This window comes from Rhinoraja longicauda, chromosome 2 (assembly GCF_053455715.1).
Source record: "Rhinoraja longicauda isolate Sanriku21f chromosome 2, sRhiLon1.1, whole genome shotgun sequence".
NCBI lineage: Eukaryota > Metazoa > Chordata > Chondrichthyes > Rajiformes > Arhynchobatidae > Rhinoraja > Rhinoraja longicauda.
In genome coordinates, this window is record NC_135954.1 from 84566013 (window position 1) to 85011045 (window position 445033).

A 445033-nucleotide genomic window follows, 5' to 3' on the forward strand; every position below is an offset into this window, starting at 1 on the left:
AATTATAATGTTGGCATATTTTGTGCTGTTAATCACATTGTTGTTATTTATGCAGACAGATGACACTATTTCCTCTCATTAAGACTTCAAAGGGAACAGTTATCTTCCCAATGTTTCTGGATTTCCCACAGATATATGAAGTACTTCGTGACATTATTTCGAAGCACCTTGAGTGCATCTTCCTATTGTTCTGCACAGATTATTGTTTTGTTTGTTTAACATTTTGGGTCCGCTCATTAGTTGCGCTCTTCTGATTCTAAAATACCTCTCACGGTGTTTACACAATCAACCTCCTTTTGAATTTATGTCACCATTATTCATAAATATATAATTACTGGAGCGTTATCAGACGGATAGTAATACCGCACTGATTCATTTGAACTGTGTAAACGATAGTCAGGTGTAAAGGGGCTTTCGCTGCATTGGGATCCATCGTTCACACGACTCTAGTTCCGTGCCAACATGGGATGCGGAGAGGGGTTGTTTTTTAGAAAAAAAGACCAATGAGTATACAATCCGCTTACATAATTATGGTTCAGGAAACTCTCCCACCTGCTCGGGGCTTGCGAGCTTCATCGCTCCCTCTCTCACGTTACAAAGTCCTGGGGAGTGGATATCTCAACAACAAATGGACATTCTGCATCCTAAACTCTCCTCTCCCCATCAGGCACAGATGGAAGGGAGAAGGGTTAATTCCCGTACACGCTGGGCCACTAGGTTCCGCCACAGCGGAACTCTGACGGAGAGGCAGAGCGATGGCAAGAGGGGATGTCAGAACCGCAAAGTCGGAACTCATGGGGGGAATGGGCGAAATGAATAATAACGTAACCCGTGTCTCCCGCTGCCTCCATTAGCTGACGACCTCTGGATTCCCTTCTCGTCCGTACATTTAAAAAATGCACCCGGAGTAGCCGAAGATCATGCAATGTATCAGGATTATTGTGCACGAAATCACGAAGACAAAAACAAACTCTTCACTGATACATTTGCGTGTGAGCTCACGGGTGCGCGTGGAAGTTCCCAATGCAAAATCCGCTTTAAGTCCTGGTACAGCACAGAGAAAGGACTCCCTCAAGAGGAGAAAATCTTCACCTTCACCTTTCGCAACAGATAGCTAAATGGTAGAATTCGGGGATCCGTGGCTAGATTCGGGGAGAAGTATGCATGCCACCGAGTTCTGTTTGGGGAAGATCGCTAATGTGTTAAAACCATAACATTGACAGTATTCCCGTCTCTGTCGGGGAGTAGGATCTGACCACAATGGAGATGTATGGGAAGGAATTCGCTTCTGAGGCTACGATACACTAAACAGTTAAAACTGGCTCTGAGCAAAAACGATGAGAGCTTTCGACTTCAGCAGGATAGAGGTGGTCTGTATGGTCAGTTGTGCAGCACAATGATCAATGGAGTTTAATCCAGGGAAGTGAGGTGGTGCATTTGGGAGTGTATTAAGAAGCGTGAGAAAACAGGCGCTTTATGTCAGCAAATCCTTCATGGTAACAAGACAGGTGGGCATGGTGGTTAGAAGGCATAAGGGATGCAGAACATAAGAACATGACGGTCATTGCCAGGTTTGTTTTAGAACATTAGTTAGGCCGCGCATTGAGTACTGCGTACTGTTCTATACTTCCAATGACCGAAAGATCTGATTGTACTGAGAAGGTGCAGAGTGGGTTTGTTAGGATGTTACCAAGAGTGGAGTATTTTAGCTGCAGCGTAACAAGAGATTGGAATAGGATGGGCATGCTTTTAGCACAGTGATGGGCCAAGGAAGGGGAGGGCAGGGAACTTGAAGGAGATTCCCAGGACTTTGCAACAGAAAGGCTGGAAGTATCATTAAGGATGCTCCCCTGATCATCACTTTCTCTTTTCTACCTTCTGGGAGAAGATGCAGGAGCTTGAAAGCTCAGATGTTCAGTTTTAAGAGTAGCTTCTTCCCCACTGCGATCAGAATCCTGAACCAATCACATCTTTCACGCCCCACGCCCGGAGGTGCTGTCACGTACTCTATCTCATTTATCATCCACCGGCATCGCATTTAAGTATTTCTTATGCATTACTTCAGATCGCACTACAGTCCACTGCTCTTTACCATCGCGGTTGTATCTTTTGTTGCATCTATCATTATCGCGTATGTTGTTTACTCTTTGAGCTTCTTGGGGAAAAAGGAATTTCATTACACCCAAGTGTATTTGACAATAAACTAATCCTATTCTGTACAGTGGGGAAAAAAATCTACTTTCTTCAGCTGAAGGTCGGAAATCTAGGGGCACAGCACCATTGGTTACAAAAAAAATGGAGTGGAGAGGGGAAAAAATATCCAGAGGGTGACAAAGATGTAGAACTTTCTGCCTGAAAGAATGTTGGAGTCAGAAACCCTCCGCACATCAAGAGGAACCGGACAGACACTAGAGGAGGCGACCTGCAGTAGTGTAGGAAAACTGCAGATGCTGGTTACACCGAAGATAGGCACAAAAATACTGAAGGAACTCAGCGGGTCAGGCAGCATCTCTGGAGAGAAGGAATAGGGTTTTCTTCAGAAATTATGCCTGACCCGCTGAGTTACTGCAGCATTTTGGGTCTATCTTCGATCTGCAGTAGTGCCCACCCAATGCTGGAAGGCAGGAGTGAGTCACTCAGACCTTTCGGTCGGCACGGAATGCCTGTTAATGTGTTTGACATTTTCTATGATGGGGAGGTGGGTATTTGAAAATGTGCCCAAACCTTGTTGAACGGGGAGCAAGACAACACTGGATTCACGCAGTGGTTATGGTCTTGGTGGAGGAATAGACCGACAACGAGAGAGGACGAGAATTAATAGCACATTGAGATCTATTCCTCTTTCACACGCACGGACACAAACATATCCATGAGTAGGAAAGAACTCCAGATGCTGGTTTAAATCGAAGGTAGACACAAAGTGCTAGAGTAACTCAGCGGGACAGGGGGCATCTCTGGAGAGAAGGAATGGGCGACGTTGCGGGTCGAGACCCTTCTTCAAACTGATGTCAGGGGAGTGGGCCTTTATATTCATATATCCAGGAATATTCGGACAGGCCGCAGTGAGATAGCTTGGTGGCGGCAACCAAGAGGACACACATTTCCAATCTCCACCAACTGGTGTTAACATTGAGCGGGGGGAAATGACACATTCTGACATCAGTAATATTGATGGCAATGTAGAAAAGTGCAAAGAATTGCGTGATGTCAAATAATAGTGGAAATGGAACATGTTGGTCGATATGGGCGAGTTGGGCCGAAGGGCCTGTCTCCACGCTATGATTCAATATAGTGAAACCAAGGGAGAATAATCCCAGCGAAGGAGAAGAAGGCGGCGAACAGCATTGTGCCAACCGCCGGACCCTTTGCCGTTTTTTGCAAAGCACACCACAGCAAAAACAAATCTGAGTGGAGGCATTTCAATAAAGCGTAGTCGGGTTATAGTGAGTCGTGCACGCTTCCTTCCCACCGCCGCTGTTACACGAGTCACTTAGTCACATCCCGGGCTGCTCGTGTCCCCCGACTACACATGGGGTCAGCAGCCGGAGATGGGATGCATTCTGTGTGTGTCCGGCCATGGGAACTACCACCCCCCCCCCCCTCCCCTCCCCCTCCTATCTCCCACATCCGTCATCTAAATAAACCGAGAACATCCTCAAAGGACCGTGCCCGCTTTCCCGTATTGGTGCATATAGGCACCTGGGTTCCCGTATATAGATAGGCACCTGTATCGTGCCCGCTTTCCCGTATTGGAGCTCGTTATATAGGCACCTGGGTTCTTTTATTCAGGCGTTACCTTCCCTGGATGCCAATGTTCACCACCGTTTGCATTGCTTTGCTGTTTCCGCCTTCCCCTCTTGTTCACTCCAGGACTGTCCAATGTGCCTCAGTGCCCACTGTCCCAGCAGCAGACGGTAAATCCCTGCCTGCCCACATGCTTTGTGCGAACAGGGTTAAACCCTGGCCACACGGAACAGTGAAAGACCCGCCGCCTTTGTCCATCTCCCCCCTTTAGCCTGCACAGCATCTAACATCCCCACTTTAGCCTGCACAGCATCTAACATCAATCTCCTGGGGCAGCAGAATCAATGAGGCGCCCCTGGTATCCGGGTAAACGGGGCAGGTGGGGAAAGGTCCCAGACGTCGCCTGTCCATTCCCTCCACAGATTCTGCCTGACCCGTTGGGCACTTTGTGTTTTGTTCCAGATCCCAGCACCTGCAGTTCCTTGTGTCTCCACAAATGACTCAGTCTCGCATCGAGCCATGAGCGGTCCGACAGCGCCTCGCTGTGGCTGCAGATTGTCACCGACCAAATATTTCAACCTGCTTTTTACCCATTTAAAGTTGCAGTCATACAGCACGGAAACAGGCCCTTTGTCGACCAAGATGCCCATGGAAGATAGTCCAATTTGCCCGCAATTTACCCGTATCCCTCTAAAACGCTCCTATCCATGCACCTGTCCAAATGTCTTTTAAATGCTTTTATAGTTTAGTTCTTTATTGTCACGTGTACAAAGCTTTTGTTTGCCTGCTATCCAACAAGAAAAGACTATGCAGGAGTACAATCAAATCGTTCACAATGCACCTAAAGGATAACAGGTGCAACACTTTGTGCAAAGATATAACGTTGCCTACTGTACCTGCCTCAACTACCTCCTCAAGTACCTCCTCGTTCCATAAGCCCACCACCGTCTAAGGGACCATTATTGTTTTGATTGCGTGGTTACATCTTATTTTATTATTAACTAATTAGAAATTATTATTTCTAATTAATAATTAGAAATAATAATTTCTATGATATGTTGGAAAGCCATTCAGCGAGCAATCCCATTCTCAGTTACCTATCCCTTCTCACATGTACCCCGGCCATCCTGCCACCCACTAACACCAGGGATAACTTAGAGTAACCAATTATCAACCACCATGTTAGTTTCTTTGGACATTTTTATGTAGAATACAGAGCAGATGTTAAAATGTAATTAAAACTAAAAAAAAAAAGCTTGGCAACTAAACTCACCTATTGGGCCTGCTTCTCTGGAAGATGAAAATTCTCACCAATGATGCAAAAGGATGTCATTCAGCCCATTAGATTCCTGCTGGTTAGGTCATAGTGATAGTAGTAGAATTAGGCCATTCAGCCCATCAGGTCTACTCCACCATTCAATCATGGCTGATCTATCTCTCTCTCCTTACCCCATTCTGCCTTCTCCCCATAACTCCTGACACCCGTACTATTCAAGAATCTATCTATCTCTACCTTAAAAATATCAATTGACTTGGCGTCCACAGCCATCCGTGACAAAGAATTCCACTGATTCACCATCCTCTGACTAAAGACACAGTCCTATTTGTCCTGTTTCACCTTAGAATATAGAACAGTACAGAATAATAAAAGGCTCTTGATCCACAATATCTGTCAAACATGATTAGAAAAAGATTTAGACTATCTACCCTTTCATTGTCTCAAATAATTTTATAAACTTCCATCACGTTTCACCTCAGCTGTCAATACTCCAGAAAAAAACAATTCAAGTGTGTCTTTTCTCTCCTTCTAGCTAACACCCTCTGATCCAGGAAGCATCCTGGTCAACCTCTTCTGCACCCTCTCCAGAACAGAACAAGCCCTGTCTATGACAGTCCTCTGGAAACAGTTGACAGACTTTGATTGCCCCCAACCTTCCCATTTGTTGGGGTTTTTTTCCGTTTCTAAACATTTTTAGCAATCAAAAACATTAAATGTTATTAAAAATGAAATTAATTTGTTCATTATTAAACTCCTTAAAATAAATCAACTCATAACACATAAACTTTTTTAAATTATTAAAAGCATTAAACAATGCAAATAATGAAAATCAATAATTTGCCTTATTTTTATCGGGCCTTCAAAACCTCCTATACTCAAAAATTCCACTCCTAATCAAAATTCTCCAAGTTTTTTCCCTTTGTTAACCATATAACTTGCTGCTAACTAGGCGGTTTTAAATTGTATTTTAATGAATATATCACTCAATTCTCATCAGTACCTATGGCCGTTCACTGCCCCAGACTGCCTGTTTCCATCAGCTGCCAACTAGAGGTGTTTTACACACAGACCACATCTGTTGCAGTGAGGTCAAGCCTCCAATGGGTAAATTACACGTCCAATCCTTGTAGCAGTAAAAGGCTTTCAAATATAATCTCTCCTTTGAGAAGTCAAACTGCAGAATTGTGGTGGCTTACTTGAGTAATGAGTAGTCAATTCTAAACACGTACACAAGTGTTATATAATGGCTTTGGCCTGGAACCAGTTCTTTGTACGTTAGGGCCAATCAATTTTATGAAGTGATGGTTAAGATTGTATTTTTCTTAAATGTACATGTTTTTTATTGTACAAAGGGGACCCATAAATTAGGAACAAAAGTATTTCATTTTTTTATTCATCTTATTACATCTTTTAAGATTCAATTGTTGTGCAGTTATCAGACTTACTGCGGTATATAAGAAGCTGTGTGCACAATAGGCTGGGGCCTTGCTTGCAATCTACAACAAAGAAACTTGAATGGATGTTCAGAAATCTGCACTGGGTGGCTAATTCACTGTATTAGGAGAGGATAGGCAGAGCATTTGCTTTCACCTAAAAGTTCTCAGAGCAACTATAAGGCATCCTGAGCACTTTAAAAATCTGTTTTCACATCAGACTGATATTATTCTTGAATAGTATAAACGCAAGCTTTCTCAAGGTACTCTCCTACAGAAGATAACACAGCACTTTACTTCAGAGCATTAAGGAAACTGATTTCCAAATATACTAGCACTGTTTTCTTTCAGGCATTTACGATCATATTTTGTGCTATTGTAAAAGTGGCTGCAAAAACTACTGGATGAACTTTTTATTCACATTATGTAAACTGAACCCTCTTGATAATCTGACCCCTCTTATTTTCTGTGGTACCATTATATATTATATGATAAGTGGTGCATCAATTTATCTGCTTGTGTTTTCTCTTCAACCTTTTGAAAACCGTAGATGCAATAAATTTAAAGTATTGGAATAAAGGAAATAAATTGCATGGAAATTTTAATATGGACATGATGTCATAGGGTGCAAATAAATTCCAAACTAAAATTGATTCAATCGCTGATTTTCATTAAGTCCATAGAAGAGAGACATTCACATTCAAGAACTAAAAATATTTAATAAATCTTTACCATATCAGGTCAGAATTTTATCCAATAAACAATTTAATGCAAAAATAATTTTCAATTTATTAATCAAGAAATTCCTACACAACATTATACTTGCATCTGAGATGTAACACGATATTTATTTATGTCCTTCTTGGTTTGATGGCCAATGCTTTCCCCCACACCTCCTTACCATTTATTGAAAGAACAAAATTCATCACATTTATGATTTACAGCAACCAATGGCATTTCTCAGAGATTTCATAAAGAATTATTCTAAAGGAAAAATGGGCATGCTAAGCATTGCACCTTTGAAAGTTATTACTCTGTTCAAAGCTTTCATTCAAACCAAAATTTAAATGATCTTAAGGAATATATGCCAGGGGGCAATGAAATTCCATTGCCTCATAAAGCTCACAGAGTAACAGTAGTAATAAATCCAACAATAAATACAGCCATGAGTGCAAAATGGCAGAATGGTGCAAGTTTGTAATGCAAGATCTAAGTAATGCAAAATAATAATAAAATATAACGATGGAATAATCAATTGAGTTAGAGTAAAGAGTGCAGTGCAGCATCTCCAGGATTGAGATGTGCAAAAGGTTCAGATGTTGGATAACCTTGGAGAAGAAGCTGTTCTTAAGTCTGGATGTCTGGGCTTTCGAGCTCCTGTATCTTCTCTGAAAAGGTAGAGGAGAGAAAAGGGAATGGCCAGGGTAACAGACATTCTTGACAATACTTCCAGCCTTCTTGATGCAGCACATTATGAAGATAGACTAGATGTAAGGAAGTGGCAAGCCTGTGATAGAATGTGGTGTGTTCACTGCTGTATGCAGGTTCAGGAGGTCAAGGTCAGAGCAGTTACCCTACCAGGCTGAGATGCACTATGTCAGAATACTTTCTCTAGCAAATCTGTAGAAGTTTGATAGAATCCACATGGACATGCTGAATCTTCTCAGCCATCGAAGAAAGTAAATACACCGATGCACTTTTTTGACCACCTGATCAGTGTGAAAGGATCAGGTTGGATTGTTGGTGATATGGATGCCTAGGAACTTGAAGGTCTCACCCACCTTTGATGAGGACAGGACAGCTCTGTGTTCATCCCTTTATTTCCCTAGGTCACCAACCAACTGTTTCATCTCTCTGATGTTCAGGACGAGGTCGTTTTCCTCATACCATGACTTTAGGTTCGCTGTTGTATATCCGGCTGACATCAACAAACTTAAGGATGGAATTGGTGTTGTTCTTGGCCACACAATCATGGGTGTACAGGGAATAGAGTAAGGGACAGAGCACACAACCCTCAGGGGCAGCAGAGCTGAGGGTCAGGGTGGAGGAAATGTTATGACCAATTCTACCTGACTGAGGTCTGCCGGTCAAGATGTCCAGAAACCAGTTGTAGATGGAGACCCCGAGGATGAGGTCCAGCAGTTTATGGATGTTATTCAGGATTTCTTTTTAAACAGAGCTAAAGTCAATAAGGAGCATCTTGATACAGGTGTTCTTATTGTCAAGGTGATCCAAATGTTGTGCAAGAAAGTTGGTGCCCTCTGTGGATCTATTTTGCCTGAACACAATTTGTAGGGGGTCCGGATTGTCCAAATTTGGGCCATTATCAATCTCCCCGGGCAATTCATTATGGTTGGCAGGGGTGTTTCTGGTGGGCAGCATGCTGGGAGCATTTCGAGTGAGTGGGGCCAAGCCTCCAGTAGGCCCAGCTCGCCCACCACAAACGTCGATGGGATCCGCAGCTAAAAGCAAGGATGGATCCGTGAGCAACCGCCAATAGCGAAGTGGACCATTGGAGTAGGAAGGGACTGTCAGAAAGCGAGGTAGGCCATCAGAGAATGAGGAGGCCATTGGAGAGCCAGCGGAGAGCAAGGAGGACCTCCGGAGAGCGAGGGATCGTCGGAGAGCGATTTGGGCTGTCGGTGAGCATGAAGGGCTGTCGGAGAGCTATCATAGAGTGAGGAGGGCTATTGGAGAATGAGGAGGGCCTTTGCAGATCCGTCGGAGAGCGAGAAAGGCCGTCGGAGATCATGGAGTGCTGCCGAGAATGAAGGGGGGACCCGGCGGTGGGGGTGGGGGGGGCAGTGGGATTGGGGCAGGCCACCGAGAACAAAGGGGTGACCTGGAGTGGATGGGCACCCAGAATGAAGGGGGGGGGTGGCAGAGGGGGCGAAGGTGGCCTGCTCCAAGTGCGGCAGCAGACAGTAGGTAAGACTGTTCGGTGAACTTTTATAACTTTGTCGCTGCCAAAATGTGGCGACACTTGTGTACTTCTTAGGTGAGGTCTGCTACATGATTTTACTGGGTTGTAAGCAAAACAAAGTATTTCAATATACCTAGGGTACATGTGGCAATAAAGTATCATTGAATCATTGTTTGATCTACTGGGTGGTAGTGGTAGTCATTGGACAGGTCACTTTAATCTTCTTGGGGACTGAAATAATAGAGGTGAAATAATTTTACAGAAGTGAAACCTTCGCTATTAAAGTCTTGTTTACAAAGTTGTGGCAAAGCTGTGTCCACCAACTGACAATGGCTAACCTATCCAAACTACAATATTTACGGTTGCATTCTTTATGGTTCCTGGAAGAGGCATTATGTAGTTATACAAAACACTCAGGGTTCTCAGCCTGAGTGCTAAAACAGTTGATGACAGCTTTCCCTGTGAGAATCCAGACAATTTTCTGAAATTAAATTGTATTGGTCACAGATGATGGGATTTGAATCATCTCTCAGAGTCCCAAGGAACTAAACATTTCACTGATTTCTGGAATCGTTTTTTTTGGATCCAAATAAGAACATATTAATTCACGAGAAATTAGGTTTCCCTCTTTTTGTGCAATTTAATTACTGACAATCAACTCAAAATGGTGAATGGAAGTGATTTATCTATAGACACTACTGCAAAATTGGATTTTCTTATTGTGAAAGCATCCAATCACAATTTACCTATAATAATAATAATTACTGAACTCATCTCAACCGAATAAGAAAGACATTTAAAAGGCAACAATTCTAAAGATTTAGTCCTACTTAATGTGCTCACGCTTAACAGCTGAAAATAAAAGTATAAAATTCACACTTAGTTCCCTGCAACATTTGTGGTGCTTTAACAAGAGTGGATGCAAAACTCTGATGTTAACTGGTCATTAACTTCCTTTGACTAGTTGGCGGACATTACATTTGCACTGTCTTCATGCGTGAGAAATAAAACAAAGGTACTTTATGCAAAGCATAATTCAATAAGTCACAGTAATTAAGGGAAGAAATAAACCAGCCATATAATGAAATGCAAATTTACAAGAACAAGAGTGCTTCTGCAGAGAACGATTTTTGCATTCTTTTCACTTTTCATACACGCGATCAGAAGATGATTGATAAGTTTTGAATATCCACTCGTTTCATAAGTTTTTTAACTTTTTATCACTTTTTATTGCTTTCTTCCTCAATTCCTATAAGCTGGATTTAAGTAGCTCCATAAGATCATGACATAGGAGCAGAATTAGGCCATTTAGGACACCTTGCCTGTGGCAGATTGTGTTTCCTCAGTTGCCGCAGGAAGTACATCCTCTGTTGGGCCTTTTTGACTGTGGAGTCGATGGTGGCCCCCCTGGAGATGATGGTTCCAAGGAACTTAAATGACTCCACAGATGTGACTGTGGTGTTGTTGATGGTGAGTGGGGGGAGGGGAGGGGGAGCTCTTTGAAAGTCTACACTTAGTTCCACTGTCTTAAGAGTATTGAGCTGCAGGTTGTTGCGATGGCACCAGAACGGCAGCTGTGTCACTTCCGGTCTGTAGGCAGATTTCTCCCCATCCTGGATCAGTCCAATCAGGGTTGTGTCATCCGCAAACTTGAGGAGCTTGCCAGAGGAGTCTGTGGAGCTGCAGTCGTTGGTGTAGAGAGAGTAAAGGAGAGGGGAGAGTACGCAGCCTTGCGGTGCTCCTATGCTGGGGGTCTGCGGGTCTGAGATGTGCTTTCCCAGCCTCACAAGTTGATGATCCACTGACAGAGGGGTTCAGGCACAGTCAACTGGGCGAGTTTGGAGTGTAGTAGCGCTGGCACAATGGTGTTAAATGCAGAGCTAAAGTCCACAAACAGAATCCTGGCATAGGTCCCCTTGCGGCCTAGGTGCTGGAGGATGAAGTTTTTTAATCTCTTACCTCGACGGAGATGCAAATTTTTTTCGTATCTTATCTCCGTCCGCGCTGCGGCCTAACATCGAAGAGCTGGCGGCCTCTTGCCGGGGTTCGACTTTGGGAACTCCAACCACGGGAGCCTGCAGACTTTAAGATCGTGGAGCTCGCTTGGTTAGGTACTGACTTCGGGAGCTCCAACTGCAGGAACTTCGACTGCCCCTATCGCGGGAGTTTCGACCGCCCCGACGCGGGGGGTTCGATTGCCGACTGCGGGAGCTTCGATCACCCCATCCGCGGATGGTTCAACTGCCCCGACCGCGGGAGAATAAAGTGTGAAGAAGATTAGACTTTATTGCCTTCCATCGCAGAGGAATGTGGAATCCGCTGTGGTGGATGTTTATGTAAACTTTTATGTAGTTGTGTGTCTTGGTGCCTTTTTTAGTATGACTGTATGGTAAATTGAGTTTCACTGTACCTTAATTGGTACACGTGACAATAAAATACCTTTGAACTTTTGGAACTTTGAAGGTGAGAGGGCAAAGAGTTAAAAGGGACCCAAGGGATAATTTCTTCACACAGAGGATGCTACATGTATGGGAGGATGTTGTAGAAGCAGGGACAATGGTGGTTTTTGCAAGATATTTAGACAGGTTAGGTCAGGTTGGGAAAGGTTCATAGGAATATGGGATAAATGCAGGGAAATGAGACTTACTCTATTATCAAACCTGGTGAACATGGACGTTGGGTGAAAGGACCTGCTTCCATGCTGTATGACTTGATGACTGCAATTTGGTAAGTTCATGGCTGCCCTGATTGCAGCCTTAACTCTGATTTCCTGCCAACCTATGGTAACTTTTCACTCCTTTGATTATGAAGAATCGACTGCCCGACTCTTCAGAACTGCTGACCACTCTGTGCCTGGCTCATGCAGCCAGACCATTCTCTGTGGCTCTGCTTCTCACACTCACTTTCCACTCACCAGTGTCCAGTTCATTCAACTCACTGGAACCCCAGTTCCCACATTCCCTTTCAACTTACCTAATTTACTGGAACTTACTTTGTAACACTGTGTGACTTCTAAATAAACCATATTAATAGAAACAACGTCTGATAGGCTTAGGAATTTGACAGTCCAGCATAGCAGATTTTCTGAGTGTTCCGGATTAGTGGAATTTTACTATAATGGGAAAATGCCCTGCTAATTTTGCATAAAATGAAGAATTCCTGCATCAAATTTATTGCCCTCTGAACTTAGAATGAAAAAAGCTTTCCTCTGGATGAGGTACTTATGCTAAATCTCAAAATATTTCCTCTGGTACAGTGAGGATTTGAGTTTAGGAACAAGGAGGTCCCGACTGCAGTTGTATGGGGCCCTGGTGAGATCATGCCTGGAGTATTGTGTGCAATTTTGGACTCCTAATTTGAGGAAGGACATTATTGCTATTGAGGGATTGCAGCGTAGGTTCACCAGGTTAATTCCCGGGATGGCGGGGCTGACATTTGATGAATGAATGGGTCGACTGGGCTTATATTCACTAGAATTTAAAAGGATGAGATTGGATCTTATAGAAACATATAAAATTCTTAAAGACAGGCTAGATGCAGGAAAAATGTTCCCAATGTTGGGGGAGTCCAGAACCATGGGTCACAGTTAAAGAATAAAGGGGTAGGCCATTTAGGACTGAGATGAGGAAAAACCTCTTCACCCAGAGAGTTGTAAATGAGTGGAATTCTCTGCCACAGAAGGCAATGGAGGCCAATTCACTGGATGTTTTCAAGAGAGAGATTTAGCTCTTAGGGCTAATGGAATCAAGGGATATGGGAAAAAGCAGGAACGGGGTACTGATTTTAGATGATCGGCCATGATCATATTGAATGGCGGTGCTGGCTCGAAGGGCCGAATGACCGATTCCTGCACCTATTTTTCTATGTTTCTATGTTTAAAAACAAGTTTAAAATCAATTTAGCACTAAACCGAATGGCAAGTATGTGCAATGGAGAGAACTCCTGATGTAGGTTTTAACTCATGTACCACCTGCCTACTTATTTCCACAAATTTTGTCTTTTTCCACCACCTCTCATTCTATTCCACTGCCATTACTGCAATTGAATGTTGAGCTGGAGACTCAGTGTGAGATGTTGAAGTGAAATATTAAGTGAGATATGATGTTAAGTGACACACACTGTGAGATATTAAAGAATAGCTTGAGTGTAAGATTAAAAATACAAAAAGGAGAACATAGATCTCGTACAGTAAATACAAGAACTTAGTAGCATGATGTTAGGACAATAGCTTCCCCCTCAATGTCAACGAGGTAAAGGAGCTAGTTGTTGACTTCAGGAAGTATGCCCAATCAGCGTAAGTAGAACCAAAGTGGAAATGGTTGGGAGCTTCAAGTTCCCCATGTTAATGTTACCAACAATCTGTCCTGGACCAATCATATTGATGTGACAGCCAAGAAGACATGGCAACGATTCTACTTCCTTAGGACACTGAGGAAATTCCGCATATCTCCAATGACTTTTATAAACTTCTACAGTTGCACCATGGAAAGCATACTGTCATTGAACATATTACATAGAATAGCACAGCACAGGAACAGGACCTTCGGCTCACATTGTCTTAGCTGTTCACGATGCCAAGACCAACTCTTACCTGCACACAATCCATATCGTCCCATTTGCTGCATATCCATGTGCCTATCCAAACGTCTGTTACACCCACCATCATATCTGCCTCTGCCACCTCCCTCAGTACTCAGCACCCTCTGTTGAAAAACTTGCCTCACACATCTCTTTTAAACTTTGCCCCTCTCACCTCTAGTATTTAATATTTTCATCCTTGGAGAAAGATTTTGACTATCTACCCTACCTGTGCCTCTCATAATTTTACATTGGGTTGCATCACAGCTTGGTTTGAGAGACAGCTCTGCCCTAGATTACAAGAAATTGTAGAGAGTTGTGGATGTGGCTCAGTCTATCACAAAGACCATACTTCACACTGCATCGGAAAAACAGCCAACATAATCAAAGACGTCCCATCCCAGTAATTCCCTTTTCTCCCTGATCCCGTCTGGCAAAAGATACAGAAGCTTGAAAGCATACACCACCAGTCCTAGGAACAGTTTCGTTACCTCTATCATCTGAATAGTCCTTCCACAAGCTCGAGTACCATCTGATTCACCTCTATCCCATTGTGGACATTAAACTTTATCAATGGAACTGGTGCACTATGATGCTGAGAGCTATATTGTGCACTCTGTTTCATCCCCTTTGCTCTATCTATCGTACTTGCATTTGTGTTAATGCATGGCATATCTGATCTGTTTGGATAGCATTCAAACCAAGCTTTTCACTGGGTAAGCTTCAGTACACACGACAATAATAAATTTAAACCTAAACTAGATCTTCAGGTATTGCCTGGGCCACTCAAAGGAAACAAACAAAGCAATAGTCAGGGCACTGTTGGAGATGTACACATGCATCCTTTTGAATTAGGACTTTAAATGATGTGGTCACATTCATTATTCTTAAAATATCTGTTTACAGATGAAACTCATGGATTCGCATCCCTCATGATAAATGATAATGGCTGCACTTTGTCACACCAATAACAGCTATAAGTTCAGCTACAGGATAGGGCATGAACTGTGTTTCTAGTAACTGTGAATGTCGTAGCAGTCATCAATTTCAATTTCCTTGAGCATTGGTAGACCGGTGGAAGAAAATCAGCAATATTTCACACAATTGGAGTGGACCATTGAAGTGGTCACAGACATTTTGTCTCCCTCTCCCTTGGCAATCATTCGGTTTGATTCTCCAGGCTTGCAGATGTGCACGGTTCCACTGACTGCACATTTAGTTCACTGATGGTATCATACTCAAAATATGAGTTGTTCTGCAAATGCTTCCAGTTACTGAATGCACAGGTGACATTGGAACATCAGGATAGTTACTGCTCACTATCAGGTAGCAGCTTCAATGTTTTTATTTTGTGGCTTCCATCTTTGAGACACTGCAAAAAAAAAGCTGAATTTTAAGCACCAGAGAAACGAATTATTCTTTCCCATCCAGATCTTGACTCGATGGTGAAACCTACACACAAAAGCAGGTCACAACTAATAACCAAGATCATGCTGCCTTTGGTGAACACAGCCAGCACTTCTGGTGACCAGAACTACTTTAAGCAAAAAAAGTAAAACTACCAGAAGAACGTAATGGGCCACACAACCTCTGTGGAGGTATAGGGACAGATCACATTCCTGTTCGAGAGCCTTCATCTGCGCCCAAAATGTTGACTGTCCTTTTCCCTCCACACATGTTGCCTGACCACTGAGTTCCTCCAGCAGCTCTCCTTTATTTGCTCCAGATTCCTGCATCTGCAGTCTGCAATTTGCTGATCTCTAAAAATTATGTATCTTTATAGTCATCTGTTGCATGCTCCACATTCTGTCAATTATGGCGGGTGGCACAGTGGTGCATTTAGTAGAGTACATACCCGAGAGTTACAATGACCTAGGTTCAATCCTGACCCCAGGTGTTGTCTGCACAGGGTTTAGATGTTCTCCCTATAATCCCACAGGTTTTCTGTGGGGGCCTTAGTATCGCCCACCTCGCAGGGAGATACCATTGGAGTGGACCATTGAAGTGGTCACAGACATTTTGTCTCCCTCTCCCTTGGCAATGATTCAGTTTGATTCAGTTAGATCGAGGAGCCGCCCAGAAGCTCCAGCTCACCGGGAACTTGCCCGCCGCGGATGGAGGTCCCGCGCTTTGGACCAGAACCCACCCGCAAGACCTGGCTCGCCCAGTGCGGATTGAGGAACATGAAGGTCTGACCCACCTGGAAGGACGGTAAGCAGACCGGCTGCGGGAGGCAGTGCAGTGCCTCGATAGGGAGTGGGCCGCTGGAGGCCCTGCAGCTGCCTGGGGCTCGGCTGGACCAGGCGCCACTCCAAGAGGCCTAGCACGTGGACCGAACAATGGTGGAGCAGAGGCGAGGGATACCACGGCTATGCTTGGCCAGGCCGAGCCTGCAACACCACCAGGACAACAGAACTTCTTGGGCAGATCAAGATCCCTGCACTTACAACAACTGGGACTTGTAAATGGTGCCAAACTGGTGACTTTGTATACTGTCTCAGTATACCACTGCTATATACTTGTACTGTATCTTAGATGCTTATCTCATTTGTATCTAAGGGCTTATGTATAGTGATACGTACTGAACTGTATACGAAAATGAATTTCACTGTACCTCGGTACATGTGACAAATAAAGTACCATACTGTACCAATGTTTTGCAGATTCTTTGGTCAATTGCCTACATTATTCTGCCCCCATTATGTGTGTGAGTGGTAGAATCTGGGGGAATTTGAAGGAAAAGTGGAAGAAGTAGGTTGTGTGCCCATAGGCACGCTATGGACACGCTATGGACACGCTTGGACACGCTGGGCCAAACAGTCTGTTTCTATGCTCTATCACACTAATAGGTTACAAGAAAAATTAGTAGAGGATTGGAATTGCACCATGAGCTACTATAGATTTGACGGCCAAAATAACATTCTTTTATGTTGCTAGGAAATATGGCAAAGCTTCAAATCAAGAAGCAGAGGTGAGTGATGAAAAAGAAGTGTCTGATAATTTGTTTCTCTCCATCCTTCTAATGCTGATCAAATTAAATATTAAAAAGATCTAGAATAGAAAGAGGAAAATCATTTTACATCAAAATATAAAATATAGCCCAAGTTATTAAGAAGAAGCAAAGATTATTACAAAGCAAAGAACATTTAACAGATAAGATAAGTTGAAAGAGGGGATCAAATGATATGAGAATAAACCACATAAGGAGATTTTGGACAGGCTTTATTTATTCTCACTGGAACTTAGGAAGCTAAGGAGTCACCTTGTAGAGGTGTATAAAATAATGAGTGGAATAGTCAATTTTCCAGGGCAGGAGAGTCTTGAACTAGAATGCATAGGTTTAAGGTGAGAGGGGAGGTATTTAAACGAGAACTGAGAGGTAATTTTTGTCTGTCTAGAGGGTGGTGACTGTAATGAGCTGGCAGAGAAGGTGGTAGAAGCAGATACAATTATAAAATTTAAAAGGTATTTGGACAGGTACGTAGATAGAAAGGGAAGAGAGGGACACGGGCCAAATGCAATCAAATGGGTTTAATATCAATAGGCATCCCAGTCAGCATGGACAAGATATGCTGAAAGGGCCCATATCTGCACCGTTTGATTCTATGCAGAATATGGATATCTGCTTATGTAAACATGGACTGTTTGGGCTCAACAGTCTTATTCCATGTCCAATTTTATGAGATTTCTGCAGAAGCAGTAGAATGTTAAAAAAGACACAAGTTCTATTCTTGTATGCAACAAATCTGGGTAATAATAACATACTTAATTAAACCTAAAATAAAAGGCATCTATTGATGCCGTACCTCAAATTATCTGAAGAAGGGTCGTCCTGAAATGTCACCCATTCCTTCTCTCCAGAGATGCTGCCTGTCCTGCTGAGTTACTCCAGCATTTTGTGTCTATCTTCGATTTAAATCAGCATCTGCAGTTCTTTCCTACCTCAAATTATTTTATATTCTGCTATAAAATGGAGTAAAACACATTAGCTGCAGCAAATTATTCGGGGATCAACAAGTTGTTATGGATACAAACAATTAAACTGTCTGTTAGATTTATGTGGCAGCGTGCTTTTAAAAAACTATACATGGCAACATAAATGTGATTGACTATATAACTGGGTATTAAACGATCTTTTTGGGGCTCGTACAACTGAGTTTGAGCTGTTAATCAGCTTCTGCTTGATGGAAAAGCAGAGCACATGTGAAGTCTAAGGAAAGGATTGAAGTAATTCAAGGATAAATGCATCACTGAAACAACACAATTACTTCAGTGACATATTACATTATGAAATAGCATGGTTCATCACAAGAAATTTAGTAATAATATATTTTACCACATAGAACATAAAAGTGGATCAATGTAAATATAATTCAGAAATCATTATATTGTTATTGATGGGCACATATAACTCTGTTAACCAGGCATGCTCAGCACAAGACTAGCAGATTTTCCGAACTACTGGATGTTACTTCACTTTTCTTCAGATTTCATCACTTTTCTTTATCACAGTAGAGTAATAAATTTTTTGGTTAACTAGGTAAAGGATGTGTGGGAAGCAAAGCAATGGTAAGTTTCAAGGGAGTGTGTGCAGACCAGGGTCCCTGTGAGTCAGAAAGGACAGTAGGAACTGGGGCCCCAGTTAATTGCAAGCAAGTGTGGAAGAAATAGATAAATATTTGTGGGAGGGAAGAATCAGCATGTTGCATGGGGACAGGACAAGGAATTGAAATTAGTGAGATGGCTTGACCAAAAGGTGACGTTTTTGAAGCCTGAAGGAGTTTTCTGTTATCTTTCTATTATTGTATTATTCTTTGAAATATGGTCTAAATATTGTGGCTGGAAATTGAATAACGAGTGGAATCCCATGCAATTTTAAAATCATACATTGGAAGGATACTTGCCAAATCTGAATTCTGCAGCTTACAGCTGGCCGAGTCATTTAATGCAATGAGTCACTGAGAACAGAATTTGTTAAGGGTGGAAAACAGTCATGTAAAGAAAAATATCTGATAAGTAAACTAAACAAAGAAACAATAGTAAATACATGAAGCAATAATCAGATCAATACATTAGACTAGTTAAAGTAAATTAATTACATGAAATATACTAATATTAAAGTAATCCTAAATGCATTAAATACAATTATAATACAAAATAATAAATAAGAAGAAAAAATAAGAAACCAGAAGCAAGACTGATTAATTAAGCTAAATCCATTTAGCTAGATACATTTTGATCAAGTAGTTCTGTTTTATCTAGAGGAAGTGGCCCTGGAAGTAGTAGATTCCATGGTGGTCATCTTTCAAAATTCTTTGGATTCTAGATCAGTTCTTACTTATTGGAGGATGACAAATATAACCTCACTATTTAAAAAGCGAGGAAGAGACAAATTATAGTCCAGTATGCCTAATATCAGTAATGGGAAAAGTGCTGGCACCTATCATGAAAACATACAATAAGATAAAACTAAAGCATTAGCAGGATTGGACAAATGCAGAGTGGGTTTATGAAATGGAAATCATGCTTAACAAATTTAATAGAATTTTTTAGGCCAACTCATTATGTATATTTTATTCTCCATCATCACCAAAGTGATGGAAGGGATAATTAATAGTGCTATCAAACTTCATGTATAGGAAGAGTTTAGAGGGCTGTGGGCCAAATGCAAGCAAGTGGGACTTTTGCATGGAAGGCCAACTTTGATGATATGGACAGGGTGGCCGAATGACCTGTTTCCGTGCTGTAATGCTCTATGAAGCACTTACTTCCTTAGCTGCAACCTGCTCGCGGAACCCCAGTTTAGGATCTGCCAAATTAACCCAGTTCCCGACCTTATTATTGCGTTGGTATAATCCATGGACAAAAGCATGGCACTACAGAGGTAAAGTGAGAATAAGTGCTCTTAACATCAAGGCAGTGGTAGATCGAGTATGGCTTCAAGGAGTTCAAGCTAAATGAGAGTTACTCAGAATCAGGGGGAATCCCCTCTGCTGGTTGGAATCAAATTTAGCACAAAGGAAGATAGTTGTGTTGATTAATCATCTCAGGTACAGGACATCGCTGCAGGAATTCCTCGGGTAGTATCCTAGGCCCAACCATCTACAGCTGCTTCAACTATGCCCTTCCTTCAATTGTAAGATCAGAAGTATGGATGTTTGCTGAAGATTGCACAATGTTCAGTAGCATTCCCAACTCCTCACGTAATGAAGCACTCCACATTCAAATACAGCAAGACCAGGACAATATCCAGGCCTGACTTCATAGGTGGTCTTCTTCTTCTTGCGTTTGAGGCAGCAGAAGTTATGAAGCTGCTTCTGCTTCTGCTGTCTCTGTTTGTTGTCGTTCGCCTGAGGTCAGTTGACAGGACTCACCATGGGGAGGTCGACAACGTGAGCCCCTTCATAGGTGGTAAGTAACATCCATGCCGCACAAGTGCCTGGCAATAACGATACCCAACAAGAGAAAATCCATCAATCTGGGTGACATGGTGGCGCAGTGGGAGAGTTGGTTTACAATGCCAGAGACCCGGGTTCGATCCTCACTTCGGGTGCTGTCAGTACGGAGTTTGTATGTTCTCCCCGTAACTCCGTGGGTTTTCTCCAGGAACTCCAGTTTCCTCCCACACTCCAAAAACTCCTAATACTTGATATAATTGTAACTTGTCCCTAGTGTGTGTAGGATAGCGTTAGTGTGTGGGGATCGCTGGCCGGCGCAGATGCAGTGGGCCGAAGGGCCTGTTTCCGCATTGTATCTCTAAACTAAACTAAATCAAACCCCCTGACATTCAATACAATACAATACAATACAATATATCTTTATTGTCATTGTACCCAGGGGTACAACGAGATTGGGAATGCGCCTCCCATACGATGCACTAATTTAGGTAATTTAGACAGCAGCAACCCAACGAAACGAACAGTTGTAACAGTTTTGGACAGGGTAAAGTGCAAGTTGATCTATGACATTACCACCACTGTCACCCGCTCCAACGATCCTGTTGCTTGTACATCTTTCCGCAATCTGTCTTCATATCTGTTCATCTATCTCCCGCTGGTTATTGGGAGGTCTACAGTAGAAGATGCCATGTCAACATAAATGCCACATAGGATGCAGTATAAAATACCACATAAGATGCCACATGGGATGCATTATAAGATCCCACACAGGATGCCACTTAAGATGCAGTATAAGATACCACATAGGATGTCACATAAGACACAGAAAGTATACCACATCTTATACTGCCACGTAAGATGCAGTATAAGATACCACATATGATGTCACATAAGATGTAGTTAGTATGAGATACCACATCGGATGCCGCATGAGATGCAGTTTTAGATATCACATAAGATGTAGTATAAGATACCACATAGGATACCATATAAGATTGCCACATATGTTTGCCACAGATGATGCCAGGCACCACATGCAGTGGGAGAGGAGACTCCGTGAGCGCTGGACTTGCGGTGGAAGGAACCCCGGCGGCGGCAGAGTTACAGGTTGCTGGAACGTCACGTGTTCGCGGGACATTGTTGACGCGCGCGTGCGTCAGGGACACACCTGGGCGGCCCAGGGAGCGCGCGGAGGCTGCAGCCGGCAGAGCCGGAGCCGGTCACCTCCTCCACCTTCACCTCCTTCTCCTTCACCTTCACCACCACCACCACCTCCTCCTCCACCTCCATCCTCCACCACCTCCATCCTCCTCTCCCTCCTCCACCTATCCCCTCCTCCTCTCTCTCCCCCCCTCCTCTCTCTCCCCCATCTCCTCCACCTCTCCACGTCGCCACCGCCAGCCAGGTAGGTGCCAATTATTCGTCCCAGCCAATTGTCATGTTGTTGCAAGGGTGGAATTTATTTAATTCGTTTTAAACATAGGGCAATTTCAAACAAAATTGCTTGTCGACTTCTCCCCTCCTCCTCCTCTTCTACGTTGACGATGGCAGCATCAGCAAGGGAAGCTCAATGAGGTATGCACTTGAATTGCGAGGCTGTAGCTGACATGTCACAGGCTTGGTGTTTTTCTTTCGTTTGACGCGTTTGACGAGTCGGTTTCCCATATGGAAAGGCAGCTGGGAAGAGTGCGGCTGAATTGTGCGTGAGCCGGTGGAGGATCCCTGGGTCTGCACGGTTGCTGTCAAGATGGCAGAAACTCGCATTTCCCCCCATACGATCTGCTGCATTATCCCTGTATTTCTGACTAGTGAGAGAGAAGAAATAATACAGCGGCGAGAATGTGTTGTCAGTGATGAAATGATGCAAAAAACAAAAAACGGCCTCATTTCTATTGAATAAAGGTCTCTATGCAAGATATTTGGAAACTTATTTTTCTCTGAAGGGGAATTTACAGTGTTAATTTTGCTTTGGTTGTCCTTCAAAAGTAACACAATAATCAATTTGTAAACAAAAAATAGCCAGACACTGAGAAGGTAGCATTTTTTAAATCAACTTGTTTATAAACATAGCTGGTAAAAAAATTTCTGCCCTGGTAATTTCAAATTGAAGGTATCTGATATTACTGTATTGGAAAAAACACCCTTTGGTACAGTGAAAAAATTACATTTCTAATCAATGTTACATGTATTCCTTACATATTATTGGCATGGACTTTTCGTGAGTTTAGTTGTGGTCAGTCTGTTGTAGCAGCTCAGTTTTTGGAAAAAAATAAACAAGCTACAATAAAAATATTAGTTTATATGTACTTTCCACCAATATTTTGGATTGTAAATTGCTGCGGCATCACCACTAGCAAATAAATGTAATTACAATTTGGAAAGTTTATGAACAGTTCATAGAGCAGTACATGGAACAGTCTGGAACAGGAACAAACATTTGCTGCATACGTACAGTGCCCTCCATAATGTTTGGGACAAAGACCCATCATTTATTTTTTTGCCTCTGTACTCCACAATTTGAGATTTGTAATAGAAAAAATAACATGGTTAAAGTGCACATTGTCAGATTTTATTAAAGGCCATTTTTATACATTTTGGTTTCACCATGTAGAAATTACAGCTGTGTTTGAACATAGTCTCAGGGCAACATAATGTTTGGGACACATGGCTTCACAGGTGTTTGGATTTGCTCAGGTGTGTTTAATTGTCTTCTTAATGCAGGTAGAAGAGAGCTCGCAGCACCTAGTCTTTCCTGGAGTCTTTCCATTACCTTTGGAAACTTTTATTGCTGTTTATCAACATGAGGACCAAAGTTGTGCCACTGAAAGTCACAGAAGCCATTATGAGACTGAGAAACAAGAACAAAACTGTTAGAGACATCAGCCAAACCTTAGGGTTACCAAAATCAACTGTTTGGAACATCATTAAGAAGAAAGAGAGCACTGGTGAGCTTACTGGCAAAAGGACTGGCACAGCTGATGACAGAAGAATTCTCTCTGCAATAAAGAAAAATCCCCAAACACCTGTCCGATAGATCAGAAACACTCTTTAGGAGTCAGGTGTGGATTTGTCAATGACCACAGTCCGCAGAAGACTTCACAAACAGAAATACAGAGGCTACGCTGCAAGATGCAAACTACTGGCTAGCTGCAAAAATAGGATGGCCAGGTTACAGTTTGCCAAGAAGTACTTAAAAGAGCAACCACAGTTCTGGAAAAAGGTCTTGTGGGCAGATGACACGAAGATTAACTTATATTAGATTGATGGCAAGAGCAAAGTATGGAGGAGAGAAGGAACTGCCCAAGATCCAAAGCATACCACCTCAACTGTGAAACACGGTGGTGGGGGTGTTATGCCTGGGCATGTGTGGCTGCTGAAGGTACTGCTGATGGTAGTAGCATAATAAATTCTGAAGTATATAGCCACATCTTATCTGCTCAAGTTCAAACAAATGCCTCAATACTCATTGGCCGGTGGTTTATTCTACAGCAATGCAATGATCCCAAACATACTGCTAAAGCAACGCATGAGTTTTTCATACCTAAAAAATGGTAAATTCTTGGGTGGCCAAGTCAATCACCCAGTCTGAACCCAATTGAGCATGCCTTTTATATGCTGAAGAGAAAACTGAAGGGGACTAGCCCCCAAAACAAGCATAAGCAAAAGATGGCTGCAATACAGGCCTGGCAGAGCATCACCAGAGAAGCACCCAGCAACTGGTGATGTCCATGAATCGCAGACTTCAAGCAGTCATTGCATGCAAAGGATATTCAACAAAATACTAAACATGACTACTTTCATTTACATGACATTGATGTGTCCCAAACATGGTGCCCTGAAATGGGGAGACTATGTATAAACACTGCTGTAATTTCTACCTGGTGAAACCAAAATGTATAAAAATGGCCTTTATTAAAATCTGACAATGTGCACTTTAACCACATGTGATTTTTGTCTATTACAAATCTCAAATTGTGGAGTACAGAGACAAATAAATAAATGATGGGTCTTTGTCCCAAACATTATGGAGGGCACTGGATGTGCCTACCTTATAGACTTTTAAATGCCCTGTGTACCTGCTACCACTGCAAGCAGTGAGTACCAGACACCTACAGTTTTGTCTAGGGATGGGGGGTGGTGGGGGCCTTTCCCCTTACATCTCCTATCAACTTTCCCCATTCAACCTTGTAGCTATGCTCTCCAGTATTTGACATTTCCATCCTGGGATAAAGTTTCTGACAGTTTACTCTAACTATGCCTCCATGATTTCTTATGCTTCAAAGAGGTATCACCTCAATTTCTGATGCTCACCTGTCCTTTTTCTCACCTATCCTTTTTCTCCAGAGATGCTGCTCCTGAGTTACTCCAGCATTTTGTGTCTATCTTTGGTATAAATAAGCATCTGGTAATCCAGGTAACAACCTGATCAAACCCCTAATGCACCTTCTCCAAAGCCTCTACATCCCTTCTGTAATAGGGTGACCAAAACTGCACACAATACCCCAGATATGACCTAACCAAAGTCCAATAAAGCTGCAAAATGACTTCCTAACTCTTGTATTGAATATCAGGACAAATGTAGCAAGCTATTTTGAAATGTTGCTATTTCATGGAGCTGCAGATTTGGTTCCCAAGAACCCTCTGTACAGAAGTGCAGTTAGGGGTTCTTACCATTAACTATATATATTCCTCTTATATTTGTTATTCCAAAGTGCAACATCTCATATTTGACTGGAATGAACTCCATCTGCCATTTCTACATCCATAACTTAATTGATCTGTATTCTTTACCAGCCTTCTTCACTGTCTGCAGCATGACCAATTTTTGTGCCATCTGCAAACTTCTGTTTTCTAAGGCAGTTCCAAAATACCACGTTACTGTAGATTCCATGCATCTTAATCTTTTGGCTCTGCATACCATGAAGGACTTTATTAAATGCTTTACCAAAATCCATGTAGACAACATCCACTGCCCCACCCTCATCGATCAACTTTATCCCCTGCTCAACAATCTCATTCATGTTTGTGAGACATGACCTGCCATGGACAAAGCCATGCTGTCTGTCCCTAATTAGCCCATTCTCTTCCAAATGTGAGTAAATCCTGTTCCTAAGAATCCTCTCCAATAACTTCCCTACCACTGCTGTGAGGCTCACTGGCCTATATTTTCCCAGATTATCCCTATTTCCCTCCTTAAACAAAATAACATTTGTTACTCTCCATCCCTGTGGCTAGAGAGGATACAAAAGATCTTTGTCAAGGCCCCAGTAATCTAACCTCTTGCCTCTCTTGATAACTCTCTCTGATTAATTTGTCTATATTTATAATGAAAACGTTAAAATAGGATGTGTAAATTTAAAGTTGACAATTTTAATCTTTGAGTGCCTTTTGTCTACTTTTATGACAGACTCTATATCTGTGTTGCATGAAAACTTGCCCTTGACTTCCTGCATGATGCCTTTCGAGGATCAATATTTTACATAGTGCATGGAAAATGCTTCTCTGCAAAATATATTTCCTGATGCTTTTCAGTTGTGCTTTTGTGTCAGTAGAAAAATCTATATTAATGTCCATAAAATGATGTTTCATGATGAATGACCAACTAACTGCCTGTTGTAATTACCAAATGTTTGCCAACAAGTACAGGTGACTGAGTAATCCAGCTGAGCATGACATATTATCATCCTCAGAGGAATATTAAAACAAAATGACATATCGCTCTGGTCTGCTCCCCAAACCTTCCCAAAAAATTAAATATACTCTCCCTTTTCTCCTTGAAGCCTGGACTTGGTCCTCACTCCAGGTGTGCCCTTGTGTCTCAGCTTAATATGGTCACCTCCTCTGTTTCTCCATATCCTTGGGGAAAACCATAGAGGTGGTTCTATGCCTCTCCGTTGTGCCTTCTCTGCTGACTCTTCCATATTGAATTGGTAATTTACTTTTTATTCTATTCATTTTGTCCACGCTTCTGTTCCATTTACCAAGACAGAGACTATACCTAAGGTAGACGATCAGAAAGTTTTTCCCATGATAGAAATATCAAATACTAAAGCACTATGCTATAAAGTGAGAGGGGCCATGTCTAAAGAAGATGTGTGGCCCATGTTATTTTACACATTGTGGTGAGTGATTGGAACACACTGCTGGAGGTGGTTATGGAAGCAGATACGGTATTGCATTTAAGAGACTTTTAGATACATGGATATGCAGGGAATGGAAGGATATGGATCATGTGCAGATAGTTAAGAGTTGGTCGTATCATCATGTTCTTCACAAATATTTTGGGCTGAAGGGCCTGTTCATATGTTCTATGATTGGAGCTGATTTCACCATCAATTTACTTTTACCTATTTACTAACTCATGTGGTGATTAAATGTGCTCTGTTAAACTATTGAAACCCTTTATTAATGTATTGATTTGGTCATTGCCCCTTTATTAATTCTAATGCTATTGCCTATTACCCCATTAATTTCTTGATTTGATAACCTGCCCATTAGTCTATTCAGTACTGCCCAGTGCTCTGTTATTAATAATATATCTGAATCCACATGGTTCAATGATTTTAGTAAGTTATGACTGTTCAATATATAATTGTGCAACATTTATAGATTTGCCATTTCTTTTTAACTGAATTTATTGATTCAAGTTTAGTTAGTATTGATTTATTAATAATTTGTTGGTTTCTTTATAATGCAGAGTTTACAAATATCCATCCATATTCATTGACAAGTGTTTTAGACTGAGATTTTCGTATATACAGTGTAAAAGTAAATTAGTAACATTCTTTGTTGAAATTTTAATTCCCCATTTTATTCTGTTGATCTTTTTTCATCTCCATGATAGTTTTTGATCACTGTTTTGGCGAGTGTATTTCGACACCATCTCTAACTGAACTTTTCAATCAAAATCATGACTCGGCACTTTCGAGTTGGCCGACTGTATTGTACGGCACAAAAACAGTTCCTTTCGCATATTGAGTCTGCACTGACTACTGAGCACTAGTTACATTTATCCCATTTTATTCTCTCCGCATTCACATCAACTCCCCTGAGATTCTACCAACTAGTTGCACATTAGAGACAACTTGCTGCGAATTAACTTACCAACCTGCATGTTTTGGGGATATATTAAGCACCAGGGCAAACCTATGTGGTTATAGGGAGAAGGTGCAAGCCCCTCACAGATATCCCTGTAACCAGCATGTCAGACTTGTGAATCAGCAACTTTACTGGTTGCACCACTGCTCTGCCTCGTTTGAATTGGCTATGTTGCTCCGTACTTCCTATTGGAAACCTGATTCACTTTAAGGACTGGGAGTCTTTAGCATTGAGCCTGCCCACGAAGTGGCACATCTGGAAACCCAACTGACTTCCAGGATGGAAGATTGTTGGCTCTGTTGGGACAGAGACAGCCTACGTGGTAATTGCTCAATTGTGGTGTGTGGAGACTGGAATGGCATGTGGGGAAATGTTTGATCTGTCAAGTGATGTTGGCTAGGTCATATTACTCAGTGCTGTCTACCTCAGTCCAAAGATATAATTTAAGGTCCTTTTTGTACATTTTGTACCATTTTTTAAATCTTTTGCTTTTGCAGGTACATATTTCCAATGAATTCTGAAATTAAAGCTTTTAACATGTGGTGTAATTTAAATTGTATGCTTCATATTTTTGAAATTATTTAAACATTTCCCTATCTTGTTTTATTAATGGCTGGATTTCAGATTTTTTTGGTAGAGTCCAGAGCACAGCAGCAATGGAATTTTCCTCTAGGAATTTGCATTCAACAAGGTTCTGCATGGTAGGTTGCTCTGGTTAGATCGCATGGGATCCAAGGAGACATAGCTGAATGGATAGAAGGAAGCAGAGGGTGATGGTGGAAGGTTGTGTTTCAGACTGGAGGCCTGTAACTATTGGTGTGCCTCAAAGTTCAGTGCTAGGCCTATTGCTGTTTGTCATCTGTATCAATGATTTGGATGAGAACGTACAAGGCATGACTAGCAAATTTGCAGATGACACAAACGTGGGTGGTATTGTAGATAGTGAAGCAGGTTGCCAAAAATTGAAGCAGCATCTTGATCGCTTGGCCAAGTGGGCTGAGTTTAATACAGAGAATGTGAGGTGTTGCATTTTGGAACGTCTTACTTGGGCAGGTCCTACACAGTGAATGGTAGGGCTCAGGATAGTGTTATAAAACAGGGATCCAGGAGTGCAGGAACATAGTTCCTTGAAAGAGGCATCACGGGTAGGCTTTTGGCATATTGAGCTTCATCAGTCAGAGTATTGAGTATAGAAGTTGGGACGTCAAGTTGCGGATGTACCAGACGTTGGTGAGGCCACATTTAGAGTATTGTGTTTAGAGTATTGGCACAATGTTATAGAAAAGATGTCAAGCTAAAAAGTGTGCAGAGAACACTTACAAGGATGTTGCCAGGACTCGAGGGCCTGAGCTATCGGGAGCGGTTGAGCAAGCTAGGACTCTATTCCTTAGCACACAGGAGGATGAGGGGTGATCTCAGAGGAGCACAAAATTATGAGAAATTATGAGATTGGGTAAACGCACAGAGTCTCTTGCCCAGAGTAGGGGAATCGAGAACCAGAGGACACAGGGTTAAGGTGACAGGAGAACGATTTAATAGGATAACCTTTTTTACACAAAAGGTGGTGGGTATATGGAACGAGCTGTGGGAGGAAGTAGTTGACGCAGGTACAATCGTAATATTTAAGAAACATTTAGACAGGTACATGGATAGGTTCAGAAGGATATGGGCCAAATGCAGGTAGGTGGGGCTAGTGTAGATAGGATATGTTAGTCGGTATGGGCCGACGAGCCTGTATGGCTCTATCAATGGTCTTGAGCACAATATTGAAAACTCTGAAGAATCACACCGATCTCCAGGATAAAATGGAAAGGAAAAAAATAAAATCAATGTGGGGAGGCTTAAGAACAGTTTCAGGCTGGGTAATACTTGACATAGATTGCTTTTCCACTGTGGTGGGATAAGATAGGAAGGGCTGGGAGAGGGATGCAAATTTTCATACCTGTTAAGTCTGGTACCAAAGCGGAATTGTAGGTAAATAAAGAACATTTTATGAAATGTTCTGTAATGGTGTCGGTCACAAAATTCAAAATTCTCCAACGTGAGTGAATTTTAATAAAATTAGCAGAAATTGAGGATTTGAAGTTCACTTTTCCCTGTCTGTAGAAACACTGGAAAAATCATACCTTTGCCATTCAGGGTCTCAACCTTTCATATTACAGTTGCACATTGGTTAGGCCGCACTTGGTGAATCCTGGGCTATTCTGGACTCTACAGTAGAAAGGATGTGTTTAAGCTAGAAAGGGTGCAGGAAAGATTCACAGTGATATTGCCTAGATTGGAGTGCTTGTGTTATCAGGTATGAGAAAGGCTGGGTGTGAACGAGGCTGGAAGTTTATTTAATAGATGTTTACACAATTACGTAAGACATAGGGCAGATAGCCAGAGTTTGTTTCCCTTGGTAGGTCAAAAACTAGAGGCACAGGTTTAATATGAGAGGGAGGAGATTTAAAAGAGGATTTTAGGGGTAAATTGTCCACACAAAGCAAAGCATAGAGGGATACAAACATAATACAGGCAAATGAGATCAGCATGATGATTGACATAGATGAGGTGGGCAGAGCGGGCTGTTTCTATGCTATGAAATTCTGACAAAAGAGAAAGCTCTTTTTACAGAAAAATGTTGATCTAATTAGGATTCATAAAAGCTATGCCAATGTTTATATGTTGAATGTAGATATTTTTAACATGCCAAGAGTATGAGATTAGATGTACACATTCAGCAATAAATCCCAGTAAGGAACTTGGAAGAAACTGATGTGCTGGAGCATAATGAGACTGCGGAATTGGAATTTGCTTTGTGGGTGTTTGAGGCAAAGAGCATGGATGCTTTCAAAGGAAGCTAAATAAGTTCATGAATGATTAAAAAGAAACTTAAATTTAAAGATAAAATGGTGAGACAGGGAAAATATAGTGCATAAGCTTCAGAATTTGGCTGCGTGTCTTACTTCAGTGCTTTGGTTATTGTGGGTGGTATGGTACTTCAAAGGTTCAAAGGTCTTTTATTATCACGTGTATCAATTAAGGTACAGTGATATGCGAATTACCATACAGCTATACTAAAAAAGACACAACTACATAAAACATAAACATCCACCACAGTGGATTCCCCGCATTCCTCACTGGGATGGAAGGCAATAAAGTCTAATCTTCTTCCCTCATTTTTGTCCCGCGGTCGGGGCAGTCAAACCAACGGTTGGAGTGGTCAAAGCCCCCGCGTCGGGGCGGTCGAAGCTCCTGCGGCTTGGAGTTCCCGATGTTGGTCTCTGACCAGATAGCGCGGGCTCCACGATGTTAACGTTCGCAGGGTCCCGCGGTGGAGCTCGGAGGTCGATCCCCGGCAAAGGGATCGCAAGCCCCGCGATGTTAAATTCCCACAGCTCCCGCGGTGGAGCTCTCGAACTCGGTCTCCAGCAAAGGCCACCAACTCCTCGATACGGTATGGAAAAATATTGCATCTCCGTTGAGGTAAGAGGTTAGAAAAAGATTCCCCCAACCCCCTCCCCCACCGCCCACATAAAACAAGCTAAATAACACTAAAACGTACATTTAACACATACTAAAAAAACAACAAAAAAGAAAGGGACTGACACACTGTTGGTGAGGCAGCCATTGCTGGTGCCATCTGGTAGAAAGACTCCTACTGTTGCTGATACCTTTATAGTCATTTAACTTGTAGCAACCTTTAAAAAATGTGAAATAATTAATGTTGAAACATAAAAGCATGATTAACTGTAAGAAAGTCAAATGGTTCCAGGTTTTTACTTTAATCTCTTTCATATTTAAAATAGAAATATAATTTGTTTTGGAAATATTTGCTTATTTCCGCAAGTAAAACTGTACAATTCTGAACATTTAATATTAAAATTAAAATTTCACATCTATTTCAGGTTGTGATGAAACATGGACCATCCAAACTAGTAAGTTTTGCTATTTATTGCAATGTCTGAAAAATGTTATGAAAACACTACAGGTCCTCCCCAAGTTATTACAGGGTTGTGTTCCTGAGAACTGTTCATTATTTGAACTGTTCACAAACCAGAAATACAAATGTGGACATACCAGAGGCAACGTTTAGTTAAACCAGGGCATTTAACTCATTCATTCAGATAATGCCCTGAACTGAGTTCCCACACAAGATACCGGTTGCCATGTACCAACTGGGAAATCCATTCCCCTGGTCATCCAAATGTTTGCTTTGTGATGCATGATTATGCTTATGTTGGACATTTGTAATCTGGGGAGGACGTAGTCAGAGAAGGGGATCATAGAAGAATGGAAATTACCAACACCACAGAACCAGAAATGAAAAACATTGGATTAGTGTCCATTTTCATCACCTTTTTCATCACTTCCAAAGGCCAGGCTTCAAGGTAGTAGCTGAGAAAAGCAATTTGAAGATGCATTACAAGCACAATTTTGTTTTAAAATGAGTGGTGTGATCAATTATGTAACTTTATTTATGACATTTCCTTGCATATATCAAAATTAATTGAATTTGCAATGGTCATTCTAAATAGACGCGGCGCCTTTGCATCAATTTATTGGATTTGTTTTATTTTGGAATCCACCCAATTTTTACTTTAAAAAAAATGTAAATAAGGTGAGAATTAGGCAGTTCCCGTTGTCAGTGCACAATTGGTGAGGATGGAATTCACCCCAATTAACTGTTCTATTTGTCAGTAAATCAATTTCCTCCTAGAATCTTCAATAATTTGGAGTAGCCGACCTGAGGAGCTGTATGGGTTATTCTTACCTCCATTTATTGTGTTCTTTTATTATTATTATTATTGTTGATCAGAGCCTTTGAAATGGCTCTGTCCATGTCCAGTAACATTGCAATAGCAATTTTTTTTATATTTCCCTTGGTGATACAAATTGGACAAGTCTGAAGAATGATGGGTACATTAGCAAATTTACTAAGTTTAGAGATTACTGCTCCTGACGATTTATTAGGATAAGGCACGTAATAGTAGGATCCAGCAGCTTAATCTGATCACATGAATCCATGTAGGTTTAATGTTGGTTTAACCATGTTAGTTTTTAATCATATTACTGGGATGTTTGCTTCTCCAATGTAGATTTCAATTGAAAGGGAGTAAGATTATTGTGGAAAATGACACTCACTAACACTCACTTTTTACCTTGAAGCTACAGTTAAAATGACTGCTTATTTTTTAATCTAAAGCATAAAACCGAAAGACCTCTTTCTTGACCTGAGGGGATATATTGATGCTGAGAATTTAGTCTGTCAAGTCTACTGCCATTTATGGCTCTCAAGTGGAACATGCACTCAATAAATAAACTTTTAGATAAAGTACATTTTCCAAAGGAACTCCAGGTTCCTTTGGTTCCTGTTTAAGAACACTTCAGGTTTTCTGGATCTGCCGAGAAAAGATAAAGGTGCTGTTTTTTTAATCAGCAAATACAGACTGCCAACATAAAATGAAATATTTAATGTGCATACATGACCACCTCAATTTGCAAATATTCTGTTCCCTGGTGGCATTCTGTATAAATACATGTCTTCCAATTTCTTCAATTGCTATCTTTGGTCACAATTTTAAATTTTAACATCCTTCTTCCAGAGGTGGTGATTTTCCCTTCTCCTGTCTTGTTTTATCTGATCCTCTCAGAATTGAAGGAATTCTTAAAACTATTGAGATACAAGTTTGCAGGTGGTGAAATCTTCAGCAAAAAACGAGACTGTGGGAGGAACACTGGTTCCCAAAGCTATTCTTGGCTTGCTCTAATCCAGTGAAAATTGTGCTGATATTTGTCATTTCCTCCTATTACGGATGGTTGACCTAATTATTTTGACTTTTCTGCTATACCATCATTGGTTTAATATCTCTTCTATAATGGGATAACTCCCACTGCCTTCAATATATTCCCTGCAGTTTGACTTTAGCCGTGTATCTATGTAACCAGATTTTGTCATGTTGCATTCTTGAGATCCTATGGTGTACTGGGTTTCAAAAATGGCTTTCTGCTGCGAAAGCATTCAAGAAATGGTATGTACACAATATCTGCTTTTCTGTATCCTTCACTATCATGTCATTGATTATGTACTTCTGTTTATTGTTTTACTTTCCAAATTACTTTCCTCAGTTACTGGTAGACACAAAATGCTGGAGTAACTCAGCAGGTCAGGCAGCATCTCGGGAGAGAAGGAATGGGTGACGTTTCGGGTCGAAACCCATTCTCCTCAGTTACTGCAATTGTCACCAGTCTGCTTCCTAGGTGTTAAAACTTCCGGAAGTTTTCTGTTGTTCTTTAAGCTATGTGACAAGACGTAATGTTGTGTTATCACCATATTAGTTTGAAATTTGAAGTACTCAAAGTGATCAATTTATATCACAAAGATGTACCTAATCGTTGTTCAATTTGAGCACCCGTCATTGTTAGAGCTGCTCCTATGCACATCCTCGTCAGAATAGCTTGACATTTATCCAGGTTAGTGCAAGAAACTGGCATAGCAATGAGATATTTAAGATGAAATGTACTTTGAGTAACCCAGGTTGTTTCACTTATTAGTGGATATGCTCGAGAACTTTACAGTCGATATGTCCGGGACCAGGACAGTTCGGTTGTGAACAAAATGCAACAGAGATACTGGAAAACAAAGCAAACCCTTATCAAGGTCACTGGGAAGAAAGAAGATGCACATGTTGTGGCATCAGATGCAGACCTGGATGCTAAATTGGAGGTATGTAAAAAGCTTCAGAATTTTTTGAATACATCTAAATGCGTTCATTATGAATTAAGTTTGCTTTGACCAATTTGTTAAAATCACTTTATTTTTCAAACTGCTCAACAAAAATTGTATTTTTATGAAGTGTCATTTAAAATCCCAATATATAGCACTGAATGTAAGAGAATAAATACCAAGTCAAAGATGGTGAGTTTGGGAGTGGCCAATAGTTTGGTCAAAAAATATGTTTTGAAAAGTTGTGAAACAAATTTGGCTTGAGGGGGAAGATTGAGAGAGCAACGACAGCTGAAGGTTGTGTGATGGAGGAGGGATGGTTGTGATTACACTGGAGTCAGGAAAAACTAAGATTGAGATGGGGAATACAAGACTTGGGGATTTGAAGATGCAGGACAGAGCAAAACTATACAAATAATTGAGAAGGACCAGGACTTGCAAAGTTTTATAATTTAGGAAAATTAAATCAATATAGGTTGTCAAGAACTGGAGTGTTGTGATGTTTTAAAATGTAGTTGGTGAATAACAAGGAGAGTATTGCCTTAATAAAGCCACCGATAAAATATTTGTAATTGAGAGACAAAGGAGGAGTGGTATTGGGTTACATAGGGGAGTTATTGAATGCCTTCCAGTTGGATTTCTTGGTGGAGCAGATGTTTTGAACAAGATTGAACAAAGGATTTTATTTTTGGATGACCCTATTGGATATGAATAGAGTTGATTTCAAATCTCTAATTCACATTAATGGAGTGGAAGGATTCTCAATAATGCTGACTGGCATCTGTCGGGACCTACAGATGGTCAGATAAACCACGCCTGTTTTGGGGGAGTACTCTCCTTATGTTACATCCATTTGGAAACCCCACAACCTTTCTCATGGCATGCTGGGAAACATTGGCTAAGGTCTGTCGCAGTTTTACTGCTGAAGAAATTTTTGAAATAAATTTGTTTCTCAGAATCCCATAATAATATCAGGCCCTATCCTCTTCAAACAAAAAATGTTTTTCATTACTACAGCCAGTAATCTTCAGGCCACCTAATACTAAATCATTCAAAATCTGGCATGTTGCATTGGTATGTTAGTTTATCACAGGAAACTTTATCTGTTCCATTTAATTAATGCTGGAGCCTCAATGGTTCCACTCTTTGTGCTGACAGAAGGCAGGCAGAAGGCTCTGCACTTTGATATTTAAACGTTAAAATTACTTTTTACACTCGAGGGGATGAAATTTAAAGCAAGGATGCAAAGTTTATTATGTTGGCTGAAGATCATCTTTTCTATGTTTCTGATGTTCTTGGAGGAAGTAAGAACATGTGCAACTCTCTACCAATCATCAAATGTGATGATGCAAAACTGGGGGACGTTAGATAATGGGTCTAAGCTCTTTTACAGGGAGGAATGATGTTATTGATCAAATAGGCCTACCTTTCTGAAAAGATTTTGCTGTGCTGTATGATACTAAATTTTCCTGTAAAACCAACAAAGGCTGTGGAGGCAGGACCAGGAATCTCCATAACAACCCAAAATCCTTAACAGAGATAGCTGGTGATTTTAACATCCTGTTTGCTTTGATGCTCTGCTCAGGTGGTAATGAAGTGGAGTCTAGCTGGAGATCTGTGAGACCTGTCATGCTCGGTCGGCCCAGTTCCTTAAAACCCAGCTGATGTCAGACCTGGCATGAGGGACCCAGACAGGCCCACCAGCTGATGTTCTGTGTTAGGCTTGAGTACTGTGCTGTGGGCATACATCTGCAATACTGGAGCATAGCCAATAACAATGTAACATTGTTGAACAGTGCTGGTGGGAATGGATCTGTTACCTTTGCATGGGTATAACACTGATGGATGCAGATTTGCCATATTATAATATGAGTACATTACCAGTTGGTATAGGTCTGTCCCTATATAATCCTGAGTACAGTATTGGTCCCTCACTGGTGCAAACCACAGTTTCAAACAGCTTTTGTTCAGAGATGGTACAGGAACAATGGGTTATAAGATTTGTTAAATTCATTCACTGCGTCAGATTTTATTATTGTTAGAGGCAGGCATGTACTTGTGAATTGGAGGAAATGTGTTCGGCTTCCTGTCTTAGGGGATGAGAAATGTTTCCCCTTTGAGATGATACTGGTGCTTTCCATAGTGTCACACCACCAGGATGCTAATTGTTGTAGCGCCCTAGAGTGTGAACACTATCAAGTACGTAGCTGCCTGCACTTTAAAACATGGCATCAGTCTGGGCTGCACATTGCTACACCAGGAAGCTGGTGTACCACAGCAATAAAATAGTAATCTCATTGCTGATGTGTGTCCACAAACCCTTCCATATTCACTGGAAGGGTAAATGAACCGATGTTAGTGTCCTATCCCGAGTCAACATCACCAGTATTGAGGCTATAGTTCCATTCAGTCCGATATGTTAGGCCATGCTGTTTGCATACTCCTGAAACCCACTCCATTCTGAGCTCATCCTGGGAAGAGATCACCTGGTGGACAAGAGGAAAAGATTCCAGGATGTGCTCAAAACCTCCTGGAAATACCTCTCGTTGTACTTGTACAATGACAATAAAGATATTGTATTGTATTGAAAGAAGTGCAATATCCTCACTGATTTATGGGAATCTCTGGCCTGTAACCACTCAAAATGGAGTAGGAGCATACCAGGATGGAGCTGATAACTGTATCCATGTGTCAAAAGCATGCAGTTGCCCAGCATTAATGGAGGAAAGAACAAGTTACCTCACAAAATAATGTGCACATCAGGAATTGCTTTTGTTTCTCTTAAACATTTTGCTTCTTCTCTAAACTGCTTTGTTAATTGCAATTGCATTTCATCTAAGAGCATTTATTTTTAAATCAGCATGTACCAGAATAATGGTGCTTTTAAAATAGAGGTTGGGGATCTTAACACTTCAGTAAAGAATACAGAATTGAAGATTAGTATATGTTTCCTTTATCATTGTTACTTTTTTGCATATCTTTCATTCATTTGTTCTATATCTCTCTCTATCACCATCTATATCTCTCGTTTCCCTTTCCCCTGACTCTCAGTCTGAAGAAGGATCTCAACCCGAAACGTCACATATTACTTTTCTCCAGAGATGCTGTCTGACCCGCTGGGTTACTCCAGCTTTTTGTGTCTATCTTTGGTTTACGCCAACATCTGCAGTTCCTTCCTACACGTTATTTATTTAAAAATTACTTCCAGCCTGTGACCTCCAGGTGGCGATCATGTAGCATCTTTTTCCCCCATCCATCGCCAAACTCTGCTTGAAGGCCTTCATTCAGCCACATGGAACGCAGCTTAATTCCATTGTTAAAATTTCATCTTTGCTGGCCACAAAATCAACCCTCATTGGTGTTAGTTATCAAGTTCTTAATTTGTATAACGAAGCAGCACCTCTTGTATTTATTACAACCCACTTATTGAGGCCATTATACTTCTTTCTGCACGATAGCAATCTCATCTAATTTTGTAATTTTTTAATTAAATCATCCTCTAATACAAAATTTGACTCTGACACCCAAGGAATATTTTTTTTTTTAATTGACAGTGTCACATATAGAAGTTTTTATTGTTTTAGTTTTAGAGATTCAGAGTGGAAACAGACCCTCAACCTACCGAGTCCGCACCGACCAGTGATTCCCACAGATTAAGACTATCCTACACACACTAGGAACAATTTACACTTATACCAAGCCAATTAACCTACAAATCTGTACGTCTTTGGAGTGTGGGAGGAAACTGAAAGAACTCGGAGAAATCCCATGCGGTCACGGGGAGAACATACAAACTCCATATGGACAGCACCCGTAGTCGGGATCGAACCCGGGTCTCCGGCGCTGCATTCGCTGTGAGGCAGCAACTCTACCGCTACACCATCATGCCACCCTGGAATTAACTACAAAAAAATGCTAAGTATTAAATTAAGGTAGCAGTGTGATATTCAGCCATGTAGTAAATTACTTAAGTGCAAATGCAGACACAAACATTATTAATATATTATCTTTGTCTTTATTCTTAACAGGTAAAAAATACTATTTCCTTTAGTTCACTCAGTTTGTGGAGTGACCAGGGTTTTTCCATTGGTCAGGGTCACATGGGAGAGGTGCATGTTTGGGGCCCTTGTAGAACCCCGGAACCTGCCAGTGCACATTGCTCTCCAGGAGCAGTGGCCTGCTCAGGCAGGCTCTCGAAGTAATACTGAAGGAAATGTGTGTGGCAAGAACACAACAAAAAGGAGCAGGAATTGGCCACCATGCCCATAAAACATGCTCTGCCATTCAATGTCATTGTGGCTGATCTACCCCAGGCCCCCACTCATCGTCTGTGCCAGTTCCCCATAGGCCCTGTTTCCTGAACTTTGTGGTAGTGGAAGGTTATTCTTTGGATTGGAGACCTGTGACCAGCAGTGTGCCACAGATTAACTATTTGGATAAAGTTACTCTTTAAAGTTGGATCTAGATTAACTATTTGGATAAGAATGTGTAAGAAAATAACTGCAGATGCTGGTACAAATCGAAGGTATTTATTCAGAAAATGCTGGAGTAACTCAGCAGGTCAGGCAGCATCTCGGGAGAGAAGGAATGGGTGACGTTTCGGGTCAAGACCCTTCTTCAGACTGAACTTTGTGGTAGTGGAAGGTTAGTCTGAAGAAGGGTCTCGACCCGAAACGTCACCCATTCCTTTTCTCCTGAGATGCTGCCTGACCTGCTGAGTTACTCCAGCATTTTCTGAATAAATACCTTGGATAAGAATGTCGTTAGCATAATTAGTAAGTTGGCAGAAGATATCAAAATCAGTGTTATAGCAGACAGTGAAGAATGTTATTTAAGAGGAAAAGGATCTGGATCAAGTAGAGGGATGTAGATATTATGAAGGCAGAGGAGATTAGGTTAACTTGGCATTGTGTTTGACACGAACATTATGGGCCAAAGGGCCTATTCCTGTGCTGTACTGTTCTATGTTTAATTAGGAACATATTTGTTGTGCTATAGTGCCGATGAAATTAAAAACATTAAACCAAATCTAAAATCAATAACTTGTTCTCATTGCACAGCTTGCTGCTTAACCTGCGAAGAATTTCCAGCATTTTCTAGTTACAATCCAGCCATAATGACTTAAATATTTTTGTTAATTACAGCCAGCCAGGGCAATGATTGAATTATTTTCTCCTCCCATTTATTAAAATGGAAATTGATATCTATGCTAAACCTTTTGCATATTTGGATATACCATTAGACTCCACCACATATATCCAGGTATCTCATTTGGGCTGTAAGATCTATCCCAATGTTGACTGCATGTTTGATTTGAGAGGTTCCTCACCAGAACGTTTACAGACTTCTGTGTAGAGAGTCTTCAGTCACATTGGGGCTTTCGGTTTGATGCTAATGTGAAGGGCCGAATGGCCTACTCCTGCACCTATTTTCTATTTTCTATGTTTCTATGTGATGGTGGATGTATAACATGTTTTTTGTCATTCTTCTGCTGAACAATGATGTTAACTTTATTTTGATACTTGGCTGCCTTTATGGGTGTTTAAAGTTATTTTTCCCCCAAAGACCCACCAAAAGCATTGAACTTTTTCATCAGTATTTGCAATTACTTTAGTTTTGCTTTTTTCATTCTGTTTAGGTATTCCATTCCATTCAAAGAACCTGTATGGAACTTCTGAAGGTCATCGAACAGTATCAGAAACGGATTTGTTGTATGTATTTAATGCATGCAATTTAACTGAATCTTTTAACAACGTGCTTGTTAGTCTTGCTAATATTGGAATCGTAGAGTAATATAGCGTGGAAATCCAAATTGTCCATGCCAACCAAGATGCCCATCTAAGATGGTTCCATTTGCCTGTGATTGGTCCATATCCCTTGGCTCTTCCTCTCTGTGTACCTGTCCAAATGTATTTTAAATGGTGTTACAGTACCTACCTCAAACACTTTCTCTGGCAGCTTGTTCCATATATATATATACATATATATATTTATATATTAAATATATATATATTTATATATTAAATTGCCCTCCGATTGTTGACTCCCCTTCCCTGAGAAAAGGACTGCAAATTCCCTTTATCCATGTTCCTCATGGATTTTATGCACCTCTGTAAGTTCACCCCTTAGTCTGTTATGCTCCAGGGAACAATGACCCAGCCAAATTTTCATTATAACTCAAATGCTTGAGTGCTGGCAAAATACTCTTAAATCTTATTTGCACGCTTTCCAGCTTTTACTATCTTGTCATTAGATGTAGAATTGAATTTTGCAAAGAAAGCTTTCAAAAATGTTTGTAAGTCAGTTTTTATAAGTGTAATTCAATAAAACCAGTAGTTTAGAAACCAACCTCATTGGGAACAAAAGCTCAATAAGTCCAGGGAGTTTTACAGTTTTCGCAGGTCATAGCTGAGCTGTACATCAGCTCCTGTTTTGTGCAGGTTTTATCTGTGGCAAACTTTGTATGAAGTTGCTGCTTGATTTGCTAAAGCCCTTGGCTTTCTTCACAAGGTTGGGGGCATCAAATGTGGGAAGTCAGTTCCTGGCACAGTTCCTCCCAGCAAGACTTGGCCAGCATTTGTGATGATGGAATATTGAATGATCCTCATTGCAGCAAGGGAAGCATGGGGCCACTCAAAGGGACAGAAGTGCCTTGTGAACTGAATCTTTTTTTAATTAATGAAATCTGCTGACACTGAGATTTGTGAAAAATTTCAAACTAAGGTGATTGGGGGGAAAATAGATTATTACTGAGAAATCATTCTCTTGCATTTTGAGGCATTCCCTGCAGTCATGCAGCAGGTGCACAGGCCAAGTTCAATTGTTTGTTTATTGTCACGTGTACCAAGGCACAGTGAAATACCTTTTATGCATATAACGTTTTTTGCATCAAGACTATCATCACACATTAGCACAATCCACCAGTTATTACAGAATGTACAGAACAACACACTGAGTCTGTCTGCAACAAGCACTATTATGCACCATTTTACAGTCCCAGCTGCAGCTGCCTGCAAAGACCCATTGCAGCTGTCGCCACCATTCTGGTCATCTCGCAAACTGTCATCCATCTCCTTGCACGGCCCTCTTCAGCCAAATTTGAGGGTGGGGAAGATGATCCCCCCCTCCCCCCCCCCCCCCATCCCGGGTTCTTCTTACCATCGTCATTTGCCAGCGTCCCCCGCCGTCTCCCTCCATCCTCCTCCCTGCAGGTTCCTCCCAGTTCTGCGGCGGGCGGCAAGAAGGGCTTGTTGTTGGTATGGGACACGGCTCGCGGAGATTGCTTGACCAAAGGAGCATGCACTTTGAACTACCACTTTACCTGCTGCTACCACTTCCTCTGGCAGTTTGTTCTGTTTATGCTGCACTGTCTATGTGAAGAAGTTTCCCCTCGTATCTCTATTAAATCCTTGTCCTCTGACATTAAACCTATGACATCTGTTTTTTCTCTCTTACCCTGGTTAAGAGGCTATGGCCATACACCTTATCTACATACTCCTCTTGGTTTTATACATAGCTATAAGGTATCTCCTCAGCCTCTTACGCTCCAGTAACTTTGTCGTAAATCTGTTTTGCACTTTAATGACATCCTTCCTATTACAGGGTGACCAGAACTGTACACACAGCACCAATGTGGCCTTAGCGATTTGTAATTCATGTTAATTAATTATAGGAGAAGTAGGCCATTCGGACCATTGAGTCTACTCCGCCATTCAATCATGGCTGATCTATCTTTCCCTCTCAAGCCCATTCTCCTGCCTTCTCCCTATAACCCTTGATGCCCTTACTAATCAAATATCTGTCCATATCCACCTTAATCTCCTAACCAATGACTTGGCCTCCACAGCCGTCTATGGCCCTGAGTTCCACAGATTCACCACCTTCTGACTAAATATATTTCTCATCATTTCCTTTCTAAAGGTATGTTCTTTCATTCTGAGGCTATATCCTCTGGTTCTAGACTCTCCAGCTATTGGAAACATCCGTTCCACATTCTCTGTATTCCGGACTTTCACTATTTGGTAATGCGGTAACATGACATCCCAGCTGCTGTAATCATTACTCTGACTAATAAAGACAAGTGAGCCAAATGTTGCCTTCACTATCCTGTCAATCTATGTTGCCACCTTCTTACAACTATGTGCCTTTATTCCTTGATCTCCATGCCTTGGATATGGTTGATATTTAGAAAGTTGAAATTCCCCACTAATACAACCCTATCAATCTTGTATCGATCTGTGTTACTCCCACCGACTATTGAGTTCTATAGTGCAATCCCATCAAAGCGATCAATCCCTTATTTCTCAATTCTATCCATTTGGCCTCACTGGATGATACCCCTTTCGAAGTACCATCATGATGTTCTCTCAAATCAAAATCGCAATTCCACTTCCTCGCTTACCTCAAATTCTGTTCCTGCTGTGGCATTTGTACCCTGGATCAATGAGCTGCCATTTCTGTCTCTCCCTCTGCCACATTTCTGTGATTGCTATGATATCCCACTTCCATGCTTCTTGAGTAGTGTTTGGTCAAGTTTATTATATATGGACGCACGATAGGCTACAGGTACAATGAAAATAGTGTTTGCAGCAGCATCACAGGCATATAGACTCATACAGCACACGAAGCACAGATTATTCATGAATTATTCACATTTAAACACAAATTCGACAAGAAAGAAGATTGTGCAAATCACAATGTATGGACAAAACAAGTCCTCTAAGAGGGATGTAGCTTCTTCCCTAACTATGTGCTGAGTTGAAAGAAATGCAATTTAAGCCATCAGATGTTCCCTGAGCTCCTGCCTGTTCTGTCTCCTGAACATGGTCTCTTTAACCTGCATTTGCTTCAACCTTCTCATCAGCCTCAATACTGGTTTGGGTCTTGCCTGTTTTCCAGACTAGTTTAAACTTACTCCGGGAGTCACATATTTGTAGCTCGGGTCACATTACAATGGCTCCTTTTACTGTGGTCAAAAGGGAGGCTGATTGAGAAACGATGGGCTGGGCCACTGCCCCAAGTTGCTACCTAGGGATGGTTGCACATGATTGCTAGAGAAAGGCAGCCAGCAGCAATTCTGGATGGGTTTTTTTAGATGTAGATTTAGAGATACAGCGCGGAAACAGGCCCTTCGGCCCACCGAGTCCGCGCCGCCCAGCGATCCCCGCACATTAACACTATCCTACACACACTAGGGACAATTTTGTTTTACATTTACCCAGTCAATTAACCTACATACTTGTACGTCTTTGGAATGTGGGAGGAAACCGAAGATCTCGGAGAAAACCCACGCAGGTCATGGGGAGAACGTACAAACTCCGTACAGACAGCGCCCATAGTCAGGATCGAACCTGAGTCTCCGGCGCTGCATTCGCTGTAAGGCAGCAGCTCTACCACTGCGCCACCGTGTCGGCCTTGTGGTGTGGTTGGGCAGGGAGAGATGGTGGTAATGGTAGGAAGTAATTTAAATCAAATCTGTTTTAGGGTAGTAAGCAATGACTAATTCCCTTCCATATTTAGTCTGACCCATTCTGGGTTGTGAAGGGAAATCCAGGATGGAAGTTTCATTGTAACTACAAATGGGTTAATCTGTTTAAATCCATGAAGTTGCAAATAACATGTTTCCACCATAACCATCTATGCTTCATACATTTTAAATTCTCATTTTTCCATAGCAATATGGAAGGAAACAATTCAACCCAGAGTTCATTCCAGCTCTCCGCATTCCCAGCAATGCTATTTCCCCAATAAATGTTCCCATAATCTGTTCTTGTAAAATTTCCCACTACCCATCCGAGTCATTTACATTACAAAATAAACCTGGAACCAGCATCTCTACTTAACGTGAGAGGAAACCAAAACATCCAGAGAGATCCACAGGGAACATACAGACTTTAATCAATTCTAGATCACAAAACATTATGCCAGGTGATCAGATCATTATATTTTACCCCATTTTTATGCCTCAGTTTGTCTCTGAATGGTGATTACCAGGACAGAAGCAGTGCTTATCTCATCTCAAAATGTCATTCTTCGACATTTGAGTATCTAGAAACTATTTTCTCAGAGGAAAGCATCTTAATTGAGTCATTTTCAGTCTTTGCCCATGGCTGTTTACCTACGCAAAGGCAGATCTGTGGATAACAAATGGGGATAGAAACTAGCTTGTTATTTTTCTCTGTCAGTCGAGGATAACTTTGGCCAATATATTTGAATCCCATTCCTTGTCTAGTTGGCTGCACATGATTGCAGTGGCCAGTGATTAAACCTGGGAGAATTCTGCAGTATTCAGAATTGGGCCAGATGGTGTATATACCTTCCAAGTTAATTCTGACATTTTATAAACAGAGGAAAGACTGTGTTGAGTGGTTTTTTTAAACAACACTAAGATTTCACTTAAAATGGCACTATATGAGGGGTGGTTTGATTATTTTTGGGGGTAGGGGCTGTATGGCCTTCTTTATTATAAAAAATATGTAAAGCATAATTTTCTTGAGCCATTAGTTGGGATGATAATACTTCAGGAAGTCGCTTTATTGAAAGTTTCGTGAACACCAGAACCTTTCACTACTGAAAGCATAGTAGACCTTGGAAGTCCAACTTCTGTGATAAAGGTAGTAGGTTTGACAAATACTGGATGTCATGGTTACAGGTAAAGGGAAGAACAACAAAAGGAAAAGTAGCGAATGGCAAGATTATATTAAATTTTATGCTAATTGAGTAAAAGAGTGTAGTTCGTTATTTTAAAAATGCTTTAATCATTTTTTTAACAATTTAGTGACCTGGAACCTGAAAAATTAGGACCTGGAAAAGTACAGCGCAGGATCAGGCCCTTCAGCCCATAATGTCTGTGCTGACCATGATGTCAAGATAAACAAATCTCATCTGCCTGCATGTGATGCATATCCCTCCATTCCCTGCATATCCATATGCCTATCTAAAAGCCTCTTAAATGCCACTATCATATCTGCTTCCACAACCTCCTCTGACAGTGCAATCCAGGCACCCTCTGTATTGAAACAAAAACTTTACCCCGCATGTCTCCTGTAAACTTTGCTCCATTTCCCTTAAAGCTATGCCCTCTAGACTTTGACATTTCTTTCTGGGAAAAATAAAGCCAGAATTTTCATTTTTACCAGTCGTTGAATATTTTTGTGACTATCAGAGTCATTCACAAACATTTGACTTGTTCGACACCTTTGCCAGTTTATCCTGGGTTACCCATTCTCAAAGCATTTCTTTCTAAGTTCTGAATGGCAATACAATTTTTAACTTGTATCTTTCTTTTTCAGTTTTGTCTCAGGAAGAAAATGAATTGGGCCGATTTCTCAGATCCCAGGGTTCACAGGATAAAACCAGAGCAGGAAAAATGATGCAAGCAACTGGAAAAGCACTATGCTTCTCCTCACAACAAAGGTATACAAATAAATGCCATATATATCGTAAGATAGGCCGATGGCACTGGAGGCAGGCAAGTGGGAAGATATCCTATTCAGTTACAGGCAGCACATTTGACACAATTATTATTTATATGCACTAAAGTTCCAATCTATCTGCTTTCTTGTGAAGAATAAATCTAATATTTTAATATTCGCCCCTTCCTTTCATGTGTATGTTGCCAAAGGCCTCTTACCTGTCCAGTGGTCCATTATGCCTTTCTTATCATATTCATTGCACAATGTGAGAAATGCACCTTTATCTGAAACTAATAATGGTAACTGCAGGGCCCAATATTTTTCATGGATTTCTAATAGGTTTATAATTGAGTTTAAGGATTCCAAATCAATTGCTTTGATTGTAAAATACTTCTTCATTTGCACCTAATGTTATTTGACTACATTGCTGGACTTCTAGGGAAGAGAATTGCATCCCCCATTAATCACTCCTTTGTTCACGAGGAGTGAGTGTACACATACCTTCCAGCAACAGCTTTGCCTACATATGCCTCTAAATGCCTCTGATCTGGCTCAGTATAGAGCCGACAGATCATGCATGAAATCACGAAGTGGGTCTTGATCAAGTCTCGTACAAGGAATTGCTTTGGCAGCCGGCTACACCAGGTTCCCAGGATAAAATCAGCTGTCATATTTGTCAAATGATGAATATTGGTGAGTGACTGATATTCACAAAATATTAAAAAACAAAATAATTATGCTATTTGTTTAAAACATACTAGCTTATTTCAAATACTTAAAATGAATTGCATTAGATAAAATTATAAATTCACTGAAATTGCAACTCCCAATCTTTGCTCTTTCTCTCTCAGCCATTCAGCTATAATTGTGTAATGAATGGAGTCACTGGACCTCGGCAGATCTAACCCACTAGTGAACTGCTGGAAATCGGTCCACTGCTGCTTGACTCCTTCAGGAAGAGCCAGTTGGCTTACTCCCAATGCTTCCATTTTGATTCTCTTTTTGGGTGTCTAGTGAAGCTCAAAAAACTTGGACATATGCGCAGCGCGTGCTGCAGAAGGGTACTGTCATAGGATAGTGGCAGAGGATACTGTCATTGGATATTTGGCTCCAGCAATGCAGATTGTTATGGTTGCTAACAATTTTTTAAGTTCATTTATCTTAGCATTGTTATTGTGGAATCCTTTTATATTTGCTACCGTGAAGTGGAGGTTGCTGCTGTTATAACTATGAATACTATAGAATTGCTCGTTTCTAAATATTGATTTGGTTCTATAATGTTCAGTTTGATATCCATGCCTTGTCCCTATAAATTGTATTTTTTGTTTAAATTTCCTTTTCTCCTTTATCAATAATTGATGCCTTGGATTAAAAATATACATTACTTGCCTCATTGAACCTGCGTTTCACTTCTCCCAACCTGATTATTATCATTTTTTTTAATCACTTATAACTCTGATTCAAACTGATATCACATTTTCACCCTCATTTTTTCCATGTAGACTTGCTTCCAATTGTACACTCCCTCCTTACTCCACCCCCAACTTTTATGTTTGTCCCATTCTGATCAATCCAATTCGCATGCCAAGTAATTGGGTTCTAGTAATTCAGGATACAAGAGTGAAATGAGTTGTTTATAAAATATACAGCTGCTTGAGTACCAATAAAAGCACTAATCCGCTATGGTTTTTCTGACGCAGACTGGCACTCCGGAGTCCTTTATGTCGACTGTACCAGGAAGTGGAAACATTCAGGTACCGTGCCATTTCTGACACCTGGCTGACCGTCAATAGAATGGAACAGTCTCGCACAGAATACCGGGGAGCATTACTGTGGATGAAAGATATTTCTCAGGAGCTGGATCCTGATATGTATAAGCATCTTGAAAAGTTTAGGAAGGTAAGAAATTATAATATGGTATCTTTTGTTAATGCTACCTTTTAATTAAAAGTGCTGTCAGAATTAAATATTTGTAGTATATTTTATGTTTCTACACAAATTATTATGTTTTCTATGAGTATTGTGTATACAGGCTTTTTATGCTGCTGCAATAAGAATTTTGTTGTTCAGTTGTTGGTACTTGCAGTATGGCAATTAAACACTTGACTCTAGATTGACGCCTCTTGACTCTTGGAAACAGATCCTTGAATGATGAGATACAAGAAATTGCAGAAGCTGGTTTACAGAAAGGCAAACAAAGTTCTGGAGTAACTCAGTGGGTCAGCGAGCATCTCTGGAGAACAGACTGAAGAAGGGTCTTGACACGAAACATCACCTATGCATGTTCTCCATAGATGCTGCCTGACTTGCTGTGTTACTTCATCTACACCATCTTTCTTTCCATAAATAATGCCTAACATTGTGAGTGTTTTTTTTTGGTTTTACTTGCTGTAATTTTAAAAAAATGCTTAACGTGAAGTCAGATCTGTTTTTCCCCCAGTCGAACTAAGCTTTTTTCTTGTACATTGGCTTTGCATAATTTAACCTTTTCAACACTTCACAATCTTAATTGCATTTTGTGCACCAACCTAAGGATTTGAACTATGTGAATTGTGCAGGTGATATATGACAGTAATTTGATATTTGATCATCCATAATTTCTATAGTTGGACAGTAAATATGCTGTTCAGTAAATGTCAACACCAAATCATTTTTGAAATGTACTGCTGACATTGCTAACTTCAAAGAACAGAGTTTCCAACACTGGAAAATAGTGCCAATGTGAATAGTGCTATTCTCATTTCCCATTCCTTTATCCTCCACATGCCCTGCTGTCAAATGTTGTTATCGCCATTTCCATCAAGTCATGTCTAATGTTCTCTGGATTGTACCAAGATGTAAGGGCACACCTATATATCTACAAATATTTTTTGAGCACTACTTACCAAAATGATGCCTAGTTTAAGATTACAAGGAAAGCATTGACAGACTTGGATTGTTTTCTCCAGAGGCTAAGGGGAGATCTGAGAGAAGTATTCAAAAATTTTGAGAGGCATAGATAGGGTAGACGGTCAGAACCTTCTTCCTAAATTGGAAATATCAAATATGTGAGTTCAGACCTTAAAGGTGAAAGGGCAAAGTTTAAAGGCAATGAGCAGGAGAAGTTGTTGACATAGGGAGTGGTGACTACCTAAAACGTCCTGCCAAGGGTGATGGTGGAAGCAGACGAGGTAGTATCATTGAAGAGGCTTTTAGATAGACAAATTGATATACAGTATGTTATATATATTGCATGCAAGCAGATGAGATAAGTTTGATGTCACATTGTGTTCGACACAGACATTCTTGTCTGAAGGGCCTGTTCGTGAGATGTATTATTCTATGTGTACAAATATCTCCACCATTGGCCCTGCAATTGCTTCCCATGATGTCTTAGGATGCATTGGATTATTTTCCAGGTATTTACTTAGCTTTATGCATTTTCCTTTCCTGATTTCCCTCGTATCCATGTATTTCACTATAGTAAATACAGATGAGAAATATTCACTTAACACGTGGGCCATCTCCTGTGCCTCCACATATGACTACCTCATTGATTTTTAAGGGACACTATTCAAGAGAGAAAGTGGACGTTCTGGCCAACAAGTCTTTAATCAGAACACTATTATATTTTCGATCTTCTTTCAAAATGCTCCTTAAAAACTGGAATGCTAAGATTATCACCAAGGTGCAAATTTATGACGTGTCTGACATCACTACTACACTTCAAAAGTGCTTTTTGTAATGTCTGTATTCAAAATTTATTTTTCAATTATTAATTGAATCTCCTACTGTTGAGAGTGTTTAATCATCCCAGTTGTTATTACAGATGATTTTTTATTACACGGATGATTCATGTTCACTGTAAATATAGTTTAAAACAAACACCTTGGCAGGTAATTGACGCGTGAAGCAGTATGTTAACATTAATCATATTTGAAAGTTATAGGAATATAAATAGAACATTTGAAAAGCTGATGTAAACCATGGTCTAGTTTAAACATTAGATAATTTGGGCATCATTTATTTAATTCTCTCCTGTAAACAACAGTAAAATGGTGGGTAAATTCTTAATGTTGAAAATTACATGAAATTGAGTGTATGTACCGTTTTCTATTGATGTAATCGATATTTTATTCCTTAACTGTCAATGTGTATATTAAAAAGAATCTTTAATGAACATTCAATAGCATGAGTCTGAGATGTTATCACTGAGGATCATCCAATGAGCCCAGACAGGTCAGCTGAAAAATAAAAAGTGGATAATCATCTTGTTGGGATTGTTCAATAACCGAACAAATAGTCAATGGGAATTAGAGAAACAAATATGCTGGGAGTTTGCAAAGAGCTAGAATTGTCATGGGACCTCCTCTGCATTACAATTGAGGAGGTCCTATAACATATGAAGGTAGATAAATCTTCTGGGAATTATATATATACACAAGACACTGTGGGAAGCTAGAGAAGAAATTGTAGGAGCCCTGGCTGAGATATATATGCATCATCATTAGACACAAGTGAGATGCTGGATAACTGAGGGTTGGCTAATGTTGTGCCTTTATTTAAGAAGTGCTCCAAAGAAAAACTTGGGACAATAGACCAGGAAGCCTCAATCTGTGGTAGAAAGTTACTGGAAGGGATTCTGAAGAATAAGTTATACAGGCTTTTGGAAATATGATTGGGGATAGTCAACATGGTTTTGTGCATGTGAGATTGTGTCTCGATAATTTGATAGTGTTTTTGAAAAAGTAACTGAAATAGCGCCACCTTTGGTTGGAGGATTGTAAATGATTGAATAAACCACAGTGCAGCTGTGCAGTCATGTTCCGGGTCAGCTTGTTATTCTGTGTCTGAACTCAAGATATCACAGTAACCAGGGTAAGACTTTAATGAGACCTTTAAGATTGCACATGATAGTCTGCTCTGGAAGGTTAGATTGCATGGAATCCACAAAGGTAACTGGATACTGAAAAATATTTTCCTCGTCTCAGCCCTAAATGGCCTACCCCTTATTCTCCCCCAAGAATCAGGAACATTTTTCCTGCATCTAGCTACCTTTTCTGGTGTGTCTTAGAGGATCGGTGCTGGCTCATCACTGTTTGTTATCTATTTCAACGGGGCCAGTTTTTTTACAAAGTGGTGAGGACCTGGCATGCACTGCCAGGGATGGTTTAGGAGGCAGATACGATAAGAATGTACAAAGCATGATTACTAAGTTTGCAAATGACACTGAAATAGGTGGAATCATAGACAGTGAAGACGGCTATCAAGATTTGCAGTGGGATCTTGATCAAGTGGACTGAGGAATGGCAAATTGGGTTTAATTCAGATAAGTGTAAGGTGTTTGAGACATCAACCAGGGCAGGCCTTTCAGTGATTGGTAGGCCCCTGTGGAGTGTTGTGGAGCAAATGGATCTGGGAGTACAGCTGGGGTCACTGGTTGCTGGCATGGTGGGACATCTATGGCATGTTGGCCTTCAGTCAGGAAGCTGAAGATAGAAATTGGGACATCATGTTAGTTGTACAAGACATTGGTGAGTCAGTTCTTGGGAGTATTGTGTTCAGTTTTCTTCACCTTGCTGTTGGGAAGATGTCATTATGCTGGAAAGGATGCAGAGAAGATTTACAAGGATGTTGCCATGATTTGAGGGCCTAAGCTATAAGAAGATGTTGGGCAGGCTATGACTTTATTCCTTGGAGCTCAGGAGGCTTAGAGGTGATCTAATAGTGGGTGCAATATCATTAGGAATATATAGGATACATTTGCAGAGACTTTTCCCCAGAGTAGGGGAATCAAAAACTAATGTATAGGTACGAGGTGAGAAGGAAAGGATTTAATAGGATCCTGAGGGACAACTTCTTTACATGGTGGGTTGTGGGAACTAGCTGCCTGATGAAGTTGAGGAGGGTACAATAACAATTTTCAAAAGAGATTAGGACATTTACATGGATATGAATGGTTTAAAGGAATATGGGCCAGGCATAATCAAGTGGGATTAGATAGGATGAGGCATTTTAGTCCTCGTGTATGAGTTGGGGCAAAGGGCCTCCTTCTATGCTGTATGACTCTGCAGCTAATGATGACCTTTGAAATTTAGCCATCAAATCTCTAGAATCTATATCTCAAGTAGCTGCACAGTTTAAATGGTTGGTTACATTCCTAGACTTTTGAGATGCAAATTCAGTAAAATTGCAGATGTTGGACATTGATGTTAAAAACAGAAATGCTAGAAGCACTCAGTAGGTGAGGAGTATTTGTGGAGAGTGAGTTGATGTACCAGGTTGAAAACCTTTTGTGAGAAAATCTTTTGTGAGGATCTATTAGGATGGGCTTTTTTGCTATTTTGTTTCATGATTAGTAACTAGGGTGGACATTTTTCTTTCCTTCTGCGTCATACCTGTTTGCTACTGCTGGACCCACCCTACAATCTCTTTCCTGATTTCCCATTGTTTCCTTGGGCATGAATTAATGCAAAAGGAATAAAAACTACCAAATCATTTGCATGCATAGTCCAATTGATGTCATTGTTTTTTTCCCTACATGCTTTTTTATCAAAACAAAATACAAGCTTGTTCCCTGACAGTGAAGTCTTAAAAATGCCGTGGGATTCATTTCCAGCTAAAGGGTTTGCAAAATCATTACAGCATCGGCAGGGAATGGAATCCTCAAAAGTATAGGGGAAAAGTTTTTTGAAAGTAGTTATATAAATGTAAAATCTTGTATTCACGGTGTAATTTCTTTGAATTTAATTCCATCGTATTTTTGATGGAAGCCATATAATTAAACATGTCTTAATCTTAAGGGTGTCAAAGGTTATGGGGGGAAGCTAGACTGAACAAGCTCGTAGAACATCTATGATTATAAGGCAGAAGGAATTTCTTTACTCAGAGGGTGGTGAATCTGTGGAATTCTTTGCCACAGATGGCTATGGAGGCCATCAATGGATTTTTTTAAGGCAGAGATAGATATTCTTGATTAGTACCAGGGGTTATGGGGAGCAGCCAGGAGAATAGGGTTAGGATTGAATGGCAGAGTAGTCTTGAAGGGCCAAATGGCCTAGTTCTGCTCCTATCACATGACCTTATCACATGTGATCCATCTTGTCTGTTGCTGGAACATTTTATAAAAAGTAATCTTGCCCCTCTTTCCTCTCTTCATCTGCCTTGTATTTTATTTTCTTTGCATCTTTTAAGTGAAAAGTTGTTAAATATTATTCATTTATTTCTGTGGCAAATACAATTTAGGTGAATTTTCTCATCTGTCTGCTGTAACATTGTTGGAAGACACTCAGAAACCTCAGGCAGACTTCAGATTTCCCACAGAAATGAAACCCTATTCTCATTGCAAAGTTTTTCAAAAGTTAATGACAAATTAAATTTTTCTTTTACTGCAAAACTGCATTTCAACTTTCTGTAGTTTGATAGAGCAGCCACTGAAATATATCTCACCTTCTAGTTCTGTGCTTCTGGAGCAACAGAGGATAAAGGAAACAAAAGGCCAGTGAGCTTAACATCTGTAGTTGGAAAGTTACTAGAGGGTATTCTGAGGGATAGGATATACAGGCATTTAGACGAACAAGGGCTGATTAAGGATAGTCAGTATGGTTTTGTACGTGGGAGGTAGTATCTCATATCTGAGTTTTTTGAAGATGTGAAGGTCAATGAGGGCAGAGCTGTAGATGTATATATGGACTTCGGTAAAGTTCATAAATGGACTCAGAGGGTGGTGAATCTGTGGAATTCTGTGGACGCAATCTGTGGACGCAAGGTTCCTCATGGTAGGCTGCTCTGGAGGTTTGATTGCATGTGATCCAAGAAGAGATAGCTTAATGGATAGAAAATTGGCTTCATAGAAGGAAGCAGAGGGTGATGGTTGAAGGTTGCTTCTCAGATTGGATGCCTGTGACTAGTGATGTGCCTCAGGGTTCAGTGCTGGGCCCGTTAATGTTTGTCATCTATATCAATGATTTGGATGAGAACATACACGGCAAGATTAGCAAGTTTGCAGATGATACAAAAGTGGGTGGTTCGTAGAAAGTGAAGATGATTGTGAAAAATTGCAGCAGGAGTTTGATCAATTGGCCAAGTGGGCTGAGAAATGGTTGATGGAATTTAATGAAGAAAAATGTGAGGTATTGCATTTTGGGAAGTCTAATATGGGCAGGACCTGCACTGTGAATGGTTGGGCTCTGGGTAGTTTTGTAGAGCAGTGGGATCTCGGAGTGCAGGTGCATAGTTCCCTGAAGATGGAGTCGCAGGTAGATCAGGTGGTCAAAAAGGCTTTTGGCACATTGGCCTTCGTCAGCCAGAGTATTGAGTATAGAAATTGGGAGGTCATGTTGCAGTTGTATAAGACATTGGTGAGGCCACATTTAGAGTATTGTGTTCAATTCTGGGCACCGTGTTATAGGAAAGATGCTGTCAAGCTGGAAAGGGTACAAGAAGATTTACGAGGATGGTGCCAGGACTATAGCATCTGAGCTATAGGCAGAGGTTGAGTAGGCTGGGACTCTATTCCTTGGAGCGCAGGAGGACGAGGGGGTGATCTTTTAGAGGTGTATAAAATCATGAGAGGAATAGATTGGATAGATGCACAGTCTCTTGCCCAGAGTAGATGAATCGAGGACCAAAGGAAATGTGTTTAAGGTGAAGGGGAAAGATTTAATAGGAATCTGAGGAGTAACTTTTTCACACAAATGGTGGTGGATGTGTGGAACAAGTTGCCAGAGAAGGTAGTTGAGGCAGGGACTATTCCAAAATTTAAGAAGCAGTTAGACAGGTATAGGACAGGTTTGGAGGTATATGGCCCAAATGCTGGCAGGTGGACTAGTGTAGCTGGGAAATGTGTGTGCAAGTTGGGCTGATGGGCCTGTTTCCATGCTGTATAACTCTGACTCTTATCTGTTGTTGCTGTCAACAAATGCAGAATTTCTGCATGGTACTGTTTAACTCCGAAATCCCAAATTTTCTGTCAGTAATTCGATGCTTTTCCACAATCTGCACATTTTTATCACCTTACCCATGGCAATCAAGTATCTAAAACATAGTGGAATTATTTGCATTCTAATTTGCTGTGAAAATAGAAGGCTATTTTGTGAGAAGGCTATGTGAGTTTTCAGCAAGAGCATGTCACTTGTGTCCCAAAACATTCGTATTTGGTTTGAATTCAATCTGAAGAAGGATCTTGACCAGAAACGTCAGCTCTTAATGTTCTCCAGAGATGCTGAGTTACTCCAACACTTTGTCTTTTTTTTGTAAGCTTCTTCAATTCCTTGAGTCTCCATTTATATTTGGTTAATTGAAATTGACATTTCCAGATCTGGACCAGAGTTTCTAGACAGAATTTAAATGCAAAGTTGCTGGATTCTTTAAATGTTTGTATTTGCATATCTGGCTGATGTTAAGAATAAACATATTCGCTTGTACATCTTCCAAATCTTAAGTTTTTGTAAGATTAGTTATTGGTAGAATAGAAGCAAACATGGCAGCCAATTTATGTGCAAGCGGACTCAATAAACAACAATGAGATAAATGAGAACTGTTTGAAGAAGGGTCTCGACCCGAAACGTCACCCATTCTTTCCCTCCAGAGATGCCACCTGTCCTGCTGAGTTACTCCAGCATTTTATGTCTACCAATGAGATAAATGATGTCGTACATAGAACCAAGAAAAGTACATCACAAGAACAGGCTCTTTGATCCAGAATGTGCGGAACATGATAGTTAAACTAATCTCATCTGCCTGCATGTGATCCCTATCTCTCCATTCCCTACATATCCATGTGCCTATTTAAAAGCCTCATAAATGACACTATCATATCTGCTTCCACTGCCATCCAGTTAACCTTTACCCTTTATCCTATACCTGTACACTGTGAATGGCTTGACTGTAGTCGTGTATAGTCTGTTAACTGGATAGCATGCAACAAAAAAGCTTTTCACTGTACCTTGGTACACGTGACAATAAAATTCTAAACTAAACTCTACCTCCCCACTAATCCTTCCATTTGCTCACCTAATAGTCCAGTTCCCACCCCTATGCCACTCTGGTTTAAACTCTCCCGAGTAGCACTGGTCAACCTATCCGCAAGGATATTGGACGTCCTCCTGTTCAGGTGTAGTGAGTCCCTCTTGTCAGTCACCTCTGCCGAAGAAGAAGTCCTAATAATCCAAAAATCTGAATCCCTGCCCCCTGCACCAATTCCTGAGGCACTCATTCATCTGTCCTATATATATTTTATTTTTACTGTTGCTAACAGGTGGCACCAGGGGTAATTTGGAGATTACCATCCTTGGCCCTTCTTTTCAGCCTTTGCCTAACTCCTTACATTCACTCTACAGGGCCAATTATTTTATAGAGTGAGACTGGTTGAAAATGGAATGCCAGCTGGCACACTGGAAAAGCAGCCTGCTCTTTGAATTGCATTGTAAGTCTGATCTCCTTCTGAACAAACAGACATATCCTCAATTTATTGTCCTGCCAATAAAATGACACCACCCATTATTTCATATAGTACTGTATTGAAGTAGACATGACATTTTCAAGTGAGCATATTTCTGTAATTGTCTCATGCTTTTTTGATAATACTCCATAGGGTTATTCTTGGCATCCCTGCTTATCATATCTAAATATATCTTTGTTATCTCCCTTCCAGTGATTTCCTTCAACTCTCTGGTGGAGTTGTACGTTTTCCCACAGTTCTTTTCTGGGATAGAATGGTGATTTTCTTTCCACTGAATTAATTGCCTAATGGTTCCCTGATGCCCAATTATGTCTTTGTTTTATGGGATAATCTTCGTCACTTCCCAGTTCTATGCTCTGACCACGAATCCTGATTGTTTTCATCCTTTCCACACTGAATCTTTGTTTCCTTCCTCTGATGTAAAAGTTGTGCATGTTGCCACAACCAAAATCATAGAATGGCTTGTACATACATGGAATGTGGTCTTTGAGTCTATTCTGGTTCCATGTTAGAGGAGTCTTGCACCCCTATCTAATTTCCGTTATCTTGTAAATTATTTTATTTTGGAAGATTAGATGGAGAAAATGTTTCCACTTGGATACAGTATAACTCGAGACCAACAGTTTGATGGTTACTAGGAAATTAAAGGGCCTGTCCCAGTTAGGCGATTTTAAGGCGACTAGGCTGTCGCCGAACATTCGCCGGGATGTCGCGGGCATGATCGTGAGGAGTCTTCAATGAATCGCGGATCTCGGCGCGTCGCGGAAAAATTTACCTGCTAGAAATTTCTCGACGACAGCTGGCTTGTCGCCAGGTATCTAGTAGCTTATTGCGGGCGCTGTCGCATGCTGTCCCCAGGTTTGCTAGGTTGTCGCCGGTACTGAGGACGGATGAATTTCATTGTCGACTACCAACGTCAAGCGGAGACAGGTACCGGGATCAGGAGAAGACAAGGTCCCACAGGAACTGTCAAAACCCATTTTGACAGCTGACAGAAACGTAGCTGCAACAGCCAGGTGTGGAATGGGGGCGGAGACACGATGCTGTCTAAGGTGGGTGGACACTTGAACAAACCGACACCAAGTTCCGGCCAGTGAAATTTTTAGGCATATTTTGTAATCGTTTGAAGTGTCCGTTTAAAAAAAAAAGATTTTGGAATGTAGTTATTCATCTTTCATAGGAATATAGTTTGTTGTAATAAAGTTGATTTTGGTGATTTAAAAAAAAATTAGAGTCTGAATTTATTGTGTTTCAAAGTACTTTATCATGGCATCTCATTCAGATTCTAGTCTCATTCATTTTGACCAATGAAATAAAACGCTGACACAGGCACTGCGCTATGAGAACTCTTTTCATTCATTTATTTTGATCAATGAAGCAAACACATACACAAGCATTTCGCTACATTTAAAGGAAAACGCTCACACAAAGACAAACACTACTAACACAAAGACAAACGGAGTTACTGCGATGCTATTAAAGGCAGAATGGACACCTGACCATAAGGACAGCAAGGTCCGGCCAGACCATTACCATGTTAGGCTTCCGTGCCTGTGGTCAAACCTCGTCCACTGAAAAGCAGCTGCATCAGACAGGTGTGGATTGGGGGCGGAGACCGTGATGCTGTCAAAGGTGGGTGGACACCTGAACCTGACTGCAGCAGGTTACAAGGAATTGGATCTCTCAACGTGGGTGGAAGAGTGGCCGTGGGATTTTCAGCGGGACTGGATAAGTAAAAGATGTTGATACCGGGGAGGCTGATACAAAGACAGTGGAGACAACGGTATTGGCAGTCGGGTTCTCGCTGTCTTTTGGAAAAGTCCCGGACGTCACGTTAAACCCAGATTCCAAGTCTCCCACGGGAACGCATTGGTTCTGCTGGAGGTTCACCGAAAAACCCTTGTGGCAGATGCATTTAGATGCACATAATACTAAAATTAAGAAAAGGCATTTGAAGATATCAGAAGATCGTTTTGTTTAACCAATTTATTTACCGTCAGGACATTTGACAGGTAGATTGGAGGCGACAGTTTGACGGTCAGGTAAGCGTGGGAATTTTGTGATGTTTCCAAAGACGGTGTAATCTCTTAGCCAGGTGCTAGTTTCACAAAAAAGTAACTTGTATCGACCTGACTCGGCATGGTCATGGTCATTGTCGTAGACATTGTCGTAGGGTAAAAAAAATGTCAGCGATCTGCTACGGCTTTGACAGTCGCCGGCAGTCACCTTAAAAATCGCGTAACTGGGACAGACCCTTAATAAGGAATTCAGAAGCAATGTCTTTACCCAAAGAGTCACAAAAATGTGGAATTCACTACCAGATAGATTGTTTGAAGTGAATGCTATAGTTAAGTTTAATATGAGGAAGAAGGCAATGAAGGGTTGCATGGATGGGTTTAGGTAAAGAAAAAAAGAGGAGGCTTGAACGAACATAAACAGCAACATGGGCAGTTTGGTTTGAATTGACTTAATTGGTTCAGAATTGACCGAATTGACTCAGTCTGAAGCAGGGTCTCGACCCGAAACGTCACCTATTCCTTCTCTCCCAAGATGCTGCCTGACATGCTGAGTTACTCCAACATTTTGTGAATAAATTGACTTAATTGGCGTTGCGTCTGCTATGTAAAGTTACTTTGTATTCTGATGACAGGACAGCCCCTGCCACAAATTAATCAGTAAATAAAATTTGTGGAAATTTTACTTTAAATTGACAGCATTTGTATCGGCAACATTTAATAAAATAAAAAAAATGTATTATTATTATTATTTAAAAAATCCTTTGCATATAGCACCAGCATTGTTTGAATGCACAGTGAAAAACGCACTGAAAATCAGTGGATTTATATGAAGCAAGTTCTTGCAAATAGCAGTGGACTGCCAGATCGGATTTTAGTTATGTTGGTTGAGGGAGGAATATTGACTAGATGAGTAAATGTCTGCTTTCTCCAAATAATGCACTAGATAGCCAAAGTCTGACTGAAATCTAAAACAAAAACAGTCTGCTGGAAATATTCAGTAGATCAGATCACATCTATGGGAAGAGAAAGGGTGGCACGGTGGCGAAGCGGTAGAGTTGCTGCCTTACAATGCTTACAGTACCAGAGACCCGGGTTCCATCCTGGCTACTGGTGCTGTCAATAGACAATAGACAATAGACAATAGGTGCAGGAGTAGGCCATTCAGCCCTTCGAGCCAGCACCGCCATTCAATGCGATCATGGCTGATCACTATCAATCAGTACCCCGTTCCTGCCTTCTCCCCATACCCCCTCACTCCGCTATCCTTAAGAGCTCTATCCAGCTCTCTCTTGAAAGCATCCAACGAACTGGCCTCCACTGCCTTCTGAGGCAGAGAATTCCACACCTTCACCACCCTCTGACTGAAAAAGTTCTTCCTCATCTCCGTTCTAAATGGCCTACCCCTTATTCTCAAACTGTGGCCCCTTGTTCTGGACTCCCCCAACATTGGGAACATGTTATCTGCCTCTAATGTGTCCAATCCCCTAATTATCTTATATGTTTCAATAAGATCCCCCCTCATCCTTCTAAATTCCAGTGTATACAAGCCCAATCGGTCCAGCCTTTCAACATACGACAGTCCCGCCATTCCGGGAATTAATCTAGTGAACCTACGCTGCACGCCCTCCATAGCAAGAATATCCTTCCTCAAATTTGGAGACCAAAACTGCACACAGTACTCCAGGTGCGGTCTCACCAGGGCCCGGTACAACTGTAGAAGGACCTCTTTGCTCCTATACTCAACTCCTCTTGTTACGAAGGCCAACATTCCATTGGCTTTCTTCACTGCCTGCTGAACCTGCATGCTTCCTTTCATTGACTGATGCAGTAGGACACCCAGATCTCGTTGAACTCCCCCTCCTCCTAACTTGACACCATTCAGATAATAATCTGCCTTTCTATTCTTACTTCCAAAGTGAATAACCTCACACTTATCTACATTAAACTGCATCTGCCATGTATCCGCCCACTCACACAACCTGTCCAGGTCACCCTGCAGCCTTATTGCATCTTCCTCACAATTCACACTACCCCCCAACTTAGTATCATCTGCAAATTTGCTAATGGTACTTTTAATCCCTTCGTCTAAGTCATTAATGTATATCGTAAATAGCTGGGGTCCCAGCACCGAACCTTGCGGTACCCCACTGGTCACTGCCTGCCATTCCGAAAGGGACCCATTTATCCCCACTCTTTGCTTTCTGTCTGTTAACCAATTTTCTATCCATGTCAGTACCCTACCCCCAATACCATGTGCCCTAATTTTGCCCACTAATCTCCTATGTGGGACCTTGTCGAAGGCTTTCTGAAAGTCGAGGTACACCACATCCACTGACTCTCCCTTGTCAATTTTCCTAGTTACATCCTCAAAAAATTCCAGTAGATTTGTCAAGCATGATTTCCCCTTCGTAAATCCATGCTGACTCGGAACGATCCCGTTACTGCTATCCAAATGCTCAGCAATTTCGTCTTTTATAATTGACTCCAGCATTTTCCCCACCACTGATGTCAGACTAACTGGTCTATAATTACCCGTTTTCTCTCTCCCTCCTTTCTTAAAAAGTGGGATAACATTTGCTATTCTCCAATCCACATATGGAATTTGTACGTTCACCCTGTGACCTGTGTGGGTTTTCTCTGAGAACTTCGGTTTCTTCCAAGACTCCAAAGATTAGTTTAGTTTAGAGATACAGTGCGGAAACAGGCCCTTCAGGCCATCGAGTCTGCACCGACCGGCGATTCCCGCATAATAACACTGTCCTGCACAAACTAGGGACAAATGTTACATTTACCAAGCCAATTACCTACATACCTGTATGTCTTTGAAGAGTCAAACCACAATTTGAGTTAATGGAGATCCTTAAAAAAAAAACCCTGAGAAAAATGAATTATCCCTTGCAATAGCTCTACAATTTCCATTAGTGTTCTTGTGCTGGTGAACTGAAGGTCACACAAGTCCCCTGGTCCAAATCATGAAATATTTACCCTTGCGGAAGAATACTTGTGCTGTTTTTGGATATTCAATGAGGACAGGAGTGGCACGTAAAGTTTGCATTCAGAGAATAAATGCCTATTGATGTTGCTGGGTCGGTCAGCGACCTGCAGGTGTGACGGGACTTGAGGCAGGACTCGCAGACCACAGTCCATCTTGTGGACTGCAGTCAGTTTACTCGGCAAACTTGATTTAAAATACAGCAAATACTGCGGGTCAAATGGTTGTTATATTTTAAATGTTTTTCACTTTTGCAACTTTAATAAATCACTTTTTAAATTTTAATAAATCCCTTTTCCACTTGCCTTGCCCGTTATCCGTGTTCGGCGTAACAATGGGAACCCCACGGCTCCGCGCCTGCGCAGTTGGGGCCCGTTGATCAAATACTTGCGTAAGATGGCCGCCGGATCCGTGCATGTGCAGAACAAACGGGTCCGCGCCTGTGCAGTTCGGGCCCGCTGATCTAATACTTACGTAACATGGCCGCCGGATCTGCGCATGCGCAGTTGGGGGAGGGTCGCCGCTCGGAGGGGGGGGCGGGACCCACCCGGACCCACCCGAGTTATGGGAGTGGCGGCCAATGAGGGGGAGGGGGGTGAGGAGAGCTCTCCTGCTGCTGACCGCCGTGATGGCCGCACGGAGCCGGGGTGAGTGGCGCTCTCCCCCCTTTCCTCTCCCCCCCTCGCCCGCCCCCCGGCCCCAGGGGATACTCCCCGGCTGGCAGCCGGGTCATCAGTTGGGGGAGGTTTGCCTGGAGAGGTTTGGATGCAATGGGGGTTGCCAGGCCCCCAGGAGAAGTTTGGTCTCAATGGCGGGGGTTGCTGGACCCGGAGGAGAGGTTTGCACGGAGGGTAGCCAGGCTCGCAGGAGAGGTTTGGGCCCAACTGGGGTTGCCGGGCCTGCGGGAGAAGTTTGGGCCCAACAGGGGTTGCCAGGCCCGCAGGAGAGGTTTGGGCCCAATGGGTCCACGCCCAGCTAGTTAAGTATAAAACTGTGCTAAAATTAGAAGTGCATGGACAAAATAATTACTGACATGCTTTTGGGAATATATTATTAACTTTGTTGCCACTATCCCTTCCTCCTTCTCCCGGCACAGGCCGCACCCGAGGACAGGATAGAACCTGGGTGTCTGGCACTGTGAGAAAGCAGCTCGACCAGCTGCGCCATTGTTCCACCCACATGGAATCAGTTATTGATATTTGCATTGCCTGAATTTCCTTGGAGTAGCGAGCAAATTTGGAAGAGAAGCACAGTGCTACATAATTCTTAATATAATCCAGTCAGATATGGCAATAAACGGCTAGTTGTACATCACAAATTTTAAAGTCTGTAGATTGAGATGGAAATCCATGCAGAATTGACAACATCGATTAGCAAAGTATTATTGACCCCAACAAAAATTGGCTGTGTGCATCACAGCTGCATTAGATAAGTTGTCCTGGATTTTCATGATAAAATTCTAAGAAACAGCTAATTCTTCAATGCAAAAAAAGGCTATTACCCTGGTAGCATCTTTGCCACTTATGAGCTTTTCAATTAGTCCATCTCTTATACCCTTGCTCTGTAATCCTGTTTTTTTTTTTATTACCTCTATAACTATATCTTGCGTAATTTCGAAAGTCACAATTGAATCATCTTTTTTTTGTGGCTGTTTGTTCTAGAATACAAAACACTAAAAACACCTCTCATGCTTATCATGACTACCTAAGAATTTTTCATGGTACTTGTATCTCACCATACTCGTGCATATAATGATAAACTTGAATTGATTTGAAATGAACTGAACCATTTACCAATTGGATCTTGCTCTTCCTGCCTCCAGTCAACTGTGCTTGACCCTAGTCTGAACTAGCAAACAGCTTTTGTTCAACACTTTCCACAAATGGGGAATTGCAGACATGATTGAGAAAATGGAGAAATTCATACGATCTCGGTCGTGACTCTTCTGAGACTGTGGATTGAGGCTTCTGTGTCAGTACCATCTGTACTCAAATGGTCTGAAAACCTGGAGTTAAAAATAGTTTATTACAAATAATGGTCTGTTGCAAGTATTCTTAGTAACTCAATGGCACTTTCTCATTATGCACATGCTGGTTGTGTGCGCTGCTGGCAAAACTCTCCTTTTATGATCATCCTTAATTATACTTGAGTAGCTTTGTGGTCATTTTCAAAGGGCAGTTCGGTGTCTCACATTAAGAGTTGTACGACACAGAAACAGGCTGTTCAACCCACCGTGTCATTGCAATCCTTTTTGCCCATCTACATTTTTCCAATTTGCTTGTCCATTTAAATGTCTGTCCAAATACCTCTTAAATGTAGTAATTGTTTCCACCATCACCTCTGGCAGCATGTTCCAAATATCAAGCACCTCTTTAAAAAAATTGTTTCATATTCAGAGGCCTTTTAAATCTCCTATCTCTCGCCTTAAAACTGTGCTCTATTGTTTTAGAGTCAGAGAGTTATTCAGCACAGAAACAGTCCCTAAGGCCTAAATCGTCAATACCAACCAAGGTGCCCCATCTAAGTTAGTTCCCATTTAACCACAGTTTTATAATCAATGTTTGCTAGTTCAGGCTAGGGTCAGCTCAAATGACTGGAGGCAGAAAGAGCAAGGTTGGTAAGTGGTTCAGTTCATTTCATTTCAATTCAAGTTTATCATCATATGCATGAGTATGGTGAGATACAAATACAATTAAAAATTCTTAGGTAGTCAAGATAAGCATGAGTCTTTCAAATTATCTCCACACCCCATCCAAGTTGGGAAGCATGGCAGAAATGGCTACATGCAATGACACCATTATCCCTAGCCAAAATAGTGTATAATTTTCCCACCAATCAGGCCCAAGAAAATATACTGCTGTAAGCAAATTCAACTAACTTTACACACAATATTATTTTAAGCAGCTATCCTTACGTTACCTGCCTTTTACAGAGAGTTATAACTCAAATAGCAGTTTGCTGTATTTTAAATCAGGTTTGCTGAGTAAACTGCGTGCGGTCTATAAGATGGAGTTTAGTCTGTGAGTCCTCCCTCTAGTCCCGTCACACCTGCAGGTCGCTGACTGACTCAGCAATGTCAATAGACATTTATTGGCCTATATCCTGCAACTATGTTTATCCATGTGCCTGTCCAAATATCTTTTAAATGTTGTAATTGTACTACCTCAACAACTTCATCAGGCACCTTGTTCCATATACTCACCACCTTCTGTATGAAAAAATATTCCCCCCCCCCCAGGTTCTTATTTAATTTTTCCACTCACTCCTTAAACTAATGCCCTCTACTTCTTGATGTCCCTTCCCTGGGAAAAAGACTGCATTCACCCTATCTACTCCCTTCATGATTTTATACACCTCTGCAACAACCTCCATATGATCACCCCTTGACCTCCTATATGCTAAGGAATAAAGTCCTAACCTGCCTAATCTCTGCCAAAAGCTCAGGCCCAAGAGTCCTGGTAACATCCTCACAAATCTTCTCTGCACTCTTTCTGGCATAATGCCATCTTTATAGTTTTTCAAGTTGATCAGTTTGTGTATTACACCATTCCGTCAATTAGCACCAGAAACCACCACACCCTCAAGAGGAAGGCTTAGGGGAAATGCAGAGGAGATTCACAAGGATCTCGCTTGGATTAGAGAGTATTAGCTACAAGGAGAGGTTGGACAAACTGAATGATGACCTGATAGAAGTTCATCTATCTATATACTAAAATTCTTGTTTGTTTGTTTGTGATTGAACTACAGCCAAAACGGTACACGATAGCGCGACAATTGTAGGCCCACCTTACTCACCGGCGTCGCTTTAATAGCAATGCAAGTAGTTTCATTGAAATCGGTGTTATATATTTAAATTTATTAACATTTTAAAGTTTAAATCTATCTCCTAGGGAGGGTGGAGAGAGGGAGGGGGAGAGGAGGGAGGATAACCGGGGTTGGGGGGAGGGGGAGGGAGGGAGGGGGAGAGGAGGGAAGATAACTGGGGGAGGGGGGGAGGGAGGGGGGATGGGGAGGAGGGAGGGAGGATGGGGAGGGGTGGGGGGAGGGTGCTGCACCAATGCAGGAGAGGTTTGGGCCCAACGGGTCCACTTTGTCTAGTAACATTATAAGAGGCACAGGTAGGATGGATTGATAGGAAATATTTTTCTCAAGGCGGAATTCTCAAATACTAAAGGACATAGTATTAAGATGAGAAGAGGAAAGTTTAAAGGAGATTTACGAGGCAAGCTTTTCAGTCTGGTAATTGCCTGGAACTAGCTGCTGGCGAGGTCGCGGTCGCAGATATAATAGCATCCTTTAAGAGGTATTTAAACAGGCTGGAAACAGAAAGATATGGGTACACATGCAGGCAGATGTGCAGTTTATATTACCTTTGTGGTCAGTACAGACATTGTTGGTAGTAAGGATGGTTACTGTGCTGTACTTTTCTACGCAGACGAAAGGAACTGCAGATGCTTGTTACAATAACAGGCACAAACTGCTGGATTAATTGGGTCAAGCAGCATCTTCGGAGAACATGGTTAGGTGACATTTCGGGTTGAGTCCCCCCTTTCAGACCTTGGTCTGAAGAAGGGTTCCGACTTGAGATGTCAACTATCCATGTTTTCCAGAAATGCTGCCTGACCCGCTGAGTTAGTTCAGCACTTTGTGTCTGTACTGTACTCTGTGCTATATGTTCTAGCATTTCAATGGCATTTCCTGATATCTGCTGCATTTATGTGCAGGGGCTATCTGTGCTTCATGCACAAAGACCTATATTCTCTTAATGCTGCATCAGATTTTTGTCACTTAATATTTTGTTTTATTCCAAAAAAACAACCACTTTTTCCTGCATTATATTTAATTTGCCAAGCTTTTCCCATTCACTGCTCTGTAAATGTTTGGATCCTCCTTGAAACTTGCCATCACCTTTTGTTTGTATTGTCCACAAATGATCATATCATCATATATCATATATATACAGCCGGAAACAGGCCTTTTCGGCCCTCCAAGTCCGTGCCGCCCAGCGATCCCCGTACATTAACACTATCCTACACCCACTAGGGACAATTTTTACATTTACCCAGCCAATTAACCTACATACCTGTACGTCTTTGGAGTGTGGGAGGAAATCGAAGATCTCGGAGAAAACCCACGCAGGTCACGGGGAGAACGTACAAACTCCTTACAGTGCAGCACCCGTAGTCAGGATCGAACCTGAGTCTCCGGCGCTGCATTCGCTGTAAAGCAGCAACTCTACCGCTGCGCTACCGTGCCGCCCTCATATAGGGTGGTGGCTATATGGAAAGATGCTGTCAGAGGAGGTAGTTGAGGCAGGTACTCTAGCAACATTTAAAAGGCATTTGAACAGGCACATCGATAGGAAAGGTTTAGGGGGATATGGGCCAAACACAGGCAGATAGGAGGAGTGCAGATGGGGCATCTTGGCCAGCATGGGCAGGTTGGGCCGGAGGACCTTCTTCCATGCTGCATGCCTCTGTCTTTATAAATTGGTGTACCGTACATTCACTTTCTTTCTCCAGGTATTAGACGCATGTAAATTTGCACTCCCAGGACCGATCATTGAGATATCCCCTTAGTTGTGTGGAATTCTCTGCCTCAGAAGGCAGTGGAGGCCAATTCTCTGAATGCATTCAAGAGAGAGCTAGATAGAGCTCTTAAGGATAGCGGAGTCAGGGGGTATGGGGAGAAGGCAGGAACGGGGTACTGATTGAGAATGATCAGCCATGATCACATTGAATGGCGGTGCTGGCTCGAAGGGCCGAATGGCCTCCTCCTGCACCTATTGTCTATAGTTATAGGTTGCCACCCAGAAAACGATCCACATAGGGTAAGTTGTCATTGTGACTGTGTGAACATAAGCAAATGTTCACCTTCATATGATAACTCTCTGATTGTAGTTAATGGATGTTGGTGCTGGTGGCCCATTCAGTGCTCAATTGTGAAGCTGAAATCAATTCAGAAAAAATTGAAAACTTACATTTCAAATTCACAAAATTCACTGCTTTCTGTGCCAATCTTCTCTCCAGGCCAAAATATTATGTCCTTGTGACTTAGAATTTTGTGAATATCTTGTCAAATGCTGTCTGGGTCAGTTTGATTTGCCACACGTTTCTTAAACATATATTGAGATTTTTATTATTTGTGGCGTTTGTTCAAAGTTGTCATGACATAATTGATTTCTGTATAATTCAAGGTTCAAGGTCAAGTTCGTCATACGAAGATTCACTTTGACAAACTAAAGAACGACGTGTGCCAGAAAGTAGACTTACTTGGAGCAAGTCGTTGCAATCTTCTTTCTCACATTTTAGCAACTTATCAGGTAAAGGCACTGGAGCTTCCTATTCATCTCATGAGAGATACTTGTAATAATTGACAAATTCAATGAGCTGCTTATAAGTAAAATGAGGTGAGAACATTTTATTATCCTCATCTCAGCCAATTTTACTAAATAGTGTGGAATGAGAATAATTATGCAACAGTAAAATGCACTGATCTGAGACAAATTGTATACGCATCTTCAATCTTACATTGTAAAAATTAGACTGAAACTTAAATTTGTTGAACTTTTGCATTGTTTCAGGGTTTAAGTAAGTTGTCATTGTGACTGAGTGAACATAAGCAAATGTTCACTTTCATATGACAACTCTATGATTTTAGTTTATTAATGTTGGTGCTGGTGGCCTATTCAGTGCTCAATTGTAAAACTGAAATCAATGAAGAAAAAATTCAAAACTTACATTTTGAATTCACAAATTTGGTGTTCAATTAGCTTCTTTTAAACTGTAAACCGTAAGTGGAGGAAGGCCACAGAGGCAGAAAGGAAAGGACTCGAGGCACTGCAGGCAGAAGTAAAGCAGCGGCTGGCAATCCTGCGAAGAGCAAAATGCCTGGGAAAGCAACGCAAGAAAGAACGGGCGAGGACAGGCTTTTGCAGAGACCCATATGTTTGTCATAAGCCTCTTTGTTAAGGAGAAGAGCGGGATCCTGAGAGTACCTGTAAAGGAACTGGAGGAGCACCTGAGGAAGACGTACTCCGACAACCTGAGGCATGAGCCAGTCACCATTCCAGATGACATGCCACCTATTCACCCACCTGAGCACCAGATGGACACAAGGCCTCCTACATGGAATGAGGTGGAGAACACAGTTAAGTGGGCAAGTACAATATCAGCCCCAGGGCCCAATGGCATTCCATACAGGATCTATAACAACACCCCTGGTGTCCTGAAATACCTCTGGAAGTTAATGAAAGTGGCATGGGGGAAAGGAATCATACCTAAGGCATGGCGAAGGGCAGGAGGGATCTTAATTCCCAAAGAAAAGAACTCCTCAACTATTAGCCAATTCCACCAGATCAGCCTTCTGAATTTGGAAGGAAAGATCATCTTTGGTGTTGTGGCCCAAAGATGCTCAGCGTTTTTGCAGAGCAACAACTTCATTGACACGTCAGTGCAGAAAGCAGGGGTACGTGGTTTCTCAGGATGTCTGGAACATGCAAACGTCATCTGGCACCAGATACAACTTTTAACTTCTTCCAGGTCCCAGAGGTCACCACAAAGCTGGTAAAAGCTTACTTCCAGGACCAGTTCTGTGTCACAACACAGGACAACACCACCACTTGGCAGCACCTTGAGGTAGGCATAATGGCGGGCTGTACCATTTCTCCCCTGGTTTTCACCAAGGCAATGGAGCTCATCATTCGAGCATCACGATGGGTGGTCGGAGGGGAACACTTGAAGAGTGGGCTGCGTCTTCCTCCAATCAGGGCGTACATGGATGACATGACCACAATAACAACAACAAAAGCATGCACCAAACGCCTGCTGGATAAACTCCAGAAAAACATCAAATGGGCACGAATGGAGATTAAACCCAGCAAATCCTGCTGTATTTCCATCGTCAAAGGCCGGCTCACTGACAAAAGGGACCGCATCAATGACGAGACAATACTAACTGTCCTGGAGAAGCCTGTCAAAAGCCTCGGGCGATGGTACACCGCATACCTCAAGGACGCAGAGCAGGTGGAACAACTCAGGCAGGATACAATCAGTGGCCTCAAGCAAATCAACAACACTGCTCTCCCAGGGAAGCTGAAGCTTTGGTGCCTTCAATTCGGTCTGCTGCCCCGACTCATGTGGCCAATTACCATCTATGAGGTCACTTTATCCCATGTCAACCAGCTGGAGAGACTTGTGAACTCACAAGTGAGGAAGTGGCTTGGGCTACCGAGATGCCTCAGCAGTATAGGACTCTATGGGAATGGAGCCCTCTCACTGCCAGACTCAAGCCTGGTGGAGGAATACAAATGCACCAAAGCAAGGCTGGACATGACACGAACAGAATCCCGGGACCCAATAGTAAGAGGCATCGCTCCAACCCTAGCAACAGGGAAGAAATGGACTCCAGCAGCAGTGGTACTGGACGCAAAATCCGCCCTCCGACACCGGGACATAGTTGGCCATGTCCAACAAGGCCGAGGGGGCTTTGGCCTAGGAGCAATTAAACACCTGGCAAAAGGCTACTCCAGCTGAACATCGGCACCTAGTGGTGGAGGAAGCGCGCCGCCAAGAAGCAGCCAGGTGTGCCAAAGCTATATCCCAAGCCAAGCAAGGCCGCTAGATGAGGTGGGATGACGTTAAGAGGAGGAAGATCACATGGAGTGAGCTGTGGAGCATGGAGTCAAATATGTTGAGCTTTATTATCAGAGCCACATATGACGTCCTTCCCTCTCCCACAAACCTAAATCTTTGGCTGGGAGAGGATCCAGCCTGCCCCCTGTGTGCAGTTCCAGCAAACCTCAAGCACATCCTGGTCGGTTGTAAGACCAGCCTAACACAAGGCAGATACACCTGGCGACACAACCAGGTGCTGAGGTGTTTGGCAGCTGAACTCGAGTGCAAGAGAGTTACCACCAACGCCATGCCTATCAATGCCCAGATAACATTCCCGCAAATAACATCCTTCCTCCGTGAAGGAGAGAAACGGAGGACTAACCCCTCGCCTCTCAACTCATGCCCACTGAACACAGCCAGGGACTGGGAAATGCGTGTTGACCTAGGCCAGAGTCTTTCCTTCCCAGTTGAAATCGCAGCTACCAACCTGCGACCAGACCTTGTCCTCTGGTCCAGCTCCTGTCGGCGTGTTTTCATCATTGAGCTGACGGTGCCCTGGGAGGAGGCTGTGGACGAGGCATATGAAATGAAAAGGCTGAGATATTCCAACCTTGCAGCAGAGGCAGAGGAGCAAGGTTGGAGTGTAAGGGTGCGTCCTGTGGAGGTGGGGTGCAGGGGCTTTGTAGCCAGTTCCACGGCAAGGCTCCTGAGGGAAGTAGGAGTCAGAGGACAGGCCCAAAGGAAAGCAAGTAAAGAACTTGCCAATGCCGCCGAACGGAGCAGTCACTGGCTGTGGCTGAAAGGAAGAGATGCAGTCTGGGCTGCCACTTGACCATCTAGAGGCTAACCATGACACACACCCAGGCTTGATCACCTTGCGATGGGCCTGCCTCGACTGAGGGTGTCTTGTGATAAAAGGCCGAAACACCCAGTGACGTTGAGGTACACAACTGAAGGTGTGTCTGAATGGTAGCAACATCACCTAGTGGTCATCCCCAAGAACAACACCATGCAAGTCAATTGTAGTGCAAAACTTCAGGGATTGTAACAGCCAGTCCTACTAATTAATCTGCATCAGGGTTGTGATGTCATCCATACGTTGGGAATTTGGCTGCATTTTCTGCGTTTTCTAACTTAACGAGCCGAAGTTTGACCGCTGACCTGCTCCATAGATATGATGCCTCTTTTTGTTGCAAAGCAGGAGTTATTTTGCCAAAGCACAAAAATGATAACACATGAATCAAGCTGTATTTTCCACAGTTTCTGTCCTTAATAAAACTGCATACTTGGTGGATAAATTGTGAAATTTGCTTGTGATATATTCAGACAAATGCTTCAATATTTACATGGTTGGAAATATGTGGGAGGGTTTGATTTTGAGGTGGAGTCCAGAGGTACAGAGCTCCTGCTGAACTTATTAATTAAAAAAGATCAAGGACAGAGGCCAACCTCACAAAACAGGACAAAGCAGGACAAAGCTCAATGTGGGAATTTGTTCTGATTTTGATTTGCTATTTAAGATTTTTTTTTTGGCGGGGGTTCTCTCAGCTGTTATGTGTGGGTTTGATATTGATCCCAAAGTGTTTAGAATTTTAGTGAGTTCGATTTCCAGGTGAAGCAAAAAATGCTTTTCCACTCAACTGGAAGGGTGTCATGTTAAGGAGACAGGATGTTAGTGGGGTGAAAGAGCAAACAAAAATGTTGTGGAGGAAACAGCCCTTCTCTGCCCTCATTTCCTCTGGAGGTCTTTGTGCCAAGACCACTAGCTGCATGTAACCTTGTTCTTGACCATGAATTTATGACTTCCTTTCATGACTCCTTGACATGTCTAAAGTCATAAAGTGATCATTCTAAAGCATGGAAGACGACCCTTTTGGTGAAGACATCTTGCAGACCAAGATGCTCATCTAAGCTAGTCCCATCTGCCTGCATTTGGTCCATATACCTTTCCTATCCATATACCCTGTTCAGATGTCCCTTAAATGGTATTATTTTACCTGCTTCAGCCACTTCATCTGACAGCTCGTTCCACACCCACACCATTTTCCAGGTGCATGATTTGCCCCTTAGATTTCTATTATATCTTTCCCCTATCACTGTAAATACAAGTTCTTGATTGCCCAGCCTGCCATCTACCATGTCTATTGCCTCTCAAGCCCTTCGTGGTTTTGACAGCTCGAATTGGGTAGAGTTAGGAGGGGATAATCCCTTAAGAATGCTGAAAGAGAAGGAAAAGATGTTTCTAATGTGGAATATGTCAAAAGAGGTAGAAATTATTGAAGATGACCTTTTGAATTTGGAGACTGATGGGTGGAAGGTGAGTATAAAGGGAATCCTCTCCTTGCTCTGGCTGAAGGGAAAAGAGTGAGGGTACAAGTTACAGATGCAATTGAGAGCCCTATCATCTATGGTAGAGGTGAACCCATTGTCCCCTGTTCCAGACACTCTCGCAAAATGAAACAATATCTATGCCTTTCCCCTTGTCAGGACCCTTAAGAATCTTGTATGTTTCAATGAAGTGCCCATTTACTCTGATGAACTCCAGGGCAGACAAGCCGATAAAACCCACCTAATTCTGAAGAAGGATCCTGACCTGAAACGTCGTCTGTCCATGTTCTCCAGAGGTGCCACCTGACCCGTTGAGTTAATCCAGCACTTTGTGTCCTTTCAGTTCAGACGTCAGTGTGGTGAACCTTCACTCAACTGTTTTCAAGACATTAAAGTCATTCTTTAAAGAAGAAGCTCAATGCTGTACACTACTCAGATGTATAACCCAGTAAATGGCAGAGCACTGGACAGTGTTACATAACAGATCTAGTAGTACAGGTGCATGTTTGCATTGTTCCCTGAAGGTGGTTAAGCCAGGTGGACAGTGGTGAAATAGCCATTTGTTATGCTTACATTCATTGGGAAGGGTATTAATACGAGAACAAAACTTGGGACATCATGATACAGCATACAAGATGTTGGTGAGACCACGGAGTACTGTTGCAGGAAGGATGTCATTAAATTGGAAATGATGCAGAAGAAATGCATTAGGATGTTGCCTGGACATGTGATCTTGAATTGTAGCGGAAGGTTGGATAGGATGGGACTTTTTTTCTTTAGAACATGGAAGGCTGGAGGTGACCTTATTGAAGTGTACATGATTATAAAACCATGGATAAAGTCAACACTCGACCTTCTTCCCCACAAAGAAGATTCCAAAACTAGAGGGCATAGACTTGAAGCAAGAGAAGGGAGATTTAAGAGGGATTTTGGGCAACATTATCATTCAGAGGGCAGCCCATATCTGGAACAAGCTTCCAGAGGAAACTCTAAAAACGATTTTGTTGGCATTAACAAGTTGGGTCAACAGGCCTGCTTCCAAACTGACCAGCTCTGACTCTATAGCTCTACATACTATGTTTTCACCAATGCCCAATGTAGCTGAAGTGTAACCTCTTGACTTTGAATTCAATTTCCTAACCATTAAGTTGTAACTTTCAGCTATCTTTCCTAATTCATTGTGCTTACATACTCGCCTCTTCCCTGCAACTTTATGATCTAAATGCTCTTCTCTTCTAATAAATCCAAGGAAATTCTTGTCATGTCTCAGTTTTTGAGGTCAAGTGAGGTACACATGCCTCATTTCTATTGTTGATTTAACTGATTCCACCTATTTTTCACTAGCTCCATCAGCATTCAGACTTGACAGGATATTAGAAACATATCCACAATAAGTTTATTTGGAATATTATACATCATTAGGGCTCGCCTCCTCCCTCCCATGACATGGTCATGCTTAACATCTATGAATGGATTGTTTTTATTCTAAAAATGAGACTTATTGCTAACCTATCAAGTTTCACTCTAGCTAAAACAAGCTTGTTCTTCATGGAGCAATAATTCCACGTATGTTTTAATTGTCCTTTGGTTGACATGTTAATTGCTTTGTCAGGTATTTGTAGTAACCTGACTCCTTTACAATTAGCATGTCTGTCTTCTTTTATTTTGATTTGTATTGTTATAATTTCCTGTTCTGAGGGTACCTGCTTTGTGTATCAGTTTTAAATGGTCTTCACATTACTTTCATCATAACTGTCAAAATTAATGGTGCAGCTTTTTAAGATAGTTAAAAACACTGCAGATGTTGGAAAATGAAACCTAAACAGGAAATACTGAAAGCTCTCCTCATTTCAGGCAGCACCTGTGGAAAGTCAAAAGAGTTGACCTTTCAGGTTGAAGACTTGGGATTCTTGTTTTTAAGATGTTATCAGATAGTAAACCAACAAATACAACTTGAAGTACGATACTTAGTTTAGATACTTATTGTTCTTTCTGAAGTTTCCTAGCCCCATCAAAATGCATAAATATGTGATCATTCTTTTAGAGATTAGAATAAAGTAAATTTATAATTGAGATAATAAAAGCTTACTTTTAAATATGCTCTTTGGGAATAGAACAGGCAATTTAATTTTTTTGGTGAAGGAAGGGGTTCTAATTCTATGCTGGTGTCATGGAGGAAAGGCCTTTATGTAGGTATCCTTAAGCTAAAGGTGTTAGTATGATCCCTGCTTGTGAATTTGTATTGCAAAGATTCAAAAATTTGAAAATTATGACACTTAATTAAATCACTTATTGAAACTAATGTTAGATTTTACATGTTACGTTTTGATGTGTCTTAAATGTGGCTTTGCTTGTACGAGACTAGAGCTGTGTCTTTTCCAAGGTATTATTAAAAAGTTATAGAGGTCTTCACATTATAATCAAATTTCCTCATGAAATAGAAATAAAACATTTGGTCTATGAAGGCTTCAACAGTGATCCCACCCCCTATTTATTTCCCTGTATGCTGTTTCCTCTCGTATGTCCATCAACTCCACCCCAGTCTCCTGCCACTCACCTACATTGCGGACAATTCAAACAGCAAGTCTTTGGGATGTGGGAGCATCCTACATCCTAAAGCATGGGGAAGAAACTCACCCAGTCACATGGGGAACATGCAAACTCCACACAGAGCACACCAAAGACATTGCTGGAGCTGTGAGGCAAATTTGCTTCTTCCATTCTATTAATACAAAAATCTGAAAGTGGTAGCTGTCAAAAACTTGTGTATACTATTTTACTGTTGCTGAGTTTGATTTGCAACTTACCCATTACTGAATTAAGCCAAAAAGGTATTTGAAGATCTGTTACTTTCAAATCCTGTACTTTATATATTCAGTACTTGGCAGATAAATATAAGTAGTGATGACATGAACAATGATACAACATTAAATGTTTGCTTTTTTTTTCCTGATTCAGACGACATTACTGCATTTTTGGGAAAAGACATCCCACACTATGGCAGCTATTCATGAAAGTTTCAAAGGATACCAGCCATACGAGTTTGCAATGTTGAAGGTAAATGTCTAAATGAGGACAGAGGATCTAGGGGGATAGAGGAACTGAAAGAAATTTTAATTAGACGAGAAATAGTATTGGGTAGACTAATGGGACTGAAGGATGATAAATCCCCTGAGCCTGATGGTCTGCATCCCAGGGTCCTCAGGGAGGTGGCTCTAGAAATAGTGGACGCATTGGTGATCATTTTTCCAATGTTCAATAGATTCAGGATCAGTCCCTGTGGATTGGAGGATAGCTAATGTTATCCCACTTTTCAAGAAAGGAGCGAGTTAGAAAACGGGGAATTACAGACCAGTTAGCCTGACTTCAATGGTGGGAAAGATGCTGGAGTCAATTATTAAAGAAGTAATAACGGTGCATTTGGATAGCAGTAAAAGGATAAGTCCAAGTCAGCATGGATTTATGAAAGGGAAATCATGCTAGACTAATCTTCTGGAATTTTTTGAGGATGTGACAAGTAAAATGGATGAGGGGGAGCCAGTGGATGTGGTGTATCTAGACTTTCAGAAAGCCTTTGATAAGGTCCCACACGGGAGATTGGTGACTAAAATTAGAGCACATGGTATTGGGGGTAGGGTGTTGACATGGATAGAAAATTGGTTGGCAGACAAGATGCAAAGAGTAGGAGTAAATGGGTCCTTTTCAGAATGGCAGGCAGTGGCGAGTGGAGTGCCGCAAAGCTCGGTGTTGGGGTCGCAACTGTTTACCATATATATTAATGATTTGGAAGAGGGAATTCGAAGCAATACAAACAAGTTTACGGATGACACAAAGCTGGGTGGCAGTGTAAACTGTGAAGAGGATGTTAGGAGGTTGCAGGGTGACCTGGATAGGTTGAGTGAGTGGGCAGATGCGTGGCAGATGCAGTATAATATAGATAAATGTGAGGTTATCCACTTTGGCGGCAAAAACAAGGAGGCAGCATATTATCTCAATGGTGTTAGGTTAGGTAAGGGGGAGGTGCAGCGAGACCTGGGTGTCCTTTTACACCAGTCACTGAAAGTTGACGTGCAGGTATAGCAGGCAGTGAAGAAAGCTATTGGCATGTTGGCCTTCATAACAAGAGGATTTCACTATAGGAGTAAAGAGGTTCTTCTGCAGTTATATAGGGCCCTGGTAAGACCACATCTGGAGTATTGTGTACAGTTTTGGTCTAATTTGAGGAAGGACATCCTTATAATTGAGGCAGTGCAGCATAGGTTCATGAGATTGATCCCTGGGATGGCGGGACTGTCATATGAGGAAAGATTGAAAAGACTAGGCTTGTATTCACTGGAGTTTAGAAGGATGAGAGGGGATCTTATAGAGACATAAAATTATAAAAGGACTGGACAAGCTAGATGCAGGAAAAATGTTCCCAATGTTGGGCGAGTCCAGAACCAGGGGCCACAGTCTTAGAATAAAGGGGAGGCCATTTAAAACTGAGTTGAGAAGAAACTTTTTCACCCAGAGAGTTGTGAATTTGTGGAATTCTCTGCCACAGAGGGCAGTGGAGGCCAAATCACTGGATGGATTTAAGAGAGAGTTAGATAGAGCTCTAGGGGCTAGTGGAATCAAGGGATATGGGGAGAAGGCAGGCACGGGTTACTGATTGTGGACAATCAGCCATGATCACAATGAATGGCGGTGCTGGCTCGAAGGGCCGAATGGCCTCCTCCTGCACCTATTTTCTCTGTTTCTATGTCTATTTATATTTTCACGTTCATTATTGCTTTACGGAAATTTGGGGGAAAAATCTATTCACTTTTCCTTGTTTAGTTTTCTCTTGCCTATGGTGAAAAGGGTCTCCAATGCTTTTGAGATTTTTAGAATTGCATTTATGAATAAACATACTTGGACTGCAAAACATTAACAAAGCAAATATTACAATACCATAGAGAGAGAGACGAGGAACTGCAGATGTTGGAATCTTGAGTAAAACACAGTGTTTAAGGAAGTCAGCGGGTCAGGAAGCATCTGTGGAAGGAATCGAGGGACAATGTTTTGGATCTTAGTTTAATTTCATTTATTATTGTCACCTGCACCGGGGTACAGTGAAAAGCTTTTGTTATGTGTTATCCAGTCAAAGAAAACACACGCCATCCACATTGTACAGATAAAGGATATAGGCTACAACATTTAATGCAAGATAAAGTCCGATTAAAGTCCGATCAAATGTCTCCAATGAGGTAAATGGGAGGTCAGGGTCGCACTGTAGTTGGTGAGAGGACGGTTCAGTTGCCTCGTAACAGCTGGAAAGAAACTGTACCTTAATCTGGAGGTATCGGAAAAAAACTGCAGATGCTGGTTTAAATCGAAGGTAGACAGAGCCCCATGACAGAAACGTCAGACTGGGAGCGGGAGGGGGAGATGAAGTGCTGAGCCACCGGGAGATCAGGTTGGTTAAGGCGGACTGAGCGAAGGTGTTGAGCGAAACGATCGCCGAGCCTGCGTTTGGTCTCGCCGATGTGGAGAAGTTGACATCTGGAACAGCGGATACAATAGATGAGGTTGGAGGAGGTGCAGGTGAACCTCCCCCCCTCCCCCCTCCCCCCTCCTCCCCTCCTCCCTCCTCCCCTCCCCCCCTCCCCCCCTCCCCCCCTCCCCCCTCCCCCCTCCTCCCCTCCCCCCCTACCCCCCTTCCCCCTCCCCCCCTTATTGTTGTCCACCCGATCATTGTTGATTTGTCCTGTTTTTAATTCAGGCTGGTCACTGCACCGGCCAGATTTGAGCTGTATACTGGAAACATTCCCTGCGGCACTACATACCCGTCAGCAAATGTCTCTTTGTTCAAGAACACACGAAGTAGGAGCTAGGGGAGAAGAATGTTGCACAGAACGATACTGCTTCCAGGATGGAAAGCATTTTCTTTGATGCTCTGATAGTTGTCACTGAGATAACATTTGGGGTTGGGGACAAACCCAGGACATTGAAAGTCTCAAACGTCCCTTTTGTCATCAAATGAACATAATGTAGGCACAAATTTGTTATCAGTATATATATATATATATATATATGTATATGTGTTTATATATATATAAACACTAAGCCGAACAATGCAGACATCAGAGAATGCCAGTAAAGGCTTGGAGATATATTTAAGAATATTTTAGCAGAAGAGGAAAGTGAGAGTGAGAGGTTTAAGGCAATCTTGGATAATTTTTAAATTTGCAGATCAAGCAAAGGGTTAGGTGGAGTGGTGAGGTCATAGAGTCGTGGAGCTATGCAGCACAGAAACAAGCCCTTCAGCCTAATTTGTCCATGCTGACCAAGGTGGAAACCAAGATGGAATATTTGAGTAAATAACTAAATATGATCATTGTGCAAGATAAAAGGGGTGACAGTGGATTAATTAAATGCCACTTTCATGCCCCTTCTCTCGTGAGTATATTCTATTATGAGATGTAGGATCATTTAATTGACTCTATGTCAATTTCTTTGATTGCAATTAGACAGATCTTCATGCAGCAACACTTTAAACGTGCTGAAACTTTGGTGGATGTATAATATTCGGTGAATCTCATGTTTTGCAGATTTTGCAAGGACCTGTAAATAAATTGATGGAACAGGTATCACAAGAAGACAATAATGCAAAGAATAATGCAACAAAGGATGCATCTGATAAAGATGATGAGTAAGTTAGGAAGCTTTGTATAGATTTTAAGCAAAAGGAGTAGAATTCAGCTGGACAGGTTGAAAAGAACTTGGTTTGCATACTCACACCATTCTAACTGTAACTGAACTTCCATATAAGGAATAAGATCCAGTCTCAAATATTTCATACCATCGAGCTGTAACTTCCACGTTGAATTGGAGCAATTGCAAAGCCAATACCACCTAACAGGTAATTGTATTTCACTTTTTGCTAGGTTTTCTGAATATTGGTGGTGCACTCCCAGCCTGATTTACAAATGATGGGATTGTTGAAATAGGAGGAGGGCTGGGTTTCCTGAATAACATTGGAATTGTTCTTCTGCCATGGTTTCAGAACCTCTATTGGATGCCTTTGCTACGTTGCTGAGGTCCTGAGATCCTTTAGTGGTGAGCGTCAAGTTAGCAAAAGCATCTTTCTGTTGTTCCTCTACTACTCCATAAGATATTCCATGGAGTCCAGTAGGGTGAACTTAGACAAACTCTTTACTCGGAGGGTGGTGAATCTATGGAATTCATTGCCATAGACGGCTATGGAGGTCATGTCAATGGATATTTTTAAGACTGAGATTGACAGATTCTTGATTAGTAAGAGTGTCGGATTATGGGGAGAAGGCAGGTGAATGAAGTTGAGGGGGAAAGATAGATCAGCCATGATTGAATAGCGGAGTAGACTTGATGGGCTGAATGACCTAATTCTGCTCCTAGAACCTATGAACATCTGAAGAGTTTGCAGGTCTCAGGCTGTGCCAGTACACAAATCTGAATGTGTGCATCCTTGAGAAATGAGGAAAATGATAACAAGGAGAAATGCCATTTTTGCATCTGATGGTCATTCCACTAAGTTAGGATTGTGAAGGCAAAAATATAAATGTTGCTGTTGCAAGAGGAATTGTGTTTGTTGTCTTTTGTTCAGATTTGGAATATGAGCACATATAGCAGAAACTGAAACCTTGTCATCCTGGTAATTTGAAGTTGGATCCTTTTCTTCATACAGATGTCAGGTCTGCAGCAAAAGCATTATCCCATTTGAGAAAGAAGTCAATAATTCAGGAGGTTTGCCACAAAAAGGGTGTTGTATATATTTTCTAAGGAGTGCTTTGTTATGCCATGTCTGCTAAATACATGCAGACTACCTCCATGACCAGCATGTGGTACCTACGACTAGAAATTCTTTCATGTAGCACAACACATTTTTGTGATGCACAAAGCAATTTAATATAATGCCCAGTTGCTAAATAAAAAACAGGTTCTATGTGTGTGATTTGCCCACTTATAAAGATTTGTTCTGGGTACTCATTGGTGTGTAACATGCTTATGCCCAGAGATTGTTATTCATGTTATGTGACATGCACTGCGTTTTGCTTCATTTGCTTAAAATTCATTTGTACACCTATGACTCACAGATGGTGCCGGTCTCTCATACAGAAACAGTCATTAAGTGAAGAGTTGAGGCCTGCTTCTATGTTCGTTAATGGGGATCAGACTTAACCAGTTCAGGGCTGAAATCTGATCTTCTAGTAGAACACAAATATTGCTCTGTGCTGTAATGGTGGTCAATTGGGAGCTTAGGGCAAGCTTTTGAGTAAAACAATATTGTTTCGATTAGTGCAGGAAAGAAAACTGAATTAGTTGTAATAAAACAGGAAATGTTGAAATGCTCAGGAAATTAAGCTGTTATGTGTGAAACAAAGAAAACAGTTGATATTTGAGGTTAAAACTTTTCCTTTGAATACAAAAATGTCAATTATAACCAAATGTACGGAGGGGAAGTTGAATAAGGGGACATTAACTTACCACAGTGATGAAGCTGCAAACCAAAAGGGGTGCCACAAGTAGAGGCACAAAGGTTCGATCTAGAAAGAGTGTAAATAAAAATAGAATTGTTTCTAGTAATTTACTGAACAGAAAAAAACAATGTTCTGTATTTAAGGTTTGTAAATTGTTGAAAAACTTGTCAAGAAGGCTGTAATAAAATGAAATGTTTAAACATGAGTTACGCTACACTGAAACTGTAGTTGGATGAGGACAGGTTTGCCACATTATTTTTGGCCTAAATCTAGCTGCTGATATCAAGATGTTGACCAACTCTCATGGTTTGTTCAGTAGATGTCCTACTGAATCAATTGAATCATCTTTGCAAACAATCATGGTGCCACCAAGGAGACCAAGCACAACCTTGTTCCATTGGGACAGTTTCTGGTCTGTTTCATGGTTTTTGGTACTTTGTTTGTATAATGAAGTAGCTGCTGTTTGTGTCACTCCCAAGAGAATTGGTGCAGTTGTGATTGTAATGGTATAAGAAAATAACTGCAGATGCTGGTACAAATCAATTTATTCACCAGGTGTGTGTTAGTGAGGGTAATTGTGCCTTTTAGTGATTGTAATGGTGCCTGTTTGGTTAAAATCTTTTTTATCTGATAAAGAAATGCATAAACTTTAACATGTCTAAATTCTAAGATCTGATTGTTTTTGATAAGTTTTGATGGTTTTAGTTTTAATTGTTTTAGCTGGTTGTCATTTGTTGTAACATGAAGTATTACATAGTTTGCTTCAAGCCAACTGTTTTAAATCTCTTCATCATGGTTCTTTAGTCAGTTGTTATGTGTAGTATATGAATTTAAAATTTAACAAATAGTATAATGAAAAAGTTTTCTCACAATAATATTTAGATCTTAAAATTACATTCTTGTATAATAACTTGTATGTGGATTATTTTTGTCAAATGGTTTGTTTATTATGATTATCATGCTGCAAGGGTAGTAACATTGCAATGGATCAAGGCACTGTTTATCACTAAAATTAAAATTTCCACTTACCAGACAGATTTCTCAGCAGACGTTGCATTGAGAAATTGGAAATGCATAATTTAAATAGTTTACAATGAAAACTGCTGCATTATTTATGAAGCAGAAATGAATAATGCATTTTATGTTTTTATGAATATTTTACAAAGTATTTGAAAACTATGTTTGACAGAAATTTGAACAAAAAATACTTTATTTCTTCACATTCTTTACAATGCAGTGCGCTTTATTGCAATACCATAGATTAAAAGTTGGATTGGAAATATCCCTAAAATGGAATTTGTTAAAAGGCATACTCTCTGACGTAGCTGGAATACTGTCATTACATGGTGGCAAATCTATATTTACTTGTTTGCCCACTTTCATTTATTCTGACTCTTCTAAAAGTAGTGATTGAAGGCTCCAAATATACCAGCGGTCTTCACTCATCTAAATGGAAATTAGTGTCAGCTGAAATGATGAGAGCCATCACAGCTCAACTGTACTCTTGTTCTGGGGACGCTATGTAGGATTATTTTAAGAAAGAATTAATTTACATTTTTATTTCCCTCCATCCTAATCCCTTGGAAATTGATGAAAATGTTGTGCATCATAGCTGAGATTAGCCAGCCTGTATTTTGTCACGGGGTTCATGGCCAAGCCATGTAAATAGTTTATCTACTGCATCATTCGAGTTCTGTTAAATAAATGTGCAATCTTACTTCCAGATTAAGTCTTTATTTGGGATTATCCTACAACTAAAAGTAAAAATAAATTATGTCCTTTGAAGTCGCAGGACTGCTGCATTTTAATGACCTGTAACTGTTTTGTAATAAATTTATAATAAATATGCGCGCCAACTTTACATTGTATGCAACTGAGCTTTGCTCGTCCTTGATGAAAAAAAGGACACATCGTTGTATTGCATCTCCCTACTTTTGTGCCTTTTGGAGACTGGAAATCAATTGAGTGTTTGAGTGGGAGTCATCAACCTGCAATGTTAACGGTTTCTCTCCACAAATTTTGCTTGATTTGTAATTTCTGTACTTTGATTTCCACCGTCCACATTATTATGCTTTTAGGTGCATTGTCATTGAGCGGGGAATGGCATAATTACACCTTTTGTACAAAGCCCTGAAGCATCAAATATGTAAGCTGAAATTACTCAATTTGTGTCCAATTGGGGTGGAGCAAAGAACAAACCTCTTGATTTTTCTTAATTTTCCCACCAATCTTCCTTGCAATATCTTAACATCTGTAGCTGATTGGACAAGCTTCAAATTTCATGTTATTATGTTAGCGTCCATAATGTTATGTCAATTTCTGACTCTAATTCCTCATCAGCAGACCACAATCTGGCAGCAATACTTCCTGCTCCAAAACCATCAACTCAGGAGCACCAAGGCATTATGCTCGGTCCTCTGCTCTACTCTCCACACCCATAGCTGCATGGCCAGACACAACTCCAATACCATCTTTAAATTCACTGACGATTCCACCATTGTTGCACGAATAATGGGTGATGATAAATCAGAGTACAGGAGAAAGATTGAAAATCTAATTGAACGTGCCAGAACATCAGGAAGACAAAGGACACATAGGGTGATGCATATTTAGAACACACTGTCAGAGGAAATGTTAGAAGTGGATACAATGACCATATTTAAAAGTTACATGGTTGGGAAGAATAATAACAAGAAATTTGTCCATTGGTGTTATCCACAAACCTATGAACTATGCCACCTACATTCACTTCCGAATTGTTAATATAAAATATGAACAATAGTGGACCCAGTACCGATCCATGTGGCACGACTTTTGATTTTCCTAAGCATCCTAAATCTGTGACTTTGACTAATGATTTAAAATATTGCTTCTCAAGGTCTTGACATTCTAAAGAATGGTACTGATAAACTGGCCCTACATATATATTGCACTCCATTATTGCTTAAAATAAATGGCAGCTTTTCTACAGCTGGTGGACTGCAGTTCTGTGGAATGTGTCTGTTGGCCGTGAATTCACTTTTATGACAAGTGACCGTCAATTACATTTTGATAGCTTTTGACCAATATCCTATCCAATTTTGGATTGAAGGGAGGGATTCCAAAAGGGGAGTCGTCAATACTCCACTGCCAGGAGGTCCATGGCATTGTAAGTAGACACAAAATGCTGGAGTAACTCAGCAGGTCAGGCAGCATCTCCGGAGAGAAGGAATGGGTGACGTTTCGGGTCGAGACCCTTATTCAGACTTCAGACATGGCATTGTGGACAGTCGTGTTATTCTTTCCCCGTCATCTTTTGCATGAGCTTGAGGATAGTCGGAAATCTGCCATCTTTACCTAGTCTAACCTATATGTGATTCCTAAACCACCAACTAATTTCCAGTTCATGGAAAATTAGGGATGTTAAAAAAATGCCAAATGTCTTCCTCATTCAATGTTAAAATACATTTTTAGAAGCTGAGAATTAATGCAAAGTTTTAAAATTATGGAATTAATTTCAAGCTAATAAATTACACTTTTTTTGTTATTTCATCTGGCAGGCTTATCTCATTGAACGAAGATAAGGAAAACAAGGAATCTGACAGTTCTGGTATAGTTTTCTATCTTGAAAAGCTTACTTTATAAAAACAGCGACACACAGGAAAAGGTTATGCTTTACCTTTCCATATTCCTGCAAATAGGACAAGGTTATTGTGGCTGAAGGAGGTTTTAAGCTCAGAACGAAGTGCTTTATCAACCCACCGTGCAACTCTTCATTCAGTTTCTCTGAAACCCCTTGTATTGCTTTTTAAATATTTATTTTACTTCCTTCAAGTCATCTTTTAGGGTTTTGTTTTCCCTCTACACCAAATGATCAATAATTTGATGTTCCAATAATTTTCTTTGGTGATGGGGGAGGGGGACAAGAAGGTTTCCATAAGGTTTCCAATCGCCTTGTACAAATTTTATGTTACCAGCTAATCAACCAGCAGGATCAATTATTCCCTTTATCTTAAAATTACTAATTCGCTGGATGTCTCTTTATTATTTATATTGTAATTTGGGCTGAGAAGATTTTTTGAATTGATGTTCTTAGAGTTTTCCTCTCCCTGATTAGTTTGCTGAACCACACAAGGGGGCAGCATTCTCAAGTCCTCTGATCTGTTTGTTTGAGAATCATTGAGCCAGATCCATCTGATGAGTAGCCTGTGGTTGCATTGGAGAACTCCCTGCTGGCTGCAGCGTGCAGGTCTTTTCTCTCCTAAATCTCCATGTTGTTGCAGTCCAGCTCATGATAAGCTGGAAGAATGCCATTTTACATTTTGACTTGTAACATCGTGCTTTCCAAACGCGACACTGAGTCCAAAAAACTCGGATAGTGATTCTGATTCTTCCATTTACATTGACTCCAGACTTGTCTTTTCTTTCTTGTTCCATTACAATCCCTTTTCGCTTTGTAACAATTAATCTGGCTGTCTTCCACCAGAACAAAAAAGTTCCCTGTTGTTCTTTTTAAGCTATGTCACATTCTTTGCAACTAATAACTTGCATCAGAATGGAAAATGTAAGAAATAAAATATGGTCTTTAACATGAAAAATGATCTGCATTGCTGTTCCCTAAACTCCTTAGTAGTTCCAATGTTTAGTTATGTAACGAGATGCAGCCAGCTAATGCAAAATTAATTTTTTTTGTCATCTTACAAAGTACAATTTTTTGGCATCTTGCCTTTCTCTGTCATTTCAATCGATTCCAGCATCTGTTCTAATTTTTTTTAAATAGTAACCCCCACCATTTAGTTATTGGTGTCCATTAGAATGAAATTCTGTGCCTGTTCTGGTTTCCCCATTAACTTAAGAAAAGCCACCAGTGGGGCCCGAAGAGAAATGGTTTAAATAGTGCCACACACAATGTGTTGGAGTTACATTGTACACTGTGTAAAGTTGAAATAAAGAACTGGAATTTCACTGTTTAATAAACATTTATTATTTGGGATAAGAAAAATATTTTTACCATCTTGATGGTAGTTGCTATTTTGTTTTGAATTTTCTCCCTAAACATTTTGTCTAACCTCGGCTTCAGTAGTTTCAGAGATAATACTCTTTACAGATGAGTAACTGTAGTTTCAGAAATCTGAATTTCTATTTGTTCCTTTTCAGATACTTCTCTGTCTCCAGCAATGGGAAAAGATACCTTTTCAACTTTGGAACCAATATCTTCAAATAATCAGCATAAATCAGGTAATGTTTTCAGTGCATTTATTGTCAGGCATAAGGCATTCCTTTCTCCCGTCTCTTATTGAGATCTTTGACGGTGTTAATCGTTTCTAAAACTTTCCCTCAACAGAATCCATAGATGATTTGTTAGATTTGAAAAAGGAAGAAAAGGCAACTTTGTCTCTGAGTGGTGAGTGCAAAACAAAAGCCGCAACTTATCTGGTACTGTTGCACGTCACTTTGAACCACTCTACTGGAAATCAAGGGTACCACTTACTTTGTATTGCCACAGCTTAAACAGCTTCAAAAACTCTCACCATCCTGACCTTGAATTATATCACCGTTTCTCAATGAGCTGTCCACATAACAAATATCGAATTCAGCACTCTAAAGAATTTTATACAACAAAATAGTGTAACAAACATGGATTCAATGATGAAAAGGCAACCTGCTGGAAGAATTCAGTGGGTTGCAAAGTATCTGCGGAGGCAAATGTATGCTGGCATTTTAGGTTGAGACCCTGCATCAGGACTGAGAGGATGGAGGTGAAAATGGTCAGGAAATACACAATGGAGAGGGTAGGGTGAGACAAAGGACGATGGGTCAAGGGTGGAATCAGATGGGGGTGCAGGGGAAATGGTGGAGGGTGGAGCTGAGGAGGAAGGGGATAGGAAAGGTTGCCATGGGAGGAGAAACCCAAGTAATTGGGTGTTTGGATGATGGGCAGATGGAACCTGGTGGGGAAAGGTGATGAGTGTTGGTAACAAGAGGCGAGAAGCAAATGGGAAAGGTGTACACAAGTAGAGAGTACCTTGATGGATTGCTCTTTTTCCCCCACAAATACTGCTCGGTCTGCTGAGTTCTTCCAGGCAGTCTGTTTTTCTCTGCAGGTTCTAGCATCTGTAGTCCCTTTTGTCTCCATACAATTTTTCAATATTTTCCCTTATGAAATCCTTACTCCCTGTAACACTTGAGAATAAGTACAGAATTAGAAGGAAAGGCCAAATGAACACAGATGGAGAAGTGGTGGAGTAGAGCAAGCTTTTGATATTTGAGGCAGGTGGGACCCTACAGACATCAGATGGATTGCACCTCAGTGGGATGGGGACCAATATCCTCACTGAGGATATTGGGAAGGTTTTAATCTAGCTTGGCACTTCAAAGGACATTCTATGGAGAGAAATAAACCATTAAGTGAAAGTTAGAAATGTAGTGAGCAAAGTAAATAAATGAATGGACAACAAAGACAAACAGCAAACGGGGTCAAAGAGAGAAGATTAAAAGTACACATCGAAGCATCATAGGCACAGAAATTCTGGCCAACCTTGTCCATGTCAACAGTGATACCTACCTATGCTGCTAACCCTATTTGCCTGTATTTAGGCCCAAATCCCTCTATGCCTTTCCTGTTCAAGTATCTATGCAAATGCCTTTTTAGCTTTGTAATTGTATCTGCCTCCATGACCTCGTTTCAGCAACTCATTCCAGATAGCTACCACTTTTTGATGGGTAAAAAACACCCTTTAGCCCTCAGATCTTCCTTAAATGTCTTGCCTTTCACCTTGAGCCCGTGCCTACTGGTTATGCGACAACGTATGTGACAACCAGTGATGGTGATTATACGACAAGTTACAGATACAGATTATAGTCTCCCCCGCCCAGACAAAAAGACCCTGACTATCTGTCACTCATAATTTTATAAACCTCTTTAAACTCACCACTCGGCCTCCTATGTTGTGCGAATAAACCGAGATTATCCACTCTCACTTATAGCTACAGTCTTCTGTTCCTTGCATGTGCAGTCTAACCAATGTTTACCAAAATAAATGGTGTATTCTAATTATGATTAGATAAAAATGGCTACATGATGACCATAGCTGGGGTTCCAGGATATTTGATGCTTAGGAAGGACAGGCAAAAGGAAAAGGATGTAATGTTCTCAATAAGGGAGAAGGATAGGACATGTTCTTGGCTTAGCAGATTTCCATGTAGAATTAGAATCTATTTGGGTGGAGCTCAGAATTAGCAAAGAACAGGAAATATTTGTTTGTTCCTGAGTCTTTGGGCTTTGGCAGAACAGTCACCTGGAACTGACAACTCACAACCAAAACTGTCACTGGTCTTATTGTTGCAACAACTATAGGGTGCACTCTTGGGTGCACTGAAATTTCTAGGCCATGTCTTATAAAAATAATTTATTTTTAGTTTAGTTTGGTTAGTTTAGAGATACAGCGTGGAAACAGGCCCTTGACCCAATGAGTCCACACCGACCAGCAATCACACATACTCTAGTTCTATCCTACACACTAGGGACAATTTATGGAACCCAATTAACCTACAAACCTGCACGTCTTTGGAATATAGGAGGAAACCAGAGTACCCGGAGAAAACCCACACAGTCACAGGGAGAATGTAAAACTCCCCACAGACAGCGCCCTTCTTCAGGATTGAACCCGCGCCTTTGGCTCTACCGCTGCACCACTGTGCCACCCCATCCTTGGATACATTAAAGGCTTCATTGATTATATTAAATGTACGCCTTGTGAGAAAGTGTATATGCAGGAAAAAAATAACAAAGATGTGAGGGTATTCTTTAATAAAAATTATTTATCGTCTCCATCTCTAAAATTTCCCAGTTAATTAAATCTTGTGTTCTAGTTAATTAATTATCAGATGGTTCCCTTGTCAATTAGGCCTTTGCCATTCCTGAGATTGTTGTGGATATTTGCATCAACAGAAACTGGAGGGGTGATAACAGCTTTTCTTTAAATGAAGTCACACCATCTGGTTATCACTTCTGCCACTTCCCAGCCCAAGTTCCCTACTCTTCTGGCACGTTACCCCGAACCAGAAAATGCAATTACTCATCTGTTACTGTTTGAAACAAAAATACAGGTGATCCTTGCATTGTGGTGGTGGGATTACATTAATAGAAAAAGGTTCATAACCCAATTTTCTGTAACGTTTGCACACGCATCAAGAAATGCGAATTGTAATGTGACTTGATTTATTTACTTTTATTATTTATGTAGGTTCTGTGAGATGATATTATTGCATTTTGTAAATTTTGGAGAAATTATTTCTGAATTCTGGAAGAGCAAATTTCCATTAACCCGAATGTAAGACACGGTTTCTACCAGAGTGAACGACCTTACATTTTTTCACATAATTCTAGTTACTCTACCTGCCATGCATTTGCCTATTCAAGGACCCGATCTCGTCTCCCTGAAGCCAGTCTGCATCTTTCTCATTACTCACAGTACTATAAAGCATTTAATTATTTTAAAAATGTATAAATTTCACTTGGTCCCCTCATCCAAATCATTACTGTTTGGCCTGTAGTACAATCTCTTGAGGAGCGCATTATTCAGTCTTCCAACCTTTTTATTCCTGCTGTCTTTATCCATTATGAGTCCATGCTAATATATTACTCCCAATACAGTGTGCTTTAATTTTGATTAATAATCTCTGGTGTGGTTATGAGAAAAAACTTACTGGAAGTCCAAATATAATTCTTCATTTATTTTCATTGAAACCGCAAAAAAACTAAAACATTTGCCTAAAATTAATTTTCCTTGTGTAGATAGGTTGACTCTGCCCTAAGCTATTATTATTTGTGTTATCACCTCCTTAATAATAGATGTCAGCATTTACTCTACCACTGGTATCGTGCTCACAGGTTTATGGCTGCTTACTTTTACTTTGCCCTTTCGTTTTAAATAAGAGGGTCGCATATGCTATCTTAAAATCTGTGGGAACTGTTCTAGAATCTGTGATATTTTCAAAGATGACAGCTATTTCACCCACTATGTCCACTTCCATACCCTGGGAAGCATGTTATCAGTGTCTGGAAGTTTTTCAGCTTTCGGTCCTATTAATTTCTCCAGTATTAATTTTTTACGATGTTCAATTCTCTGAGCTCCTCATTCACACTTGTTCCTTGGTCACTTTGCAACCACATTTATATTATCATATTTATTACTATTAATAAATCACAGGGAGAATGATTATTCTATTGAAATACTATGAAATACTATTAATAAATTAAGAGCTAGATAGAACTCTTAAGGGTAGCGGAGTCAGGAGGTATGGGGAGAAGGCAGGGACGGGGTACTGATTGAGAATGATCAGCCATGATCACATTGAATGGTGGTGCTGGCTCGAAGGGCCGAATGGCCTACTCCTGCACCTATTGTCTATTGTCTATAATGCCATTAATTCACCAACATGTGCATGAATGTTGCATATATTTAAATAAAGATACTTCCATTTTATCTTTTCCCTTTCACTGATTCAAATTGAAGAAAATATATCTTCAATTTGAGTCAGTGAAAGGGAAACGATAAAATGGATGTATCTTTATTTTAATGTTTGTATGCTAACTCCCAAACTAATTCTGGTCACCTTACCGAGAGTGATACTCTGCATTATGCTTTGTAATTTCTCTTAAACTTCTTCAATTTCCCTTCAACACATACTACTCTCTGCTATTTAGTTGAAAGTCTTATTGATTCCCTGGCAATTTAATTCATGAGGGAATGGTCCCAGCTATTGAAGAGAAGCCCAAAGGATTTGAAAGCTATTTTTTATTCATACGCACTTCTGAGCCACACATTCAGTTCTTTGATTTTTTTTTACCTTGGGTAAATTTCCACATTGCTTGGGTAATAATCCTTGGGTATTTCTGTTTAACATAACCTCCATTTTACTCCAAACCTTCACTATCAAACCTTGTACTCTTGCCTGCTTCATTCACATTTCTAATAAAAAGAGGCTCCTTTATCACTATCATTGAGGCTAACTGGTGCTGGCTCGAAGGGCCGAATGGCCTACTCCTGCACCTATTGTCTAACTGCCTCCCTTGTTGATAGACACAAAATGCTGGAGTAACTCAGCGTGACAGGCAGTAACTCTGTGATGTTTCGGCTCGAGACCCTTCTTCAAACCTCTCTTGTTTCCTTTCCATTCCCTGGTCCACTAGCCCATTCCCTGGTCCACTAGCCCATTCCTCTCAAGGCTCCCCTGTGCCCAAACCCCTGTGCCTGCATCGTTGTGTCGATTTCTCATTTCCTCCCTCATGTTCTTTCTAAGCTCATTCGTCCTGCATTGGGATAAAGATGAAGTTTTCAATATCTTCCCACTAAACTGCTCACCAGACAATAGACAATAGACAATAGGTGCAGGAGGAGGCCATTCAGCCCATCGAGCCAGCACCGCCATTCAATGCGATCATGGCTGATCACTCTCAATCCGTACCCCGTTCCTGCCTTCTCCCCATACCCCCTCACTCCGCTATCCTTAAGAGCTCTATCCAGCTCTCTCTTGAAAGCATCCAACGAACTGGCCTCCACTGCCTTCTGAGGCAGAGAATTCCACACCTTCACCACTCTCTGACTGAAAAAGTTCTTCCTCATCTCTGTTCTAAATGGCCTACCCCTTATTCTTAAACTGTGGCCCCTTGTTCTGGACTCCCCCAACATTGGGAACATGTTTCCTGCCTCTAATGTGTCCAATCCCCTAATTATCTTATATGTTTCAATAAGATCCCCCCTCATCCTTCTAAATTCCAGTGTATACAAGCCTAATTGCTCCAGCCTTTCAACATACGACAGTCCCGCCATTCCGGGAATTAACCTAGTGAACCTACGCTGCACGCCCTCAATAGCAAGAATATCCTTCCTCAAATTTGGAGACCAAAACTGCACACAGTACTCCAGGTGCGGTCTCACCAGGGCCCGGTACAACTGTAGAAGGATCTCTTTGCTCCTATACTCAACTCCTCTTGTTACGAAGGCCAACATTCCATTGGCTTTCTTCACTGCCTGCTGTACCTGCATGCTTCCTTTCAGTGACTGATGCACTAGGACACCCAGATCTCGTTGAACATCCCCTCTTCCTAACTTGACACCATTCAGATAACTTCCCTTTTTGGATGTTTTCTTCACAGATACCATTTATATTTTTCTCACTTTGGTCCAACTTTATCCCATTCAAATCTGCTTTATCCTTATTCTCTTTTCCTCCCTCCCACAGTCACCCTCCCATCACCGGTATAGGTCCACCACTGATTTTCTGGCACTGGTTCTAGAGCCTTTCTGGATTATCCGTTTTGCCAGACCAACAGAGTCATGGCCTCCGAGTGGAGTCCAATGGTAGTAGCAGAATGGTCCGCCAAAGGACCGAGAAACGAGAAACAGCCCACAAAAATGGCATTTGAAGTCGACTGCGGGGACTGAGCTGCCGTCTTCAGCATGGCCACCATAGGAGGGCAAATTCAACTCGTCAATCGGCGTGGAATTCTCGATGAGGTCGAGATGCGGGGGCACCCATTTTGTTTGAAGGCTTCCAGAGGAATTCAAGTGCACTCTCGTAATTTTGACTGGTTTAAAGGAGGCGCCGGACCATCAGTTGCCAGAAAATCAGTGGTGGACCTGTAATCACTTCTCAGTAAAAGAAAACCCTTAACTCTTGTGTCTTTGCAGGCCATTGCCACATCTCCATCCTCTCTTTACTCTCCCGAGCTCCACAAAGGTGATATGACCTTCCAAATTTGGTCTTTCCAACTCGCTTTCCATAACCTGTCACAGCATCAAAATAACTCTTTATTAAAGTCACAAATGACATCCTATGTATTGGTGAACTCTTTATTAAAGTCACAAATGACATCCTATATGTTGGTAAACCGATCCTTTTTGTCCTTTCCAGTCTGCAGACATGTTTATTTATCAAATATAGTTTAGTTTACAGATAAAGCGCAGAAACGGGCCTTTCGGCACACCGAGTCCACACCGACCAGTGATCCCCCTCACACTAACACTATTCTATACACACTAGGGTCAATTTACAATACTGCCGAGCCAATTAGCCTACAAACCTGTACGTCTTTTGAGTGTGGCAGGAAACTGGATCATCTGGAGAAAACCCACACAGGTCTCGGGGAGAAGGTACAAACTCCATACAAACAGCACCCGTAGTCAGGGTCGAACCCGGGTCTCTGGCGCTTTAAGGCAGCAACTCTACCACTGTGCTACTGTGCCGCCCACATGACTCTAATGTCACTACATTGTCTCTACATTGTTCAACTGTGGATCTACACTCATTTGCCTACAACAGCTTCCCTTCGCATTCTCATACCATCACATCAGGAGTCCCAGAGGGAATTATCGTTAACTCACTCCCTTTTTTCATTTGCATGCCGAGTCTTGAAATTATTCAAAGGTAGAGCATCAGTTACCATGTGTGCACCAACAACACTAGTTCCCATTGCCTCTCCTGACAGCCATTCTGTCTCTAAATTGTCAGACAGTTTGTTCTCGGCTAAATACAGGAAGTCCAAATTATTGTTAGATTTCCCTGCCAGAAACTTGGTATTCTCGGCACCAGCTCCATCATTTTCTGTGATGATAGTTTGCGATGTAAACGTAAGATCATCTGAAACTCTGCTGCTAATATACTAACCTGCACCTTCTCCATTGCCCACTATCATGCTCTTGTTCACCTACATTGGCAACACCTTGACTTTGACACATCCATTAATTCCCAAATTCATCTGGTCTGGGGTTCTCCCGATCTCTTTAACTACTTCTCGCTTTGCAACCTCAGAAATTCAGGCTTTCTCTTATACATTTTCTTTTGGCTTTCTGCCAAATCAGAGTCTGTGAGAACAGTCCCCAACCACCTGTTCACAGAAAGGTATGGTTATGCCTGCAAATGTGATTCACAATGTTTTGATGTGTAGATATGACAAAAGATGATGACCTTGTGAAATTTATATATTGACAATGAGATGGTGATAATTTCAATTTAATTCAGGCTCTTTAAGTAATAATCGGCCAAGCCTTTTGTTGAAGCGTTACAAGAGTCAGAGGTTGTCACAATTCCAGGTTTTTGAGAAATTCAAATAGATCCATTCAAATTATTCCTGTCAATTTGTGTGGGTGAATAGGGGCTTAATACTTGCATCATATTCTAAAGTCTCCCATTCATGAAAGTGATCCAGTGTGTTCCAGTGGTGTTGTTAGAGCTTCCAAGGTAACTATACTGTGATTGATTGGAGTGTTTCCAGAGAACAAACCAGCTGTACAATTAGTTAGAGTTGTTCATGTATTATATATGAGCCTGATGTCATGCCCTGCATCGACAGGTGATGCCTTCACATGCAATAGTCTCTACTGAAGTGACTTATGTAGTTGTGTCTGTAAAATGGATATGAGTTGGTGGGGTGGGGGGGGGGGGAAGAGGAGGTGGGTTATGGATCTCCAGATGTGCTTGATCAAGCTGGTATTTCTCTGCTGTCATTATCCACCTCTTCAAAAGAGTTTGCATGTGGAGTAGCATTTTCACTGCTAAGCCTGACAGTGGCACAAATAAGAAAAAAAGATTTGGGAGATTAAATATAAAAGTTAATACAGAATCAATGCAGGAATGTCCTTCAAATCTAACTGCACCTTACATCCACTGTTGTTTTTTTCACAACTGGTTGATTATTATGTATCAATGTGATCAGAGAGTGACATTGATCTGTATTATGGCTAGAAAAAAATAAATGAAGTTATAATAACAGCTGCCACATAAATGGAGATCCAACATATTTCTGTTGACATAATGATTGGATGGTGTTCGTTTCAACCAATTTAGTTGCAAGAGTAGATGAACTTCATATTTTCTGATAATGCTTTTGTTCTAATATTTATGACATAAATTTTTCATTGGTTTCTTATAATTGTTTCCAAAATGTAATTCCAACAGTGGGTTTTGCACCATATATCAAAATGCCTTTGTGTCTGCATCCATGAATATTTTAAAGCCTATGCTCTAAGGTTCTGATGGATACTTTGTATGTATCAAGTATGACGTAACTAATTTCCATTCACACCTCTTGTCTGTGTGTATTCTCAAAGCTACCCGTAAGTTGTTACACATAACCAATCTAACTCAAATTGAAAAATATAATAAAAATGGAAATGCGGTAGAGTTGGCCCATCAAGGTGACAGGTTTGCGACAGCTTGTTTGAACTTGGCCTTTCTGATTTCCCAGGTCCAATGAATTGTTTCCTTAGTATTTACAGAAAACTCAGAAGCAGTAATAGCAGGAGAAATTTCATTTTGGAATTAAAAATACTTTAAATTTGCTTATTTCTAATCATCAAAGAGAAAGTATTTACAAATTGCTAGTAATTTTATTAACACTTACGACCATCCAATCATACTCCATCATAACATTTTTGAAAATCACCCAGTAGGACCAGCGGCTGGGTCACACAAAGATGTACTTGTCCATCGTGTGGTAATTTGTGTAAACTGAAATGTGGCTTAACACTTAGTGCATCGCAATTACCACTTTTGCATTCCTTAATCTGATCCAGTCTTCTGTGCTGAACAGGTTATTTTTTGGCGACCTTCTAAAGTAAAGGCAGAATTTCAGCTGATGACAGAATTCTCTCTCTAATAAAGCAAAATCCCCAAACACCTGTCCAACAGATCAGAAACACTCTTCAGAAGTCAGGTGTGGATTTGTCAATGACCACTGTCCGCAGAAGATTTCATGAACAGAAATACAGAGACTACACTGCAAGATGCAAACCACTGATTAGCCACAAAAATAGGATGGCCAGGTTACAGTTTGCCAAGAAGTACTTAAAAGAGCAACCACAGTTCTGGAAATAGTCTTGTAGACAGATGAGATGAAGATTAACATATCAGAGTGATGGCAAGAGCAAAGTATGGAGGAGAGAAGGAACTGTCCAAGATCGAAAGCATACCACCTCATCTGTGAAACACAGTGGTGGGGGTGTTATGCCTGGGCATGTATGGCTGCTGAAGGTATTGGCTCACTTATCTTCATTGATGATACAACTGCTGATGGTTGTAGCATAATGAATTCTGAAGTGCATAGACACATCCGATCTGCTCAAGTTCAAACAAATGCCTCAAAACTCAATGGCCGGCGGTTCATTCTACAGCAAGACAATGATCCCAAACATACTGCACAAGCAACAATGGAGTTTTACAAAGGTAAAAAATGGTCAATTCGTGAGTGGCCGTCAATCACCCGGTCTGAACCCAATTGAGCATGCCTTTTATATCCTGAAGAGAAAACTGAAGGGGACTAGCCCCCAAAACAAGCAAAAGCTAAAGATGGCTGCAATACAGGCCTGGCAGAGCATCACCAGAGAAGACACCCAGCAACTGGTGATGTCCATGAATCGCAGACTTCAAGCAGCCATTACATGCAAAGGATATTGAACAAAATACTAAACATGGCTACTTTCATTTACATGACATTGTTGTGTCCCAAACATTATGGAGCCCTGAAATGGGGGGACTATGTATAAACACTGCTGTAATTTCTACATGGTGAAACCAAAATGTATAAAAATGGCCTTTATTAAAATCTGACAATGTGCACTTTAACCACTTGATTTTTTACCATTACAAATCAAATTGTGGAGTACAGAGGCAAATAAATAAATGATGGGTCTTTGTACCAAACATTATGGAGGGCACTGTACTTGGCTAATAATTTTTTATTCAATTCATTCAGTTTATTCATGCCCCTCATGACCTTACACTTGTACACCTCAATAAAGTCACCTCGCACCCTCATACACTAAAAGAAAAAGGTCCCAGCCTATCCAACCTCTCCCACTAACTTAAGCACACAAGCCTCGGTAATATCCTGGTGAATCTCTTCTACATCCTTCCTGTAGCCAGGTGACCAGAACGGCACACAGGACTCCAAGTGTGGTTTCACTAGCAACTTGTTTGGCTGCATCATGATGTCATGCTCTTTGTACTCGGCACCCTTACCAAAGAAGGCAAGCTAAATGCTGTCTTCGCCACACTGTCCACCTGACTCGCCACTTTTAAGTAACCATGTACCTGTACTGTCAGATATTTCTGTTCTACAACACTTTCCAGGGTTCTAACATTTACTATGCAAGTCTTACCCTGGTTTGATATACCAAAATACAACACCTCACCCTTGTCTAAGTTAAATTCCATTTGCTATTGCTTGGCCCACCTTCCCAGCTGATTTGCATTTGTTGTAAACTTAGAACATACCTTCCTTACCATCAACAGTATCACTAATGTTGGTGTCACCTGCAAATTTACTATCAACATTAACTACATTATCATCCAAATCCTTTAATCTATTTAACAAACAGAAGGGGACCCAGCATTGACCCCACTGGTCATAGGCCTCAAATCGGAAAAACAACCCTTCACAATTGCTCTTTAACTCCCTTTAAGCCAATTTTGAAGTCATAGCTAGCTCTCCTTAGATTCCATGCACTCTAACATACCATATGGGACCTTTACCAAAGCCTTGTCAAAGGCTTTGCTAAAGTCCATATAGACAACGTCCACTGCCCTGCCTTCATCAACCCTCTTGGTGACCACTTTTTAAAAATAATCTCCCATCAGATTTGCAGGGCACGAACAAATCCATGCTGTCTATTCCTCTTCAGTCTGTGCCTATCCAAATGCTGGTAGATCCTGTCCCTAATAATCTCTTCTAATAACTTACCAACCACTGATATCAGGCTCGTTATAGTTCCCTGGCTTTCCTTCCTGCTCTTCGTAAATAATGGTACATTAGCCATCCTACAGTCTTCCAGAATTTCACCTGTGGCTGAAGATGAAGCAAATATCTCTGCAATTTTCTCCCCAGCTTCCCACCAGATGTGAGGATATACTTGGTCCAGACCTGATGATTTATCCACCTTAATTTGTTTTAAATGCACCAATCCCGCCTCTTTGGTAACTCGTATATGATCTAAGACATCACAATTACTATGTCTCGACTTCTTAGCTTCCATGATCTTCTCTTCAGTAAACATGGATGAAAAATATTCATTTAATATCTTCCCCCATTTCTTGTGGTTCCACACAGACGGTGTGCAGTTGTGGCTGAATGTACACCAGAAGTGCCTTTGTGCAAAACTGTTGATCTTTCTCTTGCTTCTGCTTCACTGGATTCAATTGCAGAACATTTCCAAATGAATAACATTGGACAAGTCAAGAAGATGACAGATTTAAACCACTTTATTTAACGAAAACTGGTTCTAAAATTGTCTGAAAGTTTACTGTAAATACAATGGAAAATCAAACCCAGAGTGATAATGTGTGAAAAGAAACATGAATTGTTAGTATGGTTTTTGAATGTGTTTGGAATAAACAGAAATGTTTTTTTCAAGAAAGGGACTTTGAAGAAATTGCTGCTGCTCCATTGCAGTGTTTTTTCATTCCACATAAGTTGAAACGCTTATGGTAAATGAATGATAATTATAAAGCTTTTTCTCCAAGATTCAGCTCTCCTTACAAATTAATGTTGGTATAATTTTATGCATCACAAATGTGCCGTTCTGTTATACCTAAGAATGAGGTTTCATTTTTCCATTTTGCTTCTACATTTTCCAATTTTTGGTGTTTTGATTTTCAATTTTAATTTTAGCTCCAACAGAACTACTGATCAACTCCATGGAACCTCAAACAAATGATAAGGATGAAATGGCTTTGCTGAATGAAATACTAAATGGGACATCACTGGAAGAGGGTGACTTCGGCAGGGAATGGCAAGCAGTATTTGGAGAAGATCTGAGTTCACCCAACAATCCAATGCCTGCTGAATCGGACCAATCTCCCTCTCCTTCATGCTTCCTTCCTTCTCAACTGTTTGACAAAAGCTTAGGAGATGCATCGTTTTCAGTTACAGGTAAGCATGAAGAATTAAAGATAATAACTCCTGGAATAATTTTATATTGATAATGTTGCCTAAAATTTTCACTGCAATTTTTAAAATCTACTAGACCATTGGGCCCAAACCTCAATGGTGCAGCACCCTCTCCTCCCCCCACCTCCCTCCCTCCCCCTCCCCCTTCCCCCTCCCCCCCATATCCCTCCTCCCCTCCCCCCCCCCCCTCCATCCACCCCTCCCTAGGAGATAGATTTAAACTTTAAAATGTGAATAACTAAAACTATAACACCAATTTCAATAAAACTTCTTCCATTAGCACCAAAGGGATGACGGTGAGTAAGGTGGGCCTAAAATTGTCGCACTATCGTGTACCGTTTTGGCTGTAGTTCAGGATCAAACAAACAAACGAGAGTGTGTAGATATGGAGGTTTTGCAATTTAATTTGTGGTTTCCAATTATGTTTACCAGTTAGCCTTGATCCATCTTCAAGAGTTAGCCTATACTTGTGCATAATTATGAATTACCTATATCCTTAATTAATTTAGATTGTATGTAGCCCAAAATAAAATATTAGCCCAGAAGCATTAATTTTTACTTTCCTTCACATTTACGAATTCAAGTGAGTAAATAAAACTACCTACTATCCGTTCTAGAAGCAAAGACATGATCTTAAGGTTTATTTCTGCTTCTATTTCTCCTATTTCTCTGAGTCTGCCCTCTCACTCAGCAAGATTGTGTGCTTTTGTCCATTTTCCCATTTGATCACCATTTTGTTTGAGCACATTAAGTGCCCTAAAATCTATAGTCTGAAATTTTGAATACACTGAATGACAGCACCAAAATCTTTGAACTTGATTTTTGTAAAACTCGCAACCAAAATAAATTTTGTCATCTCAGTTATCTGCTTAATCATACTATGACCATTAAGAGAAAACAGGCTCAGCCCATATTCAGTCAATTTGTTAAAATCTAGTAGATCTCAATGAGATAGCCTTTCATTCTTCTAAATGCCAGGGACCTGGGCCCAAGCTTCTCAAAGCTGTTCATAGGATAGCCCTAGAAATCTATGCTGTAAAAATATATGCTCTAATTCTAATTCCAGTATACCCCTTCTTTGTTTTAGAGACTAAAACTGCAAACACTACTCCAAATATGATCTCATCAAAGCCTATTACAATTTCAACAAGGTTCCCTTATTTTGTAATTTAACCCCTTTGAAATCATGACCAACTTGCCAATTTAATTACTTGCTGTACTCTCATCTTTGCTTTCAGCATCTTCTGAACCTGAACATTGTGTCTCTAGAGCTACCTCACAGCTCTAGAGACCTGAGTTTGAATCTGACCTGGGGTGCTTTCTGTGAGGTTTGAATGTTGTGCCTGTGAAGATGTGGGTTTTCTCCCACATGCCAAATGTGTGCGGATTTGTGGGTTAATTGACCTCCATAAATTGCCCACATTGTAAGAAGTGGATGAAAAAGTGAGATAGCATAAACTAGGGTGAACAGGTGATTGATGGATGGTGTGGACTCAATGGACTGATGGTCCTATTTCTATGCTGTATCTCTAACCTTAACAAACTTTTACATTGAGCATTTTTTTTAACATGAATCATAAAAACGTACACCACAGGCATAGGGCTGTCTGCCCACAATGTCTGCAAAGAACATGAGGGCAACATAAACTAATCTCATCTGCCTGAATATGAACGATATCCTTCCATTTCCTGCATACCCATGTGCCTATATAAAACCATTTTAAATGCCACATTTGATTCTGCTTCCACCACCACCCCTGGCAGCATGATCTAGACACCCATCCAGACACCCAGTCATACAACGTGAAAACAGGCCATTCAGTTCAACTAGCCCACGCTGACCAACAAGCCAACATCTACACTCATCCCACCTGCCAGCATTTGCCCCATATCCCTTTAAACCCATCCTATCCATGTATCTGTCAAAATGTTTTTTAATATTGTGATAATATCTGTCACAACTACCTCCTCTGGCAACTTATATACACCTACCACCCTTTGTGTTTAAAAAGTTGCCCCTCGGGTTCCCATTAATTTTTTTCCCCCTCACCTTAAAACTATGTCCTCTGGTTTTCGATTTCCCCCACTTTGGGTAAAAGATTCTGTGCATGTATCCTATCTATTCCTCTCATGATCTTAAACACCTCTATAAGATCACCCCTCATCCTCCTGCACTCCAAGAAACAAAGTCCTAGTCTGTTCAACCACTCACTATAGCTCAGACCCTCGGGTCCTGGCAACATCCTGATTCTGCACTCTTTCCAGCTTAACGTCTTTCCTAAAAGAAAACTGAGCACAATACTCTAAGTGTGCCCTCACCAATGTCTTGTACAAGTGTAATATGATCTCCCAACTTCGAACTGACAGATTAACGCCAATGTGCCGAAAGCCACTTGACCATCCTTTCTCCATGTATCACCACTTCCAAGGAACCACAAACCTGCACTACTTGGCCCTTCTGCTCAACAACACTCTGCAGAGCCCTGCCATTCACTGTGTAGGTCCTGCCCTGGTAAGACTTCCAAAAATGCAGCTTCTTGCACATCTCTGTATTAAACTCCAATAACCATTCCTCAGCCTATCTGCCCAACAAATCAAGATGCTGCTGCAATTTTTGACAACCATCTTTGCTATCTACAATACCATCCACTCTAGTGTCATCTGTAAATTTACTGATCACGAACGAACAGCAATGGACCCAGCATGGAACCCTGAGGCACACCACTGCTCACAGACCTCCAGTCTGAAAGAAAACCTGTCATTATGCCTTCCATGAATTTTCTATCAAGTCAGCAAGCTTTCCTTGGATCCCTTGCGATCTAACCTTCCAGTGCAGCCTACATGCGGAACCTTGCCAAATGCCTTGGTGGAATCCATGTGTACGTCTACAGCTCTGCCCTCATCAACCTATTTGGTCACACCTTCAAAAAATTCAATAAGATTTGTGAAACATGATCTCCCACATACAAAGCCATGTTGACTGTCCCTAATTGGCCCACGTCCATCTAAATGCATGTATATCTTCTCCTTCAGAAAATTCTTCAGTAACTTTTCAACCACAGATTTTAGACTCTTGCATGTCTTTAAACTTTGACCCTTTCACCTTAAAATTTATACCCTTAGTCTTTGACATTTCCGCCCTGCAAAAAAAGGTTCTGTCTCCCCTATCTGTTTTTCATCATTTTCTACACTTCTATCAGTTCTCTCTTTAACCTCTAGCATTCAAGAGCTAATACCCTCTAATCCAGGCAGCATTCTGCTAAATGTCTTGCCATTCCTGTTCTATGTTCTGTGATGGGCATGAGAGAATAGTTTACAGGGAAATAAGTGAAGGATTGGTATGAGTGGGAATGTCATCATAAACTCAAATTTGACTTTTTTTACTGAATCGGGAGGACATGTGGAATATCTTGCGTATCACCAGTTCCTTTGGCCAACATCTCTAACACTTCAACTGAAGAATGGTCCCAAATCGTAACATTACCTATCCTTTTTCTCCAGGGATGTCATCTTAGCTTTTTAAAAAGATTTAATAGTGTTGAGGGAGACTGGACTTGACTTCAATACAGTCTGAATTAATAGTATGTAAATCAATCTATTCTAATCCAGTCCAATTCCTGGTGCTCATGGACCATAGCACAAACAATTATTTTACTCTGCACCAACTGACAGCCTCAGTCTGAAAGGCTACAGGATCAGTCATGGGATATTGTTGGCTTTAGTTCTGCAATGCATCTGTCCATGTGCAAATTAAAACAAAAAATGCCAGAAATAGCAGGTCAGAAGCAACTGTGGAAAGAGAAATAAATTTATTGTTTCAGATTTTTGGGAGAACTATCTAGCAATTTGGTTTTATTTCAAACTTCCAGCAACTGCAGTTTTTTTCACTGCAAATTATACCTAGAACTGCTGAACATTGGCATTGGTTGCTTGGAGTGGAATGAGTTCCATTCCTCATCCTTGTGATTCATCTTGATGAGCACAAAGATAAAGAGTGGAAATGGAGCAGAAATGAGGAGTGACAAAAATAGAGACTGTGATAGTCCATTCCGGAATTCATGTCCTGTCAAAAGTGAATAATAAAAAAAAAATATTTGCAAGTGTCAATAGACCTTTGTTGTACATTCCCAATGATAGAAAGTTCTTGATTTTGGCTATGCTATGTAGGGATCAGAAAAGAGCTGACTTTGTCTAATCTTTTCATAAACTTTGATTGTGGATGATCAGCCATGATCACCAAATGGCCTCCTCCTGCACCTATTTTCTATGTTTCTATATAATTTTAACTACCTTAATTTGTTTTGTTCAGCAAAAATTGAGTTCATATCAACATATGGAAGGAAATATTCATCTTACCCATTTATAGGTCTGTGGGGGGGGGGGGGGTCATGTTTTTTGTGTTGATAAATATCCACTTCAATTTTTTTTTAAAGTATAATCAATCACCTGGAAATATCAGTAGAGTTTAAGCATTTCACCATTAATAAATTGAGGTTATTCCCAAATATGAATTTAGTGATCTTTCATTGTGTCTTTCAAAATTGGATTCTCCATTTTGAAAGAAAAATGTGTGATCAGGGGGCCTGCCCTGATTTCTGTCGGGCTGTCGGCATGAGTTTTATTTGCATATACAAATTTCAGGTCAGTGATTGACGTTGACATTTCTCATGGCCTTCTCACTACCAGGAGATTTGCAGTTGGTTGACCTTGGTTAAATAATTTAAATTAATATGTTGCTTGAATACATACCATTCACCTGGGAGAAGCTAAAATGCTATAGTGAGATTGAAGGAAAAACTAAACATAATTCAGTGTTGCCATCTCTAACTATATATTGTAATGAGAAAAATATGAATTGTTCAATGAGAAAACGTTGAGTTAAGTAAGCACAAAATGATTTTTGAAAATAATGCTGATGCTTAGCATGGCACAGTTCATGTTTTCATAGGATGGCGACCCTGAGGTTTTTGTTTCTATTTTATTCCTTTTCCACTTTCATTGTCATGGAAATAGGTTCTTCTGCCAACTTGTCCATGCCGATCAAGATGCCCAACCTAAGCTGGTCCCATTTGCCTGTGTTTGGCTCATATCTTTCTAAACCTTTCCTATTTGGGTACCTGTCCAAGTGTCTTTTAAATGTTGTATAGTACCTGCCTCAATTATCTTCTCTGGCAGCTCGTTCCATATACCCACCACCTCTGAGTGAAAAAGTTGTCCCTCAGGTGCCTATTAAATCTTTCCCCGCTCACCTTAAACCTATGTTCCCCAGTTCTTAATTCCCCTACTCAGGGTAAATGCATTGATTTGATCTAATCCCCTCAAAATTTTATGTACCTCCATGAAATCACCCATCAGCCTCCTGTGCTCCGTCCTAGCCTGCCCAAACTTTTAGAATTGCCCATGCCCTGGAGTCCTAGCAACTTCCTTGTAAATATTATCTGTCCTCTTTCCAGCTTAATGGCACCCTTCCTACAGCAGGCTGACCAAACATGAACATAATACTCCAAATGTGGCCTCATCAATGTCTTGTACGACTGTAACATTTCCTTGTCTTTTGCTGGTTAGAGGGACAAATAATCAATGTGAGAATATTTGCTTGGAAAATGACTGGTGTCATTCTGATGCTTTTCACATTGGGTCAGTGAGTACGTAAGCTTGCAGGATGAGTTTTCAAATCCACTATTTTAAACAGTGGTAGTCCCTTGTATATATAGTCAGGTCTATGAAGATCTGGAAGTTGGAAGCGAGTGCCTCTGACTTCCCCTTCTGGATTCATCAGAAACCCCAGAAAGATGCATTCTGAGTGCAGCAACAGGAAATTATAGATCAGAAAGCTTGGAGCTCATGCTCAGAGAGAGCCTCCTACCTTTCGGTTCACATTAGCTAGGGTTCATAGCTGGTGTTGAGCTCGCACCCACATGTGATCCTTCAGCGTCAGCCGTGATACAGATGGTGGCACTATCATCTGTGAGTCAGAAAATTCTGTGTCCCATCCTACTTGAGAGATGGAGCATTGAATTCAATCTGACACACCGATTTAGCACTGAGTGAGTGTTACACTCTCGGAGTTGCCATCTTTCAGGTGCAGTGTTAAACTAGGGCTTCGCACAATCACTATGCAGACATTCAAGTATTATTTCAAAGAAGAACTGAGACGTTATTCCGAGTTATGAAAATATTTATTTAATTTGTGATATTATTTAAACAAATCATCTGGTTCCTGGAGGTTTTGGCTGTGCTCCAACCCAACTGCCAACAATGAGTGCAGCTCAAAAGTACTAATTGGTTGTCAGTGTAGACACCACCATGTAAGAGATGTGAATTAGAATGCTGATCATAAGTCTTTCACTGCATGCAATCAAACTGAAACAAGATCAGAACATCAGAAATGCATAATAGTTGTTCTATAACAACCTGCTTATTTGTAAATCTGTGGTAATAATTCATCATAGTGTGTGGGTGGCAGCCCTAACCTTAATATGGTTGATTAATACATTTTCTTCACAACATCTATTCAAAAACGTCCTCAATAATTTGTAGGGGTTTAAAAAAATTCTAGTGCAGCTTTTGATATAGTTTGATATAAATAATGCTTTGCTTATTTGTTTTTGAAGGCTGGACAGCTGGTCTCAGTCTTCAACCTGCATCTCAATCAAAAGAGCACCAAAATGGATTCATTGAGAACACGAGTAAAAATCCGTTTAAAGGTAATTGTCCCATCTGCCATGTAATGTAAACTTTGGAGTGCTGTCTCCGAATATCAAACATTATCTGCTCTATTTATGCTCTTATTACATTCATGCCAAATATCAAGCTATCTGATTCACTAATATCCTTTAGGGAAGTAAATCTGCCACCCCTGGCCAATGTGCATTTTCATGCCCACCAATTTAGCTGATCAATAACTGGCTACGAGTGATTAGGGTAGAAACAAGATCGACAAAAAAGGGGACAAAGTGTTGGGGCAACTCAGGGTCAGGTGGATCAGCCACGTTTTGTCCTACCTCTCTTCACTCCCAGGTTTTTTTTCCCCCCTGCAATCAGTCTGAAGAAGGATCCTGTCCATGTTCTCCTGAGGCACTGAGATGCTCCAGCACTTTGTGTCCTCTCTTTTTCCCACGGTGACTGCTGGAAGGTTAGATCGCCGATAGGATAGAAAACTGTCTTCACAGAAGGAAGCAGAGGGTGATGGTGGAATGTTGTTTTTCACACTGGAGGCTTGTGACTAGTGGTGTGCCTCGAGGATCAGTGTTGGGGCCCATTGCTGTTTGTGGTTTATATCAACAATTTGAATGAGAACAGACAAGGCATGATTAGAAAGGTTGCAGATGACACTAAAGTGCATGGTATTGTAGAAAGCAAAGATGGTTATCAAAGCTTACAGCAGGATCTTGATCACTTGAGCAAGTAGGAAGAGGATTGGATAATGGAATTTAATGCAGATAAACGTAAGGCGTTACGTTTTGGTTAGTCTAACTAGGGCAGGACCTTCACATAAATGGTAGCGCACTGGGGAGTGTTGTGGAGCGGAGGGATCTAGTAAGGCAGGTACATAGTTCCTTGAAAGTGGTGTCGCAAGTCAATACACCTTGAGATTTTGCAGTGGCGATAAGGTGGTCAAGAAGGATATCTGCCTATTGGCCTTCATAAGTCATGGTATTGAGTATGTTACAGCTGCAAAGGTGCTGGTGAGGCCACAGTTGGAGTATTGTGTTCAGTTTCAGTCACCCTGCTATGGGAAACTGGAAAGAGTGCAGAGAAGATTTATGAGGATGTTGCCAGGACTTGAGAGCCCGAGCTATAGGGAGAGGGTGGACAGGCTCTGGCTATGTTGCTTGGCATGTATGAAGATGAGAGGTGATCTTAGAGGTATATAATGACATGAGGGAAATAGATTGGTTAATAGATTGTGCATCTACCCTAAGAAGGGGAATCAAGAACCAAAGTACATAGGTTTAAGGTGTGAGGGAAAACACTTTTACACAGACGGCAGTGGGTATATGGAATGAGCTGCCAGAAGAGGTAGTTGAGACAGAAACTATTTAAAAATCAGTTGGACAGTTACATGGATAGAAAAGGTTTATAGGGATATATGGGCCAAATGCAAACAGGTGGGACTAGTGTAGTGAGGCATCTTGGTTGCTGTGGCCAAGCTAGGTTGAAGGGTGTAAGAAGGAACTGCAGATGCTGGTTTAAACCGAAGATAGACACAAAAAGCTGGAGTAACTCAGCGGGACAGGCAGCATCTCTGGAGAGAAGGAATGAGTGATGTTTCGGGTCAAGACCCTTCTTCAGACTGATTAGGGATAAGGGAAACGAAAGATATAGACTGTGATGTGGAGAGATAAAGAACAATAAATGAAAGATATGCAAAAAATAACAATGATAAAGGAAACAGGTCATTGTAAACTGTTTGTAGGGTGATAATGAGAAACTAGTGCAACTTGGGTGGGGGAGGGACAGAGAGAGAGAGAGGGAATCCGGGGGCTGGCTACCTGAAATGAGAGAAATCAATATTCATACCACTGGGCTATAAGCTGCCCAAGCGAAATATGAGATGCTGTTCCTCCAATTTACGTTTAGCCTCACTCTGACAATGGAGAATACCGAGGCCAGAAAGATCTGTGTAGGAATGGGAAGGAAAATTAAAGTGTCCAGCAACCGGGAGATCAGGTTGGTTCACGCGGGCTGAGCGAAGGTGTTCTGTAAAACGATCACCCAGTCTGCGTTTGGTCTCACCGATGTATAAGAGTTCACATCTTGAACAACTGATACAGCAGATGAGATGGAGGAGGTGCAAGTGAACTTCTACCAAACCTGAAATGACTGTCGGGGTTCCTGGACAGAGTCAAGGGAGGAGGTATAACGACAGGTGTTGCATCTTCTGTGGTTGCAGGGGAAGGTACCTGGGGAGGGGGTGGTTTGGGTGGGAAGGGATGAGTTAACCAGGGAGTTACAGAGGGAACAGTCTCTGCGGAAGACAGAAAGGGGTGGAGATGGGAAAATGTGGCTAGTGTGGGATCCCGTTGGAGGTGGCGGAAATTTCGGACCATTGTGTGTTATATGTGACGGCTGATGGGGTGGAAGGTAAGGACTAGGGGGACTCTGTCTCTATTGCCACTCGGGGGATGGGGAGCAAGGGCAAAGCTGCGGGGTACTGAGGAGACACGAGTGAGGATCTCATCTATGATGGGAGAGGGGAACCCCTGTTCCCTAAAGAATGAGGACATCTCGGATGTTCTAGTCTTGGGCGCAGATGCGGCGTAGAAGGAGGAATTGGGAGTAGGGGATAGAATCTTTGCAGGAAGCAGGGTGAGAAGAAGTGTAGTCAAGATAGTTGTGGGAGTCAGTGGGTTTGTAATGGACATCAATCAATTTCTTGTGATGGAGACTGAGATCAAGAAAGTAGAGAGAGGTGCCAGAGATGGTCCAAGTAAATTTGAATGCAGGATGAAAATTGGTGAAGTCAACAGGCTGATGGGCCTGTTTCCATGCTGTGGGACTATGACTAGGATAATAAATACTGGCTTGGCTTAGTGGCACCCATATCCTGTGAAAGCATAAATTAATTGGTATGCTGCTCACCTTTTCACAAAACATTAAGTAATAATTTTGGATGACTTTTAGCATTTTGATTATAGCAATTATATTTTTTGTTCCATGACAGTCTGCTGATAGCAGCAAAAGCAACATTGAATTTCCAGTCAATCTGGAGAGAGTGACCCCTTCGTTCAGTACAGCCATCCAGGGGAAACATCATACCAGCTTCTCAGGCCCTGAAGAATTAAGTATATTTCAGTGAGATCACCTCTCTTCTAAACTCTAGGAGTATGAATCCAGTTTACACAATCACTCTTCATAGGACAATGCCCGCAGCCAGAAATCAGTATGGTGAACGTGTGTTGTATTCTCTGTCTGATTGTTACTACAGCCGTTATTTGAGTACATAGAATCAAGCTGCATTCAATATTATAGGTGTGGCCCCATCAGGGCTATGTAGAAATTGCACTACATTTTTACTGCTAGATCATTTGTGTGTAAAAAGCAATACTCTCTGGCTTCCTTGCTGCTTTCTGGCAACCACCACCCTTTGTCCCTTGCCACCGAGCCATTTTCAGATCCAATTTCCCACTTTTTCGTGGGTTCCATGAGCTTTTCAAATGAGCCTGATCTGCAGGCCCCGATTAACACATCTTGCTAAAATCCAAATAGATGACACCAAATGCACAGTCCTGACTGACTCTTCTTGATCAAAGTTTGTCACGGTAATTTGAAGAATTTATTCTCTTCAGGTAAACCTATTGGTAAATTTAGCATGTAATATAAACAAGTATGCGTTTTAATCGTACTTGGGTAAATGTATAGACTGGTCTTATCCTACAATTAAGATATTTTAACACCATATTCATTAACGGAATATTTAATGTGCATTGTTAGTGTGATTACACATGATTATTTCATGTGCTTACAGCTGCTCAGAAAAATTCAACTGACCTGACGACATGGTTTAACCTTTTTGCTGACTTGGATCCATTGTCAAACCCAGATGCTATTGGACGAACTGATAAGGAGCATGAACTCCTCAATGCATGACGCACACTTGTACAAGTTGTAATCACAACTATAACATTGTAATCTTTGGTAAATCTATTGAATGTTGAGTACTGGAGACTAATTTTCTAATATTTCACTCATTATAAACTGCTGAAAAAATGTTTAATCATTTTTATCAGCACAAAGGATGACGATCTGTAAATGTTGCTGTCTTGTTGCCAAATGACAGAGTAGAGAGTAAAGTAATTTTTGTTCAATTAAGCAAATGTTTTCTATATTACTTTCTACAACCATCAACAAATCTATTACATTTCTAGAGTGTAGACATGGCAAAACACTCCACCCAGTGAAGCTCACTCATTTCATCGTGCTGCCTTTTACACTAAGCATCTTTCCTTATTCAATTATTCTCAGTAAACAAGTCAGACATCACTTTGAGTTAGGTAGGATAAAAATACTTGTCACTCAAATTTACCTGCCCCCCTCAACTTTGTCAAAGAAACATCTCCCACTCTATATAGGTCTCCTTCTGAATGCACCTTCATTCATATACTCTCAAATTATGTACAATGTAACTTTTATTTTTGTTGTTAAGGTGATTTCCATTGATATGCTCAGTTAATTCTAAGGTTAAGTTGAAAAGCCTACAGAGTATCACCATTTGCCATTCAATTATCAGCATGAATACCAACTAAACATGATGGTCAGTGGACAGACCAGTAACCCTCACAGCAATGTGGAATCAGTAAACATCTCTGATTTACAGATGAAGGACTAATGGATTTGTACTGGTAAGCATGACTGTAGCAAGTTCAGCTCTAAAGTGGCCACTCCATTCTTGGCAGGAATTTCAATCCAAATCTGTCCATTCCTCAAATGAAGGGTTGAAATTGTACCTCATTGTGCCCATTGTCCTGGGGAAAATGGGCAAGGAGGACCAATTTTAAACTGACATCCTATACTGAATCATCTGCACTGCAGACATCTGGAGTAGTTAATAAATTTATAAGCTACATAGAGGCCCTAATACATACATCAGGTTGTTCTGCAGAAACTGGCTACTGTACCCCAGGGCATGTGCCTGGGCTGTAAACCAGGCTTGGTCATTACCAATGAAGAATTTTTAAATGACCAGTTTTCTACAAACAAGCTTGTTGCTGCTCCACACCCCTCCTGGCACTTAGCATTGGCCTGCCTATGCAACTGACTACACATGCAGCCCCCTCACCTGAAGAAAATGATGAGACAGATCCAAATTATTGATATGAGGTCAGAGGTCCAATTTTGGACCATTTTTTGTCTTAAGAGTTGGGGCAACATAACAGGCGAAAAGCAATATTCAACTTACGATATTTTTTAACTAGGTTTCAACTACTACAAATTTTAAATATCAAAATTTGTTTGGTAGGACCCAAATCAAGCTGTCTTAACACCTTCTATATATAACACCTTCAACATTGTTACCATGTTGTAAATGAATCAACTGTAACAACATTATCTTTTAAAGAGCACGAACCATACATGGTATTTTATAAATAATCTCATCAGAAATAATATCTTTACCTTCAACTAATCCTCGTAAAGTATCTTAGTCAATAATTAGGCTAATTATCAGCCAACTCCACTAATGAATTTAAAGTGCAGATAAAAATTTGGCCTGTATAATACACTGATCAGCCAAAACATTATGACCACTGACAGGTGAAGTGAATAACGTTGGTTATCTTGTTGCAATGGCACCTGTTAAGGGGTGGGGTATATTAGGCAGCAAGTGAACAGTCAGTTCTTGAAGTTGATGTGTTGGATGCATGAGAAATGGGCAGGAGTAAAGACCTGAGCAACTTTGATAAGGGCCAAATTGTTATGGCCAGACGATTGGGTCAGAGCATCTCTGAAACGGCAAGGCTTGTGGGGTGCTCCCGGTCAGCAGTGGTGAGTACCTACTGACAGTGTTCCGAGGAGGGACAAACCGGCGACAGGATGTTGGGTGCCCAAGGCTCATTGATGCGCGAGGGCAATGAAGGCTATCCCGTCTGGTCCGAACTGACTGTGGGAAGACAAGCTGGGAGGGAGTGTGATGCTTTGGGCAATGTTCTGTTCTGGGAAACCCTGGGTCCAGCCATTCATGTGGATGTCAATTTGACACGTGTCACCCACCTAAACATCGTTGCAGACCAGGTACACCCCTTCATGGCAATGGTATTCCCTGATGGCAGTGGCCTCGTTCAGCAGGATAATGTGCCTTGCCACACTGCACATTGTTCGGGAATGGTTTAAGGAACATGATGAAGTGTTCATGATGTTGCCCTGGCCTCCAAATTCTCCAGATCTCAATCAGATTGAGCATCTGTGGGATGTGCTGGATCGACAAGTCCAATCCACAGCGGCTCCACCTTACAGGACTTGAAGGATCTGCTGCTAATGTTTTGGTGCCAGACACCTTCAGAGGTCTTGTAGAGTCCATGCCTCGGCAGGTCGGCGCTGTTTTGGGGGCACACGGAGGACCAACAGCTTATTAGGCAGGTGGTCATAATGTTTTGGCTGATCGGTGTATTTTCTTACTGGAAAACTATCTGTTCTAGCTTTTATTTGAGTGCAAAATATTCGTAACATGATCTGCCATTGGTATCACAAAGAACATCTTGTAGACTCAATTAATCATTCAACCCAAAATTTGATTGGTGTTTCTGGGGATTACAGGAGGCTGCCATTCAGTTCTTGTACTTATCCCTTTTCTTTCAAACAGTTATTTAGTTAGTCATGCTCTTTCTCTGCAGGTCTGCTATTTTTAAAGTAAATATGCTGTCATCTTTTGCATGATGCGATTTAATCTATTTCTGCCATGCTTTGATTTAGTATTTTCCTGATTACAGCAATGTGCTTTACATTCTCATTGTTCCTCTGGTTATTACGTTTGTGACCTTTGATTAAAGACGACTGCTAATATATTTTTATCAAACAAAATCCTCTTCATTTAAAATCCTTTCATTCTGAATTGTTCTAATAATCTCCCTTAAATTTCTGTTCTAAGGAAAACAATTCCAGCTGCATACTAACAAGGTTAGTATTGAGACCTATCCTTTGTGATTAACATCCTAGCCTAGCTCCTCTGTGTCTTCCAAGGTCCAAACAACCTCCTTTCAGCATTCAGAAATGTGCACAGTATTCTACCCGAGGCAGAATCACAACATGTAAAGGTTTAGCATAAATTGTTGTACTCTAGTCCTTGAGAAAGACAAGGATCCTTATGTAATTATAACAGCTTTCTCAATTGGTCATATCACCTGAAAATATTGTGAATCCTCTTTTTACCTGCATTCACTTCAAAACTGTATATTTTAATTTTATATTGCTTCTTGTTCTTTCTGCATTATTTTGAGTGACTAGGACTTGTATTGGATGAGCCATATGAATTCACGATGCCCGCCGACTGACTTGAAAGATCACGTTAACCCTTGCATGGGTGGTTCTCATGCTCTAAGAATAAAATGTTGGGCTGCATCCAGTTTGGGCAAGCACCAGGAAAGAAATGTGGCACAAAACAAGCGAGTGTGGCCAGTAAAGACTGCCAGGAGCACTGGAGGAGCTGGAACTCCTGTTCGCTCAAATATTTTATAAATGCCAAGTAAACAAAAAAAAAACTTTCAGCTGGCAGCATCTGAACCTGCTCGGCTCACTCTGAAAACATTTCAGAGAGAGGATGGAGAAGACCCTCACACGCTGCCTGAGATGATGACAAACTGACCCTATTTGGATTGGATAATTTGGGACAAGTTTCATGATGAGAGTTCTCTAAATTAGTCTAGTTGTGTTGGTTTGGTCTGATGACTATATCTATCCCAGCAGTTCAAAGTATTTCGTACATTGCAAAAAAATTAAGATTATAGAAAAGTGAAATCCTTGAAAGAACATTAAATCAAATCTCGAAGCCATAATCTCTTTAAAATCTAGAATTCCAAATAAAACCTACATAATCATTTAACTCCAGAATTTCAAATGTAAATTTGGATGTGTGGGAATATGGACTTGTGAAAACAAATGCAGGGACATCTTCACTGAGTATGTTTAATTGGTGTTGACAGAGTTTTTGTCTCAGGCCATGAGCACTGCCTCTGGCAAATTTCAAGCAGAGGCAGTGCAGCTCCAGGGACCCAGCTCTGATTGAAACCTGGGGGGCTGTCTGTGCAACATTAGCACATTTTTGTTGTGACTGCCTGGGTGTCCTCCCACATCCCAAAGAAGCCATGGTTGGTTAATTGGTTATGGTAGCTTGCCACTAGTGGGCAGCAAGAGAATGGAGGAGGGGTCGATGGAACATACAATAGAGAATAGGTTGCAGGGAAATTAGTGGAGAATGAGAACGTTCTAACAGCAAACCTAACAGCTGAATGGCTGCCTCCTCTCTTATGGGAAAAAAACAACACAACTGAGCCAGCTAGACATTTACCACCGTGATCTCTAGCTGATGATTGGAATGGAAACACTGACCTTTCCTTGCCTACCTCCAGGCATAAGCAAATTCTAATTTTGTTACAGCAATCTGACTGTGTTTGGCTGACTGCACAGACCAGGAATCAAATGTGGGGTCTTGCTGTCTGAATTCTTCACCACACACAGCAGTACACTAGATCATGTCAATTTCCAAACACTAATTAACCCTCCATTGACAACAGGGTCATATTCTAGACAAGTGTTGATGCATTTTGCATAATTACATTATTATTTTAATGGCAAAGTAGCTAAGAGAAGAATTTGATTTCACAGCTTTAATTTTTGCACAATTGTTTAAGAATTTAAAATTATACCTTGCAAAATTTTCTTAAATTAAAATGGTAAAGATTATATTGAATTTGGTAGTTTTATTTTATGTTTCCTTTTTTTGCAATTGGTTAGATGGAATAATTTTTTTTCTGAAATCTCTTTCCATTTGGTATATGTGCATTGTTTAATTTCTGAATACATTTAAGGTTGTGTGGAATAGCTAAGCAACAAACAGTTTCTAAAAATCACATCACTAAGAGCATCCTAATTTGTGCAATGCTACTACCAAACTGTATTTTTACAAAAAAATTAAGACAATACTTAATATATCACAAATTCTTGGTCTTTGCTTGAAATGGAATTATGTGCTTTTGTTTTTCTGTTGTGAAAATAAAATTATATTTACATTTCCTTTTTGCTCTCCTGCTTTTATCTGTTTCATTACTCTCAAGATGGGTGATTCCATGGCTGAATGATCAGTTCTCAAGGTATTGATTCCTCTCTCCAACATAGTCCCTCATCTCCACTGTACTCGGGGCTAAACTGAAAACCATCTCAAGCCTTCATGGGTCAGTCTTGACAGTCTAAAGTGAGGGACAGACACAGGATGGAAAAAAAATGATTCTATAATTTGTTGTCTCCCATATGGAGCCTTTGCTAGCAAAAGTACACACCGACCAATTTCAGGTACAGTCCTAATAACTTTGCTGTCTATTTTGCCATCATAAACAAGACTTTAGTATATAAATCATAGCATTTCTAGGATTTTTAGCTAAAATGAAAGCACCACATAAGGGTCTTCAAGTAGTTATGCCTTTTGTGCAGCAATTCAATCATGCGTCTTGGACTTGTCTAATTAATGATCTCAACTTGCTGCTTGGCAACCTCTCAAATGACTGCACAGAACTGTTGATGCTGTGCTAACAGACTGCCAATGCCTGTTCTCTCCACGTGCCTTTGAACAAACTTCAAAGGATGCACACCCTAAACGCTTGCTTGGGAACACATTCAATATTCAGAAAAGTGGTCCCATACCCTCCATCACTGCTCCCTACTTAACATCAAGCCACACGCAATTGTTTCTGTAGTTGGCTAAAATTTAAGGGTCGTTATCGATTCAGAAATCTGCCATTTAGCTATAAAATGTTTCAGCCACATTTAAGCCATACGAATTTCAGACACATACTGGCACAATTTTTAAAATATACCTTTTTGATTGCAATAGCAAGCTGAACAACTATTTGATCAAGATTAAAGCTATCTGCCTTGAAACTACTTAATAGTTACTTAGTTTATAATTGTGACTACCTAAAAAAATAACAATCATTCAAGATTCACTACTCAGTTTTCTTAATTTGATGAACGTGTTTATTGGATGATTTTATGGAAAGGTTTCTCCAAGTTAAACATGCCCAATTTGCAATAATCCATGTCAGTTATACTTCCTCTGATAAATATATATCAAGTGAGGATTCATTTTAAAATAATGAATGATGATTTCATTGAATAAATCATTTTCAGGTAGGATTATGTGTAATTGCAAAAAATACTGCCAGTGTGGTAATATCATTGCCTCTCAGTGTGCTGAATGCAGTTATTTTGCAATGTCAGTTAGCTAATTTTCACTATCATTAAGAAATTATACTTCACAGCTGTGCAACTAAATTATTCGCACGTCTTTACACTCAGAGGATGTTATCTCTGGGTTTGCAGAACACGATAAAGAAATGGTGAACTCCTGCATCAAAAGTGCATGGTTGTTAAACTAACTAATCAGATTGTAAATAGACTAGGAGTTTCCAAGATTCAGTATTTATTTTTAAATCTTAATAAATATCACCACAAAAAACAATATTACAGAGCCATCCATCATAAAGCACAGTATACTGTGTGGATTTTTATATAAAGTCAGGAAAGTGACAAATCTGCTTTGATTAAAAGATACTGAAGGTAGTTAATGTGCTACATTACCGTTTCCAAGGCATTGATCAGTTGTTGACCAATCATATGCAAATACAACAGACATCAAAGCTGTTCAATCTCTGTGAGGGCCACCACGTAACTACTGTACTTGACAACCCAATCTGGTCTCTGAGAGACTTCAGACTCAAACCTGGGCATCTGACTGAAATGCCCACTCAAAAATACTCAAGAAGTTTAACAATACAAATGAAACAAAAAGCTACTGTCTTTCCTAGCCTAATTGACATGGCAAAATCCTTCTTATTTGCGATTTGATGTCTCAATTGTGAGAGTGCTTCCAGACTAGACCCAAAAGATCCCAACAATAGTTGTACTAATATAATCACTTGCCACAACTCATTACCATTAAAACAGATTAACTGAAGTGCTCATATCATGATTATATTGGCAATAGTGATTGGTGATGGTTCCCCAGTATTGACTTTACCACATCTCGTCATAAGATCAAACTTCATTAGATCAAATGTGATTAGATTGGCCCTGGGTTACCAGCATTGACTTTGCACATCAGATCAAACGTGTTCAAAGAAATTCATAGTTCAGCAACTCAAGAAGCTTAATACCTTCCAGGATAAAGTAGCCTGCTTAATTCACACCAATCCAACAACCTAAATATTCACTCAGTGAGCAGCAGGCATGTGGTAATCACCACCTGCAAGTTCTCAGTCACTGGCTACCCTGACTAAATAACTTATCAATGAACGTAACCGTGGCTGGGTTTAAATCCTGGAACTCATTCCCCAGCAGAAGCATAGAAGTACCTTCACCAGAAGGATTGCATGTGTTGAAGTTCATTCACCACCACTCAAGTTTACTTAGAAATGTGCAACATGTGCTGGCCCAAACAATGAATGAACCCTAAAGAAGTGGTTTGATACTAACAAATTGTCATTAAATCTAAGTAAAACAAAATTTATTGTGTTTGGAAATCAAAAAATAAATTCGGAGGTAACACTTATGATTAATGATGTAGAAATTGAAAGAGTGTATGAAAATAAATTCTTGGGAGTGATAATAAATCATAAACTCTGCTGGAAACCTCACATAAAAGATATCAAATCAAAACTGTCTAAATCCATTGCAATACTGCACAAAACTAAGGCCATCTTGAATCAAAATTCACTATTTACTTTATATTGCTCACTCATTATTCCATACTGTGTGGAAGTATGGGGAAACACCTACAAAACTAGCACTAATTCAATCTTTATATTGCAAAAAAGAGCTATAAAAATTGTTAATAAAGCTGGTTAAAATGACCCAACCAACCCATTATTTATGAAATCATATGCTAAAAATTTATGGACCTAGTAGAATTTAATGCTCTACAAATAATGTTTAGAGCAAAAGAAAGAACACTTCCTGACTGTATCCAAGGTTTGTTTTCAGTGAGGGAGAGCAGGTATCCACTCGGGAAATTATATGTTTGAAAAAAATAGGGTAAGGACAAATGTGAAAAATAGATGTGTGACTGTTAAAGGGGTCAATTTGTGGAATAGTTGCAACAATGAGTTAAGAGTGTAGTAATATGTGTAAATTCAAGAAAATGTTCAAAGATATATTTGAAAGATACAAAATATGTGATCAGCACTGAGAAATTACAGTTCTTGACTATATTTGTGTTTCTATGTTTTGTTTATCTTCTTCTGACTTATGATGTTGTGTTTTTTTAAAATTATATTTTGTTAAGTATTAAGGGTAGGGACAATAAGCTTTGGCTTCTGCCTACACCTTTATTTTCGGTCAGAAAATGTCTTGTGTGATTATATTGTTTTATTTTTGATACAATAATTTTGTGCTATTTAAACTTTCACAACTGTATAGTCAATTGTTGTATTGCATTGACTGGAAAGAAAAATAAATAAATAAATAAATGAAGAAAGCTTCAAGGTGCTCCTGGTTGGCCTCCCATCTTCATCTTTCTAAAGGTCTAGCTCATCCAAAACTCTGCCGCTCACAGCCAAACGCCCGCAGGTTTGATGATTCTATTTGATCGAATAGGTGGAATGATGGAAAGGGTACAGAAGAAATTCACCAGGATGTTACCTGGGCTTGCAGGCTTGAGATATAGGGAGAGGTTGGGATTTATTTATTTATTTGGAGTGTAAGAGGCTGAGGGGTGATTTTACGTGGTCATGAGGGGAATGAATAAAGTGAATGCTCACAGAATCTTTCCCCATGGTAGAGGATTCTAGAACTACAGGGCAAAGGCTTAAGGAGAGGAGAGAGATATTTAAGATGGGCCTCAGAGGGTTGCCCGTTTCTGGCGTGAGCTGTCAGAAGCTGAAGCAGTAAATACAATTATGATTTTTTAAAGACAGTTGGATAGAGATATTGGTGTGTAGGGGTTAAAGAGCTAAAGGCCAAATGCACACAAATCTAAATATTCAATGGGTGAGCAGCACACCTGAGCAGCATATTCAGTCTGAAGAAGGGTCTCCAACCGAAACCCTTCCCATTCCTTCTCTCCAGAGATGCTGCCTGTCCCACTGAGTTACTCCAGCATTTTTGTGTCCACCTGAGCAGCATATTGGACTAGGCCTATGTGCTGACATGGACAAGGTGGATCCGAGGGCCTGTTCCCATACTGTACAGCTCTATGACTGTGTAAAGTTTACAACCATGAGGGGCATAGAGACAATATTCTTCCCATGGCAGTGGTGTCTAAAACTAGAAAGCACAGGTTTTAAGGTGAGAGGGGAGAAATTTAAAGGAGATTTTTCAAACAGAGGATGGTGAATATTTAGAACAAGCTGCCAGAGGCGGTAGTGAAGGCAAATACAACCACAATGTTTAAAAGGCATCTTGAACAGGTATATGGATAGGAACGGATGTTCAAGGATCTGAGCCAAATTGTGGAAAATGGGATTAGTGTAGAAGTGTAAAACTAAAACACATACAAAAGTATGGCACAAAAACAAACATATTTAAACTGGCCCAATTAAACTAAACAAAAACCACTCTTCCCTTTCTCTCAGTAGCCAATTCCTCCCGGGCAATTTATCGGGAGGATTGTACTGGTGCAGATTCCCGTCCATTCACCTGGGAGATCAGTGTAAGCAGGCACGGCACCAAGGCTGGCACTGTGCTATGCACAAGGCGGCACCTCAGGCTCTCAAGAAGCAGCCTACCTACAGCCTTGCAGATCGGGTGATCTTAGAAAATAAGTTTTATTCGTTTTCAAAAATACCAAAAAATGCAATTCACCTGTCTCAGCTGACGGGTGAAGTGTTATAAATTCAGAATTTATCAACCAAATGAAATTCTTATTTTGGCATGCTTACCTGTGTAGAACGTGGAATTTAAAAGCGGGCCAAAGGAGGTACTTTATAAGCAGAATCGTTTGTTCCAACTTACCTTCCTTCCACATGATACTGCACCAATTCTGCTGCTTGAAATCCTGATGGATTTTCAAATTAAAATCTTTTCACCTATTAAAAGATTGGTTGGCTCTTCTCCAGAGTATTTGAAAGAGTATGTCGTGGTGATATAGTGACAGTCTCAAGCAGCAGGTCGAATTCCATCAACTTTCATGACCAGCACTACATGCACTAGTGACACAGAAATTAGCCATGATGGAATAGAGTGGAAAAATGAATCAGAGATACTGTGTAAACTAGTTTTGAGACCACCATTCATTAAATTAGTGCACTCACTCCAAAAAGATGGGAATTTCTAATTGAAAACAAAATCAAAAATTTGAATTAATAACAAATTTAACTTGCAAATTCCATCAAAATCTGAACACAAAATATGATAGAAGTCACCACATTGTAAGGGGAAGGGATCATTACTGATTTATTGGATAAGAACCAGCATGAAGGCTGGTTATTAATGCATACACCCCTGGAATTACATTAGTTAAATGTATGATTAAATCCCATATATGCAAAAAGAGAGAGTTTTGACACCATTAAAATTTGCACCCAAGTTTTCCCAAAAGAAGTTCCATGGGTGCATGTGATGGACACCAAGAATTCTGATTAAAGGCCTAGTACAGTGATGGAGGACCCAAGAATGTTATCAACAAGCATCTCATCCAGCAACACTCCCAATGCAGCAGTATTGAAATGAAGGGATTAAGAAGTTGGCTTTGCTATTTTCCCATGGACTTGCATCAATTACATTGAAACCCTTTAGTTTTGTCCTTCAATTTTTAGCAATCTGTGCCCATTTTGGTTTATGAGGCTCTTGAAAACCATCCAGAATTATTAAAAATAATTAATCACAATAATATAAAGTAAATTTCATCTAATTCAATTATCCTCTAATATGGCAATCACACTCATGTACAATCATGTACAAATCTGTTCCTGAGGCGATAGTAATGACCTGATCTAAGTAAATGACTATAAGCAATGCACTACAATTACAGTCCGTTGAAAACTAATTGGATCACATTCTGGTACAAATTGCTAAAAGGTAGAACATAGAGTCTTTTGTTCAATAATTATCAGATGAGATATACACTGATGAGCCAAAACATTATGACCACCTGCCTAATATGCTGTTGGTCCTCCGTGTGCCGCCACACCGGGGCATGACCCCTGAAGGTGTCCTGTAGTATCTGGCACCAAAACATTAGCAGCAGATCCTTCAAGTCCTGTAAGTTGCGAGGTGGAGCCGCCGTGGATTGGACTTGTCGATCCAGCACATCCCACAGATGCTCAATCGGATTGAGATCTGGAGAATTTGTGGGGCCAGGGCAACACCGTGAACACTTCATCCTCAGACCAGGCAACCTTCTTCCACTGCTCCAAGGTCCAGTCCCGACATTCGCGTGCCCAATGTAGGCACTTTCAACGGTGGACAGGGGTCATCATGGGCACTCTGACCGGTATGAGGCTACGCAGCCCCATACGCAGCAGGGTGTGATGCACTGCGTATTGTGACACATTCCTCCCGTGACAACCATTAACATTTTCTATGACTTGTGCCACAGTAGACCTTCTGTCGGTTCAGACCAGATGGGATAGCATTCGTTGCCCTCGCGCATCAATGAGCCTTGGGCGCCCAACACCCTGTCGCCGGTTTGTGATTTGTCCCTCCTCGGACCATTGTCAAGTCAATTCAAGTGAAGTCAAGTCAAGTCAATTTTATTTGTATAGCACATTTAAAAACAACCCACGTTGACCAAAGTGCCGTACATCAGTGCAGATACTAAAAAGGACCATACAATGGCACACAAACCTAACAATACATACATAAACAGTTTACCGCGCCCCCTCAGAGGGCCTCAAACGCTAGGGAGTAGAAATAGGTTTTGAGCCTGGACTTAAAGGAGTCGATGGAGGGGGCAGTTCTGATGGGGAGAGGGATGCTGTTCCACAGTCTAGGTGTTGCAACCGCAAAAGCGCGGTCACCCCTGAGCTTAAGCCCAGACCACGGGATAGTCAGTAGCCCCAAGTCGGCCGACCTGAGGGACCTGGAGATAGAGTGGTGGGTTAGAAGATTTTTGATATGGGGGGGGTCAAGCCCGTTTAGGGCTTTGTATGCAAATAGGAGGTAGGACTCACCACTGCTGACCGGGAGCACCCCACAGGCCTTGCCGTTTCAGAGATGCTCTGACCCAGTCGTCTGGCCATTACAATTTGGCCCTTGTCAAAGTCGCTCAGGCCTTTACTCCTGCCCATTTCTCCTGCATCCAACACATCAACTTCAAGAACTGACTGTTCACTTGCTGCCTAATATATCCCACCCCTTCACAGGTGCCATTGTAACAAGATAATCAATGTTATTCACTTCACCTGTCAGTGGTCATAATGTTTTGGCTCATCGGTGTATATACTTAAATACAATAATTATCAGAAAGGACAAACACAGCGCAAGTGTTCAGCGAAACAGTCGTCTAGTTTAAGCTTGGTTCGCCAATGTAAAGCAGGTCACATCAGGCGCACAGAATGCAGCAGATGAGGTTAAAGAACCTCTGTCTCACCTGGTTGCTGGGGTCCCTGCATGGAAATGAGGGAAGTGGTGTAGGGGCAGGTGTCACATCTACTTGTATTTAAAGGGAAAGTATCCAGGGCTGTTTGGGTGGGAAGAGTGAACTAAAGACTTGCAGATGGAGTTTTCTATGGAAAGCGGGAAGGGGTGGGAAGATATGACTAGTGGGGGGATCACATTGAAAAAGGACACCTGCAGTAGCACTCTAGTTACAGCCTGCTAACCCAAGATGGACCATTTTATTCCTATTCTGTTTTCTGTTAACCAGCTCTCTCGCTCTCTTTCTCTCTCTCTGAGGTATCTCGACCAAGGAGGCGCAGTGTTAAAGTGAAGCGTGGGCCATTTGGTACGGAAGCAAATTTCTTCAGATAAGGGGAGTGAATTCTCTACTTGAAGTTGCACAGACTAGGCAGCATTTGATGTATTCAAAAGAGAGAGATCGGTAGATTTTTAAATTCTATGGGAACAAAGGAGAATGGGTTAGCATAGGAAGATGGCACCAGTGTAAAAGAAGGGCATGGCGGCGCAGCAGTAGAGTTCCTGCCTTACAGCGCCAGAGACCCAGGTTCGATCCCGACTACGGGTGCTGTCTGTACGGAGTTTGTATGTTCTCCCAGTGATCTTTTTCAGAGATCTTTGGTTTCCTCCCACACTCCAAAGACGTACAGGTTAATTGGCTTTGAATACTTGGTATAAATGTAAAATGTCCCTAGTGTGTGGAGGATAGTGTTAATGTGCAGGGATCGCTGGTCGGTGCGGACCTGTTGGGCCGAAGGGCCTGTTTCTGCGCTGTATCTCTAAACTAAACTAAACCAAACTACTGTGATTTAAATGAACAGCAGAAGCAACACAAATGCTTAAATGACCTATTCCTTCTTTATTTCTTATGTGATTCAGAGGGGCAGAGTGCATAGTGATTTTTAACCTTGGAGGAAGGAAGTGTTTGTAAGATAGATGCCGGACTAGGAAAAACACCCTCAATGGAATCATTTAGGGAAATGAGAAGGAGAACAGGAACTTTCACATGCATTTGGAGCAGTGTGGTAATTTAAAAAAAAATGTTTGTGTTAATTGTCATCTGAGGCCTTCTATCTGTGGAAATCTTGAGTTAACAATGAATTTTAAAACAAATGTTATTAGAAAATTGTCAGTTTTTATTCATGCTCTTTGCTATAACTTTACTTTAAATAAGACAAGAACTATATACTGAAAAAATACAAAACAAAAGCCACACAACGTGTTTTTTAAAGTAACATTGCGTGGCAACTCATAAATACTGTTTAGCACAGTGGCTAGAAATAACAGCAAAACTATGTACAAAATTTCAAACAAGTTTTTAAACAATGCACTTGACAAACAAAATTTCTACATCTGGATGTAGGACACAGACCAATAAATGTTTTTCATTTACATTTTTTTTTTAAGTTCAGCTAATTTCAACCAATTTGGTTCAAAACCTCTATAAAGATCATAATCAGAACAGATTTGCAACAGTGTTTGATTAAAATTAATATCTAGTTTCTCAGGTGAAGAAAGAAATAAGTTAAAAAGGGTTTTGGACACAGTGTTCCCCAGTACGTGCTCTCACAGATATTCAGTTCATCATTTGTACCAACTTAGTAGTAATATTTAATATTGGGTGTAATTTTTATTTCTGGAGTTGAATGCCGAGTCCCAGGTTCTTGTTTTCTTTCTTGGTTCCAGTGTAACACTTTTCAAATAATAGGAGTCATTAATTTAATTGAATGCTAAAAAGATAATCTGCTATGCTGAACCTTGGTCCAGCACATTCCTGTACCAAAGTACATTCTCGTTAAATAAACACTAGCTAAGTTACCACTGTTTTAAAATACTCTAGGAAAAGCTACCTGACAGTAGTCACAGGAAATTGTGCAAACAAGGGATTTAACCTAAAAGGTCGGGTCAAGATGAGAAACTAAACATTAATTTTGTGTCATCTTTGTAATAGCATTTTAGCTTTGTGTATCTGCCAATTCCAAACTTCACACGTAGAAAAGGGAACATTTCTAGCACAAGAACCTGAAGAACCCGGTTATGTGACTTAAACATTTGATCATTGAGATCTCTTCACAACATGGAATGTTTCATAGATACAGCCCAATATTCAACACTTTTGCTGTATTTTTAACAGCGTAACAGTCTTCAACACCTGAAACTTTATTTTCGTAAATTCTGAAATGTTATACAAAACGCTGATACTTTTCAAAACAATGGTTTATGCAATTATTGACCGAACATCCACTAAAACAAGTGATGTCAGACATCACAGTAATGCTGGTTCTTTAATATTCACCCCATCCAGGTCTACCCCGGATCGGAATGCACTTCTACTTAAAGTAAGTGGAATGTAATGAGGAAAGGTTAATGTACAAAAAAGGAAAGGCAAGAGTGATGCTTACTTACCCTAAACTCCCCCTTAGCTTGTTCAGCCACAAATTCATTAAAATCCTATGCGGATATACATTCCAAATTACCTGAGTTTAGACTTCAACTGAAGTACCTGAAGCTAGGCCATTGGGTGGGCACTGTGCAACTGTTGTGGCCATTTTTCTTTTTTGCATTGTATGTGTTACAAGAATTTATAAACTTAAACAACCTGGATTGTTTGTAAACATAATTTTTTTTTCTCCATTGGACATAACGCAACACAACATCTATTTTTTCTATCTTTTAGACAGGCATTTTTCTTTAATATATAGAGCTTATTCTTACTGTAGAAGATGGAACAGAATACAGGACAACAGTACTAATCCATCCAAATGTACCATGTTTATGCATAGTCTGCATTGAAACCACTGACATGAAAGCATGTGTTTTGCAAGCATTACTGCTTTTCACAAACATTCCCTAAAAGAGGAATTCTATCCCTGCCAAGAACAGTATAAGATATGCTAAAATTCTACGAACCTTTGTTCAGAATGCAGGTGATACTCCATGCAGACAATTGAATATATAGACTACCCCTTCACAAGGGCAGAGGCCTGCTCCACCTCGGGGGGGAGAGGGGGCTAGATTATCACAAAGCTCTGAGCAGAGGAGAGTTCTTCAGGTTGAGGCTCGTGGAGCTGCTGCTGCTGGCGTGAGGGCTGTTGCACCAAGGCCTCAGAGTCCATTGTGCTGGTATCATCCGACAGAGGTGAGAGCGAGACCTGAGTTGAGAACTGCTCAGCAATCACAGTGCTGGAGACTATGCTGGGACTGAAGCCAGAGATTGATGAATTCTTCAGCATCAGGTCAGAGGTGGAAAACAGAGGTCGGCTGACAATACTCACAGGAAAGAAGGCTGTCCCTTTCGGGATGAAGTTCACTTTGTTTCTGTCAGGACAGGAAAACAAAGGGACGGAGCTGGGAGGACGAGACCTAGTAGAGAGCAAAGTTATTAATGAACTCAATGAAGGAGACATGCCCTTTTTGGTGCCCCAGAATCTAACCCACTGCAGTTTGTAATATTCAAGAGAAGAAACAACTTTGAGAGTGGAAACAGCAGCTTAGCAAAAGTGTGTCTCCACAATGGTTTCAAAGCTTCGAAGTTCTGGGTATTGGTAAGACTTGGCAGAATCAACCAATGCTGAATGAATAAATTCAATTAAAAGGGGGAAGAAAATTAGCGAGAAAGCATTTCATGAAAACATTATTCAAGGAAACAGTGTCGTTGGCAATTCAAGCTTTTACAAAGTAGAAATCAAGATGTTTAAATTATTTTAACTTTGAATTAATATAATTTAAAGTTGAAAGCATTTTGATTTTTCAAATGCAGTAAAAATATTTCAGAGCCAGGAAATGTTAATATATGTCAAACACTTTCAGCTTTGTTATTTGTAATCTATGCCGACACTGCTGGAATTGCTTAACAGTAGTTAGATTTACATTTCAAAAGTTTGAGGTCCTGGAAATTCATTTGTCTTTACTTTTTATTTTATCAGCAGATGTGATTTACCAAAGGAAAACTGTACACATTTAGGTTCTAGCGAAGAGCAGAGTTGCTATGCTGCTGATTTGACAACAGTGCATCAGTATCCAGTATGTTGCATCAGGGAAGACTAAAACTGCAAGAGCTTTCGCTCTGGTCTGGAAGGAGGCAGATCTAGCTGCAGACTGCATCATGTAGCCACTGGCAGCAGCAGTCACTGTGCGCTGGAGACTGGCAACAGCAATTACATAGAAACAAAAAGATACGTGCAGGAGCAGGCCATTCGGCCCTTCGAGCCAGCACCACCATTCAATATGATCATGGCTGATCATTCAAAATCATTACCCCGTTCCTATTTTTTCCCCATATCCCTTGATTCCGTTAGACCCAAGAGCTATATCTAACTCTCTCTTGAAAACATCCAATGAATTGGCCTTCATTGCCTTCTGTGACAGAGAATTTCACAGATTCACAACTTTCTGGCTGAAAAGATTTGTCCTCATCTCAGTCCTAAATGGCCTACCCATTCTTAAACTATGTCCCCTGGTTCTGGACTCCCCCAACATCGGGAACATTTTTCCTGCATCTACCCTGTTGAATCCCTGAAGGATTTAACATGTTTCTGTAAGATCCCCTCTCATCCTAAATTACACTGCCAGAGTAGCTGCAATGGGATCACAACTGTTGTCTTCCTCAGAGGAAGCAGCAGATTTGTGCTCCAGGAACTCTTCCACTCCTCTGGGGCAGCGCCTCAGCAACACCAGTGTAATGCTGCAGTGCCCAACCGCTAGGACACTCCTGCAAGCCCCATTGCAAGGGATTGCCGTGGTGACAGCATTCAGCAGTAGAATGTGCACGGTAGAAGGTTGAACAGCACAGCAGAAACCCTTAGCTTCCTCCGAGGCAGCCACAAGTCTACCAGCACTGCAGTGGAAGTTGAGACATAGGCCATCAGACAACTGCGCCCATTCCTGCGTCCACTAAGAGAGTGAACATTTTCATGTCCGAAAGGATGGTTGTTGAACTTTGTGGAAAGCTAATGCAGGCTCCTCCAGGTTGCTTGATGTTGATCAGAGGCTTCCTCATACACCAAGCATGCACAATGCAAACTCATCAGCCTTCTCCAAAACCCAGCTCGATCAGACAACAAGTTAGATTAGCCGCTACTTGCAATATTTTCAGCCTGGTTACTCCACATCTGAGCCTGCAGTCTCACCTTGTGGACGTTCACTCTAGTTCTACCATTATCCAGAGCATCTGGCCTGAACCAATAGCCGTGACCAGACAGAGTGATGGTGTGCCACTGTAGACACTGCCTTTTCACTCGTCCTTCACCACCTGGCCTGGTTACATTTCTCAAGTACTTGATCAGAGAACAGCCCCAGGGCCAGGCTCTGGTGAGGTGAGGTGAGGAGGAAGAGGTGGATTCACAGCTTGTAAAAAAAAATGTGAGCTGAACACTGATGAGGAAGACAATCCCTCAGAGGATGAGGTCAATGGCTTTTTTGATGGATTCATGGTGTCAACAACAATTGTCCCAATAGTGGGATTTAGCTATTACTCCCAGTCAGGAGAGAGGAAGGACATGCAGGCAGGCTTGAACTCTCCAATTACCTCCTGCCACCTTCCCCTGCAACTGAGGGAAACTGCGTCAGTGACGGTCATGCCATGGGTGTGGGTGATGTAGCAAAGCCAGCTGAACAGTGTGAGCGAGTTGCCTGTTGTGGGTCTGGGGTCTGTTGGGACACAATGGTGCTCTGGAATACTGCGCATAAGTAGAAGGGATAGGCACATGGTGAATTTATCCACGAGGTCAATATTCTTTTGAGCACACCACTTGCGTGCTCTCATTCAGCTCTGGCAACACTGCATCCAGAATCTCAGCACTTATTTTCACACTTTGACCTTCACATCTAACCAGTTCACAGCCTTTTGAGCACGCATCTCCAGGCATTTCAGACTCCTGCAGATATTTGGCATGTTACCTCGCATGGTATATCCCACTTACAATGAATGGGCTGTACTGTAGTTAACCATACATCACTATTCCTTAACCAGTTTCTGTTATTATCATCCTTACATTTCATTGATTTGACATTGTATATACTGGTCCACCACCAATCTTCCAGCAACTGGTGGTCCGGCACCTCCTTTAATACAGGCAAGAACGCACTTGAAAGCCCCCCACCCCGGAAGTCCCCCCCAAAATGCGGCACCTAGACTTGCTAAGGCGGTCTACCTCGACTTAATTGGGACTTCCGTGCCGATCGACGGATTGAATCTGCCCCCCTGTGGCCGGGGTTCTGGAACTCCGGCCCAGCCGGAGCGGCAGATCCGTCTCCATAGCCAACTTACGTGGCTGCCTTTGCGGCCAATATCTCGGCCCCTCAACGCTGTCACCTCTGTTGGTCTGGTAAAACAGATAAGACAGCAAGGCTCTGGAACCAAGGGTGCTGGAGAATCGGTGGTAGACCTGTACAGGTAAGACCATTTTATTTCAAAGAATCAACACCTCTGGCAAATCGAATAGTTTGCTGACCCGCAATTCCATTTAACTAACTGCACCTTAATCACATGAGAGAACGAAATACTGAATTACAGTTGTCATTTGCATTTATTCAAACGATGTCACACTTCCTTTCTATTGATATTCAGAGGTAAAAACTAAAGTCGTAGTAGATCTCAAAGGCATCACAATCAGTGATGCTATTAAAGAAGAATTTAAGTTCAATAAAAGAGGAACTATTGCAATAAATCTGGAACTCTTAAATTGTACACCTTGTAAAAGATGCAGAAACATAATAATAGGATTAGTTTTAATCATGCCTAATAAGTGTCTTCAGCCATTCGTGATAATTAGCCCGACAAACATTGAGTCACATGCATGTCAAGATCGTGTGAGCAATATATTCTAGCTATGGTAATCTCACCGAAGGAATTTGAAGAAAACTGCAAATAATTAAGCAGTTTTAACCAATAACGCAAGCCGTGAATGCAAAATAACTGTTTTTTTTTGTTTAATGTGCCTTGGACTGAAATTAATTTAACACATGTGGCCACATTCTTGGGAGTGGGTATATGGGAGCTCACTTCTGCTCTATCTCCGTCGGATCCAGGTGTTCTCCTAATTGTGATTTTCCAATTCAATAGATTAATCTGCAGCTCTACTATTGGAATAGCTCAACCTTTGTCTACTATCAATCCTTCCACTCTATAATCATAACTCCAGCAAGAAATTGTTAAAAGCATACTTGCAGAAAGCAATGTTTAAGGGACAACATATTTTAAATTTTCTAGCATTTAGATTTGCACAGAATTTTCTTCAGATACCCACTGGCCAGAGCTCTGCTCATTTGGCATAATTTAGAGTTAGTAAAACCCGCCCATGCCAACCAACATACCTATATGCACTAGGCCCATTTGCCTCTGTCCCCCTGAACATTTCCTAACCTTGTCCCTGTCTAAACTTCAATGTTTTGAACTTCTTTCCATCTGGCTCGCTGCTGGCAGCAGTTGGGAGTAGGGGAATTATAAGCGACCAAAAAATAATAATGGTGGGCTGTTTTTATGTCAGGACCTCTTGGACTCCAGGCCTTCCCCATGCAGATCCCCTCCCTGCCTCTCTGAAAACTATGTTTTTTATTTAGACATTGATACTAAGTGACTCTAAACAAAATGATCTTTGATAGTATCGAACTCAAGTTAAACCTAATTGTTAAGATTAAAAACACTTATTTTCTCTGGAGGTTGCAGATTATTTACGAACCTTGTGTTTCAAGTAATTCACATTGAGCAAAACCGTGTGTGTTATTTTTAATTGGACTACTGCAACAGCTTGGTTTAATGTGAAGATGCACAGAGAATCTCTCATTAGGATTGAAGTTCTCTCCCTTGGCACAAAAGGATGTGTTCTCACACGCATCTAAATGTGCCATCATCGTGCATAAAATACATTCTAAATTGATCATGTTTAATAAGGAATCCTCCTGTGCTAACATGTAAATACAGAAACCAAACAACAAAGATGCTATGGTACTTAATCCATTTATTTATTCATCTATTTAATGTGCATTTCAGTCAATTCTGAAGAGTAGCTAATATTTTAAAAAATTATTCAAAAACACTTACGACATTTCCTCAAAGACTTTCACCTTTTCACATCCCTCTGGGGGTTCTCGTTTGAACATATAGCTGTTGTTTGGTTTAGGTGAAGAAGCATATTTGGGGAGTGGTGAATTACTCCCACTGTCTGTAAATGCAAAGGAAGAGATTACTGAAGGATCCCGGAATGCAAAGTAAGAAATTGTGAGGGGAATTCCGAAACGACGTTCATATCAGTGTTCAATCACTAAATTAAGGGTTTTTTTCTTCAAGTGAAGTGTTATCAAACCAATTGCATTTGGACCAGATATCTGCTCTGAACAAGTTGAATTAAAAGGCAGTTAATGAAGCATAAAACTGTGTTTAAGCAAGATTATTACAACCATTTAGAGTAACTTCCAATTGAAATAAATTGCAGAAAGTTAGGTTCAGCAGTCACTAAATGTTGTGTAACACTTAAATGCTGAGGAGTAGAGCACAAAAATAGGACATTAAATCTGCTTGGTACATAAAGGCCTGCACGAAGAAACCCTAAGGTGCATCAAGCAGATCATTCATTCAGCCTTTATAAAAAGGATAGCAACATAGTTTTGTCTAAATACATTTTTTTCTTGAGCAAAAAAAAAAGCATAAATGCAACCAAAAATCCTTATGAGTTGGACAAAGTGTTAACAGTGTAATAACTGTCTGTCAACAAATTTAATCAACATGTAATCCTCTAAAATATTTATTTTGAAAAATTAGAATTATTTCATTATATCTCAAAAAAGAGACCAATGTGTTTTCATACTAAACATCCAGTTTCAATACTGCAGCGGTGAAGACTAATACATAAATGCCTCTTTCAACAAGAATGACTGCATAGCAATGTAAGAAAAAGACTGAAAACTAACTGTACAAAATATAACATGCATAATATTTTCCCGCTAACTGTAGGAGAGTCTATGACCTTTCCAATCTGCACGGTGCAAAGCTCCAGCACTGTTGCAGTCTCATCTGCAGTCTCTTTCATTGCAAGCACACAAATCAATAACATTTCTTTCTTCACCGCATTACTCCTGATAATCAGACTGCTTCTGCTTATTTCAAATTCCAAATGAGGCATGAATACTTAACACTGTGTGAATCAGTAAAAACACAAAAAGGTGTAACTGAACTACTAAACAGTAGGTGCAGGGTAGGCCATTCGGCCCTTCGAGCCAGCACCACCAGGTAATGGGACGCTTAGAAGCTCTCGCCTTCCTCAATTCAACTGTAGAAATAATGATTCTCTTATTTAAAATTATCATTCATGTCCTTGAGCAGAGACTGGACCAATTTCTGTGCAATCTTTGCTTGCTTTCGGAACCATTTACCACATTAAAGGCACTGTATAAATCAATGCTGTTGATCTGTACATCTTTCCAGTGTTTCAGTCATATTTGGCTCCATAGTCTCCAGAATATTTCCCCAAAACAAGCTCTAGTCCTAAACAGCATTTCAAATGAAAAACCATCTGGAAGAGTGAAATTGCACTCAAATATATGCACTCAAGTACATCCGAGGACGTACACGCCACTGGAGATAAATGGGATTACTGTGGATAGGGTGAGCAGCTTTAAATACTTGGGAGTCCACATCACAGAGGATCTGACATGGACAACATTGCTGCACTGGTGAGTAAGGCAAGGCAGTGCCTTTACCACCTCAGACAGCTGAAGAAATTCAGTCTCTCTGAGGATCCTTCAGTGCTTCTACTCTGGGGCTGTAGAAAGCATCTTGTCCGGCAACATCTCAATCTGGTTTGGGAACAGCTCTACCCAGGACAGGAAGGCTCTGCGGAGAGTAGTGCGTTCAGCTGAATGCACTATGGGAACTACACTCGCCCCCCTGCAGGACCTATACATCAGGAGGTGCAGATCCAGAGCCAGTAACATTATGGGGGACCCCTACCACCCCAGCAACGGACTGTTCCAGCTGCTACGGTCAGGCAAACGCCTCCGCTGTCACGCTGTGAAAACAGAGAGGATGAGATGTAGTTTCTTCCCACAGGCCATCAGGACTGTTAACTTTTATATCACCAGGGACTAATTTACTGTATTAATTTATTTTTTTGTGTTGTGTCTTTAAAAAATTTAAAAAATCTATTCTGCTTTGTAGTTTTACCACAATCCGCAGGCATTTCCACTTTCATTTCACTGCACATCTTGTATGTGTATATGACAAATAAAGTAGACTTGACTTGACGTCATTAAGTTTGGCCAACTAAAATATGCAGTCAATTATGGAAACAACAGAAACTGCAAATGCTGGAATCTTGAGCAAAAAACAGTACTGGAGGAACTCAGCAGGTCAGGCAGCACCTACAGAGGGAATTGACAAGCAATGTTTTGTATTGGGACCATTTTTCAGTCTGAAGGAGAGTTCTGATGCAAAATGTAATCTGTCCATTTACTCCACAGATGCTGCCTGATCCACTGAGTTCCCCGGCATGCTGTCAATTTTGGTTGCTTTCTGACACTTTATGGGGCACTATCACATCTTCAGTTACAGGTATAGTAAGCAGATGTTTTATTTATTAATCAATCCATTTAAAATTTGGCACGTAGTTTAACCCTGTAACCCAGAATCAAAAATAATTCAATATCAGGCATTAAAAATTGAGTCATCTTAAAAGGAGAGTTAAGGCATACAGTCATGCACCACAGACTTGAAGCAAACCATCAAACACACATTTACAACAATCCCATTTTTTTAAATATTCCCGCATTCCTATCAACTCACCCCAGATTCCAGCATTCACTTCCACACTATGGGCAATTTAGAGTGGAAAATTAAATCTTCCAACCCACTTGCCTTTGGGAGGCAGAAAGAAAATAGAGCACTATGGGGATAACCCAGAGTCACAGGAATAACATGCAAACTCCACCCAGGCAGCACCTTATCAACCAGAGCTGTCTGCCCCACTGCGGCAATGCTGTGCTGCTCTTGAATACAAAAGAAAGTTAACAGAAAATCAGAACAGTACAAATGAACCAGAATGCTCCCATACTTCCTTAAGTAGAAGACAACCAACTAGTTTGGCCCATCGAATCCATGATGGTGACCATTTCCCCCATTAATTTTCCCTATACTCAATTCTCATAACAAGGAATCCAGCACACTCTATGATCGTTAAATGTAAGTAAAATTAAAAGAACATTGTAATCCATGGACTAATTATGTTCAAAATAGCTAAAGGTATTTTGGGGGAGAATAATAAATATTTCTTCCATTGACTGGAATTAAAACAGTAACGCTCCTCCTGCAGAAGGATGCTGTGCCCATCCTACAATGCAAAGGCAGGGTTACAGATCCAGCACCAGGCTTGCTTTGTAGTTATCTTGAAATCAGAGCTCGTCTTGTCTTGGCTTGGCTCCAGACTAAAAGTGTAAACAATTACAAAGACCATCATAACTCTCTGAAGCAATTAAAAGGGTAAGCTTTAAATCAATTTCAATGCAGTGTCAGCATTAAGGTTATAATCAACATTAAACTGCATCAATATTGAACAGGTTTTTATTTCAATAATTTAGATTTGGCTTGTGCAATCAATGAAAGCGTTCACCACCATTTCCCTCAACAGTGACTGTGAACATGGGGTGCATACAATAGACAATAGACAATAGACAATAGGTGCAGGAGTAGGCCATTCAGCCCTTCGAGCCAGCACCGCCATTCAATGCGATCATGGCTGATCACTATCAATCAGTACCCCGTTCCTGCCTTCTCCCCATACCCCCTCACTCCGCTATCCTTAAGAGCTCTATCCAGCTCTCTCTTGAAAGCATCCAACGAACTGGCCTCCACTGCCTTCTGAGGCAGAGAATTCCACACCTTCACCACCCTCTGACTGAAAAAGTTCTTCCTCATCTCCGTTCTAAATGGCCTACCCCTTATTCTCAAACTGTGGCCCCTTGTTCTGGACTCCCCCAACATTGGGAACATGTTATCTGCCTCTAATGTGTCCAATCCCCTAATTATCTTATATGTTTCAATAAGATCCCCCCTCATCCTTCTAAATTCCAGTGTATACAAGCCCAATCGCTCCAGCCTTTCAACATACGACAGTCCCGCCATTCCGGGAATTAATCTAGTGAACCTACGCTGCACACCCTCCATAGCAAGAATATCCTTCCTCAAATTTGGAGACCAAAACTGCACACAGTACTCCAGGTGCGGTCTCACCAGGGCCCGGTACAACTGTAGAAGGACCTCTTTGCTCCTATACTCAACTCCTCTTGTTACGAAGGCCAACCTTAGGACATTAATAGTAACTGCCCAGGAAAATTAGTCAATGGAAGGAAATACATTTTCAAACACATCCTCATTGTTGTGAACAGGTCACAATACAGAAAGTTTAGGGAGGAGACTTTGAGCTTGGACATAAAGCAGCAGAAGGTAGAGACATAGTTGCTGAGATGGAGACTGTGGACGCACACATGACCAGAACTGGAGGAACAGAGATCTTGTAGGACCGTGGTGCTGGAGAAGGGCATGGTGATGAAAGGGAGCCCATAAGGATATTTGAAAGCGAGGGTAAGAAGTTAAAAATTCAAATTTTTGGATGCTTTCAAGAGAGAGTTAGATAGAGCTCTTAATGATAGTGGAGTCAAGGGATATGGGGAGAAGGCAGGAACGGGGTACTGATTGTGGATGATCAGCCATGATCACGGTGAATGGCGGTGCTGGCTCGAAGGGCCGAATGGCCTACTCCTGCACCTATTGTCTAAATTCATGAACATTTGGCCCAGTGGGCTACACTTGGGGAGGGATCCTGCATGCACAGTTGAATGAATGACCATGATCAGAGTAACAAAGAAATTTATCAGCCATTCCCAAGAGAAGGTCAGGGGCTGGGTCAAAGCAGCTAGAGGCTCCGCTTCGAATTCCCCAATGGCTTTTCGTCATTTACACGGCACAAATCAAGAGTGTGATGGAATACTGTGCACTTGCCTGGATAACAGCTGCTCTGATACCAGTCAGGATGATTGACGCTATCCAGTACAAAGCTGCCCGTGACCGGCACCCATTCCTTATCCAAAAGTGCACTCCCTCACTCTCCATCCCACCATGACTGCAGTATACCCCAGCTACAAGACACACTGTGGCTACTCTGCCAACACCTCCCAATCCTGTGAACATCTAGGGTTTTCCTCCAAGATATTCACATACCCTATCATCTACGGAGCTATTGCTGTTTGCACTATTATTGTTTGTTTGTTTTCATTTGCTTTACCTATGTATTTGTTTGACATGATTGTACATATGTATGGTATTACCTGAGCTGATTGAATAACATGCAAAACAAAGCTGCACTGCACCTCGGCACGCATGACAATTATATACCTGGTCTGGGCCTGTATCATGCATCAAAATTCTGTAATTCTCCACAAAAAGGCATTATATGAATACCTTCATCAGATGGTCAACCAGTATGCAATCATAGAAAATAGACAACAGACAATAGGTGCAGGAGGCGGCCATTCGGCTCTTCGAGCCAGCACCGCCATTCAATGTGATCATGGCTGATCATTTACAATCAGTACCCCGTTCCTGCTTTCTCCCCATACCCCCTGACTCCGTTATCTTCAAGAGCTCTATCTAGCTCTCTCTTGAAAGCATCCAGAGAATTGGCCTCCACAGCCTTCTGAGGCAGAGAATTCCACAGATTTACAACTCTCTGACTGAAAAAGTTTTCCCTCATCTCCGTTCTAAATGGCCTACCCCTTATTCTTAAACCGTGGCCCCTGGTTCTGCACTCCAACATTGGGAACATGTTACCTGCCTCTAACGTGTCCAATCCCTTAATAATCTTATACGTTTCAATAAGATCCCCTCTCATCCTTCTAAATTCCAGCGTATACAAGCCTAGTCGCTCCAGTCTTTCAACATACGACAGTCCCGCCATTCCGGGAAAGAATACCTACATTCATATGGAGGTATGGAAGAAACTGCAGATGCTGGTTTACACCAAATGCTGGAGTAACTCGGCGGTTCAGGCAGCATCTCTGGAGAGAAGGAATGGGTGACGTTTCGGGTCGAGACCCTTCTTCAGTCAGCCTCAATTTGCAGTGACATGCAACATTCCTTTGTAAACAGCAATACTGAAACTTTATCAATGTACAAGTCCTGGACGAGAAGACTGGTGCAAATCGTACTGCTTACAAAAGGCACACGGTTAGAAAAAAAACAGCACCGTATGAAAGTAAATATCAGTCTAGGTGGCTGCAATTTACATCCAATTATCACATAATCATTGACAACATTGATGGAGCCATGATGTACCGCAGCTGTGAAATACAAAACTACAATCAGATTCCTTTTACACCTACTCCTAAAATTAGAAATCAAGCAAAAATAATTTCTTTCAAATCATCACACACTGATATAAAATAATTAGACGCTTCATTAAGGAAGGGAAGGATTGCAAATGTGTTGCTGAATATTTCTAACACAGGCTCTGGAAAAAGCACTGTGCCAATTACTGTAGAAGGGAGGATGTCAAGACAGCAAAGGTTTCAATCCACACGGAGGCTTTTGCCCCCACCCCCCTCACCCTGCCCCCATCCCCTCCCAGCCCCCACTCCTCCCCCTCCCAATGCAGGAGAGGTTTGGGGCCAACGGGTCTACTTGGTCGAGCTTGACTTAAAAATGGGCACAAAATATTTTGCATCACGCTTAACATACACTTCCAATCATGCACACCAATGCTGTGATGAAAATGTACGGCTTGATATTGTTATTGACTAGAGTTCAGGGGAAGTAACAATAGCAAGGGCATCTGAAAAGGATCTTTACCTGCTGCAGTGGCATGCAGAAATTATTTTTACTGGATGGTGTCATCCATGGGTTTTTGGCTTGGCACATGAAACTAAAACCTCCTGAATGTTAATTTGAATATCTGGGAGTTGTGGTTGTGGTAGCAATAGTGGTTAAATATTCAGATTAAACATGCCATGACCCCAATAGCATGCTTTATTTCTTAATGGTGGCAGTGATAGATTTCTGCACAGATTTTAATATAAAACTATGCAAAGATGCTTTCAGCAAACTGCGCATTCTCCCAGTTTTCAAAGCTTTCTAAAACTCAAATACCTCGTCTTCTATTTATTTGAAAAAAATGGATAATCAATTTTAATCATTAATATTACAGGTTGAGATTGAAACTACTTGTTATTTTAAATCAATTAAGTCTGTATTTTGAATATTAAAAAAGAATAAATAAACATCTATTCAAAATCACAGCACTTTGATCTTCTATTTTTTTTTAATAAAGCCTACTGGAGTGGATTATATTGTATGGTGAATGAGATATATGTGGATAGTTTTGAAAGTGGTTTGTCCCTCTCCACACTACTTGATTCTACTACAGTTCTCTTGTTTTCAAGTTAAATAAGTGGCCATTTAACAAATCGAGCTTATGGTTCTACATTTGGTAACACCGAGATATCTGACTATCAAAAGAATGTTTTTGCAAATCACATTTCAGCCAGAAAGCCTCCTAACCACTGTTCCTGCATCTAAACATTTAGTTTAGTAAGAAGGTGGTTTAAACAGACTCATTGTCCGTGTTGCTTGATAGAACTCCTTTTATTCCAATCCAGAAATCAGCTGATAGTGGTTCTGGCAAATAGTGACTGTTTATGTAACTTACAATGAAATTATTTTTGTCTTTCTTTACACCAGGAAGTAGAAGTGATAAAGCATAACTTTCCATGGAAACATTTAACATTTTCTGCCAATGGACACAGGGCACATATTTTGCAAGGCTTTTGTAAAACAAAATAAATAAGATTTCAGCATCATTTGAAAGCTTTGTTCATTCTCTAATGATTGAATCAACGTGAAGCGATAGTATGAGAGTGGCCGTATTATTCCGCAGGCTCCTCATCACAACAGATATGACACCAGCTCACACCGGTCTGCCTCCCAGAGTACTGTAGAAATTCAGCACAGGATAGTGAAAAACTAAAAGTTAATGAACATCAAAGTTTGAGAAAGCACAGGAAAGAATGAATATTTGGTGATGATGAAGACAGATAACATTTTAACTGCTTTTCCCATGGCACAGTAATCTTAATTTTCATAAGTTTAAGTGGCAGGATTCCAGAGAATGGATTTCAAGATCTGGCTTGTCTCCTTGGGTGTGCTGCTTCCAACACATCTTGCACCGAAAACTTCAGAGAGAAATAAAGGCTCTGAGCAACAATTTGGGAGTTTTAGATCGGTTAATCAGAACATGCTCTCAAAGTAAAGATAGACACAAAAAGCTGGAGTAACTCAGCGGGACAGGCAGCATCTCCGGAGAAGGAATGGCTGACGTTATTGCTGAAAGTAACATAGTGTATTCATTCTGAACAATTCATTCAGCTAATGCATACTCTATTCAAAATTTATGCTGCTGCTATTCCATTCTAATGATAAGTGATATTCTTGTGATAAGAAACACCCAAAGATAGACACAAAAAGCTGGAGTAATTCAGCGGGACAGGCAGTATCTCTGGAGAGAAGAAATGGGCGACGTTTCGGGTCGAGACCCTTCTTCAGACTTGTTGCAAAAAAAGTAACTATGATAAAGGAAACAGGCCATTGGAAGCTGTTTGTAGGGTGAAAATAAGAAGCGAGTGTGACTTGGATGGGGGAGGGATAGAGAGAGAGGGAATGCCAGGGCTATCTGAAGGGAGAGAAATCAATATTCATACCACTGGGCTGCAAGCTGCCCAAGTGAAATATCATAGATGTTGTTCCTCCAATTTGCATTTAGTCTCACTTTGACAATGGAGGAGACCGAGGAGCTGTGTAGGACTGGGAAGGAGAATTAAAGTGTCCAGCAACCGGGAGATCAGGTTGGTTCACGCGGGCTGAGCAAAGGTGTTCCGCCAAACAATCGCTCAGTCTGCGTTTGGTCTCGCTGATGTACAAGAGTCCACATCTTGAACAAAGGATACAGCAGATGAGGTTGGCGGAGGTGCAAGTGAACCTCTCCCTAACCTGAAAGGACTGTCTGCGTCCCTGGACAGAGTCGATATACCGACAGCAATCTTCTGCGGTTGCAGGGGAAGGTACCTGGGGAGGGGGTGGTTTGGGTGGGAAGGGATGAGTTAACCAGGAAGTTGCGGAGGGATCAGTCTCTGCGGAAGGCAGAAAGGGGTGGAGATAGGAAAATGTGGCTCGTGGTGGGATCCCTTTGGGGGTGGCAAAAATGTATGCCTCAAAGTAACTCTAAACAAAGGAAGGGACACAAAATGCTGGAGACTGAAGAAGGGTCTCAACCGAAATGTCACCCATTCCTCTCCAGAGATGCTGCCTGCCCCGCTGAGTTACTCCAGCATTTTGTGTCTATCGTCGATTTAAACCAACATCTGCAGTTCTTTCCTACACATTCTAAGCAAAGGAATGCAGGAGTGATAAAGGTTTTGAAATGTAAATAATGAATTCTTGGGTTGAAAGCACAGTACAGACCCTATGACTGGCATCAGGCAGAAAAATAGGTTTCTCTGCATTTAGGTTCTACTGTAGAAAAACCATACTGTAGTATCACCATAGTTACGCAGGGTAGTAATGGAGTTGTTCATTAACTGGCTAGGCCTAAATGTTACATGCTTTCAAAATTCATTTAAAATATATAAAAAGTAGGGCAAGGAAATAATTTTACGCACTGCTTGATTTGCTAACAATTCTACTCCCTTATTGACGCTGCCTGATGACATGCGGGACCGTCATTATGATAATAAAATTCTGCTTGTTCGATGTCATTATGATCATAAAAACATCATAAAATTCTGTTAGTTGCAACAAACCTTCATTTCTCTGAACATGTCATGAAAGGATCCAGGTGATTTCATAAGCTTCAAACAGCACCAAATCCAACACGTTATTGCAATAAGTCTTCCATTCTTAGAAACTGTGCTCTCACAGAAAACATGCGACTGTTAAATTTAAGGTTGTATAATTCCTTACATAATGATTTTTCATGTAATAATGCAGTGAAAAGGTCATTACATGTCTCCATACAAATATAAAATGCTGTAAAAATACAGTAACTGCTAATGTGAATCATAGAAAACTATGACATCATTAAAATATTTAACATCAATGCATTTTATACAAGCAATTTATCTGATTTGCTTTTTACAACTTTTGCATACAACATATTGTATTGGGTATTCTTTTTACAACTTTCCATTCATCAAGAAATAAGATTTAAAACTTCGTTAAACATAAATACTGGAAGGGTGACATTGGATTAAGGCCAGGATAGCTAATGTCTTTTAACAAAAGCAGCATAGGTATTATGTTTCATGGTGTTAAACAAATTGATTTATTAGCTCATCATAGACATCATCAATATGTTAGTTCATAACAGTACTGTTTAAGTTAAAAAATAGCATACTATATATTAATAACTCTTCAATATACTACATACACATGACAGAACTGAGTCACATTAAAAAAAAAATCAACAATAATCCTTCTAGGAATAAAAAGACATATGGATTGGACAAATTTTCCAGCATCTCTTTCTCACAATTCCATTGCTACTTCAATTTGATAATTGACAGTAGAACCTAAATGCAGAGAAACTTATTGGTGAATATATATGTAGACTCAGTTACATATTTGTTACATTGCAATAAATGAAAAATTCAGAACACCATCAAACATAATATCAGACTTTGTGCAAATAGATGATGGAATCTATTCTATTCAGTGACTAGTGGAGTACCGTCAGGCTCGGTGCTGGGACCGCAGCTATTTACAATATACATTAATGACTTGGATGAAGGGATTAAAAGTACCATTAGCAAATTTGCAGATGATACAAAGCTGGGTGGTAGTGTGAGCTGTAAGGAAAATGTTATGAGGTTGCAGGGTGACTTGGACAGGTTGTGTGAGTGGGCGGATGCATGGCAGATGCAGTTTAATGTGGATAAGTGTGAGGTTATCCACTTTGGTGGTAAGAATAAGAAGGCAGATTATTATCTGAAATGGTGTCAAGTTAGGAAAAGGGGACGTACAACGAGATCTGGTGCATCAGTCACTGAAAGGAAGCATGCAGGTACAGCAGGTAGTGAAGAAAGCCAATTGAATGTTGGCCTTCTTAACAAGAGGAGTTGAGTATAGGAGCAAAAATGTCCTTCTGCAGTTCTACAGGGCCCGAGTGAGAGCACACCTGGAGTACCGTGTGCAGTTTTGGTCTCCAAATTTGAGGAAGGATATTCTTGCTATTGAGGGCGTGCAGCGTAGGTTTACTAGGTTTATTCCCGGAATGGAGGGACTGTCATATGTTGAAAGACTGGAGTGGCTAGGCTTGTATACACTGGAATTTAGAAGGATGAGAGGGGATCTTATCGAAACATATAAGATTATTAAGGGGTTGGACACGTTAGAGGCAGGAAACATGTTCCCAATGTTGGGGGAGTCCAGAACCAGGGGCCACAGTTTAAGAATAAGGGGTAGGCCATTTGGAACGGAGATGAGGAAAAACTTTTTCAGTCAGAGAGTTGCAAATCTGTGGAATTCACTGCCTCAGAAGACAGTGGAGGACAATTCTCTGAATGCTTTCAAGAGAGAGCTGGATAGAGCTCTTAAGGATAGCGGGTCAGGGGGTATGGAGAGAAGGCAGGAACGGGGTACTGATTGAGAATGATCAGCCATGATCACATTGAATGGTGGTGCTGGCTCGAAGGGCCGAAAGGGCTACTCCTGCACCTATTGTCTAATGAATGAGTAATGACTTCTCAACCGTATGAACTTTATGACTAAATGCACACCCTCACTCTGAAAAACAGGAACACAGACAAAACTAATGCATGCACAATCAGTTAAGGAATGGTGCATCCATCCCCATCAGTAAACACACCAACATGAACGCATATTTGGACCTATATCCAACAGGCACTAACCAAACAAATTCTCACAATTTGGGGTTGACATTCCATTTTTAAACCATTTTGTGTTAATTCCTTGCTTTTTACCACCTGAAAATGTAAACCTCGACTAATGTGATCTTTGTAAAGGAAGCATTTTATGTCTTTCTCTAGTATTTCCCAAAGAGAAAAAATATAGCTCCATTATAAACTATTGATTAAAGAAACTCGAGGTCAAATAGTCAAACAATAACTTATGTCTTTCACTAAATGCTCTATTTATAGAACTGTACTTTCTTAAATTACTACAGTGTAAAGGTTTTATTTTTTCAACAATGTTTACATCATGCGAAAATATTTATGCTTTGTACCAATGGTCACCAAAGTATTGCGACTAAAAAGAAACAGCAGATGGTGAGAGGGGAGGGAGCCACACAGTGACGGAGCGTGTTCGGTCAGTGGCAGTGGCCTGAAGGAAGCACTGTCCCCAGGGGCTACAATGTGAGCCACAACAGCCATGTCACTGGACCATAGAGTGGGTGAAGAAGGGTTTGCTGGTGCACCGTGCGAGTCGGGAGTGTGGTCGGAAGGCAGGGCTCTAAACGGTCGGGGAGATGGTGGGCATTAGGGATGGTCGGCAGGTCATTCCATTCACATTCAGTTTATATTTAATGTTTGTTTTATTTAGGTTTCTGGCAATCCATGATGCTTTAGAGACACGGGAGAGGTGTCGTTAGCAGGCCAGGGGTGTATTGTCATTTCATTATTACATGATCTCTGTTAGTAACAGATAATCCATAAAGGTTCTGGAACTGTGGGTGTTGGAAAATCGGTGTTCAACCTGCATAAATGGCTTTAGAGAGAAGCCACATCTTGGCAATGCCACTAAAGACATGCAATTTTTTGCGACTCAAACTCTTCCTTCCTGCCCATGAAGCAAAAGCTTTTCCACGCATTAACAACTCTCAAAGAACCATATGCCATTCCTCATAATGGCATTGACAATATTGCCCTTTTTGGGACCTAGAGATTAATTAGTGAGCCTGACAATTTACTGCTTCATGTGCGGGTGTAGCAAATGGAAAGTGATTTTCAATTGTCAGCCGCGTGTTATCACCTATAACATGGGACAGCGGAAAGTGAAAGTCTGCCAGGATCACTGGACTCCCATATGTTTTACTGCCCAACGTTCTACCCAGCCTACCTCTCCTTCTAGACAGAGGCCACTCAGAATTGGTTATTATTATACCTCCTCACCTCACAATACACTTCCACCCGTCATAGAATGCTCCTCTTCCATAACAACTGGCTGCAACTGTCCTGTAGTTACCCAAGCTCATGCTGTGTTAATACAGCAAATTGCTGACAACCAACCACTTAGTGCCCTTAACTCGAGGAAGATTTAGTTTAGTATTTTAGTTTGAAGAAACAGCACGGAAACCGACCTTTCGGCCCACTGAGTCCGTGCCAACCAGCGATCCCCGCATACTTACATTATCCTACACACACTAGGGACAATTTACAATTATACCAAGCCAATTAACCTACAAACCTGTACGTCTTTGGAGTGTGGGAGGAAACCAGAGATTCTGGAGAAAATCCACGCAGGTCACGGGGAGAACGTACAAACTTAGTATAGACAGCACCCGCAGTCAGGATCGAACCCGGGGTCTGGCGATATAAAGCAGCAACTTATCGCTGTGCCACCATGCCACCAATTTAAATGCGACTTAAATTTGTAAATGGTTCAAATGACTGTGTTTTGGTCCAGCCACCAATTGTGCAGCAGTATCGCAGGCTGCAACACCAATCTCCTGACATTTCCTGCCATCGATACCCAGCCGATTCCATCAAATGCTCAGTCATGGTTTAGTATCTTCCCTTCCCTCCTTTTCTAGTTCCCTGGGAAAGAAGAATTAAAATTAACCAAATACTACACCACCAATTCTGGTGGCAGATAAAAAGCTTGCCAGGAATCTTATTTCAAAGTGCAATCCTGCAGTTGCCAAATGAACAGAACAGAAATCAAACAAGTAGACTATTACCACAGCGATTTGACAGGAACAGGGCTCTCAGTATTGGGCAATTGCAGCGAATGTGTACCTGCCATCATGTGAAACAGCTTTCCCTGCGCTAATCCAGAAAGTGTCTAGGAGCAACTACACGAGTCAGAACGCATAGGAAAGAACTGCAGATGCTGGTTTAAATCGAAGGCAGACACAAAATGCTGAGTAATTCAGCGGGACGAGCATCATCTCTGGAGAGAAGGAATGGGCCTTCTGAAGGCTGAAGAAAGGTCTCGACCCGAAGCAGCGCCCATTCCTTCTCTCCAGAGATGCTGCCTGTTCCGCTGAGTTACTCCAGCATTTTGGTGTCTCCACGAGTCAGTGAGAAGCAAGGCACAAGAGTGTAGAAGCAGAGGTAACTGCAATGTGCAACATGTATAGTTATATGGATATTTCAATCTGTGTTTTATGCAAGTATACATGAGAAATAAACCACATATTGAGTTGGTTGTTATCATGAAATAGAACCATATATGCTGGGTGCCGTAAGGTAACAGCAGCTTAATCAATACATCAATCTACCTACATGTAACCTTTTAGTCTGTAGCACTGCATCTTCTGCATTGCATCTTCCATTTTCAACTGGAAGATTAAAGGCAACACTAATCCAGCACACAAACATAGTTTACTGATATTTAACATTACCTGCGAATGGGCCAGCTTCAAGATGATGATGATGAAATGAGTGTCATTTACGATAGATCTGGATGGTTTCTGGCTGTGGCCAATTCTGCATCGAGAAAGGTAGCTGAAATTTTTGGATGTATGTTTCAATGTCACTACACTTCCTGGAATTTGTTTACCCTGCCTTGGAAACAGTTTTTTTTTTAAAAAATCAGAATTCCGCTTGCTGATGGGCAGGGGAGCATTGGCGATCAGCGTGCTCAATGCAACATAACTGACAGCATCAGGATAATTACGACCTACATTGCATTTCCATGTATACATGTCAATTTAATTTTCACTGATAGACATGGCTTTAATCTTGAATTTAAAAAATTGTTTCCCTGCAGTTGTGAGTCACTTTCTGTGTGCAGTTTAATTTGCCACACTCTAGGAAGGACACGATGACACTGCTCAGAGCGGAGAAGAGATTCACCAGCATAGGATGAATCATTTCAATTATGAGGACAGGCTAGATAAGCAGGGCTTGATTTCCTCAGAGCAGAGGAAGGTGAGGAGTGACAGAGAAGATCAACACTACGAGAGGCAGAGATAGGGCATTCCCCCATGGCAGAGGTGTCAAAGATCAACCAGCATGGGATTAACGCAAGGATTAGGGAGGATATGTGGCAGAATTTTGCACCAGCCGATTGGAGTTTGAAATGGCTGTATGAAAGGATGGTGGAGGAGGGGTATTCACAAAACATTTAAGAAACTCCGGAAGTGGCGGCGCTGCCCGGCAGTCTGTTTGTCTTTCTTCTTTCTTTGTCTATTTGTTAGTGTTAGATGTATGAAATAGCCTATCTTTAGCTGTGTATATGTGGGGGGTGGTGGGGGGGGGTGGGGGAAACCTTTAAAAAAATCTCTTCCTCAACGGAGATGCGACCCTTTCCGAGTCGTATCTCTGTTTGCGCTAAAAAAAAATTAAAACGCGGGACCTTCCATCGCCCGGTGCGGCTCGGCCGCTGGACTTAACAGTGCCCGGTGCGGCTCGGCCGCGGGGCCTTCCATCGCCCGGTACGGCCGCGGGACGGTTCAGCGCCATGTGCGGCTCGGCCGCGGGGCCTTCCATCGCCCGGCGCGGATCGGCAGCGGGACTTTACATCACTGGTGCAGCTCGGCCGCGGGGCCTTCCATCGCCCGGCGCGGCTCGGCCGCGGGACTTTACATCGCTGGTGCGGCTCGGCCGTGGGACTTTACATCGCTGGTGCGGCTTGGCCACGGGGCCTTCCATCGCCCGGCGCGGCTCGGCCGCGGGACTTAGCTGCGCACGGTACGGCCGCGGGGCCTTCCATCGCCTGGCTCGGCCGCGGGATGTTTCAGCGCCCGGTGCGGCTCGGCCGAGGGGACTTGGGCGTGGGGAAGAGAGCGGATGTTTTGTTGCCTCCATCACAGTGAGGGGGTGTTTGGAGTCACTGTGATGGATGTTTGTGTTGGGGTTATGTGTCTTGTGTTTCTTTTTTTTTGTGTGACTGCTGGTAACGTAATTTCGTTCGGTACCTCGGTACCGAATGACAAATAAAGCTCTGTATTCTGTAAACATCTGGACGAGCACTGGGATCACTAAGACGTAATAAACTACAGATTGCTGGCAAATGCAATTAGTAGAGAAAGGTAATCAGAATAGATACAGTTGTTCAAGAGACTACTTCTGTGCTGTACGGCTCTGTGGCTCCATTTACAGTGCGTTCAGAAAGTATTCAGACCCCTTCACTTTTTCCACATTTCGTTACGTGACAGCCTTATTTTTAAAATGGATTAAATTCCTTTATTTTAAAAATCATCAATCTACACACAATGCACCAGAATGAAGAAGCAAAAACAGGTGCTTAGACATTTTTGCAAAGTAATTAAAAAGAAATAACTGAAATATCACTTCTTCTTCTTGCGTTTGAGGCAGCAGAAGTTGTGTAACGCCCTCCAGGCGCTGTAGCCAGTGCAATGTGCTGTTGTCGAGGGCCATGAGGTCTACCCCTCCACCAGGGGGATTGAGGACAGCGCAGTCGAAAATGACGTGCTGCGCTGTTTGCTGGTCTGCTCCACACACGCAGGCTGCTGATGAACGCAACCCCCAACGATGCATGTTGCCGTTGAACCGGCCGACCCCTGTGCGGAGCTGGTTCAGGGCAACCCACTCTTTGCGGGGCATATCACATTTATATAAGTATTCAGAACCTTTGCTCTGTCACTCAAAATTGAGCTTAGGTTCATCCTGATTATCCTTGAGATGTTTCTACAACTTGATTGGAGTCCACCAGTGGTAAATTAAATTGATTGGACATGATTTTGAAAGGCACACACCTATCTGTACAAGGTCCCACAGTTCACAGTGCATGTCAGAGCAAAAACCACACCATGAAGACGAAGGAATTGTCTGTAGACCTCCGAGACAGGATTGTGTCGAGACACAGATCTGGGGAAGGGTATAAAACAATTTCCGCAGCATTGCAGGTCCCGAAGAGCACAGTGGCCTCCATCATTCTTAAATGGAAGAACTTTGGAACCACCAGGACACTTCATAGAGCTGGCCGCCCGTCCAATGAGCAATTGGGGGAGAAGGGCCTTGGTCAGGGAGGTGACCAAGAACCCGATGGTCACTCTGACAGAGCTCCAGAGTTCCTCTGTGAAGATGGGCGAAACTTCCAAAAGGACAACTATATCTGCAGCACTCCACCAATCAGGCCTTTATGGTGGAGTGGCCAGACGGAAGCCACTTCTCAGTAAAAGGCACATGACAGCCCGCTTGGAGTTTGCCAAAAGGCACTTAAAGGACTCTCAGACCATGAGAAACAGGATTCTCTGGTCTGATGAAACCAAGATTGAACTCTTTGGCCTGAATGCCAAGCGTCACATCTGGAGGAAACCAGGCACTGCTCATCACCTGGCCAATACCATACCTGCGGTGAAGCATGGCGGTGGCAGCATCATGCAGTGGGGATATTTTTCAGCAGCAGGAACTGGGAGACTAGTCAGGATTGAGGGAAAGATGAACGGAGCAAAGTACAGAGAGATCCCTGATGAAAACCTGCTCCAAAGCATTCTGGACCTCAGACTGGGGCGGAGGTTCACCTTCCAACAGGACAATGACCCTAAGCACACAGCCAAGACAACGCAGGAGTGACATTGTGACAAGTCCGTGAATGTCCTTGAGTGGCCCAGCCAGAGCCCGGACTTGAACCCGATCGAACATCTCTGGCGGGACCTGAAAATAGCTGTGCATCGACACTCCCCATCCAACCTGACAGAGCTTGAGAGGATCTGCAGAGAAGAATGTGTGGAATGACCCAAATACAGGTGTGCCAAGCTTGTAGCTTCATACCCAAGAAGAGTTGAGGCTGTAATCGCTGCTGAAGGTGCCTCAACAAAGTACTGAGGAAAGGGTTTGAATACTTATGTAAATGTGATATTTCAGTTATTTATTTTTAATTACTGTGCAAAAATTTCAAAACACCTGTTTTCGCTATTTTATTATGAGGTATTGTGTGTAGATTGATGATTAAAAAAATGAATTTAATCAATTTAAAAATAAGCCTGTAACGTAACAAAATGTGGAAAAAGTGAAGGGGTCTGAATACTTTCTCAATGCATTGTATATTCTCCTTAAAAGGCAGCTCTCTAATATTGTATAAATTTCTGTACAAACTTCTGAGGGGGACGGTTAACTAAAGGCCGGTCTTATGCCCGCCACAAAACCATCCGGCATAGATTTCAGGAATCGAACAGGTGGCACCCAGTTGTTTGGTCTGAGCTGAGATTCAAGGCTGGGTGGCAGATCAGGCACACGATAGCCTTGTGTTATGAAGCTCTGTCAGGAGATGCGGAGGGAAGAGGGGTGAGGAATTGTGGCCCCGAGATGTGGTCAAGGATCAGAAAAAGAGGCAAGGGAGTAGCAAAGTCTTGTGCCTTAGGATGCGGCATGGGCAGGAGTGGGCAACAGTCTGGTGCTGTCGTCAGGGGTTGCTGGGCAACAGGCAGCAGACCCATGAACGTTAGGCTGGGCAGGAAGTGCAGCTGAGTCCCTGTGACAAGGTGGTTTCAGTGGAAAGTAGTGGCCTGTTCCATTGATCCGGAGACAAGGATCACAATGAAGATCCAAGTCAATGAAGAGCAATGGAGGTAACCTGTGCCTTGGTTTGTTGGATTGGAATGGGGATTAGAGGAAAGGAATCAGAGACAAGTAACTAAATTAGTCAGAAGCCCAAACAGCAATCCATTGTTAAATAATGAGAGATGCTCTATCGCAGAATATCGTGATCCAAGTTCCCTCCAGAGCTCTAACAGGAATTTTACATGGCAGACCTATTACAGAAATCACCTCATCATGCCAAGATAATGTGGGCCTATAAGTGCCTAGTGCAATTTCCAAAGACACCAAGCACATTTCCATAAAAGTGAAAGGTGATCAAGATAATCTCTGGATTGTTTTAAACCTCTGGAACTTTCACCTCACCTGAAAATAAAATCAATTTCAATTGCACAACATTGGAAAACAACAAGGGTATAAGACTGGCTTTTCAAGCATCAGTGAAAAAATAAAAGGGTTGGATATAGTTTTCATACTACATGTTCTGCATATTGCAATTTGCAAATGATTTGAGTCAGTAAGATAAATGGTTACAGAATCTGTAGAAACATGGAACTGCAGATGCTGGTTAACCAAAGAAAGACACAAAATGCTGGAGTAACAGCAGGTTAGGCAGCTTTGCTGGACACAATGGAAAGGTGACATTTTGGATCTGAACCCTCCTTCAGATCCATTCCCATTACAGAATCTGGTTTGGTCAGCAGAAAGGATAGACAGCCAGGGGGAAAGATCACTTGATAATGCACAGACCAATGCACCAACTCCTCCTCCTCCTCTAGTGATCTGCAATTGCACCCAGGTGTCCATTGTGACTGCTACAGCATTTATTATGTGGTGTCTTAATAGTTATGCTTGGTATTGAGTGGAAATAGCATCCAATGAAAACCCACATCAGTAATGATAACTTTCTCCTTCAGTCTAGCTGAGTTGGAAGAGACTGTTCATAACGTGCATATACTCATTTAGATGCTTTGGAATTATGTCCATTTCAAACCTTACACTCCCAACAAATAGTGTAACGAAAACCCACCCATCTCAGGTCGAAAATAAATGCATTCAGAGTTCACAGTCGGTGTTTGAGCACTGATGGATCAGCATATTGAACATTTTAATGCTTTAGATCTGGAAACAGTATTAAAGACATTATTTGCATTTGACGAACACCTCAAAAGGTGGAAAAACATAACATAGTGTTTCACAGTAACTTCCCAAATGCTGACAGCAAGACAAAGGGCTAGACGAAGAATGAGGGAGAGAGTGGGAGGGAGGAGAAAGAGACAAAATATTTATGGTACTTGAAAGCTAAGGGAATAGATGACTAAACACATGGTATTCCAAAGAAGGGGAGAATAGATAACAGGCTAATGAGAGATGGGACCCAGGTATCACAGGCAAGGCTTGATGTAATGTTCTTCCTTACTGATCTTGCATGGTTGTTGTTGAATCAACTTCTTGAACTGAAGTCCGTGTGATATATTCATACAGTGATGTTAAGAGCAAGTTCTTCCATTTTGAATTGGTGGCACCAAAGATGATATATTTCCTAGTTAGGAAAGCATGCAAAATGGAGGGAAATGGTGGCATATCCATGCACTTGACGCTCCTCTCCTGGGTGGTAAAGGTCTGGGCAGTTTTACCAAAGAAGCTCTTGCGTGTTGCTGGAGTGCACATTGTCGATGGCATATTCTCCACCCACTACCAGCCAATTCGAAAGAACAAATATTTAACATGGTGAATGTAACAAACTGTTAATGTGCCAACCAAGCAGTCCTCTTTGCCCAGATACTGTACATTTAATCTTCTTGCCTACTGATGAAGCTGCATTCATCCAGGCAAACAGACAGTGGACTATCACACCCAAGACATCCCCAGTAGAGATGTTACTTACCATGGACACAGGGGCTCTCACCTCTTCGTGTAGTCATGGTAATTGGGCTGAGTAATGCTCACCTCTTAAAATGTCAATGATGAACATTCACCAATGGCAATCCCTTTGAATACACTGGGGAACTTTATAGATAATCTTGGAAATTTAATTGTCATTGATCAGCTCAAGCGTGAACATTGTCCAGGTCTTGTAGAAAGTACACGTTTTGCTTCATTACCTCAGTAGTCATATGTAGAATATTATATAACATTAGCAAACTTCTGACATGGAGTGGGAATATCAATAAGTAAGAAGCTGGACGTGATTGGGTCCAAAGGCTGCCGTGAGCCAAACTTTGTATCTGAAAGGACCGACTCCCAACAACCATGACCAGTTTACTCTGTGTGAGGAACAACTCCAGTCATGGAAAAGCTCTTCCTTAGATTCCCATCAACTTCATTTTCTCAATGGCTCTTTGATATGATGGTCAAATGCTTCTGGAAATCAGAAGAGTTCACGTTTATCAATCTCTGGAATTTAACACTATTTTTGGCCCAAAACTGCAAAAAGCTCTGGAGTCAAATCGTCCTTGCAAAACCAAGATTGAGCATTAGAGAGAAGGATATTGTTGGAGATGTACTATTGATAGCATTATTGACAAAGCTTTCCTTCAATGGAGATTTAAGAGTGTATTGGTGAGATTGGAATAGATTGGATTTGTCCTTATTTTTGTGAGCAGGACATACCCGGGAACATTTTCATGTGGTTGAGTGGATACATTTTCATGGTGTTGTAACTATACTGGAGTGGCTTGGGTAGAGGTAGACCCAGTTCAGTTTGTGACAGTCGAGTTGTTAGCATTGTTGAGAGTTTGGAATCACATGTAAACCAGAACATGAAAGGACACGAGTTTTCTTTCCCAAAATCACACATGGTTTTGATGGTGGCAAGCCGGTAGTTTTATGGACAATACAGAAATGCTAGCTTTTCATTCCTTATTTATTCAATTATCCAAATTGAAATAGCCCATCTCCCATGATGGGAATTGAATATTATCTGAATTGTAAGCTTATCATGGTACCTCAGTGCACCTGCCAATAAACTAAACTAAACTAAGGCTCTGGACTACATGCCTAGTGTATAACCATAAATTGGAAGAACAGAATTCGCTGAAGGTTTTAGGGTGGAACAGATTACAGCACCACGGAGGTTCAATGTATGAAAGGATTTAAAAAACAAGGGTGAAAATTTAAAAATGCAACCATTAATTAGTTCAAAGACACGTAGGCCAGAAATGGATACCTGGAAGAGAGGGAATGAGGACAGAAGATGTTGGATCACTACAAGTTTACAAAAAACGGAAGATGACAATAACATCAGGAGAGTATTGGAATAGAATGTTAAGAGAATAGTTCTCCTCTGCTCACGTCTACTGAAACAGTCATATATACCGTCACCAACGACATCAATCTATTTTACCAGATACTTTCACATAAAATTGCTAATTATTTTACCATGAACATATATAAGAGTGGTACGGTGGCAATGCACCAGAAACTGTCAATATATTAAATCACAAGGCTGTAGAATATGGTTCAGTAACCACGGTCCTCCGTACATATAGTTTACCGATCTTGGGCATAACGTTGTGAGAAGTCATAGAAGATAATTCTGGCAATTTATGCCACATATCCATAGAGAAACAGATCAAAGAAAGCTGGTGAATTTCATGATCTTAAAGAAGGAGGTGGGCAGAAAAGATGAGAAGGAATGGTGGAAACAAATTAATAAGGCGAGTGAGTCATCCTGGACTGATCTCTTACACTTTCAAGCAGTCAGTTCAAGAGTAGCATTAGCAGAGCCTGGGAGAGAGAAAAGAAAAGATTTCACAAACTTAAGATACTGCAGCCATGCCACATATGACAAAGGAATGACAAATCATTTTCCAAAAACTGATAATCTGAACTTATAAATGTAGAACAACACTGATTTATGGGAACTACTTGGTCAGTTAATAATCTGAATCAGTCCAAATGGTGACACTTCATTGATCTCAGAATCTGCTTTGCAAGAAATTAGATTGGACTGGAAAATGTTCTGCAACCTTTATGATAATTTGGACACATTTGAAAAGGGAAAAAGATTTAATAAAACCTGGATTTTCATTGTCAGGCAGTGGTTTGGTTGAAAAAGTACTATAATCTAAACACACCTAAAACATTACATTTAATTTATAAATAGTCAATCTAAACTGACAAATGCATTGGTTTACTTTCTACTTAAAGTCACCCATCGTGGCATCCATACACACTGTGGAATGGGTTTATTTTGATTTCCTTTCATGAATCTTTGCTCAACCACAACTGGGTAGCTAAATCAGGTGAGTCAGGAAATTGTCTTGCCGTAGAAAACAACTTTCCCCTGCTATCAATTCACCCTCGACAATTAGTTTAACTAGAAGCATTCCAACACATAATTAAAAGATGCAGTTCAAAATTTGATCCAAAATTATCATGTGACACCAAGATAACTTTTCTTACATAATAACCATGATTATTAATATTACATGAAAGAAAAAAAAAATTGCCGTTGGCCGAACAGGTGTTCTCAGCACAATATTGGACTAAGTAATATCTCAAAAGCACAAATGTTACTACAAAAGCGGTACATTCAATGGTGTCCTGATAAAATATGCTTGAAGTGAAGTCATGGATTTATAATTCATGCCACACTGTGCTCCTAATGAAATGTGCACTACGTGTAGGAGAAAAGAAAGTAATTTATGTTGCCTTGATCTACTCAACGTCTCTGATGGATGGACATGACAGAATCATCAAGTTTACAGCACAGAAACGGACCTTTCGGCCCATCATGTTCCTGCTGATCTTTTTGCCCATCCACACTGATCTAAGCAGATGTTCAACATATGAAAATCAGATTGTCCTTCAGAACTACCAAGCTTGTCCTATCAAGCAGGTGGAGAAATTCTCACCGGTGATATTGCTAACTCCCAAGAGAGGGAAACAAAAGGAGCTGAGCTATTCAGGAATAAGCTCTGGGAAATTCCACTCTCAAGGCAATCAAGAAATTCCAGCTGGCTGCCGTTGGCACTGGAAAAACATATTTTAATATAATTAACCTTTTCGACTCTAGAACATGCAATGTTATTTCACATTGGCAATTTGTTGCGATAAATACTGCTTTTGATTCCAATAATAAGATATCATTTGGATTCTGTACGTAGTTCCTGAAACTGATAATGAAATTAATATTACTACACGCAAGCTAAGAAGACCTCAGGCATTCAGACCATCGGATTTCACCACCAGTAATAATGAATGGAGAAGATATCTCATTGCTCAAAGCTGCAACACTAGAGATATTAATAAATAAATCAATACATGCTTTGCAAAGAATAAAAGCAAATAAAAAATTAAACATGAAGAAAGCCCAGAAAATACTCCACCAATTTTTAATCACTCTTCTTGCTTCATTAAAGGGGCACTAATGTTATTTCCCTATCCGTGACATCAAGGACATCAAGACATGAAGGAATGTTGGCCTTCATAACAAGAGGAGTTGAGTATAGGAGCAAAGAGGTCCTTCTACAGTTGTACCGGGCACTGGTGAGACCGCACCTGGAGTACTGTGTGCAGTTTTGGTCTCCAAATTTGAGGAAGGATATTCTTGCTATTGAGGGCGTGCAGTGTAGGTTCACTAGGTTAATTCCCGGAATAGCGGGACTGTTGTATGTTGAAAGGCTGGAGCAATTAGGCTTGTATACACTGGAATATAGAAGGATGAGGGGGGATCTTATTGAAACATATAAGATAATTAGGGGATTGGACACATTAGAGGCAGGAAACATGTTCCCAATGTTGGGGGAGTCCAGAACAAGGGGCCACAGTTTAAGAATAAGGGGTAGGCCATTTAGAACGGAGATGAGGAAGAACTTTTTCAGTCAGAGAGTGGTGAAGGTGTGGAATTCTCTGCCTCAGAAGACAGTGGAGGCCAGTTCGTTGGATGCTTTCAAGAGAGAGCTGGATAGAGCTCTTAAGGATAGCGGAGTGAGGGGATATGGGGAGAAGGCAGGAACGGGGTACTGATTGAGAGTGATCAGCCATGATCGCATTGAATGGCAGTGCTGGCTCGAAGGGCTGAATGGCCTACTCCTGCACCTATTGTCTATCAAATTCTAGAACTCTTAACATAACTCAATGCAGCTTCTTTTTGAAAATTTTCAATTGACCTTGAATCAACTAAAAGTTAACTTAAAAGGCCAACCCCAAGACAAACTTGTGGATTCCGCACATATTCTTCAATCTCATTTGCCTTGACCAAATTTTGTACAACTTTCTTTGTTATGACAACTTGTGACATCAAAGGGTAAACAAAATTGAGTTTTCATATTTTTCCACAAGTGCAAGGAAAGATAGATCAATTTTAGGTATTTAATAATTTGAGAGCTGCAGAGATGATTGCCCTAATGAAACGAACATCAAATTGTTTGTATGACTAAGTAATCCCGTTCTATGGGACAATCAATGTTCCGCAAAATACAAGTAACCTGAGCAAAGGAGGAAAATGACTTAAACGTAGAAGGATCTTGATTTGGGTTACAGGGTAAACATCATACCCTGACTTTGCTCGAGATAAAAATTCCCACGGTTGGAGGGAAGCGCTGTTGCAAATGTTCAATGTACGAGTAGAAAAGTGGCTGAACTAAATAAGAAAATTCAGACACAAGTAATTACAGATACTGGTACCTTGAACAAAAAACAAAGTCCTAGAAGAATTGAGTCTGATGAGTTAAATGAGAAAAGAAAATTGACTCCTTTACTTTCCCTTTTCTTTCTGGAGTCAGATATATCCGTGGGTTTCCATTGAGACAAACGCTAACCTTCACAGGGAAGAGCAGGAACAAATATAATGACCATCAAATTCTAAACGAGAAGTGTAACCTTATAAAATAATTGACAAGGGGCAGGCTGAAAAAGGGCAAGGTGAAGCATAACTAATTCATTAAACATCAAGCGTAATGTTGGTACAGGTTTGGGAGAAAGTGAGAGCGAGAGAGAAAAAAGGAGTAAAGCAAAATTAATAAAGGACAATATTGTAAAGAGTTTGCCAAACAGTTTAAAATGTATAGGAAGGAACTACAGATGCTGGTTTACACTGAAGATAGACACAAAGAGCAGGAGTAACTCAGCAGGTCAGATGACATCTCTGGAGAAAAGGAATAGGTAATGTTTTGGGTCAAGACCTTTCTTCAGACTGAGAGTCAGGAAAAGAGAGAAACAAGAGATATAGAAGATACATAGAACAAATGGAAGGTATGCAAAAAGCAATAATGATCAAGGAAAAGTTGAGCCCACAATGGTCCATTGTTTGGCTGTGGGTAGGTGATAACAAGTGATACAAACAGAGAAGTTCAGCAGGATGACAGTGAAACTAGTATGATGACTAGGGTGGAGGAGGGACATAGTGAGAGGAGATACAAGGGTTACTTGAAGTTAGAAAAATCAACAATCGTACCACTGGGTTGTAAGCTGCCAGAGCAAAATATGAGGTGCTGTTCCTCCAATTTGCCTTTGGCCTCACTCTGACAATGGTGGAGGCCCAGGGCAGAAAGGTCAGTATGGGAATGGGAAGGGGAGTTAAACCGGGAGATCGTGCAGGCCAAGGCGGACTGAGCGAAGGTGTTCAGTAAAACGATCACCCAGTCTGCGCTTGGTTTCGCCAATGTACAAGAGTCCACACCTAGAATAGTGGATATAGTAGATGTGGTTGGAGGAGGTGCAAGTGAACCACTGCCTCACCTGAAAGGACAGTCGTGGTCCCTGGACAGAGTTGAGGGAGGAGGTACAGGGAGAATTATGCGCTGTGACAGCTGACGAAGTGAAAAGTGAGGACTAGGGGGATTCTGTCCCTGTTGCAACAAGGGGGAGAGGTAGCAAGTGAGTAGCTGCGGGGTACTGAGGAGACACATGTGTAGGCCTCATCTATGATGGAAGTGGGGAACCCCCATTCCCAAAAGAATGAGGACATCTCGGTTGTCCCGGTATGAAACTCATCATGGGTGCAGATGCAGCGTAGATGGAGGAATTAGGAGTCGGGGATAGAGTCTTTGCAGGAGGCAGGGTGGGAAGAAGTTTAGCCTAGATCAATGCTTCTTCAACGCATTCACCCTTGAGTCTTTATCACAAAATTTCATTCACCCTCGACTAAATGTTCTTATGTTTTTCGGTAATTTTCGTCTTGTGTATAATATATTAAGTCATTCACTCTTGGGTGAACCATTCACCAGTTTAAGAAGCACTGGTCTAGATAGCTGTGAGAGTTTGTAAGTTTATAATAGATGTTAGTCGATAGTTTATCTTCTGTGATAGAGACGGTGAGACCAATAAAGGGGAGGGAGGTGTCGGAGATGGTCCAAGTGAATTTGAGTGCAGGCTGGAAATTGCTAATGAAGTTAATGAAGTCAGTGAGTTCTGCACGGGTGCGCAGGAGGTAGCTCTGATGCAGTCGTCAATGTAGCGGAGATAGAGTTCAGGGAATAGGTCCAGTGTGCGCCTGGAACAGGAATTGTTCAACGTACCCAACAAAGAGGCAGGCATAGCTGGGGCCCACGTGAGTGCTCATGGCTACGCCTTGGATTTGGAGAAAGTGAGAGGAGTCAAAGGAGAAGTTGTTGAGAGTGATTCAAAGGAATGAGCAGAGACTCAGTTCTCTGAGTTTGATGATATGTTTGGAATGGAGAATGATGTTGAACACCTGTCTGACGGACATGTTCTTATTGACTAGGTGTTGCAGTGCAGAGTGGAGTGCCAGTGAGATCGCAATCCCTGTTGATCTATTACGGCGGTAGATGAATTGTAGTGGATCCAGGTGCTTACTAAGTCAGGAGTTGACACGCTTCATAATCAACTTCTCAAAGCGCTTCATCACAAGACATTAGTACCATCAGTTGGTAGTTACTGAGGCATGTTACCTTACTCATCTTGGGCACCAATATCAACCTTTACGCTCTCCCTTGTCAGGCCCGCTAAATATTACCTGAGGAAACCTTCCCGAACACACGACAAATTCCACCTCATCTAAGCTTTTGGCACAATGGCATTCGCAGTCTATATTGGAAAATTAAAAGCCCCTAATATGACAGCCCTATTAGTCTTGCAGCTATATACAATCTTTGGCATATTTGCTTCTTTAATTCCCACTGACTATTTGGGGGCTGGTGTACAATTCCAACAAAGTGATCATCCCTTTTATTTCTCAGCTGCACCCATATAACTGTAACAGGCGATTTTTCAATGTTATCCTTAATGAATAAAGCAGTTAAAACACATGTCTCCTCTTTTACCCCCTCCTCTCTCTTGCCTGTAGCACCTGGGACATTAAACTGTCAGTCCTGTCCCTTAGCCAGGTTTTGGTAATGGCCAAAATGTCCCACATTCACACGTACCTACCCACACCCTGAGTTCATCCACCTTACCCATCTCTCACATGTGTTATCCCCGAGTTATCAACATCCTACTGTCTCTGAATTTGAAACTTTGAGGTGTGGGAGCAGAGGCATCTCAAAGCACGTCCCTTTCAAGAAGAGGAATAACAGTAAAGGAACCCATTTTAAATAACGGAAGGGGAACCCAATGAGCTGGTCTTCATCCTCACCACTTAGGTGATCATCACACAGAATCCTACCACAATTTCAATGGGACTAATGTTGTCCAAGTTCTGTAATCTGCCCAGTCCATTACGGCACCAAAGAAAAGTGTCCCTTGTGCTTTCCTCTCTGTTCCTCACTTTTACTGAGAAACCCCCCCCCCCACCGCCCAGAATGAATTTGGCAGCTTGAAGCTCCTGAATGCCGATACTGAATAGTGCCAATTGTTTTTTGTTTTTTTGCATTACCATCTGCCATCTCAAATTTTCTTTGCTCAAAAACATTTGCCACGGTTTCTGACAGCAAAATAAAGAATTTGCAATTCCCTTAAATGCAGCAGCAACAACTACACCCATTGATACCATTGCTTCAGATATTGTTCCGTTATGACAATTAAAACCAATTAAAAGACCCTGTAAAGTCACAGAATAATCTTACATGATTTATCTATATGTATGTTCAATTGCATGGATCATTACCTCTACACATTGAAAGGTTGGTAACATTTCATATAAAGCCCACTTTATTGCAAGTGCAAATGCACTATGCGAATCAACGGGAACCAAAGTCATCAACAGCATTCACACCCACTTTGAAGCCTATACTCTCACCTTTTTCCCTGTCATATTGAAGGTCTTCTGCTGAGCAAGGGCTTCCCTCTTGAGATCCAGTAGGGTAGAAGGGGGAGACACATGGTGAGTGGCTGCTGCAGCTACTGCTGCGCTCTTGGACAGAGGGTGTCTGTGTGTCAATACTACGAGTACTGCTGCTGCGGTAGTGGGAAGGGAAAGGTGCTCGGTGACCATCAGGAATCTCCAGGGGCTAGAACATAAATCAACATGGCTATGTTATTATTATTATTATTATTATTATTGCAACAGCAGCAGTAAATGTTAACACTAACTTTTCCATAGAATTCAAGACTCTAAACCTCCCTTGTAAGAACTCAAGAGTTTCAACACTTAAGAGTGTGCCTTAAAAGGTGTATACCCCCATGTGTGCTAAGCTAGGGTTTTAAAGCAAAAAAAAAAGACCGATATTTCGCTACATTTCAACCTACAAATAAAGTGAACGTAACGAGTTCTGTAAAACTAGCAGCTCCTGTTCATTTTGGCATTAATGAATGTCACACAAAATTAATTATTTTATGCAAACAAAAATTAGAGAAATACTATGACAATCTTTTCAGATTATAAAGAAATTTAGGGCCTTTGAATTGGGGGAAAAAAAAAATCACACGCAAACTGGAGGAACAGCACCTCATATTCCGCAAGTGTAACTTACAACCTAATGGTATGAACATTGAATTCTCCAACACCAAGCAATACTTCCCTACCCACTTCTTTCTTTCCCGTGACTGCCAATCCCCACCTCGGTGCACTCTTATTTCTCTTACCATCTCCCAACCCCACCATTGACCCTATTCCTTCCCCTCCTTCATGTACTCGTCTCTCATTCCCCTCCCTTCCATCCAATCCGTCTCTCCAGCATTATATTTCACTCGTCTCCTCGACCTCTCATCTCCTTTTCACTTCCAGCCGTTGTCACTTATTCCATCCATCTGCGAATCAAACCCCTCTCACAACCTACCACTTGCAAGATTTGGCCCGCCCCTTCACCTCTCTTTTCCAGTTTTCTCTCCCCTCGCACAATCAATCTGAAGAAGGCTTCCAATCCAAAAAGTTGCCCATCCATTCCCTCCCCAGATGCTGTCTGGCCCACCGAGTTCCTCCAGCACATTGTGTTATGTACGTTTGTGGCTTGAATGCACTCATGTATGGTATGATTTGGCTCAATCGCACACAAACAAAAGCTTTTCACTGTATCTTGATACATGTGACAATAAAGAACCAATACTAATACTCTCTGCCCTCCAATACTGCCTTGGTTCATGGATTCAAGACCAACAAAGGCAAGTAATGACAAGCAATGCCATTTCCATTTAAAGTCATGGGAGGCAGATGATGTATTAGTTAAACATAAACTGTGTGTATCAATTGTGCGTAAAAAATATGTACAAAGTATGATACTAGTGAACGGTCGGTACAGTCTCACTAATCCTAAATGCAAAGAGCACCACAGCTACAAATACAGTTGATAACTTGACCAATTATACAAACACTGGCCTTTAAAAAAATATATAATTATTTAGCACACTCTTAAAGCATTTAAAAGTTAATTTGAGTTGAAAGGCAGAAATGTTAAAGTGGAGGCAGTGTTCAAAAGACAATGCAATCAAGTGCGTGCCAGTCATAATATGAACATGTTCAGCCTGGCACCGATCCCCGGGAAATGTGGGACTGCCCCCCTCCCCTATGATTCCCCTCACACTCCACCTACCCCTTGGCCATAAGCCAGGTATAATTAGCCACATTAATTAATGCATTTCGAAATGGTCTGCTGTTATCAAGACAGAATTATACAGCACAGAAAAAGGCCCTTTGTTCCATGCCGCATATGATGCCTATCTACACTAATCCCACTTGCTCACACAAGGCCCGTATCCCTCCATTCCTTTCCAACCCATGTACATGTCTTAGCAACATGTACATGTTCAAATATCTTTTAACCATTTAATAGTTTCTGCCTTTAGCAGTTTGTCTGTGCACTCCCCATCCTGTGTGTGGAAAAGGTTGCCCCTCAGATCGCCTTTAAGTTTCTGCCCTCTCACGTTAAACCCATTCTTCTGGTCTACCCCCCACCCCCATGACTATCCATCTCATTTATGTCCCTCATAATTAAACAAACCTCTTGGGTCACCCCTCAGCCTCTAGTGAGATTATACCCAGCTTGCCCAATTTCTCCTTATAACTATCATCTTCCTTTCCAGGCAACATCCTGGGGAATCTCTTCAGCATTCTTTCTAATGCCACCCTATCCTTCCAGTGGTGTGACAATCAGAAGTGTATGTAATTCTCCAAGCATAACCTGACCAATGCTTTGTACAGCTGCAACATGGCATTTCAGTATAAGTGTGGCAATGCAGCATATGACAAGCAATAAACAACAAGCCCCTTCTCTGCGCCGTGTCCATTTGTAAAATGACCAACAGGATCTGCTGACACTGCATTCTCCTGTTTCTTTTACAAGCTTAACATTTTACATCATAACACATTCGGTTGGCTTTGTACAGGGAACAGTTGGGTTCCAGGAGACACCCAACAGCCAGAAAATCCTTTCTTTTGGTTTGCCATGAATGATATTTCAGGAAATACACTCAGAATTGATCTCTTAAGTATCTAGGGAAATTATACCAAGTTGCTGAAATCTGGGCAAGCTTGGGTAAACAACAATGTTTCTTGCTCAGTCCAATGAAACTAATTTCTATACATAAAATTAAGGTTTGATGAAATCCAATGGGTAAAAAAAAATCATTAAAGCCAATAAAACAAAAACTGCTGCATTGACATTTTATATGACTGGGGAATAAGAGAGAGACATTATCTTTCCTCATCAATGCAAGTAGTTGTGCCAGAAACTACTTACATTAAACTATTCCATTGTACAATGTGGGATAAGAAAGTGTGCAAATACATGTAAATCTGAATGTGAGCAGAATACAACTACATATGACGTTATTTTATGGGTAGGAGGCATAAAATGGCAAACAGCTTGTTTACTGGTGTGGGGCAGCACGATGGAAAACTGCAGCTGCTCTATTATACACTCTGTTGCCAAAGATTACCACTTCTACTTCCATTCACACTTGAGAGCGAGGGAAGGCGACAGCTTTGTGAACCCGCTGTGTATGTTACCAGTCTTGGAGTTTTGCTGCCAAGCTACATAGACTGCTCAAAACGTTCAGATTGCTCAGAGAATCTCCTCCGTATAAACAAAAATCAGCAGCACATTTCTGATGCTTACCCAACCTGGGACATTCAATTCTACATATGAAAAACCTGCAGAACTTATCTACAATTTTAAAATTTACATATAAAAAAAAAGAAGTTACATATAAAAAAAAGAGGCCCAGGAGCGGTTGGAGGCGGTTGGAGCAGCGTCCGGGCGGTAGGTTTAAAAACCCAGCGCGGGGCTTGTTCACACAGAGGCCCAGGAGCAGTTGGAGGCGGTTGGAGCAGCGTCCGGGCGGTAGGTTTAAAAACCCAGCGCGGGGCTTGTTCACACATTGGCCCAGGGGCGGTTGGAGGCGGTTCCCACACACTTTAAAAGAAGTGGTCTGGAGGAAGCCGCTGATTGGTGGAAGCGGACTAGAGGAAGCAGCTGATTGGGCGTAACCCCGGGGTTGTATTTCTGCTTTTTGTTCGTACTTTTAGTTAAGGGTTCAGTGAGTTAAGGGTTCAGTGAGTTCAGGGTTCAGTGAGTTCAGGGTTCAGTGAGTTAAAGGTACAGTGCTTTTTAGTAAAGGTACAGTTTAAAGGATTAAGAGGGATTTGATTTAATTTGGGGGCAAGACATGTCAGGTGAGATCGGCCCCGTGGAATGCTCATCCTGCAACATGTGGGAGATCAGGGATATTGTCGGTGTCCCTGATGACTACGTGTGCAGGAAGTGTGTCCAGCTGCAGCTCCTGGCAAACCGCATTGAACGGTTGGAGCTGCGGTTGGACTCATTCTGGAGCATCCACGATGCTGAGGTCGTGGATAGCACGTATAGTGAGTTGGCCACACCACAGGTAAAAGATAAGCGGACAGAAAGGAAACGGGTGGCCACTAGCCAGCGTAGCAGTAGGCAGGTAGTGCAGGAGTCCCCTGCGGTCATCTCCCTCCTAAACAGATATGCCATTTTGGATACTGTTGGGGGAGATGGCTCATCAGGGGAAGGCAGCAGCAGCCAAGTTCATGGCACCGTGGGTGGCTCTGCGGCAAAAGAGGGGAGGAAAAAGAGTGGAAGGGCTATAGTGATAGGGGATTCAATTGTAAGGGGAATAGATAGGCGTTTCTGTGGCCGCAAACGAGACTCCAGGATGGTATGTTGCCTCCCTGGTGCAAGGGTCAGGGATATCTCTGAGCGGCTGCAGGACATTCTGGAGGGGGAGGGTGAGCAGCCAGTTGTCGTGGTGCACATTGGCACCAACGATTTAGGTAAAAAACGGGATGAGGTCCTACAAGGTGAATTTAGAGAGCTAGGAGATAAACTTAAAAGTAGGACCTCAAAGGTAATAATCTCTGGATTACTACCAGTGCCACGTGCTAGTCAGAGTAGGAATAGGAGGATATTTCAGATGAATACGTGGCTTGAAAAATGGTGCAAGGGGGAGGGATTCAAAATTTTAGGACATTGGAACCAGTTCTGGGAGAGGTGGGACCAGTACAAACAGGACGGTCTGCACCTGAGATGGAATGGAACCAATGTCCTAGAGGGAGTGTTTGCTAGTGCTGTCGGGGAGGATTTAAACTAATGTGGCAGGAGGATGGGAGCAGGAGCAGAGAGACAGAGGGGTGTAAAATGAGGGTAGAAGTAACAGGTAGCAAGGTGAAAAGTAAAAGTGGCAGGCAGACAAATCCAGGGCAAAAATCAAAAAGGGCCACTTTTCAACATAATTGTATAAGGGGTAAGAGAGTTGTAAAAACAAGCCTGAAGGCTTTGTGTCTCAATGCAAGGAGTATACGTAATAAGGTGGATGAATTAAATGTGGAGATAGTTATTAATGATTATGATATAGTTGGGATTACGGAGACATGGCTCCAGGGTGACCAAGGCTGGGAGCTCAACATCCAGGGATATTCTATATTCAGGCGGGATAGACAGAAAGGAAAAGGAGGTGGGGTAGCGTTACTGGCTAGAGAGGAGGTTAAAGCAGTGGAAAGGAAGGACATTAGCTTGGAGGAAGTGGAATCGATATGGGTAGAGCTACGAAACACTAAGGGGCAGAAAACACTAGTGGGAGTTGTGTACAGGCCACCTAACAGCAGTAGTGAGGTTGGGGATGGCATCAAGCAGGAAATTAGAAATGCGTGCACTAAAGGTGCAGCAGTTATAATGGGTGACTTCAATCTTCATATAGATTGGGTGAACCAAACTGGCAGGGGTGCTGAGGAAGAGGATTTCTTGGAATGTTTGAGAGATGGTTTTCTAAACCAATATGTCGAGGAACCAACGAGAGAACAGGCCATTCTAGACTGGGTATTGAGTAATGAGGAAGGGTTAGTTAGCAGTCTTGTTGTGCGAGGCCCCTTGGGCAAGAGTGATCATAATATGGTAGAGATCTTCATTAGGATGGAGAGTGACAAAGTCAATACAGAAACAAGTGTTCTGAACTTAAAGAAAGGTAACTTTGAGGGTATGAGGCGTGAATTGTCCAATAGACTGGCGATTGATGCTGAAAGGGTTGACGGTGGACAGTCTGTAAAGGTCGGGAAGTTGGAGAGAGGACCACCGTTGGCTGAAAGTAAGTACCTGCTAATAGTGGGAGGAACGGCAGTTTAAAAAGAGTGCCAATAGGGCACTGTTAATCAGTCTGTAAAGGTCGGGAAGTTGGAGAGAGGACCACGGTTGGCTGAAAGTGAGTGGCAATTACAGTGCAATAAGTCAGTTAGAAGAGAATACGTGGATTGGTTGATCATTTAAGTGAGGTCTGGTAAATTGGACAATCAGGCAATTTAATTGGTGATATAAGCAAGACTTGCAAAAGGGTGCAGCCCTGTTCGGGTACAGCCCAGTGAGAAAAGTGCCCAGTGAGAAAAGTGCCCAGTGAGAAAAGTGCTCAGTGAGAAAAGTGCCCAGTGAGAAAAGTGCCCAGTGAGAAAAGTGCCCAGTGAGAAAAGTGCCCAGTGAGAAAAGTGCCCAGTGAGAAAAGTGCCCAGTGAGAAAAGTGCCCAGTGAGAAAAGTGCCCAGTGAGAAAAGTGCCCAGTGAGAAAAGTGCCCAGTGAGAAAAGTGCCCAGTGAGAAAAGTGCCCAGTGAGAAAAGTGCCCAGTGAGAAAAGTGCCCAGTGAGAAAAGTGCCCAGTGAGAAAAGTGCCCAGTGAGAAAAGTGCCCAGTGAGAAAAGTGCCCAGTGAGAAAAGTGCGAGTCTTTGGCTGCGAGTCTTCGGCTGAGGTGAGGAGGGTACAATTGTTTTAAGCCTGAACTGTTTATAGACACAAAGTAATGGCGGAAAAGTTGGTGCAGTGTGTTTCCTGCAGGATGTGGGAGGATAGGGACGTCGCTGGAGCTTCTGGGAGCTACACCTGCAACAACTGTGTCCAGGTGCAGCTCCTGAATGGACGTGTGGTGGAGTTGGAGAGGCAGTTGGATGACCTCAGGGCCATCCGGGAATGCGAGAGTTTCCTCGACAGGACCTATTGTGAGGCTGTCACGCCAAGGGTCCAGGTCGAGCGAAGGTGGGAGACTGTTTCAGGGGGGAGTGGACGTGGACTACAGGAGACCCCAGTGGCTGTGCCTATTGCAAATAGGTATACCCTCTTGGGAACTGTCGGGGCAGAAGACATTTCCAGTCCGGGTGGCGGACCTGTTGGCAAGGATACTCGACAGGGGAGACCGAAGTCAGGAAGAGCCGTAGTGGTGGGTGACTCCATCGTCCGAGGGACAGACAGAAGATTTTGTGGCAGCAGGAGGGACTTGAGGATGGTCTGTTGCCTCCCTGGTGCCAGGGTTCAGCACATCACGGACCGGCTTCAGAAAATCCTAGTGAGGGAAGGCGATCAACCTGAAGTCGTTGTGCACATGGGCACAAATGACGTCGGGCGGAAGAGGAAGGAGGTGCTACAGCGGGAGTTTAGAGAGTTAGGAAAAAGACTGAGAAGTAGGACGTCGAAGGTGGTTATCTCTGGACTGCTACCGGTACCTCGTGCTGGTGAGGCCAGGAACAGAGAGATAGAGGGTATGAATTTATGGCTGAGGGGCTGGTGCAGAGAGCAGGGATTTAGATTTCTGGACCACTGGGATCTCTTCTGGGCTAGGGGTGACTTGTGCAAAAGGGACGGGTTACATCTTAACAGCAGGGGGACAAACATTCTGGCAGGCAGGTTTGCTAGTGCGACATCTGTGGCTTTAAACTAAGTAGTGGGGGTTAACAAATTGTGAATATGAAGATGAGGTTAAAGGGAATACAGGAGATATTGCAGAAGACTCTCGGAAGAATGGGAACAGAAGTTCTAGAGAGGAAAAGAGATTAAGGGCAGGGCCATTTGTGACCGATGTGAGAGGGGAGGTAAATACAGAAGTTAAAGTGTTGTACTTAAATGCGCGTAGTATAAAAAATAAAGTGGATGAGCTTGAGGCTCAGTTAGTCATGGGCAAGTATGATGTTGTAGGGATCACTGAGACATGGCTACATGAGGACCAGGGCTGGGAATTGAATATTCAGGGGTACACAACGTATAGAAAAGACAGACAGGTGGGCAGAGGGGGTGGGGTTGCTCTGCTGGTAAGGAATGATATTCATTCCCTTGCAAGGGGTGACATAGAATCAGGAGATGTTGAATCAGTATGGATAGAATTGAGGAATTGTAAGGGTAAAAAGACCCTAATGGGAGTTATCTATAGGCCCCCAAACAGTAGCCTCGACATAGGGTGCAAGTTGAATCAGGAGATAAAATTGGCGTGTCACAAATGTAATGCTACTGTGGTTATGGGAGATTTCAACATGCAGGTAGACTGGGAAAATCAGGTTGGAAATGGACCCCAGGAAAGAGAGTTTGTAGAGTGCCTTCGAGATGGATTCTTAGAACAGCTTGTACTGGAGCCTACCAGGGAGAAGGCATTTCTGGATTTAGTGTTGTGTAATGATCCTGATCTGATAAGGGGACTAGAGGTGAAAAGAGCCATTAGGAGGCAGTGATCACAACATGATAAGTTTTACTCTGCAAATGGAAAGGCATAAGGGAAAATCGGAAGTGTCAGTATTACAGTATAGCAAAGGGGATTACAGAGGCATGAGGCAGGAGCTGGCCAAAATTGACTGGAAGGAAGCCCTAGCAGGGAAGACGGGAGAACAGCAATGGCAGGTATTCCTGGGAATAATGCAGAGGTTGCAGGATCAATTTATCCCAAAGAGGCGGAAAGACTCTAAAGGGAGTAAGAGACACCTGTGGCTGACAAGGGAAGTCAAGGACAGCATAAAAATTAAGGAGAGGAAGTATAACATAGCAAAGAAGAGTGGGAAGACAGAGGATTGGGACTCTTTTAAAGAGCAACAAAAGTTAACTAAAAAGGCAATACGGGGAGAAAAGATGAGGTACGAGGGTAAACTAGCCAATAATATAAAGGAGGATAGCAAAAGTTTTTTTAGGTACGTGAAGAGGAAAAAAATAGTCAAGGCAAATGTGGGTCCCTTGAAGACAGAAGCAGGGGAATTTATTATGGGGAACAAAGAAATGGCAGACGAGTTAAACCGTTACTTTGGATCTGTCTTCACTGAGGAAGATACACACAATCTCCCAAATGTTCTAGGGGCCGGAGAACCTAGGGTGATGGAGGAACTGAAGGAAATCCACATTAGGCAGGAAATGGTTTTGGATAGACTGATGGGACTGAAGGCTGATAAATCCCCAGGGCCTGATGGTCTGCATCCCAGGGTACTTAAGGAGGTGGCTCTAGAAATAGTGGAAGCATTGGAGATCATTTTTCAATGTTCTATAGATTCAGGATCAGTTCCTGTGGATTGGAGGATAGCAAATGTTATCCCACTTTTTAAGAAAGGAGGGAGAGAGAAAACGGGTAATTATAGACCAGTTAGTCTGACATCAGTGGTGGGGAAGATGCTGGAGTCAATTATAAAAGACAAAATTGCTGAGCATTTGGATAGCAGTAACAGGATCATTCCGAGTCAGCATGGATTTACGAAGGGGAAATCATGCTTGACAAATCTACTGGAATTTTTTGAGGATGTAACTAGGAAAATTGACAGGGGAGAGTCAGTGGATGTGGTGTACCTCGACTTTCAGAAAGCCTTCGACAAGGTCCCACATAGGAGATTAGTGGGCAAAATTAGAGCACATGGTATTGGGGGTAGGGTACTGACATGGATAGAAAATTGGTTGACAGACAGAAAGCAAAGAGTGGGGATGAATGGGTCCCTTTTCGGAATGGCAGGCAGTGACCAGTGGGGTACCGCAAGGTTCGGTGCTGGGACCCCAGCTATTTACGATATACATTAATGACTTAGATGAAGGGATTAAAAGTACCATTAGCAAATTTGCAGATGATACTAAGCTGGGGGGTAGTGTGAATTGTGAGGAAGATGCAATAAGGCTGCAGGGTGACTTGGACAGGTTGTGTGAATGGGCGGATACATGGCAGATGCAGTTTAATGTAGATAAGTGTGAGGTTATTCACTTTGGAAGTAAGAATAGAAAGGCAGATTATTATCTGAATGGTGTCAAGTTAGGAAGAGGGGATGTTCGACAAGATCTGGGTGTCCTAGTGCATCAGTCACTGAAAAGAAGCATGCAGGTACAGCAGGCAGTGAAGAAAGCCAATGGAATGTTGGCCTTTGTAACAAGAGTTGAGTATAGGAGCAAAGAGGTCCTTCTACAGTTGTACCGGGCCCTGGTGAGACCGCACCTGGAGTACTGTGTGCAGTTTTGGTCTCCAAATTTGAGGAAGGATATTCTTGCTATTGAGGGCGTGCAGCGTAGGTTCACTAGGTTAATTCCCGGAATGGCGGGACTGTCGTATGTTGAAAGGCTGGAGCAATTAGGCTTGTATACACTGGAATTTAGAAGGATGAGGGGGGATCTTATTGAAACATATAAGATAATTAGGGGATTGGACACATTAGAGGCAGGAAACATGTTCCCAATGTTGGGGGAGTCCAGAACAAGGGGCCACAGTTTAAGAATAAGGGGTAGGCCATTTAGAACGGAGATGAGGAAGAACTTTTTCAGTCAGAGAGTGGTGAAGGTGTGGAATTCTCTGCTTCAGAAGGCAGTGGAGGCCAGTTCGTTGGATGCTTTCAAGAGAGAGCTGGATAGAGCTCTTAAGGATAGCGGAGTGAGGGGGTATGGGGAGAAGGCAGGAACGGGGTACTGATTGAGAGTGATCAGCCATGATCGCATTGAATGGCGGTGCTGGCTCGAAGGGCTGAATGGCCTACTCCTGCACCTATTGTCTATTGCAATGGAAGGCATTTAAAGGTCGCATGGATGAACTACAACAAGTGTTCATCCCAGTTTGGCAAAAGAACAAACCAGGAAAGTTAGTGCATCCGTGGCTAACAAGGGAAATCAAGGATAGTATTAAAACAAAAGATGAAGCATACAGATTAGCCAGAAAAAGTAGCATACCAGAGGACTGGGAGAAATTCAGAGTCCAGCAGAGGAGGACAAAGGGCTTAATTAGGAAAGGGAAAATAGATTATGAGGGAAAACTGGCAAGGAACATAAAAACTGACTGCAAAAGCTTTTATAGATATGTCAAGAGAAAAAGATTAGTTAAGACAAATGTAGGTCCCTTGCAGTCGGAAACAAGTGAATTGATCATAGGGAACAAGGAGATGGCAGACCAATTGAACAAATACTTTGGTTCTGTCTTCACTAAGGAAGACATAAACCGTCTGCCGGAAATAGCGGGGGACCAGGGGTCTAATGAGATGGAGGAACTGAGGGAAATCCAGGTTAGTCGGGAAGTGGTGTTAGGTAAATTAAATGGATTAAAGGCAGATAAATCCCCAGGGTCAGATAGGCTGCATCCCAGAGTGCTTAAGGAAGTAGCCTCAGAAATAGTGGATGCATTAGTGATAATTTTTCAAAACTCTTTAGATTCTGGAGTAGTTCCTGAGGACTGGAGGGTAGCTAATGTAACCCCACTTTTTAAAAAGGGAGGGAGAGAGAAAACGGGGAATTATAGACCAGTTAGCCTAACATCGGTAGTGGGGAAAATGCTAGAGTTAGTTATTAAAGATGTGATAGCATCACATTTGGAAAGTGGTGAAATCATCGGACAAAGTCAGCATGGATTTACCAAAGGCAAATCATGTCTGACGAATCTTATAGAATTTTTCGAGGATGTAACTAGTAGAGTGGATAAGGGAGAACCAGTCGATGTGTTATATCTGGACTTTCAGAAGGCCTTTGACAAGGTCCCACATAGGAGATTGGTGTACAAACTTAAAGCACACGGTATTGAGGGTTCAGTGTTGAGGTGGATAGAAAATTGGTTGGCGGACAGGAAGCAAAGAGTAGGAATAAACGGGTCCTTTTCGGAATGGCAGGCAGTGACTAGTGGGGTACCGCAAGGCTCAGTGCTGGGACCCCAGTTATTTACAGTGTATATTAATGATTTGGACGAGGGAATTGAATGCAACATCTCTAAGTTTGTGGATGACATGAAGCTGGGTGGCAGTGTTAGCTGCGAGGAGGATGCTAGGAGGCTGCAGAGTGACTTGGATAGATTAGGCGAGTGGGCAAATGCATGGCAGATGCAATATAATGTGGATAAATGTGAGGTTATCCACTTTGGCGGCAAGAACAGGAAAGCAGAGTATTACCTGAATGGTGACCGATTGGGAGAAGGGGAGATGCAACATGACCTGGGTGTCATGGTGCACCAGTCATTGAAAGCAAGCATGCAGGTGCAGCAGGCAGTGAAGAAAGCGAATGGTATGTTGGCATTCATAGCAAGAGGATTTGAGTTTAGGAGCAGGGAGGTTCTGCTGCAGTTGTACGGGGCCTTGGTGAGACCGCACCTGGAGTATTGTGTGCAGTTTTGGTCTCCTAACCTGAGGAAAGACGTTCTTGCCTTAGAGGGAGTACAGAGAAGGTTCACTAGATTGATCCCTGGGATGGCGGGACTTTCATATGAGGAAAGACTGGATAGACTGGGCTTGTACTCGCTGGAATTTAGAAGACTGAGGGGGGATCTCATAGAAACATATAAAATTCTTAAGGGGTTGGAGAGGCTAGATGCGGGAAGATTGTTCCCGATGTTGGGGGAGTCCAGAACCAGGGGTCACAGCTTAAGGATAAGGGGGAAGTCTTTTAGGACCGAGATGAGAAAACATTTCTTCACACAGAGAGTGGTGAGTCTGTGGAATTCTCTGCCACAGAAGGTAGTTGAGGCCAGTTCATTGGCTATATTTAAGAGGGAGTTAGATGTGGCCCTTTTTGCTAAAGGGATCAGGGGGTATGGAGAGAAGGCAGGTACAGGCTACTGAGCTGGATGATCAGCCATGATCATATTGAATGGCGGTGCAGGCTCGAAGGCCCAATGGCCTACTCCTGCACCTATTTTCTATGTTTCTATGTAATTCAGAGAGATACAGTGTGGAAACAGGCCCTTCGGCCCAGTGAGTCTGCAACGACCAGCGATCCCCGCACATTAACATTAGCCTACAAACACTAGGGACAATTAACACTTATACCAAGCCAGTTAACCTACAAATTTGTATGACTTTGGAGTGCTTAGTTCTTTTTTGAATATTAAAGTGTAGTTGTTCTCATTGAGCAGGTAGAGCAGCTCAATACCACCTGCTTTTACAAGGCCAGGTTCCATTTAACCCGTGCCTGCTATGTAGTTAATAAAGTCTTTGGATCATTATCCAGGTGTAAGGCTTCTGTTATTATACAGTCAGCACAACATTAGAAGTGGGATAGGAAACCCACGCCTCAACAGTCCATGTCTGCAACAGCTCCTCTGCCTGTTCCATCTTTGCCTCCATATTCATCGCCTGTTCCACAGTTTGCTGCTTCGTCTCCAGGGACATTGATTCAGTCTCCCTCGCCTGTGGAATCGCCTGCTCTCTCCCCGGATAAGAAGAATGGAGATGGTCCCTATCATACACGTGCTGCTCGTGTTTGCAGGCCGGTTGTGAAGTATCCGGACTATGTTTAACTTTCCTCCAGTTTGTCACCGATTGTTATACATGACGTTTATGGGTCTGTATCGTTGTTGATTCTTTAAGAGGGGGGATGTAGATTAGTGTAATGGTGTTACTCATGTTATGTGTCATGCTTTTGTAGTTACGCCCCTTTAGCTTTTGAGTGACCACTGCTTGTGAGATTCGGGTTAGGGTAAGTGGAATGTGTAGGCGTGAGGTCGTGCTTGCTATGTAGTTAATAAAGTCTTTGGATCATTATCCAGGTGTAAGGCTTCTGTTATTATACAGTCAGCACAACAGGGACTAACTTTGTTAAACGCTTGAATTGTCGTCCTGATTCATATTTCTGTCATCTCTCAACACCACCTTGTCCTCAGCTCTGGTTACCAGAAGGATTTAATCATCACCAAGGAATAACAAGAGCCTCCCAAATAAAGTCAGTTAATCACTAATCCCTTTCATACCAAAACCCTGCAAACAAAATCTGAAAACATCATAATTGCCTGATGTGTTAAATTTGATATAACTATTACCCTTATACAAGTAAAGTCTGGCATTTTCACATTACTCAAGTCAAGTCATGTCTAAAGATGAACAACTTCTTACATAAACCTAAGCAGCCTCATCATCAGCAGAGAGGACAGAGAAAGAAAGTCAAACTCCTTATCTCATAGCTGCACAATACCTCAAAGAAAAAAAGGGACCCATGCAAAAATAAATTGGGAATCCAACACAAACATTTCCACATCTAATCTAAACAGTCTGATGACTTCTAATGACCTTTCTTGTGAGATCATTCAGATGCTTATTTAAAAGGGTTATTTAGGTATGTTTGACCACATTATCAATATACTGCATGGGCATTATTTGTCTTTTTAAAAGCTGGTGATGATGATCTACCCTATATGTTCACCTTGAACAACTACATTTGAACAAGCAGTCATCTATACAACCAATAAATGTTCAATTTGTGTCCAATGCAAACATATATAATTAAGCGACAAGCTCTTACTCGTGCTACTAAAACTGGCAACTAACCACCATTCCAAGAATATGCAGAGAAGCAAACGAATAAAATATGTAATAAAACTCATGACAAATCCTACATGGAAACAACAGGAAAGTCCCCTTTGGAGGAAACAGATGACAGCCTCAAAACTCCATTAGAACAATTCTTCTCCCGCAAATCCAAGCACCCTAACAGAATGACCGTTTATCTTTATATAGTCACATTGGTTCTGTTTATTAAGGATAATCTTCATTTTAAAAAAGGGCAGACCCAACATCTTCCACGGTTCAAATATACCGAACACATTCTCAACAGATATCCAAAACGGATGGAGCCCAATATCTTGCAGAGAATACAATGCAAGTGGAATAAGAACTCAGTGTGCACTGTGGCTGATTAAAATGCACTGATACATCTATATTTACTCATTTTCATTTTACATCTGCAGTAACTCTCTTTAAATCACTTTTAAATAATTTCTGAAATTTCTTTAGAGAACTGTCAACTGCTTGTCTTATTCAAAGCAGCCTCTTAAATGCACATACAGTATTTATCCAAGGTGCTGCCTGGGTTAGAGACTAAAGGAGGCTGCTAGGGTATCACCACCATGTCTCCCTCTCAACAGCAGGCCCAACAGCTCCAGGCTTCCTCTGGTAAAGGTCACCCAGCTGCTTAGACAGCATATCAGAAACGACAAAGGCAACAAAAAAAAACTTAAATTAACGAGCACATGCAAGTTTGATCATTGCCATGATATCTTGGTTCAGCAAGCCTATCATTTTTTATTAATTCAGTTCAAAACGATTATTTTTTTGTATCCTGGGGTTTGGTGAACTTTACAGACTTCAATGAGTCTTTGATCACCAGATCAACTGACTACTGTATTGCCATTTCAACATTGCCAGGGAATGATTTCAGATTCAATAAGCAGACTGTGGAGATGTTAAGTGAGAATCAGACATTGGAACAAAGGAGGTGGGAAGAAAAACTTTGCACCCTCCATGTTGTCTTGGGGATCATCTCTCATCATGTAAATTCAAGCATAACTTCATACCATAACAAGGCACGATTTCTTTAAAGTAACTTTAAGACAGGTACATGGATAGAACAGGTTTAGAGGGATATGGATAAAATGCAGGCAGTTGGGACTGCTGTAGATGGGACATGCTAGCCCACGTGGGCCAGTTGGGCTGAAGGGCCAGTTTCTACACTGCAAGTCTCTATGACTCTATGACATGCAAGTCCTTTCTGCTGTATTAAGGGTTGCTATGACTTGGTTGGAAGCATTGCCAATACAACCTAGTCCCGTCTGCCACCAATGCAATGCACATTACAGACACTAGTCTGTAACCAAGAGTTATAATACAACTGTTGCCCAAGTATACATCAAACAATAATGTGTGAGAATAAAAATGATTCAGCAAGTGAAAGCTGCTTGAAAGGATTGTTAAACTAACAAACCAAATTCATAATTCAAATTCCATGTGCAGTATCAGACAGTCTTAAAACAGGCATGAATAAATCATCTTTCCTAATCCTAAAGTTAACATTTATTTAAGCTTGCAGTATTTAAAAAGTAGGAGCTGCAAGATCAGACAAATGAGGCAAGACCAGACACTGCAATGTTCACAAAATATCAGCTTTGTGTTCAAAGCAAACTAAAAGCCTTTCAATACAGGCAATTTTTACAGTGATATTTTGTCAACAAAATAATGCATATTGACCAATCAATAAAAGAGCAATCACCACATCCTTCATTGTTGTGTCAAAATAGCATATTATACAGCAATGAAAAACTGCATTATGTTACAACTAACATTAAGGTTATTAGTTCCACAATTCTCTGTATTAGTTCTAAATGAAACATATTTCCATTTTACAGCCATCTTCATTGTCGAACTATAATTGAAGTTTACAAGTGCTTTCCATTCTTTTATCAATTAACTATTCAATATATTTCCTGGAAATATCAAAGCATTTCCAATACAACATAGAAAAGCAGACATACTTCAGTTTGACCTTTGATAAAAAGCACAGACTGGAAAATCAAACAGATTGGGGGGAAATATGGTTTGCCATTTGTAATCTCTCCTCTCTGCTCTGAAGACAATATGGTAAAAAACACAAAAAAAACAATAGAAATTTCTGATAGCAATTACAGGCTGGAACTGAAACTGTCTTTAGGCAGATATGCAGATCAAAAGCAAAGGGCTAACACAAATAGCCTTTCAAAAGACCAACATCCCACTGCAGAACATGGAAAACACCATCAAGGATGGTTCAAGTCAGCCTTATATTGGAAGGACTTCCCTCACCAATAACCACTGCACAATCCTGACTAGAAAAATCATTTACACCATAATGAAGACAAATTTTAATCCAAAGCCATAGAATAGCTTCTTAAGAAACAGAAAAGTGCACTGCAATAAGATTGCGATAACCTACAAAAGAGTTCCCATTCCAGGATTGCCATCTGTCACAAAAGGACACTATTTTTAAGAAACTAATTGGGTCCCAAGCCATCAGAGGGAAACCATGGAAGTACTCAATGGGTCGGAAAGCATCAATGGAAAGCGAAACAGAGATAACATTTCAGTGCTAAGAACTTGTTTCTCTTTCCAGAGATATGGCCTCTGCTGAGCATTTCAAGCTTTTCCTGAATATATTTCAGATATTTTCATTTTCATGAGTTTCAAAGCTGAATGAGAGGCAGAGGGTTGCTTATGTGCCTGATCTGTTGTGTACAACCATTCAGATTACCATACGCTTGAGCTTAAATTCATCTTCACTCAAGAATGGAACATTCAAATGACAAATTTGATGTTAGATGCACCTTACGTTGCAATTCATATCGATCCAGAGTGAAGTAACAGAAACCCATCCATCTTAATCAAAATTACCATAACCTCAACTGAACAACACACACCACCATGTAGTGAAAACACCAACATATTCACAATGTTGGCACACGATAACAAGGTGAACAAATGGAAAAAATGACAAACATAATTGTTTTGACAGAGTTTACCGGTACTCGTGTTTTGCTTCAAAGTCTACCAACCGAAAGACATTCTTAATCAATCACAACAATCACTTTATATTTCCAAATTGAATTTAATAAGTGATTTGCCATTGGCCACTAGATGAAACTGGAGGATGTGCATGTTCCTATAGACTCCTAAAAGACAAGAAAATAATCAGCCTTACTACAAGTCTTTTGTCTAATAACCTGATGCAACAACGGGTGCTCCGGTTTCCTCCCACACTCCAAACTAGTTCATAGAATATTGGTTGGCTCTTTATAATACATGTATATTTATGTATTAAGGTCTTCATGTTTTTCATTTCATGAGGGAACTCAGCGGGTCAGGCAACATCCATGGAGGGAATGGACTGGCACCATTTTTTTTCAGACTCAGTATGTTCCCTCCTTGGATACTGCCTGAACCACTTTCCTGCAGCACTTGGTATTTTGCTCAAGTTTCCAGCATCTGCAGAAGACAAATTAGAGGGGATCTGATGAGCAAGGTGGTGAGGTGCAGGAAAACAAGGAGAGGGATAATGAGACTAATGAGATAGTTCTGTCAGGAGCAGGTATGGACCTGGTGGTCTGAGTGGCTTCATCCTGTGTCATCCTCATAATAAGGTCTGCATGCATACTTATGAATCGGATATTCTTCACGTCTCCTGAACGGAAAAGATTTCTCACTGCAAATAATGCAAGGTGTCGGTAATATTTAGGGCAAAATAGTTCAAATATTGTTCCCAATAAAATAGAAAATGTCTCATCTTAGATGTTGCATTGATTCTTATTGAATGGAAGAAAACTATGAAGATTGATAGATCCAATAATGAAGCCTTTTTTTTTTTTTTCCTGCTATACTATTTTGTCAGCATTTCAAAGAATTAAGTACTATCAGTTAGGTGTTTAGTTCCAAAAGAATTCACAAAATCTTAACTATTCTAACACACAAAATTAATGCATTGTCTGGAAAATTGATTCAGTGGATTTTGCCCACCCTTTCTCAGAGGCATAATATGGTTTTATTCCTTTCATGCTGTGTGTGTTCATCAGCATCCTTATACCAAACCATATCGAGGCTTCTGATTCAAACAAAGTGCTGGTCCTGCACTCGGTCATCAAATAAATTTAGTTTAGTTTAAAGATACAGGGTGGAAAAAGGTCCTTCGGCCTACCGAGTCCATGCCGACCAGCAATTCCCGCACACAAGCGCTATGCAATGCACACTCGGGACCACATACAATTATGTGAAAGACTGGAGCGACTAGGCTTGTATACACTGGAATTTAGAAGGATGAGAGGGCATCTTATCGAAACGTATAAGATTATTAAGGGGTTGGACACGTTAGAGGCAGGAAACAGGTTCCCAATGTTGGGGGAGTCCAGAACCAGGGGCCACAGTTTAAGAATAAGGGGTAGGCCATTTAGAACGGAGATGAGGAAAAAAATTTAGTCAGAGAGTTGTGAATCTGTGGAATTCTCTGCTGCCTTAGTGGAGGCCAATTCTCTGAATACATTCAAGAGAGAGCTAGATAGAACTCTTAAGGATATCAGAGTCAGGGGGTATGGGGAGAAGGCAGGAACGGGGTACTGATTGGGAATGATCAGCCATGATCACATTGAATGGCGGTGGTGGCTCGAAGGGCTGAATGGCCTCCTCCTGCACCTATTGTCTATTGTCTATACCAAGCCAATTAACCTACAAACCTGTACATCATTGGAGTGTGAGAAGAAACCGGAGCACCCGAAAACTCACGCGGGTCACAGGGAGAACATACAAACTCCATACTGACAGCATCCGTACTCAGGATCGAACCCTGGTCCCTGGTGTTGTAAGGCAGCATATCTACCGCTGCGCCACTGTGCTGCCCGGCAACCAGTTCTTGAAGGCCCAACTTAAATCTTCCTGTGATACCACCTGTAAAAGGCAGTTCTCTCACTTGTCCAATCTTGGTCAGGTGGCAATCATGTTCCCAACCAGCACTCTTGCCCTATAAAAGGCCACCTGGAGGTCCCTTGTTAAACCAGCTATCCTCGAGGCAGCATCTACTTGTGGACCTGATCCAGCAGTGATATCCACGAACAAGGTTGAACAGAGCATCCCGCAGCTGAACACATCATGAGCCAAATCAATTTTTTGTACCCAGCTATATCAATTCGCAGCTAGTCAAAAGGTCACAGAAGGAAGATACAACATAGAATAGTACAGCACAGAAACAGGCTCCTCAGTATATGATGTCTATGCCAAACATGTTACCAAATTAAAATAACCTAATCTGCTTGCACAAGGTCCCTTCATTCTCCTTATGTGTCTGACAAAATGCCTCTTAAATTTTGCTATCGCATCTTCTTCCATCTGCTCCTCTGGCAATATGCTCCAAGGTCTGGCAGCTCCAAGATGGCGCACAAGACAGGCGACTCTTTGTGCGCTGATCACAGAACTACATTCATGCATTACAATCGCTCCACTCATTTAAATCTCTACTATCTGTACACCGTGGATGGCTTGATTGTTATCATGTATTGTCTTTCTGCTGAATGGTTAGCATGCCACAAAAGCTATACATTGTTGCTCAGTACACGTGGCAATAAACTAAGCTAAACAAGCACCTACCACTGTGTGAAAAACTTGCCATGCAAATCTGCTTAAAACATTCTCCTCTCACCTTAAAGCTGTGCCCTCTGGTATTTAGCAGTTCCTCTTGGGAAAACGATTTTGGCTATCTACCCAACCTATTCCTCTCAAAAATTTCTGAACTTCTATCAGTTTGCCTATCAGCCTCTGATGTTTGTCCAATCTCACTTTATAACTAATACCCTCTAATTCAGGTAGCATCCTGGTATAAATTAAAGTGTTGTAAGAACTCAGCAAGTCAGGTAGCATCCGAGGAGGGAATAGACAAACAACGTTTTGGGTCGGGATCTTTCTTTAACCCGATTAATTCTTGTCTCTTGGTAAACCTTTTCTGCACCTCTTCTGTCCAAAGCTTCCACATCTTTCCTATTGTGTGACACTAGAATTGCAAACAATAACCCAAAGGTGGCATAACTAAAGTTTTCTGCTGCCGCAACATGACTTTACAACTTACAATCAATGCTCCAATCATTGAATGCATGCATGCAAATAAATTGTAATCACCTTTTCCAATTGTGTTGTTGCTTTCATGGAGCTTTGTACTTGTACCCCACAATCTCTCTATCCTCAAGGTTCTACCATTTAATGTATACTTTGCTCTTACTTTTGATCTCACAGAGTGGAACATTTCACGCTTGTCCAGATTAAACTCCAGCTGCCATTTATCCACCCAAATTCCCACCAATCTGCATCTTGCCGAATCCTTCTATCGCTATCTTTCCTCACTATCCACAAATCTGTCAATTTGTGCAGTCTGCCAACTTACTAAATCAGTCTATCTGCATTTTCTTCCAACTCATTTATGTACATCACAAACAAGGTCTTGGCACCGATCTCTATGGATAATCACCGGTCATAAACCAACAGTCAGAATAACACCCATCCACCACTGCCCTCCATCTTCAATCGCCAAATTAATTTAAAATTCAATCTACCAAATGACCATGGATCCCATATGCCTTAATATTCTGGATTGGCTTACCACGAGGGACCTTGTCAAATGCTTCATCAAAATTTATGACAACATCCACTGACCTACTCACATCAATCATCTTTGTCACTCCTCAAAAAATCTCAATCAAGTTTGTAAGACAAGACAGATCTTCCCTGCACAGAGCCATTCTGACTATATCCAACAAGTCCATTCTTTTGCAAATGTGAGTAAATCCTAGCCCTAAGAACTGTCTCCAATAAGGCTCACCAGCATGCAACTTGCTGGATTATTCCTATTGGCCTTCTGAAATAAAATATTACTATTGACTATTCTCTAGTCCTCTCTGACTTTACCTGTGCTTTAGGAGAAGGACCCAGAAAATCTCCTCTCTTGCCTCCCTCAATAATCGGGGATACATCCCATCAGGCCCAAATGGGGTCTTATCCACCTTAATCATGGTCAAGAGACCCAACACCACCTCCTTCTTGATATCAATATGCTCCATAATATCAGCACCCCTCTCTGATCTGGTCCTTTTCCTTTGTTAATGTCGGTGAAGTACTTATTCACTACTTTGCCCACTTCCTCGGACTCCAAGTGCCAATTCCCTCTTTTATCCTCAAGTGGTCCCTAGCTACCTTCTTGTTTTCAATGTACGTATATGCCTTGCGATTTTCCTAAAACCTACTGGCCCAGGTCTGATTGCATGTTGTTGTTCTTTCCTTCTTCCTTCATATTCCTCAAAAACCTTGCCTGATTTGTTTTCTCAACCTTTCACGTCCTCTTTATTGTTTAGATTAATTTTACAGCATCTCTCTCATCCAAGGGAAGCATCATCATTTTGTAGAACTTGAGTCCAACTACTAACATGCCACATGCAAGTAACCAAGTATGAGATTCATTAAATGGCAACAGCATGTGTGTGCATTTTAAAAAATGGACATCGTGGGACTGAAATAAGAAAAAAAAATGAAATGAGGACAGAATGACAATTTAGAATTTTTACAGAAAATGAACATATTTTTAAAAAAAATAATACGAAATGAACAAGGCCATAAATTGAAGTCAAAGAATACATTGATCTCATTACACTATTCACCCACCCTGGAAAAATCTAGTACTTTGAATTTTCATCAAAATCCTATTATCCAAAGTAAAATTTCATGACTATTCTAATTTATAGATTTAATGCTTTTCTGGCTATGTATTTAACATACAATCTTAAATTTAAATCAGAAAGACCAGAAAGACCAACGTAATTAGCAAGTATTAATTAACTTGATTACCTAAAGTATTTTAAAGAACATGTCATGATAACTCAAGCTGATTAAATACGTAGTTGGTCACAAGGTAAGGGCAATAACAAACACCTGAAAAAACATTCTCACTAATTTTTAAAAAACAGACAACAAATGCTGTAATTAAATGATGTCACCACTGGGATTTAATACCCTCAAAGATTCTAACAGAATTTGGCCACCTGCAGAAAAATAGAGGCATATCAGTGACTGAAGTCATCTCTGCAGAAGACCAATATGACTCTCTGGCCACAGCACAATTAATTACACAGGTATTTAATCTCATGCCATAGCAGGTTATTTCAACCCAAGCAGTCAACCAGAACACGTCATCAAATTTCTCTGGGAAGTGTGGACGCCACTGAACATTTATTTCTCTCTTGTTTATTATATTGTTTACAGTCTACTATATTTACATATTCTGTTGTGCTGCAGCAAGTACGGATTTTATTGTTCTAACGGGGACATAGGACAATAAAACACTCTTGACTCTTTTGACCCACAGGCAGAACCAGATTGAGGGTGAATCATTATCCAAATGGCCCCATTGAGATAATTCAAATGTAGCACAGATATTTTTCTGAATATTTGTTAAAAACAGAAGCTTGATTGGGTTTTCGCAACCCTAAAAAAAGCCAAAATCGGTCTCCTGCCATTCTATTGAATACTCCCTTCGAAAAATTACTGAACCTTTCCTCTTGAAAATGCCGATAAGTTGGTGCTTTTCCAATAATTTGTTTCATTCCCAGGATTTACTTTTTCTTTTGCTCTTTATAATCTTTGCTTTCTTTGTAACCACAGTTCGTTATTCTAATGCAAAAGAACCTGCAGTTCAATGGCTGAATTTGCACTTACCCTTGATAGTTCTTCTTTTTCTCCATTGTCTTTAATAAACATTCTTTCTATCTCTTGATTTATGCCTTCAACACTGTTCTGGACCCGTGAAATTGCAGATTTTGAAACTGTTATATTTGACGCTGGACCTGTGATGAATCGCACTGCAGAAGCCTGTGAAAAGTACAATGAAAAAATCAGGAGCATCACTGTTAGTGTTCAAACATAGTAGTTGTAAATTTCTGCAAAAGGAGATATAAAAGATGAGATAGTAAAGACTGCAGATTCTGAAATCTCGATCAGAAAACAAAGTGCTGGAGAATCTCAGTGGGGCAGACAGTATCTGTGGAGGGACAAGAGCAGGAGAGGTAGAATAATGACTGCACTGTCCACTGAAAAGTACAATTTTGAATTTACAATGGTGTATGAATATAATCAACGACTTTAAATTGTATTGGATTATTCTCTTTGGGCCAATAACACCATCTAACAAGGACATTAGCAACTATCAATGATCAAACATATAATAACGGTATTGATGTGGGGTTATCGACTTAAAATCTGTTCTTAGCATTAAACTATACATTCACCACAGATCAAAGAGTCTGTAACCTTACCAATACTGACTCCAGACATTTTCACCAACTGCTCTGAGCATTTAATTAGCTCCCTAGAGTTCCCCTTTAACAGCAAATGTCAAATTACATTGTCATCTCCATGCTAAAAGTCTAAATCACATGGAGAAAAAAACCCACTCAGTTTTTACATTCCCTCGATGCAAAGACCAAGGCAGATTTTAAATAATTTATTACAAAATGTTCAGCCACATTTCAGTTGCTAAATATAGATAATAAAATGGATTAAATAAGAGAAAAATGTCATTTTGATACTAGTTTTCATCCAAAATGCACTGTTGTCTGTTCATTTCAGATAATCCTGAGGCCAATGCTTGTGAATACAGAGAAATGTGCAATACTTATTCCGGTCTGTTCATTTCAAATAATCCTGAGGCCAATTGCTTGTGAAAAGGTCTACCTTTTAAAAAAAGCTGATGTTATAGAAGTTAAAGTGGTATATTCTATAATGGAGTAAAGATCAGAACAATGTTATCAGAATTTCTGATGCTGATGATAAAATGAGTCTGAATTTTGCAGAGCAGCTGATCCCTCCACAAATGATGCTGACCACAGCCAGTGTTTGTATATGACTGGGGACCTCTGAGGAATCAAACCAAAGCAAAACAGACTGCAGTAATGGAACATTCACCACAAATAAGATGTTGAAGAAACAGATGGAAAATGTGATCTATAAGAGCTGTACAAATGACAATCACATCCTTTGCAAACTTTAAATGCATTGCTAAACCATCAAGATGGATACCATGTATTTTCTTACTTCCTCAAAATTGAAGATGGTTGTTTGAAGCAAATGCTACTTCCTTCCAAAAACTTCCCACATGAACACTGCTGGTTGTCGTGTTTAACATTAAGTTCTCCAATCGGTCTATAATTTGGATTGTTTCATGAATAGAGTTAATTGAATGCAAGAAATATGTGGTGGTAACAACAACAACAAAAAATCCAGGTGATTATTCCTTTTCCTCGTTTTTTGATAAATGAACCTTCTTCAAACCCAGGACCTACCACAAAAGAAATCCACAGGGTGATCAAGTTTCTGAATTTATCATCGTATTATTTATTTCGCTATAGGTAAATTAAAACGCAGTACTTTCTGAGAAGACTGCAGTCATTTCCCCTTGAGTTGCTATTTGTCGCTGGTAATTAAGGACAAGAGGCAATCAGGGAGTGAGTCCATTTTAGAAAGAAACCAATCATAATCTTTTACAACCTGTGTTTTTGTCACCATGTACCAATTGCTATACAATGGAAGGCCTGTTGAAAACATTGTGAGAATGTAAATCTAATGAAACCCCTCCCCAGCACCCAGAACAAACCAGTATTAACTAAAATTACATTCAAATTACCTTTCACGTCATTGACAGAATGTTATAATTTTTATTCAGTGCAATGAACTCAAGATGATGGCACAGTGTGGTTTGCATTTAATCATGTAAGCAACATTTGGAGAGAAACATGTGGAGAGCAGCTCTTCAATACTCTAACCAATCTCACACAAGCAAACTCCTATTCAAATGTTTGATTGATAATCACAAATCAAATTGGTATGCTGCATAGCTGCTGGGAAAACTCCATGGATTTAATTCCTTCAGCTTCCAGGATGCTGAAGAGATTTGTAGTTAGTTTTAAAATTCCACAAGATTTTTAATTGATCTATTTAACCAAAATTAAAGTCGCAATATGACAATAGGTTGAATTTATCAATTCAGCTGCAGTAAAAATCCAGAGACCGAGGACACCCAAGGTGAAATCTGGAGAGTGCAAGAATCTGCAACAAAACAAAAATGGCTGGAAGAACTCTGTAGGTCAAGCAGCCCCTGTGGAGGCAAAGGGATGACCAGTATTTCAGGTAGAGATCCGGCATCAAGTCTGAGAGTGTAGATGGAAAATAGCCAGTATTTAGAAGTGAGAGAGCAGCAAGGTAGAGGCTGATAGGTGATGGGTGGAAACAGATTTTTTTTTTTTTAAATAGAAGATTGTTCAATAGGAAATGATAACTACAATTCTTTTGAATTGTTGACTTATATACAGCAATTTATTTTTCACTAAAACAGCAATCACACTGGACAGAGAGCATGGTTCTATTGGACCTTGTGCTATGTGAAAGGTGCCAGAGTTCACCAAGTCATGGTAAAGTTATATTTATTCAACAAATCAGTGACATTAATGCACAGAAAGGAAGCTGGTGAAAGTGCATCAAATGAAGTCTCTTACTTGAATAATAGATTCCATCCACCCCTTCAGCAATTAAAAAAATAAATAATCGCAGGAACATTCCAGCTGTCATCAAAGAAAATAATTGAATACGAAGTCCAAGAAAAAGAACTTTGAAATCCATTCTCTTAACTCCTTTCATCTTTGAAGACCCTCTTTCAGATCCAGTTCTCTAACCAAGCATCTGGCCTCCACTCCAATGCCAAGAAAAAACTACTTGGAGTGGAGGCCAGATGCTTGGTTAGAGAGCTGGATCTGAAGGAGAGTCTTCAAATATGAAAGGAGTCAAGAGAATGGGTTTCAAAGTGTGGAACTTTGACAGCTGACTTACCATCTTTTATTAAGAGCTAAAGACAAAAGATGCACCAACTCAAAACAAGTTAATGGTGGACTGAGATTACAGAAAAAGACCATGAGCCATAACTAGGATATCAGCTCAGAGAGCATGGAAACCAGCTGTTCGGCCCAACATGTCAACAGGGGTTAGGGTTGTAACAGCTTAAGGATAAGGGGGAAGTCTTTTAGGACCGAGATGAGAAAACATTTCTTCACACAGAGAGTGGTGAGTCTGTGGAATTCTCTGCCACAGAAGGTAGTTGAGGCCAGTTCATTGGCTATATTTAAGAGGGAGTTAGATGTGGCCCTTGTGGCTAAAGGGATCAGGGGGTATGGAGAGAAGGCAGGTACAGGTTACTGAGCTGGATGATCAGCCATGATCATATTGAATGGCGGTGCAGGCTCGAAGGGCCGAATGGCCTACTCCTGCACCTATTTTCTATGTTTCTAAAATGTTCACTCTAAGCGAGACCCATTTTTTCACAATTACCTCATATCCCGATAAACATTGACTAACATACACCTGTCCAAATGTCTTTCGAACATTGATATTGTAACTACCTCAACTACTTTCTCTGGCAGCACGTTCCATATTTCCACCATACAGTTTGAAAAAGTTGGCCCCCAGGTTCCCTTTACTTCTTTCTCCTCTCACCATAGACGTATGGCCTCTAATTCTTAATTCCCCCATCCTGGAAAAAAGACTGCGTTAATCCTATCCATTCCCCTCGAGATTTTATACTCCTCCATGTTCACCCCTCAACCTCCTGCTCTCCAAGGAATAAAGTCCTTGTCTGCCTGATATATTCCTATAGCTCAAGCCATCGAGTCTTGGCAACATGCTCGTAAGACTTGTCTGCATTCTTTCCAGCTTAATTTCATCCTTCCTATGGCAGGGGGAATTAAAACTGAACAGTACTCACTGGCGGCTTCACCAAGATCGTGTACGTGTAACACAACATCTCAACTTGGTAGGCTGATCCGGAAGATGAAGATGCACGGAATCCACAGCGAATAGTATACATGGGAAATAAATCAGCTACAGAAATGAGTGGAGCAATGGCAGATGGAGGTTAATCAAGCAAGTGTGAAGTGTTCTTGGGAAGATCGAATCCAAGGGGAAAGTATTATTTAATGGCAAGACTCTTAACAACCTTGAAGTACAGAGGGATCTTGAGGGCAAAATCCATCGCTCCCCAAAAGTGGCAACACAAGTAAATAGAGTGGCAAGAAGTCATATGATATGCTTGCCTTCATTGGTTGAGGCATTGAGTATAAGATTAGGTACTACTGGAATATTGTGGCATTTAAGAGGCTTTTGGATTGGCACATGGATATGAGGAGAATGAAGGGATATGGATCATGTGCAGGCAGAGAAAATAAGGTTTTCCTTGGCATCATGTTTGGCATGGACATTGGGGACTGAAAGGCCTGTTCCTGTGCTGTACTGTTCTGTGTCAAACGTGGGTTTGTTCATAAACCATTGAAGGTTGACATGCAGGTTCTGCAAGTAATTAGGAGGTAAACAATATCTTGGCCTTAATTCCAAGAGGATTTGGCAACAAGAATAGAGACATCATTCATAATTATATTCAACCCTCGTGAGACTGTACCAGAACAATGTATGTAGATCTGGTCTCCCAATTGAAGGAGGGATATACATGCAACAGAAGGAATGCAATGATTGGTTTGTTCACAAGGAGTGATCAAGCAGATTGGGTCTATATTCTCTCAGGTCCACTGGGACGAGGTTATCTTATTGAAATGTAGAAAATTCTTATGGGATTTGTTGGTTCCCTGGGGCGTACAGAACCAAGGGTCTCAGTCTCACTCTCAGAATAAATTAGGAAATAATTTATTCACACAATGGGAGTGAATCTTTGGAATTCTCTAACCAGGTGGTTGTCTGTCACAAGACCTATCCAAGCAGTAAATCAAGGGATATGTTTTCAGGCAAATTATACTAAAATCAAAGATTTCTCAAGATCCTATGAACAGTGGAGCAGGTTTAATGGGCCAAATGACCCACTCCTGCTTCTAAGGTATCACAAAATGCTGGAGTAACTCAGGTCAGGCAGCAACTGGGAGAGAGGGAATGGTGACGTTTCCGGTCGAGACCCTTCTTCAGACTGAAGGGTCTCGACCCGAAACGTCACCCATTCCCTCTCTCCTAGATGCTGCCTGACCTGCTGAGTTACTCCAGCATTTTGTGATACCTTCGATTTGTACCAGCATCTGCAGTCATTTTCCTACACTACTCCTGCTTCTGTTCTCATCTTCTCATCGCTGAAGTAAGCATCATCATAGATTTTGAAGTAGGCACTCTTTGAGGTGAAAAGATTAAATAGTTGAATTGAGCCACTGGGGGTTATAAATAGCCTATGATGGGAGTTAGCTTGCAGATGAAGTTGATTGCAGTGTTAAAGGTTGCAGTGGGTGTCAAGGACAAAGGCTGTAATCTTCCAAATGTTTAACTGGAAAAGACTGGGGATCATTCGAGACTGAATAGCTTGCCAACAATGAGGTGCTTAAGTAATCAAATTGGGTGATGGAGACAAAGATGAGTGCCATTCAGAATCTTCCTTGTAAATACATTTGATTATCCTTTAAATGTTAATCTCAACAACTACTGCTAGGGAAGCAATTCATTTTCATTCAACCTTCTGTAAATTTGTACTAATTTCTGCTTTTATATTTTAAGCACCATCTACAGTCTCTTGCAGGATCTTTGATAGGGCAGCCAGTAAAAGTTGTCAGCTCACATGTTTCCACAATATTGTGAAACCATCTGAAAAAGGATCCCGACCCAAAACATCACCTCTCTACATTCTCCAGAGATGCTGCCTGACCCACAAAGTTACTCCAGCACTTTGTATCTGTTTATTATAAATCTCTTGGTTGCTGTCACGTTGCTTTGTCTCCTTTTGAAAACAAAATAGACTTAGGCCTAACCCCTTCTTCAGAGTATAACACTGCGTCTTTCTGTGGCCTTGAATTGATGTTAGTAGCAACAATGGATATTCAGTACTGGTCGGTGTCACTGAGTAAAACTGATACCAACTCTATCCATACAATCCCAGTTAATCTGTGATGTTATTAGGTTACCATGGAAGTCCTGTTGCAGCAGGGGCTGCATTTTTGCAATATTTTCCCAACAGTATCTAAACAAAAGTATTTTTAAATTTAAAAAACATCTTTCTGTATAAAGCTTTCCCTTCACCCCGTGAATATTTTACTTTTTGAACCACAATATATTGTGAATCCTAACACAAAATGGAGGAGGATCTCAGCGGGTCAGATAGCATCTGTAGAGGCAATGGAAAGTTGATGTTTCAGGTCAGGACCATTGTGTCTCCATAATGTTAATCATATTTTCTAGCTTTGGCTTCTTTGTTTTTGAACCAGGGGCCACAGTCTAAGAATAAAGGGGAGGCCATTTAAAACTGAGGTGAGAAGAAACTTTTTCACCCACAGAGTTATGAATTTGTGGAATTCTCTGCCACAGAAGGCAGTGGAGGCCAATTCACTGGATGAATTTAAAAGAGTTAGATAGAGCTCTAGGGGCTAGTGGAATCAAGGGATATGGGGAGAAGGCAGGCACAGGTTACTGATTGTAGATAATCAGCCATGATCACAATGAATGGCGGTGCTGGCTCGAAGGGCCAAATGGCCTCCTCCTGCACCTATTTTCTATGTTTCTATGTTTACTGTCATATTCTACAATCAGTCAGTTTGTTGCCTGCCATGGACCCCCTACAAATAGCTATTAATTCAGTCCCATTTGACGAATAAAGTGAAAATCCGTGCGTCAAAATCCAATAAACACTTGTGGGCTGCTTTGTCAGAAATGTTATTCGCCATTCCATTAGCACTGCCATTATTCTGGTGAATCATTACTGATATTTTCCATAAGTTTAATATTATACCTACAATGGTGAGCATAAAATTGTGTATAATTTAACTGCTCCGTTCATCTCTAAAGGCTGATAGCCTTCAGTTTTCTACATCTTTAAATTCCAGAAGTGTTTACATCATTCACAATCCTCAGATTAGAAAGATAGATTAACAAATACTCCATTTGTTAGCTAATGATGGTTTGTTGTGAAGCAAGCACACATTCGTTGAGATGGCAATAGTTGCTCAATAGTTTGAGCCTTCATCCTCCAGGAACCTGCAACAAACCCATCCCAGTTACTGAAGTATGAACCCTGCAAGTGAATGGGGATTACTGGCCAAGGCATGTCCTGGCATGTCGATACACTTCATGTGTCCTGAAATCACCTTGTGTAATTTAACTATCAAATTTAACAACTCCCTTTGTATAAATTGCATAATGTATTTGTATGTTCTTTCAACTTTATTTCATTAAACCAATTCTACATAATTTAAACTAGCATAAATATTCACCCAACAAAACTATCTTGCTCTTTAAGACTACTGAAGGACACAGGAGGGATTCAGCAGCATACAAACTCAAGGCCCTCCTATCTTATGAACGCTCTAAGTCACCAAGAATCACGACACCCCAGAATATTAATAATTCACTGGCCTGTTTTGAAAATAAGACTTAAGCATGTTTGTCCTTTGAAGACACGCACATTTCTTGTTGTGGCAAGGCGATGGAAATGTAATTTGTGGAATGCAACTGATCGGGTTTAAATTGCATTGATTGCAAGTTTGAACAAAAGCTCCAGGATGTAGATTTATTATTTTTGAATAGCACAGAGAAATTTTAAAGATCATCATCTTGGACAGTTTAACCATGGTTATTCACTTCTTTTCAGTTAACTTAATAAAGTCAGGATGTTGTAAAGTGCGGAGTCTTGTGAAAGAAATATCCCTTTATAATTTGGGAACAGGCCCAATTATACAGAAGATTTAATGTTAGGGATTTTCTAAACACAACTGAGAATGTTAAAGGGAGATTTAACAGAAATATTAATAATCCTTAATGATGTGGCAAAATGAAAAGGAACAAAGAAAGATCTTGAAGTACATTGCCACCTTTCACAATCTTCTTATGCTCCTTCACAAGTGAAGCAATACTGAACCAGCATCACCACTGTCAAAAAAGGAAAAACCTACATCAATCCCAATCCAACTCAATTTATAAATTCACAGATGACACCACCATAGTGCGATGGATATCAAATAATGACGAGACGGAGTAGAGGAAGGAGAATAAAACCTTGTAACCTGGTACCAAGACAACAACCTTTCCTTCAATGTCAGCAAGACTAAGCAGATTGTGATCGACTTCAGGAAGCAAAGTGATACACATACCCTTACATACATGATGGAGCCGAAATCGAGATAGGTTGAAAGCTTCAAGTTCTGAGGAGTAAATATCACCAGCAGCTTGTCCTGGACCAGCCACATTGAAGCTATGGCCAAGAAAGCCCATAAACACCTCTACTTCCTTGGAAGACTTAGGATGTTTGGCATGTCCCAACTACTCTCACCAACTTCTACAGATGCGCCACAGAAAGCATTTTATCGGGATGCATTACAGCATGGTTTGGGAACAGCTCCATCAGAACACAAGAAATTGCAGAGCCAAGTCCATCATGCAAACCAGCCTCCTTTCTATTGACTCCATCTACACTTCACGTCTCGGCAAGGCCACCAGCATAATCAAGAACCACTCTCATCCCGGTCACTCCCTCTTATCCCATCAGTCCCATCAGGCAAGGTACATAAGTGTGAAAATGCATACCTCCAGATTTAGAATTTACTTTAGACTTTAGAGGTGCAGCATGGAAACTGTATCTCTCATGGAAACTGTGGACTTTGGCCCGTCAAGCCACTAGATCACTCTGTATATTAGCACTATCCTGCACACTAGGGATAATTTACAATTTACAGAAGCTAATTAACCTACAAACTTATATGTCTTTGGAGTGTGGGAGGAAACCAGCTTTTATCAGGTAACTGAACCATCCCATCACCAACAAGGGAGAAGTCCTGACCTACCAGCTGCTGCATTGGAGAACATCAGCCTCTTTCTTTTATTTGACTTTACCTTGCACTAAACTTTATTCCCTTATCCTGTATCTGTACACGGTGGACGGCATAATTGTAATCATGTATAGTCTTTTCGCTGACAGGATAGTATGCAACAGAAAAGCTTTTCACTGTACCTCAGTACACGTGACAATAATAAACCAAACTAAAATCTGCTCTTTTTTTAAAAAGAATGTTTGCCATAAAATATTATTCTCCATTTGCAGAAATGCAAGAACTTCCTTTCTTCTCCCCTTGAAAAACAAATCACAGGACCTTTCACATTCATCTGCAATGAACAGGCAAGGCCTGCAGCAATGCTTCTGCAGTGGCAGGAGAAAGCACGGGATCAAATATCTGCATTAGTAACCCCAGAGAATCAATTTAATGTGATTTGTTCAGAAATGTGAATGGTAAGGTATGAACGGCAGAAGAGGTATTCCATCTTGGAATGGTAATTACCAAATGTTGATGAAGCAGAAAACCAAACATTCTTCCAAAAGGAAATGTGATAATTATTTTGGAAAAATATTAATGGATAGGATGAACAAGCAATTTTGAAATTAACTGAGATGGTACATAAGGTTGGGTACCCAGTTCTATAACTACTCTGCAACTTTCTAATACCAGTGGGTGTCCATAATTTATTTATAAAACAGTACATTCTAGAATTTTAAACAAAAACAATAAATGCTGGAGATTCCCAACAAGCCAGGAAAAAAAAGAAGCAGAATCATTGTTTCAGGGTGGAAATGCTTTGCCAGTTCTGCATCCCAATATTTTCTATTTTTGTTTTAGATTTCTAACAACTACAGTTTAAAAAAAATTTTACTTTACAGAATTTGAATAAAGACAAACAAAACCTTAGCTGATGAACAAAAGATAAATCAACACTAAAATAAAGCAAGTGATTTGTAGAGAGGAGCATGGGGAAGATTTTATTACTGTCTAATCCACGAGGGATTGTATCCATTTACACATAAACAAGTTGGTCTGAATTAGCAATTTTAATAAATTCTATCATGAGCTCTTTCTCAAAATCTGGTTATTTTCCAAAGCCTCCAGCAGACATTTGTGTAACTATAGCCAGATTTATTTTGGTGACCGGATATGCACTTTATAAGTGGAACGATTCAGGGAGATTAAACTGAGTTTTCTATGTTAAGCAAAAAGAATAGCTGCTCCCAAAGGCCAAGGTTTCTTCAGTAGGCGAGGAACACATTTCTGTGTGCAATTGTAAACTGTTCTACTGAGGTTTACTCTGTTATGGAAATACCTCAAACAAAAGGAAGCCTGTGAATCCTTTTTTTGTTGTTGTTTTTATCCTTTATCGTTTACATGAAAAAAGGAGTTACTAGTATCAGTGTTGAACAATGGGGAATACTACATTTTCCATCCATATTTGTGTCACGGTTTGTGTTATGCATTCCCACAAAGATTTATCACAGACATCTCACTACTGCAGCAGTCTGAAATCCCTATCATACAGAGCACTTTCCCTTAAGCAGTCATTCGATGCAAATTTGCGCTGTGATTATTGCCGGTTTAATTAATGTCACGTAGAACCACAATACCATGAAAATGACAGATGTTCATCTGGTTCTATATGTCTTCATGAACTGAACTCAAGCAGAAGTCTTAGAATTAAGAAGTGCTTTAACTTAGTGTCACTCAGTTCCTTTGGTAATCTTTTATAAACATATGCTGTAAAATAATGGCTTCATTTATGAGCACCAAACTGCAAACTCCGAGGTTAATTAAATATCTTTCTCCCTCAGTATATCCAGGTATCAGAAGTAGCATTGTTTAATATATTCGCATTACGCATGAATGAAATGTATTCATGTACTGTGTCTGAAGCCTCAGTTTGACAAACAACCGTGTTATTTAACTCTACCATATGGACCTCTGCATGCAAAGCACACAGCTGCCTGAGGTGGACTAACGCTACATAGTCTTTTCCTCAAATCTTTAAGCCAACCACAAAGAGGTGCACCAAAATAATTCACAATATACAAGAACTAAATGACAATGAAGTATATTGTGTGGACACTATCAATGTTAATTTATACATTTTTTTCTGAAATAACTAGATTAAACATTTGGCAAGACCTGATTACTAGTTTGTGGGTGGAATCATGCATAATCTCAAAAAAGGTTCTTTTATTGGGAATAATGTATAAAGCATCTGCCAACATCACCTGATTTACTGACAACAAGGAGCGATTTACATCGATGTGCATCGCTTCAAAATTATAATCAGGAAATTTATCGAAAAACAATTTCCAGTTAATGCATGGAACATTCCAGGTTTTTAAGCAAGCTATTGTGGTCAATGAAATGGTTACTAAATTGTTAACATGGATATTCTGTATAGCAAAATTCATCAGCCTGGTAACTCCAGTTTAATTTCAACATCTTTGGTCCTGATTTTAGGTAACCAGGACTTGAGTTGTTTACGTGCTTAATAAACCTACCTTGCATATTTCATCAAAATTTGCTTCTCAAGCAGCCTTTAAATCTTATTAATATGCAAATACGGCTCCAGGCTGGTGATGCTTTAAGATAAACTCAAGGAAAGAAATTCCAAGATGCCATTTTTTAGTTTTTCTTGTAGCAACAGGCTGCCCCGGTGGATCTGATCGTTGTACTCTCTTTGGAGCAGATATTTCTTCTGTATTCTCACATCTAAAAACTTGGTTGGCAGTTCTTAGCAAAACTGCTTTATGACAAAGTTTGCCTTGTTACAAGCTGAGGCTAGAGTACAATATTTTTGGTTTTAGAGAAGCAAGTTGATAGGAGTTTGTCCATTTTTTGGGGGAGTGGGGGGGAAGCTACCCTCTGACTAAAATGGCCTTAAAATTTATTAAAAGCAGCTGTCACAAGTGTCACAACTCAGAGCTGCTGCCTCACAATGTCAGAATGGGGTTTGAATCTGATCTTGGATGCTGTGTGTGTGGAGATTACCCGTTCTCCCTGTGACCTTGAGAGTTTCCTCCAAATGCTCCAGTTTCCTTCCACATCCCAAACGTGTGCGAGTTTGTGGGTTAATTGGCTTCTGTCAATGCCCCAGTAGGGAGCGGATGCAAAAGTGGGAATACTGTACAAAGAACTAATGAGAATGGGTGATCGATGGTCAGCGTAGATTCAGTGGGGGGAAGGGCCCGTTTCGTGTTGTAGCTTTCAATCAATCAATTATGATTCAGTGCTTAAGCACTCAGTATTTACTCTGAAGTTACCTTCATTTTTTAAAACGCATAATTGATATCATAGCTAAGACCAAACAAAAAGAACCTAATGGTTGTGGCTGTTCACAGGAAAATCAGTTGTGAGATTGTAATGTAAAACCATAAATACACCAAAACCAAAATAAAATAAAAAATGCTGCAAATGCATAGTATCTAAAGGGAAAAGATCTGTTAAAGATTGTTGTCAGAACTATTAAAATTGATGACATCCTTCATTCCAAATGTTAGCATTGTATTCAACAGGCTGCTGAATGTTTACAACATTTTTGGCTTTTATTTTGCATCAGAAACCATTTATCTTTGTTGGAACAAGTCACTGTGCTCAAAGCATGCAATGGGCACACAAATTACCTCAAGAAATGGTTGCACAGGCAAGAGGAGAACACAACCAATTGTGACTATTTTCCTCCACATACAATGTTCCCTGGCCACTTACCTGAGACTGATTGATAGCAGTGTGATTGCCGTGGAGTGGAGACTGACGTTCCTTCTCCTTATTGTGCCGACTGCTTTGTTTACTGCGCTGCAGCTGCTGCCTTAGTTTGGCGATTTGCTGTAATGAAACAAAGAAAAAAAACACTAAATAAGAATCTCTGACAACATTCTTCTTAGCACAAATATTGATAATATTTGGATCAAGACCACAGACCCATGGGCACGTTGTCCTCTGTCACCTGGGTATCTGAGACATGTGCAGTTCCACTCCGCCAATACCATCAAAAACAAGCCACTGAAAAATTATCAGTCCCAGCAAAGGGTTTGACCAGAATGGATCAGAACCCTTCCTTTAAAATTTCCTTAGATGCGCGAGCTCAGGTGGAGTCCAGCAGAAAAGATATTTTAACGTCATACAGAGAAACAGGCTCTTCACCCCACAACCCTCTCTGTGATAAAGTTGACCCTCAGGTTCCCATTAAATCTTTCCCCTCTTACTTTAAACCTATGTCCTCTGGTTCTTGAATCCCCTACTCTGGGTAAATGACTGTGCATTCACCCTATATATTCCGATCTTATACACCTCTATATGATCACTCCTTGGTCTCGTGCACTGCGAGAAAGTCCTCGCCTGACCAACCTCCCCCGATAACTCAGCTCCTCAAGCAATATTTCGTAAATCTTCTCTGCACTGTTTTCAGCTTAATGGCATTCTTAATATGGTGGCCAAAACGGAACACTATACTGCAAATGCAGCCTCACCAACATCTTATACAATTATAGCATAATGCCCCAACTGCTATACCCAATACCCTGACTGAAGCCCAATGTACTAAAAGCCTTCTGGGCCATTCTATCTACTTGTGATGCATTTTTCAGGGAATCGTGTACCTGTACTCCTAGATCCCTCTGCTCTACAACACTTCACAGGGCATTTCTAACAGCAGGAAATAAGTTCTTCTTGAATGTGGCGATAGGTGCTTTCAAGCTTTTGTATCTTGATGGGAGAGGGGAGATGACTGTAGTGTAAGTGGTCAATGATTAGGTTGGCTGCTTTTCCGAGGTAGCCCGAAGAGTAGACAGAGTTGATGATGGGGAAAGGGGTTGGGAGTTTGCATGATAGACTGGGATGTGTACACAAGCTGTGATGCCTCCAGATGGGATACAATCTATTGTGCATCTGTCTACCCGCAGTAACCTTTCACCCTCATGCTTACGTATACTTCTGCCATCATTATTTTTTTAATTGTGTGAATTCGAAAACATTAAATTCTTAGGGAAAAGTTGGCTTACCTCGATCTTAAATAGACAATTAATTAAAAGAATGACCCCCCCAATTCTATAATTTTCCACTAGAAACCTCCATTCTCCACATCCACTTTGACTGTAAAGACGGTCACAATCTTACATATTTCAGCCAAGTCCCTTGTTCCTATACAAGCCCAGCTTGTCCAACCTTTTCTCAAAGATAAACCACGGATTTCAGGTACTAATCTAGTTTATCTCCCTTAAACTGCTTTCAAAGCATAGACATCCTTCTTACAAATGTGGTCTCACTAATGCCCCGTGTTTCAAAGCCAAGACTTTATGACCTTTGTGTGGAATATTTCAATTCAGCTAACATTCTGTTAGCTTTTTTAATTACTTGCAGTACATGCTTTTGCAAGTCATGCACGAGAAACCCACATCCCTCTGCTTCTCTGCTCTGCAACCTCTCACCTTTTAGATAATCTGTTTCTTTATATTTTTCTCCACCAAAAACAAACATTTTCCATCATGATTCTCCATTTTCACAGTCTTTGCTCATTTACTCATCTATATGGCTTTGTAGCCTCCTTATGTCTCTTCACAACTTTCCTTATTTTTACGTTATCAGCAAATTTAGCAGCCGTGCTACCTGTGCGTCGTTCACATTTATCCAACTTGAACAAAATGGAAGTCCCAGCACGAAGCAGTGTGTCAATCACTCATTACATCTTGTCAGCCATAAAAAAATCCCATTGTTATCCATTCTCTGTATCCTGTTAGCCAGCCAGCCAATCCAACCAAGAAGTTACCTTCTTTACCATGAGAGGACACAATGTGCTGAAGTAACTCAACAGATCAGGCAGCATCTCTGGAGAACACGATAGGTGGCGTTTTGGGTCGAGACCATTCTTCAGACTGAATCGACCCAAAACTTCACCTATCCATGTTCTCCCGATATACTGTCTGACCTGCTGAGTTACTCCAGCACTTTGTACCCTTTGGTATATTAACCAGCATCTACAGTTCCTGGTTTCTACTCCATCATGAGCTTATGGAAATCCACAACAAGCTTTGATGTGGGACCTAATCAAATGCCTTTTGAAATCTAATTACAGAACAACCACGGGTTCTCCTTTATCCACAGCATATGGTACATTTGCGAAGAATTCCAGTTAATTAGTCAATACAATTAGCTGGGCACAACTTAATATTTCAGAATGGTCAAATGTCATGTACCAGGTTTACTGGTCACCAAGTGGTTAACCCTATCCTCCTGTGAGACCTTTAGCTGGATTTCGAGCCTAGTAGAAGGCTTGCTGTCCATGCATCATAAGCACCATCAGGACGGTTTATTAAGCTTTCTTTTAGCCACAACTACATCCTTTTTCAAATTAATTTTACAGCTTCATCGTAGATTTATAATGCGGTTGAGTAAAGGCTTTTCTGTTGTAATGTCTGAGAGCTCCAAATTATGAAGGGATTGTCTGCACATTTCCAGCATGTTGCAAAATATATGATGGAATCTGCATTGATTGCAGACCCTAAAGACCAAAGCACTTCAGTTCCTTGATCAGGCAGAGGAGTCCTGTCTGAAGCTGCCGTCTGGAGAATCCCCAGTGATGTGAATGAACAGTAGAGGCATTTGCAGATCAATATTCATCAGTTAACCATCAAGCCAGGCCTTACTTCACACACTCAGTTATTACAATATGCAGTCTTCTGAAAACAGAGTAATGTTTTTTTTTTTTGTTTGGACTTCTGATAAAACACAGAATACTCACCAAGCAGTTCATTATACACGAGAAAAACAATACAATTCCCTGGTGCGCAGGCCTTATATGGATGTGGAAATAACTGGCTATTCCACATGTGTAATTTGTTTACACAAAAGGCACATTTAGAGGAATTATGTTCAAAACAAAATAATCTATGTTTAAAATGAAAACAGAATTTGCTGAAATTAGGCAGAAGCTCAGGCAGCTTGTGGGGAGAGAGAGAAATGGATCTAGAGTTTCAAGTCAATGTCCTGAGAAAAGTTAAACATTAAGAATGTTTTCAATTGCAGGGAGATGCAGTAGGAACAAAACGGAAGATCTGTGGTAAAATGGAAGGTAGGTGAGAATGAATGACTTAAATAACAGTGGAGCCAGTTGAAAAAGGCTGAAGACCAATGAATGACAAAATTGATGTTTGGGACAGACCTAAATAGAGGAATCAAGTGAAATCTGCAAATTCCAAAGTACAGGACACCACATCACGCACACTAAAATGCAGCACAATAAACTGGAAGTGAATTACTTCCTCACCTGTTGGAGGGGAATTGGTCCCATGAATGCAGGAAGGGAGAAAGTAAAAGGGCTGATGTTGCTAGGCCTGCAGTAGGGAAGGGCTGCGAGAAGTGGAGTGGTATTAGTGGAAATGCCAAAGGGCCAGAATGTCAGATGTTTCCTTCAGAATGCCTCAAATGAAGGGGAGAGAAAGAACTGCCCAGAGGGGAAGGAGAGGGGTGGCACGGTGGCGTAGTGGTAGAGCTGCTGCCTTAAAGCACCAGAGATCCAGGTTGGATCCTGACAACGAGTGCTGTCTGTACGGAGTTTGTACGTTCTCCGCGTGACATGTGTGGGGTTTTCTCCGGTTTCCTCCCACACTCCAAAGACTTGCAATTTTGTGGGTTAATTGGCTTCGGTAAAATAGTAAATTGTCCGTTGTGTGTGTAGGGTAGTGTTAGTATATAGGAATTGCTGGTCGGTGGGCCAAAGGGCCTTTTCCACACTCTATTTCTAAACTCTAAACTAAATTAAACTGATTCCTCACATTTGCTGCCAATTTCCACCCTACTCTCAACTTCACTTGGCCCACCTCTGACTCTTTCCTTTCTAGACTTTTCTATCTCCATTTCAATGGCTAGCTTAATGACCAGTATCCACTGCCAGCTCAGACATGCACACGCTCACCTGACTATGCTTCAAATTCAGACACATTTCATCATGTATTCAATTAGCATTAGCACCACTGAAGTTTACAGCAGAGGGAATAATTTGGTCTTTCACATTTCTATCTGCTCCGAGTTACGACACAGTAAATCTAGTCCCACAAGGAACAATTTAATGAACCCATTTTTGAAGAAAAATGGCTTTATCGTTGGTAGTCTAAATAGAAAGAGAATAACAGAGTTGGGTTGGAAACACCATATTACAAATACAAATTGAACTGATATTTCAGAAAAAATGAGGCAAGAAAAAAAGCACCCTACAAAATCCTATTCAACCGTGAGACATGGGTTTGCAAAAAATAAGCACCATTTTGTTAAGCTGCAACTTTTCACTTCTGTTGGGCTTTATACCAAATAATACATCATTCCTTGGCTAGAGGTCAGGCAGCATGTAATTAACAATCAGGTACCAGCAATGTAGGCTGGAGGAACTGAGGTCACTAATCCTTAACCACATTTTTGGAGAAGTGCTTGGTTTCTATTCTCTATACACTGTCATCAGAGTGGTTCAAATCTCAAACCAGCATTTTAAGTCATCAAAAGAATGCAGCGTCTCAACGTTTTGCTAACATAAAACTACATCAGATCAAACAGTTGAATAGGAACTGAGAAACCAGCACAGAATTTAGTCCAATATTCTAGGGACCGAGTATAATTATTGCACGGTCTATATATCAACTCTTAACAATATTTAACACAGAAAAATGCTTCACAACATGCACAAAGGAGAAGGATAGATTACCTACCTATAGCTTGCAATAGCTATGTATAATGCAACTAATTTAATCACCAGGATTCAAAACATAACATCCATCCCCAATGGACACAATTGGTTGTTTCAATTTAATCAAAATTTAATGAGATATTTTCAAGCAGATGCCATTTTAAACCCACCACAAAGAAACTGAGAATCCATTTTGGTGGGATGCAGTCGTGTAGGGGGAATGAATGGCGGGGGTAGAGTTGAGGCAGCACAATTGCAGAGTCGAGTATCCTTTGCATAGAATTAGCTGCATTTAGGGAATCAAAATCACTGTTTTAATAATCTGTCAAATGCTTAGTGTCTGAGTTTTCAAGATCAAGGTCACACAACGGTTAAGTTTGGTGCTGTGGCACAGCTGGTAGAGCTGCTGCCTCACAGCGCCAGAGAGCCAGGTTCGATCCTGACCTTGGGTGCTCTCTGTGTGGAGTTTGCACTTTTCCCCCTGTTTTCTCCCACATCCCAAAGACGTGCAGGTTTGTAGGTTAATTGGTCTTTGTGAAATTGCCCCAAGTGTGTAGGGAGTAGATGAACAAGTGGGATAACATAGAATTAGTGTGAATGAGAGATCAATGGTCGGTGGGTGGACTCGTTGGGACAAGAGCTGTTTCCATGCTGCATCTCCCAAGCTAAAACTAGACTAAATATGTCCCCCACCCATCTGTACTGCAGTCAAGAAATGCACAACATTGGAAGGAATAAGAACTCTCTTGCACATTTCTCAGCAGAGGGGCCAGGGTCACGACTGAATGCCTGATCACCCAAGGCATCAAGGCCTTGGAAGCGAGCTGTGAAAGCCTGGAGCTTTAAGCATCCAAATTTATAACTTCAAACAACTGCTGGGAGATTGCTTTGAATGGAACAACAAATCAACACTAGGTTGCACATCAATTTCATTGTTCTGGGAGTGATTTAAATAAACTAGTTTGATGGCAAAAAAACAAACTGCTGGAGGAGTTCAATGGATCAGGCAGTATTTTGATGGTATTACTCTACTGTAGGGAAGCTCTTACATAGCCAGAATTATACAGTACAAAAACAGGCCCCTCAGCACACCACATCCATTCTGATTCTTTTGCTCATCAATATTAACCCCATTTGACTACATTAGGTCCATATCTTTCTATGCCGTGTCTACTAAATGTCCATATCCATTAAACGTTGTAATTGTACCCAACACTGCCACCGCTTCTGGCAGCGACTTTCAGATATCGATCACTATATGTTAAAAAAAATCGCCCCTCAATTACCCCTTAAAACTATACCTCTCACCTTAAACCTGTGCCTTCATTTTTGATATCACCACCATGAGAAAAAGATTGTGATCGAAACGTATCCATGCTTCTTGTAATTTGATAACCTCCATCATCACACCTCAGCTTCCTTCACTGCCCATCCTGTCTGATCTCTCTGTCATAATTAAAGTTCTCCAATCCAGGCAACATTCTGATAAACCCCATGTGCACCCTCTCCAGCACAACCAATACCTTCATATAGTGTTGAGCAGCACTGCACACCATACTCCAGGTGCAGTCTGACTAACTCTCTAAACATACAGTCTGTGATATTTTCTGCATCCTATATCGAGTCCCACTGGCGCTCTACCTGCTCCATGTGGTCAGCTAGGCACCACAGCTGAACGCACTTCCAGCAGGTATGGTCAACAGGAATTGTCCCATCATCCCCCACATCCTGCAGGATGTGCAAACCACTGCCCTCGCCGCCAGATCCTTTAATCCCAGTCCCTTCTAGTAAGAAAAAAACCCATCCTTGGTTACAATCATCAAAGCACACACTTTCATTTCAGCATTTGGATTAACAGTAGCAACAATGGGACGTTTTAATGGATAGTCAGGCAGGCTGGACACCTGTGTTCTCACTTCAACCTTCGATGCACCAATTAGCCATGACCCAAACTGAAGGATGCACTTTGAATCTGGCCCGTCATTTACGACAGCCATGGATGTACATCTAGAGTAGCCCCCTTCATTTAAATGGGGTTGCCGACCTTCATGTAAAATGCAAGTACTGGCAAGTTTTGTGTTTACTTTAGTTTACCTCAATATGTTCTTAAATGCATACATTGGTATAAGCAGCTTCAAAATACTTTAAAATAATTTTCTGAAACTATTATAGACATATGGAAGCAGGAAGAAGTCCCCTGGACAACAGGAAGTGTCAGACTCGGTTGTGAACCATGGCCTTGGTTCACGGGGAGCTGTGACTGCTCTTGGCCCATGGACCTCACCCAAGGGCTAGGGCAAAGATGCAGGCAATACAGCGTGAGCCACCGCTGCAAAATATTGGTGCCAGGAGCTGTTAGTAAAGGGTTATAATGCAGCTCAGGTTCTCAATCGATGGTCAGTGTGGACGTGGTGGGCCGAAGGGTTCTGTCTTCGCGCTGTATCACTAAGATAAACTAATTTCTCTGCAAATAAACTAATTTCCTTTTAAAATGTTTGGAAAATTAATAATGACACAAATAAATGGAAAGCTTCATTAAAGTCTCTCTCTCTCTCTCTCTCTCTCTCTCTCTCTGATATGGTAAGCTGATAGAAATTCCTCAGTGACAATCTGTGAATTGCGTTCCTTCATTTTCCAAATTAACCTGTGCTTTGTACGTTGGATCATAATGCAAATCAAGATTAGCAACTTAAAATTATGCAAATCTCCAAGTTGTACATGTTACAATTTATTAAACGGATTGAAATTTTGTAGAGGTTAAAACATAACAATCATATACCTCCTATAATTTCTATCAGCAAGTTCTGTCTCTTGGAAATGAATGTGGGTCTATATCTTTAACAAACGATAAATTTGCATTGTGGAAAATAATACAGTACATTTTGTTTAGAGACACATAATTACTTCTGAAGGAATCAATCGATCAGAAAAAATTCTAAACGCACATAGTAAATTCTGTATGATTCATGTCCTACAGTTTATGATCTAATCTGTGAAAATTACTCAAGGATCTCAGCCATCACCGATCCATGTTCTCCAGAGGTGCTGCCTGACCCTCTGAGTTACTCCAGCACTTGGTGTCTTTTTTTTGTAAACCAGCATCCCTGTTTCTACTTAACTATAATGTCTCATTTCCATTATGTCAGAAAGTCAGCATCTTTTCCAGGTATCTTAACTTCTGAGATAAAGCACAAATGTACTCGTACTTCTTCAACGTAGACAACTGCAGTTAGGACTCATCCATCTGGCATACATGGGGAATAGCGAGGGGTGGTGCCAATTATTGGAGATTTGCATAAAAACCATTACTGCACATTATACACTCTTATTCATAGAAAACAGAGTGCTGGATAACTTAGAGGATAAGGTAGCATCTTTGGATGACATGGAGAGGCAACATTTTGAGTTGGGACCCTTCTTCATTCTGAAGAAGGGTCCCAACTCAAAATGTCACCTTTCTATGTCCTGTAGAGATGCTGCCTGACCCATTGAGTTACTCCAGTACTGTGTTCTAAGCAATATTCGTATAGCTGCAGCTCCTTGTGGCTACACACACTATTCAATGCATAAGCCATTAAATAAATTTTGAAACTATGTCATCTCCTTACCCCTTTAAATAACATTTTACGTTGAAATTCGATATTTTAAAGTTAAACAGTACTTGTGAAATACAGCAAAAATAAATCAAATGATTGACGGTACTCACTATCACATGATGCTAAATCATCAAAGAGGATGTTACTGCTAATTAACCTACAACTGCGCTGCCATTTTTAATAAATGGAAATAAATTATACATATCTTTTCACGTTCATTTTGTATGACTCGAAATGTAATTCACGATCTGATCTTCTAATAAAAAAATCTAATTGTTTCATATTCTTAGAAATATTTGCCAGTGGCATGAGAATTACAGATTATAAAATCATAAGTGATAGGAGAAGAATAAGGCCATTCGGCCCATCAAGTCTTCTCTGCCATTCAATCATGGCTGATCTATCTCTCTCCTTCCTAACCCCATTCTCCTGCATTCTCCCAATAACCTCTGACTCCCGTACTAATCAAGAATCTATCTATCTCTACTTGGTCATCTCCACAATGGAAAACCAAACATGGGTTTGTGTGATTCAACGACAACTCCCATGAGACCAAAAGTGCAACCTAATCTTCCAGTGGCCTCAAACATTGATTGCCCATATATTCTCACTCTGACCCCAGTTTCCAGCATCCTATGCAGTTTCAACTAAGCTCAACCTGAGACAGAAGAACAGCATCTCACTTTCCAACTAGGTTCTTGACATCCTCCCTACTCATGTTCCACCATTTAAGGTAATCAGCAATTCTACATTTTGCATGTCATATTTCCAGCATTGAGAGCTTTCTTCTCCCATTCCTACATCAAACAATTATGCAGTTTTTCCTATTTCCATCTCCTCCAGATAAGCCTTTTCACAAATCCCTTAATTTAATCTTTCCTGCCCTGCAAACCATCATGGAATTTCCATATCCTCCCTTTCGTTGGCACTATTTTATTTCTAACTTTGCCCAGTTCTGATGAAAGCTCCAAAATGTTGGCGCTCTTTCTCTGTTCCGAGATGCTGGCTGACCTGCTGAGTGTTTCAAGCATTTGTTTTATTTGACAATGAGTGAAGTCTCAAAGTCACTGACAAACAATGCAACACTTCTATCTCTTCCTCCTTACCCCATTCTCCTGTCTTCTCCTCGTAACCTCTGACACCTGTACTAATCAAGAATATATCTATCTCTGAAACATGAAAAGACCAAGGACAGCAAAGGTATATCCTTCATTTTGTTCGGTAGATTAACTTTAAAAAAAATGTCCAGCCTTTGTCGAGGATTGACGTGATGAATCTTTGTTCTGTTCCAGACAATAGGACAGGCAGTGATTTGAAAAGGAGGACACGTTTTTATTATGTTAATAACATTACTTTGATTATGTAGAATGTCATAAAATTAGCAAGTTATTATTCCAGATCACGATGCAAGAAAAAACAGATTCCAACTTTGTTTGGGACAAATCCTAATTTTGATTATTATTCTACTTCAGTTCTACCTCATTTACTAAACCAATTCAGTACTTGTGCGTATGCTAATCAATTTAAAGTGATTGCCATTAAGGCAAAGCTTTATATTCATAACTGTAAAAAAAATGTAGTGGCATTAACCAAGATCCTTGCTCTTGCTTTCAAAACACTCGAAAGTCTTACCTCAACTTGCCCTGTGCACGAACAAAGCTGGTTCTTGAAAGGTAGACTAATCTTTGTTCTATCCTCTATCAGCACCATCAATCCATCCTCTGAAATTCAGTCTGAGCATTACTTAGCCTTCGACCATCAAGACATTTGCATTTGCCTTTATCTGACAAACTGCCAAAACTCGCTTTTCTCCCCCTTCAAAACTGACTGCTGGTATCTGTGAATTCCTAATTAACTCTGCAGGTGAGGAGACTATAGAACCTTAGTAGTGAAAAGATGGAAAGGGTGGGTGAAAAACAAAGTATTGAAATAATAGATTATGGATATCTGCAAACAACAAAAGTGATCATATCCCCAAGTAGTGGGCTATTTGGACCATCAATGACACCTCTCTCCCCTTCCTTGATATCTCGGTCTCCATATCAGGGGACTACCACAAACTTACCGACTCCCAGCTATTGGGACTGTACCTCCTCCCGATCTGCCTTGTGGCAAAGACACTTTCCCCACTCTCAATTCTTCTGCCTCTGCCCCCAAGATGAGGCTTTCCATTGTAGGACATCCAAAATGGCGTTGTTCTTTAGTAAACATGGTTTTCCCCCTGTTGTTACAGATGGATTCCTCACCTGTGTCTCCTGCAGCTCTGCCCTCACTCCCCCTCCCCCCCCAGACAGAACAAGCATAGAGTTCCCCTGATCCCCACTTTTCATCCCACCGGCCTCTGCATCCAAAAACAAAGTATTGAAATAATTGATTTCATCCTCCAACATTTCCATCACCTCCAATGTAATCTCATCACCAGTCACATCTTCCCATCCTTACCCATCCACCCTCCCACCCAAACCACTCCCTCCCCAGGTATTTTCCCTTGCAACCGCAGGAGATGTATCACCTGTCCCAAGACCTCCTCTATCACCTCCATTCAGGGTTCCCAGCAGTCATCTAGGAGAGACAGAGGTTCATGTGCAGCTCCTCTGACCTTAACTGTGGCATCCAGTGTGCCCGATGTGACCTGTACATCGTCGAGACCAAACGTAGACCAAGGCCTACTGGATCACCTGATTGCGAATTATTTTAACTCTTCTTTCTATTCCCATAGTAATCAAGCTGTCCTGGCCTCCTCCAATGCACATGCAAAGTGGAGGAACAGCACTTCATACTACATGGATAGCTTACAACCCAATGGTATGCACAGTGAATTCACCAATTTTAGGCAATTATAACCCCCACCCCTCCCTTCATCCCACACACCTCCCCCTTCTTTCCCCTCCCCACCTCTCTCCCCTGTTCCCCATCTGGACTCGCACTGATCTTTCTCCCCTCCCCCTCCCAACTACATTCCTTCCTCTGGCTTAACAATTCGCAACTTCAATCCTTTTGTCTAACACCCTCTGTCTTTTCATCTCTGGCCTTTATTGACCCATCTGCCTATCAAAACGCCCCTCACCTTCATCAACCTATTACCTGCCAAGCTTTGTCTCACCCCTCCTCTCTTCCAGCTAGAAACAAAAGTCTATTGGATAACTGATAGCATCCGTTGAACAAAGATATCCCAAAATGCCTTATGGGTTGGTCTTTCTCTCCACAACAGCACAGTCCTGCATAAAATAAGACACATAATAAAATGATTCAAAAGTGTTCATAGTGTCAGAATTACAATTAGAAATCTTTAGTTCAAACCAATTTACTTAAACTTAAAATCTATTTCAATTGAGTGTCATCTGCAACTTCTTCCATTTTACCAAGGATTATCTTGTTATCAAGCATTAACTAGAAGATAGTTGATTCTACCGCATAACAGAAAGTGGAATTGAAATACCAAAATCCCCTTCAAAGATGTTGCCAGAAAAATCAGCATTTTAAAAAATTTCTACGTACCTGACAGAGACAATAATGCTGCCCTACACGGAGTGTTTCTATCATTTCGGAATAGACTTGGAGGGCCAGATTCTTGTTCTAACTTCTTAAATAATTACGATTTCCCTGATATCTCTATATATTACCTCTGAGAGTTCTTTCAAAGTCCTGAAGCATTTGGGCCTCTGATCATTTATCTTCACATCTGTTACAGACATTTATAAAATGATGAGAGGCAGAAAGAGGATAGGTGGTTTCCTAGGGCATAGCTTTAAGGTGAGTGGGGGGAAAGTTTAAAGAAGATTTACAAGGCCTGAAGCAGGCTGCCTGAGGAAGTGTTAGAAGCAGATACAGGAGCATCATTTGAGGAGCATATAGATATGAGGGAACTGGTCCTTCTGTAGGCAGATGGATTCAGTTGTATTCAGACCAAATGCCTGTTCGTGTGCTGTACTGTTCCATGTTCTGAGGAGACACCTGACCTCTGGCCCAGTGGCACCATTTTCAAGGAATCTTGTCAGACAAGAGTTGGAGATGGGGTGGCAATTTGCAAGGACAATGGGACAAAGAGTGACATTCGTGGAGATGTTGAGGACAGTAGAGTTGAAAGCAGAAATAAGACCAGAGACGACAAAACCATTCTATAATCAGGGCAAATAGATCAGGCAAAAGAGCTTTAATGGCGAACAACCTTGGAATAGAATTGTGTGAATAGAAGGCAAATTTCATGGATGAGTGTGAATGCAGCAAATGAAATGGGATAGAATCTAGAGAAAGATGCAATTTTAGGACTAGGGTTTCAGGGAGCTTTTGAGGAGATTAGTTAGGCCTGCTGGGTAAATAGGAAGGGAGGCAAGCAGCAGAGGCCAAATTTCAGTCAAAAAACTCCATAAGAACAGCACAGTGGTGCAGCTGGTAGAGCTGCTGCTTCACAGCACGAGGGACCCAGGTTCTACCCTTAGCTCGGGTACTCTCCGTGTGGAGTTTGCACGTTCTCCCTGTGCCTGTGACCGGGTGCTCCAGTTTTCTCCGACATCCCAACAACAGGAAGGTTTGTAGGTTAATTGGCCTCGAAATTGCGCCTAGTGTGTAACGAGTGGATGAAAAAGTGGAATAACATGGAACTAGTGCGAACAGGCTAGTGGTCCACATGGACATGGTGGGCCGAAGGGCCTGTTTCTATGTTGTATCTTAAAAATAAAGTCCACACACATGTTGAACGGAAGGGTAGAGGAAAGCCTGACTTAATGTTATATATTTAAATTTAGCAATTTCTGACACAAGCATTTCTATTTGAGTAAGAACCAGTCAATTCTGATGCAAGCCCATCATCCAGTAGTGTTCTCTTTTTCTGACACATTCCTCATTTGTCTTTTGACCTGATCAATCATAGCATGCTTTGAGTCTGAGTTATACACCATGAAACTAGGCCACTTGGCCAAACTTGTCCATCTTGACCAAATTGCCAACCCGTTGCCAAACTTGTCCATCTTGACCAATTGGCCCCATTTGTTTGGCCCATATCCCTCTAAACCATTCTTATCCATGTTCCTACCCAAATGTCTGTTAAACATTGTAACTGTAGCAGTCTCTACTACTACGATTTGTACCAGCATCTGCAGTTATTTTCCTACACTACTACTTCTGGTAGTTTGTTCCACAGAACCACCACCCTCTGTGTAAAAATAGTTGCCACTCAGGTCCCCTTTAATTTTTTCCTCTTCACCTTAAATCTCTACGCCTTAGTTTTAGACTCCCCTACCCTGTGAAAGAAACCATCAACCTTATTACTGCCCATCATGATTTTATAAACTATAAGGTCACCCCTTAATCTCCTTTGTTCCAGGGAAACAACCTTACCTTATCAATGAAGCCCTCCAGTCTTGGTAACATCCCTGTGAATCTTTTCTGCACCCTTTCTAACTAATAAAATTCTTCCAATACTAGGTCGATAGAACTACTCACCATTCTCCAAGTGTGGTCTCTCACTAACGGCATGCAGTTGTAACATGATATCCCAACTCTTCTACTCAGTGTCCTGGTGAGTAAAGGCAAGGACACCAATTGCCTTCTTTACAACCCTGTCTACTTGTGGCACCTCTTTCCGGGAACAATGTAATTTCACCTCTGATTCTCTGTTCTACAATGTTCTCCAACACCCTGCCATTTACTGTGCCAATCCTGCCCTGGTTTAACTTACAAAAATGCACTCGGATTTGTCCCAGTTAAATTTCATTTGCACTTTCCCAGTTGATGAGAACAATGTAATCTTCGGCAACCTTTTTCACTTATCCACTATATCACCATCTTCTTGTGTTATAACTATAAATTATGAATCCAACAGATTAAATGACATAAGAAATTGATTAAATTCTCCAGCTGACACTGTCATTAGATCAAAGGATCCTATTCCAACTGTCCTTACTAACAATCTGCAAACTTACCAACCATTTATAGATGACAGGGCCCTTGATCACAAGCAGATATACATTTTGGATTGAAGTGGAGAGAGGAATGCTGACAACTGGGATTGCTATTGGCTGGGATGCAAAAACAAATGCCTCAACAGGCCCTCTAGAAATGGAGATTCGCGTGGAACAATATAACAGAAGGTTATATTTGACACAATGATAGAACAGTAGCAGAGAGCATGGAATTAATCAGATTTAATGCTGCTGATATTGGGGAATAGAAGGAAAAGAGACACGATTGCACAAGGTTAAAAAGGCATAAGGATGGAGAAAGGAAAATGGTGGAATCTAAGAATCAGTTTGAGTACACATACGAATATGCATAAAAAGCCTGAACCACATTGCTCTAATAGTCACATGATGCAAATGCACAGGATGCAGAGGATACAAGATGTGGGAAAAATAGACTTAGAAGGCAGTGGAGAAGATAGTTGACATTGGTTGCAAATGTCTCCAGAAAATCTCGGTCAAAGTGACTGAACATGTGGATCCCTAGGAATCACAGATGATGAAAGTTGAAATAGTAAACCTCAGAAATTTAAAAAGTTGTTAACTTGATTATTTATATTACTTATAGCTTATTGCTATAAATTATGAATCCTGCAGATTAAATGACATAAGAAATTGATTAAGTTCTCCATGTCATTGTCATTAGATCAAAGGATCCTATTCCAACTGTCCTTTCTTCAACAGTGTATGAAGTGCTTAAGCAACATTCTCATATACTTGGTCTGCAATGGATAAATTCTCCTGAGAGGTGAGGATGATGGAGGGGAGTCAGGGAGAGAGGTAGGGCTTGCATAAATCAAGTACAGATAGCACAGATAGAGTAGAGGATAGTACAGCACAGGCCCACAATGTCTGTGCTGAACATGCCACGACCAACTCTTATCTGCCTGAACACAAATCCATATCCCTCCATATCTCCATATCCATTTGCCAAAACAAATATTTCTAAAATGCCACTATTGTATCTGCTTCAAAGACCACTCCCAGAAGTGGGTTCCAGGCATTCACCACCCTCTGTGTAAAAATAAATCTGCACCTCATATCTGCTCTAAACTTTGCCCCTTTCACTTTAAAGCTATGCCCTGTAGTAAATGATTTTTTTCATCCTAAAACAAAGGTTCTGAATGTCTACCCTATCTATGTCTCTCATAATTTTGTATCTTCTATTGGGTGTCCCCTCCAGCATACAAGGGAAAACAATCCAAGACTGTCCAACTTCTCCCTGTAGCTAATACCCCTGCCACCTCGTTAAAATTCCATTTGGAATATTTTGGAGGACCAAGAACCAAGAATCCAGGCATCATTCTGGTAAACCTCCTCTGCACCATTTCCAAAGACTCCGTATCCTTCCTGTAATGTGACTTATTTACCACTCTCTCTACTTATGTTGCCACTTTCAGAGAGTTATGGATTTGGACTCCCTCTGTACATCTATGCTATCAAGGGTCATGCCATTAATTCTATATTTTCTCCATACCTGCACCACTCGAATTGCAAAATCGTTAGTCATCGCCAGATTGTTTACAATGGCAATATCTCTGACCCTGCCTAATGCCATGTTTTTTTAAGGGTGGATACTTTTATTTATTTCTCCCTATTTGATTTGCCTAGTTCTCACTTATTTAGTTGTCAGCATTGACCTGGCAATTCATGTTCCAACCCTAGGTTATCAGTAAACTTGGATATATTGCACTTGATCCCCTCATTAAAATCAATTATATAGTTTAAGAATATACCTAGTATGCTCAAAATTGCTTAAACATGCAAACTGTACTTAAAATATTCATAAATATATTCCATTTTTAGGTGTCAGTGTACCGTCCAGTTAATATCAGTTTCAATCAGACTTAACATTTAACTGATTTATAAAAAGCAACTTCCATTTCCCACCACTAGATGAAAACTGTTTGACTGGCCTTGTTCAATTCTTTGCAAAGTGATGATCTCGACAGATCTTGCAAGCAAGTAAAACACTTCAAGTTACCTCCATCAAAGCTCATTCACAATTGTCTGAAAAAGTGAATGCAGCTGCAGGAAGAAACTGCATCTAAACTCACAAATAAGGAAAACCTGTAAATGCAATTTTCAAGCAGTATTCTGGAGGAGACTGAACTATGTAAAATGCACAATTTCAGAACTTCTGCCCAGGAATCTCTTGCCAAGAGGCCCCACCAGCAAATCGGCCAACACATTCTGTCTTTGCACTTCACAAGGAGTCCTTGGGTGGAGATTCAATCATATCATATCATATCATATATATACAGCCGGAAACAGGCCTTTTCGGCCCACCAAGTCCGTGCCGCCCAGCGATCCCCGTACATTAACACTATCCTACACCCACTAGGGACAATTTTTACATTTACCCAGCCAATTAACCTACATACCTGTACGTCTTTGGAGTGTGGGAGGAAACCGAAGATCTCGGAAAAAACCCACGCAGGTCACGGGGAGAACGTACAAACTCCTTACAGTGCAGCACCCGTAGTCAGGATCGAACCTGAGTCTCCGGCGCTGCATTCGCTGTAAAGCAGCAACTCTACCGCTGCGCTACCGTGCCGCCCAATCTGCTGAGCACAGTGCAAGTCCAACCAGTGCAACTTTACATGCCAAATATAAACCCTTTTTTAAAAATAATTAACATGAGTTTGCTGTGCAGTGAACCTTAAACACAATAAAAATGAACAAAAATGCAGATACCCAGCAGAGCTCATGCACGTCCATGAACATCTGTATACTATTACTCCCAAAACACTTCAAGAAAGTGTATGTCTGATGCTCGAACTAATTGGTGCATATGTCAATTAAGTTGCTTACATTGAGGAGTGCTGTACAAATCACATACAATGGTGAGTATTGTTATGGACAACATGGCCAACTCCAGCAAAAGGAATTAATTTAAAATAGGATAGTTCAACACATGGCATATTTTTTCCTACACATCCTGGCATATTTGAGACTTTCACTCATGTTAACCAGAATCAATTGCTTTACTATTTTGCCTGCTACACAGGTAATTGTGCAATTATAGGAACCCTACTTAATTCAGAATTCCAAACTAATTCAACCCTCTAATTTGTTATTCTCGATTTAAAGTAATTTGAAATAAAAACTTTATTGAATTCTAGTGTTAGAATAACCCATCCCACACATTTAGATTTTAGTGTTAGACTGCCAGCATCTGCACTATGCTACTTTTGTACAAAATGAATAGCCCCGACGATGAGGCACTTTGAGGAAAATGACATTAAAGTGTGGAGTTTGATCTAGTTTGGAGAGCACGAATGCATCTGGTATTGTTAATAGCAGTTTCATTAAAGTCATTTATGTCCATTTTGAGCACAAATCTAAGACAACTAATACCCAGTCCTTGTGAGTAATGTAGATTTTTCCTCCTTCAGCACAGCTTTAATGGATTTGTGGAATTAATTACCAGAGTCATCACATCCTGAATTGAACCATAAAAAAGTTCAAGGCCATTGCTTAGACATGCACAGGCATGCTGTGATTCTATCAATTAATCAGTTTGAAAAAAGCAGCAGTACAGCCTTGTACAAACAATATTAAATTTCCTTTTAGAATTTGCCAAGTATGTTGATGACCCAAACTGACCTTGACCTGAGCTTGAGATATCCAAAACAAATAATTAACCTTGCCTACAAAGAACGGACCGTGTGTCATGCCTGCACGTTGAGTGTATTTCTACCTTGGTATTTAAGGAGCTAGTTCTAATTTTAAAACAAGCCTCTGTCTTTGAGTAAAGTGAGCTTCGCACATAAGAAAGACAGGCCAATTAGGCAAGAAAATCCCCCTCAGCCACCCGCAGGCAATTGAAACAAGTTTGAGGTCTCAGCATATGGGTATTATATTGCAGGGTGCCAAGTGCCTGGAAAAAATGATTTCTGCCCCAGCAGAAACAGATCCATCTCACTTGGAGGAGATCATTCAACCTGGCCCTTGTCCACCATATAGTTATTTTGTGAAAGGATTGGAAGGACCAGCTTTTCCAGTGAGGCTACAGTCCACCTGCGAATGCTGCAGAGATCTGATGGGCACCTCAAGTACAATTAAAATCAAAATCTGGGGTGTGGGTGGCTAAGAATCAAAAATTGCCAGCAGACTGAGAACAGCCAGAAGTTGAGGGTGTTTTTAAAACAAAACTGGACAAGCAGGGCTGCAATCTCCACATACATTTAATCCCTTAAACCTGTAATCATTCTAGTGAACATGAACTTCACTTCTTCCAAAGTCAATACATCCTCACAAAAGGTAAGAGTTAAAAATGCTCACACAATATGGAGATGATCACATTCCCATCATGACGGCAACCTTTTCAATAAATTAACAAGATTATGTAGTCCGTCAAGAGAGAAACGAAACACACACGCACGCACGCAATATGGAGCAAAAACAAACTGCTTCAGGGAACTCAGCAGGTCAGGCAGCGTCTATGGTGGAAGTGGACAATTGATATTTTCGGTCAAGACCCCTCATTTAGACTGAATAGAGGGGAAATATTATAAAGTGACAGGGAGGAGTGGGGCAAGAGCTGGCAACTGATAGCTGGATCCATTGAGAGGGAGTTGATTGGCAGGTGAGGGAAGGAAGGATGGAGATAGCGACAGTGGCAGGAGGGGATGGTGCGGACAACAATGGGCATATTGGAGGGAGGAGATAGGGGACACAGTGGGACTGGTGTATGGGCGATGGGTAGATGATAAGGTAGGTGGGGGAAGAGGGAACTGGGCAATAGGAGGTTGGGAGTTGGAAAGAAGGATATGCGAGGGAGGCCCTGGGTTGATCTGAAGGCAAGTTAAAGGGACAGAAGTGGTGAGGGTTACACGAAATTGGAAAACTCAGTTAATGCCGTTGGGTTGTAAAATACTCAAGCAAAATACGAGGTGCTGTCCATCTAGTTTGTATTTGGCCTGATTGTGGCAGCGGAGGAGGCCAAGGACCAGCAGGTCAGTGTGGGATTGGTGTGCAACCGGGAGTTCAAAGTGGCCATGGGGGATGGAGCACAGGTGCCCACCAAATGGGTCACTTGATATGTAGCCCCTTGTTATCTTGCCATCACCTCTTCATACTGGTCATCTCAACTCAATATTTGGGGGTCAAAACAAATGCTGTTGCAATTGTTCTGTGGTTTTCTGCCTTGTCCTTTTTTTCCCACAAAGTACTGGCATTTCCAATCATCCAATACAAAAAGGCACAACTTCAAACATTAGAGATGTGTGAACAGTGCTGTACATGGCAGTGTGATTACTGCAAGAGCTCCAGCAACCCAGGATTAATCCTGGCCGCCAGTGCTTGCTGTGTGGAATATACGCGCACTCTGACCTTCGCGGATGTTTCTTTTTGGTTTGTGTTTTGTGTTGGTTGGGGTTGTGTAATTTGCTTATTTTATTGCTCTATTGTTTGACTGTTGGTGACGAAATCTCGTCCAAAAGACCTGTTTTTTGGATGACAAATAAAGGTAATTCTAAATTCTCTGCAACCGCATGATTTATTTCTGCACGCCTGCATCTACCTGCTCTACTTCCTAACAATATCCTTCACCACCCCCACCCCCTCAATCCCCTACCTGGTTCCATATGCCCATAATTCTCCACCCCTCACCTCTCCACCAGTCACCTCTCTATTCTGTCTCAGCACACACAACCCCCACCCCATACTCTTTCTGCTGGCAATCTTCCCTCTCCACTCTCAGTTCCAATGCAGGTTTTAAACCCATAACATCTACCATCCATAAATGCTGTTTGACCTGCCAAATTCATCCAGCACATTGTTTGTTGCTCCAGGTTTGAATGAGATGTATTTAAGCTTTGACATCGTAGAAGGTCAGAAGGGAGTGAAAGACCTGTACTTGGAGTTAGGGATAGAGTCTATGGGGAACCTGGAGAGGGCCAAATAATCTTCTTCAGTCAAAGACATAAAGCCATTTCCAAAAGTCCAAACTGCAAAAATGCATGCAGAATGGCACGGTTCAAAACATTGCCTGCATCACTAAATGTACTCAACAACATTAATCGTTCTGAAGCAAAAATTAAAGGGATAACATTTTCGGGGCATTTGCAAAGGTACATGAATAGGAAAGGATAAAGGGGTATGGGTCAAGCAAATGGGATTAGAGCAGATGGGCATCATGGTTGGAATGGATGAGTTGGCACGAAGGGCCCATTTTTGTGTTCTGACTCTCAACAAAATTCTTTTTTCAACACATCAAGGAACTTCAAGGAACAGTAACAACAGTTCCAGATTTTCACCCAGCATAAGGAGTGAAATCTGTGCCTAGCTGTGCATTTGAGGCTACAACAAAAATTGTAGAATAACCAAAGGAAATTTAAGGAAATAATATTTAAAAGTAGAATAGGATAAATAAATGACTGGTGTTCATTTCTCCACAACGTACTTTTTACTGGGATGCTATTTTGAAGTAAGAGAGGAAAGTCTATTCCGTCACCATTAACGCACACCTTGTAGCTTGTCAATTTTCCATAAGAGATGTCATTCAAATCAACTCCAAATTTGAAGTATAAAAATAAAAAGTATTGCAGTAGAGCACAACGGCAAAATTAAAATGTACCTATATATATTTCTCAAGAATGAAACAAAATAAATAATGTTTTCCATCTAAAATATTAACCAATATAGCCCAAGTCAGTTAAATTTGGTTGAAATTTGTTTCCACTCAATTTACAAGCTCAATCAATAAAATATATTTGAACATTGCCCTTAACTTAAGGCATTCCAAAGGCTGCCAAGGCGCTTCAGAGATGAAATGGAGCCAAGGTACACTGAAGTGTAAACTCTAATTATATAGCAACCACAGTGTACTGAACGACACTCATAAACATTACTATTCAAAGAAATGGCCACCAAAATAATTTTCTTTTAGCCGACAAGTGTTATAAAAGGGAACACTGCAAAGCAGAAGACGTGTTGCTTGGTGCACATAGCAACTGAAACTAACACCTGCCAAATGGTATAAAAGAAACATGCTGTCAATTTAAAGACCTTGGTGACCAGGCTATAAAGCTTTCACAAAGTCACCACAACCACAAAGACAAAGAAGTGACAGAAATGTTAAAAATGGACCTATTACTTCACTGTTTCTAACAGTTTTAAATGAGAACAGTATCTTATCCTTGCACCATTTAATTTTTTTTATCTAATTGCAACATTCGTAGATCAGAGCCTCCTTGTGTAATGATGTGGAGTCAGTTTCAGTATGGGCTGCTTCACTGATCTATTGCAAGACCTTGCTACTTTGACCACATCTACACAGCTGCAAACTTAGGAGCAAACCCTCAAAATGGGCATATACATACTAAAAGCACCACTCTTCCAGCCACTGGTGAATGTAGCCTCTTGAAGGATGGATGCTGCAATGATCAGGAAGAAAGCAAGCATTCTCAGAGGGATCCAAAGGAGCCGCGGAAACAGTGCTTCTCATAAAAGTCCAGCTGAGCGCATAGTTTTCCATAGCAAGGGTAGATAAGGGGTTAGATGATGGTGCCTGTGGCTACTTATGATGTCTCTGATGCCAATGGTTCACATCCATAGCAGGAGGAGAAATGTTAGTGGCAGACATACACCCTATCAGATGCATGTCCTAACTGCAGAATAGTCATTGAAGATGCAAAGGGGATTCACCCTTGAATGTGATCAGTGTGGATGGAATAGCCTGGCTCTGTTAGCACAATTTCAGGGTAGATCACGTCAGTAAGAACTGGTTGTGCTCCGAGTTAACAAGCAATGTTGTTTTTCAGAACAGTGAGACGGAAAATCATGTCAGTGATAATAAAGTGATGTACTACAGTGGATGTCATTTGGTGTAATCTTTCACCAGAGATTAAAGAATCAGAAATGTACAGCACAGAAAAAGGGCCTCACAGCCCATTGCATCTATGCCAACTGTGATGCCTACCTATGTGAATCCCACTTGCTCGTGTTATCCTTCTACTACTTTCCTACGTAAGTACCCGTCTTAATTCCTTTTTAAATATTGCATTGGTATCTGCCTCCATGACCTGCTCCAGCAGCTCATTCCAAATATTAACCATCCACTCCATGCAATACTTATCCCTCAGATCTCTTAAATTTCTCCATTCTCAACTTATACCTGTGCCCTCCATTTCTAGACTTTTCTACCCTGGAAAAATGATTCAGACTGTCTACCCTATCTATTTCCCTGATAATTTTGTAAAACTCTCAACATTAAGGTCACCATTCGATCCCCTATGCTCCATTAAGAATAAACCAAGCTACTGCCATCTCTTATACACTACAGCTCTCCATCCCAGGCAGTAGTAACCTGGTAAATCTGCACGTCCCATTGATATGACATCCCTCCTGTAATGCGGTGACCAGAACCACACACAATATTTTTGGTGCGCTCCAACCAATGTTTTGTACAATTGCAACATGACATCCCGACTCTAATGCTCAATGCCTTGACATGTGAAGACAAGCACACCAGATGCCTTTTTTACTACCCTATCCACTTGTGTTGATACTTTCAGGGAGCTGGGAATACGCCCCAACCCTAACAGAATCTGATCTCACAAAGTACATCACATCACACTTGTCTGGATTAAATTCCACTGCCAGCACTCCACCCAACATTCCAACTGATGTATGCAGTACTCATTCGAACATATTTCTTTGCTATCTATGACTCCATGAACTTATCAACTGCAAACTTGATTAAACATACTACTAGGGTTGCCAATTGTCCCGTATTAGCCGGGACATCCCGTATTTTGAGCTAAATTAATAAATAATAATGAAATAAATAAATAAATAGGCTTGTCCCACAAGGGAGTGCCCTTGTCCCGTTTTAGGCCCGGGGAGTGCTGTGGGCACTGTAGGAAAAAAACTGCAGATGCTGGTTAAAATCAAAGGTACACAATCCACACAAAATGGAGTAACAGCATCTCGGGAGAGAATGAATGGGTGACATATCGGGTCGAGACCCTTCATCAGACTGAAGATTTTTTTTTGGAACTAAAATACTTTATTTCTGAGTGTTGTTTTGCACAAGCCAACCTTACCCTTCCCTCCCCACCGTCTCGCATCCCCACCACAGTCCCGACTGGGATTAAACGGCCCCTGCAGAGCCCTTGAGGTAGCCGGTGTGCCAGTCCACGTTGAGGTGCAGTTTCTTGATCTCACCGTACTCGGCAAGCATGTTGTGGATGTCCTCCTCGGTGGCTTCTTGTAGACCCCGGTTACATACAGGATCCACCCCTCCTCCGAGCATTGAGGGCCTGGCTCGTCGCCGTCTTGCTCCACAGAATCGTAGTCTTCTCGCAGCCTGGATCGAGTGCCTTCCTCTGAGCCAAATCCTCGCCCCTTCCTCTTCTTCGTCTTCTCCTTCAGTTTGTGGATACTTTCGTCGCCCTCATCGTCCATGGCGAAGGCCTTGCCGCCCGCCTCATGGAGGTCCAGCAGAAGACGGCTGACGTTTTGGGACGGGACCCTTTTTCAGGCTGAGAAAGGGTCTCGACCTGAAACGTTACCCATTCCTTCTCTCCTGAGATGCTGCCCGACCCGCTGAGTTATTCCAGCATTTTGTGTCTACCTCCGGACAGTGTAGGCCCCGAGGCCTGGGCGCCGCCTGACAGTGGTTGTGTAGCAACCTGCCTCCTGACCCGGGCGGCCACCATTGGTGGAGCGGGAGCATGTGGCCGCTGGCTGTGTGAGGTCACATGGGGTGCGGGGTGGTGACATCACCTTGTCCCGTATTTGAGAGTGAGGAAGTTGGCAACCCTACATACTAGCTACATTCACATCCAAGTCATTGCAGCCCTGCAGTACACCACTTGTTACAAACCTCCAAGTAAAAAACATTCATCCACCATTACCCTCTGCTTGCTACCACACAGTCAATTTAGGAAAGAGGTTCATCAACATGCCTCGGTTCCCGTGTGTTTTAACCTTCTTAACCAGCCGACCATGCAGGACCTTATTAAATTCCACGTAGAAACATCTACCACCCTCCCTTCATCCCCTTCTTACCTCCTGAAAATACAGTTTGGAGAGACGATCACCTTTGCACAAAACCATGCTGACTCCTCTTAGTCATCCCTGCTATTCCAAGTGAACACAAATCATGTCCCATGCATCCAATGCTAAAAATACTTCTGCCTGAATTTCCCTCCGAGCACCTGGTTTCTTTGGTGTTGTGCAAAGGATTTTTTAGTTCTGTGGTAGGCAAACAAAGGCGAATTGCAAATCCCTTAGGTGGCAGAAATCTGGAGCTTACCAGAGTTAAAATGCCAGAAGGGAAACCTGCCACTCAATTCCATCACCTTCAATTTTAAACCATAGGTAATGATCACACCTGTACAAAGCCAGCAGGGTTCACTTCAAATATGATCACGTCCTGGCCAGCTGAGAAAGAGCTTCTACATTCCCAAGAGTTACTTTGGCGCAGCGGTAGAGTGCTGCCTTACAGCACCAGAGACCAGGGTTCAATCCTGACCATGGGTGCCGTCTGTACGGATTTTGTACTTTCTCCCTGTGACCTGCGTGGGTTTTCTTTAGGTACTCCTGTTTCCTCCCACCCTCCAAAGACGTACAGGTTTGTAGGTAATTGGCTTTGGTAAAATTGTCAATTGTCCCTAGAGTGTAGGATACTGTTAGTGTGCGGGGATCGCGGGTCTGTGCGGATTTGGTGGGCCAAAGGGTCTGTTTCCGCTCTGTATCTCAAAACTATGTTGCTGTTTGTGAAAGAATCGGCAGAAGCAGTCCCTCCGGTTAAACTTACTTCCTTGCTTTGTAAGGCGAGTTAATCCAGGGGCAATCCCCTGGTCATGCAAGTGCAGGCTTCCCCAGCATAGTCTTTGTACCCTGGCCTCCGCACTTCAATTTACCAACCTCCCTAATAGCTTTTGCTTTACATTTTTCAAGACAGGCCTGTGATTTGCTAGATTTATTGGCCACCTTTAAGATCCTGGCTACTCGAGTCCACCAGCGGCACATTAATCAAGACCACCTGTTGAAAATCAGCTAATCCACTTCCACGCACCAACAGGCTTCCCAGGATGCTTTCCCAAACAGCTATTAAAAGTTTCCCCTGCTAATCTTAACCAGTTGTATTCAAATTCCAGCTTTCTTACACTCCTGCAATTCATGGTCCTCCCTTTCTTTTTAAACTGGTGCTGAACTCATTCCAGTTGAAAATCCAGCAGCATTCTGGGAGGATGAACACTTGTGAAGGGACTGGGGAAAGCTTGGTGTGGCAAGCACAGCTGAAGAGAGGCCAGATAATTAGATGTGGGTCTGGATGGGTCAGGGGAAGGGGGATATGCGGAAAATGTGGCAAAAAAAATGACATCATGGTGGCAAGGTGCAGGATGTTTTCCTTCCACTACATTGTCGCTAGCATCCCGTGGAAGCCCATTAGGTTGCTCAATGTATTTCCCAGCACCTTTCATAGCTGATAGGTGCAAGTAGAGTTTATCACATGCACGTACCATGAGGTACAGGCGGAAGTACAGGTACAATGAAAATCTTGCCTATAGCAGCATCACAGGCACAGACTCAGACAAACACACAAAAGCAAATCACACATAAAATTGCACAAAAGACAGTAAAAAGGGAAAAGACTGCCAATAAACAATGCATTCATTGCAATACACAAAAAAAACCAAGTCCATGGTAGCGCAAGGTTCACAGTATTCCATTGTTGAGGTAGAATTAGGTATTGTTATTGGTTTATTATTGACAAGCTTTTATCCTGTCAAATCATGTTATACACAAGTATAGTCAAGTCGTATATAAGTACCACAGGTAGTGCAGAAAAAAATTCCAGAGTGCAGAATTTTGTGCTGCAGCATTATAGCAATACAGTTACAGAGGAAAAAGTCCAAGGTCCACAATAAATTAGGTTGGAAGATCACGACTACATCCCAAGCTCATGGGAGGACCATTCAGTAGTCTGATAACAGCAGGGAAGAAGCTGCTACTGAAACTCCTGGCATGTGCTTTCAAGTTTTTGTATGCTCCATCCAATGTGAGGTAGAGAAAGTATGACCAAGGTGAATAATATCCTTGACATCTGCAGTTATTTTCTTATACTACTGGTTGCTCCACTGCGATTTCTCTTCGAGGTATGTCCACTTTGAAGAAGTTCTCCTCCTCTCTTCGACGAGAGTTTAGCAACATGCTCTCTCGCTGCTCCCCCTCTGTGCAGTCTGAAGAAGGGTCTCGACCCGAAACGTCACCCATTCCTTCTCTCCCGAGATGCTGCCTGACCTGCTGAGTTACTCCAGCATTTTGTGAATAAATATCCTTGACTATGTTGGCTACATTCTTCAGTGCAGATGAAGTTGATGGTGGAAAGCCTGGTCAGAGCTACATTCACAGCTCTCTGCAATCTCTTGGGGCCTTGGAAAGAGCAGTTGCTGTGATGCATTTTGATAGGATGCTTTCAATTGTGCATCTGTAGATGTTGGTAAGTGTTGATGTAGACATGCCAAACGTCCTTAGTGTTCTGAGGAAGTAGAGGTATTAGTATGCTTTCTTGGCTGTAGCAATGTGGTTGGTCCAGGACACATAATCAGCGATACCGAGAAACTTGAAAAGCTCTCGGCCGTCTCTGCTTTGGCATCATTGATGCTGATTGGGGTGCGTACTCCACCTCGATCCTGAAGTCAATAGCTAGCTGCTGACATTAAGGGAGGGGTTGCTGTCTTGACACCAAGTTACAAAGTTCTCCATCTTCTTCCTGTACTTCCTACAATCCCCTCATTGTTCGAGGTCCGGTCCAATAAAATGGTGTCATCTGCAAACTTGTTCGTGGGATTAGAGCAGAATTTGGCCACATAGTTGTGAGCATATAGGAAATATAGTAATGGCGCTGAGGATTATCGTGGAGAATGTTGTTACCTTTCCTCATTGATTGTAGTCAATGGGTCAAAAAGGCATGGATCCAGTGGCCAGGGGTGGGAGGGGGGCAGGATGCTCACTTCTGCATTTAGGATTATGGAGATGAATTTGGTTGGGATTATAGTGTTGAAGGCAGAGCTATAATTGATAAACAGGAGACTGAGTGCAGGGTCAGGCCGATGGTGTACGCTGTGGACCTGTTGCGACAAGAGGCAAACTGCGACGGCTTAAGGCTTTCTGGGAAACTGGAGTTAATGAAGCACTTCATGAAGGTGGATATCAGAGCCACTGGACAATCGTCATTAAGGCACAACCTTGATGACAGTGTTCATTAATCAGGTGCAAACCTCAAAAGAACAGGGAGAGGGTTGTGCAGAGAGGTTGGTTCAAGAATCTGATAGTTGCAGGAAAGTAGCTGCTCATATGTGGCTTCAGGCTTTTGTCTGATGTTTGCAGCGAGAAGAGGGCATTGCCCAGACGATGGGATCCTTGATGATACAGATCGCTTGAGACAGCATCTCATGTTGATGCCTTTGATGGTGAGGAGGGCTGTGGCCGTGATGCCTGCCATGGCATTTCCAACCCACAGGAACACAAGAAGCTGCACGATCTGCAGCTCATGTTCTTGTGTGCTGGAATTGCTATACCAGGTCATGATGCAACCAGTCAGGATACTTTCTACAGTACATCTGCAGAAGTTTGTTAGAATATATGATAACATGGTACCATTAGACCTCCAGGACTAGAAGTCATAGCCTCAGAATTAAAGGACGTTCATTTAGGAAGAAGATAAGGAATTTCTTTAGTCAGAGGTTCGTGCATCTGTGGAAATCTTTGCCACAGAAGGCTGTGGAGGCCAAGTCAATTGATATTTTTAAAGCAGAGATAGATAGATTCTTGATTAGTATGGGTGTCAGGGGTTATGGGAAGAAGGCAAGAGAATGGGGTTAGGAGGGAGAGATAGATCAGCCATGACTGAATGGGCCGATGGGCCAAAAGGCCTAATTCTGCTCCTATTACTTATGACATTATGCCAAAACTCTTTGAATTTCAAAGAAAGTAGAGATGTTAGTGGACCTTCTTTGTGATTACATCAATGTGCTGGGCCCAGGACAGTCATCCACAATGTTAGCACCCAGTAATATGAAGCTACTAACTCTCTCTGCCGCCAACCCATCGATGAAAATTTGCGCACGGACTCCAGACTTCCTGTTTCTGAATTCAACGATTAGTTCCTTGGTCTTGCTGATATTGAGCCAGTGGTGGTTGTTGCAGCACAAGTCAACCAGGTTTTCTAGCTCTCTCCTGATTAGAAGACAGAAGCAGAAGGCTCTGCCAGCCCCATGTTCAACATAACTTCCTTTGGTTCTACCTTTATTAGACATTGGGGATGAGGCCGGCTCCAAACATCAACTAATCATTACAGATTCACTGAATGGTCACAGCAACAAACAAAAAGGTCATTGGGCACATTATGGGTTCTATATTGACTCCATACAAGACCAATCCCACACCTCCCTAAAGGCTTGCAAATTATTTTCCATTTACTGAACCAGCTCCTTTCCAATGATGTAATTGAATCTCCCTCCACTGCTATGCCTTGCAGTATAAACCACACCTTAACCAGACTTTACTCATGGCTCTGACTTTTTTTGTTAACCATCTCCATTCTATATTTCCTTGTTCTTAATGCTTTGACAATAGCAACATTTCTATACCTTTCATAGTATCCAATCCCTTTGCAAACTCCTGTGTTCAAAGGAAAACACTGCAGCTTCTCCAGACTATCCTCTGGACTCTGCCAGATTTTTTCTTGTATAAATCCGCACAAAGAAGGGGAACTGAAGGTGAGAGAAGTCCTGTTAAATTATATATCTCCATTCTTCTGAGTGAGGGACAGGTTCTTGATATGAGCCATGTACTGGCGGATTCACACTGGGGATACATTCTCTCTCATGCACAAACCCACTTCCACCTCCCTTCTCCAATGAGATCATTTGAAACCATCTGCAGAAACACAGTGATATTGAATGGATATTATCAAATTCGCTTTATCCTTGGAATATTGTTACCATTTCCTTGGCATTTTAATGCATATGACAACTGAATCTCCTACTTCCACCCCTTGCAGTTCTTGGTGATTAGAATTCTCGGAAAAAAAAGGCATAAACGCGATGTCCCAATGGGGAACATTTGTGTTGTGTCTTGAGCAGCAGGGTCGAAAAAGCAAATTCCAAAAACTGGAAGATAATTTGCTTAAATGCATCATGAATTCCCAAAGTACAACTTGAAAATAAATAACAATAATAATCTATTCTAAATTCTGATATCTCTCTGCTGCATACATTGTGGGAATAAGATGAGATCATTTGAAAAACAGATCTAATATAGTCAGTAAACAGTTGTGACATGTTTACAAATCAGCAACACTTCAAAAATTAAGGTGACATCATACACGAGTAAAACTCAATTGGCAAGAACAATTCAATTCCCAGGTGTATTGTCGGGAAGCAAAGAATAAAATCTCACACAGTCAGAAGAGATCATTGTAATGGCTTGCCTTTCAGGGCTTTCCCATTGGGACCATTCAGAGAATCATATCTTCCATCACCACCACTAATTAACTCCACTGGTCTCACATATTTTCCTCAGGAGTTCTAAGGCACTGCAAAATGGAAGACAGCTATCCAACAGCATTCAAACCCGAATCAATGTGGATAATGAGAATCACCATTGACGAACATTCATAATTAAAACACATCGATACCTGTTCTTCACACCTTCATAAGAGCAGCTACAATTCGGTTCCTCAAAAACAAAATAAAGCAGCATTATGTAACATCAAGAAAGTGCTTCCTAATTAACTGTACTGCTGCAGAAGCACAACAGGGGACCATGGAGGTGCATCCACAGGTGATGGGATCAGTGCAGAGGAGCGACATTAACCAGTGGACTGTTTCCCATCTGTCCTGAAAATGAAGCCCAGCATATAGGTTCATAAGATCCAGGAGCAGTATATGGGCCTCCACCTCAATGCCAAGAAGACGGGGTACATGGCATTCAACGGTGGTGACCATGAGCCTCTTAAGACCAGTGGTGGTGCATCTTTCAAGAAAGTGGAGGAATTCAAGTACCTGGAGCGAGGATGCAGAGCTCGGAGAATGACATCAAGGTCTGGAAAGTGCTCGCATGGAAAGCTCTCAATAACATTGGGGAAAATCTGGATGTCTCGGATGTCTAAGGGTCTCAAACTAAGATTCTTCCATGCAACTGTAGAGACAATATTATTGTACGGGTGTGAGGCATGGACTCTCACTCAAGCACTGTCCAAGTCTCTCAATGGTATCTACACCCAAATGCTCAGAAAAGTTCAAAATGTCAGTTGGAGGGACCACACCACCAACGTCCAGCTCTATGGGAAGATTCCACCTCTGATCAAGAAGATCAGGTCGAGAAAGGCGAGGCTCGCTGGTCACTGCCATCGCCATCCAGAAAATAAGACAGCTATCCAACAGCATTCAAACCCGAATCAATGTGGATAATGAGAATCACCATTGCCGAACATTCATAGTTAAAACACATCGATACCTGTTGGTGCTGGCTCGAAGGGCCGAATGGCCTACTCCTGCACCTATTGTCTAATACCAGCAAACAAGGTTGTGCTGTGGGAACCCACCCAGGGAAGACGGAACCCGGGTCGACCAAACAAGACGATGCTGAAGACGTTGATGGAAGACGCATATGTTGAGACAAAAGAGGAGCTTGCCAGCTGTATGGAGAACAGAGATGTGCGGTGCGTCCGTTACCGTCGGAAACCAGCACCATTGCGTTGCTTTTTTTTTTACGTGGAAGTGAGAACACCTCTGCCGAGGGAAGGAACAATAGAGGACCTGGCGTGGGGGGGCCGCCGTGAGGGGGGGGGGGGGGGAGAACAAAGAGGGAACTGGCGAAGATACTGTGTATACTTTGTAACTTTGTCAGCACCCCTATGCGGCGACTATTGCGTACCTTGGGTATGCAAGCAAATAACTTTACTATGACTTGTCACATGTGACAATAAAGTATTCATTCATTCATACACTAATCCCTGCAACACTCCACTGGTCACAGCTCCTAATTAGATATGCAAAGATTCTACAGCTACACTTTGACTCCTTCCTCCAATCCAATTTTCATCCATTTTGTTAGCTCACCTTGGATTCATCCTAGCCTAACATGTGGATCTTTGCTAAAGGCCTTGCTAAGGTCTACATATACAACATTCACTGCCCTGCTTTATCAATCCTCTTCGTGACCTCTTAAAAAAAAATCCGATTTGTGAGTCAAAAAGCCATGCTGACCATCTCTAATCAGCCTAGAAACATATAAAATTATTAAGGGATTGGACACATTAGATGCAGGAAACATGTTCCCGATGTTGGGGGAGTCCAGGACCAGGGGCCACAGTTTAAGAATAAGGGGTAGGCCATTTAGAACTGAGATGAGGAAAAGCTTTTTCATACAGAGAGTTGTGAATTTGTGGAATTCTCTGCCTCAGAAGGCAGTGGAGGCCGATTCACTGGGTGCATTCAAAAGAGAGTTAGATAGAGCTCTTACACCCAGCGGAATCAATGGGGTATGGGGAGAAGGCTGGACCTGGTTTCTAATTGTGGATGATCAGCCATGATCACATTGAATAGCGGTGATGGCTCGAGTGGCCAAATGGCCTACTCCTGCACCTATTGTCTATTTATCGATGTATCTATGTGCCTACCCAAATGTTGATAGTTCCAAGAATCGCCACCAAAAGCTTTTCACTGACATCAGGCTCAATGGCCTGTAGTTCCCTGTCTTGTCCTTGCTGCCCTTCCTAAACAATGGCAAAACATTCCGGAACTTGACCCAAGCTTAAAAATGATGCAAATATTTCTGCAAGGGCCTCTGCAATTTCCTCCCTAGCTTCCCACAAGGAATGCACTGGTCAGGCCAGGGAGATTTATCCGCCTTACTGCATTTTAAAACTGCCAATACCTCCTCTTTGGTAATTCGGATACGATCTATGACATCACAACTCCTTTGCTTCCATTTTGTTTTTAGCTTCCATGATCTTCTCCTCGATAAAAATGGATGAGAAGCCCCCATCTCTTCTGGCTCTACACTTTCAACAGAGGACATTATTGAGATTTCAGAGGATAAGGGGTTCTTTACCTTTCAATTATTCTTGAAGATGCTGAAGCACATCAATAAGCCTGCAACACATTCCAGGCGTGCACTACTATCTAGGAAAAGAATAATTACTTACAAGTGGAAATAAATTAGTTGTTATGCAATTATGTTTCCTGACTATCTTAAATCTCCCAAACTGAAATAATCAAAGGGCATGTACTGGCTTGTGTAACTTTGCATGGTCACACATATCTACAGTTCCAAAACAAATAGATCTCTCTCTCTTTAATGCTTGCAGAGTTAAGGTCCTTTCAGCAAGCAATCATTTCAACAGCTCTCGTCCGATTGTCCCTACTCAAGTATTGTGAGAACCAAGAGCCAGATGTGGTTGAAGCAAGAACTCTATTGAAAATGATGTTTGATTTGAACCAAATAGTTTTATTCGTATAACTGTTTGCTTTAGTTACTACCTCTATGCACTTGATGTGAAGCTCTAGTGATTTGTGCATCATGATAAATTGACCCTAATCTCTTCCAATTGTTTCCAGCATTGATCCATACGGGAGATGAGTGTATTCATTTGGTGCTGACTGGCTCATAAAATGCTGGATACACTTAGCAGATACCGCACCATTTGTGGAAATTGAAACAGTGACTTGTTTCAAGTCAAAGACCCTTCGTTAGAACCAGGACCATGAAACGGTTTCAGCTTGAAATGTCAACAGTTTCCCTTTCCAAGTATGCTGCCTGACCTGCTAAGTGTTTACATTTTTATGATGAATGAAAGCTGAAATAACTGAATAACTTATGTTCTTTTATGTTCTTTTATAGTTTTGAATGTCCTTTTAGAGTTTCAAATAGAATCTATTTCAAAATATTAAAAAGTGGGGAACCATGCATTTACAGGCCCAACCTGCTTCAATACTGGAACATCTGTCTAATAGCCACCGATGTTGATTCTTCGAGATAAGCTGTGTAAAAAGTTCTCAGTCTTGTCCTTATAACTTACCTCAGCGATGGACTCCCTCCATCACCACTCATCCACTTAACCAAAGATCTGGAAAACCTAAATGCTTCCATCCATTGATCCCAGTCCCAACAAAATTAACAAACTATCAGCCCACTGGTAACATCCTCTTGACTGATTCACAAGGGCTGACCTCAACTTTCTGGCTACTGATGTTCCCAATCTCTTGATGCCTCAAAATTTCATTTTGCAACAATGCGTTAAAAAATTCCAAATACTTAAAGTCAATTGGACCATTATTCACTTTTAAAACTAAGTTTGTTGTGCATCTCTATTCGTCCCTTTACTTTCCCAGTGACAGTAGAGCATCACCTGGAATACCATCAGGGATTCAGCCCATCAATGGCTATTGGGCAGATGGTTCAGGAGTTAAATTACCCATTTTAATGCATGTTTTTGAAGATCTGCTCTACACAAGTCACTTTCTAATGGAAGGAAACGAATTCTAACCATTGGGAGCTATTGAAAGATGTGCACACATGGTGCAAGTCTCTAATCAGCTTGGGTGAGGTCATCGGTACCTGAAACCTTATCTATTTTGGGACTTCCTATTGCAACGAAGTGTCCATCTAGAATTCAGCTTCTGGGGAATGCTAACATATTTAACCAAGAGTGGTAAATAACAAGGCATTTAAAATGTTGCTAATCCTGCTTGAAGCTTTAGGATAACCTCCTTCTTCTCCATTATCTCAGTGACATCTAACAAACTACCATTTCATGTTCACAAGCACTGCAATAAAGTACCATAAAATAATACATTAGTTCTATCCTTAGTCAGCCTGATAAATTTCAATTCCTTATTTAACCAAATATTGATTCAAATCCACCCACTAAGAACAGACCAGGGAAATTAGCCAAGTTTGCCAATGCTGAGCTGCCTTTGCCTGAAAGTCCTTGTATTTGAGATGTAGAATAGGATGAGAATCAATGGAGACATAGCCCAATCAAAAAGCGTATCAACACGCTTTGATCAAGCTCTAATTCAAATAATTTAACCCGACAAGGTAACCAATTCATGCAAAGTTGCAATAAACTGCCTTCTGTGCTGATCATAAGTAACAACTTTGGAATAAAGATTTCAACCTTCTTTGACCAACTATTCTTATTTATAACATCCTAACATTTTAAGAATCTTTTTTTTAAAAAGCACAGATGTATTTTTTAAACCAGCTGTGAAGATACATTGTCTGGCTTTAAATCAATGGTGGTTTTGAACTGTATTACCTCTTTCAGCTGATCGGCACTTCCCCACGAAGCAGAGCGCTGATGTGTGGTTTTCTTTTCTGTTCCTTCATCTGACCAGAAGTTGGGAGTCTGAAAGGCAAGAACAAAACCTTATTTTAAAAGGAGTTCAGCTCACCACCAGCTGGGATGCTCTCATCAATACAGATCTCACGTTGGTGCCCACGGGAATGTCTGAATGATTAGTGATGAAGCCACAACTTCCATTTCCTAAACAACGTTTAGAATTACATTAATACATATGTGAACCCAGGAAGGATACATCACGTGTGTCCAAATTAGGTATTTCTTGTAAAATCAGAGTTAACTTTTAAACTTCCTCTTAATGTACAGAGTGTGTAGGAAGGAACTGCAGATGCTGGTTTAAACCGAAGATAGACTCAAAAAGCTGGAGTAACTCAGCAGACAAGCAGCATCTCTGGAGAGAAGGAATGGGTAATATTTCGGGTCGAGACCTTTCTTGTACAGACACTCCATCAATCACAAACTGAACTCGCCAGATTGACAGGGTACCTGGCATTAAATTAACATTATTAGTTAGTCTTCCGAACTAAACCAAATTTTGAAGTTTAAAGATTGTGATGTTTTTTAAAGCATGTACAAAACATACATTCGTCAACACAAAGGCACTGGTAACCACATCAAAAAATGGTGGGATGGAGTAGAAATTGCAATAAGATGGTAATTATATAATTTGTCTCTAATAAATTCAAATTCAATAATGAGCAAATGTATAGTTCCTGATGTGTTTTCCTCTTCAAAAGGACCACACAGTCACTCTCTAATATTTAATGTAAGCTTAAATCTATCTCCTAGGGAGGGAGGGGGAGAGGGAGGTAGGGGGGAGGATAAGGGGGGTTGAGGGGGATGGAGTGGGGGGGAGAGGAAGTGGGGAGAGGAAGGGGGGTGGGGGGGTGGAGGGAGGGGGGGGAGGGAGGGGGGTGGAGGGAGGGGGGTGGAGGGAGGGGGGGTGGAGGGAGGGGGGGGTGGAGGGAGGGGGGGGTGGAGGGAGGGGGGGGTGGAGGGAGGGGGGGTGGAGGGAGGGGGGTGGAGGGAGGGGGGTGGAGGGAGGGGGGTGGAGAGAGGGGGGTGGAGGGAGGGGGGGTGGAGGGAGGGGGGGTGGAGGGAGGGGGGGTGGAGGGAGGGGGGGTGGAGGGAGGGGGGGTGGAGGGAGGGGGGGTGGAGGGAGGGGGGGTGGAGGGAGGGGGGGTGGAGGGAGGGGGGGGTGGAGGGAGGGGGGGTGGAGGGAGGGGGGGTGGAGGGAGGGGGGGTGGAGGGAGGAAGGGGGAGTGGGGATTGGGGAGGAGGGAGTGGGGGAGGAGAGGGTGCTGCACCAATGCAGGAGAGGTTTGGGCCCAATGGGTCCACTTGCTCTATTACCTTCTAAAAGACAAAATGTTTCGGGAAGGTACTGCAGATGCTAGTTTAAACCAAAACATAGACACAAAAAGCTGGAGTAACTCAGCAGGACATGCAGCATCTCTGGAGAGAAGGAATGGTTGACGTTTCGGGTCGAGACTGGTTAGGGATAAAGGAAACGAGAGATATAGACGTTGATGTGGAGAGATAAAGAACAATGAATGAAAGATATGCAAAAAAGTAACGATGATAAAGGAAATAGGCCATTATTAGCTGTTTGTAGTGTGAAGATGAGAAGGAAGTGTGACTAGGGTGGGGGAGGGATAGAGAGAGAGATAGCCTCATAAGAAAATAACTGCAGATGCTGGTACAAATCGATTTATTCACAAAATGCTGGAGTAACTCAGCAGGTCAGGCAGCATCTCGGGAGAGAAGGAATGGGTGACGTTTCGGGTCAAGACCCTTCTTCAGCCTCACTCTGACAATGGAGGAGACCGAGGACAGAAAGGTCTGTGTGGGAATGAGAAGGAGAATTCACGTGTTTAGCAACCGAGGCATTGTTCTAGTAAACCATCTCTGCACCCTTTCCAACGCCTCCACATCCTTCCTGTAATGGGGCGATCAAAACTGCACACAATACTCCAAATGCACCTAAACCAAAGTAGTATAAAGCTATATAATCCTTTAAATGATCCATGACCCTCAAAGGCCATAATCCTCTCCTGTACACACCCCAGTTTGGACAATTCTCTTCGAAGGATGAAAGAATATAAAAACTCTTCTCTCACACAAATCTTATTTGGTCATGCCAATCCACAGCCTCTAACCAAAATTATAGTTGGCATGTTGTGTTGCGATTTGTTAACAGGCTTCTGCAGGCACTGAGGCAATTCTGGGTTCTGCTATTTTGGTCAGACGTGGAGAAATCCCCAGGGCTATTGGCCTTCCATTAAAGAGACAGGTAGTTAAGCCACATTTCTGATGATGTACAAGTTGTGCCCTCAGGTCTCAAGTGATTGAAACCTGTACTAAATATACTGATAATGCTGCAATCCAGAACAATATATTAATGAGCTCCACATTGCCCTTTCACATATGGTGTGCACATGAAAAGGCTGGTTATGAATGGCTAGCATTTATAGGTCCGGCCCAAAACATTTTTTGGAACATTCCAGCAACCAGCTTTGCATCACTAATGAAATCTATCTTCTCCCCCAGTTATACAAAATATACACCAGAGAAACAGTTCCACTCGGGTGAACTGGTCCATGCTCAAATTTAGCTCCACATGAATCTCCTAGCCTTTCCCATTTAAGCCCAAGACCGTATCATCCTGTTACTTCCTCCCTTGTGTGCTCATCCAGTTGCAACTTAACTGGACTCAATACTTATTGTAAGAACGAGTTCCACATGCGGCTAAAGAATTCTCTCCCGATTTTCTTATTGGATTCACATTTATGGCCCCTGGTTTTGGTTTCCTGCCTGATTAAAAACATCTTCTTGTCACATTATCCATCCTCCTGATAATCTTAAAGACATTTTAGGTCACTCCTCACTCACTCTTCCTTTCAATAGAAAACGGCTCCAGCCTGTTTAATCTTACCACAGTAGTTATAACCCGTCAGTTCCAGTATCAACATTGCAAATCTTTATAACATTTTCCATTCCGTGCTTATGTGTAAGACACATGTTTGACCAGAACTGTGCTCAGTATTCTAAGTACAAACAAAGTACAGCTTCATACATCTTTTGCACAACTTCGAAAGACAACAGACAGGGGTTCAGGATAGGCAGAGGTAGTTCTTCATGTAGAAACTAACAAAGCTCAGCAATTATTTGCCCTAGTTTCTTCAAATATATTTCCAAGCAATAATGTGCTTATTGATGATCATTTTGGGTTCCACTAGGCTCACTTGGCTCCAGATCTGGGCAATTATTCTCATTTCAACTGTCGTATTGAAGACCTGTGCTCCAGATCTAACTGCATTAACAGACAAAATGGTCATAGTAGAGCTACAAAATAAACTGGTCAATGTAAATCACAGGGAAATTCTGTAGTATTGGAATACCTACCAAACATGAAGGAAGATAGTTGTAGTCATTGGAGGCCAATCATTTCCACTCCGCAACAGCAGCACAAGAACTGCTCAGGGAATGTCTTTGAAACCAGCCGAGGTACAAAAGGAACCAGACCCCAGAGATTTCCTGCTTTTCAATCAAATCTTGCGTAGTCTATGTGTATGAACAAATTGCAGATGCTGATTTTAAATCGAATATTGACACAAAATGCTGGAGTAGCACAGCATCTCAGGAGAGAAGGTATGGGTGATATTTTGGGTTGAGACCCTTCTTCAGACTTATGTCAGGGGAGTGGAAGGTACATAGATAAAGAAGTGTATAGATAAGGAAGTGCAACGTGTGAAAACAGGACAAAGGGAATGGAGATCAAGGAGAATGTAGAATAGATCATTGTTAGTTCGGAGAAGGTAACAACAAACCAAACAGAGATAAAATGTAGTCGGAGACAGTAAGAGTGATCGGAGAACTGGGAAGGGATGGAGAGAGAGGGAAAGCAAGGGATACGATGTCCTGACTCAATATATCTGCCTTTTTGCATAAAGTTTTGTTTTCATAAAAGTACCATATATGTAAAATAATAACTATCCTTGTACATAATTTTACATTGGATTAAATAATCGAGTTTACAGTTCCAGATTTAGACTATGCACGCTTGTAACTTTTTTTTTTTTTGATTGGTGATTTTTGCCATGTTCATTTTGGCCCCATCCTGACACAATTGCCGTGCTGGTTGACTTATCCCAATTACAACAAACCATAGTATAAAGACCAATAGATGGTCTCTCAACAAGTGTTAAGTGCAATGAATGACGTGCTGCTCATCCATTGCTGATTGCAAATTCAGGCCACAGTCCCGAAACAAGAAACTAAAATCATCGTAATCCTCCTTCATATTACGTCATCATAGAGAGTCACAGATTCATACAGGTGGAAACAGGCCCTTCGCCCCAACTTGCTCCATCTACCCATGTCCCACCTGCCTGCATTTGGCCCATATCCCTCCAAACCTATCCTATCCACGATCTGTCTAAATGCTTCTTAATCGTTGCGATAGTACCTGCCTCAACTACCTCCTCCGTCAGCTCGTTCCATACACCCACCATCCTTTCTGTTAAAAAGTTAGCCCTCAGGTTCCTATTGAATCTTTCCCCCCTCAACTTAAAACTATGTCCTCTGGTTCTTGATCCTCCTACTGCGTGTTTACCCGATTTATTCCTCTCATGATTTTGTATACCTCTAAGATCACCCCTCATCCTTCTGTGCTCCAAGGAATAGAGTCCCAGCCTACTCAACCTCTCCCAATAGCTTAGACCATCGAGTCCTGGCAACACCCTCAAATCTTTTCTGTACCCTTTCCAGCTTGACATCTTTCCTATAACTTGGTGCCTAGAACTGAACACAATACTCTAAATTTGGCCTCACCAACATCTAATATAACTGCAACATGGCCTCCCAAATTCTATACTCAATACTCAGATGAAGATGAAGGCCAATGTGCCAAGCCTTTTTCAATGTCACTTTCAATGAACTATGTACCTGCACTCCTAGATCGCTCTGCTCTACAACACTCCCTAGAACCCTACCAATCTCAATGTAGGTACTGCTCATGTTAGACTTCCCAAAACGCAACACCTCACATTTCTCTGTATTAAATTCCATCAACCATTCCTCAGTCCACCTGCCTAACCTATTAAGATTCTGTTGCAATTTTGACAACCAGATGTGCAAAGTAAAACAATCAGAAAATAGAAATGAAGAGTAAAAAAATCAAATATTTAACTCTTGTATGTACCAACAAAGGAACAATGAAATTCTTATTTACAGCAGCGTGACAGGCCTGCAAACATAATACACATAGATAATATAAACACAAAAATAATAAATTCATAACCACAATATTAGTTTTTAAAACCATAGCCCTTAGTACAACCTACAAATAGTTCAAAGTTGAGGTTAGTTTTGTATAGTGATCAATAGCTTGATGGTTGCTGGGAAAAATCGATTCTTGAATGTGGTAGTCAGAGTTTTCAGACTTCTAAGCATGCAAGTGTGAAATCAGTGCGTAGCCAGGGTGATGTGGGTCTTTAACTGCCTCTGAGACAACACATCCGATAGATCCCCCCGATGGTGGGGACGTTACCTTCCATTTCTGAGCTTTTGAATTGGAGAGCCAGGCTATGATGTAACTAGCATGCAGGAAGCATGCAGGTACAGCAGGCAGTGAAGAAAGCCAATGGAATGTTGGCCTTCGTAACAAGAGGAGTTGAGTATAGGAGCAAAGAGGTCCTTCTACAGTTGTACCGGGCCCTGGTGAGACCGCACCTGGAGTACTGTGTGCAGTTTTGGTCTCCAAATTTGAGGAAGGATATTCTTGCTATTGAGGGCGTGCAGCGTAGGTTCACTAGGTTGATTCCCGGAATGGCGGGACTGTCGTATGTTGAAAGGCTGGAGCAATTAGGCTTGTATACACTGGAATTTAGAAGGATGAGGGGGGATCTTATTGAAACGTATAAGATAATTAGGGGATTGGACACATTAGAGGCAGGAAACATGTTCCCAATGTTGGGGGAGTCCAGAACAAGGGGCCACAGTTTAAGAATAAGGGGTAGGCCATTTAGAACGGAGATGAGGAAGAACTTTTTCAGTCAGAGAGTGGTGAAGGTGTGGAATTCTCTGCCTCAGAAGGCAGTGGAGGCCAGTTCGTTGGATGCTTTCAAGAGAGAGCTGGATAGAGCTCTTAAGGATAGCGGAGTGAGGGGGTATGGGGAGAAGGCAGGAACGGGGTACTGATTGAGAGTGATCAGCCATGATCGCATTGAATGGCGGTGCTGGCTCGAAGGGCTGAATGGCCTACTCCTGCACCTATTGTCTATTGTCTAGTCAGTAAGCTCTCTACCGTACTCCTCTAGAAGTTCATGATCGTATTTGTCGACAACTAATCTTCCCAGGAAGTAGAGGCGTTGATGGGCTTTCTTTATGACTGCATCAAGTTACTGGGCCCAGCATAAATGCTCAGAGAGATACACGCCCAGGAACTTGAATCTGTGCCAGTCCATCGATGGAGACAGGTTTGTGGAACCTCAGCTTTCCTTTGTAATGTCAACAATTAACTCCTTGTTCTTTGCTGACAATAGGAGCTGTATAGTTGTTCTGGCACCTATCACATTTTCAATCTGATTTATACTCTGACATTTTGTGTAAATACCCCTACACGTAGTTCAGGTTATTCATGGAAATTATTGAAAATAACAATGAAGCAGATCTCGCGTTCAAAAAGGAAAACAATGTCCTTGACACGGCTGCTAGTCCTGTGAACCAGGAAGTATGTATAGGCTTCAGCCATCAACTCCAGTGACTTTTGGCTTGCTTAACTAGTTCAATAGGAAACTTAAAATTTGCATGATGTCGATTTAATAGTTTGGCTATATGTAATATAAGAAAATAACTGCAGATGCTGGTACAAATCGAAGGTATTTATTCACAAAATTCACAAAATGCTGGAGTAACTCAGCAGGTCAGGCAGCATCTCGGGAGAGAAGGAATGCCATTCCTTCTCTCCCGAGAGCTGCCTGACCTGCTGAGTTACTCCAGCATTTTGTGAATTAATAGTTTAGCTATGGTGCCTCTGCAAATTTGTCAAAGGATCACCATCTCTAACTAGGATCCATGAAAAATAGGACATTATCAATCCCCAAAGCTGGATGTCATAGACTACTGCTTTCCTCTCTTAGGAAGGGTGATCCAAAATTGCATTAAACTACCAAAGAAAAAGTACACCGATAAAAGATAAATTGGAAACAAAGTTAATAACCAAGCATAAAACAAAAGTTAAGGGACTGACCGACTCGTGACCTTTTTAAATAGTCTTAAAGTTACACTGGAAGATCTCCACAAGATTTGGCCAAAAACAAATACACAGATCAGCAAATATAAAGTGCAAAGGCCATTGTATCCTATAGAAGTACCACAGGAGTAAGGCAATGTAGGTACCCCTGTAAACAAATCACTGAAAGCTAGAGAACTGATTCAGAAAGTAACCAGGTATGCGAATGGAATGCCAGCATATTATCTCAATCTGAGCATCGAGGAAGTTCTGCTTCAGTTGTGAAAAGCCATGGCTGGCCTCCAATATGAATAAGTTCTGAGCACAATACCTCAGGAAGGAAAGGGGAATTCAGGTTCATCTGTCATGAAGCAGAAAGGTAATCCCACTGCCTTATAAATCATTGATGCAAACACATTCACAACATAGTTTTTGTTCTGGCCACCACAAGGTTGTTGAAAAAGATCATGAGGAGGGAAACCAGAACATTTTAAGGGGCAGCAGTATGACATTTATCCAGGAATGGACATATGCAACATCATCACCACAAACAGTATTTTTTTACATTAAGAAACTCAAGTCGTTTCTAACCTTGAGATCGCTTGCAACAGCTGTGCAACGATACCCAGGCCAACACTCCATTGTAAGTTTTCAGATAATTTCTTTAAATTTTTCTGCAAGAAATACTAACTGAAAATGTTCGATCCTGGCCACAACAGGTATCAAGGTGTAGGCACTCACCCTCAAATAGCAGTTCATGGAGCTACTATGAGGGCACTTTCATAGCAAGGTTGACAGAAGAGTCTAGCAACAGAGAGTGAGTACAAATCCAACGCAATCAGAGAAGTGAAACGCTAATGGAAGAACATCTCACCTGTATAGCTTATAACCCAACTACATGAACACTGAATTTTCCAATTTCAGGCATTCCACATCCCTGATGTTCCTCTCCAACCCCACTCGCCTATCCACCTAGTTTTCTTCTCCCTGTGTGTATCTGCCCCATCCCCTCTTCCCAACTGGTTCCCTATCCCCTCCCTACCTGATTTCATCCATCATCTAACGCCCTTCCATCCCTACTCCCTACAGCCCCATCTCCCACAGTTATACTGCTAGCAATTTTACCTCTTACCTCAGTTCTGTTGCAGGATCTTGACTTGAAATGTCAATTTGTACCTTATTTCCTCTACAGATGCCGCCTAACCTCGAGTTCTTCCTGAGTTCTGCATTTTGTTTCCAGATTCTGCAGTATCTCTGTGGTCAGCCCACCTTTCATACTTCCTTGGGTGCTTCATCCCAAGGGGGTTATCAGCAGTTCTAATGCTTAAATCTATTCCCGTAAATAATAATAATAATAATGCATTTTATTTATATAGCGCTTTTCATATACTCAAAGACGCTTTACAGAGATTTAGAGAACATAGGGAAATGAATAAATAGATAAATAAGTAAATGAACAGAGAAAGGAGACAGAAGGTGAGGTGAGATGACCTTCAGTGGTTGAAGGCAGTACTGAACAGGTGAGACTTCAGCGATGTTTTGAATGTGGTGAGTGTGGAGGAGTCTCTAACGGTTTGGGGTAGTGAGTTCCATAGGGTGGGAGCAGCGATGGAGAAAGCCCTGTCCCCCCAGGATCTGAGTTTGGTCCGGATGTGGGGGATAGGAGATTGGCAGCAGCAGAGCGGAGGGTGCAGGTGGGAGTGTGCCTGTGGAGGAGGTCGGTTAGGTAGGATGGGGCCAGGTTATGGAGGGCTTTGTAGGTTATGAGGAGGATTTTGTACTGGATTCTCTGGGGGATGGGGAGCCAGTGGAGTTTGTAAAGGACGGGGGTGATATGGTCACGGATCGGGGTGTGGGTGAGTAGACGGGCAGCGGAGTTTTGAATGTATTGAAGTTTACTGATGATTTTTGAGGGTGCGCCATAGAGGAGGCTGTTGCAGTAGTCCAGACGGGAGGTGATGAAGGTGTGGATGAGGGTTTCTGCAGCTGTGGAGGAGAGGGATGGACGGAGACGGGCAATGTTTTTGAGGTGGAAGAAGGCTGTCTTTGTGATGTGTTTGATGTGTTTGTCGAAGGAGAGGGTTTGATCAAAGATGATTCCAAGATTCCGGATGTGAGGGGAGGTGGATACTGGGAGACCATCAATGTTGAGGATGAAGTTTTGGGTGGATTTGGTGAGCGTTTTTGGACCAATGATGATGATTTCAGATTTGTTGCAATTGAGTTTGAGGAAATTTGATTTCCTCAATGTAGTGTATCCAGCCCAAACTAGACTTTAGCGATGATCATATTTTACATAAGCCACCAGCCCCACTGCTTCATCTCACCTTACGAGGATATTCTTCCATCCCTTTCTCCTTTGTGGACCAGCTCCCCCTTAAAATGTGCCTTCACCTTTATTACTGTCTGCACATGTGCGATCCAAATTCTAACTTCGCTAAGATATTTTCCTTCAAATTACTATCTGCGATCACCATACTTATGGACAAAAGGTTTGATTGCCCGATGCAAAATGTAGAAAATAAAACATTGATTAATAGTGGTAGGGTGAACAGTGTGAATACACAGTGAAGGATGAGCGCGAGTGAAGGAAATTCATCTTTGAAGACAGTAGCACAAGGTTTTTTTTATTGATAATGGAATAGTTCCACATTCCTCTTCCAAAATCTAACTGATTGCATCCTTGCAGCATTTTCTTTTTCTTGCCAGCAGTCTTAGACAAGCAGGTCTTTGAATGTTAGACGTTATTTGAGAAGGTGGGCCAGCAGGTGATTCACAGCAGCAGCCAGTCAGCGGAGCACAGATATGCCACCACCTACCCAGGAGGTGCTGAGGAAATGTTTGCACATTTCTGTGAACATGAGCACATGAGCTGCGAAGTCAAAACCTCATTAGGAGAGGGTGTTGACGGTGCACCGCATCTGAATTAGGTCGAACTGCAAGAAGATGCAGCAAACTGACAATTGCAGATCTGTAGCTTTTACATGGAACAAAAGCCAGACATCTTGTGGCAGTCACCAGAGTGAATGGTAGCTTCACTGGAATCTGTGACAATGAACCAACCAAGTATCAGCTAGCAGGACTTCCAATGAAACACAGGCTCCTAGCAATAGAAAAATACTCGCATTCCTGCATATATATAAAGTTTAAACTATGGACTTTACTTTCACACTAGGGGGTAAAACACTTGCCTAAATGAGTCCAGCTCCAACAACACACAAGCTCACTGTTATCAGGGGAAAATAACCTATGCAATTGATACACTATCCACAGCCCTAAAGATTCATCCGCTCCACGACTAACACACAGTGACTGCAGTGTTTACCATCGACAAAATGCGCAACACTGACTTGCCCATGTTACAAAATCAACCAGAGAACAAGGGCAGTCACACATTATCCTGACTTGGACATGTTTGGCTGCTCCATCGTCGTCGCTGGCCATTATGAGGGTGTCTACAGCAGATGTCCACAGTTGTTCAAGATGGTAGGTCATTACCACTTTAAAGACAATTAGAGTTGGGCAATCAAAGTAGGCCTTGCTGGCATTACCCAGACCCCAATAAATAAAAGTGAAAAAGTGCAGCTTAAATGCTGATAGCCACATTCAACTGTGGTTGAATGCAGCGATCAGGCAGGCCTGCTGCCTGACGGGCCTTTTCAACTATGAATAAAGAGAGTGTACATTAATATAAATAATAATGTCAATCTGAATGCTCTGAAAGTTTAATTTGTTACTGGTGTCATCTCAAGTAATTGACAAAAATGTGAAATTGTCAAGTAATTGACAAACAATGTTGTCAGAAATAAGTACTCATCATTTGGATAAGGATTATATGTAAAAAAAAGAAAATAAGTTTCATGCACATTTCTTTGATGTTGTCACCAATGTGGAAACAAGCACAAGAGGTATTAACAAAATATGTTCATAAGACAGAGGGTTGGGAAGAAATGATGGGAGGGAAATCTAAGGACATTCAAATGAGTTCCAGAAAAGAGAAAGGTTAGAAATTGGAGTCATAAAATCATCTTTTCATGTTGAAAAAAATTCAAATTGAAAGAGGCAAGACTTTTCCCACATTTATTATAAGATACTGTTACTATTAAAGGATAAAATGTCTTCATGTGGTGAGATACTTCATTTCTTTGCTTTGCTACTACAATGAAGTATTTTGACATGCATTATTTATATAGTGAAAACCATGGGCATTCTGTCAATTGATGCATTGGAAATGGAACACATCCAGGTATCTCGACGTGAAACATCACCCATTCCTTCTCTCCAGAGATGCTGCCTGTCCCGCTGAGTTACTCCAGCTTTTTGTGTCTATCCAGGTATCTATAGTTCATTACTGTCACCATTTTGTTCTGTTCCAATTTAAGCTCTGACGACTTAAATTCCCTGAAGTTAAAAGCACTTAGTTTGAACTGCAGATGTTTCATCTTAAAATGTGCCACAAAATTATTATATTGTAGCATATTATTCTATCCTTCATACAGTTCAGAAATAGATGGACGGTTTATTTCTTCAATCAAAAAAAGCCTGATCTCTCATACTCTGCACAAGATAAGCCAATCTTCAAGATATGTATACTTTTTTAAAAATCACATGTCCGGCTTACATGGAAATTCTTAAAACCTTAAGACAAAGCAAATAAAGCTTTATATCAGACAAATTAAATCAAGTGCTAAAACATATTAGCAGTATAAACCGGCACCAGTTAGAAACCCATCGCAACATAACTAATAGATCAAAATAAATTTAAGATGTTAACGTAATTATTGACTGAAGGTCCTGATAACCCTTTGCATTACTTGTACTTTGCAACATAGAAATCCTCCCACCTTCACAACTAGCCTCGTATCCCTTTTCAACATTCTTTTGTTTTTCCTTGCTGTAGCATAAGATCAGATTAATTTATTGTCCTATACACAGTTCAATGAAATCGGTTGTTCAAATGAAACTCAGAGTAAATAGCCTGCATGCTAATGAATCATACTACAATAAATACAGTAATTAATGCAAAATAGCAGAATGGTGCGAGGATTGCAATGCAGGCTAAAGTAGAAAAAAAACGAAGGGACAATAACAGAATAACCGAATGAGGTAGAGTTAAGAGAGAATATGTGGCAGCACCTTCACGAAGGGGGTGCAAAAGGATATCAATTTGCCAAAGATCATTGGATGCATGGGATCTTTATTACCTCACGCTGGAAGCCATTCAGCTTCAAATGTACATATAAAAAATAAAACTGGAATACACAAGCCAACGAAATAAAAGATTAATATTTCAAAAATGTTCCTTTCTACTCAAGGCATATGTAGAAAGCTACTGATTTTGGATGATCAGTCATGATCGTATTGAATGGCGGTGCTGGCTCGAAGGGCCGAATGGCCTACTCCTGCACCTATTTTCTATGTTTCTATGTTAACACTAGTTCAAGGCAGTACTCTTTTTCTAGAGCTTTGCTCAAAAAGCCTCAGTTCTTCCATTTCCCTTTCATGTTTACATTTGCTTTCCTCTTTGCTTGCTCCTTGCGTTTTAGAGAGATGATCAAAATGGTCAATTTTAGCAGAATAACTAGAGGAAATCATGTTTTGATCCATAGTGAATTGATAAATCAAGGCCTCAAAATTCGTCATGGAAAAAGGTCCAAAGTCGAAACACATCTACTTTCAAATCCATAACTGCTGGGCGAGGACACATCTTGAACATCTTTAGGTCAGTATAAGCAGATGGCTGGAACATAACTGGGAATCACAAGTGCTGCTCTTCATTCATTGTAAAATATTATACACATTTTGCAAATTCAATAAAGTTTGAGTTTTCTTACCCTTCAAGCTTTTAAAAAAATCCCTTTAAAATACAAATGCAATCCAATTCACATGATCCCTGACTAGGATTATCTTTTTCCTTCTTAGGCAATCCTTTAGGATAACCCGACTTCTACTCTGGGTTTCACTGATGGCAAATGAGACCAATGTCACAAGGGCAGAGCCTTCTACAGATGGGGCGCGTGATAGCTTGCCTGCAATGGTGCATTTCTTCTGCAGTGCTTTTGTGTGCTCCGAATGGATGGCTTCCAGGTTCACAGTAACATCTCACACGCAAAGCACTCATAGATCTAATGAGCGGGTTCCATGTTACAGTGCGCTAAAGGATCATAGGGCATTCATTAATTTCACAGGATGGGTTGAGGATAATTTTTAAACTGGCCATATTCAGTCTGATATGCTGCAACCAATAGGGTGGTGTTGAAGTAAAATAAATTATATATAGGCAATGACAATTGTCTTTAAAGTGGTAATGACATACCATCTTGAACAATTGCGGACATCTGCTGTAGACACTCTCATAATGGCCAGCGATGATGATGGAGCAGCCAAACATGTCCAAGTCAGGATAATGTGTGACTGCCCTTGTTCTCTGGTTGATTTTGTAATCTGGGCAAGTCAGTGTTGCGCATTTTGCCGATGGTAAACACTGCAGTCACTGTGTGTTAGTCGTGGGGTGGATGAATCTTTAGGGCTGTGGATAATCTATCAATTGCATTGGTTATTTTGCCCTGATAACAGTGAGCTTCTTGTGTGCTGTTGGAGCTGCATTCATTTAGGCAAGTGTTTTACCCCCTAGTGTGAAAGTAAAGTCCATAGTTTAAAAGTTTATATATGCAGGTGTGAGAGTATTTTTTGTTGCTAGGAGCCTGTGTTTCATTGGAAGTCCTGTCTGCCAACCAATTTTCTATCCATGTCAGTACCCTAGCCCCAATACCATGTGCTCTAATTTTGCCCATAGGAGATTAGTGGGCAAAATTAGAGCACATGGTATTGGGGGTAGGGTACTGACATAGATAGAAAATTGGTTGGCAGACAGGAAACAAAGAGTTGGGATTAACGGGTCCCTTTAAGAATGGCAGGCAGTGACTAGTGGGGTACCGCAAGGCTCGGTGCTGGGACCGCAGCTATTTACAATATACATTAATGACTTAGATGAAGGGATTAAAAGTAACATTAGCAAATTTGCAGATGGCACAAAGCTGGGTGGCAGTGTGAACTGTGAGGAGGATGCTATGAGGATGCAGGGTGACTTGGACAGGTTGTGCGAGTGGGCAGGTGCAGTTTAATGTGGATAAATATGAGGTTATCCACTTTGGTGGTGAGAACAGGAAGACAGATTATTATCTGAATGGTGTCAAGTTAGGAAAAGGGGAAGTACAAAGAGATCTGGTTCATCAGTCACTGAAAGTAAGCATTCAGGTACAGCAGGCAGTGAAGAAAGCTAATGGCATGTTGGCCTTCATGACAAGAGGAATTGAAGAGGTCCCTCTGCTGTTGTACAGGGCCCTAATGAGACCACACCTGGAGTACTGGGTGCAGTTTTGGTCTCCAAATTTGAGGAAGGATATTCTTGCTATTGAGGGAGTGCAGCGTAGATTCACTAGGTTAATTCCCAGAATGGGGGGACTGTCGTATGTTGAAAGACTGGAGCGACTGGGCTTGTATACACTGGAATTTAGAAGGATGAGAGGGGATCTTATCGAAACATAAGATTATTAAGGGATTGGACACGTTAGAGGCAGGAAACGTGTTCCCAATGTTGGGGGAGTCCAGAACCAGGGGCCACAGTTTAAGAATAAGGGGTAGGCCATTTAGAACGGAGATGAGGAAAAACCTTTTCACTCAGAGTTATAAATCTGTGGAATTCTCTGCCTCAGAAGGCAGTGCAGGCCAATTCTCTGGATGCTTTCAAGAGAGAGTTAGATAGAGCTCTTAATGATAGTGGAGTCAGGGGGTGTGGGGAGAGGGCAGGAATGGGGTACTGATTGTGGATGATCAGCCGTGATCACATTGAATGGTGGTGCTGGCTCGAAGGGCCAAATGGCCTACTCCTGCATCTATTGTCTATTGACAAGCAGATCAGTGTCCAGTACAGTCACTTTTGGGGCCCGAACTTTATTGTGGAGTGGAAGGTGCCTTCCTTTAAATGTGGGGCAGCCTTGACACTCCAGCTATCATAAAGGCTTTACAGAAAAAGCTCTTCATCCTGTGGGATGGGGGACAAAGAGGGCGGAATAGCTGACTCCAAAACTATGATTGTGCAACATAGTGATTATCAGCAAACATGGAAGCACATTTCATTCCTTAATATCTTTTGCTGCAACATGAATATTGGCCAAAAAGTTGACATTATTCAAGAATGTTTGTTTGGACTAAACACAAATTCTGTCGAGCAAATACCTACTGATTCTTTGATGATGAGGATCTCAGACAAAACTTTAAGTGCGATGAACAAGGTCGGCAAAACCAGTACTACAAATATCTTTAATACAAAATTAGAAGAGATTCTGGTGAGATGGGTTTAAGAGATATCAATATTAAGCTGATATTCCAAAATGTCTCAAAATATCCTTCTTTTGTCTTTATGCTAAGATAAAGTCCATAATTATTGTTGGTTAGTAAATAAAAGCCACAATTTAATATTTTATATTAGATGAGCAGAGAGAACAGAGGTGTTTCTAGTTTGTCTTCGGAACAACCTGGACCTTAGGCAAGCAACTGTTAAGATTGAAAAGAACTGAATGCACTTCAAGACAGTCGATCTGCAAAGCTGGAATGTGCTCTTTCAGCATTGACATCTGTAATCTCTCTTTGACGACCTTTTGACAACTCACCAGTGGGGCCAAAGGAATTTAACTATTAAAAATATTTCAAAACGGAAACAGTTTAAAATAATGAAAATATGCAATTTTATTGCAACCTTCTAGAAATTACTTTTATTTACACTTGAAGAAATAGCTGTTATTAACCTTTTTCCATCTAGGTCTGCAAGTAAATATGTCATGTTTCCTGTACATTTGAGGGGCCAGATGTAATGTGCAACCCTGCTCCTCAGCTCAGGACAGCTGCCTTTTGTTGCTGGACTCAGTGCAGTAGGTCTCACATACCTGCATTTAGTCTTCAGCTCACCTCTGACTTTTGTTTCCAAGTACAGGTATAGAAAGTCAGAGACAAATTGACTTGAGAAGTGAACATTGCCAGAAGCTCTACTGGGAAGCAGTAGCCAAATTTAAGTACATTCTCATCTCACATGCTATTTATTGCTAATTTTTAGTCACTTTTGAAATTATGGTAATTGCACTACTTTCATGACACATTGCAGACAAGGTGGGAAGGTATTTTTTTAAGCAATGACAAAGGAATATACCGGAGTGGTGCTTGGCTGTGTTGGTATTCCCATCTCCTGTCCATCCTTCTCAGCTGTAGCACAACATTCTTTAGCTAACTCACACCAGACTCATTCTGCTGGATGGTAAAGAATATTGCGCAATGTGCTGGCAGGTTAGCGACATTACTCATTTAAATTTGCTAAAATGTTGAACATTGCTATTAGAAGTTAATTAGTTATAGGAACAGAATTAGGCCATTCGGCCCATCGAGTCTACTCTGCCATTCAATCATGACTGATCTATCTTTCCCTCTCAACCCCATTCTTCTGCCTTCTTCCCGTAACCTCCGACATCCTTATTAATCAAGAATCTGTCACTCTGTGCCTTAAAAATACCCCTGACTTGGGCCCACGGCCTTCTGTGGCAATGAATTCTACAGATTCACCACCCTCTGACTAAAGAAATGTCTCCTCATTTCCTTTCTAAAGGTACGTCCTTTTATTCTGAGGCTATGGCTCTGGTCCTAGACTCCCACGAGTGTAAACATCCACTCTCTCCAGGTCTTTCATTATTCATAATCATTAAGTGTTAATTTTTCCCAGTCACAAATCTACATTCCTCAAAACTCAAAATGATTACACTTAGATTAGATTTTTTTACTGGATCGCCTTTGATCATTTCTGTAACTACCATTTATTTTAAAATCAGTAACAGTTTAACATGTCATTTCCAGAAACTGAAATATTAAACTTCTGGAACTAAAAGGAGAATTCATATTTTGCAAGTAATGATACATTTTTTTCCTCACAATTTCTCCCCAATCCCAATGACTCAGTTAATCCAAATATTTTGGGTGATAAATATCTCAGCATAACAACCCGATAATGAGCAGTCAAAAGTAGCAATCCATGCAGACACATTATTTTTCTCTTGCACTGAAGTTGAAATTCCTTGCTGCCAGGCAACATTCTAATTAACTACCCAACTGAGACCAGTGTGGATGAAATTCAGTAACTGAGCCAAGGAGAGATTAGTGATATTTGGCCAAAAAGCAAATTTGCAACTTTCTGTTCATAATCAGTTGTGTGGGGGAAAAAAAGAATCAGTTGGCTTATTAGCGTTGTCCAAAGCACAACCATTATTTGTGATTCATTAAATCAGCAATGAAGGAACTTGTAAACTACTTCTGAGCAGAACTGGTGAAGGGCTGAGATTTCCCATCTAATCCATTGCATCTTTTCTCTTGCACACAAGCAAACTTTAGGGTATCTCAACCAGATGACTGCCCATTGGGCAACATTTGATACTGTACAGGCATTTCCCTCACAAACTTTGGAAATGGGTCCACTTTGGATTCCCCCCCCTAGAAAAAGAACGTTAATGATGCCAAATGCACAAGTCATTTGGAAAAGCTCAAAATCTCCAAACAAACCAATTATAAGCCAGCTGTTGAAATCAAGTTGGCAACTGTGTGAAGTTAAACTTTGTTAGAACAACTATACTGAAAAGGAAACACCGTTTTAAAAAGAGTTTCTAGATGGGACTGTCGATGATGCCCATTTTATTTTGGCTTCAATGGTGTGACTATGGCCATCCCACAATTATCTTGTTGAAATGTAACATCAAATAAAATCAGCTGAGGGATTGTCAAATCATCAGTTTCAAAGGCAAATAATTATTGCATTGATTATTACTCCTTATCTGCAAAGGATATGCATTTCATTGACAATAACATATAACTTTGATAACTCTCTAGCAGATTATCAAGCCCATCCCCAAAAGGAACAATTAATTTTACTGGATTACAACTAGGAATTTGGGACAAGGGTAAGGTTTCTACTACTTCGGATCAACTTTATCTCCAGGTAGTCACCAGTGGCTGACCACACTGCATATCGATGGCTGGATGCACCATACTCATCATCAAAAACAGGAGCAGACATGCATCAGAAGGGCAGCCCTGAACCTCTGGTCCAATACTCCTCCCAAGAAACATCACAACCTGCTGACGGCAGGTGCCACTTGTGGCGGAACTAACCTCACACTGGCTTTAATAAACTGTTCAGCAAAAATCTCCATGATTGCTGAACACAGCAAGAATTCATCTCAAATTAAAGGACAAAACCACAAGCAAATATACTGCCGTGGAGAATTCATCCATTAATATTAGGAAACAGCAGGGAAATGTCACACGATATAAGCTATAGTATTAAATTCAAAAATAGCTGGCAAGAGTACGCATTTTATATTCATTGGAGTGAAAATGCCCTCATCTTAGGAGATCCCCTGTGGCAAGGCAGACTTTCCTTGATAAGACGACTCGGTATGAGAGAAATCATGATTAGGAATTTTCTGTCGCAAAGTTCTTTTCCCAATAGCTAAAAGCACTTTAAGCCTAGTTAATATAACAAGTGTCGGTTAGTTTCTAGGCACAATCTGTGTATTTTTCATCTTATCAGCCAGACAACACTGGCTTCAACAACATGAGCAACAACAACTGTTTTAGGAAGAAGGGGAGCCAGCTCCATTCCAACTTCCAATCACGATTTCTACACAGTTCAATTCTGAAAGATCATAGCAAATGAATTAAGGACCCAATTTAGCCATGTTACCCCTGTAGCAACAAATAACACACCAAACAAAAAAAGCTTGTTTAGCTAAAGAGGCACAAGATTGAACCATTTTGCGTGGAAGAGTGCCACAACAAGATGTTTCAACAGGATGGAATGGTTTCAAGTCAGTACAGCTTATTTTTAAAAACAGCCATTGGCAAACAACCTGATGAAAAGTGTAATAAACATTTTCATCAACCTGATGAAAAGTGACATAATTATTAAGTACGTATTCTGCACAATCTGTATTTCTCTAACAGCAAAACACATTAATCATCCAAAATTATGCAGTTATCATCTTTCTAATTTCATTCAGTCATGACTAAACTCTGTTCTCCTTAAATGCCGATTTTTTAAAAAAATGCTCACATTTATAAAAGGGTTATATTATCTCAGAATTTTATAAAATGCTTAATTGGGGAGCACAGTTAGTAGAGCTAAAGCCTCACTGCTCCAGTGATCTGGGTTCAATCTCGTTCTCACAAGTTATGTAGCAGCTTTATAGGACTTTGGTTAGGCCACATTAGGAGTATTGTGTACAGTTCTGCTTGTCTCATTACAGGAAGGGTGTGGAGGCTTTGGAGATGGTGCAGAATGCTCCAACAATGCAATATTCCTTCAAAACTACTCTTCAAACTGCAGCATACTGCTTCGAACCTCAGTAAGCCTAGTAAATGTACTTCTTGACAATTGTCAGGTGACAGAAAAATCACACACCCATTAATTACACGACACAGGCAATGATCAAAACAGAGAAACATTTTTATACCTCAGTGAACTTCTCTGTACATATGCTTCTATATATCATGGCAGATTGTAAATTCAGGTGATCATCTTCTGCTTTATTGGAATTTCCCTTTGTGCCAAAAAAAACAAGCTGAATGCTTGCAATGCTGCTCAATCATATAGCCATGCGTAGGATCCATATAAAACATGCAAAACCATCTGTAAAACATGCAAGATGTTTTTGTGAAATCTATATTCTGAAATATAGTCAAATACTCAGTAAAATCCTGCCTGCACTATAGCAGCGCCGGTGACCATCACTTGTGAGATCATGGGCATGGACACTCGCACGCACTTCTTTTATTTGGTATAACGTTCTAGCTTCCACAGCTATCTGGTTAGTTTTACATTTATTTACAAGTCATACTGTCAAATTGTAATAATGGTGTATGAATTATTTGTCAAACCTGGGGATTACAGCTGCAGAGCAATAAACTACCATATCTATGGTTGATGATTCAGACCAGTAGCTGTGTCATTTACATCTGGTAGGTTCTTGGTCAAATCTCACACCCCAAACTTACCTAACATTTCACAATTATGACTGTTTTAATAGAAAATCCAAATGCTGCAGGTGCGAGAAATCAGAAACCAGGAATAGGATGGCCGAAGCAACTCAATTTACCTAATGAAGCCGTCTTTCAACCTGCTGTGATTCACAAACTATGAGGGAATGAACCTTCACAAATCTTTGTTTCTTTTCATAGTCAGAGCACAAATATGATTATCACCCCCCAAGGGATCTTTCTATTAAATATCTGTTTGCCTAAATCAGGAGTAGGACTATGTTATTACCTCATGGACCTCCATACCAATTACTGCATGTGGCTGCTCAATGTTATTGTCCCTTTAATCTTCACACATTCACACTCAAACAATGTTTGCTTTTCCTCCTACTTATTCTTTTCATCTCAAAGATCATATCATTCACATACCAGAAGGTAGTAACTGGACCAAAAAGAAGCATGCTTGAAGAATTTAATTTCTACATACCAACACACCCACCTCGCCACAGTTCACACACTATGAGGGAGACATGCATGGAAATTACAATGGAACACCTCCCCGAAAAAGAAACTATTTACTTTAACCCTTTTACTGAGCCAAAAGCAACAATGATTAGCAAAGGAAATTATGTATCCAACTCATGTAACGATCATTGAAATCCTCTATACAGTGCAGAGCTTTGTTTAATTTTTTTTAAACATGGCGTCAGGTGATGCATGAGCAGGCGAGATTGGAAGGTGATAGTTGCTGTTAGTCATGGAACAGTGCACTCGAGTGTCATTTATGCAAATGCCAGATAGTGTGCCTGAACAACAAAAAGCAGCTTTGCTCTGTTTTCTTAACCAAAACAGCAGAAACAAATTCAAAGAATCAAACTAACTGATGTCAATGTAAAGCATGCTGCAAATTAGAACATTTTAGGTGCTAAGAAAATACAATCATGTGCAATTCTCAGATAATTTACGTTGTGTGCAAATCTCTGGAATATCAAGCCGTTTTACAAGGGATGACAACCAGTGAGGCAACAACACAATTATTTGATGCGTCAATGATAGAACTTACTTCAAACATTACTGAAGCTAATCCGCAATGAATCACTTTTGCCCTTACTATGTTAAAGCCAATTAATGAGTGCAAGTTAGGGCATTCTTCCCATTGAGCGATTAGTCTGAGAGAATTATGTTCTAAGCGGCAACAGATTTGATAGCAAGGGAAGTCAAGTCAAATTTATTGTCACATGCACAAGTGCATTGAGGTACAAGAACAATGAAATTCTTGCTTGCAGCAATATCAGAGGCACAGTTTTGGACAACACACAAAACACAAATTATCCGCAACAGCGTAAAAGGACATTAGCAAAGACATTAGTGCAAAACATAATTACAGAACAGGTCTATGGTTGTGCAAGAGGTGGTCCACTGTGTTCTGCGGCTGAAGTAGGATAAGGGTTGTGCAGGTTAGTTCAAGAACCAGTGGTGATGTACCTCTTGGAACAGTGCTGCTACAAACCTCTGCACCAAGGCTGAGGTATCAATTTAATTTTCATCATCTGCTGGGACAATTTACTGAATTCTTGTGCCAAGTAAAAAATGTAACTGCCTACACTCAATTTAGCACATCAGGTCTTAAGGAAATGCAACTCTGAGGTCTGCTCAATGCCTTTAAATAAAGCTTCAGTTAAAACTTACTCCCAATCTCTAAAATCAGCAAATTTGAAGTACCACAAAGGCATTATTTTTGATTTTTTTTTAAAGGATTGCTTTAAATGTTATGGTTTTGTTTAAAGTCTCAGTTACACTGCCATTCCTTGTGCTGGATTACTTTTCTCGGTATTTAGTTAATACTGATTCACTGTTCGAAGGCATTACCTCCAAAGCAAAACCAGTCAACCCAAGAAAGCAATTTCTCTCATCGTGCTACAGGTCAAAATCAAACAGACAAACTTAGTCGTAGAAACTTGGCAAAAACAGCTGACTCTTTGCTGGTTGCCTGAATACAATTTTTGTCCAAAGTCTGTTTGTCAAGTGAAAACTGGAATTCAAAATACATTTTAATTTCTTTTGGATGCCAATAAAATGCCCAGATTCAATCGATGTAAACAGTCTAGCGACATTGGATTAAACAGTCACTGATCAACGTGCAAATGCACTTTTTACTTCAGAGCATGAAACCATATGTAAATAGTGAAAGAGAGCACACATTATTTTAACGTTAACTATACAGCATGCTAAAAGCCTGCACTTGGAAAGCCAGCGAGGAAAAAAAAACATAACATGGGAATCACAGAACTCCAATTCATCCCTAATGTAAAAACTTCACATTTCAAACAATTATTTAGTGGAATCAATTATTTGAAAATTCCAACAGCTACAATCAATTATTAATCTGCAGAACAATTAAGATTATGACTAAGACTATTCTTGAGGAATAATGATTCCCATTAACAACCAGGAGAAAAATCTTGAGGTGTACTAAATAGCCAACTGTTGCTAACTTCAGGAAGCAGAAAGCTTTGCTCCTTCACAGGCCAAATGGAGACATGTGGAAAACACTGGGAGGATACTCCAAAAGGAGGCCATCTGTGTGACAAGTATACATTGGCATGAAGGGAGAATCACGAGGGCCAGTCCAAACGAATCCAGACCTTAAAATAAGATTTTAAAAAAAAATTAAGTCAGCTAAATCAATCCCTAGACCTAGCCAAAGTTGTCATAGACTTCAAATATTTTGATTAGAAATGTCTGAGGCATTCTGAAATGTTTTTTTTTTAAATTTTAAACAATGCAACTGAAAATTTAAAAATTAATTATCCAATAAACTAAAATTTAAACTTTCAAATATTTTATAATACTTTGGGAGGGGAACAAATTTAACAAACCATTTAAAGTTTAAAAAAATGTAAAACTTTTTGAAGTAAATCCCATTTCACGTGACCAATCTCTTGCCCAAGGCTCTTAGACATTCTCTTCCATTACTTGAATGAATTCCTGATTTCAAAGTTGGTAACATAATAATAATATCATAATTAGAAAAGTAATACTTGGAATGAATGCTGGCAAATGTGGCTCACTCAGGAAGGCACCTTGGTCAGCATGGATGAGTGGAGACCTGTTTTTGTGCTGTGACTCGACGATGGGCAAGGCTAATTTTTTTTAATTTGAAGGATAGTTTAACAATTCAAGAATAGGAACATGGCACAGTGGAGCAGCTGGTAGAGCCGCTGCCTCACAGCATCAGAGACCTGGATTTTCCCTCTGACCACGCGATTTCCCTCCAGGTGCTCTGGTTTCCTTCCCCATCCCGAAGACGTGTGGATTTGTTGGTTAAAGTGGCTCTGTAAATTGGCCCCAGTGTAGGGAGTGAATGTGAAATGGAGTAACAGAACTAGTGTGAACAGGTGATCGATGGCCAATGTCGTCTCAGTGGGCCAAGGAGCCGGTTTCCAAGCTGTATCTCTAAATTAAACTTAACAAGGTTATGTTGTCAAGAACTGAGTGTTGGGGAGGAAGGAGATTTGACTGCAGAACAAGCACCAGCATGAACCTGCATGGCCTTGACAGCATTCTTTGCCTTAGACATTGCTTCTTCAGTATAAAGATAGAGCCAAGGGTCATTATTGTTGCAATAAAATCACAAGACAAAAAGTAATTTGAATTCCAAGTTTCAAAGCATTACAAATCAATCCACAAGTACCACGACATCTCTCACTTCCTTTCCTCTCCAGAAACTAGCGGAATCCCAGTTAGAATAGTCAATTCTTATCATCTTCCATCCATTAACCTCTTGGTGATTAGGTTTTGTTCAATTATTCTTATTTTTCACTCTGCACATAACTAAGTATTTTTGCTTTACATAAGTGAATCCAAAATAGTTTTAAAATAAAGAGTAAATAGTGAGAGTTGGATGTGATTGATCGCTGTACAAATCTATATATATATTTTAAAAAAATACATTTTATTACTTCAGCTGCAAAATAGAATTACAAATAAAAATGTTTAGAAATATTCCAATTCTCCCACATTACAATGAACGCCATATTCACAATGTGGCTATTCATAGCAAATGAGGTTTAAAAAATAACATTAACCAAGACTCCTATTGCATATGTTGGCTAAAGACTAGCAATAACTTGGAATTTTTCCAACTATTTGTGAAATGTACGTTGAAATGCCAATCTGATAAAACATGGTAAGTGTTCAAAGCAATTCCGCATTTACAACAAAATAAAAGCTAGATGGACACCCTGGTCCGGCGCGCGCTTCACAGACCTGGTCGTGACACGCTTTTGTGCTCAACCTTTTTGATAATTCAGCATTGAATTCCTAAAAAGCAAGTAGATGGAATACGCCATAAAGAATCTGTGAAGCTACTTTACCAGCTTAGAGGTGACAGAAAGCCCCACCTCACTCAATCACAACCTACTCAAACAGCCAAGTAATAACCCAAGGCATCTGGAAAAAATCCATCAAGCTGGAGCAGGAAACTAATCTCTTTCAAAATATTTAGCAAAGGGGTTATTTCATTAATAGAATGCAAAGCTGACTCACAAAATGATATTGAACTAATCTCCTCAATGCTATTAATAGGAGATATTGCTGCTTGGTTTTACTGTGACCTCAGATGGTAAAGCCAATTAGAGCAAAGCATCTTCAAGCAAAGTACCACGTTGTCCTTGTCCAAGGTTTTTATAGCAGCAGGCGGCAAGTTTATTTCTTGTAAAACTCCAATTTCTTATTCCTTTGGCCTCCTGCCTGCACCTGAGTGAGTGAATGTGTTCCCAAGTCAAGCCCAACGCCCCTGAAGATAGGAGGATTTCTTTCTGACATGCTCTCCACCAGTTTGGAAATTCTAACTAAATCAAGACTTAGCCACCACCCACCCATCCTTGTTCTAAGAATTCCAACACAAACTAATCCCAGGTTGCAATTTTCCCAGAAAGGCATTGGGAACTAACTATATGCTGTAAATACAAAGTGGGAAAAATTAATTTCACACAGGAAAACTGAACAAATCAGCAGAATATTCAACAGCACAAAAATAATTTGGTTATTAACATTCACTACATATCTGGGTATAGTCAAATCAAATTAGAATAGCTTTTGACCAGGGATCATGCAAAAAAATAGATAAGGTGGGTAGATTTCAGGTTGATTTTACTTTTATTTTTTTTCTAAATATTCTAGTTCCACTTAATCTCAACCCAAAGTTAGCAAAAAGACCTAGCTTCACCGTTTCAGTAAACACCTTTTGTTGGCCAACTGGATGATTCCTCCAAATAATGAAGTGTTTAAGACATCAACTCCTAACCACCCACTTCATCCCTCGCCATGGAACTGTACAAAGCTGAATCAGATTGGTCAAATGTAACATTTAGTTTGCAAGCAAAGAGTCAAGTTTCAAACGTGTCATCTCATCACTTCCTAGACCATGCATATCATCTCCAACATTGCCTTAATTCAACCAGTGACAGCCCTCATCCAAACCTACGTTAGATCTACTCTAGCCTGTTCCAGAACAATCCATGTCAATGTCCTCAATTCCACTCTCTGTGGCAGCAATTCAATACCTTGCTGATAATGTACTATCTCGCACCAAATCCTATTCACCCACTGCACCTGTGCTCACCTCATCTAAATTGTTTCCACCTTATGCATGGTTTTAATTTTAAAATCCACATGTTTGTTTATAAATTCCTCCAAAATCTCACACCTCCCTTTCTTTGTAATCTTTACCAAATTTATAATCTCTAAAATATCTACGTCTTACATTGCTAGTCCAGAGCGTCCCTGAATTTAATCACTCCACCACCAGCAGCTGCACTTTCAGCTGTCAAGGCCTTAAGCTCCGAAATCCTGCACTGTGAAATAGACTGCAAGAATGCAGCTAAAATTAAAATTCAATGCGAGGTTTGTTAAATGAAAAACAAACAGTAAAATGAATTTAATCTGTAATCCAATGATCAACTGGATCTATTCCCTATTTTGATAGGATGTCAGAGCTCTTTTGAGGGATTATTGTGTCATTGCAACTTGTTCCTGTTATCCTTTATTCATCTATTTTCAGAATCCAGGTGTTGCATGCAAAGCCAGTATTTGTTTTCCCACCCTGGGCGACTTTAATGCTAAGCTGGCAGAGGATACAACCCTCTAGTAAGGCATGATCAGCAAGGGATAACTCCCACAAGATCCATTTCATGGTAAAATGTTCAGAAACCAGCCTTATAAAAGAGGGACAAGCTCAAGATGTCATGGCAAATCCCTTGGTCAGAGCACTGGCACCTGTCAGATATATCGATTTCAGAGTACGGGTCCGTAAATAAATCACTTCTGCAACAATTGGGACAGGTGATTGCTGGACTGAACAGTGCTTGACTCGTTCTATCTCCAAAATAACCCCCCTAAAAAGTCAACAGAAGATTAATGTTAAAACTCTCAAAGACATCACAAAGGCCGCTCTTTGAAAGAGCGCCTGGGAACCATCAATTGGTAGACTCCAGGAACCACAATAATGTCCATCACTTATGCATTGCCCTGAAGTACACCATAGCGACCACTGTGAAGAGACTCTTAGCTTCTTTATCAAGAACCACCAGAACGGATTTGATGAGAACGTCCAAGAATTAATTCACTGCAAACGCAAAGCATTTGTTAGCTTGGAAGCTTCACTCTTCCCCAAGCCAAAGTCCACAGCAGGCGCCACAAGGCAAAGGTTTAGCGGGAAACCTAGGAACCCACAACCAGATCGTCGATAAGGAGAAAGCTAACAGTCATAATGTTTGTGGATTCTTCAGTTCAGTAATGGACAACTATGACCCTAACACCCAAGACCCCATCCCAGAGTCAAGGACACTCCTCAAATCCAATATTGTCCTTGAAGCATGGTCTAAACACCATCCAGCAGCAACTGATTTGCCACTTATAGAAGCGTCAGTAAGAAGTTGAAAAGACCATCATCCAACTAAAAACAGCCTTGGGAGCAATACTCAACACTTTAATAGTTTCAATGCCCAACAGGATGAGTTACAGGAATTAGTACTGTGTCTTCTTAAAGGGTTGATTGGATTTAAGTAACCAATTGGGGCATGTTCAATTTGTATCAAATTTATTAGCTGAAGAACCACACAGTTCAATCCATTTCAATGGCAACAGTGAGATTCTTTTTTTCACAGCTGCTGGCAGAGAGCATTTTCTCAATTCCTGCATTGAGTTTCACAGTCAGTTGTACAGGACAAATGGGTCTTCAGGCCCACCATGCCCATGCTGAACTTTTTTGCCATCTATACCAATTCCAGTTGCCCTCATTGGCTCCATATTCTTGTATGCCTCCCCTATTCATGTGCCTGTCTAAATACCTTTTAAACGTGATTGGGTTGGATTCCTCAACCTCCTCTGGCAGCGAGTTCCTAATATCCACCACTCTGCAAAAAACACTTCAAATTTCCTTTCTTTCACCGTAAACATATAGCATCTTATTTTGATACCCTGACTGACTATCCACATCTATCCTGCTTACAATGTCATACCTCTATATCAGTCAGTTAAGCTGCTGCAAGTCAGAATGTCATTGTTCTGTTGTCGGTGCACATGACACTTAAACACTCTTGACTCGCTTGACCTGAAATATCACCTATTCATTTTCTCCAAAGATGCTGCCTGGTTCAGAGTTACTCAAGCATTTTGTGTCTATCTTTGGCATAAGCCAGTATCTGCAGATCATTTTCATTACACTTGGATCAAGAAGGTTGGTGCTTGGGAATTATGTACTTGGGAAGTAATGTCCTCCACTATAAATTATGGAGGATAAACTTCCCCCTCCAATTTATGGAAGTTGAAGGAATCTGGAAGAGTGGAGGGGCAGGACAAACCCAAGCAAGTGAGAGGTAGATGCAGGCAAGGAGAGAGAAGGAGGGGGGGGGGGGTTGATAGGCAGATGGTTGGATAAAGGCCAGAGACGAAAAGACAAAATGTTTGAGATAAGAATTGATGAGGTGCAAATTGTGAAGCCAGAGGAAGGAATGTAGGTGGAAGGGGAAGGGGAGGGGGAAGGGGAGGGGGAAGGGGAGGGGGAAGGGGAGGGGGAAGGGGAGGGGGAAGGGGAGGGGGAAGGGGAGGGGGAAGGGGAGGGGGAAGGGGAGGGGGAAGGGGAGGGGGAAGGGGAGGGGGAAGGGGAGGGGGAAGGGGAGGGGGAAGGGGAGGGGGAAGGGGAGGGGGAAGGGGAGGGGGAAGGGGAGGGGGAAGGGGAGGGGGAAGGGGAGGGGGAAGGGGAGGGGGAAGGGGAGAAATCGTGTGAATCCAGGTGGGGCACAGGCAAGACTTTGGTTTTTTTACCAAAAATTGGAGAATTTAAATGTTCACACCGTTGGGTTATAAACTACCCAACTTACAAGAGATATTTTGAGGAAGTACCTCAAATGATACAAGGTTTACAGATATTTTGCATATATATTGTTAAAACACATTTGTCAGCTAACTAGCAGGTCAGTTAAAATGAAGGCACTGATGCGGACAGTAAGTTAGTAAAAGATTAAACATGGAGCACAGTGCTGGTTGCATGTTTTCCGCACTGAATGCAAAGAGTGGTTTTATCATTTGATCTGCAAATGGGCCACTGCTCATATACATGATCTGACCTCTGTCCTGGAAGTTCAATTTAACAATTGACTACAATGTAGTAAACATCTCCCACTGAAAAATGTGTTAACTTCTGTAGATCAATGACAAGTTAGTAAGCAAAGATGCACTTTGGTTAAATTCACTTGGTGGAATAGAATGGGGAAAGCAATATGCACTGAATGGTAAAACAGTGGGTGTGAAGAGCAAAGTCTGAAGAAGGATCTCGACCCGAAACGTCACCCATTCTTTCTCTCCAGAGATGCTGCCTGTCCCGCTGAGTTACTCGAGCATTTTGTGTCTACCTTCGATTTAAGCCAGCAGCTGCAGTTTTTTCCAAGCGCATAAAAAACTGAACATACAAACTGACAAACATCTAAGCTTAAGTCACACATAATCTCCAGTTTTATAAACCTATGTATTTAACACAAAAATTAAGTTGTAATATTATATTTCTACAAATCAGCATCTCAGCGGCGGAAGGGAAGAGACTCGACAAGCTGGTCAGGAAGGCCGGCTCCGTCCGGCCCAGGTGGTGGGAGAGAGGAGGATGATGGCAAAGCTAACTAACATCGCTGCTGGACAATGACTCCCACCCCATGCAGGACACTGTCACTGCACTGAGTAGCTACTTCAGTGACAGACTCCTTCACCCTAAGTGCGTGAAGGAGAGATATAGGAGGTCCTTCCTTCCCGCTGCTGTGAGACTGCACAACCAGCACTGCTCCCAGCAGACGAGTCAACAATAACAGCTAAGAACACACGGAAAACTGATGACAATTTATGTATCTTCTATTTATAATGAATGATCTCTTGCTCTCTGGCTATCCACTTTGCTGCTGTAACACTGTAAATTTCCCCGGTGTGGGACAAATAAAGGAATACATTATATTATTATTATTCTTCAAGACTCTGGTGAATACAGGGCAAATTGATCTGATCTCTTGTATGACTGCCTTGCCATTCCAGGACACAATTTGGTGAACCTTTGTTGCAATCCCTGATTGAAAACAATTTGTTGTAAAAAAAAGACAAAAAGATGTAGTGAAAGAGAGGGCTAGGGAGGATCAAGATCAAAATTCTTTACAGTAGGTTTTGAATGAAAGACTGTGTAGGGTCTCCTTAATATTGGACTTCAATTACCTTGATTGACTCACTTAAGGAAGATGAGATCCATTAGTCATTAATTTGGACAATAATATGAATTTTCCATCAACATTCGTAACAGCTGCATACTGGTCTGGTAGACAACCAGGTTAAGGAAATGTGTTGAGGCCACTTTACTGCAATAATTAATATCTTTGGAGCGGTGGGGAATGGAAAAGCAGACAATGTTGCATTCGGTTGTAGTCTGCAAAAAAACATTTATGTAGGTGATGCAAATAACTGAAATTCAGCATAATAAAACACATGAGTAAACTATAAACACATGACATTCATCAAGATATTGAAAGCAGATGTGTTATCACAGCCTGACATCTTTGAATTTCCTGTATGTAGTTTCGCATTTCAGTAACGTTCCATGCGCACTCATTAATTACAGTATTAAAGTTTCATTTGCAGCTCATGCAAAAGGAAACCTACTCCCTTCATTAGTGCAGAATGTGTGGTACTCTTCTCAAAATAACTTTAACGGAAGCAGGCCTTTCACAGGCTGTGTATGCCCTGGTCACAGAAAGTCTCCTTTCACAACAAGCTCATGTTCTAAATTCCTTTGAGAGTTGAACTGGAAGAGAACTTTGTAAATATTTTCATATGCTGCATGCATTGCATATTACACATTTAAAACCACAGATTAATATGTTTCATAGATTGCAGTAAGGTGGAAACCAAAAACTTATTTGAAGCAACCCAAGGCCTCATGAACTTTTAGAATAAACATACTGGAACAGAGAAGGTGGAGAAGTATGCATTAATCCAAAACTAAAATTGTACGTTGTCAACAGACAGAAGTTGGTGGCTTTAAGTAGCTCTGCATTTTTGTGCATAACCACTGGATGGTGACTTGTTTACTGAATTCAACCAACAGTAGCTTAGTTTATTACTACCACATGTACCAAGGTGCAGTGAAAAGCTTTTTGTTGCATGTTATTTAGGCAGTAAAAAGACTATACATGATTACAATCAAACCATCACAGTATACAGACGCTGGATAAAAAGTATAACGTTTGGTGAGCATAGTTAGAGTAAGAAATGCTGCTGTTGAAATAAAGATTTAAAAGAGTGGAGCGATTGTAATGTATGACAGCAGACCAGCAAGCAAAGAGCTGCCTGGCTTCAGCGCCACCTTGTATTTTGCAAAAGGCAAATGTTTATCAAGATGTTCACACAAACTATCTGCACAACTCAATCAAGCACAAACACACGCAGAGCTTCATTTTGTTCAGAATATGACAGATGTGTAATTGAAGTGTGTTGGGCACTTTGTATCTCAGACAGGATCCGTGCTCATCTTTGTGGCCGACCAAAACTCATAGGTACAAGCTTTAAAATGATCCAAGAACTCTAAAAATCAATGCCATGACCCCAGTGCAGCTCCCACCTAACTTTATAAGAATAAATCTATCAATAATAAAATACAAAAAATATTCCAAACATAGCGTGCACGATAAACATATATTCGCAAATATTACTTTGACCACATAAATGAAATAGCACAGAAATTTATGAAAATAAAAAGGTGGCACAAGGTAAGAATCAGAGGGAGAATTGAAGCCATCATGTTGTGCAAAAGGGCGAGCCAGACAAGAAACAAAAATCTATTAGTGTTTGGTACTGATACCTAGATACAATGAGAACAAGACTGCTCTGGTCTGATATATCAAATTTTGTATTTCATTATGGCATAGATTCCTCATTCCATTTGGCTCAACAAGTGAGAACCTTGTTCCCAGGGTGAAGTGGCAAAGATTAGAGGGCACAGCTTTAAAGTTAGAGGGGCAAAGTTTAAAGAAGGTGTGCAGGGCACTTTTTTTTTTTTTTTTTTACACACAGAGGTTGGTGGGTGCCTGGAACATGCTGGCAGCGATGGTGGTGGAGGCATACAATTCTGGCATTTAAGAGGCTGTTTGATAGGCACCACATTGATATGCAGGGAATGGAGGGATAGGGATCATGTGCAGACTGATATTAGTTTACCTTGGCATCATGTTCAGCACAGGCATTGGAGGCCAATGTACTTATTCCTGTGCTGCATTGTTCTATACTCTATGTTCTAAGTCTGTGCCAGGTCTCCAACCAATTCTATCAATCCCGTTTCTCCATTTATCTCTGTACATTATTAAGTGCCCATAAACTCTCTTATTCGTTTACTACCCACCTACACGGAGCAATTTATACTGTGGCACGGTGAAATAGCGATGGTACTACTGGTTTACAGTTTCCTCCCACACACCAAAGACGTAGACGTTTGTAGGTTAATTGGCTTGGTACAAGTGTAAATTGTCCCTAGTGTGTGTAGGATAGTGTTAGTGTGCAAGGATCACTGGTTGGCGCAGACACATTGGGCCAAAGGGCGTTTCCGCGCTGTATCTCTAAAACGAAACAGTCTAATTAGCAATTGGGCAATAGGATAAAACCACAGGAAGAACATGCAAATTCCACAAAGACAGCACCAGAAGTCAGGATTGATTAAGGGTCACTGAAACTATGAGGCATGGGATTTCATGGGGTTGATATTGATTCAAATAGAATCAATTCCTGTACAAATCCACATGACAAGTTGCTCATATTGCAAATACTAGAAACTTGGTTCCCGAAATTGGAAACTGAGAAGAAACATATAGTAGATTGCTCAGCATTTTCACATGGCTCAGCAAAGCCACCACCATAATCAAAGACCAGTCTCATCCCAGTCACTCCCTCTTCCATCTGGTAAGAGATATAGAAGTTTGAAAACACATCCCTCCAGATTCAGAAACAGTTTCTTCCCATCTGTTACCAGGCAACTTGGACGGTCCTCTCATCTGCTAGAGTGCGGTCATGACCTCCCATCTAGCTCATTGGATACCTTTGAACTCTCTTTCATTGGACTTTATCGAACTTCAATGTCATATCTTTGCACTAAAAGTTGCGCCCCTTATTTATGCACTGTGGACGGCTTGATGGTATTCATGTAGTCTTCTCTTTGACATGAATGCACGCAAACAAAAGCTTTTCACTGTACCTCGGTACGTGACAATAATAAACTAAACCAAATCTGGAAGGGAAAGATATGTCAACATTTCAGAAAGGAAGAGTTACACATCCAAAGCATATTTCTTCTCTCACTGACTGTGAATTTTCTGCATTCTATGTATTTTTCTCAGATACAACCACGTATTTTGTTTCTTCTAATTTCCACTAAAAAGAGATGCAATGAATACATATTATTTGTTTCACTCCAGTCTATCTGTAATATCTTTGTATCAGTGAGGTTATAAAATCAAAGGAATTCAATTGTTCTTCGCAACTTGACTTTGTGGTGGCTTCATTAAAAAATCTCTTTAGGCTTAGTACAAACCTTCCCAGTAAAAACCCACATAGGATCAAATCTTTGAGCGGGAACTACTAAAAATAGTGACCTGCAACAATTCAGCAGCACCCAATAGTAATCAATCTTAACATCAAAGACTGAACGAAGAAATCCTCTCAAAATATATTTCTTTTAGTTTAGTTTAGAGATACAGTGCAGAAACAAGCCCTTCGACCCACCCACACTGACCAGCGATCCCCGTACATTAACACTGTTCTACACACACTAGGGACAATTTACATTTATATCAAGCCAATTAACCTATAAACCTGTACGTCTTTGGAGAGTGGGAGGAAACCGAAGATGTTTGAGAAACCCACGCGGTCATGGGGAGAACGTACAAACTCGGTACAGAGAGCATTCGTAGTCAGGATCGACCCGGGTCTCCAACACTGCAAGCGCTGTATGGCAGCAACTCTATCGCTGCGCCACCATGCCACCATGCCACCCACCCCTGTTCTAAGGATAAATTGCAAATAATTTTTATTTGAAAATATTCATTACTTGAACATTTGCATTTTGTGATCACTATTGTTGTTGTTCGTCCTTCGGGTTCGAAGATGACCATGACTTCACTTTCAGTTGGAGGATTGGTGACTGTGGCATTCTTTGAAAATGTAAGGGAGATGCATATCTGGTTTCTGGGTTGCATATCTGGGTTTGGAGCCCACTTTAAATGTAATGGCTGATGGCCATAAACATCATGAAAATTCCCACACTTACCTGACCGTCAAACTGTCACCTCCAATCTACCTGTCAAATGTCCTGACGGTAAATAAATTTGTTAAACACAAGCATTTTATGGTATTTTGAAATGACTTTACTTATTTTAATATAATGTGCTTCTAAATGCATCTTAAGAGAACCTATCAAACCTGGGGACAGCATGCAACAGCGACCGCAATAAGCAACGATACCTGGCGATAAGCCAGCTGTCGCCGAGAAATTTCAAACTGTTTGATTTCTCAGGAACGCGCTGAGATCCACTACGATCTTTGGAAGACTCCTCACGATCATGCCCGCGACACCCCGGCGAACTATCGGCGACAGCCTAGTTGCCGGCAGTCGCCTTAAAATCGCCTAAGTTGGACAGGCCCTTTAGACATCTTCAATCATGCCTTCAGCAAAGAATCAAATCTCATTTCTAGTCAATATTCTGCATTTAATGATAACGACTCTTCACTCTTCAACTCGCCTTGCACATTTAAACCCATTATGCATCCATGCCAGACTCGCTTCTCTCAAACACAACAAAAAAAGATCACTTGATCAATTGCTCACACTGTTGAACCGTAAATGGAACATTGCGCCCTTACAAATAAAAATAGTTCCATTAGTTCTCCATCCCACCTCCAATTTCTTTCCTCTCCAAATACCTTATATCCGTCACTGTTCCACCAACAATTACCCAGTTTATTCACTCCAACCATCACCACAGTATGGATTGGGCTCATATTGATCACAAATGGCATCCCATCTGACAGTGACAAAGATAAACTTAATTTCACTCACCCTCCTCTTCCAATGCCTCTTCACCACTTGTCTGAATTCATGTTTAACCAAGAGACATAGACAGGATTCGTTTGCAATAGCTCTGGTCCCTGCAACTGCACCATTAACCTTGAAAATCACTCATCGCTGATATCCAATTTCTCTTTTGCATTCCCTCAATAACATTCCTGAAGAAAGAAGATCCACATTTACCCCATAGTATGGTATTGACCAGATGTCAAACTTTGACCAGATAATCACAGTATTACCATGATGGCCTTCTTCCAACCACATAACGTGACCCATTTCTATCCACAACTAATCGTCTACTGATGAAATTCTCACCAGCAGCTTTGCCAGCAAAGAGTTACCATTCCAGCATTGATCTTTCAATTTCTAATCTGCACAAACCTCTCATTGAAACTCTGTCTTTGGAATCATACGCCATCAACCTCCATTCACATCCCCTGAACTAATTCTGCAATGCCTCAATTATCATCTGTCTTATTCTAATCTCTTGTGCAAACCTGTTTTAGGCACATTAATAATGATGATCCTCAACTCAACCTGCCTGGAACACAGGGTCTAGTACTCCCTCCCTTGGACCAACCATTCCTCCACTCCTCTTTAATACTGTTTTGGATATTGGCCATCTTTGTCAAATTTGTCTTATAATCACTCCCAGAAAATGCCATAGAACTATTCAACTACTTTACATGAAAATAAATACAACTGCAATGGGTCTTTTCATAGCAATTCGAGAGTTAAATACACGCCTCTGTCCAATTTACCTTGATCTGTAAGCAAATGTATGTACATCAGCATTGGACAAAAGGACTGATTGAAATGTCTTGTAAACTAATCAGAACTAATAGTAGTCATTAACAAGGCTTCAGATCATGTAGAATTGGCCAAAAGTCATTCAACCCAAGATACTGACAAGAACAAAATAAAGCATTGAAGTGTACACCAGCACAGTGCTGCAAAGCTAAAACACCATGTTGCACAAATACCAAAATGCAGAAGCAGCATTCTTCTGATATTGTAAAGCAATCCCAGGACCAGACCGGATGGAAGACTTGAAGGCTTATCACATCCAGTAACAAATATTGCTGGATAATCAGAGTAGGGTGCCAAGAAACATCCTGATTCTTGATCACAGTACACAAGTAAAAGAGACACAAAGCCTTTGCAAGCTTCTTCTGCTAAAAGTGTGATCAGCATGCTGACCACAACACACCACAGAGGCCTGTCTTCACCACTACCATTTTGTCTACTTTATACCAGGCAATTGCTAAATGCAGTGGTCATATCAAAGACTCTTGGCCTGATAATATCCACGGTGCACTCCAGACCTATGGATCTCCATCTCCAAACTATTCCATGACACTGGCATCTATTCAAAAATAAGCACATTGTCCAAGTGGGTCCAGTTGAGAAAGAGGACACAGCATTTCAATAAGTTTTCTTTCTAGCAGTCCAGTCTAACTCATCTGTCAATTGATAGAAAGCACCGCCAACAATATCTGCAAGCAACACTTACTCATCAATAGCCCACTTACTTGTCACTCAGGGTCCCTCAGCTAAGAACGACTTTGCAGCCTTATGAAAAGGCAACGTGCTGAATTCAAGCTGAGAAATGAAAATGATTGCCCTTGAATTAAAGGCAGCATTTGACGGAATGTGCATCATGGAAGGCAATGGGAATCAAGAGGGAAACATTTCACTGTCTATGGTCATAACATACCCAAAACAGCATGGTTGTAGTAATTGAAGCCAATCATCTGTCCTAGAATTTTATTACAACTGTTCAAAGCAATTTCCTAGACCTACCAATCTTCAGATAGCACCGCAGTGACTTTTCCTCCATAAAAGTGGAGATGTTTGCTGGTGATTGCAGCATTCAATTCAACTTGCAGCTTTTCAAAATAATAAAGCAATCAATCACTTTCCACAAGCAGCAAAAAATAGCACAATGTTCAGATTCAGGCTGATATAAAGCAAGAATGTCATTTGTCAATCAGGTATGAGGCAATGCACATCTCCAAGAGAATCTAATTTCCGTTCTTGACCTTCAAGGAGTTTCAAAATGTTGTCTCTCACCATTAATATTCTGGGGGTTACCAATAACCAGAATCTAAACTGGACCAACCACACAAATATGGTGTCTGTGAACTAAAGAAGAGAGACTGGATATCGTCCAGCCAGTCATTACCTCACAATTCCCCAAAGCCTTTCCACCAAACCCAAGGCACGTGAGAAGTCTGATGGAATATGCTCTACTGCCAGGCAGTGCACTAGACCAATATTCAGGTTAAGTTATCCCAATGGAGACAAGAAACTGCAGGTGCAGATTTACAAAAAAGGACAACGTGCTGGAGTAACTCAGCGGGTCAGGCAGCACATCTGGTGAACATCTGGTTTTAGGTGATGTTTTGAGTCAGGACCAGAAGTCTGAAGAAGGGACTGACCCAAAATGTCACCCATCTGTGTTCTCCAGAGATGCTGCCTGACCAGCTGAGGTACTCCAGCATTTTTTGTCTTTTTACGGTATTGTAATGTTAGTGGCACCCTGCCCATCTCCTTAAGCATTCGACCCTTCCATCACTGTCACATGCTGGCTGCAGTGTATATCAAGTAGATCATGCACCACTTCATATCAACAGAGCTTCTTGTACAGAAACACCTCAACTTCATCTCCCCCTCAACCTCATCTACAAAACAAGGTGTCTTCCTCAGACACATAGCTGCAGTGACACTGGAGATAACACCCTTGACTGAAGGATGGCATCCAGCCACAACTAAACCACGGCAATCCATGCCTTGGCTGGAGACTGCCATTCTGGACATGATCAGGACCTGACTGACCTACATTACACCAACGCTGCTGAGGAACTGTAGGATGTCCTGACAAAACACAGCAACGCCAATCAATCATCAGAAAGATTTATAATTAACTGCATGTGCACAAGATAAATCATGCTCAGCTGTTCATTAACCTGCCCTTCCCAAACAAACCTCGTCGACAGAATAACTTTAGTTTTTGTTTACAGATATAATTTGGAAACTAAAAAATCTGTGCTGATACAATGGGCATGCAAAATACACATGCAATGCACCAAAATACAAAATTTAGCCATTTTACAGAGAGGACAGTATCATACAAGGAGTGGGCATGCAGTAAAATCCATTCACTCCTTCAATTATAAACACTACATTGGCTACCAACCTCCCCACCAAACCCAAGCTGAATCCAAGGTCTTAACACTTTTCCAAACTTCTACACAAATCAAAGTACGACTCAAAAGCTTAGCTAATTATATTTATAATCTTGCACAAGTGGGATTTAAAATGTCATCACAAGATGAATAGCAGTACTTAAGCAGCCTTATCACCAACAACTACTACAAGAGAGTAGTGAGATCCTCATATTACAATGGATATAGAGATTAACCAGCAATGAAAATACAAGGAAGTACACGGCACAAGTGTTGGAAATAAGGTGAAGCAATGTCAGTAATTCAGAGAAGAGCAACCAAAAAAACCCAAAATAGAATTCAGTCAATCACATCAAGGCATGAAAATACCATAACCAGGATAAGATTTTCAGGGATTCCTGCATTCTTATTCAATAAAATCCCAGATTGAACTCTGCATAAAGTAGGAACACATCGTCAAATGTCATCCTCCCCGTCATTCAATCCAAAAAGCATACTGCAAGATATTTTTTATATAAAGTACATTGCAAAACATATTTTCTATAAGCACATTAATATTTAGATCTCTCCCACTAAAAGTTCTGAAAGTATGTGTCACAAATCAGACATCAAAAATCCCCCCCAAAAGTGCTGTACTTCTCATTTGCAGCCAGTCATTTACACATACTGAGCAACAGCAACCATCCTAATAGGCAATATAATTCAGAACTTCTTTCCATTACATCCCAATAGAGTGCACTTGACTGGAGCACACAAGCAACTAGTATTCCAGCCATGATCAAACCATTTAGCTGCATTACCAACATATCTTATATCCAGTGTGCATTTGGTACATTATACCCATATCACACTTGAACATATGACTGGAAATTTCATTTCCATTAATAGCATTCAAGTTCATAATTGAACAGATATGAAGCAAGCAAACAAATGAAAGCATGTGCAGGGACAAACACTAAATATTCAGCAGAAAATCTGCAGATAATGCTAGAAGCCAATTATACAGGCTATTTAAAAAAAAAAGCATTTCCTTGCTTTGTCGTCAAGCATCTCTGTTCATAATAACAAGCTCTGAGGCACTCAATACAGGTACTAACAAACTACTTGGCTCCAATGCTCAGACACGCCTAGCTACAAGCTAGGAAACATGCACCCAATGCCAGAAGAGTGGAATCAGGATACCATTCATCCAAATATGTTATCAGGAACGATAGATGGAGTCAAGGGCAGACATTTGAAAACATGACACATGAGAGTGGCAATGGTGCAGCTGGCAAAGCTGCTGCAAAGCGCCAGAGACCTGGGTTTGACCTCGACCTCGACCTCAGGTGCCGTCTGCATAGTTTGCAAGTTTTCCCTGTGACCGCGCGGGTTTCCTCCGGGTGCTCTAGTTTCCTCCCACATCCCAAAGACGTCCAGGTTTGTAGGTAATTGGCCCTCTGTAAATTACCTCTAGTATGTAGGAAGAGGATTAAAAAAGAGGGATAATGTAGAACGGGTGATCGATGTTTGGTGTGGATTCAGTAGGCCGAAGGGCCTGTTTCCATGCTATCTCTAAACGAAATCCCCCAGAAGTTGAAGAATTTTAATGTGAAGGAAATCAAGACTGCTGGAAACCAAACAATATAATCTTGTACATTACTGCCAAAATCTTTCCAAGAATTGTTCTTGCCACTTCCAAAAAGACTTTCCCTCCAATGTCAGGAATGGATCTCAACTAATACAGTGCCCTCCATAATGTTTGGGACACACGGCTTCACAGATGTTTGTAATTGCTCAGGTGTGTTTAATTGCCTCCTTAATGCAGGTACAAGAGAGCTCTCAGCACCAAGTCTTTCCTCCAGTCTTTCCATCACCTTTGGAAACTTTTATTGTTGTTTATCAACACGAGGACCAAAGATGTGCCAACAAAAGTCAAAGAAGCCATTATGAGACTGAGAAACAAGAATAAAACTGTTAGAAACATCAGCCAAACCTTAGGCTTACCAAAGACAACTGTTTGGAACATCATTAAGAAGAGAGCCCTGGTGAGCTTACTAATCGCAAAGGGACTGGCAGGCCAAGGAAGACACCCACAGCTGATGACCGAAGAATTCTCTCTAGAATAAAGAAAAATCTCCAAACACCTGTCCGACAGATCAGAAACACTCTTCAGGAGCCAGGTGTGGATTTGTCAATGACATTTGTCCACAGTAGACTTCATGAACAGAAATACAGAGGCTGCACTGCAAGAAGCAAACCACTGGTTTGCTGCAAAAATAGGATGGCCGGGTTACAGTTTGCCAAGAAGTACTTAAAAGAGCAACCACAGTTCCGGAAAAAGGTCTTGTGGACAGATGAGACGAAGATGAACTTATATCAGAGTGATGGCAAGAACAAAGTATGGAGGAGAGAAGGAACTGCCCAAGATCCAAAGCATACCACCTCATCTGTGAAACATGGTAGTGAGTGTGTTATGACCTGGGCATGTTTGGCTGCTGAAGGTAATGGCTTACTTATCGCCATTGATGATACAACTGCTGATGTTAGTAGCATAATGAATTCTGAAATGTATAGACACATCCTATCTGCTCAAGTTCAAACAAATGTCTCAAAACTCATTGGCCAGCAGTTCATTCTTCAACAAGGCAATGATCCCAAACATACTGCTAAAGCAACAAAGAAGTTTTTCAAAGCTAAAAAATGGTCAATTCTTGAGTGGCCAAGTCAATCACCCGATCTGAACCCAATTGAGCATGCCTTTTATATGCTAAAGAGAAAACTGAAGGGGACTAGCTCCCAAAACAAACATAAGCTAAAGATGGCTGCGATACAGGCCTGGCAGAGCATCACCAGAGAAGACACCCAGCAACTGGTGATGTCCATGAATCGCAGACTTCAAGCAGTCATTGCATGTAAAGGATATGCAACAAAATATGAAACATGACTACTTTCATTTACATGACATTGCTATGCCCCAAACATTATGGTGCCCTGAAATGGGGGGACTATGTATAAAGACTGCTGTAATTTCTACATGGTGAAACCAAAATGTATTAAAATGGCCTTTATTAAAATGTGACAATGTGCACTTTAACCATATGCGATTTTTTCTATTACAAATCTCAAATTGTGGAGTACAGAGGCAAATAAATAAATGATGGGTCTTTGTCCCAAACATTATGGAGGGCACTGTAAATCATTAATTTTCAGCTCATTCACGATGCCGTTAATAAAGCAGCCTATGCCAGCCGTCATCAAGATTGGTGCTCCAAATGACAGGTAACATTCATCTAACACAAGCAATCCGCCCGCAATAGAAGTTTGCGACAGCTGGGATGGCCACCAATGCCTTGGTAAGGGGAGGGAATGTGGTTACATGTCTGTGCAGAGGCAAAATACCATTTCACCCCAAATTTATTCTACTATTCAATTGTCATAATCCAAATTGTCTTCTATTGCTGTCCAGGCCGAACAAAGCAAACTGGTGACAGTTGTAATCTAAATGTGGAAAAAGTCTCTCATGTCCCAAAACATTCCTTAAAATCTCTAAATTGCCGTAATGAATATGGAGGGGTTAAATAGTCCGAGGGTACAAAAAAATCACTTTGTTTGACTGAGACACAAAAATCTGTTTTCTATATCTCCATATAATGGAAAGGAAAATACAATGGGAGCATTAATCTAAAAATCATATTGGAGGTCAGTTGGTGTGATTTACAATGCTTACAAATGTTTCTGATTTCCAGTGCCGAATTTATGCTTAAATGAGCATATCCAAATACATGGAAATTTGTACCTAGCCAAGAAGAGAAACTTTCTGTTCTGCATGTCTAAGCAACTGTGGAGAATCATTAACAGTAGCAAATGCAAATTTTCCAACATCAGTAGCCTATAAGCTTAGTTTCAGTGCATATATTCTCATTATTTTCCAGTCAGGTCAACTTGGCACCATTGCTAACATTCTCGCGCATCAATCAGAAGATGGTAGTTTCAAATCATGGTCCAGGGTTTGAACTTAAGTTGGTTTGAACTCTGGGTTTGAACTCAACATTCCAATGCAACATGTGATGTGGTTTGGATGAGGTACAATCCATCTGATAGCAAAGGGCCAAGATGAAGGGGAGGAGCAGAAAATTCTTAATGTCAGCCAGTATTTCCTCTTCAACCACAAATTGATAAGCTAGATATTCCCACCACCATATTATCTTGCAACATGAGAGAATTGTCAAGCTAATCTTTATAGTAGACACCAAACATAATACTTTCCCAAATCCAGCTTCAAAACATTCAGAAGATTGACAAAGTGCTGGAATAACTCAGCGGATCAGGCGGCATCTCTGGAGAAAAAGGATGGATATCATTTTGGGTCAGGATCCTTCTACAAATTGAAAGTAGAGGGGAGGGAACTGGAGATAGGCAAAGGCAGAACAAAGCAGGGCCGGTAATGGATGGTCAAGGGAGGATGGAGCCCATAATGGCCCATTGTTGGCTGAGGAAGAGGTAACAACAAAGGGATATAAGGATGCAAACAGTGGAACTAGTAGGATGACTAGGGTGGGGGAGGTGGGAGAGAGGGAATGCAAGGGCTACTTGAAATTAGAGAAACACTATTCATACCGCTAGGTTGTAAGCTACCCAAGTGAAATACGAGGTGCTGTCCCTCCAATTTGCATGTGGCTCACTCTGACAGTGGAGGACTAGGACAGATAGGTTAGTGTGGGAATGGAAAGTGGAGTAAAACAGGGAAACCAGGACATTGCATAGGCCAAGGAATAAAAGCACTAGTGTTCAGCAAAACTTTTGACCTATCTGTGCTTGGTCTCGCCGATATATACAGGAGCCCACACCGAGAACAACAGATACAGTAGATGAGATTGGAGGAGGTGCAAGTGAATCTCTGCCTCACCGGAAAGGATTCTTGGGGACCCTGGATGGAGTTGAAGGAGGAGGTATAAGGAAGGGTGTTCCATCTCCTGCGGTTGCAGGGGAAAATACCTGGGGATGGGTTGGCTTGGGTGGGGAGGGATGAGTAAACCAGGGAGTTGCGGAGGGAATGTTCTCTGCAGAAAACAGAAAGAGGTAGAGATGGCAAGATGTGCCTAGTGGTGGGATCCCGCTGGAGGTGGCGAAAATGTCAGAGGATAATGTGTTATATGTGACGGATTATGGAATGAAAGGGGAGGACTAGGGGAACTCTATCCCTGTTGCAACTGAGAGAAGGGGGAGCAAAAGCGGAACTACGGGATACACATGTGAGGGTCTCATCTGTGATAGAAGAGGGGAACCCCCATTCACTAAAGGCTGAGGACATGAAAGTCACCCATTCTCCCGCTGAGTTAATCCAGCATTGTGTCTACCTTCGATTTCAACCAGCATCTGCAGTTCTTTCCTACACAAGTGCCCATGGCTACGCCTTTGATTTGGAGGAAGTGGGAGGAATCGAAAGAGTTGTTGAGAGGGAGGACCAGCTCCGCCAGGCGGAGGTGAGTGTCCGTAGAGGGAGATTGGCTGGGTCTGCTGTCGAAAAGAAAGAGGGCTTTAAGGCCTTCCTTTTGGGGGATGGAAGTGTAGAGCTACTGAACATCCATACAGTTGCTCCTCAACTTACGATGGGGTTACATTCCGATAAACCCATTGTAAACTGAAAATGCATTTAATACACCTGATCGCGTGATCGGAAGCGAGATGTGGCTCGCTGCCGTTGCCCAGCGTTTGCAAAATAGTCCAGTTGTAAAATCGTAAGTCGAAGTATCGTAAGTTGAGCAGCATCTGTACTAAAGATGAGGGAACAGGGGCCTGGAAACCAAAAGTCATTAAAGAGTCGAAGGGCATGTGAGGTGTCTTAGACATTCAAATTTGCAATGAGTGGCTAGGTAACTTACATTATAATATCACAGCACCAATGTATTGCGACAAATCTTTTGCTTTAATGATTTTTCTTGGAGTCTGTGGGAGTACTACAGAAGCATTGGACAGATGCAGCTATAGTCCCCGGCTGTCTTCCATTTCTCATTTTCTATGCCTTGGCCCTTCACTTTCAATAGCAGATCTCTTGTCTCACTCAGAAGAATCTGGGTTCAAGCCAACTCCAGACGTCTGCATACAATACAGGCCAACGCTCCAGTGCAGTATTGTTTGAAGGTGTCATCTTTGGGCTGGGGGATTAAAAAAGGCTCATCTGCTTCTAAGTTGAGGCCGAACACATTATTTTGAAATGCAACACCATACTCTTCCTAAAACAGTATAACTAAAGCAAATTATCTGGTCATTATGATAGAGTTGTTCACAGGACTTTGTAAATTGCTTGCCATGTTTCCCACACCATAAAGCTCTCTAATAGTTGTAAACGGTTTTGGAATTTCAAGGTCATAAAAATGATGGATATACGAGTAATTTCTTCCTTCTGGTTACTTGGTTCTACCGTCTTACTTGGTGTTATGAGATTTGATTCACTCTATTAAGCAAAGTGGTCAGTTTTTTGTTGCCTTCAACCGTCTCCCTTGGTTTTGCGTAGCCTCTCTTGCCTCCGATTTTCAGCGTATTCCTCATTATCCCAGAATATTCCAAACTGGTCATTTGGAGGTCAGACTATTTAATACCAACTGTTAAAAGTTGAACTATTTCCAAGACTAATTTATCTATGCAGGTACAGGTTTTTATTTCTCTAATTTTGTAGACAAGCACAGCAACCATGTTGAAAGGAATAAAATTACGAACTTCTACTTCACTGCAGAGAAAGGTTTTCATATTGAACACAGGTTGCATAATGGAACATTTTCTAGCCCAGAGTTAGTATTATGGTACAAATGCTGTGTATAAAAATGATGCCTGTTTAAGGAAAGGCTCAGATAAATTCCCCACTTTTCAGTTTGGGATGAAGGTCATATAAATTTTGAGAGGCAGAGACAGGATAGCTTGCCACAGTCTGTTTCCCATGGCAGGGTTGCCCAAAACTAGAGGGCATAGGTTTAAGGTAAGAGTGTGGTAGTTTAAAAAGGAGATCGAACAGGTAAATATTTAAAACGAAGGGTGGTTGGTATCCAAAATGGGGTGCTAGAGGACACAGTGGAGGCAGAAACAGTAACAATATTTAATAGGCATCTTCACAGTATTTGAATGAACCCTATGACACTATAATGCCAGGTTACCTCTCCAGTCTTCCTTTCACTCTCTGAAATCCTTCGTAATATACAAGAATTCTCATTGATACAGAGCTAAGTAAATCTGGAGTTTTAAAAGGGTGGCCTCAATAAAACCCTACCTGGTGTGTTAACGTTGTACCTTGCCTATATACAACTCCCAATTGTTCTGCAGTGACTGACTCTTCACTGCATCTCGGGTCAGGGATGGACAATAAATTTACTGATAGAGTACAAATAAATCAGGCACATTTGGAAGGTTAGATTTCATCCATCCTTGATACACTTAAAGGGACCCAATGCATGTGACTTGGTGTGTCAAGGGTAGAGCAAACTCGGCACCAGATCGTTTGACCTTTCTCTACACAGCGTCCTGAGGGCTAACCTGGTTTGTGGGTCCAAGGCATTGGTATCTACCTCCAGAATTTACCAAGTCACCTCCTGTCAGGGCTACTCGGGCAGTGCACGCTCCTGTGCTTCACAACAATCACCCCAGATTACTCTCCTGGCAAATGCCCAACTAGAGCAGGAGCTTCTTTTGGATCACCAAGGACTTCTGTGAAGACTTCTAGTGGAAAGGAACAGTCTTCCATTATCCAGATAGGAACCTTTGACAAGGTATTCAACTTTGCAATCCTTGAAATGAAAAAAGTGCAATTGGGATACATAATTTTACTGTAAACTTTGATTTTCAATGTTTTGTATTGCTTAGTTTTTTTGTTGTTACAAAATTATTCTAAAATGCAGCTCCTTTTAAGCAAAGCAACACCCTTCAGTGTGCAGGGAATGCCACTAGTATGAGAACTGCGGCCATTGCCACCATGCCTTATCTAGATGTTGTTCGAAAGTCCTGCCATCAGTGTTACCAATGATGCAAGTGCAGAGAAAAATAATTTCCTTGCAATTTAACCACATCTGTTGATTTTGGGAAGCTGCAGTCTGTTCTGAAGTTCCCCAGTGAGGTCACCAGAATCGGAACGTCCCTTTAAATGGGCACAAATGCAACAATGTAGTGTGATGCATTCTAGCTGGCTCTGCTGCCTGTGTTCAAAGGTCATAGGTTGTGTCCCAAACTCTGACTCATGGCACAACGGAAAAAAATGTGCAGTGCGCAACTTGGAAGGCAAGAGGGACACGATTGATGTGGAAAGAAGCATTAGTCACAGTAAATGTACATTGTACAGAGGGCCAGGACCAATATCCCTGTGCTCACAATACCACTCCAAAATAATCACTGGCTCAATCTACCCCAGGTGAAATAATTTTTCTCAGAGGCTTAACATATCAAAAAATGGTATTAATGGACTACTTGGCTCTGAAAAGAAATATGACTTTGTGTAATAACTTTTGGCAGGGAGCAGCTTAAACACCAACTTGTTTTTAAATTTTACTTCGAATGCTCATTAGTTTAATTCACACACGATCCAACCTCCTGGTGAGCAATGTATTCTGCTCTTTTTTTGAGCTCCACAACCTGAAACACTGTATTAACACTGGTGAATCTTCCAAAAGCCAAGCATTTCGAAAGGGAAGTGCAAGGGGAAACAACCAAAAGAATGAACATGCACATCAGTGCACTAGAATGCAACAGTGAAACTCTGAAGCTCCAGAACACCTCCCACTAGATTAAAACAACAGATTTTTACAGTGCCCTCCAAATTAATCATGTTAGCTGTTATACTTTTAATGGCAAGAGTAAGGGCATCTCAGTAAGATACATGCCGAGGCATGAAAGTAATCATTCCAAACATTATAACCCGATGGCACAGCCTGATTAATCCAGTGCCACCAGCACAATAGGTATTCAACTGATAGAGATCAATTGAAATATTTCAAACTTTTAGGAAAAAATGCAGTTTGAAAGATTTTCGAAAACATTCTATTCTTTTGAGAATTGAAGTGGCTCAGAGTTCAAATGGCCACCTGTGTTAATTCACAAGTTTACCCTTTGCAATAATTGAATAATTCAGATAATCAGATATATCCCATCAATAATTGTAAAGTAACACCAGGAAAAGAATGCATTGAATCTGAAATGATTTAATAAGTGTGAAGGAGTGAGAATATCTCCTCACACCACAGCCCATCAGAGTATTCTTGCTATCCTGTGGCATCATGTTTCAGTTGACACAGTAGGTTTAGTTTAGTTTAGAGATACAGCGAGGAAACAGGCCCTTCGGCCCACCAAGTCCGTGCCAACCAGCGATCCCCGCACACCAACACTATCCTACACACACAAAGGGACAATTTGAAATTATACCAAGCCAATTAACCTACAAATCTGTACATCTTTGGAGTGTGGGAGGAAACTGGAGCTCCAGGAGAAAACTCACAGTCACTAGGAGAACGTAGAAACTCCATACAGAGAGCACACGTAGTCAGGATTGAACCGGAGTCTCTGGCGCTGTAAGGCAGCAACTCTACCGCTGAGCCACCCTAAGTGATCCAACAAATGCTTTCTATGAGAAAGCTTCAAACCTAAATTAACAGCGTTCAGCTATTCAGAGCTACGGTGGAACATTATATCATCTAAAGAGTGGAGTAGTAAAAACATTGAAGAGTCTCAAAACATACAAATATTTGAGCAATTATATATTTTCAAATATTTGCTGCTGGAGTCTATTAAAAGTCATTTAGCATCCTTCCTTTAAAAAGATTCACAAAATATGTATGTTCTACAGTACTCAGATCAGAATTTTATATTTCAAACACCATTCTATTGACCATGCCAAAGGCCAAAACCCACCTGAGTTTGCAAATGTTATTTCTGAAATCTTTGACACTCCCCCAGATGTCAGTGCTCAGTTCTCAAAAAGGGAAGCATACGCCTACATATCATTTCTCTAAAGCATACAAACTTGGCAAACTTCAGTATCACAAACAAAATTGACTAAAAACTGTTATTTATAGTTCAACAATGCAACCTTCCAGAAAACAAGCTTGAAGATAAATGGACAATTAGAGAAAAGTAAATGTCTAACAATGTCCAATTAATACATTATTATATGTACAATATAAAAATACAATACAAATATAATATGAAAAAATATGTGCTTGCTCTACAAATTTCATATTAGAGTATCTTTTGCCTTCTGCCAAAAAGATCCGTCTTTTAGTTTCACCATCCTCTGAACCTCGAAGATCAGAGAAAAAGGTTAATCAACCTAAAAAACTTGGCATAGAATTCGTCGCTCGAAATTAATGAATCTTTCTGCAGCATTATCTTGACCTTGAGTCAGATCAGTCACTACATTCCATTCACAGAAGTCAGACCGCTGATTTCTAAAATACTATAGCTAAGTATATCTTAGCTCCACAAAACAAGTATTGAATAAAGTAAAACTTTCAGATTACTGCCCTTGAGGTCCTGCTTTTCAGTATATTGCCTAACTCCTTATATTCACTCCGCAGAACCTCATCCTTTTTCTACCAATAATGTTGGTACCAATATGTTCAACAAGCTCTGGCTGCCACCCTCTCCTTGAGAATATTCTGCAACCGCTCAGAAACATCCTTGGCCCTGTCACCCAGGAGGCAGCACACCATGCTGGAGTCTTCTGTGTGCCCAGAGTTTTCTGTCTGTCCAACTAATTATCAAGTATCACTAATCAGTCATTCAATATATGCAAAACAAAGGTTATTAGATTTTTGGATATTGACCATCAAAAGAAGACAGGGTTGGTACTAGAAAGTAGGGCCGAGGTAAGAGGCCTGCCACGATCACATTGATTACAAAAGCGTGCCTATGGAGTTGACTGACTTCCTCCGGCATCTGATGTTCTGCTTGAACCTCAGTCTGATGAGAACACTGCCAAATAAACTGTCTGCTGTGCTTTCACTCCTAACAACATAGTAGTGAAACCAGCAGAGCTGCTGCATCGACCAGCAACCCAGGCCCAATCCGGAAATTTAGATCTGTGCAGTGTTTGTGTTCCCTGCACGTGCATGTTTCCTCTGGTTTCACCATTTTCCTTCCACATCCTCAAGGTGTGGCTTGGTAGATTGAATGGCCGACGAGTTGCAGAATCTGTGGGGTGGGGGGGTGGGGCCAAACAGATTGATGGGAGATAACACATAGTTAGTATATTATAGTTTAGTTTAGAGATACAGCGCGGAAACAGGCATGTCTGCCCACTGGGTCCGCGCCGTCCAGCGATCCGCCCACATTAACACTATCCTACACCCACTAGGAACAATTTTTACATTTACCAAGCCAAATAACCTACAAACCTGTACGTCTTTGGAGTGTGGAAGGAAGCCAAAGATCTCGGAGAAAACCCAAGCAGGTCACGGGAAGAACGTACAAACGCCGTACAGACAGCACCTGTAGTCAGAATCGAACCTGGGTCTCTGGCACTGCATTCGCTGTAAGGCAGCAACTCTAATGCTGCGCCACTGTGACGCAGGTCACGGGTGTTTGATGGTCAGTGCGAAGTCGTGAGCCAAAGGGCCTACTTGGTTCTTGGTCCTCCAAAATATTCCTAATGGAATTTAAACTGGAGGTGGCGGAGTATGGACTTAAGCAAGACTTATGTACTTCTGCGCTTAGTCACTGTGACGCCAACTTTGCTGAAGTAGAACAATCATAAACACCAAGTCAGGAGTCGCTATTTATTGAAGAACTTACGAACTTGGAAATAAACTAACATTTGCTGTCCCTTTTGTCTCATTTCTTTGGGCTTGATTTGTACCTAAATTCAGTGCCTTTCGTTCCAAAATAAAACAACATCATCCCTAAAATAAGTGTGTTCCAATAAACTAAATACTTAATTCTGTTACTGGACTTGGACTCTGTTGACACATAGCCGACAGGACCAGGATTCCATCAAGTTCTTAAAAATGATCCAAGCAAAAATTATCATGCCAGAGATCAAATTATTTGACAACACTACTACCTAGTATGTAGGTGACACAGTGAAATATCTAACTTTTAAGATGTACACCATTTTGCAAAATGTAATCCTTGTAGCCTGATCACACTAAAACATCAATCACAGCACTACAAGTTCTAATGTCACTCACTGCATTGTCTGTAAAGGGGAAGGGTAAAGTGGAAGGTGTTAAGAAAGTCATTAAGAATGTCAATTCAAGAGTTATCCAGTTGGGGCTGACATTTATCATCAACCTTCACATATAAAATAAAGTCACTTACATCCAGCAAAGAATAAAATCCACAGAGAAAAAAAAATTACAAATGGTGCATAGATTAATTGACATAAACACCAAGGTGCAATGAAATTCCTTCTTCACATGTAGCTCATGGAGTAAACTGTGTACATGATAATAATATATATAACAAGCACAAAATGGTACAGATTCTAGTGCAATCTGAAGTAATGTAAGACAAAAAAGTAACGTTCAATGTCAGAATAACCAAATAAGGGAGAGCTAGGAATAAGAGTACGTGGCAGCACCTCTAGGAAGGAGTGAAAGAGGTGATCCTTTCAGAAGTCTAATAGCAGTGGAGAAGAAGCTGTTCTTGATGTCAGGCTCCTGTATCTTCTCCCAGAATGCAGAAAAGAATATAGAGAATTGCCAGGGTGCCACGCATCCATGACCATATTTCCAACCTTCCTGATGCAATGCACAATGAAGATGCACTGGATGGAAGGAAGTGACGAGCCTGTGACTGGGCTGGGCGGTTAAGAGAAGAACAGTTGCCACTCCAGGCTGAGCACACCCCATCAGAATGCTTTCTATAATGCATCTGTACAGGTTTGAGAGAATCCTCATGGGCATGCCAAATCTTCTCAGATGCTAAAGAAAGGAAATATAGTGGGGCGCTGGGTATATAGATGCCTCAAAACTTGAACTTGTCGACCATCTCTACATAAAATCAATGAACACAGACAGGGTTGTGTTCAAATTCTCCCTCCGTTTCCTTAGGTCAACAACCAATACTTTTACCTTGATGTTGAGGGCCAGGTTGTTAATCTGACACCATGATACAAGGTTCGTGATCTCTTTCCTGTACTATCTCAAAGCCGTTGATCCTGTTGACAAGAGTGGAATCATTGGCAAATTTAAAGATATAGTTGGCACTTTACTTAGACATGAGTGTACAAATAGAGCAGGGGATTGAGCAAGCAACCCTGAGGAGCACCATGTTGAGGGTCAGGATAGAGAAAATGTTAAGGCCAATTGTAACCGATTGAAACTGATGGTAGGGAGGGTCCACAAGCCAGTTACGAAAGGAGGCTCCAAGAAAACTATGGCTGGAAATAGTTGCTGACAGCTGAAAATACAGAGCTGAAAATGTTAAAGTGTTTTCTGAAGCAAATAAAGACCTGTATTTGCTGCCTCATTACAGCCCACTCCATCTTTTGGTTGCTTCACAGGCCAGGGGTTCATTTTAGTCATACCGTGAGGCCTTGATTTCTCAAGTTTTTTCCTCCCACTCCCGACTCTAGATGCATCTTGCTTTCAAGTGTATGTACTGGGCCATTATAGATCTAAAGTACATATTATTTTGAGTAGAGGCAAAGGAGATAGCTACCAATTTGGCAAAATACTATACTCTGCTGTTTAATCAGAAGTATGCAGATCAGAAATTCTAGAGGCACAAGAGACTGCAGATGCTGGAATCTTTAGCCAAAAAGGAGAGCAGCTGGTGAACACGGCAGGTCAGGCAGCATCTGTGGAGGGAAATGGAAAGTTGGCATTTTGGGTCGAGACACTTCATCTAGACTTCCAGAAAGCTGACTTGATTATACATAAAGAACAAAGCCGGAGAGGAAGTGCCACAGTGCTTTTGGATAAAGGTCAGTGCATACAGCTTGACTGAAGCACATTAATTGGAATCTCAATATTTGAATACCTGGAAAAGAAATGCTTATTTAAAAGAACACAGTATGATCAGCCATTATCACATTGAACGGCGGTGCTGGCTCGAAGGGCCAAATGGCCTCCTCCTGCACCTATTGTCTGTTGTCTATAGTACAATTTATAAATTAGGTTTGCACAGAATATTGTTATTGTGGAATTATCCTGGTGAGGTACAGCACAGTATGTTGGGTTTTACTGCGTAGAAGCTGGACCCTAAATAGTTTAAAACTTCACAATTATGGCTGTTGGATCAACAGTCTGCTCCAGTCACCGGTTACTACAGTGTGCACAAACTTCTGAAGGCGACATCTTCACTCCATCTTCTCTCTTACCTTTTCCCATTTTCTCGTCTCACAATGTTGTACTTTCTTACCTTTTTCCAATTCTATTTACTGTCTCACCAAGTCATTGAATCCGAACATAGGCTTTTATGATGCGTAGAAAATATGGGCCATGCAAATAATAATCATCAGGGGCGTGGCTGTGTTCTGCAGCTGCGGCTCACCGGCAGTCTCTCCGTTTTTTTTTGTGTTTTTTTGTCATTGTTGATGTTAAATGTACGTTTTGTTTTATTTTTAATTCTGTGTATGTAAGGGGGTGGTGGGGGGGGGTTGGGGGAAACCTTTTTTTAAATCTCCTCCTCAACGGAGATGCGACCTTTACCGTGTCGTATCTCCGTTCGCGCTACGGCCTAACACCGTGGAGTCGGCGGCCTCCAGCTGGGATCGACCTCGAAGACTCCGGTCGCAGGTCCTGGACTTACCATCTCGGAGGCTTCGGCCGTGGGCCCTGCAGACCGCAACATCGGGAGTTCGCAGGTCCCTGGCTGGCGACCGGCTTTTGGGAGCTCCAGCCGTAGCAGCTTCGACCGCCCCGAAGCACGAGGCACGATCAACCCGCCCGCAGGCCCTTCATCACCCTGCGTGGCTCGGCCGCGGCACTTTACATCGCCCGGTGGGGGCTCAGGACTTTCATCGCCCTGCGTGGCCCGGCCGCGGCACTTTACATCGCCCGGTGGGGGCTCAGGACTCTCATCGCCCTGCGTGGCCCGGCCGCGGCATTTTCCATCGCCCGGTGGGGGCTCAGGACTCTCATCGGCCTGCTCGGCTCGACCCTGGGACTTTCCATCGCCCGGTGGGGGCTCAGGACTTTCATCGGCCTGCTCGGCTCGACCCTGGGACTTTCCATCGCCCGGTGGGGGCTTCAAGGGGTTGGGAGCCTCGATCACCTCGTGGCGCCACGGGAGAAGAACGAGGAGGAGATAAGACTTTGCCTTCCATCACAGTGAGGGTATGCCTAGAGCAATCACTGTGATGGCTGTTTTGTGTAAAAAATTGTATCTGTGTGTCTTGTGTTCTTTAATGTCTACTGCCGGACCCTGACGTGAGAGGACGCTGGCGTTGATTATTCGCCGCTTTTCCGTCAGGATAGTTTGTCTGTTTGTCTGTTTGTTTCTATGTTAATTGTATTTGTAAAGCGCTTTGTGCATGTGTTAAGGCGCTATATAAAATAAATATATTATTATTATTATTATTATTATAAAATCAGAAATATATCAGCCAATTTATGCACAGCATCGTTCCACAAACAGCAGATATACGAGAGACAGCAAAAGTAGAGAAAAATTCAGTTTCCCGAGGGATAACTCTGAAGACGGGTCTCGACCCAAAACGTCACTCATTCCTTCTCTCCAGTGATGTTGCCTGTCCTGCTGAGTTCTTCCAGCATTTTCTGTCTATGCTGGAGGCTATACGTATGACTCCTGCCTTGTTGTTTCATGTGCATTTGGTACAGAGATAGGCCATTTGGCCTCTGGAGCCTCTAGTGAACCAGATGGTTAAAGATATATGGGGCTGGTAAACATAGAAAATAGGTGCAGGAGGAGGCCATTCGGCCCTTTGAGCCAGGACCGCAATTTATTGTGATCATGGCTGATCATCCACAATCAGTAACCCATGCCTGCCTTCTCCCCATATCCCTTGATTCCACTAGCCCCTAGAGCTCAATCTAACTCTCTCTTAAATTCATCCAGTGATTTGGCCTCCACTGCGCTCTGTGGCAGAGAATTCCACAAATTCACAACTCTGGGTGAAAAAGTTCCTTCTCACTTCCGTTTTAAATGGCCTCCCCTTTATTCTAAGACTGTGGCCCCTGGTTCTGGACTCTCCCAACATTGGGAACATTTCTTTCCTGCATCTAGCTTGTCCAGTCCTTTTATAAGTCTCTATAAGATCCCCTCCCATCCTTCTAAACCCCAGTGAATACAAGCCTAGCCTTTTCAATCTTTCCTCATATGACAGTCCCACCATCCCAGGGATCATTCTCGAGAACCTACGCTGCACTGCCTCAATTACAAGGATGTCCTTCCTCAAATTAGGAGACCGAAAGACGTACAGGTATGTAGGTTAATTGACTGGGTAAATGTAAAAAATTGTCCCTAGTGGGTGTAGGATAGTGTTAATGTGCGGGGATCGCTGGGCGGCGCGGACTTGGTGGGCCGAAAAGGCCTGTTTCCGCGCTGTATATATATGATATGATATGATGTACACAATACTCCAGATGTGGTCTTACTAGGGCCCTATCCAACTGCAGAAGAAGCTCTTTACTCCTATACTGAAATCCTCTCGTTATGAAGGCCAACATACCAATAGCTTTCTTCACTGCCTGCTGTACCTGCACGCCAACTTTCAGCGACTGGTGTAAAAGGCCACCCAGGTCTCGCTCGCTGCACTTCCCCTTTACCTATCCTGACACCATTGAGATAATAATCTGCCTCCTTGTTTTTGCCGCCAAAGTGGATAACCTCACATTTATCTACATAGAGATGACCAGCTGCACTGAATTAATCTGTTGATGGCCCATTTTATAAAGTCATGGTCATAGAATTATACTGCACCGAAAATGATCTTTCAGGCCAATTTGTCCATACCGACCAAAATGCTTTCCTGACCCAGTCCCATTTGCATTTCCCCCATATGCCACTAAACCTGTCTGATCCTTGTACCTGTCCAAATGTCTTTTAAATGTTGCAAATGTACTCCTCTCCACCACTTCCTCTGGCAGCTCGTTTCAAATACCCACCACACTCTGAAAAGGTAGTCACTCGGGTGCCCTTTAAATTTTACTTTGCACCATCTTAAATTGATGCCCTCTCGCTTTATTCACTTTCTTACCCTGGGAAAATGACTGAATATACAAAAGACGGACTATGTTTGGCACTAGTTTTACCGTCTGAATGTTGACAGATGGCCTCGACATATTTGGTCAGTGAAGAAAGCTGGAGAATTTTTGGGTAATAATGATCAAAGTTGGAATTTCCTGGATATCCTGCCAAAATTAACTGCAGAATGCTTTTTAAATGTTTTCATATTTTTTCCCCCATCTGACATCTAGCCTGATTAACAGGTTAATTGCCCATTGGGAGGGGAAATGGTTGGATAAGTAGGAGATTGCAGATTATTTGAGGATTTGGATGCGAGGCAGGGAGAGTTCCAGCAGGGGTCATGGATTGTGGTCAAAGATCAGTGGCTTGTCAAGCTTGAGGGAAACAAAGCTGCTTCTCCACTTCATTGATCTGGACCTTCTTATCTTTTATGTGCTGCACTGTCTAAATCCCGGTAAACTGGTTTCCACTGGTTAAAATGGCACGTAACTGCCCTAAAATGGGGCGGCACGGTGGCGCAGCGGTAGAGTTGCTGCCTTACAGCAAATGCAGTGCCGGAGACTCAGGTTCGATCCTGACTACGGGCGCCGTCTGTACGGAGTTTGTACGTTCTCCCCGTGACCTGCGTGGGTTATCTCCGAGATCTTCGGTTTCCTCCCACACTCCAAAGACGTACAGGTATGTAGGCTAATTGACTGGGTAAATGTAAAAATTGTGCCTAGTGTGTGTAGGATAGTGTTAATGTGCGGGGATCGCTGGGCGGTGTGGACTCGGTGGGCCGAAGGGCCTGTTTCCGCGCTGTATCTCTAAATGAAAAAAAAAGATAAAACCTTTTCCTAAATGGATTGTTGTCTCCACCTTGATAAGTTTAGCGGGAATGGGGAGCAGTCGCACCAGCTTCTGTGATGAATAAACTGGGATCAGGTTTAATGTTTTTGAAGTTGCCCCTCCCCTGTTGCCCTGTTACCCGTCACTGATAAATGTGTTGTATCCCAGTGGCTAATTACACAGTGCAGTATTTGGTGATTTGATGGTCAATCCAGATTGAGGTTGGAATGAGTCATTGTAAACTAACAGAATATATAATTGCATAGCTACCTGCTAATCTACAAACTGAAATATAAATCCACAAGCTGTTTTGAGTAATTTATTACAAACAAAGGAGACTGCAGTGTTCTGGCAATTCTTCCGTGTTAGGCCTACTCATGCTTTGTGCATGGGCTTGCACACAATTATATAGCTCAAGATAGTGGTTGCTTTTGTTATAATCATCCAAAAACCCTTGCATTTTGGAGGTCTGCCAGGTTTTAGAAAAGTGCTAAGGTGACACCCATTTTCAAAAAGGGAGGTGAAAAGAAGGTAACAATAGGCTGCTTAGTTGTAACAACTATTGAAGGAAAATTCTTATAATCAATAATCGTGGAAGTAATAGCATATATTTGGAAAATTCTAATCTAATCAAGCAGAGAATAGAGTTTAGTGATACAGCGTGGAAACAGGCCCTTCGGCCCACCGAGTCCACACGAGCAGTGATCCCCCTACGTTTCCCCAAGGGATAAAGATCCATTGGATTTGTTTTGTGAAGAAGTCTCAATCAGAATGGATATAGTGATTGCAATAGATGAACTGTATTTGAACTTCCAGAAGATATTTGACAAGATCTCCCACAAGGGGTTAAGTCATGAGACATGAGCACTTGGTGCCATGGACTTCCAGGCAGGTCCACATGTTGTTCTTTTGTTTGTCAAAGTGAATCTTCATTTGGAGAGCATGGACCTTTCATTACAAAGTATTCAATTATATAGTTCAAGGCAACACAGAACAAAAGTATAAAAATGGAAAATAAACATCTCAAAGTAGGATTAAGACCTATGGCAAATCAAATTGCACCAGAATGGATTTGACAAGGTATCTCAAAATTTCAGCCACAACAATATGATATTTTGTCCCGAATAGATTAGCTGATAAGCAGAAAGCAGCAAGTGGGTTTAAGAGGTTCATTTTCTAGTTGGTAAGCTGTGACCAATGGGATGCTACAGGAATCATTGTCGTGACTGCTCCTGTTTACCGTGTCTATCACTGACTTAAAAGGAAGAAACTGTTTAGCAGCTAAATTTGCAGATGACACAAAATTAGATAGAGAGGCATGTTGAAGGAGAAATGGTTTATCGAGTGATATTGATGAGTTGGGAAAAAGGTGGGTCCGTGGTGTCTAAAGTGGGAAAGTATGAAACTATTCATCGTGGAAGGAAGAACCAACGAACAAAATATGAATAAAAGCATTTTGCACCATTTATACACAAATAGATTTGGGGGTTCTTGTGCATGAAATTTAGAAAGATAGCACATAGATGAAGCAGGTAAGAGGGAATGCTAATGGAGTATTGGCACTTATTTCAAGAGGGTTAGAGTATAAAAGGAGAGAGGTCTGACTGCAGTCAGACAAAGCACTCCCGAGACCACTCTACAGTCTGAACAATTGTGGCCATGTATTTAAGAAAATATTATTTCATTGGCGGCAGTTCAGAGAAGATTGACTGGGTATTCCTGGCATGGAGAGGTTGTCCTATAAGGAAAGATTATATAGGTTAGCTCTGCTCCTCTCCTCACGTCCTTTGAATTCCTCATTGGATATCCACCATGCTTGTTGTGTATAACATCTCTAAAATCTTTACACAGCACCCTAAGTCCAAAGTGAAGGCAGCTAAAATTGGGAACGTTTTGGAACATTGCTTTTTCAGACTTTTTTTTTTTTTTAGTTCTTTTACTGAAAAGCCTTGTTGACAAGGCTTTACTCAAAAGCCTTGTCAACAAGAAACAGGATATGGTCAGATTGATAAATCCTCCACATGGCGGCACGGTAGCGCAGCGGTAGAGTTGCTGCTTTACAGCGAATGCAGCGCCGGAGACACAGGTTCGATCCTGACTACGGGTGCTGCACTGTAAGGAGTTTGTACGTTCTCCCCGTGACCTGCGTGGGTTTTCTCCGAGATCTTCGGTTTCCTCCCACACTCCAAAGACGTACAGGTATGTAGGTTAATTGGCTGGGTAAATGTAAAAATTGTCCCTAGTGGGTGTAGGATAGTGTTAATGTACGGGGATCACTGGGCGGCACGGACTTGGAGGGCCGAAAAGGCCTGTTTCCGGCTGTAGATATATGATATGATATGGCCAAAGGTCTCCATATTACAGTAACCAAATAATAGCATGCAAGACTTGGTCTTAACTAATAGGACCACAACAGACCCAAACTTAGACAAATGCCAAGCACGGCTGCTTCTTCACTCGAACACTTTCTCAATCTTTCTCGCTTCAATGTTTGGAGCAGATGTCCCACACGAATGAAGCTAATCTGTATGGCATTTGCGAATCGATGTCACTTCCATTCCAGAACCAAGGTAACCCCAACATCAAAATGGCAGTGAACTGACATCACTTGTGATTAAGCATATTCAGAGGATTCATAAATCAAAATTAAAAATCTACTCAACTTATTCCCACATTACAATGTCAGTAAAGGTCTACAAAAATAGTTTTAGGAGGTGGGGCATGCCCCCATTATGTTGGGAGCCACCTCTCATCGATCGATGACCATGGAAATCGATGATGAACCACCACTACCCAATGGCAAACACTATCAATGATTGGAAAAAGGGAGCTTTGAGAGGAGAGTAAACCCTTGATGGATTCTTTCTAATCTGTTCTAATGTTGGACCTGGAAGCTGATCAATGAAATCAACTTTAAATCATGCAAAACCAATCTTCATAGGTGTTGGGAGGAACTGCAGATGGCTGGTTTAAACCAAAGACAGAAAGCTGGAATAACTCAGCGGGTCAGGTAGCATCTCTGGAGAAAAGGAACATGTGACATTTCGGGTAGAGACCCTTCTTCAGACTGAGAGTCAGGGAAAGGGGAATGAGAGATATAGACGGTACTTAGGACAAATGAGTAGAAGATGTGCAAAAAACAATGATAATCAAAGAGATGTGGAGCCCACAATGGTCCATTGCTGACTGTGGGATAGGTGATAACGAGTTAATACAGACAGTGGAACTCAACAGAACGACAGTAAAACTAGTATGACAACTCGGGTGGGGTATTGACAGAGAGAGGGGATGCAAGGGCTACTTGAAGTTAGAGAAATAAATATTCATACCACTGGGTTGTAAGCTGCCCAAGCGAAGTACGAGGTGCTATTCTTCCAATTTACGTTTGGCCTCGCTCTGACAATGGAGACGGTCCAGGACAGAGAGGACAGTATGGGAATGGGAAGGGGAGTTCAAGTGTTTGTCAAACCCCGATATCATGTGGGCCAAGGCAGGCTGAGCGAAGATGTTCAGCAAAACGATCGGTGAGTCTGCGCTTGTTCTCACTGATATATCGGAATCTACACTTGGAACAGCGGATACAGGAGATGAGGTTGGAGGAGGTGCAAGTGAACTTCTGCCTCACTTGAAAGGACTGTCAGGGTCCCTGGACAGAGTCGAAGGAGGAGGTACAGAGACAGGTGTTGCATCTCCTGCGGTTTTCTGGGGTAGGTACCTGGGGAGGGGGTGGTTTGGGTGGGAAGGGATGAGTTAACCAGTTGCAAAGGGAATAGCCTCTACGGAAAGCAGGAAGGGGTGGGGATGGGAAGATGTGGCTAGTGGTGGGATCTCGTTGGAGGTGGCGAAAATGTCAGAGGATTATGTGCTGTGTGTGACGGCTGATGGGGTGAAAAGCGGGGACTAGGGGAACTCTGTCCCGTTGCGACTGGAGGGAGGGGGAGCAAAAGCAGAACCATGGGATACCAAGGAGACACGTGCGAGGCCTCATCAATGATGGAAGAGGGGAACCTCTGTTCCCTAAAGAACAAAGACATCTCAGATCTGCGGACCCGCTGAGTTACTCCAGCTTTCTGTGTCTGTCTTCATAGGTGTTTCTCCATGTGGCCCATGAACAACATTGACCATATGTGTACCATTAAAAATCTCAGTAATGGCATCTAGACCCATGTTGCTTGCACATCCAGGGCTCTCAACACACCACACATTTGTGGGAGCTGGAATGATAATGGTGGACTCTGCAAACCACACTCAAAGCTCCAATTTTCAGTTGCCTCTTCTTTCACAGAAATTGCTTCATGTTCCACTCAAAAACATGGAGATGTGTGATCCATTTTCTATGCACGTAATTCTCCACGGTGCCAGAGCAAATTACATTTCCACAAATCCACCTTATGAACTGCACATCTGCACCAATGCAAGTCTTCCTGAATGCAGACTGTGACACCAACAACAAAAATTATACTTCATTGCCAAACAACCCTCAGAGTCAGAGAGATTAAACTTTCAATTTACCAACCGGCATTAGGTTCAGACCTAATCCCAGGAAATGAAAGGACGGTGTCATATATTCAGCCAGAAATCCCCGTTTTCAATTTAGACAATATAATAAATTTAACGAAAAAAGATTTATGTTAATATAAATCATCCACAAGTTCATAAGACGTTGTTTCAAACGATGGAGAAAAAACACTGCTCAAAACAGTCTGGTTCACAATATGTCATACAACAATTTTTTTAAACTTCAGGTAGGTATTCATGCAAGGAAAACACAATTTCAGAGGCATTCCAAAACTAATCTAATTTAATACTTTCAGAGTTACCTTTAATGCATTTGTTTAAATGCATTCAAACATAATGGAAAATTCCTAAATAGCTTTCACATCAATCTCTTAAAAAAACTAACTGAACTTTTCTTCGCAAATGAGATTTTCGGAACAAATTGCTCCTACTGCAATCTGGACACTTGGAGGTTCTCACATGCAACCAAGCAGAAATCCAATTCAAGGGATTTAAGATCTTCAATTTGTCAAGTTTGGTTGCAATTCCACTGAAACACATCATCAACATCATAAATACATATGATGAATGTGATAATGACATAGTGTCCTTTTGTTTGATCCAATTCTGGAATCCAAACATTGTTTCCCAGCTGCTGCAGGTATCAACTTTTACATGGGTCAAAGACAGCAGAAATCCATTAGGGTGGAGGGGATATCCTACCTTCAGTATAAAAAAAAAATCAATCACAGTGCATGCACTACAGACCTCAAACATTCTTGAAGTTAAATTAAAAGAGTGTAAGTAATATGTGTAAATTCAAGAAAATGTTCAAAAATATTATAAAATGTGATCAGCACTGAGAAATGGCTGACATGACAGAAATGATGTTTCTTGATTAGAAACACATAGAATTTGTGTTTCTTTCTATGTTTTGTTTATCTGCTTCTGACTTATGATGTTGTGTTTTTTTTATTATATTTTGTTTTATTGTTTTGTTTCACTGCTATTTTGGCTACTTAGGGTAATACTTTGTTAAGTATTAAGGGTAGGCACAATAAGCTTTGGCTTCTGCCTATACCGTTTTTTTCAGTCAGAGAATATCATGTGTGATTATATTGTTTTATTTTTGATATATTGATTTCGTATTTATCTTTCACAACTGTATGGTGAATCTGTTGTATTGTACTGACCGGAAACATAAATAAATAAATAGATACGTTTTAAAAGATGAAAAAGTTGGATCGGGCCTTCCTTTATTTCAAAAGCACTGATTACTTAAAAAAATTAAAATATATTTTGAGGTTATTTATCTAAACCTACAGTCCACAAATGTTGGCACAACCCAAACTGGCAGAATCGTTGAGTTTCAGATATGATCCACCCACAAGAATAACTGCAGTAAGATAACTTAATTATTCTTGTGTGGGGCAGACCAAAATTTCAGTCTAGCCCTGGAGGAAGGCAATTCAGTAACAGCGGCACAACTAATTCTGGCATGATCGGCTTCCATCAGTATTGAACCTCCGAGTCTCACTGGAGTGAGAAATCAAGAATCTCGCCAGAATCCACTATTGCTATGCTATGCCACTGCTATGTTAATGATATTATTTGACATGGCTAGAGTTTACCTACAACAGGTCATCTGCTACATTCCTGGGTTGATGCCAAGGACAAAATACAAATGGATCATTGACTGATTAGTGGCCCTTCCAGCACACTGAATATGGTGAGCATTCGTCACGTATTTATGGCCACAAAATATTTGTTCACTTAGCACAAAAGTGAGCATTAACGGTATATTCACCTTTGTTGACCTATTGTAACACTTCATTACTGCAGCTACCTGCTATGGGTTTCAACCCTTTCATCCAAATTAACCTGCCATTCCCTCACATTGAATTTCACAAGGCATGCTGCAGCTAGCACCTCTAATGCAAAGACACTAAATTAGGACTATACTACTCAGCCATAAACTAGAGTAAATAGGTCACTGAATGTATTCATGAACACTCCAACAACTTAACAGATTGGTCTCTTGACATGCAAAGTGCAAGAACAGTACAAAACAAACAGTAATATTAATGTTGGTAATGGGCCACCATGAAAATGTGGTGCACGTGTCAAAACTACTTCAAAAATCAGCAAAATATACACATACAGTTGAAAAATGATTTACAAGTTTAAAATTTCAAACAAGAACTAGATCACATTAGGCTGCATAATAAAACTGATCACAGGGTCCCGACCCAAAACATCACCTATTCATGTTATCCAGAGATGCTGTCCGACCTGCTGAGTTACTCCAGCACTTTGTGTCTTTTTTTTGTTGTAAACCAGCATCTGCAGTTCCTGGTTTCTCAAAAGCAAAGTTGTTTAACATCCCTGTGACACAAAATCTCCAGTTAACTCAGACCTTACAATATAACAATAATTGTTTCTTTGGCTATGACATTTGCCCACAACAAAGTACATCCTTCACCTATACAGAAGCAAGAACCGGATAACAGACAATTTATAAACAAATGGACCAAAAGTACATTTTAAAAGGATGACAAATGTTGGTCATGCACTAGAACAAATGTTGGTCATGACCAAGAACCTAAAATTGGATACCAAAGTATGTTACAATATAAACCGGAATCATAGTTTTACTTTTACCTGTGTTGATTTATCTTTCATGGATGATGGGTAATGCACATGGGGATCACGTGGCCACTGTCCTGTGAGATAAGGTCCTGTTATTGTGTCTAGAGATGAGGTGCGTCGAATAGTATTTGAAGTTCTCATCTGTTGCGATTTGGACCTTTCAACTGTGAAAAATGAAAGGGGCTGTAAGTATTACACAGCTCTTATGATGTTGAAAATAATCACAAACAAAAACATAAAGGTCAAAATGTTTTTTAAAATATTCAATGCATACATTAAATATTCTTAGAAAATTAGGCTTTAACAAAAACAATATTAAATGTGTTCATGAACATTCACGTTATTTGCAGTTACCATTTCATAGCCTCAAGATTGCATCACTAAATGTGCAGTGCAACCTTATTTTAAATAGTTTCCTGCTCATTTTCCTCCATGGACATATGGATCATTTTTAGTTCAGATGACACCAGATAAATGGCAGTAGTGACATTTAGCTAGCTATCCTGGACTTCCATGTACATCATAAAATAACCCTCCTAATTGAATGTCCTGAATAATTTTAACCTCTCTTTGATCAAGAGGAGCTTCCACAGAATCCTCAACCATTACACAACAGGTAACACTTGGTACTCTATTACAGAAGAGGATGTGCGTCATGCAGGTCTGCTCCATTCTCAGATCTGCACCAGTCTAACTAGAGTGTTTATAATTGAAAATTGTAAATGCTGGAGCAACTATTGGGCTTCGAAGCAAAAACACAACAAATTATCCTTCTGCCTAGGTTGGTTCTTTTTTTTAAAAATCTCAATTCAGCAATGGCAATAGATCTGCTTTTATGGCTCAAATGTCATTGTTCAGCAATTGAAAAGAAAACTTTCTTGGTTTGATATTTATGAACATAGATCTCTTCAAAAAGACTTACAGTACATTGGTACGTTGAATGGGCAATGCAAATATGAATTAATGGCACTACACAATGACTATTTAATTAATCAACCAGAACAGTTATTGATAAAAGGTTTTAGTTTTTACAGGCTTCTACATAAGATTACAACTCCAATGTACTACAGGAAAAAATAGTTTGGGCAGGTTGACATGAATTAATGAGGCTGTGCTTTCCATTCAATGGGGCACAAACTTTCAAAGGAGCCCCCAGTAGCTTTTTTAATTAGTTCATGCGGCTATTGCTGTATGGATCATTCAGTGTGTCTATACAGCAATAACTAGTGTTGTTAACCTCTGCTAACAGAAATGCACCACAGCTCCATCTTCCAAGGAGCTATGCAAAAATTGCCATAATAGTCTGGGCAAATCACTGACATAAAGTCACAAAACTTCAGAGAAATTTTAAAATCAATAATGCCCAACATAATGGAGATACTGCAAAAGAAAATTTTCGGCTTAATCATTTTAACCAAGGCAGAGAGACTGATAACACAGCAACTGGAGAACGCTCATCACTTAGTTTGTCCCCGTGCCCCCAGCAACCATTATTCAGATGTTAATGGATATAATCTTTGAGGATTACACTGTTAGCATCCACAGTAGATAAATACAGTATTGACATTACTTCCATCATGTTAGTTCTTGTGACGCTGCCAGCAGCAGGTCTCACACGGCAGGGTAGCACATTTACACATGGCTGGAGATCATTGCACAAAGAAAAACAAAGCAGCAAAACCCATGTGGTGCATTGAGCTCCAGTGCGCTTTGCCATGGAACAGTCTTCTAATAAGGAATAAGGATCAAACAACTGGGCAGCACATTCAGACAAAGCTTGAGATCATTTCAGACTATTAAAAAAAGTCACACGTTACATTGATGCTGTACTGCTATATTCCCGTGTGGGGAGTGAAATGGGTCGACATTCACACGTTTCCATGCAGTAAACTGCAGGTTGGAGATTTGGCAATCAATTATCTCAGTAATATAGGAAATAGACTGATAGAATTTAAAAGTGATATGGAACAAAAATAAAACACATTCTATAATTTGTTTTAGCATAGCAAGAAGCTATTCTTGCACCGCAACCCAAGAGCCTGAAGATAAAGGCAATGAAATAAGATTGGCTGCCATTCATCCTTTTGGAAAAAAAACAAAGTGACCAGAAAAGGACACTGAAATGTTTTCTCCCAAAGCAGAACTTGAATGATTTCTTCGCTGATCAATAGCCCCAACAGAGAAAAGAACGCAGTAGTCATATTTATGGAAATCTGAAGATGTATCAGTTCCATCCCTTGCCTGGCAAAATGGAAAAATTACCATCCCTTACAAAAATAATTTAATATTTCTTCCACACATCAGAGTCACAAACATCCCCAGAGAAATTCTTAGTTTGAACATTAGCCAAGACTGGAATCAGAAGTATACATTGGTCACAACTTAGCAATACAATTAAAGGACTTTTTAAAATGAAAATTCAATTAATAGTCATTAACATTATATATCAAACAGATTGACTGCTATTTTGTATTATCAAGTCCATTCATTGTTATATCTACACAAAAATGTTAGCGGAAATTTCATGCTGTGGAAAATGCCATCGTGCCAGCAATAATGCAAAAATAAAACAATTTAAATTAATTGTTTTCAATGCTTAACGGACTGAAACAATACAAAATCTGGATGACTCAAAAACTGATATGATTAATATCCAGCCAGGTGGTAGTGATTCAAATTGATAATCAAAAAACTGCAGATATTGAAAATCAGAAATAAAAACCGAGAATGCCGATACATCAAGGTCTTCAACCTGAAATTATAACTCTTTTTCTCCTTTGTGAATGTTTCAGCATTCTCTGGTTTATTAAAGTGATTCAAAATACTCAGTTGATGCCCAACTCAGTTTCCAGAATTCACATGGGCAGCTGCATTATATGGAACACCAAATGCAAAGAATTATTTCATCCTGGTTACCAATGGGAGAAAAAAAAAAAACAGGATTCAAAAACTTTCCTGCCTAAAGTGGACTTTCTAACAGTGAAGGAAGAGGATACTTGAGAAACTAATTGGTCACCGTTTGTTATTTATACGCAATGCCATCCAGCACTGAGGTCTCATAAGGAAGGTTAATTTACTTAGCTCTACCTGTGATATTATTAATTGACCATTGTTTAAAGTCTTCCACAATGGCTCTATCCTAGAGCAATGAATGCTCAGCCAATTCAGATTTTAGTTTAATTGGCACTAATACCAAGAATTTCTAAAAGTGCATTGAGAAGAAGGCCATTGATCTGAATAATCGTACCCGTGGAATGAATTTACAAGGAGCAGCATCAAATTGGGCAAAATGAAAGGTTTTTAAAAAACTTACTGAAGTGTAGAAAACAATCTGTTTAACACTATGCGCATAAATAATAATGCACCGATAGTCACTACATTGAAGAACACAGAAAATGTAACCAGCTGGCAACGGTACGCAGCTGTCATATTCAACTCTAGCCTTTGTTTTTAAAATTGCACATATAATAACCAATGAACCAAACCTGGCTTTGATAACCCAGGCATGTTACAATGCCAAAATATACATGATCAAGGTGCAGTCCAATATGGTAAAACAATAAGCATTTCAACTGTGAAAGTCTTAAAATGGTTTACCTATGTAATTTATAGGTCTCAACATTGTACAACAAATCTACCATTTTTGAGGAAATGCGTTTGAATGGGCAGTTTGGTGGTAAGCATGGTTTAAAATGGATAAGTGTGAATAGATAATTTTGAGAGAGAAACAGGGATGAGAATACAGATGCAAAATAACAGAAGCGGACAATTTTAACCGTAGTTTCTAACATTTGATCTGATCAAAAGTAGGCATGAACCAATTTACACGATCTGCATCCCATGACATTCATGCAACAAATGACTTTTGATCACATTCTTAATAAAAGTCAGCAGATGCAGAATTCACAAATACAGATCACTCATGATCGATTGGAATAGCAGAATGACCTTGAATGATTTCAAGGTCAATTCTTTTTACCAAACTCTTAAACTCCAGAACTTTAACTTAAGGAAATATGCTTTTTCACCCCTAGGTGGCCCCATTCATCCATATCCTTCCGTTACCTTTCCATCTAATATTTTCTCTAACTTATTGGGGGGGGGGGGTTTCTGCCTCCCTGTATTTTTCATATTTTTGTACCTAAGTTCCAAATTTCCACTACATTTGCATAATAAATTACTTCTATTTGTCCTTGCTCTAATAAAGCAGAGCAGTTCAGCTTGGGACAGGCCCTTTGGCCCACAATGTCCATGACAAACATGGCAGCAAGTTAAACTGATTTCATCTGCCTGCACATGATCCATATCCCTCTATTCTCTGCACTTCTATGTGCCTATGCAAAACTCTTTTAAATGCCACAATCGTATCTTCCTCCACGATCCTCAGAGGCAGCACATTCCAGGCACCCATCGCTCCGTCCAAAACAAATCTTGGCCCGTACATCTCACCTTAAAATTATGCCCTCCAGTCTTTACATGTCCACTGGGAAAATGGTCCTGACTGTCTACCCAACCTATGCCTCTAATTTTTAGATTATTTTCATGCTCTGTATTTCCCAAACTAATTAAATAATTTACCTATATCCATCTTATTCAATGGTTTTAAAGATTTTATATTGATGAAAGATATATAGAATCAGAGAACACTGCACAGAAACAGGCACATTGATGCATTGAGTCCATATTGACCATCAAGTGTTCATTTGTATAAATCCTTTTGTTTTTAAAACGAAATACTTAGCTTGTTGGTGCTTAGCTTGATGAGTGTTTTCAAAAATTCTGCGTTTTTGTCGACATTTTATACATCTCAGTGCGGTCATCCCCCAAGCTTTGGGATGCAGATGAAACATAAACCTAAATTATTACCACTTCTCAAAATATAAACTTTCAATCAAATAGTATCTAGGTTGTATGCTTTTCAAGGCCTAGCTATCTCTTTAAGCTTTTTTTTCTGGGTGGGAGGTTGTAATCAGAAAGGTTAGGAGGAGTTTATTTAAATGAATATTTGTTGGAGATTACGATACCTTGTTCCATGTGCTAAAGACAACTGCAGAACAAAGCAAGACTAAGAGAATGGGGATTAGCCTGGATTGCGCCAACAGAGAACTGGCAAAGACAGTTTGGGCCTAATGGCCTAATGCAATATTATAAATTTCAATGCCCCCAACAATAAAAACTGATTTCAACAAGTCTTTAATGGTTACAAAGCAGTGGAAATTGCTTCAGTAATGCTACCATCTGACTGACACACAAGTATATTTGTTTATAAAAATAAAACCAAAAACACAACCAAAATGGAATAAAATGTTCATCATACTCTACACAATGGTTGCTCGAAATAGCTTCCAAATCCAGATCTTGATTGTACTGCCATTAATAGTTTTTGATATTTAAAAATTCTAACACCTCCAACTTCCAAAAAAATGTAATTCTCCAAAAAATCTGACTTAATAGCTAAAAGAAAATCCACGGTAGATTTTGATTTTGCACTGTTGATTTAAATATTTTAAAATACACATTCAGATTCTCAAGTGTTTACTTTAAATAGTCTTTCAAACATGAATATAAAATCACAGCCTCTAATCCAATCCCAGACAAAGAATCTCATAGACCTATCGGATGAAATAGTATCTGGAATTACACCCCTTCCGTCCCCCAGAAATTGAATGGAGCTGTTGGAGGAAATACAATGTTCCTTTAAAGAATGTCTTGGGATTACTGACATTCCCCGAAAAAGTACAATTTTCCAAACCAAATCTGATTTAAAATGTAATCTTCCTAACATGTTTACTGTTTAACAACAGATTGTTTTATCTTTAATTCACATGCATTGAACTCTGGGGGGTGGAGGTTAATACCGCCAGAATGCCCCACCTAGCATACCCAAATTATTTAGTCCAACTCTTTCTTAGTTATTTGCAATTGTTAAAGTGTTTTCTGGAAAAATAACCCTCCGATTAACAGCCGCCAGTTCACACACATGGAGTCCCATCCACCATCCCAACCCCCGGACTCACATCAACGTGTCCAGACGCCAAGCATGACAGCTAGTTGGAGCTCGAGAGAAAAAATAACATCTTACATTTGCATTTGTTAAAAATACCTTGTCATCAATGAAAAGATTTGCAGCCTCGGGGAGCGACGAGACCATGAGACAATCGTACACATGTCGCTCCGGGTAAAGGTGTTTTACTTTAAATGAACCAACTTGTTTCTGTGTATTTTTTTTTTTAACACTTAATAAGCACAAATATTTTGTAGAGGAAGACTGATGCAACTGTAACTCAATGTGTTTGGGAGGGTTTTTTGGGGGGGAAGGGGGAGCTATGGAATTATTTGCATGGCCACTCTGCACATTGGAGAAAAGCATCGAGAGATCAGGATCAACTAATGCAATGCCCACGTCAGGCAGCAAACACATTTTGTAAACAGCAAATGCGAATAACTCACCGATTTTGTGTTAAATCGCTTAATCTGACGGCTGGTGGAGGGGGGAAAAAGGGGGATAATGATCTTATTTTTCAGCCTTTCAAGCAAAACCGATTTCATATTTTAATTAAAATGCAGGTCATTAATAATTGTTTTTTTCCTGAATAAATTCTGCAAGTACTTGCATTTTATGTTATTTGGATGCACCCATGCTTTTGCAGAGGCTCCGTATTGCCCTTTGCTACGGCCCCTGAATGAATTAAAATACCACAATCCCTTCGTCCATGTGTTACTGTCTGAATGCCAAGTGCATTCGGCAGCTCTGCATAAAGCAGCCCATTCTCCAGTACTGAATGTCATTATCGTTCCTTAAAAAAATATCCCCCCCCCCCCCCCCATCTTAGGTGAATAGATTGGGAAGGTTGTAAATTATTAAAATCGGATTAGAAACTGCTTCTCAAATTAGAGTTTATAAATGATCCCTCGGTTTAAGTGAATAAATTGGAAAGATTGAATTATTAACATAGGATTTGGGACGGATTCTTAATCCACGTAGAGTTACAACTACAATTTTAATTTCATTCATGTTTTTCTTCGTCAACAGCCCCCCCCCCCCCCCCCCCCTCCTCCAAGCGTGATCTTGTTGGAATAGGTAACATACGAAGCCCAAATCTTAGTAATTGTACGTTGGGTCCATTACCGCAGTTGTCTCGTAAACGAGAAACGCAAGTGGGAAAAGGTGACATTTTCATCTGGCGGTCAAAGTAAATACGATCAAACGGGATATTAATCAAGTCTTGCAGGATGGGTTGCGCACATAATAATTAGATACAGAAAGAAAAACATTGAGGATATTTTTTAAATACACGACCCTATTACATGTCCTACATACAAAAACGCCGTATATTAGCCATTTACGTTTGTAACGCATTTAACAAGTATATGCTTATCATGTACTTCCTAGTAATGATGCACATCTCAACATTCATAATTGCCTCATGTCTTATTTTATGTAAAATAGTCTTTGTTTAGCCTCATTAAATATCATCTAATCATGTTGCTCTTTGGTGGAAAGCTTTCTTTAGTGGAATCAAAGACTACAACCCCGGCGGTCATAGAAAGAGTATAGACTTCATGGCAAACAGAATAGCTGAGGCAGCCCAGATAGGCTGGTTCCTCCTCGGTGATGCAGTGTTTCTTCAAATTGACTTTTGCTTCATATTAACGTTTCGGAACTTTAGAGGGCGAAAATGGAATTTGAAATATGGATTAACAACAAAATATTTGGTGAAATGTTAAATTGTCCCTCGGATTATTACATCTCAAGATCCTTGAACATGCTGCGTATGGTATTTTACTAAGTGGAAAATGCTTGCAAAATTGCTTCCTACATCTCTGTTTAAACAATGCAGATAACCAAAGCTTACTTCATATCTTCCTTGCGAGTTAATAAAAATTATAAATAACCTTTACCGCCATTCCCAATGCACTCTTCTTTCAGATATGGATAATTTGGAAAATTGACACAATGTAGTAGGTTAGATCCCAGAAAAAAATCCTTCTGGGATTATTCTCCGTTTTGTGAAAACAGACACGGAATCCTGCAAAATGCCGTTTAAATCAATTTATGTGTCAACATAAACACAGCCAACCCCTGCAGCTATCTTCCTCTACTCGCCTCTTGGAGAGAACACATGTAATTGCGATTTCTTACGTTTGAAACAATGCCGAGTGTAGCAGTTGGAATGTTCTTATGCATCTTTGCAATCGGTTGCATGATATTTATTTGTCTACTTTAACTAATCAGCTATAAGAATATTCCTATTACCCTTTTCTATTTTCAAGACGTTTCCTCTCCACATAGTTGTACTAAAATATACTGGGGGGAAAAAACCCTGAAAACCAATATCCGTAAGCAGATTTGAAGGAAAAATAATCTTTCAGATCATTACATTGCTCTAATCCGTTAATTTAACTGAGATAGTATGACAGTGTCTCTGGCCTTCCACAGTACCTTTATAAACTGGAGAGTTGGGGCTCCTTCTCTCAGGTGAGCTCCTACTGTCAGGAGACCGTCTGTGCCTCATGCGGCCGTCGGCGGCGACGACAGCTGCAGACGGAGCCCAAAGCGAGGAGGTGGGCGACGACGTCGGGGAAAGTTTCTGTCCGTTGGAGCTGGTGGATGTGGCTGCTGTTGAGGTCGAGGTGGTTGTTGATGCTGAAGAAGGAGCCGCTGCAGCCGCCGCCGGTGAGTTATTGTTGCTGTTGCTGCCGCCGCCGCCGCCGGCACACGAGGAGGAGGAGGAGGAGGAGGAGGAGGAGGAGCGGGTCGGGCTGTTATTGCCTTGTCTCAGCTGGAAGGGCACCGTGGCCCTAATGGGCTGCAGGCGGTTCGAAGTAGGCGATCCATTGCGCCGCACTCGTTGAGACGCTGGTTGTGAGGACGACATGGCGAGATCCTTCACTTCAATACAGGATAGATAGTTCCCTAAAATGATTATACAAATTATTATTATTTTTTTTAAATGCCGTAATATCTTGACTCTGCGTGCGCTGAGTGCACCAGAATATTTGTTACTGTTGCTTGCTGTCCCGAGCGGTGTTGTTTTAGCAAATGTTTGACCACCCTATTGCTTGAATCGGTCCCGTTCCGGGGCTGCCGCTTGTTAAAGTGACTCCAGTTAACCCACTTCTCACTCATTCGCGTTGCTGTCCTCAACCCAACGACAAGCCAGCCGCAGCCCGGGAGGAGTGACTGACAGCGCCCACGCCAATTAGAAGCCCAGATGCAACCTGGACTCGCACCATCCTTCTCCAACAGAACAGAGCTGGGTAGGATTGACATTGACATTATCCTATCGTGGCCAAAAAGGCTGGGCTGCTCCACGTTCTGCTCTCCTCACCCGATTAGCTGCTTGCGTGCTGCCTCGCCTCCTTCCTGCAATAATTGTCAGCCTCTTCCTCCAGCCAGGAGGCCGGAGCTCTAGACCCTCCTCTGCCACTTGCTATTCCAACAACATTACTGGGCTTTCCACAGACTGACGCTTCCTTCATTCAATCGCGTCCCCGGGGCGCGTGCTCCGGGCCCGGAGTGCGCCAGCTCGTGATTGGCATCTCAACTTAACCTGTCCTTTCAGCCCAAGGTTTGTCTGCTGCTGGGGATCTTTTTACTCATTGGTTGTATTTCAGCTGATCGCAGAGATATTTACATCTTTTACCCGTTTGTCTTGCATTATAATTTTTGCTCTGTTGATGTTGAAATAAGTTAACTTTTTCGGGAGACCTGTCAGTTGCTATTAATCCAGCTGAGAACGAGCCCTTGCATTTGTGCATAAGTCTCGACAGACCTAGCTGTGAAATTGTGTGTTATTGTTCCGCTTGAGTTGTATTTTTTTTTTAGGATATCGCGATAGTCCTTTTCAAATCACAAAAGTGAAGCCGCAACAGATGTTGACCATGCTTTCTCAAAAATGGCGAGGCGCACAATTGAAGCGTGCCTGCTTCTCAGTCCCTCTGCTTGCTGGCTTTTAGCTTTTCAGAACCAGCCAGTTGAAAATGCAATATTCATTAAAAATGAAATGGGTGAGATAGGACAGGATCAAATGGAAAAGTGAACTTGGGTTTCTCTCAAGCATAATTGTACATCTGATGCTGTGTACTTCTTCATTTGTGTTAATTGAAATCCAGGGAGTAGAATCCAATTTCAATTGAATAGATGAATGACGTCGGCCGTCCAATCTGCCAGGGGGACGTGGAGGACAATTCCAAGCAGAAGTCTCGATTTATGGATATTAGAGGAATCACGGTACAGGGGAGGGGTGATCAAGAAAATGTCGCGGTAGATAATCGAGGGGCCGCATGGCCTACTACCACTGTTTCTCGTGGTGTAGGTTTTTCTGGAGATAGTGCACCTACTGGAGCACATCACTGTGGGAAAGAATTCTACCATTGCCAATAAACCAACTCTTGTATTTGCTGTGCAGTTGTGTTTTCATTATGCAATATGTGATTCCCAAAGTATTGCAGTTGTGAAATTTAACAAATACAACTTGAAATCTAGCTTGAATATATATCCCCCAACCTCCTCTCTGTCCCCACTCCACGTGCAGTCATGTCCCAACCTGACGGGTAATATCCTGACTAGTTTGCTCCCAAGCAGTCCTCACAGGTTTAGTTTTTATTATTGTCACGTGTACCAAGGTACAGTGAAAAGCTTTTTGTTGCATGCTATCCAGTCACCAAAAAGACTATACATGGTTACATTCAAGCAGTCCACAGTGTACAGATACAAGATAAAGGGTATCATGTTTAGTGCAAGATAAAGTCCAATTATAGTTCAAAGGTCTCCAATGAGGTAGATGGGAATTGAGGACCGCACTCTAGCTGGTGAGAGGACGGTTCAATTGCCTGATAACACCTGGGAAGAAACTGTCCCTGAATCTGGAGGTATCTGTTTTCACATTTTGCACCTCTTACCTGATGGGAGAGGAGATGAAGAGGGACTGTCCGGGGTGAGACTGGTCCTTGATTAGGCTGGTGGCCTTGCCGAGGCAGCGTGAAGTGCAGATGTAGTTCATGGAGGGAAGGTTGATTTGCTTGATGGTCTGGGCTACATCAATAACTCTGTAATTTCTTGTGATCTTGGATGGAGCTGCTCTCAAACTGTGCTGTGATGCATCCCAATTAGATGATGCCTACAACGCATCTGTCGAAGTTGGTGAAGGTTGTTTGGAACCTGCTGAACTTCCTAAGCCTTCTAAGTTAATAGAGGCATCGGTGTGCTTGGCCATTGCTTTGATGTAGTTGGTCCAGGACAAATTGCTGGTGATATTTATTCCTAAGAACTTGAAGAGTTTGACCATCTTTACTTTGGCGCTATGAATGTATCGCGTAGTATGTGTACTGCTTTGCTTCCTGAGGTCGGGAATTACTGCACACTCCCTGTAAAGGTAGTGTGGGAAAATAACTGCAGATGCTGGTACAAATGGAAGGTATCACAAAATGCTGGAGTAACTCAGCGGGTCAGGCAGCATCTCAGGAGAGAAGGAATGGGTGACGTTTCGGGTCGAGACCCTTCTTCAGTCTGAGAAATCCCATCAGAGAAATGTGTGGTGAGAGGAAAAATATTACTTAAAATATTACTTAAAAGTGCTTGGGAAGAGGAACCCTGGGAGGGCAGACTGGGGCGGCAGCAGCAGCAACAGCAGCGCCCAACAACCCGCTGCTGCGCCAAAGTGCCAAAAATTTGCCTTCTCAGTACATTACCTCAGTTGCTGCCTGATCCGCTGCGATCCTCCAGTACTTAGTGTTTTGTTTGAGAAAAAAAGCTGTCCTGACTTCATGTAATGATGTAATGACTTCTGTCCTACCCATTTCCGACATCAGTCCCGACCCAAAACATCACCCATTCCATCTCTCCAGAGATGCTGCCTGTCCCGCTGAATTATTCCAGTATTTTGTGTCTAATATCACTTAAGAACACACCAGCAGGTGACCATTGTAATTGATAATCTTTCCTATTGACAAAAACAAAGACACAAAGTGCTGGAGTAACTCAGCAGATCAGGCAGCATTCTGGAGAACATGGATAGGTGATGTTTTGGGTCGGGATCCTTCTTTAGAATGTCTGTCTTTGTTTCTATTGACACTTGTGCAACGATACCCTATTAAACAATGTAATGCGCAGCAAATTGCTGCAGTGATGGACATAAGGAACTGAACATTAGATTATTCTTAGATTAGAGATAGTGTAAAAACAGGACCTTCAGCTCACCGAGTCACGCCAACCAACGATCACCCATACACTAGTTCTATCCTACGCACGAGGGACAATTTATAGAAGCCAATTAACCTACAAACCCGTGCGTCCTTGGAGTGTGGGTGGAAATCAGAGTACCTGGTGACCCACGCGGTCACAGGGAGAATACAAACTCCATAGAAACTGCACCCCAAGTCGGGATTGAACCCGTGTCTCTGGCGCTGTGAGGCAGCAACGCTAACGCTGTGCCCCTCTGCCGCCCTGATGTTGGAATCTGCAACAAAGTGATGGATGAATTCAGTGGGTTCAGGTGGGAAGGAAAGCTGAGGCAGGTCCACAGGTTCTGTGGTCCTGAGTGAGATTCCAGTGGGCAATAGGCAGGACAGCAAGCATGGTTTAAAGGTTCTTGTCACATACTGTGAAGGAATTGCAAGAAACTTGAGCAAAGCGCTGGAGGAATTCAGCGGGATCAGGCAGCATCTTGAGTCATAGAGCATGGAAACAAGTCCTTCGGCCCAACCTGCCCACACCAACCAACATGTACCATCTATGCTAGTTCCACCTGCCTGCGTTTGACCTATATATGTCTCTGAAATTTGGTTGTGGACATGTGCACCTGCAGCCAAAACGGTAACAATTTTTGCGCCACCTTAATCACCACTCTCCTGGCGGCTGTTTAAAACAAATTTTATTTAAATTGGTCCTATATTTTGTTTAAGTTAGAGAGATTTTAAAGTTTAAATATGTCATTGCTAAACAAATTTTTGAGATTTGGCTGTGGACATGTGGACCTACAGCCAAAACGGTAAACCATAGCGCCACAATTTTAGCACCACCTTAATCACCACTCTCCTGGCGACTGTTTATAACAAGTTTATTTAAATTGGTCTTATATTTTTTAAGTTAGAACGGTTTTAAAGTTTAAAGAAGAGAGGGGGGGGAAGGGGGACACCGGGGGTCAGGGGACAGTGGGGGTCAGGGGAGCGTGGGGGTGGGGAAGAGGGGAGAGTGGGGGGGAGGGGAGAGTGGGGGTGGGGGGGAAGGGGGACAGTGATAGTGGGGGAGGAGAGGAGGGGTTGGGGAGGGGGGTGGAGAGAGGGGGAGGGTGGGGGGAGAGAGGGGGAGGGTGGGGGGAAGGGGGTTGATGGTGGGGGAAGATGGGGGAGGGGGACAGTGGGGGTCAGGGGAGACGGGGTGGGGAAGAGGGGAGAGTGGGGGTGGGGGGGAAACGGGGCTGAAGGGGGACGGTGGGGGAGGAGAGAGTGGGGGGGAGGAGGGTGGGGTGGGGAGGAGGGAAGAGTGGGGATGGGGAGGAGGGAAGATTGGGATGGGGGAGAGTGGGGTGCTGGCAGGGAGGGGGGAATGTGGGTGGAGGCAGGGCTGGGGGGAGAGGTGGGTGGGGGCAGGGGAGGGGTATATGTGGGGTAGGGGGACGCAGTGGTCCAATGGGGGGGGGATAAGGGGGATTGAGTGAGGGGGTTGAGGGTGCTATACCAATGCAGGAGAGGCTTTGGGTCCAGGGCTCACTCACACTCTCTCCCCTTCCCTGCCTCCCCCCCCCCCCCCCCTCTACGAGGAATGGGTCCAACAGGTCCACTTGGTCTAGTATCCTTACAAACTTTTCCTATCCATGAACCTGTCCAAATGTCTTTTGAATGTTGTTATAGCAACAGCCTCAACTACTTCCTCTGGCAGCTCATTCCGTATATCCACCACCCTCTGTGGAAAAAGTTGTTCCACGGGTTTGTAATAAATCTTTATCCTCTCAGTTTAATCTTATGTCGCCTGGTTCAGAATTCCCATATTCTGGGCAAAACACAGTGCATTTACCCTATCTATTCCCCTCATGATCTTATGCACCACTGGGAAGATCGCCTCTCATCATCCTGCGCTCTAAGGAATAAAGTTCTAGCCTGCCGAACGTCTCCCTATAGCTCGGGCCCTCAAATCCCAGCAACATCCTCGTAAATATTCTCTGCATCCTATCCAGCTTAACAAAATCCTTCCTGGGTAACAAATACTGAATGCAATACTCAAAATGCAAAGTCATCAATGTCTTGTGCAACTGCAACATAACGTTCCAACTTCTATACTCAATACCTGACTGATGAAGGCCAATGTACCGAAAGCATTCTTGACCACCCTATCTACTTGTAATGCTACTTTCATTTAACTAAGTACCTGTAATCCAAGATCCCTCTGCTCTGCAGCACTCCATATGGTCCTGCCATTCCCTGTGAAGGTCCTTGGTTTGACTTCCCAAAATGCAACACCTCATATTTATTCGCATTAAACTCCATTAACCATTTCTCAGCCCTCTTCCTCACTTACTTTCAGACTTTTATTTTCTTGCTCTGACATAACAACGTACTAAATTCCCATTTAATATTCACATTATCCGTGTGATTCAAATCATTTCGAAGACTTTAACTAATCTTCAGCAACTCACTGAAAATAGTGAAATCTATAACTTAAATCTACCATATCGCAGTTTTCTCAAATCTACCAGTGTTCTCTAAATATATGTAGTTCTTGATATGCATCTTCAAAAAAATCAAAGCCTGTTCATTTTAAACATTTAAAATGACCCATTTATCAATTATTATCAATCCTGACTGTACGTAAAGCTGGAGGGAGGGATATAAGTGGAATGGAACAAAGGAGCAGGGACTAGAGGAGGGATAAAAGGGAAATGGGAAACTTCTCATTATTGTCAAGTGTAAGTATACGTTTAATAATTGTCAAAAAGCTTTGTTTCTTTCCGCTTTCATTATATCTCACCCACTTATGCATATTGCCTTGTGCTGGTAATCAGAACAATTATTTCACAGATATCTTCTTTTTTATTATGAATTTTGCTTCGGTAAAGCTTTTAAAATATTTTATATGAAGCATATTGTGTACAGTTCTGATTGCCACAGTCTAAGAAGAATTTAGTTTAGTTTAGAGATACAGCACAGAAACAGGCCCTTCGGCCCACCGAGTGTGTCAACCAGCGATCCCCGTAAACTAACACTACCCTACACACTAGGGACAATTTACGATCTTTACCGAAGCCAATTAACCTGCATACCATATGCCTTTGGATTGTGAAAAGATACCGGAGCACCCGGAGAAAACCCATATGGTCACGGGGAGAACGTACAAACTCCGTACAGACAGCACCCGTAGTCATAGAGTCATAGATACAGTATGGAAACAGGCCCTTTGGCCCAACTCGCCCACACTGCCAACAGTGTCCCAGCTACACGAGTCCCATTTGCCTGCGCTTGGTCCATATCCCCCCCAAACCTGTCCTATCCATGTACCTGTCTAACTGTTTCTTAAATGATGGGATCGTCCCAGCCTTAACTACCTCCTCTGGCAGCTTGTTCCATACACCCACCACCTTTTGCTTGAAAAAGTTACCCCTCGCATTCCTATTCAATCTTTTCCCCTTCACTTTGAACCTATGTCCGTTGGTCCTCGCTTCCCTTGGTCGGGGCAAAAGACTCTGTGCATCTGCCCAATCTATTCCTCTCATGATTTTGTATACCTCTATAAGATCTGCCCTCATCCTCCTGCGCTCCATGGAATAGAGACCCAGCCTACTCAACCCCTCCCTATAGCTCACACCCTCTAGTCCTGGCAACATCCTTGTAAATCTTTTCTGAACCTTTTCAAGCTTGACAATATCTTTCTTATAACATGGTGCCCAGAACTGAACACATTATTCTAAATGCGGTCTCACCAACGTCTTATACATCTGCAACATGACCTCCCAACTTCTATACTCAATACTTTGACTGATGAAGGCGAAAGTGCCAAAAGCCTTTTTGACCACCTGCGACTCAACCTTCAAGGAACCATGCACCTGTACTCCTAGATCCCTCTGCTCTACAACACTACCCAGAGGCCTACCATTTACTGTGTTGGTCCTGACCTTGTTCGACATCCCATAATGCAACACCTCACACTTTTCTGTATTAAATTCCATCAACCATTCCTCCGCCCACCTGGCCAATCGATCCAGATCCTGCTGTAATCTTTCACAACCATCTTCACTATCTGCAAAACCACTAACATTTGTATCATCAGCAAACTTGCTAATCTTGCCCTGCATGTTCTCATCCAAATCATTGATGTAGATGACAAACAGTAACGGGCCAACACTGAACCCTGAGGCACACCACTAGTAACAGGCCACTAGTCCGAGAAGCAACCTTCCACCATCACCTTCTGCTTCCTTCCATGGATCGAACTCTGGTCTCTGGTGCTGTAAGACAGCAACTCTACCTCTGTGCCGCCATGCCACCCTATTGTTAGGATGTGAATTAAAAAATCCCATGATTAAATCTGGCTCCATGTCAATCTTGTGCAATAAAATCACATGTCAGTCTGGGGGGGATATTCAGAGCATGGGGACAAGTTAAATGCAATAAAAGATCATTTAGTTGTAAGTTCTAGTTTGCCACTGTCACTTGCATCCCACAAATTAAAATATCCAAGCTGCACGTCAAGAAATGAGTTGAAAAAATTATTTTTTTCTGCAAAATCCATGAGAGCAAATTTTATACCATATCTCAAATATTTGGGAAGTGATTTGTGAATTCCCCAAATGCAAATTTCTGTAACCCAAATAGTGGTATGGTTTACCGAGATAATTTTTCATGGTTTCGTTGTTTTGCTCTCCTAAATGTTTTCTCAATGTTTTGTCAGGGACCATTTCCGTAGGGACTTAGTTCTCAGATACTGAAATATGATATATGGTACAAAGCCCTATAGTTGAACTGAAATCAAGTTGCTGTATTTAACTTTCTGGAAACTCTATTCTTAGGTTTTACAAAGCAGTAAAATCAATATATTACTATTAGAAATGTACAAGATCTGACATATGATGCAAAATACTGAATTTGATTAATAATGGCAATACAGTATTACTATAATAATAACGTACTGCTTCCTTGCATGACTATCAAAAATTCATAAATTCTATTAAACTTACAGACTTCTGTATGTGCCCCTTAGTAGTTTCCATATGGCCTAAGAGATACCTCTAATAGAACTATGCCATAGCACATGTAATGTATCATTTCTATATCTACTGAAGGATAGTTGCATTGAGTTAGGATCTCAAAATAGAAGTTGCCAAAATATGGCGCTGTGAATCAGTAGAAACATAATGATGGAACCTTTTGCCACTAGGACCACTGTGCTTTCCTATGGAATTTAATTTTTTGGGATCAAAAATATCAAACTGGTATTTGCACAAACAAAACAAGTCATTTATAGAATAGTTTAATCATTAAACACCATCACTTTAAATGAAAAGCAATCAGCCTGAAGAAAACAGCTATAAACAAACTGCGGGAGGAACTCAGCGGGTCGGGCAGTATCTGTGAAGAGAAATAGACAGATGGCATATCAGTTCAGGACCCTTCATCAGACTGAATAACCAAATAGCTATGCAGATCAGATCTATTTCTGATTAAATATACATTAATGGATTTGCATTTAACAGGTCGCTTAACATTCCAAAACTATTATGTGTCATTGTAGCCATATGTTGTGGCACCATCTGTAGACTGTTTTCCACTTAGGCAAATCTTAGAATCTGGATATTGGCACAACAAGCTTTTATGTTTGTAATGCAAATTTAATTTAGGCAACTAACCCTCAAAAGCGGATTTTTAGGGGGAAAAAACGATTTGAGAAACGCAGCAGGTCAGACAGCATAAGGAATGGGCAGATGACATTTCTGGTCAGGACCATTCTTCTAGATTCCAGCTGCTGCAGTCTCTTGAGTCACCATCCACAGATCTTTAGGAAAGACATTCAAATTGTGACTGAATTCTTACTTGCGGGCAACCCTGGCGTTACTGTCATTTTGGTTATGGAAATTTACCTTTGTGGCGGCGCCCGGGGGCTAGGCCACTCCCTTGGTCATTCCACTCGGCACTCAGTGGACGGGGGGATATGGTCACTTCCTGGGTCAGTTCCCTTGGGTCAGGTGGTCTGGGGCTATAAAGGGTTTTGGGTGTGTCGACTCACGAGTTTTTAATGCGGTGTATGTGTTCGTCGCGGAATAAAGTATTGCTACTACTCACCTGGCGCCTGGCCTGATTTCTGTGGTGACCGCACCCACTACACTGGTGACCCCGATTTTCCTTCGCAAGTCGCGATGGACCTGAACGCTCCACTACCTGACTCTGCCAGTCAGCCGCCTCTGGACCCTGCCTCCCGCGCCGCTCTCCACGCCGTGGCGGTGAGGCTGCCCCCATTGTGGACTGAGGACCCCGACTTCTGGTTTGACCAGGCCGAGGCACAGTTCGCCCTGCGGGGTGTAACTGCCGACGACACCAAGTATTTTCACGTAGTCGGCGCCCTCGACGCGGCCACCTCGCGCCTGGTCCGACCCTTCCTCCGCGCCCCCCCGGCGACCGATAAGTACGTGGCCCTCAAGGCCTTCCTCCTTCAGCAGTTCGGCCTCTGCGAGGCCGAGCGGCCAGCCCGGATCCTCCGAATGCCGGGACTGGGTGACCGCCGCCCGTCGGTACTACTGGCCGACATGTTGGTGCTGCTGGGCGACTACGAGCCCGGTTTTCTATTCAAACACGTCTACCTGATGCAGCTGCCGTCCGATCTCCGCCAGCAGCTCCTCCACGACCCGTTCACCAACATGCAGGCGGTGGGGAGGCGCGCCGATGAGCTCTTGATGGCCCGTCAGCTGTCCCTCGACGCGCTGGAAGTCCCTCCGACGGCCGACGACGATCCGCAGGTAGGGGCCTCGATCGCCCACATCACTACCGCTCCCGACAGCCTTCCCGACGGTATCCGGCTTCAGCAGCTCACCCAGCCGGCGGCGCGTCTTTTTCGCACGGCCCGCCTGCAGTTCCCCCACCCGCCACCGGAAGTCGCTGGTGGTCGGACCCGGGGGCCGCGCGCAGCCTGCCGGCAGTTGTTCCATACGCCACCGGAGGTCGCTGGTGGTCGGATCGGCCTGCACAGCCACCCGTTTTCACGGACGCCAGCAGAGGGGGCTGGTGCTACTTTCATCGGCGGTGGGGCCCTTCTGCCCGTCAATGCCGGCAGCCCTGTTCGTTCCCGGGAAACGCAGGGGCCGGCCATCAGTGATTGCTTCGGCGGCCGGCCAGATTCATCGTGTGTTTGCGTGGGACTGCCGCTCCGGGGCTAGTTTCCTTGTGGACACCGGGGCGGAGGTGAGTTTTGTTCCCCCTTCGCGTGCTGACCTCCGCAGTGGCAACCGCGGCCCCTCCTCGCCGCAGCCAACGGGACTTCGATCCGATCATATGGGGTGCGCACGATCTCCCTCAACTTCGGAGCGGGCAGCTTCTCGTGGCCATTCATGATTGCGGATGTGTCCCAGCCATGGTCGTGCACATTCCCTGCTCGTGGACGTTAAGCGGCAGCGTTTAGTGCACTCTGTCACTCTGCAGCCCATTTTCCTCCGCTTGGGCGACCCGGTCGTGCGTCCTGATGGGCCCCTGTCGTCCGTGGTCGCTACGTTTTCAAGAATTCTGGCCGAATTCCCCGATATCCTGGACCCCCGGTTCCACTCCACCGCCCCGAAGCATGGGGTGGTGCACCAAATTCCCACTACTGGCCCGCCTTTGTACGCCCGGGCGCGGCGTCTTCCACCGGACAAGCTCCGTCTCGCTCGGGAGAAGTTCCGCCTTATGGAGTCACTGGGGATCGTGCGCCGCTCAGACAACCCGTAGGCGTCCCCGCTTCATATGGTCCCCAAGGCAGACGGTGGTTGGCGTCCTTGCGGGGATTACCGCCGGCTTAACGATGCCACAATCGCCGACAGGTATCCGGTCCCTCACATTCAGGACTTTAATGCACACCTGGCTGGGGCCACGGTGTTTTCTAAGGTCGATCTGGTGCGTGGCTATAACCAAATTCCCGTCCACCCCGACGACGTCCCCAAGACGGCAATCGTGACGCCATTTGGCCTTTTCGAATTCCTCCGTATGCTGTTTGGACTCAAGAACGCTGCGCAAGCCTTTCAGCGGCTTATGGACTGTGTGTGCCGTGGCCTGGAATTCGTGTTCGTGTACCTTGATGACATTTTGGTGGCGAGCCGCTCGAGACAGGAGCATGCTGCCCATCTCCGCCAGCTATGCCAGAGCCTTAGCGATCATGGGCTTGCCATCAACATCACCAAATGCCGTTTCGTGGGTGTCATCCATTGACTTCCTGGGCCACCACGTGACCCCGCACGGGGCGCTGCCGCTCCCGAACAAGGTGGACGCGGTGCCCCAGTTTCCACACCCGACCACCGTGCGGGGCCTCCAGGAGTTCGTTGGGATGGTGGCCTTTTACCACCGATTTGTGCCGTCTGCAGCCCGGATCATGCGCCCGCTGTTCCACCTCATGGCAGGCAAGTGCAGGGTGGTTGAATGGACCGACGATGCGGTGGCGGCGTTCCAACACGCCAGGGAAGCCCTGGCTGCGGCCACGATGATCGTGCACCCACGGGCGGATGCACCAACCAGCCTGACGGTCGACGCTTCGGAAGTAGCGGTTGGGGTGGTGCTCGAACAGCACACGGATGGGTGTTGGAAGCCTCTCGCCTTATACAGCAGGCACCTCAGCGGCGCACAGCGGAACTACAGTGCCTTTGACCGCGAGCTCCTTGCCCTTTACCTTGCGGTCCGCCACTTCCGCTATTTCCTCGAGGGGCGTACCTTCACCGCGTACACGGACCACAAGCCCCTCACCTTTGCGTTCGCCAAGGTGTCCGACCCGTGGTCAGCTCGCCAGCAGCGGCAGCTGACTTTCGTCTCTGAATACACTACCTCCATCCGTTTCATCGGGGGTAAAGACAACCGAGTGGCCGACGCCTTGTCTCGACCCGCGGTCCACGACGTCCTGCAAGTGGCCGATGGCATTGACTACTCAACCCTGGCGGCGCCCCAGTTGACCGATAATGAGATGTCCGCCTACCGTACCGCCGTTTCGGGCCTGAGGTTGGAGGATGTTCCCTGTGGCACTGGGGGCGCGACGCTGCTGTGCGATTTATCTACCGGGCAGCCGCGCCCAATCGTTCCTGTTGCCTGGCGGCGCCGGGTGTTGGAGGTGCTCCACGGGCTGGCCCACCCTTCTATTCGGGCGACGACGACCCTCGTGGCTTCCCATTTCGTTTGGCACGGGTTACGCAAGCAGGTTGGACATTGGGCGCGCACCTGCATCCCGTGCCAAACTGCAAAAGTACAGCGGCATGTGCGTGCGCCGCTCCAGGAGTTCCCCGTCCCTCGCCACCGTTTTGACCACATCCACGTGGACATCGTGGGGCCACTGCCGCCTTCTCGGGGTTTCACCTACCTCCTGACTATGGTGGACCATTTCACGCGGTGGCCGGAGGCAGTTCCACTGCCGGACACGTGTGCCTCTACTTGTGCCCATGCCTTGGCGGCTCACTGGATTGCCAGGTTTGGGGTTCTGCTGGACATTACGTCCGACAGAGGGCCGCAATTCACCTCCGAGCTGTGGTCATCCATGGCCCAACTGCTGGGGGTTAACCTGCACCACACCACAGCGTACCATCCGCAGGCGAACGGCCCGGTGGAGCGTTTCCACCGCCAGCTCAAGGCCGTTCTGAAGGCCCGGCTCGTTGGCCCAGACTGGGTCGACGCGTTGCCGTGGGTTTTACTGGGCGTCCGCACCACCCCCAAGGAGGACTTGGCCACCTCCTCGGCGGAATAGATGTACGGGGCTCCACTGACGGTGCCCGGGGAGTTCGTTCCCTCCGCCCAGGGTCAGGCAGAACAGCCCTCGGCCGCCCTGCAATGCCTTCGGGAGACGGTGGGCTCGCTGGCGCCGGTGCCGACTTCTCGCCACGGTTCGGTGCGGTCACATGTCCCTACCGTCCTGCTGAACTGCCCTTTTGTTTTCCTGCGTCGGGATGCCCACCGGACACCCCTTCAGCGGCCTTATGAGGGACCGTTCAAAGTGCTTGAGCGGGGCTCTGCCACCTTCGTGTTGGACATGGGGGGTCGACCTGAGACGGTCTCTCTTTCGCGGCTGAAGCCGGCACACGTAGACGTTAGCCAGCCGGTTCTACTGGCGCGGCCTCGCCCTCGGGGTCGTCCCGCGTCCCGGCCCTTACCCCCGGAGTTCCCGTGGGTGCCTTCCCCTGGCGGGGTGGTTCCGGTTCCTGCGCCCGCCGTGGCGCGCACGCGGGCTGGCCGTTTCGTCCGTCCCCCTGTCCGTTTCGTGCCTTCGGTTCTTGGGGGGGGGGGGGTCCTGTGGCGACGCCCGGGGGCTAGGCCACTCCCTTGGTCATTCCACTCGGCACTCAGTGGACGGGGGGGATTAGGTCACTTCCTGGGTCAGTTCCCTTGGGTCAGGTGGTCTGGGGCTATAAAGGGTTTTGGGTGTGTCGACTCACGAGGTTTTAGTGCGGTGTATGTGTTCGTCGCGGAATAAAGTATTGCTACTACTCACCTGGCACCTGGCCTGATTTCTGTGGTGACCGCACCCACTACACCCTTGCTAATTTCACAAATTACGATCCAAAAATTTGAGATACGGAATAAGATTTGCTCCTGTGTAATTTATGTGGAAAAAAATAGATGACGTGGCTCTGCAGTACAGAACATCCTGTTTTCCAGGAATGCACCTTCCCTGTAACACAAGGGTCACCTCTACTTTTATTTGTCAATATAACAGAAAGAACAGGAATAAATCACAAGAAACACACTCAGTCCAGCTAATTAATTTGCTAACTTCTCTTAAGCATTTTTCTTCTGGGAAACCACAAAATAAAAGACTATATCAAGCACTTTCTAAAATTCTAATTGCACCTGAAGAGATCTTTGATCATCAAATTAGGTCAGCCAGTAGCCCAGAGGAGGCAAAGGGACAATTACCACTCAAAATGATTCTATATCTGCCTAACTAAGCTGTTCCACTGATGGGCTGAGAAAGGCCAAATTTAGCACCGTGTAAAAGTTATTACAGTCCAGGATTAACGTACCTGTCTTCCTGGTTCTATTATTTTCAACTTATCTTTGTTGTCATGTTGTAGTCTGTGGCCTATTAGAAAAAACAGGCAGACAACCGAATTCGTTTAACCTCTTTATTCTACTCACCCAGGTGGGAGAGAGTCTAGAAACCGAAGCGTTTAGAAACGCTTAGGAAGCTAGTGTAGTCTCTCTCCCCGAATGCTAACAATTACACATATTTATACCCGAAATACATGTGTCAGTACATTTCCTGTTGCTACCTTATATGGCAAGTTTTACAATGTCCTATAAATCTTTGTGTCTTTCGGGACCTCCGTGTCCGTTGTGTCCATCGTGACCTCTTCTTTCTTGGGAACAGAGGGCAGTCCATATGGCAAGTTCTTCTTAACACTTCAAAGGATGGCTAACCATCAAAGCCTTAAAGCCAGTTGCCCATATCAAAGGATACCCTTAGCCATAAACAGGATGTCCTGGCAACATAATCGAGCTGGAGCTTTTACACCTTTTTAACACCCCTGCAATAAAACCCACATGGCTACGCTGAATTTGAGCCCTTACATCCCCTCTTTGATTATACTATAATCACAGTCTTTTAAAGTGGTTGATTGACAAATATTTGGCATATACATGGACCGAAACAATAACAGATTAACAGAATCACAACAATTAACGCAATGATACTGCCATAATGGAGAATCAGCCCCACAAATATCCTAAACCAAACCAATCCCATCCTGAAGCATTAATTCGATCTTGGGCTAAATCTGCCCCTATTTTCTTAGTCAAGTCAAGTCAATTTTATTTGTATAACACATCTGAAAACAACCCACATTGACCAAAGCGCTGTACATCAGTTCAGGTACTAAGAACAAACATACAATGGCACACAAACATAACAGCACATACATAAACAGTTCACAGCACCCCCTCAGAGGGCTCAAACGCTAAATGCTCTTTCTATAACCTCCTTCACATGCCCCGCGATATTGGTGATATTAGAGGATACATCTGGTACAAATGTACAACATTCTTGCCCTATCATAGCACAGGTACCCCCTCTCTTGGCTAGCAGGAAATCTAGAGCCATACGATTCTGGAGAGTGACAAGACGCAGGGCCACCATTTCATTTGTTAACTGGCCAATTTGTTCCTGAGTCTCGTACAGTCCATCAGCAGTACAATTTGCTAATTGTTCCAGGGCACTAGCTAAGTTTCAAATTTCAGTTCCCGCCCGAGCGGTCCCCATCTCGGGAATATTAGCCACCAAAACCCCTCAAACTCCGATACAGCTCGATTAGAGCTCCACTCTGGATGCTGCAGAGGATGATTTATGATTCGTAAATGTGGGATTACAAAAGCTAGATAACAGCACCCTGTCCAGGTCTCATAAGATCCCTGATCATACCGTGGCGAAAGTCCTGGTAACCAGACATATGCTCAGCTCCCACATATTAAGTAAGTCCCATTAAGAGGTCTTGGGGGAACTGCAGTACTGATATGGGTGCATGTGCTGAATCCCACAGACAGACCAACTTCATTTGGTCTAGATCCCATTCTACAGAAACAAGTTGTATTTATTGGTGTTTCTGGAGAGTCATGAGGAGAATTAACTTGTATCCGGGGCCAATTCTCCTGTGTTTGATTAAGATAGGGTCTCAAGGACCACCCATTAAAACTTTGAAATCCACAGTCATCTGGTCGGTTATCATAATCCGTACACCAATTATTGGAGCCAGGGCTCTGTGAGTGATTCAAAAAGAACCGGGCAGACCTGGTGTACTAAAGCACCAGCTCACCCTCCGAGCAAATGGTTATCGCTCTCAATACTAGGCAGTAGTCAATAGTAAAGCGTGCACGGAATAGGAGTAAGGAAAGGTGTTATCCATAAAATAGTTCACCATGACGTTGCTACGCCTGATTAAAAGCTTTGTCAACTTGTAACATGAATTTAAAAATACCTGGACTGAAAGACAAAAACAAAATTCCCATGTAACCTCCAATTTTTCCCAGTCTATTCTTCCCCTCATCTCCTCTCGTAGGGGCGACTGATGTAACCCTCGAGTTCGTCTACATCGACCCTGATACGGCTGCTGCTTCTTACATGGAAAACTAAATTCATCTGTCAGGCATTGGAAATTAAGCTGGCACAAAGCATGTCCACAGGGTACAACCCATAGGCTTGGTCTCTCAATTGTTTAGCTCTGGTCTTATTAAACCATTAAACTATCCTGAGCAGGGTCCTATTCCTTCTGCCTTCCAGGGTATTGTGCCTTTGTCTCCTCTGCACATCATCTGATCGTCTTTACATAAATGTCATGGAGTAAATACAGATTGACCACAATACCATATAATTCTTGAGTGCACTTCCCCTAATAGCAGGAGTAACAATAGCTAAATAGCAACATCAATAGCAAAATCAATCCATCAACTAAACACATCAACAATAACTAAGCAATACTTATAACTATGTACACGTGGCAATTCAATAAAATCAATTTGTAAACCCCAATGTATTTTGGGGTGATACCATGTAGCATTTATTACATCCAACATTCCCCTCTTACCAGCATAGGTAAGAGAGTGCATAATACAACAAAACAGGTAAAAGCGCGTTAGGGACACAAACTTTGCCAGAGGCAGTAACCCAAAGCAAGTCAGATTCGCAAGGGGAACACCCATCCTGGCTCCACTGGTGTCTCTCAGCCTCGGGGGCGTCCCCCTGAAGCTGGCAGAATTCCGAAACACTGGGCATAGCGGTAGTTGCAGAAAACTGCTGTTGTTCGCCTGAAGAAACTAAAATGGTAGGGGTCAGGGCCTCTGTGCATGCCAATGTGTCAGCCAATGCATTCCCGAAAGAAATGGGATCCTTGACAGATGTATGCGAATTACATTTAATGACAGCCAAGGTTTTTCGGGAGTGTTAAACTCGCTAGTAGATTTCGGAAAAACAGGACATTTTTAATAGGAGTGCCTGCTGCAGTCAAAAAGCCCCTGTGCTGCCACAGGTTACCAAAATCATGTGCAACCCCAAAGGCATATCGTGAGTCGGTGTAAATATTAGCACATTGGACAATGCAAAGGTGGCAGGCCTGCGTGAGGGCAAATAATTCAGCCTGCTGGGCAGCATGAGGTGTACTGAAAAAGGCGAGGGTGGGCAGCATCCTCAATCTCTAGCGCCGATCGTGCGGATTCTTACTCGTGGCGCAACTTAACCCTTTGTCTGGGACCTATCCATATTCCCTGATGCTGTCTCATTATCGGGGGGTAGTCCCCAATATCCTGACGGGGAGGGTAGAACCGGGACTGGCACCACTGCAGCTGGTGGCTCTGCCTGTGGGGCTGTGGGGATCGGATACGTCCAGGGTTCCTCGTCACCCTGGACTCCTGATTACCTAATAAAGCCGCTATATACTCCAGTGGTTCGGATTCTGACTTTTGTTGTTGTGCGGGATATATCCCTTTGGTACCGGTTTAAAATTCACCTCGAGCTCGGGTAGCACGGTCAAGTCTTAGATCATACACCTTCATTTCCCCTCCAACTTCGCTCCCTCGACTCCTGATGGCGCTTCTGCACCCCCTCTTTGATAGTCTCTACATTCCATGTACCTCCTACTGGCCAGGCCTCGTTTCCCAATTTTTTCATTAACGAAGCAAATAAATAAATAACATGTGTTGTACCGGGGCACCGCCATCACTCTTATCGAAAGACTGTCCCATATGTCTGATTGCCAATTATCCGAAAATATGTTATCAATAAATACTACCAATAAATATTACCAATAAATATTAATTGCACCCAGACCAAGACAATGACAAGAGTGACCGCCCCTTACCTTCCAAATCCGGAACCTTATCCTTATCCTTTTCCTTATCGGTTCGTCTGTGAATCTCAGTTGAACACGAAATCAACCCCAAACGAGGGACTTCAGTGTCTGAAAAACGTCAACGTCCGGGGTCTCGAACAACGGTCGAGAAGTGCACTCTGTCCCCTGCGGACGTGTTTCGGCCACCGATGCCGCTTAGTCGTTCGTGGTTGACAGTGCCAAAGAGATCCTGCCGACTACGCCAAATGTTGTAGTCTGTGGCCTATTAGAAAAAACAGGCAGACAACCGAATTCGTTTAACCTCTTTATTCTACTCACCCAGGTGGGAGAGAGTCTAGAAACCGAAGCGTTTAGAAACGCTTAGGAAGCTAGTGTAGTCTCTCTCCCCGAATGCTAACAATTACACATATTTATACCCGAAATACATGTGTCAGTACATTTCCTGTTGCTACCTTATATGGCAAGTTTTACAATGTCCTATAAATCTTTGTGTCTTTCGGGACCTCCGTGTCCGTTGTGTCCATCGTGACCTCTTCTTTCTTGGGAACAGAGGGCAGTCCATATGGCAAGTTGTTCTTCTTAACACTTCAAAGGATGGCTAACCATCAAAGCCTTAAAGCCAGTTGCCCATATCAAAGGATACCCTTAGCCATAAACAGGATGTCCTGGCAACATAATCGAGCTGGAGCTTTTACACCTTTTTAACACCCCTGCAATAAAACCCACATGGCTACGCTGAATTTGAGCCCTTACAGTCAAGGCCTCATGCTTACAATCATCTTGCTGTGAGATATTCCTTCTGTCCATGGAAAATCAAAAGAACTGCAGATTCTGGAAATTTGAAATAAAAACAAAATGCTGGGCTCACTTAGCAGGACAGGCCATGTATGTGGAAAGCAAAACACAGTTATTGTTTCAGGTCAAAGGCCCTTTATCAGAACTGGGAACAAGAGTAAGCAAGTTAGTTTTAAGTTGCCGAGATGATGGAGGAGGGTTGGACAGAGCTAAAGGAATATATTTGGTAGGGTTTGCAGTGAGGAGAAAATTGAATCATTGAAAGAACCAAGAGCACCAAATGCACTAGACACTAGATTGGAAGTGCAAGTGAATTGCACCTTCAGCTGGAAGTACTGTTTAGTTCCCTCAATGGTGGGGAGGGGATAGTTGAAAGAACAGGTGTTGCATCTCCTCTGACTACACGGGTAAGTGCAATGAAAAGAGGAGCGGCTGGTGAAAGACTAAACCAGGGAGTCAAAGGAAATAGTCCCTTTAGAATGCTGAAAGGAAACATGAGATGCTGTTAGGATCTTGGAGATGGGGGAAATTATAAAGGGTGAACTTGGCATACTGGAAATGGAGTTCAGGAAGGGAGCCTGAGTAGGACTGTTTTCTGTATCCCACAAAAATGATATATGTAGCTTCGGCTCATCACAGTTCCTATTAACTGTATGATGCAGTCACTGTAATTCTCCCCCACCCATTCTGACCTATCGGCCTTTGACCTCCTGCACTATTATAATAAGGCACAACATGTTGGAGGAAGAAAACCTTGTTTTCCATCTGTTCTCTTTGCAGTTTTTCAGACTCTATTGGATTCAACAACTTCAGGTAACTTGTTTTTTTCTGTTTGTGTCAGAATTGGGTGGTTCAGTTATAGGTTATCCATCTATAATATTGACTGTTTTCTTCTCTCCAGCGGCACTGCCTTGCTTGCCCTGTATTTCCTAAAATTATGTATTGCACAGGTTTTAGTTGCTCCTTTGATTGTTTCTCTCTCTCTCTCTCTCTCTAACTCCCTCCTTAACCCATCAACCAGATGGCTTCGAAGATAAACACAAAATGCTGGAGTAACTCAGTGGGACTGGCAGCATATCTGGAAAGGAACGGGTGACGTTTCGGGTCGAGACCCTTCTTCACACACTAATGGGTGACATTTCGGGTTGAGACCCTTCTTCAGACTTAACCAGATGGCTTCACTATGGCAACCCTGGTCCCATACTATCGGAGAGATTCCCTCTGTCCCATCCACCACCCACCCCCTCCCCACAGTGTCTACAATTTAAATCTAAAAACTTTTTTTCCATCATTTCCAATTTTAATAAAGGATCTTTGACCCAAAATGCTAACTTTAATTCTCTTTCCACAGATGCTGCCCGACCTGCTGAGTGTTTCTAACCTTTTGTTTTTATTCTTTAGACATAGAAACATAGAAAATAGGTGCAGGAGGAGGTCATTAGGCCCTTTGAGCCAGCACCGCCATTCATTGTGATCATGGCTGATCATCTACAATCCGTAACCTGTGCCTGCCTTCTCCCCATATTCCTTGATTCCACTAGCCCCTAGAACTCTATCTAACTCTCTTTTAAATTCATCCAGTGAATTGGGCTCCACTGCCTTCTGTGGAAGAGAATTCCACAAATTCACAACTCTGTGGGTGAAAAAGTTTCTTCTCACCTCAGTTTTAAATGGCCTCCCCTTTATTCTTAGACTTTGGCCCCTGATTCTGGACTCCCCCAACATTGGGAACATTTTTCCTGCATCTAGCTTGTCCAGCCCTTTTATAATTTTATACGTCTCTACAAGACCCACTCTTAGCCTTCTAAACTCCAGTGAATACAAGCCCAGTCTTTCCAATCTTTCCTCATATGACAGTCCCGCCATCCCAGGGATTAACCTCGTGAACCTACGCTGCACTGCCTCAATAGCAAGGATGTCCTTCCTCAAATTAGACCAAAACTGCACACAATACTCCAGATGTGGTCTCACCAGGGCCCTATACAACTGCAGAAGGGCCTCTTTGCTCCTAAACTCAAATCCTCTCGTTATGAAGGCCAACATGCCATCAGCTTTTTTCACTGCCTGCTGTACCTGCACGCTTACTTTCAGTGACTGGTGTACAAGGACACCCAGGTCTCGTTGCACTTCCCCTTTACCTAATCTGACACCATTGAGATAATAATCTGCCTCTTTGTTTTTGCTACCGAAGTGGAATAACCTCACATTTATCTACATTATACTGCATCTGCCATGCATCTGCCCACTCACTCAACCTGTCCAAGTCACCCTGCAACCTCCTAACATCCTCTTTGCAGTTCACACTGCCATCCAGCTTTGTGTCATCTGCAAACTTGCTAGTGTTACTTCTAATTCCATCATCTAAATCATTAATATATATTGTAAATAGTTGCAGCCCCAGCCTTGCGGCACTCCACTTGCCACTGCCTACCATTCTGAAAAGGACCCGTTTATTCCTACTCTTTGCTTCCTGTCTGCCAACCAATTCTCTATCCATGTCAATACTCTACCCCAATACCATATGCTCTAATTTTGCTCACCAATCTCCTGTGTGGGACCTTATCAAAGGCTTTCTGAAAGTCCAGATACACTACATCCACTGGCTCTCCCTTATCCATTTTACTTGTCACATCCTCAAAAAATTCCCGAAGATTAGTCAAGCAGGATTTCCCCTTCGTAAATCCATGCTGACTTGGGCCGATTCTAAAACTGCTATCCAAATGCGCCGCTATTACATTAATAATTGACTCCAGCATCTTCCCCACCACCGATGTCAGCCTAACTAGTCTATAATTCCCTGCTTTCTCTCTCCCTCGTCTCTTAAAAAGTGGGATAACATTAGTTACCCTCCAATCCACAGGAACTAATCCCGAATCTATTGAGCATTGGAAAATGATCACCAATGAGTCCACGATTCCTAGAACCACCTCCTTGAGTAGCCTGGGATGCAGACCATCAGGCCCTGGGAATTCAGTCCACCCAACACCATTTCCTGACTAATGTGAATTTCCTTCAGTTCCTCCATCACCCTAGATCCTCTGTCCCCTGGTACATCTGGGAGATTGTTTGTGTCTTCCTTAGTGAAGACAGAACCAAAGTACCTGTTCAACTCGTCTGCCATCTCCTTGTTCCCCATAATAAATTCACCTGTTTGTATCTTCAAGGGACCCATATTTGTCTTTACTAATCTTTTCCTTTTCACATACCTAAAAGGCTTTTACTATCCTCCTTTATATTCTTGGCTAGCTTTCCTTCATACTTCATCATTTCTCCCCGTATTGCCTTTTTAGTTACTTTCTGTTGTTCTTTAAAAGTTCCCTAATCCCCTGGCTTCCCGCTCATCTTTGCTATGTTAAACGTCTTTTAATTTTATATACTGTCCTTGACTTTCCTTGTTGCCTCTTACTCCCCTTAGAATCTTTCCTCCTCTTCGGAATGAAATGATCCTGCATCTTCTGGATTATTCCCAGAAATTCCTGTCATTACTGTTCCACCGTCATCCCTGCTAGGGTCCCTTTCCAGTCAACTTTGTCCAGCTTCTCCCTCGTGCCCCCATAGTCCCCTTTGTTCAACTGCAATACTGACTCTTCTGATTTTACCATCTCCCTCTCAAATTGCAGATTAAAACATATTATGGTCACTACCTTTTAATGGTTCCTTTACCTTGAGTTCCCTTATCAAATTCGGTGCATTGCACAACACTAAATCCAGAATTGCCTTCTCCCTGGTAGGCTCCAGTACAAGCTGCTCTAAAAATCCATCCAGGAGGCAGTCTACAAACTCTCTTTAGTCTGAAGAAGGGTCTCGACCCGAAACATCACCCATTCCTTCTCTCCCGAGATGCTGCCTGACCTACTGAGTTACTCCAGCATTTTGTGAATAAATACCTTCGATTTGTACCAGCATCCGCAGTTATCTTCTTATACTACAAACTCTCTTTATTGGGGTCCATTACCAACCTGATTTTCCTAGTCTACCTGCATATTGAAATCTCCCATAACCACTGTCGCCTTTGTTACATGCCAATTTTAACTCCTGATGCAACTTGCACCCTATATCCAGGCTACTGTTTGGGGGCCTGTAGATAACTCCCATTAGGGTCTTTTTGTCCTTACAATTTATCAGTTCTATCCACAATGACTCTACATCTTCTGATTCTATGTCACCCTTCGCTAAGGACTGAATTTATTTCCTTACTAACAGAGCTACCCCACACCCTCTGCCCACCTGTCTGTCTTTTTGATAGGACGTACAACCCTGAATATTCAGTTCCCAGCTCCGATCCTCTTGCAGCCATGTCTCTGTAATTCCCACAACTTACCTACCAATCTCTAACTGAGCCCTAAGCACATCCACTTTATTTCTTACACTTCGCGCATTCATATATAACACTTAATTCTGTATTCACCTCCCCTCTCACACCGGTTCCTATTTCACCTGACCTTACTCTCTTATCCCTTCTTGAACTTTCCCATCCCATTAATTTGGGCGTCTTTCGTAACTTTTCCTGTACTCTCTTTCCCTTCAACTCCATCCTTATACTTCCAATTTGTCGACCCCTCCCGCCCGCTATTTAGTTTAAACCCACCCGTGTAGCACTAGCAAACTTGCCTGCCAGAATGTTGGTCCCCCTCCAGTTAAATGAACTCTTCAAAGGCATATGTTGAACATAACATTATAAATACCATGTAAAAAAGCATAAACATTTTATTTTAATAGATATACTTTATTATTACTCCATTGTTTTAAATGAAACCACATTTAAATCCACTGCTATGCAACATGATTATATTATTCAACTGTAATAAAAGCATTTGTATTCTTTCAAAAACTGAAAATTAACAACTGCTGTAAGTGTGTACATCACTCAAACAGACAAATCAAAAAAGGATTCAATCAAATGAAAAGTTGTAAAATAATTATACATAAACATTATACACCTGCATGTAATATATTCTAGTAAATGACAATGACCAATGTAGTTATTAATTCTGGTCTCTTTCCCATCTCTCAACGCAATCATAATTTTCTTTTTGTCAAAGCACGAGGTGGAAGTCCATATCAGGAAAGCAGCCTTCCAAAGAAGGACATTTTTATTTTGAGCAGTTTTAGGGATACAGGTAGAGATACAGCTCCTTTCTAGGAGGCAAGATTCAAGTCTCTGAGGCACCCTACTGGTAGAGACAAGAATTACTGGTCGGTTGTTCTGATATACAAAGGCATAGTCAGCACATAAAAGCATGATCCTGACACAGTAAAGATGATACCAGCAGGATCACTTCTTTTTCCCCTTTCCCAACACCACCCCAGGAATCTAATCTTAGAGTGTCTGCGGTGCAATTTCCCAATCCTCCTCATGAGTAGCCATGTTAATTTCACATTAAATGCAAACCATTAATGTTTCGTCAAGAATTATTTTTTATGCAAACATTGGAAATCTTCCAGATCGACCACAAGAAGGTACAACACTAGTAATATAACACATGAAAAGTAATATAGAGAAATAAAGAATACATCAATGACATTTTATTTCAATATTTTGAAGAACACTGTACCATGCAAAATAGCAACATTCATTTTTTAGGAATTAAGTACAGAATTTTCAAGAGTAAAATCATATCCGAAACGTGCCAAGTTTTCATTCTTCGACAACAGCAAGCTGGCAGGGAGGTCCTGAAAACTAGTGTGAATTGCTAGAATATGAGGAGCTAGTGTGAAAGGCACGTCGTTGAGGAGCTCTGCACTGAGAGGAAAATCTTTGATTGTTTGGTTCATCTGTTCAGTAGTACATGTTTCACTTGTATATACAGGATATAAATTTGTTGTTTTACCCTACAAAAAGGAAAAAAGTTATATTTATGATATGGCACATTGTTTAACTAACAAATTATACCATAAACCAAATTTAACAATACCCAAAGGTATTACCAAAGTTTACCTGCAATTTGAGTGATCAATTTTATAATGCAAAGTGCTCAATCTGCATCTTCATTGTCCTAAATAATAATTTTAATGAATAAAAAATTGAGAAGTTGTCAGATCAGTTCCACTGACCCCTGCAACTAAAAGACAATCTGCGCTCCTGTTAAGTAATGTTTTATGGCTGGAAATCAAATTCAAACTATACCTTTATTTTCTGATAGTGTACCAGTTACACAATAGCCGACTGCAGTAATTTACTGCAAAGGAAAAAATAGAACTGAAGATTTTCAAAATTCCGTATAATTTTGGATTCAGCATCACTATTTTCAGAATCGTAAAATAAAATTGTTAAAAATATTTCAGTGGTGTTCAACAGGGAAAATAAAAACCAGGAGAGACAAAATAAATTGAAGGACGCAATTACGAAAGGGAAATGGAGATATCTGTACAGGAGGTCCCCAGGTTACAATTAGATTCCATTTCAGAGAATTGATCATAATCCAAACTGTTCATGGTGGAAATTAATAGTCAGTGTGTGGGAGAGGATCATAGAAATACCTGTGGGGGGAGAGCAAGCAGTCATGGGACAAGTCAAGTCAATTTTATTTGTCACATACACATACACGATGTGCAGTGAAATGAAAGTGGCAATGCCTGCGGATTGTGCACAAAAAAGAATTACAGTTACAGCATATAAATAAAGTTAATAAGTTACTATAGTGTAGACAAAAATTTAGTCTCTGGGGTTATAAAAGTTGACAGTCCTGATGGCCTGTGGGAAGAAACTCCGTCTCATCCTCTCCATTTTCACAGCGTGACAGCTGAGGCGTTTGCCTGATCGTAGCATCTGGAACAGTCCGTTACTGGGGTACAAGCAACCAGGAGGGGGATTGGATAGAGAAAACATGCAGAATTGCCCCATTCCCACTTTGCAAAAGATGTCTAGTCCCTCGGCAGCTGGAAAGCTACCTTTGTGATACCTTCCATTTTCAATAGCTAGATGACTAGAACTGCACACAATACTCCAAATGCCTTCTCATCAACATTTTGTATAGCTCTAACATTACATCTCAGCTCATACTCAATGGTCTGACTGTTGAAGGTAATTGTGCCAAATACTTTCTTCACCACCCTGACTACCTGTGTTGCCACTTTCAGGGAGCTATGCACTTGTATCCTCTGACCCTTCTGTTCTACTACATTCTCCAGAGGCAACCAATTATTATGCAAGTCCTGCCCTGGTTTAACTTGCAAAAATGCATTAATTCACATTTGTTTGAACAGTAATTTTTGTCCGACTTTTGTAGTCCTGTTGCCATCTTGGATCATTTTCTTCCCCGTCCATTATACCATCAATTTTTGTGTCCTTCACAAACTTATTAACCATGCCAACTCTACTCTGATCCAAATGGTTAATATTGATGACAATAGTGAACCATCATTGATTCCGGTTCCACTCGTCAAGAGTGTTTTATTGTCATATGTCCCAGATAGAACAATGAAATTATTACTTGCTGCAGCACAACAGAATATGTAAACAATAGACAATAGGTGCAGGAGGAGGCCATTCGGCCCTTCGAGCCAGCACCGCCATTCAATGTGATCATGGCTGATCATTCTCAATCAGTACCCCGTTCCTGCCTTCTCCCCATACCCCCTGACTCCGCTATCCTTAAGAGCTCTATCCAGCTCTCTCTTGAATGCATTCAAAGAATTGGCCTCCACTGCCTTCTGAGGCAGAGAATTCCACAGATTCACAACTCTCTGACTGAAAATGTTTTCCTCATCTCAGTTCTAAATGGTCTACCCCTTATTCTTAAACTGTGGCCCCTTGTTCTGGACTCCCCCAACATTGGGAACATGTTTCCTACCAAGAGCAGATTTCTCTCTTTTAACAAACTTAACAAACCACACAATTCAAGGACATTTATATTTATAAATGTCCTTGAATTGTGTGGTTTGTTAAGTTTGTTAAAAGAGAGAAATCTGCTCTTGGTAGGAAACATGTTCCCAATGGCTTTGTCAGTGATACACACATTCTATAAATAAATATCACAAAAGGTTTGTGTTAAATATTTTGTCAATGTTAATACTTCCAACATATATTTCAAGTTTCTAGGCTAAAAGGTTTTGTACCAAATCTATTGCATGAACTTATGATTGAACAAGTCAAGATGCCCACTAATTAAGACAATAAAGTATCTGTATTAATAATCGGACATTTCATTTAAGATCAATGTAATTACATCTCTTTCTATCCATAGGGAATTACAACATGCACATGGCACTGACCCTGACTTCTGGAATATGGCACATGGATGCGAACACAATTTCTGTCATCCTTCCAATTCTACCTTGTTACTGTTGTTTTATCAATCATTAGTTGCAGTTTCAGCATTAATGAAATTTCCATGATCATTTGAGCTGTTCTTAAAAATATTCCAAGATTACGCCCTACCCATAACACTATCTCTCAAGGCAAATTAACTGTTTGTGGGAATATCCAATTACTGTTCTTGTTTAAAATCATAGAGCATTAAGCACAGAAACAGGCCCTTCAGCCCAATTCATCCACGCTGACCTCTAAGTGCCATTTACCCACATCTATATACTAAAACTCTCGTTTGTTTGTTCCTGAACTACAGCCAAAATGGTACACGATAGCGTGACAATTTTAGGCCCACCTTACTCACCGTCGTCCCTTTGGTGCTAATGGAAGTTTAATTGAAATCAGTGTTATATTTTTAAAGTTATTCACATTTTAAAGTTTAAATGATTTGTGACAATAAACAGATTTTCAGTTTCATCGATTAACATTTACCAAGTTATCATTTCAAAAAAATATCAGAAATATATTTTAAAACATTTGTTTTAAAAGTTATCAAACTGGCTGATTTATGAATTATAATTGTGTATGGAAATTAGTTTAAGCAGATATTGGAAGCAGGATAAATGTGTAGGAAGGAACTACAGATGATGATTTACACCGAAGATAGACACAAAATGCTGGAGTAACTCAACAGGTCAGGCAGCATCGCTGGAGGAAAAAAAAGGTGACGTTTCCAGATGTCACATCTCCCAAAACATCACCTATTCCTTTTCTCCAGAGATGCTGCCTGACCCACTGAGTTACTGCAGCATTTTGTGCCTTTTGTGGGAAGCAGGAATCCAGGTATAAGGACTGTGTAGGTGCAATGTGGAAAAAATATGTATTATGGAAGAGATACAACAGTTTATGAAAGATAGAATTATTACAAAAGGGTAACCAAGATTTTTTGCTAAAAGTAGACAGTGAAAATGCAGGGAGCAATCTGAAGCGTGAATACTTACAAGTCTTGAAAACAAGCTTTCTGATACATAGTAGTATACATTAATATTAAATTATGCCATCAGTGCAATAATAAATTAAAGCAAATCTTTATGATCCACCTTTCAGTTTTACTTTGCAGATAGTGTATGACATTGACATTAAATATCTATCCTTAATGTAAATGCACTATGGGTGTCAAATACAGGAGCACGGAAATACAGGTACATCAAAGTGTCTAGAGCGTTTACAATCCCAATTTAGGTAAAGCGATTTTATTTATGCCCATTCACCTACTGAAACATAATGTTACCCAAGGGCCATTATCCCTGTATATTGTGTACCTGAGGTGTCTGGCAGCATGTGCTTGTTGCTTGGTTTCCTGGCTCACAAGCCTGAAGCACTTCCCTTTCATTTGCTGTTTCTCCTGTAACAAAATATATCAGCACATTATAAGCTTGTTCTTTCATATTATAGCTACATTGTGTTGACAAGGGTTAATTCATCAATGGAATGATTTGAGACCACAAACTAAAACTCATTCTTTCTTGTTTACTATTTCATGAAAATCTAAATTCCATAGAAATATAATTTTAATTATGTCCTCCAACAAACTAAGAGATTTTCTTTCCAATTCAAATCTTTGATGATATAAATGAAAACTTTTACACCAGATCAGGAACAAAAACATGATGAATCATAATAATAATCTGTAAATAAGCAGCTTGTCATATTGGGCCTGACTGCTCTCAGTTTGGTCCTTTCTTTCACTTTTCCAATTTTTTTTGCAACTTTATAGGATTGATCACAGAACAGGGCAGGCTGCAAGCAGCAGTTGTTGCAGTTAACTTTTGCAAATATATACACTCACATACATTCACTGAGTCATCGTGCTGACAAGCATAAACCTGAGGTGTCAGCAGCAAAGTGCATTTCAGTGTATGAATATTGATTTCTCTAACTTCAAGAAACCCTTGCTGTCCCCCTCTCTTTGTCCCTTCCCCACCCTTATTCTCCGACTAGTTTCAGTCATCATTAATTTTACTGATTTTATGCCTCGTTGTCACCTGGTTCATGTAGAATGAACCATTCTACATTTCGACCAAAGTCTGCTTTGATCTGTTGTTTTCATACCTTAGCCTTCCATATCTCTCGTCTCACTCTCCCCTGACTCTCAGTCTGAAGGGTCTCGACCTGAAACGTCACCCATTCCTTCCCTCGAGATGCTGCCTGTCCCGCTGAGATACTCTAGCATTTTATGTCTACTTCGGTGTAAACCAGTATCTGCAGTTCCTTCCTATGCATTTCATTGATCAGTTTCAACTTTTCTTTCCAATGTAAGACTTATAATTTTCTATGGGATAAGCCAAATCTCCAAACTTCTAAAGTCACTGCCCTTTATAAGTCAGAGTTTGATTGAATTTTTGCATGGACAATATTTGTAGCACGGTGGCGCAGCAATAGAATTGCTGCCTTTCAGCGCCAGTCACCCGGGTTCGATCTTGACTACAGGTGCTGTCTGCACAGAGTTTGATCGTTCTCACCATGACTTGCGTGAAAGTGTTAGTGTGTGGGGATCCCTGCTTGGCGCAGATTCGTTGAGCCAAAGGACCTGTTTTTGCACTCTATCTCTGAACTAAACAAGTAATACCAAGAGAAAAGTAAGACATATTTTAAATCAGAAACAAATTGAAGTCAGTGAAATCATGAGGATAATCTCGCCCACCACAATTTAACATGTATAAAAACGGCAAAAATAAAATATAGAAAATAAAATTCCAACTTTGAAACAGCTCATCTATAACCACAAATAATCACTATAGGAATGCTAACTAATATTACAGAATCTTTAAATGCTGCACAGGCTTGTTAAGTGTGATGTGACATTTTATTGGTTTAGAGTTCCACCAGTTTTCTGAGTTCCAGTTCCAGTTCAATTGAGCTGGAACTCAAAAGCTTGACATTTAAGAAAGATTAAATTGTACTCAGCTATCATTGTAGAACTAACAAGTGTCCGGTAATATATGTATACCAGAAATCTTAATTTGAATTCTCATGCAAATAACCAGCACCACAATATATTACCAAAAGATAGTTGCTTTCCTCCTTTATGATGGCCCAATGGCATTGCAGTATCACAGAGAATTTAAATCAGTCATATTTCTCATGACCAACTCAGTGTAATGAAAATGAACCTCAAAAAATATGTGCAATTAACATTGGTTTTTCAAAAAATGGTAGAATAGAAACATAGAAAATAGGTGCAGGAGTAAGCCATTCGGCCATTCAATATGATCATTGCTGATCATCCAAAATCAGCACCCTGTTCCTGCTTTTCCCCCATTTCCCTTGATTCCGTTAGCCCTAAGAGCCAAATCCAACTCTCTTGAAAACATCCAGTGAATTGGCCTCCACTGCTTTCTGTGGCAGAGAATTCCACAGATTCACAACTCTCTGGAGAAAAAGTTTTTCCTCATCTCAGTCCTAAATGGCCTACCCCTTATTCTTAAACTGTCACCCCTGGTTCTGGACTCCCCCAACATCGGGAACATTTTTATTGCATCTAGCCTGTCCAATCCCTTAAGAATTTTATGTTTCTAGAAGATCCCCTCTCATCCTTCTCAATTCCAGTGAATACAAGCCCAATCGACCCATTCTTTCATCATATGTCAGTCCCGTCATCCCGGAAATTAACCTGGTGAACCTATGCTGCACTCCCTCAATAGCGAGAATGTCCTTCCTGAAATGAGACCAAAATTGCTCACAATACTCTAGGTGTAGTCTCATCAGGGCCCTGTACATCTGCAGTAGGACCTCCTTGCTCCTATATTCAAATCCTCTCGCTATGAAGGCCAACATGCCATTTGCTTTCTTCACTGCCTGCTGTACCTGTATGCTTACTTTCAGTGACTGATGTACAAGGACACCCAGGTCTCGTTGTACCTCCTGTTTTCCTAATCTGACACCATTCAATCCGAAGAAGGGTCTTGACCTGAAACATCACCCATTGCTTCTCTCCAGAGATGCTGCCTGTCCCGCTGACTTACTCCAGCATTTTGTGTCTAACATTCAGATAATAATCTGCCTTCTTGTTCTTGCCACTAAAGTGGATAACCTCATTTATCCACATTATACTGCATCTGCCATGCATCTGCCCACTCAACCAACCTATCTAAGTCACTCTGTAGCTTCATAGCATCCTCCTTGCAGCTCACACTGCCACCCAGCTTTGTGTCATCCGCAAACTTGGAGATGTTACATTTAATTCCCTCATCTAACTCGTTAATATATATTGTAATTAACTGGAGTCCCAGCACTGAGCCTTGCGGCACCCCACTAGTCACCTCCTGGCATTCTGAAAAGGAATGTTTGCCATACATCAAAAACAGAACTTTGATTAACAAATGAAGAAAAATGAAACCAAAATAGACTACAAAGTAGACAATGTACTATTAACCTATGAACAATTAATATGAAATTATTTCATTCAATGTCAACAGAGCACCAAAACAAATGAGTTCTATGCTCAAATAACACCAGCAAGAATTCTACTTGGACATGTTAAGCGTTCTTAAATAGTGTCATTTGAAGGTTAATGCTTCTAAATACCTGTCCAACTTCTATTATCATAATAAACATAAAATGGATACATTGGACACAAATGTATTAATTTATTGAGTAAACTCTAACCTTTCACACTGCATAATATTGCATATTATACTGCATATGCAGAATCGTATTGGTTTGCTAAAATAACCCTCCACCCATCCTTGAAATATTATTTTCTAATTTTTGGCCTCTCTACCTCTATTTTCCTTGGATCTTATATGTAGGACAAGGAGATTACCTTTTTCCAGCCTTGAAAGATTCTGTTTCTATGCTACTGCTAGCAACATACGTGCTTGACTCAGTTTCAATTGCAAATTAGAGTCAGAGTTATACAGCTTGGAAACTGGCCCTTCAGTCCAATTTAGAAATAAAATTGTAGACTATTTTCTAAATGGGGAGAGAATCCAGAAATCGGAGGTGCAAAGGGACTTGGGAGTGCTGGTGCAGGATTCCCAAAACGTTAATCTGCAAGTTGAATCGGTAGTAAAGAAGGCAAACAGAATGCTAGAGGACATTTATTTCAAGAGGGCTAGAATACAAAAACAGGGGTGTAATGCTGAGACTCCATAAGGCGCATTTAGAGTATTGTGAGCAATTTTGGGCACCATATCTGAGGAAGGATGTGCTGCCTCTGGAGGGTCCAGAGGAGGTTTACAAGAATGATCACAGGAATGAGTGGGTTAACATATGATGAGCGTTTGACGGCACTGAGCCTGTACTCACTGGAGTTTAGAAGAATGAGGGGGGACCTCATTGAAACTTACCGAATAGTGACAGGCTTAGATAGAGTGGATGTGAAGAGGATGTTTCCACTCGTGGGAGAGTCTAGGACTAGAGGTCCTAGAATTAAAGGACGTTCCTTTAGGAAGGAGATGAGGAGGAATTTCTTTAGTCATTGGGTGGTGAATCCGTGGAATTCTTTGCCATAGAAGGCTATGGAGGCCAAGTAAATGGATATTTTAAATGCAGAGATAGAAAGATTCTTGATTAGTATGGGTGTCAGGGGTTATGGGGGGGAGGCAGGAGAATGGGATTAGGAGGGAGATAGATCAACCATAATTGAATGGTGGAGTAGACTTAATGGGCTGAATGGCCTAATTCTGCTCCTATCACTTATGACCTTATGAACTTGTCTGCACCGACCAACATGCCCCATGTACACTCGTCCCACCTGCTTGCGTTTGGTCCATATCCCTCGAACCCTATCCTGTCGATGTACCTGTCTAATTGCTTCTTAAACGTTGTGATAGCACTTGCCTCAAGTACCTCCTCCAACAGCTCATTGCTCCCCGGGTTCTTTTTAATTCCCCCCCCCCCCCCACCTTGAACCTAGATCCTCTGGTTCTGGGTAAAAGAGTCTGTGTATTTACCCTATCTATTCCTCTCATGATCTTATACACCCCTCATCCTCCTGCCCTCCAAGAAATAAAGTCCTAGCCTGCTCAACTTCTCCCTATACCTCGTAACAACATCCTTGTAAATGTTCTCTGCACCCTTTCCAGCTAAACAACATCTTTTCAATTACAAGGTGAGCAATGTTACTCCAAATGTAACCTCACCAATGTCTTGTACAAATGTAATATGACCTCCCAATTTCTTTACTCAATACTGAATGAAGGCCAATGTGCCAAAAGCCTTTTTGACCATCCTATCTACCTGTGACACCATTTTCAAGGAATTATGTACCTGCACTCCTAGATCTTTCTGCTCTGCAACACTCCCCAGAGCCCTACCATTCACTGTATAGGTCCTGCCCTGGTTAGATTTCCCAAAATGTAACACGTTGCACTTTTCTGTATTAAACTCCATTAATCATTCCTCAGCCCACTTGCTCAACAGATCAAGATCCTGCTGCAATTTTTGACAACCATCTTCACTAACTACAATACCAGCCACTTTGTCATCTTCAAACTTACTAATCATGCCTTACATGTTCTCGTCCAAATTATTGTTATAGATGACAAACAGCAATGGGCTCAGCACTGAAACCAGGGGCTAGTCACAGGCTTCCAGTTGGACAACTAGATGTGACCTACCATCACCCTCGATGAAGCCAATTTTTCACATCTTAAAAAAACCCAATTTGATTCGTGAGACATGATCTCCCATGTACAAAACCATGCTGACTAACCCTAATCATCCCGTCCATCTAAGTGCATATCTTATTCCTCAGAAACAAGTAACATTCCGACCACAGATGTTAGACACTGGCCTGTAGTTCCCAGGCTTATCCCTGCAACCTTTCTTAAATAGAGGTACATTTGCCACCCTCCAGTCTGCCAGCACCTCACGTATTAATGATGACTCATAAATTTCAACCAGGGCACCTGCACTTTCCTCTCTAGCTTATCACAGTGTCCTCGGTTATATCTGTTCAGGCCTGGTAGATTTGTCTACCTTCATACACATTAAAACTTTCAGCACCTCCGTAATACTGCCCCAAGGTCCCCGGTTCTCATGTCTTTTTTCCCATGGTAAAAACAGAGGACCTTACCCATCTCCTGTAGCACCACATGGTTGACTGCTTTGATTTGTGGGGTCCCATTCTCTCTGGTTACCTTTTTTCCCTTAGTGTACTTATAAAATCTCTTGGAATTATCCTTTTTTATTATCTGCCAGAGCTATCGCCTGTACCTTCTTTGCCCTTCCGATTTCCTTTTTTAGCATGATGCTCAGTTCCTGAAATTCCTCTAGCGATACACTGATCCCAGCTGCCTATACCTGCCCCATGCCTCCTTATTCTTGACCAAGGCCTCAATTTCTCTCGACACTCAAACTTCCTTACGTCCACCCGATTTGACCTTCACTCCAACAGGAACATGCAGGTCCTGGACTCTTGTCAGCATACTTTTAAAAACATACCACTTTTCGGACCTTCCTTGTCCTTCAAACAACCTGCTCCAATGAACTTCAGCGAGTTCGTGTCTAATATCTTCAAAGTTGGCCTTGACAACTTTTCTACTTTTTAGGAATCACTCACATCCAGAGTGTTTCAATATAGGTCCGGAATTTTCACATTTGATCAGAAATTACACTCTGGTGGGGTAATGGTGTAGAACATTGTCAGACGTATCCTTCAGATGAAAGATTAAACATATTCCTCTCTTCTTATTTCAGGGAGTTCTACAATATCTTCATTTTCCAGCATGAAGAAACAGACTCAGATTTTCATTTAACATCAATGGTGAGGCTCAGAGGTCCCAATATTATTATATAATATAGAGCCCCATGCTCTACTCCCTATTTACACACGACTGTGTTCCTGCATTCGACACCAACACCATTGTCAAGTTTGCAGACGACACAACGGTGATCGGGCTGATCACCAACGGTGATGAAACACACCACAGAGTGGAGGTGCAGAACCTGGCGGACTGGTGCTCAGATAACAACCTGTCCCTAAACACATCTAAGACCAAGGAGCTGATCATCAACTTCCAAAGGTCACATTATTGGGAAATACGCTCCGATCTTTATCAACGGGGACAGTGTGGAGAGAGTGTCCAACTTCAGGTTTCTGGGCACTCACATTTCGGAGGACCTCACATGGTCCACTAACACCGCTGTGCTGGTCAAGAAGGCGCAGCAACGACTGTTCTACCTGAGAACACTGAAAAGGACTGGTCTGCCCCAACAGCTGCTGATGACCTACCGCTGCATCATAGAGAGCATCCTAACGCATGGCATCTCTGTGTGGTATCTCAGCTGCACGGAGGCAGAGAGGAGAGCTCTTCAGCGGGTAGTCGACAGAGCTCAGAAGATTATCGGGACACAGCTACCAGCCTTGGAGGACATCTACAATACACAATGCCTCAGGAAAGCCACCAGCATTCATAAAGACTCCTCACACCCCTGCAATAGTCTGTTCGAACTTCTACCATCTGGCAGATGCTACAAGGCCTTCTACACCCGCACCTCCAGACTCAGGAACAGCTTCATCCCCAGGACCATAGCTGCTCTGAACTGGTCCTGCTGAGTCGGATGGTCACATCGCACATCGACCCGGCACAGACCTATTTGCACTTTATTCTGTTTTAACTGTTTCTAATTTTGTTTCTCTGGGTTGTCTAAATTTACGCTGATTAGCTAATTAATTTATTGCATCGTATGGAAGTCGCATTAACAATCTTGTTGTACCCCTGTACAATGACAATAAAGATATATTGTATTGTATCGTAGTTAATTAGGCAACAATTTCTGAGAAACATGCACAGTGAAATGCGTAAATACACAAATCATCTGCTCTTCCAAAGACTAGAATACTAGAATATTTCAAAATATACCTTCTCCATTTAAATAGCTGGAATATTTACAATATTATGCCAGAAAAATACACCAGGAAAAATATTTGATGAGAATTTTAAATGCCATTGGTGATGACAATTGCCAAATTCCCAAGTTCTAAAAGATTAATTCTTTTAAGTTTGTCATTTCATTTTTTCAGAAATTAAGGATAGATTTTAAAAATTGATCTGTCTCTTACTTCTCTTAATCCAAAGGGTCTTTCCAAACTTTATTTCACCTTCAATACATGATTTATACCTAATTTATGCTTTGTGGCATGGACTCTAGACGTTAGTCACCCCATGCTAGCACATAACTTTGCCAACCCCATTTCTCACAACTCACTGCGAGCAATGCTGAGATGGTTGTCCAGTGAGCCGGACTAGTCCACAGATAGACAGTAGGTCAGAGTTGACAGAAACTAAGGCTGTACCTATGGACAGTTGTGGTGGTATTTTGACAGTTTGTTTTGCTTGAAAACCATTTCCAAAGGTCTGATATTTTTAAAACATTTAGAAATAGTTGAAAAACAAAATAAATTCACTTAAACATTAATTAAAATAAAATAAATCTAACCACTTACCTTATGAAAGAATGCTGACAGCTCACGCTGCATGTTTGGCTCGTGTATAGAGTGTATACGAAGTTTATTTCTTCTCTTAACTAAATAAGCTATGGACTGCCACTGGATTCAGTGGCAAGTCCAGGAAGGGAGCGAGAAAGCAGATGTGCAACATCTGAATTGCAGCACATTATGTACTTCCACACTGCAGTGTGCATTTGACAAAGTTTGGAACACGATGATGGTGTACTGCAGCTTGCTGGCAGTTTGCTATGGATCTGTCAGCATGCTGCCAGTATAATGCAGCCCCTTATCTCAGTAAATTTGAAGAATTCACATTCCAGTGTGTTAATCCACTGGCGTTTGGTGTATTTTACAGGGCAATGGGGGTGGGTCGGGTCGGGTGGGGAGGTTGCAGCAAACCATTTGGGTCGTGATCTGAACGTTGTGAATTACTATTGCCTAAATAACCATTATGCGGGTGTTGCCTGTTTTTGTTGCCAAACTAATTACCATTGTTCCCTCATTGGTCATTTGCAAAGGTTAGGATATTTGACATCTTACTCTATCACATAGATCTCTTTTATGATTCAGAAATCCAATAAAAATCCTTTAAGATATTTTCATTAACACATTTTGAAATATATATGGTAGGTTTCATGCCAAGCGCAATTGTCACTGAAATTATTACATTCATAATTTACAAATATAAAGCAGTAGAAGAAACAGATGATTAATTCTTTGTTTTAGAGGGTGAAGAAAAATTATTGGTCTGTAACTTTGGCATGCTCATGTGAAAAACTTCAATGTCACAAAGTTAATCAATTAAACAGTACTTTAACAGAAGAATTTAACTTTTTAAAAAACAAATTTCAGTTAATATTGCTTATAGGGAATCCAACGCTGATAAAGAACATATAAGCAGATGCAAAATACATGCAAGGTTGATTATCGTTAGTCTGAGTTTAATTAATATTATTCAACTAGAAATTATTTTTACATTCTTGAAGAGCCTCCTTAACTTCTTCCAATATCATGTGCAAATCATTCCTGTCAAATGTTTTGCATGAGTGGCTTATTATGGATCAGATTTGCTCCTTGTGGTATGCTGCTTGGGTTGCTACTAGCCCTGTTTTTTTTAACATTGTGATAATACTTGCCTCAACTACCTCCTCATGCAGTTCTTTCCATATGCCTACCATCCTATGTGTAAAAAGGTTGCCCCTCAGGTACCTATTAAATTCCCCCCCTCACCTTAAACCTATGTCCTCTGATTCTTACTCCCCTACTCGTGGCATTTAACCTATCTATTTTTCTCATGATTTTATATACCTCTCTTAGATCATTCCTCATCCTCCAGCGCTCCAAGGAAAAAGTCCTAGCCTGTTCAACTTCTTCACATAGCCCAGGCTCTTGAGTCCTGGCAACATCCTCGTAAATCCAGCACTTTGTTTTTTTTACTCTTTATTAACATAGTTTCAAAGAAATCTGGAAATTCGCAGACAAAGAAAACAAATGAAATGGCGGCTATTATTGCAAAGGGGATGGAGTATAAAATCAAGGAAAATGTAGACACATGGCACTGCAAGTGCTGTAATCATCTGTAGAACACAAAGTGTCAGTGGTTTAAGCAAAATAAGGAAGCCTTGGTGAAACTGTACAGTGACAAGACTATACTTGGGGAGCTCCAGGTACAGTTTTGGTCTTCTTAATTAAAGAACATATACTTATCTTACAGATGGTGCAGCAAAGGTGAATTGATTCCTGAGATGAAGAAAAATTAAGCAAAATACAGTGCCCTCCATAATGTTTGGGACAAAGACCCATCATTTATTTATTTGCCTCTGTACTCCACAATTTGAGATTTGTAATAGAAAAATAAAATCACATGTGGTTAAAGTGCACATTGTCATATTTTATTAAAGTAGAAATTACAGCTGTGTTTATACATAGTCCCCTCAGTTCAGGGCACCATTATGTTTGGGACACATGGCTTCACAGGCGTTTGTAATTGCTCAGGTGTGTTTAATTGCCTCTTTATGCAGTTATAAGAGAGCTCTCAACACCTAGTCTTTCCTCCAGTCTTTCCATCACCTTTGCAAACTTTTATTGCTGTTTATCAACATGAGAACCAAAGTTGTGCCAATGAAAGTCAAAAAAGCCATTATGAGACTGAGAAACAAGAATAAAACTGTTCGAGACATCAGCCAAACCTCAGGCTTACCAAAATCAACTGTTTGGAACATCAAAGAAGAGAGCACTGGTGAGCTTACTAATCGCAAAGGGACTGGCAGGCCAAGGAAGACCTTCACTGCTGATGACAGAATTCTCTCTATAATAAAGAAAAATCCCCAAACACCTGTCCGACAGATCAGAAACACTCTTCAGCAATCAGGTTGTCAATGACCACTGTCCACAGAAGACTTCATGAACAGAAATACAGAGGCTACACTGCAAGATGCAAACCGCTGGTTAGCCGCAAAAATAGGATGGCCGGGTTACAGTTTGCCAAGAAGTACTTAAAAGAGCAACCACAGTTCTGGAAAAAGGTCTTATGGACAGATGAGACGAAGATTAACTTATATCAGAGTGATGGCAAGAGCAAAGTATGGAGGAGAGAAGGAACTGCCCAAGATCCAAAGCATATCACCTCATCTGTGAAACACGGTGGTGGGGGTGTTATGGCCTGGGCATGTATGACTGCTGAAGGTACTGGCTCACTTATCTTCATTGATGGTACAACTGCTGATGGTAGAAGCATAATGAATTCTGAAGTGTATAGACACATCCTATCTACTCAAGTGCAAACAAATGCCTCAAACTCATTGGCCGGCAGTTCATTCTACAGCACGACAATGATCCCAAACATACTACTAAAGCAACAAAGGAGTTTTTCCAAAGCTAGAAAAATGGTAAATTCTTGAGTGGCCAAGTCAATCACCTGATCTGAACCCAATTGAGCATGCCTTTTATATGCTGAAGAGAAAACTAAAGGGTACTAGCCCCCAAAACAAGCATAAGCTAAAGATATAGGCCTGGCAGAGCATCACCAGAGAAGACACCCAGCAACTGGTGATGTCCATGAATCACAGACTTCAAGCAGTCATTGCATACAAAAGAAATGCAACAAAAAACTAAACAAGACTACTTTCATTTACATGACATTGCTGTGTCCCAAACATTATGGTGCCAACAAATGGGGGGGCCATGTATAAACACTGCTGTAATTTCTACATGGTGAAACCAAAATGTATAAAAATGGCCTTTATTAAAATCTGACAATGTGCACTTTAACCACATGTGTTCTTTTTCTATTACAAATCTCAAATTGTGGAGTAGAGGCAAATGAATAAATGATGAGTCCTTGTCCCAAACATTATGGAGGGCACTGTAAGTCTTAATCTCGGGATCTTGGAAGGATGACAAATGAACTATTTGACATAAATAAATTCTAAGGTAGCTTGGAATAGATGCCTTGTCATCTTAAATGGCATAGATTTTCTGTGAATGTTTGATCAAATCTCACACAAAAGCTGACAGGCAAAATTGTGGCTTATGACATTATAGGATCAGTAACAGCATGGATAGGAAATACACTTCAAGGTTGATGTAAATACACAATATGAACAGTAACTGCAGGGTGGAGGATAGTGCATTATGCTGGAACTATATATTAATGACCTGACAGGAGTGCTAGGAAAATTTCTATCTTAAAAAAAAATTAAATCCTGAAGAAAGTGGGAAACAGTGAGGAGAATAGTTATAAAATCAAAGAAGACAAATGTAGACTGGCTAAAGGCCCTGTCCCAGTTCGGCTATTTTTTAGGTGCCTACAAGCGACTAGGCTGTCACCGCACGGTCGTCGGGGTGTCGCGGGCATGGTCGTGAGTAGTCTCCAAAGAGTCGTAGCGTTTTTCTGGGCATCGCTGGATTTTGTGAAGGCTTGAAATTTTTTGGCAACTGTTGGTTTGACGCCAATGAGCGTAGCTTGACGTTTCCTGATGTGGGTGCTGTCGTAGGTTGTCGCCAGGTTGTCGCATGAAGTACGTTGTCGTCAGGTGATTAAGGTTGTCGCTGGTGCTGACTTCGGTGAATTCCAAGTGTGGACTTGAACTGATCATCCATCAGTGTAATGTCCATAAATGATGTTAGGTTTTGTATGTTTTTGCACTTGTATTCTGTTTAAAGTGTGAATTTTAAAGTTTGAAGTTTATTGAAATTTATTGGTTTATTACAATATTTTTGTATGCACTGTTGTATGTTCTTATCAACCTTTAAAAAAAATTGTTTGTATATCAGTAAAGGAAATTCTTGACATTTTGACGGAAAATTGATGTATTTCAGTTATTGTATTTCAGTTATTGTATTGCATCACTTTCAAATAGTCATGATGCAGAATGATTGGAAACCCTACCGTACACGCCCTTTTATAGGGAAAGTGGGTGAAACGTGAATTGTCTTCAGGGTCATAGCTTGTCGCAGGTGGACGTAGGTTGACTTCGGTTGTTGTAGGTTGTCGCCTCTGTGGTGGTAGGTTGTCGTAGGTGCGGTAGTAGGTGGACGTTCTACTTGCAACAATTTGGTCACCGATTTTCAGTAGCTTGCCATAGCTTGACGTCGACTAGGTGGTAGCTTGTCGTAGACATTGTCGTAGGGGGGGTTCAGTCACCGTTTTATCGGCGGCCTGCTACGACTATGACAGTCGCCGGCAGTCGCCTTAAAAAACGCCTAACTGGGACAGGGCCTTAAAGCACCTTGGTGAAAGCAGAGCAAATGCGCTTTGATAGAAAGAATAGGGAGAGAGGCATGACAGATTAAATGCTTCTAAACGATGCACAGGAACAGGAAGACCTAGGCAAATTACATAAATCCTTGAAAGTGGCAGGCCAGGTTTATAAATGTACATACTCGTATAGAAAATGAAATATGATCGCCACACCAAAATATTGTTGCAGCTATTTTCCCCCGCCAAATGGGATTTTCTAGTTACTGAAAATTTTAATTGCTATGGGCATTGAGGAATAAGGATCAAAGTGAAGTAAATAATGTTGAGGCACAGATCAATCATGGTCTCAATGATCAGGCTTAGGGGCCCAAAAGTCATATCAGTGGAGCAAAAATAGCTTTAACCATCCAATGGCAATGTTGTTTGGTCACGAAATCTAAACTAATTAAAGCATTAACAAAATATTTGTTGTACATAGTAGCTTACTATCAGATTTGTTACAAGTATAATATTTGTACAATAGATTCACATTTTAAAATTAGGTTTCATTTACGATTGAAATTACAAGTACATAACAGGTTTCAAACCGTGACATGTTAAATTTAGTGTTGGAGAATAAATTGGATATTCATGGAAACTCTCGACTCCAATTCACCAAAATGAAAAAGAAATATCAGTGGAATAATAGATAGCAGGAGGTTCTATGTGAACATATGGTTAGAGTATATTAAAACATATAACAAGTTGTGGGAATCAAATGATACCAAAAACCATAAAAGCAATTATGAATAATTCTCAATGTTATCAGAACCGTAAGATATGTTATTTCCTTGATGTGCAGTCTATCTCATTATTTTGTCTTATGCAGACACCTGGAGCTTGTGGAACTAGTGCAAGTTGGCTTTTCTCGTCCTTAGCAGTTGCTGTAAATCTAGAAAATGACAGATGGTAACTCCTGTAACAGAATCATATGATGTGGACTAGATTGTAAACCGTGTTTTAATCATAGATATTCAATCCGAAAACATTTCAAAATTGGAATGCATGTATAATGAGAATACCCACTGAAAGGAATCACAGGTTTATTTGACAAAAACAACAAAAATGTTGAAAGCACTCAGCAAGTCAAGCAGCTTCACTGGGAAGGGAAGCAGAGTTGAGATTTCAGGTCACATTCTGGTTGATTCTGGTTCTGGTTGATTACTGCGCAAGCACCTCTTAAGTGGTTATCTCGCGCAGGTGAGTAGAGTACTGATTAAATTTTGAAGTGGGCCTTTTTGACCAAGTTGAGGAGATCTAGTTGCTCAATCCCCTTTTTAAATGACTGAACATTGGGAGCTGGGTATGTTGGGTGGTAACATATTCCATTCCCTTATCGTCTTGGGTAAAGGGAATATTGGTAGCAAAGTTTATTGAAATTTAGCGAGTTGATGATGTAGGGACTGGTATTTTGCCTTGTTTCATGGCGGTGGTTGGTGCTCTGGGATGATGGAAGAGTTATCCTTCATCAGTACTAGAAAAGTGAGGAAAGATGCATTACTTTGCACAAAGACAAATTTACTATCAAGCACTACTGGTTAAGGCAAATAGAATATGGTAGGTATCTTTCTGAAACTAAGTGGAAGGAATTGATTTCATTAATTCAAAAGTCCCTATGTACTTTTATTTCAGAATGTACATTTATTCTCCAACAACATTCATCATTAGTGGCCTGCAGTAAAAATTTGAAGGCAAATAGCTAAAAGTAAACCATGACAAATCACTACCCTTCTTCCACAAAATTAGAAAAACAGACCAATACTGCAGCAAAGCCAGTAAGTACAAAGGCTTTCACAAATACACTGTGCTCCTGAGCAATAAAATAACTTATTAACAACAGAAAGAATAAAATTCAGTGGATGCAAACAGACTTTCATTATGATTGAAGATTAAATAAGGTTTTCCCTTATTGATTATAGCACACAATGTCAAAACCTGAACAGCATTTATTGGACTTTTAGTGAGGATGATCATTACAAGGGATATGGGTTAATTGAGAAATAAGAATCCCATGCAGAGTGCACGATCAATTTAATCAATATTCTTAGAAGAAATGGTAACAAAGGGGCTTACAGAGCTAGTCAAAAAGATTGGGATCGAGAATGCTGGATAAACGCAAGACATAGTTTTTTTATAAGCATAGCAACCAATAAGTGCAATGGAAGCAGAGACAAATCAAAAACAAATTTTAAAATACAAAGACGTATCAATTTTGGATTTAATTTGGTTAGGCCACAGAAGACAGAGGTGGACAAGTGCAATTCTGACCAATGGTGTTCCACAAGGATCAATGCTTTGGCCTCTATTCTTTTTGAATGGATTTAGACATAATATACCTGATTGGTAAGTTTGCAGCCAATTAGTGGTGAAATTGGTGAAGTAGTGAATGGTGACGAAAGTTCACAAAGGAATCAGCAGTATATAGACCAGTTGGAAATGTGGGCAGGAAATGGCAGATGGAGTTTAATCTGGTTAAGTGAAAGGTGATGCGCTTTTGAAGTTCAAAGGCAAGAAGACCAATACAGCAAATGGCAGGACTTTAGGAGCATTGCTATACAGAAGGATTTTAGAATGCAAGTCCATAACTTCCAGAAAATAGTAACACAAGTAAATATGGTGGTAAAGAAGGTTAATGACATACTTGCCTTCATTTATCTGGGTGTTCAGTAGAAACATCATTAAGTCGTGCAGCTGATGAGTAAAACTTTGGTGTCACATTTGGAGTACTGCGTGTAGTTAGAGTCCCCACATTGCAGAAAGGATGTGGAGGCTTTGGATAGGATGCAGAAGGGGTTTACCAGGATTTTACCTGTATTAGAGTATAAGGTCAGACAAACTTGGGTTTTTTTCTATGGAGCTGAGGGACAACCTGATAAAAGTATATCAGATTATGAGAGGCATAGATAGGGTAGTTAGTCAGAGACTTTTACAAAGAGTGAAAATGTTAAATACTAGAAGGTGAGAGGTGAAAAATTTAGGAGAGATTTGTAAGTCAGATTTTTATTGTACACAGAGAGGAAGGTACCCGAAAACTCACTGCTCGGGGATGTTGTGGAAGCAAATTCAACAACAATGTTTAAGAGGTATTTAGACAGGCACATGAACAGGCAGAGAAAGGAATTATATGTATCCTTTGGTGGCAACTGGAATTTATTTGGGTTAACATTACGGTCAGCATAGACATCATGGGCCGAAGAGAATGTTCCTGTGCTGTATTGTTCTATGCTTCAAATCAATCCAATAAAGATTTTGCTAGAACTCTGTTCTTAAAATGTAATGGGATTTTTTAATGTCATCTCAAGCACTCAAAATGAGGCTTGGTTTCCCACCTCATTAGGCAGATGGCACTTGAGACAAGTACCGTTAATTAGGGAGACTCAAAATCTATGCACTACATTCAACCTAGCAGCGTCTAACAGAGGAATATTGGCTGGGGTACTTAAATACAGAACTAACATATGGATTGTGATTATGAAGACAAGATTTTGAATCCCAACACCGCAGCAAGGGAACAAGTTAAATTAAATAAATCTGGATTTTAAAAATAAACTAGTATCAATATATTTTTTAAATTCAATGACATGACAAAATTGTCTTAAAAATCTAAATAGTTCCCAAAATTTCCTTCAGTCATCTTACCTGGTCTGATCTAGATATGACTTCAGATTCAAAGTGATTGACTTATTACTGACTTCTGAAATGTCAAGCCGCTAAGTTCAAGGGCAATGAGGAATGGAAATAAATGCCGTACTTGGTAGCAATGTCCACATCCTGTAACTGAAGAACTGTGAGACACTTTAACAAAAACCCCAAACATTCCAATTCAAGGTCAACTCCATGAACGAAAGTTTACAAACAAACTGCAGATTACAGATGATAGTCTGCTTGGGACAAAGAGAGCCAAAGGCAAGAATAAGATAACAGTTATTTTAAATATTGATTGATGCATTTTGGCAAAAATCTTACCTGCACTGCATTGATTGACCTGATTACAACCTTGAATACCCAAACCACAGTCTTCCTGTCTCCGATTACATTCTAAATTTGTCGTCCCCCCCCCTCCCCTGACATCAGTCTGAAGAAGGGTCTTGACCCGAAACATCAACCATTTCTTCTCTCCCGAGATGCTACCTAACCCGCTGAGTTACTCCAGCATTTTTTGTCTACCCAGTATTTCAGTTGTTGGTCATATTTGGTGCCACCAATTAGCTAGCAACTACTTAATGCAAACCCTAACACAGAACGTTTGAAGTGATTTAAACCTATGCAGCTGACGTTATGAATTTCTACCCTTCGTGTACATTGGAAAAAAATCACTGAATCTCAAGAAAACTTAATTTGAATGACAAGGCAGAAGAGAAAAATAATAGGATAAAGTGGGGACAATAATGTAAACCTAAAATAAGCTTGTGAGTGGTGATCATAGGAAGACAGAGTTTGTCTTTGCAAAGGAAGAACCCAAAACCACCATTCTTGGGGAAGGTAATGATGGAGTGGAAAAAAAAGGCAATTATTATTTTATTCATTCACGGGTTACATTCAACCAATGACGTCACTAACATTTATTATTAATTTCCACCTGGCCTTGGGGAAAAGTGGTGGTGAACTGCCTTTGTAGATCCCCAAGCAATTGGTATAACTGGGCAGCTTGCTAGGCAATTAAGAGGCTTTGAGAGTCAGCAGCAATAGCTGTAGGTTTGGAATTATAAATAGGTCAGTAAAATTACTAAATGTTGTAAGTGAAATAGATGCGATTACAACCATACATAGCTTCATGGTTACCACTATAGATACTAATTATTACAGATTTTATTGAATTAATTGAAAAATTCCCAAGCTGCCATGGTGAGATTATTATTCAAATCTCCACATCAATCATCCAAGTCTATTGACTAGCAGTCCAGTAATGTTATCATCGTGGAAATACAACCACTAATGGTGAAAGAAAATACGGAAATGAAAGATTTGGAAGGACAGTGCAGGGAGCAAAATTTAATAATGAATGGAAGCAAAAGCTGGAAATAATAATGAAACTAATGAGTGAATTTAAGATTATTCTTTTCGTAGGGCTAATGAGATGAACGGACAGCAGTAATTCAGGTTTCAGAATTCTGAAGAGCAATTCTTTACAAAAGAACCAAAACAAAACTCAAAACAATTCCCAGGAGTAGAAATGAGAATAAGCAGTGACCAAAGGGGATAGAATCCAATTGCTTCCCAAATCTGCAGAGATTTAGAAATCTCACTCATAACATCAAGGACTGCTCATTGACTCAATTGTTGGTAATTAGCAAGAAATGAAGGAAGATTTATATATTGTATTTTGCATTTTCAAATCAGAGATGCAGCACAAAAGCAGGGCCCACTGACTCCACACCAACAATTAAGCATCCCTTTTTACATTAATCCCACCCTAATACATTCTATTCTCCCAATATTCCCATCAACTCCTGCTCCTCCCACCAATATTCTACCATATTAACTAGGGGTTAATTAACCTGCACGTATGAAATATGGGAGGAAACGGCAAACACCATACAGACAGTGGCAGAGATCAAGTGATTGCTTGTGCTGTAAAACAGCAGTTTTACTAGTTGTACCACTGTGTTGCCCAAAATGTCTGAGTATTCCAAAGTGATTTGCAGTCATTTAAGTATTTTTGATCTACAGTTGCAGTTCTAAAAAAATATGCTCAACTTTCACAAAGCAAATTCTCTCAAATATTAAGGTGAATGATCCTGTCGGTTTCTGCAGAACTGGTTATGAGGAAAGTTTGTGCAAAATACCAGGAGAGCAGCTCTACTCTCCCTTTAATATCACAACATCAGATGAATATTTTACCTGAAGACAGAGATCCTGACCACACATTTCTGTCTGCAATGAAATGTCAGCCAAGGAAGGATACCTGTTCATATTTCAGCTGTGGCTTGAATTTAGTCTCTGAGCTGCTGACTCCTGAAATCAGTAAATTCTAGAGTGTTCCCAAAATATCTCAATATTTTTGTAAACATGAGTTCAAAGTTTGTTGAAAGGTTCTGATGAAAAATCATGAACCTGAAAATTTAACTCTGTTCCTCTCTCCAAAAATACTGCCAGACCAGCTAAAAATATCCAACATTTCTGTTTCTATTTTAGATTTCCAGTATCTCCAATTTTTGCTTTTCAATTTCAGGATTAATGCTTGAGAAATTAATCCTATATCCATTCCTAGGTTCTAATATCAATGTGGCTTACTTAGGATCAGATAAATGTAGAGCAGTGCTTTATGGGAAAACATTTTTATCTCTGGTTGAATTACAGCACATTCGTGAGGAGCTTCATACCTTTTTCTTCAATATTGTATTCAACAAATAAGAGTTGCTCCTAACAGATGAATACTATTTTTAATCGTAAACTTCCTTCAGTCCAGAAGTGGCATTTCCGAATTCTGCTCTTGCCGATGTGAAATGCACACACAGTTATTCTAAATATCTTTTCTCTGTATCACCAAATATCCACAGGTGATGTATCCCAGATCTACTCAATTAGATAAGATCAAGAGGCTTTTAAAATGGCACCTTGTCTGCATGGCTAGTATTCCATCATACAGAGCAGAAGTCTTTTGCCATTTGGGCAACACCAAATATTCCATTGCAAACCATACCAACATTTAAGCGGCTGCAGTTCTGTTCTTGGGTATATAATCAGTTTACTAATATTATAATTACTTAAAAAAAATATTGGTCCATTGTTTTCATTAATTCTAACTTCAAAACATTACACGTTTTTCTTCAGATGCAAAAAGCATGCATGCAAGCCTCATTGAGCATTTGATTCCCATTACCAACATCCAACATCCATTTGAAATGAGCAATTTAACTACATTGCATAAATTATATTACTCCATTCCATGACCCAGTATTCAATGTTTTTAATATTTTAAAATGTAGATTTCATGGAATGCAATTTTTATATTACTTTACAACCCATTCTCTATTTTTCCAGCCGTCATGAAACAGTCACTAAGTAGAGCCTACTTAGCACTAAGCACAGTGTAATATGTGTGCAATTTAATGATTGTGCTTGCATTTTGTTTTGTGTTTGTTGTTATTTTCAGAACATGATCAATGGATGAGGATGGTGTGTGATATGGTGTCCTAGGGATCAACTTGGTGTGTTCAAGGCCAAACAGCATCACCTCATCAACTTCACCCAGAACTTGACCAATATAGTTGTGAACTGAGACAACCCTTATTGTTATTTTGAGTTAATTACATAAAATACTACTTTGTATGTGTAGCAATGTATTCAGTGTGTTTACAGTCGTATGTGTTCATGCAGCCAAATGTTTACTGATTTAAATTACGGATTTATGTTATAATAACACAGAGCAATGTGCTTACATATATTTTTACATTTATGTTAATGCATGTACAATATTTGTACATTTCAATAAATAATAATCAAATGCAGAGACAGTTATTTAACAATATGTTAAAGATTAGTTACATTTATACAGTCTTACAGTTACAATCGGCCCTTTGAGGGCAACCATAATGCTGATGTGGCCCGGGGTGAAAATGAGTTTGACACCCCTGAAGTAGTCCATAAATGTAAATGTTTTCCCCAATCTGCAATATTACTTTTACTTGCAAGTAAAAGAATGTCAATATTACAATAGATTTATAAATTATATATCATGCTACCTCCTAAATTTAATTTTGCTGCAAAGCTTTTCAGTTGCTTTTTCTTTTAGAAAGCTCTTGGATGACACACAGTGGAAAAAAGATAACATTGCAATTTTTTTAAAATCAAAGAATAAAGTTTGACAAGCTCTCTTGGTGTTTCCAAAATCAGAATTATGCTTGGTTCTCACAGCACGACAATAACATTTTGAAGATGATGGTTGGAGAATATCTCAACCCTTTCATTTCATGGAATGGATTTCCCAAGAGAACAGGTAAAAATTTAGATTGAGAGTAGGAAGTATAAAACATGACTTACCTAAAATAACAAACCCATCTATCTCTTTCTCAGATGTGGTTTTGTTAGATGATTCAGTGTTCTTTCGAATTCCAAAATAATTCAGCATTTTGTTTTGCTGGCTGAAAGACAAATTAAACTATGAACTGAGGGGCAGGCAGTTCTACATGAGTGTCCAAAGTCTAAACAACACAGCTTTTCTCTCCCCCCTGACCAAGCTAGAACTGTCACAAATTTAGACAAATCACAATAACCTCAACATCTGTTTAGCAACACGGATCACGGCAATCCGTTTGCAGATTGGTTTTTGCTCGATTATGCTGCAGCTAGATACATATGTAGGAGACAACTGATTACAAAGTTCTGCTAGCAGTTCATCAGCATTCTCCTGTTAAGGAGATAGGCATTCAGCATTTGTGCATTTTGAGATATTCAGAAAACCAAATTTGAGCAAATGTAATCATTATATCCATCCAACCTTATTACAAGTACATTAATTCCTCATCCCCGTCTCCATCTTAACCCCTAGTTTAGTTTGTTATTGTCAGGTGTACCGAGGTACAGTGAAAAGCTTTTGTTACATACTAACTAGTCAGCGGAAAGACGATACATGATTACAGTCGAGCCATTTGCAGTGTATAGATACATGATAAGGGACTAATGTTAGTGCAAGGTAAAGCCAGTAAAGTCCAATCAAAGATAGTCCGAGGATTACCAATGATGTAGATAGTAGTTCAGATCTGCTCTCTAGTTGTGGTTGGATAATTCAGTGGCCTGTTAACAGCTGGGAAGAAACTGTCACTGAATCTGGCGGTGTGCGATTTCATACGTCTATACTTTTTGTCCAGTGGGAGAGAGGAGAAGAGGGAGTGGCCAGGGGGTGCAACTTGTCCTTGATTGTGCTGTTGGCCTTGCTGAGGCAACGTGAGGTATAAATGGAGTGAATGAAGAGGTTGGTTTGTGTGATAGTCTGGGCTGCGTCCTCAATTCGCTGCAATTTCTTGCGGTCTTGGATGGGGCTGTTCCCAAACCAAGCTGTGATGCATCCCCATAAAATGCTTTCTATGGCGCATCTGTAGAAGTTGGTATGAGTTGTTGGGGACATGCTGAACTTCCTAAGCCTTCTAAGGAAGTAGAGGTGTTGGTTTGCTATTCAATATCAATAATCCTTTCAATAAAATGAATAAAAGGGGGAGAGTGCAGAACAAGAGCAACAGCGAGGGAATGAACCAATACAGAGGACCTAAAGGACATTAAATCTTCACATTCCCCAACTCTTCATATTCCCAGCAAGACTGCAGCTTGGGGAAGATAACCTAGGACACGTTGAGCACAGTCAGCAACTACAATTGACAATAAGGTTGCCTCACATTACCCAACTTCCATTTCCCAGACTTTGTCCCGCCCTGACCTCTTTACCAGCTTTCTCCCGTTACTACAATCAGTCTGAAGGGTGCCAACCCAAACCATCACCGATCCAGGTCCTTCAGAGATGTTACCTGACCTGCTGAGTTACTTCAGCAATTTGGTTTTTGCACGAGTATTAAGGTTATTAATTTGTTATCAATCACCAACCAGTCAAGAAAGTGTGCCAATCCAGCACTAAAGTCTCATACATGCTGGATTGTTGAAGTTTTACTGTAATTCCCACCGAGTAGATTGATTAAAATTACGTCTTCAATAAAGTTAAGAAGGAAAACAAAAAATACCTACTCAACTCCTTAATAATCTTATACGTATCTTATACTAGACCAGGTGGACCCGTTGGGCCTAAACTGTTCCTGCATTGGTGCAGCACCCTCTCCTCCCCGCTCCTCCCTCTCTTCCGCATCCTCTCTTCCCGTCCCCCCTTCCCTTCCCCCCACTCCTTCCTCCCCTCCCCCTCTTCCCCTACCCCCACTCCATCCCCCTCAACCCCCCTTATCCTCCCTCCACCCCCTCCCCCTCCCTCCTATCGTGTACCGTTTTGGCTGTAGTTCAGGAACAAACAAACAAACGAGAGTTTTAGTATATAAACATAGCACAAAAAGTAAGGAAATTTGTGTTTGGTAGATTATTTCTTTGTTGTAACAATGCTTCTTGGCAATAAATCTTATACCGTTGGAAAGCCTGTTTATTTCCCTTTTAAATGGTGCCACATTTGTAAGGAACATGCATTTGTGGGATGAGCAGCAGAGCTGAGTATGTGGGTTGCGCCCATGAAAAATTTGCCAAATCTCTGCCAATGCCAAACAGCTTATTCTGCCATTGACTCTTGTTCGGTGTTGTTTGGTGGATTGGATGATTGAAGTCTGAAGAAACAAGACATATTGGCAATTTAACAATTTATTCATTTAATAAACAGGAGCCACAGTAGCTTGTGGAAGAACCATACACAGCCATAACAGCCTGGCACCTCCTCCTCATGCTGGTCACCAGCCTGGTCACACACTGTTGTGGGATGGCATCCCATTCTTGTCAGCACCTGGGGGTACCAGAAGCTCAAAACAAGAGTCAATAGCAACAGCAGAATAAGCTGTTTGGCATTGGCAGAGAAGATTTGGCAAATTTTTCATGGGCGCAACCCATATACTCAGCTCCGCTGCTCATCCCACAAATGCATGTTCCTTACAAATGTGGCACCATTTAAAAGGGAGATAAACAGGCTTTCCAACGGTATAAGATTTATTGCCAAGAAGCATTGTTACAACAAAGAAATAATCTACCAAACACAAATTTCCTTACTTTTTGTGCTATGTTTAGATAGATATAGATTATTTTGGGGTTATAATTACATAATAACCAGTCCACCGGCAGCATGCAGCTACAAATTGCCCATTACAAAACAATCAGATTTCGCACCAATATCAACAAATACTTCATTGCCTTCTCACTAAACTACCAAATCACAACTATGATTTTAAAAAAAGGTCCTGGAAGAACTCAGCACCTCAACTACCATCTGTGGAAGGAGCCTGGCTTGCTGAGAGTGTGGGGGAAAGTGGGGTGGTGGGGAAAGGGATAGTGATTTTGAAACCTGCAGCCAAAACGGTAAACCATAGCGCCACAATTTTTGCGCCACCTTCATCACCACTCTCCTGACGACTGTTTACAACAAGTTTTATTTAAATTGGTCTTATATCTTTTAGGTTAGAGTGTTTTTAAAGCCTAAAACTTTCATTTCTAAACACATTTTTCAAAGTGCTGTGCGTATGCCGTCACCATAGGGCACGCACGGCCTCTCTTCGCACTCGCACAAACAAGATGGACGCCGTTAGCGGAGCCGCCAGCCCGCAATCAGGGGTCACCTCTCCTCTCTCCCCTCACTCTCCCCACTCTCCCACACCCAAGGGACACTCCGAGCAGGAGGGAGATGGTCAGACTGATGGTCTACTCATCCTTCCCTTCCGTCCCTTCAACCCACGGCGTCCTCGAGTCCCCGCTATCGCCCGGGCCCAGCGCGCCACCCATTACCGCACACACGCCTCAGCGGGCAGCTTCTTCTCCCCCTCCTTCAGCGGCCGTTTCCACCGAAGGGGGGTGCGGATAGTGGGAGAGTGGAGCTGGGGAGGAGGGCAGGCTTGGGTGAGGAGGACGGAAGAGTGGGGATGGGGGAGAGTGGTGCTGGGGAGGAGAAGGGGTGTGGGGAAGGGGGTCAGTGAGGGTGGGGGGGCGGGGTGGTGGTGGGGGAAGAGTGGGGTGGGGGGGGAAGAGGGACAGTGGCGATGGGGAAGAGGGGAGAGTGGAATGGGCCCAACGGGCCCACTTGGTCTAGTACCACCTGTAATTCATTTTGACTTGGCAATTCCAATGCTCTCCTGTGCATTCTTTTAATTTTCAGTTGAATTTGAGGTCAACTGAAAATTCCTGCATTGGAAACTCTGCTGACAGCATCCTAACTCACATCAACTCTTGTTCATCCACCATCACTGTGCTCGCTGAAGTGTAAGTTTTTTCAGGAATCCCTTCCCAAAAACTGTTCGCAACCCAAACAGTTCACATCAAAAAATGAAGCAGCCCGGCAATATATTTAATTAAAAACATAGGCCAATAAAGGGCAACATCTAGTTAAACCAGGGGTTTTGCATCAATCATGTAGAAATTGCCACAAAACGAAGACCCACATGGCAGAAGATGCTCGCAGCCCTGCAGCAACCGGCAAATCCATCTCATCAGTTTCTCAAATGCTCATAGATGCATTGATCAGGTGCTCATATATATATATATAGATATATATCAGCACTTATATATTAGCTACCTATCTAGCAGCACCACCTTTAAAAATGCAGTAAAACTCCAATAATCCAACTATTTTGAAATCCTGTTGGTTTGGCACCTGGTTCACCATGTGAGGTTTGCTCTGCAGCTTTTCAAGTCCCAGGACCCTGGTTTGCATGCATCCTTTAAACTCAATCGGTTTGCTGAAAAATGTATTATAAGCTATCAGAATAACTTAAGTGAAAAATACTGTGTATTTCTAGCTGGCTCACATTGAAACTACAGCCCAACAGTGAAGAATGAAAATAACTTTTAAGCTGCTGTACAGTGCCAATCAAGAGAGCTATATTTTTCTGGGTGTTGCTAGGTTTCAGTGTTGGTGGAGCAGAATTCAGTCAAATAAGTGAAGAGTATTCCAATTACACTACTGACGTGCCTTGCAGACAGTGGATAAGATTTAGAATGTCAGATAACCCCCTTTTCAAATATTACCTAGCCCCTAACATGCTTTTGTAATTACAGTATTTATTAGGGTTGTCTAGTTTTTGGACAAATGGCAACCCCCAGGAAGTCCATGGTGAGGTTTCAGTAATGATACCACAAATTATTGTCTGGCGTAGGTGAACAGATGCATTTCTGCTGTGATTGGTGTGCCTATCCGGCATTAGTGTGGTACAAATGTTATTTGCCACTTATCCTATGCCAGAATCTTTCCAAAATCATGCTATGTGCAAGCACAAATTAGTTTATTTCCAATGAAGTTGCAAATGGATTTGAACATTCCCTCTTCTGACATTACAATGGAAGGAAGGGAATTGATGCAGCAGCTCAAACTGGTTGGACCTAGGGTACCACCTTCTGGAACTTCTACAGCAAATCTTTTGATGATAGACATGTCCACAACTAGAATATTTTCCTTTGTCCAGGGTAATTATTACAATTAAGGGAGTATTCCCTTTCTTCCATTCCAAAACTTTCTTGTTTCCAATAAATGAAGTCTAACACCCTTGTCCTTTCTGGCAATGCAAGTCTTAGACCCAGTGCAAAATGTTATGCTGTTAACTAAATCAATACTGTTTATACATAATGATGAGCAACAGCCTAACATTTCCTCTCTGGAGATGAGAATTAATCATTGTCTCCATTTTCTCTTTTATGAAATAATTGGCCTCATTAGTGAAAATCACTATCCTATGAATTATTAACACAATTACAGACGCATTTAGTTTAGAGATACAGCGCAGAAACAGGACCTTCGGTCCACACCGACCGACGATCATCCCATGTACTAGCAATATCCTACACACTAGGGACAATTTACAATTACACAAAGCCAATAAACCTACAAACTTTTAAGTCTTTAGACTGTGGGAGAAAACAGGAGATCCTAGAGAAAACCCATGCAATCACAGGGAGAACTTACAAAGTTTGTACAGACAAGCACCTGTAGTCAGTATCGAACCGATGTGTCTGGCGCTGTCATGCAGCAACTCTACTGCTGTGCTATCGACTCACCCAACCATTCGGTCCAATATAAAATGAAGATAAATGATGATGCATGTCACTCTTTAACAGATTTACAGTGACTTACAAAATGTTGTTGTTTGTTGCAAAATCAGTGATTAAATAATGACTCTTGACTTATGTTGTACTTAAAGAAATATATTTCGTACATCGCCAATTGAGCATCAGATCATGTACTATGACATTTTTATTCCGACATTGTGCAAATATTTACAGAAGCAGAATAGGCCAAAAGCAAATTGGAGGAACAGCACCTCATATTTCGCTTGGGCAGCTTATAACTCATTGGTATGAATATTGAGTAGTCGGAGTCTGAAGAAGTAGTCAGAGGAGAAACAGCCAGACCAGTGAGGGAGTGGATTGGCTGAAGGAAGGCTTTCTCCAAGGTGAGTAACATTCAGGAGCTTTACTCACAAAGGAAGGCTTTCTCCGAGGTGAGTAAAATTCAGGAGCTTTAAAAAGAGCACCATGAGACAGCCTAGGGCAATTACCTTGAAGGTCACAGAGGAGCAGCAGCCAGACCAGCGAGGGAGTGGATTGGCCGAGACATCCTAATTAGCTGAGTGGATTGGCTAAGATATCCTAATTAGTTGAATGAATAGTTGTCTTGATTAGATAAAATTAAGTGCAGGTGTAGCAGAGCAGCCTGTTGGGGGCACCCTGGAGAGGTAAAGTGTAAATCTTTGGTTCAAGCGTCTTTGGTGAGGAGGCTACATTTATTCAGTTATGTATTTAATTTAAATATTTAAACTAATTGATGTGATGGCAGGAATATTACTGCAGTGTGTTTGCTGCAGGGTGTGGGAAGTCAGGGGCACTGCTGGTGTCATTCACCACTACACCTGCGGGAACTGTGTCCAGATGTAGCTCCGCAAGGACCAAGTTAGAGATCTGGAGCAGCAACTGAATGACCTGTGGTCCATCCGGGATGACGAAAACTTCCTGGACAGGACCAACAGTCAGGTCGTCACTCCGAGTACAAGAGGTGCGACGGTTAGAGATAGAAAGGAAGGGGATGAAACTAGTGCAGGAGACCTCGGTGGAAGTGCCTCTTGAAAAACGGTACACCCTCTTGGGAGCTGTCGGGGCAGACGATGCTTCCAGTCCGATCAGCAGAGAGGTCTGTGACTCGAATCCTGGTGCTGAAGCCTGACCGGTGAGATCAGGCAGAGTCATAGTGGTGTGTGACTCCATTATCAGATGTGCGGACAGGAGATTCTGTGGCGACAGGTGATACTTGAGGAAGATGTGTTGCCTCCCTGGTGCCAGGGTCCAAGATGTCTCAGACCGACTTAAGAACCTCCTCGAGAGGGAAGGTGAACAGCCGGAAGTAGTTTTGTATGATGGCACAAATGACGTGGGTAAGAAGAGGAAGGTTTTGCAACATGAGTATAGAGAACTAGGTAGGAGGCTGAAAAGCAGGACTTCTAGGGTGGTTATCTCTGGGTAGCTTCCAGTACCTCATGCGAGTGAGGGTAGGAACAGGGAGATAGGGGATCTGAGTGTGTGGCTGAGGAGTTGGTGCAGGGGGCCGGGATTTAGATTTCTAGATCACTGGGCTTTCTTCTGGGGCAGGAGTGACCTGTACAAAAGGGACAGGTTGCACCTTAATTGGAAGGGGACCGACATTCTGGCAGGCAGATTTGCTAGTGCTACATGGGGAGGTTTAAACTAAACAGTGGAGGAGTGGAGTCAACGGCGTATGCGTGCAGTTCACGGGAAAGAGTGTAGGAAAGGTCATGTTTAAACTAACGGGCCGGGGGATGGGAACCAATGCAAGAAGACAGAAGGACATAAAAGGAGGACAGAACCAAAAGGTAGAAGGGAGATAAGAAAAACAAGCCTGAAAGCTTTGTGCCTTCATGCTAGGAGCATTCGTAATAAGGTGGTTGAATTGAATGTGCAGTTAGTAGTTAAGGAATATGATATAGTTGGAATTACAGAGACATGGCTCCAGGATGACCAAGGCTGGGAGCTAAACATGCAGGGGGTTTTGATATTCAGGAAGGATAGACAGAAAGGAAGATGAGGTGGGGTAACATTGTTGGTTAAAGAGATTAATGCAATAGCAAGGAGAGACATTAGCTTGGATGCTGTAGAATCGGTATGGGTAGAAATACGAAATAGCCAAGGGCAGAAAACTCTTGTTGGAATTGTGTACAAGACCACCAAACAGCAGGAGGGAGGTTGGGGATAGCATCAAACAGGAAATTAGGGATGCGCGTCGCAAAGGTACAGCAGTTATCATGGGTGACTTTAATCTACATATAGATTGGGCCAACCAAATTGGTAGCAGCGCTGAGGACGAGGATTTCTTGGAATGTTTAGGGGATGGTTTTTTAAACCAACATGTAGAAGAACCGACTAGAGGACAGGCCATCCTAGACTGGGTATTGTGTAATGAGGAAAGATTAGTTGGTGATCTTGTTGTGCAAAGCCCCTTGGGCAACAGTGACCATAATATGGTGAAATTCTGCATTAGGATGGAAAGTGACACAGTTAATTCAGACAAGGGTCCCGAAAGAAAGGAGACTTAGAAAGTATGAGATGGGAATTGGCTAGTATAGACCTGCAAATTATACATGAAAGGTTGATGGTGGAAATGCAATGGCAAAGATTTAAAGACTGCATGGATGAACTCCAAAAATTGTTCATTCCTGTCTGGCGAAAAAATAAAACGGGGAAGGCAGCTCAACCGTGGCTAACGAGGGAAATCAAGGATAGTGTTAAATCCAAGGAAAAAGCATATAAATTGGCCAGAGGAAGCAGCAAACCGGAGGACTGGGGGAAATTTAGAACTCAACAGAGGACAAAGAGGTTAATTAAAAGGGGGGGAAAAGAGCATGAAAGAAAGCTTGCGGAGAATATAAAAACTGACTAAAAGCTTCTTTAGATATGAAAAAAGGAAAAGATTAGCAAAGACAAATGTAGGTCCCTTACAATCAGAGACAGGTGAATTTATAATGGGAAACAAAGAAATGACAGAACAGTTAGACAAGTACTTTGGTTCTGTCTTCACTAAGGAAGACACAAATAATCTCCCAGAAATACTAGGGGACTGAGGATCTAGTGGGAGGGAGAAACTGAAAGGAATCCACATTAGTCAGGAAATGTTATTGGGTAAACTGTTGGGACTGAAGGCAGATAAATCCCCAGGGCCTGATGGTCTGCATTCCAGAGTACTCAAGGAGGTGGCCCTAGAAATCGTGGGTGCATTGGTGATCATTTTCCAACGTTCTCTCGACTCTGGCTACCCTCCAGTCCACAGGGACTGATCCAATGTAACCACTTTTTAAGAAAGGAAGGAGAGAGAAAACGGGGAATTATAGACCAGTTAGCCTCACATCGGTAGTGGGGAAGATGCTTGAGTCGATTGTTAAAGATGTTATAGCAGTGCATTTGGAAAGCAGTGACAGGATCGGTCAAAGTCAGCATGGATTTATGAAGGGGAAATCATGCTTGACTAATCCTCTGGAATTTTTTGAGGATGTAACAAGTAGAAATGAATAAGGGAGAGCCAGTGGATGTGGTGTATCTGGACTTTCAAAAAGTATTTTACAAGGTCCCATCCAAGAGATTTGTGTGCAAAATTAGAGCACATGGTATTGGGGGTAGGGTATTGACATGGATAGAGAACTGGTTGGCAGACAGGAAGCAAAGAGTAGGAATTAACGGGTCCTTTTCAAAATGGCAGGTAGGGTGCCGCAAGGCTCGGTGTTGGGACCCCAGTTGTTTACAATATATTAACGATTTAGATGAGGGAATTAAATGTGACATCTCCAAGTTTGCGAATGACACAAAGCTGGGTGGCAGTGTGAGCTGCGATGAGGATGCTACGAGGCTGCAGGGTGACATGGATTGATTGGGTGAATGGGCAGATGCATGGCAGATGCAGTATAATGTGGATAAATGTGAGGTTATCCACTTTGGTGGCAAGAACAGGAAGACAGATTATTATCTGAAGGTCTCGACCCGTTCCTTCTCTGCAGAGATGATGCTGCCTGTCCCGCAGTTACTCCAGCTTTTTGTGTCTATCTTTGGTTTAAACCAGCCTCTGCAGTTCCTTCTTACACATTATCTGAATGTGTCAGATTAGCAAAAAGGGGAGGTGCAACGAGACCTGGGTGTCCTTGTACATCTGTCACTGAAAGTAAGCATGCAGGTACAGCAGGCAGTGAAGAAAGCTAATGGCATGTTGGCCTTCATTGCGAGAGGATTTGAGTTTAGGAACAAGGAGGTCCTACTGCAGTTGTACAGGTCTCTGGTGAGACCACACCTGGAGTATTGTGTGCAATTTTGGTCTCCTAATTTGAGGAAGGACATTATTGTTATTAAGGGAGTGCAGCATTGGTTCACCAGGTTAATTTCTGGGATGGCAGGACTGACATATCATGAAAGAATGGGGCAACTGGGCTTGTATTCACTGGAATTTAGAAAGATGAGATGGGATCTTAGGAATCAAGGGATATTGGGGGGAAAAGCAAGAATGGGGTACTGATTTTAGATGGTCAGCCATGATCGTATTGAATGGCAGTGCTGGCTCAAAGGGCAGAATGACCTACTGCACCTATTTTTCTATGTTTCTAAGGGTCTCGACTCGAAACGTCAACCATTCCTTCTCTCCAGATATGCTGCCAAAGTTACTCCAGCATTTTGTATCTATCTTTGGTATGAATATTGATTTCTCTCACTTCAAGTAACCACTCTCTCTCCGTTCCTCCCCGACCCTTATCGTCGTACTAGTTCACTATCAACCTGTTGAGTTTCATTGTCTGTGTAACTCGTTAGCCCACAATGGACCATTGTGAGCTCCTCCACCATCGATACTTTTGGCATTTCTGAAATTAATTTGTTCTATATCTATCTCTATATTGCCATCTAGGTTCCCTTTCCCCTCCTCCTGAGTCTCAGTCTGAAGACTGGTCTCGACCCGAAACGTCACTTATTCTTTCTCTGCAAAGATGTGCTGCCTGAGTTACTCCAGCATTTTGTCTACCTTCGGTGTGAACCAGCGTCCGCAGTTCCTCCCTCCATAGTGTTGTCCCACCCGCCAGCAGCAGGTTGGCCGCTGGAACCCCGGCCCGGCCAGATGCGCGAGCGGAGCGCGCGCGGCAGCGACGGTTTAACGGCCGCCCGGGCGCGGGGACCTACCGTGAGCGGCGTCACCCCGACCAGCCGCAGTCAGCGCCCCGCATACCGGCCACAGCTGATGGAAACTGGAACCGACAACGTCTTCCACCAGCGGAAACGTCGAACAAAATCAGTTTAAAATCAAGTTTCAGTTTGAAGACAAACGTCCGCGGGTCCAACTTGTCAACTTCCAGGCTGTGGCGTCATTTAACGGCGGCGGACGACGTCGCTCGTTACGCCATCACGGCCCTCCTCCAGTATCTTTGGTGCAGACCATGCAAAAAAGCTTCGGGTGGGGAAAGCGCGGTTTGCAGTTCCTCTGCTGTTTGTCATTGACTGTGTCCGCTGGGAAAACCCGGGGTAACATAAATGTCCATCAGTCTCAAGAAGGGTCTCGACCCGAAACGTCACCAGAGATGCTGCCTGACCCGCGGAGTTACTCCAGCATTTTGTGATACCTTCGATTTGTACCAGCATCTGCAGTTATTTTCCTACAGGAATTACCTGATATGTATCTAAAATTATGAGAAGAATAGGGTAGGTAGTTGTTTTTTTTAAATCCCATGGTGGGGGTGTCCAAGATAAGTCAAGTGGTCATAGGGAGTTTAGAGGAGGTCTTTGGGTGTTTAGAATCAGGAATGTGCTGAAGAGGTTGTAAGGAAAATATCTCCAAGTTTGCGGACATCTCCAAGTTTGCGGATGACACAAAACTGGGTAGCAACTACGAGGCTGCAGGGTGACTTGGATAGGTTGGGTGAGTGGGCAGATGCATGGCAGATGCAGTATAATGTGGATAAATGTGAGGTTAAATTGGTGGCAAGAGCAGGAAAGCAGATTATTATCTGAATGGTGTCAGATTAGGAAAAGGGGAGATGCATCTGATGTTGGGGGAATCCAGAACCAGGGGTCCAGTTTAAGAATAAGAGGTAGGCCATTTAGGACTGTGATGAGGAAAATCTTTTTCACCCAGAGAGCTGTGAATCTGTGGAATTCTCTGCCACAGAAGGCAGTGGAGATCAATTCATTGGATGTTTTCAAGAGAGAGTTAGATTTAGCTCTTAGGGCTAACGGAATCAAGGGATATGGGGTAAAAGCAGCATCGGGGTATTGATTTTAGATGATCAGCCATAATCATATTGAATGGTGGTGCTGGCTCGAATGGCCTACTCCTGCACCTATTTTTCTATATGCTCACAACCTTAAGATCACATCGTGAATAGCCAAGGCTTAGAAGGCTACAGACATTATGTAGGTAAATTGGATTAGTATAAATGGGTACAACAAGAGATACAACAAGGCTGATACCTGTTTCTGTGCTGCATGATACTATGACTCCTGCACTAAGTTAAAAAGTTTTCCCCTCATTTTCACATGAATGTTCTATGCTTAATTTTTTCAAATTGTTATGATGTATTTGGACATGTAGCAATCATTCTGTCAGTTTAATCGGGTAGCTTGATTCATAATGAATATATATGGAGCAAGCATAAGCTCCAGGACGCCGCTGCCAGCTGAATCTTACCTTGACTATATTCTCATGACTAAGGACATTGAATTTCATTATTGCTCCAGCTTTGCCTGTCCCATCAAACATGCAACATTGGGATAACAACGTAGATCGTATCTATGTGCCTCTCGTAGATGAACCTAATGCAGTTCAAACCAACGATGACTTTACGTGAAACTTGCATATCATCAAAAGAAGAGAAAGAACGTTGCATATGGGAAACGTATTGCTGCTGCAAGTAAGAATGTCGTTGTTCGTACATACGACAACTAACCATTCTTGACTTTTGACATTACAGACGAGCTTTACAATTGCTCACAATCCGGAACCACAGTCGAGGAGGTGGGTGCGTCGGAGGACGTGATTCGGCGGCGCACAGATCTAGAGTGGACGTGACGGCGTGGGGAGTTTCGCGCCAAGTGGTTTGGAACGGCGGGCGGTTGGAGTCGGGAGGCGATGGCGGACGTTGTGGATGTTCCGCGCACGCGGGTCAGCGCGGGGCTGGTGCCGGAGTTCCAGGGCAGAGCCGTCTGCCTGGTGGGGCGCGTGCACAAGGTGCGGCCCCCCCGCCCCGCCGGCTGCCCTCGCCCCACTCCCCTCACTGTTTCCCCTCACCCGTCCCCATTCCCCCGTCCTCTCTCCCTCACCCACATGCCCCCTCGCCCACCCGTTGCCACCCCCTCGCCACACTCTCACTACAATCACTCAACTGCCCCCCTTCACCACACTGCCACCATTCACCACCCAACTGCTCCTCTCTCCCATTCTTGCCCGACCATCACCTACATTATTGTAGAAGAAAGTTGCAGTGAAATGGACAGTCAGCGCTGCCGCAAATTCGTGATAATTGCTGTAGCTTTTCTCTCCCTCCCCAACTGGCCCATTTTTATTTGTAATTTTGAAAAACGCCAATAATGCTTTTTGTTGCTCCAATGAAATTGAACAATATGGTTTAGGGATGAATAGGAAATTCTCTCATCGGCATGTGAAATGTAGTTCTTTGAATGGAGATTATATTTTGATATGCTTAAAAAAAATCAAGTTGTAATTTGTGATGATGACATTTCTCGGTGAACTAAAATATATCAGGTAATTCGCCCTATCCATAGTTGATATTCAAAAGGATTGATCTCTTAACTGTTTTTTATTGAATGTATGGAAGAAATTAACTTAGCGGGAAATTAAAGGAAAAGCAGACGTTGAGGTTTGCTTCAAGAGACCTTATTGCAGGATATAATGTAAAGATGGCGGCAGTTACTGCTCATCAGTTCTCTGATTTCACAGCAGAATTAGCCGACTGTTATACTGTGCAGTAAACAACTTTTGTTTTGTTAGATACAACTAGAACCTGTCCATGGGCTAGGCGAGACGGGGACAAAAATAAGCTCCTGGGACAAACTACCTGACCATCAGAGTGGACCCAGACAATGGGGTTTTGTTAACACCCTGCTTTACTCCAGGAATTCATTTCCTGGGGTGATGCTAGGCTCTGGGCATCCTGTAATGGCTACATTAATGCTAACCGGGAGCTTTCTTTGTGCCGCAGACTCTATTTTAGCCACTCGTACTTGTGGGGTTTGCCAGAGGGCAACCTGTTTGGCCGCGTAATTAGTTGATCTGTTTCCATTGAATACATGTCCGATGATGTTTGGCCCTCGTATTTAATAACTGCGATTTGCTGTGGCAATTGGATAGCATCCAGTAAATTTAAGACCAATTTATCAGGCTTAATAGCCTTTCCCGTTGATGTAATGAATCCTCGATCTTTCCATAACTGCCCAAAGTCATGTACAACCCCAAAAGCATACCAAAAATTGGTGTAGATATTAGTATTTTTTATCTTTTGGCAATATGCAGGCACGAGTCAGGGCATACAGCTCAGCTGTCTGAGCAGGTGTTCCGGATGGTAAAGCATTTACCTTCAGCACTTGAAGTGGCATAACCACCCCAAATCTGGCTAACAATCTGTCATTGCTAGGTCGATGTGACGAGCCATTAGTAAATAGGACCAAGTCAGGATTATCAAGCGGATGACTCTGTCCAACCAGGGAGTGGCAGTAGCTTCTATAAATAATAAACAATCATGATCAGATCCTCCTCCTTGCAGTGGTACAAAAGTAGCTGGGTTTTAAGCAGGTGATTGCTGGTAAGTATAGTTAGGATGTGATAAAAGGATGACTTCATATCCTGTTCTTTTAGCAGCTATGAAATGCTGTGTGGCTGCAGAGTTCAATAATAAAATCATGGCATGAGGAACAGTGATCAAGAACGATGGGGATTGATTTATCTATCATCATGGCCGTTGTCGCTACAGCTCGCAAGCAGGCTGGCATGCCATTTACTACAGCTGGTAAAGCCACAGAATAATAGGCTACTGGTCTTTTTTCCCCCTCCATGTTCTTCAGCCAGGACCCTGGTTGCAAACCCCTTTGATTCATTTACATAGAGTTGAAAGGGCTTTTTATAATGTGGCAATCCCAGCGCCGGGGCAGTAACTATAGTGATCCTCAGATCGCTAAATGCCTTGTCTCTTTCTGCAGTCCATTCTACTCTGGAGGGTTCCGTCTGCAGGGTGGCTGAACGCAATGCTGCATCTGGTTCCCTGTGGTCATGGATCCATTGTCTGCAATAACCCACCATGCCTAAGAAGGAGAGAATGTCTTTCTTTGTCTTTGGGACTGTGATGTTCTCAACTGCTTTTATTCTTTCTTTTCCAAGTCACCTGCCTTCCTGCCGCTGGAATCCTAGATACAGTACTCTAGGCTGGCAGAACTGTACCTTTTCCAAGGATACTCTATGTCTCTTTCTGCCAAACGTTGCAGCAATTTAATTTAGTCTTCTTTACAATCAGGACCCGTAATAGAGGTTACCAAAAGATCATCAGCGTACTGGATCGAAGTAGACCTCCGATAATTGGCATCCCTTAAGTTCATTTTTTTCTGCTGTTGGAGGTCTAGTAGCTATGGTCGTGTGACTCGGAGGTGTCTCCCATCTTAAATCGATCCCTTTGGTTTACAGAGAGGTGGACTATTATTCCTAATCCCGGGACCACAAATAAGGAGTCACTGTTATTTGTTCGAGTTTATCCAACCATGGGGAGGCTTTTTCCTGGTACCCGGAATTAGGGAGGCGCGTATAAAATGCTGTGCAATGCGTTCGCTTATGCTCTTGGCTGGTTTTGACAAGATACTGTAAATACTGGCCTTTTGGATCCTGCACTCTTTGCAGGGCTCAATGCCCAATTGACTGGATAGACTGCTACTCAATTGCCAACAATATAGGATGGGTCTGAATTTAATTTATTTCCATAAACATGCCGTCTGCGGTGCAGTGTAAAACCGCTCCCAGTTTGCACGGAGCCTGTCTTCCTCGTAACGGAAGTGGGGCCGTTCTAGAGATTATAAAAGTATCAGTAAGGGCTGGATACCCTCCCTGTTCGGCATTCCCTTGCTGTTGCTCCAGAGGGGCGTAAGATTTATTTTGTTCTTTGAACTTAAAGTTATATACAGTACAACTATAACTAAAAACACTACCATCTGCTTTTGTGTTATAGGCATAGGTCCCTTATTTCCTTCTTTTTGTTTATCATCTGCTTCCTCCTTTGGGGATTGGTGTCTTTTCACTATCTCTATCCATTTCTTTATCAGAGATAGCTTAAAGCTTCCCCCACACGGCCATTTTCTGTTTGACCAATCATACAGATTATTTCTAAAAGTTTACCACACATTGGTCATCTCCAGCCTATTTTATTACAACATTAGCTGCCAATCCCAGTGGGACAATGGGATCTCCTACCCTTTCCTGGTGTGTTATGATCTTTTTTATTACCTCAACCCTAATAGGTATCTATTAATCTTGCCTCAACCCTAATAGGTATCTTGGCTCAGTTTGAGTCACCGGCCGGACAGCTAGGTTACCAGGGCTCTTCCTTCTCTGGGACGTCCCATCTCCCCCCCGTACCCCTTTCAGCTAGGACTATTTTATCATTCCTTTTATTCTCCCCCTTCTATTCGTTCGGATCCCGTTACAATTGGGATCCTGCCGACCACACCAATTTCTGTGGAAGAAATTAACTGAGGGAAATGAAAGGAAAAGCTGAGACTTCGAGGTTTGCTTCAAAAGACTTTATTGCATGATATAGAGAGATAGCTGCAGTTAACTGCTCACCAGTTCTCTGATTTCACAGCAGAATTAGCCGACAGTTATACTGTGCAGTAAACAACTTTTATTTTTTGTTAGATACAACTATACGAAAATATACTTCGTCCTTGGCTGTATGTTTTCCTATAACTATCACCTGCTACATGGGTATTAATTATTTCATTAGTCATAATATACTTTTTATTTATGTTAATCTTATTCAACAACAGATGGTTAATGCAAGTCACACATAATACCAGGGCATCTTGACATTATTCTATCTCACCTTCCAAGCAGACCAAGCCCCGCCCCCTCTCCGAGCCAATCATAAGCCCCCATTTATGGCAACATTTCTATGCTACTAGAGGTAGGAGGCACGAGTGGTCTACTGTAACGTCCCACAGAGAAACAGGCTTCCTTATCTCTATCCTAATTTTGTTATGTTTACATTCACCATTCCCAGACAAGAGGTAATGCGTCTAAATCTTATTTTGCCAATTCTCACGATCCTCTTCTGCACCTGTTCCACGAGAAATGCCACATCCGCACACCCTTTTGTTACCTTGTTTAATTCCGATCAAAATTAAGTAAATTAAGATTTTAATATTTTGTTCTACAGAATGTTAATTTTTAAACATATGGTTGTGTTTTATGTATAACAGATTCACCCCACTGGAACCTCGTTTATTCTAACAGATGGAGATGGGAAAAATGTAACAGTGGAAATGACAAATCCAGTAAGTTTTAAAACATAAATGGATGTATGGCTATTTCATGGTGTTAAATTTAGGTGCAATCTCACAACATACTGTATTAACTTTTGTTTTTACTGAAAGTCAGCAATAATGACTAGAGCAGAATACTAAAGCCAAATTGGTTGGTAGTCCAAGGTTTACAGTAGGGAGCAGAAACAATTAAGCTAGTAATTGTTTTACATGCTCAATAGAGGAAAATTGCAACTGGTATATGTAGCTCAATCCCTATTGCGGATTTGATCCATGCCTGACTTTCGTATTGCTGACCTGATCTGTAATCCATGCCTGGTTATTGTTATATTATCTACTATGTTGCTGATTAAATTCCTCAATTTGTAACTTTGATGGACGCCTTGCAATGGTTTTCTCACTTGCTCTCTGCATGTATTTGTAATAAAGCACTTGTAGAAGTTAAACGATTTGTGGAAATCTATACTTCTTGGTGTCAGAAGTGGGATAATTCGGATCGGTTTCAGCACCTACTTTGTGCATTTTTGCTGTCTCGACCATGGCTGAAACTTTCCGAAATCTGGATCCTCTCCTATTGACAGTCAGATCGGAGAGCGTTGGCGCCTCTTTGAGAAGCAGTATAATGTTTTCATTGGTGACGCCGATTACGACAAACCGGCCAGGGCTCGAGCCTACATGCTCCTCAATGATTGTTACATGTGGGAATTCTTAACACTTCAATTACTAAGTTAAATCGTGATCTCCTGAAGTATGTAGTTGGGAGTCAAATTAAATGTTCACTATTCTTTGGGCATATTTTGTATTTGGATTCTTTGTGAGCTTTAGTGTAACGACCTATGGTTAGGGCTTATGGTTTCTTTTTTTGGTCCAATTCAGAGATTTTTCTATCATCATTATTAACTTAATCACGTTGTATCAGGTATTCAGCAGTGAAAAATGTTTTGGGTTGCAGAATTTTGTAATGTTATTTCCAGATTGCCATCATTATCTAATATGTGCAACTAAATAAGAGACCACACCAAAAGTTTAGTTTAGAGATACAGCATGGAAACAGGCCCATCGGCCCACCGGGTCCGCAGCGACCAGCAATCCCTGCTATCATGTATCAACACTCCTACACCTGCTAGGGACAATTTTTACATTTACCAAGCCAATTAACCTACAAACCTGTAGGTCTTTGGAGTGTGGGAGGAAATCGAAGATCTCAAAGAAAACCCATGGGGAGAACGTACAAACTCCATACAGACCCCATTCTCGCTTGGTACTTCTTTTCTAATAGCATTTATTTAGGAATGGAAATATACTTTTAAAAATGTGTATAACTAAGCATCTATTTTACATATTTATTTAGCTTGATGAAGAATTGAGTGGAATCGTTGAAGTGGTTGGAAAGGTTACGCAGAAAGCCACTATTAAAGCTGCTTACTACACTACTTTCCAAGAAGACAAGAACAGTTTTGGTATGTAGCACACCTCCCAACCCTTCCGAATTTGGCGGAAAGTTTTCCCTTTCTTATTTCTTCCGTCATTCCGATTTCGCCTCACATTTTTGCGCAAAACAGTCGGTAATTGCAATTTGTCAATTCGGCCGCTAGAGGTTCCGTGGGGAATCCCCCGCGCCCTGGAAGTCTCCCCGAAAATGTGGCATCTAGACTGGGCAAGGCAGCCAATCTCAACCTCAACGGGACTTCCATGGCCGATCGGTGGGTTGAATTTGCAGCCGGGGCTCTGCACAGCCAGCACATCTATCCCCATAGCTGACTTCCTTGGCCAGCTGGATAAACCAGCAAAGCTTTGGAACCAAGAGTGCCAGAAAATCAATGGTGGAACTGTAATGAGTAAATATCAAATTTAAGTGCAAGATTATATAACTATATTAATTAATTAAGACGGGGTTAAAATATAAAACACAGCAGAAAAGCCAATTACCACCTTTTTGGGCTGATTATCAATTAATGTGCGAATTTACTTCAATAAGTACTTCCGTATGCTTAGTCGAGTCGCATATATCAACTCTTTCCTCATAACTTAGTCATACATTTTATGACCATTGTTCTTTTATTCAATACCAAGAGAATTGGGATATGTAAGGAAAATGCAAAATAGAAAAAACAAAACAAAACAAATTTGTCTTTGTGTTGCAAAAAGTATCTATGTTCAATAACCTTTCCATAAAAAGCAGAATATACCCATGATAAGTCTGACATTGTACATGTAGTCCAAGAACTACACTGTTGAAAGTAATTGTCGTTTTTCACACATGAATGTAGCGTAAAGCGTATGCGCATTTGGCGTGCATAGTTTTTCTTTGTTGAAAAGTTGCTTTAAGCACTTTTATGAATTTTGATGTAAAATTCTGAATTTTGGACATCAAAATTATGAATTTGTAAAGTTAAATGTTAGGAGGTCTGACGTAGCATAATAATAATTTGCAGGTGACATGATGGGAAGAAGTATAGTCTAGATAGCTGTGGGAGTCAGTAGGTTTGTAATAGACGTCAGTCGATAGTCTTTTACCTGTCTTGGCTCGGCGATCATTTTGCCGAACACCTGTTCAGTCCGTCTAAATCTATTTGATCCACCCCACAAAGCTATTTGTAAATTGATTATTGTGTTAGCTTTAGGTTTTTTCATATTAGGCTGTTCCAGCCAAGAAAATTAAGATAATCATTTCACGTTCTTCACAGCAATAAGCATTAAATCTCTGTATATGAATGTTTTTCTAGGTGTATTTTTATTGCAGCTGATCTTGGTTCTTTACAAGTTTTGCAGTTTCTTTATCCCTCTCCCTTTTCTAATCTATATACTAAAACACTCGTTTGTTTGTTTGTTTGTGACTGAACTTCAGCCAAAACTGTACAAGATAGCGTGACATTTTTAGGCCCACCTTATTCACCGTCATCGCTTTAATGGTGAAAATGGTAGTTTTATTGAAATTGGTGTTATATTTTTTAAGTTATTCACATTTTAAAGTTTTTAAAAACCAGCGCATGCGCAGTTGGGGCCAGACCTGCGCCTACACTTGCGTAAGATGGCCGCTGGTTGACTGCGCGTGCGCAGTTGGGGGGAGGGTTGTCATTTTCGTTCAGCTCCCACTTCCCGCAGACGCCCGTTTGGTTCCGTGGCTCAAATGGGGGGAGCGTCACCGCCGCCGCTCCAAACCCCGGGCGTCTCCAGAGACACCCCGGAGCCCCCGCCCCGCCATCACCGCTTCAAACCCTGGGCGTCTCCATCACTGTTAGGCCCCAGAGCCCTGCTGATCCATGGCGCCGCCGCCGCTGCTTTTACTCCCAGCACTAAACCCCGGGCGTCTCCATCATGGCCGCCACTCCGCTGAACCATCACACCGCCGCCGCTGCTCCTGCTGCCGCTCTAAACCCCGGGCGTCTCCATCACGGCCGCCGCTGTTCCCGCTGCTGCTCCGGGCGTCTCCATCATGGCCGCCGCTGCTCCCGCTGCCGCTGAGCCCCGGTACCCCCACCCAGCCATCACCGCGGCTGCCTCTGCCGCTGTAAGCCCCGGTCGTCTCCATTGCTGCCGTTGCCGACGAGCCTTCAGCTCCTGCTCGGCATCACCGCTACTGCTGCCGCTCTCAGCCACGGGCGTCTCCTTCACCGCTCAGCCCCGGATCCACCGCCGAGCAGTTAAAGGTCAGACTAATTAGACCAAGCGAACCCGCTGGGCCCAAACCCCTCCCGCATTCGCGCAGCACCCGACCCCCCTCCACTTCTCCCTGCCCTCCTCTCCCCCGCTACTCTCCTCCCCCTCCTTTCCCCCCTCCTTTCCTCTTCCCCCCCCTCTCCTCTTCTCCCCTCCTCTACCCCCCTCCCTTCCCTTCGACATTCACCGGGCTACTCCTCGCCGCTAGGCTCGCTGGGCCGGGCTTTGAAGCTCGCCGGGCCTCGACTCACCTCGCCGGGCCTCGCCACGCACCAGGCCTCTCCGCTCAGCGGGCTTCACCTCGGCTCGCCGGGCCTCGCCTCGCCGCCCGCCGGGCCTCACCGCTTGCTGGGCCTCGCCTCACCGCTCGCTGGGTCTTGCCCTGCCGCTCGCCGGAACTCGCCTCGCCTCTCGCCGTGCCTCACCGCTCTCCGGGCCCCTGCCTTGCCGGGCTTCGCCTAGCCATTCCCCGGGACTCGCCTCACCTCGTGCTCCCTGGGCCTCACCTCACCACCCGCCGGTCCTCGCCTCGACTCGCCGCCCGCCGGGCCATTGTGATTTGCTGTTGAAGACCACTGGAGCAAGTATGTCTTCAATGAAATTAGGTATGTGTAGTTTTAAATGAAACTCTTTCTTCATAACTTAGTCATACATTTTATGATCATTGTTCTTTTATTCAATATCAAGAGAATTGGGTTGTGTACGGGAAAAGCAAAATAGAAAAAACAAAAGAAAACAATTTTTTCTTTGTTTTAAAAAGTATTTCTGTTCAATAACCTTTCTATAAATACCAGAATATACTCATGATAGGTCTGACATTGTATATGTAGTCCAAGAACTACAGACTGTTGGAAATAATAGTCGTTTTTCACACATGAATGTAGCGCAATGCGTATGTGCATTTCGCGTGCATACTTTTTTTTCTGAAAAGTTGCATTACGTGCCATATTATGAAATTGATGTAAAAATCTGAATTTTGGGCATCAAAATTATGACTTTGTAAAACCAAATGTTGGGAGGTCTGTTCATGAACCATACTGCGAACCACATGAACCACAAATCTCCATGTTGGAAGAATGGAAGATGCAGAAAGAGATTCCTGAAGCCGTTTATCGAAAGCAAGGTGTGGAGATGAGTCACATCCTCTGTACAGGAGACGATCTCTGGATATGGGAGGATTGCAGCGACATCAAGAAGAATGCCGGGATCAACCTATTACTTCTGAATGGGTGGTGCCCTATAATGCTCAACTCTTGAAGTTGTTCAAATGTCACATCAACATTGAGATATGCTCCTCTGTAAAGTCGGTCAAATACGTGTTCAAGTACACCTTGAAGGGGAGTGATCAAGCAGTTTTTGGAGTTAACAGGGATGACAAAATTGCACAGTACTTTACTGGCAGATACATTGGTCCGTCGGAAGCAGTGGGATTAAAATTCTTGGATTTCCAACTCATGAGAGACGCCCCGCTGTCATTCGACTCCAGGTACATCTACCACAAGAACAACAAGTCGTCATCAGTCGATGTTGGTCGGCTGGTGAGAAATGAGGATATCACGAGAACAACTTTAACTGAATTCATGGAATTGTGTTCTCGAGATCAATTTGCAAGAACACTGTACTACACTAATGTACCCCGATTTTACACATGGAACAATAAGAAATGGCAAAGAAAGAAGTTTGGGAAGATAGTGGAAGATCTTCCAGGTATTTTTAAAGCCAACGTTCTGGGACGAGTGTATACCGTTTCTTCAAGATGTGACCTCTACTACTTGAGACTGCTTCTCCATCACGTAAAAGGGCCAGTATCCTTCAATTCATCGAGGACGCATGACAGACATATTCTTTTTTCCTTCAAAGACATCTGCATAGAAAGAGGTTTGTTGCAAACTGACGACCATTGGCAACAGACGATGGAAAATGCTGAGCGGACAAGACTTCCCGAAGCAATGAGAGATTTGTTTGTTTTGCTGACGATTGCTGAGCTCAACTCTTCTCGACAATTATGGGATCGCTTCAAGAATTCAATGTCTGAAGATTACCTTCAAAGAGAACAGAGAACAATCGATGATCCAAATATCATGATTGATGAGAGGCATCATGATCAGGCTCTGATGTATATTCAAGACAAGCTTGTGAATTACAACAAGACACTGGGATACTTTCATGTGCCACCACCAAGACATGGAAGGATGAACCTTGATGGTGACAATCCAGAATTGCTGAGTGAACTGCAGTACAATAGACCTAAACAACAGTGATTTGTTGAAGAGAAGGAGCCTCTGCTGAATGCTGAGCAAAGAGCAGTTTATTACCAGGTGTGCAGCTGCTTGGAAAGGAATGTTCCTTCAATGTTTTTCATTGATACACCAGCAGGAATGGGCAAAACAATTCTCACCAATTTGATCCTCTCCAAAGTTCAAGGTCAAGTTGATGTTGCTTTTGCAGTAGCATCCTCTGGTATAGCAGCTACATTGATGTCTGGTGGAAGAACTGCACATTCTCGATTCAAGATTCCCATCGAAGTGACCGATAATACAATGTGCAACATTGAGAAGAACTCCAACATGGTTAATTTGATCAGAAGTATGCGACTGATTGTTTGGGATGAGTGCCCGATGATTAGGAGGGAGAGCTTTGAAGCGGTGGACAGAACTCTTCGAGATCTATGCAAAAAGAACGATGAGCCTTTTGGCGGCATTCTTACCTTTTGTTTTGGCGATTTTCGCCAACTCCTTGCTGTTGTGAAAAGCAGAAATGATGCTGGTGTTGAAAATTCCTGCATCAAGAAATCCTATTAATGTTCAATAAGTTATATTTTGTTATTCACATTTTAAACTTTAATAAATCCCTTTTCCACTTGCTGTGCCCGTCAGCTGCCCATGCACAGTAATACATCCATGTTCGAAGTCACAATGGAAACCCGACGGGCGGGAATGGCAGCACCGCCAGAGAGCCCCTAAGAATGGAGGGGGAGTAGATACGGGGGGATGGAGTGGGTGACTGGGGGGTGGGAGGGGAAGGGGGGGGAGTGGGTGGGGAAGAAGAGGGGTTGAGGGGATGGAGTGAGGATGGGGAGGGTGCTGGACCAATGCAGAAAAAAACACAATTTTAAAGAATAATCATGATTTTCATTGAGATTTATTATTATTTATTTTTTAAAGCCATTTTAAAGAAAAAAGTGTGATTTTTTTTTTCTTCCCCACATCACAATGGCAACCCAATGAGTTGTGGGCCCAACGGGTCCACTTGGTCTAGTACAAACTAAATAGCTCCATCAGCTGCACCCCTTTGTATAAGGACAAGGTTTATTTTCTTTTAACTTAAAATGTTAACATCTTAGGACCGTACTAATATGTACAAGGATTCTGTGAGGTGCACTTCGTTAGGGCGGCACAGTGGCGCAACCGTAGAGCTGTTGCCTAAAAGTGCCAGAGACCCGGGTTCGATCCTGATAATGGGTGCTGTCGGTACGGAGTTTGAATATTCTCCCCATGATCGTGTCGCTTTTCCCTGGGTACTCCGGTTTCCTCCCACTCTCCAATGGATGTACAAGTTTGTAAGATAATTTGGTTTCAGCAAAAATTGTAAATTGTCCCTAGTCTGTTGGATAGTGCTAGTGTATGGGGATCGTTGGTTGGTGTGGACTCAGTTGGCTGAAGGGGCTGTTTCCACACTATGTCTAAACTAAACTATCACTGAAAATTGTTGATGTAGCACATTTTTATTTAAAGGCAGCATCCAGCCGGTTACCTTATTACAAAGACCAATGTAAGTCCAAGGAACAGCACCTAATTTTCTGTTGAGGCACAATGTAACCCTCAGATTTTAATACTGAATTTCAAATAACGAGTCTTTCTTGTTTATTAAACTAGCCAGTTCTGATGCAAGAGCTCTGTGTTTTGCAGATTAAATTCTTATTCCTCAATGATGGAAGTCAGTTAATAATTGTTAGACCACTTGGAGGTTATTTGCTGCTTAATCCGGTCATGTAACATAGAAATGAGCCTTTCAGTCCACTGTGTTATGCTGACTAGCAAATATACTCATCTGTTGTGTTGGTTCCTATGTTTGTGCGATTGTCTTTGAAAGTTTTGCACTGTCGCACTGTTTCAGATGTAGCACTTCTAATTTTGTTGTACTGTTCGTACAATGACAATAAAGGCATATTATTATTATTATTATGTTAATCCCATTTATCAGCACTTGGTCAATAGCCTTAAATGCTGGTGATTCAATTGTCTGGATATTTGTAAAATGTCCTGAGTACCTGTTTCAACCAGCTATTTGGGCAGTCCATTTCTGATTGCAACTATCCACTGGAAGAAAATAATCTTCCTCCGAATCCCTCTGAACCTGTTGCTCTGCATCCTAAACCTCAGCCTTCTAGCCTTAAATAAATAATTTTGTGATGGAGGAAAGTTTTCCGCCCTAAACTTTTATCAGGTTCCCCTCAGCCTTGTCCACTCCAAGGAAAACAAACCCAAGCTATTCATTCTCTCGCATTCAAAATACCCTTGACCAGGCAACATCCCACTGTTCATTGAATCTCCTTTGCATCTTCTCCAGTGCAATCACATCCTTCCAAAAGTATTCCAACTGTACACAGTAATCCATCTGTGATGTATTTTTTGGTAATGCTATTAAACCTGCTCTTATTTGCAGTGCTCTGGATAGTGAAACTAAGTATCCCATCTACCTTTCCCACTTTATCAACTTCTGCTACTAGTTGAAGGATCCTTCGACTTGAACAGCAATTGCTTCTTTGACCATTTGTAATCTAGTAAACAGTTGGCAAATTGGGTATACTTTTGAGAGAATTCTTCCAATGAACAGGAAGAAAATGCACGTTGAAAAAGTAACTATTTGATCTTTAAAAAAAGTAGCAATTAAGGCCTATAAAAATAGCATGATAAAACCTGGTTCCAATATAGTCTGAAGAAGGGGCCTGATCGTAAATGTCTGTCCCTCCTAAGATACTCCCTTGCCTGCTGAGTTCTGTCAGCATTTTGGTTTTGTTCAATGTTGTCTATATTGCATCTGTTTCTTGTATGTATAGTTTACAACTTATGCCTGTCCTTCATTTTAAAATAATTCTGAACATAAGAGTCATAGTGATACTGCATGGAAAGAGGCCCTTCGGCCCAACATGTCCCACCTGATGGTGTTTGGTCCATATCCCTCCAAACCTACCCTATCCATGTACCTGCCTGTTTCTTAAACGTTTGGATAGTCCCAGCTTAAACTACCTCCTCTGGCAGCTTGTTCCATACACCCACTACCCTTTGTATGAAAAGGTTACCCCTCAGATTCCTATTAAATCTTTTCCTCTTCACCTTGAACCTATGTCCTCTGGTCCTCCATTCACCTACACCAGGCAAGAGTCTGTGCATCTACCCGATCTATTCCTCTCATGATTTTATACACCTTTATTATAACATCACCCCTCATCCTCCTACGCTGTAAGGAATAGCGTCCTCCCAGCCTACTCAACCCCTCCTTATAGCTCAGATCTAGTTATGGCAACATCATCAAATCTTTTCTGTACCCTTTCCAGCTTGATAACATCTTTCCTATAACATGGTGCCCAGAACATATCACAATACTCTAAATGCAGCCTCACCAACATCTTATACAACTGCAACATGACCTCCAAACTTCGATACTCAACGTGAATATGTTGTGACCGAATGTTGAATATCTAAGCTCAATTTATAGAAGTTACTGTGAGAAAAATCCATTTCATATTAAGATAAAAATGTGCAAATAGATTTGTTGAACATTTTTGCATTTAAAAAGCTTGATTTTAATTTTCTGCCTCCAATGCATTAACAGCTGAAGATATAAATTGGGTGAGCAATGGCACTAATGACAGCTCTATAGCTATGCACTTCTCTGGCAATGTACACTGTGCTTAATTGTGTTCTATGTAAAATGCTTAAATTCCTGATTTTATTTGGTAAAAACATAAGCTTGTAGGACTTAGTGGTACACTGCAGGATATTAAAACACAATCATTTAGAGCAGTGACACGTTTCTGAAACCACTAAAAATCTGATTTACTGTTGGACCTGGTCCACACTTTTGCTTGTGTAATGAACAAAGGTTCATTGTCGCAGAGAATGACAGTGTTTTGCAATCAATGTCCATAAACATAAATTAACTGGACATTATCTGCATCTCGATATTGTTAATATATCAACTAAACAACGTGGTACTTTTATCTTGCTCTTTGAATATAATCATATTGGCTCTACTAAATTAAATTTTATTAAAACTTTTTTTTAAAACCTTGTTTCAGATCTTGGACTTTACCACGAAGCAGTGTGCATTCTGCATGAATTCTCACAGTATTATCCATTTGGCATTACAGGCGACAGCTGATTCTTCAGTTTATTAGTGTGATGAGTAGTTACTATACAGATCTTTATTGATTAATTCTGTATTATGTTAAAAGGTGTTAAGAGACATTAGATTTAAATAAAATGTAAAGTTGCTTGTTTCTTTAATTGCATTGTTTTTAATAATTTAGTACCTTAAACTACAGTTATGCTACATTAACACTTCATCTCCATGTTGCAAGATCAAAGCTTTGTCATTCATGGGATATCAATTATGAAAATACATTATTCTTCAGGTTCTATACAAGTTTGGCATGACTTTTATTCCTTCGTTGATGGAATAGTAGTCCATGTTTTTCAGAATTTTTATCCAAGTTTAATTATCTTCAATAAAATGTACTAGGTTATTTACTCGTCAACAAAACTGCATTAGAGGTTTGGCAGTAGTCCTTTGCAAAATATTTACTTTCTTTTTCAACTTCTACACACTCGCATTGAACCTCAGGTGCCTATTCCATTGAGAATAGTGCACATGCATTGTTGAAAACACTTCTGATACAAATGGTTACACTTTATTTACAAATCTGTAAAACAAATTAAAATGTAACACCTTTGGTTTTAGGGAGGGATGAACACTATCAGCAGCACTACCACAATGGTAAATGCATTTTTTCTTAAATGGTGCAATGTGAGTATTGAATTTTGTACAATTACTTTTAAATGAACATAATATACTTTGCACAATTATGTAGTTTTCACTAATAAAGGCCACATTAGATATCACGTACTCAAATTTAATTTCACCTCAACTTATTACCAGTTAACCAATTAGTTATTGCTTCAGTATCGGATCATTTCCTTATTTATATTTGCATAGAAAGATGCATGATCAAGTTTTATGAACAGCATGCCACATTCTTTACAATATCCCACACAGGAAATGGTTAATACCCGTAGTAAGACAAAATGTGCAGGGTGACCGAATCACTTGAAGTGCACATATTCTGTCTACTGCACCTCAGGGTTATTGTGGACTTCTCAAGAAATCAAATGGAATAAGAACACATTCTGATTATGCTTAATTCCATGTTATTTAGGTTTCCCTATTTGTACGTCAATTCTAATGTCCTGGGATTGAAAAGAAATATGATTCAGACATGATTCCATGCATTTTTAGTACAAGAACATGTAACACAACATGGCTTATCTACATGTTGGTTCATTTCTAGTGGCAAGTTTGTGGACTATTCAGGATTATTCTCTGGTTGGAATCCCAAAGCATCCCAAAATATTCTGTGCAGTCATTCAGATTCCAGAACTGCCAAATTGATGGAACAATTTATTTTATCCCCCAATATCTTTAACGATGGTTGCTTGGTGACTGTATACACAGATCTTGAAAGACATGAAGCAGTCATAGATGGATGTCTGTTTTAGCTCTAGGATATTTCTGCTGGGATTAAGTTTCCCGTTGTATCCAATTGCATGCACTTGCAGGTACATGCAGACACCGGACATTCATGGTGATCTCTGGAGGAAAAAAAAATCAGCATTAGCATAAAGATCACAATTGAGAAGAGGTTTAAAATAAGTGAGTACAGGAGTTGTGATGTCAAGTCTGTTCGTCCAGCCATGAAGAGATGTAAAGGGTGCAAAAAGGAATCACGAGGATGTTACCAGGAATGGAGGGCTTTGTATTGAAAGGTGGGTTTTCTTTCCTGGAGCGGAGGAGGTTGATGCGTGACCTTGAGTTACATAAAATCATGAGCTGAGTAGATAAGGTGAATGGTCAATCACTCTTCTCCAGGGAAAGTGAATCAAAAACTAGAGGGCATAGACTTGAGGTGAAAAGAAAAAGATTAAAAAGGGACCCTAGGTGCAGTTTTTTCTCACTGGATGGTGATTAGGTGGGTCGGTCTGCCAGAGCACCTCACACTTATCCACATTAAACTGCATCTGCCATGCATCCGCCCACTCACACAACCTGTCCAAGTCACCCTGCAACCTCATAGCATCTTCCTCACAGTTCACACTACCACCCAGCTTTGTATCATCTGCAAATTTACTAATGGTACTTTTAATCCCTTCATCTAAATCATTAATGTATATTGTAAATAGCTGCGGTCCCAGCACCGAGCCTCGCAGTACCCCACTAGTTACTGCCTGCCATTCTGAAAGGGACCCATTTATCCCCACTCTTTGCTTTCTGTCTGTCAACCAATTTTCTATCCATGTCAGTACCCTACCTCCAATACCATAATTTTGCCCACTAATCTCCTATGTGGAACCTTGTCAAAGGCTTTCTGAAAGTCAAGGTACACCACATCCACCGGCTCTCCCCTGTCAATTTTCCTGGTTACATCCTCAGACTAATCCCAAACTAATCTCAGTATTCGTCCAATAAACTCCCACTTTCCACCATTATACATGGGGCAATTTTGTATTGTCCATTTAACTTTCCACCCTGCACATCATGTCAAAAGCAGCTCAAAGTTTAAGAGCCTGTCCCACTTAGGCAATAGTTTTGGCGACTGCCAAAGTCGTAGCAGATCGCCAAAATTTTATTTTACCCGACGACAATGACCACGACAATGCCGAGTCAGGTCGGGATTACAGTCTTCGGAAACATCGCGAAATTCCCATGCTGTCAATGCTTCTCCGGCGTCCTAATTTTCGCAGAAATCACTGACAAGTCGGTATGTACTTGAGAATTTTGAACTATAACATCTTGTATGGGTTACTTAAAAACCAAGCTTCACTGTAACAAGGCATTAACTGGATTTACTTCCAGTTTACTAATAGCAGTATTAAAAAAGTGGTTTAAGTGGATTTTTGTGGAAAGTGTGTGGGCATTCTTTGAAAATGTACGGGAGATGCATATCTGGTTTCTGGGTTGCATATCTGGGTTGGGAGCCCACTTTAAATGTAATGGCTGATGGCCATAAACATCGCGAAAATTCCCACGCTTACCTGACCGTCAAACTGTCGCTACCTGTCAAATGGCCTGACGGTAAATAAATTGGTTAAACACAAGCATTTTATGGTCACCTGTGGCTGCGGCTCGCTGGCAGTCTGTCTTTTTTCCTTTTTTTTTTGTTTGTGTGTCGGTGTTGGGATGGTTTTTGTTTCTGTTTTTGGCTGTGTATGTGTGGGGGGGGGAAACCTTTCTTTTATTAGGTCTCTTCCCCGGGGCGCAGCTCGGCAACGGGGCCTTCCATCGCCTGCGGGGCCTTCCATCGCGCGGCTCGGCCGCTGGACTTAACAGTGCGTGGCTCGGCCGCGGGGCCTTCCATCGCCCAGTACGGCCGCGGGACGGTTCAGCGCTCGGTGCGGCTCGGCCGCGGGGCCTTCCATCGCCCGGCGCGGCTCGGCCGCTGGACTTCACATCGCCTGCGCGGCTCGGCCGCGGGACTTGGCAGCGCCCGGTGCGGCTCAGCCGCGGGGCCTTCCATCGCCCAGCGCAGCTCGGACGCTGGACTTAACATCGCCTGCGCGGCTCGACCACGGGACTTGGCAGCGCCCGGTGCGGCTCGGCCGCGGGGCCTTCCATCGCCTGGCGCGGCTCGGCCGCTGGACTTAACATCGCCGGCTCGGCTGCGGGACATTTCAGTGCCTGGTGCGGCTCGGTCGCCTCGGTAGGGGTCCCCTGTCCGTGGGGGGAAGAGAGTGGAAGTTTTGTTGCCTTCCATCACAGTGAGGGGGTGTTTGGAGTCACTGTGATGGATGTTTGTGTTGGGGTCGTGTGTCCTGTGTTCTTTTCTTTTTTGTTGTGTTCTGTGACTGCTGTAATTTCGTTCGGTATTTATACCGAATGACAATAAAGTGATGTATTTTGAAATTACTTTACTTATTTTAATATTATGTGCTTCTAAATGCATCTAAGAGAACCTATCAAACCTGGGGACAGCATGCGACAGCGCCCACAATAAGCAACGATGCCAGCTGTCGCCGAGAAATTTCAAACCGGATGATTTCTCAGCGACACACTGAGATCCACAACGATTTTTGGAAGACTCCTCACGATCATGCCCACGACACCCCAGCGAACTATCGGCGACAGACTAGTCGCCGGCAGTCGCCTTAAAATCGCCTAAGTGGGACAGGCCCTTTAAATACACTCCACATTGCAGCATTAAAGGTCAGGACAGAATGCAGATCTCTGGAACTGAGGGCAACAGGTCTACTATCACCACCACAAAATAAGGACCAGAGCTGCAGGCACTTAAGAAAACCAAGTCACACAAGATGTTGCTAGGATTTATGCTGACGTCTTTTCATAACTCCCAAGTTGATTCTGCAATTATTTCACTGTATTGTGAAAATACCTTTCACAAGCAAAGGCAGCATAGTGGCACAGCTGATAAATCTGCTGCCCAGTGCCAAAGACCCAGGTTCGATTGTGGCCTAAGGTGCAGTCTGTGTGGAATTTGCATGTTCTCTGTGATTGTGGGTTTTCTCTGGATGCTCCGGTTTCCTCCCACATCCCAGACATGCAGGTTTGTAGGTTAATTGACCTTTGAATTGTTCTGTGTGTAGGGAGTAGATTAAAAAAGGGGATGAAATAGAAGTAGTGTGAACAGATGATTAATGGTCATCGTGAATTTGCTGGGCCAAAGGGCTTGTATCTCTAAATGATTTAAATGAAACAGACTTCAACAGTTTAGTACAGCACAGATAAAGGCCCTTCTGCTTAATTTGCCTCTGCTGACCAATATGTTTTAGATAAAGTGTCATTCACCTGCATTTGGCTCATATCCCTCTAAAACTTTCCTTTGCATGTACTCATCCAAATGTCATTGAACTATTGTTATACCAGCCTCTACCACCTCCATTGGCATATACCCACTACCCTCTGGGAAAGCCCATCAGATCACCTTTAAATCGTTCCCCTCTCCTTAAACCTATGCCCTCTAGTTTGAGACCCCCATAGCCTGGGAAAAGACCACCCTATCCATGTTCCTCAATTTTTAAAATATAAAGGACACCCCTCATCCTCCTCCACTACAGAGAAGGCTTCTGCAGTCCAGTCAATATTCTTGGGAATATTGCTTTTAAATGAATAATTTTTCAATAATTTGAATGCAGTTAGTTAAGATCAGTCTGTAACATAATTAAGGATACAAAACATATCATCACATAAAACATACAACATGCCCGTTAGCACTCAATGTCAGGATGCCAAGATAGACTAACCTCATCTGCCTGCATATGATCCATATCCATGCCTCTATCTAAAAGCCACTATCATATCTGCCTCCACCCCTGGCAAAGAGCTCCAGGCATCCACCACTCTGCAAAAACACTTGCCCTCTCACCTTAAAACTTAATGGCACAGCAGCCGTGAAAGATCAAGTGGCCTACTCCGATACATTTGTTTATACCAATCCTAAATAGCTCCCCGATTCATTTTCATTGATATGGCATGGTTAACATAACCATGGCAGAAGATTAGTTTTTTTTGAAAAGCAAATCAAATCTTTAGCATATCAATGAAATATCAATTCTGAAAATTGTAATCTGTACTTCTTAATTCGCTATCATTAAGTATCCCGCTGGACCTGTGAAAATAACAGTCACGTGGATATTTAGCATTTACCTGAACCAACTGAGCATATGACCAGCATGGCCTCCATGACGACAGTTTTGGCACCAAGTAAACCAGTTATTGAACTGAGCCAGTTTTTTGTCTTTGCTGAGATCAACCTTTTCATCGGGCTTTCCAGTTCCTATTGCAGAAAAGGCATTCAATTATAGCAATACACATTAAAAAATATTAAATAATTATTGCTCTCTTCCTGATTTTGTTGTTAAGAACTTAAGGATTATTGATTCAGTTACTTTCAGAGAGGGAGAGAGAGAAAGAATATCAATTAACATTTTGCTGTCTAGTCATCAGTGTCCTTTTGGATGAACTTGTTTATAATTAGTAAGAGGTACAGAACCTCTTTGAAGGTTATAAATGTCGGTGTTAGCAAACAAAATGTTCCAAGTCCAACACAAACAAGGTATTTAAACATAATGCAGCAAACTTATTTAATTGAAATTAGTCATTTCTGCTTTCTCAAGGGAGCCAATTCTAATAAATGGTTCATACACTTCCACGGAGAGATGGATCAAAAATACATCTGTGCCCACTGTCTGTAAAATTACTCCTTCCCATTGGAGACCAACAATACATAGGCCAGGGCTGACAATTCAGAGACAGGAATTAACAATCCAGAGGCCTAAGCTCTAATGTCACCAGGGAATGTAAATTGAGTTGATTGTCTAGAACTTAAAATGAGAACATCAAGCCTTATTGTAACATTCCATCTGGTTCAGTCAAACGCTTCAGTGGAGGACTCCTGCTATATGACCTGCATGTGACTTCAACCCGGCCCCTTTTGTTAGATCGTAGATCTGAAATGGCATCGCAAGTCACCCACGTGCAAGATGCTCACCGCCATTTTCTACAGGGCAATGAGGCGCAGCCTTACAGTGCCAGAGACCCGAGTTTGATCCTGACTACTGGTACTGTATGTACGGAGTTTATACGTTCTCCTTATGACTGCGTGGGTTTTCACCGGGTGTTCTAGTTTCTTCCCACACGCCAAAGACGTACAGGTTTGTAGATCAATTGACTAAAAGTAAAATTGTAAATTGTCCCTAGTGGTGTAGGATAGTGCTCGTGTGAGGAGTGGTCGCAGGTCGGCGTGGACTTTGTGGGCCGAAGGGCCTGTTTCTCTAAAGTCCAAACAAGGGATGGGATGTTACTGCTTTCTATGCTACCGCTTCTCAGTCCCTCCCATTTCGCCAAGTTTCTCCAGCTACACTGTATGGGTTTTGATGATGAAACTTCCCCAAGCTGCAAAATATGAGTTTTCCCCCATTTGTCCTTAACTGTGGGTGGTTGCATCGATGTTGACTGCTCTCGGCTGCATCTTTACAATTTTCAGCACTTCTACTCTCACGCAGTCTCCTCCCACCCCTTGCCTTCAATGACCAGCCTCCATAATCAAGACTCCAAGTTCAACTCCACTTCATATTTCCACCAGTTTCAAAGCAATGTCACCGCTCCACTTATCCATATCTGCACAAAGCTACCAGAAGCAGCTAAAGAAACATAGAATTATGGCTTTTTTTAAAAGACATTTGTATAGATAAGAGGAAAGGTTTAGAAGGCTATGGGTCAAATGCAAGCAAATAGACTATCCCAATATGCCATCTTATCAGGCCCCGATGGTGTGACGGGCAGAGTGCTGAGGGAATGTGCAGACCAATTATCTGAGGTCTTCACAAAAATCTTCAACCTGTCCCTTTTAAAATCCACCATCCCTCCCTGCCTGAAGTCCACCACAATCATCCCACTGCCGAAAAAGTCTGTCATCAGCGGCCTTAACGACTACCATCCGGTAGCACTAACACCGGTCATCACAAAGTGCTTCGAGAGACTGGTCCTGCAGCACATCAAAGCCAGCCTCCCACCCACCTTCGACCCATACCAGTTTGCCTACAGAGCAAATAGGTCTACAGGGGATGCCATCGACACTGCTCTTCACACTGCACTGACCCACCTTGAACACCAGGGGAGCTATGTGAGGATGCTCTTCCTCGACTTCAGCTCTGCCTTTAACACGGTCATCCCGAGCAGACTGGTCACCAAACTTTCTGACCTTGGATTTTCCCAAACCATCTGCCAATGGATCAAGGACTTCCTGACCAACCGCCCCCAGACCGTCAAAATAGGCCCTCACCTCTCCTCCACCATTACACTGAGCACCGGCTCACCACAGGGCTGTGTGTTGAGCCCCATCCTTTACTCCCTCTACACTCACGACTGCGCCCCCACCCATCCCACCAACACCATCATCAAGTTCGCGGATGACACGACTGTGGTTGGACTCATCTCAGGAGGAGATGAGACAGCCTACAGGGATGAAATCCAAAGGCTGGCAGCATGGTGTTCAGTGAACAATCTTGTCCTGAACTCCAAAACAAAGGAACTTATAATAGACTTCAGGAAAACCAGTGCAGAACACGACCCACTCTACATCAATGGGGTCTGTGTGGAAAGGGTACCCGCTTTCAGGTTCCTGGGTACGCACATCGCAGAGGATCTTACCTGGTCTACCAACACCATCACCACAGTGAAGAAGGCACAGCAGAGACTCCACTTCCTGAGGATCCTCAGGAAGACCAACCTGCAGGAGAAGCTCATGATGTCCTTCTATCGCTGCTCCATCGAGAGTGTGCTGGCATACTGTATAACCACATGGTATGCCAGCTGCTCAGAAAAGGACAGGAAGGCCCTTCAGAGGGTCATCACGACGGCCCAGAAGATCATCGGCTGCTCACTGCCCTCCCTGGAGCACCTGTTCAGCCTACGCTGCCTCAGTAGAGCAGGCAAAATAATAAAAGATCCATCCCACCCCGGCCACCGTCTATTTGTTCATCTGCCCTCTGGTCGACGTTTCAGGTCGATCAAATCCCGAACAAACAGACTTAAGAACAGTTTTTACCCCAGGGCCATACGAGAACTGAACACTACCTTCTGCACTAGGCAACACTTAAAACTTTTGTACTTAATATAATTGTATTTAATTGTTTTTGCATTTATTGCATATATGTTTTTACGCACCGTCAGGATTGGCTATTTTTTAATTTCGTTGTACTCGTTGCAATGACAATAAATGAATATTATTATTATTATTATTATAAGAACCCGTTCCATGCAGCTCTCTTCACTATGTAAATTGCCAGGTTGGTGAAATTGAATTAATGGAGTTGCTGTACAGCTGGCACAGACATAATGGGCCAAATGACTTCCTCCTATGTTGTAGGAAATACAAATATATAAACACATTTTTGGTGGCGAGTTTAATTATGCGTCAACAAGCTTTGTATGTGATTGCTGGAGCACAATGCTCAATGATAAGAGTGCAAGAGCAGCCATCCAATGTTAGCACCCAAAATTGTGCCTGTGAGCTTTTGTTAGTCTTTATTTTTGCCTTGACTGCTATCTCCCACATATGGTCAAGAAATGTCCATGACCTGCCATGGGTTACCAAGATATATTGTTGCATTAAAGCAAGTTTTTCTTTCCACTGCTAAAAAGGTAAAAGCATATGTGGTTTCTAACACATTCTACCCTCGACCCATGTTTCCACTCTGTACTCCAGGTCCCCAAAAGCCTGTGTACATTGTCAATGCAGGCAAATTTTCTTGATGTAGGTACATGTATCACTTATATATACCCTGAAGAACCTAGGCAATGATTCATTCATAATGATTCATGGTTTGATGAGCTTATCCGAGATTTATATGGTTAAAATATATCTAAAGAAAGCAAAGCAATTTGCCACTTGAGGAAAGTTTGGAGAGCCTGGAGCACAGACCTAATGTTTGTAACAATTATGTCACAACAGATGATAGGTCATGAGACACGATGGAATCTGCCTCAATTTCTGCACTCTGCATCTTCCCCTTTGCTCTACCTATTGTACTGGATTTGATTACATATAAATGTATAGTTTTATCTGACCTGATTCAACAACATGCAAAACAATGCTTATCACTGTACCTCAGTACACATGATAATATTAAACCTAAAGAACCATCTCATGTTCATTAGTGCTGAAAACCTGTCCTGCTGGAATGGAAGATAGACAAACAGCTGGATTAACTCCGCGGGCCAGGCAGCATCTCTGGAGAGAAGGAATGGGTGATGTTTCGGGTCGAGACTCTTCTTCAAACGCCAGGAATTGAAGCCAATTGACGAGGCATCAATACTTCAAATACTGAGCCATTGTTCAAGTTGATAAATTATGCAAAATAAAAATACAACCCTATTGAAAAAAAGCTAGAAATAAATGATGGATCACCAATCCAACACTTTAACACTGTTTCTCTTCCATTGATGCTGCTCGACCAGCTGAATATTTCAAGCATTTTCAAAAAAAATTTTTAGACCAGCCTATGGTTCTTCCAAGTCAGTCAGTTTCTCTGAAATTGGGAATGGCAATGACTATTGTTTCTCGCCAGATTTATAAAATATCACCAATGTTCATAACACTTATAATCGGGAAGCCACTTGTAGGCTCAAAATCATGGGGGGAAATCTAGTGGAGGTGTGCTTTTACCAGAAGCTTTTCCCTTCATTGTAGTGACTGCTGTAGTTTTGTTTCTTGAAAGTGGCATCACAATCAAGAAGGCTTTCAGCACATTAGCCTACATCAGTCAAGAGTATTGAGTGTAGATGTTGGAAGATCATGTTCCAGTTGTACAAGACATTGGTGAGGCCACATTTAGAATATTGTGTTCCGTTTCGGTCACCCTGTTATTGGAAAGTTGTTAAGCTAGAACGGGTGAAGAAAATGTTTACCAGGATGTTGCCAGGACTAGGCTGTAGGAAGAGGTTGAGCAGGCTAGGTCTTTATTCCTTGGAGCGCAGGAGCATGAGGGATGATCTTACAGGGGAGTATAAGATCATGAGGAGAATAAATAGGGTAAATGCAGTCTTTTACCCAGAAAAGGGGAATCAAGAACCAGAGGACATAGGTTTAAGGCAAGGGGGGAAAGATTTAAGAGGAATCGGTGGTAGGTATATGGAACAAGCTGCTGGAGGAGTTAGTTGAGGCAGGTACGATCATAATGTTCAAGAAACATTTAGACAGGTACATGGATAAGATAGGTTTCGAAGGGTCAAACACAGGCAGGTGGGACTCGTGTAGATGGGGCATGTTGGTCATCGTGGGCAAGTTGGGGCGAAGGGCTTGTTTCCACTCTGTAGGACTAGGACTCTAGTCAGCTTCCAAAAGGAGATGTGTTGACAGGACAGAAGATTTGGGGCAAGTAACAAGGAGCCAAAAATGTTAAATTATTGAGGGAGCAAAGAGAAGAAATTCTTTGCACAGAATTTTTGGAGTAGGAAATGATTTGCTGCAGGAAGTGATAGTAGTAGCACAGTTTTTTAACGGAGCTAAGACATAAGTGTGTGAAATAAACCTCTGACAGTCCGCTTTCCAATTGTTTGGAAATCCCGATGGTACAGCATGTGCATCACCTGATCATTTCGCATGCTCCCTTTGACCTCACCCAGTCCACATTTCCATGCAACTTTTAAACACACTTGGTTCCTGTTTCCAGCGCTCTCTTTAAACTCAGAGGTCCAATTTTCACTTGTCCTTTAAGCCCAGTTCACGTAAAGTCCAATAGTCCAGAACTTGCCTATCTGACACCAAGACCCACACTGGGTTACTGCAGTTTAACTACATTAAAATACTAGAACAGCACCAAATAAATGGGTTACTTTCCTATTATCAGCAAGGAAGCCAACAAAAACTTTTGTAAATGATTGCTCTGGTTTACACTTCAGACAGATAACAATCTTATACCAATAAATAGTGGTTACCTAAACAACTTGAAACTGGTGTTCCCATATTGATAAGACAGAGTGCACAGCGTGGAAGAGGTTTACGACATCCTGGGCAGCTTGTAACCTTTGATTTGGTAGGAGAACCGCTAACACCATACTGGCTGAAGCTTCTTCCCTGATGTGGCATGGCAGAACAGCTGTACGATATGGATTTTCCACAGAAGTTACAGCTCACAAACACCTGGAATAAATGCATTAATATACAGTTGTGAATGGGAAACTTGAAGCATCTTTAAAGTAAAGGGGTTTGACCTTCATTTCCTAACAAATGAAATGAAAGCCAGTGCCAAAATATAGTAATAACAAACATGTTCGACATCAAGTTCACCAAGTATATTTTTAGTGTTTTAAACTATATACGTAGGATAGCTCTGTCATAGATTTATATATTTAGCCTTCAACTCAAATTTGCACAGGCAAGTTGGTAACATTTAATCAAATGCTTCTGCTTTCTAGATTCATCTAATTCTTGCAAAAGGCAAGACCAATATTTCCCTTTTAAATGGATGCAGGCCTTCAATAGGTGAGAATACAAGCTGACAACATAAATAGTATGTAGTTGATCTCTTCTGCCTGTATGTGATCCATATCCCTCCATTCCCTGTGTCCATCTAAAACCCTCTTAAAATGCCATCATTTCATCCACTTCCACCACAATCCCCAGCAGTGCATTCCAGGCACCCACCACTGTGGAAAAAACTTGTTCCGCACATCTTCTTTAAACTTTCGCCATCTGACTTTAAGATATGCCCTTGGTCTTTGACAGACATTTTCATCCTGGGGGAAAAAGGTTCTGACTATCTACCCTATCTATGCCTATTATAATTTTATATACTTCTATCAGATCTCCCCTCAACATCTGGCATTCCAGATAAAACAATCCAAGTGTTTACAACCACTTCTTAGATGTAATACCCCCTAATCCAGGTATCATTCTGGTAAACCTTTTCTGCACCCTTTCCAAAGCCTCCACATCCATCCTGTAATGCGATGACCAGAACTGCACACAATACTCCAAATGCAGTTTAACCAAAGTTTAATAGCGATGCACCGTAACTTCCTAACTCTTGTATTCAACGCCTCAACCAACGAAGGCAAACATACCATTTGTCCTCTTTACCCCTCTACTATTGTTGCTATTGCTGTTTTTCCGCCTATACCTGTAACTGGTCTAAACCCCATTGTATCCTTTGACAGCAGTCACTGTCCAACATGTCATCAATTTTGGCGTCTTCTCCAAATTTACAGACCAACGCATTTACTTTTACTTCTATGTTGCATATATATATATATATATATATATATATATATATATATATAAAATGTAAAAACCATGCCTTGTATATTCTCATCCAAAATTGAGACAAAAGATTAGCTATGATCTTTATTCGCCATTAGCTTTTATTCCTTGGAGTGCAATAGAACTGGAGTGATCTTATAGAGGTGTACAAAATCATGAGAGTAATAGTGTGCTTTTACTCGGTCTTTTGCCTAGAGTAGTCATAGAGTGATAGTGTGGAAACAGGCCCTTCGGCCCAACTTGCCCACACCAGCCAATATGTCCCAGCTGCACTAGTCCCACCTGCCAGCATTTGGTCCATATCCCTCCAAACCTGTCCTATCCATGTACCTGTCTAACTGATTCTTAAATGTTGGGATAGTCCCTGCCTCAACTACCTCCTCTGGCAGCTTGTTCCATACATCCACCATCATTTGTGTGAATCGATAACCAGAAGACATAGGTTTAAGGTGAGGGGAAAAAGATTTAATACGAACCTAAAGGATGGTGGGTGAATGGACTATATTTTTTTGTCCTGTGCACTTGTACATTAATGAAATAACATCTAAGGATGAAAGGGTGGTGGGTGAATGGAATCAGCTGACGGAGGAGGTAGTTGAGGCAAGTACTATTGCAACGTTTAAGCATTTAGACAGGTACATGGATAGGATATGTTTAGAGGGAATATGGCCCAAACGCAGGCAGGTGGGACCAGTGCAGATGGGGCATGGCACATTGGGCCAAGGGGCCTGTTTCCACACTGTATGACTCCATAATCTTGTTGAATCGTAGAACAATCTCAAGGGTGTGAATGGCTTACATCCATTCCAAATTCCTGTGCATTTATGTTAAACAATCAAAGATAGTACGTGACTCCCTCATTACCAGGGACAGGGAGGCTAGTTGCACTTGTAGAAAATGGTCCATACTGCGATTTTGCAGAACATGAAGCTGTGCCATCTGTTCATGCGCCAAGAAACAAGAGTTGAAAAAAATATTTATTTACTCCCCCACCACCACTGCACACAAATGCGATTAGTGCAAATTTTATTCTGTACAATTTTTGGATAATGATAGGCAAATCTAGTAAGGGGGAATTTCCATTATGCGAATAGCCAGAACATGTCAATCAACTGTATATTATCCCTATACCATTTCTCTCAAAGAAACAGGCAGATCTGTCAAAAACAGTTTATTTTAGATCTATGATGACCCTAAATCCTATTGTTACTTCCTAAATGCTGTTACCATAGCCTGCAAGTTAGCACTTTCCTCTCTCACCCCTTCCATAAATAGTGATTACATTTGCTATCTTCCACCCTGTAGGAAACATACTTCAATGAGATTTGATGCCATTTCCTTCAAAATCCTAGAATATAAGAGCCAGTTTTCCTGGAACTCTTAACTTAGACTAGAAAACAATGAATTAACAAGTTAGTCTATTTTTGAAACAAGTTCTCCACATTAAGCAAACTTTTTTAACACAATACTGTTCAGTCTGTTTGAAATCCATTTACCTGTGCAAGAGGTTTTGAAAACGGGTCCAATTTACTCCTATGAATGTCAAATTCAGCCCTCTTATGCCAGAATCTCCAAGCATCAAGTAGATTCCTGTAATTCTCAATCCAATACTGTACCCTGGGATCCTTCACAACATCACCGGGTGAGCCCTGAGTAAGTTAAAATATAAAATTTCACAAATGCGTGCAGTCACATTTAACAGAAAATGTATTTGTCTGGGTGGTTACCAAAAGTGCAGGGGTAAAAAAAGACACTGTAGTTTAAAATGTACTTTAAGCAAATTATAGTACAGTTATCCCATGTATCAAGAGTTGCAACATGACTAAAGTGAACAATTTTTCCAAGGCCAATGATTTAAAATTATTTATAGACTATATCAAAGTAAAGTTCATAATAATTCAGCAACAGTTCATAACACTCTGCTAGAATCTTGTCTTTTTAAATATTATATAAATGCTTCAACCACAAACCATTTATATGTTAATGCTAATTAATTACTGATCAAACCAACCTACCCAAACCACCCCATCCCCGGGCACTTTCCCCTGCAACCGCACGAGATGCAACACCTATCCCTTTACCTCCCCCCTCAACTCCATCCAAGGACCCAAACAGTCTTTCCAGGTGAGACAGAGGTTCACCACCACCTCCTCCAACCTCATCTATTGCATCTGCTGCTGCAGATGTCAACTTATTTACATCGGCGAAACCAAGCGCAGGCTCGGCGATCGCTTCGCTCAACACCTGCACTCGGTCCGCGTTGGCCAAACTGGTCTCCTGGTGGCCGAGCACTTCAACTCCCCCTCCCATTCCCAGTCTGACCTTTCTGTCATGGGCCTCCTCCAGTGCCATAGTGAGGCCCACCGGAAATTGGAGGAACAGCACCTCATATTTCGCCTGGGCAGCTTGTAGCCCAGTGGTATGAACATCGACTTCTCCCACTTTAGATAGTTCCTCTGTCCCTCTCTTCCCCTCCCCTTCCCAGATCTCCCTCTATCTTCCTGTCTCCACCTATATCCTTCCTTTGTCCCGCCCCCCTGACATCAGTCTGAAGAAGGGTCTCGACCCGAAACGTCACCCATTCCTTCTCTCCTGAGATGCTGCCTGACCTGCTGAGTTACTCCAGCATTTTGTGAATAAATACCTTCGATTTGTACCAGCATCTGCAGTTATTGTCTTATATATACTGATCAAACCATTAATCGTTTAATGATTATCCCGTTCTTGGAATTGCCAAATCTAACCCATTCATTTATCTGACTAAATCATGACAAGACATCCTCGTTGGCTGCAAATTCTGATACTTTAAGCCTCAGTATTAAAGCAATAATTTAAACCAGTATTTTCAATGAAAGGGTGGCACAGTGATCATGTTCCTGTACCAGCAAATCCATAAACTGTGATTAATGAGCTGGAGACATGTTCAAATACTTCTGCTGTCGCTGAACTATTTAAATTCAGTTGATCAAACAATTCTAGAATGAAAAGGATCGGCCAATGATTATCTGATGGCCCACAAAGAATAAAGGGGGAAAAAGGCCAATACCATACAAATATTTGGTGGGAAATAGATGTTCTTTCATTAATGTACAACTGCACAGGGCAAAAAAATATAGTTCAACCCTCAAAAACTTCAGTTCATGACAACTCCAAATTATACTGCCAGTTCATGAACAATCAACCACTTGCTCAAATGGGAGTTTGTTCGATTTAAAAAAATATATATATATATATAAAGAACTCTTCAGAAAGAAAGTTAGAATCTCACATTAGAAGATAACAACAATCTTTTGTGGCTCGTTGTTAGCACTTTTACCTGAGTGTTAAGGCTTTGTGACCAGAGACCTGAAAGCAAATAATCTTGGCAAACATTCCAATACGATATTATGGATGCTGTATACTCTCAAGAATGCATTTTCCAGTCGAAACATTAAAATTTGGTCTTCTCCACTCTCATGTGTACATTAAAGATTCCACAGCATTATTCTGAAGAAGCAGAGAGATGCAAGTCTGGTATCCTTGCTGATTTCATCCCTCAACGCATGTAACAAACAATTTTAGGGCAGCACAGTGACATAGCAGTAGAGTTGCTGCCTTACAGAGCCAGGAATCAAAGTTCGATCCCGACTATGGGTGCTGTCTTTATAGAGTTAGTATATTCTCCCTGAAACTGCATGGGTTTTCTCCGTGTGTTCCGGTTTCCTCCCACGGGTTTGTTGGTTAATTGGCTTCGGTAAGATTGTAAATTGTCCTGAGTGTGTAGGGTAGTGTTAATGTACGGGGTGATCATTGGTCGGCGGGGACACTATGGGCTGAAGTGCTTGCTTCCGTGCTGTATCTCTACGGTAAAGTAAATTTTGTCATGGGGACACAAGAGACTGCAGATGCAGAGATCATCTAGCTGCAGCTCCAGTTCCGTCAGGCGATCAGTCCGGAGCTGCAGTTGGACACACTTCCCAAGAGGTCTAATTCCCAGCAATACTGATGTTTTCCTGACTTCCTACATCCTGCAGGAGGGGTATACCAGTGCCCTAACTGCTATCTTTATCGCACAAAAGTTCCAGAAAGAGTTACCCAAGCAATGTTACTCTTGTGCAACAACAGTCTGCTTACCAATGTAACTACAGCTTAAACTTATTGCTATTGAAGACCTTTATTTTTTTAATCCTATAGGTAAAATAAGATTTATTATTTTGAGTCTGGAACACTAGTTCCTGAACCCCTTTCCCCCATTGAAACAGTTGTTTTTATAACAATATTTTCTATAATGCAAGGTTTCTTAGGAACGCAACTGTGATTTATTAGAATCACCTGTACTTAATTGGCAATATTATGCTGAGATGTCTCACGGCTGTGAAAGGCACTTTTAATTATGAAATCTTTTCTTTCTGTACACGAAACATAGAAATGTATGTTCCAATTTTATTTTATTTACCTGCAGCATACAGAAACTTGCTGTCTGTACATCACCAGTCCTATCTACATAACTCTCCATGAGGTCAATGCCATCTTTTGTCAAGCCTGTTAATAGAATTCCCTCTAGGTTTCCAGCTTCTTTCATTTCATTGGTTAGTTTGTCAATATACCGAAGAATCTAAAAGACAATGTCAAGTATTAATTTAGCAAAGCAGCAAAAAAATAAATTATTTAAATTCCTTACATTAGGCAGCTAAATTCAAGCAACATTTGAAACATATTAACACATCTGGGAAAAGAAAGTAAAACTTACCTATGATTTTGCATAAAAACACCAATTACAATTAAGGTTGTGAAATTCATAAGCATATTTGGATAAAAGTTCATATCCACAAACTTGATTCCCACTTCACCTTCCATTCCCTTCCCTTGCATTTTACAACTTGAAATTTCTTTCTTTTTTTCTAATATATTCTTTGCTTGATCTCTACACCCATATTTGGAATGGAATTCCACAGTTTCAACACACTTGAAATAAGTAATTTCTCCTCATCTTGGTCCCAAATGTTTTACCTTCACCTCTGACCCCAGTCTCCTGGTCAGCCACAAACACACATATTCCGAGATTCTCCACAATTACATTCGGTGCTCTAAAGGAGGCAACCTCTGCATCGGTGAAATGAAATGCAGACTAGTAGACCGGTTTGCACGTGCACTCTATCTGTTGTGGCCATCTGAATTCCCTGGCTGCCATCCATTATAATTCCCCTTCCCATTCCCAGACTAACCAGTCTGTTGTTAACTTTCTCCACAGCCAAGGCAAGGCCAAAGGCAAACTAGAGGATCAGCACATCATATTCTACCCAAATAGACTGCAAACCAACGCTATGAACAGTGAATTCTTCAATTTCAGATCACCTTCTATCCTTTTCTCTCTCCCTTCATCTACTCTGGATGTCTATCAAACCACCTTCTTTCCATTTTACCCTACGACCTCCATCACATAGCATCTTTTCAAAGGTCCTTTATTGTCACGTGTACCAATTTAGGTACAGTGATATGCGAATTACCGTATAGCCATACTAAAAAAGCAACAAGGCACACAACTACATAAAAGTTAACATAAACATCCACCACAGCGGATTCCCCACTGTGATGGAAGGCAATAAACTCTAATCTTCTTCCCCCAATTTCTCCCACAGTGGGGGCGGTCGAAGCCCCCGCGTAGGGCGGTCAGAACTCCCGCGGCTTGGAGTTCCCGAAGTCGGTCTCTAACCAAAGACCGCGAGCTCCACGATGTTAAGTTCGCAGGCTCCCACGGCTGGAGCTCAGAGGTCGATCCCTGGCAAAGGGATCGCAAGCTCCAGCGGTAGAGCTCCCGAAGTCGGTCTCCAGCAAAGGCTGCCAACTCTTCGATGTTAGGCTGCAGTGCGGACGGAGATACGATACGGAAAAAAGACCACAAGAAGTGGCAGTAGGCCCTTCAGCATGCTCTGGCACTAAATAAGATCCGTACTCTAAATATGGTAGACGCAAAATGCTGAAGTGTGAAGAAGGGTCTCAACCTGAAATGACACCCATTCCTTCTCTCCAGAGATGCTGCCTATCCCGCTGAGTTACTCCAGCATTTTGTGTCTACCTTCGATTTAAACCAGCATCTGCAGTTCTTTCCTACACAAAGTATTATTAGGTCTCAACTAGAGTACAGGATGCTGTTTTAATTACACCATACAAAAGTGAGTGATTTTGCAGATAGTGAAGATGGTTGTAAAATATTGCAGCAGGAACTGTTTCGATTGGCCAGGTGGGCAGAGGAATGGTTGATGGAATTTAATACAGAGAAGTGTGGGGTGTTGCATTTTGGGACGTCGAACAAGGGCAGGACCTACACAGTAAATGGTAGGCCTCTGGGTAGTGTTGTAGAGCAGAGGGATCTAGGAGTATAGGTGCATGGTTCCATGAAGGTTGAGTCGCAGGTAGATAAGGTGGTCAAAAAGGCTTTTGGCACTTTGGCCTTCATCAGTCAGAATATTGAAAATAGAAGTCGGGAGGTCATGTTGCAGTTGTATGAGACGTTGGTGAGACCGCGTTTAGAATATTATGTTCAGTTCTGGGCACCATGTTTTAGGAAAGATATTGTCAAACTTGAAAGGGTTCAGAAAAGATTTACGAGGATGTTGCCAGGACTAAAGAGTCTGAGCAATAGGGAGGTGTTGAATAGGCTGGGTCTCTATTCCATGGAGCGCAGGAGGATGAGGGGGAATCTTATAGAGATATACAAAATCATGAGAGGAATAGATCGGGTAGATGCACAGAGTCTCTTACCCAGAGTAGGGAATTCAAGGACCAGAGGACATAGGTTCAAGGTGAAGGGAAAAAGATTTTATAGGAATCCGAGGGGTAACTTTTTCACACAAAGGGTGGTGGGTGTATGGAACAAGCTGACAGAAGTAGCTGAGGTTGGAACTATCCCATCGTTTAAGAAACAGTTAGACAGGTACCTGGATAGGACAGGTTTGGAGTGATATGGACCAAGCGCAGGCAAGGGACCAATGTAGCTGGGACAATGTTGGCCGGTGTGGGCTATTTGGGCCGAAGGGCCCATTTCCACACTGTATCATTCTATGACTCTTTAAAAAAAATGACATTACTCAGGACGATACAAGATGTTCTCAAACGTATTTTGTCACGAAAAAAGATTGCACAGTGGATTTGTTTTTCCTTGGAATAGAATAGACATCTATTTCCAATGGATGAGGTCAATATCCAAGAAGTATAAATTTAAATTGATTGCTAGATGGGCGAAAGGAAAGTTTGAGAATCAACTTGTCCCACAAGAGAGTACGGAGGTCTGCATTTCTGCCTTAAAAAGGTGCCGAGCGAGAGAAACATTAATTTTAATTAAAATGTATTTGGATGTGCACTTGATATTCAAAGGTTTCAGAGGTCTTTGATTGTCACGTGTACAATTAAGGTACAGTGATATTCGTATTACCATGCAATGCTAAACCAAGAGCTAGAAAATAGAACAGTACAGCATATGAACGGACCCTTTGTCCCACAATGTTTGTGCTGAACATGATGCCAAGTTAAACTGATCTCATCTGTCTGTACATGTTCCACATCCCTTGATTCCCACCTCTTCCATGTGCTTATCTAAAAGCCTCTTTAATGCCCCTTTCGTATCTGCCTCCGCCACCACCCCTGGCAATGCGTTGCAAGCACCCACTACTCTCTTCTGAAAAGACTTCCCATGACAGATCTCCATTAAACTTTTCCCCTCTCACCTTGTAGCTATGCCACCATGGGAAAAAAGGTTCTGACTGTCTACCCTTACACATCTTGCAATTTTATACACTTATATCAAGTTTTTGCTCAACCTCCGACGTTCCAGAGAAAACAATCCAAGTTTACCCAATCTCTCCCTGTACCTGAAACCCGCTAATGCAGGCAGCATTCTGGTAAACCTCCTCTGTGCCCTCTCCAAAGCCTCCACATTTTTCCTGTAATGGGGTGACCAGAACTGCACGCAATACTCTAAATGTGGCCTAACCAAATTCCTATTGAGCTGCACCATGACTTCCTAACTCATATTCAATACCCCTAGCAATGAAATCATATTTCTTATTTAAATAGTACCAATACAAAAGGCAAAATGGTAAATTTAAGGTTCCAAAGATAAATAATTTTAGTGGAAAATGACTCATCAACATAGGAGGCCAAAGTGACAAAGGCTGCACCAGATGGTAACATAGTATAGGAAATAGGCATATATCATTCAGTCCCTCAAACTTCTCCTCAGTAAGATCACAACCAACCTTTCAACTCAACATAATGTTCCTGTCCAATTACCACAACCAAATTCCTCCAATATCTAGAAACCTATCAATATGTTCCAAATTCTATCGTTGAATTAAACTCCATTTCCCTCGGAGGTACAAAATGCTAAAGATTCACCACTCTTCCCAGAAGAGAAATAGCTCCACATTTTAACTATGAATGGTCTCCCCCTTGTATGGAAGCTGTGATCTCTAGTTGTTGACTTCTTACTTCTGAGTATTTTACATATCTCAATTCAAAGATATTCACTTGCGCTGTTCTAAACTCCAAGAAAAATGCCCCAGCCGAATCAATTTCTCTATACATGACAAACCTGCCACCAGGAATTAATTGGATGAATCTTTGCATCACTCCCTTTTTAGTAGGTATATCCCTTACTATTAATAGGCCCCAATCGCCCGCCGTGGACAGAGGACACGTGTCACTACCAGGAATCCACCCGGAAGGCCCGGCTTGCCCGCCCAGAGAGGAAGGATTTGGACATCTTAAACAGTGCACTCCCTCCCTTAAGCAGACTGACTATGGGAGAGAGTGTACTGCTTTGACAGGGGAGTGGGCCACTGAAGGCCCTGAAACAGTCTGGGGCTCGGCTGGATCGGGCATCGCTCCAAGACGCCAACCGCATGGACCGGACGCAGCAGATAGAGATGGAGGATATCACGGCTATGCTTAGCCAGGCTGACCCTGCAACGCAGGCACTTATAACGACTGGGACTTGAAAAAGGTGCCAAATCTGGCGAATCTGTAATGTCTCAGTGTACGAATACTATGCACTGGTACTGTATCTGAGTTGCTTCTCCAAGATGTATCCAAGTGTTTATGTATCATGATACTTGTACTGAAACATACACAAAAATAAATTTCACTATCTTGGTACATGTGACAATAAAGTGGCATTGAACTATCTACAGACAAGGAGACCAAAATGGTGTACAAAACTCCAGTTGTGGTCTCAAAAAGGGAAGCAATTTATCCTCAATCCCATGGAATTATGTAAAAACATGATTATAATGAGACATCATTACACTATTGCTCAACTCTGCGATGCGCCCACCATATAAAATGTCTCCTCAAATTGCTCCTTGCATCTGCACATTGGCTTTTAGTGACTAATACAAGAACATTCGGGTCACTTTGAACAACAACGACCAAAACTCTCACTATTTAAAAAATATTCAGCATTTTCACCCGTAGTCGATGACAATTTAAAAAAAATCACACTCCATTTGCCATGTTGCTATTCACTCACTCAGCTTGTCTATATACCCTCAAAGTCTCTTTACAACCTCATCATTGCTTATATTTTCGCTTACGTTTTGTGTCATCAGCCAACTAGGATTCACTCAGCCAAATTAATGACATAGATTACAAATGGCTGAGGCTCAAAAACTAGCATGCGGCACAAAAAGTAATCCTGAGATTATAACCCAAGATGTTCTGTTTTTTAATCCATAACCTAGCTCTCTAAATTTGTGCTGCAGAACACCAACAAATTTTTACCCATGCTGTCAATAGAAATGTGGGCATACCATTCAGAAATCTCATTTATAATCACTCAAATGTTAATTTCCCTTGCAGCTGAATCTCCCACTTGACCTATCATTTTCGTCCCGTCCTTTGCAGCAGAGCCAGTAAATTTTGCCACAAATTTGACCACTGCAGTCACCCCCCTCTCCAGAGATTACCCCTCAAACAGCTCAACAGCATTCAAAACAATATATATTTCTCAGATGTTTTTTTTAAAAGGGCGCTTCTGCTCTACCTGCATCTACTGCTCCGCCTAGTGGTCATCCATTGCTTTTCTGTCCGTGTAGCTCTGCCCATTAATTTATTATTTTCTAAGTGCCTGGATATATTTTGTATAAATATCAGCATCTCCACGGCTGCTATGTTACAGTTGCACATTTACTTTCCCTCCCTAGATAAACAGTCACATTTGCTACCTCTAGATCTGCAAAATCATTAAAGTCTAAGGAATTTTGGAAAATGATAATTAGTGCATCTACTATCTTTGGAGGCACCTTTTTCAAATCTCTTACATTGAAGAGTTTACCACGTTAACTATGACAAACTAAGGACAAATCTGCTTGCCCATGTCTAGGTCCCTCTCGTACAGCACAGACTCAATAGAGAGCACAGGAAGAAGTGCTAGGTCACCAAATTACATCTATTGTACCCAAGAGCAAGGATGACTTATTCACTCCCATCTTATAGGTTCTGCGGTGGCTAATGAGGTCAATGTGGGAAGCACATCGTCATCTTAGGCATATTTTATCAACATGATTAAACTACAATAGAGCTGATAAGCAAGTTTGGTGTTCCGACTGAGCATGCGCAGGTCATAGGTCGTGGGGCATAGAATTGTCGCTAGATCATCTGCTCCATGTAAACAAATCTTCATTTCATCCGTTTTTTCCAGTTTTTCCGTATAGGTAAGAAAATACTGTTTTCAAAACGTAATTTGGTTAATTAGTAAAAACTATGATGATTTTGTAGGTTTTTTTGCTTTATGCGGTGAGTTCCCCTCAACTCTCCCCGACTCTTTAACTTGGCCCGGAGCCGCGGAGGCGGCTGCGGGGACTGGAAACAGAAGCTGCCGGCGAAGGTTCACCGGAGAGCGGATCGTCACCGACTCAGAGCCGGGACAAAGCGAGAGATCGCAGCGCCCCCTCGCAAACAACAAACTCAAGGAAACATCCCTCCTCGCTGCCTCCGCTCACCCCGGGGCTTCTGAACAACAACTACAACACTTGTGATTGTTCTTATATCACTGCGTTAGAGGGAGACAGGGCCAGGGAAGAGAGTGGAGGAGCGGCGCAGATCTCGCTGGTGCTGGGAGAGAGAGGGGGAGAGAGAGAGAGAGAGAGAGAGAGAGAGAGAGAGGGGTGGGAGAGAGAGAGAGGGGGAGAGAGAGGGGGGAGAGAGAGAGAGGGGGGAGAGAGAGAGAGGGGGGGAGAGAGAGAGAGGGGGAGAGAGACAGAGAGAGAGGGGGGAGAGAGGGAGAGAGAGAGAGAGAGAGGAGAGAGAGAGAGAGGGGGGAGAGAGAGAGAGAGGGGGGAGAGAGAGAGGGGGGGGGAGAGAGAGAGGGGGGGAACAGCGGGTGAGAGCCGGAGCGCAGGGAAGGAGAGGGTGTCAGACGTGGTTGCTCCCTCCCTCTCTCAGCGCCAGCCAGATCTGCGCCGTTCCTCCACTCTCTTCCCCGACCCCATCTCCTTCTAACGCAGCGAAATAAGAATAAACACGTGTTGCAGTTGTTGTTCAGAACCCCCGGGGTGAGCGGCGGCGAGGAGGGAAGTTTCCTTGAGTTTGTTGTTTGCGAGGGGGCGCTGCGATTTCTCGCCTTGCCCCGACTCTGGGTCGGTGGCGATCCGCTCTCCAGTGAACCTTTGCCAGCAGCTTCTCCCTCCAGTCCCCGCAGCCGCCACCGTGGTTCCGCGGCTCCGGAACAAGTTAAAGAGTCGGGGAGAGTTGAGGGGAACTCGCCGCATAAAGCAAAAAAACCTACAAAATCATCACAGTTTGTACTAATTAACCATATATACACCAAATTAAGTTTTGAAAACAGTATTTTCTTACATATACAGAGAAAAACTGGAAAAAACAGACGAAACGAAGATTTGTTTACATGGAGCAGATGAGCTAGCGACAATTCTTTCCCCCTCGCGACCCATGACCTGCGCATGCTCAGTTGCAATACCGAACTCGCTTATTGCTTGCAAAACTCCAAAACCCAACAAAGGATACATTTAAGTGCTTGACATCCATCAACAACAAAAAAATGTTGGAATTTGTTGTTCCAAGCCTGGAATAACAATGCAAGAAACTGCAAAATATTCAGATAAAGTATATTTTGGGTTTATACTTATTTATGATTGCACTTACCTGGGTGTCATTTAGAAACATATTGGCAAAGGCCACTCTGTCACGCACGGCAACGCTGCTCTCATACTAAAGTGAGTAATGAAAATGACAAAATAATTGATATGCAAAATATGTTAAGTGATCAAAATTATAAATATTAAATGATAGAAGACCTTACCAGTACACCATCATATGATCCTGGTTCACTCGTCAGAAAGGCAAACATGACACAGAGATAAGGATTATTTAGCTGCAATCTTAGAGTACTACACATTTCTCGCCACAAAGAATCCTTTTCATCTGTGTAACCCGACAATGCCATTGCTACAACGTTCAGGTTCAAATCTCCTGCAAGTCAAAGTATTCATTATAAACCACCATTTTTTACTTTATTCAAAAATATGAACTATAAACATGGCTGAAAACAAGTATGAAAATGTGATTCCAAGCCGCCTGTGGAGCCCCACCCCATTTCCAATATTAGCAACCTGACCCAAATAAGGATTGCAATTTCTGCCAGAGTTAAATATTCAATGTTAGGAACAAATGTGTATGTCAAAAATCCACAGCACCACAATGCAGCCTTGATGTGAAGAAACATTGGATCTATAGTGCCCTCCATAATGTTTGGGACAAAGACCCATCATTTATTTATTTGCCTCAGTACTCCACAATTTAAGATTTGTAAATAAAAAAAATCACATGTGGTTAAGTGCACATTGTCAGATTTTATTAAAGGGTAATTTTATACATTTTGGTTTCACCATGTAGAAATTATAGCTGTGCTTATACATAGTCCCCCCATTTCAGGGCACAATAATGTTTGGGACACATGGCTTCACAGGCGTTTGTAATTGCTCAGGTGTGTTTAATTGCCTCCTTAATGTGGGTACAAGAGAGCTCTCAGCACCTAGTCTTTCCTCCAGTCTTTCCATCACAGTTGGAAACTTTTATTGCTGTTCATCAACATGAGGACCAAAGTTGTGCCAAAGAAAGTCAAAGAAGACATTATGAGACTGAGAAACAAGAATAAAACTGTTAGAGACATCAGCCAAACCTTAGGCTTACCAAAGACAACGGTTTGGAACATCATTAAGAAGAAAGAGAGCACTGGTGAGATTACTAATCGCAAAGGGACTGGCAGGCCAAGGAAGACCCCCACAGCTGATGACAGAATTCTCTCTACAATAAAGAAAAATCCCCAAATACCTGTCCAACAGATCAGAAACACTCTTCAGGAGCCAGGTATGGATTTGTCAAAGACCATCGTCCACAGAAGACGTCATGAACAGAAATACAGAGGCTACACTGCAAAATGCAAACCACTGGTCAGCCACGAAAATAGAATGACCGGGTTACAGTTTGCCAAGAAGTACTTAAAAGAGCGACCACAGTTCCAGAAAAAGGTCTTGTGGACAGATGAGATGAAGATTAACTTGTATCAGAGTGATGGCAAAAGCAAAGTATGGAGGAGAGAAGGAACTGCCCAAGATCCAAAGCATACCACCTCATCTGTGAAACACAGTGGTGGGGGTGTTATGGCCTGGGCATGTATGAATGCTCACTTAACTTCATTGATGATACAACTGCTGATGGTAGTAACATAATGAAATCTGAAGTGCATAGACACATCCTATCTGCTCAAGTTCAAATAAATGCCTCAAAACTCATTGGCCGGCGGTTCATTCTACAGCAAGACAATGATCCCAAACATACTGCTAAAGCAACAAAGGAGTTTTTAAAAGCAAAAAAAGATCAATTCTTGAGTGGCCAAGTCAATCACCCGGTTTGAACCCAATTGAGCATGCCTTTTATATGCTGAAGAGAAAACTGAAGGGGACTAGCTCCCAAAACAAGCATAAGCTAAAGATGGCTGCAATACAGGCCTGGCAGAGCATCACCAGCGAAGACACCCAGCAACTGGTGATGTCCATGAATCGCAGACTTCAAGCAGTCATTGCGTGTAAAGGATATGCAACAAAATACTAAACATCACTACTTTCATTTACATGACATTGCTGTGTCCCAAACATTATAGTGCCCTGAAATGGGGGGATTATGTATAAACACTGCTGTAATTTCTACATGGTGAAACCAAAATGTATACAAATGGCCCTTATTAAAATCTGACAATGTGCACTTTAACCACATGTGATTTTTTTTTCTATTACAAATCTCAAGTTGTGGAGTACAGTTCCAAACACTTTGGAGGGCACTGTAAGCTTGTACAGTATCCATTTGTTCAAATAAGATTACTTTATTATGAGCCAAGGACTGGCAAGCACAAATTGTGTGTGAGAATATCATCCAGCTGATAGAATCCCAAATGGGGATTTTAAGATTAAACTGCAGTCCAGATCACAAAGATTGAACCAAATGTTTTTTTCTTTTAATAAAGATTGTTGAAGGTTCACCATCCTCCATGATATACAATGTCCTTCTCTTGGGACTGCCTAGGTTTTGCTGTTAATTTGATTTGTACAAAGTGCACCGTCAGATTCCCCTCATTCTGCATAAATTTGGCCTGGTCCGCACTGGCAGATCTCTTTGGATTGGCTTTACGTAAATGCATGATTAATTTATAATCATAGAGTGATAGTGTGGAAACAGGCCCTTCTGCCTAACATGCCCACACCGGCCAACATGTCCCAGCTACACTAGTCCCACCTACCTGCGTTTGGTCCATATCCCTCCAAACCTGTTCTATCCATGTACCTGTCTAACAGTTTCTTAAACGTTGGGATAGTCCCAGCCTCAACTACCTCCTCTGGCAGTTTGTCCCATACATCCACCACCCTTTGTGTGAAAAAGTTACCCCTCAGATTCCTATTAAATATTTTACCTTCACCTTAAACCTATGTCCTCTGGTCCTCAATTCACCCACTCTGGGCAAGGCTGTACATCTACTGGATCTATTCCTCTCATGATTTGATACACCTCTATAAGATCACCCCCTCGTTCTCCTGTGCTCCAAGGAATAGAGTCCCAGCCTACTCAACCTCTCCCCAAAGCTCACATCCTCGTAAATCTTCTCTGTACCCTTTGCAGCTTGACAACATCTTTCCTATAACATTGAAATGGTTTTAGAACTGAAAGGGTTTAGGGTGTATGTGCAGAGGAATGATTCATGCAAGAAATATGTGGAAACAAGTTAAAAGGCTGTGATTAGCTGAAAGTGCGATGTTGTGCATGACAAAAGACACAGATTTAAAAAGATGTGACTGAAAAATAAGACACCCCATTGCTAAGTAGAACCATACAGAACGACAAGTCTTGATCCAGACAAGATAAGAACTTGTGCCATAAAAGATAAGAACTGGTAGAGGAATGTGCTGAGGAATGTACAGACTGTGTGATTAACTACCCGTGAATACCCGGGTATAAATGTACTGCCTGTGCACATTTCAAGTGAGTGGGACCACGAGGGACAGCGAGTATGCAGCCATACTCTGGGTTGCTCTCCCTCCCCCGCATGAATAGAAAGGTATTGTTTCATTCTTAAGGTGACTGATGTGGTTTGTTGTCTGAAAGCACGGAGGGAACTTTAACAACATGATGCCCAGAACTGAACACAATACTTTAAATGCAGCTCACCAACGTTTTATACAACTGCAACATGACCTCCCAACTTCTATGCCCAATACTGACTGATGAAGGCCAATGTGCCAAAAGCCTTTTTGACGTACTTGCGACTCGATCGTCAAGGAACAATGCACCTGCACTCCTAGATCCCTCTGCTCTACAACAATCCCCAGAGCCCTACCATTCACTATGTAGGTCCTGCCCATGTTAGACTTCCCAACATGCAACACCTCACATTTCTCTGTATTCAGTTTCATTGACTATTCCCCAGCCCACCTGGCCAATCGATCAAGATCCTGCTGTAATTTTTCACAACCATCTTCACCATCTGCAAAACCACCCACTTTTGTATCATCAGCAAACTTGCTTATAGACAATAGACAATAGGTGCAGGAGTAGGCCATTCAGCCCTTCGAGCCAGCCCCGCCATTCAATGCGATCATGGCTGATCACTCTCAATCAGTACCCCGTTCCTGCCTTCTCCCCATACCCCCTCACTCCGCTATCCTTAAGGGCTCTATCCAGCTCTCTCTTGAAAGCATCCAACGAACTGGCCTCCACTGCCTTCTGAGGCAGAGAATTCCACACCTTCACCACTCTCTGACTGAAAAAGTTCTTCCTCATCTCCGTTCTAAATGGCCTACCCCTTATTCTTAAACTGTGGCCCCTTGTTCTGGACTCCCCCAACATTGGGAACATGTTTCCTGCCTCTAATGTGTCCAATCCCCTAATTATCTTATATGTTTCAATAAGATCCCCCCTCATCCTTCTAAATTCCAGTGTATACAAGCCTAATTGCTCCAGTCTTTCAACATACGACAGTCCCGCCATTCCGGGAATTAACCTAGTGAACCTACGCTGCACGCCCTCAATAGCAAGAATATCCTTCCTCAAATTTGGAGACCAAAACTGCACACAGTACTCCAGGTGCGGTCTCACCAGGGCCCGGTACAACTGTAGAAGGACCTCTTTGCTCCTATACTCAACTCCTCTTGTTACGAAGGCCAATATTCCATTGGCTTTCTTCACTGCCTGCTGTACCTGCATGCTTCCTTTCAGTGACTGATGCACTAGGACACCCAGATCTCGTTGAACATCCCCTCTTCCTAAACTTGACACCATTATGTATGTTCTCATCCAAATAATTGATGTAGATGACAAACAGTAACAAGCCCAGCACCGAACCCTGAGGCACACCACTCATCACAGGCCTCCAGTCCACCATCACCCTCTGCTTCCTTCCAAGGTCCGAATGGCCTCCTCCTGCACCTATTTTCTATAGAAAACCATGCTGACTATCCCTAATAAACCCTTGCCAATCCTATCCCTCGGTATACACTCTAGCAACTTTCCAACTACAGATGCTAAGCTCACTGGCCTATAGTTCCCAGTATTTTCCCCGCAGCCCTTCTTGAATAGAGGCACAACATTTGCCACCCTGCAGTCTTCCGGCATCTCTCCTATATTTAAAGATGACTCGTAAATTTCAACCAGGGCTCCTGCAATTTCCTCTCTAGTTTCCCACAATGTCCTAGGATATATCTGATTAGGCCCTGGAGATTTGTCTACTTTCAACTTGTCTCAAGATACAAATTTTTGTTTTAAAAATGGCATATTTTCAGATTAATGGGAATTAATATTTTCATCTTAGAGTATTTTTTAGTGAAATTGTGTATTAGTCTTAGTTTAGTCAGAAGATCATAGGATTTAAATCCCATTTGTAAAAAAATCTATCCCAAATCTACCCTGACTCTTCAGTTCAACAATGCAAGAAAATCTAATAATCACTTTATTTGAATGTAAATAATTTAATGTGTGGAGCATATTACTGATACATATTATCACTTTCTGTATTAGGCACTACCTAACTGGGTTAAATATGGGTTGATCACTGCAATATTGCGCGAAACAAAGTTTTAGTTAAAGGTTTACACATAAGCACAACTCATTTTTTTGACCCCACATGAAGCAGTCCAATTAAGCCACATAATGGAACAAAATATGTTGTTTATAATGTGCATTCAAAATACTAACTAATGTACTGAAGGTAATCTGGTGCCATTCTATCAATACACCCCAAAATCCATTTATCTTCAAAATAGTCCAACATCTACAAGCAAACTGAATTTGAATGAATGAAAAGGACATACATTTCTAAACCTTTTACAAGTCTGCATTAGTCCAGCAGTTTCATATCACATTAAATACTTTATCTAGGTAGCCATCAGTGTCTCTTGGCAACTTACAAAAATCAATTTAATTTGTAGATTTTCTTCGGAGTGAAAAATGGCAAAAACCCAAAACATTCCCATTATTTTGAATTGGGTCTAGATTTATGGGTAAATCTGTTTTCCCAGTACAATATTTAGAAACCATTATACGCTCAATTTAGATTCCATGGAACATGAACATAAAATTACTGAATACATATTACTTGATGAATTACAATGAAAAAACTAACTGAAAATACAGTGCCCTCCATAATGGCTGGGACAAAGACCCATCATTTATTTATTTGCCTCTGTACTCCACAATTTGAGATTTGTAATAGAAAAAAAAATCACATGTGGTTAAAGTGCACAATGTCAGATTTTAATAAAGGCCATTTTTATACATTTTGGTTTCACAGTGTAGAAATTACAGCAGTGTTTGTACATAGTCCCCCTATTTCAGGGCATCATAATGTTTGGGACACAGCAATGTCATGTAAATGAAAGTAGTCATGTTTAATATTTTGTTGCATATCCTTTGCATGCAATGACGGCTTGAAGTCTGTGATTCATGGGCATCATCAATTGCTGGGTCTTCTCTGGTAATGCTCTGCCAGGCCTGTATTGCAGCCATCTTTAGCTTATGCTTGTTTTGGGGGCTAGTCTCCTTCAGTTTTCTCTTCAGCATATAAAAGGCATGCTCAATTGGGTTCAGATCAGGTGATGGACTTGGCCACTCAAGAATTGATCATTTTTTAGCTTTGAGAAACTCCTTTGTCGTTCTAGAAGTATGTTTGGATCATTATTTTGCTGTAGAGTGAACCGCCAATGAGGCATTTGTTTGAACTTGAGCAGAAAGGATGTGTCCACGCACTTCAGAATTCATTATGCTACTACCATCAGCTGTTGTATCATCAATGAAGATAAGTGAGACAGTACCTTCAGCAGCCATACATGCCCAGGCCATAACACCCCCACCACTGTGTTTCACAGATGAGGTGGTATGCTTTGGATCTTGGGCAGTTCCTTCTTTCCTCCATACTTTGCTCTTGTCATCACACTGATATAAGTTCATCTTCGTCTCATCTGTCCACAAGACCTTTTTCCAGAACTGTAGTTGCTCTTTTAAGTACTTCTTGGCAAACTGTAACCTGGCCATCCTATTTTTGCAGCGAACCAGTGGTTTGCATCTTGCAGTGTAACCTCTATATTTCTGTTCATGGAGTCTTCTGCCGACAGTGGTCATTGACAAATCTACATCCGACTCCTGAAGAGTGTTTCTGATCTGTCGGACAGGTGTTTGGGGATTTTTCTTTATTGTAGAGAGAATTCTTCTGTCATCAGCTGTGGAGGTCTCCTTGGCCCGCCAGTCCCTTTGCAATAAGTAAGCTCTTTCTACTAAATGATGTTCCAAACAGTTGATTTTGGTAAGCCTAAGGTTTGGCTGATGTCTCTAACAGTTTTATTCATGTTTTTCAGTCTCATAATGGTTTCTTTGACTTTCATTGGCACAACTTTGGTCCTCGTTGATATACAGCAATAAGTTTGCTGAAAGATTGGAGGAAATACTAGGTACTGAGTGCTCTCTTTTACCTGCATTAAGGAAGCATTTAAACACACCTGAGCAATTACAAACACCTGTGAAGCCATGTGTCCGAAACATTATGGTGCCCTGAAATGGGGGGAATATGTATAAACACAGCTGCAATTTCTACATGGTGAAACCAAAATGTATAAAAATACCCTTTATTCAAATCTGACAAAGTGCACTTTAACCAGATGTGATTTTTTAAATTACAAATCTCAAATTGTGGAGGACAGAGGCAAATAAATAAATGATGGGTCTTTGTCCCAAACATTATGGAGGGCACTATAGTAAGCCGAAAGTCTACGAAGTTTTGTAATTTAAAGCTCTTCATACACAAAAGGAGTGTTTACTCTGCATTTTTCTCATTTGTTTACTTGAAACAAATAAATAATCATTCTCATTTTCCTCTCACTGAATGAGAGGAAAGCATAACATATCTAATAGCAACATTTTAGTGATTAAAGTACTTCAAACAATATTTTTTAAATAGTATACCTTTCCCTAAAGCAGCTCCCTTATTAAGAATCTCTATTGCTCTTCGGATGTCAAGGTTAAAAAGTGCAACCGCAGCAGCTCGTTCCCATTCTTCTCCTTGTTCCAATGAGTTCAGGAAAGGATCTACATCAATATCCGGACCCTTCTGAATCCAGCCACAAAGTTGCAGAGCCAAACATCGTTCCTCACTCTGGTATCTGATAACACCTGTCTGCCGATCGGATCCAAGCCAGCTGTGTTTATAACTCTCTGTTTTTCTCTCTGGTAATGGAGTAATTGCAAATGAATAAAATAAGGGTGCTTCACAATGCTTTAAATGCCCCATACAAAATAAATATATTCATGCTTTTGTGAAAGAATCTGACTATTGCAATGTCCTTTTCTGGCAAAACATGTTTTACATGCAAATAGATATTGTTTTAAATAGTCTCTGGAATGACTGACTGCTTAAATACTTTGCAGAAACAAGGAACAGCAGTTACTGGCCTACAAAAATATACAAAGTGTTGGAGTAACTCAGCAGGTTAGGTAGCATTTCTAGAGAACAAAGATAGGTGACATTTCTGGTTAGGTCACTTCTCCAGACTAATTGTGCTTAAATACCTCATACAACATAAATGTACAATTCTTTATCGTTCATTGGGTTTCCGGCTGTATATATATGATATGATGATATGATATGATTGTTATCAAGTCAGATCCCAAAGAACATGGAAAATAACTTGGAACATGAAACTACAACCATTTACATAGAATGAAAAGTTGTAAATGGATTCATTCATACTCACCTGCACTTGATTTTAAAATAGTTTTAATGCCAGAGTACACAAGAGGCACTTTGTTCACAGATGATTTCTGTTCTGCATCTTCAGCATATTGTTTCATGAGTAATCACAAGTTTAGGAAAGCAACATGAAGGAAAAAAAATGGCTGCATTTTTTTTGCATATTTCAACAGTAAAAATGTAAATAAAACTCTATGCCCTTCAGCAATTATGAGTAACATTTTCCACAATTTGAGCATTCCCTTATCCAAACCTATGATCAACACTTCTGCCATCAAACAGCTGCAGTTCTCGTTAATCAGTACCTGATGGTTGACACGTCAGCTTCAATGCAGCTTCTTCATAGCCACTGTATACTTCATTATGTTCAATCTCTTTTAGAGTGAAAATTGGGTTCTAAATTATTACAATTCAAAAGTACTTCACTAGGTATAAAGCACTTTAACATGCCCCAAGGTTGTAGAAGGCAGTACAAGCTGAATTTAGTTATCTTTCCTTTTGAACTTAATAACTACAAAAATGTTGTAATATAAAATAATAATTTACATGATCATAATCAAAGTCCAAGATTAATTAAACGTTGAAATATTTTTACAATAACTAGATGCAGATATACATGCTGTTGGGAACTGTTTCAACACGTGAAAATTATTCTCTATTAATTAACAGTGAAAGTTAATACTGCGATGGAGATTTTTTTTCTCAGGGATCCACCAGAAACCACAATTTCACTTTTCCTGATGGTGTAAAAATTATGCTATTATAATTTTTTTTTAACTATTTTCAGATTTAAAAAAAATCTTTTTAGCAATGCATATTACAATTTCTATGTTTCATTTTAAAAGTATAAACTAGACCAAGTGGACCCATTGGGCCCAAATCTCTCCTGCAATGGTGCAGCACCCTCTCCTCCCCCTTCCCCTTCCCCCCAACCCCCCTTATCCTCCCTTCCCCCTCCTCCTCTCTAGGAGATAGATTTAAACTTTAAAATGTGAATAACTTAAAAATATAACACCGATTTCAATGAAACTTCTTCCATTAGTACCAAAGGGATGACAGTGAGTCTAAAATTGTCGCGCTATCATGTACCGTTTTGGTTGTAGTTCAGGAACAAACAAACAAACGAGAGTTTTAGTATATAGATATAACAAGTAGTGCAGACTGAAATGCAAACAAGATGTTTATTGTATGACAATGCATTCAAAGAACCATGTCTTATCATATGTGAGTTATTCTGCCTATAAGCAGCCGTTAGTGTCCTGGAATAACTGATCCTAGTGGTGTAAAAAAGGAAGGTAGGCACTAGTGGAGCAGACTGTTGGGAGCAAGTGTGTTGAGCTCCAAGTGCAATGCCTGAGGGCAAGTAATGAGGCTTTGTCTTGTGAAGCTTCAGCCAGGAGGCAGAGCAGAGGGTGACAGCAAGATAAGGCAAGGTCCGTTTTGTTTTGTGCAACTCTTACTTTGTCTCAGACCAGTCGTAATGGCAGCTGGGGAACTGGTATACTCCTCTTGCAGTATGTGAAAAATCAGAGAGATTGTCAGTGTCCCTTAGGACTAAACCTGTGGGAAGTGCATTCATTGCAGATCCTATTTGACCATATGAGGGAACTGGGGTTGCAGCTGAACAACCTCAGTATCGTAAGGGAGAACAAGAGCATCATTGATAGGAGTTAAAGGAGTTAGGTGGTGGTCACATGCGAGGAGCCAGCGCTGCCATCGCAGCTGCGGCTTGCCTGCAATCCGTTTGTCTTTTGTGTTTTTTGTTGTTTTTGTCTGAATTGTAGTTTTAATATGGTGTAGTGTTTGTATGTTTATGTTTGGGGGGGGGGGGGGGGGGAGGGAACGGGAACTGTAAAATTCTCTCTCCCGAACGGAGACGCGACCTTTGTTTCTGTGTCGTGTCTCCGTTCCCGCTGCGGCCTACCACCGGCCCTGCACCTGGGACCACCTGGGGCTCTGGTTCGCAGAGCCCGCGGCCCTGACTCACCAACTGCAACGCTGGCTGCCTGCGGATGCTGCGGGAGCGGCTGCGACTCGTCTCCGGAGGCTCCGGCACGGGCCGCGTGGACGTCGGAAGCCCGCAGGCCCCTGGGTGGGGGCCGACATCGGGAGCACCGCCAGCGGCAGAGGCAGCGTGTTCGCCCGCCCCGAATCGCGGGGCTTGGGTCGGCCCGCCGCGGACCTTTCACCGTCCGGTGCGGCCTGGAATAGGCCACGGACCTTTCACCGCCCAGCGGGGGCTTCAATGTCGGGAGCCCCGACCGCCCCGACGTGGCAACTCCAACAGCCTGACCGCGGGACAAGACGGCAGGGAAGAGAAAAGACATTCTGGCCTTCCATCACAGTGAGGAGGGACTGGAGGAGACTCACTGTGATGGATGTTTCTTTTTGTTTGGTGTTAGTTTGTGATTGTATGTGTTATTGCATTTTTATTGATTATTCTTATTGGTCTTATTGTTCAACTGCGGGTAATGTTTCATTTCACTACACATTTATGTGTATGTGACAAATAAACGACTATTGATATTGAAATGTAGATGGGTGACTACAAGGAAAGGGAGTAGGCAGAGAGTGCAGGAAGCCCCATCCCATTTCCCTCAAAAAACAGTACTGTTGGATACTATTGGTGGGGGTGGGAGAGAGAATGACCAGAGGAGAGCAGCAGCAGCAACCATGTCAGGCACAGCAGGGTAGTCAGTTATAGTGATAGGAGGCAGACAAACATTCTGTGGCACCAAATGGGACTCCTGGATTGTTGCTGCCCTGGTACCAGAGCCCAGGATGAATCAAAGTGGCTGCTGAACATTTTCAGGGAAGAGGGTGATCAGCCAGAAGTAGATGTGCAAGTTGGCACAAATGACATGGGTAGGATAGGGGATAAGGTCCTATAGAGTAAATAATGCTAAGCAAAACATTAAAAAGGACCTCAAAGGGTAACAATCTCCAGATTACTCCAAATGCAGGTGAGGGTAGGAATAGGAAGATAGGACAGGTTAATATGTTAGTCTGAGCCGTTGGTGCAGGGTGCAAGGATTCAGATTTTTAGGCCTCTTCTGGCACAGAAGTGACCTATACAAGATGGAGCTGGTTGCACCTGAACTAGAGGGAAAACAATATCATGGTAGGCATGCTTTCTAGCTCGGCTCAGGACAGCTTAAACCAGATTGGCAGGGGGATGGGATACAATGCAGTAATGAGGCAGATGGGAGGCGGCAAGTCAGTACTGCAGATTTGTCCTTAAATATTACTGCAAGATTTATAACAATAATTTATATTTTAATCTTTGATTAAACCATTCTTGTTCTAATAAGAATCTTGATCAAAAGGATATAATGCAGAGTGTACCATAATGATTTTAGCTGAGGGTCATCATCTCCGGCCAACAAATGGTTTCTCCACACTTGTTCCGTATCAAGACCATATCTTGACAGTGCACGCTGTCTCATTTTTGTGGCAACATCCTTCTCCCCAGAACTACTTTCTCCCTCTTCACTGCAGTTATACAAGTGTCTGCCACATGCCCACATCAAAGTAGTAGTTGGATTCCACGCTAACGATATTCGCTCAAAGACCGTAAAATCTGACATCAGCCTGTTAGACGTCACAACGACCATGCGGTTCTGATTTGTTGGATGCCAAGCAAAAGAGGCAATGCAGTTTTCACAGGGCTGAACACTCCTTTCTATTATGGTAGGCTCAGTTTCATCCCCAATGGGTGCTGGTGTATGTTGCATGTCATACAGACGAATTACATTAGTATCTCTAGTCAATGTGGCCAGTAAACCAGTTCTGGTTGGACACCAAGCTACTTTTGTTAGTGGTTTGGGCTGTTCAGTCAGTGTCAGCACTGGCTTTTCAAACTTCCGCAGGTCCCAGATTGCCACCTGTCCTTCAAAGAAAGATGCCACACGGTCATGGAAGTGAGGGTCAACTGTTACACCCTGAACAGCTTTTGTATTGACAAACATCTTTTGGCTGGTGTTTCTCAAATCAAAGATTGCAAGATTGCGGTGCATACCTGCCAAAAGCAGCTTTTGATCCCTTGGGAGCCAGCAAAGGGAAAGACTTGCATCATTCTGGCCAAGTTCATACAATGGCTTTGTCACAAGTCCAGCATCTGTATCACCAGCAGAAAGTCGAACTTTCTCTGCTGGTACGGCAATTTCTGGTGTGTATTTGCTGCTGATATCCCAGATGAGTACAGAGAAATCTGCTCTGTGTTTATCCAGACCAGCGGCAAGCCAGTTGCTGTCCACAGGATTCCAAGCTAGCGTATTACACTGACGTGCATGCTTCGGAACAAATTCTTTTCCTATCAAATCTCTGAATTTAGAATTGCGATCTTGACCAAGGCTAGTTAGGACAACTCGCCCATTGGCTTGTCCAACAGCAAGTAGACATTCAGGATCATATTTAGGATACCAAGCCACACATTTCATATAAGGCGTATCAGAGTTAATTGCCAGCAACGTGGCTGTGGTGTCCTCTGAAAGCCTCAAAGAACCAGCCTTAACTTCAAAATTGCCAACTGATTCAGTTCGATAAAGACAAAGTTCAGAGTCACAAACAACAAATCTGTCCACATGATGTGGAGCCCACAGAATATCAGGTTTTGAACCACTCATTTTTTTCCCCGCTAGATTTCAAGACAATTCATTCCAAACACTTTAGCCCTTCAGTTATTAGTTTGCTTGAAGAGACACAAAGACATATTCTTCATTGCATCGTTGCAAAACTGCAAGAAAAAAAATAATAGTTTACTAAACGGTAAAAAAAAATTTGAGCCACAACCAGCTCAATTTATAATATCATGTTCATTTATAACAAAAATGGAAATAATCAATATTTTAGTTACCTTTTCCATTCAGTTTTTTAACTTTGGTGCTAAGAAAATTGGTACAGTTACACTGGATTGAGCCCCACTGTCTGGAAGAGCTGCAGACCCTGAGCTTACATAGGTGAGATGTGGAGAGTTACTTCACCGGCATTCGGGTACAACTACAATATCCAAACAACCTCGGGTCATGCATGTCATTGAATTTAACAGAAACATTTAAAAGTATTCAATAGACAATAGACAATAGACAATAGGTGCAGGAGTAGGCCATTCAGCCCTTCGAGCCAGCATCGCCATTCAATGCGATCATGGCTGATCACTCTCAATCAGTACCCCGTTCCTGCCTTCTCCCCATACCCCCTCACTCCGCTATCCTTAAGAGCTCTATCCAGCTCTCTCTTGAAAGCATCCAACGAACTGGCCTCCACTGCCTTCTGAGGCAGAGAATTCCACACCTTCACCACTCTCTGACTGAAAAAGTTCTTCCTCATCTCTGTTCTAAATGGCCTACCCCTTATTCTTAAACTGTGGCCCCTTGTTCTGGACTCCCCCAACATTGGGAACATGTTTCCTGCCTCTAATGTGTCCAATCCCCTAATTATCTTATATGTTTCAATAAGATCCCCCCTCATCCTTCTAAATTCCAGTGTATACAAGCCCAATCGCTCCAGCCTTTCAACATACGACAGTCCCGCCATTCCGGGAATTAACCTAGTGAACCTACGCTGCACGCCCTCCATAGCAAGAATATCCTTCCTCAAATTTGGAGACCAAAACTGCACACAGTACTCCAGGTGCGGTCTCACCAGGGCCCGGTACAACTGTAGAAGGACCTCTTTGCTCCTATACTCAACTCCTCTTGTTACGAAGGCCAACATTCCATTGGCTTTCTTCACTGCCTGCTGTACCTGCATGCTTCCTTTTATTGACTGATGCACTAGGACACCCAGATCTCGTTGAACTCCCCCTCCTCCTAACTTGACACCATTTAGATAATAATCTGCCTTTCTATTCTTACTTCCAAAGTGAATAACCTCACACTTATCTACATTAAACTGCATCTGCCATGTATCCGCCCACTCACACAACCTGTCCAAGTCACCCTGCAACCTCATAGCATCTTCCTCACAGGTCACGCTAGCACCCTGCTTTGTATCATCTGCAAATTTGCTAATGGTACTTTTAATCCCTTCATCCAAGTCATTAATGTATATTGTAAATAGCTGCAGTCCCAGCACCAAGACTTGCGGTACCCCACTAGTTACTGCCTGCCATTCTGAAAGGGACCCATTTATCCCCACTCTTTGCTTTCTGTCTGTCAACCAATTTTCTATCCATGTCAGTACCCTACCCCACTGGTCAAAATGCAACTTTCATTATTGTCCCCTCTATCTTTTAATGTCATAAATAAACTATAGCAGATTCCAATACATAGTTCAGGAGTACCAATACCCTTATTTTTTTTAAAGGCGCAAAGATGTTTTCTTAAAATGGTACAAAAGGATGTGGAATTTCAGTTATGCAGAGATTGAGAAGCCAAGGCAGCACTTTTCAGAACGTGGAAGGTTAAAAGGAAATTTAACAATGGTGCTCAACATGTTTTCAAACAGGAAGTAAAAACGGAGGTTCTACTATCAGAAACAATCAAGAATCAAGACAACACAGTGGTGTAGCAGTTAGCACTGCAGCCTCACAGCTCAAGAGACCCAGGCAATGCTGACCTTGGATGCTGTCTGTGAAATTTGCACATTATTCCTGTGTTGTTTTCCTGGGTGCTCCAATTTCCTCCCATATTCCAAAGACATACTTGTATGTTCTTGCAAGGCATCCGTAATGTAGGGAAGTGGCAAGAAAATCAGAGGTGGGGGAGGTGATGAAGATGCAAGCGATCTTAGAAGTAGTCTTAGTATAAATGAGTGCTTGCTGGCTAGCACAGACATGGTAGGCCAAATGTTTTGTTTCTGTGGTGTTCGACTTTGATTTTAAGGCAGAGATCCAATACAAAACAGCAGAAGAACCCAAGGTGAATAGAGGAGAAAAATAAATCCTAAATTTGTACAAGGAAGGCATCATCTTGTGGACAGATTTCCAACTTAACGTATGCTAGTGTGTATTATGCTAACCCAGCAACCCATTGTCAGATTTTAACATGTTACAAGGTAAACAGATAAATCTAGCATCCGAAACAGAAAGGTGCTGCATGTTAAAGTCCAACTGAAATTCAAGACCTTTATTTTTTATTAAACACCAATTTTAAGGTGAATTATGTGAACACTTTAGAAGACATTTGGACAGGTGGACGGATAGGAAAGGTTTAAAAGGGATACGGGTCTAACGCAGGCAGGTGGGACTATTGTAGATGGGGCATCTTGGTCTGCATGGGTAAGTTGGGCTGAATAACCTTTCCATGCTGAATGACTACGACTATCCACGTTCTGTCTTGGAGGGGGTTGGGAAAGAGTAGAACTGCAGGAAACAGAGGAGACATGGATGACAGCTCCATCCATAACAGCAGAAGGGGGCAGGAGAGGAGGGGGAGGGACTAAAAAGGAAGATGGGGAAACTAGGAGTAAGGGATGGCATCTTTGCACGAGGCAGAGTGGGAGAAGGTGTGGCCACAGAAATGTGGGAGTCAGTCTGTCCACTATAATGGACACAAAGAACATGAAAGGGTAGAGAGTTGTCAGAGTGGGTTAAAGAAGTCAACAAGTTCTACATGGGTGCAGGAGGCAGCCCCAATGTAGTCATCAATGTAGCAGAGAAAGAGTTGAGGGGTACCATTGGATCAAAGAGTGTTCAACGTAATCAACGAAGATAGGCATTGCTGGGGCCCATGGCTACACCCCGGACTTGAAGAAAGCAAGAGAAATCAAAAGAGTGTTAAGGGCGAGGATAAATTCTGCAAGCAGATGGTATAAATTATGGGACTTGATTGGTCTCTGTTGAAGGAAGAAACGGAATGCCCTGGGGCTTTTCTGGTGCAGAATTGGAGTTTTAAAGGACTGGATGTCCACGGTAGGGATGAGGCAGCAGGGGCTAAGGAATTGGTAATTATTGAAGTGGTGAAGAACATGTGAGGTGTCCTGGATGTAGGTGGGAAGGGACTGGAAAGGGGAATAGAATAAAATTGAGGTATTAAAGACTCCCATAGTTCTGTATGCCTTCAGCCTTTCCCATTGCTACAGAGAACAAATATAAATAGGAAGAACATCTCATATTCCACTTGGATAGCTTACAACCCAAAGGCAATTAAATGTTCTACTTTCAGGTAAACCACACCTTGAGCTCTCCTCCAACACACACTCACCTGCCTTTCTTATCCTTTTATTCATCTCTCCCATCCCCTTCCCCCACCTGCCCATCATTCTGCCACAACTGGTTCCACCAATCACCTACCAGGTTCTGTCCCAACCATCCTCCCACCATCTCTTGTACAACTATACACTGATGAGCCAAAACATGATGATCACCTGCCTAATATGCTGTTGGTCCTCCGTGTGCCACCAAAACAGCGCTGACCCGCCGAGGCATGGACTCTACAAGACCCCTGAAGGTGTCCTGTGGTATCTGGCACCAAAACATTAGCAGCAGATCATTCAAGTCCTATAAGTTGCAAGGTGGAGCCGCCGTGGATCGGACTTGTCGATCCAACACATCGCACAGATGCTCAATCGGATTGAGATCTAGAGAATAGGGAGGCTAGGGCAACACCATGAACACGTCATCATGTTCCTCAAACCATTCCCGAACAACGTGTGCAGTGTGGCAGGGCGTATTATCCTGCTGAAAGAGACCACTGCCATCAGGGAATACCATTGCCATGAAGGGGTGTACCGGGTCTGCAACGATGTTTAGGTAGATGACACATGTCAAATTGACATCCACATGAATGGCCGGACTCAGCGTTTCCCAGCAGAACATTGCCCACTGCATCACACTCCCTCCACCGTGCCACAGTAGACCTTCTGTCAGTTCGGACCAGACGGAATAGCCTTCGTTGCCCTCGTGCATCGATGAGCCTTGGGCACCCAACACCCTGTCGCTGGTTTGTAGTTTGTCCCTCCTTGGACCACTGTCAGTGGGTATTCACCACTGCAGACTGGGAGCACCCCACAAGCCTTGCTGTTTCAGAGATGCTCTGACCCAGTCGTCTGGCCATAATAATTTGGCCCTTGTCAAAGTCGCTCAGGTCTTTACTCCTGCCCATTTCTCCTGCATCCAGCACATCAACTTCAAGAACTGACTGTTCACTTGCTGCCTAATATATCCCACCCCTTGACAGGTGCCATTGTAACATGATAATCAATGTTATTCACTTCACCTCTCAGTGGTCATAATGTTTTGGCTCATTGGTGTATACTGGCAATCTTTCCTGTTCAGTCCTGATCCAGGGTCTTGACCTGAAATATCGACTTGCACAATCATTCTTAACACCGCTATACTTTCAAGTATAATTTCTCAGCACCATTCTATACTCCCTACACACTCAGGTGATGGCCAAATTCGACTCCAACTCTATTTACAAGTTTACAGATATCACCATAGTGGTCCATATCTCAATCAATAATGAGACAATCCAGGAAGAAGATAGTGTTTAATAATGTGGTGTCAAGACAACAACCTCTCCCTCAATGTTAGGAAATAACTTGTTATTGACTTCAGGAAACAAGATATCGTACTTGGCCCAGTCAGTGGTGACGAAGTGGAGATTGCCGACACCTCTAGTTCCTCAGAAAATTAAGGAAGTTTGGCATATCTCTAATAATTGTTACCAATTTCTAAGATGCACCAGAGAAAGCATACTGTTGAATTGCACCACAACTTGGTTTGGCAACAACTGCAAAAAATTGTGGATGTAGCCAAGTCCATCAAATGATCAAGTCTAACCACACCGCTCCGCTCCCCTCCCCCAACTCAACTCCATCTACACTACATGCTGTTTCAGGATAGCAGCTAACATTATCAAGGACCATTTTACACTGCTGTCAGATCCTCTTCTCCCCTCTCCCACTGGGCAGAAAATACAAAAGTTTGAAAGCACATGCCATCAGATTCAGGAAGTTGTGCAAGCGGTATGAATATAGATCTCTCCAACTTCATGTAACCCTTGCTTTCCTTCTCTCCATACCTCCCCCATCCTAGTTCTCCAACCAATCTGACTGTGTTGTCTCCTGATAAATTTTTTAAATCTTTATGCCTCGCTGTCACGTTCCCCGAGATAACAATGATCTATTCTACAATTTCGTTGATCTCGTCCTCTGATCTCATGTTCATACCTTACTCTTCCATATCTCAATGTCTCCCTCTCCCATGACAGTCTGAAGAAGGGTCTCGAGCCGATACATCACCCATTCCTTCTATCCAGAGATGCTGCCTGTCCCACTGAGCTCCAGTATTTTGTGTCCATCTTCCGTGAACTGTGTGGGTTTTATCCGGGAGCCCCAGTTTCCTCCCACACTCCAGACGTGCAGGCTAATTGGTTTGATAAAATTGTAAATTGTCCCTCGTGTATAGGAAAGTGCTAGTGTAAGGGGATTGTTATGATTCCACTTGCTCAATAGAGCAGACAATGTGCATTCAGGACTATGCCTACACTAGAATTATTTCATATTCATCCAATAAGCCAAATACTACAGATGTTTGAAATATTCAATAGCTAAAGCAACAAATATGGAGAGAAACACTATAGCGAATGTCAAAACTTCCATCGAATTTAACTGTTATCACCAACAATGCTATATGAACTTCCAGTATTTCTACTTCAAATTTAACAATTTTCTCCATAGATGCTGCCTGACCCACTGAGTTCCTCCAGTAGTTTGTTTCTTGGTTAACATTCAGTCAACCCCACAGAACCAAAATACAAAATAGAAGCCGGAATAGACCATGTGTTGAGGGGCCTCGCTATACTGCTCTGCCATTCATCAACATCACATCCATCCTTGTCTTAGTCTCCACCACCAGTTTGCTGTGACCCTCAACCTATACCATAGAAAGTAGTTATCACGGCATCTCATAAGACTTGCAAAAAAAAAAAAAAATGGCCATAGATATTCAATGCTTTGTTTTGCGATCTCAAATGCATTCTCGCCATTTCATCAATCAAATTAAAATAACCTCGCTGCATACATTCCCTCCAGTGGGTAGCCGAGCTTCCAACACAAATGAAGTCGACACAAAATGCTGGAGTAACTCAGCGGGTCAGGCAGCATCAAAGACAGAATGGGTCCAGTCTACAGAAGTGACTCGACCCGAAACATCACCTATTCCTTTTCTCCAGACAGGCTGCCTGACCCGCTGAGTTACTCCAGCATTTTACGTCATCTGTGGCGTAAACCAGCATCTGCAGTTTACCTCCCTTCCTCTACTCTGTCCAAGGACTCCAACAGTCTTTTCAGGTGAGGCAGAGGTTTACTTGCACCTCTTCCAACCACATCTATGTATCCGCCGTTCCAGGTGTGGACTCCTGTATCGTCGAGACCAAGAGCAGGCTCAGCAATCGCTTCGCTGATCACCTCCGCTCAAATTCTCCACAGGAGATGCAACACCTGTCCCTATACTTTCCCCCTCGACTCCGTCCAAGGACCCCAACAGTCTTTTCAGGTGAAGCAGAGGTTCACTTGCACCTCCTCCAACCTCATCTATTGAATCACTTTCCAGGTATGGACTCCTGTATACTGTATATCGGTGAGACCAAGCGCAGGATCGGCGATCGTTTCACTGAACACCTCCGCTCAGTCCACCTAAACATACCTGATCTCCTGGTTGTTCAACAATTTAACTCCCCCTCCCATTCCCACACTAACCTTCCTCTCCTGGACCTCCTCCATTGTCAGAGTGAGGCCCAGCGCAAATTGGAGGAACAGCACCTCAAATTTCACTTGGGCAGCTTACACCCCAGCGCTATGAACATTGACCTCCAATATCAAGTAGCCCTTGCTTTTCCTCTTTCTCCATCCCCTTCCCAGTTCTCCGACTGGTCTTTATTTAAGAATAAAGGGGAGGCCATTTAAAACTGAGGTGAGAAAAGAGTTTCTCTGAGTGAAAGAGTTGTGAATTTGTGGAATTCTCTGCCACAGAAGGCAGCGGAGGCCAATTCATTGGACGAATTTAAAAGAGTCAGATAGAGCACTAGGGGCTAGTGGGATCAACGGATATGGGGAGAAGGCAGGCACGGGTTACTGATTGTGGACGATCAGCCATGATCACAATGAATGGCGGCGCTAGCTCGAAGGGCCGAATGGCCTCCTCTTGCACCTATTTTCTATGTTTACCGTCTCCGACTACAGTTTTCATCTGCAGTTCCTTCCTACAAATAGTGGCCACTGCTAAAGGGGGGGGGGGTGATGATTGAAACATGAATGACGCGTGTCAATGTGCAGGGAAGGAGCTGCAGATGCTGGTTTAAACGGAAGATAGACACAATACGCTGGAGTAACTCAGCGGGACAGGCAGCATCTCTGGAGAAAAGGAATGGGTGACGTTTCGGGTCGAGACCCATCTTCAGACCATCTCGACCCGAAACGCCACCCATTCTGTCTCCATTCTGTCCCCGCCGCACGTGACCGCCCCTCCCCCACGCCATGCAGGGCCGCAATCCAACTCCGTCCGCATCCACGTCGCAACTGTCTCAGCAGCCGTTCCCACTCACGCCGGACCGGGACCGGTTGCCTCCGCGGCCCAGCCCACATACACTTTACATTTATTTCTACGGGCCGCAAGCCGCATCGCCGCCGCCGGCGACGGCAGCAGCATCATCGGCAGTGGCCATTAACTAGACGTGAACATGCAGGTCAGATACCTGCCACATCCGACCATCGCTTGGTGTCCGACGCGAGTTACCGGCCAAACGGCAGCACTCGCCCGGCAGCTCGAGCGTCAATAACAGCTTCGTCCGGAAAACCCGTTGGCACCGCCGCGCATGCGCGCCTCTGGTCGTGTTTGTTCACGTGACGCGACGGTTGGAGCGCTCCACCCGCTTGGGGCGGAGCGGCTGGAGATGGGAGGAGCGGCTGGAGATGGGAGGAGCGGCTGGAGGGGGAGCCGGAGGAGGAGGAGGATCCGGAGCCGGAGCTCCTGCCCGCTGGAGGAGGAGCCGGAGCAGGTGCCCGCTGGAGGAGGATGAGCCGGGGGGCGGGGGACAGCAGAACGCTCCGTGTGGGCGCTCTATGTGTGCCCATGTCCACCATCAGGCCAATTGCAAGCATATTTAGACATCACATTTTATCGAATTGTTGATTCAGAATTAACCAACGTGACGGATCTCAAAAATGTGTGCTGTCCAAAATACACTGCGTGCCACAGTACTTGCTCACATTTGCTTCTGTATATGTTCGTGACATTATCCAGAGATGCCGAGTCACTCCAGCATTTTTTTTCAAAGTCACATCACACCGAAGCCTTGCGGGGCTCTGAAAACTGCTCATCAGTGCCCTGCACCTTTGGCAGAAAAACTTGCATTCCTACCTTATATATAATTACCTCGGATCCAACCCAGTATTTTTGAAACTTAACATGAATAGGACATGTTTGGAGGGATATGGACCAAGTTCAGGCAGTGGGACTAGTGTAGCTGGGACATGTTGGCCGGTGTGGGCAAATTGGGGCGAAGGGCTTGTTTCCACACTGTATCACTCAATGACTATGAATATTTTGCAACAGAGACACAAAGAACTGCAGATGCTCGGATCTTGAGTGAAACACGAAGCGCTGCAAGAATCCGGCGGGTCAGGCAGCAACCGTTCCTCCAATACTTTCCAAGTGCCGAAATGGATTCTGACGGTTTGTACAGTTGTAACATGACATTCCCCAACCTACGTTCAGTGCCTTGACTAATGAGGGCAAGCATGCCAAAGGTTGCCTACACCGTCCTGTCTATTTATGTCGCCACTTTCCGGGAACTATATACCTGTAACTTGGGCGTCACTTCTACAACACTCTCCAGGATCTTGTCATTTACATAGTAAATCCTGCTTTAACACCTCGCAAAACGAAACACCTCATACTCCACTGTGATAACTTCCATCTTCCATTTTTATTGCACTTTCCCAATTCATCTAGACCCTAATTGATACTTGCCTTTCCAAATAAGTTCATAAGTTATAGGAACAGAATTAGGCCATTTGGCCCATCAAGTCTACACTGCCATTCAATCATGGCTAATCTATCTTTCCTTCTCAATTCCATTCTCCTGCCTTCTCCCAGAACACCCGTACTAATCAAGAATCTACTGTATCAATCTCCACCTTAAAAATATCCATTGACTTGGCCTCCAATCTTCTGTGGCAATGAATTTCCACAGATTCACTATCCTCGGACTAAAGAAATTCCACCTCATCACCTTTCTAAAGGTATGCCCTTTTATTCTGAGGCTATGGCCTCTGGTCCTAGACTCTCCCACTGGTGGAAACATCCTCACACATCCACTCTATCCAGGCCTTTCACTATTTGGTAAGTCTCAGTGCCATCCCCCGTCATCCTTGTAAACTGCTGGTGTTTCCTGGCCCTCAGACTCCTTTACAGTAACTGATGTAAAGACCCACTGGCCAGTAGTTTCCTGACTTCTTATTGCAGCCCTTCTTAAGTATGGACACAATGTTAGACACCCTACAGTTTTTCAGTACTTCACCTGTGCATAAAGATGATCCTTCTGCCAGGGCACCTGCAATTTTTTCTATCACTGCCTAGAATGTCCTAGGGTACACTTGATCAGGCTATGGGGGATTTATCCACCTTAACATGCATTACGACCGCCAGCACCTCTTTTGAAATGTGGATTTGTTTCAATGCATTATTATTTATTTCCCTTAGTTCCTTAGCCTCCTGGTAAGTAATAAGTGAATACAGGTGAGGGTTTTCTTTGATAGGCAGATGGTTAAACAAAGGCCAGTGTTGAAAAGGCAGAAGGTGTGAAACAAACCGATGAAGAGTTGTGGACTAGATACCACTAGGGGTACAGAGGAGGGGTGGGTTAAGTATTGAAATATTAATTTCACACCTTGCTCATCTCCTCTTGCTCGTGTGGAATTCTTTGCCTCAGAAGGCAGTGGAGGCCAATTCTCTGAATGCATTCAAGAGAGAGCAAGATAGAGCTCTTAAGGATAGCGGAGTCAGGGGGTATGGGGAGAAGGCAGGAACGGGGTACTGATTGAGAATGATCAGCCATGATCACATTGAATGGCGGTGCTGGCTCGAAGGACCGAATGGCCTCCTCCTGCACCTATTGTCTCCTGTGCCTCTACTCATAGATGACCACATTTCATCCTTAACGGGACCCATTCTCTTCCTAGTTACCCATTGCACTTAATATTCAAACTGCGCTTTATTCTGGCTGTGACTCAGTCATATATTACAAACTCCATCTGCGACAAGCGTACATATAATCAGCCACCCAGGAAATATTCTCGCTTTCAATTACTCTTTTCTTGTAATCATAACTAAATACTTTCATTTCGAACAGTGCCTGATGTTTGCAGTAGTCATCACTAGTTGACGTGCTTATCTAAGTAGTCTGTTACATAAGACGTATGTAATAGCTCCCAGAATTGAGTGTAGCTGTTGATTGTGCATATTGTTGTAATCAAATACACATGACTTTCATTTATTGTTGCATCTTCAAAGCAACTTTAAAAAAACACTTTATTTTCTATTTTGTTAAACAAATGTAAACCTAAAATATCTTAATCGTTTAATTTTAATTATATATATATACCACTGGTTTTATAATGCACAGATAAATAATGTATTTGGTGCCTTCTATTTAGTGGTAAATTTCATGCATTACGAGGATCACTAGGATTTGTGTCAATAGCCTGGATCCAAGTGTATCTGGCCCATCACCTCAGATCACTTCCCATGATTCCCCACTTGGACTTCCTTTCGCCTTATCATCCTAACAGAAAGGTTCAGAGGAATTTGAGACAGGCACGAGCAAATGAGAGTAACTTATACGTTAGCTCTCTGATGAATTAGATCACATGAGTTCTGCTTTAGAGGACTTGGATTAGGACTTTAATGAGCTAGGCCACAGAAGAAGGAAGACTCTGACTATCTGCCATATCTATACCTCGTGCACTCATATGTCAGGTCATCCCTCAGCCTCCGATGCTCCAGTTACCAGAGCACTTCAATTCAAGTTTATCCAACCTTTTCTTATAGTTAATAGCACCAATCCAGGCAACATCTTAATAAATCTCATCTGCATCCTACTGAGGCTGAAGTTACTGGTATTGTAGTAATTCATCAGACAGGCGGGGCAAACACAGAGTGCAAATGCTCTCGCTACCTTCTTAGTGAAGCTAACGGTGAGGGTGTTCCATGTGAGTGCACCAATACCACTTGAAGTCTACAAGTTAGGGAGATGCTGATGTCAATTAATATTAGGCTGGATTCAACTGATCACTTGGAATCATTGTCCACGATTCACCACTTAGAGACTTATCTGGCGGGAAATAGATGACAGATCTTTCTGGCCCTTCACATCCTCAAGCCCAATGCGTGGTGCAGAGCCTCAATATATCCTCAAAATGCCCTGATAGGCTTTGACAGCAGACAAAGCTGGGGTGAGTCTTTCTCTGCTGTAACATGGTTTATTATAGTTATGCAAAATACCTTTAGTTTAGTTTATTGTGACGTGTAACGAGGTACAGTGAAAAGCTTTTGTTGTGTGCTATCCAGTCAGCAGAAAGACAATACTTGATTACAATCGAGCCATTTGCAGTGTATAGATACATGATAAGGGAATAACGATTAGTGCAAGGTAAAGCCAGCAAAGTCCGATCAAGGATAGTCTGAGGGTTACCAAAGAGGTAGATAGTAATTCAGCACTGCTCTCTGGTTGTGGTACCTCATTCCTATTTTATCAAAGATCAGATGAACATTTTCCATCCTGAATCCATTTGATCTGAAGATGTCCCTTTGCTGGTTCATCGACTAATTCCATTTTAATCTTCCACCTATGACCAATGATTGACAATAACTTTTTCTCTTTGTTATTGATGTCCTGCAATGTTATTTTACAGTGAGCGTGATTAATGCGGTGGGGGAGATGGCTGAAGGGATAGATTGGGTGTGGGGGTGATGAATGAGTGGAAGGTTGACCGGTAGGGAACTAAGGAATAAAGGCATAAACTATTTTCTAAATGGGGAGAGAATCCAGAAATTGGAGGTACAAAGGGACTTGGGAGTGCTGGTGCAGGATTCCCAAAAAGTTCATATGCAAGTCGAATCGGTAGTAAAGAAAGCAAACTCAATGCTCGCATTTATTTCAAGAGGGCTTGTATACAAACACAGGGATGTAATGGTGAGGCTCTAAGGCGGTGGTCAGGCTGCATTTGGAATATTGTGAGCAACTTTGGGCACCATATCTGAGAAAGGATATGCTGGCTCTGGAGAGGGTCCAGAGAAGGTTTACAGGAATGCGTAGGTTAACTTAAGGTTAACCTTAGGTATGAGTAGGTTCCACCAAGATGCAGGATGTCCACCAAGATGCAGGACAGAACGCCTGTGGACACAGGGATCCTTCTTCCCTGTGGCTATCAAGCTATACAACTCATCCCCCTTCTGTCTTGAGGTAGACTGAGACTGACTCCCCCCCACCACCCCCTCCCCAATCTTTGCACATGCCTAATCCTTTCCATTCATAGCTTTAATTTCATGTTTCATGTATTTTGTGTTTTGATGACTGTTAGCAGATCAATATCCCTCCTGGGATTAATAAAGTTCTATCGTATCGTAACCTATGGTGAATGTTTGTCAGCACTCGCTGGAGTTTTGGAAGAATGAGGGGGGGACCTCATTGAAACATACAGAATAGTGAAAGATGGATAAAGTGGATGTGGAGAGGATGTTTCCACAAGTGGAGAGTCTAGGACTAGAGGTCATAGCCTCAGAATTAAAGGACATACTTTTAGAAAGATGAGAAATTTCTTTAGTCAGAGGGTGGTGAATCTGTGGAATTCTTTGCCACAGAAAGCTGTGGAGGCCGTCAATGGATATTTTTAAGACAGAGAAAGATAGATTCTTGAAAAGTACAGGTATCAGACGTTATGGGGAGAAGACAGGGAGAATGGGGTTAGGCGGGAGAGATCAGCCATTATTGAATGGCGGAGTAGACTTGATGGGCCGAATGGCCTAATTCTACTCCTATCACTTATGACCTTGAGAATTATACTACAAGGCCAAGTATGATAGAAAATGTAACAAATGTTGCATCTTGAAAAATAAAAGATAAAGACACCAGATGTTTTCTCATGTGTTTTTCTAACTAAATGAAAATAATCCTTTCTTTGCTGTAGCAAAGTGGTTACATCTTAAAAGGCTGGCTCTAAACTGGGGATCAAATGTAAACTAATCAAAAACAATTAGCTATCAAACATCTTCAAAGGGAAATGCTGGGCAGCGCCCAGATTCCTGTAAACCCAGCGGGGTCAGATCGCCCGGCGCGGGGGAGCTGAGATCCCCCCCGATGCGGGAGCCTGTTTGCCCCGACACGGAGGGCTCGACCGCCGGCTGGAGTTGCAGGTAAGAAGCCCCCTTGAAATGCATAAGTTCTGGTCCAATTTGGTCCAGGTACCATTGTAACATTCCAATGACATCTCAGCACGAGCACACATTCCCAGCTGTTTCTCCACTACTGGCATATAATTTTAACAAAGCACATGATCTCACTGACAAACATTGTTCTCTCCTGCGAGTGAAGACACACAAATGAAAGTTGCAAAATTTAACAATTGAAGAGAGGCAAGAAAAGACACACAGTTCTGGGTACTCAGCAGGTCAGGCAGCATCTCAGGAGAAAATGGAAAGGTAATGTTTCGGGTCAAGACACTTCTTCAGGCTGATTGGGGTGGGAGGGAAAAAAAGCTTGACGAAAGGAGCGGGAGGACAGGATGAGGCACAGGGGAGAGAGGGGGGAAAAGGGGAGGGGCTCAAGAAAGAGGGGGGTGGTTGGTTTAAGTAGGTTAACTAAAATTGGAGAATTCAATGTTCATACCGTTGGGTTGTAAACTCCCCAGGTGGAATACGAATTTTTGTTCTTCCAGTTTACATGTGGCCTCGCTCTGGCAAGTGGCCTCACCCAGGACAGAAAGGCCAGTATGGAAATGGGAAGAGGAGTTAAAATGGTTAGGAAACAAGAGATCCAGTTAGTCTTGGTGGACCGAGTGCAAGCGTTCGGCGAAAGATGGAGAAATTGAGAATAGGGCATTACATTTTTGCGAGAGGTAGGCTGGGAGGAGGTGTAGTCTAGATAACTATGGGAGTCGGGTTTGTAGTAAATGTCAGTCAATATTCTGTTCCCTGTGATGGAGACAGAGAGATCATGAAAGGGGGAGATGTTTCAGAGATAGTCCAAGTGAATTTGTTAGGTAAGAAGTTAGTAGTAAAGTTAATGAAATCAACGAGTTGTGTGTGCAGGAAGAAGCCCTGTAAGGGTTGAGGGATTGTGCCAATGTACAATTGGCCAAGGACTGTGTGACATAACCAACTAAAAGGCAAGCATAGCTGGGGTCCATGAGAGTGCCCATTGCTACATCTTTATCTTGAAGAGAGGCAAGCCTACATCATCATAGCGCGGTTTGGCTAGGAGTCTGATTCCATTCAAAATGATTGCTTCTTAATACCTAACCTTCATTCTCATATTACACTTACCCTTTCAGAACTGAGATTAGGTGATTTAAATTCTTAAAGACATATCCTGAGCCTGTGAAGCTCCAGCTATCAGCAACATCTCCCTTCATCTATCCTGTATAACCCTGTTGGAATTTTATAGGTTACTCTGATACTCTTGGAATTTTTGAACGCCAGTGAATGTAGGTGTAATTGATTAATTGTCTGCACGTACGTTCGCTCTCTGAAGCATTAGACCGCATAAATTCATCTTTAGAGGGCTTGGATTGGGACTTTAATCAGCCAGGTAATAGAAGAAGGAAGACTCTGACTATCTTCCTGATTTATACCTCTTATAATATTTTATACTTCTGGCAGGTCACCCCTCAGCCTCCAATGCTCCAGGGAAGCAATTCAAGTTTATCCGACCTCTCCTTATAGTTAATGACACCAATCCAGGCAACGTCCTGGTGAATCTCTTCTGCACCCTACTGAGGTTGAAGTTACTGATTTTGTAATAATTCATCAGATGGTCTGGGCAGACATGAAGTGCCCATGCTTTAGCTTCTTTAGTGAGACTAATGGTGAGGGTGCTCCATGTATGTGCACTAAATACCACCTAAAGTCTACAAAATAAGCAGATTATGATGTCAATTCATGTCATGTACTTACTTCATGGTAGTATTGCCAATCTGCATCCAAACGCATCTCAGCAGCAGTATAAATGTGCAAGATCAGGCACAAAATTCCTTCATGCTTCTTTTAAGTTGGTTGCTGAGTGATTTCTTCTAATTCAACAAGTTGTAGTGCCATCTACAGTTTTCTGACATGCTAAAGTGTGACATGCTAAATAACTGATTAGGGTTTCCTCCTGACTTCAAGGCTTCTGCATAAAACAGTTGTTATGAGACATTAATGCATTTATCAAAGTACAATCTGAATAGAAGATTAAGCGAGAGAACATTCAGAGCAGGACCCGCTGCTCAGAGGGGGAGGAAGGCTCCAAGGAGACCGTATCAATACATGGTATTTAACAAAACACTTAAGGCAAAGAATAGACAATAGGTGCAGGAGTAGGCCATTCGGCCCTTCGAGCCAGCACCGCCATTCAATGTGATCATGGCTGATCATTCTCAATCAGTACCCCGTTCCTGCTTTCTCCCCATACCCCCTGACTCCGCTATCCTTAAGAGCTCTATCTAGCTCTCTCTTGAATGTATTCAGGGAATTGGCCTCCACTGCCCTCTGAGGCAGAGAATTCCACAGATTCACAACTCTCTGACTGAAAAAGTTTTTCCTCATCTCTGTTCTAAATTGCCTACCCCTTATTCTTAAACTATGGCCCCTGGTTCTGGACTCCCCCAACATTGGGAACATGTTTCCTGCCTCTAATGTGTCCAACCCCTTAATAATCTTATACGTTTCGATAAGATCCCCTCTCATCCTTGTAAACTCCAGTGTATACAAGCCTAGTCGCTCCAGTCTTTCAACATATGACAGTCCCGCCATTCCGGGAATTAACCTAGTAAACCTATGCTGCACGCCCTCAATAGCAAGAATATCCTTCCTCAAATTTGGAGACCAAAACTGCACACAGTACTCCAGGTGCGGTCTCACTAGGGCCCTGTACAACTGCAGAAGGACCTCTTTGCTCCTATATTCAACTCCTCTTGTTATGAAGGCCAACATTCCATTGGCTTTCTTCACTGCCTGCTGTACCTGCATGCTTTCATTCAGTGACTGATGCACTAGGACACCCAGATCGAGACACATCTGAACATATATGACACATCTGCATTTAATTTAAAATGTCCTCACTGAAATCTGACACCTGCTCGAGCCAAAACTGTGTCTTCAATGATGGAATAAGACCACTGTTAGAGAACTCTGTGGAAGAACACTTTTTGGTTTTAATAACGTGCAGCTGGAGATATTTGCTCTGTTTAGTTGTCCATCACTTCACAAAATAGCACACCCCATTGAGTGGCATTTCAAAGAAAACATGTAGACTGAGATCAGGGCAGCACCACGGCATTGCATTGACCAATGGAGGGATAGTTCTGAAGAAACATCTGCATCAACTCTATCAGTTAACATATTTGATTAAAAGCAGCACCATCCAATCTGGGGCACAGCTTTTATTGTTTTTTGCAGCTTGCTTTTAATTGTTGCATAAGATGGGTCACTAGAGCCATAAGATGGGTCATAAGATGGGTCCTACTCCAAGGCAGATGAGTACATTCCATTCATTCATGTCAGAAAACCACATGCTAAACAAGTCCACCCATGTTCAGGGTACCTTTGACAGTCCACATCAGTTCATGTGACAAAAGGCAATAAAACACACCGTAAAGTGTGTCACACAGTAAAGCACATGAACGCCTCTACTTCCTTAGCATGTCTTCAACAATCCTCACCAACTTCTACAGGTGCACCGTAGAAAGCATCTTATCAGGGTGAATCACAGCCTGATTTCAGAACAACTCTATTCAAGATCGCAAGATATTGCAGGGAGTTGTGGACATACAGTAGGCCAGACCATCACACAAACCCACCTCCCTTTTATATACTCCATCTACACTTCATGCTGCCTTGGGAAGACTACCTGCATAATCAAGGACTGGTCTCACACTGGTCACTCCCTCTTCTCCCCTCACCCATGTGGGGAGACAGAAGTTTGAAAACACATACCTCCAGATTCAGGAACAGTTTCTTCCTAGCTGTTAGCAGGCAACTGAACCGTCCTCTGGTCAGCGAGAGTGCAGTCCTGACATCCCATGTACTTCATTGGAGACCTTTGAACTTTAAAAAATCTGACTTTATCAGACTTCAATCTTATATCTTTAAACGAAGTATTGTACCAGTGAATACATCTATAACTCCTCATATTTCCACATTTTTCCTACCCCTGTTATTGACCTGTTATAAACAATTTGGATGAGAATGTACAAAGCATGATTAGTAAGTTTGCAGAGGACACAAAAGTGGATGGTGGCATGGTTAGTGAAGATGGTTATCAAAAATTACAGCAGGATCTTGATCAGTTTAGTAATTGGGCTGAGGAATGGTTAATGGAGTTTAATGCACCTAAATACAAGGCGTTTCATTTTGGGACTTCAAACCAGGGTAGGACCTTCACATTGAATGGCAGGCCCAGGGAGGATAAATTGGGAGCAGTTGTTATTGAGTCAGTCCATAACAAGTGGACTTTCACAGGTGACTGTGCTTAGGCTTCTGTTATTTGTGATATGTATAAAACCGTTTTGGACGTAAATGTAGATGGGTTGGTGATAACTTGCAGCCAGAATAATATCCTCCAAGAGGAAATCCTCCGACTTCTATGAGTAAACTAGTCTTGAATCAAAACGATCGTGTCACCATGGATCCCATGCATCTTAATCTTCTGGATCATTCTACCTGGAGCTGACTACACCAAAATTGATGGAGTTCTGGACAGTGAGGAAAACGTCAAAGTAGACAGCAACATATAGATCAGCTACAAGGATGGGCAGAGAAATGGTATATGGAGTTTAATTGGAGCAAGTGTGAGGTGCTGCACTTTGAGAGGTCAAATATAATGGGGAAGTATCAGTTAATGGCAATACCCTTAACATCATTGATGTACAGAGGAATATTGGGATCTAAGTCCACAACTCCCTGAAAGTGGCAACACAAGTAGAGAGAGTGGTAACAGAGGCCAATGTTATACTTGCTTTCATTGGGAGGGTATTCAGCATGAGAGTTATAAAGTTACCTTGCAACTTTATAGGATTATGGTAAGGCTGCATTTGGAGTATTGTGTTCTTATTGCTTCATTGTGGAGACTTTGGAGAGGGTGCAGAATAAGTTAACCAGAAAACTGCATGGGTTAGAGAATATTCGCTGTAAAGAAAGTTTGGACAAACTTGGATTGTTTTCTCTGGAATGTCAGAGGTTGAGGGGAGACCTGATAGACATATATAAAATTATTTGAGACAAAGATAGGGTAGACAGTCAGAACCTTTGTCCTGGGATGGAAATGCCGAAGCCAAAAGGGCATAACTTTAAAGTGAGAGAGGCAAAGGAGATGTGCAAAGCAAGTTTTTGTTTACCCATTGAGTGGTGGGTATCGGGAACACGCTTCCAGGAGTGCCCATGGAATCAGATATGATAGGAGAGTTTAAGAGATTTTTAACCTGGCACATGGATATGCGGAGAAAAGACGGATATGGATCATGGCAGGTAGAGAAGATTAGTTTAACTTGACATCATGTTCACCACTGACATTGTGGGCTGAAGTGTAAGAAAATAACTGCAGATGCTGGTACAAATTGAAGGTATTTATTCACAAAATGCTGGAGGAACTCAGGAGGAACTCAGCAGGTCAGGCAGCATCTCAGGGGAGAAGGAATGGGTGATGTTTCGGGTCGAGACCCTTCTTCAGACTGATGTCAGGGAGGCGGGACAAATGAAGGATATAGGTGGAGACAGGAAGATAGAGGGAGAACTGGGAAGGGGGAGGGGAAGAGAGGGACAGAGGAACTAAGGGGGAGTTGAAGTGCTCAGCCACCGGGAGATCAGGTTGGTTAAGGCGGACCGAGCGAAGGTGCTGAGCGAAACGATCGCCGAGCCTGCGTTTGGTTTCGCCGATGTAAAGAAGTTGACATCTAGAGCAGCGGATGCAATAGATGAGGTTGGAGGAGGTGCAGGTGAACCTCTGGCTCACCTGGAAAGACTGTTTGGGTCCTTAGATGGAGTTGAGGGGGGAGGTAAAGGGACAGGTGTTGCATCTCCTGCGGTTGCAGGGGAAAGTGCCCGGGGATGAGGTGGTTTGCGTAGGAAGGGACTAGTGAACCAGGGAGTTACGGAGGGAACGGTCTCTGCGAAACGCAGAAAGGGGAGAGGATGGGAAGATGTGGCCAGTGGTGGGGTCCCGTTGTAGGTGACGGAAATGTTGGCGGATGATTTGTTGGATACGCTGGCTGGTGGGGTGTAAGGTGAAAACGAGGGGGATTCTGTCCTTGTTACGAATGGGGGGGTCTGAAGAATGAGGACATCTCTGATGCCCTGGTGTGAAACACATCATCCCGGGCGCAGATGCGGCGTAGACGGAGGAATTGGGAGTAGGGGATAGACTTTTTTCAAGAGACAGGGTGGGAAGAAGTGTAGTCCAGATAGCTGTGCGAGTCAGTGGGTTTATAGTAGATGTCAGTCTGTCTCCCGTGATGGAGATGTCCAGAAACGGGAGGAAGATGTCGGAGAGAGTCCAAGTATATTTAAGAGCAGGATGGAAATTGGAAGTGAAGTGTATGAAGTCAGTGAGTTCTGCATGGGTACAAGAGGTGGCACCAATGCAGTCGTTGATGTAGCGGAGGGAGAGTTCGGGGATGGGGCCAGTGTACGCCCGGAACAGGGATTGTTCGACGTACCCGACAAAGAGGCAGGCATTGCTAGGGCCCATGCGAGTGCCCATAGCTACGCCTCTGGTTTGGAGGAAGTGGGAGGAGTCAAAGGAGAAGTTGTTAAGGGTAAGAACCAGCTCTGCTAGGCGGAGGAGAGTGTTAGTAGATGGGGATTGGCTGGTTCTACAGTCAAGGAAGAAACAGAGGGCTTCGAGACCATCCTTGTGGGGGATGGAAGTGTAGAGTGACTGGACATCCATGGTAAAGATGAGGGAGTGGGGGTCTGGAAACCGGAAGTTATCGAGGAGATGGAGAGCGTGTGAGGTGTCGTGGACGTAGGTGGGAAGGGTTTTGACCAGGGGGATAGGATGGAGTCGAGGTAGGTGGAAATAAGTTCGGTGGGACATGAGCAGGCAGAGACAATGGGTCTGCCGGGACAGTTCTGTTTAGGGATTTTAGGTAGGAGGTAAAATCGGGCCGTGCGGGGCTGGGGAACTATAGGTTTGGAGGCATTGGAGGGTAGATCGCCGGAAATGGTGAGGTCCGTGATGGTGCTGATGATTATCATCATATCATATATATACAGCCGGAAACAGGCCTTTTTCGGCCCTCCAAGTCCGTGCCACCCAGTGATCCCCATACATTAACACTATCCTACACCCACTAGGGACAATTTTTACATTTACCCGCCAATTAACCTACATACCTGTACGTCTTTGGAGTGTGGGAGGAAACCGAAGATCTCGGAGAAAACCCACGCAGGTCACGGGGAAAACGTACAAACTCCTTACAGTGCAGCACCCGTAGTCAAGATCGAACCTGAGTCTCCGGCGCTGCATTCGCTGTAAAGCAGCAACTCTACCGCTGCGCTACCGTGCCGCGGTAGGTCTGGTTCTTGTTGGTGGGGTCATGGTCCAAGGATAAGTAGGAAGAGCTGTCTGAGAGTTGTCGTCTGGCCTCGGTCCGGTAGAGGTCAGCACGCCCGACTACCACAGCACCTCCCTTGTCAGCGGGTTTGATGACTAAGTCAGGGTTGTTGCAGAGTGAGTGGAGAGCTGCACATTCAGGAGGGGAGAAGTTAGAGTTAGTCAGGGGAGTGGAAAATTTGAGGCGGTTAATGTCACGCCGGCAGTTGGAGATGAACAGTTCTAGTGAGGGTAGTTGGCCAACCGGGGGTGTCCAAGAGGAGGGGGTCCGCTGGAGACGGGAGAAGGGGTCATCACTGGGGGGCGAGGATTCCTTCCCATGTGGGCTGAAGGGTTTGTTCCTGTGTTGTTCTGTTTTATGTTCTCTAAAGCTTTTTAAACCTCTTATGTATTGGAGGGATTAAAAAGCAGCACTTCTCACTCCCTCATTATAGGTTGTCATTGATCAGCATCAATTAACAGAACAAACATTATGCAGATCTGTAACTAAATCAGGAAAATGGGGAATAGGCTTCTGCCCAAAGACTAATGAATGGGCAAGATATGGTTCTAAAGATCTAATACTGAAGTTGTATTGTGTTCTGATTTGCCTATTACTTATTTCTCATAATGGCAACAGGCAACATGAAACATTGCACCACATTGTGTCATAGTCACAGAGTGATACAGTGTGGAAACAGGCCCTTCGGCCCAACTCGCCCACACCGGCCAGCAATGTCCCAGCTACACTAGTCCCACTTGCCTGCGCTTGGTCCATATCCCTCTAAACCTGTCCTATCCATGTACCTGTCTAACTCTTTCTTAAACAATGGGATAGTCCCAACCTCAACTACCTCTTCTGACAGCTTCTTCCATACACCCACCACCCTTTGTGTGAAAAGGTTACCCCTCGGATTCCTATTAGATTTCCCTTTCACCTTGAACTATGTCCTCTGGTCCTCGATTCCCCCATTCTGGGCAAAAGACTGCATCTACCCGATCTATTCCTCTCATGATTTTGTATACCTCTATAAGATCTCCCCTCATCCTCCTGCGCTCCATGGAATAGAGACCCAGCCTACTCAACCTCTTCCTATAGCTCACATCCTCTAGTCCTGGCAACATTCTTGTAAATCTTTTCTGAACCCTTCAAGCTTGACAATATCTTTCCTATAACATGGTGCCCAGAACTGAACACAATATTCTAAATGCGATCTCACCAACGTCTTATACGTAGCTACAAATATTTTGCAATGTATCCTTACCACCATACAGGCAAGTTAATTTATCATTTAGCCACACAAGACCTTTGCGCAGACATCCAAGAATTTGGTCAAAGGAGTAGGTTTCAGAAAGTGTCACAAAGTGTACACAAAGGAAGTTTAGGGAGAAAATTGCAAAACTTAACACTTCGGCACCTGAAAAAAGTCTAAATGATTGACCTATTAACCACAGTGATGAACAGAATATAAAAATTAAAGAAACACAAATATCTTGAATAGTTGGAGGCTGGAGGAGATCAAACACAGTGAGAAACAGGGATGAGAAATTTGAGACAGTAACATTGTTTAACTTGGTGACAGTGCAAGTCAGTGTGTAAAGGGATTGTCAACATTTCAAGTTAAAACCTGCATCAGGATTAAGAGTGGGGAGGAAAGACAGCCCTTCTAAAGAAGGGAAGAGGAGTGATGAAGACCAGTGTGTGATTGGTGGATCGAGGATGGGTGAAGGACGATGGGCAGATTGGGCCACGTAGGGGAGGAGGAGGGATGATATATGAGACAGACAAAATAAAAGGCAGATGGAGCCATGTAGGGGGAGGGAAGGGTGAAGGTGAAGACAGTGGGGAAGTGTGGTCCGACCAGATTGCTTGACATTCAAGGCCGCTTTTGAAGGAGATATGCAATCATCTGTGAGGGACAAGAGGCATATAAAGACTAATATAGAGAATGATGAATGAATGATATCACAGCTAATCAGGATGTGACCAGTCACTTTGATAGTTACTTGAGTATTATGGCAAGGGAGGAACTTGATTGGACGAATTCAAACACGGATTTCTGTAAAATGTGCACATTAAGAACTTTGCAGAAGAAAATTAAGTTTAATATAGGTTTTATGGGTGGAATGGGTAAATTATTGTAAGGAAAGTGTAGGAAGAATATCTTGTAGACTCTGACATCTACCCTGTCTATACCTTTCATAAGTAACATTAGCAAATTTGCAGATGACACAAAGCTGGGTGCCAGCGTGAACTGTGAGGAGGATGCTATGACAATGCAGAGTGACTTGGATGCTTGGCAGATGCAGTATAATGTGGGTAAATGTGAGGTTATCCACTTTGGAGGCAAGAACGGGAAGGCAGATTATTATCTGAATAGTGTCAGGTTAGAAAAAGGGGAAGTACTACAAGACCTGGGTGTTCTAGTATATCAGTCACTGAAAGTAAGCATATAGGTACAATAGGCAGTGAAGATAGCTAATGGCATGTTGGCCTTCATAACAAGAGAAGTTTAATATAGGAGCAAAGAGTCCTTCTGCAGTTGTACAGGGCCCTGAGACCACACCTGGAGTATTATGTGCAGTTTCAGTCTCCTAATTTGAGGAAGGACTTTCTTGCTGTTTGAGAGAGTACAGCATAGGTTCACAAGGTTAATTCCTGGGATGGCGGGACTGTCATATGATGAAAGAATGGAGCGACTGGGCTTGTATTCACTGGAATTTAGAAGGATGAGAGGGGATCTTATAGAAACATATAAAATTAAGGGATTGGACACGCTAGATACAGGAAACATGGTCCCGATGTTGGAGAACAGAACCAGGGGCCAGTTTAAGAATAAGGAGTGGGCAATTTATAACTGAGATGAGGAAAAACTTTTTCACACAGAGTTGTGAATTTGTGGAATTCTCTGCCTCAGAAGGCAGTGGAGGCTAATTCACTGGATGCATTCAAAAGAGTTAGATAGAGCTCTTTGGGCTAGTGGAATCCAGGAATATGGGAAGACAGGAATGGGGTACTGATTGTGGATGATCAGCCATGATCACATTGAATGGCGGTGCTGGCTCGAAGGGCCGAATGGCCTACTCCTGCACCTATTGTCCATGCATCCATGTATAAACAATCCCTCCTTATCTTTATCATACCGTCTGCAGCCTTTGACATTATTCACTTCACAGTCCTCAAACCTCTCCAGTTGGCTGGATGGAATTACATTCACCTGCTTGCATTCTTACCTGTCAAGCTGTGACTTCCTCTTCCTTACCTGCCTTTGCTGCCTTGCCAACAGTCTGTCTGTGTCCCTTCCTTCTTTGTTGTTTGATAGTATGTGTTAAATGTATGTTTTAGTATTCTTTAGCTTATTTTCTGTGGGGTGTGGTGGTGGGGGGGGGGGGGGGTGGGGGAAACCTTTTAAAATCTCTTACCTCAACGGAGATGCGATTTTTTTCCATATTGTATCTCCATCCGTGCTGCGGCCTAACATCGAGGAGTTAGCGGCCTTTGCTGGAGACCGACTTCGGGAGCACCAACCGCGGGAGCCTGCGGATTAACCATCGTGGAGCTCGTGATCCCTGTCGGCGATCGACTGGAGCTGCATCCACGGGAGCCAGCGGACTTTAACATCGTGGAGCGCGTGGTCTCTGGTTAGAGACCGATTTCGGAAGCTCCAAGCCGCAGGAGCTTCGACTGCCCCGACACGGGAGCTTCGATCGCCCTGACGCAGGAGCTTCAATCGCCGGCTGCGGGAGCTTCAATGGCCCCGACTGCGAATGGTTCGACTGGCCCGACTGCGGGAGAATAAAGAGGAAGAAGGTTGGACTTTATTGCCTTCTGTCACAGTGAGGAATGTGGGGAATCCCACATGGTGGGATCCTGTGGTGGATGTTTATGTTAACTTTTATGTAGGTGTGTCTTGTTGCTTTTTTTTAGTATGGCTGTATGGCAAATTAAATGTCACTGTACCTTAATTGGTACATGTGACAATAAACGGACCTTGAACCATGACCTTGAACCTTGACCCTTACCGTTGTTTCTGATCTCTCAACTAGCAGGAGTGTTCATGGACATCCTTAATCTCTCCCTACTACTATTGTGAGGTACCCACCTGCTTCAAGAAGATCACAAGCCTTAACACCTACTGTCCTGTGGCCTTGGCATCCACCATCATGAAGTGCTTTGAAAGGCTGGCTAAGGAGCGCATTAAATCCAGTCTACCAAGCAACTTGATCTACTGCAGTTTCCCTACATCCTCAACAGGTCTACGGTTGATGCCATCTCCCTTGCCCTACAGTCATCCCTGGAACACCTAGATAAGAGAGTCACCTATGTTAATAGACTATAGCTCTGCTCTCAATACCATTATCTCATTCAAACTCATCTCCAAACTCATGGAACTTGGAATCAGCACTTACTTCTGCAACTGGAACAGTTCTTTACTTGTAGTAGACTTTACTTGCGAAGATCTGTGTGTGGAGCCGCAAGAGATGGGCAAGGTTCTCAAGGAGTATTTCTCCTCTATTTTTACCATGGAGAAAGATATGCGGATTGGGTAACTCAGGACAGTTCATGGAAATGTCTTGAGGACAGTCCGTATAAATGGATACAGATGAGGTGGGATTATTGGCAGATGTGTGGAGTAAATGGCAAAAGGCTAGAGATGAAAAGGAGACAAAAGGGTGTCAGATAACCAAAGAAGAGCAGGAGTGAAAACGAAAGATGAAAACGAGTCAAATATAAAACCAGGAGCGATATGGGTGGAATGGGACAGGGGGTAGGGAAACAAAAAGGAAATATGGAACTCAGGGTAAGAGATGAGCATACAGAGGAAGGGAAAGGAACAGAATGACCAGAGTGGTGGGAAAACTATGTGCGCAGGGTGGATGGGGTCCAGGGGAAAGTTGGGGGGAGGGGTAGGGGGGGAATATTACTTAAAATTGGAGAATTCAATGCTCATACCATTGGGTTTGAATCTACCGAAGCAGAATATAACGGGTGTTCTTTCAATTTGCATGTGGTCTCACTCTGGCAATGGAGGAACTAAAAGGTCAGTATGTGAATGGGAAGGAGAGTTAAAATCATTAGCAACCATGAGCTCCAGCAGGCATTGGCGGACAGAGAGCAAGCATTTGGTGAAACAGAACCTCGTCTATGCTTGGGCTCGCCAATGCAAAGGAAGCACCAAATGCACCTCAGCAGCCCTTCCAGGTGAGACAGAGGTTTATTCCAACCTCATCTATTACATTCGGTGCTTCCAATGTGGCCTACTTTATTTCAGCGGATCCAAACGTAGGCTAGATGACTGATTCATCAAACATATCTACTCTGTCCGTCAAGGCCTGTTGGAGTTCTTGGGTGCTAACCAATTTAACTCCCCTTCCCATTCCCATATTTTTTGCCCTCGATGTCCTCTATTTCCAGAGTGAGGCCAACTAGATGAACAGCACCTCATATTCTGTTTGGGGAGCTTGCAATTCAATAGTATGAACATTGAATTCTCCAATTTAAAGTAATACCTCCCTCAAGTCCCCTCTTTCCCTGCCACCATGGGGTGCACATATTTCTCCCACCATCTTCCAACAACCTGATTCCCTCCTTAATATCCCGTCCCTAGTCCTATATTTCCCTTTCCCATCCCTTTTCCAGTTTTCGTCCTCCCTACTCTATCAGTTTAAAGAAGGGTCCCTATTCAAAACGTCATCTGTCCATTCCCTCTACAGATGCTGTCTGGCTTGTTGAATTCCTTCAGTCTTTTGTTGTTTGCACAACATAATTTGTGTCGTTATTATCATGGAACCATGATTGGGTAGATTAATTTGATTAAATTGAATGGTGAACTGGATTGGAGGTGCTGAACGGCTTATCCATCTTCTTACTTAATCTTATTCACTTTTCATAGTGGGTGCTAAACATATTGGTGAAAAAATCTGAGCATTGCTAAGCAAGCTGTTTAACTGCTTACTTATCTTTGAAAACTCTTAGAAAGTCACCTGTGAACTTTTCTTGTGAAACGAGTAGACAACGCAATGCTAGGCTCTTCCCTTATAGATTCATGTCAAACACATACAGTAGTTACTTGATCTTATCATCATAACCTTTTGTAATCAGTTTTACCTGTTCTTTTCATGGCAACACCTGACCAGAAAATTGATGAGAGAACCTACCGAATAAAGTAAGAAAAAAAGTGACTCAGGCAGCATACTGTAGAACATGGATAGGTGACTTTTTGGGGCAGGATCCTTCTTCAGATGGTTCCTTGTTTCTACTAACTAATAGGGTTAAATGTTCTTTTTATGTTCTTAAATGTTACTTCCGGGCATATAATGACAAAACGTAGACTTTGAGCCCAGATTTTCCGCTAATCAAGATGTGTATTTTCAGGATAAACTCCCTGCCTTTATCAAATAAGGATGGGTGGGTGGAAATAGTTTGTTCTTGGTTTCCAAGCTTTGTGCAGCTTTTTTAGTTTAGTTTAGTTTAGAGATAGAGCGCGGAAACAGGCCCTTGCGGCCTACTGGGTCCGCGCCGACCAGCGATCCCGCAGATTAACACTATACCCATTAGGTACCATTTTTTTACATTTACCAAACCAGTTAACCTACATACCTGTACGTCTTTGGAGTGTGGGAGGAAAGCTAAGATCTCTGAAACATGCCAACAGCTAATAAACAAGCATACAGTTCGTGGGAAAACCCCAGGTGCATCTCAACAAGGTTACTCTGAAGCAAATCGTAATAGGTAAACATCACTTAACTTTATTAAAATTAAAACATTTAAAGTGATTCACAGAAAGATTCATGATAAAGAATGTAATCATCATATAAATGCAAACAAATTCAAATAATTCAATTTCATCCAAAACTTACCACAGATAGTACAAATATTTTTTATCCTCAAAGAAAAAAATAGAAACACTTCATTAGTTTAAGTTGCTAGCTCTCAACTAAAAATACCAATTCTCACTGTAACCTGGGTGCAATTTCTAGATGAATGCGCTGATTAGTAAATTGGCAGACAACACAAAACTTGGCAGAGTTGTAAATAGTGAGGAAGGTTGTCAAAGGATACACCAGGATATAAATCAGTTGGGAAATGTGGGCAGAGAAATGGCAGATGGAGTTTAATCTATACAAGTTTGAGATGTGGCACTTTGGGAGCTTAAATGTAAGAAGCAAAGAAAATAAATGGCAGGATCTTTCACAGCATTGATGTGCCTTGGCATGCAAATCCATAGCCCCCTGAAATTGGCAACGCAAGTAGATAAGGCAAAAAAGGTGTAATGTATTCATGCCTTCATTTGTTGGGCCATTGAGTATACAAGTTGGCAAGTCATCTTGCAATTGTATTAAAAATTTGGTTATGCCACATTCATCATAATTTCTACAATTCTCATCACCCCATTGCAGGAAGGATTTGGAGGATTTGGGGTGGGTGCAAAAGATTGCAGATGTTGCCTGGATTAAAGAGTATTAGCTGTAAAGAGAGGTTGGACCAACTTGGATTGATTTCTCTGGATTGGAGGATCAGGAGCACTGTGAGAGAAACATGTAAAATTATGCAAAGCATGGATGGGATAAATAGTCGTCTTTTTCCCAGGGTGGAAATGTTAAATGATCGAGGGCATGGATGAAAGATGAGAGGGGGACATTTTAAAGGGGATTTGTGAGCCAAGCCATGTTTAAATTTTCCACAGTGTTTGGAACCTGGATGCACTTCCAGGTGGTGAAAGGATAAATTCTAACAACATTTAAGAAGCATTTAGGCAGGCACACGAACAGGCAAGAGACGGAGGGATATGAACCATGGGCAGGCATATGGGAATCGTTTGAATAATTGGCAGATAGTGTGGGCCAAAGGGCCTGTTCTTATGCTATGCTCTGTGTAAAGATTATCAAACATGACTCTTATAATTTTCTATATTGCAGGATACTAGGAAGCTTTATGATTTAATAAACTAATTGAAGTAATCTATCACTAATGCTTACTGCACTTTTAAAAATAATTTTCTCTGGCAGGGCTGTTGAGTCGGAGTCGTTGAGTTGGAGCAATTTTGGTGCTGCTGGAGTCGGAGACACAAGAAATCAAGGAGTCGGATGTTTTGGGTATCGACTCCACAGCCCTGC

The 445033-nt window shown here is 41.9% G+C and overlaps 6 protein-coding genes and 1 long non-coding RNA gene across 12 annotated transcripts in view; 3 read left to right on the top strand and 4 right to left on the bottom strand.

The window, feature by feature from the left end:
• Nucleotides 1–21520: 21520 nt before the first annotated feature.
• On the top strand, nucleotides 21521–114045 carry ica1 (islet cell autoantigen 1). The gene is made up of 15 exons (XM_078422118.1): nucleotides 21521–21760; nucleotides 31344–31373; nucleotides 33991–34162; nucleotides 39801–39873; nucleotides 45454–45577; nucleotides 47277–47475; nucleotides 67224–67349; nucleotides 74929–75027; nucleotides 78543–78643; nucleotides 83990–84039; nucleotides 85587–85667; nucleotides 85774–85833; nucleotides 98101–98361; nucleotides 104994–105086; nucleotides 108851–114045. The coding sequence occupies exons 2-15, from the start codon at nucleotides 31357–31359 to the stop codon at nucleotides 108970–108972; spliced, it is 1578 nt and encodes a 525-aa protein (XP_078278244.1). The 5' UTR covers nucleotides 21521–21760; nucleotides 31344–31356; the 3' UTR covers nucleotides 108973–114045.
• Nucleotides 114046–122786: 8741 nt separating this feature from the next.
• Nucleotides 122787–301422, bottom strand: glcci1a (glucocorticoid induced 1a). The gene is made up of 8 exons (XM_078422152.1): nucleotides 300729–301422; nucleotides 292298–292449; nucleotides 229021–229110; nucleotides 194215–194331; nucleotides 181361–181513; nucleotides 158501–158711; nucleotides 129680–129800; nucleotides 122787–125001 (listed from the first exon to the last, which is right to left on the bottom strand). The coding sequence occupies exons 1-8, from the start codon at nucleotides 301162–301164 to the stop codon at nucleotides 124650–124652; spliced, it is 1632 nt and encodes a 543-aa protein (XP_078278278.1). The 5' UTR covers nucleotides 301165–301422; the 3' UTR covers nucleotides 122787–124649.
• On the top strand, nucleotides 298419–337121 carry LOC144606275 (uncharacterized). The gene is made up of 3 exons (XR_013548932.1): nucleotides 298419–298463; nucleotides 300726–301857; nucleotides 336017–337121. It is a non-coding gene; the product is annotated as an uncharacterized LOC144606275 (long non-coding RNA).
• umad1 (UBAP1-MVB12-associated (UMA) domain containing 1) lies at nucleotides 324803–361672 on the bottom strand. Of its 2 annotated transcripts, none has more exons than XM_078422173.1 (4): nucleotides 361345–361672; nucleotides 350494–350594; nucleotides 329635–329717; nucleotides 324803–325893 (listed from the first exon to the last, which is right to left on the bottom strand). In XM_078422173.1, the coding sequence occupies exons 2-4, from the start codon at nucleotides 350579–350581 to the stop codon at nucleotides 325642–325644; spliced, it is 423 nt and encodes a 140-aa protein (XP_078278299.1). In that variant the 5' UTR covers nucleotides 350582–350594; nucleotides 361345–361672; the 3' UTR covers nucleotides 324803–325641. The 2 variants fall into 2 exon arrangements, with proteins under 2 accessions (XP_078278299.1, XP_078278290.1); XM_078422164.1 differs by lacking the exon at nucleotides 361345–361672 and adding an exon at nucleotides 361190–361335.
• Nucleotides 361346–381518, top strand: rpa3 (replication protein A3). 3 transcript variants are annotated; one of them, XM_078422203.1, is made up of 5 exons: nucleotides 361346–361860; nucleotides 363129–363385; nucleotides 367633–367707; nucleotides 369047–369155; nucleotides 378319–381518. In XM_078422203.1, the coding sequence occupies exons 2-5, from the start codon at nucleotides 363287–363289 to the stop codon at nucleotides 378372–378374; spliced, it is 339 nt and encodes a 112-aa protein (XP_078278329.1). In that variant the 5' UTR covers nucleotides 361346–361860; nucleotides 363129–363286; the 3' UTR covers nucleotides 378375–381518. The 3 variants fall into 3 exon arrangements, with proteins under 3 accessions (XP_078278329.1, XP_078278311.1, XP_078278320.1); XM_078422185.1 differs by having other exon boundaries at nucleotides 361357–361860; nucleotides 377657–381518; XM_078422194.1 differs by having other exon boundaries at nucleotides 361357–361615; nucleotides 377657–381518.
• On the bottom strand, nucleotides 377656–423950 carry mios (missing oocyte, meiosis regulator, homolog (Drosophila)). Of its 2 annotated transcripts, none has more exons than XM_078422131.1 (11): nucleotides 423824–423950; nucleotides 414517–415920; nucleotides 411190–411288; nucleotides 410402–410662; nucleotides 402705–402874; nucleotides 402548–402613; nucleotides 394845–395003; nucleotides 391906–392058; nucleotides 389086–389290; nucleotides 383293–383422; nucleotides 377656–379226 (listed from the first exon to the last, which is right to left on the bottom strand). In XM_078422131.1, the coding sequence occupies exons 2-11, from the start codon at nucleotides 415808–415810 to the stop codon at nucleotides 379136–379138; spliced, it is 2628 nt and encodes an 875-aa protein (XP_078278257.1). In that variant the 5' UTR covers nucleotides 415811–415920; nucleotides 423824–423950; the 3' UTR covers nucleotides 377656–379135. The 2 variants fall into 2 exon arrangements, with proteins under 2 accessions (XP_078278257.1, XP_078278267.1); XM_078422141.1 differs by having other exon boundaries at nucleotides 423865–423918.
• A 19749-nt stretch (nucleotides 423951–443699) lies between these two features.
• Nucleotides 443700–445033, bottom strand: part of LOC144606282 (glycoprotein-N-acetylgalactosamine 3-beta-galactosyltransferase 1-like) — a 30026-nt gene continuing 28692 nt past the window's right edge. For both annotated transcript variants that reach the window (XM_078422224.1, XM_078422232.1), the window contains exon 5: nucleotides 443700–445033. This exon is cut by the window's right edge and continues 747 nt beyond it. The gene's annotated coding sequence lies outside the window, so the exon portion shown is untranslated.

Excerpts from the sequence above, each read along its gene's own strand:
- ica1 (XM_078422118.1), top strand. Across the intron at positions 39,874-45,453 it reads GTATCAGAAACGGATTTGTT|TTTTGTCTCAGGAAGAAAAT; the intron begins GTATGTATTTAA and ends TTTCTTTTTCAG. Across the intron at positions 84,040-85,586 it reads CAAGGAATCTGACAGTTCTG|ATACTTCTCTGTCTCCAGCA; the intron begins GTATAGTTTTCT and ends GTTCCTTTTCAG.
- glcci1a (XM_078422152.1), bottom strand. The coding sequence starts at position 301,164 with ATGTCGTCCTCACAACCAGCGTCTCAACGAGTGCGGCGCAATGGATCG. Across the intron at positions 292,450-300,728 it reads CAACTCTCCAGTTTATAAAG|TTGAAAGGTCCAAATCGCAA; the intron begins GTACTGTGGAAG and ends CATTTTTCACAG. Across the intron at positions 181,514-194,214 it reads CTGCTATCAATCAGTCTCAG|GCTTCTGCAGTGCGATTCAT; the intron begins GTAAGTGGCCAG and ends TACTTTTCACAG.
- umad1 (XM_078422164.1), bottom strand. The coding sequence starts at position 361,227 with ATGGAGGGAGGAACTGCGGACGCTGGTTCACACCGAAG. Across the intron at positions 329,718-350,493 it reads AGATGGGTTTGTTATTTTAG|GAGAAACAGCAAATGAAAGG; the intron begins GTAAGTCATGTT and ends ATTTTGTTACAG. Across the intron at positions 325,894-329,634 it reads CATGCTGCCAGACACCTCAG|GGTAAAACAACAAATTTATA; the intron begins GTACACAATATA and ends TCCTTTTTGTAG.
- rpa3 (XM_078422185.1), top strand. The coding sequence starts at position 363,287 with ATGGCGGACGTTGTGGATGTTCCGCGCACGCGGGTCAGCGCGGGGCTG. Across the intron at positions 363,386-367,632 it reads TGGTGGGGCGCGTGCACAAG|ATTCACCCCACTGGAACCTC; the intron begins GTGCGGCCCCCC and ends TATGTATAACAG. Across the intron at positions 367,708-369,046 it reads CAGTGGAAATGACAAATCCA|CTTGATGAAGAATTGAGTGG; the intron begins GTAAGTTTTAAA and ends ATATTTATTTAG.
- mios (XM_078422131.1), bottom strand. The coding sequence starts at position 415,810 with ATGAGTGGTTCAAAACCTGATATTCTGTGGGCTCCACATCATGTGGAC. Across the intron at positions 410,663-411,189 it reads TATTTTAAAATCAAGTGCAG|AGAGAAAAACAGAGAGTTAT; the intron begins GTGAGTATGAAT and ends CTCCATTACCAG. Across the intron at positions 379,227-383,292 it reads CATATGCTCAGTTGGTTCAG|AGATCACCATGAATGTCCGG; the intron begins GTAAATGCTAAA and ends TTTTTCCTCCAG.